General features: G+C 39.6%; 1 protein-coding gene across 3 annotated transcripts; it reads left to right on the top strand.

The window, feature by feature from the left end:
* Positions 1 to 256,435: 256,435 nt before the first annotated feature.
* Positions 256,436 to 490,636, top strand: Pdzrn3 (PDZ domain containing ring finger 3). 3 transcript variants are annotated; one of them, XM_005008578.4, is made up of 10 exons: positions 256,436 to 257,798; positions 273,772 to 273,858; positions 279,967 to 280,074; positions 470,378 to 470,625; positions 473,274 to 473,361; positions 482,972 to 483,070; positions 484,142 to 484,204; positions 485,818 to 485,919; positions 487,436 to 487,552; positions 488,203 to 490,636. In XM_005008578.4, exons 1-10 carry the CDS (start codon positions 257,070 to 257,072, stop codon positions 489,772 to 489,774), a joined length of 3,213 nt encoding a protein of 1,070 aa, XP_005008635.2. In that variant the 5' UTR covers positions 256,436 to 257,069; the 3' UTR covers positions 489,775 to 490,636. The 3 variants fall into 3 exon arrangements, with proteins under 3 accessions (XP_005008635.2, XP_063116324.1, XP_063116325.1); XM_063260254.1 differs by lacking the exon at positions 256,436 to 257,798 and adding an exon at positions 258,337 to 258,850; XM_063260255.1 differs by lacking the exons at positions 256,436 to 257,798; positions 273,772 to 273,858; positions 279,967 to 280,074 and adding an exon at positions 441,152 to 441,496.
* Positions 490,637 to 576,716: the final 86,080 nt, after the last annotated feature.

Here is a 576,716-nt window from a genome sequence, read left to right as displayed (position 1 = left end):
ATTGGCTTGCCCACTCAGCTCTTATAGCTGATGCTCTGAAATGTGAAGGAGATATGCGGCGGCCTGCTGGCCTGATGGGCCACCTGCTGCCATTTGCATGGCTGCCATAGCTGTGATCTTAACCTGCTGCTGGGTTTGCATCGGAGTTAAGCGGGTGGGTCATATTCTGAGTGGAATTATTGGCTGCGGAGGATGTATTTTTCAGTGTCTGATTAAGTGTCATAAAGGGGCAGAGGTCTAAGCAAGCACCCAGCGCATTGCAAAGTTGATGCTGCGCAAAGAGGGAGGAAGTATGTTTACAATATCCCGTGGTCCCCCAAGCGGCCCCCACTGAACAATTCCGAAGGGTGATCAATAGGAACCCACAGAATAGAAAAAGCTCCAAACCAGACATTTTAGTTTGTAGATGGTCTCGGGCGCTGAGCGTCGGTCCCAGAAGGGTCGAGTTGACTTGTGTCCGCGGGCTTATCCTCCTGTGCTTTATCAGGAACTGGTGGGGAGTTTACTGCTCGCGTCAATCTTTCCGGGACCCACAGCGGCTCGCGACCTGGTTCCTGTGGGAAGACACAAACCGCACCTCGGGTCCAGCTAATCACTGGATCCGGGCCCATCCATTGTCCTGTAAGGACATCTTTCCATCTCACCAGCCCTTTGTCGGCCGGGGACGGGTTATTGTGCTCCATGGCAGGGGAATGATTATTGTGATTAAGGTTTAAAAAATTTATGGTAAAGAGTGCCAATGATATTCTTCCTTTGGGCGTTAGGCCATGGCCACCCAATTCACGGCACAGGCGTGTCCACTCTTCTAAGGACCTATTTTTGTTAGTTCTTAGGACATCATGGCACTCCTTAGTGCACTGTTCAAAAATCAGTTGTTTTATGAGAGGGTGAGCCGCCTCAGCATCTGGAAAAATCCTGTTAGCGGCCTCAAGCATGCGGGCCACAAAGTCTGAAAATGGCTCTCCCTGCCCTTGTATAATTTTTGTAAGGTGACCCGTATGTTCTCCCTTTCCAGCCAGCCGTCTCCAGGCCTGGAGGCCACAGCGGCTAATTTGTTCATAAACCTGGCGAGGGTATTGAGTTTGATCTTCCTCAAAGGCTCCTCGCCCTAATAGCATATCCCTGTTCCACTCTCTCTGGTTATTTTCCCTGTTGGCTGCCGCCTGCTCTACACAGAATTCCTCATTCCAGGACTTCCAATCTAAATATTGTCCGGGGGAGAGGCAGGCGCGTGCCAGCTGGGTCCAATCTCCAGGAGTTAAAAGCAGACCTGCCAATGCCTCTAAAAGCGCCATGGTAAATGGCGCATTGGGCCCATAAGCTGAAACTGCATCCTTGATAGCTTTAAGTTGTTTAATTTCTAAGGGCTCATAATATCCTCCTCCTCCCCTGCCTCCTACTTGTACCGGGAATGCATGGAGACCGGAACACTCAAAGGGAAGCCGCGACCATACCCTCTGGTGGAAGGAACGTCCTCCTCCCTCCCCAGATGGGGGCGCAGAAGGCAACCCAGGAAGTAGCTCTCCCTCTAACCAGGGCGGTGCCATAGGTTGTGGTGGCAGCCCAGGGAGCAACTCCTCTTCCGGCCACGGCAGTGCAGTGGGGCCTGGCGCCCTGAAAGGGGCGATCGTGGGTCGCGAACTTAGCTCGGGCAGGGTGGTGTTTGGTTCCCCTTTTTATCTTCCCGAGCCCTAAGTTCCTCTTTTAACGGTATAGGAGGGTCATGCTTAGCAAAGACGACCTCCTCTTCTGAGCCTTCCGAATCCGAATCAGAATTAGAGCCCTGAGGGTCCTCCGGAGACCCACAATCAGCAGTGGCTCCGGGCTCCTCTGAGCATTCCGATCGAGCTCTATCAAAAGCCTGTCGGGCTGTATTAGCGAAGCGAAAGCAAAACAGATGCAAAGGGAAAAGAAAAGAAAAAAAAAAAAACCGGCGTCCACTCGTGTGGCGCTCAAAATCTGTTAGGTGCGTCCACCCAACCCAGGTGACCCAGTACTCACCTGTCCCGGGAACCGCTGTATCTCACGTAGCTGATCAGGGTGAAGAGAAGAGGCGCTCGCGGCCTTCCGTTGTTATTGAGCCAGGTCCTCCGTCGTACCGCAGGCGACAGCAATCGCACCTCCCGGCCGAAGAGGCACATCGCTGAGTCTTTTACCTTTTTCCCCGTACGGGGGCCACCAGATGACCGGAGCCGCGGGAGACAGGAGACCAAACTCGAGCAGGATCAGCTCTCAAACTTTATTACGTACAGCGAACCGGACCTGACAAGGTCCGCCACCCTCAACGTTGGTTCCTCTTCCGCCGTTGGGGGCAGGAACAACCTCTTATAAGGGGAAGCAGTATCCAATCACAGAGAAGCGCGCCTAACAAGCTGATAGGCTAGCGTCACGGGTAACTGGGCAGATATGACAATTTGGCGGGCTTGTTCAGGCCGGGAAGAACCCGGAAGCAGGAAATGGGCGCCATTCATAGGCGGCTTCCCACATAAAAGAAATAAAAAGTATTGGTTTTCTTTAAACTGCCCTACTCCTCAAAGATCCAGAACTCTTCCATGAAGTTTCTTGTGTCAGATTTGACATCCCCGCGGTCTTTGGCCCTGCTGAGCCTCTCCTTCTCCCTAAAGCACCACACAAATACTCAATTCTCTATTGCCCTGCTCTCTTCCCACCTCAGCAGCCACCTGTTTTGAGTTTCTCTGTCTCTCTCACACGTCCCTTAACACAGGCACTCTGCTGAGTTTAGTCATTCACTTTGCTTTACTGCTTCCCTTCATGATCACATTTATTTTCATGAATTCTTCTGTCCTTTCTGCTTTGCTTATCATATACCTTAGAAAGTCCTTAATACATGTCTGAATGAGCAAAGGGATGAAACAAAATTTCTATCTGTTAGAGCCGTACATTATTAAATGTGTGTAAAACTAGATTTCATTTATTACCCAAAGACTAGCAGAGATCTGTATGCTTTGCATACTAACAATGAATGGAAAAATCAATATCAATCTTAACACAAACATCCTGTTTGCAGAGAAAAATATGATAAATCCAGCACTGAAATTACTTCACCACTTGTGCCCACATGACAGCTCTTTCTTTTGGCTTTTGCCCAACTGTGCCATAATGATTCTGTACAGTTTGCAACCCTGGATCACTTTCATTTTCTCCTTTTTTCTTATGCTGGGTAAGTTTCCTCAACCTTTGAATTTCATGTCTATAAATTAATTCAGATCTGTTTTTCCATTTCTCACATTCTAGATGATCCACTCTCTCCTTCAGTGTTTTCGGCATTCATTTCTATCTTATGTTGTAAGGATATCTCAAATTTTCAGCTTTTATCCCTTCCTTTTAGTGGTATGGTTGCTGTAAGTATCAATTCTGGCTTAAACTGGACTTGGGATGAATTCCATCTCTACTTATTAGGTGTGTGATCTTGAGTGAGTAACATATTGTTTTTTGGGCTCTGTTTCATAAAATAAAGAAGACAATGATATTCTTTCACAGGCATAGAGCATGATGCCTTTTAGGGAGAGAGTGAGCAGCAGTTTTGAGACATCCCAAGGATAAGGATGATGGCCATGTTAGTGGCAGCAGCAAAAGTCGGAAGTCTGGTCCCCATCCTTCCTTGCTCACTGTGGAATCTTTTTGGAGTAACCAAAGGCTACATCTGATGGTTGGTGAACATTCATGGCAGCTTTTCATATCCAAAAGGGAATATAAACAGCAGAAATTGAGCAATCAAGAGGATGCTAAAACCATCAGAAAATATTATAGGAATTTAAAGGGATCATGTAAGTAGGTATTTAAAAGGTTAGCCCTGTGCCTGGCAGAGATTAAACACTCAAGAAGTGAAATAGAATAAAAACGGAAGGAAGGAGGAAGTCCTTCTGCTTCCTATCTGTCCTACCATGAGCTACTTCTCCTCTGTCATGGAGCTCTGCCTTGGACCCCTATGGACGTCTATGGTTCCATAAACCGTGAGCCAAAATAAATCTCTCATCCTTTAACTTTTGATATTGGGTATTTTGTGTACATACTTTAAAGGAGTGTGAATTATAATACTAAAATGAGGATGCATACTGTAATAGTCATCTGAAAATAGTGTAACAGGACATGAAAATATTCCATTTCTCTGTTCCCTTGAATTTAGTCATACTCAAGTAACTGATGACCTTTGCTTATTCCAAATAGAAATATTTAATTGCTAATATTCAGTTATTCATCTTCCCTTGTCTTTCTTTTCACCTTCAGTGAACTTATTGTAAGCAGGAAATAATTCTTTGTTTTTCTAAACCACTGTGATGTGGGGGTAATCAATTATTGTCTATCCTAACTCTTAGGGATCAATAACCAGAGTTAGGGAAGAATTTTACTGCCCCCCAGAAACTACCTAAATAGATCTCCTACCCTTGAGTTATTCTTTTAATAATGTAAACTACAAATGCTTAAAGATGAATAAGCTCCTGGGATTTTCTCTTCAATGAGAGACATACAGCACGGACATGAAAAGGACAAATGCTACAGGCATCCCTTCTCTGTTTCCTCCGCTGTTCCACCCTGACTCTGAGCCTCACAGTAGAGTTTCCTATCAGTGCACATCCCTTGATTTCCCCTTATGTCTCCCTCTTCTGCTATAATTCCTCTAGTGACGTTAACTATGTATCCCCTTACTGTCTCCATGTATTCTTCCCACACATTGCATTGTCACGGTCACTTCTCCCTATAATGCTTTGATTTTTTTTTTTTGCCATCTTCATCTTTTTATCTTCATGTCAACACCTGACCTATCATGATTCATCTCTTTCTAAAATACTTCTTCACTTTCCCAGCAGGAAGTCACAGCCCGTTTTTCTATGACACCTGATATTTTATGTGCAGTTCTTTTAATTCAATTTATTCAGGAACACTCATATTTTTGCTTATTGTTATTTAAGTTTATTTTTAACTGATAGTTAAAAGTATGAGAATTATACATATTAATTGGGTTACATGAGATGTTTCCACAGATACAGATGTAGTGTAATATTTAATTCAGCTGAAATATACCTACCTTCTCAATAATTGAGTATTTACCTTATGGAAAAAACTATACAAAATCCTTTCCTATAGCCTTAAATAAATACTATATTATACTAACTGCAACTCAGAACCTGTTATGGTTTTTATCCAGATGTTCCCCCAACCTCTCATTCACTCATAGGTGAAGTTTTTGAAACCGACTGGATTACGGGTATGTGACACTCCCTGTTGGGCGCAGGCGCTCAACATACCATACCCCAGCCGGGACTAAGGACCACGCCAGCTTCCGCAATGCGCTACGTTCCTCTTTAAATTAGCCAACCCGTGCGCACCCACGCTCACTCCGTACTCTGTGGCAACTCCTGATTGGCCACAGCTGAATATAGTAGCCAGAGCCTGCATCCCATTCCCGCCCTGCTTCCTCGTGGCAGCCTGTGATTGGTCACGGCCAAATATATAAACCAGAGCCCACGTAAATAAACCAGCAGTTAACTGTCCTCCACAAGAGCATCTCCTGTTTCATTGGGGCTGCGCCGGTCAACTCCCTTTGTCCACTGATTGGTTTAACATAGTTCTTAGTGTGAGGATGAACGTACTGAATAGGGAAGATCCACTCTGGATATGGGTGGCACCGATCAATAGGTTTTCAGCTTTGATAGGATAAAAATGGAGAGGAGGAAGAAGTACTTCTGTTTCCTATCTGTCCTACCATGAACTACTTCTTCTCTGCCATGGAGCTCTGCCTTGGACCCCTATGGACATCTATAGCTCCATAAACTGTGAGCCAAAATAAATCTCTCATCCTTTAATTTGTTGATTTGGGTATATTGTCCCAGCAACAAGAAAGTAACTAAGACAGTATCCAAGATCAGCTTTACCCTATCTTTCCTTTTCTCCTACTCTCCTCTGATTCTAATAACCACTATTCTATGATCAACATCTTATGAGTTCAAATTTTTAGCTTCTACATGTGATCAAGATCATACAATACTTGTTTATCAATGCCTGGCTAATTTTACTTAATATGCAATATCATAAATGATCAGATTTTGGGTTTTATGGCTGACTTATTGTACTGTATACATGTAGTACCTTTTGTTTTTCATTAATCAACTAGATAAACAAAATGGTTGGATTAAAATAGCATAAGTTGTTTCCATTGTGCTCTTCAGAATAGTGCTGCAAGAATACAAAAACACAGATCTTTTTCTGATACACTTACACAACAGTGGGACTGCTGGATAGCATGGTAGTCTTATTTTTAATTTTTTCATGAACCTTCATGCTGTTTTCTATAACATCTGTACAAATTTACATTCCAAACAACAGTGTACAAGGATTCTCTCTTTTCCACATTCAAAACAGCCAATCTTACTGGGGTAAAGTGATAGCTCATTACGGTTTTCATTTACATTTCTTTAATGATGTTGAAAATTTTTATATGTACCTAATGTATATTCATATTCTTTTGAAGAATGTCTATTTAGGTTTATTTACCATTTTGAGTAGGTTATTTAGTTCTTTGTTATAGAGCTTTTGGCGTTCCTTATATAGTCTGGATATTGATCCTTTGTCAGGTGTATAGTTGATTCATTCTGTATGTTGTCTCTTCACACTGTTAATTGTTTATTTTGATATGCAAAAGATTTTTAGTTTAATACAATCTCTTTAAGTTTTCTTTTGCTACGTGTGCTTTTGAGTTCTTGTCCAAAAATTCTTGCCTATTCCAACATACTGAAGTATTTCTTTTATGTTTTTCCTAGTAGTTTCATGGCACCATATGCTTAAATTTTTAATCCATTTGAGATATTTGTAAGTAGTGAATCTGTGTTTAGGCATACAAATTTCCCAGCACTATTAATAGAAGAGCACTGTCCTTTCTCTAAGGTGTGCTCTTGGTACCTTTTCTGAAAATCAGATATTGGTAAATTTGTGAGTTTCTTCTAAAAGTGCCATTCTGTTTCGTTGGTCCATACATTTGTATTTATGCCAAAACCATAGTTTTTGTTTTATTGCTACAGTTTTATAGTATATTTTGAAGTCAAGCTAGTGTAATGCTTACTGCTTTGTTCCTTTTCCTCAAGATTTTCATGGCTATTTAGAGTCATTTGTTTCCCATAAAAATTTTAGGACTCTTTCTTCTAGCTGTGTAAATAATGCCATTGGTATTTTAATAGATATTGCATGAATCTATATATTTATTTGGGTACAATGGGCATTTTGACAATATTAATTATTCTAATACATGAACATGAACATCTTTCCACTTTTGTTTTGTCCTCTTCACTTTCTTTCATCAATGACTTAAAATTTTCACTGTAGAGATCTTTTATTTCTGGTTAAATGCATTGTGTGTGTGTGTGTGTGTGTGTGTGTGTGTGTGTGTGTGTGCTGATTATAAGTGGGGTTGTGCTTTCTAATTCAGATAATTGTTAATGGTGTAAGACAATGCTGCTGATTTTTGTATGTTGACTTCATATCTGCAGCAACAGCAACTTTGCATAATTAGTCTATTAGTTCTAATACATTTGCGGGATTCTGGAATTCTCCACATACAAATTTACATCATCTGTGAACAGTGATGATTTGACTCCTTTTGCAATGTAGAAAGCCTTTACTTCTTTCTCTTGCCTGGTTGTTCCAACAAGCCTTCCAGTACTAAGTGGAGTGAAAGAGATGAGGTAGGTGTCTTTGTCTTATTCCAGATCTTAAAAAGAGAACTTGCAGCTTAACTTCATTCACCCTAATGCCAGTTGTTGGCTTATTACAAATGTTTGGTTATTTTCCACGAACACTTGATTCACTCAGCATTTTTAGGGAGGGGTAAGAATTTTGTCAAATGCCTTTTGTACATCTATTCTGATAAGTATATGATGTGGTGTATTATGTTTATCAGTTCGCATATGTGGACTATCCTAGTATCTTCAGAATTAATCTCAACCTGATTGATTGGATAATCTTTTTAATGCATTATTGGATTCAATGTAATAGTATTTTGTTGAGGGCTCTTGCATCTAAGTTCATCAAGGATATTGGCCTATAACTTTCTTTTTTATTGTGTCTTTATGTGATTTTGATAAGGTAATGCTTTCAAAGTGTTTGGAAGAATTCCTTCTCCTATTATTTGAACAATTTAATGACAATTTATATTACTTTTTCTTTAAATGTTTGGTTGAACTCAGCAATATTGTTACCTGTTCCCTGGCTTTTCTATGATAAGACACTTTTATTTCTGATTCAGTCTTTTTTCTGGTTATTGATCTGCTCAAGTTTTATATTTTTTCATGATTTAATCTTGATAAGGTATATGCGTCCAGGAATTTGTCTATTTTTTCTAGATCACCCAATTTTTTAGTGTATAGTTGTTCATAATAATGCTTTGTTGTCCACTGATGTCAATGGTAGTTACACCTTTCAACTCTAACTTTGTTTGACTTCTCTTTTTCTTAGTCTAGTTAAGCATTTTTCTTTTTCTTTTTCTTTCTTTTTTCCCTTTTTGAAGTAGTAGTCTAACTCAAAACCTCACACTTGCCTGTCAGCTGCTGTGCCAACTATATCCCCTTCCTCTGCATTTTTCTATCTTGTCTTTCTCAAAAATAAGATCTATATTTTGTTTATATTTTGCATTTCTTTTAGTCTCTATTTCACTTATTTCTATGCTGATCATTTTTTTATTTTTCCTAATAACTTCATTTTTAATTTTTCCTTTTTTTTTAGCAACTTACATACTTTAAATCCCTTGTAAATTGGGAATAAGATATAGAAGTCTATCTTATTCTGGAAAACACAATAGATTTCCTTAGCCTTAGGGAGTAATTGTATAAATACAATGAATGAACAGAGTATTGATATTTAAATGTGTGAAGATATTTGATAATCTTTAACAAATAAAATGAGCTATTTTTATAAAGATATTGCTATTGGTAGAAAACCTCAGTGCTCATCACAACTCTCTTCCAAATTCTGGTTCAATTGAAAAAAATTGAGCTAGAAAGAGAGCTCAATTTTTAGTCTATTTTCATAACAAAACTGGATGAAAAAATGTAATTTTGACTCAAAGTCAAAACAGGCTCCCCTACAGTATGCATCATGTCACAAATGATCATGTGATAGGTGAAGTCACACAGGCTTTGGTGAGAGGAGAGAAGACCTGCTCTAGGTAAGTTTTAACACAGTGGTTACAGTGAAAAAGGTGAATATGCTTGCACGACTTGATAGACAAAGAGTAGACCAAGCTCTAGATAAGACATGAGCAATGAATTTCATCCAGACCCATTCCTGTGATTTAGCAATGTCCTCCAGAACCTGCTGTGTCGAAAACTTAATCCCCACATTTACATGTTAGTGATATTTTCAAGCGAGGTCTTTGGGTGATCATTAAAACTAAAAAAGCAATGTAGCTGGGACTTCCACGATGCCATTAATGAGTATATAAGAAAAGGAAGAAAGGCCAGAGCGAGCATTCTTGCTGTGTTCTCACATGATGTGCAGGACCCCATAATGATGCAGCAGGGGCCTTCACCAGAGGTTTAACATCATGCTCTTGACTGCCCAGATTTCAGGGCCACACAAATACATTTTCTAATCTTTGTAAGTTATTTGGTTTCTGGTTCAGGAATTTGATTATACCAACAAAAACAAAGACAACTACCGATTTCACATTTTTCTCCTCCTCTTCTTCCTCCCCCTCTCCTCCTTCTCCTCTCAAAATCTAGGACCTCATGCATGTTAGGCCATCAGATTTTTAAAAATAAATACATACACTAGGCTTTAGATCATATTTGAAGAGTTTTATACACTTGCATTCCCCAAGTCTAAACATTTTTAATGGCTTAGTTACTCATTTAAACATGACTTTTGCAATTTAATTAAATATTTAAAACTGTAATACTTTATATTTTCCAAAAGTTTTATGACAACAGGTTTAAATAGGCAATAGTCCTGTGGGTCACTGATGACCATATGTACACAAGGGAAGCCCCAGACTCACTGTGCTAGTTAATCTTAATTGTAAACTTGACTAAATTAAGAAACTCTAGGGGTGGTGACTGAATCGTGTACTTATCAGTGGATTGATGCTGAATGTATTGTTAGCGGGTGGGTCCCAGTTGAAGGAAATGGGTCATAGAGGGTTTGCCTTTGGAAAGTTTAGCCTCTGCTGCCATTCTTCCCCTGCTCTGCCTCCTGGTTGTCATGAAGTGAGTAGCTCTGCTTTCCCACACCTTTCCACCGTGACATTTCCACCTTGGAGCCAGTTTTCATGAACTGAAACCATGCACCAAAGGTAAACTGCTCCTCCTTAAACTGTGTATCTCAAGTAGTTTGTGCCTGCAATGCAAAGCTGACCAATACATTCACACTGAAAATCTGTGACATTTTTACTTTTGACATTGTAATCTTCTCACCTGAACCAAAAATTACAGACATCCAATTTTTAAAGGAAGAATATCAACTCCATAGAAATTTTACAGTTTGGCAAGTGGATAGCTTCTCTGGTGGGAACAAATATACGAGCTTTCAATAAAATACACTCCATTCAAACTTAAAAATGGTATGAAAGTTTATTATTGCTTTTCTTGTTTGAATTATGTCTCCTGTGTGTGTTTGTAATGCCATATTTCACATAAGGTCGCTGACAAGGAGTTTCCAAGTCATTAAAAGGCTATTGTTAATAGAGTGATGGGAATAGAATAAGAAAGTGTCTCCTCCCCCTCCACAGCCCTGAGCTCCCTTCTGCAGGCACCTGAAATAAGCCATGCTGTGTCTCCATAAAAAGCTGCTGGAAGCCTGGAAAAATAGGCAGATAGAATTAAGAAAAATGGATGTATCCCACTGACCCTAAGTATAGAAGAGAAATGTGGAGCATGTGTGAATTGTTAGCACAGTAGAAAAATATTTTTTATTTAAGAACCACATCTTCACAGCTCTGCCTGACGGGTTTCACTCAAGCTGCAAAAATAAATAAATAAATAAATAAAAATAAATAAATGCACAGATTCAAAGTTTGGGATACTCAAGAATCCATCATGTTGTGTGAGAGAGAATCATAAAATCATCAGAGAAAAAGAGAAGATGCAGTGGGAGTCCTAAGTTGTAAACCATTAGGCTCCTGAGCAAGTATCATACTTCATCCTAAGGACAAAAGAGGAATTTGAAATTAATTTCTCAGTTCTGTCTGTGGAGCACTCTATCTCACAATAAAGTTTATCTTTCTTTCCAGTAATTGAATTTATCTTCGCCAATAAATGCAACCCATTTTCACTTTAGGTCCTCAAAATACAAAGAATCCACCACCAATTATAATGGAAGGGAGGGATGGAGAAAGGCATGCAGGCTGGTATAAGCCATAAACACAAAATACCACGTCTTGGCTTTTACTTTAATGAGTCCTTGGGTCCCAATTCACGGACCACCAAGGGAAGAGCTGCAGCTATGGAACACAGTCATAATACCTGCTCCACATCGAACATTCGCTTTTTCTGGGTCTCTGTGAAACTTCTACCTGCACGTGCTCACTTCTGCACAACAAGCCTGCAGCCTGTAGGAGAGGACAATGGTTCTGACAGAGAGGCAAACTCCTTTCTGCTCCACATCACACTGTTAGTAGGCGGCAGAACTGGAGTTTCATTCCATGTCTGCACAACTGTAAATGCCTGTTTGGAAAGAAAGCTTCTCAACTGCTGCACTGTTGTCACCTTGAGCTGGATAGGTACCCATTGTGAGGGACATGGTGAGGGATGGTTAGCAGATTAGCAACCCTGTTGGCTTCTGCTCATTGGATGCCATTAGTACACACACACACACACACACACACACACACACACACACACGTGCACTTACTTGTACCAATCAAAAATGTTTCCAGACAGAGTCAAATGACTCTGGCAGGTCAGGGGCAAGGAGCAGCTCTAAATAAGCTGCATTCATATGTAGACCATGCACTAGTTACCAGATTGTGTCAAGCAGGAGCTGTGCCACTATGTCACGAAGCATACTGTTTACCTCTGATGACTTTTTTCAATAGCAAGACTTTTTCAGTGAAAGCTGCTGTGGGTACTTTTCATTCTGAAACAAGCTTTTGATCTCATCAAAGACAGGTATTATGGATAAGCTTGCTCTAAATTATCGTAGTAGGTTTCTTCCTTGAACCGATGATGTTCAACAATTTGATACATTGTTACTTTTAAAGTTGTTTCTCTTTTTCATTTTATGTTAGGCAGATTTACTAAAATATTTCTCACCAGTGGCAAAAAATTATTGTCAATCTGATTTTAACAAACGACTGTCAGGTTTAGTGTAAGTACTTGATTTTACTTATTGTTCCCTGGCCTTCCAATTCTTTGACACTTGGAAAATACCATTCTTGTTCCTGTTTGAAAAATTCAGGGCCTACCTGAACAACTTGTCCCAGGTCACACCATTATAATGTCACCAGCGTGGCCACTGACCCAACAGGCTACTGGGGATCCTGGTGGTCCCACCTCCCCCACTGTGGCTTCTCAACCCCCCATAACAACACAGTTATCCCTTGTTTTCCTGTACCATATCATTAACAGTGACACATGACACTCCCAGGAGGTACCAGCAGCAGCAATACTATTTTACAATAATTGGATGCTTCACTGTGTGCAAGGCATTAATTAAACTTTGTATATGCATTAACTCAGTTTTCATAATCACTCTAGGAAATAGGCATTATTTTAAACTCTTACAGATACAGAAATTGATATCAAAAGTGTTAAGTACTGTGACAAGGATCTTTTGGCTGAAATCAACCCTACGAAGAACTCCAAACTCTGTACATCTTTTTCTTTAATTTTTTATTATAAAGAATTACATTCAAATGTAGAAGAGCCCCATAAACCTTATTAAAAAGGCAGTCAACTTTCCCTTCTGATCCTGGAGAAAATCCCAACACCTCTTTCTCTAAAGATAAGGCCTATGTGGAAAATAATCAGCCTTGAAAACTAGAGATAAAAACATCAACCCCAATCAGCCTGCCTGGCAGAGTGGCCACCGAGTGAGAGAATAGTGACGGCAGATAAGGCAAGGACAGGCTTGCTGGGGCTGGCATTCTGACCTCTAGCTCTCAAGGCTGATCATTTTCCAGCTAGGTCTTATTTTCAGGGGGACATAGTAACAGGTATCACCCACAAGTCACTTGAGTTTATATATCTAAAAGACAAGAATGTTTTAAATTGTTAAAAAAAAAACACTACCATCAGACTTAAAAATATTGTCACTAAGGACTAGAGAAGTAGTTCAGAAGTACTTGTTTAACATGATGAATTCTTGGACTCAATCTCCAGTACTACAAAAAAATTTTTAAATTTAAAAGATATATATGACAGGGTATATGTATTTACATATCTGACAGTATATTAGTGTTTATTTGTATATGTATATATGTGTGTGTGACCAATTAAACCATTCATTATTAGTTGTTTTCTGTTTTATGATTAGTCAGTTTGCATAATAATCCAAGTAAAATCAGTTCACTTTAAATATACAATCTACAACTTTAGACTCTTTCAGTCTCTCTTTATTTGTAATTTGTTTATTGAAAAAAATAGGTCATTTGTTATGTGGGGCAAGTATCTGCGCCACATATACAGTTTTTAAGCCTTTAGAACTATAAACCTGTCAAATCATTTAGAGGTGATACAGTGGCAAACACCCAGGATTTAGAAGTAGATTTATTTATGTCAACAAACACTGATCAGGATCATTCCCAGAATATCAAACCCCGGTATCTGATAGTCTAGGACTTTTGTACAATGCACAAGCAGGAGGTACAAAGGAGATACAAAGGAAAGACACAAGAGCCCAGCAGTTCTTCTGATTAGCTAGGGGGTGAGATCATGGAGCACAAGGTAGATTAATGATCGTCAGTTTATGAAGCTTGGTACAATGGTACATTGAGGCATCCTATGTGTTCGGTTACGCTCTCATGGTTACAGTGATCAAGAATGTAATTAAAAAGCCATGAAGGAGTTACAGAGCTAGGCAATTTAAAATGAAAAGTTTAAAAGAGAACAATTTCTCTTGTACAGTTTTTCCCTTTAAATAGAAGATAATACTTAAGTGCCTGCCTGGGAAGTGCAAAATCATGAGTTCCATCCACCATACTAAATAAATAAAAAGACTCATGGTGTAGCTCTGTGGTAGAATGCACTGAAGACCGTGGGTTAGATCTTGCAGTCTCTCAAAGGGTTAACGAAAAAAGAAAATGAAAGTATTCAAGGAGATGATAGTTAGAGCATTTGCTAGCATCTGTGGGAGGGTATCTTACAGTCTGGACTTTGCCGACTGTATTCACGTAGTGTCATTAATGTTTTCCTCTATTTTTCTTCTTTCCTATAAATTGTGGTTACATCTAAAGTCTTTGTGAGACTCAAGCTCTTCCTTTTTGGCAAAACATTTTATAGCTAGTGATATATTCTTCTACACAGAAGGACATAACAATTGAACTTTTTTTTTATTCCCCATCTTTTTTAACAGTCATGTTTTGTTTACATTCTTGAATTCAAATAATTTTTAAATTGCTTACAAAGACATAAAATAAATATTTGTAAAAACACAATACCAAATTAGTGGTTCCCTTACTCATCCCAGCAGGACTTATTAAATGATCAATCTGTGCTATACAGAGTAAAGCAAGTGATGTGTGCAGATTTAAAAGTCAGAGGTTCCATCTCAAAGAACTTGGCCATGTGCCAATACTCTGCTGGCATCACAAGGCATATGGAGTAACCAACAGGACTTTAGGGAAGCTGCCCCAGTTCAGAGGGAAACAGCAAGAATGATAAGGATTTAGAGGAAAGATCAGGTCCTCCTGTCCTGGATCAAGGATGCTTCATACATTTGTGATGTAAGTTGGAATCAAGGATGGAAAAGTGAAGTTCATGGTGTAGATTCCAATGCAAAAGGCCATGTAAACAGAAGTGGATGTGCAGGGACGTAGAAGGTGATGGCATGGTCCCTGTGAACTGATGTAGGACACAGAGAAACAGAATTTGTTCTCTACCAACAGTGATCTTTACTTTAGGCAATCTAATTTATAAAACCTCTACAATCAGATGACCCTTTGGAAATCTTATAATTAAGTAATAAAAAGTAATAAAGAGAATGGTATTGAGCCCTTTTTATTATTTTATTTAATCTTAATAGCAATATCACTGCCTAAAGATTATTATTCTCCATTTTATAACTAATAGAAAGAAGTTGCAAAATCTTTAATTCCTCCTTACTTTAGTTCACCCAAGTTGTAAATGCCAAGACTAGGACATGCACTATTATGAGCACCCACAAGCACAAATCCTCATACAAAAACACCTGAGATAGTGGTTACCCGGTATTTCCACAAAAAACTCTAACGTTGAGGATTGTCCAGCAAGACCATGTGCCTGGAGAGCTGTTGCATTCCTTTTGCAGATAATCATTTCTTCACAAAATCATTTAGATGAGTTTTTAAAAAGACATTTTACATGTAGTAAAATATCAAACTTGAGGAAAGTAAATAATCAATTTGGCCAATGCACAGTAAGGGATCCCCCAGCCATCTAACACCCAAGTGCACATCTTTAGTTGTCAGATATCTTTGCCAGTTAATATCCGAATGTTGGCACTGAAATTGAAATTATCTCAGTGTACAATTGTAGTGATTCAAACTGGAGTGAATACTGAAAATGAGCAACTGCCAAAAGACTGGTAAACAGATCTAACACAAGAATGACTATATCTGCATACAAACAGAGAGCCACCTGAGAAACAGTATGAAGTGCAGAGTTAAATAAAGAAAAGAACATATCTATATAACTTGAACTCCAAATGGGAAATGTCAAAGGCTAGCTTCTCCATAACAGACCATTTCGAGAGAACAGATCTCTCTGGTTCCAAGAAGGATTGGGAATGGCTATACCCATGTCTGCCATTTTTCCTTAGTTCAATCAGTTTAGTCTCAGTAGCATTCGACAGTAAAAGAACCACAGAGTATCTTATAACCAGAGAAGATGATTTTATTACTCTAATAAGGACACTGATGCACAAGAATGCTCCAAGAAGGTGCTGATATTAAAGGGGAAATATCCTCCAAATATCCACTTCGAGATGTCTCCAACTATTTTCCAACAAAATTAAAATAGCATTTCTGAAATAAACTTATTTATATTACATTTGGTCATTCACGTGTTACTAAGTTCACCACTTTAAGTAGCCATCCCATGCTTATCTTATCTTATGATAAGCGATATTTGCTGAGTGCATGTGGTAAATATGCCCTTGTCACATCCTTTGAGAGCAACATCCCTAGGTTAATGAGAACTGGGCTAAAAATATTGATTCCAGAAATGAGTATGAAATGTTGTGATTTCCAATTATTCTAAGGAATTGGTCTTTGAAATTCTGAATTATGAAAGGATAAACCAGCTCCAATTTAATCTGCAAAACAGAGCTCTATTTAGAGTCCTCCATCAAATTCTAAGAAAGAAACTCAAGACAGAAGTAATGGTTTTTGTGGAATATTGTTGATGGGTGCCCTCCAGTGGCAAAACTTGATGGAATTTTTCATCGAATAAAATTCCAAATGCCTTCTATTTCAAGTCTCAGGTTTTTTTGTTGTTGTTGTTGTTTTGTTTTGTTTTAACACATGAGCCCAAACCTTTTTAGGAGCCTAACAGTCAACAATAAAACCACAACATATTCTGCCTTACATTGTATTGTAAACAAGATGCCAGAGAAGGAGATTGTTTGCCTTTAAAGTTGTCTTATGTTACAAAGTGGCTCAGAACCATAGGTAGTTAAGCCGAATTAACAGAAAGAAATATCGGGGAAACAATTTAGAGGAGGCAGGCTTCGTGACATCTCCTTGTCTATCACATTCTTCAGTGATATTTTCCCATGAGCTTGAAGGAGCAACACTTCCTCTGAAAAACAGGCCCTCATGTGGAGCCGCAAATACCTCACTTCCAGTTAGAGAGCAAGGTGAGGCGCCTCTTGGTACTGTGTCCCTTGAGGAGGCAGATAACCACAGCATCCCTGGACAAATATTTCACTTTGGGGGTCTCAGTCACTCTCTGCACCTTTGACTTTGTTTCTTATTTTAAAGTTCTCAGCCTGACCTCATAAGGCTTTCCCTGGCTCCTCTCTTTTTCCTTTCTGATGTTCCACAGTGCTTTCCCTCAGCTTCCTCCCAAGTTTCCTGCAAGCTACTGCCCTAACTTCACTCCCTTTGGTCTGAAGCAATGGACAAGTCAGTCTGCCATCAAAGAGAAGCCCAAGGCACCTCTGTGATCTTAGAAATTTTGATATATTAAAATTCAAAGAAATGCCAAGACTGCTTTAGCAGAATTATAGTATAGTTTCATAGTTGCAAAACTGGTGTATATGCTCCTATTAATAACAGAAATATGATATAATTGCCTTATATATAATTCAATTACAGGTGATAGTTTAAAAAAATCAGTTGCAGCATACTAAGAGAAAGGTAGTCCAGGAGAAAGTCACAAATGCACAATGTTAAGATTAGCACCACCTTCCTGTGCCTATGCCTCTCAATTAGTATCTGTAAATTCACTGAGATATGATGATATTAATAGTCTAAAATTGTATATCAGAATGTAAGCCCTTCCTGAATGTGGAATATGGGCCAAATGATAGATCATCTCCCTTTGGAAAAGTCAGACACACCGTATTTTTGTGCAACTAAACAAAGAAGTAAGAAGCACTGGGAATTTAGCTCAGCGGCATAAGCACCTGCCTTGCAAGCAGGCAGTCGTGAGTTCGATACCTGGTACCAATTAAAAGAAAAAAGAAAAAGAAAAAAGAATTAAGTTTGGGCACAAAAACCTGTTGTGATTCAGAAAAATATTTCAACTGAGGCAGATAGTTAGAAGTCTTCACGCAACCCCCAGGAAAGCCAGACAAAAAGCACATGAATTTAAACTGCATTGTAGCTCGATGGCACAAGTGCCTGCTGGGCAAGCATGAGATAATGAGTTTGATCCCCTTTCCCCCCAAAATAAATAAATAATAATTAAAAAATAAACTTCTTATGAAGAATGCGAGTTCCCTGCCTCTCTGCCTCAGAGGTTTGGAAAGAAGGCATGTCACTACAGTGACACTCACCTGAGAATAGAGATTGAAAGTAGACAGTCACTCATTTTGGATGCCCATATCCACTAGAGGTACTTTGTATTCCAGCGATTTTATCAACTCTCTCCAATATGTCACATCATCTAGAGAAAATAGGGAAAGCTAATTACAGTTTGCTTTCAATATCCGTCCCATCATAGCTGAGCTGCTCCAGTCTGTGTTTGCAGATAGATATGAGCAGTTAAATAGAATTTTGAATGTAAATCAGAACAAATGTTTTAAGGGAAAAATAACCTCAATGCTCTCTATCTCCTTTTCTTCTCAATTAAATCTGAGGAAGCACGTGAGTCAGACTCACTCAGCTTTGGTCACAGAGATGTGTAAAAGGCATAAGCTTCTCAACTCCCAATCTCACTACATTTTTATATTGCCAGCATGAGATACCAATCATAGTGATTCTTCCATTGCTAAAATGTAGCATGGAATCCCTCTCCATTTCTATAGTATTTTAATTAGTTCTTAGAGCCTTCTTCTTCATGAAATTTCTTGCTAAGTTATCCAGAAATTAAATGTTTAAAAAAATCAATACTCTAATACAAACATCAAGTCAGGAAAACAATGGCAAGGTTTATGAACACTAGGTTTTTTAGATTCGCCATGTGAACTGATTTCATTGTGAAAGGACACACAGAAGCTTGAATTTGTAACCTGAACCATTAAACTGTTATGCAGACAGCTACACAGCTTAATATCTCTTCATAGTGAAACAGTGATTCTTAACTTGTTTCATCTGCAAACATCTCCGAGGAGCTATAGAAAGATATGAGCCCACTCCTCCCTTCACTCCTGACCTAAAATATACCTAAGTAGTACTATCATGTTCAGTTCCAGGGGATTTATTGACTCAATTTCATAATGTTTATTCTAGATCAGTGACTTGCAGTTGGGGCAATTTTACCCTTCAGAGAACATTCAGCAAGGAAATTTTTTTTAACATCTCAATTGGGGCGGTATCTCTGGTATCAAGTGGATAGGACAAATGATGTCTGCTAAATATCCTGTTATAAATTGTACAGCTTCCTCTCACAGCCAAATATTTTTAAAATATTAGTAGTGTTAAGACTGGAAAACACATTCCAGTTCTTCCTAATACAGTAGCTGCTTGCCATTATAGCTACTAGGCTCTGGAAACAGTGGGACTGAATCCAGATGGGCTGGATATGCAAAATACCAGCTTGCAAAAACTTCATTTAAAAATGAAAATATTTCATTAATAATGCTTCACATTGAATATATGCTAAAATGATATTTTAATATTTTTGGCTGGGTAAATTTTATTATTGAAATTAACTTCACTTATTTCTTTTCCCTGTTTTTAAAGTGGCTCCTAGAAAATCTTGAGGTTACATATTTGGCCCACAATTGTGTGTCTGACTCCATTTTCCCTGGACACAGCCAGTCTAGCTGTTATGTAAAACTGAATTAACAAAAAGTAAGATTGTGATTCTAAAGCAACAGTCAGCACACTAGGGCATGTGAATTAAATCTGCTTGTGTTTGTAAACAACATTCTGTTTGAACACATTCACACCTATTAGTTCATATACTTGCTGGGCCTGCTTTCATACAACAGTAGAGCTGATTAGTTGTGACCAAGATTGCATGGTCAACAATACCTAAAATATTTATTACCTGGCTTTTTACAGAAAAAGTTTGCCAACATCATATCTAAGCTATATCCATGGGTGTGATGAAATGCCTTCTGACACTATAGCAATGTTTTCATGGTTAAAATAAATCTGGGATATTTGAAGAAAAGATGACTTAACAGATGGGAAATAAATGTCATAAAACACATGGACTAACTAAGATGCCCTCATGGGCCTGTACATTCCTATTCTAGAATAGGCTAACTGGAATATGAATCTCAACCAAGGAGAATAAAAAAGATAATATCTAGCATTAGATATCAGTCTTTAATTCAGCCAAAAAAATATTACTGACTACCTCCTATCATCTAGGCATTGTTCTAATTGATAGGGACACAATCGTGGGCAAAAAACAACACAGTGCTATCTTTCATGGGGCTTATAGTCTTCTGGGATACAGAGACCAAAAACAAAGAAGCATCTGTTATGGCAAGTAGTGATAAGTACAGTGAAACAAAGAACAAATTAAGATAAAGAGAGTTTCTGTAGAAGTGACAGTTTTATTCAGGATGTCATGGAAGGTCTCTTTGAGTAGGTGGCATTTGACAGTTTGGAAAACATATAATTGTTTACCTTCCCTGAGGACCATATGATAATATGTCTAGATCTTAGTAGTAACTCTCCTGTAGTTATTTTGTAATTCTATATAAGCAGTTATTGAAATAAAGGTACCAAAATAGATATGCAGGAATGTTCCCTGAAGCATTTGCCTCCTCATATGAAAACTACTTAAGTATTCAGCTAAAGTTTATAATATGAACAATACTGAGAACACACTGGTTTGTTTGTTTGTTTGTTTGTTTTTGAAGCAAAAAAAAGTGTAATTCAAGTTTTATAAAAAAAAATACTGTATTTATGGAGAAAAAAAATCACAAAGTGATAGCACAGATGTTGGAGTGCCTAAAAGGTAGACATCTGATTTTCTGTATTTCTTGGCAGTATCACCTTTTTAAACAAAGTTATTTTAAAAATAACACCTCCTTAAACAAAGTTATTTAAAAAAAAAGGAGGCAGGTTGCATTCCCCCAACTATGCAAATACAAATATGCCCACAAAAATGTCTCATTCAACCATCAGATTATCGACAACAAGAAGTAAAATAAACTTAATAAAGAGAATAAATTGTCTTTCTAAAGACATCCAGTAGTTTCTGTAACATTACCAGAAAACTAAGGCAAACCTCATTAATTTCTTATCAGATGACCATTTTTAAAGGCCCAGAGATGTCATTGGAATGGGGGGAACTCCAAAGAGAAAAGAGATCACAGCCAATTAGAGATGGCAGGAAATTCCAGGTGTCATATTAGCCAAAATTCCACATTTCAAGTGTTTCTCCTAGTTTAGTCCTAAAATCTCTACAGGATTATTATTTGATAATGGGCTTTGGGAGGAGATGCTGCTTTAACGTTTAGAATCCTGGGTCCTCTCCACAACCTTAGCTGCCTTGGTTCTAGGATTTGTATATTTCAAGTGATATACAGATTAATCACTTTAATTTACCATGGCTTACATTCACCAGACAGTGGAAAAGTCACCTCTGAAGACACATAGGAATTTTGTCTAATGAGAGCTCTTGAGAACAATAAAGCTCAAACTGGGATTTCCCTAATCATCAGATGATTGCTAAAGCAAGGACTCCTGTTTTGGATATATATATATATATATATATATATATATATATATATGCCTCTGTTCTCTCTGTTGAGACAATATAAGCTGTAAAGAGCAAAGTGGTGCAGAAACAACTCAACAGATTTATGTGAAAACAGTGAGGCATATGGTTTAATAACTTGTTGTAGTGGCTGATTGATTGTGTCAGTTTGAGACATTTAGAAGCTCAACTAAATGGGTTTAGCAACTCTGTACCCAAAGATGTAGAAGATCCACCCTAGGATGGCTCATCACTTGGAGGTATAAAAGGAAAGGAGGAAGGAGGAAGTATTGCATTCTTGGGAGAAGCTCCAGTCTTCACCTTTGGTTTGGACCTCATGTCCGAGCTCCCAGTGCAGACTCTTCAGTTTTCTGGCATAGACTTCTCAGCCTTTCATCATAAAGCCGTTGGCCTTCTGTCACAGACCCATCAGCCTGCTGGTGTGGACTTGCATAAGACACTAGGGTGAACTCCAAACTTTGGATTGAATCCTTCGGCCAGTGTGTAGACACCCTCTGCAGGCTTCCGCATCCGACTCTGTGGCTGACCATTGTAGGCCAATCTTGTCATTTCTTATATATCTGTATATCTTGTGTTATATCTGTTTTCTCTAGTAAAACCCTGACTAACACACTTGGTATGGACAGACAGAGGAAAACAAGGCCATTTTTATCAAAAAAAGAGAAGCAGGCTTTCTTTGTAGTGCTTGAAAGATAAGATGATCTTAGTATATCAATGGTCAAAATTCTCTGGATGCCCCTGCCTCAGTGGGCAAAGGCCTTGAGGCATTCATTGTGAATGTTTGGGTGTCTTCAGGTGGCCCAGTGTCTGGATGAGTCCATGTACTATCATATCTCCTTTATGACATTCTGTGTTTCCAAGGACGGCCCTGCTACTGAGCTGAGAACAATGTCTCTGCTGGTAGAAGGGTTGGGTGCTGGGAGAGTCATGTCCAAATCAAGTCTGACATAAGCTACAGGACTTTAACTTACTTTTGAATATCACTAATTTTTTTTTCTGAAACCTGAAACCAGCTTACTTTTCTGTCCCTGGCAAGATAATTCTGGGACAAGACATGTTTGGCTCATTTATAGGTTAAACAAGATTGAGAAAAAGCTTAACTGACTGTTTTGGAAAGAAGTACATCCTCCCAGGAGTTAGGATTGCCAACTAATCAACCTATTAACAAAATACATGCCTTCCTCCTTGAGATTTTGACCTCCCTTCTGTGCTACACAACATCAAACCCAGCCATTCCTCCACTTGGTTAAGACCTACCCTAGAAACACATAAAACCTGATAAATCCTGTTCCCCTCTTTACCTTCCCCATTTTGAAACACTGCTAAAGCTCTGCCATGTTGGCAATTTCCCTTACATCAATAAGTCTCACACACTTTGTTTTGTTTAATCAACAGGCTATTCTTATGATTTTTGAGATATCAATCTCATCATTGTTTCCATTCATATAGCCTGGCATATTTCCAGCCTCTCTGGATGATCTGTCACACACAGTGTTTTCAGTGCTTCACAATTTCCCTTTAAAGAAGAACCTTCACTTATTTCCAGCTTAGGCTCTTGGCATACATCTCCACCTAGGCTTGTATTTATCAAAAAATTATACACATGGAAAGTTAAATTAAGGAAAAAGAAGGAAGAGAAGGAAGGAAGGAAGGAAGGAAGGAAGGAAGGAAGGAAGGAAGGAAGGAAGCAAGGAAAAAAGAATAAAGGAAGAAAAGAAAAAGGAGTCAGATTTGTTGAACTTTCCCTAAGATTCTCTCCTACTTTAAATTCTAAAAGAGCTTGTGATGGTAGTGGAGTTACATCTAATATTAACTGCTTTTTGTGCAACAGCAGTGTCACTCATACCTAGAAATCACAGAACAAACCCAAGCTCAGTAAAGAGGAAGCAGAACTCAAAAGAAAAGAAGCAGCTAAAATGTGTAGAATAAAATTTTAGGCTTCAAGGTCAGATGTATTTGCATTTATATCCAGCTCTTCCCCTCGTATTTGTATCTCCTCATTTGTTTCTGGGTCTGCCTGAGAAACCATCAGCATCTCAGTGTCCCCACCCACAAATTTCCTCAAGTTTGAAACATGAGAAAAAATGTACAATGGTGAAAAAAAAAATAAATTAAATAAATAAATAAAGGCTGGTCCGAGTGCAGTGGTGTTTACAACTAATTGATCACAACCAGTTACAGATTTCTTTGTTCCTTCTCCACTCCCACTGCTTCACTTGACTAGCCTATAAAAAATAAATAAATAAATAAATAAAAATAAAAATTAAAAAAAATGTACCATGGTGAGGACCCAATGGTAGAACTGAAATACAAACACTTTAGTAGCTATTATTTATTTTTACAAACCATCTCTGAAAGTTCCTAGGCCAGTAATGGCAAACTCATGGTATTTTTCTTTTAAGATAAAAGATGTTAATATAGAACAGTATTTTTCTAAACCAAAACCTCAGTATTCAGGCTTAATTGTGTTACCACTTTGTAATAAATGAGTTGGGTTTGGGGTTGCACTTTGGCACTGGGTTCACCATCACTGTCCTAGAAGAAATTTAAATGATATAACTTCAGATGCACATTTAAATGAGTCTGTCTCTAATTAGCCTTTGTCCTCAAGTAATTGATCCCTTTAAGTCTTCTTATCTACAAAGCTAAAAACACTGCTATATAGCACCTTGCTGTGATTTAAATGTTAGCATCTCATCAAAATTTGCATGTTGAAACCTGTTATTGAACATGGTGGTAGTAGGAGGTGGAGCTCTTATGTAGTGACTACATCGTGAGTGACCATACTTTATGAACCTGGTTAGCTCTCTAATAAAAGAGGCCTCAGAGAACTGCCTCGCCTCTTCCACTTATGGATGGTACAGTAAGAAGTGGCCACCTGTAAGCCACCATGATCTAGATATCTGACATACAGAGCTATGAGAAAGAAATGGCTACTGTTTATAAGCCATTCAGATATCAGTGTTTCATTATAACAGCCCAAATGGACTAGTAACACCCTCAATAATAAGTAAAATAGTGAATTTAAAATAATTAACACATTGATTCATTCAGTCAGCACCTAGTAGAAGCACAGGTGCTGAAGTTGGACTGTTTACACATAAAATCTCCATTTACTTTCTCTAATAACCTTGGTCAAAGCATACAAACCTTCACTGTTAATTTAGAGTATTATATAGACTAGACTTCCTTCAGAAGCAAAGATCTTTGAGATCATTCCAGTGGGGCTCACTGTCACAGGAAGGCAAGATTTCTCTCCCTTTATTCCCAGATCTCTGAGGTGCAAGAGTTTGAACTCTAGCCTGACAAAAACAACAACAACAACAAAAAAGAAAAACCTACATTTCTGCATAGTTGACTTTTCTCTATAATTCACCATAATCTTTTTAGTTTTCTCTCTCTTTGTCATCCCTCCTTTTTCTTTTTGTTTTATGCATCCACATGCAGATTGTAACCACAGGTGACTTTTTCAAGGGACCTACCAATAAATTAGTCAGAAAAGATAATTATAGGACTCACAATCTGATACTGTAAATACAGACTTTTTCCATGACTGACAATTATAAAATTGAAAGTAGGTTAGGAAGAAAATGTTTTCATGGTCTGTTAAGATATTCAGGAACCTTTCACTAGAACAAGTTTGCATTATTTAATTCTCCAGGAGCAGACAAGAAAAATACCAAGAGTCTGCCTTTGGGGAGATGCCATTTCATGAGCAATGAAACAGTAATGAATGGTAAAGATGAAATTTCAAGAAATCACTTTTGAGGCAGAAATGCAGCTCTAAAGCTGCTCAGCTCAAGAGACTGACATAGGATGTGCTTACTTTCGCTCAGTTTGTGCAGCCTCCCATCAGTCCATGCGGTCAATAAACATTCCTATAATTACTACAATATCTCAGGCCTGCAGTATCAGAAAGAAATTACAGCAAATCCACTGAGACTTAAAGCCATGACTCTTACTGCTAAAATACTTATATTCAAAGGAAACAAGGCAGGAAGTAGTGTCCAAAAACCTGAGACCGGAAGTGGTATTGCTTATGTACATTGGGAGAATGATAGCAGAAAGGAATGAAAGGGAAATCATAAGTGGGATATATTCAAAAGGGTATCAGTCAAGTGGAGGACAAGGACATGGTCCTATTACAAACTGAAAAGTCAAAGCAATATGATCCCACAGTTATGTGGAGTTTCAACAGTTTAGATACGTGTCTTCAATTTGCACCTGACTCCAAAGGTTTTGATTTAAACACTACACTGGCATCTTTGAAAATCTTTTATACATGTTTGAACAAAAATGACTCACAGATTCTTTGGTAAACTAGTGCTTGAACTTCCCACCTTTGTCCCCCCATAGCAACAGTTCCTCTTTTAAGACACTCTATTCACTCTATATACTGTATTGGTGCCTTATCCTTTTCCCATAATGAACTACAAACTTCTTGACACCAATCACTAGCCTGTCCTCTGTGCTCTCCCAGAACCTGCCATACTATTGATATTCAATAAGCAACTATTGGATGGGGAGGTGAGGGATGCTACATGGGTACATGGATGGGTGTATGAATCATGAAGGGGTAATACGATGAAGGAAGAATTGCCTGCTTATTTATCAGGAGCAGTTTAAGATAATCAGCACACGGATAAATTACAATAAAATTGGTTACTCTTGCTTACTGAGATGTAAAGTCAGTTATAGATCTAATGGAATCTGTGCACAAGATAGAATGCTAAGTTTATTTTTTGCTTCCCACATCTCCATGGAAATACAAAGGGGCAGTTTTATGGGTATTCCTTTGTTCTGTGCTGTCTCTCCAGATCAGGCTCCTCAATCCCTGGAAGCACTGCTCAATCTTGAACTGCATGCATATGTGTACTTTGGGCACAAACCGTGCCAGTGCAGAGGGGCAGCAGCTCTAAAGGGACATGCCCACATGACAGTGGTAGATACTTCTGGAGTATAAAACTGAAAGATAAAACTTTTCTGGCTTTTTATCCTAGCAATTCTAAACTCATAGCAATAATAATGACTACTTTTATTATATTTCCCAATACATACAGGCATCCCTGGGTATCTAAGGGAGGTTGGTTTCAGGAACCTTCTCAGATATCAAAATCTGTGGATGCTCAAAATCTTTATATGAAATGGTGCGGTATTTGCATAAAATCTATGTGATCTTCCCATTCATTTTAAATCACCTCTAAAATACTTACAACACCTTATGCAATGTAAACTATTTATAATTAGGTCATATACCGTATTATTTAGGAAATAATTTCAACAAAAACAGTCTGCGCCTTTTCAGTATCAATGCAACTTTTTCATTTCCAAATATTTTCATTCTGTGTTTGGCTGGATCCACAGATGTGGAACCAAGAATCGGAAGTACCAACTCAATCATGTGTCCATCACAGTAAGTTCCTTGGACTGAGATTATCTGATGCTCTAAGTGTCAGCTTCTTGGTCTTCAGCAAAGAACTCTACAAAATAGGGAATAAATACTAAGAGAATGTACCTTCAGTTTTTGATCATAATTCAAACACTCATGCATACAATTACAAATAGCAAGTTTTAAGATTGTCATCTAAAATTTAGAGAAAGTGCAAGTTATGCTTCTATACTTTGGGATTGTCAAAGTACAGTATTGTCTCAGTCCAAGGAACTTACTTTGGAATAGTGTTGCCTTGAGATCCAAAAGAGGAGAGGAAACAGCACTGAGTCACTTATGCAAAGGTGCTCATGGATTCTGACTGGCTTTTAGTGGTAACCGCTCTTCATTGTTCTTCATCAGTTTTCATAAACATATCGTTTCCATTGCAAAGCAGCCCTGTCCTCATGGCGCTTTTTAGTAGAAACCCTTGTCTGTGCACAGGAGTTGCTGACTCTTGAGTCCAAGGAAGAACAAAAGCACACAGTTCTCGTTCCTGAAGTAGGTTGATTCTGCCTACCGCTGGGGAACACAACATATGCTTCCAGGGCATTTCATCAGAGCTGTCATTTTTCCTGGGCTTGTGGCAGACATGATGAAGAGCTGAGCTCAAACAGGGTCAGCTTTGATCGTAAACAAAGATGGATACAGCACCGAAAGAGCATCAATACATGGGCGTTGAGATTTTTCCCTCAAGGATAAGAGCTCGCTCTTCCAAGTAGAATAAACTCCTGGCACAACATGGAAAGAAGTTTCCAGCAGAACAGGTGTGAAGAATGAATAGCACAAGCTTTGCAATCTGGTGAATTCGAATTCCCACCAGCCTGGACCATTGTTGGCCAATGTCTCAGACAGTTTTTTCCCATCTGTAAAATAGGGATAAGATTAGACCTTATTCGCCTTGAGAAGTAAAACAGAGATCATACATGTGTTTAACCTAACACAGTGCCTGAAACACTGGAGCACTTATCGTGAGCAGTTGTATCAAAATAATGTTGAGTAGTTAAGGAGGGAAAAAAATCAAGGTGACACTTGGACCCAAAATTCATTCAGCTACTGTGACATCATGGACAGCTGTGTCATGTCTGGTTCAGTTTCTTCACTGGGAAAGAAATAAATTGGACTGGATTTAGAGTTGTCACTTAGCAGTCCACAGTAATATTTCATGTCCCCTTACAGGGGCTCAAAAATATGGAGAAATTTCTCTAAAATAACCTAAATGTCTATCTCTAACACCAATTTGGGCAGCATTTTTTATATTACAGTAACTGACCCATGCAAGGCTTTTCAACCGAGCCTGCATTCTCCAGCTCTCCCTCATCTCCATTACTTTTAAAAAGCTGAAAACATATTTGAAACACTTGTAGTATTTGAAAATCATAGTGTTGCCTCCCTTAAACAAATTGAAATGCGCTAAGGTGAAGAACCACTGGACAAGGCATTCTCCAAGATTCTGTCAGTTTGACAGTGCCCTGATTCCATAATCATTTATTTTAAAGAACTCTAACCTAAATTTTTAAACAATATATGGAAATTATATGCTGAAAATATAATTACTATGCATTTAAACCTGATGAAATAGCAAATGAAAATCCAAACTATTTCTTTCCATAGCTTCCCCTTTAATAACCACAAGAAAACTTGGAGATGTATTTCCTTAGCTTGTTCCAAAAATAATCATTTTAAAAGAAAAAGTATATATAGCTTTTGTCATTTTTATGATTGCTTTTTGCATCTTATTAGTTACCAGTACCTAAATCAAGCTTTGAATACTTTTCTAGATTTAGTGTTTAGCTGTAATACCATAATTACCCTAGGCAAAGGAGAAAAAAAAACCTATACTATTACTCATAGTATGTTAATCCCAAAGCTACATTAAAAATAACCATTCATTTTCTAGAGAGTTTCCAAGTTTCCAAACATTTTCTTTGCCCTTCCTTTTTCTTTGCAGCTCCTCTGATTATTTACTGATCCTTATAATAACTTTTCTCATCTATTTACAACTTTTGTAAAGTTCATTTTAATGCTCTTAAACTTTTAATTAAAAAAGGGGCATGTCTAGTTTTATCATTTTAATTCATTTGCTGCTGAATTTTATATCTCTATCAACACTGTTAAGAAAGGTAGGAGTGAGAAAATGGAAAAGCAAAATTAGATTGATATAAAACAGTGATTCTCAGGCAGGGAGAGAATGCCACCCCGGGCACATTTGGCGGTGACTTGAGGTGCATGTTTCTCAGGGCTGGGTGTGTGGGTAGTACTGACACCTAGTGGGGAGAGAAAGCAATATTGTCCGTCTGTGCTTCACAAGATTCCGCAGCAGTTAGCTCACCCAGCACAATGGTGCCTTGCCAAGTGAAGAAAACTGTTTAAAATTTTTTTTATTTTTATACTTTAACTACAAGAATACCTAAGTTGTAGGTTTTCAGTTCCTGATCATGGATCCCTCCCTGCCAAAATACTTTGTGCTGTGAAATGAAAGTCCTATATGTAAATTCCAGCCAGTTAATCTGTAATTTATCAATAGGAAGAAAATATAGCAAAGAGTTAATGAGACAACCCAAAAAATATGCCTTTTATCCTACTTATGCTAACTTTTCCATTCCTACTATCTTCATAAGCCCAGAAAATTCTTATGGAAATGCCAGTTCTCGGGACATAAGAACTTGTCAACTGGCCTAAGTACAAGCTGGCATGGGAACACACATCACAGTTAAAGGGTGCGTCACAGACAAAGGATGCCCTGTGATAAAGGACAGGAGGCTGCTCAGCGCAAACACAGCCAGCTTCCAACACTTGAGCTCCGTGGTTTTTAGAACATTTTAAATTGAAAATGCGTGTTCATGGAGTAGGAATTCTCCCACAAAATTTTTTTTTAAAGAATGCTGCTTTTGAAATGTGACTTGGGATAGGATGAAAACCACTGATAATCCTTTTTTTAACCATAATTAGCTTTATTTCCATATAGATATGAGGTTCTTTTGTTTCTTAGTACTGCCTGGATATTTCATAAAGCACAGTGGACTCTCTGTGGGGCGGGAAACTGCAAACTAGAGAATTTATGTTCTGACTAAAAGCTAAAAGACACAAAACAGGTAAGACACATCACAAACCAAACTAGGCCGAATGTACTTTTGGACTGTATCTGGCCCAAAGGCCACTTGAAACTGATAGATGAAAAATTCTAATGCCTTTTGTAATCCAAAAATTCAACTTTTCTGCGAAAAATAAAAACTCACCAAGGTTAGGCATGTTTTAAAATGTAGTCACTTCCCAAATGTAGACCTTTCTCTGCTTCAAAGCCCCCCAGGAGCTCCTCCCCCGTTTTTCAAATTAAGTCTAAACTTACTAAAATATAGCCCTCTAGAGTTTGGCCAGACACCTCCCTTTTCTGTCTGATGTTCCAGCACCCTTTCATGGTAGATATAGTTTTTTAGTCTGCCCAAAATGACTCTATTTCTTAAGGAAACCATTGTTTTCATAGTTGTCATGGTTTATGTCAGTGACTCCCAAGCCTCATGCAATTATGCATTTGTGATTAGTTCGTTTTCTAGCACTCAGATTGGTGGTATGAGTGCCATATCCACCTAGGGGTGGAGCCAGGATATGATGTAAGTGTGGGAAGAAGGTGTGTCTCTCTCTTCTGCTGGTTTCTGCCTTGCTGTTTGCAGCTGCCAAGAACTGCGGCACGCCACACCACCATGCCTTGAAGCCAACTGAGTGTGGACTGAAACCTCCAAAAACTGTAAGAAATAAACCTTTCCTTCCTTCATTTTGGGTGTTGGGTATTTGGTTCCAGAAATGAGTAAAAGTAACTAAGACAATAATCCACTTCCAGTTTGGGCATTTTTGCCCAGACACTGTCTCAAAGCAGACTCTTCCCTCTTTCCCTATGTTACCCAAATCTAGTCACGCTCTGTGGTGGAATAACAACTGGTGGTCAACTTGTAATGCCAACTGAACTGCATCAACACGGTACTGAGTTGGATGGCCCACCTGAAGACTGTTGCAACAGAAAAAGAGAACGGCAGAGGAGGAAGTGTTGTTGATTCTCCATCATGTTGCTGGTTCTCCTGCAGAAGCTTATCAAGTTTCTTTCCTGATATGAACTTGGGTGTTCTTATCATCAGAGGAGCTCAGGACCTTGTTGTCACTGAGGATAGCTGTGGTACTTTTCAGGGGAGCTCTGGTCCTTACTTTGAGCATTGCTTCCTGGCTCCAGTGTAGACCCTCAACTTGCTGGCACAGATCTTTCATCCTGCTGGTACAGACTTTCTCACTTCCACTACTGACCTTTGGGCATTCCCATTGTAGATCCATGAAAAACCTTGCATGAGACATTGTCATGGGCTCTAGGTCTTCAACTGGCCTCATGCAATATATTGCCATGGGATGTAGGTCCTCGATTGGATTTTTTGAGTCTTTAGTGAGTGAACACATTTCTTGCACATTTTTTGTATTTGCCTCTTTGGGTGACAGTTATAAAATAATGCTATAAATCATGTGTCCTGTATTAAATTATTTTTCAATGCAAACTATGACTACAACACCCTCCCTCTCTCTATCTTTCTTGTCAAATCCTTCCTAATTCCCTTGGGAGACTTGGCTAGCCCCAACCACAGTCTACTTATTACCTGAGTTTTCTCACTTCACTGACTCAACTCTGGGCAATTTATTTAACCTGTTAAACCTCAGCTTTCTTGCCTGTTTAATGAGGGTTGTAATCTTTGTCCACAAGAGGTGACTGTTACCCCCACATTAGTTAGTTCATGGCCTGGTTTCTACCAGAAAGTTAGTCACACCATGCATTCTGCAAGTTTATACTTTTCCGAGCTTCTCCCTACTTAACCTGCAAATATGTTTCTATTTTAAACTGTTCATCATTGAATCATACTCCTCCACTTCTGGTTCCTTCTCAATATCCTCAGACATTAGGTGTCTCAGTTGTAATCACAGAAAGATTTATTCATTTGTGATCATGTATGCATGATTGTAACTGCAAAATCATCTCCCATTTCCATGAAACAAGGGACTCTGGCTTTTATTAAATGGTTCAGACATTAACATTTTGATAATCAATAGCAATGATGATGATGACATGATAGCAGTGGGAATAACTACCCCTTGTGAGTTTATCCTTGAGATGTGATCTACAGCTATAAAATATTTAGCATAGATCCAGCACATAGTTAAATGTCCTGATCTTAGAGTTTTACTCACATTCATCTTGGTTTAAACCCTGTCCCAAGACTGTGGACACATTAAGAAGACATCTATTTTATTCATGTTTCATAGCACAGCACGTCTATTCTCTACTTTGGTTCCCCATCAGAATTAACTAGGGAGCTTGAAAATGTGCCAAGATCCCCAATTCAGATTAAACGCCTAGGAATGCCTCCCAAGAGGCCTACTGAGAATGGTTTCCAGTTGATTTCAATGTCCATTTGGCTGACATTTAGCAAAACACCCTGCTTGCAGCAATAGTAATTGCTAATGCAGATCATGCTCTCCTCTTAGGGCACGCATTAGGCCAAGCACCATACGTGCGTCATTTGATTGCAGTAGTGTTTAAAGGCCCTCAGATGATTCCAGTGTGCAACTAAGTTTGAGAACTCCCACTCATCAAATTCTCAGGACCCCTTCATGGGCTAAGCTTTGTTGTTATCGATATCTTACAGACTGAGATTAAGGAAGCAAACTGAGGTTAAGGAAGCAAGTTGAGGTTAAGGAAGGTTTGGTAAGCAAAGGGCTCAAGCTCCATGTACAGCAGTTTCCCGTAAAGATGAGAGCCCAGGTCTAGAAAACCTGGCCTTCGTCCCTGCTCTAGCTAGTCTTCACTAGGTGGACCCGAGTAAGTGAAAACAAGCTAAGTTCTGGTGTCCTTGTCCCTTCCTGCTTTGCTGTCAACTGGAAGTGCACCTGTGGTGCTGTTTTGTTTGGATTTTTTCCTATCTTACCCTACTTTTCACAAGTTCTCCACATAAGCTTATAGCATTTTTATCTTCTTTATGATGCCTTTTAGTGGAAGATTTAAAACCTAAATTTATTATTTCATGCTATGAAAAATTTCTGAGACCCTGGCCATACCGTAGATTCAGTTCACATTTGCAAATTAGAACATTCTCCTATGTTAGTGTACATTTGGGTATATGACAATAATGACCTAGTTTTATTGATTATTTTTCTTGCTGACTTTTATATAAGGTAAAGTTATGTCTTCCTTAACTCTAAAAGTTGGTGTTCTCGTTATGTGCCTAAATAAAATTTTAATTACTGGAGAGATTTAGTTTTATCTCATAAATGACTTTAATGTAAAAGTAAGGAAAAAACAATCTAAGCCAACATTTCCTATAAAATCTTGAGAGAAAAAATATTCTCTGACTTGAAATGTTAAAATCAAAATGGTGCCAATATATGAGATCTAGATCATATCGAAAGTATAGTTCCCATTTGCTGATTTAAGAAGCCATGCTGCTGGGCCAGGACTTTCTCGGAGGCTCTGCCTTCTCCCTTGACTGCTTTGCTACTGTAAGTGCCTAAGCTTTGTCCCTCCGCCAACCAAGCTCACCCATGCTGTTCTAACATCTGTACCAGTGGCTCTCAGATTCTAGTGTGCCACAGAGCCACCTGGTGAGGCCTCTCACACAGCTTGCTGGACCTGACCCCTGTTGTTTCTAGTTCACAAGCCTGGGGCAGAGCCCGAGAATTTTCATTTCCAACAAGTTTCGGGGTTCTGTTCTTTATCCAGAAATAACACCTGGAAAAACAGTAAATTAGATCTTTTTAAAAAAAAATCTATTGCAAACTTGATGTGTGAGCTTATTTTGTAATTCAAAACTCAGGAATGAAATTAAAATATAAACATCTTCAAAGGAGTGTTTTTGACTAAACTACTGAAAATAACGTAGTCCTTCATATCTGTGAGTTCTACCTCCATGGATTTTCACCAGCTGCCAATTGATTATTTTGAGGGGATGTGTATATATTAATCATGCATAGTCTTTTCTTTCTTGTCATGATTCTCTAAACAATACAGTGTAATGCGGTGTCATATATTACATGGTATTAGATACATAGTGTATAACAACTATTTACATGATATCAGGTATTATATGAGATTCTTTAAGGTAGCATACGAGACAGTGTGTGCAAATACTATACCATTTTCCGTAAGGGACTTAAAGCATTCATGAACTTTGACCCCAAAGAGGAGTTCTGCAATCAATCCTATGTGTGTATCAAGGGATATCTGTTTTGATCAACAAGTATGAAGTGTTTTTTGAGCCATCAAAGATTCTGAGCAAGGACCCCTGCATCAGGGGCCACTTAATTAATGCCAACAGATGCAGTTTATTTTTCTGCAAATTGCAGAAGCTCTTGGTTACCTGCAGGTGGCAGGATGTTCTAGCATAAATGTCATCACTTGTATAACATTTGACAACTTCCAGCAAAATTTATCAGAACCACTGTGTGTTTAAAAAAAAAAAAAAAGAGAGAGAAAGGGAAAAATAATTTAACTATGACAGCTATAATATTCTGCCCCCCAAAAAGAATGCTATTAATAATTTTGATCATTTATTTAGTAGGCCTTGAGAAAGCAACATTTATAATGATACTTATTATGACAAACAGGTATTAAACACTATGAGACTATGTATTAATTATGGCAGGTATATCATGTTAATTTCTACCCATATTAAATAGCAAACAAATGTAAAGTTTGTGATTCCATACATTCTTAAGGTTCTACTTGTAAAAGTAAAAAACAATTTGTTCCATGAACATTTCATAAGTATGCCCAAAGACAAAGCAAACTCTTACCATTATTTTATCCTTCCCTTCTCTCTTACAGTAGTTTTTACTTTCTTCATTAGGTTGCTAGTGTTTATTTATTCATATTCCTTCTTCATAAGAATATTGTAAGAATTAAAATTTTAAGTGAGGCAATGTATATGAAAGCAATTTGTTAAAAAAGTAAGTAGGGAGGCCCTATTACAAACATGAATCATGGCGCCTGGAAAGCTATGTCCCCATCTTAGTTACAGAGGTGGTAAATGTGACGCTATTTGGAAAAAGAACCGTTGCAGATGTGATTAGGTTGGGAATCTCAAGATGCAATCATCCTGGGTTATTCCAGCAGCCTCTAAATCCAATGGCAAATGTCCTTACAAGACACATACACAAGAAGGACAAATGCAAGAAGTAGACATTTCAAGACAGAGGCAGAGATTGGAGTTGTACAGCCAAAGGCCAGTGAGTGCCTGGCACCATCAGAACCTGAAAGAAGCCAGGAAAGGTGACCCATCAGAGCCTCTGGAGAGAAGTGCCTGATGTATTACTCACTATTCCCATTGATGGACATAATACCCAACACCTGCAATGTAAAGGGAAAAGGAGTTAACTGCCATTCTTGTAGGTTTAACTCTTTTTAATCGCCTGGTTTCTGGAAATTCAATCCATAGTCAGCTGTCTTCAAGGCAGGAACATCAGGTTGGAAGGGCGTCATGAAGCTCCTTGAATCACAGCACCAGAGAGAGCAGGAATACAAGACCAGGAAAGAGCAAAGGCCCAAGGCCCAGCCTCCATGACACACCTAATAATGTTTGTCACCAATCCTTCAGACATATCCCACAGCCAATCAAGTTGAAATTCCACCCTCACCACCACCGTTCAACCCCTTCTTAATTTCCTACCTAAGTACATCTCCTTGAACAATACTTATTCTCCAAATGAAGACAATAGTGTACTCGTAATTCTGCCTAACATAAGACAGCTGTCTCCCATACAGGAAATTCAATAATCCTTCTCCCAAAGTCTCAACAGAATCACCCATCTATTTCTGCTTCCTGCATTTCAAGGCTTCTCTAGCCCACATCTTTAAAACTGTCCAAACTCCTTCAGCAAACCAGTTCTGCAGGCTTGTGATTCTCATGGGCAGGTATAGTCACAGTAACAGCCCCATTGCTCTGGTACCAATTTTCTGTGCTAGCTTTACTGTTTCTGAACACCACATACAACATTTGCAACTTAAATAAGAAAAGATTTCAATTCCTCTGGAAAATACCCAGAAAGTGAATAGCTGGACTGAATAGAAACTCCAATCCTAGTTTTCCAGATATATGTGCACCCATGTTTATAGCAGCTAAGTCTCGGAAACAATCTAAATGCCCATTAATTATGGAATGGATAAAAAAGATATGGTATTTTTATATAGTGGAGTATTACTCAGCTATAAAGAAGGATAAACCTGAGGCTTTTATAGGTAAATGAATGCAACTTGAGACCATACTCATAGGTGAAATAAATCAAACTCACACATCTAAATATTATATTGTCTCCTTAGTGTAAAAAAAATAAAAATTGAAAGAGTAAAAAGATCCAAAAAGTACAATAGACATTGTGAAAATGAAAGGGAAAGAAAGTGCTCAAAAGGAGAGAACACCTGGGATAGAGGAAAGGGAAAAGGAAGAAGGGAAAAGATTATAGGTATATCAGCATACATATCTATGTGTGTGTATATGCATATATATATATATATATATAAACGCATACCCAAGATAGATAACTATACTACTAATATCTGTAAGTTCATCAAAGAGACCAGTATGTGCTTTCATTGTTTGACTGTTTGATCATTTTATATGCCTAAATCTTGTAACCTCAACAACTACTTCTAAGATAATGATACGCAATATACTAACTAGTGTTAATTTCCTAATATTTTTTAAAAATTTGGTATCATTCCTATCTTTTTTGTCTTGTTTTTGAAATGAAAACAAGAAAGAAACACAGAAAAAAAAAGTAAGTACTTAACATTTGGGGGGAATTCTCCAAAGCACACACATGGTAGAAAGCAGATTGTGCGAAGCTACTCAGTTCATGGCGCTATAGAGCAGAGCAACACCACCAGAGTGGAAGGGGCACGGGGCTGGAATTAGACCCCAAGGCCACAGCATAACCCAGCCAGACACACCTATGGACATACTCCGTCAGCCCCAGGATACATAACACATTGTTATCTTGAAAATAGTTGCCAAAGTCACAAAATCAAAGCACAAAAAGTGGTTAGACACTCAAACACTGACAGGGCAAACCCTTCTGTTCAATTATCCAACAGAAATTCAGTAATATGGTCATCTATCTTACACACTACACCATTAAACCTTTTAGAGCACTTTCCTTCCTTTACACTTTTACAGTATCTATTACACTTTGTGGATCCCATTACTCTGTCAGTTTTTATTATTTTTTACACTAGAGAGACTGTGATAATTACTAATGTGAGTCTAATTTATTTCACTTATGAGGATATTCTCAAGTTGCCTCCATTTACCAAAAAGGCCTCAAGATCATCCTTTCTTATAGCTGAGTAATATTCCATTTATAAAAATATCACATTTTTTTTCATCCACTCTGCAGTTGATGGGTATTTTGGTTGTTTCCAAGATTTAGCTATCACAAATTGTACTGCTATGAACATAGGTACACATATATCACTGTGACATGACCTTTTCAATTTTTCTGGGTATTTACCCAGGAGGGGAATCTGTTGGGAGCCGCGTCTGTGATAGCTCGCCTTGCGCGGCAGACGTGCGGCCTGTGGTAAAGAGCAAAGCCTGAGGTAGATTACCCCTCCCATCGAATATGTTAGTTTCCTGCTTACCGCGTAAACAACCCGCTCAACAATATAGTCTGCCTGGCAACTGATGATGTTAGCCAATCAGCTTGCCTTGCTTACTTTAACATGATTGGACACTGTACCCGTATATATACCGGTGCCACCCCTGGGCGGAAGAAGAAGCCAGGTAGAAGCCCAGAAGTAAAAGCCCAAAAGGAGCCGCGGAGAGCGGACCGGTAGAGGCTTTGGGGCAGACTGAAGCACAAAAAGGAGCCGCGGGGAGCGGACCAGAGGAGGCTTCAGCTGGGAGAACCCAGGGCAGGCTGTACGGAGAAGGAAAATAAAAAGAAAAGGTTGTCCACTACCAGACTTTGTCGTGTGTCCTTCCTGCCGGCCGGGAGCGGACATCGACATTTGGAGGCCCGCCCGGGGACTGATCACCCCCGAGACGTGGAAGTGGACAACGCTCCAGTACAGAGCTGCGAGACAGGTGAGTTGGGGATAAGCCTGGGCTCTGGGTGGCGCGCACCTACAGGGCTTTTAGACTCCCCTCAGGCTCACGCGTAAGTGGCGGATTCCTTGGGCCTCACGCGGTGAGTAACATATTAAAAGATGGGAAACATGTTAGGTAGCAACACTAAGAGCGAGGGTGGTTGTGGAGAAAGCTCTCAAGAGCTTACAAAAGTACGCAGGGTATCTGAGCAGGCCCAGTCAGGGAGCTCCCGAGAGGGGTCCGTCAAGGGGAACAAGGATGCTAAGGAGGAGGACGGGGCTCTAGCCTCGGAGTCGTCTGACTCCGAGGACGAGGGAAAGTTGAATGGCAAGGAGGCCAAAGAGACCAGCTGTCAGGAGCCTAAGTCGCTCAATAAGGAGTCGCAGGGTTCTTTTCCAGCGTTGCCCCGCGAATTGCGCTCTGCTCAACCTGGTCTGCGGAGGAGTAGAGAGCTCCTGAGCGCTCCCCGGCGCGAGAGGGAGGCGAAGCCTTCCGCCCCACCTTGGGGGCCGTTTCCGGAGGCGATTCCTCGCCACGAGGCGGCCGCCTGGGAGCTCTCTCCCCTTTCGCCAGAACAGGAAGTGATGCACGGGCCCCCATTTTCCGCCCAATCACGGCCGCTGTCTTATGCTCCGCCGCCGGCGGGTCGGTATTTTTACAGGCGGCTTTGGCAGGGGGGACGCTTGTCTCATGAGGTACATCCACCTGGGATAGATAGTGGCCCCTACGGGATATTTCCTGTACAAGTAGCTATGGGCCAGGGACGCAATGTATGGGAGCCTTTTGAGATAAAGCAGATTAGAGAACTTAAAAATGCAGTTACAACCTTTGGGCCGACTGCGCCTTACACCATTGCCATGCTGGAGAATCTGTCTTCTGGGCCCCTCACCCCCGCGGACTGGATTCAGCTGGCAAAGGCGTGTCTGCCCTCGGGCAGTTACCTGGATTGGCGAGCCTGGTACGCAGAGTTCTCTGCCGAGCAGGCTGAGAAAAACGCCGGTCGAGGAAATGGGGGCTGGAGATCTAGCTCAGCGGCATAAGCGCCTGCCTTGTAAGCAGGCAATCGCCAGTTCGATCCCTGGTACCAATAAAAAAAAAAAAAAAAAACGAAAAAGATAAAAATAAAAAATAAAAAATAAAAAACAAAAAGGGGGAGTAGGCCAAGGCCTGGCCCCAAAGGCACGATTATCCATGGCACTATTCACACACAATTTTTTAAATTTAAATAATGATAATCGCTCCCCAGCTGTGGAGCACTGCAACCCTTCCCCCAACCATAAAGGGTGGGTGAAGTGGAAAGATGTCCTGACAGGACAATGGATGGGCCCGGATCCAGTGGTCAGCTGGAACCGAGGCGCGGTTTGTGTTTTCCCACAGGAACCGGGACGAGAACCACTGTGGATACCGGAGAGACTGACACGGGCAACAAAGCCCTCGACTGAAGATCAGACCTGCCCTACTGGAGATCCATCACAGACCAACCAATAAGATGAATAGAAATAGCGGTAGCCCGAAATGGACAAGAAGATCCTCAGGCATATGCATGGCTTGCTCAATTGGCCCACGACCGAGTCTAGATATGGCGGGCATCCCTCATTCTCCTCCATAAGGTGACAATACACAGCAGGGTAGGTGAGTCAATGACGGGTAAGAGCGTGCCTCCCCAGCACGACTCGACCTAAGCCAGGCCCTACCCCATCCTGCACGTAAGCCGCTGGACTGTTAGATGCTGCCCAGGTCTAAATTTCTCTCCGAGGGGATTTCTTTACGGAGAGGAAATGAGTGCAAGCTTGTGTGCATCCAGGTTCCGTCCAGTTTGTGCCTGGCCCTAGAAAAAGGACGAGGGCCTCAGGGCCTTGGCAGACCATGGCATGGCCAACCAGGGTCTAAGCCAAGGACCTACGGTGGGCCTACACATAGGGCATAAGCCTCTGCACCCAGTCCAGGAAGGGCTACGATGCGCACATTCATAAAAAATAAAATAGGGGGAGATGTTGGGAGCCGCGTCTGTGATAGCTCGCCTTGCGCGGCAGACGTGCGGCCTGTGGTAAAGAGCAAAGCCTGAGGTAGATTACCCCTCCCATCGAATATGTTAGTTTCCTGCTTACCGCGTAAACAACCCGCTCAACAATATAGTCTGCCTGGCAACTGATGATGTTAGCCAATCAGCTTGCCTTGCTTACTTTAACATGATTGGACACTGTACCCGTATATATACCGGTGCCACCCCTGGGCGGAAGAAGAAGCCAGGTAGAAGCCCAGAAGTAAAAGCCCAAAAGGAGCCGCGGAGAGCGGACCGGTAGAGGCTTTGGGGCAGACTGAAGCACAAAAAGGAGCCGCGGGGAGCGGACCAGAGGAGGCTTCAGCTGGGAGAACCCAGGGCAGGCTGTACGGAGAAGGAAAATAAAAAGAAAAGGTTGTCCACTACCAGACTTTGTCGTGTGTCCTTCCTGCCGGCCGGGAGCGGACATCGACAGGAATCAACTAAGATTTCTTGAACTATGATTTCTTTGGTAGATGTGCAACAAGCTCTGTGTATATGCTATTTATCCACATAACCAATGTATTAATAGACCCCTATTAGGATCCCTATTTCATATGCCAGGAAACTAAGATACAAGGAAGTTAGATAATGTCTTAGTTACTTTTTTCATTGCTGAGACAAAATACCTGACACTCAAAATTAAAGGAAGAAGAGTTTACTGTAGTTCACAGTTTGTAAGGTCTCATTCCATAGTAGGCTGACTCCAAGGCGGGCTGACATGGCAAAGAAGAAACAATTCATGGCAGGCAAAAGTCGGAATGCATCAGAGAATGAAGTAGTGAAGCACTGAGCAGCTTCAGTGACCCTCTTTTTGTATTTTATATTCTCTTTAGGGTACACACCTTTAGGGGAGGTAGTACTCACACCAGGGTGAGCTTTCCCCTTATGTACACCCAGATCTATGCAAAACCGATCAGTGGAGTAATTTAGTAATCAAACACACTTGACGTGAGCATCACATACCTAATCCCAGCATCACACACTCTAGATCCAGCCCACTCTGAAAAGCCCTCCCCATGACTTCACGAGGCTTCGGGGGAACGTTGAGACACAAGCCATAACAGATAACATGCCACAGGTCACACAATTACCAAAGGCAGTCCTGAGTCTCCAATTTAGATGGCTCTGATTCACTTCTTTTTAAAACCACTGTGTGTATTACAGGAAGGAAAAGATGACTGAGAACACTCCTCCTTTGTTTTATGCCTGTAATCACATCATTTTAATGAAAGGGATTTAACAAATTCAGGAGAAATGTTTTCTTAACAATGTTGACTTTAGCAATGGCAGGTTTATCCCAAACAGCACATTTGTTTACATACCAATAAGTGTCCTACGTGAAGCCTTGGCAAGAGTCAGTTCCACCAGCCAATTCTTGTGTTGAGTAAATTTGATAAAGTTGTCATTTTTATATTTCCTGTTGTATTGCTGTATAAAAATTAATGAAAAAAGTGCAATTGTTTATCATCCTGTAATTTATATAAATGGACTGGTAAGTGGTTAAACTGTCTGAAATTCACAACAGTGAGGGGTTGGCCTTCTGTTAGAAGAGCTGGATTGAGTATGAGGGTCAGTGTTAATGGAAGAACATAAAGCAAAATCAGTGACATTTAAAATTACTGTTGAAAATGAAATAATTTACTCATCGATGAAACGTTTCTGCTTCTTCATTTTTTAATTAAGACATTTGCTTTCAGGAACGGGGAGATGCATTGGCCCTCTTCACACTGACTCCTGAGCACCAGATATTTCTCTGTTTCTCCCCCTCCTTTCAGATCCTCTTTCTCCTTCTGTCACTTTTCCAAAGGACTATGGCTTACTTCATGGCAGTTAAATAACTTAAAGATGGGATTCTACTCTATTTTCCTCTGGAAAAAAGACATCATACCATCAGGCTGTTTAAAATTACATCTTCAGTGCAGTGCTTGAAATACCATTAGCACTCAGTAACCGGGAACAATTTTACTGAAACTACTCCTGATACCGTCATTAATGTTAGGGTTGTTCGATAATTACATCCATGTATAAGGAGACTGGACCATGGTTTTAAAAATAGCTTTTTTCATGGCACAGGCAGATTCCTGGACCATGAACACTAACGGCATGACTGCAATGTTGCAATTCTGTGTATCAAAAGAACATGAGATACTAAGCAAAGAAATGATGTTATGACCCTTAAAAAATAGCAACTACTATACTGATTTGAGTTTCTGTTGATGTGAAGTTTTTTTCTCCTTTAATAGCACAAATTTTGTCAAAAGGAAGTCAAGGCTCTAAAATGTTTGCCTGACAGCAGTCTGTTAAAATACTTATCTTCCCCTTATGCTCTATTACCCCAACTAGACATTTGTAATCGATGAGGAAAACAACTAAAATGTTAATTTGAATGGCCTGCCCCTTTCCTGAATGCTCACAGCCACAGATACTGTAGAAAGAAGAAAAGAAGACTGCAAAGTCTGTGAGTCAACGCCTTCAGTCTCCCCACAGCGCAAATTTTCCTGGTCATATTTAGAATTATTATCTACGCACTTGGCAAGCTCCAGATCCTGTCTGTCTTTCTGCTCATAGAAGGCAGTGCCATTCTGTACTGAGTAGAGTTATCTGCTGCATAGTAACATGCTAAGGTCCCTTCACACTTGAACATGAGGAACATATTGGGCTGTGTGGAGATATATGATCCAATAAGACACGCAGCTAGTCATTCAGAAGAGTATCTTGCGTTGAACCCTGCCTCTAGGATACAGACCATCACCCTTAAAAAGTGCAAAGAAGCCGAGAAATGTAAAAAACGCAGCACGTAGAAATATTCAGCTTCTGTTTCTTTGGTACTTGATATTTTCCAATTTATAAAATAACCTTAGACTAATCAAATCTTCCCTTGAAAAATAAAGAGCTGTGGGAAACAAAATACAGTACAAACCTGGAAATATTTAAATGAGCTTCCAACTGACAAAAAGGAGTACTCAGAACAGGGATTTAGACCTCATTGTAGACAAGTTACAAAAGGAAGAATTTAACATAGTGAGATCATTTCTGGTTTTTAGGGAATATTTTTTCTTTCTTTAAATTCTTTTATCTAACATGTAAGCTATAGCGTCCTCTACTTCAAGACTAAGAATAGTTTGAAAAAGAGGTTTTTCACTGCAGCATTTCAATGCTTTATACAATTTCTAAAACAAATGCTTTATAAGGAAGTAGCACACATCCCAGAAAAGTGCATGAAGTATCATTGTGGTGCTCAGTGTTTTTAACAAAGTCAATACACCTATGTAATCAGTCCTCAGATCAAAGTATGACACTGTCATCAGTCTAAACAGCCACTCAAGCCTAGTCAAAGGCTGCAGACCCCACAGGTCACCAGTGACTTCTAGCTTTAGAGATTCACCTTGTGTCTTTGTGAACTCCTCATTAATATACTCATACAGTTTGTGTCCTTATGTGTCCATCTACTCTTGCTGCATTTCCTGGACCAATACATTTGTTTACTCTCATTGCTTTACAGGATTCCTCCGTACACCCACTCCACTTTTCACTCACTTTCCAGAATAGGCATCTCGATTGCTTCTAGTTTGAGGTTATTATCAATAATGTTACTAATACTCTAATGCAAGCCTTTTGATACAGAAGTTTGTGTGCTTATTCCAGTGGCATCCCTGGGAATAAATTCTCTAGGTTACAGAGTAGGTATATGTTTAGCTTTGTAAGAACTGTCGAAAATGTTTCAAAGTGGTCATATATATCATCAGCAGTACCTAAAATTTTTACTTTTTTTGAATCCTGCCAGTACTGGATATTATCTTCTCTAACTTTTAAAATAATATCTCATACGGTTTAATTGAATTTCATTGATGATTCCAGAAGGTGAAAAACTTTTCTTAGATTTTATAAGCATTTAGATAGCCCCTGTCTGTCAAATGCATGTTCAAATATTGTGCTCATTTTCCTGTTACAGACCATCAGCCTTTTCTTTGTTTATTGATGTTCTTGTGTTCTCTGCTTCCAAGTCATTTTAAAATTTAGGGTTCATTAGAAGAAAAGATAGATATATATACATATACATTACAATTATATATAAAATTATATATACATTTAATATATATGTTAAAAAGACTTTACAAAATAGGCTTACAATGGCTACCTGAAGAGTCAGATGTGGGGTAGTGTAACAGGGTTATCTGCACATTGGAGAGCCAGAGGACCCAGTCCAAAGGTCTAGAGCCCAGTCAGGAAGTCAAAGAGTTTTCTCTGGAAGGCTGAAGAATGTGCAGGAAACCTGGAGATGGACATTGAACAGCAAAGGTGAAGCCAGAGCTCCTCAAAAGCAAGGGCCAAATTTTCTTCTTCTTTCCCTTTTAATCCGTCCGAGCTACAAGCCTATTGGTTGGTGCCATCCACACCAGGGTGGGTCTTCCTTCTTCAGTAGGTCTTTTTTTAAACACTGTGCTAAACCAATCTGTTGGGCATTTCTTAGTCCAATTGACACTACAGTTACTGCCACAATCTTCTGCTTTTTTACATCTTTTAAATTATTTTTTAAATAGTTCTCTGGATATAATTCAAATTCCTCCCCCCCCCCTTTTTTTTTACAGAAGCATTTCTGGTGTTCTGCTCAGGAAATCTTGATCTTCTTTAAGGCAATATTCTCCTATTGTACTTTGGTGAAGTATTATGTTTTATTGTTTACATTTGCATCCATAGTTAATCTAGAATGAGTTTTATGTATTTGATGTGAAGAGCAAGAATCACTTCTTAGACTGTGTCTCTAATAAAAGCAAAACTATTTGTCCCATCCTTTCTAGAAAGGATACCTATTTTCAAAAGAACTACTTTTATTTATATCAAACTTTATCTTCTATAAAGTAGATTGCATACATCAAAAAAATTTTGTGGACTTTATTATACACGTATGTATTATTTTTCTATATAACTGTGCAATAATTTATTTAACTTATCTTCCATCAATAGTAATTAAAGGTGACTGAAATCATTCAGTATCATAAACAATGCTGTAAAAGTGACCTGTGAATATATGGTTTCATGCATTTATCAAAACAGTTATTGTCAATATAATGGAGAAATAGAATATTCATATTTGTTTATGTTTTGTTTTTCTTTGTTAGCTGTACTGGTGATTGAACTCAGGAATTTGTGTGTGCTATAGAGAAACCCTCTGTAAATAAGCTATATCCACATACTACCACTCACCTCTTTAAATTTGATTTTGAGACACTCATTAAATTGCCTAGGCTGGCCTCAAACATGGTCCTCCTGAATACCTGAGATTACAGGCATGGACCATTGTGTCCAAGGGGGTATCTATGTCTTAAGCTTTTTGATTAAACCATTTGGACTGTGAAGATAATGAAACTTAAACTTTGGGGCCCTTGGATTTTGGGATACTTTCAAATTCTTGTGCCAATTTCTTTATATATGCCTTTATATCCTTTGGTAGGAATAAAGGTCATTTACCTCCTTCTTGGCCCCTTCTGGTATCACCCATTGAATATATCACTTAAAAAGTCTCTTGATGCTCTTTGCTCTACCTTAGGCTTGATAAGGTGCATTGGTTGATGTTCCAATGTTTATTGTCAAACTAATTATCTGTTAATGGAAAGAAGGGCTTAGCTGGTCCAGGGAGTAAAAAAGTGCTCCTTTAAAGGACTGCTGGTGAGATCTTGTGTTGATATTCCCACAATAACAAAAGGGTTTACTTAAAAAAAAAAAAGTTGAGCATATTTGTCATTGTGTCACAAGGAAATGACACTATTAAAGAGGTGAATGTGTAACTCAGTGTAAAAAGCAAACACTTTTAAAATGCAGTTTACTGGGGTTTTTTGAATCAAAGTTATATAGACGATTTAAAATGAAAGTTAAGGTCAAACTACCACACCATCTGTTTATGTTACAGCTTTATCCCCTTGCCCATAAATTTTCACTATAAAAACTTTCTTCACAGGCAGAGAAAAAGATGTGCAGAAAAGTGACTCCAGTCTGAAAGCATTACATATTCAATTACCTCCATGTCTGAAGTGTTAATCATTTTTTTTTGTCTTTTTTGAGACAGGGTCTCTTTATACAGTTCAGGCTGGTCTTGAACTCACAATGATTCTCCTGCCTCAGCATCCCAAGTGCTGAGATTACAGGCATGAACCACCATGCCCGGCTCTATTTATTATTTTTTAATGTTATTATGAGTTGTTTCAAAATAAAGTGAGGACAAAGAAAACTATAAAAATTATATCCATTAGTGTACATTGTCAAGTGCTTTTATTTTTCATTTAAAAATTAAGCAAGATATATTCTCCTATAACTCTCCTGTGAATTCCTCTTTGACTCATAGTTTTAGTTTTACTAGGTATTTTATATTCATAAACATTAAAAACAATTGTGATACTTTAAAATTTATAAAGGGCATAAAGTTCTTTTTCTTTGTGCAACATGTTTAGATTTCTCAATGTTCAGAAATGATATTAACTTAAAATATTCATTTTTCTTAGATGGGCCTTTAGGATTCCAATTTGCTATAACAGGGTGATGGAACTGTTCAGTGGAAACATTTTGATCAATTGGGCTGTACCAGTTTCTCCTCATTTCTAAAAGATTTTGCAGTTTCTGTTGAGAAGTCAGCTCTTGGGATTGTTTATCCTTTAGAAGTACTTTACTTTTTTTTCTGGATGCTTTTTAAGATGTCCCTTTTCCATTCACTTTCACAATTTGATTGTAGTAAGTATAAGAGTTATTGTGTTTATTTATCCTGATTTATATGAGTTGAGGTCTTTTGTCAATTTTGAAACCTTCTCATTATGTCTTCAGCTATTGTTTCTCACCCATTCTCTCTTTTTTTTCTCTAGTACTGCAAATAAATATACGTCTGGAGTTTTATCTGTGTTTCTCATGTCTAGGGATTTAGCTCAGTGATAGAGCACTTGCCAAGGATGCACAAGCTCCTGGGATAAATCCCCACATGCAGAGTGGGTAAAATAGAACCAGACATGATGAGTGCTATTTCTACCAGATAAAAAATGTCTTCCCTATTTTTGAAAGGTAATGAAAGAGACTGTTACTTCATCTAAGCAGAGATGGAATTATTTCCTTTAAAATGCAACCTTCCTCTGCTTCATGCCTGCTCCTAGAGAATGACCAGTGTGTGTTTATTTATATATTTGGGTTTTTAGACCTAAAGAATGTCAGAATAATCAAGAGTGCTATGGAGGTTTTGAAATAGCTCTGTAGCACTCTATTTCCAAAGATTCAAAATGTGCCAAGTATTTTGGAGAAAATAGTTGGGTCTTCAGGAAAAGCCCCCTTCCAAGTTTACAGGAAACATCACTCTGACTTAGAACCTTCGTGTCTAATTACACAGCATAACATTTATACCCCAGAACACATTGTCTCATGAGAAAGAAAATGCTGTAGTCTATCATGCTCCTATATCAGTTCACTTGCCAAGGTGAAATACTGAATATCTTCAGGTTAGTTATGTCCTCTGGTAGCGTGACTCTGTGTAGATCAGACCTTATCCTCTCTTTAACCCAAATGAACAAATAATCTGAGATTAAAAATGGCTACTGATTGTCAGTCCATACCTGAAGGTCTCTGCCACAGAATTCCAACTTTGTGAGTCCATGTGACTTCTATAGTTCCCCAATACCTCTAAACATATGACCCTGGTGGCTTGCTATCATCATAAGTAGCGATCCAGGAAACCAAATAACCACCCCTGTGAAAAATCATTTCAAAAGAGCCAAGACTTTAGTAGCCGTCAGCTTCCCTCATTTTGTCCCTTACACCAAGAAGAGAAAGCCAAACTCACACTCTAACCAGTCACAGAAGATAATTCTCTTCTTATTGCTCAACCTCTGGCTTCTCCAAACCAGTACCTTCCCTCCAAGTGCACCTGAGGCTTCCCCGTTTAATGTGAAGATTTCCCCTCATCTGTTCCACGTCGAATCTCTGCCCAAAGGCAAATGATAGTGCATGAATCTTTTTTGCTGTAGCAAATTTTGATTAAATAATCTTGTTCTTATATTTGCTTGGCCTTTATTCCCAGAGTATTTAAGAACAAAATCTTGTTTTGGTTTCATCTTAATGAAATTTGGTCACATATTAAGCTTGCCCTGTGTGGTATTAGGCACAGTGCCTGGTCTTACCACAGGATGTCACACTGGCCTGACCTCTGGAAAGCTGGAAGTACCTAAGGTTAACAAGAACTCAGCAAGAAATGAGTCAAGGCCCAAGGTATCTATCAGGAAGGAATTGAATATCTAGGAACCCTAAGAGAGGGTTAGGGCTCAAAAAAAAAGTATGGGAAGAAGAAGAAATAAGAAAGGGTCTTCAGTCCCCAATCCTGAGAACACCGATCCAGGAAAATTGAATGCAAAGGAGAATGAGGAAAGAAAACATGCAATATCAGACACGGCACCAATAGACATAAAGTGATATCTCCAGAGCCTCATGGACGACTTCAAAAGCAAAGTATTTAATGAAATAAAGCAAGATATAAGTAGAATAGTTAGACAAATGCTAAGCACCACCCAAGAAAAAGTAGATGGTGGAATGGAAGAACAGAAAAAAAGGGGAGAATTGTTTGATGGAGAAAATAGAGAAAACATAGAATACATGAAGCAGGTTCAAAGAAATTACCAGGAAAATAAAAATTCTATCAAAAACTGGAATAACAGCTTGAAAGAAACTAAGGATAGATTATCTGAGCTGGAGGGCAGATTTGTAATGTGGGAGCATGAAATGAAAAACTTCTTAGAAATAACAAGGAAACAAACAGCAATAATACAAAGATTAAAAGATGATAAGAGGATCTATAACTTAAGAATTAAGAACATAAAAGAAGAAGTAGGGACACAAACAAATGGACTACAAAAGCTAATCATAGAAATAATCCAAGAGAATTTTCCTAATTTAGCAAAAGGTAAATATACCCAGATGTATGAGGCATACAGGACCCCAACAGAGCTATACCCAGACATATAATATTCAAAATTCCAGAAATCCAATATAAGAACAGAATATTAAAAGCCATCAGAGACAAGAAACAGATCACTTACTAGGGAACACCCATCAGAATTACAGCAGATTTCTCGGCACAAACCATCAAACAAAGAGCATGGGGGGAAATAATTCAAGCTTTGAAAGATAATAACCTCCAGCCAGGATTGATATATCCTGCACAACTGTTCCTAGAAATTGATGGAAAAACAAGGTGCTTCCAGGATAAAGAGGGACTAGGGGAATTTGCAACCACCAATTAAACTCTACAGAGAATACTGCAGGATATTCTAAAAGAGAAAAATACCAAGATCCCAGAAACAGTGGCAGAGAGGCCACAATGAATGCAGTAGAAAGTGAAATGAAGAAGACAAACTGACAACTCATGACAGAAAGAGCTCAACAGAAATGAGAGAGAGAAGATTGGATGGTAGGAACAGCTATTTTGGAGAAAACAAAACATCACAATAGCTAGTGCTGATTTAATATCACCTTCTTTGAAGTCCCATCAAGCTTTTATTCTTCTGTCTCCATAGGTCTTAATAGGTTGTACCTTATTGGATTTTATTATATGTGATAATATAAGCAAAAACTTTTATGGACAAGGAGATTATAGAAAAACCATTGTTCATTTTCTGATAGTTGGTTCTAAATACCCTGTAATACTGTCATTCTCTTGAATGGTTTTACATTGTCTTGATATGTTTGGTGCTACAGTATACGAAGTTATATGCAAAGATTTCAAGGAAAATGACACTATGGTAACTACTTTTATGTCAGGATATCTTGTGGTGAAACACTATTTTGCTTAAATAGTTATTCTTTGACCTGCACTGTTTTGTTGTTATGCTCTCTTTTATCTCAATCTCCTTTTTTTAATTATTTACTTTTTTATTTTTATCTTTTTAATTAAGAGAAAAATAAAAAATAGCAGGATACATTATAGTAACCCACTTTGATTTCCTATTAACTTGATTTGAAACCCTGTATTGCCCTCACCATCTTGTTTTCACTGATTTTCCCCTATTCTGCTTAACTTGATAGTACCAAGTTCAAAAGTATAGGCAACAACTGTGAAGACATTAAGATTCATTATGATGCCCATTCTGGTTGACTATTATCTTCTTTTAAAGTCCTGTAATGTCTCCAATGTTTTGGTTTTATTCTTTACTGTTTTGTTCAATTTTAGTATAACTGATGATATAGGCAATTCTTTTTAAGATAGCAAGAGGCAGTATGGTAACCATTGTTGATCACCTGGTATTTTGTTTTTACATCATCTATTATGTCCATCCTTTTGATTTGACTGACTCTGTTCTGTTATGTCACATTTGGTTTTACTCTCTTCAAAAAAAAGTAATAAGAACTGTGGGAGTAATAAAACCCAAAATGTGTAATTGTCATTGTACAAAAGAGAGGAAAAGAAAGTGCTGTAAAGGATATAACTGCATATATATTTAAGTGTATAAGATAGATAACCATATTACTGAGTTTTGTTGGATCATTGAACTGTTTGCAGTCTCACTGTTTGAAAGTCCACTTGATATGCTTTAATTTTGTAACTTGAACAACTATTTCTAAGATAACAATATGTAAACTATTAACTAGTGATTCCCTACTGTTTATTCTTTCTGAATTCTGTATAACTTGTACCCTTTTCCTGTTTTTTTTCTTTTTCTCCTTAAATAAAATTAAATTTTAAAAATTTACATTTCTCTAATGAGTAATGATGATGAGCATTTTTTCATGTATTTATTTGCCATTTGTATTTCTTCATCTAAGAACTGTATATTCATCTCAGATGCCCATTTTTGGTTGGGTCTTTGAATTTAGGGGGTTTGATTTTTTAAATTCTTTATATATTGTAAACAGAAGTCCTTTGTCTAACGGACAGTTCACTGAGATTTTTTTCCCAGTTTGTGGATTTTCTTTTCACTATGCTGGAGATTTATTTTGACATGCAGAAACTTTTTAATAAGACGTGATCCCAGTTATTGATTGTGGGAATTATTTCCCATGTGGTTTGATTCTTGTTCATGAATTCTCTACCTACCCCTATGTCTTCCATATTTTTACCTACTTTGTTTTCCAACAGATTTAGTGTCTCTGTTTTAATATTCATATTTTTGATTCACTTAGATTTTAGTTTAGTACATGGTGATAAGCATGGGTCTAGTTTTAGTTTTCGGCATATGGAGAGTCAGTTTTTCCAACACCATTTATTAAAAAGACTGTCATTCTTCCAGTGAACATGTTTGGTCCCTTTATCAAAGATAAGGTGGTTCAGTGTGGTTGTATCTTCTAATCTATTCCACTGATCTTCAGATCTGTTTTTATTCCAGTACCACATTGATTTTATTCCAGTAGCTTTGTAGTATGGGATTGTGTATTTGGTATACAGTAGCTTTCAAGTCAGGGGTTGTGATGCCTCCTTCCTTGCCTTTCCTGCTGAGAATTACCTCTGCTATTCTAGGTCTCTTCTGGTTCCAGATGAATTTTAAAAGTGATTTCTCTAGATCTATTAGGTATGTTAGTGGCATTTTCATTGGGATTGCATTGAATCTGTATAACAATTTTGGGAGAATGGCCATTTTCATGATATTTGTTCTTCCTACCCATGAACCGGTGAGGTCTTCCAATTTTCTGAGATTCTCTTCAATTTCTTTTTTCAGAATATTATAATTTTCAGGATATTATAATTTTCCATTTTACTTCTTTCGTGAGATTAATTCCTAACTATTTCGTTCTTTTGGATGCTAGTGTGAAAGGTGTGGCTTCTCTTATTTCTCTGTCAGTGATTTTGTTGTTAGTGTATAGGTATGCTATTGATTTTTAGTTGGGTCTTTCTCAGATTTTAGTACTAGAATAATATTCGCCTCCAAGAATGACCTAGGAAAATTGCTTCCCTTTTGATTTCATTGAAGAGTTTGAGGAGTATCATCATTAAGTCTTCTTTGTATTTATTGTATAATTCTGCATGAATCCATCTGGGCTTGGGCTCTTCTATGTAGATATGGACTTAATTACATTTTTCATTTCACTAATAGAAATTGGGTTATTCAATGGTTTTACATCTTCTTGATCTAGATGTGGTACTTCATATATTTCTAGGAATCTGTCCATTTCTTCCATGTTATGGAACCTATCAGAGTAGAGGTTTTTGAAATAGGTGTTGAGGATCTTCTGTATTTCCACAGAGTCTGTAGTGATTTCACCTTCTTCATTCCTTATTGCATGAATTTGAGATTTTTCTTCCCTTTTTTAAATAAGGTTGACTAGGGGCTTATCAATTTTATTTATTCTTTCAAAGAACCGACTCTTTGATTCATTGATTCTTTGGATTGTTTTCTTAGTCTCTCTTGCATTGATTTCTGCTCTGACTTTTACAATTTCCACCCTTCCTTTGGTTGGGCTTGACTTGCTCTTCATTTTCTAGATGTTTGGGATGTAGCATCAGTTTTATTTGTTTTCGTTCTGTTTTCCTGATGTGGGAACTCAGTGCAATAAATTTTCCTCTGAGAACCACTTTCATTGCATCCCACAGATTCCAGTAAGTTGTATTTGTATTTCTGTTTGCTTGTAGGTATTGATTAATTTCTTCTTTAATTTCCCCTTGATCCACTGATTGCTCAAGAGTGTATTATTCGATTTCCATGTGTTTGTGGGGTTTTTTTCAGTTTCTTTTATCATTAATTTCTAGTTTCATGGTGCTATGATCTGATAAATGCATGAGATAATTTCAACTCTTTTGCATTTACTTGAATATGTTCTGTGGGCTAGTATATGGTCTATTTTAGAGAATTTCCATGTACTGCTGAGAAGAATGTGTATTCTGATGTTGTTGGATGGAATACTCTGTATACGTCTGTTGGATGAAAGACTCTGTATACCATTTGTTCACAGGTGTGATTCAGTTCTGTTATTTCTTTGCTGATTTTCTGTCTGGTTGATCTGTCCCTTTGTGACAATGGTATGTTAAGGTGTCCTGTTATAATTGTGTTATTGCCTATTTGATTTTTCATTTCTGTTAATACTTGCTTTGTGTAGCTGGGTACTCTGGAATTTGGTGCATACATATTTTAGACTGTTATCTCTTCCTCTTGGAAGTTTTCCCCTAACTAGTATGTTGTGATCTTCTTTACCTCTTCAGATCATTCTTGGTTTGAAGTTCACATTATCTGAAAACAGAATAGCTACCCCCACTTTTTGTTGGGTTCCTGTTGCGTGAAGTATTGTTTTCCATCCTTTGACTTTCACTCTATGAATTTCCTTTTAGGTTAGATGGATTTCTTGTAGACTACATATGGTTGGATGTTGTTTCTTGATCCATTCTGCCACTCTGTTTCTTTTAATTGGTGAATTTAGACCATTTACATTTATAGTTACAACTGTTATATATTGGTTTATTGCTGACATGTTATCTTTCTCCTGTTGTGGCTTTACCTTTCCATTCTGTTTAATTATCTACCTTGCTTATTGGTTTTTTCCTATATGTATCTATAATGTCTTTCAGCATTCTTTGCAGGTTTGGTTTGGTGATCATGAAGTTCTTCAGCTGTTCTTTGTCATGGAAGTATCTTATTTCTCCATCAATTTTGAAGGACAGTTTTGCAGAGTACAACAGTCTTGGTTGGAAATTTTCCTTTTAGATCTGAAATACTTCACTCCATGCTCTTATTGACTTCATTGTTTGTGTTGAGAAGTCTGCTGTGGGCAGAGCAGAGAACATGGCAGATAGATAACAACAGCTACAGTGGCTTTCTGAGATAGCCAGTTTAGATTCCAGGAATGGTGCAATGTAGGCAGTCCTAAGCAGGGAGGGATATACCCTGCTGACCCAGGAACAAACTAAGCTGAGAGAAAACAACTGGAAATATAATCCCGGTGCCATGACTGGAACAGCTAAAGTCTCAGTGTCACTACAGGAACCCACACCTCTGGAAACTGTGGCTGGAATACCCCTGCCACTGCTGCATCTGAATCGGCACAGCAGAGGTAGAGACCTGAAAGCTCTGAGAGCAGAAATCAGGGAACCAAATTGAGAGCAGAGCTGGCGGGGAGCCCTGCATCGGTCTGTGGTGAGTGAGAGGAACAGGGACCCTTCCATAGGTAAGGAAGCTCCAACAGAGGACATTCTGGGACTGGGCAGACTAGCTGGAAGAGGAGACTGCAGTGACTTCAGTCACATATTCCCCTCTAAAGTGGGATTGGTGGGGAGTGCTTGACCTGGGTGACTCCATGAACTAAGACCCAGTAAGCTAGCCCAAACCAGGTCTCTGTGCCTGGCAGTGCACCCTAATGCAGTGAAGTCTTCAGCTTGTTGACTGACCTGGAGGGGTGGACCCAACATGGGCTGTCCTGTCTGTGTCTCCCTAGTACACGGCTGTGGGTGGGAACACCTAGCTGCATTTGAATAGCTGGCACAATTCAAACAAACTATAACCCACAAAGAAAGAAACTGGGCCTCCTACATACGCCTGTATGGAAGGAACAAAAAATATGAGAAGAGGAGGCAACAAGAAAAGGTCCTCAATCCCCAATCCTGAGAACACTGATCCAGAAAAATAAAAGCAAAGGAGAATGAGGAAAGAAAACATGCAGTATCAGACACGGCACCAATAGACATAAAGCGATATCTCTGGGACCTCATAGACGAGTTCAAAAGTGAAGTATTTAACCAAGTAAAGCAAGATATAAGTAGAATAGTTAAAGAAATGCTAAGCACCTCCCAAGTAAAAACAGAGGGTGGAATGGAAGAACAGAAAGAAAGGGTAGAATTGTTTGATGGAGAAAATAGAGAAAACATAGAATACATGAAGCAGGTTCAAAGAGGTTACCAGGAAACTAAAAACTCTATTGAAAGCTGGCATAACATCTTGAAAGAAACTAAAGATAGATTAGCTGAACTGGAGGACAGATTTGTAATGTGGGAGCATGAAAGGAAAAACTTCTTAGAAATAACAAGGAAACAAGCAGTAACAATACAAAGGCTAGAAGATGATAAGAGGATCTATAACTTAAGAATTAAGAACATGGAGGAAGAAGCAGGGATAAAAACAAATGAACTGCAAAGTCTATTCACAGAAATAATCAAGGAGAATCTCCCTAATATAGGAAAAGGTAAAGATACTCAGATGTATGAGGCGTACAGGACCCCAGTCATCTACAACCCAAACAGATCTACACCCAGGCATATAATAATCAAAATTCCACAAATCCAATATAATAACAGAATATTAAAAGCTGTCAGAGACAAGAAACAGATCACTTATAAGGGAACACCCATCAGAATTACAACAGACTTCTCAGCAAAAACCATCAAATCACAAAGAGTGTGGTGTGAAATAATTCAAGCTTTGAAAGACAATAACCTCCAGCCAAGACTGTTATATCCTGCACAACTGTCCCTAGAAATTAATGGAGATACAAGGTGCTTCCAGGATAAAGAGGAACTAGGGGAATTTGCAACCGCCAATTCAACTCTACAGAGAATACTGCAGAACATTCTAAAAGAGAAAAATACCAAGATTCCAGAAACAGTGACAGAGAGGCCACAATGAATGGAGCAGAAAGCGAAATGAAGAAGACAAACTGACAACTAATGACAGAAAGAGCTCAACAGAAATGAGGGAGAGAAGTTTGAATATAATTTATAATATAAATGGCCTAGATATACTAACTTAAGGGAAAAAAGAGAGAATTGCAGGCAGAGTGGGTCAAGAGATAGAGTCCACTGAGAGGTTCTTTATAGGAAATATAATTAGCCTGAAGAAGATTATATGTGGTTTATGTCTATGGCCCAGGCCTCATGAGTTTGCATTGTTTGTAATGGTTCATTGTATAGTGCTTGGATTGATGGTGTCAGTGTTCCACCCACACAGGGGTGGAGCCAGGATGTTATGTAATGGCAGGAAGAAAGTGTGTCTTTCTCTTTGGTGGTTCCAGCTTGCTGTTTGCAGCCGCCATGAACTGCAGCCCAGCCATGCCCACCTGCCTTGGAGCCAACAGACTGTGGACTGAAACCTCAAAAAACTGTAAGAAATAAACCTTTCCTTTCCCAACTTCGGGCTTCAGGTATTTTGTCTCAGCAATGAGTAAAAAGTAACTAAGACAATGACCAAAATCAAACATGAGAAAATGGAACTCAATGTGATAGGGAACCAGAGACTAATAGAGGTAACTAGACCAGTATTTATGGATAGGTTGAACAGTCAGGCTTTAATAAATGAAGAAGTGTAACTAGAAATTCAGCTCAGGAGTGAGAAAGTTCAGAAACACTTAGGTAAATAGCAGGTTGCCCCTCCAATACAAAACTGTAAGTGTTGGGGAGACCCAAAAATACATAGTTCATTCTGGGGGAGTAAAGGGGAGGAATAGTCCTCAAAAAAACCAGCAGAAGATATAGTATCAGGAATTAAAACTCCTATTACTCACACCATTCTGCTTGATTGGAACTCATTCTGTCCTAGTTTGTATACAAGCATTGGATCTGAGGGACATGGACAGCTGTCCATTGCATAGGGGACATCTTTAATTCCCTATTAACTCAATCAGGATCCATGTATGACTTATACTGTTGTATCATGAGTGATCTTAGTTAAATCTGGCTTGTTTGACTGCTGCTTATTATTGACAGATGTTATTCAAAACTGTAAGGTTGATGGTAACAAGTTGAGGAGTATGGACAACTATACTGAAAATGACAATGATTCACTACAATACCCATTCTGATTTGATTACTACCTATTTTTGCAGCTCTACACTATCTACAAAGTTGTATTTCTATTATGTACTGATATGCTCAATTATACTTTATCTGATGATATAGCCAATTCCGTTGATGATAACAAAAACAGCACAGTGACCAGGGTAGAACTCCCTATACAGCAGATTTATATGTCTTTTTAGTTTTATATGTCTGTAGGGAAAAGTTTAGTTCTGTCCTGCTTTGTTATGTTTCTCCCTCTAATATAGAAAGGATAGAAATACATGTTAAGACTCATGCTTACTTAAAACCTATAAACAGTTAATGAGAACTGATCTGATGACACATTATGAAATAAACAAAAACTCTGAAGGAAAGAAAGTGGCACTGCCCTACCCAATCCTGGTTCCAGAGTGTTATGATGTGAAATCCAGCAATATTATTAATCTTTGTTCAGAAGTATTTTAATCTAATAAGCTGTTAGGTCTCAACATAAATGAAGATATGGATAAACACGTACATGTCTAAGTGTATAGGGTTGATAGCCATAATACTTAGTTTTGCTGGATAGTTTAACAGAACTGTTTGCAGTCTCCCTGGTTGAAATCCCATTTATATGTTCCACTTGTGTACCTTGAACAATTATTTATAGGGGGACAATATGTATACATCAGCTAGTGATTTATTACTGTCTATTTCTTTTCTTTGAAAGTATGTACTTTTTCTGCCCATTTTCTATTTTGTTTTGTCTTTCTTTAAATAAAAAAAAGAGAAGTGATTCTGTGATTCTGATAGGCTTTCCTTTATAGGTGATCTGTCTTTTCTCTTTAACAGCTTTTAATATTCTATTCTTATGTTGGATGTCTGGAATGGAGATTGATTATTATATGTCTGGGTGTAGTTTTATTTTGGTAATGGCTATTTGGAGTTCTATATGCTTCACTAATCCTAATTTCAGTTTCCATTCTCATGTTTGGGAAATTTTCAGTTATTACTTCTGCAAATAGCCTCTTGATACCGTTTGTGTTGTCCCCTTCTTTTTCATTTATCCCTATCAATCGTATGTTGTTTTTCTTTGAATCATCTTGCAGCTGTGGAATTGTTATTTCCTGATTCCTTGTTATTTTTAAAAGATCTTTCCTTTCTGTTCACCAGCTGCAATCTTGTCTTTGAGGTCTGAATCCCATCTTCACTTTCATTGAAGTGGTTTTGAGAACTTTCAGTGGAATTTTTGATTTCCTTTATTTCTCTTTGAATCTGCTTCATGTATTCTGTTTGTTTCTTATATTGTTCATCTAGGGATTCTATCTTTTTGCTTTGTTCCTCTAATTTTTTAACTGTGTCTTCTTTAATTGTGTCTTCTTTAGTTCAGCATCTCTTTCTTTATTTTTATCATTTCTTCTTTTACCTGGGAGATTATCTCTATTTTGAATTCCTTTTAAGCTTCCTGGAGTTGCTTCTTTATTTCAGTTGCTATTATTTCAGGTGTATGGCATATATTTTCTTCTATGTACATTGCTCCTAGGCTTTCTTGGGATGGGCTGGAGATTTGGGATTGCATTGTAGTCTTTCGTTTTGTCATTTTTCTATATTTCCATGTTTCAAATGACATTCTTTTTTTTTTTTTTTGTCTTTTTCCTTTTTACCGGTACCAGGGATCGAACTCACGACTGCCTGCTTACAAGGCAGGCGCTTATGCCACTGAGCTAAATCCCCAGCCCCCTCAAATGATGTTCTAACCCTAGGCATGTTGGAAATCACCTTCTGTGCCCTTGGCTCCTGGGACTGAATGGAATTTGCTGAGCATGACCCAATCAGGCCCATAGGACCTCCTGTGCCACCTCTGGTGTTCCAGGAAATTGGGTGGGCTCCTAACCACTGTGGGTGATGGTCCAAAGCTTTCTCCTGGCTACCACTGATGTGCTGAAACTCACCTCACGTGCCCTTAGTTCCCCTGATTGAAGAAGGTTGCTGGACATGGTCTAGTTGTGCCCGTGAAACCTCCCAAGCCTAGTATAGTATGACTGGAAGCTGGGCAAGCACTTAACCACTGGGAGTGATGATCTCAAACTCTCCCCCTGGGCCAGTGCTGGTGTGCTGGAACTACAGTTTTTATTATTTTGAAAGATCTTCATTTCTACCAGATAGAGTTGATGAGTTTATTGTTCTTTAGTGCCTTTTTATTGCTATTTTCTTTAATGCCTTGGAACATGTTATTCAATTCCCTCGTGGTCTGTGAGTTTCTGCTTAGAAATCTGCTAATAGTCTTATGGGGACGACATTAGTGTGACTTGGCACTTCTGTCTTGCAGGTTTTACAATTCTTTCTTTCTCTTGTACTTTGAAAGTATAACAATAATAAGCTGTGGAAAAGATCTCCATTTTGCTTCTATTGCTCTCGTGTATGTAGTTGCCCTTATCTTTCCCAAGACTGTAATCATTTCATAGAATTAGCCTTAGCTTCTCCTTAATGTACTCAGAAAATGCGGATATTTGTTTACTTGATGCATTTAATGCATTTAAAGGCTTTAAATACTGTCTCCATTACGGGGGTGCAGGAACCAAGGTTGGGAGTGATTGTTTAATTTTTATGATTATTTTTTCCTGATTGGGATATTTCTTCAGATTCTGATAGTTAATCTTTCTGTCAACTAAGTTTGTTAGTAAAACTTTCAACTGAATTTTTTGACTTACTGAGCTCTTCATTTCCAACATTTCTCTTTGAATATTTTTCAGAAAATTTTTTGCTGAGTTTCTTATTCATAATGTGCACAGTCTTCTAATTTCATTTGTATATCTAAATTCTCTTTGATCTCATGGAGCTTTTTTATAATCACGCTTGTTAAATATGTCAAGAATTTAATCCATAGTAATTTCTTTGTGACCTATAGCTGCTGAATTACTATGCTAACTTGGAGATGTTTTGTTACCTTGGTGGTTGTTGTTTGTTTGTTTGTTTGTTTGTTTTTACACATTTCTTGGGTTCCTATATTGAGATTTGTACATCTGGTGGATTGGCTGTCTCTTTTATGGGGTAACCTCCTTAGCAAAGAGCTTTCTGCTGACGATGAGTCCAAAACTGTCGCTTTGTTCTGCAGTGCTGGCTGCATTTCTACATGAGCACCATGCTGTTCTCCCCTATAATTTCTTTGGCTTTGATTGGTGAGTTTGAGTACAATGTGTATTGTGATAAAGTTAGAGAGACCCACTGTTTCTTCCATTCATGCAATAGTGGGGATTCATACAAAATGTGGATAGGACAGTGTGTGTGGAATGCTCACTAGTGGTCCCTCTTACAACAAAAGTGGTGGCTCCCATCAGATTCTGAAGGTTTCCTTGAGCACTGTAGATGTGAGAACAGCAAGAACCTCTAGTGCTGGTAACACCAGCAGTGGCATAGGGCCTGAAGCATTTATCTGCTGTCTAAATTTTCTGAAGGTCCAGAGATGACACAGAGAATAGTGGTGGGGACCACAACACTCACTCTGTTGAGCTCACTATAGGACACAGCACTGTGTTGTCAGCAATAGTGTGCAGTGGTGTGCCATCAGGAGCTGCACTGTTCTTTGCCACTTCAGTGGCACTCTCTCCCTTAGGGTGGAGTGACAGATGGAGCCTGCTGGGTTAAGTTGGGTTCACAAAGCAGCTACCAGCCAAGCCAATGCAGTGAAATGTTTCTGGAGTCTCAGAAATGGGAAATTTCCAATCTTTAGAGCAACCAAATTCAGAAAATAAGTGACTTCTTAAAATGAGTCCTGGCTACAACATTCTGAGAGATTATTGGAAGATGTTAGATCCTTTCACACAGCAATGCTTCTGTGCAGATTTTAGGTGACTTAAATAAGTGTCTGCTACCTGTGAGCTTTATGACAATTCCAAGTAGCTAGGAGTGCTAGAATCCACACTGATAGAGTTTCCTGGAATTCTCTCATTCACTCTTATTCATTCAGAAAGGAGACACAGTCTTACCTAGCTTTATTTCATGGTGTCTTTAACCCCACAGAGGAGCAATAAAACCAGTACTGAAACCCATCATTAATTCAGAAGTCTTTCATTATCATAGGGAGGCCAAAATAAAGCCAGTTTATTTTAGGCACTGATTTCATATGTTAAGGTATTTTATACATGTATATTAAGAAAGGAGAGAGATTTAAATTTGCTTTATCCTAGCCTCTTGTAACTACTAGGGGAATGTTAGTAATGTTACACAGTAGTTAGTAGCTCCTTCCTCTCAATCTTCAGATCTCAGCATTCTTACTGCTCTTTGCAAAAAGTTACTCTGCCTTTCTTTCCTTCAAAAAAGTTCTCCACTATGTATTTTTATGGTGTCACTACTCCCTTCCCCCACATTTCACAGAGATGGGATTTCTTAGTGTAATTGTCCCTTCGATGTCTATTTGCCTAATATGATTATTAGCCTCATCAGTGTAAAGACCGAGGATATTGTTGCTCATTTTTCTACAGTGCCAGATTCTTAGAGGAAGCTGAAATAATTAAGAAAATAAATATACTCATGATGTAACCTAGAAACATAAAAATGTACAACAAAAAGAAAGAAACTTTTCCAAAAACTAAGACTAAGGGTTAATAAGAGCAGAACAGCTGTCAGGACCTGGTGACCAGATAAGGGGTAAAAGATGACAAATGTGCAACATGGTAGGTGGCTGATGTACAGCTGAGTTGGGGTCTCTGGTGACAGTCGAAGCCCTTTATACAACATAAATATCTAATGTTCCACTTTTGGATTATTTTCTAGATGCAATGAGGAAGGCTATCTCATGTTACCGAATGACCAGTAATAGCCACTAGAAACTCAGCCAATGAGAGTGAATAATAGCCACTAGAAACTCAGCCAATGAGAATGAATAATAGCCACTAGAAACTCAGCCAATGAGAGTGAAACACACAGAGGCTGTGCCGAGTAATTGCTGCACAAATACTTCTGTTCACACCCTCAAACATGCTAGAGGGAGGTGGACAGGCTGACACTAAGTTGGGAAGTACTGTTACTAATATAGTTTTAAAATACAAAAATATTTTCATGCTGTATAAGAGAACCACTGCTACTGGCTCATTTTTCAGGGTATCTTGAAATACTTGGTCAGCTTTTTGACCCAGAAATCACTAGATTATATGTGGCACTGCAGGGGACCTCCACCATGAGTATTCAGTTCTGACCAGTCATTCCCAAGTATGTTCATCAACTTTTCATTGCTGTCACCAAATACCTGAGAAAAACAACTTAATAGAGGAAATTTTTATTTTGGCTTATAGTTTCAGAGATTTCAGTCCATGTTTGGTTGGCTCCAAGGTAGAAACATCATGGCAGAAGGGTGTGGTGCAGGCATCCAGGAACTAGAGAGAAAGGGGGCGGGGAGAAAGAAAGAGAGAGAGAGACAAAGAGAGAGAGAGAGAGAGAGAGAGAGAGAGAGAGAGAGAGAGAGAGAGACAGAAAGACAGAGAGAAAAGAAAACCAGGGACAAAATACACCCTTCAAAGGCACATTCAATGACCTATTTCCTGTAACAAGGCTCCACCCGCTAAAATCTTTCAGGCATAAACTCTAAACATTCTGCACCTAGGTACAGCCCCAAACACGTGGGGCTTGGTGGGGGCACAATTCATGCTTAAACTAAAACACTGAGCCGCACGTGTTTCTAAGTATCTTGTAGATGGAAGGCAGAAATTGATCTCTGAAGCTTGCCTCAGATCTCAGTAGGACAAATTGCCAGTGTGTATTTTTGCAGTTTTTCACTTCTCCGTCTTTAGAAATATTGTAAAGTTGCTCATCATTGTGATCACCCAAATTGTCCTCCCATCTGCAGGACATAGTAATTTGTTACTCCACGTGCTCATTTTATTTCCACACAAGAGAAGCACGAGTGCTCATAGCAGTAAAAATCCCAAGTAAAAACTCAAACATCTATCTATAGGGACATGAATAACGAGATATGTGTGCTTTTGAAAAATTACGTTAGATTTTTGATATAACACGTTGTTTGTGCAGAGCATACATCTATTAGAAACTACCAAAATTTGTCCCAAAGTAAGATGATTAATTTACACTAGCATTAATTAAGTAGGAAATTTCTAGTAATCTAATATCATTGTTAGCATTTGGTGGACACTTAGTTTCAGCCACTCTAGCTAACATGCAATGTACATTATTATAGATTTAATTTAAATTTGCAATGATAACCCTATGCAACACTTTTCACTGAGCTTACTGATTATTATAGCTATCTAAAAACCTTTCCTTGTTTTTAATAAGTTTGATTCACTTTTTACTATTGAGATGTTGGAATTTATATAGTGGAGAAATGAATCTGTTGTCAGACACACTTATTGAACATATTTTATCCAGTCTGGTCTTCCCTTGCCATATGTTCAAAGTATCTTGTGAAGAGTAGAGTATTAAAATTTTGGCTAAAGTTTAGTGTTTCTCTTTTTATTGTATAATTCTTACCTTGTGTGATTGACATATTGCTTATATGGGGCCTTTAATCTCAGAAATGTGCAAAATATCTTGCTGTGGTTAAGTTTGGATGTCTTCCCAGCGCTCAGTGTTAGAGTGTATAGGGGCACTACAGCTGGCTTAGTGCTGGGAGGCTGGGCCTGGTCAGAAAAGCAAGGTCACTGTGGACATGATGTGTAAGGTAATGTCCTCCTCCCTGGCTTCTCCCTTGCCTCTCTGCTTCCTGTCTAGTAGGAGGTGAGCTGCTCTTCCTCCATCATGTCATTCTGCCGTGGAGCCAACCAACCCTCCAAGCACTGAGACTACTGAAACCTGAGACAAAATAAACTTCTTCTGTAAATTGTGGGTGTCAGGAATCGTGTCTCAACTATAAGAAATTATCTAAGCTGCATTTCCACTAACCTCATGCTGAATTCACATATTCCATAAGCTCAGTGACTTCCATGTAGGATACATAAAGAAAATCACAGTGGAACATATTACGGTCAAGCTACTGCAAAGCAAAGTAAAAGAGAAAGTCTTAAAAGCGTACAGAGAGGAACTGCTACTTTCCAAGAAGAAAAAGTAAGTCTAAGAGCTGAATTTTCAACATAAACTGAAGAATGTAGAATAGTGTCTTTGAACTTGCTAAAGGAGGAATAAATTAACATAGAATTTTACATCCAAGAAAAATATACTTCAGATGTTAGTATGAAATGAACACATTTCTAGATAAAAACTCTAAGAATCCTCACCAGCTCTATTTTAAAAAATGATAAAGGCAGTTGCTTGTCTTTCAGATGAAATAATGGAATTTTATTGAGAAAGCATGAGTACCACACAAGGGCAAAATAAAAGCTGTATCAGAAAATACTGATCATTATGATATTAACATTAATTGTGTCTTGCACAATTCAATGTGAAATACATACACAAAGTTAAAGATTCATATTGAAATCTGAGGGTAATCACTGAAAGAACTGTATAAATGTATAATTAAAATCCAATAGAGAGAAGAAAATAAAATATTTCATTATGCCAACAAAGCCAAAAGAAAATTGCAGCATCTAACCATAAATAGACCACAGAGCCCATTATAGTTAATACAAAACTTTATTCCCTTCTGTGAAAGTAGAGGAGGATAGTCCCTAATCTGTCACCTGCCTAATGGGCTGCATGCATTGTAGCCTGGTAGATAAGTGGCTTTTTTCTTTTCTTTTAAACTAACTCTATTTTTTTCTAAAGAGAAAAAAATAAAAAGAGCAATAAAACAGATTCAAAACAGGTTCATAGGAGCATTACGATAATTAATACACTGAATATTGTTGTCTTCATAGTAGTTTCTCAGAGTACAAGATATGGGCATGATATCTTGTCCAAACAATATTAGCACAAACCTTTCTTTTGAATGAACTAAGAGAACCTAGCTGTATAACTAGATAAGTGTGTTAATGCTGAACCTAAGAAAGTGGGTTCCCCTCTCCAGCCACTCAGCTATAAATTTGTGGACAGGGGCATCAAGACTAGTGTAACGTTTTAGCCAAACTCTCTTCTTGGCATTTGCAAATGTTGTTCACAGGTAAAATAGGAGATAAGAAAACAGAATAAACACACTGTGGAGTTAGATCTCATGAGGCTATGATGGGGTAACTCCCAGATCTTAGTGGTTTAGAAAAATATGATGATTTCTCACTCACGTAATGAGACTGGCAATAGGCATCACCCCATTCCATGTTGTCATTGTCTATAATTCCACTTCAAGGACGAGCCCTTCACAGAGGCAGCCTCACTCTCACAGTGAAAAGGCCAAGAGAGTAATTACAGAATGAGACACTGCCCTTAAAGATCTACTGTAAGCTGGCACAGATCACTTGGGTGCTGCAGTGGGTTGGCTGAGAGGGGAGGCAGCCCCAAAGAAGAGCAGTGACTATTTTGAACAAATAATTACAATCTTCCACCACTGGGGTGTTTCCCAACCACTGTGTTTTTGTTACATTATCTTGCATTTGTTATTTAGAAGGTATCGTTTCTCAGATCATGTGAAATTGTCTGGTAGATAGGAGCATCTCTCAGACTGAAGCTAACTTGACCCTGTATCCTATTGCTTCTTTTCCTTTTAGATTAAAATTTGATGTGTCTATCTATGATATCACACCTTCTTTTTCATTTGTAAACTTAGGACTTTTTATAGATACATTACAGAGACATGTACTTTTATATAATTTTTCATGTATATATTTTTCCCTATGAGATTCTTTGAACACAATAGGTTTACTTGGTATTATTTTAAATAAGTATTACTTTAAATAAGTATTTACTTGGTATTATTTTAAAATAAGTAGACATTTCATTTATTAGTCTAAGCCTCATATACATGCAATTGATATATTTTCTTATTTTTACAAGCACTAATGCTATGGGGTTGTAATTCATAATCACTAGGTGAGAGCAGAGTTCTTACCTGAAATCTTATATCTTATTTTTCATAGTGAATAAATGGAGCAGATTCAAAACATGGAGTACATCATAAAGAAAAAACCTAACAAGTCAGTGTTTATTGAAAAGTTTAGTGTTTATAGAAAAGTTTAGTAATCTGCAATCATGATCTTAAAACAGAGTTCACTAGTCAATACATCAAGCACATCTGCAGGATTTGCCCCCATCTGCACTCTGCCCCAGGATTTGCTTATAACTACTACTACCCATGGCATCGTAAGTCAAATAAATTGGATACAAAGTGGGGAATAGGCACACAACAACAAAAACAGTAATACCCTACAAACTATTATTTGCAAACTAGTAGCTCATAAAACAGATTCCTATGTATTACCACATTTCAACTTGCTCACTCCTTTATACTATAAAAGTCTGGTGTCAAGATTTCACTTTATACATGAGTAAAACAGAACTCTAAAATATTTAGTGGCTTGTCTAAGTTTAAATAACTTATAGATGTAATATTATTATCTAATAACACTCATATACGAGTGTTTATAGGTAGGCCATTTAATTTTTGGTTGGTTGGTTTTGGTTTTTTGGTGTAGGTCTACTAATAGCAAAGTCCTGGCCTGAATAAAAATGATAATTTACCATTAGACATTATCAAAAAGTATTACTCTTCCCACAAATTCACATTTTAAACAATAAACATTCCTATTTTCTAAAGTGTTGTTTATTTAGTTCTTTTTAAACAACTTTGAGCATCATGACTTGGAAATCAGAATTTTTGGAGGACTAATGTATGTTTAATGAGTAAAGTCAGTTATGTTATAGATAGGGTTATTTTTAATGCATCAATCAGGTCAATATCAAAGGACAGTCACTCAGTGAACGATGACCTGGTAGTTTTTCACAAACAGAACAAGGACTTTTCATGTCACCATGAATTTAATACCGTCTCTGGTGTTTCCCTTCACAATCTCTTTGATTGGATTATGTTCAAGGATACATGGGCCTCTTGTCTTTGGAGTTCATTTAAAGGTTCATTTTCCAGCTTTGACATTCAGCTCAGGGATTTCAACAGCAATTAATCAGAACTATCCATATCGGAAACATCATTAATCTTCGCCAGACAGAAACGATTATGCTTGCAACTAAACTTCAATGGGCTCGGTGGAGGTAGGATTTACCATTTTGCAAATGTTTTGAAAGGGAAGTCATAGCTTTGAAGCAAAGTGGGAGAAACAGTTTTAAAGAGTTAGAACTAAAATCCAAGAGTCATTCACCGATTCAGAAAGGAAACATTTGTTTCTACTCCAGGTTATAAGAACAGACACTTCAAGGTTGAATTAGGGCACGTGGTTACTCCAAGTTTCAGACTTCAGCTCTTCTCTCCCCTCTTCCCTCATCCTTTGGGATGGGCTTATTTCTTTCTGATTTCAATTAACACCTCAATGTCTCACTGTACAAGGCTCGTGGATTCATTCAGTTATCCAGAAAGCAGTGAATTCCCCCTGCTGCAGTGATCATCACATGGTCACTTCCATTTGCTGAGTTCTCTCCACAGTCAAATACTGAACTAACCTTCCCTGTGCAACGAGGACATGAGGTGCAGTGACTAAGGACCTGGAAGCCAAATGCCGGGAGGGAAGCCTCTTTCTGTTTCTTGAACGCTCATCAACTTCAGTCAAGGTGTTTGGTTCTCTATGACTACTCCTGCTTCTCTAAAATGGGTATGAAAAAATATGTATGCAGAGAGTGTTAGTTGTTTGTTTTTCAGAATTTAGGCGAAGATTTTGTGTAAAATGTCTAACATGGTACCTCACAGTAAAGTTCTAAGCAACATTAATTATAATAATTGTATTTCCTTTTTTATATAATGGCATAATGCTTTTAGGATATAGATAATTTTTTATCAAAATTAAATACATGTCTGTGTTATTAATCATGATGGTAAAACCCTCTTGGATGATGGTCCATGGAAATGGGATGTTAGCAAACACATCTGTGCTTGAGCTCAACTTCAAAAAATACACAAGGTGTATTTGTGAGATGACCATTAAAAACGTGCATGAGAACTCAGAATCTGAAATTTTTATCACATTCTTTCCCTCGCCTGTTGATAGAGTAACAGAATTTCAGAGATGAAAACACAAGTGCGGATCTGCAGTCACAGTAAAATGTTTATAGCCAAGAGCATTCATGTCACAGAGGTGAAGGGATGCGGTGACAGCGGCACAGGCTAAGCTGCAGGCTCTTGTCCCCTGACACTCACAATCATACATCACCACTGGGATGTCTTGCTCTCACCATTATCCACCATTTCCAAATGTAAACTTATCACTTAACACATTTATTACTTATTCACTGCGATTGGGAGGTCTACTGCTTGGAAGACTCAAGTTTGACAAAAATTCTCTTTCTCACATTGCAACTCATCTGACCCATCTGTATCAGAAACAACATTGCTGTTTACCAGATGGAAGCAGCTAATATATCAACTAAATTTTCAATAGATTTTGTTTTTTTTTTTTTTTTTTCAGATGCTTTGAAAGGGCGGGCAACACTTTCAAGCAAAGTGGGAAAAGTGACTTTTTTTTCTTTTTTGAAGTGTTAGAATCAAGCAGCAAGGGTTGTTGGACCAGTTCTTGAAAAAATCCTTTGTTACTGCTGCAAGATAGACCTCACCTGTTCATCTCCTGCCCATCAGGAAATACCTCCAAATGGCATGGTACACAGGATCTGACTGCTTCATACATCTAGCAACACCACTCTGTGCCAAGCCCTGGCCATCTCTGACTTGGATTCCTGTAGCAGCTTCCTATCAGGAGAAACTGCCTTTACTTTTAAAATTCTGTCTTAGTTACTTTTCTCTCACATTGCTGAGACAAAATACCTGACACCCCAAGTTAGGAAAGGGAAGGTTTATTTCTTACAGGTTGAAGGTTTCAGTTCATATTCATTTGGCTCCAAGCAGCAGGGTGGCATGGCAAGGCCACGATAAACAGCAAGCAGGAACAGCAAAAGAGAAAGACACTTCTTCCTCATTGTTGTGCTGTATCCTGGCTCCACCCCTGGGCAGGTGTAGCACTCACACCACCAATCCAAGCACTAGACAACAGACCAATCAAAAACACTAGATTCAGTCGTATCCAGAATTGCATGAAATGGGGAGGGGTGCATCTAACATTCAAAGAATAGACAGAAAATAATTGGCAGACAGATGCTTTTAAACATCATACTTGTCATTCCCCACACTTTTCACTGGGCTTTGGCATACCCAGCTCCCTTCCAAAGACCCTGCTCTGTCTCTCTGCCTGCTCCTGCCCTCCAACCTCATCTCGCCCTGCTCACCTCTATTCACTCCACTTCACCTGCACTGCTGCTGACCCCTTGAATTCTTATTGAACCTTCGGATTTCTGAGTTGATTAATTCCTGGCCTGAAATAATCACCACTAAGGCACCTGAGTGACTTTCTCTCTCACTTCTTCCCTGTCTTTGTTTAGAATTCCTCTCTCAGCCAAGTGTACCTGGATTAACATGCGTGTTAGCTTTCCCATTGCTGGGTCAAAGTATCTTATCCTACCTTGGAAGAGGAAGAATTTATGTTGGCTCATGGTTCCAGAAGATTTAGTCCATTGTTAGCTACCTCCAAGGCAGAGACAAGATGGCAGAAGAACATAGCAGTACAGAGCTGCTTAGTTCCTAACAGCCAGGAAGCCGAAGAAGGAAGTCATTTCAGAAAGGAAGGGGCCAAACGTAGACTCAAGGTTGTGCCTCCCTGACTTGCAAAGATACTCCCAGAAGTTTGCTTTACTAACCCCCTACTCAACTGTGCTAAGCTGACCAAGTTAAGCTTACCTATTGTGGCCAGTTAAATATGGTAACATGAGTGCACAGACATGTATTTACACCGTACATTTCTGATTTTGCATCTACAGTTACCCATTTACGTGGAATCTAAGATAAACAGGTACGTTTTAGAGTTTAAGGGTATACATTTCATAGTTATGCTGGGACAATAGGAATAATCTGCACCTGCCTTGGGCAAAATGAGACATACACCTACCCACACGTGGCCCACCTAACCTGCTCTGAGTTTCCCCATTTATTACCTTTCAACAAATTGTAATATTTCTGATCATTATGCATATTACTTACTACTTATTCCTCTAACAGAATAAGTTCCATGAAGGTAAGGCTATCAATCTCTTTATTAGTTGGTGCTCTCTAAGCACCTAAAATATGGTGACAGAGTAGATTCTCAGCTTATCTAATTCAGTAAGTGATATAAGAAAATCAAAGATGACTCCAAAAGTTTTCGCAAATTCTAAGCATGAGCTGAATATTTCTGTACAGTACTACCAGGATGGATAAAAATGAATGAATATGTAAATCTAAACTTTGAAAGACAGCCATGAAATTCTAAAATTTTTCATATTGGAAATGAAAGAGAAACTAATGAATGATATGGTTCTAACTCCATTTATTCACTGAAGCATATGATTAAATCATAGAAGTAAGAGAGAAAGTCACTCAGGTGCCTTAGTGGTGATTATTTCAGGCCAGGAATTAATAAACTCAGAAATCCTAAGGTTCAAGTTCCTTTCCTGTTCTCTATACTTGTATGCCTATATATCTCTGATTTGGTCTTTCTTTTTGCTTTCTTTCTTTCTTTTTTGTTGATGTTGTTGTTGTTGTCTTTTTGAGACAGAGTCTCACTATGTAGTTCAGGTTGGCCTTGCATACTTTGTAGCCCAGGCTGGCCTCATGGTCCTAACAAGCCTCCCAAGTTCTGGGATTACAGGCTTGCTTTATTATCTTTAAAAAGCTTATGGGATATATATGTGACTCATTGGTAGAGTGCTTTTGTAATATATATATATATATATATATATATATATATATATATATAACCTTAAGTTCTATCTTCAGTGCTGGCATGGAGATAATATCTGGTTTATGTGAAAACATCTACCTAAAATTTTGTTTCCCTCAACCTCCCTACCACTCCAAGAAAAAGTTGCATCCATAAGACAGTGTTAAATAACACTGTCCTTATTTATGTACCTCACATGTGTTATAGAAATTAATGTGTTTCACTGCATACAATTCACATCTCTGTCTACCATTTACTTACACCTATATGCCTTCCCTGAGTCTTTAAGGCTTTAGAGATTGAATTTCTGACTTCACCTTGGGCTTCATGGCAACCAGCACAATCCTTGGTACACAGAAGGCACTGTATATGTATTCACTGATCTGAATTAAATTAAACTGTATCTTTTATCTCACCTCTCGGCCCACTTACTCAACATGGGCAGCATGACTGCAAGTTTCACTCTAAGACCTTACCTCATTGTGATATCAAAGGCCCTTACTAACCTGATATTTTCATTTACTAATAGTTTCTTATCCCCAGCTCACCCCACTGCTAGCTGTAAAAGATTTTTAAACACTACTTGTTATGTTTGAGTGGTCTATTTTCCTTTTTATATTACAGATAAGCAGGGTTTTTTATTTACAAGTGAATGTAAGAATTTTAAATAAATTTCAAGCTATCAAATTTAATCTACGTTTATATGGAACCTTCTACACTTGTATTCTCAGTCACAAGCTTCAATATATGCCTGGAATACACAGGCATGTGTGTAGCATTCCTAAAACATATGGAGGATGATCACTGGAATACATTTTGGAATTCCTTTGCATTATTTTTTGATCCTCTCATATTTTGAGGACTGCTGTGCAAGACTTTATTGACTCTATGACTGAACAATTTGCCCATTGTGGCTCATATTTTCTGCTTCTGAGCTGCTTATCATATTTCATCCTCAAATGCTTCTACCATATGCTTAGTACCACTCATCTATGTTTAACTTTGATTATACTCAATTTCTCCTGTATCATCACTCATCTATGTTTAACTTTGATTATACTCAATTTCTCCTGTATCATCAGACTGAAACCATCTTCGGCCTTCTAAGCTGAATTTGGACCTAAATCTTTCAGCAATAAAATGCCAAGAAATAACTGCAATGCACTCTATTAACAAGAAAGGCTATCTGGGTTTGTCCTTCGCTGACAAGTGTCTTGGTGTTTTACCCTCCACATATCTGTGCCCAGAGTCTTCTGCCATGAAAGCACCCAATATGAATCAATAATAATCTCCATCATTTAAACAGTCTCCTCCCTCTTGTTCCATTTGAGAAAATAATATATAGTATTTGTTCCCTATCTTTTCTTGGCATGCTTTTTTTGTTCAGTCTAGAAGCAGATAATTCATTTGACAGCTACACTTGATTTAAAATGTGCTGACTCTCCCTCCCCACTAGTAATTCCAGATTTTTCCCTCTTAAATCATCATTCCTTTGAGGAGTGGGAGAAAGAGAGAAACATTACAGAAAATCACAAGGAAGGATTTCTCACCAGATTACATGCATCCTGGTATGATCTTCACAATGCCTATCAGCCACCAGGATCTGCTGGAAATGGCTGCAACAGTCAAGCCCCTCGATTAGCAGAAAGTCAGACTCCCTTGTGCATGTGTGCAAAATAACGGGAAAGCTCCTGGCCCTCCCAAGCACCTGAAGGACAACATCCTGCTCACTTTGCACTCAGATGATATCTGTATTTCAGCGATGTCAGCAAGTACACATACTTTGGCAGAACAAATGTTATCTTTCTTTTCATAAGTGTCCGGAGAGAAATTGTGCAATCCTATAGATTATCATGGGGAGCTCTCACTGGCCTGTGGCCAGGGCGGAATATTCTCCTCCAAAGGAGGCAAATTGTAATTTAGGTTCACCGCTGGCAAATTGCTTTCTCTGTTCAGTTTAATTTAGATTTCATGGTTTTTCCATGAGGGCTCATCCGGACTTGTTCAACTAACTCATTTAACAGATCAGTTGAAGTTTAGAAAATTTCAAACTTTCCAAGATGTCAGAATGTTGTTTCATTCGATTCCTTTTTAGGACAAGTGAGAATAACAAAAGTTTTATAGGTGTTAAATTCTCCCAAAATGACATGGTTTAGAAAAGAAAACAAAATGAACAATAAATTACATCAGGCATAATTTAACTCATACAAAGATATAAATACAAGAGGAGAAAGAGGGAAAAAAACCTTTTCACTTAAAGTTAAAGTTACATTCTCTTAACACTGGTTTCCTTAAAACTATTGGACAATCCACGAATAGCAAGTATAATGCAACAGGGAGAATTTAAATTCTACATTCAAAATAAGAGCCAGGATTCAAAACATAGTGGGACTCAGTTTCTGCTCATACTAACTGGTTGGGACAATCAAACAGCTGTGAATGAGCGCAGGAAACTGGCTGCGTTAATGAAATTTTGTTAGATTAATATAGTTTATATATTTTAATAAATGTGAGGGTGTATTAGTTACAGTTAAGTTCAGCTACATAGGATGCACTCATGCACACAAAAGTTGAAGAAGGAGGGTGAAGTGAAAATATGTATCTTTCTTACATAAAAGAATTCTGGAGATAAATAATTCAAAAGTTAGAGGGTAATTCCTTGTTCCTCAGGGATTTGAACTCTTTCTGTTTCTATGTTCTACCTTTATTCTTCAATTCACATTGTTGCTGCCTGTTCCCAAATGGCTGGTGGATGTACAGCCCTTATGGCTACTTTCCAGACAGGATGAAGATGAAGACACAGAAAGCAAATGCATTTTACTTGGACACTCCTATAGGGAATGCACCACTGGCTACCAAATAGCAGTAACCAGTAAACACAATAATAGCTAACCGCATGGAGTCTGAAAAATGTCTCCTAACTATATACCTGAACCAAAATTTTGATCAGGATTCCAGACTATCCAGAATTCTGTTTGAATTACTAAAAAACAAATTGAAAAAGAGTAGATATTGATTAGGCAGGTTCAAGTCTGTAGGTAAAATTTCCCAAAACTAGAGAAGAGATATTTTGCTGGCTTTTATGAACCATTATCTTCTATCTTAAATATTTCATGAATGAGTTTCTTAATGCACATACATTTTTATTCTTTTTATTTAATGATGAAATCATCCCATTAACAAGTAGAATGTCATGGAAGATGACACAATGCTGACTTCTCACAAAGACCAGCGCTCCTATCAGTAACAGAAAGAGATAGTAGAGGAGGCTAAGGAAGTTCATGGACCCCGACTCACCTATGATGCCCTTCGAAAACCTCTGTCATCCAAGCTGTACCCTCTGCATCAAGATGGTGTATTTAAAAGATATTCTTTAAAATAAGTCTTTGTTGGCAAGAAGCAAAAACCATTGTGCCACTCAATTCCCATCAGTCTGTTTATCTGTAGTAGTGTACAAAATTAAGTCATCATCAAGGAAAGCAGCAAGCAAGACAGGAAGGGAGTAGGAAAACATTAGACGCATTTCCAAGAGGTGGGCATGGAGACGTCAGCAGAGAAACACAACTGCTTTATTATCAGGGCATGGTGTGAGGGCACCAGTTACTGGGGAAGAAAAAAAAAAAAAAGATGGCGAATATAGGATTCTGTCTAACCAGAGAGAGCATGAAAGTGAGCATTTTAGAATTATTATGGAATAAGTGAATGAAGAACATAACGCACTGCCCAGATTGAGTGTTAGCCAATGTGTGTGTGTGTGTGTGTGTGTGTGTGTGTGTGTGTGTGTATTTGTTTTTTTGTGGTTTTGGTGATCAGACCCAAGGCTTTTATACTAAGCTATATCCCTGACCTTTAAAACAAATTGAGATAAAATCTTGCTAAGTCTGTAAATTGCCCGGGCTGGGCTTGAATTTGGGATCCTCCCAGCTCAGCCTCTCAGAGTAGGTCACTACAGGCATACAAGCTCAGTTCTGACATGTTTCTGTACTCTCAAATTTTAGGTTTAACTGACATTTACAATATGTGTTCTACATAGCCATCCTAGAGAATTGCTGATTATGGTATTTGAATAATCAGAATGACAAGGCTCCATAGAACCACAGATTGCATGAAAAACCAGGCCCTCTAAGCACTTATGAGTCTGGCCTGAGTAACTGCCATGGGGCTGTTAGTATCACCTTTAATCTGTATTATTTCATCCATTATTGAAGCAGAGAGGTGTACAACATATGGTACAAATGGACAAAGATTTGCCCAACTGGACTATAATCAAATAGGCATATTCAGATTAATGTTAATTATGCATTATAACTGTCTATGCCTTTCATCTCAGGTCTGGAGGTAGCATATCAGCTACTGTTTCAATAAAATTTTAACTCAAATGCTGCATCTTAATTGTCTTAAGCATCAGTTTTGTATCTTTGAAAGGGAAGGAACATTATTGCCTACCTGTGAGTAACCACTCACGAATCCTGAGTGAGGACCCACTGAAGTCAGGTAACGTTATTATTATTGGTTGAGGTTATAAGGATTGTATTATTCAGAATTCTTCAGAGAAATAAAATTAACACACATAGAGAAAGAGAGAGGGAGAGATTTACTTTAAGGAGTTGGATTTGGTAGAACAAGTGGCAGAAGGCATTACATCCAGTGGAGTTGAGGTTGCAGTTTTAACCAAGAATTGCTACTTCTTTAGAAAATGTCTTTGTTCCCAATACCTTCAAATGATTGAATAAGACCCACATTACAGAGGTAAATCTGCTTTACTCAAAGTCATGCAATTTAACTTTCGATCACGCTTTTTAAAATAGCCTGGTATCAACATATTGCCTGATACTCAACCAAATAACCAGATGCCATTGCCTGATCAAATTGACGCATAAAATTAAACTACACGGGGGCTCAATAACTTGTTCCCATCCCTACGAATGAATTCTTAACAGACAGAGAAATAAGATGGAAGGATTGTAGTTTGGAAAATTCCACTATAACTGCAAGACAGAGAAGGCCATGATGGGAGGTGTTGTTTGTATTTGCAGGTGAAGGCATTGTATGCAGCCTCAACCAGGGAGAGGACATCTGGTGCATCCAGTGGGTCACTAAGAGTGAGAACAGACAAGAATGTATGTCTCTGCTGACGCGGTCACACCTGACAGGAAAGAAAGTTGCTCCCACTGGGGAGGACAGAGACACTCCAGGACAGGGAGGCCTTATCGTTCATGTCAGTGGCAGGTCCTTCACAGGAAGGACCGTTCCTGTTGAGTCCTCCACTGCTCACCACCACCATCCTTTACATCACACATCATGTAGAGAGCAGCTGATTGATGCTTTCTGCCATTTCTGTTTGGGCCCACAAGATTTAGTCTCTGCAATCAAAGCTCCATCAGGCTTTGAAGCTTCCAAATGCTAAGGAAACTTTTCTATTAGGAATAACCTTTCACCGTTAAAAAAACAGTTGGCCAAGAACCAGTTAGGGTAGAAAGCGTAAGGTCCGGTTTGGAATCTTGACACCTGCAAACCAAATTCCCCGACATATGGAGAAACTGCTCTGTCCTTCCCTAAAAGTTTTCAGAGGATATTCTGCCAGCTTGGTGCTGAAGAACTCTGATGGGCCCCAGGTAAGAGAAATGTGGAAGCCTTGGGGCTCCCTTGGTAGTATCCTTTTAAGGAATCCTGGCCCCCTCATCTTTGTTCTGCTGTGCAGAAGTCTAAAGGCTGAAAGGGGATGCACTGCGCTCACGAATTTTAGTTTACAGGAAGCAGTTTTCCTGGGTGAGGATGGGGGGGTTTCAAAGATTGTTACAGTCAAAGTAGGGAAGGGAAAAGCTGCCTGTAATAGGCAGATGAAAAATTAAATTAATCTTTGACCAGAAGATTGGTCTCAAATGAGAATCCCCTTGGTATCGCAGGGGCAGCTTAGTGACATGGTCTCCATGGGACACATGATAAAACGAATCTCTACTCAAACTCTATTCCAAAACTACCAGCTACTGGCTAAGATTTATTTGCTCTTTCTTTTTGTTTTGGGGACATTCCCAATGAGTCTCTAACCTTCCTGCTGAATGTGGAATCTGAAGGGGTTGGAGGACCCACCTTTGAAGCCACCATTGCCTGATTTGGGAGGCTATGGGGTGAGCGGAGGCATGAATTTGGAATCAAAGCTCCCCACTCACCAGCTGGGAGAAGTTAAGCAAAGTTCTTTAATCTCTCTGGGAAATTTACTAACCTCTCTAAGCCACATTTTGAACAGCTTTGAAATTTAAGAGCTAAACTTTTCTGACAAGAAGAAATTGTAGTATATTAGAAAGAGCTAGTAAGGTGTAGTTTATGTCCTGTGTGACTTTGAATGATTGCTTACCTACTCTTTGCCTCAGTTTCCCCACCTATAAAATGAGAACAAGCAAAACTGCTGTCTTGGTTACTTTTCTTTCATCTCTGCGACAAAATACCAGACACCCAAAATTAGGAAAGGCAAGCTATATTTAGCTCACAGTTTGCGGAGGTTTCAGTCTATAATCAGCTGGCTCCAAAGCAGGGTGGTATTGCACAGGGCAACAGTTCAAGGCAGCAGAAGACAGAAAAGCAGCCAGAGCAAAAGAAGGGAGAGAGCAAGCCTCTTTTCCTGCCTTACACTGTAAGCAGGCTACCCCCTCCCCAGGTGGGTGTAGTACTCACAACATTTCTCTGCCCATCTCTTGCACAGGATGAGGATATTTACAAAGCAGGAGCCCCCTCTCCCTGCTGAGTTGCTTAGTTAAACTTCTAAATTTCTCGAATTGACACAATGTATCAAACATTATAACTACTTCATAGGGCAGTGTCAGGAAAATGAAATAAAATGATAAAACATTTAGTAGTCTTCAAAGGTGTACTTTCTCATCCTTTGATGTCTCCAATAATGACCTTGTCATTTGAAAACTCAGAATTCAAACTGTAAATTTCTCTGTATTTGAATTTTTTTGGCCTGTGTCTAATTTGTAGTCATGAATCATTTCACAAAAGGAACATATTCTAAGAAATGCGCCATTAGGCACTTTTGTCATTAAATGAACATCATAAAATGTACTTATGCAAACTGAGATGGCTATGATGTCACTAAATAATATAATTTTTGTGGAACCTTCATCATATATATGGTCCATTGCTGACTGAAATGTCATTATGAAGTCCATAGCTGAGATTCCTCCGAACTTGTCTAGAATATACAAGAGGGCATCTGTGGCAAAAGTAACCTGTTTGCCTTCCTGGAGTCAATTGCATCAGTAGAGGAGGATGTAAGTAACTAAGACAAAGGCTCCCAGTGATTTTGTGTAGACAGCGCAGCTCTGATCAGTACTGGCAGCTGCTCCCTGACCACACTGAAAATTTCTGGGTATTGCACAAATGTATCACATAGATCAGAGCTGAACAAAACTGCCAATTCTTCAGAACAGAGTTATTCCCCATCAGGAAATTCCAAGGAATTCCACAGGAAGCCTGAACAGAGGGTTTTATATCCACGAGGTTCATAAAGTAAAAACGTTTATGCCAAAGGCAAGTCAAATCAAGTGTTCATGGTGTTGGTCCATAGTACAAGGGGTGCTAATGATGGTCTTTCTTGATTTGTCCATCAACATATCAATCACACGTTTTTTAAAAAAGAACATAATACATTTATCAAATGCCTAATTATGTGAGATGCATACCCCTTTTCATGCCTACCCCCACTAACTCACTGTAACTTGAAGGAGCTGGCACAGTGCGTTCCCATTTTGAAGATGGGAAAATTGAGGCTCAGAGTTTGGTGATTTTACCAAAAACACACAGCTACTTACAAGTTCATTTTTAGAGCCATGAGGATGAATCCAAAAAATGGGGAATTGAAATGAACAGACACATCACAGAAGAAGAATGAATAACCAACAATATATAAAGAAATGCCCAGCATCTTGGGCATTTAAGATATACAAATTAAAACAACACTGAGATGCCATCTTACCCAATGGATATCACCAAGAAATCAAAGAACCACAAAAGCTGACAAGGCTTCAAGGAGAAAGGAAGTCTTCTACATTGTTGATGGAAATGTAAACTAGTACAAATATTGTGGAAAGAGTTCTCAAAAAAAAGTCTACAACTTCTATTCGACCCAGCTATTCTCCTTCTCAATATGTTTCTGCCATGTTTATAGCAGCACAATTCATAATAGCTAAATCTTAGAAGTGCCTCTACGTCCATCATCAGATGAATAACAAAAATACAGCATTTACACACAATGGGGTACTACTCTGTCATAAAGAAAGACAAACATGAGTTATTTGTAGGAAAATGGATGCACCAGGAGACCATAATGTTAAATGAAATAAACTAAAGATACAGATTTAAATGTCATATCATTTGTCTTACATGGGAGACCCAAATTGTTAATAAAGAACAAACTGAATGATAGATGATAAGAAGTATGGGAAGAGGAAGGGGAGGGGAGAGAAAGTGATGCAAAACAGAATTAGGGTGTGTTGTGTGCATGTACCAACTCCACACAAGGAATATAAACATTATGTACTGTAACGTGTGCAAATAAAAAATAAAACCAGAAGAGCTATAATGTCATTAGTTCTACAAACTTTAAGATAGTACAAAAAGTGAATTGTTCACTCCCCTCCTAAATTTGTATGGTGAAGCCCTTGCCAAATATGATGCTATTAAAAGGAGAGGTGTTTGGGGGTAATGATGTATTGAAGACAGTCTTTCTCCATGGGCCATGCCCCTCTGAAAGAGGCCCCAGTGCACTCCTAGATGTTTGCTGCCGTATGGGTACAATGAAATGTGGACAGTCCGCAACCCAAAAGAGGGCTATCACCAGGACCCACATGTTGGTACTCTGGTCTTAGGCTCCCAACCTCCAGAACTCTAAGAAACAAATACAGCTATTTATAAGTCACCCAGACTCTGGTACTTTGGTAAAGCAGCCCAAATGGACTAAGACAGTTATTCTTACTGTAAGTCACACATGAGGAAACTCAGACTCAGCTATACAGCTAACTGGCCCGATACTACCTGATGAGACAGCAGAACTCGAGTCCAGGTAATAAGTCAGACTCTAACTCATCCTAAAGCTCACACAGTCTTTGTTCCTTATGTTGCTCATACACAAAGTGCTTTGCCACTGTAGACAAGATGTCCACAGACAAATAAAGCAATCTAGCATTTCTAGGAATTGTGTGCCACAGCTCAAAACATGACTTTTACAACTTCCTAGCAAAAGACATCAGGAGTTCTCCTTAAATATGTTTTCCTTCAAATCTTCTGCATACACAATGGGATGCCATCTCCGAGCCCATGAGATTAGATAGAGCCATGTCCTTAGTGGTGACCAGTGTACTGGCAGACCATACAGTACATATTACTATCAGGCCAAAGCATTAATTTAGCAGTGGGAAAACATCCAGAGCTCTCACCAACAACATTTCTGATGGCCACTGCTCTGTCATTCTGGATTTTTGAAAGGCCATGATAGCAGAACTGCTGAGCCATCGCCAGTGGATGTGCAGTGTGAGCAGGAAGAAAAGCTTGCCATTTCAAGCCATGCTATTTGAAGGTACTTTGTTATATAAACTACCACCAAGCACAGAACCAGACCCAAAGGAGCTTTGTCAGTCTTCTAAGGAAGCCAGCAGATGTTATGCTTCACCATACCCCATAAATTCAAAGACTATAGGGATCAGGAAGCCAGGTTAAATTAGGAAAGCACCAAGCATACAGTGGTAAAAAGTAGAAAGACTGGGGTTGAAAAGGTGAGCCCATGCCAAAGAAATGTGTGCTCCTTGTTACTAAATGTCATAATTTTTTGGAAAAATCTAGATGCCAGTGTGACTTTTTCTAATGTAATAAAAACTATGAAATCAAAGCTCGATTTTTTCACTTCGGATTTTTCCATTATAACTTCTGACCCTTTCCTTCAGTTTCAAAGCAGCCTCCCATGTGTCAGCCATGACTCATATTCGGAGCTAATTTTTGATTAAGTGCTGTGTGACACTGAGCCTGGTTCTTAGTACTCTCACCTGAAAAATGGGTTGGTGAGAGAAACACGACAGCTCTTATGCTTAGGTACTTATTTAATGCCTTACCAACTGTCACAAACACATACACATAAAATCTTCGTTACATATTTCGTGGTTCCCAGTGATGCTATAAACTTAACTTCTGCTCTTTCTATATTAATAGTCCATGACCTCAGAACTAAGAAATCTGGGCTAAATGATGCCAGAATTATCTTCCACCTATAAATGTGTATTATTTTTCCAGAAAGTATAGGACGCCTTTCTCCTTTCTTGAGATCGCGAGCATCTCTTTCTCCACTAGGGGAACCCACAGCTCTGTGGTCAGAACTGACTGCAATCCGCATGGTATATCAAGAACATAGGTTTTCCCATCTATCTGAGAGGCCCACAGATGCACATTTCCAAAGAAACCATTGTAATATTTGCAGGGCCAAAAACACAGAATTACTAAGTGAACATCAAATAGATGAAGAAAGTTCTTCCCCAGGTGGACTTTCTTTCCCACTTTGATGGCATATGCTGTTAATACTGTCATCGACAGCACCTTCTACTGCCTGTCTTTAATAAACAGGATTCCCACTCCATTTATCAAGCTCCTGAATATATAAAAGGAAAATGTTCCCTGGGAACCTCTTGATGTGGTTGGAATGAAACTGAAATTCCTATTAGATGACCATTCAGCTGAAATAAAATTTATCATAAGGGGCAGTCTCAATACAAAATCTTTATATGTGACAAAGAGGTCTTAATTTAAAACAAACAGAAAATGAAATATGAAATCATGTAATAAAATGGGTTTAGTGCTGCTAAATGAATGAGTAATGTAACTAAAATTTTAATGCTAGACAGAGACGACTAAATAGCATTTTAAATGTATACTGAGTTAATTCAAACAAGGTAGCTATTCCGTGACGCTCAGAATATTTTGTAGGCAATCCTGATTTTTTAAGTTGTCCTGCCAATTTCATATAATCACCCTAGCAGGAATCTATTCTGGCTCATTTCTCACATTCTTGGAGGGTGTTTTTAACAAGTAGTTAATGGGCTTTGATTCACAAGGTGCCTTGAAAGGTCCTGCAAAATGCCAAATAAAGAACATATAATGTAAAGCAGTAGTTCCCTAAAGCTGGAGTGTAGGTGGGTAATAGCAAAGTCATCTAAGGTGTCCTGAAAATAAATATTTTCAGGGTCCGTCCCATACCAACACAATCAGAATCTCTAACAGTAGGATCAAGAATCTGTGTTTTAAACATATATATCCAGTGCAATTAACCAATTTGGATTCCCTGGGTTCTGTTATAAGCTTAAACCAAAAAGGAGATGAGTAGATCTACAATCTGGAAGGTCCAGCAGGGAGGTCTGACTTCATTCACAGCTGGATAAAGCTCAGCCAGACAAGGACATTAGGGATCTCATGGCTTCCTCATCCATCAACTGTTAATTTTCTCTGTATTTCCTTTCTTCTGAACCATAACCTAAAGCATCCCCCCAGCCATAATAATAATAGAATCGCAACTGTTTCTGGCTCTGTATTTGATCTATATTAACTCATGTAATCATTATAAATATAATATGAGGTAAGAAACATTGCCTCCGATTAACTACCTGGGAAGTAGCAAAAGCTCAGAGAGGTGAGCCCCATACTCTTAGATTTCTGTAGGTTAAAGTTGTAGTGGGCCAGGAACCTGCATTTCAGAACCTGCCAGGGTGGTCTGAATTGCCACCCACAATTCCATGAACAGGGATTCATCCCACTGGAAGGGGCTTGCATACCAAGACAACATAATCAGGACTGTCACTGATATTGTTTTCAAGCAAAGAAATCACCAAAGAAAAGGCAGAGGAAATTGTTTAAAACACTCAAGAATCAGAATGTGTCTTGATAAGGTAAGCAAAAGATGTTCCATGTGAGGTTTGCTTTTCACCTAGTGAACCAGAGTATCGTATTATCAACTGTGTCTGTAACCAGAAATTGAGGGATATTTTAAATGCCTTACTGAATTTATATTTTAAGGTTTTATTTTTAAGTGAATATGGAATAGAAATCAAAAGAACTGATTTTAATAAGAAAATTTTTTGAAAGTTAACTAAAATCTCCAAGTTGAAATACATCTTCATGAGGCCTACTTTTAAATTCAAAAGGTGAACTTGATTCTTACATGTTCAGCAGAGATGCACAAGGAAAAAAAGCAAAAATTGTGTTGCATGGAGTTCTGTCACTGAATTTTATATTCAAAAAATACATCAGAACTTTGCAAATTTTAATTTTTACATTAGGAATTGGAAGTTTGGGATCAAAGAACTGTTTTTATTTCATTATAACTCCAAAAATTGGCAGCGGTGTTAAGTGATTCAAAATTACATTTCCCAATTTAAATATAGATCCCTTCTCTCTGAGTAATCCCACTTTCCTGTCTTTGAGACCACTTCTCAATCCCCAACATAATTTGAATTTAAAAAGCAAGAGCAGTTCTCTCCTGTTTTGTTGCTAACAACTTGGTTATCGCTGCAAATCAGACACTTGCTGCCCACCCTATCTGAGCACAGCTTAGGGACCTACCCTTCTACATTTTTGGCTTCTTCCAGGATGCAAGAGAGAATTTTCACCACTTGAGGACAAAGCTCTTTTTCTTCTCCAATTCTCTATGCCAAACACACTGACCAAAATACTTTGATAGGCTTTGTAAAAATTTTCACTCCAAATGTAGTGTGAGAAGCAAATGTTTCCTAATATAAACACAGCAGTAAGTAAATACTATGACTAGCAGAGTCCTCACCTCATCCTATTGCCAACAATTCACAACTTGACCACCTCATAAATATTTGTTAGTCTTCTGATCTGAATGTGTGGATGCTAGAAAACTTTCCCAATTTCCCTTATTCAGCTTGGTCAGCCCTTGTTGCTTGTTTGATCCTTGGCACCAGACTTTTTGGTCACCGTAGATAGGGAGAGAAATCTCTGTTTAGAAGTGCCTGTTCCCAAGGATATTAGAGTTCAAAGAAAGAAAAATACCATTCTGTTTTTATTGTCATTATCGTTTCTTTTGTTTTGTTTTGTTACTTTTAGTCTCTCTTTTACTTTAAAAGTAACTTTACTCAGTCACTTTTAGTCTGAAGAGAGCAATTTCTTGTATTAGTAGGGAAGAAATGCAGAAAAAGTTAAGTAATTCCCCAAGGTTTCTGAAAGCTTTTGCCCTCCAATCTTAGAATTCAAACCACAAAAGAAGAGCCACTTCAAACTCACCAAACTACAGTTTCCAAATTTTACATAATAATAAGTTGTGCCTATTTCAACTCTTCTGGGTATCAGAAATTTTTCCGTAAATAAAAAAATAAATATATCATGTTTTAAATACATGTTCTAATGTTCTCTCAAATATGATCTACTTAAAATTAATATTTAAATAAAAATCAAAAGATAGTCCCCCAAGACATTTTTTCTTTGCAGTTTTGAAAACTGGCAGTGTCTTTCCAAGCAGGAAATTTTGCAATAAAAGTGAAGTGATTGAGTATTTGGGAAAAATTTTCTTCTAAAGTTTTAACTATTTAGGCTCAGTCTGAAGAGTTTAGATATGAAGAGCTGCTAAAATTTCTGTTTGATGTAACTTGGAAAAACTTTAAATATGTGCCAGAATAAAAAGATCTACACACACAAGTGCTGCTAAAATTATGGACACTACCATTGTGATGGCTTGAAATCACAATAATAATTAACTAAAAAGGTGACTGACAAATAGAAAAGCTTTAGAGATAAGATGAGAGTAATTTTCTCCAGCTGCTGACTCACTCTGAAATCAAGAAGCCAGACTGCAGATTCTATTTTTATCTCCAAAGGAAGAACTTTTGTCTTCCTGTAAACTTTTTCTATCCTAAATTGAGTATGATAGCTTTGAGGAGAAAGGGAAATAAGAACTTACCGGCTAATCTCACATCTCAATTTCCTTGTAGGGCCGCTTAAAATTGGAGGCCTTTTCTTTGATCCATCAGAGTCTGTGGGCAAATTTAGAAGTTTAAACCCAAGCACTTTCCTGGAACTAAAAAGCAAAGATATTGCTGTTGACCTGCGCCTAGGGAAACTAGCATTTTCAATTATTTGGAAATGTGGTATAGACATACACATCTCTGTTGAATACCCTTGCCCTTCCTTTTCAATCCAGAACCTTCCAAAGTGCCGTCGTTTGCCTCCGTTTCCATGCTCACCTCCCATGAGCTGGCCATGCAAATAGGACTGCTTCGGTGTGCCTTGCAGCCTCCCTAGAAAAAGAAAACTGTACAGACGCAGCTTTAAGTTCCACTTCTGCCTCTTCCTACTGCATCGCTCATGTCACTTGCTGAGCCTTGGGATGCTCTCTGGAAAATAAGAAAACTAATTTTTAATTTGGAGGGTTGCTATGACAAGTTTTTATCATATAATCTTGATAAGAGTCAGACAGGGAAGAAGTATTTAAAGCGGGTCCCTATCTCCACTCCGTTCTCGACTCAAAATCTGCAATTTGCAACAACCCTCCAGCAGAGTTAAAGAGAAGCCAGGGGAGCAAAGCAAAGACAGCACACTCGAGCATCCACATTCTTCCCGTTCTCATCACCCATATCTGAGCAACAGCAAAAAGCAATCACACAACAATATCATTTACGGAGCACTTTGTGCATTTCTGGACTACGTGCAGCACCTTACTTAATACAATATCTTACTTCATCCACCACATGATATAGTATAGTTTTCAACAGTCCTGTTTTTAATTCATTCCCACTGATTTTCTTCTCTGTTTAAATCCTGAAGTTCACGTCTTATACTTGCACAGTTATACTTTTGACCCAAGGCCAGGACCTTACCCCTCGGCGGTTTCACATCACTATATTTAGTTCAGTCCTCTCATTGACTGTGTTCTAGTTGCACAACCACATATTTTCTGTATCCCCACTTCATGCCACTCACAAATCCATTATGTCTTATTATGTCTTATGTATTTCCATCCAAGTCCCTGACAAGACAGATATTTCTTTTCTGGTACCAGAGATTGAACTCACAACCTCGCACTTGCCAGGCAGGCACTTATGCCACTGAGCTAAATTGCCAGCCCAAGACACATCTCTTTGTAACCACTCATTCAGCTTGGTCCTTGAACTCCTAGATGTATCTTTTCATTTTAAAATGCTTCCAACATTCTTCATACATTTAACACATGAGGGAGATAAAACATACTTTAGTAAGATAAAGAAGTTTGATAATATTCACAAAGAACTATAGCTTACACTGATTATGAAGACTCTGGAAAATGTGTGCAGATATTGGCTACTTCTTAAATAACATGCTCATCTTCCAGTAGCTCTGTATATAGAAGTTGCCAATGGGAGAATTTTTTATTTGTTTGTTTTGCCTTCAAACTTTGTTTTGGGGACACCAATCATAGGATTAGTGGAGAGGATATTGTTTGAATAGCTATCACACTGGCTTTCTTTGTAGGACGCATTAACAGACAGGGCCACAGCTGTAAGCAAAACTGATGGCACCATGATTGTCTTTCTCCTTCTTTCCCCAAACCTGCAAATATTAACTTTGACCTTCAGTTTTCTATGTCAGCTTTTTCTGCTTTTGGTTTCTTCTTGCATCACTGAATTCCATTGAAGAGTAACATCTCTGTGTTTAGTGTTGATCTTTTGTTCTCCATGGATAATTGTAATCCTCTTTCCCATTTTTCTAATTTCTAACCCTAATTTTTCTCAGAATATGGGATTTGAAAAAAATATATAATTTTCCCAAGAAATGCCAGAAAGGAATTTTCATATGAGAGCAGTTATAAGAATAGATACATATTGTCTTAATCAAACCAGAAATATTTTCTCCTTCTTTAAGAAAGTGAACCATGGCTTTTGCTTGTAAACCTTCCCTTCCCTGTTCTATGTGGATATCAGCCAGGCTGCCCACTTCCCCAAAAGTCAAACAGGCAGATCTAGGAAATTCTTTATGAAGGCTGCATCCCGCTTCATAGACTGTATGTGCTATGATGTAGTTATCACTGTTATTCAGAGCGATTTAGCAAGCATTAGTTTTTGGTGTGAAATTCCAGCTAAGATGTCAACAACAGAATCACAAACTTGAGCTGTCTGGCAAAATCAAGATTGCAGAGTTTTTTCATTGATTCTTACCAAATACTCAGTTGTTTGTAACATTTCAAGACATTATTAAATTTTCCTGTTAATGAACATTCTTTTGCTTAGAACAAAGAATACCTAACTGATTTCCATGACAGACTCCAAACTGTAATGTCTTGACCAAGAGTTTGATTACATGACCACATACCACGCTGGCTGAAAACAATTAACCACTGTCATTTGCTTCTAGGCTTTCATTTTTTGCTGCCTACATACATCTGTCTTGGAATTGGCTTATTTTTCCAACTAAAGTATCAAACTAGATGTCTAGTGTTTTAGTATGGGACTTCACAGTGACTCCAAGTCCTCCACACACTACACAGTTTTGGAAACAGATTCTAAACTTAGTTTTAGTCCAAGAAAGAGAATTTTCCTTCTGTCTTATACTGCAGATGGTGTGTGTGTGTGTGTGTGTGTGTGTGTGTGTGTGTAAGAGAGAGAGAGAGAGCTTCCAAGAGACACAGAATTAACAGAGATAGATAGATGATGATGATGATGATGATGATGATGATAGATAGATACATAGATACATAGATATATAGATTCATAGATATATAGATACATAGGCAGGCAAACAGAGGACAAGGAAGAGGAAATGTATTCCTTCTTTTCTTACTCTACTTGTGATTCTTTAGCCATGTGACCTCAGGACCTCACTCCCAGGAAGCATTTTAATATTTGTAATATGACTACCAAACAGCAATGAGATATCAATCCTTCAAAGGAGGATAATGGTAATGCATGTGAGAGGACAACTGCTATTCCTTTCTCCATGGGCCTACAGAGAGAATCTGGGAGACAGAAAGGCCTTGCTTCTTTGAGACCACACACACACATACACACACACACACACACACACACACACACACACACACTAAGTTGCAGTCAGAGACATCTTCTAATATGTCTATAAATTCTGGGTATTCTTTTGTCTTTAACCATATAGCAACAAACAGTGAAACATGAGAAACTGGTCTTCCTGTCAACTATGAACTAGGCATCAAACTGTGACTTTCAATATCTCTTACCAATTCTTCCTTTTATTTAGTCACCTAATAAATAAGCCTTCTAACTTTAATAGCATAGAGTTTATACATTTTCTTAAGTGTTTCAAGTGAAAGAAATCCCTTTTTACCTAATTTTTATTGTCTTTTAAAGAAATAAATCTTAGCAAAAAGAATTAAACTTCATGTCATACATATGAATCAGGGTATGTACAAATGAATACCCATGAGGTCCATCAGGAGAGCAAAGTCACCTCGTAACCTCCTGACATGGCTTCCCAGGTCTTTCCTCGGAGTTGGCAAGCCATCCATGGATGAATTGGCATGCTCATCTAATAGAATACTTGTATCACCGTTTATTTTTCAGCACTTTAAAGCTAACCCTAGGGCTTTAATTCCACTGAGAATTTTTTAAGGAACTTGGCATTTAAAGCCAACATTTTGAAAGTTCTCTCTCTTCCCCCTGCTACCCAGTGCTGGTTGGGACTCAGGGCCTTACGCATGTCAGGTGATAACCTCCCACTCCTGCAGTGTCTTTATTTACATCTTATAACGAGATTTAACTTTCACACAGCACCCTTTGCGCTAATGCCAGAAAACTCATTTTCAGATCCTAACATAGGTACAGTCACTGCTGCCCTGATAGAGCCAGCATTAGCACCTTGGTGCTCTATCACTGGACCTCCCTGTCCACAGAAGTCCCTTTCAGCCTCTTTGAGGAATCCATTACCACTCTGTACACTGTCTGAAAACTCTGCTCCATTGCATTCTTGTTCATGGACTGATACTCAGGAAAAGAGAACAGACTTTTTTTTTTTTTTTAAGGCAAAAAATATACTAGTTTTCTACATAAGGCCAATGCAGCTTGCCGTTCAGTTAGTTCGGTGTAGTAAAGAGAAGCCAACCAGGTTGGATATTACACAGGTACAGCCGTGTGTGCTGAGAAACTTGTGTGGTTGTGACCATCTGTGCCAGAGTCGCTGACCTCTTCTCACCTGGACTCTTTTTTTACTGCAAAAAAGAGCCATGATAGGCTATCGGGGGTCATTCTCCTATTTAAATAAGTGACTCTGAGAGGAACAGTGACCCTCTCTGCAGAGTGGGCAATTCTACTGCTTTCTCTGTGTGGGCCCGACTCACTCCCTTTATCCTTCAGCTCGCCAGAGAGGCCTTGCTGAGCGCCCTATTTAAATCACACCTTCGGCAACCTCTCCTCTTTACTCTGCTTTATTGTTATCTATAGCACTTAGCACCATCTGACATCATATGTATTTGTCTGGCGTCTCTCTCTCCTACTAAAATTCAACCTCAGGAAAGCAGAAGTTTTATTTTATTCTGCTTGCCACTGTCTCCCTGGAGCTCAGGAGAATTTCTGGCATGTAGTAGGTGGGCAATAAAATAAATGAGGTGTTGAATGAATTATGAGATTGTTGTGAAAAAGAAAAGAATACATGTAAAATGTTTCACATGATAACTGACTCATAGGATGCCCTCATCACAAATTAGTTATTTGTATTATCATCATCACCTTCTATATACACTCTTAGATGATGACTTACTTGATGACTTCACCCATTCTTTCATGGTTCTTTAATATGCTCCCCAAGTTTCAACAGAGAGCCCTGCAATACCAAAGCACCTATACAGTAGCTAAAACCCTTCCACATTCTAAAGTCAGCACATGAATAAAAATTCAAATATAGTTTGAATAATACTGTTGCATTTGAACATTGTTTTAGTTACTTTTCTCACTGTTGTCTCACAGACAAAATACCCAACACCAAAAGTTAAAAGAGAAAAGCTTTATTCAGCTTACAGTTGGTAAGGTTTCAGTCCATAATTGGCTGGCTCCAAGGCAGGGTGACTTGGCAGAGAACAGTCATGGTGGCAAAAGTAACAAAGCAAAACCCAGGAGGGGCTCTTTCTGCCCCTTCATATTGTATCCAGTCTACTGGGACTAGGGTGGTACGAATCCAGTCAGTGGACTGATTCAGCAGTCACCCACCCTTAATCCCAGCACCCTTAATGCCAGCATTGCACTACGAATCAATCACGTTCTCTAGATTCAGCCACCTCTCAACAAGCTTTGAGTGCATCAGGCTTTGTTGTGGACATCTAGACACAAACCATAACAAATGTCTCCCCCAAATTTTATGTGTTAAAAACTTGATCCCTGGTGCAACAGTGTTGAGAAATAGAAGCTTTGGAAGGTGATTTGGTCGTGAAGCGTTACCAGAGGATTGACTCACTGAACAGTTAATGGGTTACTCTAAGGAAAAGGGGCTCTCTTTAGCGGTCTTACTCTGTCTCACCATGGTGATTGCTTTTACCATGTTATAACACATCAAGGTGGCCTTCACCGGATGCCCCAGTTCCCAGAAATACGAGATTAAATAAGCCCTTCTTTATAAGTTACACAATCTTCAGTATTTAGCTGTAAAAACTGAAATAGACTAAGATATGCTTGAAAATGCAGGATGTCATTGCTTGAGGACCAATATACCATCTTCCTCTAACAAAATTTTCCTCTTGTATCACAACAGATTGGCAGTTCCTTGGCTGAATGCCAGAGAGAATGCTAGTTTTGTATTAGATGTAGCTTTGTTCCCAAAATAATTAGTTTAGATTATTATACTGTTTAACACTGGTCTGTTTAAACACCAATCCATTTTTCAGAAGAGTAAAATTTTCTTACACTGAGATCTAAAACCAAATGTGAGAGACAGCATCACCCTTGCTATGCAATCATTGCCTTCAAAATAAGCCAGAATTATCACTGCTTCATTTATATGTTTGCTCTTTCTTGGTTTCTGTATCTCTGTATTTTTCTGCTTCCATAGTTTTCTTTTTTGGCCAATCATATAGTTGAAACGTGTTTATAGAATCAAAAGCAACAACAAAAGACTGTTAGACCATTTTCCTGTTTGAAGGGTCTTTCAAGGGCATCCAGATTTCCCATTTGACAAAAGTATACGAGCAAAGTGGAACTAATTTGTCTAAAGTCATCAAGTTAGAGTTCCAGTACTAGAACCCCATTGTGTGGCTCCCTAATCAGTGACTTTTTGGCATCTTCTGAAGTTTTACATGTCACACATTTTTTTCTCCTTTTTCCTTCCCCAGCTTTGGAAGCCACTCACCAAAATGGATGGTTAGACCCTTTGAATCCTCTCCATCTTGCCTCACAGTTCAGGCATCTTTGCTTCTTCCCCTGTGCCTTCTTTAGTTGATGACCCATTCCCTACTGCCCCAGTCATGTTTTCACGCGGGTTCCAGAATTTCTGACTCATTGCTCTCCAGTCTCACCAGTGCCCACCTTTCCTATCCTTTGGCAGCTGCTTGGATTCTTGTTTGGAAACATCACTCATGAAACCCCTGGCGTGGGAATCACGACCACACAGGGCACTGGAGTCTCCTATTTTCTTTCTGAGTCATGTTGTACAAGGGCAACTTCCTCACACAGAGATCAGGAAACACATCCAGACAGATAGCACACTGACTTAGATAGGACTTAGAGACTCCAGCAGTGTAAACAGAACTGTAATTTTTAAAATAATAAGCATTCGCATATAATGCCAGATCATTGTTGTAGATTAGATTGTGGCTAGGGAATGACCTCACATTACACTTATGCCCCGAGGAAGGTTTTGATGGGATGAGACATTGCACAGGGCAAGAGTTTGTTGCCAGAGAGCCAAAAGAGTTCTAGAAAATGTTTGACCACTTATAAATTGAATCCTTTTTATGTGTTACATTAGAGACACTGGGCTTCTTGCCCAATGACTCAAGCACATATCCACCACCACCACCATCAGCTCACCTTACACCTTCAAACCTCTGCTCGCACCTCCCATGCCAGAGACATGTTTTCAAAATTTTGCCAACATGTATTTATACTTTACTTCCTCTGATTTCACTTATGGGCACTAAAGATTCCTAAGGCTTAGGACCACCGAGGAAATTATAGAAACTAAGAGAGCAGCACCTTGAAGAAAAAGCTAAGTTGGAACAGTGCTGTCCATAAAATTTCCCATTGTCATTATCTAGTTCTGGGTATCAGTTACCTGGTATCCTAGTATTTTTTGTCCCCTTTGGAGTCTCATTAGAGACATAAGTCTTACCACATGTTTCACAGATTCTCTTTCTTTCATGCACCATTATACTCATTTAAGTAGAGGAAAGAAAGAAAAGATGAGGTAAGTCTTATAAAAATTTCTTTGTGTACAATTCTTCATTCAACTCTTTTGGCTAATATCAGTAATCATTCTGATAGTCTTTGAAACTGAAAGTGGATGTGATTATATTTTAGTAGATTCTTTCAGTGTTGTCATTTCATTTTTTTTCAAATAGTTTTTCTCCAGCAGTTTCTTCTCTCACTGTTAACATGAGGATCCCTAATGGATGAAGATATCAGATGATTTGTAGATAACAATAGTCAGTGGGGACATGGAAAGGTCCACAAACCAACCATGTGTGTTATTTTTAGAATGCTCACATGATAGGATCCACCTTAAAAGCATTTCCAAGTGTGAGGAGCTGAAAATATCATCATGATTTACTAAAGTCATGAAGAACACATGTGACTTCCTTGTTTCTAAAATGGCCTCACATGGACACTAGTAGTTTTTTTTTTTTCCTTTCCTTTTAGTTTCCTTTCCTTTCCTTTAGTTTCCTGGACCAAACCAAAAGACCAACATAAATTTTTGCCTAGTACCCTGCTGTCTGTGTTCAAAGACTTGTAGTATTTGGTGTACATGATCTATGCACCAAGGTGATATTCTAACAGAGACAAATTATGTTCAAACATCTGAAAGTCATTATTTCTATGCATATGCAGGCATTTTGAGAAAAATCTACAAGAGGATCAAAAACAAGATTAAACCACATCTGTTTGGGTTTAAATGACATTGTCTATATAGTTCAAAGTTGTTTCCTTTGTATTTAAAAAAAAACCTGCCCAGCTGTTTTTTATCTTAAATTCCTACCCTTTATCAAAGAAATGTTTTCATTGGCTAGTCAGTGTTGTTTCTAAAAGTTAAAGTATTTAGGAAAGGGGACTAAGAAAAAAATGCTTTATTCCTCTAAGTTCTACCCCAAAGCCCTTTCTGGAACTTACAGAAAACTAATACTGTGGTTTTGTTCAATTCTAAATAGAGTGGCTGATTCTACTGTGTGTCGTCATATCATAAATTGGGTCTTCTATTCCCTTCTACAAATAGCTGATTATAGTTGACATTGATTAAAAAATGAAGCCTAAAATGAAAAAGTATGCAATAAATAAATATTAGCTTATATAAACATTGTGCACTATTGAATGGGAAAAGGAATGCCTTTGAAAGCCCCTGTTTATCAGTAAATAGTTTTATTTAACAGAGACGTGATGTAGAGAAATATTACTCTAGAACTGTGTTTCTTTTGGACACATGACACATTCATGTATAAAAAATCTGATTACAGATATTTTCCTATATTATGAGACATAAATTAGCTCCTCTCCAAAGCTCCACTAATTGGTTCATTAGACTGAAACTTCAAAGTGAAAAGATAAAGATGAATCAAAGGAATTTGATATGATAGTCAAACCATTCTAAGCAATTGCTTAGTTGCTTTCTGGTGAAATGATTCTTTATGTAGTTTCCAGCTGTATTTAGCATAATGCCTAAATAGCATAATAAAAACAGGTAAGTTTACACACACACACACACACACAAACACGGAATTGACTATTGTTCTTACCGCATGTCAACAATTAGCAGGTAACTATCAGGAGGATATTGTTATTGAAAAGACAACTTTTCCTTATAACTTGTAACCCGTAGTCATTTTTCTGCCAGACACAGATTCTTTTCCCTTATCAAATAAGAACAACTTTTGACTTTTCCCTCTAACTTGTGTCCAAGAAATTGTTCTGGTTTTCCTCAATTTTGATGATCACAAAAACATATTTGAGACTAAATAAATATCAAGCCCTGAATTTGAATTTTAAAATCCATTGTATTTTTAGCTCACTGAATTCTACCTGCTTCTTCTTTCCCTAACATAGTCAAAATGCTCAGTGTGGGTAATGATTGGGTGCCAGTCTCATTGCCTGCTTGAAATCCACCTTTATGTAACATTGGACCATTTAAGTTCACTTTTCTCACATAAAAAAAAACAGAGGTAATGATATGACTAACTTTATAAAGTAAGAATAAAATGAGATAAGGTGTACAAAACACCTCACTGAGTGACTTACACCTCACTGAGTGACTAAGATCCAAAAATCAGCACTATGGCTTGGATCTTAAGTGTGCTCCCAATGGCCTGTGTGTTGAAGATTTGGTTCCCAGTCTGTGGCATTGTAGATGGTGGTAGAGCCTGTAAGAGTGGGCCATAGGGAGAGCTTTTAGGTCATTGGGCATGGCTGCCAAGGAGATCATGAAACCCTGATCATTTTCTCTCTTTAATTTCACCCCACTAATTGAACGGATTTGCTCTGTCTCATCCCCCTGCCACGATGTGCTTCCACTTGCCAAAGGCTTACAAGCCACAGATCCAGCTAACTATGGGTGAAATCTTCCATACTATGAACCAAAAGGTATTTTTCCCTTCTGTAAGCTGACTATCTAAGGTGTTTCATTACAGTAATAGCTAAAACAATGTCACTGTTGGTCTGAATCATTTCTCTGTCCTCACTTCCACTGCCCCACTAACCATGTGCACCCACACACAGGTTCTGTGCACAACAGGCATTTGAAATTGTCTGCCATTTCCATCTTGAGATTTCTCACTATATTAATCCTTTTTCCTTAGCTCTCATTCCTGGAAAAGTCAGTTTCCTCCCTTCTGAGACAAACTCTTCATGTCCAAAGCAAACTCATGTATTATACCACATTTAAGAGCATAACGAAGACCCATGTAGCACTTGCTAAACTGGAAAGACTACCATGACCAGGTGGTGCTATCCACAATGAATGTAAATTCATTCAACAGAACAGCGGGTAAGTACATACTACCAAGTCCTATGTCCTTAGTCCTGATCCCTCTGCAAACTCTGAGGCCTTTTATGATTTTTCTCAGTCACTTTTTTATGCCTCCTTTTGGAGATGTTTATAATAACATCTTAATTATAACATATCTTAATAACATCTATTAATAATTTTATTAATCTATTAATATTAATGGTTATTAATAATATCTATTATTAATATCTTAATAGACCTCACTACCGCTCACCCCATTCTTCTTCCTCCACAACTGGTTGCCAAATTAATAACATGGTTATTCCTGCTCAGGAACCTTGATGGCTGATACTAGCCATATGAGGAGGAAAAAAACAACTCATCTTAAAACTGACAGAGAAGAGAAGATCAGAATTTTACTGTCTTTATTAAGGAAGAAAAATTGGAATTGTCTTTTTTTTAAGTAAGTAAAATTTATAGAGCTTTCTTCATGTACTAAACACTTTGCCTGTCCAATCTCTTTGTATCTTCCAAGGATTCTATAGGGTAGGTCTTCTTATTGTCCACATTTCATTAATAAGGACACCCCACATAGAGAAGTTAACCACACAGAAGGACACATAGTTTGTTGTGTTTCTGTTTAATTATTTGGTCTGTGTGTTTATTGTCTCTCCACCAGCCCTACTTCTCAGACTTATTCTCTCTCTCTCTCTCTCTCTCTCTCTCTCTCTCTCTCTCTCTCTCTCACACACACACACACACAAACACACAAACACACACACACACCACAAGTTTCTTTGGTACTAGGAAAAACATGCTAAACATAGATTAAGTGCCTGATAAATTCCTTTTCAAACATATTGGGTCACTGGCTTCACACAAATCCTTCATTAATCATAAAGTGCTGCTGTGTTTCTTCTTGAAGTATTTCTGCTTTATAAAATTTCTACTACAAGCCAGGTATGTTGCCACATGCCTTTAATCTCAGCATTTAAGAGGCTGTGGCATAAGGATCACCATGAGTTTCGGGCCACATAATGAGTTCAAGGACAGCTTGAACTGTGTAGCAAGATCTTATCCAAAACAAGCAAACAAACAAATCCTTCCATTATATTAGCAGTCCCACAATCCAAATCTGCATGTCCCCATTTTGCAGATATGGGAAAAGCAGTGCAAGATAGTGAAGCAACTTGCTAAAACTATGCACAGCAAGTAAGGAGCCGAACTAGAAAATAGACCCATAGTTCTCTTATATCGACCAAAAGTTTCCTAAGCAAAAATTACACCTCTCCAGATGCCTGCAACAGCAGCTCAAAGGCTACAAAAAGTTGGAAGCCTGCATTATTTTTAAATACAAATAAATGCTGAAAATCCTAAACGCTGAGTTGGAAGTTGTATGTGTGGGCTCCTGGCATGAGGCTTCTCTGCACACGTCTTGCCCAGGAGGTGAGTTGAGGACAGCGTTTCAACTTAACAGTGAATGTCTTGGTTTTCCTGAATTTATTTAACAACCACCCTGGATGTTATTTCAACACAGCTTATCTTCCTACGCAGTCATATGTGCCTTTATAATTTCAAGCAGTCAGACATGGACTGGGAATTTGGGGTTTTGGGACAAAGGTGGCACTGAAGCTTATTCAGTGGGATTTGAATTTCAAATGGACAGCAGAAGGCTTGGCCAGCTGCCTGCCTGGGACACTGGCCTGCAATGCCAGCAAAGGAACATTAACACCACTCCTATGTTGAGCTGATCTTCATCCAGGGAAAGAACAAATAAGCACAGTTCATGGGATGAGGTAATGCAACGGTTTTTAGGGTATTTTGGTCTCTTGGATCAAGAACAATTTGGTTAAGTGGATTTTCAAAAGAGAAATAATGAAAGGCTGGGGTACAGGATCTAGAGGCTGGCCAGCCGGCTTGGAACAAGGAGGCCAAAAAACCTCAGCAGCCAGGGGGGAACATAGCTGGTCTACAGTGGAGAGCGAGCTGGCCTCAGAGGTGGTCCCATCCTAATACTTGTTAAGCCTCTTTCTGTGTCTTCTTTATACTACATACCACAGAAAGTCTACTCTGGTGTAGATAAAGCTACAACCAATCTGTCTTCTAGAGAAGAGGGGAAAAATTTACCATATCTTGGACCAAAGCAATATAATCTTCATTACTTAAAAAGCAAATGTCCTGTAAGCTTCCTATTCTATAAAAAACAATCAGAACTGGTTTTAGAATCTATTTTTTCCCTGTCACTAATAAACCACTTAATTTGTTTTAAAAAACAAAATTTTGCACGGTTCCTATATATTCTCATGACTTCCTCATTTTTCCATTCTGATTTCATTAAAACATGCCTCTCTCAAAAAACTTTTTCTCTAACTTAAAGCCTAAACTATTATTACAAATTATAAAGCTGCCTTTGATGTGATCGTGATGATGTAGTTTCTAAAATGAGAAAAAATAGCTATGTGTCATTTGGAAGTATTTAATAAAGTATTTGCACATGAAAAAATCAGAAGTGCTGGAGATATGGAGGAAATAAGTTTGGCCGTGACCTGACATTGTTGAAGGGAGATATGGTTACATGAGTTTTATTTTATTGTTCTCTCATTTGTATATTTAAGTTTTTTTCATAACATAGAAAACTTTAAGCAGTTTTTAAATACCTAGAGAAGAAATACTTCTCAGCCCATGTCTCCTTTGCTTTGTCCCGTTTGATAATTTTCCCAGTTCCCAGCCCTGTGGCATCATCTTGTCAGTGTGTTTGTTTACTTTCCAATTCCTGTCTACTGTGATTTGGATCTGCGGTGTCCACAAAGGGCCACGTGATAGAGACTTGTCCTCATCTTGGCACTACTAGAAGGCGCGACCTAATGGGACTGTTTAGGTCATTGCGGATATGCCCTGGAAGGGAACTGTGAGATGCTGGCCTCTTCCTCTCTCCTTTTTGTTCCTAGCCATGAAATAAATTGATTGGCCAGCCATAAGCTCCATAAAAATGTACTGCCTCACCACAAACCTAAAAGCAACCCACGCTCTGTGTATGTTTATTATTTCGCCTTTGGGGAGGAGGGGTCCCAGGAATTGAACTCAGGTCCTCACACTTGCTAGGCAGGCGCTGTGCCACTGAGCTATATCCTTTGTCCATCGTTGATTATTTTGGATACTTGTTACAATAATAGAAAAACTAATATCCAACCATAATATGAATTCCTTGAGGGCTGATACCTATTTAGGTTTTAGTAAGAACACAACTGATAAAACCTTCAGTTTTAGATTTATTTTTCAGCCTCCCAGGTTTTTAACTATAAGACCTGGAGTTCCCAAATCTGTTTTCTCAATTTTTACCCAGAGATAATTTCCTCTGCAGGAATACTGTTTAAAAAGAAACCTATAAAAGGCCAGACTACATGGAAATTACCAGCTTTTTAACAAAGTAAGATCTTTCAGCTCTTTGTTTTAAACGTAGGATATTAATTGAATTTTTTTTTTTGCATTTTAACTATGTCAATGATTTTTTAAAATTTATTAACTGGACGTATTTCTCTCCACTTTACAAGTACTAGTATTAGAAAGCAGTCTATTTTTGGCCTTATCGGCTCTGACTTGTTCTGCAGAATGGAAACAGAGAGAGTACCTAAATTGAAGAGATCATTAAGATGAGAGAGATACAAACTATTTAAAATCCCATATAAATTCCAAGCCCAATTTTATAGAAATCCAAAACTCACTTGAGATACTCAGCAGTTCTTCTAAGGCCTGATTACAGGCTGGATGGCTTTAATTTTTTTCTAATATATAATTCTCTGTTATAGTACTCTAAAAATACTGGGGCATATCATTAATGCTTACAAAATGTCATAAAAGTACACAGAGCAGAAAACCTCCCAGCTAGAGAAATTTTACAATCTGAAGATGGAGGCAGTTAAGTTTAATCTAGGGGGCTGAAAAATAATCACGGAATGGGTGGGTACTTGTAGAGAATGTTCCTGCTTTTTCTTTTCAAGTAGGAGACAATGTTTTATTTATACAGGGAAATCCAAAATAAGAGCTGAAAGCACTCAGGGTGAAAGAAAGGAAACATAGAAAGGGAAAGAAATTTTGCACAAAACAGGGCCTTTATCGAAATTGAGTAAAGGGCTAAACAGAAATACTTTGCAAATAAATGTCTTTTAAAGTATAAATTGAAGTTTGAGTTTGTTGGGAATCAAAGACAAAAATCAGCATTTTGGGAATGCGGGAAGCTGGACAGTAAGCCCTCAGATCTGCAGGCGATTGGCTTCAGGACATCTTTGTCACCCATGGCTGGATACCAAAGTCCTAAAATGTTTAGATCCCCAATGTACGATGGCATGGAACTGCAGATAATGTATGCACATCCTCCTGTACACTTTAAATAATCTATAGAGTACGTATAATACCCAGTATATTGTAAATGCTAACTAATAATTGTAGACTCATTTAGGGAACAGTGACTTAAAATTCTAAACATGCTCATTTAACCGCAGATATTCTTTCAAATATTTTTTATCCATGAGGGATTATATCTGAAAATGTAGAGCTCACAGATAGAGAGGGCTGATTTCTTTACACTGCCCACCAAATGCACTGAAATACAAACAAGATTTGTATTTCACTGGGAATATACCAAGGGGAATTGGGTAAACTTGTTACCTGCTCTGACAGCATTTATAATCCATTAAAGAAGTCAAATAATAAATAACTATAGATAATTAAGATAAATTAGTAAAATAAATGTCATGAATCCTCAGGAGCATTTTAAAAAAAAGGTCTACCCAAATCCAGACTTACAGAAATGGAGGTGGAGAGACATAAAATAACCTTAAGGAAGTACTTGTCATTCATTCGAACTTAATTCTGGATGGCAAGGTTGCCAAAGAGAATGCATTCTACATGTAGTAAAAAGATCACAGGCAGAAGAAAGCAAGTTGAGAGTATAAATCAGGAGAAACTCCATATAACTAAAGTGGAAAAAGAATGGGAACAGTATAAGAGGTAACAGGGGCTCTGATTACACAGGGCCTTACTATTGACATTAGTTTTGGAGCAACAAAAAACTATGGGAGCTAAAGCCAAAAAAAGCATAATGTTTCTTCCTGTGGAAGTTATTCCATAATGGAGTTATAATTGAAATATGCTGGAAAATAGGCCACTTATACATACTGGTCAAGACACACAGACACCTACACAACTATAGAATTCTGAGCACTCATTGTGTCTTCAGTTGAAGAATCACAGCACTGCCTGCTAGAAAGAGAACACACACGCACTGGCAAACAGACAAAATAATTCCAAACCACATCTGAGATACAAGGATGAATGAAGAGATCTGAAGTAGATGGAGTTGACCCAACCCAGGGGCTGGTTGGGACGTTGTCGTAAATAGCTTAGGGTAGAAGAATAATCCCCATCATTGGCTTCTTCAAAAAGTGCCATTTGCCACAAAAGGGAGTGGTGAACTATCCTCCCTAATTCTGGCTTGTGGTCTGTTGCACAGGAATCTGCTCAGCATAGTTTGGGAAGGTTCCACCCATTCGTTTAAGAGAAAAACCTGGGATCATCCTTGATTCCTCCTCTTTCTTTATTCCACACATTGAACCCATCAGCAAAGCACTTTATTTCCAGCTTGAATCTTGTATCTATTTCCAGTACTACCATCACTGACCAAGAAGCAAACACCTCCAGACTAGGGTACTGACAAAGTAGCTTAGTTCTTGTGGTCTATTCTCCATGTGCAGTGATACCTCAGCTGTGGAATGGCTCCAATCTTGAACTTTCCACTACTCAAACAGCAAAATTTAAAAAGCATCTGCTTGGTGTCCGTACCTTTGCTTGATAGTCAACTGAAAATCTGACTTGAGCAAACCTATATGGGCCAAGAGTTATGCATTGGCTCTCAGTGCAGAAAGACAAGGGTGGTGCATCAGTCTAAGTACCACTCACCCATACAACATGTAGTACTTCCGTTAGTGCATCAATGCATTTCATCTATGTGTTTTATTTGCATAAAATACCGTAACTATGGCTCCAAAGAAAGCAACACTAGTAGTAAACCTCAGAGAAAAACTATGAGAATTGCAATAGAGTTAAAAAGAGAAATCATTGCAAAATTTATTAAAATCCTAGAAAAATGAATTTACAAGTGTAATTTTGGGGCCTCAGAACCAACTATTAGATTTTCTATTATTTCTTATAGAAAAGATATGCTCAGCATTCAAACTTTTTCAACGTTCAGACATGAATTTGGAACAAATTGGGTTGGATAACAAGGTATCACTGTAGTAGCTTATGAAAGTTAAACCAGAGCTTGTCACTTGCCTACTCAATACTCTTCAGTGGTTTCCCACTGCACTTCAGAGGAAATCATTCCTTTTTCTGGTCCATGAATTCTTTGGTAATCTAGGCCCTGCCTTCCTTTCCATTTTTACCTGGCACCATTTGCATCTCTAAATCTACCCGGATTTTGTCCCTTGATTTCAATTTTTTGCCTCATAGCCCTAGAATACTGCTTCTTAAAGTGGGAACTAGAACTTACTGCATCTCCCAGAGTGTAATAGAAAGAGCAGCTGCTCAGGTTCTGTTTCTGACCACATCAGAATTATTCTGAGAGTAGAGCTGAGACTATGTTTTAACAAGATTTCCATATTGTTTTTTCTAGTAGTGTACTAAATTTTGAACTACTACCTTAGGAAGCTTTGTCACTTCTTAGGGTAGTAACTCTCAAAATAATTTTTAATTTCAGTTTACCAAACATCAAATTCCTTAGAGCTAAAAACATAGAAATCTATTTCTTTTCCATAAAAGAAGTCCATGTAGGTAATCCAGGCACAGGCTAAGATTTGACTTTGCCAGAAATTTAGGAGCCTGCAGTCTTCTTACTCCATAAAACTACTCATTGTTTGTTTCCCAGCTTGCATTATAGCCCAAGACAGTTTATCTTGTTCTCATGCCTTTGTGCTATGAAACTAGAAGCAGAAATGGAAAAATCAGATTCTTCTAAGAGATGCCTCCCTCTCTTAAAATTCTACTTTAAGTTCTACTTTAAGAGAAATGTATCACCTTCAAAATTTGACAAATAAAATTGAAAGCCAAGTGGAGTTTCACATCACTTCCATTTATATACCACTGACCAAATACCACTCATACAGTCACAGCCAGCTACAGGAAGGGCTGTCACCGTAAAAGTTTATTCTCAATGGTCTCCACAACCAGCTAAAGCCTGGAATTATATTTCTGCTAAGGAGGAAAGAAATAATATGTTTGGGTGAATACGGATCATAGCCTGCCTCATCTTGCACTCTGCATATGCTTTAATGAAGATGTACCTTTCTCAGAAAGATTAGCCTCCAAGTACAAGTATCTCCACTTCATTGGTTCCTACTAAATTAAACTGATTCCCTTTTCATTTCTCTGGTTTATAGTGATGCAGCCAGAGGGGACCCTCACCAGGATGTTGGCACCACCTTCTTGAACCTCCAGAAGCATAAGCTAAACAAACCTCCTTTCTTTATAAAGGACCCACCCTCAAGTATTTAGTTATAGAAACAGAATATAGAATAATAAATGCAGATTGCTATTGCATTACTGAGAGTGAACCATCTGCATCTAAATTATTTCATTTATACCTTGCAATAAAATTTGCATATATATATAATGGCACTGAATGTCTCTGTCCTAGATCATAAGCCCTGTGAGGACAGAAGTCATATCCATTATATTCAGCATTGATCAGCCTGCACCAGGTATAAAGCAAGGCTTTTCCATGTTATGTCAATGAATCAATCAATCAATCAATGGACAACTAAATGAAGTAATTTTCTTGAAAGAGTTATATGAAGAAAAAGTGCCAGTGAGTATATTTTCTCTCCTTCACAACATACACTGTATTGCCCGTCCACAAGTGAAGGGACCACTTGTTCCTGCAGCCTGAAGAACTGAGCATAAATCATGCCGCTGCTATGAACTCTATCTACTCTCAAGCAGCCTAGGAGAAGTCATGAAAGAAATAAACTATGGCAAAGTGAAAGCCCAAAGAAAGGGGATAGAAGTAAATCCAAATATATAAAGTTTCAATTTAAAAAGTAAAGGTTATGAGAATTAGATTTAGAAATAAAATTCACAGTCGACAGTTGACGCAGTAAGACATAATGACATGGAAAAAAGCCTAGTAAGTAATGATAAATGGAAGCTGTAACTATTCCGAACATGTGTACACAAAGAATTTTAAGATATGTCAGTCAAAAAGTAATAGAACTAAAAAGAGAAATAGTTCAGGCTGCAATCATCAAAGTGAATTCAACATTCCTACCGCAGGAAGTATCAAGAAACAGTAAGCATGTAAAAGCTATAAACACAATTAACAGGTTTGATATAATGCCTGTTTGAAACCCTGCACCCAGTGATAAAATACTTTTAATCCTTTCCAAAAGTACATATAGCATAAATAATTTTAAAATCAGCAGTCATGATACAGAAATGCAGTCTCAAAATCAAAGAATTTTAGATCCTACACATATGTTCTCTGACCAAGGTGATAAGAATATAAGACATCATCCCCACAAATGCATGCACTCAGAATTTTTAAATGTTCAGCTATTAGTAATTAGTCATTGAAGAAAACAAATTAAAACTTTTGGAAAATAATTTAAAAACCTTTATATATTATAGGTAAAACTCTACTTTAAAATAAATGTATTGTGTTTAAAATCCATTAAACAAAATTGAAAGTCAGTGATCAGAAGCTGGAAAAAGAGTACCACTAAAAATTAACCCAGATAAGGAAGGAAATACTACAGAACAAAATTACTTTTTCAAACAGTAGTGAGTATCAACCTAACCTAACTCCAGGGTTTGAGAAATTTAAATTGTCAAACCGATGGCAAGTTTTACAAGAAAAGCAAAAAAGAAAGACCATTATAAGTGAATAATTAACCAACAGGTGAATTGACTTGATGATTATAAAGATAAAATAGAATAATATAAGTAAAACATGTGGTTCACTCTCAGTAATGCAATAGCAATCTGCATTTATTATTCTATATTCTGTTTCTATAACTAAATACTTGAGGGTGGGTCCTTTATAAAGAAAGGAGGTTTGTTTAGCTTATGCTTCTGGAGGTTCAAGAAGGTGGTGCCAACATCCTGGTGAGGGTCCCCTCTGGCTGCATCACTACAAACCAGAGAAATGAAAAGGGAATCAGTTTAGTTTAGTAGGAACCAAGCACAGGGTTGGCCACATGACCTGCTGTCACTCTGAAAGGGACATTCATCTCATAGGTGCCTCCATGTCCTAATTACCTTTCTCTAAGCTCCATCTCTCAAAGCTTCTACCTCTTCCACACTATCACACCAGAACCAGCTTCCAGCATATGATTCTTTGGGCTAATAATAAATGAGAGCACAACCAGATAACTACATTTCTCTTCTGTAAATAAAATCCTGGATGAATTAAAGTGTGACAGGCAATGGTGATTTAGTGTAGTGAGTTTTATTATTATTTTTAGCACAGTTTTTCAGTACATAACAGTGACATTCATTGTGGGAAGTTGGTATGTGTACATAACACGTCTTAATTCTTTTTATGTCCTGAACAAATCTTAAGAGAAATCCCAGATCATAAAACAAACTCAAGTAAAAGGATGGAATAAATCCTTCATCCCTGTCTCCCAGTGACCCTTTACATGATTCCTAGAAACACCTATGAACCCAGTTTCAAAACCAATAATGTATCACATAATTCAGCAAGTATCTCCTGATGGTCCTGCATGCACAAAGTACTTATTCTTACATGGCTTAAAAGAAAGCATCACTTGGAGATACAGTGCAAATTTAGCCAAGTACAGGACCTCTTCTTGGGACTACAGGAGTCTGGCTTTACTAAAGCTGTAAAAGTGCTTTCTGCCTTATCCTTCCTAGAGCAGAACACAAGCTGTACCATGTCTGCCATCACTTGCATCATTGTTAGAGTTTTCAATTTGCAAGTAAAAGAAAACTCCGGCCAAGGTCCTTAACTGAATCCATGGAAGAGAAGAAAAACAGCCCAATTGAAGGGTCTGTCTTCATTGCCTTCTCATTGCTGAGAGGCAGTATCCAACAGCCATAATGCTAAAGGAGGAGCGGTTTATTTTGGCTCACAGTTTGAACAGGTTTCAGTCCATGGTTGGCTGACTCCAAGGCAAAGTGGCAAACTAACATAGAGAGGGGCATGACAGAGGAGCAACAGCTCGTGGCATGGCAGAGAGGAAGCAGACAGAGGGCTCAAAGAGGAGGGAAGGAGATAGATACCCCAAGTAAACCACCTCCTCCAATCAACCATCACCTCCAAATCACATTTAGCTATAAACCCATCAGTGAACTAATCTGCCAATAAGTATCACGCCTCTAGAATTCGATCACCTCCCAAGAGTCCTATCTATGCGCACTTGACACTTTGCAGAAACATTTAGATATAAGTCTTAAAAGACATACATAAATCCTAACAGCTTTGAGGCAATGAGAATTAGGGTGGTTCCATGAGATGAATCAATGCCAAAAAACACCCATGTCCATGCAGTTTGCTCAAGATGCACTTTCCCAAAAAAAAAGGCTCAATGGGACCAGTATCATGCCAGGCTGGTCCTTCTGGCATGTGACCTGTGCTATGCTCCCTCATGCACTGCTTTCTGAAGCTTCCCTGATTCTGGAAATTTTCTGAATCTGGTCTCCTGGGTCTAAGCAGGTAATATCCTCTGGTTGAATTTTCCTTTCCTTAGGATAACTATATTCAGTGCCTGTTGTGTACAAAGAAACTTCTGGCTAATTCAAAGGGGCTTTGTTCAAAGGTTGTGAATAGTTAATATCTGCATCTTCACAGAACTGCAGTTATGACACTGGAGCAGTAGGTTACAATTCTATCAGTCTGTTGTGATTTAAAGGATATAAATAGTAGGGATTATGGACTTCACCCGACTAAAGTCTCCAAGTTTAAATAACTTTTAAATAAATCCCAAAGCAAAACTATAATCTTGGTTCTTCGTTGCTGCTTTACATTTGTTTGTATATTGGTCTGTATTCTGACTAGATGGTTTTCATTGATTGCAATTGTCTTCTTGCTATGATTATAAAATCTTGAAATTAAAGGAGAAAAGGGCTGTAATACTCCCATATTCCTGCCAAAATTAGTTTGTCAAAACAACAGACAGAACAGAATTCCATTTGATCATCCCAGGAGGATGGAACTTGGGAATCCTTTGCCAAAAATATGCTCAGGGCAAATGTTCAATCAGAAGGTGCCTTTTATCTTTGGAGACATCACTAAGCTGACCTTAAGAAAACGTTTCTATGCTCTCTCAAGCCTTTAATGTGTGGGAACCAGACCTAAGTCTCCATATGCCAGAATTTTTATTACATAACTAACCCAAACTCCTCACAGAGCGTCGTAAATTCACAGTAACACGTCCACTGAGACTTTTACCCAGCACATGTGTGGGAAAATATACATATTTCCTAGGCCAGTGTTAAACAACATCCAAGAGGCCATTAGTGACCTAATCAGTGGCCTTCGGTTGCTTTCCCTGGGTCTGCCCCTCACTTTGTACATACACTGAACTGACTCCATATACATAAAATTTGCCCCAAGACAGCCACTTTGTGAGAAAGAACAGAGACACACAAATCTAGAGGGTGTCTATTTAAAAAGACATAATGAAAACCATGAACTTGGAGAGTTGAAAAACACCATACTATCTTTGGAAAACCAGATGCATTCAACCTTAACATGCTTACCCCTAAAATATATGCCAAGATATGGCCATCTGATAAATAGAACTGGGGGAATGGCCAAAAAAGTTGCTTAACATCACCAGTCATCAAGGGAAATGCAAATTAAAATCACATCAGAGTAGTAAAAAGCTGAAAAGATTCACCATACCAAAGGATGGGAAACATTTCTAAACTTGAGGTGGAAACTAAAATTGGTACAATAATTTTGAAAAACTCATTATCTACTAAATTTGGACGTATTAATGTTCTGTGACCTAGTATCCCACTCTTAGATATCTATTTAACAAGTTTATTCACACATACATCAAGAAACATTTATGAGAAAGCCCTTAGCAACAAAATTTGTAATTGCCATAAACTGAAAATAATCAAATATCCATCGATTTAGATACATGAATTTATAGTTAATACTACACAGCCATACTACACATAAAATTCATTAATCCTACCAACGTAATGTAGAGCTAAAGGTGCCAAACATTCACAAATAGCACTGTATTCGTCCTGTGTTCAAAACCAGGTTCAAAACATTATCGTGTTAGACTGTCAGGACAGCGGTTCCCGCGGGGAAGAGGACAGACAGAGAGTTGTTTGGAAGAGTGACGCTGAGGATCTTCCAGGGGCTCAGAATACCTCCTAAAAAGCAGTGACAATTAAATGAGGACTCTTTATAATAAATTGAGTATGTTTTACATTTATGTGTTGAGCACTTTTCTCCCTCCTGTTCACTTCCTAATAAAAGGTTTTTCAAAAATAGAATTGGAGACTCCTATTTCTCGGACTCAGTTGGAAGAGACTCACAGTGCTGAATTCAGGAGCTATATAATCAGACCTGTATTTGCTACTTGTGAGCCTCAGTTTCCTCACAAGTAAAAGCTGGCATCAGCATTCCTAAGTCAAGGGCTGTCTTTGAGCTATATACAGGCTGTTCTCTCCTCCTGGAATTCTGTTTTCAGCTCCCTTCCTCTAACAACCTGGGTCATTCTCATTTGCCTTTGAGATGCACGTGATTTTGTCACACCCATGTCACTCCGTGTCACAGTGGGACACAACAATGGCACACAAAGAAAAGTGATGCATGCTTATTGAAAAGAAAAAGAGTTACTAGAAGAGTAATGAGGGCTCTGAGAATCCCAAGGAAGCCTGAAAAATACAGAAAAATGTCTTACGGCATGCTTTGAGAAAGTTGGGAGAGAAAATTATCACAGTCATCATTAGAATAAGCAAAATACCTAGTGTCTTCCTTGAAGCAATGAGCCCCTACTTCGAGTCTGCAGGGCCTGTGGTGTAGCTACATGAGATTCTAGGAGAAAATTCTTTCACTCTTATAATTAAAGGAAGTCTTTGCTTCATCTAAAATTGACAGAAGAGGAATATTTCAATGAATGGCCAAAATGGATTGCAAAAGCTAAACATACCAGGTTATAGTTGCTTGTTTACTTGTCTTCTCTGAAAGACCAATATCTGAGACCAGGAATCATAACCATCTTAATACCATTTCATTTATTCACTTACTATAATGTCTGACCTAGAGCAAGACCCAAGTAAATATTAAAGAAATGAATAACTAATGCAATAGTTATAATGGAATACTATTCTGTCATGAAGAAAGACAAATGAGTCATTTGTAGGAAAATGGATGCACTTTGAGACCATGACGTTAAGTGAATAAATCATATACACAAGCTTAAATGTTACATGGTTTCTCTTATATGAGAAACCCAAAACAAAGAACAAGATAGAAAATAAGTGATAGAAATCAGGGAGATAGATCTGTCTCAAATGGAAATAGGATCAAGAGATAGAGAGGGAGCAAGGGGAGGGAAAGGGGATAAACAAAGCAATTATGATGTGTTATGTACATGTACCAACTGCACACAAGGTATGTAAACATGATGTACTAAAAACATATACTGATAAAAGTAAATAAATATAAAAAGTGTTTGCCATCATACTGGACACCCAGTAAAGGTTCTTGAAAGATATAGCATATACATCAGACAAACCAATGGATCTTTTGAAGTCAGGGTCCACTTCCCATTCTGTGTTATGTCCCTAAAAATACAGAATGTAGCTGGAGTGCAGTCATTATTAAATGAACAGATGAACCAAGTGATGAATATGTTTCAGTGTGATTCAGTCAGATGTCTCTGAGGATGAGCATCAAGTAAAGACTGACTGTGTGTTTGAAAGATGAACAGTGACCTAGTCAGGCAGTGGATCCTGCAGGGAAGGGACTGACAAGGAAAAAGGTTTGGTGATGATAGAATGGCCATGTTGCCAGTTGTCACCAAAAATCCACTGAGGCTCAATGTATCAATGAACTCAAGACAATAGAAACGCTTCTGGTGTCATCTTCATCTGCTTCTCCAGGTTCCCACTGTGTTCCTGACTCCCAACAGTCTAAACACGTAGAGTCACAGGGATACACACTGCGTTCCTCACCACATGATCAAGACCATCCTGAAGAGAGCCCAACTAGTAGAATATCAGAACCCCATGGCCCACTTTGCCTTGTGAGTACTTCTGGCTGAGCAAAATGGCAGCCCAAATTCTAATGGGCAAGTACAATTTGTTCATCTACTTCTGTCAACCATTGTCATCATTTCTTTAAAATTCCATTAGACTGAAAGTATCCAACTCAGTGTAATCACAGCACCCTGTTGTTTAGCTGAACCACATATCTTCAGGTATAATCTTTGACTTACATATAGAAATATATTTAATCAAGAGAGGAAGAAATTCTGGAACCTCTGACTAGCATTCATGACAATATGCTGTTTCATCAGCCTACAGCCTGGTACAGTCGACAGAATCTGAATCGGTGGAAACCCAACTGAAAACATGACCAGATTGTTTCAGCAGACAATCCAGAGAGCTGAAGAAGACAGATGAAAGAACTCCACATGGTTATATTTATTTATTTTTAAAAAGGCAATATTTTAAGGCATGTTAATGTTTTCTTCAAAGTTAAAATAGTTTTAAAACACATTTAATGTGCAAGGTTAAGTAATAACAAAAGGCTGTAAGTGATTACCCACTGCTTCTGGGTTTTTAAAATGTTCTGAAACAGTGGTCCGTGACCACCAGGAGATGGCAGCATTTCCCCCACCCTCTCAATCTTTCTCTACCAAACTCTGAAGCTGTGAAACTTAAAAGTTAACAATGGTAAATCGAGTTTCAGCTGCCCAGTTTGTTGGCTGTTGCAATCTTTCTTTTAGGGTACTCATCTTACCTTTTCAGTGGGATCCATTTAGCCAATAGAACCTTTAAGTATGTGCATAGTACTACAGATGTATAAGCAGTATGCCGATTTTTTTTCTTTCTTCCTTTTCTATTGGCTTTTACAAAAACAACTCTTCACCTATCTGATTATATGGAAACAATCAGCTGTTCTGTAAAATGCTAGTTCCCCCTGTCTTGCATTTGCGACTACTTACATGCAAATTTACCTGCATGTACTAAAGTTCAGTACTGCCAATGAAAGCAGAAAGGACAGAGAATTTAAACAGAGCATTGTTCCCATTATTGTCCCACCTCTCATCTTTGCTAAGCCATGTTCTATTGTTGTTGTGCCTCATTTTGCTTTGTTTTTATAATAAATATTAAGAGGAAATGGCTACAGTCAGCCATTCCTGCCTTACAGCAATATTGTTATATCAATATACAATAGTTACAATTGCATAAGTATTACCTGAATCCCTAATATGTGCCAGGCATCTTTTCAAGCAAAAGGAATAAATGACTCAAGAATGGAACAGCCTAGAGCTTTGGAAAACAACAGTCACTAGCCACATATAGTTACTTGAATTACACTAACTGAAATTTTTTTTTAAAAATCAGAAATTCAGTTCCTTGTGTTCACAGTGTGCCCAGCAGTCATTTGCGACCAGTGCTCCCACACTGGAAACTGTAGAGATGGATGATGTCCATCGTTGCAGATACTGTTGGACTGCGGTGATCCAGAAGGCTAACCACAGTCAAGAAAGTTCCTGATTAGTTTGGAAACTGCTGTCAGAGAGCCACATATTAAACAGAGATAGAATAAACATGGAAGTGATGAATTCAAGAGGTATTAAAAAAGATACATACAGTTTTAGATAGAGACAATGTTTTAATGGGTAGCTTTCCCCAAAAAGTGCTTGTCTGGTAAGTGCAAGGTCATGAGTTCAATCCCCAGTACCAAAACAAACAAAAAAAGTAGTTTGCGGGGTACCTTGTTTTGTTTTCTGGAAGACTTGGGAGGAATACAAATTTCATATATATATATATATATATATATATATATATATATTGCACAATACTAGCAAAAAGCCACAAGATATGTGAAGCAAAAAGACTTTCTATGCTCTGGAAGGCTGAAAATTGAGGGGAAAGAATGTTTATAAGGAGAAAATAGGACTAAGGAGAGAGAACCATCAACTAGCTTAATTTTGAGCAGTTAGGACACTCAGTGTGAATTAGCTCTTCTCCAAACATTGGAATAGAATGGATAGTGAGCCTTCTTATCTGAGCACAGGGAGAGGGAGCAGAGACTCTATTTCCACAACTGCGTCTGAAAGGAAAATGGAACTAAATTCCCTTCCAGCTCTGGGCAGAACCTCCCAGAACGAGGCTGTTTTCCTTAGACATACCTCCGACTGTGGGGACGGCCCACCAGCCCTATCTCCAAGAGCACAGCTGCTGCGGCCAGCCCCTGTGGACACACGCTCCTCCTAAATGAGAAAGGAGTGCCTTCTGCCAAGGCTAAAACATATTCAAGCCTCATGAATCCTAAGCTTTGAACCAATCTCCAACTTTTTGTGGTTACAGTTCATAGTCGGCTGGCAAAATGTGACTTCCTGGTTACAAGATAAAAGACTTGGGAAGGAGGGGGAGAGAATTGAAAAACTTCCTTGACATCAAATGTTTCTTGCAATATAAAACTTTGATGAGTAAAGCACAAATGAATCCTAACCATCCTGATTAGATTTCTGAAAATGTACACACTTTCAAAATTTCAGAAGATGGCGGCTTGGGGGAAATGTATTTGGGGTTTCTTTGGCCTCAGACATTTGGGAAAGAGTTAGAGGCATATGCTGATTTGCAGCACACAGCTGGGATTACAAGGACTTTTTTTCAGGGGGAAGAAAAGGGGGGTGAGTTCTGTTGTAATAGATGTTCCAAGAATCGCTGGTCTTTCATAAGAGGTGAGGTGGGGATGGTGGGGGAGGATCTGGCTGAGCTCTTCATACGGTTTTATTTAAGTTTAAATAGAGATAATCAACTCTGTTTATTTCCATGCTGAATGCTTAGGGGTCCAGAATTCTGTCACATTCCTAACCCAGATAATTTTAGCAGTAATCTTTCTGAAATAGAAAACCTACCAAAGATATATCCTGGTAGAGGGTTGCCAAGAGAGTCCAAAAGAGTCTGGCCCAGACTCCAGCAAGCATAAAAGTTCTTCTCCCTCCTGGGTGGCCAATTATTCCTGCGACAGCAACTCATACTTTCCGTGGGATACCATTTGACAAAGAAAACCTGAGCCAAGCTATATGCTCAGCCACCTGAGAGTCAAGCTCTCTTTGTCTTCCCAGGTAGAAAGGTGAGAGAGGGGAGCAGGCACTCACAGGCAACTCCCAAGGCTGGTTGTATACGATGACGATGCAACAGGATGTTAAAGGGGAGGACGGGAGTTGACCTGAGGTAATTTTCTGTTGTGCCCTAGTTCTACAATTCAGTCACATTGCCTGATTCCTCTTAGCCTCAATTTCTTCATTTGTAAAAATGGGAACTTTCATAGCGTCTACTTCCTAAGGTCTTTTTGAAATTACATGAACTATGTCATCTGGCTTCTAAGCAGGAAGATTAGCTCACACAAGAAGTGTTTGATTAATGTTAGTTATGATGTTTTTCATTTTAGAGACTGATCAGCATGCTGCAGGGCTGGAAAATGATGATTATTTTCACTGAGGGTTTTATTTTCATTTTCCTTAAAATCAAATGCTGTATTCAGTCTCTCTTTTTTTGAAATCCTGTTAAGAACATGTACATGAGCTATTAACAAATACTTAAGTGTGTAGTGCAGTATCGTTAACAATGGGCACAAAGGTGTACAGCCAATCCTCACATGTTTCTGAAATTCCATGCCCCTTGTGTCAGTCAGTGCTTACTGGAGAAACAGCTTTAATGCAAGACATAAAAATGTCTAAGAATTTATAGGATTGGCTTGCAGGGGCAGCCCACTGAGGCAGCAGTGGGAGAAGGCAAAGGTCTGCTTGTACTTCGGAGGATCCAGTCAAGGCCTGGAGCTCACTAGTGTCTGTGAAAGTGTCCCCTGAATCAGGAGGTGGAGGGTCTGCACTGGAAGCCAGAAGATGATGTCCAAGGTAAAGACTAAGGTGGGAGCTCCCCTCAAGAAAGAACGGCAGATCCTTCTTCTTCATCTCCCCTTTACAGAATCAGGAGACAAGCTGCCCTGCGATGGATCTTCTATCTTCAGTAAACCCCTCAGCCACACCCAGAACTATGCTGATCCAGTTTAGTTGGGTGTTTCTTACTCCAGTTAACACAATCAGGTAACTCTCACACTGTCACTGGCAATCACTATTTTATCTCTGTTGCCGTAAGTTTAGCTATTTTAGTCAACATTTATAAGCAGTAATAAGTAGTATTGTACAGTATTTCTTTCTATGACTGCCTTTTAAACAACACAGTGTCCTCAAGCTTCATCCATGTTATTATACACTACAAGTTTTCATTTTTCAAGACCAAATAATATTCCATTGTTTGAATATACTACTCATTTGTGGATTGGACATTAAACTGTTTCTTCATCGTGTCTATAATGAATAATGCTATAATAAACACGAGAGTTCAAAGATTACTTTGGGTTCTTGATTAAATTATTTTGGAAATATGCATAGATGTAGAATTGCTAAATTGTATGCTATTTTTAAATGTATTTTTTTAAAGAAATTTCACACTTTTTCATTGTGGCTGATCCATTTTGCATTTCCACAATGAAATTTCTCCACATTCTCACCAACACAGATTATGTTTTCTTTTTTGTAATAACCATGCTAATAGATATGAGGAGCTGTGGCTTTTGATTGCATTTCTCTAATGATCAGTAATATCAGGCACCCCTTTGCATACCTCACAACTATTTTTCTCTTCTTTGAGCATAATGTTTGTTCAAATCTTTTGTCTATTTTTTACATTAGTCTTTGTTCTGTATTCTGCTGTTAAGTCTGTCATATACAAGTATTCTGCATAGTACTGCCTTATTATATATGGTGTAGAAAAATATTTTTCCATCCCACAGTCTGGCTTTTTCCCCCCCTTTCTCTTTATTTCCTTTGCTGTGCAGAAGCTTTATAATTTAGTGTCACCCCACTTGCCTATTTTGGCCTGTGCTTTCATCATAGCATCCAAGAAATCTTTGCCAAGGCTAATGTCAAGAAGGTTTTCCCGTCTTCTTCTAGGAGTTTTATTCTGGCTATACATTTAAACTTTAACCCACTTTGAGCTGATGTTTTTGTGGACTGTGTAAGATAAAGATCCAGTGTCATTCTTTTGCACATGGATATCCAGTTTTACCAACACAACGTGTTAGATGTTATCCCGCCTTGAATTTACCTCATTACCTAGGAACTTTTAAGGGGGGGGGGGAGTCTATCATTGATGGGTTGACAAAATTTTGTCTGTAACTTTTCCTTAGCTACTGAAGAAAGAGTTAGTCAGAATCTTCAACCTGTATCTTTCTATACCTGTGCTATTCATTAGGAAACAGACTGTTTCTCTCTGTTGGAGCTTTCTTTAAGCGGGTGGGGCTCCCCCCAGTACGGATGCTACGCCTGTGAGAAAGGAGTCACACGTCAGTTGTGGCTTGGCCGCTGCCGTCCTCAGACACCCGTCTGCCTTGGAAGTGGTCCAATGACTGCTTTGTGGTTTTTATTCTTCCCTCACATGAAATGCTTCTACTCTATTTAGATTTCCTTGCTTTTAGAGTTCCACAGACCAACAGCCATTCCATGGAAATGACCTTTCCAATTTATAAACTGGGGAAACATTAAAGAAAGAGTTGTTAGCGATGTCAGACAGTCCTCAGAATGTGGGGCTGGCTGCAGCCATTCCTGTGAACCTGCCTGGGCTGCTCCCTGCAGAAGAGCCCCTGCCAATGCCCGCTGAGTGCAGCTGTTACAGTCCATTCCGCAGAACTGTATGCTGCAGTCATCTGCAGTGGAACATGCTAGATGATTGGCCCTCATGAGAGATGGCTGAAGCTCCAGGGCTACCCTCAGGAATGAATTAAAGCTGTTTTGGGGGGACAGGATTCCTTACCTTACCATAGAGTGTATCCCTTAAAAAGAACAAATTTCTTCCTGTCCTCTTTCTTGCCCTCTCTTTGTCCTTCTTCTGTAGAATGGCAGACATTTAGAGAAATGCCCGTTCACATCTTTTTCCCATTTTTAAGAGTTATCTTATTTTTTCATGCAGTTAAAGGAGTGCTCCATGCATTTTGCATAGTATTTCTTCTACATATTGTTTAAAAATATTTTTTCCTTTCCCATAGTTTGCCTTTTTACCTTTGATTGTTTCTTTAACTGTGCAGAAGTTTTTTAGTTTGATGGCCTCCAGAATGTCTACATTTACTTTTATTTCTTATCTTTTTATATTCAAGAAATCATTGTCAAGACTAAGGTCAAGTTTCCCCCTATTTCCTTCTAGCTGTTTGAAACTTTCAGGTCTTAATTTTTTTTTCAGGTCTTACATTTAAGTTGTATTCTATTTTTAGTTTTGACTTTCTCTTTGTGTATGGTGTAAGATAAAGGTCCAATATCATTCCTTTACATGTGTATATTCAGGGGTGTGTGTGTGTGTGTGTGTGTGTGTGTGTGTGTGTGTGTGTAATTGAACCCAAGAAGGCCTGTATTCTCTTTGTTTTTTGGACAGGGTTTTACTAAGTTGCTACATTTCTAGACTTCTAGCATCACAGCCTTGTTCCACCGTATCCCAGGAACTTTTCATTATATTAACACGAAGACCTTCCCAGATGCAGGCCCCTTGACCCTGTACTTCCCAGCCACCAGAACTTTGAAAAATAAATTTCTGTTCCTTAAATTAATCAGCCTTAGGTATTCTGTTGTAGCAGAAAAGACACTGGACAAAGACTCTGAGGAAAGGGAGAAGTCTCTTGAGAAACTCACGGTGTTTCCTTTTGCATTAACTCGGCAAACATGTGTAACTACTTACTTGGCACCCTGAAATTTGAATTGTCAGAATGAGAAAGGATTATCAAGAATTAGTTAGAGATGGGGCTGGAGGTTTAGCTCCCTGCTTAGCAAGCTGAGGTCATGAGTTCAATCCCCAGTACCAAAAAAATAATTAATTAGATATGATAGGAAATAGGAAAGTAGACTTTGTGGAGGTAGGGAAGGGGGCCCAGGAAGAAAGAGGTGATAATCAACAAGCTGTGACATGTATATATACGAGTTCCCCAAAACTAATGTATTATATACCACAAGCATGTACTAGCTTAAAAAGAAAGGATTATCATAACTTCCATTTGTGATACTATCATTCATTCATAAGACTATATTTGTTCTTTGTGGTTTCTGACACAGAGCTCCTGAAGCCTGTAAGTTCCTCGGTACTAGTTATGTCCTATTATTCATAGCAAAAAGAGCTCATGCTACCAAAGTAATTTAGGGTAGCCTTAGTATTGGGCTGGTCACCAGGAAAACCAAGTGATGATCTGGATTGGTATCTGCAGTTTTCCCCAAGAGGGTCTGGAGAGTAAAATAAAATCTCCCGAACAATGAGATACGATGAATGTCTAGGTCCTGAATAGCAAGGCGAGGAGGGTAGAGAATTGCAAATCAGTGAGACGATTCCACCTCGAATAGGACACTACCTCCTCATCTCCAGTGGTTTACTGCCCTGTGGGAACATGAACCCAATGTTATTACATGTTTCAATGTTCAAGATAAGCCAGAAATCCCAGATTTTCACATGAAATTGTTCAATTATTGAACATTGATCAATGACCTAATCAATGCAACTAGGAGTCAAGATATCAGTTCATCTGTTGAGAAAAGTAAGAGCAGAACTTTGGAGTGTTGTTCATGCTCTTTTCTTGATCATGATGCTGATTATACAGGTGCATTTTCCTTGCAAAAATTTATTGAGCAGAGCAAGCACACATAAGTATACTCTTCCTTGTGCGTATTGTATTTTCACAAAAGCCTTAAAAATATGTTTGACAAGAAATTCAAATTTTAGGGGCATTGTGAACCATTATTTTGGCCTAGGCTATGTAAGACAAATAATGCCCATGATTGCATCCTCAAGGTCATTCTTTACAAGCTTTGATTGAGGGAATTTAGAAAAGACAAAAATCCTGATTTTTCTACCACTATGTCAGAGATGTGAGAGGGTGGAAAATACCTGTCCTCTAATCCTCTCTCATCATTCACAGATTCATTTCCAGGGCACAGCACCATGGTCTGGCACACACGGAACAGCTCAGATCTTCCACGTCGCACTTCTGTGTTCTCACTTAGAAGATGTTGTCTTCATTTGACTTGCCTCATCCTGATCTTGGTCACCCATTATCAGGGACCCCAATTCGTGCTTCACTGAGCCCGCCCTTATGGATTCTCAGGTCTGATATTTCCTCTGATTAAACTGAAAGCTGTAAACTGACTAAGCTCAAGGGGCAGGGATGAAGTCAGTGCAATAGAGTAAAAAATAGACCAGATTTGAAGTCAGATGAAACACGATTCAGATTCCAAACTTGAACCTGTAACTAATTGAGAAGTTGGCCAGGCTCGTTAGCCAACCTGAATCTTTGTGTCTTCATTTAGCAAACAGTTATATGAGTATCTGTTTCCAGTGGGTGTTAAATGACTATGCAAAATGTCTATCAGACTAGTACTTCTCAGAATTCAGTGTGCAATAATGTTCCTGGAAATCTTGTACACCTACATTCTAGTTCAGCAAGGCTTGAGGTAGACTCTGAGGCGTTTCTGAAACTCTCTCCTGTGTGCTGATGCTGCTGACATCTTATGAACAGTAAGGCTGTAGAATGCTTATTTTACAACAGTTAATAGCCAGAGATACTGACCCTCACCTCCATGCAAACTTGTAGGTGGGTCACTATGGACACTAACTGTGTTTTGTTTTGCCCCTGATTCCAGTAAGCTCTGGGTAACTTGTTTTCCTTTATAATGATGACAAGAAACTCCAAGTCTTGGCCAAGATGACTTTCACATGGCGAGGCTGGCATCCATCTCAACCCATGGCAGTGGTCAACAGGGTTCTTGAATTTGGAAAAGAGAGACAAGAAGAATTAAATATGCTTCTCTAGGAGGCTTCTCTTTGTCTCCTTAAGAAGACTACCAAATTCACTGGTTTGTTTTTTCATTCAAATGTTTTATTCCACGAATAGCCTAACAGTATAAATGTGTTTCAAGTACATGAATAAACAAGACCATAATAAAAAGCACATGACTTTCCCAAGAATTTTTTTCCTGCAGTTCTCAGTTAACAAAAAGACAGCAACTTTCACTTTGGGGAAAGAAAATGAGGACAAAGTATCAGATGCTTAACCGTCTTTAAAAGGAGAGGAAACAGAAGGGAGAGAAAGAAATATTGGCCTCTGCTACTTGAAAGTGCCCCAGAACTATTTTGGTGGAACTGGGGAAGAAGAGGGAAGTTTGGCAAGAAAAGATGTGTCTGGATTTGCACTGACTTTGAAGACAGGAAGAAGAATACCCTTCACTCAAGAGTTTGGGATGGAGGGAAAGCTTGGCAATCAAGCGCAGCCTGGTGTCAGCTGACCTCATTCCTTGCTCACCTGCGTCCTCCGTCTCCCATCTGTAACATAGAGACGTACTTGTCCTGCTGAGTTGTTCTAAGAAGGAATAGTCTAAGTGCCGCTTATCCTAAATGCTGGGGCCAAAAGTGTTTGGGGTTCTCATATGTACATGTAATAAGATATCTTGGAAAAGGAACTCAAGCTAAGCATGAAGTTCATCTTCATTTCATATATACTTTATACACATAGCTTGAAGATGATTTTATACACTCTATTAAGTGAGCCAGTGTCTTGACTGAGAACCATCATAAAAGAACAGGTGTAGAATTTTCTACTTGTAATATCACTTTAGCACTCAAAAAGATTCAGATTTTGGAGCACTTCGGATTTCATTTTTGAACATAAAGATATCTGACCTACACTTCCCTGTGTGTGATTTTAGTGTACTGGGCTAGGCACAGATACACAAATACATATGCGTTTCCCACTTTCCTTCTGTAAGGAATGAAGGTGGTTAAACACAGACTCTGAACCAACAAAGAGTACTGTATTTTAATTCCATAGGTTTAGCTAAACCATCAGGACACTGCTTAGCTAGACAGATGTCCAACCCCAGGCAAGCAGACCATGATACTTTCTCAATGGGTATATTCCAAATTACCCCTGCCAATCTTTTTGCTCAACATCCGCTAGGACACTGATGGCGAACCTTTCAGAGCTTTCAGTAATAAATAGCTGACTGTCGCACATGTGCCATAGGTTCACTACAGCTGCACGAGGGCCTTCGTGGCCAAGTAGCCCCTCATTCCAATCATATTCTTCCATCCCAACCGCACCCAGCTCACAGTCACCTCCCGTCTGCTACACGGCACATCTGCCAGGGTAAAATCACACAGAGAACCGGGGGTAAATTGCGACTCCTCCTCTGATAAGCTGTGGGATCTTGGACCCATTGCTAAACTCTGCTAAGTCTTCGTTCTCCATTTGTAAAATAAGGAGTAACCTAACAATCCTGATTCAAATAAAATATGAATTACCATTAATCCTTCTCGAAGTTCATACTTTAGATACAGTTGTCTCATTACTCATTACTCTTGCCACTTTCTGAACAGTTCTGCAAATCCTTTTTCATGAGTCTCTTTAGTTGTGCTGTTGTGGCTGCCTTAATGACTTGAATTAACTCAAAATGTTTACCTTTCATAATCATTTTGACTTTGCGAAAGAACCAGGAGTCAGGTACAGTAAATGAGGTAAATGAGTACACACTGTAATGATCTTTGTGACATTCCCTTTCCCTTGGGTCACACTCAGTGGCAGCAATTTTGATTATGTCTTGTAAAGACACATAGAAAATAAAACTTCCAAAATCTTAGAAAGTGTCAAGACTGAAGGGGATAAGCATGTTTGAAGTGTGTGGGGGAGGGGCTATTTCCTATCAATTTTTCAAATTTAAATATTTATTGTGTTTTTTGATCATACCTCATAAGTTACTGTAAGATTGAAGTAAACCATGGAAAGCATTCTGACATGGCAGTTGTTATTTACGCTGACCTATGCTCTTGTTTATAGGTGAATAATTTTAGCGTCCTAAGTAAGCAAGTGATAGAACCAAGCTTTAATATTTCCTGGGTCCATGGGGATAGGAAGGCTACAAATACAAAATAAAATGTGCTTGTGCCAGTTAAAAAAAAAAAAAAACTGTTGGGTCCGAAACCCATTGGACTCTGCACAGCTGCACACTATTAAACCCTAAAGAAGGTATGAATGTACCTATAATCTTGGCACTCAGGAAGGGTGAGGCAGGAGGATTGCAAGTTCAAGTTCTACTTGGCAACATAATGAGACTCTGGTTCAGTGGTACACTGCCCATGCGATCAACCCAATAGTACTACCAAAACAACAACAACAAAAAAAAACAAAAAGAGTTTATGGAGAATGTTAAGACATGGACTCTGCCCTGGAAATATTTTCAGAAATCCAGGTATTAATCTTGTACATAGCAGAAAATGTTGAACAACAACAGCTACGTCTTGCTTGGCTTCCGGGATGTTTCTATAAGTAGACAGCTTTTCTCTATCCTGTAGCTCTTCTCTCCGGCTGAAGTACTTTCACATACTACCAGCTACGAACCTTCAGTTTGTTCTGCTTCTGTAATTTGTTGCTCTCTCCAAAGGAAAGGAGAGAAAATACCAGGAATAAGGCAAAAGAAGACTCTTGTTATGTCTTGAATCTAGATGTTCCCCAAAAGCCTCACGTGGGGCCACAGATGGGGAGTTTGAAAGTGGCTGAATTAGGCTGTGCGAGTATGGATTAAAGGTGTGCTACTGGAATTAGGGGGTGCATAATGGAAACCTCACCCTATGGGCAGCACCAGAGAATGGCTCACGGCCTGTACACGAGATAAAGGAAGACAATAAGCAGGGTTTTGCTTCTGCTGCTGCTGCTGCTTTTGCTTACATTCTCTCTAATGTACTTGCAATAAGAGTTTTTGTAGATTTTAGCATAAAATTATAGATTATTTTTCACAAATAAAATAAAATAAACATAAACTAGTAAAATAAAATAACCAGAACTTATTATTAGATTTCAATAGATATAAACATCAGGGGCTGGGGATTTAGCTCAGTGGCATAAGCGCCTGCCTTGCAAGCAGGCAGTCGTGAGTTCAATCCCTGTTACCGATAAAAAAAAAAAAGAAAGAAAGAAAGATCAAAGCCAAATATAATATTCTAAATAAAAAGTATGTAAAAAAGTTTCTATAAAACAAATTCATCAGATGTACAAGTGTGTCTTGTGCAAACAAGAACTGACTGGTTAAAATGGTACCTGTCTGAGCGATGCTCGGGATAGTATGTAAACAAATGCACTGTCCCAGTGATGCTCTGGGGAACTGTGCAGTGGCTAATCAACTAATGTTACTGTACATACACATTTGCTCACCTGACAATCCCTCTCTTGCTCTCTCGCTATGTGGACTGGGGCTTCCCACCCTTTTTTCCGGGTATTGGAACTGCAAACCCTTGGCTACTGCACTGACTGCTGCTGACCCAGCTCCCCATGCTTGCTCATTTCAAGGTGCCCTGCCACCTTGGCTTCACTCCTGTGCCTCTCGAATCCTGATGATCTGCCTGAGCGCTTGAAATTCACTTCAGCTTCCACAGCACCTGCCCTTCAGCCTGCAATCATAATTCATAGACTCTATTGTCTTTAGATTTATCTTTAATCCAGAAAGTTCTGCCATAGTGATTCTATGCACTTTCTCTTAGGCTTTTGTATTAATCTATTAAAAAATACTGTGCTAAGTGAGATGAAATTTGGTAAAATATGAAGAACAGAACACAGAGGTTAATATTTTTGTTTTGTTGCTGGCTACAGAACACTATAGTTCTAACTGTCCAACTTCCTCTTCCTGGCCTATAAATAAGAAAGTATCTTAGGTTCCATTGAACTTTTTCCCCTCTACCTGAACTCATTTCTCAGGCAACGTTGCCCATCTCAACTTTTAACATCTTCTGTCTATTATGAGATCCCATTCAGACCTTAAACTCTCATGTCTAACTTCCCACCTGTTAGTCAGCTGAAGGACTCAGAGACTCCTGCCCCCTGACCTCAGCCAAGTCCCAAGCCAACTCTTCAGCTCTATCCTGTATTTCAGTGATGCAAAACTTTTTGAACTTTCAGTGATACAAACAGCCCACTGTGGCACACGTGCCATAGGCTCACCACTACTCCTCTATCTGCTGCTCTGTGATACCATAGTTTCTGTCACATGCTATCACCAGTGTCAGCAACTCCTATGAGTTCTACCTTGAAAACACACTCACAATCCAACCTTAAATGTGACTATTGGTGCTTGCTGGGACTCTCGCAATAGCCTCTGTTGCAATCTTAAATTTTCAATCCTTGTCCCCCGATCACCAGTTCTAGAAAGCAACCTAACAAGTCAGATCAAGACAGTGACCCAGATATCCATAGTTCTTACAGTTAAAACAAGCACCATAAAATGACCTAAAATTCCCGATGGATTCTGACCTTTTTCTGACCATACCTTCTTCACTTTTTGTCCTTCCTCTCTTTTCCCTGACCCCACTGATCCTCTTGCTGCCCACAAACATGTTAATTATCCTGTTCCAACGAGGCTGCCGTTCTTCCCTTTCCACCTGAAGAAAACACTTTCTTCATCATCTCTTTTTCTGGAAAAATAAAATTTTAATGTTTTAATCAGATTTTATTGGTACATTTTATATATACATAATGAGCACATTCATCCTAGAGAATGTGTACCTGTACACCATATAACTTGTGCCTTTTTCCTATCCTCTACCCTCCCTTTAACCTCTCCTTCCCTCACCATTTTCAAAAGCTTTATTTCCATGTTTTCCTTCTTTTCTCTTTTTACTTTTCTTTCCATTTCTTAACCCTCCTATTTTCTGTGTTCCACTCCCCATTTGAACATTTTCTTCCTATTTCACAATGCCTGTTATGCTTTTTGGTCCATATTTACACGTTAAGTTTCTCACACCAAGGGAAACAAAGCAGTATTTACTTGTGTCTCTTATTTATTTCACTTAAGAGTACAGACTCAAGGTGCATCTATTTTCTAGAAATGTCTCAAGTGTATCTTTCTTTATGGCAGGGTAGTACTTAATTGTGTTTAGAAAAACACACCTTTATTCACTGGTTGACGGGCACTGGGTTGTTTCCAAGATTTGACTATTGCAAACTGTACTGCTATAAACATAGGTGTGCATACATTGCTGTAGTATGATGCTTTTAATTCTGTTGGGATAATTCACTGGAGGAGAATAGCTGGATCAAATGATACCTCTAGTCCTACTTTTTTTAGGGTCTCCATTATATCTACAGAATTTATCTCACATTTCACTTATATCTTTTCTCCCAGCCAGTGTATCTAAATTATGTTCATGTTCCTCAGCCCCATAATCACTCTATTTCCCTTACCTGCTTTGCCTCTTGTGGCACCTAGCAACATTAAATGCTGGCAGCTAGATTCTTGTGCATTCTATGAATACAGACACCTGATTGCATTTATCACTGTATCCATAACACCGCCATACAATGCCTGCACATAGTAGATGCTTAATAAATGTGTTGAATATGTCAATATTGTTAATATGCATCCTGGATTAGGATTAGGGTTAGAGTTAGGGTTAGGGTTAGGATTAGGATTATTTTCTCAGCAGAGCCCAGGTGCACCAAGATTCAACCACAGAATTCATCTCTGTAATGATGTTCCTATTTGTATCTGAGTTATCTTCAGCACACAACTCCCTCTTTGTTAATCTAGACCCATCTCAAGTTTTGTTTTACAGACCCATTGCTATTTCAAACTTTTACATTTCCGCATCTTCCATATTATCTAATATGCCCCCATATAGCTTCATGTGCTCTTAGGTAGGGATTTTGTGAGGTTACTGGATTTAGAGTGTGTAAATATGGATTTAGAATGTATGAAAATTTAATTAGTCCAATGATTAGTTTAACATAGTTCTGGGTGTGAGGAATGGGAAGCCCCACCCTGGTATGGGTGGCACCATCCAATAGGCTTGTAGCCTGGGTGGAATGCAAGGGAAAGAAGGTCTACTGCTTGTTGCCTTCTTCCTGCCATGTCATGATCTATTTCTCCCCTGCCATGCTGCCCTACCTTGGAGCCATTCAACGATTGCCTGAAACTTCTACATACTACGAACTAAAGTAAAACTTTCCTCCCTTAAACTGTGCATATTATGTTGTCACAGCAGTGAGAAAAGTAACTAAGACAATATTATATTATTCTAGCTTATTTCAGTTGTAAATTATAGAAACACAACTCAAACAGAGAGAAAGTTAAAGAAAGGCAAGGGATGTATGGAGGAAGGCTACTGACTAATAGAACCCAAAACTCCCAGGTTAGGACCAGTCGAAGAAGAAAAGATACAAGGGTTCAAATACCAAAAGGAGCACTTACAATGGTCAGAAACTAACATAAATGCAAGACTCTTTTGAGTCAACTGAACACACACCCCAGGAATTTTGCAAAGCAATAACAACGCTAACACCAATAGACTGAATAGGTAGGGCCTGAGTTTGACAAGATTCTGAGTCCTCATTATGGAATCCCTGGGCAAGAGTGCTGGCATTGATTAATGATGTCTGCCACAGGTGAATGACGGAAGAGTGGCTTTGGGAGTCCACACAATCCATCCTAACCATGATGCAACCTTTATCCAGACCTGAGGTACATCACAGTTTCTCTGTGTCATTGGTCAGCTAGCCAAATGATGAACTAGCTGAAGTTCACATACTGACCTTTTGTCTGTGCAATGAGTGAATGGCACATCTTGGGTTACTGCTCACAATTGTGGCTTCATTTTATTTGCTTTTAACATATGCCCAAGTCATGATTGAACCATTCTGTGCATCTGCATCCAGTTTCCCACTCCAAACAGACTAAAGAAATAGAGTAGCACATATTTGTCCTGTTTGGGCTTTGGTTTCTGAGGTTGTGAGAGGAGCTAGACCCAGCTGTGGCCATCAGTCCCAGTTTACATATAGTTTTATGATGGTGGGTAACAAAGTGTCCCCATTCTCTAAAGCAGTCACTGTGGGCGCTGGAATGGTCAGAGTCATAAAGTAGACAAGTTCAATTTCACATTTTCCTTTCTCTTCTTCAAAAGAAACATTGGTATGCTTCGTAAAAAGCACAAAATAATGAAAAGATGTCTGATTGAAAACATATTGGTAACACTTTTCACTTAAGCAGGAGAATAGAGCTGGCTTATTTTGATTTTATCTCAGTATTAGTCTGTTTGCAATAATGCAATAAATGAAAAAGAAGGATATTATATACTTAAAATGTTAAATGATATTTCAGAAATTTAAATATGTCTTTACACACGACTGTGAAAGCAACAGGATCATATTTCATGAACTTCTCTTCCTTGCTCCTCCCTTCTTCCTCTTTTCCCTCCCTCCCTTCCTGTTTCTATCCTTCCCATTTCTTTCTATACACTTGTGTTTAATACTCAAGAATTGACATTGAAGTTTACAAAACACAAAATGAAAAATTGAGATGAAGATAAGTTGTAAACATTCCTTATTTTAGAGTTTATCTTCATCCTTTGCATTTGGATGGGTTTGTTTGTCATCTGGGAATCCTGAGAATAAAATTTGCTCAGAGAATGAACTCTACATACTCAAATTTGCATGTGGCAGGTTTGCATCTTAATACGGCCACATGTCGAGCTCAGTCTGCTAGAGAATTTAGTAATGCCCCAGCTCAGCCTCTTAGGAAGGGGGTCTGCAGCCAGTACCCATCTGGAAGCTGCTCCGCTGAGCCATCTATTTTCACTCGATTGGCTGTGGAAAGGGTTAATCAATCATTGAGCCAGTTCAAACACAAAGCTTTCCTCCCACATGCTTAACCTCATACACCCTGACTCCCAGCTCCCAGAGCCAGTGATCAGGGCCCAACATCAAAGCCAGAAGTGCAAAACGAATGTGCAAAAGCCCAAATGGAGATGGCTGAGTTGAGAAGCCCTATGAAACTTCATTTTTTAGTATAGCTCACAAAATGAGGCAGAGGTGACAATGATCACATCCAAATTAGGAACTAGGCATGCAAGCTTAGATGGAGGAAGAGACGCCCGTCTTGATCTACAGTCCCACCTTAAAGCTCTCTCTTTAGTAAGCTGCCTTGTACATGTCAAAGACAATTGGTCTGAGCCCTGTTTGTCCTGCAAGGATACCAAGAAGAGACATGCCCTTGCACTGTATCATGCACTTCCTTGCAAATGCCAGACAGTGAACCTCGCTGCATCTCCTCAACATCCCTGTGAACTGGACCCAGATGGTAACATATTGGCCATTGCACAGGGCCTGTGTGTAAGTGGAGCTGCAAGGGTTGTGTGTCTTTCTGGGCCTGGCTCTTGGCCACTTACTTAGAGCACTTTCACCATATCGTGCAGTGTCTTCAAAGTCAGATAGGCTTGAACGGACATGGTGGCACTGCTGCACAACACTTTGTGGTTCAAAACCTGCAGGGTCCACCTTGCCAAACCTCCATTGTATCATCTGTGAAGTGGGGATAGTAAATATTTGATGAGGAATTGGAGTTGTTGAGAGGATTATGTGAGAGGATGCTTCCAAAGGCTTAGCTTGGTGCATGCCTGATTATAAGCACTCAATAGATGTGTTTTGCTGCTGCTGCAGGTCTGGCGTCATTCAACACTCTGAAAGGCCTTTCTGTGCTGGGTATTGTCTTGGACACCATGAGTAGGCCGAACAAGAGAAACAAGATCTTTGCTCCCTCAGAATTTGCCGTCTCATCAGAGAAAACAGGAACCACATAGATACATGAATAAATGAATAAATAAAGAAGGCCATGTACAATGAAGACGCGATCAAAGGTGGATGTCTCATGGAAAGAACCAGAGTTGGGAAACTTAGACAAAGAGCCCTGAAAATTTTCTTGAAAGACCTGAGGACTGAGATGGATCTGAATGACAGGCAACACCAGGCATGTGACCATCTTGGGGCAGACTCTCAGGCAAAGGGAACAAGGGCAGAGGCTATTAGTTGAGACTCCTTTGCTTTCTGTGGACAGAATGATAACTGATGATAAAATGGAGCCCTGGGAGAAGAGCTCATGAAAGAATGGAGGAAGGATAGTGAAGAGATGGCATCGTTATCTCTCTGCAAGTCCCAAACTTTCATATGACACAAGGAGTATTGTGACATTTTGTTCTATTTGTTTTATTCTTGAATTTTCCCGAACACTGATTGAAATAGGGTAGGTGATTTATTCTCCCATGGCCTAAAAGCTCCCTCTATCATTTATAAAGCCCCTCACTGTTTCCAAGAGAAACAAAGACTCTACAAGTCAGGAAGCTTGGAACTCTGGAGGGATGTCCCTACACATACCAAGGCAGGCAGAGGGGATACATATTTCCTTATTCCAACCTCAGAGTTGAAATAGACATTGTAAGAATCCACAATGACTAACATCTCCGTTACATTCCCCTTGGTTGTTAATGGTTTGGACCAATAGTTAAATGGTGTTTGTTGTCTACGTTACCTGTCCTGTGAGATAGTCTTGTGATAGAGAGAACATGGCATGTACAATCATGTTCTATGATTTTCTTCTCACTTCTGCAACATAGTCACTGTGTGACGTAGGTAATGCATTTTCCCTCTATAGCAAGACTGCTATGTCTTCATCTGTAAATAGGGAAAACGCTACTTACACTATACTAGTATTACACCAGAGCAGGTGACAAGGTCCTAGAAGTGAATATGGACAGTTTGTGGCAGTTACTTCTGCAGTAGCAATGGTAATATGTGTTCACTAGTTAAGATGGCAGCAAATTGCTTCTATTGGTCAAATCCAGACTGACACCTATTTTTGTAAATAAAGTCTTATTGGAACACAGCCACACCCATTTGATTCCATATTATCTGTAACTGCTTTCACACTGCATAAGCAGAGTTGAGTAGCTGCAACACAGACCATATGGCCCCCAAAATCTAAAATTGTACTACCCAGTCCTCGTAGGAAGTTTGCAAAGCCCTGTTTTTTAATCCAAACATTATTGCTCTTTCTGTTCTTTAAGACATCTGAAATTTCACTCAGTGTCATAAAATTCTTTTGTGTCCTCTGCTATGACTTCATGTAGCAGATAATTACTTTGTACTGATGAAACTGCATTAAGTGGATTGAAGTGAATTTAAAAATATTTAATAAAAATTGGATTGGTTGTTGCTTTTGTTCAGCCTTTACTGTCCCCCAAAGAGCCCTTCTGTTAGCTGCACTTGGGATCTTGGCCAACCAAATCACTTTGGGCTCCCATTTCTATGCATGACTAACCAGTGCTATAGGTTGGTGGCCACCTAAATAATCTTTGGCCTTTGCGGGATTCACCGGTTGGTGATCTAGGCCCTTCCAGCCAGCTGATGCCTGAGTATCTTCCTCTAACTCTCCTGTCTCCAGGATGTCTACATTGGAATGAGGAACTGAGACTTTCTAAATGTTCCTGAGAAGGAATTTCAAATAAAGGGCCACACAGAAGGGGTCATGAAATAGGACCTAGGCCAAGCAGATGGGACCAGGAAGGATGTGCTTTGTATCATCTATGTCTTCTCTCTGACTTCATTTCCTCCCATGTCAACTGTTGCCCATTCCAGCCCAGAACACAGTCTAGTCCCTGATCCACAGTCCCTCTTGAGCCTCAGGTCTAGCTGTCCCCCTGCTAGGAATGCCTTCCCCTTAGACAGTGACAACTTCTTACTCAGGATGGTATTTCTGCTGTGTGACCTAGAGGACAGCACTCAACCTTTCAGAACATTCTTTCTTTTGTTCGACCAAGAAAATAGAAATGAGAATCTTCATTTTGTGAATTTCAAAGGTGATTAAATAGTGTTTATAAGGTTTTACGTAGTTTGCTACCCAGAGAAAGAGCTAATGGGGGTAACAGAATGGAGCTGTTGCCATGAACATTAAGAAGAGGTTGGCCTTGATAACTTTCTGTTTCCATAGTCCCCTCTCTTTCTTCCTAAACAAAAACACCCCACTAAAGCTGTCCAGTAGGCATCAGTTATTTAAGATTAATTAAGGGAGTAGTTTTCTGGACATTTTAATTTCTTTGAAATTAAGACACAATTTATTTCAAAACTTCCAATTTTCTTGCCAACAAGGATGAATGACTTAGATATAAGAATGGATTTATTTGGCCATCCAAGAAACAGTTCTACATTTTTGGAATATACCTTTTTGTGCTTAAGCCTTTATGCAGGGCAGACACACACAGATCAGCAGGGTGGGGTGACCACTGTTGCTAAGATAAACCTCTATTAGGGGTCAGATGTGGGTTATCAGCATGATAAATGTTCTGAAGAGAAAACACAGAAGCATATAGATCTTTATGATAATTACTAAAGTCATTGATCACTGTCTCTCCAATACTCTGTACCATGCAAACATCTCTGTGTATTAATAGTTTACTTAACATTTATTTCCACTGACTTTGTCGGGTAGTTTCTATCAATATCCACTTTTTTGCAGACAAAAAATGAAATTTAAAGCAATAATATTGCCTAAGATCACAGTTAGTAAGAAATATAGGCTGAACTAGATACACACAGTGAAGTTTTATTTTTGATACCAGGAGTCAAACTGATGACCTTGCATTTGCCAGGCAGGCACTTAGGCTACTGAGCTACATCCCTGGCATATACCCCGAGCTTTTAAAGTATCAGTTTATCAGCAATAGATGCTAGTTCTACCAACATGCAGTTCACAAGCCTTCCCTGAGTTAGTTGTCTTTTTAGAATTTGCTTTGTCATCTGTGAAAATAGTATCTATTACCATAAGATTATAAGAATTAAATAAGATAGTAAACAGGAGAAATTACATAAAATCTAGACAATGGCACTCAGCAAATGTTGGTTTTCATACCACTATCTTATTATATAACTTTGTGATTGTGGAGTTTTAGGCAGGCAAATGAGCACATAGACCAAATAACGCTCATCATAATAGCTAATATTACTGAAGCACTTACTGTATGCTACGCCCTGTTCTAAACTTTTTCATGAGGCTGATGATCCTCTCTCCTCTCTCTGTTAACATTAGTAATGCTATGAAAAGACGTGCATTATCCTTTTAGAAGGAACTCTTACTTCTCATCCACCTTGCTCAGTATCAGAGCCCAGTCAAGTGCAGTAAATGACCTTCTGGTTAATTTTAGTAAGATTACAGTATTCTATGATTTATGAAATAGCTCATGATTTAATTTGGAGGCAAGAAGTTGGAAAACTGTCACCATGTTTCTACTCCTTCAAACTGCTCAGAAACCTATATTTTATTAACTAAAAGTCATGCCAAGTTTTTTCAATAACTGTTCAATTCAATAAAGCATATAGTACAAATTATAGAAAATACTCTCTATTCTCTCCACAGAATTAGCAAAAGATTGTGAGACATGAAGGGGAGAAAAGGGAGTCATTCCTTTGTGCTCCTTTGCAAAGCTGCAAAACTCAGCCAAAGAGCCCAAATTTTAGTTTTACCTCATCTAGACTCCGCTTTGCAAAAGACTTGGTCCTTATTCAGGCAGTAAAATATTTGCTAACTTCTCCTAATGAGTGGGATTTGCAGACTATAATTTCTGTGCAGCTATATTGCCAGAGCAGGTTTGGACAGAAATACACAAACAATAAAGTGGGACAGGGCATGCAGAGTTGGGTTGTAAAACTTGTGTCCCCAGTGTGTTGTGAGGCAAGATGCCAACTGCCTTGTGCCCTCAGCCACCTGTATACCATTCCAGCCAATCATCTGTGACTCACTAGAGGCTGATTAGATTGTTTCTGTCCTGAGGCCATTTTAGTATAATGTTTGGTTGTGAATTTCATTAAGTTTTACAGTCCTCCACACATGTGTTTATAACAAGATCTGTCTCCCCTTGTGGGATGACATTTGCTTTTATAAAACAAAATGAAATCAAAATCTCAGCTTACAAAAAAAAACCCTTCAGTGTATGAAAAACAATAGGCAGAAAATAAATTGCTGGCATAAACCACTGTCAAATGTAAATCAAGGTCCACGAAGGGCTCAGAGGGCTGTTTTTGGCAATACTCAAAGTCTAATGATACATGGATGGAGACAGTATGAAGATATGCTCATCAACCATTGAATGTCTGGATGTTTAATCCTCCCCGATGTTGAGATGCACCTAGGGAACACGGTGGAACACTTTACCTAGGGAACAGCAAGGAGATACTTTTGTCTTTGTTACCAAAAATGGTGGATCCAAGTTGAAATCTATGTAGAGTGTTAAAGGAGAGTCAGGGGCCACTTCACCTGAATTCCCTGCTGTCACAGAATGACATAGACTCAAGGAGGTAAATGAACACATCAAATACTATATTCCCTTTATGTCTTGCGGTATAAAAGTGTTAGGCTTCACACCTTTTAGGCGCAACATAGTATTATGACATTTTATGACTACGTAAATCATGCTGTCCAGGAGTTGGCAAAGTAAAGACATTGTAAGGATTTTCTGCTTTGTGGGTCACATAGTGGCCAACAGAGCTACTCAACTCTGTAGCTAGAGCTCACAAGTAGACAAAAACAACATGTAAACAGCTGAGCATGGCTGGGTTCAAATAATGCTTTTCTATGTCTCTGGAATCTGAATTTCATATAATTCACATATCACAGAATATATTCTATTGCTTTTTGAAATCATACAAAGATGTAAAAATCATCCTCTGTTCACAGATAGCACAAAAATAGGCTCACAGACCATACTTTGTGGATCCATGATTTACACCAGTAACAAAAACTCCGAGATTAGACAGCTATTTTGACAAGAACAAGAGACATTATGGTAGCCATTGCTGATTTTCATATTGTCTGGTTTTGAAGGCCTGTAATGCTTTCATTCTTTTAATCAGTTTTATATTATTTTGTCTTGTTTGAATTCATTGTGTGGGAAGATTTTGAAAACAAGAGATATTTTGGACAACTATTTAAAAAACAAGAGACAACTATTTTAAAAACAAGAGATATTTGGTAACCATAGTTGATTTTCTGTTGTCTTGTTTTGAAATCCTGTGTTGCTTGCATTGTTTTGTTCTAATCTTCTTTGTTCTGTCTTGTTTTGTTTATTCTCTTTAAAATTAAGAAAAAAGGTAATGGAAATAGTTGCCATATGTAATCTGGTCAGCTCTGCACATCCACCACAGTAGGCTATTTCTCAAGCTGGTTGGAACAGAAACATTCAAGAGCCTAACAAATGATGGCAATTTCCTAACTGACATTCAGATATTTAAAATATGCTGAACTAAATATTATAATTTTATGGAGATTATTAAATTTATTTGTGCTTTAAAAAGGGTAGTTAATATGTGTATTAGCTTGGGTTCACTAGTGGAACAGAATTAATATAAAATGAATATATAGGTTTATAGGATCAGGAGAAGAGATATCTCAGTGGCTCTCTGCATGCTTCACAGCCAGAGGACCCAAGAACAGTCAAAGGCTAAAGGCATAGAAGCTCACCACAGAGACACCAGTGGTCTGAGTCAGAAAGTTAAAGAATCTTCTTTGGAAGGCTGAGGAGTCCGCCCTGGAAGCCTGAAGAGACTGGTGATCAACTGGTGAAGACCAGAGTGCCTCCAAAAGAAGAGAAAACTTTCTTCTTCTTTCCTATTTTTTTTTATTCCATCCAGGCTACAAGCCCATTGGTTGGTGGCACCTGTATCCAGAATGAGTCATATCTCCTCGGTTTGTGGTCTCTATATCTATCATCAACAAACACACCAACTCTTTATTAATCAACTAGGTGGTTCTTACTCAAGTTGGATAAACAAATCATAATACTGATTGCAACAGACTTGCTGCCATGTAATCCAGAAATTTACTACTGGGTATACATCAAAAGGGAATGAAATTACCTCAGCTAAGAAATGGAAACAATATAACTGTTCATCAACAGATGAGTGAACAAAGAAAATGTAGTTCATACATATAATTGAATACTACTCATCTATGAAATCCTGTCACAGGAAGCAACATGGATGAACTGGAGCATACTATACTAAGTAAAATAAGTCAGGGACATAAAGAGATATGCAAACTGCTCTCACTTACATATCAACTTTAGAAATGTTCAGCTCATAGGAGCAGAGAGAAGAGTAGGAGGTACCCAGCTCTGAGGGGAACAAGGGTGTGGAGAGATGTTAATCAAAATTTCATCTACAAGGTAGGAATACATTCAGATCTCTTGTAAAGTATCATGACTATCATCAGTACCAATGTATGGTAGGCTTAAATATTGCTAAGAGAATAAAATTTAAGTATTCTCACCCCCAAAATAAAGATGATTATATGAAATAAGGGACATTTAATTAGTTTGATTTGCCTATTTCTATTCCTATTTATTTATTATTTTAAAACACCCAAGCACTCTGGAAGGCTGTAGCAGAAAGATTGCAAGTTCCAGATCAGCCTGGATGACTTCACAACTTAGCAAGACCCTGTCCCAAAACAAAACAAAACAAATTTTAAAAGAAATTTTATAAATGGTTAGGGATGTAGCTCAGAATGAAGGCCTGAGTTCAGTCCTCAATACCACCCAAAAAAATATACCCCATAAATATATGAAATTTATTAATCAAACAATAATTAGGTTGGTTGCTAACCTTGATTTGATCTTTGGCAGACAGGATTTCTTTTTGCCAATATTGCCCAAAGGCTGATTTTACAAATCAAAAAGTATGTAAGAAAAGATATAATTATTCCTTGAAATCAAGTTTTTACCAATGCCATTAGTTTTCACTCATCACCATTGTCCAGGGAGGACTATTTTCCCTGCCTCTCTCACTTTGACCTAGGATTGACTACATGGCTGCATTTGGCAAATTAAGGCAAGAAGACAAACTGGGTAAGATGACAGTAAGTCAGCTTTGAGAAAGGCTTTAAGAAAAGCCATGTGTTTCCATTTTCCTCTCCCAGGGTTTCTGACGTCCATGAAAAGAATATGTTTCTGGAAGCCACTGTCCCTACAGTCTAGACCTGGTGTGCAGGAGCACAGAAAAGACTTGGCCTTGAGTGGCAGCTGATATAGGGCTACCTGGCTGATTACAGGAGAGAAAGCCGCTACTGCCAACCCACACTCTGGTGCACAAGAAATAAATACTTCTTATTATACACCACTGAAAGGTTAGAGAGTATATTCTGTAGCGTAATACATAAAGAAAAGAGATGAGAATTAGAACTTTATGGAATGAAACCATTATGCACCCAAATTCTTCCATGAAATTTTGGTGTTACCCCAGCATGCCAGCCCTGACAGTCTTCTGCTTCACGTTCAGTTTAGTTTCTACATTGTTCCTTCGCCTGCTTTGAATAACTGTTGTTTTGTTTATCTTTCTTCCATTCTCTCTTTATTGTTATTCCCAACAAACCTTGGCACATTGTGAGAGAAGCTTCATTTTGTTTATCTTGAAACCAATTTAAGAGAAAAAGATCACGTTGCCTCTAAGTGGAAAAGACAGTGCTACAAAGAAAGGAGCAATATAAATGCAAAGAAATGAAGCATCCTTCAAGTCGCATCTAAGGATTCAAAAGAAACAGGTGGATGAAATACCCACATGGTATTGTGAATGCCAGGAATTTTTTTGAGATCATATTCACATATTCCAATTGCAGAGATCCAGCTAGCTTTTTATCTCAAACAATTGTTACAAATTTGGTGCCAGGCTTAATTTAATAGTTGGCCTCTATGGGACCAATATTTATGCATTTTTTTTATTTTAAAGAGGGTAAAACAGAACAAAGCAGATCAGAAGAAAATAATGCAAGTGACACCGGATTTCAAAGCAAGACAATAGGAGATCAACAGTGGCTACCATAATGTCTCTAATTGTCTATATCTTCACACATGATAAATTCAAACAAAACAAATTAGTATAAAACAGAAGAATGAAAGTATTACAGGCCTTCAAAACCAGATGGTAGGAAAATCAACAATTAGCTTCCATAATGTCTGTTGTTCTCTTCAAAATAGCTGTCCATACCTTCATATATATTGAAATTAAATAAGAAAAAAAAAAAGACTAAAGCCACTCTAAACAAAGAATAAAAACATAACTGGACTTCACAGCATGAAGATTAGGAAATCAACAATGGCTACCAAAATGTCTCTTTTTCTTCAAAGTAGCTGTTCATATCATCATGCATAATCCAATCAGTTCTCATAAACTATTTAGAAGTTCTAGGCATGTGTAAGCCTCTACATGTACTTCTATTCTTTCTATATTAAGAGGGAAAAATAAAACAAAGAAAGTTACTAGAAAAAAAAGAAACAAAAAGGACAAATAAACAACAATAACAAAGAGCCCAAAACAATGACAATATAGCCTTTCAAAACAGGGTGGAAGGAGCATAATTAAGGTTATTTTATATAATAATCTTCAAAAGAGTTCCTCAGATTACCAGATATAAACATGAAAAATTGATCCAATTCTATGAATGTTAGCTGTTTTGTTCCCAGAACTAATAGAATTAATAGCACAAACATCTTAGCTATCTTAAGTGTATATATACACTTGAGCAGATTCATACCCTTTTACAATATTTATTGAAGATTTTGTATCTTATTTACTTTTACTCCTATACTAGGGAGACAATATGGTACTTACACATGTGAGTTTGATTTATTTCACTTATGAGTATGGTCTCAAGTTGCATCCGTTTACCTACAAAAGACTCAGTGTGATTCTTCTTTATAGGTGAATAGTACTCCACTATGTAAAAGTACCAAATGTTTTTTATCCATTCCTCAGTTGGTGGGCATTTAGGTTGTTTCAAAGATCTGGTTATTACAAATTGTGCTGCTATAAACATGAGGTGAATATGTGTCATTGTGATATGACATTTTCAATTCTTCTGGGAATATACCCAGAAGTAGAATAGCCAAATGGGGCATCTAATCCCAGTTTTTTGAGGAACTGCTAGACTGCTTTCCACAGTGATTGAACCAGTGTACATCTCACCAGCAGTGCAGAGTTCCTTTTCCCCAAAGCCTCTCCAGCATTTGTTATTGGTGGTTTTTTTTTTTTTTTTTTTTTTTTTTTTTTTATCCTGGCCATCCTTTCAGGAGTGAGATGGAATCTGTGTTGTTTTAATTTGCATTTCTCTAATGACCAATGATGCTGAACATTTTTTCATGTGTTTATTTGACATTTATATTTTTTCATCTGAGAAGTGTGTGTGTATTCATCTCAGATGCCCATTTTTGGATTGGGTCTTTGAATTTCTGGGGTCTGAGTTTCTAAAATTCTTTATATGCTCTACATAGAAATTTTTGTCTGAGGGACAGTTGACTAAGATTTTTTTCAAAATTCATGGGTTTCCTTTTTACTCTGTTGGAGATTTCTTTTGACATGCAAAAACGTTTTAATAAGATGAGATCCCAGTTATTGATTCTAGGAAATATTTCCCGTGAAGTTTGATTTTTGTTCATGAATTTTCTGCCTACCCCTACATCTTCAAGATTTCTACATGGGACCAATACTTAACATGCTGGGTACAGATTTAACAAGGACAAAAGAAAACTAATTCAGTTGAGCACTATGTTCTTCTCAATTGCTCTCCATCATATCCCCCACTCAACAGCTACAGGGAAGGACCTTCCTTGAAAACTTTTCTGTCCATTTTCCTGTAAGTTACTTAACATGTGTTAAGAAAAGACTAATTTCAAAAACTAAGCATGATCATTTTAGGTTGTTACCAGTCCGGCTTTGCTGAAAGCACAAAAAACTGTAAATTTGAATTCTTTGGAACCAGGAATAAAAAGAAGAAAAAGCTAGAAAAGCATCTAAAAAGGAAAGCAAAGCAGTTGGTCTTCCATGCCTTTGGATTCTGCACCTACAGATTCAACCAACCATGGATAATATCTTCTATGTTCCTGGCCATAAGGCAAAGCAAAATCATTTGCCGGGTCTTATTAATGACTCCTGACACACAGGTGCCCAGGAAGGAGCTGGTAAAGGTGAATGTACCCTACACTCCTCTCACCAACCATACACTATCAGGCCAAAGGAAGTCTACCTTTCCTAAATCACACAGACAGCACATAAGACTACCAAGCCATGCCCCTGCCAGAGGGGTACCGTTTTTGAATTCACACAGAGGTACCAGATAGGTTAGTGGCAAATATAAGGCAAACCAAATTGACTGCTGAATAGTGCTTTTGAGTAGGAAATTCTTTGGAAGTTTCCTGGTAGTTGTCAACAAATAGCTATAGCAACAGTGGTAATTTTCATGAAAATGCGTTCTGATTCTGTGGCTTGTCAATGAAAATCATGAAGTTCTACAGTAGCATTCTTGTGTTAAATTCACATGTCTCTCTCTATAGATACCATATTTTTGTTGTCTGAGAATGACAGTACCTAGGCTGCGTGACTGGCAGGACAGTCCTATGATGAAATCTACCCACTGTGGTTGAGGCCACCTAAATATGTATTCACCTTGCAACATGGGTGACTCTTTTTTTTTTTTTTTTTTTTTTTTTTTTGTCTTTTTCATTTTTATCAGTACTGGGGATCGAACTCATGACCGCCTGCTTGCAAGGCAGGTGCTTATGCCGCTGAGCTAAATCCCCAGCCCCCATGGGTGACTCTTGTAAACCCAACCCGGATGAGACCTCAGATATGGGATGTCAAAAGGAGGAGTCACAAATTCTTATAAAGTAGTATTTACTATATGATTTTTTTTTCAGATTCATTCAGGTTCATGTAACCTTCTCCATACTATATTGACAAATGGATCAATATTCAATGGAGTATTGAAAACAATATAATTGAATGTGATAGAACATTCCTTAAGGACAATTTTACTCAGAATAAGGATGAAAAACACATAAACTGTTAAAACAGAGTTGCTTACAATCTCCTGGCTACATCTAGTTCCCTAATATGACCTTTTTTATCCTTCGCTCTCACCCACTGCCTCCTGCCCTGAGCCTTGGTACCTGCAGTTCCTTCTGCCCTCTTCACCTGCCGCTTCACCTAGTTCCCATCCCTGCCTCACCTCCCAGGTTAAGCAGCCCTTCTTTGGTGAAGTCTTCAGTGATTTCCTTAAGTTATCTAAGTCCCCTATGCCAGGTCCCCATGCAACCATGTATCTTCTTACTGCTAGGGTTTGGGTGCGATTTGTCCCCAGTGGTCCCTGTGTTGGAAGTTTGGTAAAGTGTGGACTTTCTTTTAGAACCTTTTATGAAGTGGAGCTCAGTGAGAGGTCATTGCATTATTAAAGGCACTGTCCTCAGACAGAGTTTAGGTAGTTTAGTGGGACCTAGAGTCAGCTCTAATTAAGAGCACATTACTATAAAAGCAAGTTTCATACCTGAATTATTCTGTGGTTTCTTGTCTTGAGATATGATCTCTTCCCACATGAGGTTCTCTCCAGAACTGAGCCTATGTTAGCATTGTAACTTAAGCTACTAGGACTGTGAGCTAAGTAAATCTTTTTTAAAAAAATACTAAAATGCTTGGCATAGTGTTCTTTGCAACAGTTACTTTAAAATTCTTTCTGTGTAATTATTTAACTAATATCTATGTCTTCAGCATATAGAGAAATAGACATATATGTTCAGACCCTCCCTCCGGGCCTGACACCAAGGAAACAGTCACTCTTATGGATTGTGTTGATGCTCTAATTCCAAATACAATGGTCTTTGGAGGTAGAGCTTCCAGGAGGATCAAGTTTAGATGAAATCAGAGGGCTTGAGCTCGCTTGATGGGATTTCTGGTTTATTCTTTGTGAGAAAAAGAGATGAGCTAGAAAGCTAGAAAAAGAGGTCTCCTCAAAAATAAATTAATTGGAACCTGGATCTTAGATTTCCCAACTTCTAGAACTAAAGGAAATAAATTACTGTTTGAGGCACCCAGTTTGTAGGATTTTGTTATAGCAGCCCAAGCTGACCATGACAGTCACTATTTGTTGGAGAAATGGATAAACGGGATGGAAGGGAGAAAAAGACAAGGGAGGAAAGTTTATCTGAAGGAAATAATTGGATAAGCATGTAAGATTTAGCTACTAGGATATCAGAGCAGTGATTGTCATAATGAAAGCCTGGAACTCAATGTTTCCACTACTGATATCCTACCCATCATCTACCAGTGACACCCTAGCGTTAGAAACAGGGTCCAACATATTGTCAAACAAATGAAAGAGATTATAAAGTGTGCATACTGAACGGATCTATTTTCTCTTGAGAGAAGCATAATAGAATGACATAAATGTACACAATAATCTGGAACAGAAATGAGAAGACATCAACACATTAACAATAGCTATCTTGGGGTGGTAGAAATCTGGACGGTTTCTTTGCTTCCTTTTACTTGTTCATAATTTCTCATATTTCCACAATTAGCTTTGCCACTTTGCACATACCATATGTGAGCTTCCTCCCACTCGGGCTGTCTTTATTCCAGACTCTCTATTAAAGGCAGACACAGGACTTGTGTGCATTTTCCACAAAGAATTTCCCTGAACCATGAACTTTAGTGAGCAATGGAAGTTTCCATGTAGGACAGACAGAATGCCTTAATCTCAGAGTCCATAGTATTTATCTCAGAACAAAACAACAATAAGAAAAAAGTTTTTTTTTTTTTTTTCTCTTATAGGTGGACTCCTTTCCAAGTAGCCAATGGGTTTCCTACTCTGTCTCATGTCTCCTCCATTTAGCCCTTTGGCTTCTCTGGACCTCTGTCTCAACTCTCGCTTCTCCATCATGTAAATGTGGAGTCATTGCTTCCTCCTGAATGAAACCTTCTCCCAGCCCCACACTTTCTCCCTCTCCACAGCTGGCTGAATGTAACTTCTCAGCAAAGGCCATGTTCTTCGGTTTAAAAGAATTCTCCAGCCAGCTGCTGAGAAGACAAAATTTCACCCACATTGTTGCACATAAACAATAAAAATTAAACCATAATTACCTAAAGATGAAAAAGTTCATGTGCAATTTATCATTTTCCCACAGGATACTCTATCAATTCAGAGTCAAGACCACGGCCGGCCTTTAAAGCAGAAACATTTTGATTAAGAACAGAAGTGTCAACCACAGCTTCATCTAAGATGTTACTGATCTTTGGGGAGCATTATCCACTACACATTGGTCTAGTTATCAAATTTCCCATAGTGCTCTAGAAATTGGTTTTCAAGTTCTTGGAGCTGGTAAAACTCTGAAAAAAATCAATTCTTGGCAAGATTTTAGGGCATCTTAAAAGATCTGCCATAAATACCAGGATCCCTTTCCTTAAGGAGCCCTGACTGTTTTCTTCTGAGAAATTTATCCAACCAAATGTAAAACCACAGTTTTGACAACTGAGCAAAAGTCATGGGGGAGATGGATGACTTTTAAACCAATTCCAGTTTTAATTAATCCCAGTTTTGCCCACAGCTTCCATGCATAACTGAAGTCAGAATTCCTTTCATTTTTGTAAGCAGTCATAAGAACCAATACCTGTTAGGTTGAATAATGGTAACTTTCCCCTCCTCTGCAACACCCCAGCTAAAAACTCAGCATGGATTATCTCATCCACTTCTCCCAGTAATCATATTTGCAGTATGCAGAAACTGTTGATGACCTCATGTCATCGAAAACCTGAACTAGAGGTTAAATAACATTCAGCTACCCGTGCAAGTGGAGGAGGTTCCACTCGAAAGCACGGCTGACAGCAGATATGTGCTCTTAAAACCTTTGAAATACTCCTTCCCTTGTGAATTTAGATATTCTCTCCCTCCATTTTTTCAGGTAAATGGAAAGAATTATGACATCATTAGAACAGATGCATTAATAGTCCATATTGCAAAAAAGGATTTTTGCTGTTTTGATCCAGCCATTTTTTTAAAAATGCTCCTTGTTAGCAGTTAAGCATCTGTGTCCCCAAATGCCTGGGATACACACTATCACATGTGTTTTAGCACCCAACATCATAACTACCAGAACAGAAGCAAAGCAAAAGTGAATTCAAGGATAGTTGTTATGCTACAAGTTAATATTATATCACTCTGTAGTCCTCATGCTCATACTGGTAGAAATTGGCATATCTAGAAAAGAGCACAAAATGGCAATTTTTCTAAAAAACTGTTATAAATTCATGCTATTTTTTATCCTTTTTAAATAGTATCAGCTCAAATATATCTTAAATTTATCTTTTCCTTAGAATCTGTTGTTAGGAATATAAAGGAAAATATATGATTTGTTCTTAAAAGTGAAATTTTATGAGTACAAAAATTCTCCACTCTGCATTTTGATAAACACTTGGAAAATTTCTATGGGATCTCATTCAATTAACCCTCATCATATCTTCATTTTAGAGATGTTTGTGATTCAGCAAAAGGAAAGGAAAGTGTGATGAAAGCAGTTCGATGTTTTGATTTTATTTTCAAGTATAAAATCAAGAATACATTTAAAGAATATCCTAGTTACTATCCCAAGTCATGCCTTTCCATATAAAATGTTATGACATGTAGAAATTAATTATGAAAAGAAAAATTATGTTTTGTATCCTAACCAGCCTCTCTGACTTCTGGTTTTTTTTTTTTTTTTTTTTTTTGAAGGCGTCAAACATATTAGATGTCCAAAGTAACACTAGGTACTTTGCTAGAGAGGTATGTTTCTTGTGTTTTTATCAGCCAGCAGCTCTGCCATCAATCCAACCTGAGCTCCAGGCTCCATTCCATTGTATCTTCAACTCTGTGATCTTCTGTAAGTGTCATCAGGCCCAATCACCACAACTGTATGGTACCGATGAGTTTAGTGACATACTGAGGTTCTCCAACAACCATGTTTATGCAAATAACCAGGATTTCCACTGCTGAAAAGCACAGCTAATAACCTAGGATGTGTCACCTATGAGTTATCTTCCTAATGGAAGGAAAAGCTAGCTTTCTTGGAGAGGCTTATGGAAATGTCACTTTTCAAGTTCATGGATCACCTTGTGTCCTTAGTCCTCCAATTAAGAGCCCCAATTAAGGGTCTAGGTCCAAACCTTCCAGGTCACCTGGTGTCCCTTTGCTGTGTGTCTTGGGAGCCGCCAGTGGTGCTGAGTTTCTTGAGACAGCTAGCTTCTGTCCTTATAAAAGAGAGGTATTTATAAAATACGAATTAAATGAGATAGTATCTGTAAAAATGAAAACCCTCGCACCCAGCTCAAAGTAGGTGCTAACTATATACTTTTCATTATGATTTCCAGCCTTTGCCTAGCTTTTTCCTCAGTATTTTATTGATGAATCTTTTTGAGGACCACCAGTACAGCTCTCCTTGAAAGAAGAGCATTTGTCTCCCTTTTTACTAAAACTGGCCCTATTTCCATGTATTGATATGTATAGAGTGTTCTAGAATATTTATTTATCCCCTCAATTGGCTTTAAGCAATGCAAATAGGTATCCAAAGTGCTGATGCTTAGTCTTTAAAGTGATGTGACAGGTCAGTGATGCCCCAACTATAGCTTCCAACTAGTATGCATGAGTGAGGCCAAATGACACCATACTGTTGGCTGAGACTAAGACTTGACAAAGAAAGAAAAACTCATTATGTCTCAAGGCATGAAAACTAGACATCAAAACTGAAACACTGTGCTTCCTGTGGGCAGCCAGTGCAAACAGAGAGACCCAATCAGATCCACCTCAGGCTGCTGGCCACCAAAATCAGAAGGCTTGCTTTCTGTGGGCAGTTAGCAGGAGCACAGACACATAGCCAGGAAGGCCCCATGCACCCATAGGCCACCATTGGAGATCTTTGCTTCCTTCAGGCAGCTATCACCCACTGGGAAAATTAGACAAACAAACCCCTGTGTGCCTGCCAACATCGCAAGTATCCTGGTGTAGATACTCCAGCTGAGAGTGTTATAGCCTAGTTCTAACCATTGCGCCTCATTTCTGTTCTGTATGTACCGCTCAGCCTCCCTTCCCTTCCTATCTTTCTAGGTTAAGTTTCAATTTCCTGAGAAAGCTGTAAAAGCCTTAGGTATCAGTTTCCTGTAACCCCCTCCCCTACCCCTGATCCAGCTATCTGTAATAAAATATGCTGTTCTTTAAGAAATGCTTAACTTCAAGGAAGTTCTGTAAAGCCTAGATGCTACCTAACTGTGTCAGCAATTGCAACATTCCTGTGGTTTTCAGCTTTAAAAGCCTAATCCCCCAGCTGTGAGGCACACAGTCTCCAAATTGGCTCCCAGGGGTTGCATCACCAGGCCTGGCCTAAAATAAAGCCTTGCCCCCCCCCCAATTTTAATTTCTTGCTTCCTTGGGTTTTATTCTGGGGTCTGAGCTATCACAAGAGAAGCAGCAGCGCCATCCCTAGGCACTCCTGACCACTGCAAAAGCATCAGTGTAGCTGCACAGGTCTGGAGAAGCCTACCCTGTAAACCTGAGGTCAGAGAAACTCAGGTGCATGTCCCATTCCTTTATACTGTGGAAGGGCAGTCAACATTGGAAGCATGTGGGACTCCACAACCAGCTTGTTGGGAGGAAGTCAGGAGAATGTCAGGGAAGGAGCAAAAAGAAGTCTCAAACATCCAGCCCATACAGAACAAGTCTGGGAAGTACAGTCATGGAATAAAATGGAAGTCACACATCTGAAATCTCTGAGAGGACAGCAAATGAAGTAATGAAACAGCTTCATGAGACTGTAAAAGTGATCAAATTAGAAATAATGTTGCAGGTTAAAGAAGAAATCAAAAACATAATGAAGGAATTGCTCAGTATATCTAAAGAAGACATAGATAAAAAAAGAGGAACATAAGAAAATGATAGAAACCTTGAATGAACAATATAGAAAAGAATTATAATGTGTGAAATGGATTCAAAGAGATATCCAGGAAATTAAAAAGATGATCAAAAAGACTTGAAAGAGACTAAGGATAAACTTTCAGAGCTTGAAGACAGGATCACAACTAATGATCAATAAAGCAAGAATCTCTTAAAAATAACAAGGAATCAGGAAATAACAACTCAATGGCTGAAAAATGATGCAAATAAAATAATTTATGAGTGGTTGGTGTCAGTAAAGATGCAAGCGTTAACACAAATAAATAAAAATGCTATTTACAGCATGCAGCATACAGATAAGTGTGGCATATAGAACTCCAACAGCCATAATCTAAGTAAATCTAAACCCAGACATATAACAATCAATATCCCAGAAATTCAACACAAGAACAGAATATTAAAAACTGTTAGAGACAAGAAACATATCACCTATAGAGAAAAACCAATAATAATCACAGCAGGCTTATCATCGCAAACCATCAAGTCAATAAGAGTTTGTAGTGGTGTTTCAAATCCTGAAAGAAAACAACTTCCAACCCAGATTGATATACCCTGAAAAACCATATTTCAAAATTGATGGAAAAATAAGATACTTCCATGATAAAGAACAACTGAAGGAATTCATGAACATCAAATCAACCCTATAGAGAGTGCTGGAGGATATTCTAGAGAAAGATAAAGATAACCATGATTCCAGGAACAGCAGCAGAGGAAGATCCAAACAGAACAGGCAATTTGAATGAAGGGTAAAAATGGATAGCCCACATCAGGAGGATAGCAAGGCAGAAACAAACTAATGTATGCTGATTGTAATCATTAATGTAGATGGCCTCAGTTCAGCAATAATAAGAAACACAGGGAGAGTGGGTTAAGAAACAAATCCATCAATAGACTATATACAAGAAATACATTTAAACTCTAAAGGAAATTCATAGACTGAAAATCAAAGGAGAGGAAATAATTGTTCCATGGGACAAGAGACCAGAACAAAGAGACATTATCATAGCTACTGTTGATTTTCTGTTGCCTTGTTTTGAAGTCCCATGTTGCTTACATTGTTCTGTTCTGATTTGTTTTATCTTGTTCTTTTTAAAAACAAAAGCTACAAAATAAACTGAAGCACTGACCCCAAAACACAAGATACTTCCTTAAAACTGTGTTATGCAGATTACTCTTGTTGCATACTTCTCTCTCTCCCTCTCCATCTCTCTCTCTCCATAATGTAGAGATGCTGTCATGCCTCCTGCCTAGCCCAGTCATAGCATTCCATTCTCACAGTTACTCATCCTTAAGCCACTCCCCTCATCACAATTTAATAAAACCTAAGTTTGGCCTTGAATCAAGGCCTTTGCTCCAGTTAGCTATTGTTCCAGTTGGATTTAGGACCTCCTTAGCTTCCCACACTACAGATAGGTGTCTATCTCTTTATTCTTGTCCTGAATTGTACTGTAAGTGGGAGATTGGAATTACTTATTGGAGTTCCAATAATTTTTCCACAGGATTACAAATGTGGACTCCTCCAGACTTCGACAAGGCTGGCAGAGAGGGACTGCTATAGAATCTGACACTTATGATGCAGAGATAGCTCCACTATTCTGCAATACACAAAGTTATGTTTAGTGATACCCATCATCAACTATCTGTACTGTTTAATGAGCCACTTAGGATCCTATTTGATATTGCAGATTTCTCACCCTGCTTGTAACTCTTTGTGATAAAAGATCTACCTTAGGAAGACAGATAACATATTGCCAGTGTCTAGGATATCACCTTAATGCCATCCAAACTGGGTCACTACTATATATTACTTTTTGTGTGGCAGAATTTCTCCATAAAGAGAAACACAGAACAGATTGGTTTTGATGAGGGAGACAGGAAAAGTGGTGACATTGGGCAAACATCATATCTAAGAGGTCTGCATGCCTACTACTGTAAGCATAACAGAAGAGAGCATTGCTTTCCCCCTCGTGTAAGCAGTATTGCTTTCCCACTCATCTGTTTGGCTCCCCTTCTAATGCTGATTCCTTTGGCCCCATATTCATTTTCCCCATACCTCATACACCTTATTAATAGTTGCATATTTTATTATATCATTCTTGAGAGGATATATAATGTTCTTGCACGCACATTGCCAGAGAACCTCATGAAAAAGCAGGTTCGGATACAGTGGACCTTGGATGGACATGGGATTCTGCATTTCTAACCCTCTTCAGTGCCAGTAATGCCAGTGAAAACATCATAGGGAGGATCTTAGAACTTACAATTAATGCTCACTATAAGCTCATGGATCTTGACAGTAAATGAGTAGAAAGGGAGAGCAAATGTTTTGATTTTACTTTACAAGTGAAGAGACCAGTGTGCATGGAAATCCAGTGTCCATCAGGTGAAAGGACATTCAGAGTCCTAACTAGGTATCTTTCAGCAGCACTGTGCTCCCCTTAAGTATCAATGCCTTTGAGTACCTATGTTGATTTAGATCAGCTCAGAAGTCCCTTGGAGAGGAAAGAAGATAGACAGAGCAAACCTTTCTTTCTGTTGATAATAGCTGCTCCATGCTGCATCAATTCTACCTAGCCCTTTCCCACTATGTCTCCTATCCACACTCCACAGTCTTTGTGATACAATACACGTATTCCATACAGATAGACATCTTGATTCCCACAGGTATGCATCGACTTTTTATTTGCGCAGGCACTGAGTCTTGATCTAGAAACAAGATGAAAAGACTTGATCCCTGTCCTCAGAGAGCTTACATGGTAGCGGAAAAGGCCACATATATACCCAGGGCTACAGTAGAAGTCATCCTATATTAAAGCAAGACATGATTTTTACAACAAGAACAAAAAGACTAAGAAAACATTGAAGAGGAGCAATCAATTCCAGCTTAGGAAGAACAGGAATATTTCTCAGGTAAGGCAGGGTCTGTGGAGTGGTCTTCAGGTTAAAGCAAGATTTCAACCTCTGGAATAAAATGTGGCGAGACAAAGAAAGGCTTGATTTCAGGAGTAAGGGCTCAGTGGAAGAGAGTGACTGGTTGTCGTTGTTTTGTCTCAAGTACATCTAATTGCTCATCAAGTTTGTCCTCCAGTAATGCAGTCTAGAGGTAAACTCAGTACTTTCTCTCTAGAGTACTGGTAGCAGAATATAGTCTGGTATCACTCACCCTTGGAATGAAACCAATCCCCGTTCCCTCATCTCCTTTGCTTCAAGTTCTATCTTACTCTGGAAAATATCACTTTTCAAGAAGGAACATAGAGACTCAGATAACAAACTCTCTCACTGATGAGTCATGTTCTTTTTGGCAATCAAACACCCATGGATATTTCCTTTCCAGCCTCTTTCTTTTCCAGGCATCCCTAGTGGAAACACTGGCTTATGTTTTCCTTTGCCAAGCCTTCCAGCTTACCTGCAGCCCTGCCTCTAGGATTACTTACACCAAATCAGTTTCATGGTCGTTCATTACCAACCCATTCTCGGTAAACCCTAAACCCAGACCATTTGTGGTACTCTATTAATGACATTCCCTTATAAATTACTATTCTGCTATCTTCTTTCAGGAAAGTGTAACATTCTGCACAATCTGTTTCTTTCAAAACTGCAAGTTTCTTCCATCAACCACATCCAAAGAAGAAATACATAATGAAATAAGTAATTTATATACAAATGGATTTGTGATTTCTTACTTTGTTCAATGAATACCCATGTATTTGATTCCAAAGAAAAGGCTCTTAACCAAGGAACCATTGTCCCTCTGTCCTTTATCACACAGGTTTGAGGTTTTGAATTACAAATGAATCTTCTCTAGTCAATTATATATCTGTGGAGATCCTTCTATTACAGATATTTCAAGACTAAGAATGCTTTAAAAACTTCATTTAAGTGATCTTCAGCTTAGTTATACCCTTGCCAACATTTTTTATTACAAGCTCTAAATGAATAAGAAATCATCACTAGCAGCTGGAGGGTGAACTCTCATCCCTTGTAAAAAGCATCAGCCAGTACCCCAGAATTCACCTCTGTGCGAGGGACTCACACAGAGTCCCTCGCACAGGGAAGGGGAAGGATGTATGGTGTGTAAATTTCTGTTTCTTAGAAGGAAGGCTCATCTGAAGTAGATAAAATGTGTTCAAGGAAGTGTAGGTGTACTTGTCTCACTTTGAAATGCACGCAGTAAAAAGCAAGCACTAAAGTGCTGACAAGATGCACTTTATAATTAGCATACTAATTGGTTATGAAATAAGTAACCAGCCCTTGAAGCAATTTTCTACGTCAAGTAAGTTTTCTAGGTTTTGACTAACAAGCGTTTTCTTCAAAATCCTAGTCTTTCTTAAAATTATGGACAATCTTAAATTAGACAGTATAAAAATAAAGAAAATGTTTTTCTTTCTCATTAGCAGTAATTATAAACAATTTGAAAATCTACACATAGTTAACTCTTTAACTCTTTTCAAAAATATCTCCATTAACATATTAAACAACTGTTTTTTTCTACATGTTCCTGCCATTTGGTTCTCCCACTAATTGTGTGTGTGTGTGTGTGTGTGTGTGTGTGTATTTGCAATAACCATTTGCAGAATGGTTATGTTCATTTGGGGGGATGGTCACATGCATGTAATGTATCATGATCATTTTCCATCCAATACCACCCCGCCCTAACCTCTCCCTTACCTCAACACCCTTCTGAAACCATTTACCAAGAGTCTGCTTTCTTTTCTGTTATGTCTCCTTTATTTTACTCTTCTATTTATTTACATTTTAGGTTTCTCATATAAGAGACTCCATGTGATATTTTCTTTTCTGCATCTGATTTATTTCACTTAACGTTACTGTCTTGAATTCCATTCATTTCCTGCAGATGACATTCATTCTTCTTTATGGCTGAATAATACTGTACTATGTATATGTACCACATTTTCCTTGTCCATTTATCATTAGCAGGCATCTATGCTGTTTATAGAGCTTAGCTATTGTGAATTGAGCTAAAGAAACATAGACCCACATGTGTCACTATAGTATGATGTCTTTAACTCAGGAATGTACACAAGAGAGGTATAACTTGGTCAAATGCTCAAATGGAATATTTAGTACCTTGATTATTCTAGATTGAATTAGTTATGATTTTGATAATTTTCTGACTGCATCATTCCTTTTGGACTTATAAGATGCCATTCTCCTACAGAGAGAAATTTTCTTTAATGAAATAAGTAATCTATATACATATGGATTTGTGATTTCTTACTTTGTTCAGTAAGTCATAATATGTTACATTCACTATTTTGAATGTCCAAGTTATTCCAGATTTGGATACTAGGCACTCTAAAAGTTAGACATACAGATATTTGACACTTTCTTGTAATTATTTTAGTACTTCTGGGATAACATGATGTTCTAGGCACATTTTTATGGGTTGTTTTGTTTTGTTTTGTTTTCATTTTGTTTTGTTATATTAGAACTTTCCAAGGATTCCAAAAAGTTCTTGCACTTACTAGGCTGTGAATATTTCTAAGTCCTCTCCAGCAACAAAGCCAGAAAATATAAACTTTTCATATGAATATATATAGTTATATATGTGTATGTATTTATATCACCTCTATTTGAATCCATATTTATAGTTATATCCATATCGCTATACATTAAAAATCATGAGTGCCACCAATACTAATTTAATAGCTCAGTATTTATTCTAGATTCTGCCCTGTGTAAATCTATAACTCTCTTTTCCAATAATCTGAAATATGGCTCCTACTATTCACAATTTAGGTACTTATTTGCTCAATCTTGCTTTCTACACAGTTCAAAAGTACTAACTTATGTTGTTTGAAAAAGAAAACTAGGGTTAAGTGTTTGTTGATAACATTTGTTTTGCACTTTACCTGAGGCATTATAGTAAACATAGAGGTTAAAGAAATATAGATTCCTGAAGATTCTTGCTATAAAACTTACACTGTCACCAGCAGTGATTACGAATAAACGTTTGATAGCAACCCACTCAACACTGAACATGGTAACTGAAAAAAAAATTGTTCTACTAATTTAATTAATTTCACTTATTTATGCTCTTTTTATTTTATTAGTACTGGGGATCGAACTCATGACCTTGCACTTGCCAAGCAGATGCTTATGCCACTGAGCTAAATTTCCACCTGAATTAACTTAAAAAGTGTTACTTTTATCAACTGCATCATTTGGCCAAAATACAAGTTATCACTGGAGGGAAGCATTTTTGAAACCCCAATATTCCTAATGGGTTAGCATATACATAATTAGCATCTCACTTTTTGATTTAATTCAGCTGAGATCTTACCCCATAGTGAGAAGAGCAGCCAACCTTACTCTTTTCCCCCACTGTTCAACTCCATTTAGTTTTGTTTTGATAACTCATATTTCTATCCTGAAAATTCATTTCAGTCTGAATGAATTCAAGGGTGAAGTGTGAGGCAAGACTACATACATCGTGACCTGACACCCCGCCCACCCCGCCCACCCCGCGTTGGCAGGCCTTGTTTAATACCTCTGGCTTTCAGAGCATACTGGTATCATTCTAAAGTCTTGAAGATCTTAACTGCTTGATTATAAATATTAAATGAAATCATATGTATGTGAGAAGTAACTTTGGTGATCAAGCACAGAGAATTCATCCTAAGATACTGCATATACTTCAATAATGTCAAGACCAGTGTGCAATTTAATGAAATCCATTCCAGCCTCCTAAATTTGCTTATGCTTGCACAGACTACAGCTGTTGTTAAAATCTCACGGTCCTTGTAATTTTAGTAAACCCCAAGAATCCACCAAAACTAGTCTCAAACCCAAAAGATTCCCTTTACTCTTTAAAAAGGATGAGTTCTTTAATGTTTAAATTATATCTAAATTAAAAATAAAACAGAAAACAGCTATACTTCATTGGACCAACCCAGTGATATAATACAACCTTGAAATATGTAGCAGAGACACAAGCATCTTAGTGTGCTTGTCATATAATATGAGCCTTCTTATTTTTGTATTTAACACATGAGAAAGCTGAGTCCCAAATAATTTTTAAAAGCCCATGAACATACTCTTATTAATTGAAAATAATAGGAGTCAAACCCTCCTTTTTTTTTTTTTCCTTCTCCAACTCTGGGATTTGTCTAATACACCCTGGCTTAAATGAGGATGTTTTAGGTGCTTCCCATCAGCCACCAATCAGCACAGCTTCCCCTAGATTCACAAGGCTTTATGATGGAATCATTTAGTCCCACAGTTAGGTACTTCAAGCAACACTATCATGAATAACTGTGCTGGGTACCTCAGGATAGTACCAAGATTAATCACCTATGTAACTAGAGTAATTATTTCACTCAGTAGGTTCAGCATCATAAAAATCACCCCCCAAAATGAGATTCAAAATACAAATAGGAAATATTTAACAAATTTCCATAAAGTGCAACAAAGTAAAATGGAACTTGTGGCTCCATAAATGTAATTCTTTTATTTATAACAAAGGCAGTGGTAGCCCTAGTTCACTTTGCCCTGGACTTTCTCCTCAAATTTTGCTGTGCACATGAATCGTCTGAGCATCTTCATAAAGTGCAGAGTCAGCAATGGATCTTGACCTTGGAAAGAGTGCAAGAATCTGAGTTTATAACCTGTCTCTCTGTTACAGTGAAGCTGCTGATCCATGAACCGCACTCTGAACAATACAGGTGTGATGCATGGTTTACTGTACGGCACTGAGAGACACCTGAGGCAGCTGTGAATAATTCACTTTATGAAGACCCACCTCATTCTGCTCAGTTAGAATTTCCAGGGAGAGGTCAAGAAAGCTAAATGTCTATCAGGCATGTGAAGTAACTCAGCTTATCAATCAGGTAAAGATCTTTGTTCTAGATGACTCTTAATAATGTAACCTTCACACTCTCAGATACTATAAACATACAGGAATAATTGTCAACTTTAAACATCCTTGTGGCTTCCTTCCAGGTGTTGTTCAATTGATCTATGCCTAGTGATTTATGGGATCTAGTTATACAACTCCTGTATGTGTACTAGGCAGTCTTAGTAACACGAGCTCTGTCTGTCTCCAAGATCCAGCCATAAAACTTGCTGGGAAGCAGATTAAGTTCAACAGACACAGTGCATTAGCATGCTTGGTGTTAAAACATAGCAAGCCTAGGGGTTTTTGTAAGAGAATGTTAAAAGAAGGAAAAAGACCAAGGAAAAGCTATTATAAGACTTAAAGATTTTAAAATGTAATATTTTGTTCTTTAATGCACAATATTTTAACCACAAATTTTCAATACTGTTTGAGTTGTGCTGGGTTTTCATTGTTTAATTAATATATGTAAAAGTTCATCTTATAATTCAGGAATATATACGTATATATATGTAAACATATACATATATTATATACATGTGTAAGTTTTATGATTTCTAAAATTGGGTAAACAGAAAGAATATTTGCATGTTATGTTTATTTAAGACTCAGGTCTGCAGCCATTTCCCAACAACAACCCCATCCTTAAAAGGGAGAATTAGAATTGTTAAAATTAATAAAATTTTTAAAAAGAATTTAACAAAATTACCTCCCTGAGATTACCTAAATTACACGTGTACTATTATTAACTGTATTTTATCTTTTTGAGACATGGCGAAAAATACTTTCTGGTATGTAAGTTCAAAGACAGAGACCTCTAACCAGACATGAGCAGTTGTCTTGGGAATGCAGATTTATGAAAATTGATAGCCCATCTTTGTCAGGCAAAACAAAGTGCCTTTCTTTTCCATTTTGATCTCTGCCTGTGTAACATAGACATTTTTTCCTTTTCTTTTTTCTTTCTTTATTTTTGTGGTTGGGTGGGAAATGTGAATTTTTAAATCAAACATACCCATCCAGTCCTTCACAAGGACACACCTCTGGGGTCTCCGCAACTCCTGTGAGTCCTAGAGAAAAAGATGTTGATTGCAACTTCACGGTAACACAAAGAGTGGGAGCAAATAAATTAGTATGGAAGGAGACAGATGTTCAGGTCACATGTTTAAATTGATGCAAAGTAAACAGGTTATTACAAACAAGCCAGCTGGCTAGATATAGTTAGCAAGTGCTTAGGAAAAATAAAATAAATAAAATTAAAATTCTCTTTTAAAAATGATAATGTAAGAAAATGTATAAAAATTGTTTTAGTATCATGGAGGCACTATCATGGGTTTCATATTTTTCATTTCCATGAATTATGCTTATATACATATTGCCGTCATCTAAATTTATTTACCATATGCTAAAAATAATGACTTTCATCTCCTGGGAAACATCAAATGTCCCTCTTGTTAGTCTGTTTTCTGTGTCAGAGGTGCAAATAGGGCCACTAAGAAAGGTAAATAAGCAGCTGAGGTAACACTGTACATTTAAAACGTCACTTGAACACACCCATTCAATAAGGAGACAAAGTGGCCATGGTGGCCTTTTATTCCCCTGACCTAGAAATGTGGAAAGCAGTGAATTTTCTGTCACACTTTTGGAGATTTGAATAGCGTCCAGACATCTGCAAGATGTGTATTTTTAATCACATCTGACTTTCACTTCCAAGTCTTGTATATGAAAAACTTGAAACTGCCATGTGGCCTACAAGCCTGTAAAGGCGCCCCCACCCAGAAACACACGGGCCCCAAAAGCATTTGGTCCCAATTTCCCCAGCTCTGCATTTCAGCACTGCCATAGGATTTTCTGACTCTCAGAAAAGTGGAAACCTGATTTGATCTGTTCTATGTCTGCAGCTTCCCAGGGGCCTTGCCCCCTTTCTGACAAGCGTTAAGTGATGTATTTTTCATGTACCTTAAATGATGTAATAATTTTACTACTAAATAAAGACAACATTTATGGAGCATTTATTAGGTATAAAACAGTGCGCTAGCATTAACTTGAAGGACTGAGAGATACCGTAAGTGTCTGCCATCATTGCTTGGCATTCAGGTGCAAAGGAAGAAATGGTCCCAAGCCACAGAAGGTGTAAAGAGATATCTAGAAAAGAACAGATAACAAAAGGCACGTCTGCAACTAACAGCAATCGAGTGTAGGGATGATAAGAATTGAAAGTGGCAGAGAGACTGTCACAGGGGAAATGCATGCTGTATACAGGGCTACGGTAGATTAACTGATTCACTGATTCGGTTGTGAGGACACCAAGTCATATACGTTGTCTTGATATACTTTTGGTATTTATCCTTCTCAGATGTGTCCCACTTTCTGTGTGGTCTCCTTGTTTGTGAAAAAATGAATTTAAATACAAGAAAAAAACAGGCATGTCCATGCACAGTTCTTTCCCTCCAGCTCTGTCCAAAATAGCCTCCAAACCATAAGACAACAAGTTATTTTAAAACATCACCTGAGGCCACGGATATAGCTCAGTGGCATAAGCACCTGCTTGGCAAGTACAAGGTCCTGAGTCCAATTCCCAGCACCAAAAAAAAAAAGAAAAGAAAAAGAAAAAAAACCTCACCTGGTTTATGTCATTTCTTTGCTTTAAACCTGTCACACGTGTTTTATTGAAATGCAAGTAAAACACACACACACACACACACACACACACACCACCCCCAGCAGGATCTATGCTCTATGGCCTACCCTGTGGTTGTCTCACTCTCCCAGGACCCTGCTCCATCCCCAGAATCCATGTCATTCCAGTCCCAGTGGCCACTTTTCCTTTTCTGGAAGGAGTCAAGTCTATGCCAACCTCTGGATCTTCATATATCTGCAACACATTTCTATCAGCTTTGCTCAAATTGTGATTATATTGCTGTTTCTATGAAGTTTATTTTTCATCTTCTTCTATTAGACTGTACATTACACAGGGCTCTAATGAAATTGGGTTTTTCACTATTTATTTGCCAGGTAATTGGCATGATAAGATAAGGTAATTGACATATAGTAGGTGCTCAGTGACTGTTAGACAGAAGGAGGAAGGGATGAAATCTGTAGCCATGGACCCAACGGACCACCCCAGCATAAGCCCATTGCCTTCAGTTTTCTAGCCTGATATTCCAAAAGACTGCATTAACCATAGCAAGTATATTACAGTGTTGATGAGAAATAATCAAAAAGGGAAGTACATGGAGACAGACTAGCATCACCTTAAGCTTCCTGTCATATGGCACATTAGATACTACTAAATAAGGACAACATTTACTGAGCATTTATGAGGCATAAAACAGACTAAAGAGTCCATGCAAGCTCTACCAGAGGCGGACCCAAGGCCACAGTGAAAGCAAGCAGTTAAAACTCTGTCCTCCTGGCTTTCGGAAGGAAAGCCTCTGCCAGCAAAAGTCACCTCGAGGGCAGATTGAGTGACATAAGGCAGCTGGCATGAGGATGACCAGCAGGATTAGCTGGGTCAAAGCACTGGCCAGCCAGAGCAGCCGGCGACAGGCCCTGCAGATGCCAAGGAGTGATTGGGTGTCACCTCTGCTCATCTCCATCTGTTTGCTTGGTTGACCCCAGAGCTGGCCCCAGCTTTCTTTCTGGACTCTCAGGCATCTGGGACCCGAGGAAAATGAGTCTCCTGCAAGAGTGTTTAGCAACTGTGTGTCTGATGTGTGCTCATAAGTCATGGACATGGCCAGGGAGAGGTGTCGGCTTACAGTTTCTGCATGCTTTTCTTCTAGAAGCCCACTCTCTTCCAAGCAGCAGGGCAGAGATGGTGGATAGCAGAAATTTCTACATAGGTAATTAGGAGACAAACAGATCACAGGAGCCTGGCCAGAAGCCTTCCTGGCACAGAACCTTCTCATGCTTCCAAGTTCACTGAACTAGGTAGAAAATTTCAAGCGCCAGCTTCTAACAGACACTTTGGGGCTCAGTCTCCTAGATCTGCATATTAGCTCAGCCAATTCTCAGCTATGTAATGGCAGGCAAGTTTCCTGACTTACCTGAGCCTCAATGTTCTCTTCTAGAAAAATCATGCTAAAGACATATTGTAATGCAAAATTTAATGAGAAAATAAGGGCCTCATCACAAAGGCTAAAATAAGCAACAGGTATTGTTGTTATTCAAATGTATATGCAAGGATGTACAAGTGAGAACTTTATCCAAAAGTTCTCATATTCTTTAAGGAAAAAAAAAAAATCATGGCATTTTTCTTGGTATAAAGCTTTCACTGAACTTCTACAAAACTCCCCCAAACTGGGGATATCGCAGAACCCATTGCAAGTACTGTCCATATGACATCTCTATACAGAACTGTATTAACAAAGGAGAGGTCAAAATATTAGCAAAGCAGTATTCACAGGATAAGAAAGTGTTCCGCACATTATAGAACAAATTGGATCTCGAAAATTTACTTCTTGCAGAGCTAAAATAAACGAGAAAAATAAACGAGAATGCTCCTCTCTTAAGCGATGTTACAGTCTTACAGCAGGCATAAACATGTAATGAAGAAACTAAAAACAATACAGTGAGTTTTTAACAAGAATGACCATTGGCTGCTATCACTTTGTGACAGTTCTTTGACATTTGCTTTGTTTCTAGGTCTCATCTGACTTGGGGCATTCTTTCAGATCCTCCCTGGTAGAATGCTTAGGCATCTCTATGTCACCTCTGGTGTTAACTCCGATTAACTGTGAATGGCTTCTTAGAGAAAGAAACAGTACTGTGACTCACTGGCAGTGTCCGTCATGGGCATGAGTGAGAACAGTGAGGATGTTTGCTCTACAAAAAGAGCTGGCATCATTTCTGTCACTAAGATGGCTTGCAGTTCTTCCTTAGGAGACCTCTGGCCTTTGCAGGGGACACCAATCTTTCTAGTCCTGGCATTACTATGTGTCCTTCATTCTTTCTTCTTGAAATCCCCAGCCTTCCCAGAAAGAAAAAGGTAAGTCAACCATCTGCTACCAAACAAATATCTCTCTGATTCACTTTCATAACTCTGAGTTACCTCTCCAAACTCTCCAACAGTCCTGGCTGAAAAAAGACTGTTTGCCGCAGCACTTCAACTTTTCGTATCCTGGGGACCTGCTTTCTATCTAGTTCAAAATGCCTTTGAGGGTAGGGAGTGCACCCAAGCCTGCTCTTACAGGGATTTTTGCAAATGCATTTTCTCTCCACATCAAAGTCTACTGTAAAGACAGAAATCTCAGCCCATCAGGGGTTATATACATGTATAAATATATCCATCATCTTCTAAACCTGGCTTTTATCAAAGAATAACTCCTCTGATAGTGTACATTCATAGGGCAACTGACATGATCAATGGCCTGATATCCTTGATGATAGACATTTCTTCTCAATTGCAAACTCCTCCATGATGTTCATGTTGCAACCAGTGAATTCTTAGGACCTGAAGGGCTCATCTCTGCCTGTGGCTTGATTGAACTCAGTTCAAGAAAACCTGCCTGAGTAGCAGCAGAATCTGTGTGCAGTATGCAAGATGCAGGCCACAGGTTCTGCAGCAAAGGAAATTCCATCGCAGAGGAAATGTCAGCCAACCCCAAAAGAGCCAACTTTCTGGCCCTCTGTAAGCAGTCAGAAAACTGAGCTGACAAACGGATCTGAGTCAGCTCACAGCAGCAGGAAAAAACCCTGGCAGTGTTTTCTTTCCCAACTCTTGCCTTGGTCGGGGAAAAAAAGGCCAGATCATTGCATCTAATAAAGTAGAATTCTCCAAGAGTGAATCAAAATCACAATGGGAAAGAGATGGGGAGAGAAGGAAGGAAGCATCTTGTTTAATATGCAGGTTCTCAGGCACCCAGCAGATGTACCAAAGTCATCGTCCCTGAGAACAGAACCCAGGGTCTGATTTGAACTCCTAAATGCATGTGTGAGATTCTCATGCACACTGAAGTCCGAAATTCTGCAAAGAAAAGTTAAACTTGTTAACTATAGAACAGTCTCCATTTCTGGAGAACAGGGAAGAAATCAATGGCTTGGCTGCAGAGCACAGGAAAGTTTCACAGCTCTGACTTCCCACAGGCAGGAAATGTTCTCAGCTCTTACTCATCAAAGACGGCTCTTTTCTGTGGAGTTGCTGCTGCCCCCATGCAACCTGTGCACCGTCTTATGTTTTCTCCATCTAATGCCATCTTCTTAGGTGGAGAAATCCCACAGCAACATCTGCTGATAAGAGACACCAGGCGAGATTGGCTTAAATTGTATCTAGTACAGTCTTTCTTTACACTTTTGAGAATGCCATGCTATTTTTGCCAAAATATAATTATTTCTCCATCTGTCTTTGTTTTACTTCAGAATATTTTTCATGACAAATAATGGAATCTATTGAAATAAATTTGAGGAAGGAAAGAAAAGAAAGGAAGGGAGGGAAGAAAAAAGAGGAAGGCAAAAGAAGGGGGGAGAGTAGAGGGAAGAATGGAGGAAGGGAGGAGAAAAGAGGAAAAAAAATTACAAGCTACTCGGGTAGAAAATGAAGTCAGGCTTCCCAGATATCAAAAATCAGGACTTTGGCAAGCACTGACCTTATGGCAGGATCCACTGACCACACAGGGGTCCTCTCTTCCTCCTTCCTCACAGAACCCAGGTTCTTCTTGGTATCCATTCCTCCCCTGGAGGACCTAGAGGTTTTAGAGAAAGCTGATCCTTAGCCTGCCTCAGTGTTGGATGGGAGGGGTCAGAACTCTAGCACTTACTATAGTAGAATTAAATAATGTCAGCATTCCTTGTATTTTCCAGAAATAAAATTCAGGGATGATATGAATATAGTACCAAGTAACATATCCTGACTCAATGTATAGTATGAAGTTTTATGTGCTGTGTGCATTTCCATCAGACAATAACCAAGTCCTGCTCCACTAAAGCATAGAATACTTGGCTGGATGACAGCAAGAGCGCTGCTGAATATGCAAACTGTGAGTAGACACCAGGGTTTCTTAACTCCAGTGCTGGCCTCTGCCATTGGCAGCAGGATACTGTTTGTGGTGGGAACTCTCCCATGCCTTGCAGGAGAGAGCAACCGTCTTGGACACAGCCTCCAATCCCAGCAGCAACTCCATTGCGAATCATCTTTAGTTGAAAGCCACAGAATATAGACTGATATAAAGTATGTTTTGTGGGTAACTCAGGTACTACCCATATAGTATGGATGTAGTCATGGGTCTTGTTCTGAAATGACAAATAACTCCTGGTAAAGTTGCTAACCAAAGCATTAGGCAGCCTTCCCTTAGGGTGGAGGCACACTTGGAAAATTCAGTGTGTATCCATATCTTGAAAAACAATGTTTTATGTGTTTATGTAAGTAAAGGTCACATAATGCACGCAAATAATTATAAGCAGGGGTATTTCCACCTATAGATCAGGTAAGAATGTAAATTGATACAGCTGCTTTGGAAAACATCTAGCAGTTTCTTTAAAATTTAAATGGTCACCATGTGACTCAGCAAATTCACTCCTAGGTACAGTATATACATAGGAGTAATGAAAGTGTATGTACAGGAAAATATTCAATGCAACAATAGTGATAACTAAAAAGTGGAAATGAACAAAACATTGATCAGTCAATTAACAAATAAAGAAAACATGCTATATGTGCAATAAAATATTATTTAGACTGAAAAGGAGTGGAGCACTGACTCAAATGAATCTTGAAAATATTATGCCAAGTGAAAGAAGCTAGTCACCAAAGGCCATGTTTTATTTCATTCCATTTATGTCAAGTATCTGGCACAAGCAAATTTATAGATACAGAATAAGTGCTTTCCCAGGGTGGTTATGTAATTATAAGTATCTGGGGTTTTAGAGTAGACAGGGATTGATGAAAATGTTCTAAGATTAATCGTAGTCATAGTTAACCTTAAAAAACATTCAACTATACACTTTAAATAGGTGAGTTCCACAATATGTAAATTATATTAAGCTGTTACTTTAAAAAATGTCCCACAGATCAGAAGGTAATTTTTTATTACATCCAACATATTGCAGTTCTTTTTACGCTTTGTAATTTGTAAGACATTAGCTGAGACTTAGTCCTCCAAATCACTGTGACAGTAACAGCCTCTTAAATGTATTAACAGGGTGCTAGTTTCATGGGCAACCATGAAAAATTGGTCTAAACTATTTACATAAGCTAATTCTTCTTTACAAGTGATTGGTTCAGGAATTCAACTTTAAGTCAATGAGTAGTTTTAGAATAGAGTAGTCACTTTGGTTGATGTTGGCCCTATCAGATCAAAGACTTTTATCAGGTACTCTTGGAAAGAATCTCTTTATCTTTCTATAATCAGCCTTAAATGACAATATACATGTTTCTAATTGCCCCTCAGAGACATGTGGTACTAACAAGTGGAACCCGCTTCTGAATGAAGCCAGGAGTGTATATAGAAAGTCGGAGATAATCTGAGTTCCTTGCTATACTGAATCAACTGATCCTAAAGCCAGGTCTAAGTTTGGTGAGGCCTGTTTTCTATGGATTAAGGACTGAAGCAGACAGGGGACAGGTTGCAAAATTTATTACAACTCTAAGCCAAGTCAAAGCCTCAGGACCTCCATCTCTTCCTGGAAAGATTTCCAGCTTCACTAAAGAGATCAAAAAGTAGACTCCTCCTTCCTGCCATGGAAAGGAAATAACAAAGACCATTTGTTAGGACATCAACTGTAAGATTAGAATTCAAGTTAAGGTTTACACCTAAAAAGTGAAATTGGCAAAAGAAGCTGATTCAACTGCTAAAGTGAAGCTTTCTATCTTAAGTGAAGCTGATAGGATTATTTCCAAAAGATGAAAAATATTTCCAAAAGATGAGAAGTATAAAACAAAAAGCGGCCTTTATTCTGAGAACAAGGAGAGAGATGACCGGCACCCCCCACTGCTGGCGACCAGCTATCTCTCGGGCGGACATGAGACGTGGGGGTATGTAAATAGCCTCAGTTTGAGGTGGAACCTAAGGCGGGCATTAGGGATGTACAGGCAGCCCATTGATCTTTGGTTTGGCACAATAGGTAAATTTCCAGGGGCGGGAAGATGGCGTCACAGGTAAATTCCTAGGGGGGGAGATAGGGCTTCCTGCTTCTGGTGGAGGCTTTCCTGGCTACAGTGTCCTGTCTGGGCCAAAACCCTTTTCAGAAGCAATGATACCTTAAGTTCATTATTGCTATTTTCAATTTCTTATTGCTTATAGCAATTTGCAAATTTTCCTTTCTTTAGACAATAATTCTTAATTTTGTTTTATAGTCTTTCATTGATGGGTCCAATTTCCAAAGTCTTTATAATTTTGTTTTGCTTTCTGATGTCTCTGCTGCTTCTCACTCTTAGTGCTGGGCTTCCTTATGCACTTGATCACTTTCAAGTGTATGTTGGTCATTGTCCTTGTAAAACATGGAGGTTCTGTGTGACTTACCTTTAAGATGGTTTTCTCTGGAGAGGAACTGAGTCTACATTCATAGATGTTTATTCTAGGATGACTTTAAAGAAAATTACTAAGATGAGACCATTATGGACATCACTGCTGGGGAGCATAGAGCAGCCTCATCTTTGTTCTTACCACTATTGGACACTTACTCTCTACCACATTCTTCTAAGCGTTTCACATGCATTATCAACTTCAACTTCATGGAAACTCTATGATGCAAGTATTACACAGAGCACAGAGAAAAAGCCAGAGCACAGTCCATAAGTGACAAATTAACTCAGTCTGATAATCATCTATTAGAAGAGATACTAAGTCTCATGAAAAGTCCTGTATACTGTGGCCTAGTTAATAAATGGGTATTAAATGGATACATGTTGATGATATCCATTGTTATAGAGCTACCATTCTTGCGAATTTAAAACAAAGTAAAAATTCTACTGGTTTTAGCTTTTGAGATGTAAAAAAAATCCATTTCACTCTACACTGTGTGGTTAGATTGAACATGTGTGGTAGTGAAACACCAAGAATGTTTTTTAAATGCAGTCTAGTGTCATGCCCAGAACAGTAGACTTAGGTCAAACCTTCAAAAGAGTAGACCTCTAAGAATCACAAGTAGTCCCAAACTCAATACTAAATTTAAAATTATTTCTAGAAAGAGGGAAAATTTTTTCAGAAGAACTATCAATAAAAGACTAAGCTATTTAGAAAAAAAGTTGAGGGGATACTTCTTAAAATTTTCAGTTAACATTAATGTAAACTCAAGGGTCCCAAATCAAACTTTGATAATAAGGAGCTGAGGTCATTACCAGCTTCACTAGCCAGATTCTCATTGTGTGGGGATCATGCCAGTGGCGGTGAGGTGGAGTGTCAGTTTGATTGGCTTTGGGATCCACCCAGAGGATTGGTAGAACAAATATGTGGGTGTGCCTGGGTGGGCCATGGAGGTGACCTTCAGTACAATATGGAGGCCATGGCCCCTTTGGCACTTTTCCCTGCTCTGCTTTGTGGCCTCCAAGTACTAAGCAGGTTGGCTCCACCACACCCTTCCACCATGATGTTTCTGCTTTGAAGCCAGCCAACCATGGGATGAATCCCCTAAAACTGCAAGCCAAATTAAACTTCTCCTCCTTTAAATTGTGGGTGTCAAGTATTGTGTCTTAGCAATGGGAAAATTGACTAATACAATGCCTCAATTGCTCAGAAGCTGCTAGTGCAGATAACTAGGTCAGTGAACCAGATGAGCCAATACACTGTCATTGCCTTAAGTAGGACTTTCTCCATCATGCACCTGTGCCATTGAAGTTGATTAGAGATTGGACTGTAACCTTTAATTGGCTATGAACTCCTAAAAGGCAGAAACAATTGATCTTTTATACTTGAATGCTCAATACATTGATAAAATGACTTAATTACCCATCTGTTCAGGCAGAAATTATTTAGGAAACGTACTTTTTACTAGTCACTGAGGATAAAATGGTGAGTAGAAATTTGTGCAATCTCACTTATTTATATGCTCTATGAGGTACATGGTTCCTATGAAAGTGATGCTTTTGCCAAATTATAAAAGTGAAATGTGTAACAAGACTCTGATCAATGTGATTAAGGAAAGAAATTCAAGACACTGAGAACTTGATGTATACTCCAGGATCAGGGGAGACTGATATTTGAGTTGAGATCTTAAGGGAAAAAAAAAGAAAATATACAGAGAAAGAGAATCATAGTTACAAAAACCAAAGGAAGTATTGCACAGAGGAGCTGACTGATTAAAAATTGGTTTTATGAATAAATGACTCAGAATAAAACTAACATCTCTATTGGCACTTCAGAGACTCCTGGTACTACAGTAGGAATTGCTCTAAGTGCCTACTTTTTATCAACTCATTTAACCTACCCAGCCACCCTGTGTGGTGGACATTATTGTTATATCTATTTTATAAATATGGAAACTGAATGACAGAGAAAATGCATATCATGCCATAAGGTGAGGGATTAATGAACTGTGAAGCTGAGATTTAGAGTCCAGAACCAGATCGAAGGCAAGAAATCAGGAATTTTCTGATGATACATAAAACCCTCGAATAACACAGTATCATTACATAATGCAAACATGAGCTGAGACGGCACACAGCAGATCTACACTTGAGTGTGGGAGATTTAGGAGCAAAGTCTTTTAAAATATGTGAGCTACTCAGGGGAATAGGGAATATAAGGAAAAATGCGATTGAATTAAGCAGGTTTTTACATTTTTAAAACTTAAAATGCCACGAGATAAAATGCTGTTTAACTCCATAAACTTGCAGTGAAAAAACAGAGAACAATAAAACTGTACGCACAGCTAAATCAAAGGAAAACTTTCCAATTGAAATATAACCTAATCAGTGCTGTTTCTTGTGAATGTCATTTTCTTTTAGATATACAGAGTCTAAACACCATGAACATCATTTCTTGTATTTTTCTCTCTCTCTCTCTCCATTTATAAACGGATCCCATTTGTCACTTAGTCTCCAAGTGTAAGATATATTAAGAACACAGAAACCCTGGAAAAGCCCTCATTTCTTTGCCATAAGGATAGACAAGCCCGGCAGCGACATTCATTTCAGTTGTCAGCCGAGCCTTTGTTTCCTGTCTGATGTTCATATTTGCATGAACCCAAATCCAAGTGCAATTCTGGGGTCAGTCATGAGACACAGCAGGCAGCCAGCCAGCAGCATTGCCGTCACCAGTTATCTTCACACAAGCAAGAAGTCTTTTATTACTGGAGTTTGCGCTGTGATTCTTCCACTGAAGGCTTTAGGTGGCACATTCCAAGGTACTTACGCCTGCTTGTTCACTCTAAAATCTCATCTCAGACTCTCTTCCTCTCCTCCCTCCCTCCCCAACCCTTTCTTTCTTTCTCTCTCATGTCCCCTTTTCTGGCCTTTTCCTTCCCTGCTCCTTGGCTCCTCTTGGCCACTCTTAAGAGCAAGAACTGGCAGGCCATGAATCAAAATGGGCTATTTTTGCTCCTGCTGTGAGAATGTTTACAACATACTGAAAACTCAACCTGTGGTTTAACGTCGTGTATACTTCCAGCGAAACTGATTTCCAAATACAGTGAAAGCCTGTGAAACCCACGGAGGGCCTTCTGTAAAGGAGCAAAGCCTCAGGGGGCTATCTCAACACTCAGGACTCGCGGGCATCAAAACCCACACGTGTGGATCTGGAGGGGAAGCCCAGCTGACCAGGTTTTTTTTCCTGACAAGGCTGATTTTACGACCAGTGGCTCAGTGTTGTGAAAGAAGAAATTCAAAACTAGCTACATAAAGCAAGGAATTCTGTGAACACTCTGTCTGGGGCCTGATTAAATCATTCTTCCTTCCCACCCAACCAAGCTGCCCCCAAATGTTTTGGATACATGTACCATTCTATTAGAATCCACTTAATCTTGAATAGATTTCACCATGAAATATGAACATAGTAATTACAGAATTTTCCATTCCACCTCCCCTATCATATTCCTGCACACTGGATTCTCCTTGAATAGCATTTAACTGTTTTCATATGGGCTACAGCCGAAATCCTGAAAGATTTGAAATAGACAATGTTTTCACCACAATGACTCTGATCAACTTTTCTTTTTCTTTCCTTTCTTTGCTATTGTTTTGTCTGTTTTTCTTTTTCACTTTTATTCCAAGTTGTAAAATAAGGTTAAGGTCAACCTAATTTTTGTGTGTGTGATGCTGGGGATCAAACCTAGGGCCTTGTGCATACAACGAAAGAACATGCCAGCCCCACTGTACCATTTTCTTTCTTTCTTTCTTTCTTTCTTTCTTTCTTTCTTTCTTTCTTTTTTTTTTTTTTTTTTTTTTTTTTTTGTTTTCTTTTCCCTTTGATACTAGGAATCGAACTCAGAACCTAGCACTTGTCAGGCAGGCGCTATGCCACTAAACTATATTCCTGGCTCTCAAACTAATTTTCTAAGAATCTCCTGCTGATTTATCAGCTGATAGTCTGAGGTATTTAGGCCAATTAAAATGCTTCACAAAGTCTTGCTCAGTGGATAAATATGAGAAGAAAATGCCCAGGAGGTCCTCTTTTATCTGTCGTTGAAATCAGAGGGAGCAAGGCAGGCTGACTGGTGTTTGTCAAGGGAGGAAGGGAAACAGGCCCCCAGGGTTAACCAAAAGCTATGCTGGAAACAGGTATTGCTCTAGACAGAAGCCTTACAAACTGAGATGCTCACATGTGGTAACTGCTGATGGAGAGGGACCGAGTCTGCCTGGCCTGCTTCCCTGACCAGGCTGACTTGCTGCTAAGGTTTCGCTCCAAGTTGTGTGAAGCCTTCACTTTGTGAGTGGTGGCAGCTGTTGTCTGTGTTCCGCTGCCTCTCGCCAGGCAACACTGGGCCTGTTGTTCCATCAGTCTAGAGATTCTGTCATTTCAACAGCATAGAGCGTGGGCCAGGCCAAAGAGTTATTGCCTTGTTCAACTGGATTTTAAAAACTGGTTGAACAAGGCTGCAAGTCTTGGTCTTGGACCTGCTGTTCATGTTTTGCTTTGTTTTTGTTTTCCTTTCCCTTCTGTTTAGAATGTCACTTTGCTAGCTTTAGGACTGTAAAAGTCATCAGAAAAGGGAAAATGACACCTAGGTTAGGGAGATTTATTTATAGTGGCACAGCTGTCTTACCTTTAACAAAGAATTTCTTTAAATTTCTGGCTGTCGCCAAAGGCACAGGCCCACACTTTGCTACCGCTGCTTATTTGAGGTTGGACTGGACACTGAAAGTATAGTTCTCAGACCACAGCGCACGTCAAAACTGCCAGCCAGACTCATCTACAGTGACTGCCATCCTCCCCTGCTGTGGCTGGTTCGGAAGGTCCCAGTGGGGCCTGGGAATTTATCTCTAGTAAATTCTCAGTTGACACTGATACTGATAGCTAGAGAAGGACATGCTAAATACAAGTTCTGTGCACAAGACTGTGAGCTTCCTGCAGGCAGAAACAGGCTCATTTATTTCTGGATTCAAAATTTTGTCTTATGTCTATTACAAATAATTATTCCTATAAGTGATAGATTCTATGTGTTCATTTAATTAGTGTATATTTAGTAACTGTAATTCACTAGAAACTGTTCTAAATTCTAAATAGCCCCCATTGAACAAGACAAGCTCCATGTGCTCAGAGAGCTTCAATTCTAATAAGGTAATAAGTTTAAAAAAAAAACAGACAAACATATAAAGTGCTCATTTGTCAAAAGTGTTATGAGGAAAATGAAAGGAGAAGAGAGTCCTGAGTGATAGAGTTAAGCTACGTTAAATGAGATGCATCTCTTCCTCTAAGGAAAGATAGTTGTAGAAAATTAAAAGAAATGAATAAGCAAATCATATAAAAATCTATTGGAGAAAGATTTCAGGTGGCAGGAATAGTAAATGCAGATATCCTCGTCCAAGAATAAATTTGACATTGCCAAGATGTATCAAGAAGGCTAGAGTTTCTAGAGCAAAGGGAGTTAAAGGGAAAATGATAGACAAGTGATCACTCCTGGAGTTTAGTCCGTATTGGAATACTGCTGTAGTCTGGAGTTTGCAAGGAGAACAAGACAATACAGGACACGTAATGTTTATAAGTATTATTTTGTAACTGTCACCCAAGAGTTAAATACAAAAGAAAGAGTACAGGAAATCTATCCAAACACTAAGACTCATGGAATCAAGCTGAGGGCATGGATCCTATGGCAATGTCCTGCATGAGTCCATGACAGTGTCCCTGACAAGTCCAACTAGAGGCCTAGTGCCCATGACAATGTCTCAGGCAAGTCCTGTTTCATGGATCTGTGCTAGAAAGGCCCAAAGGTCAGCAATGAAAGCTAGAAAGTGTGCCAGTGGGATGAAGGACCTGTGCCAGCAAGCTGAGGTTCTGCACTGCAGCCAAGAACCAACACTCAAAATCAAGACTAGGGCTCCACTGACAAGTACCACAGCCATCCTCAGCAATGATGAAGTCCCAAGCTCCTCCAATGACAAGAACAGCCAAGTTTATGTCAGGAAGCCAGCATGACTAGCTTCTCCTGGAGATTAAACAGCATACCATCTTCCCCTCCAAAGCCAATAAGTGATAAAGACCAGAGCTCCCCTAAAGTGGACCATAGTCATCTTCAGTGACAAGGTCCCAAGCTCTTATGATGATAAGAACAGCCAAGTTCATATCAGAAAAGAAGCTCCACAAGCTCCTCTAGGAGAACCAGCAACACACAACTTTTCCTCTGCAATTCTCCTTTTTATCTTGCAACAATCCTTAAGTGGACTATTCATGCTCAGCACCATGCTAATTCAGTTAGCTAGAATTACAAGTAGATGACCAGTTCCAATCCACCACAAACAAAGAGTTGTGCTCTTGGCAAGATCATCTGGAACATCCATACCGAGAACACAGAAAAGAAGATCAAGGGCTGAGCTCTCAATCACCAGCAGTTTGGGGCAATGAAGGAACCCAAAGGCAAATGTCTGCAGAAGGAAGAAGTGGTCATTTGCTTCATAGACAAATGGCAAGGACTGAGAATTGAGTATAGGACTTGGCAAAATGAAAGACTTAAATGACCTTCATAAAGTCAATTTCAGTGAAGTCGTGGGGATGAAACTTACTCCCGACTGAAATGAGATTGGGAAAAATGGTACATGAGGAAGGGAAGAGAGTAAGTGTTCTAATGAGAATTTTTAAATCAAGGAATACAACAAAATAAAACAATGACAGAGAATGGAAAGCAGGACCTAGCAATGTTTTGAAAGAAAAAAGCTTGTCTATCGTGTTTGTAAGCTGGTACAGACAATCCAAAATAAAGGGGTTTCCTATATATGTTTCCTATATATCCTGGGTTATATAGAAGAGAGCAGAATCTGCTGCAGAAGGAAAGTATATGCACTGATGAGAAAGAAGGTGGCCCAGCATACAAGGCAGTGGGGAGGTTGGCAGTACCCTGGTCCAGAAGAGCCATAAAGTATGACTTAGCATGATAGCACAGAGCCCTACCTGTTTAGAAGTGAGCACAGAGGTGGGAGATTTCTTTTCCACCTCATAATTAGAGAAACATGACATTTTAACTGCCCAAGGTATGAGTAATAATAGATTGCTTGCCTAGTATGCATGAAACCCTCAGTTTCATCCACATCACAAAACAAAAACAAAAAAAAAAGAAAGAAAGAAAGAAAGAAAGAAAGAAAGAAAGAAAAGCAATTGTAATAAGCACAAGAGAGTCATCAAATTGAATAAAGAGAATAAACTAAATAAAGACAATACAGTTGTCAATTTAGCAGATTCCACTGACATTTGTGGCTTTAAATATAATAAGAAATCTATCAGCATAGCTATATGTTTTATGTATATGTGATACTATCAGATATGCGTGCTGAGGACCAAGCATGGAGCTGGCTGAGGCTGGGTTGGATATGTGACTAGCGATGGCATATTCCAGGTGAAAAGCCAGGAATTTGACAGCTTATACAAGGAAGGAAGGAACAGTACTGGAAACCTTTGGACTTTCACCTGGGGAACAGGGAAAGAAGGCAGCAAAGGATTCTGGAAGGAAGACCAAGTGGCAGGATTAATGGTTGGAAATCTTAAAAGAATGGATGCAATTATTACTAGTGCTGCGGAAATGAATTGGAAAGCAAAAAGGAAGTATAGCTCTTGGTGATAACAACAAAGTCTAATATGGAACTCTGGGAGTGGACCTATTGTGATGAGATGAAAGAAAAGGTTTCTGAAAGTGATGAGCTCAGTAAACAAAGAAACTACCATATTGGCAGGATCATAGAACCAAAAAGGAAAAAATAAAAGAATTCAGAGCAGTAGGTTACCATTCAATATATAACCACTAACCGCCTACAATTTGAGTTTTGTACAAGAAGAAAAACAAATAAGACTAATCTTTTAGCCTGCAGGAGCTTATAAACATGAAATATAAAAAGAGTCTGTGATGGAAAACACAATCTGCTTTGTAAACAATACACATGTTGTACAAGACAAAATATACATATAAACTGAATGAAATTGTCTTACTTCAAATAAAAACTTTAATAAATATACATATGCTTAGGATGTTCACAATGTTAAAAGGGGCCAGGATAAGTGTTTTCTGTGATCCTGAAAAATTCCACATAAACAAGTGTCAGAAAGATAATTCCCTGTAGTCTCAATAGCGAGAATGCTTGGGTAGCTATGCACAGTTTGTTTGCATTCATTTATGCAGTCCTTCCAATAAACCTATAGTTCCAAGAAAAAAAACTAAGCTCATCCCTCTACTCTGGAATTTCACAATTCTTCATCTCTTATCTTATGTGTACTGTGACTCTTGTTGCCAGCTATCATGTTCTTTCGACCTTGTTCCTTAAATGCGTGGCTTATCACTAAAAGTAAATAGGACTTCCTGGAAAATGCTGTGTACACTAACTGTATTTTGTTTCTCTGTTTTTAGTTCTTTCATCTTCTTTTCTTCAATTATTTTTGAATTATTTTGGTCTCAAAGTTGTACATACTTTTGTGAGCCCCTTTGAGTCCTATGTTACTAATCTCAAGACTGAGATTAAATAAATAGTATAAGAGCTGATAGTAAAATTGGCACTAGAAAAACAAAAGTAGTTCCGCCCAGCTTCTAGAAATTCTAAGGCTAGACTTCCTAGGAAATGTTTTCCCTAGTACCCATCCATCACCACTTCTCTCTGTTCTCTCAGCTAGACAGGAAGTTAACAAGAAGTGTATGTTAGTCAGCTTTCCATTACTGTAACCAAATGCCATAAACAACTAACAAGAAAGAGAGGTTTGTTTTCAGAATTTCAGAATTTTTAATTACTGCTGTTTGACTTTGTCTCTTTGGGCCTGTGCTGGCATAGTATATCATAGAAGGAACACAAGACAGGGGCCTTTTCTTCTGATGGTGGCTGGAAGCAAAGAGAGAAAAAAAAGGGACAGGGTCCCAATATCCTCTTCAAAGTTATGCTCCAAAGCATCTGCTTCCACTTGGCCCGACCTCTTAAGCTTCCACCACCTCCCATTTGTGCAGCAGGCTGGCAAACAAGTTTCTAATACATGGACCTTTGGAAAACATTCAAGAGTCAAACTACAGAAGAATGACAAAAAGAAGCACTAGAAGTGTTAGCAATCTCTGTAGAATATGTGTTTCTTGTCCCCATTGATGCCTTGCTTGAGTTGATCAACAAATCAAACCATTTTGCTAGTCTAATGTCATGTCCTGTCAAATAAGAATGGACCACACATTCATCCCTGGGATAAGGGTAATGCTATCCCAATGAGAACTATATAGTCTGACAGCTGTGAGAAAAGCAACCTTCATAAGAGAAAATTACTTTTTGTGTGCCAAAGAAAGTAGGCTATATCATTGGGAGATGTCACCTCAACAAATTTATAGTCCAGTGAAGGAGACAGATTGTGGCTACTAAAAATGAAGTGAAGTAGTACATACATGAGCGATGATTCAGACATCATCTATGTTACAGGATATAGGAGGAGGAGGTCATTTTGAATGAAATATTCCAACCATTCAGTGGTAACTCCCTGAAGACCTGGCTCTGTCCAAGAAGTTTGGGATACATTAGTCAGCAAAATAGGTAAGGGTTATTGCTTTCCTAGTGCCGACTGAATTAGTTAACTTCCTACTGTCACAATGAATTTCAGGCTGGCTACTTTACAAAGGAAAAGAACTTTATTTAGTTCCCAATCTGGAAATCCAAGGACAATTTACATGCCCCAGCTCACCTCTAGAAAGGACTTCACAGTGAATGGCACCACAGTGGGAAAGTATAGAGAGGTAGAGACTACGTGGTGGGACAGGGATGCAGAGCGCAGCAGTTGTCCAGTCTTTCAGTCTCTCATGAGGCCCCCACCTTGCAACTTTGCTACTCTAAGGACCAAGCTCGCAACACTTGAGACCTTGAAAGTTGTGTTCAGACCACAAATGCAAATCATAGCATTAAGACTCGAGACAGAAAGTTGGGCTGTAAAACAAGACCAGGGCCTATCTCCAGAGAACCTAGATGTAAAATAAGTATAGTTTACTAGAAAGTGGTAGGTGTTCTGGAAACCAGGAAGTGGTTAAGACCAAAGAAATGGGAAATGCAGTTCCACTAGTTAGGATCAGACTCAGAGAAAAACCAACGTTTGAGTAACATGTGGAAGAGCTGAGAGAATGAGCTATGTGGCTATCTAGCTAAGGGAAGACCAGAAAGACCAGTCAGGGAAAAGGCCTGCAGTAAGATTTGTGCCTGGGACATTTCAGCAACAATGTTTAGATCAACCTGGCTGGAATGGATCAAAGAAAGATGAAAGGAGAGGCCAAGCTGCAGAGGTGAAGGTGGGGAAGCGGACCAGATTCAGCCAGGTCTTGCTGGTCTTTGTGTGCACTTTGATTTATATTCACAAGGAAATGGAGTCATTGAGAGTCTGGCAGAGGAGTGGCTCCTGATGCACAGTTTAAAGGGATCATTCTGACTACTATGCTGAGGATGAGCTAAGGGGAGTGGTGAGGGCAAGAACAGGTAAAACCACCAGGAATAATCCTGAAATGAGATAATAGTGGCTTAAACTTGGGTGTGAACAATAGAAGTGGGATGGAACCAGATTCTGTATGTCTGGTGAAAATAAAACTGATAGGATTGTCCCTTCACAAAGGACATTAGCTTTAGGAAGTGGACAGTGAATTGAACACATACAGAAAAAAAAAAAAAAAAAAAAAAAAAAAAAAACATTCCAGAAATAGAAAGACAAAGCAGAATCAGAAGTACAGTGAACTAATAGGCCATAGTAAGAGGAGAATTTGATTGGAGTGGAGAACCAACACAACAAAGGATGGCAGGTTCACTCAGGATCAGATGTTAGATTCTTTCACCATGCACCAAGAGTTTCAGACCACATCCCAAACTTAATGGGACTCTGAAGTAGTCTGAGAATAACATGACAGCATGTTAGACCCTAGGGAAATGAATTGAACCTGGGAGTCACTGGATGAGGGGTTCTGGTGATAAGAAACTCTCTTACAGGATTTCTAATCATTGTGTTAACCAGTGTGACTCAGCATTATGTAGGGATTAAAAGAACAGGTTTTAGTACAAGACTAATTTAAGTGGGATTGCAGCTGTGATAAGTTAGCCTCTCTGAATCTCTCTTTGCTAATTTGTAAAAGGGGGTGACTATACCTAATTCAAAGACTAACCATAGGCATCAAATCAGATGACAAACATTAAAGTGCTTGATCCAGTCTAGCACAGACTGAATACTCAAACTATTTGTGACTATTGTGACATTTTAAACACAAATAGGATGGAAAGAATAAATGCCAAGGGAATGAAGAAACACAAAAATCACTGTTAGAATAGCTCATTAATAATTATGATAGACAATACCTACTAATGAATGTTAAAATTTGTGAGCAAAAGTTGAGGGAAAATGTATATCTATATAGTCTCAAAGTATCTGTCCCAAGATATTTATTAGTTATGAAGGGAAATATATTGACTTTAGAATGGAGGTACTCAAGATATATCAGATCCTGTCAGTAACAGAGTGCCTCAGCAGGAAAACTCATAAGATTTGAAAATGCCTGTAATTTAGTTAATGGTATTATACTAATGTTGGACAAATGAAAAATAGTAATGTTAGATGTCAATATTAAGAAAAGGTGAGTAATGGATATATAAGAATCTTCTGTAGCACTTCTCTTTTCTGTAAGACTAAAACTGTTCTTAAAATAAAAAATTTAAATGTTCTGGAAGAAACTCTTGAAAGGGCATCACAAAAGGAGGCCTTGACAGTATTTTAGGACTGAGTAATAAGCTCAAAGCTCAAAACTACTTGGAAGATTCTTTCTTGGAACATTTTGATGCAGGATCCAGAATTGGAAACTCATTACAATAGAGTTGCTTGGGTGAGTGTGGGAGAGTTTGGGTGTGGGTGTGAATATGAGTGTGTGAGTATATAAGTATGTGTGTATATGTTAAGAACTAGGTATCACTTCCAATTTAGACATGTGTGCAAAAGTCTTCCATTTGCTAGATGATGCAAAAAGTGTTAGATGAGAAAAGAGGGCATATAAATCAGGTTAAGAATAAACAGCAGAGGATTCCATTTTAAGACAACTGTATAGACTAGATGCTCAAAGAAGAAATCTAGGAAAGGAAGGTTCACTGGACAACTGAGCATTAGTGACTTTCTACATAACAATGAAGGAAAAGCCAAACAGACAAAGTCAAGGAGAGACAAAGAGAGGTTGTGTAGCATGCTAGCATATAAGAGGCTTCTACAAGGTCAAACAGACCCAAGTCGGTACTGCCATGACACCAGGTAGAAAAAAGAACTATATTAAAAGAATTGATAAGAAAGAAGTAGGGTTATTTTTGAGAAGACTATTTCATCAGACTGAGGTTAACAGAAGCAAGATACCGAAGGAGTGAGAAGTGAGAGAGACACAGGAGCAGCCACTAGGTCTAAAGCCACAGGCAGTCCTAATTAGATCTCAGACCTTAATGGGAACTGGGAAATCTGATACCCCTTCATTCACTGTTATGTTGAATCCTCTACCACCACCACCAGAGGTTGATGTGTTGACAGTTTGGTCCCCAGAGGGCAGTAATGAGAAGTGGGACCCAGTGGGAGGTCTCAGGATCATTTGTGGATATTGCTTTCAGGTGGGGATTAGGACATTCTTGGAGCAATTTCTTGGTCATTCTCATGGCATGATTACTATAAAACTCTGAACCTGGTCCCATCCAGTTCTTTCTGGTCTCCTTTATCAAGATGTGATTTTTCTCATATGTAATTTGAGGATTGCCATGAGCCATCATGGCATCATGGCACCATGATGTGAAGCACCCAAGATGGCTCCTGCCAGAACATAACTCATGCTAGCACCATCCCCTTGATCCTACAAATTGTTAAATAATAAACCTCTTTTTTGTTTTACCTAGCCTGCCTCAGGTATTTCATTACAGCAATGAAAACTGCTTAATATTCTCATTCACTGAATATTTGAGATACCACCATGAGCTTGGTATGGCAGATATACAATGATCACTGCGTTTGGAAATCTTCTATATCCTATATAGAATTCTACTCTATATTTTGCATACTGCAGACTCTTAGAAGATAAGGTTACATAACAATATCTGAATATTCTTTCAGGAAGAGCCTGAGAAAAACCTAGATGAGTTAGCAAAAACACATCGTTTTAGCTCAGCACTATGAATGCGATTGAGATGACGACAACTTCTATTATGTGACCCAGACTTTGAACATTTTATCCACAGTTTAATCTCCTGGGTGCCACTAGTTTTGTATGCCTATTTGATGAAAGCCTCCTTTTGTTTCTTATAATGCACAAAGCCTATGACACTATGTTGAGTCTGACTGGACTTCCAAATTTCCCATCATGAATTTTATGACTAATATGCTTTCGGTAAAAATTTCACTCATAAATTGCTGAGTTTAATTTTATAAATAAGAAAGAACTGGCATATTACAACTTGTATTCTTTTTTTTTCTTTTTATTATAAACAATCAAAATTGTTTAGTTTATAGGAAAAATATACACCTGGTTTAATTAGAATAAGTGAACTTTCTTACCCTAAGAAATTCTAAGACTATCCAAGTGTAAGGTAAATATTGACTTGCATAAACAAAGCACAGCTTCAAAAAAAAAAACCTATATATTGTAGTGCCTCAAAAAATATTAAGCCAAACATCTAAGAAGGGTGTTGCTTGCCTATATTTCTCAAACACTTTCAACTGCTATTTTATTGCAGCTTTAAAGATAAATAAGAAAGAATAGGTCATTTCATGTTAGTCTATAAGAATTCCACCTTGCTAGGAGTAATAAGAACCTCAAAGAGGTTATCAAGTAAAGATATCTCATCTCTTGTAAATTTTCTAGGACAAGTCAACCCTTCTGGAAATACTTACCTACTTGGCTATTTGTGATCTCCACCGAGTTACTTAATATCTCTGAGCCTCAATGTATCTCTACACAGGAATGACATATTATTACTTATTTAATATGTTGGGTTTGACTACTTAATGAAATTCTTTCTAGCAGACTTCTAGCATAGAGTCAACATATAGTCAGCATTATGATCAGTAAATAAACTTTCCTTGTTTTCTCTAAAATAGTTTTGGCAGAGCAAATTGTATTTGTTCATCCTTAGATTCTTTGTACCTGTACCCTGAGCTATGTGTCCAGTTGACAAAACTACATTTCTGTGCTTCTGGGCACACAGGATGGCTACTTTGATGTATGAGATACAAAAATCCCAGGAAGGGACTTTTGGGAGAGCTCTTTGCCCTTGTTCTTCTCCCTCCTGCTCCCCAAGCTAAAGGTGAGGGAACTCCAGCAACCAACTCATGACGTAAAGGTGAAAGTCATGCACTGAGACTGGTAGAGTAAAAGGATAGTCAGAAGCTGGATTCATAGTGACTTTATGGAGCCTCCATCCCAGTCCTACAACACTATCACCAATATTTTTTTTTCAGTGAGATAAAGGAAATCCCTGCTTCGTTTGACTACATTTCATTGGATCTCTTATTAAGTGCAGAAAAATTACTAATATTCATAGAAATAAACTTGAGGATCTTCTAAATTTCCGTTTACTTTCCTGTCAATCCACCAACAAAAACACTTGTATGGCTATAACTAATTTTTCTCATTCATTCATCCATCACTTACCTCTTGGTGATAAATTTCTTCTTTTTTCAGTTTAGGGTTCACTTTGCCCTTCGGAGATGTATCCAGCCATTACCTATGGTACTCTCACTTTCTCGTCCTTCTGTTGATTACACACACACACACACAGAAACCTGAGCTCTGAGGGAGACATGCTGGGATGTTTGAAATAGGGAGATGAGTAGAAATCTGAGAAGAGTTTCCAATGGTAGAACCAAAGAGTTGGGTAAATAAATTTCTAGAACAGAAGTCATTGACATGCATGCATGACTGAAGCATATTTTTACTGAAGAGGAGGCAAAATCTCTCCTGCGGTTAAACATCAACTTTATTCCTTTTATCAGTCCTTTACTGATAAGGAAGAAAAGAAATCAAAGATAAAGGCACCAGAGAAATGCTGGGCAAATGATTTTACAAAGTTATTGTCTTAAGCTTGGGGGCACAGAACACAGATCACTAAGTCTTCTCTCTACTTCAGCCAGAGAAGAGTAAGAAAAAAATCACATGATCACTTTGCTCATCTTTTATGTTCCCACTTTGACAGACGCATAGGCTGTAAGGGGCTCTCTGCACTTTAGAAAAATCATATCTGAAGCACAGTCAACAACAGAAGTTGAAGGAGCCTCGGTTTCAGGGAGAGACAAGAATGCTGAGGACCAAGATGGACCAAAGGACATCTGCCATCTCTACAGGAGACCTCTCCCCTTCACTATAGAAACTATTTCTATGGCAGATCTTCTAATCTTTCAATAAAATCAGAAATTCATGTACTGTGAAACTACGAATTTTCAAGTGTTGGCTCCTAACATCAAAATTCTTTGGGCCAAATAAAACATATCAATTGGCCCAAGTATGTCCAACTTGTGACAGAGTCTTGGTGACGATGACCTAGAAAACTATAGTGGAAAAAGGAAACTGGAAATCATGGTAGGTATTCATTGATTTCCTGAGTATCTAGTAAGATGGGCTTTGTATGTGCCCAACACTATGCTAAGCATTAGATCTGCATGAAAAATCCAGAAAAGAACTACAAGTTGGGGGGGGGGGGCAGGGATATAACTCAGCAGCACAAGCACATGCCTGGCAAGCACAAAGTCCTGATATAAAATCCCTGGTATAAAAACAAAAAAGAAAGAAAGAAATAGAAGATAGAGATTATTAAATCCAGCAAAGAAACTATAATAATAAAGAACAACCCAGGGTTTACTGAATGTTTCTGAAACCTAGATGAGGAAGATAAAAATAAAGAACTTTTAACAAATCAACAATAAGTGTGTTAGCAAGCTTGCCAAATGTTAGGTATTTGCCTAGATCCCCAGTGCTCTCACCCTCTGCTCAACCTTCTATCTGATAGTTCCCTCCTTCACAGAAGAGAGTTGGTCTGGGTAACCAGCAGAGTATTGCAGAATCAATATGGAGTAGTTTCCAAAGCTAGCTCATAAAAGGCCCTTTAGCTTTCATTTTGCTCTCTCTCTCTCTCTCTCTCTCTCTCTCCATCTCTCTCTAAATTCACTTACTCTGAGGGATGCTACTTGCCCTGTAAAAAGAAGCTAAAGACATGCTGTGAAGAAAGAGGCTCACAGGGCAAATGTCTTGAAGCCCCATCAACAGCCTACAGGAAGCAGAGACCTCCTGAAGCAACAGTATGAGGACGCCATCTTGAACGAAGCCCTCCAGCCTGTCTAGCCCCAGCTGACTTAGAGAACCTGGATGAGACTCCTCCAGAAAAAACTTTCCAGAGCCTGACCCACAGAAACTATCAGATAGTAGCTATTTGGTGTCTTAATCTGCTACGCTTGAGGGCAAAATGTTATGCAGTAATTAATGCTTTAAACAGGAGGAAGAATACTGGATATAAACCACCAGTTCAAAAAGTTTCACACACAGAAAAGTGAAAAAGTGACACAGAGACAAGAGTATAGAAGGAGCACATACTGGAGGAGAAGACAGTAAGAGTAAAGAGCACAGACTTTTTAAATGAATCCAACATGGATGTGAATCCAACATCGACATCTGTCAGCTATATAACCTCAAGTAAACTCTGAAAGCCTCTAAGTTCCATCTTTTTTTCTTTTGCTTCTTTTCTCAAAATAGAAGTGAATACTTTACACAGCTATTTTACACATTGAAAGAAGTATAACTAATTAGCACTCTGTAGACATTAGATGTACATAAGCTTTTGATACTGTTAGTGATCACTTCATTGAATGCAAACATGGCATACTCTTCTAATCCCACACTGCCAGTTTATTGCAGGAGGGAGTTCATTTCAATATTATTTTTCTTTTTTCCCCCCTTCTATTCCCTTATTTTGCTTTTCTTTTGAAACATGATCAGATTCACACAACTGTTACTGTAAAAAAGTTTCTTTTTATTGTGAATCTGATCTCTCTTCTACTCAAAGTATTTTATTGTGCGCTGACATCCTTCCTGTGATGCTGTGAATGACTCATTGGGTTGGTGATGAGATGAAATGACATAGGCATGGTGACACACTCTAAAAGCTCCACCTGTAAGATTTCCTTGAACATACACACTGCAATACTGTGACAGTCAATATGATAACCATACAACAACTAATGGTAGGTACTATATACAGAGTGGCTCCACTAGATACAGGGATGACTCACATGCAAGGGGTGATAAATGAGGTTGGTACAAGATTTCAACACGTTGCTCAGAATGGCACCTAATTTTAAACTCAGGAATTGTTCATTATTTTTCATTAGTATTTTCAGATCACAATTGTTGGTAACTAAGACTTCAACTTGCTGAAACTGTGGGTAGCTAAAATCATAGAAAGAGAAACTGGGAATGAGGAAAAAGTATTGTAACTGCTTTTCCAGTTGCCCCTAAAAATTTATTTTCTCATTGAGCAAGAATGCTGTTCTTAGACAATGAAATTGCCTGAAAGGGACCTCCAATGTACCCAGTCAAAGCACTTCTCTCCCCTGAATGCCACATCCTGCCCCCTCCTCCCTCCTTGTCCAATGTTTATAAACCCTCTGGTGAAGTTCCACCTCCTCTGTGCAACCGTCCCCACTTCTTCCAGGCTCCTGACACTCCCACTGCACTAAAGACAAATGCTTTTTAGTTCAGTTATTGTCTATCGCACAAGATACCTTGTTTTCCCCTCCAAATTCACCCTTCATCCTTCTCTGTCCTGCTCTGTGCTCTGGAGCTAAACTACTTGATCCACTCTAGTGTTTTTCAAAATATTATTCCAGACCACAGTGCCAGAACTATCTGAGAACTTGTTAAATTGCAAGCTGTCACTGGCCCTGGTGCAGAGTGTAGAATCAGAGACTGGATTTGGCCTACCACCCCTTGGGTGTTTCCGGTGCACACTCACTTTTGAAAACAAGGATTTCTATACTTTAGCTGTCCTGTACTCTGGATTTGTGTTTGGAATGGTCCCATATGTAGTCCTAGCTGATCAAAAAAGAAATTTAACAGCCTGGAATTTCCCACAATTTCTCTACCACTGCCACACACCTTTGAAAGGCTGCCATCCATATAATGCTGTCACTTGGCCTGGTAAATCACCCATACTTATAATTTGTTTAAATGATATGATCTAATTATATTATTTTTCCTTCCCTTCTTCTCTCCAATCCGACAGAATATTGAGTACAAAAAGCCAAGGTCTTCTTCAACTTATTTCTGAAAGAGTCTATATCTTTGAAGCAGAATGTTAGACAGAATAATGTCACAGCCCCCTACCCACTAAGAATGTCCATGTGCTAATCCCCAGAACCTGTGCATATGCTACTTTACATGAAAAAAAAGGTGCTGAAATGATTAAACTCACAGCTGGGATATTGGGATTATGAGGAGCTCGAAGGCTAATCTAATCACAGAGGTCCTCATGCAAGGGAGGCAGAGGGGCCAAAATCAGTGAAGGGAGTGTAGCAGAGGACAGGAAGATGCTGCATTGCTGGGTTTTGATATAAAGGGGAGACCATAAGCCAAGAAATGCAGGAAAAAATAAGGAAATAGTGTTTCTCCTACGATCTCTCCAAGATACACAGCTTGGCCAGGACCTTGATGCAGTCTAATCGTTGCAGAATTTGTCCTCCAGAACCATAAGAAACATTCATGGGGTTTTTGAGCCACTAAGTTTGTGATACACTTATCTCTTGTCTATAATTATCTATGAGAACTGTAGTCCAAAAATATTAAGTTAAAAATGTCCAGAAATAAAAAACATCCTGTTAGATTATCATATATTGTTATAATTGTTCTATTTAACAGTCATTGTTATTAGCTACTTAGGGTGCCTAATTTATAAGTTAAAACCTATCACAGGTAGGTATATATAGTGAAAATCAGTATATACAGGGCTTAAAAGTATTCATCAGACAGCTACTGGGAGTCTCAGAATGTATCTCATTGGGGAGAAGAGTAGAGGAGTACAATTTGTTATGGCCAAGTTGGAAACTAATACAAGTCACTTATGGAAAGTGAGTCTTTTGATCCAATGAGTTTTTAAATTCTACATTGTGTACTCTCTGGCTAGAGATTTTAGATGTAAACTCCCATGAGGAATACTATACTACAGTAACTTCCTAGAATGCTCTGCTTCCCAAATGTGCTTGCTAGGAAGGCCTATTAACATTCCAATGCTAGTGACAATAATAGCAGCAGTTAGCATTTATAAAGTGCTAGCTACATTCCTAACACTGCATTACAAGAAGAAAAATTATTTGATTCTCCCAATAACCTAAAATGGTAATTACTTTTTCATCTTACAAAGTAATAGGTTCAGAAATGTTAAATAGTTTTGTTCATGGCCACATCACTCATCAAAAGGAGAGGTCAGATGTGTAACTTCACTTAAGTTCAACACTGATGTTCTCAACTCCACTCTCTGTTCTTGAGAAACATTCTGCTTGCTTTGAGAAATGCTAAATAGATCCAGATCACTCTAAGGCTGCAGTGGAAGTGTGAATACATCATGTCCAAAATCCTGAAAAATATCAAGTGCATCTCTTCTCATAGTTTAAAACACCCCATGTTAATTCGATAGCCAATCTCAGGGCCAAGTGTAGAATGGAAAATAATTGCAGTCTGGTTTGAAAATAATTGTCACTGCCAACAGGGGTGTCAAGGTGAGGGAGATGGCCTTTCTATGCAGGACCAATTTACAGATTATGTCAGTTAGCTCTTCATCATTGTGACAAAATACTCAAGATAATAAACGTAAGAAGGAAAGATTGATTTGCATTCACAGTTTTAAAAGCTTCCGGCCATTGTTATATGGCCCCATTGTCTTTGAGCCTGTGACAGTGCAAAAAAAGAGAGAGAAAAAAAGGAGCTAGAATCCATGTATCTGTTTTAAGGACCCTTATGACCTAATTTCCTTCTACTAGGCCCTAGCTCCTGAAAGTCCTACCCTTCTCAATAGTGTCAGGGACTGTAGAGCACGCTTTAACATAGGGACTTTAGGGTACATTCAAGGCTCAAACTATATTTAGATATAAAGCAGATGATAGGAGGCTAAAGTTGTAGCTCGATTATAGGGTATTTGCCTAGAATGCATGAGGCCTGTGTTCAATTCCAACATTGAAAATGTAAACAAACAAATAATAAACAAATAACTTTGCTGAAGTGTACAGACATGCCATATTCACGGATGATTACACAATTAACTATAACTCAGTGCAGTTCCAGTATAGTGCTGTAACTCCATACAGAAGTCTGGAATTTATCAACATTTCTCTTTTAGAGAGTAGTGATTTGCTTATAAAATGAATTCTTGGCCAAAATTAGCAGAGAAAATCTCAGACTATTAAGTGTAAAATGTCTTCTCAAGCAATCTTAATTATACACGACATTTGGGAATCTACCAAAGGGACAGGCTCATGCAGCAGAGATTGAATTTTTATTTTTTAAAATAAATATTTATTTTCAAAAATAGTTTCATAGGGCAACTCGTGTTTTAAATTAATATTTTAGAAAGCAAACATGTTTTTTTGTACTAGAATATTTTATTTATATATTTGCATGTACTTTAAATTCTTCAGCTAACTGCCATTAAATAGTTCATATTTCCAACTCTTTTAAATAATTTTCCTGTACTAATCTCTCTGTTAAATATTGTAGATTATTTTGACAAGCATAGGTTCTCATGAATATTAAACAAATTCTAAATTAGTTATTATATTTTGGTAGATTTTTAAACATATTTGCATGGAGGCAAACTCATTCCAAAATTTAATCTTTTGTGCTAGTGGAGTTTTTCTTAGAAAGCAATTCTTCCTAATGAACAATTGTTTGTCCCCAAAACAAAAACAAACAAAAAAAAGGAAATATAATATCCAATTCTAGAATGGAAAAATGTCATTACTGGTATAAGAATAAAATCTGAATATAGTCTACCTAGAGTTTAATTAATAGTAAGATACTACTAATAATTTCCTAGTTTCAATAAATATAACATAGTAATTATAAAATGTTAATATTACAAATAATTGGGTAAAAGGTATATAAAACTGTACTATCTTTGCAACTTTTTGGGAAATCTAAAATTATTCCAGAATAATTTTATTTTAAAAATTGAGCAATATCACTTATGTTAAATTCTGTGGTTGCCATGGTTAGGAGAAGTGTCACCCAAAGGCCCACATGTGATTTAGAACTGGATGAGTCTGCAAAGTGCAAATAACACGAAGTACAATTAAATCCTTAAAAAAAAAAAACAGACAGATAAACAGTTCAGATCAATCTGCAACATATGGTGGCAAACAAAGTGGCTGCCATGTTAAAGCATTCCTCATGTTTCTAATATGGGAAAGATCCAATTCCTTCATTCATTTATTGAACAAATACTGTTCGAGCCCAGATATTTAGTAGTTAGTGAATAAGACAGACAGGAGCACTGCTTTTGTGGAGGAGACCAAGAGTAAACCATAGCAACAGTCAATAATCTTATTTCATGTAGATTGTCCTCTCTCCAATGCCAGGCCCTAGCGCAGCATCAGGTACAAATCTACAACACTACTGAGGAAGTTCAGAAGGTCCCCCACTTTTGATTGCTCAACTTACTCTTTTTAAACTGTATTCATGGTGTAAAAGCATTCAGTAGAAACTAAATTTAAAATTTTGAATTTTGACAATTTACTGTCCTATGCACACTTACATTTCTGGGTACTAGCAATGAGCCAGAGGTTTCAGTCAACTACACAGTTACAAGGAGAAACAGTCAAAATTTTGCAGGACACTGTGCATCTGAGCTAGGATGATCTGTACCTTAGGTGCACTAAATGCGTTTCAACATGATATTTTTTAACTTTATGGGTTTATATTCATCAGGGTTTGTATTCATTATAAGTTGAACATCTGCATTACTGTACAGTGTACTCATTAATTAATTCATAACAATGTTTCCACACTCATTCACTCATTCATTATACTTTTGTGGAAAACCTCATATGTGCCAGACACAGAGATATAAAGATAAAATGTTTCAAACAAGTACTCTAGAAGCAGTCATAAGCTACACTGACATTGCCCAGTCTACTATAAGCAAATGTCTGCTGGAGGTATCTGGGTAATTTTTGTCACATTGATGCAAGAAAGTAAACACATCTAGTATTGAACATTCCACTTATTCTTCCTTCCCACCAAGAATTTATGATGTCCTAAAAGCAACTTTCCTGGTTCCTAGGTGGCAACAGTTGCTGCTCGTACTCCTCCCTTTCCATCTCCTCCTCCTCTTCATTCTCTTCCTCTTCCTCCTTTCTTTTTCATCAGTGTATTTATTGAGCACATACATGCATTCTCTGATTTCCTGTCTAATAATCTGTTTATTAATTATCTAAGTAATTTTATCTAATGATCTAAATTATGATCCATTATCTTATTATTGACTATTTTGAATATCACAAACCTGAGATGGGTGTTATTATTTTCACTTTTCAGAGAGGAAACCAAGTCTGAGGAATAGTTTGTCCAAGACCACCCAACTACTAAGCAGTTTGTAGGATGATGACCTGACTCCAGAGACCTTTGCCATGATCCCACTGCCACCCTCAGCTCCCATCACCTACTAACACAACATAGCAGCATGCCATTGAGCCCGTGTAGTCTGCCATCTCAAGCAGCACCTCGGTCACACAGATCTGGATTCTCAGAAACACCCAAAGACAAGCCTCAGCTTTTGAAATTAGCAAAGTTGAATAAACCTGTCTCTTCATTCTTTTCCTCACCAACCTTCCGGATTACGCTCAGTGGTAATACGTCATCTCCCAGACGATGAAAGCTCAAGTCGTTTGGCATCTTATGTTTAAACTCCATTAATACTTTCAACATATGGGAAATTTCTTACAGTGTAGTGGTTTACAGAATTTTTTCTAAATCTTTTCACTAATGCTGGAATGGCATATGTTACTTATTTTTGAAGTACTTTCCAAATTCTATCTGTAGTAAGGCATCTGATTTTTTAAAAATTGATTTTGAAAAAAATAACACCTCAGTTTTGTTTTCCTGCATCTCTGTCCCCTTGATTTGAATACTGCAAGTTTAGTCAGAGAGATAGAAATTGCAAGTCATTAAGGTTTATTTCTCTTATACATTAAAAAAATCAGCATTATGAGTAATCTGAAAGGTAAATTAACCTGAGTCCTAATCCTCTGTTCAATTGCTGGCTAATTATTGTCTTTGTCGCAAGGAGAAAATGAATATTTATTTACATAGCATTACACAGGGCTGTGTAGAGGTTAGGGTGCTTATAAATAAAGGTAACGCTTGTCATCATCAGCCTCATCTTTGCCATCATAGCAAAGCTTTATACTGAGTACTGAGAAACAGTCTAAAAAGTTGACACAAATTACCCTTTTAAATGTGGAAAATAAATATACAAAACTTGACCATCTTATCCATCTTGTATACTTCAGTGGCTTTAAGCACATTCACTTTATTGTGCAAGCACCACTACTAGCCAGCTCTAGAAGCTTTTCGTCTTACAAAAACTAAAGATATGCATCTACTGAACACTGATTCCCCATTGTTTCTTCCCTTAGCCCGTGGCAACTATAGTTCTCTTTTCTGTCTCAATAGAATATGACTATTCTCAGTACCTCGTGTAAAAGCAAAAATATAATTCTTTCTCTTTCATAACTAGCTTAATTCATTTGGTGTAATATCTTTAAAATTCATTCATGTTGTAGATGAATTTGCAAAATTTTCTTCATTTTAAAAGCTGAGTAACACTTGATTGTATGCATATAACACATTTTATTTGTTCTTTCATCTATCAATGAGCACTTAGATTGCTTTTTATCTTTTAGCTATAGTGAATCCTGCTCCTATGAACACAAGCATAAAAATGTCCTTAGTCTCTAATATCTCTTATACGAGTATATAGCCAGAAGCGGAATTGCTGGATTGTATGGTAAGTCTGTATGTACTTTTTGAGGCAGGCTATAGTAATTTCCATGGAGGTTATACCATGTTACATTCCCTTTAAGAGTACACAAGGGTGGGCTTAGGCATTTAGCTCAGCAGCATAAGTGTCTTCCTTGCAAGTACACAGTGGTGAGTTTGATCCCTAGTACCAATGTGGGGTGGGAGGAGAGTGCACAAGGCTTTTGATTTCTCCCTATTCTTGCCAACATGTATCACATTATCCGACTATCTTTATTGACATGATATACAAGAATTATTCTTAATTCCATTTTGTCAGTGAGGAAACAAAAGCACAAAGAGCCAAGATAACCTGATCAAGATTGCATTGTTATTAGCTGGCAATAGGACTGGAACTGAAAGCTATGTAAAATTTCACTGTACATTCTGTTTTCTTTGACCTGTTAAAAATAAGAGCAGCTATCAGTTATTGAGAAGTTTTTATCTTTTTGGCACTACACTAAGCATTTTACAGGAAATATTTCATTTAATCTTCATAACTAACCCGAAAGACATTTCTCCTCATCATCTCTACCTTTCCAGTGAGGAAATCAGAAAGAAGCTACATAAATTGTCTAAGGTTACATAACTTGTAAACAACAGCTTTGAGATTCAAACCTAAGTCTTATAGCCCATGGCTTAAGTAACGAATACCTATCTCATATTGAATTTCAGATGATAATCATCTCATGAGTTTCTTTATCTTTCTCTGTGTTCTCAGTAGGGATATTCCCCCATATCTGGCTACAGCCAATCAAAATCTTTCAGCTGAATTCATGGTGATCAAGATCTGTTCACAGTGTTAGGAAGGTTTACACTGGCATTTGAATGCAACTCCTCAAGTCTTTCCAATGAGCTCAGTCAGTGAAAACATGTGCACCTCACAGAACATTCCGCCCTAGGTCTAGCAAATTGGCAGGACTCAACATTTCACAGCAGGGCTGTGACCTTCCAAAGAACCTTCCATTTACCACTTTTCCCTTTCCAGTTACCTCATCGTTGTTATTACAGTATCTCTTGTCCATAGATAGTACTAAAAACAAAACTTTCTCACAGTATCTCTTGAGAATTCTTTCTTCAACCTACTGTGGATGTCTGTGGAGTTGACAAGAAAATGATACCACATTCACTTTAGTGCACTCCAAAATCTTTGTGTTCTTCCAAAACTCTGCAAAGCCTTCCCAACTATGTACAAATTGGTTTCATGAAACATGAGTCCCCAAAAAAGTGGGAAGTGTTATTCAGAGGAATGGCACATGAGCACTGTTGAGCAGTGACAAGTGTATCTTGGAACTCAGCAACCCTTGATTCAAATCCCACAGTCACAGCATAGATGTTTTACTTTGAATAAGATATTATACCTCACTGAGCCTGTTTTCTTAGTTACAAAAGGGAGGTAAAATAATCCCTCACACCTTTGTAAAACATGCATTAAAAAGTATCCATATCATGGGATTTAAAAAGGATCAAATGAGATCATATTCACTAAAATTATAGCCCTACATTTGGCACACAGCAAACTTTCCATAAATGTTAGCTGGTCTATGAAACCTTACCAGCTAGATGGTACCATTCCAAGGGTGGAGATTAATTCTTATTGTAATGTCTAGATAGAGCCTTATGCACAGTAGGTCATGATTTAAAAAATCCTCTTGGATGATGATTGCTCATTATTTTTGATGGGATAGCCAAGATGTTTTCAACACTGTGACTACACACTCCAAAATCACAAGTTTTGAACTAAAGAACAGGAAGGATAAGGGTAAGGAGGGTAAAGGGTAGGAGGAGCAGGTAAGATAGACAGGCACACACAGGAAGTTCCGAAGTCATCATCCTCTGAGATCTAGTGTTGAAGATTCTTCATTTTTCGAGCCAAAAGCAATTGGCTAGAATCTCTGTGTCAAGCGATAGGGTGTTGAGCAAGGATCTGCATGTCTAAACAGTTCTAGCATCTTGCCCACCAGAGGAGTTGTCCTGACACTTCTCACCAGTGATTATTTTGCTTTTTCACACCCACACATCAGGAAGTTTATTCTCTCTGGGACATCTTCAGCCAAATCATCTCTATTTGTACTTTTGAATGCAATCAGGCCTGGAAGCATTTTACTTGTAATTGGAATGCCATGGAATTCTGCTAGAAAGCCAGCCCAATGCTTACACCATTGCTGGAATCTCAGCTTCATCCCTTATCATTCTAGAACTCAACTGCCCAAAACAGTAAGCACTGTTCACATGTGCCTGCTGAGATTTAGATTAAATGAAGCAATTTGTATTCAATTATTCATTTTCATTAATCACATTTTAATGTTCAGTATTCATCTAGGTATCAAACAACAGATATAAAACATTTCCATTACTACGGAAAGTTCTATTATGCAGTGTTGCAAAATAAGTTCAAGTATCATGAATTAAATAATTCACCTGACAAATAATGTCACAGCTACACGAGAAGATGGGGAAGTTGTTACTTTTCTGCATGCTGGGCTAATTTTGAAACATAAATTCCTTGAAGTAGCTTATATGAAAATGAAAAATCTAGTTCTCCTTCTTGAATATGGGCCAAAGTTGGTGACTAGCTTCTGAAGAATAGGATTAAATGGAAGCAATGATCTGGGACTTGTGAGACTACATTAGAAATAGAAACCAATGAAAGATCACATTTTCATTTGTGAACACTTCCAGGGCTACTTCCATATAACACGGTGACTAGGCTGCAACATAAGCAAAGAGAGGGTGAGAAGAAATGAAGAAAGAAAGAAAGAAAGAAAGAAAGAAAGAAAGAAAGAAAGAAAGAAAGAAAGAGAGAGAGAAAGAAAGAAAGAGAGAGAGAAAGAGAGAAAGGAAGGAAGGAAGGAAGGAAGAAAGGAAGAAAGAAAGAAAGAAAGAAAGAAAGAAAGAAAGAAAGAAAAAAGAAAGAAAGACTGGACCAGAGTTCTACTTCCTTTTAATACATAATATAGTGTCATAAAAGTTTCACTTTTTTGATTCTTTTCTTTAGAAGACAGTCATCAAGTTTGACCCATATGCAAGAGAAGGGAATGAGGGTACACATTTTCATGGAAAAAGAGTTCTACAGTTCTCTGTAGGAATTACAATCTGATTGGAAGAGAATGTTTTTGATACTGTATCTGCACAGAACATTTAATGCTTTTGAAAATACCACATGTAACACTTGAAAGAAAATAGCAAACATTTCTACCTATTTTTTCTTAATTTATCTAAAATTAAGAAAATTTTAGTTACATATATTAATAGTTTTATTAATGTTATTTTTATTAGTTTTAGATGTCCACAAAACTGGACTTTAATAAAAAAAATAGATACCAATAGCTTATTTGGGAGTTTGCATAAACAGATCAATAGAGATGTCCAAAAATTTTCTGATGAGATGTAAAAGTTATGTCTGCCTCCTCTATATTGAGAGATTTCTGAATGTCTAAAACATGACTTAGACAAATCTAGCTTGGCAAGTAAGTAAATTTTTTAGGAGTTACTTATGGAGCAGTAGATGACTTACAGGCTGCAGCAATATTAACTCAGCAAACCTCCTACCCTTTGTTAAGCTACTGTTTTGCAAGACATTAATTAAAACAGAAAACTCTGTTTCAAAAGGAAGGAGAGTTCCTTGGAAAAGTTGTGCATACTCTGATCCTACCCTGCCCTTATGGGGAACTCCACCAATTTCAGCAAGCTCTCTCAAGCCACAGTGCCGAGTGACCTTATTATGCTGCAATCTGGAACACAGCCTCAGCCCCTGATGAGGGAGGGCCACTGGATAATTAAACAATGACCCACAAGATACAGTTACATTAGTGAGGCTTTTAAACACAGTTTTCCCTGCAAGGGAATGAGTGAAACCAATACAAGGACATACTACTGTATTGGTGACTGATAGGAGAGACTGGATGCACAATCCCATGAAAATGTTGAACAAACTCATAACTTCAAAGCACAAAGAGGAAGCATTTATTTATCACTTGGCTCCTGTTCTATGTGGTTAATTCTTGCTACATGGACTATTCCTGTGGGAGTATCATGGAGTTCCCCAGGGCACTGTATATCACAGAATGCAAAACATCTAGGACAGAATACAAGAGGTGTGCCGTGAAGGCAGAGGTGAGACAACTACACTTTTAAATTCTTTTATTGCTGTGAATGTTTATATAGAAGAAGAGATCAAATTCAAATAAATAACATATGAGGCACCTCAAGATACTAGCAAAACAAGACCAATTCAAATCTAAACCTAACACAAGGAAGGAAATCATAAATATCAGAGTAGAGTACATGCAGAACAGAAGCAGGTGGGGCTGCATTCCATATCAAAGGCTCTGGGAGAACTCAAGCCACAGAAGAGCAGTCCTAGCCCCCACATCCAGGAGCCAAGATCAGCCCCATATTACACAAACTTGGGTGAAGTACACAGCACCTTTCTTTGAGTTGACTTGAATAATACCACAGAACTGTGAACAACAGAAGAATTTTAATTCTACTTTTTTTCTGTTCTGATTGGTTATGCTTTTTTACGGCTGGCTGTGTTTTCTTTTTTCCATTGTTTGTTTTGTTCTCTTTTTTTGTGGTTATTTTTGTTTACCTTTTTTTCTTGACTATTTAGGTTTCTTTACCTTTCTTTTGTTTTCTTCTCATCTTCTTTCTCTTTCCTCAACTATCTCTTGATTTTATGACATTTCCATGTTAGTAAATATTGTCTCTTATCTTTATCACTTCAATATTCCTTCAGTTTCTCTGTCATTCATTTGCTTCTGTGTCCTCCAGTTTTCCAGACTTGGGTGATCATCCTTTGCCCTCTAGCTTTGCTTCTATTATAGTTGACCTCATACATTTTCTCTGTTTTGGACACCAGCTCTCTTAAATTTTAAATTGTTTTTCTCAGGTATTTAGTCATAGTAGAGAAAAGAGATCCTAGAATAGTAAAGGAACATTCAGTTAAAAGAACACTAAGAAAATGTGAATAAAGCATGTAAAGTATGAACTGTAGTAAAACAGTGTCTCAATATCATTGATTGGCTTATTGATCATGTCAAATGAACCATATTAAAGGAAGATCCCAATAGGAGAAACAGTGAGCTACATGGGAAATCCTCTGCGCCGTCTTTGCAACTTTTTATAAATCTGGAATGCTTCAAAAATAAATTTTGAAGAGCTGTTTTGTTTTGCTTTGCTTTGTCTGAGACAGGGTCTTGCTACACAGTTTAGGCTTCCCTTGAATTCACTCTCTAGTCCAGGCTGATCTCAAACTCATGGTGATCCCTCTGCGTCAGCCTTATGAGTGCTGGGATTATAGGCATGCACCACCATACCAGGCAGAGAAAACAATATTTTAAGATAAAAACACTAATGCTTCTTAAGAAAATTGGTGACAAACTGAGCAGGCAGCTACATAACATATAATGAAGCAGAGGAGGAGACTGGGAGAGGAAATTCAAGACTCTGCTCTACTTTGAATCCTTTACTGGTTGGCTATATGACTCGACTGCTTGGAATTTCATAATAATAAAAGTAATAAAATTCATGAAATCAGGAATCTGACTGTCTTGTTTATCATTGTATAAACAGGGGCCAAAAACAATAGAGTCACATTGTAAATATTTAGCAGCTATTTGTTGAATGAATGAATGAATGAATGAATGATGGAAGGGGGGATGAAGGACCCCCAGACCATCACACACCGATGTTCGCTAGTCCACATCCAACCCCAGGGACTCCACCCAATAACGTTACTACTCTCTTCCATTTGAAGCAAGGGCCCTGTATTTGAAACAAGTGACATGTCTTGCCTGTATGCAACCAAAACGTAACACAAGTAAGGTTAAACCAAGCTCTGTCACCCTAAACTCCACACCCTTAACCTGTGTCCTAAAACTCTAAATGTATCAATAACATGGAAGGAATTCATACTTTCTCAGTTATTCTGAGTTGTCCTGCTGTGCCTTGATGGATTGCATTAGATTACCTCTAGAGTCCCTTCTATGATGACAATTGTGAGACTCCGTACAATAGATTTCTCTCCCCATAAGACTCTCCACAGCATAGTTGTTTCTGTTTGTCACCTAATTCCACCTCAAACCATTTATCTCCATCCCAACTTTACTTGGATAAAAACACCTCATTCATAATTTGTCTTCCTCTGGATCCTTCAAGGGAGACAGAGAGACAAAGATAAACGCATGAACTCTGCATTCATTTTTATGATAAGAGTATCTTGTCCTGACACGCACCGGCCTGGGAATACTCAGGGGTTCAAGTGAGAGAGTAATAAGGTGGGGGTGAGGAGTTGGGGAGTGAGAAGTAACAGAACAACGATCTCTCTCTTCAAGCCTTAGGATGACAAAAAACAGTTCTACCCAGATAGCATCAGAAAAGTGCCGCCTACGTAAGATCCCTAGGTTGGAGTTGCTGGGTTTTGTTGTTATTTTACCCCTAAATTCAGACCTTACTGTAAGATAATGACTTTAGAGTTAGATAAAACTCAGGGGGAATTTCAGATTGTGGGGGAGAAAGCTTTTATTCAAATTAAACATCTCTGATGCTAGAAAAAATATATAAGGCAGATGTTGATTGCTATTTCATAGCAATAATCTAATTGCTAAATTCTTCCTTAAATATAGAACAATTTTTAAGAGGAGAGAGCAAACAGTCTAAGCCAGTCATTTTTGATGTTTTGAAATGAGCTTATGTTTTAGTTGGAAGTTGGGGTTTTAGTATGGTACCAAACAAAAGCTTACATCCTATACTGTGTACTCTGTGAATGCCATTTGAATTTTTTAATGCTTTTTAAAGTAATTGTGAACCCCACACATTTTTTCCCTGAGTAATAAAACTGCGGGAAATGTTTGCAAGTCTTAGTGTCTGTAAATGGTTCCAATTTTATGGTTGCACTATAAACTATATTAGGCAATCCAAAAGCTAGTTTGTTTCATTCACCGGTGCTTTCAGAGTCTCCAAAATAGATAGCTAAAGCCTGTAAACAGGATATGAACAGTCACGGAATCACTCTGGGACAAGATCTACACGTGGAATTTTCAGAACATTTTGTGTCTCTTCAGTTCCAGGCATTTACAAATAAATTGTTAAGAGAATGAAGTCAAGGCTCCATTCTTCAAAGGCGCTCAGTTGGCAAATAGACTCTGATGTCACATTCCAACTAACCAACAAGGATGACTAAGGAGATCCATATGGTGGAGTAGATTAAGCATGTGACAACTGCCTTGTTCTCAAGAGACAGTTCTGCTTTTGCATGAGAATACTTCTTTACCCAGGATCCAGGGCTGCTTTGCAGAAATTCCTGAGCAGTGATAATAATATTATTCATGCTATTATTATTGCAATATTACAAGGACTAAGAACTATGCTCAGCACCACAGATAAATTATTCTTCTCACAACTTTTTTTTTTTTTTTGTCTTTTTCCTTCCTCCTCCTTTCGGTGAGGAGGATCGAACTCACGACTGCCTGCTTGAAAGGCAGGGGCTTATGCAGCTGAGCTAAATCCCCAGCCCCCTTCTCACAACTCTTTAAGCATTGCTAGATAGAGAAATTGAGGCTTGGAAAGGTTAACTTCTAGAATTCCCTGGTCCCATGTAAAAGAGTGAAACCTTTCTGTGTCTAATGCCAAACCATTAGCCACTCTATAAAGTTTTATTTCTAGATGAGACATAATCCCTTTAAGCTCAAGCAGATAATAAAACGTCTTGACCCAGTCTTGTATACATTTTATCACATGCCATGAAATCAGTTTAGCCAAAATAAGGACAATGATAATGAGTGTGAGCACGAGGTGGAGATATCCCCTTTACTGAGTGGCTGGTGAGCCAGGCACTTTTCCAGGCACAATACAAAAGAAGTTAGTTTGTTCCTTACACAGCTCTCAACAGTAGACTCCACTAGTCCCTCATTATGCAAATGAGAAATGTAATGCTTAAGAAAGTAAAGTTTTCCTGAATCACATCACTGAGAAGCAGCAGAACTGTGGCTTGAAATTCTATCAGACTCCCTTTCTACTGCACCACATTGTCATTACCATCTTTGCAGAATAACAGGATTAGAAGCTTAAACTTTTCTTCAGTATATTCTAAAACCGAAGTCTTCCTTTAACTCCTGAATATGTTGTGCATGGTAATGTATGACTGGAGAGCCCTACTGGGTCTAATCAAGTCTTTGTCACCTTGATCAGCCATTCTGACTCCTCCTCAGACCACAAAGAAAACTTTTGAAGACCAAGTCTTGGCCAAACTTACCCTTTTTACTAAGAATCCATTGTTTAAAAAAAAAGAATCCATTGTTTGTTTATTTGTATGCTTGTTTATTTGTTTGTTTAAAATAATTGATTGCAAACACAAATTTCATCTTCCAAATTACCTGTGAACAAATAATCCACTTTTCTCTTTTTGTCCTGCTCTTGTAGGCATTTGTTATCTCTGTCTTTATCTCTTGCCCTTCTTTCCCATAATACTGGAACAACAGCTTTGACCTGTGTTGCAATCCATGTCAAAACTAAAAAGATAATTCTGACAACTTCAATTTGGACCTTGGATCCAGCTTTGTTTGAAATGTATCAGTTAGCTTTTCTGCTGTGTGAGCTGGGAAACTCTTTTTGCTTACATACGATTTGCTACTTATAAGCAATATAATCCTGAGCTGCTTCCATCATAATTTCAAGACTAAGTTATAATTTCAACTGAAAGTTGCCATTATTTCCCATCTCTACCCACATCCCCTCCTCTAAGGACCTCTTCAGCATTTCCAAGCAGTAAGCACAAGGACATGCCTTTTTCCTAAAAGAGGATCATAGTCACTGCAATTAGCAGACTCTCTGAAATGCTATAAATGTAGACAGTATATTCTCCAATTAGCTACATCAAGACCAAGTCACCATTAATTGCTTTCCTTCTTCCTGGAATTGATGACCGCACCCCATGCACCAATCTGTACATTTGAGTTCTCCTATTATTTTGAAGATTGAAGACTGAGGTAAACAGTGTGTTCAACATAGATAGTCCTGAGTGTTAGGAGTGCTGTGTTCTCCAGTGTAAGAAAAGCTGCCAAAGGGGAAGGACATATTAAGAATGTGTACCTTTATTTTGCAAAACAAAGACTAACAGATAAAAGCCATCAAAAGCAGGTAGAATTTTCTTTAAAAATATAGCAGTTGCATTTTTAGTAAGCTCCCCCAAGTTATTTAGAACACTATAGCAATGCCCAAAATCCAAATATAGCATATATGAGGGAAGGACTCAAGTGAAGTTTTGTTCTTGAGTTAATCAATACTAAAGTACTAAAATCTGAAATGCTAAAACCTTCCAAGGGAGCATCACCAGGTCAAAGTACCCCTGTACAGTTCTAACTCATGTATCCAGGGACTTCCTTAACATTTCAGCAAGCATCTCAGGTAGAATTCTTGATGGATCATCCACACCAATTGTGTCTTAGGCTTCCACACCTCAGTCAAGAACACCATCACTTACCTATTTGCTCCAATCCCAAATCATAAAGCCATAAACTTTTCACTTTTCCATTTGTCTTGCACCCGTATCCCATCCAACAAATCCTTCCATTATATCTTCAAAGTTTGTGTCTAACCAGATAATTCCTCAGACTCTTCACTGCAGGTGCTGAAGTACAAAGCACCCTCATCTCCTATGGGCAGTAGCCTTCTCCCTATTCTCTCTACATGCTCTCTTGCCTCCTGGAATCAGTCCTCCACCAGAAACCAAAGTGATTTTGCAAAAATGAAAATCAGACAATTCCTCTCTGGCTTTCAATCTTTCATTTGCTTTCCACCACACACCCAGAATAAAATCCAAAGTCTTTAACTTGGTCTACAAGGGTACATGTGCCTGCCTGCTTCTCTCTCTGATCTATCTTCTACCAGTGGTCCCACCTAAAACACACTGTCTGCTATACACTCATAAAGTTCTTATGCTGCTTCAGGAAGTTCTATCCTACCACAGGGTCTTTACACTTACTCTGATCTCTTCCAGGAAATCAACTCTCCACTTACTCATGTGGTTGACTCCCTCCTCTTCAGTGCACTGTTCAAATATCATCCCATCAGAGAAAAATTTTTCCTCCACACTGTTTCATCCCCAGGCCTCACATTTGCTACTTGTAGATCTAGTCATTCTCCATCCTCTCTTTTACCTATTATGCAGCACATATTATATTATGTATTTATCTTGATGATCTAGTTCTCTGTTCCACTCACTGAAATGCAAGATCTATTGAAAACTTTTTCACCACCGTCTTCCATGCCTTTTATGGAGTCATTTTATAACAGGACACATTGGACTTTTTAAAAACTAATTAATGAACAGCAAACTACTAACTTCAGCTACAGTAGTTTCACAGCTCTCGTTTCCACCCCTTTTTCCTCATGCACTTGGGAAAACATCACTCTCCAACATCTCCCTAAGGATATAGCTAAGTTCATCTTAAGGAGAGACACAATCACAGCTCGCATTTCCTGAGCCTCTGTATGTGGCAGCTGTTACGTGGAGCCCTTCTCCTGCAACACCTGATGAATTCTCAGGGCTATAAGAATGCTGTTGCAAAGTTAATTATAGTAGTCTCATTTTAAAGAAGGGAAAACTAAGGTTTTAGAGAGTCACATATCCAAAGGCTTATGATTCAGAGAAGTCAAAATTGAACTCCAGGATCTGTTCTCCTTCATCTCACCTTCAGCCCAAATACACTGGATAAATTTCTCATTTGTAAAAAACAAATAAAAACAAAACAGGCTGTTCCCAATTTTTAAGGTCTTGATATATTTGGTTTGACTTTTAATGAAAACAGGCTAATAAAGAGCGAAAACAATGTGAAATATTTCAATCGTGTTCACTTGAAGGAACACAAGAAAAAAATGCCACCTTCCTTCAATCCCATTCCCATAACTCCAGGACAATGCAGATGGCGTAACTGGGTGGTGGTGTCTTAATACACCTGGCTACAGGGAAGCCTAAGTTCGGCACTTATTCTGCCTACAGCTGTACTTGTGGGAGGTGCTGCCAGGAATCGGCAGAGTTTACCTAAGAATTCTGTGGTACCTACGAGTGTGATGGGGAGGCAAAGGGGCAAAAGCCAAACTTGGTCATTGAGTTCGATTCCCATCACTAGGCCTCCCCCCTTAGTGCAGCTGCGCAGTCACAGTGTAGGCCTGTGCACCAGATGTGTGCTTCTCAGTCTTCCCGTGCCCAGCCACTTTTCCAGGCATCTGTGAACACAGACGACTCAGACTTCAGCCATTCCCAATTCTTTTCCGCTTGGGCAAATGCTGAAATGAAAATATTCTACAGCTTGCCTTCATTATTACTTATGCATTTCAGAATTTTCTTTTACATTTTCTTTCTTTTTTTCTTGGATTTTTATTTTTTCTTTCTCATTTCCTTCCCAACTGAATCAGAAGTCCAAATGAAGGGCTGGGGATTTAGCTCAGCGGCATAAGTACCTGCATTGCAAGCAGGCGGTCGTGAGTTCAATCCCCGGTACTGATAAAAATGAAAAAGACAAAAAAAACAAAAAGAAGTCCAAATGAGTATGTATGAGTAGGCAGACTGCATACAGCGCATCTCCAAGGAGCATCAATCACAGAGATCATAGTTGGGCTCCATAGCCCTACTTACGGGGCTTGGGGATTTATAAGCAACTAAGACTTCATTTTTTCATTTGCCTTTAGCGGATGAAACCTACTTAATTTATTTTCCATTGTAATTTGAGGGTATAATGGAATAACGTATGCCTCTGAGTTGTAAAATGAATTAGTTCATAAAAGTGTATGCACTGGAGTGGGTTAAGAGGACTGAACCACTGTCTGATATAAGCAGAACTCCACTGTTCTAAGTGACTTGATTCCTGAGACTGTCTTTTTCCTACCGTATAGTGATGTTTATTCAGACCACAAACAAAACTAAGGAATTAAAATTCTTATACCACTCATCTCACAAAGTATATGCCACAGAAAAACAATACAATAGTGTTGGATTGTTTTAGTGACTGCTATTTAACTAGACGTTTAAAACTCCGAACTCTAAGGTATCTTGCCACAAAATGACTCTAAAATTTTCATCAAGAAGATGTCTCTTTCAATCACATTTTTACAGTAAAATAAATGTTGCTTTCAGAATGCATTTGATGAAATGGATATACTAATCAGGAGAAAAGTGAAATAGCCAAGCGAATCAGACATTCCATCTCGGTCCACACAAGAGCTGCCCAGAAGCAATGATAGAGTCTCGCCAGCAAGCCTGATGTTATCACTGGGGAAATAAAAATGTCTTGAGCCATGTTTTGATTCACCTCATGGAAGAAAGTATGTTGTACCCAGAAACTGATTCTAAGACAAGGCTTAGGCCATCTGTGAGATTTTTCAGAATCAAATTGCTCTAAAATTACACAGAGACAATCACATTTGGACTTGCCGTCACACACTATTTTCATTTACTGAAAGACTAGACAATTTCAGCTGCTTAGAGTTCTCTGCTCAATAAAAGCAATTCACAGTTACATTATTTTTTTAATTGATCTTCATTCATTAGTGCCAAATGAGAGAAATAATTGGGCTCTAATTACCCTGGCATCTGACTAAGTAGTAGTATAATTTTCCATTTGGCTCCAAAGTATTCTCAATAATTAAATCATGTCTCTCTGCTATCTAATTTAAGAACCTGAAAGAAATGAGTGAAGAAATTTTACAAAACTTAATCACAAGCCTTATTGATATGCAACTTCTTTCTTACATTGCAGCTTTGTTTTGATTTTAATCAGGACTGAGGCATAATGCCAAGTTCATGAGAGACCAGAGCAAATGGCACACTGCATAGAAGGCCACTCCACTGCTTATTCGAGATGGAAATTTAATGCTTATAAATGTTTAATGCTAAGATGAACAGAAACATAGATACCATGTGTTTGTGTTTGTGTTTTGATTACTATCAGTTTGATTACAATCCAATCCCTTCAGAAACCTGGATGAAGATGTAACAGGAATAATTACAATAGTTATTGACTTATATTTATATAACCTTTCCTGGTTCTCAAAACACTTTATATACATTATCTCATAGGAACCAGAGAGGAAACATAACTTCATGCTTAAAATGCCAGCCCAAGAATCAGAGGGTCCAGGTTCTAATATGGATGCCACCATTTCCTAGCTTTCTACAGCCTTGGGCAATGTAGTTCGTCCCTCTGTGGCTCATTTTTGTCAACTACAAAGTGAACATAGAACTAGCATCTCTTTTAAAAGGTTTCTGCAAAGACCACATACATAACAATACTTCAACCACTGACATACTATAAGTTTGCAATAAATGGTAGCAAATGATTGAGTCAGAAAAATTATAAACCCAAAATGAAATAATACAGTATAGAGCAGTGGTTGGCAAACTAATGGCCCAGAGGCCTAATTCAGCCTGCTGCCTATTTTTATATTGCTCATGAGTGAAGAATGGTTTTATATTTTTAATGATTGAAAAAAAGCAAATGAAGAATAATTAGTGACATGTGAAAATTTTATGAAATCCAAATTTGTAATGTCCATAAGTAAAACATTATTGGAACATAGCTGTTCCCCATCGTTTATGTATTGTCTCACTTCTTTCACACTATGACAACAGAGACAAATAGTTGTAACAGAAACTGTTTACAGAAACAGAAACAGAAAATATTCACTATCCAGACATTTACATTAAAAGTCTATAGACTCCTGGCATAGCTGCTAAAGCAAATTTCAAAAACAGGATCCCCAAATGGTACAAGTAGAAAAGGCAAGAACAGAAATCAACTCTCAACTGTAGGAAGAAGGAGTTGGGATAGAACTACAGATCCAAACAGACCTGCTTGGAATCTCCAACCATATACAATCTGGGTAGCTTTTACAAAATACTTAAACCCATTGGTATTCCCCTTGTCTGGAAAATTAATACAGATACTGCTACTAGTAATAGTAAGCAAATCTCAGAAGATTGCTTTGAGGACTATAAAATATTATAAATATTTTATAAAATATTAAAATATTAAATATTTTAATATTTAATATTAAAATATTAAAAACTGAATATGTAACAAATCTTCCATAACTGTTCATTGTGTGGTAACCTTATCAAACTAAGAACAGGTACGAAGTACAAGGTAAAGGAAGACTTAAAACCATAAAATAAAAACTCAAGTCCAAGAATCAGAGAACCAAGTCAAAACTGAGGAGAGACAGAGGCTAGAGGTAGGTTAAGGAAAGATGTCCTTAACATCATAAATTGAGCTAGACTAAAGGCAGAGAAAGAGAAGCCACCTTGCTGTTCTAACAATGTGTCCTCCACCTAACCCTGCAGCTATTTCCCTACTCAGGTGTGAGCAGCATAGTGGATTCAACTGCATCTATTATCCATGTTTATCTCAAAGGGTGTAGTCTCGGTGGAGCACGTAGAGCAGGGTGGAGGGAGCTGGTGTGTTCTAGTATTTGGAAACTGTTATGGTGGCAATGGACATTGAAAGACACTCAAAGATACGTCAGCAGTATGCACTTTGTGACAGATATTGGGACAGAGCCAAAATCTATTGGGGAAGTAGTGATAATTCCTAAAAGATAAGATCAAAAAAGAAAAATATACAGAGAAGGAACATGAAAGAAGCCAATAATCCAACCGGGACAAACCTGGTTAGCCACATAAAAGTCACTCCCTTTATCTTGTTTCATTGCTTTTCCCAATAATAAAGTTTGAAAAGCTAATACTCAGGGGCTGGGGGTTTAGCTCAGCGGCATAAGCGCCTGCCTTGAAAGCAGGCAGTCATGAGTTCGATCCCCGGTACCGATAAAAAGGAAAAAGACAAAAAAAAAAGAAAAAAAGAAAAGCTAATACTCACTTAGCAGACTTCCTCTCTGACCTCCAAGTTTTGGAGAGTTCTAGGAAACAGAAACCCATTCAAACTTTCCCTTCAAATAGAGAAATACGTGATAAGGATGCAAAACCATTTCAAGAAAGAGACCTTACTGTGAACTCTACTGAAAGGCTGGTGGAGCCCAGTAAATAGAATTGTTCTCCACTCTTGGTGGTGATGGCTGAGATCTAAAATATCCCCACAATGCTCATTTTGTTAAAGACTTGGTTTTCAGCTGATGGTCTTTGGGTAGTGATCAGATGATGATGGTGCAAACCTCATTTAATGAACTAACCCACTGACGATGAACTTATAGCTGAATGGGCGATTGGGAATGGGTCCTAGATGAAGGGCTTATGTCACAGGTGTGTGGCCTTGGGAGCTGTAACTGGCCTCCAACCCTTCCTCTTGACCTCTCTCTTCTACTTCCTGACTGTCATAAATTGAATGGCTTTCCTTCACCACACCTTTCCACCATGATATTTTTGCCTTGACACAACCATAAACAATGGAACCAGCTGTCCATGGGATGAAACCTCTAAAACCCTGAGCCAATATAAACTTAACCTCCTTTAAATTGTTATTGTCAGGTATTTTGTCACCTTGACAGAAAGCTGATTAACACACTGTGTCCTGGACCAATTAGGGAATAAGTCCAGAAAGTCAACAAATAGAAGACCAACTCCCAACTTTTGTTCACTCCTACATCCTCAGAGCCCAATATAGTGTACAACACATGGATAAAACTTGAGATACATTCATTATAGTTGAATAATTGAATAAATGTATGAATAATGGAATCTTTGGCATTCCAGGAAAGAATTACTTTTTTAATATGAAAGAACAAGGGACAATGGATTGATTGTCAAGAACTAGCGGCAAAAGATGAGTACAGTAAGGGGCTGGGGATGTAGCTCAGGGGATTTAGCTGGGCATAAGCGCCTGCCTTGCAAGCAGGCGGTCGTGAGTTCAATCCCCGGTACTGATAAAAATGAAAAAGACAAAAAAAAAAAGAATTTAGGAAAACAAGAGGAACCCCAGACTCTACATAGTGAGTGGACATAGCTGTGTTCAGGAAAGCTTTATTGATGAACAGAAAATGGGACACACGCAGTCCATGTTTGCTGTCTACATATGTCATATGTAACTACACATATGACATATGGTTGCAGGTTGATAAACATTAAGTTGATAATACCATTAACTTAATAGCACCCGAGGAAGATCTCACACTGCACTTCAACAAACAACAGCATCCATGAGTGCTTTTTCCTCTTCCTTCTCTTCTACACATTCCATCTGACACTTGGGTTTGATCAATAAAGCTGCTGATCAGTTAAGAGCCATGCAGAATAGAGGAGGGTAGATAAAATGAAAAAATATTTTAATTTTAAAAAGTTGTATGTGATGGTGCATGCCTAAAATCCCAGAACTTGGGAAGCTGAGGCAGAAGGAATCACAAATTCAAGGTTAGCATAGGCTATATAGCAAGTTTAAAGTAAGCCTTGGTCTCACAATAAGACCCTGTCTCAAAGAAAAAGTTAGAGCTTCCAGTTCTAGACTTAAAGAGATAAAACAAAACTGAGTTAGCTAAATTAATGTGGTCCAAGTATGAGAAAGCTACAGAAGGGATTATATATGAAGACTATTTGTGCTTTAAATTCTAAAGGGCCGAGTTAAAAGTCCCTTTCGGTTACTTTCCAGCTGTGTGACACTGAGTAAGTTACTTTTTGCAGCTGAACTTCAAACCCCTGATCTGTAAATTGAGGGTAAGGAGACCTTCCTTGCTATGGGGTTATGAGGATTAGATGATACACACAGATGCTTAATTCATTCATAATAAACAAAACAGGCTCTGCAATTCTTATCTCTGTTAATACTTAGTTATTCTTGCTTTTATTCTGTTCTGAACCCCTTTTTTAAAAAAATAAATTTGTTCTCTCAAAGATCCGCAAAATGCCATTTGGTCCCAACCAATTTTCATGAAAAATTCAAGACCTCTTTTCAATGTACACATTTTCTTTGCCATCACAACACAATGCAGAACATGTGTGCAGTTACAAAGGAGAAAACAAAGGTTTTGGCATAAATTATTGATATGTTTTGAGCATATGCAAGATGAGACATGGGGGAGGAAAATGAAGTAAATAAAAAAATGAGTTTGAAAGAAACTTGATTTACAAGCACAATTAAACCCCTATGAAATGATGGAGGCCAAATAGTAATAATTTAAACAAGCTGACTATAAATTAGTGGAAATTGAGTCTGCTAAACTTATTTATTGACTTCTTTGTTGGCAGGAATGGGAGAAAGATGATTAGTCTGAAGTCCTAGCCCTCATATTACTCTTTGCAAAGAATTTGGTTTATCTTTAATATGAAATAATGTTGATGAATTCAGCATATCTTATTAAAAGGAAAGGATATTTGATTTTGGTGTGTTCTGTAGGAGCAAGCAAATTACTAATTGCAAGAAAATAAGCCCTTATTTAGTTAATCCCTCCATTCACATAACACACACACACAAACACACACACACACACACACACAATTTTACTGTTGTAATTAACAAGCTATGTTGTTTCACTGGAGTGTTTCTAGCTATAGAATTTCTCATTTAACATTGGCTCCTATGATGAGCATGGTATTTAATCTTTATGAAAGTTAAATAACCCCCAAGTGTGTTCTCTTTTCCCTTCCACTTGCATATTTCATTCATCTTAGAAACAAATCTCAAACTGGAGCCATAGAAACTGTTTCTCCCTAAGCAGACTTTGCTTTCAAATACAACAGAACAGGTGGGTTATGAGAAAATAAATGGATTTTCAAATAAAAAAAGAACCACTAGGTTTGTAGTATTTGAGATATCATCCATCTTCACTTTGCCTTTGCTTTTTGGGGAGATCAATTTCCTATCATGCTTGGAGTCTGTGTAACAATATGGTGACATGCTTCTCTGCTTTTTAAAAGTTGAACTTACAAGAAATAATACTGCTTCCCAAAAGTCTGGCTGTGTGGAAACTGGTAAAAAGAAACAAAACTAAGTCTTTCTCTGTAATTCCAGCTACTCAGAACTCATGCTCAGGGAGACTGTCTCACAATCACCCTGATGCCTATTAAGTTCTAATGACTTACAATTATTTTTTATATACTTGAAATCTCCAGAATTTCTACGTACATCAAATTCTTGACTACAAACCTTGTCATCTTCTGTCTTCCTGCTTGTTGAGGTAACCATCTTGCTCACTGACATAGCACCCATAACCTGAACACACATGAGTGCCAGCAGAAGGTAAATTAATAAAACAGGTCAGACATTTCCAATTTAAACACAGAATACTCTTTACTTCTTCAAAGAAAAAATTCTTTCCCATCTTTCCTGAGATATGAGGTTCTCTATGTGCTATTTTCATAGCTCCGAGTCATGGATCTGGAGATATACTTCTTTACTCTGAGCAGAGGGCTTTTGCCATGTCGGGGACAAATGCTGATTTGTGCTGTGGTGGGAAAGGCAATGGAGAGAGAGGCAAGGGAGAGGCCCAGAGGGGAATGGCCTCACCCAGGACAGGTGGTGGCTACTCAGGAACGAGGTAAACAAAGAAATCGGAAAGTTTGTGCAAGAGATGACAAATGTTTCCTTAGTGAGAACTGTACCTGGTACTGAGCTATCATTCAGAAAATATTAGCTGTCATTATGATTGTTGTTGTTATCATTGCTGTTGGCTCAGAATGAGTGGCTCAGAGATGAGGATTAACACTGAATTACTTCAGTAGCTATGACTGTTTTGAAATGGTTTACTCATTAGTTTTATTTGTGTCCAAGCTTTTTGTCAGTTATTTTTCCTGATTTACTCTCTTGGAAAAATATGGCTCTCCTCTCTACCCAAAATTCCACATACGATCTAAGCTCAATTTAAGAACACAACAGCTTTTTTCTGATCTATCCCATTCTCCTTTTAGAGATAGAATTTTCAGAACACTTTGTGTAGTGGTGTTCAGGAGTAGCTTCGTCCTAGCTCAAGACTAGCAACCGCTGGCAGGCCCCGTGCACCTCTGTAATCCCAGGTGTGTGATGTGGGAAGCAGGAAGAGTGCACGTTTGAGGCCGCCCGAGCAATTCAGACTCTGTATCAAAATAAAAGGGTGAAAAGGGCTGGGGCTATAGTTCAGTGTTCTGCATTCAATCTCCAGTACAAAGAAATGACAAGAAAAGAAGGGAGGAGGGAAGCAGGCAGAGACGGAGGGAGGAAGAAGAGGAAGAGGGGGGAAATGGAGGAGGAAAGAGAAAGGGAGAAGAGGAAAACAAAAGATAAAGCAGGAGAAGCAAGAAAAGCGTACCAACTGAAAAATCTGTAAAGTCAATGTTAAACACTCTATTAAAAATAAAATTATTTTTTCTAATTATTCTATTACATTTTAGTACTATCTGTTGTTCTCAAGATATGTGCACCCTAACTGCATGATCAAAACACGGGTTGGCTATTACTCATCTCTTCCCAATTTTGACTTTGGTAATTTCATATTAGTAGTTTGAAATTAGTTATGATGGGAATATTTACATTATGGAAATCACCAGTTACTGTAAATCACAGCTTCCTTTACCACACAATGCAGAGGAGGTGTTAAATATTCACTGAAACCATATTGCTTTATCCTCTTTTGTTGAATTTTTTCTTTTTTTTGAAAAATAGTACTTTCTCAAAATACCTTGCTTTCCTTTGTATGACTTAAGTTACAAGTCATAAAACTCCTTTTAGACTTCACCTCCCTGGAGGACAGGACAGATATGTTTTTCACACTGCTATTCCCCAAAACATTGAGCACAGCACAAGTTCAGTATTTACTTATCGACTGTAATCGATTCAAAGACGTAAAACAGTTCTTGGAAGTAGAAACATAGACTCAAACATCACATTTAAGCAAAATACAGTCACTCCTTAATTTCAGAAGAGGATTGGCTCCCAAACCCCTTCTTGGATACCAAAATCTGCCTATAAGTCTTTTATATAATGTTGTATCATTTGCACATAACCTACCCACATGTCCTATAAATCATATCTGCATTACTTACAATACCTGATATGCTATAAATGCAATGTACATGGTTGGATTATATTATTTAGGGAATAATAACAAGCAAAAGTTCTCTACATGTTCAGTACAAAAGAAAACTGTTTTGAGTAATATGTTCCATCTGCAACTGATTGCATCTGCAGATGTGGAACACACAGATTCAGAGGTCAATGACAGTGATCTCCATGTGTGTAGACCAAATCAGCAGAGGGAGCATTACCTACAGACAGGCTAGCCAGAAGCTTACGGTCAAAGAAGGAATCTAGAGGAAGAGACAGGTGAAGGACGTTACAGTCAACAGTGCTTCCAGAAGCAAAATGGCAGAAGAGCAAAAACTAGTTTGAACCTGCTCAGTGTGACGAGTACAGCAATATTAAAATCCTTGTTTTGTTTTTCCTCATATATTTGGCTAAAAGACTTATCCTTCAGAAGAGGCTTTGGGTGTAGCTCAATGATAATGAGACAGACTAGAACATTATTTCTTTCCTTTTTCCTCTTATGGCAACCAGAGAAGGGTGTGGTTTGGGCACCAGCTGTCACATCCTTGCTTCCCTTGGCTCTCTATGGTCCTCTAATGAAGGACTGGGACAGTTTGTATCACTGTCTTTTTTACTAGCCCAAAGGTTATCTTGTGGCCTCCAGTGGGCTACTATGACACAAGTGTGACTGGGTTGTCAGCTGTGGTGCTCCTTCCTGACTGCTGATGCCCAGATACTGCTGCTGCCCCTCTGAAACTCTGCTCAACACGGCAAAGGCCAGGAAGAGGTTCAGGCTCATCATTAATATCCCCAGCCTACTTCCAAGCTGGGATGCACACAGCTAGCTTTCCTGATTTTGACACTCCATTTTTTGCAGAGATGAGACACCTATCAAACAGCTGGCTGAACTGCCACCATGACAGGGCAATCTTCCTGAACATACCACATGCACTACTAGAAGTGTCTCCTTTGACTACAGGGAGGTTGAATTTGTTTGGTTTTTTTGTTTGTTTATTTGTTTTTTTATTTAAAGAGAGAAGAAAAAAAGAAAGGATATTAAAAAACAATGCAGTAAAAGGGTACAAATAATACAGTATTTCTAGAAAAAAATATATACAATACAAAATCACCAGTTAACAGGCTACACATTATCTTCCCAGAAACAATTGTCCATATCACTAAATTAAAGCATATAAAGTGAACATTCATACAGTGGAATTGGAGACAGTTCCGTTCAATGATCAAACAAAAGCTCAGGTATATGGTTTTCTGTTCTACACTCTCGAACATACCTGTGGTTATATCCCTTAGTCCACCTTCTTTCCTCTCTTTTTTACAGTAACAATTAGACTTTTAGGGTTTTATTACTCTCATGGTTCTTATTACTTTTTTGAAAAGAATAAAAACAAATGTGACTAAGCAAAACAGAGTCAGTTAGAACAGAAGGGTGGGCATAACACGTGATGCAAAAATAGAATAGCAGGTGATCAAAAGTGGTTACCATTGTGCCTCTTACTATTTTCAAATTGAGTTGTCTGTATCATCGGGTATAATAGAATTGATCAAAACAATATGGAACAAAACCAATAAAATCTACACTGAGGACCTTACAGAACTTCAAAAAAAAAAAAAAAGGATGATAGTCAATCCATATTGGGCATCATAGTATATCTTATTGCTTTCAAAGTGATTGCCTATACCCTCAAACTTGATACTATCAAACAAATAGAATATATAATAATCAGACAGAACAAGATGGGGCGAGCAATACTGGGGTTCAAGTCAAGTTAATAGGACAACAAAAAAGTTACTATAATATGTCCCGTTAATCTTTAATTTAATTTTCCCTTAATTAAAAAAAATGAGAGAAAATAGATTAATTTAAAAATAGGGGGAAGATTGAGATAAGAGAGGATATTGTAATAGAACAATTCAGGGCAGAACCGAGCAATTCAAGCATCATTGTGTTTCACCACCAGATAATCTAACATAATAGTAGTCACCATAGTGCCTCTTTCCTTAAATTATTTGAGTGTAACTTCGTGTGCTATAATATCAAGCATATCTAGACAGTGTGAAGCCTTTCAAGAGAATGCAAGAATTACAGGGTATTTAGAACCTGCTAATAGAAAACGAACAATGGTTTCTATATTATCTCTTTGCCTATAAAGAGTTTTGTTTATACTATAGCTATAGTAGATTTAACTATAGTTATACTATAAATCTTGAGTCTGGCACCTTAGACCACTCGGCCATCCTGACACCCGTGAGCCAACTGGTGCCAGGAGGTTGAATTTGAATGAAGCAGTAGAATTGAACTTGGACTTGTAGTAGACTTGGATCAAAAAGTTTGTGTATAGAACAATTCAAGCCAATCAGCAAGCTTGAATTTCAGTGAATCACAGCCTTGAATTTGGACAAATAAGTGGATTTGTATATGGACTAATCAAAGGCCCTCACACTTCTGGGGTTGGCATAGGAAGACTCTCTCTTGCATACTGACAACTATGCTACAATGTGATGCAGCACAGGTTCTGATCAAATAAAGCCTTGCTTCAGTGGTCCTGCAAATATACTTGGGATTCTCATCCTGAGTAGTGTGGACAGAGCAGTTGCTTTATTTATTTATTTATTGGTACTGGGTATTGAACCCAGGCAGGACCTTGTGCATGCTACATCCATAGCCAAGAACAGTTGCTTTTAAAAGAGCTATAAACACTTGGTGTTGTTAGTCCTAAAGAGCTCCAGAGACAATCAGCTCAGAACAACCAGCAGTTCTGACCAAAGACATCAAGCATTAACCAGCATCATCCACCAGCAGCAGCCACCAACAATTAGCGGTGCTGACCAATAGTGTCTGGCATTAACTGTTGCTAACTGGTAATATCAGGGCCCAAAAGTATAATAGTAAGGACCGAGAGCCATTGGCACTCAAAGTCTGGAGCCACCATCAGAGTTGCACTTTACTAATTTATGATTTTCCAGAATTGAGCAAAACAAATTGAACTAAAGACCTGCAACTGACTGGCAACAGTTGAGTACGTGCTTAGCATGCACATGGCCCTTTGTTCCATTCTCAGCAACATCACCAAGAAAAGAAAAGCTGGACATGTTAGTGCAGGCCTATAACCCTAATATTCTAGGAGGCTAGGGCAGAAAGATGGCAAATTCAAGTCCAGCGTGGGCAAATTAATGACTAGCAAGACTCATCTCAAAAGAGAATATCAAAAAAATCAGCTGGAGATGTAGCTCAATGTAATTACCATACTATTTAAAAAATTCCTCTTTCATAAATCTCCCTCCTTACTTTGAAAGTTCTTCTAAATCTTTAAGAGATTTAAGTAACAATGTATCAGAACAGAAGTTTTGTTATTTTTTTTAATGCCAAACCATTATATTCAGATGTCAACTAAAACCATCTGGCCTTCCTGCATCTCTTTCTGAGGTGCAGGATCCATCCTATGTAGAACCACTGCGGCCACATGGTCGTATTTCCTACCCTTGTGCACAGCTGATTGGCTCAGGAATGTATATCTAACCCACTAGGCTGACCAGTGACAGCACTGCTCTTAGGAATTTCCCCAGAGAAATATGGAGCGCTCGAGCCAGGTAGAATTGGGAGAAAGAGGCGAACAGTGATACAAACATGCTGAAAATTAGAAAGGGTGCCACCACAGAGAAGCCATGTTACGAACCAACAGATTTTGAAAAAGCAGAAAAAAAGATTTAATAGGTAAAACAATTTGAAGCAAGTAAAGATGGAGGCTGTGAGAAAAACAGTGATTTATCTGGGTCATGGAGAATTTTTAGTTCTTTGTAAAACAATTTGTGTTACATAATTTTCAACAGCAAATGTAAGTAATTCATCCAACGTAAGCAGTTAGACTGCTTTAGCCTAGGAAGCCGTTAGACTTCTCAGTCCCAGATGGGAGATTTTTCAAAATAGATAGTATATTTGCTACCTCTCCCACTCCTGCCCAAGATAGACATGGCTGATTAAACTGAGAACATTTATTCTGAAGCTTAAATTTAACTTCCAAACTTTTCTTGCCCCGAGCTCTCAGAAGTTATTCTCCATGATTGAATTCACCACTTCTATGTATATTGTCATGAAATTCATGAGAAAACATTGTTCAATAATAAATTTCCACATCAGATTGTTTGGAAATAAGTTTCCTACTCAAATAAAAAAAGAATTAGTGAAATTAGGCACTTAAAATCCAGATTAAACATTTCATAAATATACTTGACACATTTTTTTAACAGGATCTAATTGTAATTTTGGCCAGCTTTCAATAGTTCAGATTCATTTACTAAAAACATACACAAAAAAAGAAGAAATATTTTAGTTGGTAACATGGTAAAGAAATTAAGATATTTTATTAATATTGTGCTAGAGCAAAAAGCCAAATCATGAAAAAATTCAGTGAACAATAGACTATAAAATGCAAATTTTCTAACATCAAGGAGCAAATGACTCAAATATGAAAAAAATTGTAAATATTTTAGCATTAAATGAGTTGTATAGGATATATTACCAGATTAGTACTTTGGGTATATTTTATGTTAAAGACTTCCAGATTTACTAAGAAATGTCAAATCACACCAACAGTTTCAAAGTTACTAGATATTTTTCAACTTTTTATGTCTTCAAAAGAATTTAAATTATATGTGAAAAAATGGCTTCTATTATGATAGGTGGTATTTCAGGTTAATGCAACTTTGAAACAAAAAGATGATACATTTATTGCTTTACTCGACTGTAAGATATATACTGAGAATATTTATGTTCAGTTTTCTAAAATATAACCTATGAAAGCATAATCTAAAATCTATTTTCATGGAATGAATACATATACTGTCAATGAATGCTAGCATGTATGTACTAAGGTAGTACTGCATTGCCAATTTAAAGAACCAATGATAATAATAAAAACAATGATTTTAATATCTTATGTAATTTGCAACTCATTTGTTGAGTCAAACTTTTCTTAAAACAAAATTAAAAGTTTCATATTTAATAATCAAAACTTAAAATAGCAGAATTATTTATGCTTTTCAACATTATACTATATATGAATTTTGAGCTTCATAAAGCTTATTCGTGTCCTTACAAGAGAAGCATATGAATTTGTTTTAAAATATAAGCTTCTCACAGTACAAATCAGTAATGATGATTTTATACATTCTCTAATAGGAATCAACATGTAGAAGATATTCATTGTAGTTGCCAGCTGTATAAAATTAAATGTAAAACTTACAAGAAAATTTTGAGGGATATTTTGTTGATATTGGAAAAACTTAAGAGTTGCTTTCCTGTTTATGTTGCGGCTTTTTGAATTGATACTAATCATCTTGAATTGGCACTTGAGTAATGAATTTATTCTATTCAAACATACACAGATATGAGCCTGATATCATATTGTGTGGAAGTCAAACTAGTTCTGTTAAAAGAAATGAACTAGTTTTCTTAATACAGATACAATGTTAAAGGATAATATATATATATATATATATATATATATTACTATATATTCATATATATATTCAATGCAGTTGTTGGAAAACTTTGGATTTGCATACTACTGAGTATAAAAATCTACTTTTCCAACTATAAATTTAATACAATGTACATAGATTAATAACTTCCCTGGCACTAGAGCTATAGCTTAATGGTAGAGTTATTGCCTCACACAAACAATGCTGTGGATTTGACACCAACACCACAAAAAATACCCAATAAAAATATTGTATTCAAAGTGAGAAGTGTGATGTGCTTTCAACCATAAATATATACAAATGTCCAATACTTTGTCTGAAGAAATATATAAAATAAATATTTCTAATTTTTGTATTGGTTGTGATTTATATGATAATAGTATAGGTAAGCATGATAAACTGAAATGTCTTATTAAAATTAATTTCACTTATTTGTTTTTACTTTTTCAATCGTGGTTACTAGAAAGTTTAAGATTGTACATGTTATTGATACTGTATTTCTAAGACACGGGACTAGAAATAAGAACTATACATCAAATTTTTTTGTGTTTACTGTTGCACTTTCTCACTTATGAAGAAAATTTAAGTTGTGTCTCTTAGTTCATTAAATGAGAAGATTTGTGCTAATATCAGTTGGAGTTTTTATGCCCATATCTTGTACCCTGAGCAACTACTTTAAGGATAACAACATGAAATATATTAACTATTGTTATTCTCCTATTATTTTGTTATGAAATTTTGCTAGACTTTTTTTTCATAAAATAAAAGAAAAAAAGAAAGAAAATATTAAGCTAATAAAATTTTATGCTAAAACACTAACTCTCATTTCCCTTTCCAGCAATTTTCACTCTAATTTCTGTCTTTATCCACATGACCACAGTCAGTACCTCATACCAGTTAGGAAGTTTTAATTGTAATTTCCAGGAATGTATTTTAAAGATTGAGTACAAATCACACTTTCTGAGGAACATTGACTAGAAGAAAGGGAAACGTTTACTTGCGTAAATACTTTGTAGTACTCAAGTTCTGAGACACTTTTTTATTAAGGGAAAATTAGATTTACATTTAAAAATACTAGCTTTCTACAAGAATATATTAGGGTGATATTGAAATAAAATTGACAAGACTTTAAGGAAATCATTCTTATGACTTATGATAACTCTGTAAACCATGTAGCTTACTGAGTTCTTCAAAATTGGGGTAGCTTCCACCATGTAGGGTAGCTTTTACCGTGTGGGCTAGATTGACAGAAAAAGGTAGAATTACTTAGACAAAAATAAAATTACAGCGCAACTTTAGAAGTTATGGAACCACAACTCAAATCATTCTCAGGATTAACAGATGTTGCCATTAAACCACATACCTCAGTGCTTTCTGTTAGGGAGGATGATAGGTAGATGAATGAGTGGATTAGATTAGTCCAAGTTTATGTGATGTATATGTACACTATACACTATGTTTACATTTCTTTGTCCCATTTTTTAATTCTAAGAGAAAAGTCAAATATCTTTAAATGCATCAACAACCAGCTCATTTTGTGATTATGTGTTTTCTTGAATCTATAATAATTATTTACATACTCTGTGCCCATAAACACTTAAATACATGTTTGTAGCTTTATAAACAACCTAAAGACAGGAAGACAATGGGTTAATGTGAGGGAAAATCAATAAACCTCTAATTACGTACTTTTAGACAAACATTTCCTTTTACCCTGAAGGCTCTCCAGAGGGCAGAGGAAAAAAAATCTGGGAAAAATTTAAAGCCAAGATTTAAATGAGCACACACAAAAAATCCTATTAAAATACTGAAAACACAAGAAATGAAGGAAGTGGTTCCTAACAGTGACAAGCGGCAGAAGTAAAGCAAACTTTAGGATTCATATCACTAGTTGATATTTCAGAGATAATCCTGAGACTGGGTAACAAAGCAAGCTTAAGTAAATGCAAAAGAATTGTAATTATGCCATGCATATTATCAGATCATAATGAAACTAGATATCAGTGGAAAAAGAAAACACAGAAATTATGCATATACATTGAAACTAAACAATGCACTCTTAAATAATCAGTGAGTTACAGAAGAAACGAGCGAAGGAATAAGTTTCTAGAACTAAACAATAATGCCAGTACAACATACCAGAATTTGTAAGACACAAGGAAAACAACCCCTTCCCCATTGCTGGTCGAAATGTAAGCTGATACAACCACTGTAGACATCAGCATGGAGTTTCTGCAAAAACTAAAAATAGAAATTCTACTTCACCTAGTGAAAGAGTTTTGGCCCACAAGACACTGTAGCTGGTAAAGCCTCAGGTGGAACCTATCTTCTCCATCCCTAGGAATTTACCGGTGACTCCCACCTCTAGAAATTTACCTCTGGCGCCAAAATAATACCAATGAGCTACCTGTGCATCACTAATGCCCCTCAGGCACCACCCCCAACCTAAGCTACATGTATGCCCCCACTCCACGTGTTCCACGGAGAGATTGCCGACCCTGAGGGGCGGGGACGGGACCGATGCTGCGCCCCAGGGGATCGGGGGTGTCTCTCCCCACATTCTCAAAATAAAGGTCATTTATATTTCATACTTCTTATCTTTCCAGCCACCGCCGGTCTGCCACAGTTCTTTCACCTAGGTATTTCCCTTCTGGGTATCGTCTCCAAAGAATTAAAGACATTATATTACAGTGATAAGTACATACCATCTTAATAACAGCACACAGATGAATGAATAAAGAAAATGTATTTATATACAATGGAGTACTACACTGCCATAAAGAAATATCATCTTTAGTCATTTATACAAAAATGGAAGCACCTTGAGACTATAATGTTAAATAAAACACATCAGACCCACAAGTTTAAATATCACATGATTTATTTTATATGATAAATTCAAATTATAAAGAGCAAAATGAAAGATAATAATAATAAGTAGGGAGCTAGATCTTTCTCGAATGGAAAGGGGATCAAGAGATGGAGGGAGGGGCTGGAAGAAGCAGGGAATGGGATGTAGAAAGGAACTGAGATGTATTACATGCATGTATCAACCCCACACAAGGAATGTAAACATGCACTACAAACATACACTGACAAAAAATAAACGAATGAGAATAAAAACAAAAATGGAAACATGGAGGGTGGAGGAGGGTGGATTTTACTCATTGAGGGTGGATTTTACTCATGGCTAGTCCCCAAGTGGAGCCACCAGCAAGTCTAATTCATCGTTTGCTCCATCTAAAAGTCCACATCTGGATGGGCAAAACAAACAGAGATTTCATTTATTTTCCATAAATACAGGAAGTATCTGCATTTCCAAGAAAAATATTTGTGTCTTTTTAAAGTGGATTCTAAGACCATTTGAATATACAAATTGAAACAAATATATTTATCTGCTGGTCAATGCTTTTCTGAGACCTTGGTTTTAATTGACACATGCAAACAGACAAAAAGGCTCACTTCTAATACAAGACAGTTTCACTTTACTTGATTATCTTATTTTTGAAGGAATTTATGTTCTTGTCATCCCCTTCTGTTCACGTCATTCATTGGAAATATTGCATTACAAAAGCACAGCAAGGAAAAGCAATGCAAAAGCCTTAGCCCTGCCTTTCAGTTGTTTTGAACGGAAAGTGGATGGGTAGGCAGTGACAATTTTAGGAATCAATTTTCATTTCAACCCAGTATTGTAGTCTTGTTAACTGCAAAGTGTCAACAGAGATTTGCAGTACCATTTTTCATTTAAGAGTGGCCAAAGTAGCTTTTTCCACTTTAATGGAACAATTACAAAAGCCCACCATGGGGCCACCACAATAGAAGATCATTATCTCAATACCGTGTGACACCCTCAGCTCAATGACCAAAATAATCTCAAGAATTTAAAGAAAAATAATGTCACCTCAGCAAACACGGTGTAAGCCAGGAAGGGCGAGGGTAGAGTAAGCCTGAGGTTCTGCATTTGAAGGGGCTGTTGACTTTGTGGCTGTGAGAACAGGAGGCCCTACTGTGTATCCCATAGTCATGCTGATTAATTGGCTAATGTGAATTCCAAGGACCCTCATTAGTTAAAGAAATAGCAATAGGTCATGTTTAGTTTAAAATTAATTATGGAATTTAATCATCAGTAACAACCAAGAAATTCATCTCTGTAATATTTTCCAAGGGACAAATAAAATACAAAAAAAGAAGAAACCATTATAAATATTTAAGTGCTGTCCACACTAATCTGGACAACAAATGGAGCTCTGTAAAGAATCATTTAACTGTGAGTAAGTTTCTTTTGCTGTTGTCTTTCGACAGCTTTGGACTCCCTACCTGCTTGAGCATTAGCCTCTTTGTTCTGCATACATTCGTTATCATCTGCCTGCTACCAAATCGAGACAAATGACAGCCATCAATAACTGTTGTCATTGGTGATCTTAGGCTACAGCTGCAAGTTAGGTGCTTCCTTTGTCCCTGTGGACAAGGTACATTGCTGGATGACCTTGTGCAGTCTGAAATCTGCTCAGCAGAACTCTCAGTGTGCCTAGTCATTAGATTCTAAGCTCAAAAACTGCCATGGTCAGCACCAAACATTTTAGGATCAACTTACTGTTTTCACTAGCACAGTTCCTTGAGCCTTCCTCTAGCTTGACAAGAAGAAGTCTCTGGCTTGCAGATGAAGTTCATCACATCACTGCTTTTGTTGTTGTTTTGTTAAACTTCAATCTTACTGGCTTTGCCTCCAAAATATGTATCAGTGGTGTTCTTTCTAAGCCTTGGAGAAATCCATTTCCACAATCATCTATTCCTCTATCTCTCACCTAAGTGCTAAAATGACCTCCATTCTCACTGGTCTTTTTTCTTCTCCCTTTGTTCCCTTCACTTGTGATCTGTTGTTACCCAGCAGGAAAAATAAGTAAATGAAAATACTCTTCGGAGTAAGAACCAAAGCATAGCTGTGTTTACAGCCCTCTAATGTCTTCTCTAACCACTACTTATAATGTCTCTCCTAAAATCTACCCTTATTTACATTCAAGATCAGTTTTAAAAGAAAACAAATAAACAAATAAAAATAAAGCCCTTGTAGAGAACTATATAAAATGAAAATGTAGGGTCCCCATGTTCCAAAATTAGTACAAATCTCATGATGACACTAGGAAAATATTTTCTAAAAAGAGCTCCTTCCAAGCACAAGCTTTGATGCAACTTTACAAGCCACACAACCACAAAGCAGCCACCACCACCAGCACTCTGATGCAAGACTCCTTTCCTATATCTTTATGCCACTGAGTTCTGCTTTGAAACATTCAATGTCTATCCGTGTTTCCTCCACTGTTGATAAGTGGGGTTTCAGAAGATATCTTGTAGGTGTTTTTCCCTTTATTATTACCACTATCTCAAGGACAGATTTCCATCATATTGAAGCTTCAGAAATAAAACCAGGCAAAGGAAAAAAAGCTAATTTAGAGAAAGCCAAATGTCTTCTCCTCTCTTCTCTGGGGATATTGTACTTGTTTTGAAGTTCTGAGCTGCCATAGTACACTTCCATGCTGGAGGGAGCTCACTGAAACACTACAAGAGGGAAGAGGAGCCAAGGGAAAAGAGGGAAAGGGAGATGAACACTTTTGATGAACACTCGGTTCATGAACACTTTTGTCTGCAAACAGTTTGGTGCATAAGCAGAAGAATTTGGTAAAATTTTGCTTCTGTTTATGAACTCTGCATTAGATGATGAAAATGACCATGGCCATCTTTCCCACACAAGCACAAACACAAACATGCCCAACTCTTCCAGGAGGGTGGAATGAATGAAACCGGAGGTTCCACTTGCTGAACAATAGAGTGGTCTCTTACTACAACACCTCACATAGGTAAGGAGAAATTATAAAGTAGGACTATTCCTCTTCATATTTTTACTCATGTATCCACAAGGAAATCACATTTGTGGGGATTAAAGAAGTGTCTCACGATGTATTTTAAATAAAAAAGAGAAAAATGCTACAGAAATAGAAACTAGGATACTACAGATACAAACACATAATTATTTGACACAGCAGTTGGTAGTTATTTGTCTCCCAGAATCCTAAATTTCTTTTATAGTCTTGGCTTCACTCTCCCATTTCCTGCTTTTCAGGAGTTTGTCTAATATTTAAGTCACGTTAGAGCTTCCTTGAACATGATTCTTAAAAATACTACAGGAGTAAAAATATTCTTAATAACTGTGATTATTGAGCTCCTGTCACGTACCCAGCCATGAGCTGCAGTTTGACTTATTAGGTGTGATCAAATTATATGGTGAATGTTTAATTTTTTAAATTATTAAAATAAAAGGCAAATTTCATTAATCTCTTCAGAATCTCCCTGCATGTGTTGAAACACACTTATCCTACCATTCTTGCCACCTTCTGAAGCGGTTCTAAAAGGCCTCGCTGCTGAGTGTCTTTTGTTGGTCTGCGCTAGATTCCTCAATGCCCTGCATCAACTCAAAACATTTTCTCTCATTTTGACTTTGGGAAACAGCCAGAAGTTGCACAATGCCAGATTGAGTGAATAAACTGGATGAGAACATACTGTAATGTCTTTGCAAGCCTGGTATTTTTTGGAGGTGGCCTCAGAAACACTATTCATTATAATTTTGATCACAACTTGAAAGACAATTAGGAAAGAAGACTTCCAGAGCTGCTTCAGAAAGTAGCAAGAACAATGAAATAAGCGTGTTCAAAATGAGCAGGAGGTGACAAATGACAATCTGTCTTTCCTGTAATAATTTTAATGTAATCATTCAATATATATTTCATTCTCATCCCGTATACCAATACACATTTCAGAAGGGTACCATTGGACTTGTTTTAAGGATGTGCAAAATAAAGCTTAAAGAGGTTAAGAAGCTTAACCGATGATCAGTACTAAAGCCAAACCCAAGCCAGCTGAGGACCAGTGTCTGAGTTCTTTCCTATTCCAGGCAGCAGCTCCAAGTCAGTATTTCTCACAGGACAGTCAGTGAACTAGCTACCCTCAGATCACCTGAGAACTCGTCAAAAGTACGGAGAGCCTTGCCCAAGGCCCAGTGAACCAGATCCTCCACTGTCTAGGTCTAGGATGCTATATATGTGTGGTGGGCATGTGTTTGTGTTTCAGCAAATCCTAAGTGCATCTAATGCAAAATAATTTTAAAATCATTGCTACAAATAATCTGTTTTCTCCCATTTTTTTTTCTTGAATGCTCCCCCACTGCCTTTTTTTTTTCTGGACATATTAATTCCCTTGTTATGGCAGTCTGTTTCCCATAAATTTAACAACACAGCTGAGATATTTGTCTTATAAAGAAAAAAATGGGGGAGGTTTTTTATTTTTTTTTGTGAGTGTATTTTTGTTTTTAGTACTACAGATTGAATTCATGACCTCACACTTGCCAAGCAGGCACTTGTGCCACTGAGCTGGTGCAACAGAGAGGCAAAAAGAGGAAAAACAGGACTTTATTGAGGACATGGAGAAAAGTACACAACTCGTGGGGCAAGGCTCCTCCTCTGGATGGAAACAAAGGAGGTGGAAGGTTGTATGATCTCTGGTCAGAGGCGGAGTTTGAGGTGGGCTTTCATGACTCACGAGGAACTGATGGGAATTTTCTTTGCCCATGTGCACATGTGTGCACAGGAATGGAAAGAGGAAGTTGTAATCAGGTCTAACGCAAGAAGAAGGAAGTGGTCATCAGGGAAATCAGCTGTCATTTTTGTTTTGGCCTTCCACCATGTTAGACCACCACTGTAATATTCAGTAATTTATACTAGGGCAGAAACCTTCTAGTTTAAGCTCATAGTTTTGGAAGTCTAAGCCCATGATAGGTTGGTCATTACTTTTTGGACCTGTGACAAATCTCTCCTGGGAGAGAGAGCATGGGGACACAAAATTGATCATCTTGTGGTAACTAGAAAGCAAAAAGAAAGATGAAGAGATAGGGCTCCAAGGACCAGAAGACCTTACAAGGTCCTACCTCTTAACATCTAAGCCTTGAATCATGGGCTATTAAGGGACATTGCAGATCTAACTAATTCTTTGTTTTTTTTCCATTTTAGCTAGATGGCAGGACAAAACCTAGCACAAAGTAGTGGGTTTTTAATGCCAGTGGGATATGCAATTCAACCAAACACACAGTAAACAAAGTTAATTGATCTTATACAACAAAACCTAAATCAGATCACTCTACATCCATAAGCATGCCTTATGAGATCAGCATTCACCCAAATACAATAATAAATAAATGTGAGAGAAACAATATTATCAGGTTTATATTTTTAAATTAGCATTCAAAACATGTGACATGAAACAAGGTATGCAAAACAAGGGCTTTAATGCCATCATATGCACTTGGCCTCCCTGCATTCATTTGTTATAGTTCGTGTGATATTCTACAGTGCACCACAGAGCTCTGAAACCATCAACTGAATGGAAGAATGAACCAAATGATGCAACAAGCACTAAAACAAATAAGAGCCATGTCTATCCTACAGGTCATTTAGAAGACTACAAATCAGCACTGAATTCCATGGGTTATGGCAGGCTTAAATTAAGTACATTTTGAGATCCTGCCTTTGTCACTATATGAGCCTACAGCCCATTTTCCTCCACTTCATTCTTACCTTGTCCTTAAATTTCAACCTTTATATGCAAATATCAAGTCCTGATGTCATGTAACTGAAACTGTATTTCATCTGAATCAATTTATACAATTTTACATACACTTCAGGCTCATGGTTCACTCAGATATTACAAGGAAATGTATGCAGGTTTTGATTATGTCTTATCAGTAAAAAATGAGAAGAAGGGGAGGCTGCCTTTCCAAAATAATCATCTGCCTTGTAAAGTCAGAAGAGAAAGATTTTCATCTGGACCCAAGATGTTTAAAAAGTAGTATATAGAGAAAATAATATTTCCCTGATAAGGAATCTTACCACTACATCCATAAGCATGCCTTATGAGATCAGCATTCACCCAAATACAATAATAAATAGGTGTGAGAGAAACAATATTATTAGGTTTATATTTTTAAATTAGCATTCAAAACATAAAAGGCCTGACAATCATTCCATGACTGAGTATCTGGTTAAGGTGGAGTCATCAGGTCTCCCCACATCTTTGAAAAGGGAAATCTCACATTCAAAGGCCTTTGTTTAGGTCATTTGCTACAGCTCAGCAAACCTCACACCCTCCCAGGTCCTGCACGGCAGTGTACATGCTCCACCCCAAATGCCTCTTGTCACAACTAAACATTTCTTATCTCAAAAAAGATTAAAACCAGGGCATTGTCAAAGAACACAGATATTGTTAAAGAATAGAAGAAATTTCACTTGATCAGACCTTGGGAATGGGAAATTCTTTAAAAAGGAGAAAAGTAGGAAACTACCTACTAAGTGTCAGCATTTGCCCCAAGATGTCACTTTTGCATTCAGTTATTCATTCTACCTTATTTCATTAGGGTTCTGTTAGAACTAGTATAATGTTCCTTGGAAGAATAAGGGCTAGTTTTAGTGACAGTGGCCCTTATTGCTTCTGAAAGACCTCGTTTCCTGCTCCAAGGATGTCTGGATTTAGAAAGCCAAAAAAATATGATCCAATGAAGTTTGTAACTCCAGAGAATTTTGTTTTTTGAATGAAACAAGAAAGACATTTTTTCATTAAATGTAAAATCATAATAAATGTCATTTTGAAAGATCAATGGCAAAGATATGCATATAGTAACAGAAAGTAAAAATGTAAAATGATACTGGGAGTATAAGAAACTTTGTTAGACAACTAAGTTTACCATCCAAGGCTTAATGTACACTGATGTGTAATATTTTGGTATCCCAAGACACATCTATTTTGCTTTAATACACTGAAGTAAATCAATTCCGGTCCAAAGAACAGCAATTAAGGAGTTCTGTCATCTACATAAACATCTACAGTGCTGAAGGATATGCTCTCAGCAGGCATACATCATCAATATATTTTTCATAAATGTAAGTACCTTGCATGGTTTCAGCAGAAAAGGCTAAAATAATGAAAATAACATTACTGCAAATCCCAATCCAATACTGTTCACACAAATTCATTATTGTAGCTATCTTCATGACCAGGGCTACGTAAAAATAATGCATTGGTGACAATGATCAGATAATGTAAATTATGTTGTTCTTAATAGCACTAGTTGTTAGTTTTGAAGCCAGTCAAGGTCAGACTTAAAAGCTGGGTAACATATACCTGTTTGTCTGAAGCACTGGATGGATGCCTAGTTAAAATCTCAATTTCTTAAAATTATCAACAAGACTGATGCTAATGGGAAACCTTCCATTTTTGTGAAGTATGTAAATTTGCTTTCTCTAGGAAGGACACAGAAGTATGTCACCTAGTGAATGAACTAAAGTTAGAAAAAAGGATTTGGCATGTGTGATAAGGTCACCATGTCATTCTGGTGAAAACTGGATTCAAACCTTACAGGTCAACTCCAGAAACTTGACAATTAACTGTCACACTTGTCCAGCAGTAGCTCTGTCAGGAGATAGTTGATAAATTGAATTGAAAACTTCAAGATATAGAATTTTTTAATATATGGAAATATTTCTAACAGATAGACTAGCTAAGTGAGATGATGTGGAAAAAATTCAGATGCTGGAGAAGTTGGAAGCAAGAAGAGTTCAAAGACCAAAGCAGTGTGCCAGCTCTTCAGAGCACTGCTGTTGACGTTACCAGTTCCATTGGTTTAGGTTCTTATAATGCTCCATTCATACAAAGAAAAGGCAGATGAAAAGAGAAGAGGCTGGGAAGCCATATGAAGACAAGTGATAGAATGGGGTGGTTTATTCAGGAGAAAAATTGAAGTGAAGATAAGTAAACATTCTCAGGAAATGGAAGGACAGTTGTTTAGAAGACAGGTTTAAAATGATATACATTTGTCCCCTGATTGTAGTATTTTGAGATTTTTTTCTCTTTGAAATAATATGGATTTGGAAAAAATAATCAAATGTATATTAATAGTATTTAGGAACCAAATAAAAATTGGACAGGTAAAAATAATGATATACATTCACTTATCTATTCACTGTTTTCATACCAATTTTTTTTGAAATTTGTCAGTCACTAGAGTTGCATAACTGGATAAACATGCAATGCTTGTTCTGATGGAGCTTGGGATCTGAGGGATAATAGAAAATAAACACGTCAGGAAATGAGAAGAGCTGTGAGGGTCATCCAAGATGGAGAGAAAAAACATTAGTGATGACTGTGAAGCTTGTGAAGTCCTCTCGTGAGATGGTCACAACTGAGTGGAGACATACAAAATAAAGGACCTAATCATACAGCTATCTGAAAGAATAACATTCCAGGCAAAGGGAACAGCAGATGGAAGGCTTGAATTTTTTTCAGAAAATGTCTAGAAGTGGTTAGAGAAACAGTGAAGAATTACTAGAACAGAGCCATTAGATTGGTTAGAGAGAAACCCCGGGATCTAATCACATCATTTGCATAATGTATATGGCTATAATATTGGTATGCTGGGGAAAAAACTGGTATGTTTTGATCAACGGAATTAGAGGATAGAACATAGTTTTGTTTTGTTTTGTTTTTTTTAACTATTTCCATTGTGTTCTATACAAACAATAGTCAGAGGCAGTCAAAGATGAAATTATTGGCCAACTCCAGTGAGGAGATTATTGCATTAGCTCAGTTTGAGGATGATGGCATTTGACACTGAAATGAAAAGCGATGATGTTTGGTATACAGTTTGAGGGCACCTTTGCCAGTGTTTGTGGGGGGAATAGAAACAGATATAGGAGACAAATGAAAGTAAATAATAATCCTAAGATTTTTGACCTGGGAAGCTGAGTGAAAGAAGATTCCATTTACTATAAAATTCACACTGATGTTGGGTGAATGGGGATATTGCAAACAAGGAATTTCCAGCAATAATATCTGGCAAAGGAAAGAATGACGTGCTTCCAGAAATGATGAGTTATCCACACCAGAGTGGAACATAGAAGCCAGATGATGTTTGGTGGGGGCTTCTTAAAGTGATTTGCTTGCCAGTATGTGGTGAAACTGAGTGATCTGAGACAGCGTTTCCAACCATGAAATCATGCCAGTGATAAGGTTTACAGAATTGATAAACAACTCATTATCTATTATAGTTCATACCTGAAAATAAAATTAAAATACAACTCACCTGCATTTTTATTTTTTCAAACTTGGGCAAATTGAGACTCAGTGCTGTTCTATCTGTCTCAAGATTCACTGTTTATTGCTTAAGAATAAGATGATCCCTTTCGGAACTCAGACCATCCTGCAAAAACCACAAGTTATGGCTTGTTATTCTTTCCCAATTCTTTCTTTTCTCTTTCTTTTCTCAGTGTAAAGCTGGAAAATTCTACACATCTGTGCAGTCTGCTAAGGTAGCAGGCTATAAAAAGCAATGGCTGGTGTCTGAGTGTGCTTCATTCCTTATGTTCACCAACTTTGGAACTGACAGAGATTATAGAGGGAGCCCAAAAAGGAAAAATCAAAGGAGAAAAACAAAAGCCAGGCTGGCTGGCTCCTTCTGTTGTTTTGTTTTGCTCTTTAAGGGAAATAGTTCCTATAAATTTGACAAAGACCATTATTTTAGTCACTGTCTCATAGCTGAGACATAGTACCCGACACTCACACCTTACAGGAGAAGAGGATGATTTTGGCTCGTGGTTACAGTCCCTGGGTAACTGGCTGTAAGGCAGAAATACCAGGGTGGGAGGGCCTCAGAGGAGAACAGCTACTCACATCACGGCAGCCAGGAGAGGAAGATGCACTCTTCTAAATCAAGCCCAAGTGACCCATCTCTAACCAGGCTCACCCTCCTAACAGCATATTCAGCAGCTGGACTCATTAGATCATAAATCATTGATGAAGATAGCACCCCCATGATCCAGCCACCTTCCAAAAGCCTTGTTCTGTGCACATGAGAGGTTTAGGGAACATTTTATATATAGGGAACCATAGTTAGCATCTAAGGTTCTGTAAGCACAATTAAAACTGATTCCACCTATTCAGGGAGCGTAAAGATCCAAACTATTTCCCATTGATTCAATCAGTTTTTTGCGGTATTACAGTTCCCTCTCTAGGTACCCATGTGTTCCACTCCCTTGGGAACAAACCCTAAGGCAGTAGGTGCTCCCCCGCCCTATCTTGCTTACATCTTAGTCCAGAAGAAAGCAAGAGGAAACATGTGCCAAGCTCCCATCTAGTAACTGCTGATCTTCCCTGCCCCTATCTCTCTGCTTATTTTCCTTGCCAAGACTAACCGTGAGCCTCTATCCAAGTCCACCTGCCTCCCCTTAGGAACTACTCTGCCAGTGTCCTCACTTCCTGTCTCCTGCACATTGTGTCCCCACTGCTCTAAGCAGCTTTGTGCTCCTATAAGAGCCCATGCCTATACTAAATCATGGACCAGAAAAGACGCCTCTGCTCTCACTGGACCCATTTGTTCTAGTCAGTGAAGAAGGAATTCTGGCTGCAGTGTGTGAGCTCTAAGTGTGATGATGCTCCTTCTAGTTCTTCTTCAGGGTAAGGCTGCACAATCAGTGTCTATGGTGTGGGGTAGAAAAGTGCCGTCAGGGATTTAGGGGTATGCAAAAAGAAGTCTAGACACAAGTCAGGTGTAAGAAAAGAAGGACTCACCCACTTGGCAGGAAAAAATAGCGAGAATTTGGGAGCCCTTGGTGACTGGGAAATGAAGCAGTGCTTATCAGGCAGAAGGCTTCCCAGAGTGAGGAGTGGTAGGACTGTGGGAACGTGGTGTCAAATGCTGGATCTGGAGTTGCACGTGGCTATGGTCTGTGATAATTCAAAAATCCTGTAAAACTTCCTAATCCCCACAACATTTCTACTTAATGCATTTTATGGAAAAGAAATATAGTCCAGGGTGAAAGTGATGAGAAAAGATGGCATAGCTCAAAACTAAGACCAGAGATTGTAAACAGAGAATAAAGAAAAAGAGACCATAGTGAGAACTAACCCGCCACTGTGAACAACTCCCCCATTTTCCACAAATACACTGAAAAGGAAGGATTTCAGAGAGTTTTCATTGCATGTCCATCTACATTATATTCTTTCACTAGGAGCACCCTTCTCATCATGTAGCTTTTATAACTATGTATCTTTACCTATGTCACTGTACCAAGAATTCTGAGTGGGATTACTCATTCATTCAGCTAACATTTGATACAGACTCTGGAAGAACACTTGGTGACTCCTGATCTGGAAAACAAAGGAACAAAGAAAAGATATTTATCTTTGGGTCTTTATATGCCTAGAAGAAAGTGGGCTCACAACAAATACATGTTAAGTGATGTAAATATACCCAACAAGCAAAATCACTGGAAAGAAATGTCTTAAGTTTTTGGATGATGCTGGAACACGTTTGCTTCTGTTGTAAGGAATTATTTAGATAGTAGTGACAGTGTGGTGTGAGAAAGCTGATCTGCACATGATCTCCTATTGTTACTTTGATAATTCATGAAATGAGAGTGCATCTTCATTTCTTCTCTAAATACCACCCTAAAAAGCACAAAAAGATACACTTTATACAAGCAACTTAGAAATCCAAGACAGCAATGAAAATTAAAACTTAAGATCCTCTCATGGAATAGATGACACAATGCTCCCAAATCACTGAGACAGACTTCCCAGTTATTGTTGTTTTCATTATATTTTTAATGAATTTTTCCTACGCTTCCTAGGCTAATCCCAAATTAAGATATTTTTAGATATCATAAATCAGATGAATGTAGTATGATCAGAAAGAAATGAAGAATGCAAGAAAAACTATGGCAAATAGTAGAAAATAATTAATGTTTAATAAAGCTAAGTAAAAAAAAAAAAAAAAAAAACTACTAAACCAGAAGTGTAGACCATTGTCCATGCTCTCCTAGGCACTGTCCCAGTATAGATTCTGGTCCAGTGCTGGGACTGACTGAAAATGGGTTACATCTCCAGTTAGGGTGCAGTTCACCAACAGTGGAATGCTAGTCAGCTCTTGATTACAAACAGCAGAAATCTCTTTGGTTAAGTTATTTATAGATGAGATGTATTGGAATGATATCTGATAGTTCATAGAATCAAACAAAGCAAAGACACAGCTCAAGCAGACACCAGCAGAAGGCACAGCCAAGCTCATTACCATGGGAGTGGTCTACTCAGAAAGCTTCACCAGGACCATGACAACCACTAATGAAGCCACTGCCACCAATAGCTCCTTCTATGCACCTGACTGTGCCACTTCAAACTGTATCCCCCTGAGTCTACACTTTTGTGTCACTCCATCGAGCCTCCGTCCCAGATTGCTGATTGTGAATCCTTTCTTTCACTGCCAGGGAGAAGGGGAGAGAATATACCTTTTCTCTCTTAGCTTTTGTAGCAAGACGTGAACCCTGCTTTGCTCTCATCTTGGGATCCTCCAAAGTAGGATCCATCCATCCAGTTCTCATGCAGCAAGTATCAGAGGTCCTCTCTCAGGCCACCATGATGGGTTCCCAGCCAACATTGTGCGTGAGTTTGAGCAAAAGTTAAGCCAAGAACCTTTTCTATAAAGAAGGTTGGAGCGTGATTTTCAGTAGCAGTCAAGGTCACATAACCAGAGAAGTCATGATCAGTGGCTCAAAAGGATGAGTGGGATGTATTTCATGGTAGAAGCCAAGAAATGGGTAACCAGTGATCACAAATAGCATTTTCCCACTGTCAGATGTTTCAGGTGGATTCTGTCTAAGGGCAGAGACAAGACATTGCTTTTCCCCTTTGCCCTCTGAAACTACATGCCTTCTGCCTGTCGACATCACACCTTCCCTCAGGTCCCAAATTGTGGCCCACATACCATCCGAGGCATGAGTAGAGATTTTGAGTGGTCTTCAGAGAAACTTTTCTTTCTTGGTTGTACATTTATTATAATGCCAATCAGAACTATGCAATGGAAAATAACTTACTCTATGCTAGGCACTGTTCCAAGTCCTTTACACACACTAACATCTATTTAATCTTCATAAAAATCAGAGGAAGCAATCGTTGTTACTATTCCCCACATTTTACAGATGATGAAACCAAGGCCTGGGGACATTAGGCTCATGGTTCCAGGGGTGGAAAGGGAAGGAGCCAGGCTTCACACTTGGCAGTTTGACTCTACAGTCTTTGTTTCTTCTTTGTCATGGTGAATACATCTACTGTGAGATGAGCAGCAAGTGGGGCTGGATGAGCAAGGGCTATGATTTTATTTTATTTTATTTTTAATAAACATGAATGACAATGAGAATAGCAAAAGCTAGTACTTACACAGCACATCATATATGCCAGGCATGGTTCCAAGTAATGGACATTAATGCACACTAAACTACTTGATGGTGGCTTTCATTATCCCCATTTCACAGAATCAGAAACTGAGGCACTGAGAAATTAAGTTGTGTGCTGGAAGTGACCCAGTTAATCAGTGGCCAAGAGTTGAGTGATGACAATCTGATCTCAAACTCTTTCCTGGGTATTATAAGGTCTCATTATACTATCTGTCTGGGCTTGTTTATCTTTGGTTATCTGGGGCATTATGTTTCTGTTGTAACTACGCAACTCTACTGTTATAGCACAAAAGTAGCCATAGACCAAGCATAAGTGAGTTGAGTATGCTTATGCTCCACAAAACCTAGTGGTGGAACAGATTTGTAATCCATCATTCTGGGAGGCAGAGGCAGAAGGATTTCAAATTTGAGCACAGCCTCAGCAGTTTGGCAACTAAGCAAGACCTTTTCTCAAAATAAAAAAAAATACAAGGTTTCCAGAATGTAGCTTAGTGATTAAAAAAAAAAAAAAGCAAGCAAGCCCTGGGTTCAATCCCCAGTACAAAAACAAAAAGGAAAACAAACAAAAAACCTCAAACACTAAAACTGAAATCCATCCAAATTTTACATGAGACAGATAATTTCACATGAGACAGATTACAAATTCTTCTGTTGGCTCCCAGTTAATCATTTAAACAGGCAATGTCTATTCACACCTCAAGGACCATAGAGAAACAGGAGACAGGCAAGGTCTGCCCATACAGACCTAGGTCTAGGTCATACAATAGAATCGTGTCTGCACCCAAATCAAGGTTCTTAACTCAAGCCAGGAAGGATCATCCATGCCAGGCACTAGCCAAAGATCACTACAGAGATAGTTTCTTCTTGGCCTCTGACATTTCTGGTGTCCCTGGTATCAGCTGTAGACAGTCACAGAGGCTGGAACATTCTGTGCCTAGGAAAGAAAAGACACTAACTATGCTCATCCTACAATGAAGCCTGTCCTTCAAAGTTTCAGCTAGGTAGAGGTAAGTATGAAAAGCAACATTTAGAATTCAAACATAAGTCATGCTTGGAGGGCATGTTTTATAAAATATCGTCACCATCACAGAAATATTATAAAATATTTTCAGAATCATGATGAAATGGATAGTTTCCAACCATGGCTCGCATTTTTCCTCTTTACCCCAAAGAAAATCAAACTATAAAAGCATAGATTTCCCCAAGAGGGCTCTTTGCCCATTCAGCCGTGTCTTCTAAGGGGTTTGACTTATTGAAAACTTGAAACCACTCAGGGTTGTAAAACCAGTGAACCTCTTTCCTTTATTTAACCTATTGCCCTTGAAAATTTACTTTTTTATGGTTTGCACATGATCCAACCAGGCCTGGCTCAGCTATCCTTACACACGAGTTATATATAGAAACACTTCAAAGGGAAGGAGAAAGGCTGCACAAATACAAGGTGGTAGTGTACTCAAATCCAATCTTAACTCATAATGATGAACTCTACTGCCAAGTACACTAGTCTATTATTGAGGCAGGAATTTCTTGGTTTGTGCTGTGTACATCTTTCCTCTCACCTAATCCTTATCCCCTATGCACACATGCTGGGTCTTGGAGTACTAGCCTGTAGTTTGTCAGCATGTGCTCTTGGGCTACTTGAGAGGGTTCACTCTTCTGTCTACCTGCAGAACAGCCAAAGTAGAAGTACATGGGAATGCAAACATTCCCATTCTCCAAGGCAGTTACCAAAGGCTCAGGGGTCTGGGGCTATCAACATTCTTGCTCTTTTCCTAATCAGGAGAACTCTGGGGTGTAAGACATAGTGTGTCCAGAGCTCCCCAGTAAGATTGTGTCACCTTCACTCAGCTGTGGCATAAAGTTAAGCCCTGTCTGACCTCATCTTTGCCGAATTTCACAAATACTCCTTTACTGGTTTGTCCTTAGAACACATTCCAAGAACTTGCTTTCACATAAATCCTCACTGAAAGTTCTGTTTCTGGGGGTAAGTGTAAGTCACAGCATTACAAGCAGCATCTTAAAGTTACGTCTTCCAATGTACAACACACTGAAATCAAAAATCACTATTTTTCATAGCTCTGAAGCATTTACCAAATTCTTCTAGAGCAGTGGTCGTGAACCTCTGGCACATGTGCTGCAGCAGGCTATTTTTATCACTGAAAGCTCTAAAAGATTTGCCATCTCTGCTCTGGAACACTGCCTGCACATCTTCCCAACTAAGACCTCTTTAATACAAGTGAGCAAACAGGTTCAGAGAGGGCAAAAAAATGTGCCCAAGTTCACACTGATAGAAGTAACCGAGCTGGAGCTCTTGGCAGTAACACTAGAGTGACAAATCACCAAAGGATCTATGATCATTATTTACAATTTAATTGCATTGGGAAAATTTCTCAGATAAAATACTGTCATTCTTTTATGGAAAAAGGAAATACGAGATGTTAAAATCATTCATTTGTGCCACTGATTTTTACTGATTACTTATCATCTTTCAGCCACTGTACTATATGATACAAATATGACAGTGAGCTGTGGAACTTAACTTTTACCAGAAGGATGAAGGATGGAAAATAAACAATTGCAGTCTGAGGATGGTGGCACATGCCTGTAATCCCAGTATTTTGGAGGCTGAGGCAGGAGGATTGCCATGAATTCCAGGCCAACCTGGGCTACATACTGAGTTTATGGATATCCTGAACTACATACCAAGATCCTGTCTCAAAAACGGAAACAAAAATTTTGCAGTGGCAACAGTGATAATTGCTATGAATAAAATATATAAGATCCCCAAAAGAAAAACTCAGATTTACTTTTAGATAAAAGGGTAGGAAATGCCTTTCCAAGAAGTTTACACTTAAATTTAGAATTAAAAACATACAGGGATTGGTTAAAACACGTGAAAAGTTGAAGAAAATATGCTCAAGAAAAGAGAACCTTATTCCTAACCTTCATTTCAAAAGGTAAAATTGGGCTGGAGGTTTAGCTCAGCGGCATACGCGCCTGCCTTGAAAGCAGGCAATCGTGAGTTCAACCCCTGGTACCGATAAAAAGGAAAAGACAAAAAAAAAAAGGTAAAATTCAGACATTAGGTTTCATTTTTGATTATAGAAATACACTTTGCAAGAAGAGCAAATGATGATATATGTAGGAGAATTTCAAGGCTACCTATAAGTACTAAAACAAAATGCCTGTCATTCTACTGGCCTGGCCCTTTGACTGCAATTTGCAGCATTTGTCCCTTTCTTTTAAGATCCTGTAAGCTCAGTGCTGGGCCAGGCCCCACGCTGGTTTTCTCCACCTTCCCTGGACTCAGATGACACTCTCACGTCCTTAGACAGCCCAAGGCAGAGTCTTTCTCCATGGCTGGGCCCCGCACTGGAAAGCTCTGACGTCCTTTAGAGCGTTAAGCTCTTACAGGCAGAGCCGTTACTGAAATCCACAGGAAGTCATGCCTCTGGTGACTGTACTGTCCCCAGACACCACGGTCCCTTGCCTCACCTGACTGTGACTCCGTGGGCCAGCCCCACACCAGATTTTATCTTGGGGACCACTTCCTGTCCCCCCCAAAAAACCATACCTATTTATAGCTTACTACACTGACAAGTTTACAAAAACTATCTTTAGGCCTTTGTTTTGAGAACGTGTCCTTCTGCCCCTCTTTCCTTCCCACTTCCCCTCACCCCGCCGTGCACCACATTCCCAGTGCCCTGCACCCCACTTGCCCTGCACCCTGTGCACTCCACCCACTCCAACCACCCTGCACACTCTGCTTACACTGCCCCCACCTTGAACGCTCCACCTGCACCCTGTACACATCTCCAGAGCAGTCCCAGCCCTGCCCCATGCGCTGCGCCCTGATGTGTGCCCTACCCGCCACTCTGCATGCGCTGCCCCCACCCTGGGCACTCTGCCCCGACCCTGGGCATGCTCCGCCCATCCTCCATGTTCTGCCCCCCGCCTTACACGCTGTGCAAGTCTCCTGAGCAGTCCCAGCCCCCGCCCCCAAGCGCAAGCGCTGCTCTGAGCACAAACACAGATGACCGGCAGCTCGGTGGCTCAGAGATGCTATTTCTTGGTCCACACCAGCCTTTTTTACATTCTCAAACCATTTAATCAAGGTTTATTTGGGCTAAATAAACCAAGATAAAAAGACAATGGACAAGACTTTGGCTGATAAACGGGGATGTGGCCACCTGGTAATTTACCAGCCTTGTTTATCAATTAAAGCCTTCAATAATCTCCATAGCGTTATGTGAGATAGCTCAACTAAAGTTCATATGACTAAGACAATTCATTGTTGCTGATCTGATGGTATATTCATGCTTTCAAATATAAAATTGGGATTATTTCTGTTTCCTTTTTCTTGTGTTCCAGCCATGACAAATGTTTTCTTTCAGATCCAGACATATGCTTAGAGACGTTTCACAAATTTCTTCGACATTCAAATGTTAAAATGCTCATGGTTGATATTAAGCTTACTGCCCATATTGTACTGTACTGTTATCAATCTTCTAAAATGCTCATGGTTGATAGCCATTTAATGTTCTATGTTAAGCTTACTGCCTATTATTATACTGTACTATTACCAATCTTCTACATGTTTAACAGCTAAAATTAAGAGGTACTTATAAATTCCTTTTGCTAAAAACCTCTGAATCTTTCCCAAAAAAAGGTTATATGATGCATGCAAAACAACAAGACCAACACTGGGACAGAGGCCAAATTAAGCCTTTCCCAGCCTGTCTACCTGCCCTGGCTCCACCCTCTGCCAAGCCATAATTAACTATATTCAACTGACATTAAATGACACCATAGCTGATCTCTCTCCTAAATAAAAAGGTAAAAATTAATAAAACAGGCCATCCTCCAAAATTCAGATGGCACTAGACATTTTAATAACATAAAGAACTACTTATATATGACATAAATGACATGTCAGTTCCTAAAATTCCCTGGATCTTGTCCTCCTTATGGAAAGCCATTACTAAAACCATAAATACTCTGTTGATTGTATTTGACTCCTGCATACTTAATTAATTCTACACATACCTTCTACTGTGAACCAGATCCCAACACAAAAAGCTAAACTCGACCCTCTAACCCCACAGAGACCTCCTTAATATGGTTTTTTGTGTTTTCAACAACAGAGATAGCAGTGACACTTGGAGTTCTGAGACAGGTAAACTGACACAAGGTGGAACTGTCTGAGCCCCCTCATGGACCATGCCTCAAATGCAGCAGAAGGTCATTGGGGAAGAGAGTGCCCCATCCTGGTGTTCCTTTGAGATCTTACCCCAGGGCTACTGGACTGTCCTAGCCACCAGAGAGTGGGTAAGCCATCCTAACTTCTAGCCCTCACAGGAAATGCCAACACTGCCAGATTCATCACTGACAGATCTGCTTAAACTTGCTACTGAAGACTGATGGGGCTCAGGGCCCACAGCCCACTTTAAAGTATCCTTCTCAGAGTCCCAAGTCCCACTAAAAGTCTCAGGTAAGATATTCTCTATACTTGTGGACATAGAGGCCCATATATAGGGTTCTTCCTGAGCTGTCAGGCTGCTATATTAAGTCCTTAGTCTCTATAGGGGATATTGATGGCCAACCTATGCCATTTACAAACAAGGCCTATTTCATGCAAGTTCCAGACTGCTTCTTCCCATTCCACCCAGTGGTGCCAAACCCTTATACCATACTCTCATATCCCTCCCTCCACCACTCACTCTACAGTCTTAAATCTTAAAAGTGCTTTCTATTCCCTTGTGTTTATACAGACTGACCCAGACACAGTAAGGTCTCAACAGACACCTGTTATCACTAATAAACCTCTCCTTAGGGATACATATCACCCCCTTCTTTCCTTATTCACCAATTTCTCAGACACAACCCTGGTCAAGAATGACAGATAAATTTTGTCTTCTCACTTTGTTTATACTTTTTCAGGATACATAAAAGTCTTTCCCACAACCAGGAAGACTGCTGATATACTTACTAAAGTCCTGTTACAGCAAATCATCCTAAGGACTACAACCAAGTTAGAGCGGTCCATACCTGGTCTTCTTGGCAACCTCAACAGTGGTCAAAGTTGCTAGACTGCCATCCTGGTTTCATATCACTCAGGCAAAGTAGTGCCCTTCAAGCCCTAGATCTAACCATATTTTTGCCCACTCATCTCCACCTCACCAAGGCCTCACAGCCACAACAGTCAAGCTTTCATGTTTTGTTATCCAATTTGGTTCCTAATTTCTTATCCTTAAAGCAGGATTCTCAACAGTATTTCCTAAAGACTTCCACACATACAAACCAGAGACAAGTCTTACCTACCTACCCTCTTAACTTTTACCCTTTCAGATGGGGGAATAATCACCTCTCATAACTTCACTCCTCCTAACCCACACTTATTTTTCAGAAGCCTTCCTTACCATGGCAATGATTCTACCTCAATGTGGTCCTGATAAAATGACATATCCAAATCAAAGGCACTTTTCCTTCTACCTCACCTGGGTCCTTAAATATAATAGTGGCCTGCCTCCTCAGAACATCTTGTCTTTTTGTTTTTCCAGTCTAACATGCAAGCATTCACCAGTGATAAAGTTGTCCTGGTTAAAACACCCAGGACCAGCTTCTACATGGGCATCAATGGTCATCCCATCAATTCTCCTAAACCCCAGTACAGTGCCCCTTCTAGCAGGGAGCAGTGAAAGAAAGAAAACTTTGCCCTTTTTCCTAATAATCAAAAGACGAGAATGAAAGAATCTTGCCCTAGACTTGACACTGTAGCTGGGAGAAGGCTGGGAGGCAGAACCAAGGGGCTCTATCTTCCCCACCCCTTGGAATTCACCTGTGGTGCAAAATGAATACCAATGGGCTACTGTGCATCACTAATGCACCTTAGGCACCACCCCAAACCTAAGCTACATGTATGTCCCCACTCCACGTGTCCAATGGAAAGGATGCCAGCCCCTGGAGACAATGCCAGACCCCGGAAGGTCAGGGGGTCTCTCCCCGCATTCTTAAAATAAAGGTCATTGATATTTCATACTTCTTTTCAACTGCGCCAAAATCCTATCAATTGCCACTGTTTGGAACATTTACAGAATGTTCTATAACAATATAATGCAAGGGGGCTGGGGATTTAGCTCAGTGGCATAAGCACCTGCCTTGCAAGTGTGTGGTTGTGAATTTGGTCCCTGGTACCGATAAAAAAGAAAAAGACAAAAAAAAAAAAAAAATCCACATTATAATGTAAAACATTCACAAGAAAAAATGTCTTAAAAGTAAAAAAGGTGAAAATCATTTATATGTTTTAAAATATTGGGATTTTTAAAATGTAGTCTGTATAAATTATTGATGAGAAATTTTACCTTTTATCATATCTTCAAAATGCAGTGTGCACTTTTACTTAATAATGATAGAATTTTCGGCGCAGAAGGAAACCATCTGATAGGATTTTGGCACAGCTGAAAAGATAAGAAGTATGAAATAAAAGAGATCTTTATTTTAAGAACGTGGGGAGAGACCCCTTGGCCCTCTGGGGTCTGGCATTCTCTCCGCCGGACACGTGGTGTGGGGGCATACATGTAGCTTAGGTTTGGGGTGGTGCCTAACTAAGGGGCATTAGTGATGCAGGTAGACCATTGGTATTCATTTCGCACCACAGATAAATTGCCTAGACACGGGGAGGATGACCTCAAGATAGAGCTCCTTGGTTCCACCTCCAAGGCTTTACTGGCTACAGTGTCCCATCTGGGGCAAAAACCTTTCAAATAGCACTTCCAATTTCAGATTACACATGTTTCAAGAGAGCTATTGACTACTATTTTGAGTAGTATAGTTCTTTATAATGACAATTTACTCTAGTGATCCAAATGTATACTATCAGTGTAGTTCATATGGAGAGTTTACATTCCCAGCTCCATAAAGGAAAAAAGTTACCATTATTTGAAACACAATAACAGGATCAAATGACTCAAATTGGCTGGGTAAACTGTGAATATAAGAAACAACTCTATTTGTTCCCTAATAATGGGAAACTTTGTATTTCTTCTCTCCATTAAGATATATAAACAGGGTGATCCATGCCTGTGTTCTCAGCCCTCTGGGAAGCTGAGGCAGAAAGCCACAAGTTACAACCCAGACTGGCTGATTTGGCAAGATCTTGTCTCAAAATCAAATATTTTAAAGTGTTAGGGATATAGCTCAGGGAAAGGCCATAGGTACAATCCACAGTGCTGAAAAAAAAAAAAAGACAAATAAACAAAGTCTTGGAGCCTTTTGATATAACTAGGCTGAAATTAAGCCTTAAATCTCCCTCTTCATCTCATTGAAGTCCTCATTCCAATATTACCGCCTCAGAGAAGATGTCACTTCCTACTCTCATCCTTTTGCATGATTTCAAACACAACTGTCCATTCCATCACTTGTGATCTTAGTCCTATGGCTTCTTGCGTGGTAGCTGCCTGACTGAAGATGCTACGAACCAGAAGATTCACCTTTCTTTCCCTGGAAATCTCTCAGGGGCTGTGCATCACTGATGCACCAGTCATGTTTCTGAATACTACTCCATGTTCTCTCTTTTCCTTCCCCTTTAGTATTTCACTAAACTCAAAATTCTTAGAAGAATTTGGTCTCTGGAATCAGTCCCAAATGTGAGCTGGGCATTACTGATGGCTCCTAACCAGACAAAGTTGCAAAAGGACTCCTGAGTTTTACCCTATCACTGCTATACCTAGTGCACCATGCAGGCACCTCAGTTTCCACAGCTCCAAGACAATAGTGTTGCACTGAGCCAATGACTCAGTATTTTTAAAATGAGTACCCAACCCACATTTTTTAAAAAATAATTTGAGGTATATGAAATGAATGTAGTTATATAAAGCTTTTAGTTAAACCCCTCAAAATCACTCCAAATTCCCATAGGTAACTATTTACACCAAGAAACCATGTCTGCATGTTAAAATTGCCAAATTGTATCAGGTGAAATAAAGCATTGTAGCATGAACCCAAGAGTTTCTCATTTAGTCAATGTGGGATAGTCTTGGTGACAATATTGCTTAAATCTACTCAGATGTTTAAAATATTAGAAGTAAATCTTTTATCATTTAGAGCAATTTTCTCAGACTTTAACACACATCTGAATCTATAGAATCTTGTTAAAACCTAGGCTCTGATTTGATAAATCTGGGATAAGGCCTCACATTCTACATTTCCAACAAGCTGCCAGGAAACTTGGAGCTCGTATTGCTCTTGGACCACAGAGACTGTGAGGGAATTTGAGTCAGTTTCTGTTTCACATGAAACATCTTGTATGTTTGGGATTTACTTCACAGAGTACCCATATCCTTCTTGATGTTTAAAAAATTACTTAGTTTTATAAAACTAGGTAACCTTAACTTTTCCAGAATATCCATCATGTTATATCATTTTGTTTATTTTAATGCATCATTTTCCTTTACATTGGGTGAAGCCTTTTGTCTCGAAATTAAAATGTGTATTTCAAGACCATTTCTTCTGTTTTATCTCTGAACACAATCTTCTATTTTGCATTTGTTGTAACTCTTCTCTACTAACTGAAGTTGGACGTGCTTTGTATTTTTATTTCCTACATCTGACATCTTTTCTACAATTACTTTTATATCACTATTTTTTTTCATTGCATTGGCAGAATTTTTCAAGGCTATTGCCAATTTATAGCTGTAATATTTTCCTAACTAATATTTATTTCACTATTTTTTAAATTTTTTGTTTCTTTTCACCTCCTTCTATTGTCTTATAGCCTCACCTTTGAATCTTGTTATCTCTTATTTGAGATGTTTTCTTGGTAAGACTGAAAGGGTTGCAGGCTCAGGCCGGATACTGTAGCCAGTAAAGCCAAGGAGCTCCTATCTCCCCCCACCCTTAGAAATTACCTCTGGCACCAAACTAAGACCAATGGGCTACCTGTGCATCCCTAATGCCCCTTAGGTTACACCCCAGGCCAAGGCTACTTATGTGCCTCACTCCATGTGTTCCACGGAGAGATCGCCACCCCGGGGTGGAGATGCCACACCCCAGGGGGTCGGGGGTGTCTCTCCCCGCATTCCCAAAATAAAGGTTACTTATATTTTATACTCTTATCTTTTCAGCCGCCAGTCCTCCTCCTCTTCCTCCCTTCTACAGTTCTATCAGAGACTATGGGCATTAGCTTTTCCATTGCCGGAATAAAATATCCAACAATTTAAAGGAGAAGAGGTTGAATTTGGATGTTGTAAGGGGATTCAGCGCATTATCATCTGTTACCAAAGCAGAATTCCCATTGAGAGGGGCAACTAAACCTGTTTAGTACATGATGGCTGAGAAGTAGAGCAGGGAAACAGTGCCAGAGAGAAAGGAGCCAGGAAGGAGATAAAGGCCCCAAGGCCACACCTCCATGGCCCACCCTGATATGCCCAGAAGTGTGCTCCACCAATCACCTGCTCAGCTTCCGAACCAATCAAGTTAACACAAGCGTACCCATTACACTATGTTGTATATAATGCTTTTGAAATTGTTGCCATCATATTTTGTGTATTTCTTCTTGTGTTATGTCTTTCCATGTATGTTATAGAGTGAAACAGATAAGTAATATATACAGTTTTATCATTTTTCAAAAAAATTTTCCACTTTTTATGTATCAGTTTCATGTTGATCATTTCTTTATTACTTTGTTTGAAAATACATACAACCTACTGAAGCCAGTGAGGAGTATTAATAACTGAAGTAGTACTAAAATAATCTGGAGCTTAATCTGGCCTATTATACTACCTGACTATATCTACAATTTCCTGTTTGCTGGAGACACACTTCCTTTATATTTGGCAACCTCAAAATGAGAGTGTTTCAGTGCAGAGGCCCTAATAAGAATCAATTTTTACAGTGAAAAGGGAGGAGTTCCACACAAGGGGGATAGGCATGTGAAAACTACCAGAGCCTAGTGCTCAGAAGTAAAACTGGGGAGAATTTCACATAAAGAAACTCTGAATGAAGATCTACCTAACACAGTTAAGCCAATATAATTCATTAACACTGTAAATGAACTTATACTATGGTGCACACACTAGCATCTGCAAACATTTCACAAAGGGCCCGTGTAAGGGCAACACATGTTATTTATTCCATCTGGAGAAACTGTTGTTTGCATATGGCTTCCCATGTCTCCTTTTCATCCATTCTATTTATAAGGTGCTCATTCTATAGTCTAGAGGAGTTTGGTCAAGTAATAAGACAGATTGTAAATAAGTCAACCAATAAATAAACAGTTTCCAAGGAAATGAGTGGCATAAGGGGGTGAAAATGACCTATGCTTAGGGATGGTCTCATACTCAAGTCAAACCTGAAAGGCCATGACAAGAGTCCCTTGAAGAGTTGGAGAAATGAGCAACATGCTGAGCAGAGGAAACATCAAGAGCTTGAGCTTACCCAAGTGGCCTCCATATGTTCTAGAAACCAAAAAATAGCTCTTGAGACTGGATACAATGTAAGTGGTTTGGAAAAAAAAAACACTAGCGATGCAAATAACAGAGTATACAAAGCAGGAGTTAAGTGCTGTGAAGTAAAGGTTCCAATACTAGAGTGTAGAAAATGAGCTGGCAGGTGACTGTAACAGTCTTGAGCTCCTTTTGTAATCCTCACGGCGTTGATCCTTGGATTGGGGTGAACTCAGTAGAGACAGAGGGAAGTCTGCAGAATGGAGATATATTCCAGGGGTAGTGCACACAGGACATTCTGATAGTGTGAAGATGGGAGATGGAAAGGGAGAAAAGTAGGCAATAACTCTCATCTCTAGCTTGAACAATTCAATATATGGCTATGGCCTTTCTGATACAGCAATCACCAACTGAAGAATGTGTCTATGGGGAGAAATACACAGTTCACTTATACAAATGCCTTTGAGACGTTTTTGAATATCCTGATGTGATGGTTAATTACAAGTGTTAATTTGACTGGGTTAAGGGACACTCTGATAGCTGGTAAAACATTATTTTGGAGTGTGCCTTGAGGGTATTTCTGGAGGAGACTGACATTTGAATCAGTCGACTGAATAAAGGAAACCTGTCCCACCGATGTGGTAGTTACCACATAATTAATAGATGGCCCAAATTATCCAAAGAGAGTAAAGACAAATTTTCTCTCTTATAGAGCTGCACCCCAGGATGCTCCTGCCCAGGTCTACAAGCCTTTAGACTCAGACTGAGAGTTATGCTATGAAGTTCACTGCTTTTCCACCTCATAGATAATTTATCTTGGGATTTCTTGGTCTCCATAATTGCATAACCCAATTTTCATAATAAGTCTCCACTTCTCTACCTACCTATTTATACAGCAAGATCTCCTATTAGTTCTATTTCTCTGAAGAACCCTGACTAATGCACCTGGCAAACATATTAGGAAGCAATTTAAATAGATTACAGCATCACAGAAAAATCTGGGCAGCACATATAAATTTTGGATTCGTTACAGCAAAGGAGATATTTAAAGTCATTTGAATGAGGCAATATGGGAAAAACAAAGGAAAGAGTCTAGTGAGACTCAAGAGTTCTAAGGCTCTCTGTGGCCAACATGTTAAAAATCCTTACAGTGAGTTATATTAGCCTTATTTTAATCGACTCATTTATTCATCCATTATGGAAACTCCAGTCAAGTTGTATTAAACCAAAAAAGAATTTAATGATTCACATACTGTTAAAGACCACAATCCATATGCCTTCAAGCACAGGTGGATGCTGACGACCATATATGTCACCAGGACTTGGTCATTCATCATAACTTGATTGTTTTCCTGTGTTGGCTTCATTCCAGATCAGTTCTCTCTACTTGATGCCCAACTGGGCCAGACTTAGATTCTTCTGTTAACCAATTCAGCATTAAAGAGGACTTCTTTCTAACAGTTCTGGAGTTGCATATCTAATCTTATAGAAATCCTGTGCTCATAATACATCTGGATTCAGGAGATATGAACCATGACTTGGTCTGCCATCACAGAGCATACAATACCACAAAAAGAAAAATCAGAGTCACTTCCAAAGGAACTGAATATCAATGTCAGGCTAGGAAAAGCAACAGTCAAGTGTGGAGAGCACGCTTATCTCTGAAAAACACTGGCTTTTAAGCATCTGAAATTTTCATTTGTCTGGACAGTCAGCATAAAAGTTGTCTTCCTTTCAGTGGGAGGCCATTATGTGCCAAATTCCAGATATGGCTGAGTGCAGATGGGCTTAAGTGTATTACAGAATGTTGAAGTCAAGGTTTACAAGGGAATAGACTTAATATAGGACAAGTAGTTTATAGAATTATTTTATAATATTCACCAAAAATGTCGAATACAGAAGAGTGTCAGAAATCTGTCCACACATTCAAGAACCAAAGAATCCACCTGAGGGCCTGGATTTCATCTCAATGTCCTATGAGTCTGGCAGAAATCTAGATCCACAACAATGTTTCATGCAAGTCTGTACCAAGAATCTGCACTGGGAAAGCCTAAAGGTCAGTAGTGGAAGCTAGAAAGACTGTGCCAGTGGGATGGACAATCTGCCCTGGAACCAGAAAGCAATGCTCAAGATTAGGACCAGAGCTCTGGTGAGAAGAACCACAGCAATCCTCAACAACCTCAAGGATCTGAGCTCCTTAAATGATGAGAACAGCTGAATTCAAATCAGGACAATCAGCTGTGATGAGCTTCTCCAGGAGAATCAGCAGCACACCATCCTCCCCTCCATTTCTCCTTTTATGCTGTAGGCAACAATCCTCAGGTGGGCCTTCCACACCCAGCACCATGCTGATTTGGCTCAGCTGGGGGTTACAAGATGACCATTAGTTAATCCGACACACAGGATGACCCCAAAATTAAGAAATCAAAGCACAGAGGTCAAATTTCTGCCTTCAATAAAGCAACAATATAAGTGAAAACTATAATGGATGGGTGGCTGCACATGGAAGGAGCCAGCTCAAGGTTCAAAAGAGCAAACTGTGACATTTACAGTATTGTGCTATCTCAGAGCTTCCTTGCTTGCTTTGATTCAAAATTCTTTCAGATTTAGAGACCTGGATACTAAAGAAGGAAACTTTGAATATGAGTACAATAGTTGGGCCAAGAATTTGGCTCAGTGGCATAAACACTTCTGATAAGCACAAGGCTGTAAATTCAATCCCAGGTACCAAAAAAAAAAAAAAAAAAAAAAAAAGAGTACAACAGTTTTTGTGTTTCCATATGAATTTTAGGACTTTTTTCCAGTTTTATGAAGAATTCATTGGTATTCTTATGGGGGACACTGCATGAAATCTATAGGCCACTTGAAATGTCATGGCCATTTTAACCATGCTGATCCTCCCAATCTATGAACATGGGAGGCCTTTCCACCTTCTAGTGAGTTCTTCAGTGTCTTTATTATGTTTATTGTACAGGTATTTAACATATTTAGTTTTATTTTTACTCCTAGGCATATGTGTATATATGTGTGTGTGTCTGTTTACATACCCATTTCTATGCTTAGCAAGAAAGCATATTGAACTAGGTGAAATATTTGTCATTTTACAATAGAGCCAGCCAGACTGGAGATTTAACTCAGTGGCATAAGTGCTTAACTGGCAAGCACAGGTCGTGAGTTCAGGCTCTGGCACCAAAAAAATAAATAATAAAATAAAATCGAGCCTACCATTTGCATGCTTACCATGCATGGGCATGATGGCTGGGGAACCACAATCCTATAATGATTCCTACCTTTCTTCTTTGTGCTCCATTCAGAAACAGTGAATTAAACCCAGACCCACATAGCAGACTGCTCAAAGCACACAGAGTAACTAGACCTAGGTACTAGCTCTTTCTGTTCTGAGCTTCTCATACAAAAGCATAAAGCCAAGACCACCAAAACTATTGCCAGAACTGTGACTGGACGCCATGATTTATTTTCAGTTATGTCCACTTTCCCTTTCCCCATGAAAGCACAAAAAGCAGATGCCAAGGAATTTTTCCATTTGTCGGAGAATATACAGTGGACACAGACTGCAGTAAAGGTTTAGTTCCATACTTTCCTGCTTTTGAGTTTGGCACACCAAATAGGAATTTCCATACTTTTAAAATATAATAGTTTTGGGCCTGAAATATAGCTCAGTGGCATAAACACCCCCCTGGCAAGCACAAGGTCCTGAGTTCAAAAACAAAAATAGTAATAGTTTAGTGGCACACAGCCTGCCTGGCAAGCAAGAAGTTGTGAGTTTGATCCCCAGTTCTCTCTCTCTCTCTCTCTCTCTCCATATATATATATATATATATATATATATATATATATATATATGAATGCTCAATAGGTCAGTTAATTTTACGGTGAAAAGAGATTTCTATGCCCATTTCCCAAGAAAAATAACTCAGTTCTTTTTGGTTTTACTCTGTTCTGAAAGAGAGGGAGCAATAAAGGAGAGAAGCCAGAGATAAAAGAGAAGAAATTGCAGGCTTAAAAGTGTTTCTCACCTTTCATGTTGCATGGCTTAGGTAGTGATATCCCCTTACGCCTCATGTAGTCATAGGAGGGACTTTTTCAGAGGTGGCTGGATCTGGAGTGTGTGATGCTGGAATTGATTCTTAGTGCAATGCTCTTGCTTAGAAGCAAGAGCAATAGGATTAAAGACATGAGGGCTACCCACCCTAAGTACCCTGGATAAGATATAATGGATAGAAAAAGCTGTGATTATCCCTTGTTGCTTTTCTGTCTTCTGCCTCCCATGAACTGTCTCCTCTGTGAAGCTTGTCTGCCATCCACCCTGTCTTGGCTCACCAGCTAACCATGGACTGAAACCTCTACAAACTGTGACCTAAATACATCTTTTCTCCTTTAACTTTGAGAACAGGTATTTTGGGACTAGAAAAGTAACTAAAACACAGATGTTGCTTCTTTAACCCACGTTTGTATGTACAACCCAAATACACAGAGGGCATATCCTCTTCAGGGAAGATGAGAAGGGAAACTTTTTAACAAATAGTGCTCATTAAATAGTACTTTTGCAAAGAAATTATAAGGATTTTGATTTTTAAGAGTTTTGGTTTTATAGGCTCAGCAATCTGGAGAAAGGGTTTGAAACAGAAGATAAAGTCTAAGTGAAAGAAAAAGAGTAATATAAAGGAATTAAGTAGACCACACACATCTTACAGCCTTGTGCTAAGGAAGCTCAACCTAGGCTGAATGTTTAGCCTTTCATCTCAGATGATTCAAGGAGTTGGAGAATATGGGGGAGTGTATTTATCTGTGCATGAATTTAAAATGTAGTCATATAAATTATTTTTAACTTTACGTAGAAAAGGGTAGAAAAGAGTTAATAAATCATATCACACACAACTTAGCCTGAAAAGTACAGGGTTAAAAAGTGAATGATTTTGAAGCCAAAGTCAAAGTACAAATCCATATGTTCAGAAATACAGAAATGCTCTAACCTTAGCAGATGTTTTGGCTGCGAGGAGGGAAAGACAGGTCCCTCAGTTTATGAAAAGTCTGGGAAGTAAGAAATACATTTCTCTCTGTCACTTCGCCCTCTCTGTCTCTCTAGTTAGCAGCATAAATCCCTCACCCCACTGTCTGGATGGGGAGTTTTGCTTCCTCAACGATTACTAGTCTCTTCCTTTCCTTTTCTATATTGTAATATCACATTAGTAGGCCAATCATCAGTAAGCTACTCACCATCTCCTAGGTGCCTGTTTTGTGTGCTTATGAATAGTGAACAATATTTTAATAATCACAATAGTGTTACATATGAAATTTATGGGTGGCTATTAGAGTATCTACTTAGTGGGAGGAAGAGTAGAGGTGTCCTGAGAAGGTGATATTGAAACTGACACATAATTGTTAAGTGAGGAGAGAATAAAAACAACCCCCAAAAAGGGTCAGCAAGTGAGAGTGCCCAGAAGCAGGTCTGGCTAGTGTAATGCATGAGAGATGCCTTGTATGGATAGTTAAATTGCCCTAACACACAGGTTGTCAGCCAGAGGTGATTTTGCTCCTCAGGGAATACTTGGCAATATCTGGAGACAGTTTTCGTCGTCATAATTAAGGATGAGTGCTATTGGGTAGAAGCCAGGGAAGCTGCTTAACATCCTTCAGTGTATAGCACAGTCCTTAAAGCAATGAGTGACTGCGTCCAAACTCTAACCATACCAAGGAACTGCCACAGAAGCCCAGCACAGAGGCCTGAACTTGCTTTTTTAACTGTTGTGTCTTTTTGCCCTCATAATCTTTTATAACTACATGTTATTAATTCATATTAATTTTATAAAATACTGGCTTTCAGTGTGATATCCTCATACATGCATATAACATTTTGATAATATCCACCTCCCTATTACCCTTTCTTATACCTCCATTCCTCCAACCTTAATTCCCTCTATCATGTCAAATACCAGTCACCATGGCTGGTGAAGCCACCAGCTGCCTTGATTTGGCCTATATGGCAGCTCCATAGCGCCACAGACTTTGAAATCTTCTATCTTGTTGTTCTGTGTTCTTAGACTGAGTTGACAAACTTTTCCTCAAAGGACCAGATTGGAAATCTTTAGCTTTGTAGTCATGAGGTCTCTGTTATGGCTTAGCTTTAAGGTGGTTGTGTGAAAGTCATAATGGACAATGCCTAGGCAAATAGACAGGGTGTGTTCCAACAACACTTCACTTACTTAAACAGGAGCAGGACTGGGTTTGACCTGCAGACTACAGTTTATGTCCTCAGCCAGTCAAATATGCCTGGCCTGCATAGTAGCCTGTGCAGGAGGGAAAGGGGATGATAGGTGTGTTTCCTTTTAAGGGGCAGCATGGAGCTGTACACATCACCTCTGGATGTGTCTTACGGGCAAGGACTTAGAAGGACTAGAAATGTAGTTCTCGGCCATCATCATGGGTACCGAGGAGACTCAGTACCAATTGAGAGACAATTGATAGCATCTTCAGGCACTGGAGGGTGCAACTAGGAGCAAAGGAGCAGGAAATAAGGCTGGCAAGACGAGCAGAATGAGATCACATCCAGCCTTTGAGGAGCAATGCAAGATTGCAATGTTTCCTCTTAAGAGAAACAGGAAACTGTTAAACAGTTTTAAGCAGGGATGGCTCTGGACCATTTTTCCATTTTAAGCCATCTTAAAATTGAGGGTAGCAGAATTTGGAAATGAGAATGAGTAGCACCTTTCAAATTAGTGCCTTTTCAGGAATTTAGAAAATGCAACTATATTATTAATAATATCTTAAATACTAAAAGAAAATGAGGAATACATTTCAATTCCTACTGTCCAAACCTGGGATTTGATCCAGATCCAATTACCCTCTTCTCTTCCGTTTTTCTTTCTGGACTCAAGTGTCAAATGTTTATCACTGATTCAGGAAAATCCTTCTTGGCTTTCCTAAGTGCAGAGCTGAGGGCTTAAGTGACTTCAGGACATAGATATAGAGTTTTCAAGTACCAAATGTAATGAGTGGGCAGCTCTAGTGCTTGATATAAGCAAAGCGAGGAAGTGGTATGTGTTTTGAGACAGACTGGCACCAATGGAGACAAAAGCCTATGGTATAATTATGCCAAGCATATAATATGATACAATCGGCTGCCGTCTCCAATATGCCTCGCAGTGCTGTGATAGAGCTTTGCAAAACAGAATGCTCCAGAGCTGTGTGTCAGTGCTCATGGAGGGGGGGCACGGGGGGCTAAGAAAGTTGCAGCCCCTCCTCTTCTTTCAGTCAATAATGCCAAGGGCATTTATTGAGCACGTACTGGATGCCAGAGATATCATCCATTTTGGAAATGCAAATATAAATAAAATGTGAACTTTCTCAAACAATAGTTCTCTGATTACTGCCACTGATCCCTATCAACAAAGACTGAACAAATGTTTCCCTTATTAGTTTAAAATGAGTTCCCAATAGTAATGGCATCTTAACAAGCAACCTCACTTACAGGGTTTCTGCAAAGGTCCTTTGATTTTATATTTAGTATGGTGGACAAATTTAGCCTTGGAAGACAAGGCTGTCCAGTAATTTACTTTTAAAGAATTTCCTGGAAAACTCTTGGTACCATTTTGTTCTAAGAAAAGAGGGCATCGGGTACTTTGTATCTTCATTTATTTTATGTGTTTTCAAAATTGTTACAGTGACTGGTGAATTCACAGAATAATAACCCTGAAAGAGATGATTCACAAGTAGCTCTGATGGAACCTCTTTTTACCTTTTGTCTTCTAACTTCTTTCTGGTGAAATTTGCTAGAAAACTACTACTTTCTTTGGGGGTCTTCTTTTGGGGGGGCATATTGGGTGTTATTTCACCTATCCCTCTGTATCAGTAGTCTGTACATACATGTATAGTGTCCTCAAACTCCAGGGCTCCAGAAAGACATGGGATTTGGTTTGCGGGTGACAAGTCATAATACTATAAAGTGTGCCAAACACCTTACACATTTCCTAATTTAAGAGTCACAACATTTAATCTGCATCCACTCTATTAAGCAAATATTCTTAACTTCTCCCTGTTACAGATGAGGAAACAGAGGAGACATGGATGGTCTGCAGAGGTTGTTCAGCCAATAAATGATAGAACCAGGATTTGAAGGAAGATTTCACTTATGCCTAAACCTGTAATTCTCCTGTCTCCTTGGAACAGCCACTTCATGAGCACCTACTTACCACAGAGTCCACATCATCCTATCTCATTACGATGCCTTGCTGGTCTCAAGTTCAACTGATTTTGTCTTGCCAAACAAAAAAGCAGTGTGTTCTTATATAGCAGGTTTAGACAAATCAAAGCCTATGAGCCAAATCCAGCCCTTTTGAGAATAAAGTTTTATTGGGGCTCAGCCATACCCAGTTATTTACATTTTATCTCTGGCTAATTTGTGCTACACAGAGTTGAGCCCTTGTGACAGATACCACAGAGCTGAAAGTACTTACTGTCTGGTTCTTTACAGAAAAAGTCTGCCAATCCCTGAAGCAGAGTACAATCACACGGATTGGTTCTTCCTGAACTTCTTGCCAAGGAATATACTGGCATCACTCAATGACTCAGGGTTGGTTTAGCTGTAAAATGAATATATTTTTATTCAACTCTACAAATTTTTATTGCATGTGAAAAATAGTGTCAGAAGTTTGTCCCTGGGATGATTTCTACACAAAGAAGGAAATGCATCACTCCCAATTAAAGCATAAATCATGGAGTTTGTCTTGACTATTTCTAAAAAGCCCTGGTAAGTTTTTGCTAGGCTATGAAATTAGGTGCCATTTTTTAAGCGTTACCTGCCACAACCACCTCCTCCTCCATTCCATTCACACGTCTGATGGCTGGTCAGTTGCTGCTCTTCTGGGGGTAAGAATTAAAAATAAAAAGCAAACATTAAAAAAATTATAAGCACATTTTCTCTTACATCTTGTAGTTTCAACAACTATCAGAAACCTCTTAGTTCTGGAATAGAGAGAACCAAGGGTGAGTTCCCTGATTCCTGTTTTATCTTCATCTTTAAAGTTACACAATCAGTAGATAAATTATAAGTTACTACCAAGATTCCCACCAATGACAAACTGACTCATTGTCCTCCAATTCCTTTCATCTTTCTGGATTCCACTTCTAAGGTTCTTTATATTCAGTCAAGGTGGAGTGTGCTATTTGCCAACATCACAGAGAAGATGCCAGCATTTGGACACATTTTCCATTTTACATGTATCAAATGATACTACCCTGGGTAAAGTTTTTTCCACAAATCCTTTTTGCCCCATAGAAAGAAGTTCATAGACAGCTTTGTGAAACATTTCATGTTTGTTCTTGTACAACAATAAAAGTAGAATGAAAGGTTAAAGTTACTTTTGTTTGCTAAAATATAACAAACGATTATCCTAGAAATAATACACCATTGTAGCACTATTTTGGTGAATGTTTTGTTGCATCTTTTTTATTGCCAAGTACATGCTTGCTCTTAGGACCAAAACCACAGTTTCAGGACAATGTTTCAAAGAACAAAGATGTTGCATTTCCCTTGGATAGCTGAGGTCTCAAAAATCTTCTTCCAAAAACCCTCTCAGAAGACTACGAGTTATTCTTTCATGATAAAAGTGATAAAAAGATATGATAAAAAATAAAATAAAAGATGAAGCTCTTTTTTAAACATCATCCAATCAAACATCCCTTAAATGAAGGTAATTATGTGTTTTATATAATGGGTGAGAGGCTCTCTCATTTTTTGAGAGTTACACCTCTAAATCATGAGTACTCAGACTTCTGAGGCAGTTTACATTTTTCTACCACTGTTGAAACCACTGATCACAACTCTGGCTCCTCTAGGCTCTCAGCGTCAAATGAAAGTGTCATCACATGGCAGAATTTTGCTTATTAAATCAATCAGCCTTGGGGTGATACAGGGACTGGCTTATAGATTTCTTTTACCCCAAAGACTGCAGCATTACGTGTCCCTAAAAAATGGAAAGTACATCGTGGTGCAGTGGAGCATGCCTATCACTCCAGCTAATGCAGAGGCAGAGACAGGAAAAACACAAATTCAAGCCAAAGTTGGGCAATTTGATGAGCCCTTGTCTCAGAATAAAAAATCGGATAACCTCCGGAAGGAAATCCATCACTGATGATCTTGAAGTTTCTGTGTTGCGATTGACATTGCTACTTCTAAACTGAGAAACATCCCAAGGATTTCTTTATCCAATCAGAAGACTTGTGGCATTTTTGTGTTCTATATGCAAGATAGAAAAATAAAAATGTTTTGGTCCAGAGAGAGTAAAAAGTGTTGGGGATATAGCTTAGTAGTCAGATTGCTCCTGGATTTGATCTCCAGAACTGTTGTGGAAAAAAAAAAAAAAAAAAAAGGAAAAGAAAAAAAAACACCCAGAAAGTTGTGTCTTCCTCAAGGGCCTACAATAACAATACTGAGCACCTGTGCAATGTCTTCACAGGTTTCTACACATAAAAATCAGTTAATTAGCAATTATTACCGTATGTTAAGTAAGCACAGATTATTATTACCATAATTTTACAGACTAAGTAAATGAGAGTGGAGGAGAAGCTGCCGAGAGAAAAATTAAAATTAATAAGTTCCTAGATCACAGGCTTGAGCTGTGGGGGCTTTAATAAAGAGCTTGTTTATTTTTAAAGACATACATGAAATGATACATGAATATTGGAAAAATCAAATTTCCAAATTAAAAATGTCCCATTTATTAATGAAGGCGGTCCTGGAATTTTGTCTTTTATGTATATTTTGTGTTATGATTTTAGACCTTCCCATACATCTGTGAATTATTGTTGGTACGGGAATCCATGTAATAATAGGTCTTACTGTGTAAATCTCATGTCTTGGTCTTTTCCAATTCAAGAGTATTCAAGTGTTAGCAAGATTTTAGAAACCTAAAAAACGTGTTTGGAGCATTTTGATAATTGCATGGCCAAGCAACATGTTTATTAAGTGTTCTCTATGAGCTAGACCCATCCCAGGCTCCAAGAATATAGCACTGACCAACATAACTGATATCTGGTAAACATTTAAACTTTAAAAGTTTAAATTTGGCTTTAGGAATTTGTTATTTATGTGAAGGAAGAGGGTCCATGGTTGTAAAAGTAGTCTTGAACATACTTATTAAAAAGAGCATTAAATTGCTTGTTATGGTTTATGTTTGGATGGCGCCCTATGCCTCACAAAGTTATGAAAGCAACTGAATCTAGTGTTTGTGATTGGTTCATTGTCTAGTGCTGGGATTGGCAGCGTGAGTGCTACGCCTGCCTAGGGGCAGGTAGCCAGCATATGATACAGGAGAGAGAAGGTGGCTTGCTTTCCCCTTTTGTTCTTGTTGCTTGTAAACACCATGAAAAGCTGCCCCTCAGCCACACAACTTTTCTCTGGAGACAGCTGAATATGGACTGAAACCTCCAAAAATTGTAAGCTAAATAAACCTTTCCTTCCTTCATTTTGGGCATGAGGTATTTTGTCTCAGCAATGACAGAAAAGTAACCAAGACATTGTCTTACTATGTATATTTTTTTTCCCTAGTCAGATGATTGCTTTAGGTCAAGTTATAACTAATCGTGGGTAGAGGTTAACACATGTTTTTAAAATTCATTCCAAGATTGTGGAGATAAATATGATATACATCATATAGATATATCTTATAGGTAATCCTTTCCCTTATTTAGAATTAATGATCACTTTTATAATAAGGTTGTAGTGAACATAGATTTTTTTTTTCTGCCTTTCCAGCATCTGTTTGGGGGACCCCTCTCTCTTCCGTGCCTTCACTCTCTGTGGTTTAGGTAAGCCTCTCATTATTCTGTGGTTAAGGAATGTACTGATGAGCCGAGGCAGGCCAGGAGTCATACCTTGGACATTTATTGGAACTATTTGGAAAACAACGTTCTTATACTGAGGTAGATCAGCTAGTGAGATGTAGACATGGACTTCATGGACTCTGTGTAACCACGTGGGGATAAGCCTACCTCAGAAGATAGCTGAGGGAGGAGCAAGACAGACTCTTAATATATTCACATGCACCTAGATACAGCCATATCTGAAGTCTTTACCTCCTGAACTTTTCAATGATGTTGAGTATTCTTTCTTTCCCTTCCCCTCTCTCTTCTTGTATGTCTCACTTTGAATTCAGTTTTAGAAACTTGTAGGCCAAAAGTATCCTAATTCCATTCCATAATCTTTAAAAATATTATTTCCTTTGAACACAATAGCTTTTGCTTGTATAAAAACACATGCAGAATGCTACTTGTGTGTTTGTGATTTCTTTCTTTCTTATTAAATGAGCAGTATTGATAGTTTTGTAATAGCTTCGTCGAAATATAATTCACAAGTTATTCATAAAAAATGTCCTTCTATAGAGAAAATTTCAGTAGTTTTTAGTATATTTCTATAATTATGTGACCATCAGCACAAGTAAGTTTTAAAAATTTTCATCACATCCAAAAGAAACCTTTACTTATTAGCATTCACTCTTCATGTGTCTCTTACCCCAGCTTTTGAAAAGCACTAATCTAATTTCTGTCACTGTACATATAAATGAAATCATACAAGATGTGGGGGATTTTGTCTGGCTTCTTTCACTATGAATAATAATATTTTACATGTAAATCCAAGTTATAGTATGAATTGGTACTTCATTTCTCCTTCAGACAAATGATATCCTGTTATATGTATATACTACACTACATTTTATTTATGCTTTTATCAACTGATGGATATTTGGACTGGCTCAGTGTTATGAATTGAGAACTGGTGGTCAACTTAACGCCAGCTGGATTACATCAGAATGCATTGAGAGAAGATGCTCCACCTGAGGAGGGTTGCCAGGATAAATAGGTGGAGAAGAAGGGAGGTGCTGGGAGGGATTGAGGCGTTAAGGAGGCATTATGGGCTCTCCTACGAGTTGCTGGCTGAGCTGTTGGTTCTGGAGAAGCTTTGGTCTTCACATTGAGCATTGCTTCCTGGCTCCGGGGGGGGGGGGTGGGAACATGTGCTGCCTGGTCTCCAGGATGAACTTGTCCCACTGCTTCCTGGCACGTACCCGACTGTGCTTGTCAGAGGAGGAGCTCAGGGCCTCCGTGTCGCTGAGGACAGCTGTGGTGTCTTTCAGGACAGCCCCGCTCTTTGTTGTGTGACTTCTTGGCTCCAGTGTAGAACCCTCATCCCACTAGCACAGCTCCTTCATCCTGCTGGCACAGACTTTCTGGCTTCCACCGCTGACCCTTGGGTCTTCCTGGCACGGATCCATAAAAGAGACTGGCGTGAGTCCTTCTTGTGGGCTCTGGACTTCCAGTTGGACTCGTGGAGGCATTGCCCTGAGCTCTGGGTTTTTATCTGGACTCATGTGGGACATTGCCATGGGATTTAGACTCTTGACTAAATAATCTGTGTCGTTGGTATTGCGGATAGATTTCCTGCATTCTCCTGTGTTAACTTCCAGTGACCATTATAAAAATATTATAAACTCCATGTCCTGATCTGAATTGTTCTCTGTGTACAGCCCCTGACTACAACACTCAACTTTTTGGCCATTATGAATAATGCTATTAATGAAAATTCACAAATTTTGGGGTATGCATATATTTTCGATGTTCTTGGGTATCTCAGAGTACAACTGCCAGGTCACAGGGTCACTGAATGTTTACTATCTGAGGAAATGCCAAATTAAATTATTTCCAAAGTGACCATCCTGCTTCGCAATCCCAGCAGTGGTACTTGAGGGTCCAATTTCTCCAAACTCTTGCCAACACCAGTTTTTGTCTGTTATTTTACTTCATCCATCCTAATGGGTGTCTTAGTAGAATACTCTTACTATTAATGCAGCGCCCTGCTACTGTAAAAGCCCCCCTAAATTTCGTTCCTTGCATTTAGGGTTTATAGTTGAGACATAAGAGAAACTTGTGGGATGAATTTTTCAGGAAAGTTCCTTAAAGAAGCCTACAAGAAGGAACATAATTCTTGACCTTTTCTTTAGTTTTTTTTACCTGGAATGGCTGGCTGTTACTCCTGGTCTGTAGAAGAAGAATAGAGGCCACGTCCTACAGATGGTAGAACAGGAAGGTAAAAAAAGTCCTGAGTTCCTGAAACTTGGAAGCCGATATAGCAGCTTTGAACTGCTAGGCAGGAATCATACTTTTTTTTACACTAACAATAGAAAAAAATCCCTAGCTTACATATTCTATGGTTATGTAGGTATTGTATTATATTGAATTAAATGTAATCTTTTTCTCCTCATGTAAGTTTGTGTGTGTGTACACACACATATATGTCCACATGTTTATAGATGCATAGATATCAATGTGCATATGTGTTTATGCATACACACATACAATTTTCTGCATAAAACATGCTACTAGACCTGGGGATTTAGCTCAATAGCATAAGTGCCTGCCTAGTAAGCTCAAGGTTGTGAGTTCAATCCCTGGTACCACAAAAAAAAAAAAAAAGCCTTACTACTTCATAACCAGGTAGTAATCCAGTTGCTCTCAAAGGAGTTGATAGTTCAGAATTCAGAATAGATTTCATTATGTCAATAATGTTCTAAATGGTGATATATATATATATATATACATATATATATATATACTAAGTAGGCCACAGAACCAACTTAATAAACTCAGTTTATCTCATGATAGTAGCACTAATCCTACCCTTTAGACCCTAAAAGTACACACTTAAAAGGCAGACAGAGGTAGTAGCTACCTATGAGACATCTATTGTCAGTTAAGTGTTAAACATGGCAGATGGAAGGACATGGTCCGCTTGTCTATGACTGAGCGTAGGCCATGGCATAGAAACTAGATGTTGATCCAACTGTAAACTCTGCAGCACTATCCTGCTCTGGGATTCAGTTCAGACTTTCTGCCGTGCCTGCCTCACTGCCGTGTGTGTTTAGCCGCTGCCATTTATCCCAGTGTGTGACTGCCTGCTCTCCTGTAGTTAGCCGTGCTCCAAGTACAAGGCTTGCTCTCCCTCTCAGACTAAGTGCTGGGCTCCCTCTGGACCTCAGCGTTTCCTGCAGTTCTGCCTGGAATGTTAGCTATTGCTGGCACAGTCTCCCTCTTCAGGCAGCCATACTCTCCCTCCTATTTGAAAGGCTTAGATTTCTCCCCAGCACATCAGCTTGCTTTCTGAGCTTTCAAGCAGCACTTCTCAAACTTTAAGAGCATCAGATCATTTTAAGGGTCTTGCTAAAAATACAGATTCTAATTCAGGAGGGGTAAGGTAGGGCTGAGAGTCTGTATTTCCAACAAACTCTTATGTCTTTGCTTCTGACCCTTCAACACTCTGAGTAACACTGATTTACTGAACTTACTTAATAATTATACCTCTTGTTATATGATTATTGATACTTGCCTCTCCTTACTGTGGAATAAGGGCTTATTAGGGCAAGCATATTTCCCTTCTTATTTACCTCACTAGAGCCAGGATTAAAAAAAAAAAAAATAACCACTGTCTAGCATACAGTAGCTACTAAATAAATGTTAGATAAATTAAGACCTACTAAGTGTGACCAAAGAAACAGGATTATATATGTGGGGCTCTGAAAGCTAATCTTATCTGGAGATTAACAGCCTCATCAATGTGCAAAACCAGATGTTTGCACAAATAGCTAAGAAACATCTTTCCAATTCTTCCAGTTCTGTCTAGCACCCCTGCTGTAACAGCCAAGTTTGGTTTGTCTAGGTCTTCAAAAGCACAGCTACTAGGAGGATGAAGCAGGAAGATCATAAGTTTGAGGACAGCCTAAGTAACTTACCTAGATTCTGTTTAAAAATTTTTTAAAAGGATAGGAATGCAGCTCAGTAGGCGAGTGCTTGCCTAACATATGCAAGGGCCAGAGTTCATTCTCCAATACCCAGTCCCCTAAAAATGGTACAGAATGTAATCATTTAAAGAAGGGTGATGGTAGAGGGATGGTGGGGAAAAAATGGTAAATGATAAAAAAAAATCATTTGCTACATGACCAATCCAGGTGTTCACAAGGAATCTAGTGATATATAAACACTCAGATGCCTCTGACATGGAGGAATTGGCTCTTATTCTCATGTCTGCCTCGCCAAACATTCACTCTGCTGCTTCCTTCAACAGGTGATTCTGTAGCCAGCAAAAGATGTGGTCTACTTGCAGAGTCTAACTTCTGCATGAAGCAAAGGTTGCCCTAAAAAAACTGAGGTTCTCATTCTGGGGCAATTTTGCCTACAATTCACACTGGCAATATCCAGATGTTACAAACAGGGAGGTGAAAGTTGCTTTTATAACTAGTGGACATCATCATAGATAATGTTCAACATGCCCAAAACAGATAAAAATGTCACTAGTGCTAAATTTGAGAAACTCTGCATTGACCTCTTCTTCTTTTAAACAGTATTGGTTGTTGGCCCCCTTCTCTGCTAAATTCAGTGATGGAACAATATGCTTGGTGTCCCTTCATTCTGACATTCTAGACGTTTTTTGCTGACATCGAAGAATTTTAATGCAAATATTAACTAAAGAGGGGTGGCTCAGAAGACTTTCCTTTTGCCTAAAAAGGCCAGCTAACAGGCAGTAGGTTCTCTGTGGACTGGCCTGCAGCATTTTACAAACATCCTCACTGCTTCCCTTGAGGGTTGGAAAATGGGGCAGGTTGGAAGAGGAGCACATCCCAGTAAATATGAATTTGCTATTTACAATGTATAACTGAGCTTTCCTGTTTCTCAAAACCAGTTTGGTTTGAAGATTATCACCTTGTTGACACTAGCCCAGTCTGTGAAACTGACAAGCCCACACACCTTTGTTGAAAGAATCTGTTTCTTACCCATCATCTGAGAGCCTGTGACTGAATAGCTTCATAAACACTCTGATGGAGGATTCCCTGGCACCAGCTTATCTGAACAAAGGTCAATAATATTCCACCCCGCGTGGGATACTATCAAAGAAATGCACTAATTGATTAAAGCAATTAAAAAGTCTCTATCAGACACAACAAACCCCACCAACAGTGATGAAAGAACACTGTCCAGTGATCTCAATCTAGTGAGTGACAGCTTTTCAAAGGTCAGCACAAAACAAGTAACCCTTATGAACATCAAGGCAATTCTTTCCCTCCACTTGAAGCAGTTCAATGCGGGAGGTCGTGGGTCTTTCGCAGTCATATAAAAGGGAGACGTAAAAGCAATTAGACAAAATAGACGCTGTCATCCCACTTGTTTCAAGCTCCTCCGTGGAGCAACGCTAAACACTGAACTCCTGCTTTCCAGCTTCACTGTTGAGAATCCGGCAGCAGACTCCAAATGAGAATTCCATAACTTGATTTCCCTCTCACCAAAGCTGACTGTGTGTTTCTTAGGAATGCCCACAGTCTTGGGAGACTTAAAAAAAAATTTTTTTTTAACCAAATGCATAGATGCTGCTATAAACATTCTACTGAGGTTGGATCCCGAAAGTATTTCAACACTAACCAGTGTGGCTGACAATTCCACAGTGAAGACTCATTGTACTGCTTGAAGAGAAGGCAGAAGAAAAATGTCTAGTGCTAAGAACGACCAGAGTCTCCCAGTCTGGTAGAAATCTGCAGACCTGTATGGATCACTCCAGTCCCACATCCTTAATTTGGAGTCCATCAGATGTGAAGATCCTCACATTCAGGCCCAGACCCTCCAAGTCAAGATCTAAGACCACATTAAAATCTGAGAACCACTGCTCCACTGCACTCTATATGCCAGTTAGTTGCTTTTTCCCCGGCTTGAGTTTCCCCAAAGGGAAGATGGAGATATAATAAAATACACGCAGGATAAAGAGAGAAAGAACTCAGAGGAATGCAGTGCAGTGATCCTGGGCGGACTTCACATTCCACATTTCTGCACTTCCTCTGGTTAGGCTAGCATTACTTTTGTAATCAGAGGGGAGATTCTTTTCAAATGGAGCTAACAAGGCTTTCACAACACAGTACTGAAGATTGTGAAAGGGACTAATTGAGAAGCGCCTGTGGCGCTGTATCGCACTCTTGAGAGGCGGTAGGTGAAGTGGCCGTCCGCGGAGCCAGCGCTGAGGCTTCTCCTGGTGACGACAAACTGGACCGCGCAGAACCCCCACCCCACCCCACCCCACTCCACCCCACCCCCATGTCGTCCTGGAAAGCAGCGCCCGCTAAACCCCTGAGGTTCACACAACCTCGGGTTGGAACTGAAGTTTCAGCTGGAGCGGCAGGCTCAGTAACTTTCCCTGGAATGATAGTACCGTAATTGCAGAGATAGAGAACCTCACGAGATTTTGTGCACTCTGCAATCAGCCCCAAAATAAGGGGAAAGGCGGAAAGAGTTTTTTAAAAAATTCTTGATCTGTTTCGGAAGGGGTTCCAGGAAAGCTCTTTCAGAGGAAAGACCAAGCCTCGGCTGCCAAGTCGTTAAAAAGGACAATTGAGTAGCTGGCGGTCAGTTCATCCCCTAGGGCGAAAACTCCAAGGCAGAAGAGAGCAGTCCTCCACAGAGAAGTCAGGTTGGCATTTCCGGCAAGCTAATCCAGCTCCGGGAGCCTCCAGGCGTCTTCTTGACTTCTTCTGCCTCTGGACTTCTCCCCTTTTGCAGAGCAGGAATGGTAGGCCGCCGAAGCAAGATGTTCGTGCGCTCGCGTTCCTGCAAATACGGCCGGAGGAGTCCTGTTCCTCGGGCATTTTCCGAGGAAGTCTGGAGCAATTAAGCTCAGTCCAGGGAGAGCGAGCTAGCGAGCGAGCGGGTGGCGCAGCCGGCGTGTCTGGGCCGCCTCGCAGGGAGGGAGGGGGCGGCCGGCCGCCCGCCCGCCTGGGCGGCGACCCCGGGCTCCGGCCGCCACCATGGGCTTCGAGCTGGACCGCTTTGATGGCGACGTGGACCCGGATCTGAAGTGTGCGCTCTGCCACAAGGTCCTGGAGGACCCGCTGACCACCCCGTGCGGCCACGTCTTCTGCGCCGGCTGCGTGCTGCCCTGGGTGGTGCAGGAGGGCAGCTGCCCGGCTCTCTGCCGCGGCCGCCTGTCGGCGAAAGAGCTCAACCACGTCCTGCCGCTCAAGCGCCTCATCCTCAAGCTGGACATCAAGTGCGCGCACGCGGAGCGCGGCTGCAGCCGGGTGGTCAAGCTACAGGAGCTTCCGGAGCACCTCGAGCGCTGCGACTTCGCGCCCGCGCGCTGCCGCCACGCGGGCTGTGGCCAGGTGCTGCTGCGGCGCGACGTGGAGGCACACATGCGCGACGCGTGCGATGCGCGGCCCGTGGGCCGCTGCCAGGAGGGCTGTGGGCTGCCCCTCACGCACGGCGAGCAGAGCGCGGGCGGCCACTGCTGCGCGCGGGCATTACGGGCGCACAACGCTGCGCTGCAGGCCCGACTGGGCGCGCTGCACAAGGCGCTCAAGAAGGAGGCGCTGCGCGCAGGGAAGCGCGAGAAGTCGCTGGTGGCGCAGCTGGCCGCAGCGCAGCTTGAGCTGCAAATGACCGCGTTGCGCTACCAGAAGAAGTTCACTGAGTACAGCGCGCGCCTCGACTCGCTCAGCCGCTGCGTGGCCAGCCAGGCGCCCGGCGGCGGGAAGGTAGGCTTTGCTTCGCGCAGCAGCGCCCCCTTACTAGGTCTCCTGGTGACCCAGGGCCCGTCTGGCTCCTAGAGCACTGGAATGCCAGTTCCCAGGAGCATCCCTGCCACCCTGCTTCTCCAATGTTTGTCTACTAAATTACCATCTGCTGGTCTTGGAACCTAAGTTTAGAGACTCTGGTCCCTAAGACTAGTTCCTACAGGTCCAACATACCTACAGCATTTCCATGGGGTCTGGAAAGACGAAAGGAACCCCCCCAGTTGAATGTAGCATAAGCAAGATAAACGGGGCTCTGGAGGTGCAACTGTTGTGACACTACTACACAGTTCAGGTGGGTGATCTCAGGGAGGTCGCGCTCTTTAAGGTCAGAAACCATGGTTCTTATAGATATGACACATCGCAGAGTGAACTGTGTCTATGCTCCCCCGCGATTCCAGAAGAGAGAACTCTAAGCCAGGGCAGAGTATGTGGAGAAGGTGGCCAGGAGAGAGGCCTCTGGGATAAATCAACTGCATTCAGATGTGGGCTTTGCGCCATGGCTCTGGCTGACCTTGAGCAAGCTGCTTAACTTCTCCAAGTTGGAATGGGGGGTTCTAGAGATAGAAAAAGTAAAACACAGCCAGGCACCCTGTGAGGTTTTGATCTGGGGATCGCAGAAAGTGTTAGAGGACCCTCTCTACCCCTCAACAAGTGGAAAATAATAAACCTGAATCTTCAGGAGAGACAGCTGTTTTCAGATAGCTAAGTAGCTGGGTGATTTTATGGCCTAACCTCCACAGGTGCCTCAGTTTCCCAGAACGTAAAAGCTACAGGAGCTGCCGGAGCACCTCGAGCGCTTGTTTCTTTCAGGGAGAGAATGTATCAATGTATCTGGCACCATGCCTGACGGCAAGCAAGTGCTCAGCACATGTCACCTGCAGTTATTTTTAACATCTCCTGAGTTCATCCCCTGGTGCTGCTGCTTGGTGTAATTAAGGATAACAGCCTCCATGAGCGAGGGCTTGCTATGTTACCTGAGGTCACCTCTTCCCAGTCATTTCCTTTTGCATCAAGTAAGTTAGGTGTGGGGCTTCTCATTTTGTGGCTGTAAAAACAGAGACTTGTAGATGTATTATGCCTGGGACACTGCTTTCAAGTGCCAGAGTTGAGTTTTGCCGGTGTACCCATCTGTTTAGCCCAAGCTAAAACCACCATCACATCTGTCAGTAAAATCATGAGCACCAGTTATTCAGTGTTTATTAAGTGCCAGCAACTGTAGGAAGCACTACATGCATTATCTATTTAATCTTTCCAGATGAGGAAACTGACTCAGAGGTTCTGTAACTTGTCCAAATTCAAATCAGTGACTTGGGAAAGCGCTGGATTCAGGTTCTGCCTGTTTCCTCCATCTTGGAATGGGATGACATTTGAGGCTGTGTAACTTTTGTAGTCAGGGACTACCCTGTGTACTTAGCAAAATCCCAGCCACTACTCCCTGAATGCAAGGAGCGGCCCTCCCCACCACCACCATCATCACCATCATCACAACCAAAATGTCTCCAGATTTTGTCTTGCATCGTTTGGGGACAACATTGCCCAGGTTGAGAATCATGGCTTTCTCTGATTGCAAGAGTTACATTATGAGCAGCTGAGTTACATTTCCAGCCATGGGCTCTGCTCTTGGCACTCTGGTTTCCTGCTCCAGATGGCCTGGAAGCGAGGGGAACATATTTGCCCAGGGGGACCCCAGGGGCCTGTGTCTGCTTTGCTTTTCCCTCCCTTTCTCCAGCCCCCTCTCTCATACATGCACAAGAGGCCTGCAAGTTTTCCTGCACCCCCCTTCCTGGCCCCCGGCCTGTCTGTCAGCTGCAGCCTCAGCAGCTGGCCAGCTCTGGGCGAAGGGCAAATATTTACAGCTCCTCAGCTCACCCAGGACCGCACAGGCGCACAAAAGACTGGTGTGAGTCTGTGAGTCACCAAAACAGAGGGCAGAGCTTGGTTTTCAATCAGGCGCCAGGTTTGAGGCAAAAAGAGTTCTCAAGAGTTTTCTCCTGTGTATGCTGTCATCTGGACTTCCTGCATCATTTTAAAAGTGACGCGTGTTTATAAATAAGCTATTCACTCTCTCAAAGTTTATACATCATTCATTGTTGAACTAGTTTATTATTCCTTCTTGCCTTTCTGTTTTCCTTCTGGAGGGTTTGGGTAAATGCTCTCCCAGAATCAAAAATATGATACTTGAATCAAAACTGTGGATGTTTTTGAAGCTGTTGGGTAAATGGGAGAGATAAGGATATTAAGCTGAGAGCCAAGGTGTTGATTTTGAGTGTACAGGGAATGTTTTGTTCAGAAGTGGGACCTTACTATGGACGTTCATGAACCTCACTGCCAGCCTTGGAGAAAGCTGGCCATTGCCTGTCCTAAAAGTTCCCTAAGAGGCTTCTCTGGCCTGGGACCTGGCAGGCCTCAGCTGAGGCCTCAAGGAAACTTTCTCTTCTTGTTCTGAAGTTAACCCTTTGGGGCCCTTGCTGAGCACTTTTGCTGTCCCTGTCTCAGCCATAAAAAGTCCTCCCACTGGAAGGGGAACTTGTTTATTTCATTGGGCCTGCTTTCTGCTCCCGCTGGATACTGTTTATTCTCCTCTGAAAGGCAGAAGGAGTTATATCACCTGGAAACTCTCATGTGCAAGCATTTTTATTTCATTTTTTCCTAAGTGCTAATGTTTGCTTCTGTTATGAGCTGAGATAGATAAGAAACACTTCAGAAGATTTTCAGGACTAGATCTAGAGCCCATAGCCTGTGCTGTGAATGATCTGGCATTCTTCAAATTATCTTCGGTGTCAGTGTTTTTGACACCTGCTGAACACTTAAGGTTCGACAGTGCTGTGCTTGTATAGACACTGTTTCCTGTATAAAATGTGAAGTATATCAGTGCTTCTTTAACTTACATATGAATGGAATCACTGAAGAGATGGTTTAAAAAAAATATTTCCTGAATCTGAGCCCTAAAGATTCTGGTCCCCACTAGGGCTGGCCAGGGACCTGAGATGCTGTATTTTTAACAAGCAACCTTTGTGATGCTGGTCCTTTGAGTAGCTGCTGAGTTAAGAGTTCAAGTATGGATGTAGACTAAACATGCATTGATCTTAACCACACATTGATGGTCTTACTGATCATGGTCAACCTGTTTATTTGTGCTGGCAGTAGACCAAGGGCCTTATGCATACTAGTCAAATGCTCTAATACAAAGTTGCCTCCCCAACCCTCTGATCATTTTTCTGAACACCTCTTTCAAAACATTTGAAGACCATGATAATGTCTTGAAACCCAGTTGCTAGCAGTGAAATTATAGTTGATCATTATCCATAAAGGTCACTACCATCTGCCTGAGGTGAAACCTGGGCTATACCACGCCCCAGTGTGGGGAAGAGTTTCACTTCCAGCCTCAGTTTCCCACCCTAACTTAACTCGGTTCTAAGGGCAAAAGCATTTTAGAACAAAAGTTTTGTTTGTTTTAAAGGAAAGGAAACATTCTTGTAAAATGTTCTATGGAGTTATAGTCATACCTTCTACTCTTAGACCCTGCCATAAGTTTGTCATTACATTTAAAGGATTTTATCTCCTAAATATGTTGAATCTATTCACTACTTTCCAGCTTATTCAGATGTTCGCTGTGGTATAAACCAGTGTTCCTCAGCCTCAACAAAGTTAACAGTTCGGAATGGGTAATTCTTATGTGTGTATTTGTTGGTAGTGGGTGCAGGGGGAGATGGCTGTGTGTATTGTAAGATGTGTCGAAATATCCCTAGCATCTGTATACTTGGGAGGTAACTTCCCAAATTGTGACTGTCACGTATGAAGTCTTTTTTAAGGTATCCTGGGAAACAAAGATGGCATTTGTCTTGCATGGACCACAACTGTTCCCTCTAAGTATCTCCCCCCCCCCAAATTCATTCTTTACCTCACACACTCTAATCTCTTGGAAGTATAAATCTGATTCTCAGTCTGCCTTCCTAAAACCTTCTCTGCCTCCCTGTTTCTCTTGAGCAATCTGGATGCTGCTGACCTCTGTGTTGTGCTTCGTTCTTTTCTCCCTAGTTTGCTGGTCTCGGTCTCTGAGAATGTTTCCCAAAGTCCTATTTTGGCTCTAGGCCTTCGCACAGCCTTTTCATGGATTCTTCCCAAGTGACCTGGAGATCTGCCCTTCCTGCCTCGCCCTTCTTTCAGAACTTGGGGCTTGATCCTTAGTAGATGACTTTTCATTCTGTACTTTGCATGTCAGCTCCCTGTCTCCAGGAAACCAGGTTTCTCTGATCTCACAACCAATGTCTGGTGCTGTGAGTTCTCTCCCTCTGGTACAGTATCCCCTACCCCTTCATGCAGGTATCCAAGGTAAAACTAAATAATAGAGTCTGTCTTTTTAGGACTGTACACCAGATCCATTGCCATGTGCACTGTAAGCTCTTGATACCTGTGCTGTGAATGAATTCAAAACTGAAAAAGCTGTCTTGTCAGCCATCAAAATGTTTCAGGTTGCTAACCAAGCGTACGCTTCTATTTAAAAAGAATGAGGTTTTCTTTGATACCCCCCTATTAACAAAATTGTTTCCAGGTTTTTGGAAGGCATCATTTTTCTTCTATTAGATCCACCCAGATCAAGTTGTCGAAAGCCCCAAATCCAAAATCTATTTTGTCCAGTTTAGAACTGGAAATAAGTGAATTTAATAGACAATTGTATCAAAAGGTGTTCCAGATGTCAGAAGGCTTTGAAATGTATCTATCAGAGCATTTACCATCCAGTGTACTTAGTTTCTGACAAGCTTGAGCAAATAGCCATTCCATACTGTATCTAACAAAAAAGTCTAGTTAGGATGAAAGAATTGCAGGCTGTCACTTCTATTTCATTTCAGTGATTTATAAAGAAAATTATGATTTGGCGAACAAATATGTTACCCAGATACACAGGCTTAACTGATCATAACTGGACAATTTGAATTGAGAATTTTATTGAGATTTATCTATAAGTCATTTCTGTTTTCATAGTGATGCCTGCCTCTGTGTAAAAATGTTTGATGGGTAGTAATCTATTTATAAAGCAATTATGCATTGGCTTGTAGACCAAGGCGCTTTAAAGGGAAGAAAAGAGTATTGAGTTCCACTGGCTACCATATACTTCAGGTGCTTTGTGCTTGTGCATATATTGCCTTCTCCATGTTCTTTATTAGGTAGATCACTATTCCCCTCCCTCCTTTTGTTCCTTCCTTTTCTTCTCCTCCTTCTGCTTCCTTCTCCTCTTCCTTCTTTTGGTGGAAGAAGCAGATTATAAACATTATAAAGCATCCTAGTTAAGGCTAGAAGTTTAATTTCTAAGCATGTAGTTGGATTTTGAACCTAGTGTTACCTAATTCCAAGCTCATTTTTATCCCTGGGAAGTATCATGCAGTCTTCTAAAAGGACTTGTTACATATGCCAAGCACCATGTGCATTGGAGGTATGGATGTATCCTTTCTTCATCCTCAGACAGACACCGGGAAGTAGGTACTCTACCCATGACCCATTTTCTTCATATTACATACAGATGCACGAAAGCTCAGAAAGTTAAGTAACTTGCCCAGAATGTCCCTCTGTCTCATTTTAATTTGCTGTTGGCCTCCAGTTTATGGTTATGAGATGTGCTTGTCCTGTACCATAGCTCCCAGTTTCCTAAGTTCAGTGTATAGCACTTGGAGCATAAAAACAAAACAGATTTTGCCTATAAATGAGATTTAAACAAAATAAAAAGGAATAAAGAGATGGTGTCTTGGATGGAGTAATGCCTTATGTCTTTGATTTTTATCCTAGTTATTTTAAGAGTGGTTAATGGCAGAAACTAAGTGAAATCCTTCCAAAATGTATTCTTCCAAAGAAGAATGTATTCCTTACACTCTTCTGAGTGCTAGGTGTTGTGGTAGCCACCATTAGATACAAAGGTGACACTAAGCAGCTCTAGCCTGTGGGACCAGTAAGATACCCACTCGTGCTTTTGACCACACAATCCTTCCTGTTCTTTGCTTACCCTGGTTTTTTAGCTGTGAGTTATCCACCATCTCCCCTTGAGTAATGATGTCCTAATAAGCCAGTTTCAATAAGGGGAAGTGGTGTAACATAATGATTACTCTTGTAAAGAAAATAACTAACAGATGGCCTGGGCAGCCATCTTTCTCGCCTGCTCTGTATGGATAATTATGGGGAAGTGAAAAGGCAGACACCATGTAGCTTTTCTGTGAGCAGGCCCTGCAGCAACTCCATCCCGAGGAAGGGGGCATATGTGTGCAGAGAGGAGTGCTGGGCAGAGTGGTCACCCAGGAATTATGCTAATAGCTGTTTTTAGGTGCCTTTGTCTTTGCTGCACGTGGATCACGAGAGGCATGAAGTCTCATGAGGCCGTGTGGAGCATTGGACAAGGTCCAGGGTACCCCGAGTAGAGCTTGTGTGTGGCTACAGTTGATGATACAGGCATTCATATGCTCCCGCCCTGTTGTGAAGGGAGTCTGGAAGGACCTTCTAACCCCCATGTAGCCTTAATTACCTCAGCTGTAAAATGGGATGGTGACATGCCAGCTCACGGGGTTGTTAGTAAGAGGAAGTATATGTACATCAAGGGCACAGTAAGCTGTATCAGACATGTGTTAAAACATCTGTTAAGTGTCAGGCACCTGCAGGCCTGCAGCATTTTTAAAAATTAGTTGTAGAAGGAACATTAGAAACTTGAAGTAGATGATGTAGCAAAGAAGACTTTTACTTAAAAATTCAGTTTCATGAGTCTTATGTTACCCCTTATTCTCTGCTTCTCTGCTCTGTGACCCTTTTTCAGTGGTAAAAGATGTGTGAAAGAGATGTAACTCAGTTGCACTGCCAGCTCTGGGCTAAGGTACAGGAGGAATTGAAAGTGCCTGAGTTGTAGGGTTAGCGTACATGTTTGTCCCTTTGGCCAGTCAAAGCTTCTACCTTTCTAAGCAAAAATTTAGGTTTTATAACTAAGTAACTTGTACATTTTTTGTAATTTGGGAAAGAAAATACTTCAAATTGGGTAACTGGATGTTTAAATTTCCAAAACTCTAAATATCTAGCCCCTACCCCTCAAAAAACATGCTTTATGTTGTGTTTGAGCTGCTATATCAAAAATAACATGTGCTGGGTGGCTTGAATAGAACAGAATTTATTTCTCACAGGTTCTGGAGGTTGGGATACCCAAGATCACAGTGCTGGAACATTGTGTCTCATGAGGTCACACTTCGCAGTTTGTATAAATGGTCTTTTCCCATCTGCATGTAAAGAAAGGGATAAGGAGTCTCTCTTGTTCCTCTTATAAGATCGCTAATTCTTAATCAAATTCAAAGGCATCTGTTAGTGCCATTGTCTTGAGGGTTAGAATGTGAACACATGGATTTCTCAGAGACACAGACATTCACACCGTAGTATACTCCTTAACCTACCAAGTGGACATGTTAAGATTCCCACACACTGTAAACTAGATGCATTGATGTGCTTTGCATTATGTTTGGATATTTAGGTGAAGTGTTGCTTGTGCTTACTCACTTGAAAAGCTAATGAATCAATGAGAAAATAAAGACAGGAATTTGAAATTAATCTCATAGAAATAGAAAAATTAACATTCAGAGATGTCTCAGGTTGTTTAAATATAGTAGCAAATGCATTTTTTAAACTATCAAAATACTGAAGATTCTGTCTCTAATATTACTTCCCCAAAATATCTTATTTGGATTATAGATGTACATTTACTCTTCTACAGATACTGTGATTCCAGAAAGGCTAATTCTTTGTGCTTTTTATTTCTTGGTGCCCTCTGTCCCTTGTCATTGCCTGTACACCTGTTTGGTGAGCAAGATACCCTGCTTATGCATCAGCTGCATCCAGGTTCAGCTGATTTTGTCGCACATCTTCATGACATGAGTCTTAGGCTCAAACAGTTTCTTCTGCTGTTCTTTCCAGAAGAATCCTTTCTTTAGAACTGGAGTTGGAATTACAGGGAGGGCTTAGTCTGCACTGCTTCATTAAAAATTACAAAGTTGGAACTACAAAGGAGACAAAAGCATTGAGTGCAGGGAGTGAAGAGTCTTCAGCTCTTCAGTGCAGAATTCCTGGCAGCCTGCTCTGCCTCCCGATTCCCCAGCCCCCACCCGTATGCATTTTTGCCTGGAGACAGCCAAATATACAGTGCTTTCATGTCACTTAGTCAACAGACAGAGCTGTTTCCCAGCTGTGCGTGTCTTGGGGAACTTTGCATAATCCCAGACTGAGAGGTGTCACAGACTAGTGGTCAGTGAGTTCCAGTGCTGAACCCACTGGGCAGCTGTCCAGTGTGGCCAGTTCTCTCTGGGAGCCTGTGGCATCAAGGACTGGGAGACACCCATGATGAAAAGGAGCTTTAGAGAGAGCCCTCAGTGTGGGTAGCAAGGGTTGATCCAGAAGTAGCCACACCGATTAGAAGATGGCACCCATCCAAGCTTCTGAGGCCAGCTTGTTTTGGGGAGAATGGTGACAGCGTAATACTGAAATGAAAAGGGACTTTGCCTGTCAAAGATGGTTCACATGCTTAGATGCTCTTTAATAAAGACAGTCATATATCACACAACAAGGTGTTCTAAAAAAACCATTGTTAGGTAAGTTTGTCATAGCACAAGCACCAGAAAGTGTGTTTCCATTTAGATGATTGTGACAACCTTAGGTGATATCATTTTATGAGACCACTCATATATACGATCCATCTTTGATTGAAAGGTATGTGAAATGTTATCCTGGGCATGACTGTACCTTCAGTATTTGAGTTTTTACTGTGAATTTCTCTCCCAACCCTGCAAGAGATTCTTAAGCTGTTAGAACTTGAGATGAAAGCTGAGCAAACTATGGTTTGGGTCATTTTTAAAGGGCTCCCATAGTTACTATATGTGTTTGTATATGATAACAAAGCTTATTTTAAGTAAAATCAGCTGTAAAATCTAACAGGTAAGCATCCATTTCTGCTTGTGATTTGCTGCCTCTAATGCTTTGGGTGATTCCTGTCACTGTTTAGGTCTTGATGTCCAGAGCTCCTTTTCCAAAGTCCATCTATTTCTGCTCTTTCCCCACCATGAAGACCCAAGTTTCTCCCAAGAAGACCTGCATTGCACTAGGTACCCAGCTTCCCCCTTTAAATTGGGCTCTGCGTTAGGGCCTAGGGTGCCAAGGATTCATTAGGGCCCCCTGCCCACCTGCAAGAACATAGTGATGTTACTGGATGTGGCTGTGACTCATCTTCCTTCTCCATCCCTCACCCAAGCTTGCAATGAGAATTTCTCCATATCCTGAGACCTGGCTACTACAAGTGAAGAGATACCTTCTCTCTGGGAAATAGAGCCATCTCTTGAGAGTAGCTATCAAGAAGCAGTCTCCTCATTTCCACTTGGGGTTATTGTTTTCCCTGTCATCTCCACCTTATTTTCTTCCTATTCCATCAAGAGCGACTCATCTAGCAGAACTCAGAGCCATTTAGGGTGTCAGGCAGTCCCCAGTGATGTTGTGCTCCTAAATGCTCCAGCTCTCTCCTACCTCCACAGTTCATTTCCAAGTATGTAGTTTCTTGACCGTGATATTTCTCTGTCTTGTTGTGAGCTAACATCTGTTTCATACACGCTTTGCTCCCAGGCCTGTCTGTGCCACATGCCAGATTCTCCGTGCTCCTGCCCCGTAGCCCTTTGGGTCAGCATCATCTGCCTGTGGTACCTGCTTTCTGCTCTGCTCAGTGTGCAGGCTGCACTGCTGTTCTTGGCTTTCTCCTCCTGCTGCTGCCTACTCCTGCAGAATATAAACCATTCATCCATTGCTACTTTAGCGGTCCCTAGAACATTCCAAGAGATATAGTGAATACAAGAGGTGATCAAAATATATAGTGAATCTTTGAAATTCAAACAGTATTACAGTAAAAGGTATAGCGCCATGAATCTTCCTCAAAGTACTCTTCGTTTTGTGCATACTTATCCTGTCATTCTTGTCATTTTCTGAGGGAGTTCTGGAAGTCCTCATTTATGCATATCTTTACCAGGTGTGATCAAAACTACAGTGAATGCTGCTCCCAGTGCCACCCAATGGGAAAGGAGGCTTATAAGAGTATTTCAGTGTTTTCCCATCCACCTTATTCAATGTGTGACTCTTGGCTCTTACCCCAAAGTCAAAATAACCATGAAAGGTAAATGTTTGAATTGATTCAGAACATTGAGGCAGCCACAGAAGTGCAACTAAAAACACTGGGGATAAAGGACTTCTAGAACAGCCTTTGAAAGTGGTAAGAACAATGGAATGTGTATTTTCAAAGTGAGGGAGAATATTTTGAGGGGAATTTATGGCAATAGGTTTTTTACTGTAATACTTTAATGTTTGAACATTCATTGTATTTTTTGATCACACCTCAGAGCACTCTTTGTTTATTTCACTCTAGGTTCCAGCTTTCCCAGGCTTGCTTTTGAATAACTAAGTTTGTTCAGGGTAGGGATCTACCTTGCTTGAATTTTGCATAAAAGTAATTCGTGTGATAAAAGTTCCTCTTGGCCTGGGTGCCAATCTGTGTCCATCTCAGCCCTGGGCCTGGTTCTGTTTTGAGCACTTCTTATTGTGCTTGAGTACACTTAGGAGGATATTGTGCCTACAGTTCATAGAAACCTTCATGACATGCCTGCTACCTCATTCTGTGGATGAGGAAGCTGATCTCACGTCCTGACTCTGAAGTCCAGAATCTTAACCATTATGCTATTCCTGGCAGGGGCATAATACTCTCAGGATATCTTTCAGACAATAATAGACACTCTTAATCTTCCCAGTGGTTATTGTAAAATCCAATATGCTTGTTTAACCTCTAATCACAAAGCTATTTTATTATCTAGTCCTCGTCCCAGAATCATCCTATTGAGGCAGTGGGATTTAAGAATAGGGTACAAATATTTACCATCATTGTATAAAGAGCATGAAGTTAGAGTCACATGGATGTGGATTTCAGTTTCAATCCTCCCACTGTGCCACTGTATGACCTTGAGCAAGAACAAGATGTCTCATGAGCCTCAGTTTCTCCAGGTATAGATCCTTGATGCAGTGCCTGCCTCAGAAGGCAAATGTGTTAACTATGCTGTTGTTCACATGGAGTAGGACACTTTCCTTTCTTTCTATTACTACATCAAATCATGGAAAAAATTGCAAAGTGTGGGTTATGATAGACCACAGAGACACAGCAGTATTGGTTAAATTTTTCTTTAAGTGACAGATACCATTTTTATTGGTCAAGCTTCCCCATTATTGGGGAAAATTCTCAACATCCACAATTTCAAAGAGGAGAGGTTTAATTTGACTACAGTTTCAGAGAAATCAGTCCATGATTGGCTGGCTTCAAAGGAATATTATGGCAGAACAAAGATGATTAGTTTATAGTGGCTGGGAAGGAGAGCATAGTGGCTGGGAACAGTGCTGGAGAGGAAAGTCACACTACCGTAACCCACCCAGCCACATCACAATTGTGCTGCAATAATCCACTAGGCAGCTTCCAAGCCAATCAGGTTGACAATTAAGCTTAACTGCCACACTGCTGTTAATATAGTGCATAAGAACCTTTACCCACATCACCCTTATACATCTCTTCATTTAGTGGAATTTTAATTGAATGAAGATCATATTTTAATGTCTTCTATCCAGAAGTACGTTGAGCTCAGGAACAAGTTAAATGGTTAATTAGAGTTTAACGTTAATGTATTAAATGTGTTGCATGAAGTCTAGTATTTAAAATCTCCATTAATATTTCTTATGAAAGCAAGCTCATGGTGAGAGGAGAGAATATGACCTTTGGAAATTAGATGGAAATACAAAAAGAATTCATCTCAGACTGAACTTTTGTCTTATTCTGTCCCTCCCAGCATCTGGTGGTAAATCTTCTCCACATTGATTTACTACTGTTAATCAGTTGATAAGTAGGAACTGCCACTTCAAGCCAGTGTTTAGCCTTCTTGCATAGCAGACAGGGTTAAGATGCTTGTAGAAAATACTTACATCCCCCTTTTTCCCAGCAGTTACAGGTGGCAAGGAAGTATATGTCAATTCGTTGTTCCAAAGGACCCTTGCAAGCTTCTATTTGGCTGAGGATTAGTGTGTTTAAAGCATACCTCACTTGTACACCCCCTCAGAGATCCCTGAGACCAGGGCAAGATTTGATGTCTCTGGGCATCTTTTGGATATGAAGAATTTCATAACTCTTGGCGCTTGGCTCAGGGATACATGCTTTAATCCCACCCCTGAAGAAGGCCAAGCCAGCAGGAATGACAGTTCCAGTTCCACCTTTACCAAGATTTTGTGACAAATTAATCAAAAAACTTTTTAAAGGGTTGAGGAGATAGCTCAATGATAGAGAACCCCTGAATTTTATCCCCAAACAAAAACCCCAAAACAATCTCCCCACCAGTGTCAATATGAAAAGTTGGAATTTTCCTTCAACTTTGGTCTTCTGGGTAAGATCTCTTATAAATGAGTTCCTTGGGGAACTATAACTATTGAACCATCTGAAATAGGAATACAGATGTTGCTAACATATGCAGAAATACCTTCTGCAGTCTATACTTAGAGGAGTGGCATTGAAGAGTAATTAAGGTCTAGAATTGGAGGGTGTGGAGATAAATAGCAACTCAACGTTTTACTGGCTCTGTGATGTGGGAAAACTTTCTGAATCACTCCTGCTCAGTCTTCCACATGTACCAAAAGGATGGCAATGAATCTGATAAGGTTAGTTGGATTAATAAATGAAATAAAGAATTTAAGTGTTGAATATAATTTCTGGAGCATAGTAAGCAACCAATAAATGTTTACCATTCATAATGCAATATAATAAGATTTTCTTTTTTACCCCCCCGCATCTTCCCTTCATTTTTTCCTTTCCTTTTTTTAAGTGGTTATCACACAGTAGATTTAAAACTAATCTTTGTGATCATTTGATTATGCATTCTTCTTTGTACATCATTTGAGATTGTCAAACTAAAGCCATCTGCCTTAGATTAGTATGTAACTGTGCAGTTTCAACCACTGATTAGTTATGAAAGCCAGGCATGTAAGATATGTAAGATAACTTGTTCCAATTCCCATGTATTTCTAACTTTTTCACCCCTTTAAAATAGAAAGGCAAACAATGGTTTTAGTAAGTTTTTCAGTGTCCAAAACAGAAAGATACAGTAAATAGCTGCACTTACAGTGTTCTCTTTACATTTCAAAATGAAGATAATTCTAAATTTTTATTCTGTTTCAGCATTGAAAATTATTGCCTTCATAACCACTCATGCTAATTACAAAAACTGTTAACATTTGTAGATATTTTGGGTAGAGGTATTGTTGATCACACATTTTTTAAAGAAACCTATGAAATAGTCTGCCACTGGAAAGGCTTTGTTGGGTTTTGTTAAGTACATTAGGTTGATAAGAACTAGCTTCTCTTTTATAGTGTATTAAAATTCTGGGGGATTTACCTCAGTGGCATAAGCGCCTGCCTGGCAAGCGCGAGTTCATGAGTTTGATCCCTGGTACCAAGAAAAATACAATAAAATTCTGTTTTGTGTATTGAATATTTGATCCCTTTCAAGTTGAATGTTGTGGTTTTCTTACAGGACACTTACTTCTCTGATATTAAATGCTTTTTTTTTCCAATGACAAATTGTCTTTTTTCATTTTAGAAGATTTTTATCAATAATATTCAGGATCACGTGAAGTTTTTTAAACTTTATTTTAAAGAGAATAAAACCAAAATAAAACAATAAAGCCCATCAAAACAAGACTATGTGACACAGAATTTCAAAACAAGATAATAGGAAATCAACAATAGTTACCATAATGCCTCTTGTGTTCAAAGTAGCTGCTCATACCTTCAGACATAGTAAAATCAAACAAAACCGAACAAGATAGAACCAATAAACACAGAACAATGAATGCAATACAGGACTTCAAAACAAGAATAGTAAATCCAAAATGGCTTCCATAATATATCTTATCTATGAAATAGCTGTCCATGCCATCAGATATAATAAAATCAAACAAGATAAAACAGAGTGAAACTCAAACAAAACAATGAGAATAATACAAGATTTCAGAACAACATAATAGAGAATTAACAATGGCTGCCACCTTCAGGAGATTCCCCCATAGTTGCTACATTGTATATCATTATCCTCTAAATAGATGATCAGACTACCTGCTTTAAATCTGCAAAGTTAGTAAAACACTAAACACTACAAGCATCAAATTGTATCTTATCTGATTAGCTATCATCACAGCCTGTGTTTCTCTGGACCAGATGGTCACTTATTGGTGGATGCGGTGTTGCCTCTTCTTGTCTCCCAGTCTCCACACCAGAAGGGCCTGGTGTCTGGCTCTCTCCCAGTCAGCTCATGCATGATGCTGACTCACAGGAAGTCTTCTTGGTGACTTCTTGCTGTCCTCCCCTGCAGTGTTCAAATGGTGCAGACTCTCAGGAGAGGGCTGGTGTCTAGCTCTCCCTAGGTCTGCCTGCGCAACAGGAGATCTTAGCTTCTTGCTGACTTATTATCCTCTTTGTGTGAAGTTTTTAATTTGGCTACATGTTAACTAGTCGTGATATCAAGCTATGATTACCAAGAACTTAAAATGTGGAGATAATTCTATGCAGTAATTTCTAATAATTTTTGCACTGGGTGGGGATTTTGTTAGGCACTGTTCTCTTGGCCATGTATGGAACAGAATCACACATTTGTAACTATAGGAATAAATGAAGCAGTACTCCTGAAAACCTCTGGGGCGCTGCTGGTAATAACAGTGGTTTTCCTTGCCAGTATGTTTGGCCTAAGATTGTTGTGTTCCTGCCATTCAAATGTTTCTATTTATTTCCCTAAATAAGGTAGAAGTTAAAAGCTTGATTAGGAAGCAATAAATAAAGAATGAAATCTCTTTTGTAACAAGTGTTGTTATTAAAACAAGCTTATTATGAAATACTTCATATTTTAAATAACATTTAAATAATGCCATGTTTTAATGGAAACCATAAGTGAGACAAATACTACATTTATGCTCAGTACACATGAACTTTTGTATCTCAGTCATGTGATTAAAAACATCTCAAAGGTGTATTAGTGTTTAATATTTATGTCAAAGGATATTTAGTGCCAGTTTGTGCATAAGTCTAAATCTGTTTCTATTCTTCTGTTGGTTAACTTGATAGTGTTGGTTGAGGTTCCCTGGCGTCTCTGTCTCTTTGGCCTGGTGAAGATTGTGCCTATGTGACCTACTTGAGTGACTTCTGCTTATTTAAGTTAAAGCTTTTCATGTCAACCAGCCTTCCACAGAGTGTTTTGTGTAAAACAGCTGTGCGTTTCACATGAATCGGACAGTAACGACTTTGTGAACATGCCCCCTCCCCATTTCCAGTACATTCAGGATTTTCTTCTTTCCTTTCATGTGTACATCTGACTTACCCTTCACTGTTTCTCTCCAAGACCCTCAAACAGAGATGACTATTGATGGGCTGTGCATGCCCTCAGACTTCCGAGAGGATTGCCCTTTGAACCTTCCGTGACATGGCATGAATGCAGCCGTTGAGAATGGTTGTGAAACAAACAGAAAGTAGCCGTCTAGACAGCCAGCGTCCGACAGGCTGGTCAAAAGAAACCTACTTTGCAGTCCAGGGAGTCGTTGATAGAAAATGCTCATGAGGCACGTCTGGACACCACCAGACATTCTTACATGGTCATTCCAGGGTTAGACGGTATCTTGACACATATACAACCTCCTAAAGACAGGATGGAATTTCAGCTTGGGTTCCAAAGATTTCCTCAGTTAAACTTCCCAAGAGAGAAAACTTAGGAAATGATTAGCCCAATAGTCCCCTAGTCTACTTAGAGAGAAAGATAATTACTATCACTGATTTCCTGTTTGTAAATAAACACTTGAACTCATTTGTTCCCTGCAGGGTGAAGAAACCAAAAGCCTGACCCTTGTCCTGCATCGGGATTCTGGCTCCCTGGGATTCAATATTATTGGTGGCCGGCCCTGTGTGGTATGTTAATTACTAAAATGTGTTTCTCCCTTTCCTTGGGTAGCTGGAAGAGAGGTTAAAGTTTGAAAGGTGAAGAATGAAGTCCTTGCTGACCTGTCCTGCTCTCTTGAGAGCACATTGTTTGCCTAACATCTTCACTCAGGGATTTTTATTTTGTTGTGGTTGCTAGAATAGCATTGGAATCCAAGGCTAATTGTATGGCATATGAGCTAAAATGAAGTTGTGTGGGATGTGTGCAGATGGAACTGGGTACAAATCACCCTCCTAAACTGAGCTGGAGTGCAGGCTGCATGAGTAGAAGTCAGACCTTGGGTTTATCAACTCATCACTGGTCATGGACAGTGACCTAGTATCTGGGTTGTTGAATGGCTTCACTTTTCCTTGTACACTGAGTGCTGCTCTTTGGCTACCCTGTTCATCACTGACCTATCCTTAGAGGAAAGAGGTCAACTTCACATCTGTCAATTGAGCTTTAAGAATGTCTGCAGACAGGGCTCTGGGGACTAGCAAGGGTGTGTTTCAGGATCTTGCCTTTCAAGAGGAATTATCTGAGTGTGTGAAATCCCTTGCTGTGTTTTTTACCTAACCATTTCCTCATTTATTACTTTAGAATAGTCAAAGGAATGGTGGGAAAATTAGATTTTCTTGTTCAGCAAATAAGTATTGAATATAAGTGGTTTGCTAGTGGTTGATGGGTCTAGTGGAGACCAGGAATGTGGGCTCACTGCACTCAGGAAGCATATTTCCTAGTGGGAACATTGCACAAAAAGCAAATCAATACAGAAACTATAGGTTGGGAGAAATGCAGTGAAGGATGGAACATGAGAGGTGCCAGGAAGCCAGAGGCATCCTCAGTGAGGGTAGGAAAGGCAGGGGAAATCCTGAGGTGGATCCTAGAGGATGAGAAGATAATCAGCCATCCAAATGTTGGGCACGTGTACTCTGCCTTCATGGAGCTCAGGTCTAGGTGGAGTCAGATGTGTTCATGTCCAGTGAGGCAGGAGAGGATGGCACTGTCCTCCTTGGTGCCCAGATCCAGCTAGAGATGCCTTGGGTAACACTGGAGGACAAGGCATCCTAGAGTGAGGCCATGGAGCTGAGTTTGTAAAGAGAATTTTGCTAATCAGAAAACCATGCATGTGTAGGCCATTGAGCACTTTTGCCTTTAAATAAATGGGGGATAGTTAGCTACCAAATACCTGTACATATTCATTACTGAGCTACCATATGGGTGCTTTAAAAGAGTTACAGGCAAAGGGATAATTCTAAACACAGTGGACTATGAAAACAATTTTGAACCTGTCCGTTAGCTCACTCCAGGGCATTGTGTGCACGACCTGTTTTTGAAGACACTGAGCTTGAAAATAATGGACAGGCCCCGGTGTGGAGGATTTGGCAGTCCCTACGACGTCTGGAGCAGGGACAGAGTTGGGATTTGGGGGAATGATTTGCGTCAAGGGGTGGGCCGAGAAGTGGTTAGAAAGAGGTTGGGAGAATAAAACAGATTTGATCACAAAAGGCCCCATCAGTTATATGGGGTTGAGCATTTGAATTAGGTAGAGTAATGAGTAGCCAAAGCGTGGCTTCACTCAAAGGAAGTGACACAAAGAAATTGGTTGGTTGACAGATTGATTTTGTGGTACTGAGGATTAACCCAGGGCCTTCATACTGAGCTACATCCTAGCCATTTTTAAAATCTTGTTGTTGAGAAAAGATCTCATTAAATCCAGGCTGGGCTTGAATTTAACATCATCCTGCTTGAGCACCCAAAGTGGTGGGTTAACATGTATGTACCATTGTACTTGGCTATCAAGAGGTTTATAATATGTTTAGTTTTTAGCTAAAACCAGAATTTAAAAGCAGGAAAGCAAATAAAAAAGTTTTATAATATGAAATAATAGCTTAGTTATGTGATATGTACCCATTAAAATGATGAATGTTATCTGTCACCTACACCATTTTAAATGATGCCATTAATGTATAAATGCATAGGTGAGTGGGGGTAGCTGTCATTTCCAGTTTGATGAACCCAAGGAATGTGCTCACATATTTGTGTTTCTCCTGTTATCTCTATGGAATTCCTAAGAAGCTGTAGCCTCATGTGAGGTTGGGGCATTTTTATTTTTGCTCGTTACCAATTAAGATCCTAGGCTTCATGTCATTATGTTGGTCTGATCTTACCTGGCAGCGAGGAGCTGGCATTCTCCAGCCTTGGGTGAGAGAGCAAGCCAGGACTCAGTAGCTAGGTGTTTGACCCATGAAACAATGAAATAGCACCAGATGCTCTCCCACTTATAGATATCATGTGTCCCACTTAGCACAGGAGTCCTTGACTTATCTTTGTAATTATTTTTCATTCTCTACTCACCCATTGTTATCAGAAACAACTTCAGTAAACTGATTCACTTCAATTCTTAGATGTCTTAGAATTTTCTGCAGCCAAAAAAGCCTGAACTACGAAGACCTCATCTCTTCTTCCAGGTTAACCACATCAAAGCCCAACGTTGCAAAATGCTAGAATGGAGAGGTGTGTCTGTGGTTGGTGATTGCTGAGAAATCTATTATGTTAGTGCCAATGAGGAGGGTGGTTGGTTTCTACACCTCACCAGGAATGAAGTGACATGCCCAGCCTCACTGGGAATACATTACTTCCTTGAGCTTATCCAAGAGTATGTCTCAGGTTCTTTTCTTTTTCCTTTAAAAGGGTGATTCAAGTACAAACCAGACCTGACTCCATAGCTTTCATAAGTGTTCTCAGTTTATTCAACAAGAACTGCTTGCATCTTGCTACCAGAGGAAAAGTTAATCCCACGTGGATATATTTGCCATAAGGATTTTTTTTTTAAAATCTGTCCTGATTAGCAGAAATAGTATAATGAAATCTAAACCTAGTGTACATTGTTGCTGGGAAAATCTGGCAGGTTGCTGAATATACATTAGAAAGCCGAGATGAGCAGCAATGTAAATGCAGTGTTAGTACTGGAAGCAGAGCATAGTTCAAATGATATGTGTTTCCCAAGGAATTCCTGTTAGATACTGGGTTGACTTATAAAATAGCCCAAACTAGGGGCTTTGACTTAAGGTTTGTCATCATAGGATGCTGTGTATAATGTTGTTCATAAAATCACATTGTTCATTCGTTAGTTCTCATAGAGCTGAAGAATTTGCAGCCAGTTTGGTGCTTCAGACTTTTCACTTAAGCCCTTAGTAAGAGTACTTCCTTTTCAGGTACCCTTGGGATGAAAACAATCCCTTTTATTTTTCTTTTACTAAAGCCAGAAAAACAAAATAAACCCCTTGTCATGTTAGTTCACTTTGATAAATAGCTCTAACTTAGAATGTGTTAGGATAGAAGCTAATAAAAAATAAAGATTAGGCTTCTAATAGAAAAATCTAGCTGTCAAGATTGAGCTTGACCTGGTGTTCTTTGATTTTGTGCTTTCTGTGTTTTATTATCACCAGCTTCCACCATCTTAATCTAAATTCTGGTGTTTGTCCTTGGCCCTGTTCCTCTCCTTTTTGCTGGACTTTTGTGTTCTTTTAGAATAATTACTTATGTACAGTGTAGTATTTTGTAAAACAAACCAAAGCCAAAATCCCATTCCTTATGTCCTTCTTCCACTCTATCCAAGTAATATGAAGTGGTTAGATCAAAGGAAACACAGATTTCTTTTCATTTGATATACTGAAATCAATTCATAGGGAACTCAAGCTTGCTCATAAAAGGTGGTCCAGTGAGGCCCTTCAGGTTCCTCTGTTGAGATAATCATGCAGCCTGAACATATGAACTACTAAAATTGTGTCCATATTTTGAACATTTTTTCTCAATTGGAGGGAGTATTGCACACAAATCAAGGGCAAGAGAGTTGCCCTAGCCTCAGTACAGTAAAAAGCTGTGATGCTTTTTAGATGTATGACCTTGGATAACTATCTTAATCCCTGTGGGTCCCCAGTTTTTACCCTGTGGAATGGGTACTTATTTCTAATAGTTATCATGTAGCTGAAATGGTACAATATAACATACTTGGTGCCTTGTATATTCTCAGTAGGTAGAAGCTGATGTGTAGCTCTGTGCTCCTACATGGAGGTGTCCATGTAGAAACCCACCGAGGTGCCTTGAGACTAGTGGCTCAGTGAGGCTGCTGGGAGAGGTAAGCAGCTCAGAGGTACTTGATGGCCATGGGTAAATGCCCAGTGGTTCCATCCACAGCACTGGGATGCCAGGTAGGAGTGCATTTTGGGTATAGCTGATGTAACAAAGCACCCCCAGTATTGCTGACCTTTCTCCTGAAATTGTTGATGGGATCCAAGTGGCAGGTAGAGATGCATCTTTGTCATATGGGGATAGATGTTGGGAAAAATACTTCATAGGCATTTTAGGCTGTGATTTTCATTTGTTCTGATGATTCATATGCTAGGGAGAGATTGCATGTGTGTGTGTGTGTGTGTGTGTGTGTGTGTGACAGACAGACAGACAGACAGACATGCCAGGAGTGGAGAAGGGGGAGAGAAGGATGAGAATGTTTTCCCAACCTCTTGCATTTGAAGTGAGCAGTTAAACCACATTCAGAATCATCCCTTTCCCTGTTCAGACTATGGTCTGGGGGTACTGTTTAAAGAAGAAAATGCTATATTTTCAGTCAGTTTTTAAATGACTGTATCTTTATATATTTATGCAGGGTAAGTATTAAAATAGATCTTATGGCATTATGGGGAAGAATTTACCATAATGTTATAGATTTTGAAGTTTTGAGGAAACATCTTCAGTTTTCTTTTCAAATGATTTGGTTTGGAAACAACATATGCTCCTGCCATTTGATTCATAAATTCATCTGCTAATCACTAGAAATTTAATCCACACATTTGGAAAGAATTTAGTACAGTGCTATTTGGAATGAAGTTCCTGAACAAGCTGGAAGGGTTTTTATGAGCATGTTGGCGCCTTTTCATTTAAGGAAAGAGTTGAATAGTGAGCTTCTTTCTCAGAAAATGATAGCCCTGAGGTTTAATTCAGACATCTGAAGGGCCTGGGGGAGGCCGGAGATTAGAATCTATTAAGATTTGTGGGACGGATGTGAGCTTTTCTGATGCAAATCAGAACAAAACCAAAATACCTGTTTCAAAAACAGATTATTAGATATTGACTAGCTTAATGATGCGCTGTGTAGGTGAGGATGTGAGAACACACTTTGTTTAATGAGTTATTAGTACAAGCTCGGTGGAAGGCAATTCAGCAGTATTTATCAGTTGTACGTATTTGACCCGAGAGTTTCAGTTGCTAGGGATTTCTTTGCCCAAGGTATATACTACAAGCAAAGATATTTCAAAACCAGGTAGGAGTGTATTACCGTAGCACTGTTTCTAATAGTAATAATTGGCCACTTCGTTCATTATCTAAATGCAAGGATACTTTTCATCCACTTCAAAAAGTAGGGGAGGGGGAGGGTAACTCAGTCTAGTCCCAGCACCACTGAAGGGAGGGAAGGAAGGAAGGAAAGAAAGAGGAAAGGAAAAAATCAGGCAGGAAGGAAGATAGGAAAAAAAAGAGGGAAACAGAAGTAGGGCAAAAGTGTAATCAATAATAGAAGATCACCAAGATTTGTAGCATTAAGTGGCAGGGGCAAAGGTATAAGAGTAGGATTGTCATAACCCCGTTTATGTATAGGAAAAAAGGAAGATACGGGCTGGGGATTTAGCTCAGCAGCATAAGCACCTGCCTTGCAAGCAGGCGGTCGTGAGTTCAATCCCCGGTACCAATAAAAAGAAAAAAGAAAAAAAAAAAGTGTAAAAAAAAAAAAAAAGGAAGATACATGCTTAGGAGGGTGATGCATTTAAGTATTCCGTAAACAGATGCTTTACAGCACAAGAAGGACACTGGGCTGGGAATGGCAGGCTCTTAACAGTTTCTGATTTTTGCTATGGTTTAAAATATTTTAACATATGTATGTGTTAATTTTATATTAAAACAGAAATTAGACAAAACAAACAGCTTTTACACCCTTGCAACTTTTGACAAGCTAGGGTCAGTGACTGTTTTAAGAGTGCAAGCTTTACTATCATGCCCAACTTCATGCCTAGCATTCATGCCTGTGTTTTTTTAACCCAAAGGACAACCAAGATGGATCATCCAGCGAAGGAATCTTTGTATCCAAAATAGTTGACAGTGGGCCTGCAGCCAAGGAAGGAGGCCTGCACATTCATGACAGGATTATTGAGGTATGTGAACACTGGCCAGTGTCTTTTCATAGGCTGGATGCCATCCCATCTTCGTCTGGCTCACAGCACAGTGTTTGCGTGGGGCGGGAGTCCTCAGCTGGTGGATGGTTGGGTAGTTGGTGCACTTCTCTGATCATGTGGGACCAGATTGAGTGTTGATTGCCTTGGTGTTAAGTTTTTGTTAAATATAGAGAAGCTGGATTATGAGTGGCATGTTCACGATTTGGCTCCTTTCATGCAGACTTGTGTCTGTTTTGTATGCTTCAGTTATAGCTTTGTGCAAAAACCATTGGAGGGTTATATGTTAGTTAAAACCAGATGAGCAATCCCTGTTGTACAAATTGTGACTGTTCATGTTGGTTACCAGGGCATAACTGTCGGCTTTGGAGTCATTCTAATGTCCTTAGAGCTCAGAGCACACAATTATTTCTGCACATGCATTGTTCTCTTTTTATATACTTGTCCTCTTAGCTCTTTGCTTGTTCTCATTTATGTGACTTGATCGCCCAGATATGTGCACATAAAGGTTGATGGTAGAAATCACTCACACATCCTCACTGGTGTTTTCATTTTCATTGCTTTGTTCACCATTTTATATCTTTGCAGAACAGGCTGATGCATTTATGCTGGGGAAGTTGGTTGCTCAGCCTCACTTTATGGCAGTTTGCAATGAGGTTGCTTAGTGTTCTGAGCTGTTTTGAGTTGCTGAAGGAAAGAATTATTTGTTGTCTCTGGGTATGGGCTTTTGTTGTCAAGTTTGTTTTACAGAACTAGCATTTTTCTGATGTTTTAGGCATTCTGGTTTCTTTTCTAATGAGTATATCCATGGACCAAATTTGTTTTGTCTCCTATTAGATAATAAGTAAATATGAGACTCCAAAATGAGATCTGGATCGCATAAGAAACTCACCAGTCGGCCATTACTGTAATGTAGTGCATTAAATAGGAAACTAGAGAAAACAGCATGGACACCAGTGCATGTTTGTGGTTCTGGACACATTGTGTAGTGTCTGAATGCTTTCCTGAGTGTTTTCATGGCCCATTTCAAAACTTTGGACTGAGTGGGAGCTTGACCATGAACGAAGCCATAAGTGAAGTTCATAGGACCCTCTGGCAGATGGCCACATATTTGTACAGGGAAAGGCACATTAAGAAGACAGAGAACAAAGTCTGAATTTTCCAGGCTCATCTAAAAGAATTCTGCAGTGTAGTTCAGTATGTTTTAGGCTAATATATATCCTCAGGGAAATACTCAGTTAAATCTCCCAAAAAACACAAAGTAGAAGAGTTAAGGGACAAGGCTCATTGCCGAGAGAAAGGGGGTGTGGTCACATAATAGAAGGGTACTTGATTTTGTCTTACAGGCAGTTTTAATGTTGTTACATCCTCTTTGACCTTTAGAAGAGCCCTTAAACTTGGAGATCTTTTTGCCTCATGCTTTAGAGTCATTTTCTGTACTTCCTAGGTTGGGAGAATGAATTTTCCCAAGCTCACATGCATTACTTACTGTCATTTTTTGAAAGTGAATACATTTTCTGAGACTATTGTTCAAAAAGATAAGTACAGCCTCTGTTGCCAAGGGTTTGGGGAACAGCCAGTTTCTCTAAGTAATGGAATTTCATTGCTCTTATGTTTTGCAAATGAGAAATCTACAGCTGGGCAGGATTTTCTCTTGGCAGAGGATGATCTGTATTTGAAATGTTCAGTACGGTTTCTGGTAAGTCACATTCTCCCTTTGGACACTATGTAAAGTATTAATCATGTCCCCGTGTTGAGATGGAAAGAAGGATGATCACAATAGAGAAACGATATATGTATAATTGCAATTGACACACCGTGCCCTTCTCTGTCGTATTGTAATCTCTTTTGACATGATACGGTGATTCCCGTGACTGAAACTATGTTCTCTGGTTCACCTCGTCTGTGTCAGTTTATTAACAAGAGGCATGAGTTTGATAGTGTGTGTGTGTGTGTGTGTGTGTGTGTGTGTGTGTTTCCTCACTGAGAGTGAGAAGCTTTCTGGTTTTTCACCAGTTACTTCCCTTTTCAGGAGAGAGAGCAAACTACCTTTCACAAGAACTTTATTTCTTGCCAAGTGTGGAAAGACAGATGAAGTTTTATCCATGTTGCAAAGTTACTGTGCTTTAACTAGTATCTGTTTTCTGAAGCTAGAATTATGGTCTTTAACCATATCAGAGGTAGAACTACTCCCCCAACCTACTTTGTAATAAATCTTTTGAAATGCCACCAATGTAATGAAATTAAATTCGCAAGTTTTAAATTCACAAGTTTTATGTACACAGATATAATATATATGCATATAATGCTGACACACATATACACATGGAATTGTAAAACAACATATACTAATGTAATAGAAAAAAACAAGGTAACTTACAATAAAGTATACATATCAGTGTATAGGTACTTGAACACAGTGACTTAAGACATGGTGATGCTGTGAGATGCCAGTGGCTCTGTGCCGGTATGCTATGACGCACCAGTAGCCAACAACCGAGTGTTCTGCCTGTCTTCTCCACATGTCTGTTGAGGAAACCCAGCTGGCCTGTCCTGAAGTAGTTGCTGGAAATGATGAGCTTCTCTAGTTCAATGCCTCCTCAGCCCAGCTAGCTGCAGGAGCCCAGGCTCATCACTGATGTCTTGTGTCCCTCCCTGCCCTGGGTCTAGGTGGGCAAATGGTCATCATACTTCCTACTTCATGTCTGAGTTGTAGCAAATCCCCACTTTGTGTTTGACTGATATGTTTGTATCTTCATCACCTCCACAGCCTGTGAGCTACTCTGGCCCTTTTTACCACATCTGACCCCACGTTGGATTGTTCCTATTTAGGAAGTCAGGTTTAGTTTCCCCCATTATCTTTTGTATTCATTTGAATCCATAATTATCCGTGGTTTTAGTTTTTCTACCTCCTAGTCTACTTTCTCAGCTGTCATTTGAAGACAACACAAGGCTTCTTTACTGATTACCACTAGGATTCTTACAGGAACCACAATGCTTCTGTTCTTTCCTACAGTTCGAGACCTGTGAAAGAATCTTTCCAGCCCCCAGTGTAGGTTAGCCGGTAGAAGCAGGTTTCTTTACCAGTATAACCCCTTCCTCTGTGGATACTAGCTTAATCCACCCTACACCAGTCAAATTCCACCCTACTCTACTATAAGTTATTTCAGAGGGAGAAAGAGTTGAGAAATTCCATAAAGTTAATATTACCATCTAAAGTCCCTTAGGACTTTTAGCCTTAGGTTTTATGGGGAGTATACTACTTCTGAATAAGCCCAGGCGACTTTAGATTACCTGTTCCTTCAGTCTATTGCCATGTGGATTACTTGGCCTGTCCTCTGAACACTTCGTTTGGCAACATGCTTATACTAAAAGGAGCCCAGGAAAACCAAGATCCATAAAGAGAACAAGAAATTCACTCTGAGGCCTATGCTATTCAGTACATTATTTCTCCCTCCATCTACTTTTTTGTTTGGCACATTCTGCCTGTTGTTAGATACCCACATGATACAATTCCATTGATATCTTTGCCCAAAGATTGGCTGATGCTGTCCACATCTGTATTTTTTGTCAGGTTATAAGCTTTGCAAGTTGAAGGACTGAGATCATTCTTGTTTTGGCCATCTCTAATCTTTGCTTAGATATTATTGGTGAATTGAAAATTATCATTTAAAAATTTTAAGCTATTTCCATTGAAATTTGGATTTGATAGTGGAAAAAAATTCTACAAGTAATTCTTAAAATTATACTTTTTATTATAGGAGTAAAGCTTGATACTTTTTGTGCAGGAAATTTATTGACAAACAAATATATATATAATCTATTTTTGGTAATGTTAAAAATCAACAGCATGAAGCTATATTGCTTTTCCTTACTAACTGAGCCCCACTGACCATATTAAACATAGTATGAAGAATTTGGTGAAACTTATCCATTTAAGAAGTAAAATATACTAATGTTAATTTGAAATCTTTTAACTGTTGTTAGTTCTCCAGATATTCTGTTGTGATGAAAAATACTTGGTGTAATGCTAGCTGATTTGAAAAGATTTGTTGTTAGTTGCAAAGCAGGCAGGTTTCAGATGCCAGCTGTTAGTAATGAGCTCCACCTCTCCATTTCCTGAGGCAGAGACAAGAGTTTCATCTCATGCACCAATTTTAATTGGTTGACAAGTACATAACCCAAAATTATAAGTCAAAGAATCCTGTGACCTTGCCTGGGCTCATTGGTGACCATTTAATGACGTTTGCCACGGGCACAAGTGAGGCAAGGAGTGACATACTTATTACATATTTATTTTCTCTGGATGGTCCTGCTTATGCTCAGAACTGCTACACTGTCATTTGTAAGTAATGTCAGCATACTTGGTAATAAGCCAGCCCATCCTTTTGGTCTTCAAATGTGAAATAAAGTAATAGCATCCTGCTTTTTCTGCTACTCTTCTATTTCTCCACTTGTATTGCTTTTACTTTATCCCATAGCTTACACTGCCATGGAGGACTCTTAACAGAATTGTGTGATGTTTCTCTAGAATGAACTTCATCTCCTGTGTATTAGGAGGGACATGTGGAAGTAGAAATCAGGAGACAGAAGTTTAAGTCATCACCCAGATACTTAGTCTATATGTTGAGCCTTGATTTCTTTAACTATAGAATGGGAAGAATGTTTACTGTCTACCTTTTCTACTGGTCATGCTGTCCAGGTGAATCTAGGAAATAACAGAGGATGTCAAAGGAATGTCAAAGGAATTTGCTATGAAGTGCGGATGTGGAAAATTGTTATTTCAAGTTAAAATTGGCCTGGGATATAAAACTTCAGTATCAAAAATAGATATAGAAGTTAGCAAAAAATATTTCGGTCTAGAATATAGTGCTACTATTGGATTTTTCAAAAAACCTTAAATTATTTCAGAGAGATGTACTTTCTAAAAATTATTATTATGACCAGTTAAAACTAAATATTCCCTCTTTACAACTGACTTTTAAGAAAATATTTTGTGTTAATTTCTTTCTATTGACTAAGCATACCTCTTAGTAATTATCTGTAGACTTTGTTGTTTATATTGTTATTTTTTATTATTATTTTGGTATTGAAACCAAACTTTCAAATGGAAAGCTTTGTAGCATACATCTCAAACCAGTTAAACACAAAAGTGAGTTGAAAATAGACCATATGGTATGATGGCATTTGTTTATTTTAAGGCATTTATATGTATTAGTCTCTGCCTAGGAAGAATAGTCTGTGTTAACAAACATTTCATTCTTGTTGCTCTTACTTTGGATAGTGGGATTACAGAATACTTTAAATATTTAAAATCACATTTCAGTTATGTTGGAATTTTTTTTTGAAGTGAGTTTTTTTCTATAATCTAGAAAGCAGCAAAGGTGAAAAATTTGGTGAGCTAGGAGGTTTTTAAAACTTTTAAATATCACAAAGCTGGCTGCAGCTTGTAGTTTTCCTTTTTAAAAAAATTATTCAACATGAAGCTGAGGAAGTGGTGCACTGGTAGAACGCTTGCCTTGCATATATGTGTGAGGGTTTGGGTTCCATCTTCAACACAACACACACAGAGAGAGAGAGAGAGAGAGAGAGAGAGAGAGAGAGAGAGAGAGAATTCTCATTTGTAGATGCTCACAACATATGCACCAACTGTGACAGGGCACGGACCCTGTGATCAGGTGCTTCTCTCTGGCAAAGCATCGCCCGTCCTGTGCCTATTCATTTGAACTCAGTTCTAGTTGACAAGGAGTTCTCGCTCCACAGAAGCTTCACCTCTAGCCCTCATAGTCATCTCTTAAAATGATTTAATTAGATCAAAAAGCATTTTAAAATCAAGAATAAATCAGAAATGACTGATGTCCTCATTAAGTTTTTCGAATGAAGATTAGGTCAAAAAATTAAATCTTGCTTTATTTCCTGAGGACTACAAAAAAGCGTAACAAACCTTGGCAACAATATGGACAAAATACCTTTTATATTTGGTCATCGTCCTTACACATGGTGTTGTGATGCTGTAAGTATGGTGGGGGGGGAGTTGAGAACACTAATTCATCAGATAAAAAAGAACTGGATGCATTTTTACTGAATTTTAAGGGTGTGTTTGGGATGGTCTGATATAAATAATAAACTTTTTTGAGAGGGTGGAACTCTTCAAAGTAGTAAAAGGTATTTTTCCTATTTTGTTTTATTAGTGCATAATGGTTATATGGATTAACTGGTTTCATTTTGGCAGATTTTTACATGTATACTACATACTTTACTCATTTCCTCCATAGGTTGGAAAGTTAAAACTTATCACAGTGCTTATATAAAGGGATGTGTGTGAGGGGTTGACAGTGGGACTTGCAGTTAGACTCATAGGGAAATAGTAGGTGCAAACTCTGATTTGCAGTTTTGTTGAGCTCCCTGGCTGCTTTAAGCACTTTCCCTGGTAGAGGAGCCCTAGCTTCCGAGCACTGATGATTTGTTCCCTTGAGCCTCACAGTAGAGGGCAACGGCCTTGATGTCAGTCTGTCTCGCCCCGTCTGCCACAGTGCGGGTTGACTTTCATCCTGTGTGTATTTTGATAGTCACTGAAACCGCCTATAGCCAGGCCCCACCCCCTTTCTCTGAAGCTCCCAGGATCTCTTTGGTTCTTTCATTGCTTTGTTTTTTCTTGCTGATCCAAGTGGGTCACTTAACAGTGCTCAAGGATCAGGAGAACCAAAAGCCTTAAAAGGTTTGGTTTCATAGCAACTTCCTCATTCCTCAAGAGAAAAACTCTAGTAAATGAAAGAAAAAAACTAAATATGTTTATATTTTCTACTTTAATATTTGGAGGAGTTCTGAGGCAGAAATAAGTCACTGCTAACAATCACTAGTCAACGTTTTGTTCTTTTCATAGAATGATGTTTGCTAGGAATTACATGCTTCCAGACAAATTGGTTTGAGAATTCATTGGTCAGCTATATCAATACCTGAATCCAAAAGCAGGCCCTCTATTGGTTTGAAAATACTGCTTAGTGAGACTAATCAGCATCACTCCCAAATGTAGCTTGCTGTCCTCATGATTGGCCAGTTCTTAGGGTAGCAGTGAAAGAGGATGCTGGGTAGTGTATGTTCCTGTTTTGGGTGTGCATTGGGCTCTCCCTGATAGGAGGCAGGTCAGGATCCTTACTTAGAGAACTCATCTGTGGGCTCTGGTTCTGGGAATTTTACATGTGACATCCATGCAGAGGTAATTGACACTAGACTAGCTAGAAGGACACTTAGCATATACAGTGAGCTCCCTGGGCTCTGGAGTCAGACCAGGAGCTGAAATCTAGTTTTACTCTTTGTTAGCCAAGCTTAGCCAAGCTGCTTCTTATCTTTGAACATTGTTGTCGTCATTTTCTTTTCCTGTAAAATATGGGTAATGTTACATATATCATAGACTTTCTTTTTATAGATTTTCTATAGTGAAGAAAATATTGAGTGTGCCCAAATACTGTAAATTTGGCCCAGAATAAATGCTCACCAGGATGATTAGTTTTGTGTTGCTTTCTGTTGGTCTTTAGAGGCTGACTGGTGAGGTCTTCCAGCAAGCCAGTGCTTGGATGACGGCTATATGGCGCAGTTTCATAAACCTGAAATTACAGTTGTGAATAGACCATTTTAATTTGTCTTAGACTTCTTTTTGAAATAGTGAGCCTCTGAATCTGGATTGAGTAAGAACTGCCACTTCCTAAGACCCTATAAATCAAGATAATTGATCAATCAGGAGTAATTTTTAATTTACAACTTTGTGTGAACATGATAATTCATTGCATGTGTGCTGATTTAAGTGTTCTAAAAATAAAATAAAACAATTACGCATTCAATATCAGCTATTGTAAAAGTGCCAGAACAGATTAGGATTTTTCTTTTTTTACATCAATTCATGAGTAGTTGGGATTTTCTTAAAATTTTGAAACATTTGTATGCCTTTAACAAAATCTTTCATCAAGATTGCAGGTTACTTCTAATTTCTTTTCAGGGAAACATTTTCATATCTTAACAATAATGTAATGCACCAATGCAGAAAAATTGAAAAATACAATAAAAATGAAAATAGAACCCTTACTGGTATTAAGGATTATCTTGACAGAAAACTTTTATCAATGTGATCATTGAAAAATGGATTTAATGGCTTATATGCTGGAATCTGATGGAGCATGGAAATTGCATGTGGAACACATAATATTTCCATTACTTGTTTGAAACCAGCTTAAATGAAATGGGAGAAGTTTGAGTAAAACAGGATTAAGTAAGATTTTGTTGCAGCGTTGTTATTAGATTTCTGGTGTTGTGTCATTCTTTGAAATATCTGAGTCTGTGTGCTTATAAGAACCTTGCGTGATATGATATTAACATGATGGGGACTTGGAAAAGAATTGTTTGTGATAAAGGGAATGTAGAAAAGAAGGAACTGAGCAAAAAAGTCATATTTTTATTGAAATCTTGAAACATCTTAATGCTTTCAATCTAGCAAAATCTTAATTTCCTTTGGTTATTAACAGGTAAATTTGATAAGTAAAAAAAATATACTTTTCCTTTGACTTTTAAAGGACTAGTGATAATGGTGACAAAGTTCTTGAAGTTTTAATGTCACCATTCAAATGATTAACTGGTACCTAAGGACTTTCTCCTCTTAGCAGAGAGACAGATGATCAAATGGAGGATAGAAATTAAATGCTAAGTTTGGTGGAATTATTTTCAGCAAAAGATTACCTTATCCTTAGTATTTGCATTTTAATCAAGTTCCAAACTACATTTTATTTATTTGCCAGTCCTCTAAATTTGCTGTGTTTTGAAAAATAATGTGTTTTTGTTTGCTGGGGGTCAAAGAGCTTATAGAAAAAAGACGTACATATGTGACTCTACAGAAGAATATATATGAATATATAAGTGGACTTGCGAAGAAATATGCATGCTTATATACATAAGCACTTCTTTATTTTCACATTAGCAATCTGGGAGATTTTTACCTTCATTTTATATGAGTCACATGGGAAACTCAAGACACATTGAATGAAGTTTTAGGCTGTTTCTCATATAATCTGTATTTAATAAACATTGTTTATACTGTGTAAAAAATCAAAGGAAATTCTTTTGACCGGGTGGTATTATGTAACATAATGGCAAGAAAATCTGTTTTGATAGTGGAATTTAACCATTTGTAAAGCCACTCATAGTAAGTTTAGGTTCATTTGCTTACATTAATGAACTCAGAGATACAGTGCAGAACATCTCCCCTACCATATTTACTAAATTTTGTATAACATACAGGAATTGATCTTAATTGAAAGAAGAAGAAGATAAGAAAATAAGTTGCTGCTTCTCTTAAAATATTTTTTCTCTCCTTTATTTAAATTTGAAAGTTAAATCCATCCCAAGTATTCACTGTTTTTTGCTACAATTATAATACTAAAGACATTCAATAATATAAGTTGTGACCTTTGTTAGAGTGGATCCAAGTTCTAAGTGATCTTTTAGAACTTAATAGCTCTTAAAATAATACATTTTTAGTGCATGGTTCCCCCACCAGCACCACCACCAGTTCCAGGAATTGAAGTCACAGCCTTGCACTTGCCAAGCAGATGCTTATGCCACTAAGCTAAATCCCTGGTCTAGTACATGTTTGTATTACAGAATAATGATGTTTGTATTGAGAAATTGGTACATGCATATAACTTATCTTGCTCATCTTGCTTCCTTTTATGCTGAATCAGCTGGTTTCGATCTTGGTTAGCATGGTACATGTAAGAAATATAAGCCCAAAGCATGTAAAAATAACATCACAGAGAGCTGGAAGTATAGGTCAGAGACTTTGACAACACCTCCTTGCTTGGCATGTGTGAAGCTGTGGTGTTCATCGTCAGCATTAGGAGAAAAAGAAAAAAGAAAATCATATTTTTTACTAAGAGAACTCACCACTAAGCTGCTTATGATTGCCCAACAGAGAAGCTTTGGCTTTTTGCTGTACCATAGGGCAAGGGAGAAAAATCCAGTCTCATCCAAGGAAGGTCATGTAGTGATAGATGGTGAACTAATCTGTTAGTGTTTTTCACTGATAGACAAATCTAAGCAAGCATTTCCAGGACTGAAGTCAGTTATATATCACCTGCTCACTTTTTGGCACATATGTACGACCTGTTTTGCTAAGTGCTCAACATTTTTCTTTAGGCAGCATTCTTTTGCTTATCTTAAAAGGAAATGAATGTTGTGACTGTAGCTGGAAAGCTATTTTAACATGTCATAAATAGAAGAGAACAGTTAAAATAAATAAAAGAAAAACATGGTTAGTTGATTTAAGATAGAATCTTTGATTGTGCCAAGAAAATGATTCCTGAGCCTTTGCTTTCTTTTTGTTTGAAAGTAAAATTATCCTTTGAGATTAGAGGTCTGGACAGTGACTGGGAGTAGCTCTTAGGGGCCTTGGGGTCCCATTTTGTGTTTCATCTGGGTTATCTTTTGAGTGTGTTCATGCTGTGCAGATGCATGAAGATACACACTTACGATGTATTCACATTTTGTAAACTGGTAAAGCTTATTTTAAAAAGTGCTGTGTGATCATTTGGCCTCATCTCAAATCTGTCTGCTAGATGTAAGTAGGCGGGCTGGATAGACAGTGCAATGACTTGCTTATTGGAACAGCATCCTTAGCAAAGCTGAGAGCCACCTAAATAGTGGCGATACTTCCCAACTTGTAAGTGTTGCTCCTGTGGACCAGTCTAAATGATTTTGTGTAGCAGCTTTGGTTTGGTGAGGGAGGAAGCAGGATGCTTTAAAAATTGGAACCCAATGCCAAGAGAACAAATTTCATTATTGTTAAAGAATTTCAGAGGCAGCAAGGTAAATATAGGTGTCCTAGGTCAGAAATTGTAGAATTCCTCTTTCATGAACAGTTTTATTGTCATGGTTTTTAAAAACTATACCATCTTTGTCATTCCAGTTGTAGGTATTTAGTATATGTATATTTTTTAATCCAAGCAGCCCAAACTCTTCATCATGTAGCTAGACTGCTCTTCAAAGGAGTATTTTAAAAACTTTTTTGGTGCTAATCTACAGCAATAAATATGTTTTATATATGACCCAGTGTGGCACTGCAAATGTAATAGGCGTCTTATATGTGTATAAAAATGGGAAAATTGTTTTACAAGGCATTTATCCTTACTACATGAAATGCAGTCTGATATTTATATTTTATTCTTTTTGTTTGAATGCTTTTTGTCACCCACTGAGTTGATATTATGGCTCACTAAAGGGCAGTGACCCAGCATTTGGAAACATTCTTCTTTGCAAAGCAGACCTATAACTTAGAGGTTGCCAGCAGATGTCTTTTCCTGATAGTCTATCCTGGAGTCTGCCAGATCTACTGATAGTAATGCTGACTCATGGCTTGTTGCTGAAAGGACAGAGTAAGATTTAATATAGTGTATCTGATGCTGTTTGCAAAAGTAAGCTCCTGTGCTTGTCATCATCTTTCTAGCCATAACTTTCTTGCTTGATACAAAGTTATGGGCTCTGCATACCACTCATGATGGATGGCATTAGCCAGTGGACTCTTGCATCATAATGGCCTAATCACAGAGGGACCCACATCCAGCCACTGGAAACCTAAGTTGTTTCTGAATATGCAGTTTTGGTATGCAGGATAATGTCTTTTTCCATGGAGGAGATTTGAGCCAGCCTGATGGTTTGTATGGATGCTTTGTGTAGCCTTTGTTATGATTGCTTTCCAAGTACTGCTGGGAATTTCAGAAGTCACACCCATACAGGCTTTTGAATCTATGTCTCTTGCACCCTGTGGTGAGATGGCCTTGTGGCATTTGTGGGGAGGTGGGGAAGGACCAAAGAGAGCTCTAATTCAGTGTAAGCTCCTGAGAGCAGGGACACACAGATGAGGCGCTATACTTCTGTATTCCCAGTACCTAGCATCATGTCTGGTGCAGAGTATCTGATCACTAAATATCTGTTGCCTGACTCAGATAGATTTTTCAGTCACATGACAGCTTCTAAGGGTAAAAAGGCAAGCAGGCAGGCTAACATTAGAAGCATTCAAGGCAGGTGACAGTATGTCATGGGGCCTGGCAAACATTTGATACTTTGACAACACCTCCTGTAGACGGGGAATCTGCCAGCTGTCCATACAAGAATAGTAGCAGGTTAAAATAGATATCTCTCCCAGTGCCAGGAGGAATTTGGGAACAGAAAATTCCTTTATTTGGAAGCATGGGAAAGAATGGGCTTGCCAGAGAGAAACTGTAAGGAAACCCTAATTTTGCTTTCAAAATAAAAAGATAATAAATATAATGGCATCATAACAAAATCAGAAATTTAATTTTTTGGTATACCACAGCAGGTTTTAGGAACTAAACTTTAGAAAAGTAAAAGATTTCTGATGTGTTCATGAATTCCAATATTTATCTTCTAAGTAAACATTTTTCTTAGTCCTTTTTAGCAATGAGATGTAAAAAACTGAGGTATTTGTGATTAACTTCCTTTCTGTGAGACAGAGTATGAGTTTCCTTTAGTGTGCGTGCTTCTTGCTGGGGAAGCTATGGTCTTTGCCACCATATTTGGAAAATATTTAACATTGGTCCCCTTTGTCCTCTCCTTCATTATTGTCCTGGGCCTTATCTCTCTGTCAGAGGCAGTATGAAAAACATGGAAACAATAGCAACTCCTTGCGGAAGGATGCCTTTGGCCACTTATGTCTTGAGAATGCCATTTTCACTTCCGTGGAAGCTTAGCGTGATTGCTGTGGAATTTTCATGCATGTCAAGGAAATAACTTCTTAGCTATGTTTGCTTAATTAAGCTGAACCCTTAGTGAAGTGTGATAAACCACAGCAGAACCTTCTGAGGGTTTTTTCTGAGGGGAATGCAAATGAGAACATTAATAGCGAAGGCCTTGGAAAAAGTCTTCATGGCTTTTTGCAACCAGACTATGACCAAGGAAGGATTCAGTAAGTGGGATAATGTTTAAAACCTGTTACTGTAAACAGATTTTTTTTTTGCTTTTTATTGCCATTGATTTATCAAAAATATTTGTGACTTGTATTTTTGTTGAACTAGTGACAAAAGAGAAATTGACAATAAATGTCTTTGTACAATGAATATTAACTTTTACAAGATGTGAATATTAATATAAATGAAAAGATCAAATTAGGACTATCTTAATAGACATTTCCTAAGTGTTTTCTAATAACATTTGTTAACATAAACTTTAAAACTTGAATTCTTAAGCTTTAAAATGGGAAAACCAGTGTAGGCCAGTAATCGGTCTTCATTATTCTTTTAACTGCTTCAACGAAGAGAAAACTAAAAATGTTTAGACCTAACAGGGCCTCTGCCTTTGTAGTTTATGCACCAGCCAACTTGAAGCTGAAATGTTATCTCTCAAAAGTAGAGGAAGCCTGTAACACATTAAAATAACTTATTTTGAAACAGAAGCAACAAAAAAAGTATTTGTGGCTTGAAAATCTCAAATGGGAATGCAAAAAGCACTGCAATCTCTTTGTCCTTTTTGGTGTGGGCAAAATTTTTTTCAAATGAACTTTTAATACTGTAAATGATATTTCAGTGAAAGAAACTAAAAGGACAGTAGCTGTCTGCACAATCAGTTGCTTTTGTTAACACATAAGTTTTGAGTGCATTCCATATAGCATTTCACTTATCTAGAGATTCTAACAAGAATGAAGATATTCACAATAGGAAGCAGTGGTATTTGATATAATAGCTTTTGTAATTGCTTTAGAGGGACTGCCATGGAATGCCATTTTTCTAAAAACATTATTCTGGTAACACTAGAATTAAAATAAAAGAATAAGCCTAGAGGAATCTAGCTAAATAACTGTTTCAGGTGACTACAGAACAAACTACAGGGCTTTATTAATAACAAATGTCCCCTTTTTTCTAAATTTTACACACAACACATATGTATTTACACACTCCCACACAATTAAGTGGAACATCTGACTAGAAAATAAAAGTTGATAACTTGTGCTGGAAATGTAGTCATTTTCCTTGTTGGGGACAATGTGTTTTTAGCTCTCGAGTTCAACTGCAAAGTGAAAGCAGTCTGCCTTTGATTATCCTGTTTGCTGGGTGGAAGCGATTCTTCTGGCCCCATTTCTCTTTTCTTTCTTTCCTCTTCTCCCAAACATCTCCTCTATGGCACCTGAAGTTCAGTAGCCCTCAAGGAAGAGGCTGCTATTACAAGGTGTCAGACTCCACTCCAGGGGAGCATGGCAGTGGAACCAAATTGTAAGTGGACTGCCTTTCTTTATTTTTTTCTCCCCTCTTTTACCACATCAGACAGAGGGAATGTCCTGACCTTGTCAGAAAGAGAAAAGGACTCCAATGACATTGGAAGTGAAAGCATAACATTATTTGTTGGTGGTTTAATGTTACAGACCACCTGTGAGACAGAACTAAAATTAGATCTTTTAGATTTAAGCAAGCTGAAATGCTGCTTCGATTTAATTTAGAGAGAACCAAATGTGATTGTGCACACATTTCTACATGCCCCTGGCTTCTGGAGAGTGGCAGGTAGGTACTGTTTCATGACTTCAGGATGGCCTGTGTGTTCAATAAACTCTCTGTGGGATTCTCGTAACTAGAGCCTGTGTGGGCCCATTTACTCTACCTTAAGTTAAGATATTCACTATGATGAGCTCACTACCTGGGGCAGAGATTCTGGTATCAGAGGGATACAGCTGGGAAGCTACGCTGTCCTATTGCACTTGTGGTGTTTCCTTGCTTCTTATTAAGTTTTTAGTCGTGGAGGTACATGGGTGAGGAGAGAGAAGTTTCTACTGCAGAATGTGCTTTGTAAGAGTGTTACTTGACACACATACAGGGGAGACAGGGAGAGAATGCTGCGTATCACAGTGGGCTGGTTTAATGTGTCCAGGTGAGGTAACACATATGTCCCCAAGTAAAACAGTCTGAAAATCAAGGCTGATAATATTGACTCCTACTCTAAAGGTTTTTAGCTACTCTGCTTCATATGATCACTGTTATGTAGTTCAGGAAAATGCTTATGTAGGAAGAACTTACTTCCATCAAATCCTACTTCAGTAATAATACTAAACACCAGGACTAGCCTTATGTGGAGTGGATGTGGGCAAGCCACCTGCACTGAGTTTGCTCTCAGCTCTGATACTATTAGCTCTGGACCTTTATTTTCTCAGAAAAATGTGAATCAGTCTTATGTCAGAATAAGTTTACTTAATTAAAAATTATAGAAGTTTTAGAAGAGTTTTAGAACACATCAAATAACCAATGATATTATTATTATTACTAATGATTTCCATTTGTCAAGAACTTCCTGTAACTTGTGAGTCATGCATTAGGCAGAGTGTTTAGTCATCTCAATGTGTTATTTCTTGTTTCCCCACCATACTGTAAGAGCAAGCAGACTTGTTTTATAAGTGACACCACTGAGACTTGATTAAGTGCCTCATGTCGGACAATGACCCACTGAGGATGATGGGATCCAAAAACTACATCTGGCTGTTTATATGTTGCTTTATGTCACACATCCATGTAGCCAGAAATCATGCCATCAGATATGGTAGCCTTGTTGAGTGAAAAGCATATTGCCAAATTCTCTTACTCCCCTGTGTTTGCATACATGAGCAATAATCATCATAAAAAATGCCAGACTGGGCATGGCAGTGCTCCAAAGTCCTAATCTTGGGGAGGTTGAGTCAGAAGGATCATTTGAGTCTAGGAATTTGAGGCTACCCTGGGTCCACAGTGAGACTCCTGTCTCAAAAAAACAAACAAAAAGCACTCCAAGACTCGTATAATTAATGGTATGTAAAATAGAAATTTAGTTTATTTACATTTTTTGTTGTTGAGCCAGTGTCCCACTATGTAGTTCAGGTTGTCCTTGAACTCACTCTATAGCCCAGGATGGCCCTGAACTCATGGCAGTCCTCCTGCCTCAGCCTTCTGAGTGCTGGGATTAGAGGCATGTGCAGCATGCTCTACTTCAAATTGTTTTTAAAAGTTAGTTTAGAGTAAGAATTTGTATATAGCAAGTTGCCAGCAGTGGTCTAACTTGGAAGGTAGAAAGTAGATTCTGAGATTGTTTTATAATATATATGTCTTCTATTAAAAAAAAAAAAAAAAAAAAAAACTTCTATTGAAGGTGCCATCCCCAAAGTTGTAATGTCACGTGGTGCTGCCACAGTCACTGAAACAATAGAAATTTTGAAATGAGGAAAACACATCTCTGCCTACCTTCTCTTTTCCTTCTCCCAAGCCCTAAGGTCTTCTTATGCCCTGGCATGTTCTCTCTATTCTATACCAGCATCCTTTAAAGTAAAAGCTAGGTATACACATATGGGATGTCAGCTGCTGTCTTTCCTTTTTGACCATCGTCTTTACTCTTAGGCAGTCTTACTGTTCTCATTTGACAACATGCTTTCTTTAACAGCGTGACATGGCCATTCCTTAACCAGAGGCAAATATGGCTCATTGGTTTCAGTAAATGCACATCACTGTATCATGTGGATATGACCTAGCTCATTCAGTGAAATATCTACTGATAGATCCTTCAGTTATCTTGCATTTTTAGGCCCACCAACAGTACTGTACCTACTTCCTGAGCTCTGTACCTACTTCCTGAGCTCCAGGGACTTGAACTCCAAGTTCAGAACACTGAAGTTGAATGCATTATATATATTCATATAATTTTTTTAAAAAGTTATTTTCCACAATGAGCAAATATGTCTTTATAATCAGAAACATTTAAATACAATGTCAGTAGTTTGATAAGTACACATTCTCATACACAAACAGGCATACACATATTCAGAGTTGGCTATTAAAAGGTGAATCTCTTTGAGTCATACTTATTCAGACACTAATATAGCACTGTTGACTGTCCATTAGTATTAGGAAAAATGATCATGAAATGTGTAACATGTTTGTTTTAAAATGTTGGGAAAATGCAAAAACCATTATTCTTTGCCTGCTCAGCTAAGAGACACACATCATGCATGCAAGTACACGCACACACACACACACACACACACACACACAATCTCTCTATGAAGAATCCAGAAGGAATGTTGCTTATATGTTTGCACAGATCAGTTCTCCTATGTGGGGTTGTGTTTGAACTTTGGATATTCATACTTGGGTAAACCTCAAACATCAAAATTCATCTTCCTTCCCTCTAAAAAGCCGCACGTTACTGAAGTAAAACCTGTCACTCATTGCTTCAGGTGTGTTATGTCAAAGTGGTCGACGGGCTGCTGGAAAGTCAGCTGTATTATATTCCAGAGTTAATTTGAGGTAAATTTTACCCTTTTAAATCAAGATGCAATTCAGACCACCTTGGAAAAATACCAGTGATAAGCAAAACACAGTCAGTTGTAGAGGATAAGCCAGCTACAGTTGTCCAGAAAGGTATAGGAAGAGGTCGGGTGCATTTTTCGTGGGCAGGCGTAAGTCAGGATTAAATAAAAGCCCTATTTTGAATCTTAGACTGAGTGTGAATTAATCGCCTCAGGTAAAGTGGCCACAAAGGAGGCCCGCTGTTGCTAATGTAAGTAGACCCTTTGGCTAGTGTCCAGCTCAGCCATTTTATTCCCCTCTGTAGGGAATAGCATGTGGTGACATCATAAGGTCATTTGGACAGTGCTGAGTAAAGCGGTCGGCAAACAGGAATGGGAAGTCCTCGGACTTGTAAGAGGAAGAACAAAAGTGCTCACTTGTTTGCCTCTCTTCCTGAGCTGGCATAGCTGGACTAGCTGGACAAGCCCCTGGTAGGACTTGAAAGAAGACTGCTTTGTCTCTCAATGCAGAGATTCTTTGTGGCGAGAGAGTTCTTCATCTTCTTACCAAAAATTGTGCTGCCTTAAGTCCCTCATCCCATCTAACACATGTGTGCACAGTCATGGCGTCTTAGTTACTTTATGCTCGTCGCTGAGACAGAATACCTGATGCCCAAGTTGGGAAAGGAAAGGTTTATTTCTTACAGTTTTTGGAGGGTTCAGTCCATACTCAGTTGGCTCCCAGGCAGGCGGGCATGGCTGGGCCGCCTTTCATGGTGGCTGCAAACAGCAAACAGGAACCAGCAAAGAGCAAAACACACCTTCTTCCTGCCATTACATCACATCCTGGCTCCACCCCTTTGTGGGTGGAGCACTGACACCATCAATCCAAGCACTAGACAATGAACCAATCACAAATACACAATGCAAACAGTGCCGATCCGGAGAGAGAAAATGGCGGCGTGCTAGGGGATCGAGCGAAGAATCTCTCCAGAGAATTCAAACTCAAAGCTAAAAAAAAAAAAAAAAAAAAGACAGCATGGAGAGGACCAGACAAATCCATAGCGATTCTTATCAACCAAGACAGTACAGCTGGAGGATTTAAAGTCGTGCTGAGACCGGAGGCTGCAAATCCCGCGCCCTTAAATCAACGAACAGACTCGTGGACCCAACACGAAAAGCTGAGTTGCTTTTGGGGACTGCGGAAACTGAGACCCAGATCGAGACTCCAGGCGGCAGCCAGTTCTACACCGCTGCACCAGAGCAGATGTACAGAGCTCTGGCGTTTCGAATCTAAACGGTGCACAGAAATCTGACCAGTCAGCGCTGAGCCGCGAGGTGGGGAAAAGTGGACGGCTTGGTGTGTGGCGGTCCCGGAGCGGGGACTTGCACCGGACTCTGGTGAGTATAGAAAACCCCGCGGCGGCTGGGTTTGGCCAGAGAACAGCTGGCCCGCCACCACGGGGAAATCAATAACACAGAATCTGGTGCAGACATATTAGCCTGGTGGCAGAAATCGCAGCTTGGTGACATCACCAGGACCCCCTGTAGGGAGGGCTGGTGGAAGACATCTTGAGTCCTGGCAGAGTCTGATTGCTTGCTGGCTTCAGCTCCGCACGGAGAACTTAGTGGGAGCCATCTTGTTTTTGGGCAGATCTGCTTTTCTAGAGCTCCTATCACAGAGAGGTTTGGAAGAGAACGGCTGGGACCTGGGCAGAATCCTGTGCCATTACCCAGCTGCTTCTGATTCAGGGAGAACTGGCAGGAGCTGTTGGGGCTAGATCAGGCCTCTGCTTGGGGCCCAATGGGCGGATGCAGAATGGTCACAACTTAGTGACAACCAGAAAGTACAGCCTAATTTATGAACTAACTGACACAGAGGCTAGAGACTAGACTGTACCGCCCCTGCATCCCAGCCTACCCCAGATAACAGCAAATTGGGGAGGACAGCAAAAACTCAAGCCGACACGCTTCTGAAAGGCCCTAAGCAATTCGGAGAGGGCCAGAGAACTCCAGGACAGTCTGAAAGAAACCAGAAACATGACAAAGGATAAAAATAAAAAAAAATCTCCAGCTGTTCAACAGGAGAAATTAAACCCAAGAGAACTAAACACTGAAGAGAACAAGCACAGTAACCATCCATTGCTCGACTCAGCATCAGCCGAAATTAAAAAGTATTTACATGATCTCATAGAGGAATTTAAAGATGTACTCCTGATCCAAGTGAGGCAAGATATAAAGAGATTAATTAAAGAAATGACAAGCCCTGCCCAAGAGAACACAGATGGAAGAACTGAGGAAATCAGAAAAGAAAGAGAAGCATCTGAAGAATTTAAGCATAACTTAGAATACATGAAACAGATCCAAAGAGAAAATCAGGAAATTAAAAACTCCATTGAATATTGGCAAAATGCCTTGACAGAAACTAAAGACAACCTTCTGAAACTTGAAGAGAGATTTAGGGCTTATGAACGTGAAAGAAAAAGCCTCTTAAAAATAACAAGGAACCAGAAAGAAGCAATTCTAAAACTGGAAGATGATAAAAAGATGCATAACCTAAGAATAAAGAATGTGAGTGAGGAAGCAGGAACATCCAAAAATGAAATACAAAAAATATTCACAGAGATATTAAAGCAAAATTTCCCATGTATAGCAAAAAGAAATGATATCCAGATAAAAGAAGCATACAGAACGCCAGCTACCTACAACCAAAACAGATCTACGCCTAGGCATATAATAATCGAGATCCCAGAAATCCACCAAAAAAACAGAATATTAAAAGCAGCCAGAGAAAAGATGCAGGTTACCTATAACGGGAAATCTATCAAAATAACGGCAGACTTATCAACACAAACTCTTAAGTCAAGAAGGGAGTGGGGAGAAATATTCCAAGTCCTGAAGGAAAAAAATATGCAACCTAAGTTCATATATCCATCAAAACTCTCCCTAAAAATTAATGAAGAAATAAGATACTTTCAAGACAAGGAGGAACTGTGGGAGTTCGTGGCCACCAATCCAACCCTACAGAGAGCGCTGAAGGACATTACAGAGAAAGAGAGGAAGAAATATCAGGATTACAGCTACAGTGGCAGAGAGGCCTCAGTGTACGGGGCAGACCATGGAATGAGGGAATAAGGTGGACAAATTATAGCAGAAAAGTGGAGTAGCAGACATGAGGCAGAGACGGTAAGCTAGTCTTTGGTAGAGACAGCTCTGAAACTATATTTAAAAAAAAAAAAAAAGCAGAGGTCATTGCTAATGGTGTATAACGGTTTAAAAGACACAGTAGTCCTAGTGCCATATTTAGATTGAATTAAATTTGTTCTGGTCTGTCCACTCATATCAGATTTGAGGACACAGACCTCTAGAACCAAAAATAGCAGGTTATACCATGGTAACCATCCTTACTTTCCTATTGACTTAAGCTGAAATCCTGTATTACTTACATTGTCTTACTATGACTGATCTTAATTGTATCTGAATCATAAGACTATTGGTTGGCCTTGACTGATCCTATTTGAAATCCGTATGCGTGTTAGAATCAACCCTAAAAGTAGAGGAAACTACTCTGAGCATGACAGGATGTAAAGGATATCCATACTGGTATGAATCAGTAACAGCTCTCAAATACTACAATGCAGTCAAAGATAAGTTTTTATAAAAATAGGTGATAGTATATTTAACTATAATAAGCCAGTGTTGTCGACAAATCTATTGAAAATAACAAGAGAAAACATAGTAGCTACGGAAGATCATTTATATTATAGTTTTGTAAGTCTTATCCATTGCATGTTTATCTAGGAAATTGTTTCGCTGTCTTGTTATGAATTGGTTTTCCCTATAATACAGAGAGGATAGGAACAAATACTCTGAGGAAGAGACCTGAAAAACCCGAGGCTTATTTTGTAGCATTATAATATAAATTCTAGCAATCTATTGCTTGCTGATTAAAATGACTCTGGACTGGTTTCTTCAGCTCAACTTCAGCATATGCAGAGATGGGGACGGCTATCACAAAGAGAATGAGAGACGCGATGGTAGTTGGAAATGTCTTCCCTAATTTGGAACTTGAGGACCTAAAAAGACTCCATCATCCTGTAATGATTTGATTAGTTCTATAATATGCAATAAGTATAGAAAGTGGGTGAAGTTAGGGACAACTATCTGTAAGAAGCTAGAGACAGTTAGATAAGGTAGATCTCCAGTGGACTTGCTTTGAAATCTGTATTTCTTTAAATTGTTTTTTATTTTTTTTTTAAATGTTCTGTTCTGTTTTGATATGGTTAACCTTATCCTCTTAGAGATGTAAAACAAATAGGTGGGACTGATAATCATATTACGGAGCTTTTGTTCAGCCATAGAGCAGAATGGTTTGTAGGGTCACTTTTTTGAATGTCATTCTAAATACTTTAATTCTATAACCTAAACAGCCATTTCGAAGAAGACAATTTGTAACTTATCAACTGGCAATTTCTTACCTTTTGTTTGTCTGTAATTTAGTATTATTTTTCTACCCTTTTATTCTTTAATCTCCATGTATTTTTTTTTTTTTTCGTTTCCTTTTCTTTAAATAAAAAAAAAAAATACACAATGCAAACTCATGAGGCCTGGGGGACACAGACATAAACTATGACACATGGGTCTCACTAACTACTGGGGGCCTATCCACAAACCTTCAAGAGTATAAGAAGAGTATAAGGCAGGAAGTGAATTTTTTCTCGAAAAGATTGACAGCAAAAATGTGTGCTGTATGTACCACATGACCTGTTTGAAGTCTAGTTTGCCTTTCATTATCTTCAGATTCTTCATTCAAGTTTTCAGCCAACCACAGTTTGAAAATATTTGGAAAAAATTATACTTGTAATAAATATTCACAGGCTTTTTCTTGTCATTATTCCCTAGAATGCAGCATAGTGATTATTTACTCATACTCATTACTTTCAGAGCATATGGCGCATTGTGTTGGGTTCCATAAGTAATCTGACGATGATCTGGAGTATACCAGAGGAAAGGTATAGGTTATATGCAAATATTGCACCATTTTATGTAAGAGACTTGAACATCATAGATTTTAGTATCCGTGGGGGTCCTGGTGCTTGAGAATACTGAGCTGCCTTTGTACTCAACTCTACTGCTCTAGGGTGAAAGAGCCATGGATAGTACCTACATGAATGAGGATCACTTCAACAAAACTTTATTAGCACAAACAACCTTTGGGTCAGATCTGCTCCACTGGCTATAGTGTGTGGACTTCTGATGAAGCAGAACCCAAGGGAGGAGTGAGCTGGCTGGTAGCAGTGCTATCACATTGAAGCACGTGAGAAGAAATTACTAGAACTTAGAAATAAGAATCCCTTTAGAATAACAATGCTGTCAGGAGGTACCTGTAACTCATAGGAGAAAACTGAGGGGATGCCTACCTCGACCTCATTTCTCCTCCTCCTCCTCCTCCTCCTCTTCCTCTTCTTTTTCCTCTTCTGTTGTGGTGTATGAACTGAACCCAGATAGGGGCCATTGGAGTAAAAAGGCCCATGAACCAGTTGTGTGTAGATGTCCTTCCTGGGCCAGAGAGCAGGGTAGACAAGGAAAGCTGAGAGACACAAAGCATTTAGCAAAGATCCCCTAGTACTAAGGGCCTACTAGACATTTCTTCCTGTTGTTTAGTGCTTGGTCATCATAAACACCTGCATCTCTGTGACACACAGGGCATATGTGCATTCTTTTAGTTTACAGTCTAGGGGTAAATAAGATAAGCATGACTGAAACTCTTTACAAAGACTACTCATGGCACACATTAGTCATGTAATAGTTTTTAATCCTGTGGGCCCTTGGATCCTCTGGATTCATCTTTTTGGTTTTGGAAAGACATATTAAAATCTCCATTGGGGTTTGAAAGCAGGGAAACCATCTTTGCTAAAATAAATGAATGAATGAATGAAAATTGGCCTTTTAGAGAATGATTCAACTATGCATGACTGTATGATGCTAAGTATTAATTTAGTCATGTCCCAAAACATCACATCACAGTGCGGATGGAGGTCTGCAAAACTGAATGATTTTTGACAATCTTGCAATCCAGGTTAATAGAGGCATTGAAAATAAGTGTTTGTTATACTTGGCTTAGTCACAATTTTTAGTTTCTGTACTTCAGCTTTGTGATTCTTTGTAGAGAATTCTCATTATTGTGTAGGACTATGATTCTGTATTGATAGCTTTCACAGCTGTTACTCTACATGTAACACCAATACAAGGTATCAATTCTTTAAAATGTTGTAAGGCATGGGATAAGTTTTGATTTCTATTGAGTGTATTTACTCAGTTAAGCAGGATCTAAAAAAACCTAATGTTGTTGATTGCAACAAGCACTATAAAGAAGTTAAATCATGTTGATGGTTTAGTTGTAACAAGAAAATTGTCTTGAAGATAAATTTCTTAGAATTCTACTTATATCATCCTGACCACTTTTTAAAAAAACTTTTTGTAGTTTAGATCACTGATTTACTTCATATACAGAGAGCAAGGTTCATGAAAAGTCTCTGCTTAAAAAGTCAGTGCTTTAGTAGTTTTGTTTGGTGCATTAGAACCTGGAAAGATGAGCGGTTGTCATGATGTATACATTGGTATTGCAGCAGAATGCAATTTTGTCTCAGGGATACAGTTTTGCTCAGCCTACATCACTTGTTTAAATAGGGGAACTGTCCTTTTACAGCAGCTGTCGATATGAATGATTTTGTGTGATACCTCTAGTCAAGTATGTGAATTATATAATTTTAATCATTCTGCATTTTGGCTTTGTTCTCCCATGCTTGGCAGTGATTAGAGCTCACTTCCCTTGTTTAGAGTGGGTGAAGGATAAGGAAAGATTTTAGCAAAAAATAGGCAGCTCCCTATCTGATCACGTGCATGTGGATGTGTCTGGGTATGCACACACATCTTAATTTCTTCTGTTGGACAGTTACTCCTTGCAGAATGATAACAGCGTAATTCGAAATAATTTAGATTGGCTTCTCTCTCCTTTTCTCTCTTCCTTCTTCATTTCTCTGCCTATCCTTTTTTGTCCTTCCTGTAGTATTTTACCTGAACTTTCAAAACTGCGTGACTAAGTATTTTTGGCAATTCAAGGTATAATTTCAAAGACACTTTACATGTAAAAATTGATACGATTCATATAGAGAAGCACAGGACAACCATACAGATCCATACAGAGCACTTGGACCCGTCTCCTCCTCACGCAGGGTGGAATGAGAGTCATAGGGAGCTCATGGCCTTACTTCTGGTCTGTCCACTCAAGGGTAGGAGAGGCAGAGACTGGACCCAGGCTGTGGATGTTGAGGGTGATGTTTTTTTCATTCAAAACTTTTTCTTTTAAAATTTCCATGCTTCTATGAGTACATCATCTTTTAAACATGTTATATTTTTGTCCCAGCTGTAAGTATTACCAAGGTGGGTGATTAAATTTCTAAACAATTTGATGGCCATTTCTTATGTTTCAAACTGAGAAGGATGCCGTTTTCACTTTTTGGGAGACGATGAAATTAACATAGTAGGAGTTGCTTTGTTTTACATGGTGCTGTGCAGTGCTGGTTGCATGTATTTGGAGAGGAGACTTGTGTAGGATGAATTCAGACTTTCTCCTGAAGTCATCTAGTCTGCTGAAACAGAGTGACAGTAGACAATACTAGGACAAAAGCCCTAACAGATTTACCAAAGTGAGTAACCATGCAAAGAAGCCACATAAAATACACAAACTCCAAGGTGAATGGTTGAGGCTCTAATATCCTATTCACAAGCAAGAGAGAAATTGGGGGAGGGGAGTATAGAATAGTAAATGCTTTTAAGGGGCGATAGACAGGCCCAGAAGAATAAACAATACCCTAGGACAAAGTCCTGGGCTCAATGCATGATGCTTGATTTTTAAGTCTCTTCCTTTCTGATATAAGTTTAACCTTTCTTAGGTAATGAAATTTCAGTGAGAAAATTAAAAGCAGTTGTGTTCCATCTTGGTGGATCCAGTTTTCAGGTAGATAAGGAGCTAGAGAAAGCCTTTGGCTGGATCCAGGAATGGGGTTGGGAGTAGGGGAGGAGGCCTTGGACACCTTGAGGCTGTACTTCCATTTAACATGTTGAAGCCACATGCTTTTCAGTATCATTTTCTGAGCCCAACCACCTGCCTTGCAAATGAAACCTGCATACTTTCCTAGAGTTGGGCAGTGTTACAGGGGAGGGAGTTATGCAAGAGAGTGCTTTCCAGGTTCCAGGCACCTTTGTGATCTGCAAACAGCACGCATATTGTATTTGCTCTGGAGTTGTCTGTGAGCTTTCTCAAGAATCAGCTGTGTAATTATAAACCCCTGTTCTTCCTTTTAAGTATAGTATAATGCCATCTATGTTCCCTGTTTTTGCTTTTATAGGCAATCATGCTAAATTACAGAAGTACTAGTTTTGGGAAAGAAAAAGAAACCCTTCAGAGCTTAGAAATGTTGTACTATATCAACATATTAACTTATTTTTTTAACAAAAGAAAACAAAACATCACCTGGCTCTGTTGTACCACCCTTCAGATGAGTGGCTGTCTTATTACAGCACTCTGTGAGCTGAGAGGTATACAGCTCAACTGTATTCCACAGCTCTCAGCCCCAGGACCATGCTCTAAATGAAGTGATTGTTTAGCACTGGACTGAACTGCCAGAGGTAGAAGGGGAGTGGGAGGAGGGAGCCCTGAATTTGTTTTAAGTACTCCTACCTTGTCTTTCGGTGGGTTAATATCAGTTTGTGCCTTAAAGCTCTTCTACTTGTTTGACTAAACTCATTGTCTTGATTTCGTTTGGAATGAATGTGTAGGGATGGCTAAGAAGCATTTCTCTTCTAAAGCAGCTCCTTCTGCTTAGTTAACACCCTCAAGGACCCAGTTTGCTTTATGAAGCTGTCTCCAGCTTTAACCCAGAGGCATTTCTGTCAGAGGGCAGAGTTTTCCTGATGGCCAAGAGATTAGCAGTCAAGAGGCTCAAGAAGAGGGGGTTAGAGTGTACTTAGAGGGCGGCCTGTGGCCCTAGAAGGTGATTAATGTTTGACATTTTTTTCCCTTTACAGATGGAGTGTCAAATATCAGGGAGCAGTAGATCTGGCTCCTTAATCCCCACAACTGTTACTGACTTCTCTAATGTTAGAATAGAGGGAACTTGTCCTTTCAGTTTCAGGCTTCCTGCCTTCTGCAGACCACTCATGCCCAGAGGAAGCAGCATGACCAGAGTGACACCCTCTTCTGACAGCCAAGTGTTTGCATTTGTGGTAAAGCAGCAGCTACCAGCTTGTCTCAGATGGGAGCAGAAACACCCTTCTGTATTTGCTGGGATTTTGCTTTAAAGTATTTAAATGATGGGTTCCTATGTGTACACATACATATGTGAGAGACTGTATTTAAAGACTTACAAAGTATGGGACTTGTGTAGATTTGGAGGGATGAAAATCATCTCTGATGCTTACTTTTTACTCTTTTCCCATTGAGGTTTTTCCCACAGAACAAAAGTAGGCAGTTTCCTGTCAGAGGCCAGATGATAAGTATTTTTGGACTTGGGGACTGTCCTTGTTGTGGCTATGTTTCAGTACCTTTGCAGGGTGGAAGTAGCCACGGGCAATATGTAAATAGACTAGTACGACTGTGTTCCAATAAAACTTTATTTAAAAAAATCCTGGACTAGAATTGGCCTGTAGGCTTGGTTTACTCACCTCTTCTAGAAAGTTCTGCTTCTGAAATAATCCTCTGGCTTTGTGGCTAGATTTCATCTTGGAGGACGGGTTGCCCCTTAGTTTCCCTTCTCATCCTTCTAACGCACACTTATTCCTGAAATTGTCACCTGCTACCCCCGTAATAAATGCTCAAACACTTGTGTGTATTCCTTTCTTCCTTAGCATCTGATTGCCCTATAGCTCTTGCCTTCCTGTTGGTCTGCTCTGAGGTCTTGTTCTGCCAGAGCGTGTCTCAAGGAGACCATTGGGAAAGATAAGAATGATCAGTATTTTTATAAGCTGTCCCTGGTTTCCAGCCAACTATCAGCAGCCAACCTTTGTATCTTGCTACAGGTTCTGAGATAAGCGGAGTCCCAGGCATGTTGTCAGGCAGAAAAGAAGAGCTGAAAAACTCTGTGTGGCTAAAGAGCTGTATTTTAGTTTCTTGCTTTATCTCAGATCTCCAGTCTGAAGGCTCTAGGAACTATCTTCAGAATTCCAAAGGTTTTTCCAAGTGTCCCATTAAACTATTGAAACCCAAGTGATATATATGTGTGGTTTCTCCAAATATGGGATAGATTCTGCAATTTCTTTTTTTTTTTAATTTTATTTAAGGAGAAAAGCAGAGAAAGGGTACAAGTTATACAGATTTACAGAAAAAAATAAACAGTAGGAAATCACTAGTTAATGGATTACATATTGTCATCTTAGAAATAATTGTTCAAGTCACAGAATTAAAGCTTGTAAAGTGGACATTCCAACAGTGAAACTGCAAACAGTTCTGTTCAATGATCCAACAAAACTCAGTGATATCATTATCTATCTTATACACTTAAATATACATGCAGTTATATCGTTTAGAGCACTTTCGTTTCCTCTCTTTTGTACAATGACAATTACACATTTTGGGTTTTGTTGCTCCCACAGTTCTTATTACTTTTTTGGAAGGGAGTAGAACCAAATGTGACATAACAAAACAGAGTCAATCAAATCAAAAAGGTGGACGTAATAGATAATGTAAAAGCATAATACAAGGTGATCAACAATGGTTACCATAATGCCTCCTGCTATCTCTAATAGAATTGCCTATATCATCAGTTATAATAAAATTGAACAAAACAGTAAAGGACAAAACCAAAACATTGGAGACATTATAGGTCTTCAAAAGTAGATAATAGTCAATGAGAATGGGCGTCATAATGAATCTCACTATCTTCACAGCTGTTGCTTAAACTTTCGAACCTGGTACTATCAAGAGAGGAAAAAACAGAATAGGGGGACATCAGTCAAAAACAAGATGGTGAGAGTAATACAGGGCTTTAAGTCAAGATAATGGAAAGTCAAAGTGGGTTACTATAATATATCCTGCTATTTTTTATTTATTTTTCCCTTAATTAAAAGGATAAAAATAAAAAAGTAAATAATGAAGTAGAGATTGAGATAAAAGAGGGCATAACAGCAAAACAGCGCAGATCAAAACATAACCATTTAAGCAGAATAGTGTTTCACCACAAGATAATCCTGACATAAAAGTAGTTACCATATTGTCTCTTTCCTTGAAATCTTTGAGTATAACTTCGTATACTGTAGCATCAAATATATCAAAACAATGTAAAACCATTTAAGAGAATGACAGCATTACAGGGTATTTAGAATCAACTAACAGAAAATGAACAGTGGTTTCTGTATAATCTCCTTGTCTTTAAAAGTTTTTGCTTATACTATCATACATAATAAAATCCAATAAGATACAACCTGTTTAGACCAATGGAGACAGAAGAACAAAAGCTTGATGAGACTTCAAAACAAGATGATACTAAATCAGTATTACCTATTAAGACGTCATTTTCTCCAAAATAGCTGTTCCTATCATCCAATCTTCTCTGCCTCATTTCTGTTGAGCTCTTTTTCTGTCATTAGTTGTCAGTTTGTCTTCTTCATTTTGTTTTCTGCTCCATTCATTGTGGCTTCTCTGCCACTATTTCTGGATTCTTTGTATTTTTCTTTTTTAGAATATCCTGCAGTATTCTCTGTAGAGTTGAATTGGTGGTTGCATATTCCCCTAGTTCCTCTTTATCCTGGAAGCACCTTGTTTTTCCATCAATTTCCAGGGATAGTTGTGCAGGATATATCAATCTTGGCTGGAGATTATTATCTTTCAAAGCTTGAATTATTTCCCCCCACGCTCTTTGTGATTTGATGGTTTGTGCAGAGAAATCTGCTGTAATTCTGATGGGTGTTCCCTTGTAAGTGGTCTGTTTATTGTCTCTGACAGCTTTTAATATTCTGTTCTTGTATTTAATTTCTGTAATTTTAATTATTATATGCCTGGGTGTTGCTCTGTTTGGGTTGTAGGTGGCTTGGGTCCTGTATGCTTCATACAACTGAGTATCTTTACCTTTGCTAAATTAGGAACATTCTCCTGGATTTTTTCTGTGAGTAGCTTTTGTAGTTCATTTGTTTGTGTCCCTACTTCTTCTTTTATGTTCTTAATTCTTAAGTTATGGATCCTCTTATCATCTTCTAGTCTTTGTATTATTGCTGGGTTTTTTTTGTTACTTTTAAGAAGTTTTTCATTTCATTCTCCCATAGTATAAATCTGCCCTCCAGTTCAGATAGTCTGTCCTTAGTTTCTTTCAAGCTGTTATGCCAGTTTTCGATAGAGTTTTTAGTTTCCTGGTAGTCTCTTTGAACCTGCTTCACGTATTCTATGCTTTCTCTATTTTCTCCATCAAACAATTCTCCCCTCTTTTTTTGTTCTTCCATTCCACCATCTGTTTCTTCTTGGGTGGTGCTTAGCATTTCTCTAACTATTCTGCTTATTTCTAGCTTCAGGTCATTAATAACTTCATTCCTGAACTGATCTATGAGGCTCTCTAGATGGCGCTTTATGTCTATTGGTGTGGTGTCTGCTATTGCCTGTTTCTCAGGATTGGGGGCCGAAGGGCCTTTCTTGTTGCTCCCTCTTCTCATATTCTTTGTTCCTTATATATGCAAGCGTATATAGGAGGCCCAGCTTCCTTCCCTGCCAGCCGCAGTCTGATTGAATTGCACCGGCTAGGTGTTCCCGCCCACTGCAGCACACCAGGAAGTTGCAGACCAGGCAGCCTATGCGGGGCCCACCCCTCCAGGTCACCCTCAGGCTCTGGGATCTGGGTTGTGCTGGCCCACTGGGTCTCAGCCAGCATCATGTAGGCTAGGCACTTCTCACCAATCCCGCTTGAGAGGAGGATACGTGGCTGAAGTCACTGCCGCGCCCTGTTCCCGCAAGTCTGCCCAGTCCCAGAATGTCCTCTGTTGGAGTCTCCTAAACTGTGGAAGAGTGTCAGTTTCTCTCACTCACCTCGCCGCAAGTCAATGCACAGCTCCCCGCCCGTCCTGTTTTCAATTCCATTCGCCGATTCCCGTTCTCAGAGCTTCCGCGCGTCTCTCTCACTGCCGAGCCGATGTAGACGCAGCCGCCGCGGCGGGAAACCCAAATCACAGCTTCCAATGCCGCGGACTCCAGCTTCCACACTGAGGCTTTTCCGTTCCTGTTATAGCACCAGGATTGCATTCCAAGTTGGTTTCTCTCAGCCCAGTTCGTTCTTGGGTCAGCAGGGCATATCTCCACTTGCTTATGATTCCTTACTCCGCACCATTCCTGAATTCTAAGCTGGGTCTTTCAGAGAGCCTCCATAGCTGCTGCTATCTGTCCGCCATGTTCTCCCAGATGTCGATTCTGCAATTTCTATTAAGTTGCTCTCACAAATAAAACTGTTTCTTTGCTCAACATTTCTAGGGTTAGTGTGATTATGTTGTTACACATTATACATGGCATCGTGTTATATGTTAGTACCTGGTTTGTCATTGTTTAGAGACATTTCTCCTTTCTGTTGCTGTGGCCCTGCCACTGTTAGTCACTCACGTGGGCTTGAACCAAGATGCAACTGACCATGGCTGAATTGTATTTATTTTGACATCTGGAAGATATACTATGATTCATGGAATTTGTTTGTACGGAAATCAGCAGATAGCTTGATTCCTTAATAACCATATGAGGCTTTGAGGTTTATGAAAGAGAAAAATATTCTAAGAAGCTGTGATACTTTTCAGTGTTGTAATGAATTGATCTAAGACTTTTCTTTTTTATAAGTTAACTAGAGGGCTGGGGTTATAGCTCAGTGGTGTAAATGCCTGTCTGACAAATGCAAGGTCCTGCATTCAATTTCCAGTACCAAAAAAAAAAAAAAAAAAAAAAAATCCTGGTACCCTCCCCCAAAATAAGTCAACTAGAGTCTTCTAGAATAGAGCATTTAATTAGATTTATGTACAACTGAGTTATCCAGTGACAATTTCAACACATGAACTTAATATTTTAGAAGAGCTTATTAAAATCTATGAAAAAGTGATATGAGATATAGGTAAAATACATCAATGTGGCCACACATTAAAGGGTCAAAGCTTAGCAAATGCATAGCTGTCAGCAAATAGTTGGAAAAGAGAATGGCTTTGAATACCTAAACTCTAGCTTGTCACTCTGACTTGCCTTTTACAAAATGTTGGTGCTAACTGAAGTAAATTTTTTGAAGATCCTTTTGGTGAATGAAAATTCAATTGCTACAAACCTAATTAATTTTCTCAATGCTGTCTAACATGTTTCCCATGATTAATTTATGAAATTGCCTATGAGGTTTTTGCCAAATCTAACCCCCATCTGCCCTGACCCCACCCAAGACTCTCCAGTGAGGGAAAAGTATGTTCCTTTCTTCAGGATGGAGCTCAGGACACGCTGGTGAGAGTTCAGCTTTGATGGTGAAGCTGTGATCTTTAGGTTCTAAGCAGCCAGTACTGAGGTTCATTTCTCTAAAAGTCTGGTAATGTGGTGCGGGTTTCTGGTTCAGAACAAATCAAGACAGAGGACCCTGCAGGGAGTATCTCCTGGGGCCAGGCTCTCTCACCCTGGCAGCTGCAGCCTTGATTGAAAAGGTATGTGGCCCTCCAGAGCTGACTTCAACCAAATGGCATCGGTCTTTGAAAAATGTACCGCAGCAAGAATGTGTTTGCTTAAGGATTTTGCCCTTGCTTAGAAGTGAGAATATGCCTATACCAGGATCACCTCTCACTAAAGGCATTTGCTATGAAAATGTCTTCTGCTAATATGTTTAAGGATTTATAATGAAAGCAGAGAATAAAAGGACAATGACATAAACAGCAGTAATGGTTGATGCTATCTGTTTTTTAAGATAAAAGTTTTGTCACAAAGACGATTTATGGTGGGAATACTGAGCAGCAATATGGTGGCAGGTGATAAATCACTTTTCTATCCACTGGAGATTGAGAAAAAAGATGCTGAGATCTTTGAAAAACGGAAAAAGAAAAGCACTTTACAGAAAGTTTGCAATAGGACTGAGACTGTATGTGTGTTGTTGAAATGTGTTCTTTTAGTCTCATTTTGAGGGAAACCATAGTTAAGATTTACTTTTGTAAAAGTGAGTCCTGAAAAACTTAGTTCATACGTGAACATCCTATAATGTTGCCTTTAAATGTAAGGTTTCTATGCATGATGAACATTGATTATCATGACAATAAAAATCAGTATGTTTACTTTATCGTCTGTAAGTTTGCTTACTCATGTCTTCCTATAGCCAAGTACATGACAGCATACAGAAGCAAATTCTACTCATTGTAGGAAGTCAAGTGTTATGGATTATCAGTGTCTCCCCAAAGCTTCATGCAGTCAGGGAGAGTGAGGTTTTCAGAGGTGGCTGAATCTGGTTTGTGATTAATTGATGGTCCAATGCTGAGATTAAGGGTTAGAGCTCTGTAACCACTCTAGGTTAGGTAGCCTGCATACAATATAAGGGACAAAAATAGGCTTATCTCTTTCTCTCTTTCTGTCTTCTGCTACTATCAACTGTTGCCCCTCTGCCATGTACCACTCTGCCTTGGAGCCAGTTGTTTAGGGACCAAAACCACTATAGACTGTGAGCTCATAAACTTTTTTTCCTTTAACTTAGGGCATTGGACATTTTGTCCCAGCAACTAGCGAAAACTATGACATCAAGAGTGACACCAAAACTAATGCCATAAGAAACTTTTTAAGAGCCTCCTGGAAAGTGTGAGCCCAGGGAGGAATTACAGAGCCTGAGATCTTCCTTCCCAGTCTGCACCATCCTTCTTCATGCTGGCAGAAGCTTGATGTGATTGCCCTGTAGATGTAGGGCATCTATCTATACCTTATAGGCCACCTTATAGATGGAAAGACTGTCCCTACATTGATCAAAGGCTAGTCTTTGAGGAAGCTTGAATCTAGGCATTTGGTCACTTGGTGCAAAAGATTTTCTTCTAGAAGTCTCACTTCCTTTCACTAGACCTTATCAAAGTCTAGTTTCATCATTAAATGCCTGGAAGTTGGTGCTGTCGTCAGTATGTAATACAAAGTCTGGGGCCGTATCAGGTTGCCTTGGAAGTCTCCACTGCCATCCAGAATGAAATAAAACACCAGTTTATTCATGTACTACCTATATTTGGTGTCCAGCACAGAAAATGAAATCTGATTGTGATTACTACTATGAAATAGCAATTCATAGTCTTCAATTTGTTGTTATTCATTGAATGTCTTCTGCATCATTTGCTGCATGAGTTGGTCTGTCAGTATTCCTTTGTAGGATCATTCTTCAGTTACTATTTGTTGATTTATTTGTCCACTAGAGAAATATTCAAAGCCTTCTGCCTACAGTCTTTGTCCTCAGTGTCAGTACTGAGCCAAGAAGACACAAGTGTCCTTGCTCATTCCTGTTGCTTGCATTTTAGTAGGCAGAGCCAGGCAAGAAACCAAACCAAATAAATAATGTGTCCATTGAGTAACAAGTGCTCAGAGGAAACGTGAAGCAGGGTAGGGAAAACAGAAAGTGATAGAAGGCTGCAGCAGTATCATTTTCTGTTATTCATGGTTGTCGACGTCCTCTGGCCATTTTCCACCTGCTCTTTTTATCCTGAAAATAGCTATGGGTGTGAGCACTGTCATCCCCATTACAGATGAGGAATTCAGGGCAGATTGTATAAGTGACGTCAGGAGGTAGCTGATGTGTGAGGGCTGCTGTCACACAGTGGGTAGACAATGGATGATCAGCAGCCCCTGAGAGTTCTTCATTGTTACTGCTGCCATCCCTGATGCAACCCAGCCCTGCCTGTGCCTGGCTCCCTGACCAAGTGGAGATTTATGCATGTCTACTACTCTTAGCACTTCAAGGCACTGTTCTAGGCACTGGAGTGGGGAAGAAGTATAACCTCAGGACCTGCCTGGAGCAGATGGCACACCAATGAGCAGAATACCTGGGAGCACTGTGGCACAATGTGCAGTGGTCCAGTGGCCCTGAAGTGTCTGGCCAGACCATGGTGTCTGTCCCAGCATCTGTGTTGTATTGGGGTCAGAAGTGGCTTCTAAAATGGCTTCACTGGGGAGTAACTGGTCTTTGTAGAGAGAAAAAAGGAATTTTGTGCAGTAGAAAACATCCATACAGAGAGCTTGAGGCTTTAAGACAAAGGTAACATCCAAGAGACGGGAAATATACTGTATACAGCTGTGCAGGTATGCAATACCTGAAGATCCTTTAACCTATATGTTCTAGTCTCCCTGTTCACCCGAGGCTCTTTTGGAAGAACCTCAGTCTTCACTGCATATAATATTCTGTAAGAACCTCTTGTTTATCGTGAGGGGCTGTAAGTTTAATGTAGGTCCTTAAAACAACTTGATTACTACAGATTAATCAAAAAATAAAAAAGATGTGAACATAATTCAGGAGCAATAATGTGATGAAGAAAACAAACACGTGCTTTAGGATCAGACCAGCTTGGTTTCATTTTCAACTGCACGTACTTAAAACAAGTATTTTACTTCTTAGAACCTATACTTTTAGCTCTTGGAAAAAGAAATAATAATATCTACATCCTGGAGAATCAGAGGCCAAACAGGAATTTCAACAAGACTCTTTAATTTCAGTCCCCACCCCAACCCCACTGCTCTGCAAATCTGTTCTTAAAATGGCAGATCTTGCTTGTCCTAATCAAATGAAAACCACGTCAACTTAAACATGGGGCTCTGTGTTGCCCCCAAATATATGTGTTACTTATTTTAATCATGAGATTTTAGTATCATCTTAGTGCTGCAGCTGATCATTTAATTTTTATGCAAATAGCCTGTATTAGGATCTTACACTATAAAAAGAGTGTGCTACAAGTAGGGTTTGGTTGTCAGCCAGCAAATTCCGAGCTGCTTTTGCCACCACATGCTATGCTATCAGATGAGTATCCCTGAATCCCTAGCCCACCATTGGTCTGTCTCACATGGGGGCTAATTTGGAAAGAAACTTTGGAAAATAACCATTTTGATCCTTTGAGTAATGGCATGCATTTGCCATAGATCTCCAGGACAGTGATGTCTCAGTTGTGGTTTGGAGACAGCCCATTGGATCTCCATCTATCTCAAAGACTATAAAACTCGAGTCAAAATTAGATTTAATTTTACTGCTTCAGAAATGCTGCATGAAATACAAGATAGCAATGGGTGCCTGATTACTTATAAAGACACTTAAATTTTAGAACTTCTACTCTTGAATTTAAAAAGATGAATCCTCTGCTCATCATCACACAGAAGTGTGGGCATTTTTACAGTGATTTGTGCTCATACAGCTGAGCTCACCATGGTAGTTTGTGATCAGGGTTTTGTCCCTGTTTACCACTTGAAGGATGCTAACCTAGGCTTTCTCCTTATCCTAAGATCTTGCAGCTTATATGTTACCTAGCAAAAAAACCCTGCCTGACTTTCCTCTCAGAAGTAAAACTGCCTTTCTCACTTACTATTTACCCTCCCTTTTTTAAAATTTTAATTTGCTTTGCATGTGAGGTTTTTTAATTAGTGGTCACTATATAGTTTTATTGACTAGTCATTCTCCACAATAAGTGCATGTATTAGTTCATTTTTCTGTTGTGACACAAGACCACAACTGGGCAAGTTTATAAATGGAAGAGGTTTAATTTGGCTCATAGTTTTAGAAGTGTAAGGTTAAAAGGCCACATCTGGTGATGGCCTTGCCAGCAAAATTCCAAAGTGATACAGGCATTACAGGACAGGAGACAAGGTAAGTATTAATGTATCTTTGTATCTTTTGATGTCTCCCACTCTTTATAAAGTCACTAAGATCAATCAGGTACTTCCCCAATGACCATGTCTAATCCTAATCACACCTGGAAGGCCTCACCTCCAAATACTACAGTTGAATTAGATTTCCGCCCTCTGAGTATTTCAGAGTAGGGGTTACCTTTCAGCCCATGAATCTTTGGGAGACATTCAAACTGTATTTGAACCATTGTAGAGTATGAACACACACACTCATGAAGGCAAGGCTCCACTGTTCACCCCTCAGTTCTCTTCAGTACCTGCTTGCCCTACAACAGGTCCTGTGGGAAGGAGAGTGAGCATTCATGGTCAAAGGCAAAAGTTAGAGTGAAGGAACTCTTTGAGCACTGGTATAAAAAATACATTTGCACATGTAAACTGGGTCTATACAATGAGTAATCAAAATATACAGTCAATGCTTAATCTTTTTAAAAAATTAGTGCAGTAAAAGTACCATTAATTCCTGTGAAAATACTCCCCCTCAAGAAATTCCTGTTCAATTCAGACACACATCGTTTTTTACCCCTCTCAAGTGTCTTGTAAGTCCTCCTTCATGAGTATCTTTGCATGATGTGATCACAAGTACCAGGAAATGCTGCTTTTTGATAGCACCCACTGAGGGGCAGGGTCATAAAACCATTACAGGATGTCCTCAATCTGCGTTTTTTTACTAAGTCTGGCCCTGTGTGACTTCTAGTTATTTCCAATCATCAAAATGACCATGCGGAATGCATTTTTTAATTGATTCAGGACATTGAGCAGCCATGATGCAACCAAAGACACTCACAGAACTGCTTCAGAAAGTGGTAAGGATTATGGGATGTGTTTGATAAAAGGAGGAATATTTGAGGAAGGTTAATGGCAATCTTTTTTATTTGAGCACACCATATTTTTTTATCATGATTCATATTTTCATATGTGTGGATTTCTCTGAATAACATTTGACAGATAAGACTTGCTTTGGGGAGAGGATGTTCTTCCAATAGACTTTAAATTAGAGGCAATTTTAGTGCTTGTTCTGCTTGAGCAGAACTGATTAAATCTGTTACTCATCAGTTTTTCTTTAAACCCTGAAACATTTTTAAACTTTGGGAACGCAGGCCATGATTTGGAACTCTTATTTAATAATTACACCTTGCATTTGTATACAGATTATATAGTTGCTAGCTGTTTTTAATCATACCCATATGTAACCTGCAAGTTTCCATTCTTCAGATTGCAGGCTGTGACACAGGGTGATAATTTAGGCATTGTCTACTTCGAAGCACCTTGGTAATTTAGGAAAAGCTTTCTCTTAGTGACAAATGTCCATGCTGCTCAAACTCCCAGATTCTTAAAACTTGGTCCTTTTACATCTCACTCTATGAGTCAAACAGGATTCACTGTCCAGTTTTCTATGATCTTTGTGTAAGAAACAATTCGATTTTATCTTCTGTTTTCCACTTTTCCAACTGTATTCTTTTAGGTATTTTGGGCTACAAGTAATAGAAGTTTTAAATCCAAACAGTTTAAACAAGGTGCAAAGCCTGGGTGACCCCCAGGATAGTAAGTTGAGTGGCTCAGTAGCCTCATCAGGATCCGAGTTCTTTGTGGTCATTCGTAGCATACCAGAGTGGTGTATTCATGGTCAAAATGTGGCTGTCACAGGTCCACGCATTGTGTTGGGGTCTTCCCTCCTTAGTTTGTGACCTACAAGTCAGTCATCCACAGACATACCCAGAACCATGCTTCACGAAACTTCTAAGTGTTTCTTAATCTGTTTAAGTTGACATATTACAATTAACTGGCATAGTTTCCTGGACAGGAAATTGGTTTAAATAAGTCTAATTGCAAAGTTGCAAAGTCATTCTATCCCTTTTCTTTCCTCTTTCTACACACATTTGAAATAAATATATTTTAAAATGATCAGTCATCACATCTTAGCTAAAAATTTCAGGCTGGTACTCCCTGACCTTTTTTCCTAGTTACAGTTTGTCAGTACTATGTATAGACTTTCAAGTGTTTGTGTTTTCTGGAATTGAGAAGGTATGTTGAGTTTATCTGTGCTTTTCTTAGATGTCACTTGTTTCTTTGATATAAAAGTCCTTATTTCACAGGATAAGCCTCAGGAAATTATTTGAAGAATGAAGACAAATGTGGCTTTTAGGTGAACACTGGACACATAGTCTCAACAAGAGTCAGTTTAGAAAGCTGCCTTGAATTCTAGGTCTGCATCCATTTGCTATGTTGTTTCCAGTGACTGCTTTTCTTCTCTGGGCTTCAGCTACTTCATCTGTGCTACTGGGATGATGATTTTACCTTTCAGGATATTATAAGAATTCAGGACACATTTGAAAGAGAAAACGTTTTCTGTTAATGAGATGATAGTAAATAATGTCATTTGGAGTCATACTGTCTCCATCATGACTACTTAGCTCTGTTGTAAGTTGGCACAACCTTGAGACATTTGAAAGCTCTTATTATTTGTCATAGACAGTTTGCAGAAATCCACAGTAGGCAAGCATGGCTTGACTTTTAAGTGAAATCCTATAAAACAGGACCCATAAAGATAGGCTTCATGCTCCGAATTGTCAACAGAGTTGGCTGCAGAAGCAGAGAGCAGCTTCCAAAAGAACATAAGGTTTTTAGCGAGTTTAAATATGACCTTTCTTAAAGTCCGCTTAGCTTTCTTCTACACATTGTTTTTGGTTTATTCAGCTTGTCTACCTATTTTGTTTTTTGGGTTTTTTCATTTTTAATAACAAAGGCAAAGTGGCAAGTTGTAGCCAATAGTTAAAGTCTGAAAATATGTTTCCTATTTATGGAAATAAAGGGTGAAGGAGACTTAGAAATGCATGTTGACACTCCTGCTTATTGGAGATGCACTTACTCTTTTTTTGTTTGTTTGTTTGTTTTTTGTTTTATCGGTACCAGGGATTGAACTCATGACTGCCTGCTTACAAGGCGGGCACTTATGCCACTGAACTAAAACCCCAGCCCCAATGTACTTACTCTTAAACTGAGAAGTAATTGTAGTATTTTCTGGAAATGGTTTCTCTCCCCAAGTTTAAAAATAAAAGAAAAAAGTCATATCACTATATCATCTGTTTAGGCTTTCATTTTGGGGAAAATATGCCCCCAGAGTATGTAACCTTTAGATATAACCCTAACCCTAACCCTAAGGCCAAAGGAAGTAAGCAGTATGTAGTAAACCAGGCTTGCCTTTGTAAAGCGAGTTTGTGAGATGGTAGGAGAGTTTGTAAGCCAGTTTCTCCAAGAGCAAATTGAAGTCTGAATAATATGTTTTATGTGTAGCTAACGGGGAATCTGACCCTTTTTATTTGTTTTTCAAAGAGTCTCTGGAAACCATGTTTAATTTCAATCTAATGAAACACCTCCCAATGCCAGGGATTTCTCAGGTCAGTTTTTATAGGATATGCATCTCTTGCCCATCTTATAGAGGCTGTCCCTTGTACACATGCTGTCTATTTACCACTCGCCTACTGTGTTGCTTTCAGTGGTTTTGACCCTAGTGATTGTGGGGATGTTATCGTGGCTTTCTTTTGTCTGTTTGACATTAATATAGTAAGACTCAGCTCCTGCGCCATACAGTATATAAAGAGGAGAGAAAGCTGAGATATTACTTCCTACAGTTCTGTGAATGTGGATGGCATGAAGACTTGTGTTCTTGTGCAGCTTTAGATATTAGAAATCAGCTCAGATCAGAAGATGGTATTTGACCAAAATTTGTAAAAGTTCCAGTGCATGTTGGAAGATGTATCTTCTTAAAATTCAGCAAGCTCGCTTGGGTTCCCAGTAGAAAACAAACAGCTTGCCCAGCAGAATAGATGATTTGGGCTTCCCTATGGTGCCACTCATACAAAGACAGATGTATTTTTAGTTGCTTGTGCAGCAGTGTGGGGACAGGGTTCCGCAGATTCCAGCTGGAATTTCCCACACGTGCTGAGGACAGGAGCATACAGCTACATCAGCGTCTGACTGCCTGACGGTTGACTACCACTTCCTCTCTTCACTCATCATGGGAAACACATTATTTTACAACAGTAATTCACATTAACATTTCTTAGATGGTATCAGTATCCTTGCAGGAGAATGGACTAGAAAGGTTAGATGCTGGCAACAAATGAAAGCTTCTACAGTCCAGTGCCCAAGTGTTTAGGATACACGTGAGGTGTTTCTGTTAGTGAATTAAAACAGTGTTCCTTGCTGTGGAAGCTTTAGACCTCTGCAGCCCTGGGCTCCCTGCAGCAGCCTTTCCTCATCTTGGTTTGTTAAAGAATCAGAGCTGGAATGCTCTCTCACCATACTCATTGGACAGATGCATCTTGCTCTGGTCCCAGCAGTTGTGAAAGACAGGAATGGTGCAAGGTAGAGGAGCTGGTCTAGCGGGGTGAATCCTCACTGGTTGAAAGATTGGAGGGCTTCAAAGTGTTTGCCACTTCTCTTAAAAGCGTCCTCAGGAAAAACAGCCTGGAAAATGTAAAGACAATGTAATTATTCATTTGTAGATCTAGGTTTTTAAATCACAAAGGTCAAACAGCATTTATATTTTATTCAGCCACCCATTAGATCAGCAAGAAGTGAAAAGTTCCTAACTAAAGGGGAGAATGTCATTTTAAGACGCAGTTTGTTGTCCATAGCTTTTTACATGGTCATGTTATGGTAATAGGCAAATTCCCTTCACTTTCAATTGATTTCCCCAGCTGTTTACATGGTTGCTTGCTTGTCTTCCCATCTGCCTTACTGTGTTTCTCCCTGTGTCCCTCTGCCTGACACTATTGAAACCTAGCAAGTAGCTTTTGTTCCATTTTGCTTTAATTGCATGCATGCACTTTAAAACTGTAGCCCAGCTTTGGCCAGACTTCAGTCAATCGGATACTCACCCTCAGTTCTTCTGCCTGTACTTGTAATTTAATATTTATTTATTTAGACTCTTTTAAAACATAAATGTTTTTTAAAAACAGTCTACTTTATGTAAGTGGGGGGAAATCTACTATGCAGTAACTAGAAATTAGCTTTAATAAGTGGTGAAAACAACCTTGAGGTAGCAAAATGTCCCGCATTCAAGGCAGGAAGCCTTGCACAGAAGGGAAGTGAGAGAGGCATGCAGTGTGCTTGTGGATCAGCTAAAGAGCATCTCCCTCCTGGTAACTCTTCGCATGGATTGTGAAGGGTTCTGAGGGATTTTTGTTTGGATTTCTGTGTCAACATATGTTGTAGATTAGACCCTATTTAATGTCAGAACCTAATCATTTGTAAACATTATTATCACTGGGGATTCCCATGACACCTCCCCCTCATAAAATAGCACTGCAAACACAAGAAAATGAAAATCAGCCCAACACTGTGTCAACCTTGAAATTTTATTCATTAAGCATGCCACACATACACACAAACACACAGACGCAGTTTGAGTAGTACCTCCTCAGTTAACCCTCCAATCTCACTATATTGATTCAGAGGTACAGAAGGATGTCTTCTAGAGAGGACCCTGGCCATTCCTGATTAATTTTGGTTAACCTTGGCAGCCTGGGTGTCTGAGTGCTTTGCATCCAGAGGATAGGAACCCCGACAGAATGTCCAGGTCGCATTCTCCTTGAATGCTTTTAGCCCAGCAATGCAGTCAGAGTCAGTTTGATCAATTCTTGTTAGGTAAACCTGGAGCATAAAAAAGCTCCCCAGTCAGGGGAGTCGCAGGTCCCTGGAATTGTTGCATGGAGCTATCCTCATATGCAAAAAATGCAGATCTCAGGTATTCTGGTAAATGGGGCCCAGGGAGACTCACACCACCACGAGAGTACATCCTTAAAGAAGTTAGTATAAAGTAGGTTTAGGTCTGGAGAGATTTCCTTGCTAATTCCTTCCTTCCATTTCCAAAATTTGTAATGGTTTGAGGACCCATCTGCTATTGTACGGGAAAGGATTCTCTAAGGTCTTGGAACCACCCATTCTGTCCTGCCCTTCTCAAGTGGTCCTCCCCTGGCAGAAAGGGAGCCGGGGGAAAGGAAGGGGCGAGAGGGAAGAGTTTTCATGTTCACACTCCTTGCTGCATTTGCTTATGAGGGATGAGTCATTCAACCCGTTGTTTCCTATGTTTCTAGTTTGATGGAACAAATATTTTAGAATTTATAATTTGTATGTGTGTGTGGAGGGTGTTTACACACTAGGTTAAAAAAATTTACTTTTCAGTGTTTTTGAGCCATGTATTGATACCTTTACTTTAGAAGAAACTCTTAAAGTGTACTCAAATTAGAATCCTTAATGTTAATATGTAATATTACTTTTTAAAAAATTATCTGCCTACCAACTCCCAGGTACACTCCTGGAGATTATTTTTCTTACACATACTTGAACAGCTTCCCTTCATCCAGGCAAAGCTAGCCAGATTTTATATAATGAATATAAACATAACTGGCTGTACCTGAAAGGGCTATTTTTGGAAACAGGATTTCTATATTTGATTCCTTCAGTCTAAAGAAAAAGCACACAGTAAAGGCATAGGCTGCTTTTCAAATTGTAAAAGTAATGTGTTTTTATTTTATAAAACATATAGGCAAAAATGTGATAAAGTGAAATCCCACCATCTCAATGTAGTTAAATTTTGATGATTTCTTATACATAGAAAAAACTGAAATCATACCAGTTAACTTGCTGGGAATTTTGTTTATTATTTCTCTATGTCTGTAAGACACAGTGAAATTAAATGTCTCATGTTCTAAAACTCCCTCATTATGGGATTAGTTAAATGATTTGAAATGATATTTTTAAATTTTATTAAATTACATGGCTTTTAAATCATTATAACACGTTTCCCATATTTTTCACTATCCTTCAGAAATAAAATCCTAATCACTAAACATAAGATACAATATTTGAATATTAAATTGAAGACAATAGCCAATGAGGTTAATTAATATCTTGATATAGTCCAGATTTGTAATTACTTTTATGTTATTTGCAGCCATTAGTAAAATTATGTAGTTTGCAATATGAGGCCTTAGGTTTAAGAATATATCATTATTAACCTAAATTTGGAATAAAATAAACCACATACTGAATTTTATTACTGTCACAAGAAGGAAGAATTCAAATCATGAGATGAGAAAGAGTTGCAGATATCCAGCTTCCTAACTTAAAACTAGTGATCAGGTTCCCAAAGAAGATAATTTAGATTTTATTAACTTGAAGCAGCTGTTCCCTCCTCTATGGTACGTTGTTTTTCCTGGAAATGGAAAAGTTCTTCAAAAATAAAACATCTTGTGTCTTTTTAAAAGCAGCTGGCTTCCCAGCGGTGAGCTAGTTCCTAGTGCTGGAATGCATATTCTCCATGTTTTCTTGAGAAATGGAAGATTGAAGCTCTGGCTATTTTCCCTGGGATGGAGTTGAATTGTTTGCACACCCATCTTCTTGAAATAGACATGTAGGCAAGACCCTTACATGGGATGGGATTTGAGTTTCTAGTTTGTGACTGCTAAGTCTTATGACGTTGGTGACCTTCAGAGAACTGCTTAGACTTCATTTCTTATGTCTGCTTTTCTGAGGACTGAGTAGAGTCCTCCTGGCCACAGTTCCTAGAAGTGTATAGGTACAGTGATCCCTCTTCATCCAAGGTTTCATTTTCCACTCCTTAGTTATCTATGTTCAACCAGTCTTTAAAAAAAGCAAATGGAAATTCCAGAAATCAACAATTGATAAGTTTTAAATTGCATTCTGTTAGGAGTAGTATTATGATATCGTTAACTATCCTACTGCTTCTTCATATCAGATGGAATCATCTCTTTGTTCTGTGTATCCACTCTTTATATGCTACTTCCCATTAGTTATTTATTAGCCATGGCTGTCATCAGATTAACTGTTGCTGGACTGCAGTGATTCTTACATAGCAGCCTAACACTGCATGACAGTACTTGTCATTCCCCTCACTTCTCCTCATACAAGTGTCTCACATCAACCTTATAAGAAGAGTGAGTATACTATATTTTGAGAGACTATATTTAAGTAATTTTACTAAGGTATATTGTTATATACTTTTTATTATTGTTACTATTTTATTGAGTCTAATTTATAATATAATTAAAGATGTGTGTGTGTGTGTGTGTGTGTGTGTGTGTGTGTGTATGAAAGAACATTGTATATTTGTGGCTTTAGGCATCCATTGAGGGTCTAGCAATGTATCCAGCATGGGTGAGGAAGGGATTACTATGAGATTATTTGATGTATGTCTTCCCGCCTCATTTTATCCCCAGGACCATATAACATACCTAGCACCCTGAATCATCAGTAAGCATTCATCAAAGGAAAATAATTTATCTACTAGCAGATTATTTTACTTCTCTGCTTGTTTTAGATATCTGAAATCTCTTAATGAACATCCATGTAAATTTGATGGCCCTTTTTTTTTTTTTTTAGAGAAAGAGCATTACATTTTTGCCAACAGGAAAAAGATAAAATTTAGTTAATCAGATACTATTATGTTTGAATATGATTTTGGATTATAAATTAGTAAAGTACTATTTTGTATTTTTTATTATTAGAAACCATATTTCGTCAAAATGTCAAGGAGTTGGTAATTAATGTGTTCATTGTAAAGCTGAGATTATTGAAAGTTTGGTTTCTTTGTTAGTGATGGACTTTGGGAGGAAGCATTTCCAGAAATTTGCTTTTATGACTCTTTCAGCATATTGTCTCCCAATTGCCTTTTCTGAGTCACCATCTTCAGGGATACCAACAGTACTTTGCACATATTAACACTGGACATGTTTGAATTTATGTATGTGTTAGTTATGGATAGAGGAAGGAGTACAAAAAACCTAGTTAAATGAAGTCTTTTGTTTAAATATATTTATATTTTCATACATTTTAGACAATAGTTGCATTACATGGATTCTTCCATCTCTGCAAAATGCAGATCCTGAACTTTGATCTTTTGTAGAGCTCTCCTTTCTCCTACTATGCAAATTCACTACTTAAATATTCTGTCAGTTTTATCTCCCCAAAGTGTGACTTCGTACATGCCATCAACTCAGACTGAAACCATGTGAGTTGGAGGGCAGTGTCGTGGAGCAAGTCTGAAGACAGCCCTTACTTTTCATAAGGAAAGGGAATGCCAGAGAGAACAATACTTTTAAGAAAATGTCAGTGGGAAAGTTTTAATTACTTTAGAGAGTTAAACTCTTTCTAAACATCCTGGACTGTAGGAATCTCTGCAAATTAGAGTTCTCCCTGTGGAGCTCTGGTTGAAGAGTTTGGCTCTGCTTTTTGATAACCACTGCAGCTGTTTCGTTTTGTCTTCCTGCTGGAAGAACAAAGGTGTTCCTTCTGAGAGCTTCCCCAGGGCCTCATACTTGATTTTTTCATCATTGCCCCAAGTGACTTGCCTAGGTTTTAATAACTAGTGCTTGTTCTTTGGAAATAAAATGGTGGCTCCAAAATGTTTCTTAAAAATGCCAGTGATTATGGTATAATCATCTTTTCTGAAAGAAAAAAAAATTACTGGCTCCAATTCAAAAAAGAACAACACTTTAGCTATAAATCCTTAATTGCTTCAGAAAAGCAAAAACAGACGGGTTCAGTTTTTCGATCCTCTCTGCAACTTAACTTCTTTGTCTGGTGATTGAAACAGGCAAGAGCTGTTAGGTCTGTTAGAGTTCAGTCTTTTCCCTGTCACTGAAAGCTTTGGCTCAGGCCTCCCCATGTGCTTGGTCCTGCTTAAAATATCAGTTTAATGTACTGCTCTCCCTACTATATAAGAATGTGCAAAGATTCATTCTACTGAGAAGTTACTCAGACCCTGAAAATGTTTGTATGAAAGACATTGTGAGCACTGCATCTGCATAGTGACAATGGATGAAATTCTGGAATTGGTCTGAATTATTTCTCTTTGCTTTGTACCTGGGAGATCTTTTCAGGTTCTGTGTCACTCAGTTTTCTGTTGTTACAGTGAAAAACTTGAGGGTGGATACTTTATAAAGAAAAGAGGTTCATTTAGCCCACAACATTAGAGGCAGAAAGTCCAGTCAGCATGGCACTGGTCTGATAAGGGCTCCCTAGCCGGCAATGCATCTTGATGGAAGGCAAGAAGAAAGAGATCATGGTGAGATATTAAGCCAGAGTGCAGGTAGGGGCCAGTATTGTCTTTTACAGTTGTTTCTTTTAGGAAGTAACTCAGTGGTGTTAAGAGAATGACATTAATTCCTCCTAGTGTGGTATTGCCAATGCCCAGGTTATTTCTCGTCAGACTCCAGCTCCTAAAGGTTTCTTCATCTAAGTACCACTACACTGGGGACCAAGTTTTTGATACATGAACTTTTAGGGGACACACTCCAACCATACACAAACCATAACAGGGTACGTAAAATGATGCCCCAGTTCTAAAAACTGCTACATAGTACTCCATGATACAAGTATTTAGTTATTTTCCTGTGAATATATTATTATAGTTTGTTTCTAATTTTTCAGTATTACAGACAGTGCTGCAGACTATGCTTTTATGAACAATGATGATGATCATAGCGGACAGTAACAAAGCTCCTACTACATGTGGAGCATTGTTCCCACCATTCAGGTGTATATGTATTAAGGTGTATGCATGTGTGCATGTATGTGTGTGGAAATGGGAGCTAATGGAGATTGAACCCGGGGCCTGGCACATGTTAGGCATATGCCCAGCACTGAACTATATCCCCAGCCTTTTTAAAATAAGATTTTTATTTTGTGATAGAATCTAGCTAAGTTCCCTAAGTTGTCTCAGATTCTCAATTCTCCTGCCTCAGTCTCTTGAGTAGCTAGGACTACAAGCATCTACCACCACCACACAACCTTGTGTTTTAATTCTTCCAACAGTCCTAGTATATGATTATGGTATTCTTGTGTAATACATTCTTATCCTAATTTTATTTTTGAATAAAATTAAGCTTAAAAAAGTTTTGCGACTTGACTAATATAATAGAGCTACAGTATTAACTTTCATAAGCTGGAATTCAAATCTACACAGAACTTTATAGGTACAGAGAAAAACTGCTAACAATATTCATATACCTCTTCATTCATTCTTTGCTTCCAATGGTTGCCAGCGTGGAGATGGAGTCAGTGTAGAGACCCCATCAGTAGTTTCCATTTCAAAGCTGCAGATTGTCTTCAGAACAGCTCTGTGCTGGTAATGGCCACGTTTCCAGACTGTGGTAGCTTCTCCTTTTTATCTCCAGTGACCAAAGAGACATTCGCATACAGTTGTGGGTTACTTGCTTCTTCCCACATTTTTTCTCATTACCGTTTTTCTTCAGACATCCGTGGCTCTGATGGATGCGCTGTCTGTTCATGTGTGCTGTACGTATTTCATCACCTCCTTCACCCCTCCGGACCCTGCCTTTCACCCAAATCCCACCAACCCTCTGATAGAGTGCAAGATAACCTCCCTGTCATCCTTGCCATTCACTCCATCCTGTGTTTATGTTTCTCCTGAAATCCTGGTGGAAAGCTGAAGAATTGTGGCATGAGGGGACCTGAGTTAGGTACTGAGTGTGGGTTGCTTGCTTCACTGTCCTTTTGTTTCCTCAACTTTGTAATAAGGCAGTAAATGAAATAGGGTAATAGTGTCAACAGTGGCAATTTTCTTTTTACTACTGTTTTATATTTTCGCCTTGCTGGTAATCTTTACCTTACTCCTTCATTATTCTCTTTTACTTGCTAATTTATATATCTTTATTGTGACCAAGATCACCTGATGCTTCTCTCTCTATGAGGCTACCAAGTAAGTCACAATAGTGAACATAGTAGGACCCTGTTCTTTTTCTGTGATTCCAGTAAGTCTCAATGGGCTGAAGATGCATGAATCATCAGACAGCTCTGTAGGAGTGGGCTGTGTTTATTCTCTAATAAAAACAGAGACCTTCATTCTACGGATCTGTTTCCCAAGTCCTCTATTAGAGGATATTCAAATTCTAAACAGTTTATTCATCTTATTTTTTCCAAGGAATAGCACCTATTTTCATTGGGGAAATAATCTACATTCAGATATTTAGTTGGATCCACTTAGAATTCTCCACACACACAAACAGTAATGTTTTATCAATCATGTCCCATAATATTTTTCTCTGTTTTCTTCAGAATCTAGTGGATAAGAATGAACTGTGCTTTTGAGAGCCTTGATGGATACACACATATGTGCATGACCCTATTGCAGACTGTGAACATCTGCTCTTTGCATTTTGTATTTTTCTCAGAGAAGAAAATTCCTTAATTTTACAGAAGCAGGAATAAATGAGATAGTTGTGTAAATTCCTCAGTGAATCTGCTGCCTATATCCAGTTATTATCCAATTAAAGTTAATGTTTGACTTTACTTCATGAAGGGAAAACCTGAGTCATGAGAAAATTAATAGGATAAAAAAGGTATACTGATGATTATTTATGTGGCACTGACTGAGTGTAGGGCTGCTCTAAGCTTTTGAGGTACATAGGTGTCTTAGTCACTTTCCTGTCCCTGGGACACAGTACCCAACAGCCACAGTTTTTAGAGGGAGAGAGGTTTATTCAGCTCACAGTTTCCAGTGGGTTCAGTGAAAAGTTGGTGGGCTCCATGGGAGAAAGATGGAAGGGCATGGCGGAGGACAGCTGCTCACTCAAGGGCAGTCAGAAAGCAGAGAGAAAAGAAAACAGCCAAGAACAAGAAAAGATCATTTCAGGTCACACCCCAGTGTTCCACTTCCAACAAGGCTCCACCTCCAAATACCACATTCAAGTACTGAGTTCATCAAGGAATTCCCTGATGAACATAGCATCCCCGTCACCTTCCAAAAGTTCCTCAGAGCATATGAGACTTTGAGAACATTTTTGATGTGAACTATAACAAAGGTGTGTAGGTACAGATATGTATGTACATGTATTTAATTCCCTAAGAAAGCCAACAGGTGGCATTCAACTGAGGACATGAGATGGGTCTTGAGAAGTAACTGGGAAGACAGTGGAAGGCTTGAGAAGGAGGTGAGAAAGTGAGTGGGCCTGGGTGACTGCAGCATTTCATTTGTAGGACTGACTCTCAGAACTTCGGAGAGGAGACTGTCTGTAAGGAAACAAGGCAGTGAAGGGAATTTGGCAGTCACCAGCATCTGACTCACTTGGTTATGGATAAATGTTGAGCCTACCATTCTTCATAAGTTCAATACAGAAAGAACATAGCTGTGGATTTACTGTAAAATAAAATAAGATCGCATATAACCAACGGCTTAGTCTGCTGCTTCAAGGTGATAGCACTCAAAATATTGACCATTTTCAAGCTTTTCTCTGTGCACTTCTAACATTAGAAGCGTGAGAATTAATTATAGAAGTTTCAAGTGAAGCCAAAGAAAGATTGCCCTTTCTTTATAAAGACCTTCTCTTATTTGTACATGTTAAAGACTGTCTGGGACTAAGCCAAAGAAAGCCATTGCTTGCAGGCGGTGTGTCATGTTACCTCTACATATTTTAGTATCTACCCCTGAAAAGAAAAATACAAGTATTTCTTCATTAGCCACAAAAGAGGTGGCAAAATGAAAACTAAACAGAAAATTGCCAAAATCATCCCTTTAGAAAGTTATTAAATGCATAATGTCTGTAAAGCTTATGATTTTTGTGTTCATATTTTGACAACACTAGTAATAAAGTTTATAGGTTACGTATATGATTGTTGTGCTTACTTGCCTTAGATTTATTCCTATTCAGATATATAAATATATTTACTTTTGATGAATAGTGATAAAAATAGATGTTAAAAATAGATTGTAGTAAGTGTTGGCATTTTACCATAATGGCTTAGTCTCTTTTAAAATAGGACACATAGTAGAAGATGCATAATAGTCACTCGCTAGATGTGTAAGAACTACTCTGAAGTTAGTACATGACCCTGTTCAGCAACTTTTCATTGCTGTGACAAAATACTAGAGAAAAATAATTTAAAGGAAGAAAGGTTTATTTTGGCTCACAGTTTCAGAAGTTTCAGTCCATGGTTGACTGAATTTGTTGCCGTGGACCTGAGCAAGTAGATCATCATAGTAAAGCTTCACTCGTGGCATTCAGAAAGCCATCTCCCCAAGCAGATCATTATCATTGTCCCATCTTTATCGAAGCAAAAAAACTGAGGCTTTAAAAATGTCAAAATAGCCTTCATATTGTACAAAATTCATAAGTAGAGCATCCAGATGTGAGAACCTATTGGTCTGATTTTAAAGTCTGTGCTCCCTGTCCAGTGTTGTTACTTTTCTTCCTTGTGACTATAAAGTTAAGATGCAAATAAAGCATTCATTGCATTAAAAGGAGTAGATATGGTCACAGTGAGTGCCGCAGCATGGTCATGCTCAAGAATTGAAGAGGAAGTTATCAATTGTGAGCATTTTAAGGCCCTATGCAGCAGATATTGTTTTGAACTTTTTATTTCAAAACAAATACAGCTTTTTTCCTTGAAGTGCTTTAAAATTTAACAGTTAGTCCATGGCGCATGAGAAAAAGCTGCCACTAAAAAGCTTATTGTGACAAACACAATCTGCAGCCTACAGACAAAGTATACCTTTAGTGGAGCAGAGGGCAGAATTGAGCATGTTGGTAGAGAATGTGAAGTGAAGAAATGCAGGTGTGCACCCTTGAACCTGTTTCTAGCAAATCTGATGAGAGGAAAACTTGTTTGCAAGGGAATCCCAAGCATAGTCTTCTTTGAACTGAATATCCCATTTGCAGTTAATGAAGCAGAGCCAAAGCTGGGCACCACGTTCTTCCTGTACGGATAGCTGATGCAGAGGGGCTTGTGACCTGAGTGCTCTCAGATGCCCCAGCTGCATCCCTGCATGAAGTGATGGTAAATGGTTTGCTTGTGCTCATTATTGTTTCACTTAAACTTGCGTTAATGACATAGTTCTTATCTCTTTATTGTTCCTTGAGAGTACCCAGAGATCTTTTCTGTACTGTTCATCATACTTCCTAATAATTTCTAATACTTTCTAATAGTTCATAATAAACATGAAAAAGAAGAACATTCACCAACTGCAAGACAGATACTGAAGAGTATTGTTCATATGACTTGTTTCAGAAGCAAGCTCAGAAGCTCGGGGCGGGGGTGTATATGCATGTGTGTAGCCACAAACTTAAATGGTCTTCATTCTCTCCTTACCCTGATCACTGTATTTCTGTATTATCATTCACAAATCTGATACTAAGCTAATACCATCTTTGGGCAGTACACAGGTAAGCCTTCATTTTCAGAAAGAATAACTATTTTCAAAAATAAAATTGCTTCAGGATCATTGCTTTAAGATGTTGCAAATTTCTTTTCCTGTGAGATGTCCCTTAAAACCAGAAGTGCTTTTCAATTTTGGCTTTACATAAAATTAAATGAGATGCTTAAAGATTGAACCCTAAGAGCTGGGCGTGGTGGCTCACGCCTGTAATCACAGTACTCGGGAGGCTGAGGTGGGAGGATCATTGCGAGTTTGAGACCAGCCTGGGCTACAAAGTGAGCTCAAGGCCAGCCTGAACTGCATAGCGAGACCCCGTCTCAAAAAAGACAAAAAAAAAACAAAAAAGACTGAACCCTAGGTTCCACCTTCAAAGATGGCTTGTTGAATTGATTTGGAGTAGAATCAAGTATTTGTTGTTTTAAACCCTCTCTAGATGTTTAAAATAGTAGACAGGAATGACAGCTAGTGCCATAAAGGAGTCATTCTCAAACTTGAACATATAGCAACATCACTTAATGGATCTGTTAAAACATAGGCCATTGGGCATTACCCGTAGAATTTCTGCTTTAGTAGGTCTGGAGAGAATGGAGCAAAAAGTGTGCATTTCTAACAGCTTCTCGTGCTAATTCCCTACTACTGATTCTGAGAACTCATTTGAGAAGCGCTCATGTACAAAGATCTTTCCACTAGCTTTATATGATTTTTTAGCAGAAAAATTCAAAATCTATGCTGTACATTTAAATGTCCAATATTACTTTTAGTAAAACCGTTGTTTGAGGCACAACTATTAAAATATTGTGTTTTTCCAATCTTATATAAGTTGAACCATTCACTTTTCCCCTATAAGTTAGCATCCTCACTAATGGGTCCCTAGGGCCCATGATCTGAAAGCAGGTTATACTTTGTCATTGTTTACATTTGACCCTAGCTAGAAAAAGCAGAGAGATTGCTATTATTTTTTAAAATAGAAAATGCTGCAGGCTCCATAGAATTGTTTCTCAAGTTAGTACATTACTCATGGGTTGTGCATTTTTACTGAGATGTGTAGTTTGGTCAAGATGAAGACAGCACTTACAATGCTGTAGACTGCAAGAAATATAACACAGAAGTGTGGAGATGACTGGAATATTGATGCTTGGCTCCCAGGAGAGCAGTTTAGCTGACAATATAGTTTGGTCTATGGCTAGATCTTGCGCTTAAATGGACATTCTAAAATTCTGTGTGTCCAGTTTTTGCCCCCATTTTCTTTCCTAAACACATCCAACAGTCTTTTAAGTGAAAATCCTATGTTCCATGTTTGGTGCATTAAAATACCATCTTTACTGGTTCCAGTTGTGTATTTGTTGTGTGCTGTCCATTTGTCCTCACCTGACATTCATGGAAGTGGGACTGACGTAGACACATGATGAAGTGGTGCCTTCATACAGCATTGGACTTTGAACCTAGCCCTCAAGCAGACACTACAGCTTGACTTGCTCATTCTTGCTTCCTGCCATACAATTTCTCTGGGGCAAACGGCCATTTGCAAGCTGATGAAGAAGAAAAGAGCCATTCTCTACATGTGACAGACCCCTAATTAATAGCAATCATGAAAACTGACATTTTTCACTACCATTGCATTCACCATTGTTGTATTAGCAATTCCTGTACTTCACTGAACAGAGCACCCCTTGTTCTGCAATTAAATGAAAAATAATGGCATGCCTTTAGCTTTGAGGAAGGAAATGTTCAAGTGCAACCTCTGTGTAATTAAGCTTAACGTTGTTATCAACAGAAAGTGATTGTAGTTCTGTTCAGAGGCAAGAAGAGGTACCCCACCAGCCATTTGGCATATCAAAAGAAAATGCTTCTTGTGATGTCCGATGCTCCCCTTGACAGCCGACTTGTGCTTTGCATGGGCCAGGTACCTTTTTCAGTATCGTTTTTCTCTTCTCTGGCTACTTGAATGTTCTTTCCCGTCAGTCCTTTTATGACTGGCTGCCTTTGCAAAAATTTGCCTGGTTTCTGTTTTTCCTTATATCTTTCTTTCCAGCATCTGCTTTCTTGCTTTTTTTTATTTTAATTTTTTTTCTTCCTTGGGGAGAATCTCTTTTCTTGACTCAAATATACTGGCTTTTAGACATGTAAAATTAAAAAACAGTTCATTTAATTTTTAGCTAAACCAGGTGTTGAATGATTGGCCCTATCAAATGGCTCACTCCAGAAACCTCATTGGCTCCCAGATTCTTTACTGCCCCTTTATAATTCATTTATTTAATAAAGTCCTTGTGTGGATTTCTGCTCACATATCCCAGCCCCACTCCAGCCTACACTGGGGGATTCAAGTGACACTGGGCCCTCATGAGCAAGTCAGGGCTCCAGGGTATGGCGCTAGGAGAGCCTTAAATTAGTGGGTGCTCAGAAGCAGGATTTCTTCTTTGCTTTGGCATAGTCAGTACACACCCCTCTGGGAAACACCAACTGTGTTCCCTTTAGTGGAATTTTGAGGACATAAAAATTTTTATATATTCTGCTTCATGATATCCAAATGCCTGAAAAAAAAATTCAATATTTGAGGGTTGTTTCCAGATAACTTCTGAGTCCTCAGACACCATCAGAGTGAGCCACTATTTTCAAGGTCTTGTCTGTGTGGGTGTGTAGCACTGTGTTTCTCTTTCTGGCACCTTAGGATAGCTGTTGGATACCTAGGATCCACAGAGGAAGGGGAGCAATCTTACATTAGGTTCAGCAAATGTCTGAAGTTCTCCCCCTTAACATTTTCACCAGAGCCCCCACCTCCCCACTCTGATTCATCTTGGCAAACACTCCCCCCACTCTCTACTCTGAAACCCCTGTGCATTATGAAGGAAATGAAATCCATATGTTTCTGATTCATTTACATGTAGCTCATCAAAATATAGTTTTGTAAGAGCTCTTTGGTGTCCAAGAAGCCTTTGGAGCCTTTTTTATGAGTCTTTTAACTCCCCCCAACCCCCTTTCCCCCTTAGAATCAGGAAGTTGAGACTTGCCAAGAGTAAATAAAATCAAGCTTCAGCGTTGACTCTGGCTCTAGTCTGGGCCACCTCTGCTTTGTCTATGACGGACTTGTAGCTTTAACAGCAACAGAAGAGAAAGGGTTCTCGCCCTTTTTGTGATGCCCTGAAGGTAGGCACTAAAGCCACGTAATGTCCACGTCATAGTGAGTTTGGACTCACTCAGCCCGTTCTGGAAATAGCAGTGAACTCTGCACTCATTGCCCAGCTGAGCCTTTTGCTTCTGGCCTGCAGGCAAAGAGAAGATGGTGCCAGATGGCAGTGTCTGGGGCGGAAGCTTGGAAGAGGCTCTGCTAGCCTCCTCCACAGTCATAGCTCCCTGTGCTGGATAGCTAAGACTTCCCAGACCACAGACTACTACCTGAGGATTTCCTTTGTCCTAGAGACTCATTTTTATTGGGACAGTGACAGGAATATCAACAATTTATAAACCTGACTTCAGGGTGGGATTGTCATTGCCATCATTTAACGACATTTTGAGTGTTTAGTTTCTCCATCACGAAAAGCTTATAAGCTTTTGGGAAAAAAATACCTACTGCCATTAAGGTTCCAAAATTTTTACCCTGTGAAACCAGAGAAATGAAATGAGTCAACACATTTCCAGAGTTCAGTTAGGGAGAGGCAGTGGGGGTATTTTTCTCCTCTTTCCTGGGATGATGGAAAACCATCTGAGAGCTTAAGATTCCTCACTGGATATTGTCCTGAGCAGAGTGGAAGGAATTCTGCCCTGATCTTTGCACGTACTGGCTTGCCTTTTTGGTTCCAGGTGGTGCTGAGCCTTGCACACACCAAAACCTATGTATATGGAAATGCATGGTGTAGGGAGCAAAGCCAGACCTGGAGTCCTCACCCTGTCTTCCAGCTGCTGAACTCATGCTCTTTCCAGAGTTGCTTATTTCTTCATGTGAATGCATACCATGAAATAAGAAATGATTTGCCCATTCATAAATTACATCAATCCCAAACATGCATCTGCGGAAGCAAACTTCATCTTCCAGTATGTAGAACTGGCTGAAGTTGCTCAGTTTCCACATGAAGACACTATACTCACATGTAACTCAAACACGTTTTGTGTATATGTAAAGAAAAGAACCATACTCTGCAGGTTAAAAAATGCTTCATAGTAACTATGAAAAAGTTTAAAAGAGGAAGCAGTCAGAATTATATTTGATAAAATCTTGAACTTTGAGCTCACCTAAAGCCCCATGGCAGGAAGAAACTACAAACAACAAAGAATTGTATGGAAGCTGTTTCCTCCCTGGAGAATCACTGTGGCATGAGTGTGCTGCATTTTCTTGTAAAAGTTATTTTTCAAAATGAGTAAGGCAGCTCTTCTGTGATCTGAGGACTGACAGCTGTTAGTTCATCATAAAGGTGATTGCAGGAGACTTAATGTCTGCCTTATTGTCAGTGGAATCATTGGATACAGTGGTGATGATAAATTTGTTTTATGTTGCCACCAACTGGCCTTTATTCTTTAACAATACTGCTTATTAATAATGCCACACTACACACATTTCCATTGGGTTCTATTTCTTGGTCTCGTCGGCTAAAGAAACAGAAGCTAAGATTTACGCACTAAATTTTGCCTGCTGTTATTCTTTGATTTTCCCATTTATTCAACAGATACGGAGTACCTTTCCTGCATTAGATCTTTTTCTAGGTGTGAGGGAAATAGTACCCAAGACAGTTGAGGTCTTGGCCCTCTTGTAGCTTCTGTTCATGTAGATGGAGCTTGTGTTCTAGTGGGCAAGAGAGTGGCCACATGGGATGTTGAACTTGAGCTTTCAGCCTTGCATTAGCTTTTCATTACTGTAACAAAAAATCTAAGAAGAGGAGAGGAAAAGATTTCAGCTTATGGCCTCTTGGTCTGAATGCCTTTTTTTTTTTTTTTTGAAGAGAATAAAACCAAATGAAACAGTATAGAGTCAAAACAAAAGGATGAATGGTACACGACTTAAAAACAAAATACAAGGAGATCGACAATGGCTACCATAATGCCACTTGTTATCTTCAAAAGAATTGCCCATTAATCAGGCATAATACTGTCAAACAAAACAGTACAGAATAAAGACAATAAAAACAAAACAATGGAAACAGTATAGGATTGTGAAAGAAGATAATAGTAAAACCACAATGGGTATCATAATGCATCTTACTGTCTTCAAACCACAATGGATATCATAATGCATCTTATAGCTGCCTATACCTTCAAACATGATACAATCAAACAAAACAAAGTAGAATAAAATCATTCAAAACAAAACAGTGAAAGCAATACAGGGCTTCAAATCAAGCTAATAGGAAATCAAAAAAGTTACCAAAATATATATTTTGTTATCTTTGAAATAGCTGTCCTTGCCATCAAATATAATATGATTAGACAAACTGAAACAGAATAAAACAGAAAACAAATGGGTTTCAAGTCACAATAATAGCCTTCCCTTTTTAGACACTTCCTCTCCTTTCACTTTCACAGGATGTATTGTGCATTTTGGATCCCACTAACTCCTGTAGTTTTTATACTAGGAAGGCAACACCCTATTCACCTTATATGACTCTGAACCTTTTTACCCCTGATCATAACTCAAGTTGCATCCGTTTACCTACAAGAGCCTCAAGGTTTTCTTTCTTTATCGCTGAGTAGTTTTCCATTGTATAAAAGTATCATGGCATTCTAACCAGTCTGCAGCTGATGGGCAAGCCACCTCCACTTTTTTCTGGTTCCCTGTCACATACAGCATTGCTTTCTTTGACTTTCTTTGTCGTTCTCTGACTTTTTCTTTGACTTTCAGTCTATAAACCTCCTTTCAGGTTACATGTATTTCTTATATAAAGCATGTTGATGGACCCTGTCTCCCAATCCACTCTGCCTGTGTTTCTTTTTATTGGTGAATTGAGGCCATCTATATTAGTGATTATGGCCAACATTCTCTGCCTCATCTCTGCCATACTATTTTCCTGCCATTGGTTGCCTATTTTTCCCCTTCATTCCATTGTCTGGCCCACCCAGACATATAGTAATTAAGATTCCAGAAATTCAACACAAGAATATTAAAAGCTCTTAGAAAAAAGAAACAGATCACCTATAAAGGAAAACTCATCAGAATCACAATAGACTTCTCAACACAACCATCAGACCAAGAAGAGCTTCGAGTGAAGTATTTCAAGTCCTGAAAGAAAATAACTTCAACCCAGATTGAAGTACCCTGCCAAAGTATCCTTCAAAATTAATGGAGAAATAAGATTCTTCCATGACAAAGATAACTGAAGGAATTCATGAACCAACCCTACAAAAAAGTACTGAAGGATATTCTAGAGAGAGAAAGAGAGAGAGAAAAAAAAGACCATGATTTCTCATTGCCTTTGGACTGTGGTGAGACACTGTATTGTGGCAGGGATGTGTGGTGGAACAAGGTGCTCACCTCACAACAGCCAGGAAACAGAGGGAAAGGTCCTTGGGATCCCAGTGTACCCTTCAAAGGCACAACCCCAATGACCTACTTTCCTTCCTTGAGGTTCTGTCTCTTAAAGATTCCATCCCCTTCCAGTAACACCACAAGCTAGTGATCGAGCCTGGATTACATGAGCCTCTGGGCATAGTTACCTAAAGCATAGCAGGCTTTATTCAAAAGTCATGATTTTCCTTCCCCCAGACACTATAGTTATCTTGTTTAGCAATAGCCCTTTTACCATAATATGGAAGAAATTACACCATGCAAAATCCATACACTAAAATCTTACTTTGAAGGCAAAGCATTTTTATCAGAATTTTGCTATTCCTGGAATTTCTGAAAGAACTCATTTATTTATTTGTTTTTGCTAACATGTTTGAGTAACTTTTCAGTTGATGGTGTCTCAAAGATGAAAACTAATAGAATGTATTTGGTGACATTTCCTTGTCCTCATAGGTTGAAGTGGTTATATGTTGATAATTCATTACAGATTAGGCTGATAACATTTTCTTTCTCTTTGTACCTTCTGTGTAGGAAGTGCTTAATAAGTGTATGTAGAACTACTGTCTCTGTCCCAGGTGCTCAGGCATTTCTGAGCAGTCTAAACCATTTGCCTTTTGTCTGTATTGCAGTTTTTCCTTAGGTAGATTAAGTTGTACAATGTTTGATTAAACTTTACTTTTTATAACCTTTCTAAGAGTAACTAATAGGGTTTGTGATCCTGCTTTCTCCAAAGCACTCCTGCAGCCCTGTAATCCTAGGATCATGACCTTTTCAGGAAAGAAGTTGCCATTATGGTCTTGAGGTTTTTATGAAAGGCCTGCTACAGGTTCAAGAAGTCAAGCAGGAACACAGACACTCAGTCTCGGTGGGCAGAGGATGCAAGGTGCTGGGCACCCCGTAGGGTTAGCTGTTAGGTTGGCTGTTGCTGTTTAACGCCAGTGCAGGTCAACATGCCATACAATGAGCAGGGTGATCTAAGTCGGATTTTTCTCTTGTATTTCTTCCCTTGCAGAATTTTTCCTTTTATAGTTGGGTATCTGTTGTGCATTCAGATGGAAGATACAGCTGTGGAGACTGTGATGGGGAGGCACAGTGTTGGATTTTGTTTTTATATCAGATGTCATGGACACTGTGAAATCTGTGAAGAAATAACCCATAGAGCAATGCCTGGCACAAAATTAACTCCTCAGCAAATGCTTTTATTGATAATGTCAACAAATAGTTCCTCTCTTTTCAGAAAAAGAGTATGTGAATTTTACAAGATACTAACAATCAACTATGTCTTCTCAGTTAAACAAGAAAAAGCCAACAGGTAAAACCCATATCGTGGAAAGTCAAGGTAGTCAGTAGAAAAATTCAAAGAAACAAAATACAATGGACCATGAAACCAGTGTCCTGAGGCTTTCCTTGATATTTATAATTTAAATATATATGACATCAGAGAATCATAACTTTGTAAGGTGATAGATATTAGTCAGCTTGAATGTGGTGATTCTGATATATAACATCAAGTTTTATACATATAGTTCTTTTTTGTCAATTATATCTTCATAAAATGGGAAAAAATACATTCTTTAAATACTTAATGGGGAAACCCTCCACTGTACAGTTCCAAATTCCTCATAAAAATACTATGTATATTCTGTATAAAATTCTAATACAGATAGAGATGAGGCATAAAGTAACAATTTAAAAATATGTTAATGATTAACTGTAAGAGGAGTGGTAAACTTAGAAAACTCTAGTTAACACATTTGATTCTGTAATTTTTTGATACTTAACATGTATTGATTTTGATAACTAGCACTTAAGATTCTATGCTAGATTAAGATTCCATTCAGTGTACTTACTGGTATGTAGTCAATTGTAATAGTGTCTTTGCAATGTCCAGGTATCAGATGTCCTATGCCAAAGCCCCTACCATAAACTTTGCTGATTTCACACCCTGCAGTGTACTTTGTTTTTCTTTTAAAAAATTGGGTCTGTTTTATAAAACATACTGTGGAATCTGTCAATGCCAACTGCATTTAGAGCTTTCCCTGGAAATAACCTAGGAGAGGTAAAAATCCAAAAAGCAGTACGAAATCCTTTACCTGTTAGAAATGCCAGCTAAGACTAGAACATACATATATATGCACACACACATATATATATACACACACACATATAATATACATATATATGTGCATTCAAGTATATGTACATGTATATATGAGAATGAATTCACTCATGGTAAATTTGCAAGAATATCCTTCAAGTCTAGATTGGATCTTCTTTGTTTTCAATTCAAGACTCAGTTTTATGTAATTTCTACAAGAGAGAGTGCTCATCTCTCAGGTGCTACCCAAACCTCTCTGCAGGCACTGCTCTTACAGTTCTGTTTAGGACATAGGCCAGGGATTGTGTCTAAGGCAGTTCTCCTACAGGCTCTCAGGAGATGTTGCATGCTAAGTGCACATAACCAAATGCTGGTCTCCATGGTACAGGGCTCTGGACTTGCTTACACTTTGAAATTATACTCTTGATCCCCTCTCTGCTCTGGATGCTATTTATCATTGGCAAACTGTTGATACTGATGCCTGGGAATAAAAACATCAGACCTTAGGAATTCTTTCTGAATGTCATCTTTACTTTCTGAAAGATGATGGAGTGTGAACTGTATGTCTTGGTATTCATTCAAATAAAGTATGAATCCAAAGATAGAATTTGAAGTGTCCAAAAGCACCAGACATTGTAGTGTGCAGAGGAAAATGTCACTCACTGTGGCACAATTTTAACTTTGCAATTATTGAAAATGCTTGAGGTTGATGAAGTACCAATTTTGATGACAATTTGCATAAGTGTATAAAGTGTGTGTCTGTTTCATACCATGCATGTGAGTCTTTATGTCTTTTTATGTCTTGATATATATGAAAATTTTATTTGCATTGAACTTGCAGCTCTTCTTGCAAAATCAGTTGCTGAAGATCTACTGAGACAATGGGCTGAAACCCAGGCAGTATGATGACATGGTCATTGCTCTTAGCAACCATATAAACACAAACACAAACACAACTGTGGGATCTTGTCCAGGTGCTTGTTACCTGTGCTTTCTGGTTATAAATGGAGACCTGTAAAATATTTCTCTTTTGATTTTGTATTGCTTTGACCATAATTAATACTATCAATGTGGGAATTCTAAGTTTCAAATAGTTTTTGCTTAGATCATCTATAAAACTATGAAGACCTATACCAACATTGATTTCATTTATAGTTCTCTTTCTAGAATAATACTACAGATTATTCTTAGTTTCTTTTACTTTTTCCCTATAACTTTCATTTCTGATGATATCTTGTCAGCAGCTCAAGGTCTAGATTATTTCAAAGGTTATTTGAATATTAGGTACTCGAACACTCTCATTGAGCTTACCACATTGCTGAAATAAAAGTACATCCAACACCCAAGTGTTTGTAGCATTTGCCAAAATTTAGATGGTATCAGAAAATTTGGAGATGAAAATGAATCATTTGAGCCATGATCCTTCCCCAGTGTGTGACCTGTGAGACATGTTGAATTTATATTAATTTTGAAACTGCTACAGTAGCCACTTAGGTGAGATGAGTATGGAACTGGAGACACCTAAAAAGACTTGAGAGCGAACCTGAGACTTCCTATATGATTTATTAGATTCCTCAAAAAAATCCCAATATAAATCTAAAATGTATGTGTTGCATCAGTAATGTCAGAAAAAGACTAAAAGCAGCAGAATGCCAGCCACAGTCACAGGATAGATAGGGATTTAGAGTTTGCATTCAAGTCAAAATGCCCACTTATCCCCATCTGGCAGATGGAGTACATATCAAAGTTATTAACCTTTCTCTCTGTCAGTTTCCTCATGTGTAAACAGGATAGTAATAGTGTATCACTCATAGGCTTGCATTGATAAAATGAATTAATACATATAAAGAATTCAGACTATTGTCTGACCCACAGCAAATGCTCAATAAATATTAGCTATATTGGTCATAATTAAGTAGTACGATTCCAGGAGATAATATTTTCTTGACAGTCTTAAGTTTTCTGTAACTCCAACAGTGAATATGTATGATTTTAATAGAAAAATATTTTTAAATTACACCTTTGGGTAAAGTTTTTCAAATGTACATACTGTTCTACGAATGACCATGACTTAAAAAGCCACATAGAACATATTTTCATCAAGTTGGTAACAGTTGTGCTAATTTTGCTGAAGTTCCTTATTAACCCACCAAAGTTCTCCACAAGTCACCTTAACCTTTTCACTTCTTAAGAGGTTTTAGCATACATTTGAATATTTCATTGCTTTTATAACTTGTAAATGTAAGCAGGCATTTCAGTAAATAATTTACTTAGCTACAGTTGTTTCTGAAAAAGTAAGTTTTTTATACTTCCACAGAGTAATTTAATGCTAAATTATTAATTTCCAGTAATGAATTTCACTTATTAGACTTTGGGCTTTATCATTTTGTAAAATATCATATATATCCAAATATATAGAATACACAAGACTCCTTGATTTCTGCAAAGAAAGTCGAGGTTTTTTTCTGTTTTTGTTATTGTTTGTTTGCTTTGGTGAGTGAACTTGAATGTATGATTTATAATAGGTACAAACCAAATGATCAAATGTTAATTCACAGATGCTTTTCATCAGTATACATTAAGGATCGCAGATAAATTATGTAAAATATGTAAAATTAGAAATGATACATTTTTAGGTTATATTTCAGAAAGCATTTTATCTTCCCTTACATGTTTGGTACTAGAACTTTTGTCATCTCTGAGAGGTACCTTTTTTTATCCTACAGTTTTTCAGCACCTGCCAGACTCACCTGTGTCCAATTTGGTAAAAAAAAAAAAAAAAAAAAAAACCAAAAACGATATTTCTTCAATCACATAAGTTACAGGAAAGCCTGATTCATAGTTGCTCATACATGTAGCATTTCAATGTATTTTTCCATTCATTTTAACAAGTGTATCAGTACTCATCACAGTTTACTCATTGATTTGCTTTTAAAATTAATCTTTAAAGGACTTCCTTACCATCATACCTGACAGCCTGGCATTGATAAATAATTCCCATCAGGAATAATTCTAGGTTCTTTTTTTCTTCTTCTTTTCACAATTGTTTTGCTTGTCTGCTTTACATAGCCAACCGTCCTGATTTTACTCCTTAAAATACCCATGATGTTTACCTTCCTATGAATAAGTAGGTTTCTTAGCCTGGTTTTCTGGTGGTCTCCATGAGCTCCTTTATGCGACGGTCAGCTGAGATGGCTGGATTATCCATGGTAGCCTAATCCATGGTGCTGGGTGTCAGGGTCCTTTGGTCTGTGTGGTCCTACCTCCTGGGGGCTCACACAGGATTCTCATGTGGCACTCCTAGAGCGTCGAGGGGACAAGAACAGAAATAAGGGCCTAAAGCCCTGACTCAGAAGCACCCTTGTCATGTCCCCAACATTCTGCTGGTAACCGTTACTTTATGAGACTCTCCCAGATCTGCAGTGAAGAAATAGATTCCCCTTCTGGGGGAGAGGAGTGGCAGACAGTGTATGGCTATGTTTAATCCTCCACATCCTTGCTTTCGACAGACTCTCTGGAGACTTCTATGAGTATCTAAAACTAACATTGTTTGATTGAAAGTGTTTTAAAAGCTGACATGTGTTCCCTTGGGAACATTTTGTGATTCAAAGTTCAGATAGTAGGACAGTGTCTTGTACTGTAAAGACATGAATGGAGGCAGCTGCAAAGTCTGAGGAGTAATTACCTTACCTAGTGTTTAGGAAATACAGTGAAGGCAGTGAAGCCAGCTCATGGAGAAACACAGGTCTGTTGTCCCGCAGGATGGGGACAGATTTTTGGTGGCTCAGTTGAGGGGAAACAGTGCTATGTACTATTACTGTCTTCCCCTGCGTGGCTTCATATTTCTTTCAGATTAAGAATTTTATGGCAAGAAAGCAGTTTTATTAATTACCTCATTTTTGGTAAGCAACCAGATTAGTTAACAAAGCTGGGATGTAGCTCAGTGGTAGAATGCTTGCATAATATGCTCAAGGCCCAGGGCTCAATTCCCAGTACCACGGAGACGGAGACAGAGACAGAGAGATTGATTGATTCAGACTGAAAAACAAAAGAGACACCTCCATGTTAGATCCTTCTGAGGAGGAGGGCCATCATATCACTATAATTAGTAAACATCTCCGGCACATTCATCGAACTGCCATGAGGGCGTAATTACTAAGCCTTTGGGTTTGCCTTTACCTACATCATTGTATAAAATTAAAACCAGATGAAAAATCAGATGGTCTATGCAGGAGAAAAATGGATGCTAAACAAGGCCTGCACAACTCTTTCAGTGCTCTGGGTTGCTGAAGGTTAAGTACATTCCCTGACATAAGGAAAAGCCAGGAAACTGCTCTGAATGAGGAGTCACTTCGAGAAACCACAAAAGGAGAAACTCTACATCATAAATACATTTTAAAGTGCATAGTACACAGCACAAAAAGCCGTCTGCAATTTGTGAATTATGTGTCATATAAGAGTACATCAGGTAAATGCGTGTAATTGGAGTCCCTGGTGCTCTGGCCAAGCTCAATTTTCCAAACCTTCAAAAACGTCATTGCCTTTTTTTTTTTTTTGGAGTATTATTTTGACTTGAAAAGGCTCTTGTTTGCCAATAAGAAAAAGTACAATATTTACAGAAAATGAGACAACCACGTTATACTCAAATGTGTGGAGTGTGTGCGTGTTCTGTGTAAAAAAATGAAGAGTCTCTGCTCTCCATTCAGAAGCAATTAGTGTCTTTCATGGCTGCAGGAAAACAGATGTAAGAAGAGTAAAATAAAGATGGAATATTAAAGCAGAAGGCATCTCTGCAAGTCTCAGATCTTCAGGTCATGGCCCAGGCTCTGGGTATATGGACACATTTGCATTTCCAGGTGTAAATATACTCTGTGGATTTTGTGACCAGGCTCACTTAGATCTGATAGAGCACTGAAGAATCAGTTTGGTCCCTAAGTCTCCTGGAATGGTAGATTTAGGTGCTGACACTAGGAAGGAAGATGCCCCCTTTTTTCTTAAAGAGAAAACGGTAGCTTATTGGGCATTCATTAACTAGTACTGTTCACAATTCCAAAGCATCCCGTAGGAGGTGGAATGATGAGACCATGCCTGGGATTTGCTGATGCCAAGTCAACACATTTCAAAATATTACATCGTTCAACCTCATAGGTTTAAACCATCTGGTCTGATAAAGCACATTCTCTACTGTATTCGAGCAAGCTATCTATTGTAACAAGCAACGCTAAGACTTCAGAGGCTTAACACAATAAATATTATTCATTAAAGTCAATGGCTAAGTGCAGTTCAGCAGGAACATAGGAGTGGGATGTGTTCTTTGCCACCATTCAGGAACTGGCCTTATCCCATCTGCGGCCCCAGCTTATCTGAGACTTCTGTATTTCTCCATTTGGAAAGAAAGTGATCATCCACTGGCAAGGAAGGGAGGCACAAGCCAGGCTCAGAAGGCTGTACATCTATTCTCCATCTCTTCTGTTGGCCAGAATTCTGTCACCTCTGCCCCAGTCAACTGCAAGAAAGGCTGAAAAGTACATTCGGACTCAGACCCACATCCATGAGTAGATAGCAACTCCACTTTTGCTGCTATGCTGAGGACAGGGACAGAGTGATCACAGCTGGGACCCTCTGACATGGTTATGACTGAGCACCACCAATAAGAGGCCTCACCAGTGGCCCAGAATGGCAAGTAGTGGAAATGACTTGCTGTGTAGGAGAGATTCTCAGAGAACAGTGTGCCCTCTGTAGTTTGCGTCTCCCACTCTTGCCACCCTATAGAAGTAGAACCACATGGCCATACTCACATTTCTTCCTTTCCTGTCTCTGTTGCATGGTTCTTAAGTATGGAAAACCTGTTCCCCTTCTGTAGCGACCTGCCACCATGGGAGATTTAAGGGCAGGGACAGCTGACAAACACGTGTGCCATGCTAGACATAGGGCCTTCCCTCCAGTCTGTTAATTATGGATATTGGTTTAAAGAAGTCTTTGTCTCTTAAAATAAGTTCTTGATGCTCAGGATTAGAAGCAGCTGGAAGTCTCTGCAGTAGACCACGGCTTTCAGATGTTCTTCTGTGTGTTTTTTCAGTAGACACAACAGATACCCTGAAATGACACACGTACCTGTAATGCCAGCAGAGCTCCATCCTCAGGGTGTCCGCCTTGGTGGGAGTGATGCTGGTCTGTTGGACAGGCCCTGAACCACCACAAGGTTTGCTGCTGGAGGCCTATGGTGGGAATCGCTGCTCCATCCAGTCTGTGGCCCTACAGGCAAGCTGCAAGCACTCTGAGACCACTAGGAGTGCAACCCTGGAATCCCAATGCCTGCTCTTGATGTTTTATTAATTGGTTCAATTTAATGAAACTTTCAACATCTCTGTGGTATGTGGTTGGTGTCTGGGAGTCATTAGAGGTAGCAGATGCCAAGAATGGGCACAGAAGGCTCCTGTGGAATATGATGGGATAAACCTTTGTGTTTATTACTATGAGCAAGAGTTGTTCCCCCCAAAAAGAAATTAGTTATATTCTTTAGAATTTTTGATGCTATTTTATCTCAATCACATTAATTAAATGTGTTTGTTAAGAGACTTGTCTAGATCCTATTTAGGTTTTACATTGGAATTATATACTATGTAATTATGGAGAAACCCCAAATTTACATCCTTGTAAACTCTCCCTATATCTGCAGTTAAATCCTAAGCCGAGTTACTTCAGGGCATAGCTGGAGTCTGCTTTGCCTGTTTGTGCAATATCTTACACATGTGGGTGCGTAATAAATACTATTCTGTCATCACTTCCAAGGTATGTATTATGTGCTAGATCTATACCTTACGTAAGAACAGAGGGCCAGAGAATGACAGTTTAGGAAATGCAGGTTGTACGAAGCAATTACTCTAATTATGGATGTGTGTGGAACCTGACTTGTTTTTATACTGCAGTCTGCCTATGTGAACTGTCAGGTGAAACTTTCACAAGCTTCTCTCTACCCAGAAAGCTAGCTTGGTAAACAGGTATCTGTTTTTATTTTTCCTAAGGCCTTGGCTTTCTTCACACTCTTCTACCTCCTGGTAACTATTGTTCTACTGTTTACTTCAACGTGCTCAACGTGCATTTAAGTGAGATCACACAATATTTGTCTTACTGTGCCTGACTTATTTCTCTTGTGGTACTGTCCTCCAGATTTATAGACATTGTCACAGATGATAGGATTTCCCCTTTGTTTGAAAACTAAATACTATTCCATTGTGTATAAGTACCTCATCAATGAAACCTTGTTTAAACAGAAGAATAGTGACTCCTTGCCAATGGAATTAACAAGTTTCAGAATAAGCAGTGCCATTTATTCATGCTCTCATTCAATCATGCATTATGACATGCCAGGTATTTCTGTAGATACTGGAGCCCTTCAGGGAAACCAAGATGAGTGGGAGCCCTATTTGAGGATGACAGTTAGTGGTCTATCATTTTTTTTAATTTTTATACTAGTTGATTTAACAAATATCTCAGTTAACTGTTAGGTGCTGGATACTTGACATTGAGAAAAAGGCAAAGATATAGTCCTCCTGGCCATGCCATTTGAGTGGGGGGATGAATAGAAAATCGGCCACAGAATCTATGTACAAGGTGCTAAGAGTATGATAAAGACAAGTGAATGGGTGGCTGACAGGATGTGCTGTTTCGTGTGGAGTGGGCGACTTAGCCCCGGTGAAGTGGTGACCTGCATGGAGAGGAGGGGAACGAAGGACAGTATATGGTGAAGGGTGTCTAAGGCTAAAGGAACAGAAAGTGCTGAACAAAGCACCTAGTAATACCATCCTTAACTTATTTCTTTGGCTTTCTCTATGATGGGAGTTTTTACTTTGTGTTTCATACTCTTGTAAGAGCTTCTTTCTTTCCACGTAGCAATAGCTGAGTGACTTCCCAAAAACAGTGGTTCCTGTAGACATTCAGTGGACTTTCTGTCTGCTATGTGGAATATGCCACCTGGACAGTCCCAGTAGGCCAGTCTTAAAATATGAGGTACATGAAAAGATACCTCACGACTGCTTTTTGTTTTTAAATAAAAAGAAATGCCCTTTGGGTTTATAATAAGCTATGGATAGAACTTTTCAGGTATAGCACTTGGAATTGAAAATATGGAATAAATTGATACATAACAAAAATTTCTATAGACCTGGAGCTCTATAAATAATTGAAGTTTGTTTTTGAAAAGCTTAGAGCAAGAGAGAGGAGGTAGGTTTATGAGAAAAGTTTTCCCTTCTTCAGAGTGATTATGGTGTGAAATGAAAGCAAATAAAAATGACAATTGGCCTGTGCACTAATTTTGGATTCAGTTGCTTTTGTTTTAATTTTTGCCAAAAAATGAGCATTAAGGAATATGAAAACTTGATTAAGTTAACTTAATTAAGAGAGATTTCTAGATGAGCTCGTTAGGCTTCTTCTGTAGAATGCTTCATTTCTGGTCCATTTGATGTTGAACCTTTTCTTCTCTCTTTGATGTTAAAATAATCAGATTAAGATCAACGTGTCTCATGAGAAGCTTGTAGACCTAAGGAAGCTCCATTGAATTCAAGACTTCTAAAAAGGTTTTGTTTCTGGTTTTGCCTTTTAAAATGATTATTAAGAGCAGTTTTGCTTGTAAATGAGGTTAATGGCCAGATTTCTAGATTCTTCTGGCCAGTGGCATAGCAGCTGGCAGCCATCATACGGAAGGGCTGGATCATCAATTTGAAATGTGGCTTTTTATTTCTCATTTCTTAGATTTGTTGCATTGGATGCTGACATTCAGAATCTGCCTGGTGCTATACACAGCAAATAGCCTAGAGATTCATAGGTATTCCCTCAAGACCCCAGAAAACCCTCCTTTGTCCACTTTGATCCTTGTTTATGGATACAAGTACTAGATTTCATGAGAAGCAGGTAATTTAAAGTCACACAGATCAAAGTTCAAATCTGACTTTGAAAACTCAAGATGAGGTATTTTTGGAGTGCATTCCTCATCTATCCAATGGGAATACCAATATCCCGGCACCGTGTAACAAGGATCACAGAGAAGACTCATGCAAAGCAGTTAGTGGTATGACTGGCATGTGATACGCTCTTCTCTTTGTTGGTCCTTTGCAAATCTGTTCTGAGAAAAATTCATATTCACATTTCCTGACCTTTTGGAAGAGCCATCTCCTCATCTGGCAGCCTCTGCACTGGATATAAAAAATGTTACAGCGAACTGACACGTGTTTTAAAATGGTTGAGATTTGTTGCCAACTTTTAAAAATGTAGCTTTTACAAGAAGTCTGGGTTTCTGGCTTTAGGTGAAAGTGGAGACTGTTTGGCAACACTATACCTCCCCAGCCTTTCCCACAGGGCCAGTGCTCAGCAGGGGCTGAGAAACACTGAACTCTCTTCCTTCCTCCATATTCCTCTGCCTGTTGCTTTAGGGCATCTCAAATGCTGTCACTACTCACTTTCAACACTGGGCTGAACTCCGTGAGCCAAGATATATATTTTCTGTGTGTAGCCTTGGGAATCTGAGAGGCCATCTATAGGCCTTGAGATATGTTTGGCTATAGCTCAAGGCAACTAGTCTCTAGTATGCCTACAAGCAATGAGGAGTTTCAAGGGAGGCTATCTCTTTGATTGAGAATGTAGCATTGGCTGCAACTAGTCAGAAATAGCATTTGGGGAGGGAGTTTGGACAATTGGATCAGGCAAAAAGATCAGCTTCTATTGCCATCTGTAGAATAGGATGATAGATATATGCCCAAGTCACGCTCAAGTGTAATGCAGACAAGTAAAATAGAGATCAATGGGGAAAATGAGCAATAGCATCGGTAGATGGGAGCATGAGATTGACCATAGGAAAAGCTAAAAGACAAAGTTCAGTTAACCCCCAAAAATGAGAGAGTTCGTTACCAAATATCTTTTGGGATATAATTAGCACTCTTAATCAATTTTAGGTAGTTATAAATCATGATGCAATAATAATGTTTTCATTTCCTCATCAAAGCTTTATGCCTCATCAGATCTTCATAAATCACTAAACTTGTCACAACAAAGTAACAGAATAGTTATCAATGGATGTGCTGGTCCACCCAATGAATTAGTGATGTCTTTTTATAAAATTTGAAGTTTTGGCTGATTATATTTTTAGATATATAAGAAATAAATATTAGTTAATTCCTGGATTTTTTTCCTTAAGAAATAAATATAAGATCGCTGATTTAAATGTGCTTAAGAATAATATTTGATATATATTGTTCTCATCACAATTTAAGAGATTGCATTCAGCTATGAATGACATTTACAATTTTATAGAGTGCTTGGTCCTTTATGTGACTCAGATTTAGCTTAACCAGGTACATTAGGATGTTTTACAAGATCACTTTAATGGTTTCTTTGATTTTTTTGTTTAATTTTCAAGGCATTAAGTTTTGCCTTGGATTTAATAAAAACTTGAATATGTTGTCAGTGATGTTGAAGCTATTTGTGTTTAATCCTGGTTCTCAGTTAACATCTATTTCTTGGAAGGATTTGGTAGTGAACCAATACATAATCATGGTTTTGTCATTTGGTAGTGCTCTTATATAACCACTTAGATTTTATTGTAAGAGTGTTAAGTCATAAAAAGTATCTGCACTATGCTCAGTAAAAGAACCAGATCTTTTGGGACATCTTTGTGGCCATTGCTCCAGCATGCCAGACTGAACTTCAGGCAGGTAGAAAATTCAGTTCCACAGGACCACTGCAGTGAAGCCCAAATATGACCCACAGGAAGAAATCGGAATCCGTATTCTGTGGCTTTGTAGCAGTTGTCCGAACTTGCAAGAAGTGTAATGGAATGAGTAAGAGATAAAATCATGCTCATAACAATGAAGATAGTGACAGCTAACATTTACAGGGTTTATTTGTGTTTGAAGGGTTTCCTGTGTATTGCTGTAGGTAGTTATCACAGGAATCCCATGACGAAGATACTGTAATTCTCCGCTGTGTAAAGATAGATGACTCATTTGAGGCCCAGAAAGATTAAATGCACTTAGTGCAGTGACCAGACTTAGACTTCACTCGGGCTGGTAGACTAGTGGTCTTAAATACTGTTTCTCCTGTTAAGAGCATCTGGAGAAAACAATCACACAGACACAAATATTTATTTTCACCTATAGATTAAGTCAGTCTGTGGCCTGGACATTCCTTGAGATAGTTTAGCTATTCTTGCATTGTCTGGAGATTAATGGGCCCCTACTCTTGTAGTGCATCCAATGTTAAGTTTTATGAAACTCTTCACAAAATATATTAGAGTTTCCTCTTGTTTTGAAGAACATGTGGTAGGTGTAATTTAAACATCTTCACTTCACAGGGATCACAGTAACTGTCCAGCTCTCCCACAAGGGAGATCTTGAGTCAGATTCTTTCTCTTTATGCAGAAGCTAAGACTGTACTTTGGATTTAACAAATCTACTGTTTGATGTTGTCCTTGTTTTTCCGATCTTTTCCCTGTTAATAGGCCATTTGCTACTAGTGCATACTTCCCTATTCCTTTGTGCTTTCCTTGTTGGCCTTTGGAATTCACGGTTCCCCATCCAGCTGTATCTATAGTAAACCTGTACAGGCTTTTCTGCTTGTCATTATTCCCTACACAACACAGTGAAACTATGGTTTATGTAGGATTTGCATTGTATTAGGTGTTATAAGTAGTCTACAGATGAATTAAAGACCTCAGAGGATGTATATAAATCATATTGAAATACTACTATATTTTCTATAAGGGACTTTGAGGACCCACTAATTTTGGGGTTCTGGAACCAGTCACCGTGGACACTGAAAGATGACTGGCTTCTAGTACTGAACTTGAGACAGGAAACCACGTAATCTGGCTTACTAAAAGAACAATGGGATCACTAAAAGAGACCTTGGGTTTCCTGAAGAAAGACAATGCCAGGCCTTATGTATTAATTTCTTGCTTTTTCCACTTTGCTCTTCCATTCTCTTCCTTCAACAGATTTTTTTGTTTGTTTGAGAGAATTAATTATTCAGTCAAGATGATGTAGTTGAGCTGGGTGCATTGGTATGCCCCTTTTTCCTCCAGCCTTGGGAGGCTGAGCAGGAGGATCACAAGTTGAAGCCAAACCTGGGCCACTTAGTGAGACCCCATCTCAAGGGGAAAGAAAAGATGTCATTGAACATAGACATTTTGAAAAAGAATTTTTTTTAATGGCCAGTAATGTTGAACATCTTTTCATGTATATATTGGTCATTTGTATTTCTTCATCTGAGAAGTGTCTGTTCATGTTAGATGCCCATTTTTTAACTGGGTCTTGAAGAAGATATTGTATGTCTAGTCCCCTGTCACCCTCTGGAGAACAGGTTCCTGCTTGTTTCTGTACCTTCTGCCTCATGTTCCCAGTGCTGAGGCCCCCTGAAAAATGAAATACTTTTCAGATGCTAGAAAATTGTGTGGGCTGACTTGAGTTGGAATGGATTATCTGGGCTATACTGAGGTGCACTAGGGTGAAGGTGCCCCAGAGGCAGGAGCACAAGTGTTTTCAGTGTGTCTACAGGTTGGTCAAGGGTGGAGGAATAGACAGTACAACGAACCTCAGGCTGCCAACCTGCTTTCCTGGATACAGCCAGCACTTAGCCCAGGGTTCCCTGAGCTCATGGACTTTTGCAATAGCCAGACCATAGCTGTGATTTTTAGCAGTCCTTGCCTCCCTAAACAAGAAGCTGAACCTCCAGATCTTGGGGTTTATCAGTCCCTATTAAGCAGCATAATTACTGAAACAGCTTGTACAGAAAGGAAGCCAAAAGATGGGGCAATGGGGAGGGGAGGGAGAGCAAGAGGAAGAGAAAGAGTGAAGAGGTGTTAGGTACATGTACCAACTCCACGTGAGGAATAGAGTCATGGTGAGCTCAAACATCTACTAAGAAGAAATAAAAATCAAAATTAAAAGCAAGAAATTAAGAAAAGCAGTTTGTTATCTTTCTGCAAAGATACTTAATTTTTTTTTGCACTCATGAACCCGTTTTGCATACTTCCTTCCCATATCCCAAGCCACGAGGATGTAACATCAAGTCTGTGGAGACTCATGAGTGGGTTTTCATTTTGTCCAGATTCCTTTGGACAACACAGGTTAGGCAGCAGCAAGTTCTGTCTCCCTTCCAGTTAGTTATCTTTCAGGTATTTTAACAAATCTCTACTAACTTTCTGTTGTGCTTTCTTCTCCCCACAGAGAAAAGATTTTTGGGATGAAAAATGTCCATTTTTTCTTTATGGTTTATTCCTTTTTCTTCCATTCCAAAAGGTAGTGTTGACAGACCTCAGTGCCAGACTCCGTGCAAGGTGAGTGCCCTGCACCAGGGACCCACTTCTCATCCTAGTTAGTGCTACTTCACCAACCCAGCAAGCCTGTTTATTTTCTTTCTTTGCCTTCCCCCGCCCCACTATGTGGTTCTGTTATGCCATAAATATTAAGACTGCAGCCAGAAATAGAACAAAGAAAATGGTGTGTTATGTTTAAAGTAGCAGAATTTGAAATGATCCCCATGACCTAAGAAATACATGTAAAATATGATCTGACTCCTGAATCATTCATTTATTCTTTACAGTTGTCCCTAAGAGAGTCTCTGCTCCTCCCAGGGCAAGCTGGCCACATTGTATTTAATAGATTATCACTTTGTATCTGATAGTTTCTCTGATTTCTGAGGCCATTAGGTATCGCTTGCTCCTCGTCAGCCGTTATTGCCATGGATAGGTATTTCTCTCCCATGCTACCTTCAAATTCCATTGGAACCTTTCCCTGGTCTGTAGAAGGGAGGGAAGCCAAGTAGTTTAACTTTCCTGGCATATTTCACAGAAACAGGACAGGACAGAGCCTTTGAAGAATTAAATGACAGATTTTTAAAAAATTAACTATTCCAAATGCCAGTTGCTCAGGCAAGTCTAAGCCAGAACCCAGGGGAGCCACCGCAGTAACAAGGAATGATCTTGCTTCTGCCTGTTAGTCTTCGTGGGCAGCCCTTGATCTCAGAGCCTGCTGCCCTCTGACCTTGACCTTTATAAACGTGATTTGTCTGGGCTTCTGTGTGGACAGAAGCAGTGGACCTCCACTGTGCCAGTGAGGAGACCTCGTGAATGGAGTCTTCTCATCATGAAAGAAGAGTTTCTTTGTTGTTCTTAGTTTTTTGCCCAAGCTGAGTAAATTGGAATTTATTTTCGTCATTTAGCTTTGAGGTCAAGTGGTCTTTCTGGGTGGTCTGGGACATGACACGGAAAGTAATGATTTAGGATTCCTCCTGTCCTTGCACAGCGCTGTGCCCCCATTAACAAAAACTCTGGCAAACGTATCTTTCTGCTCTTTGGAATGGACACATTGTTTTCCTAATCAGTTATATCACTTCAGGAAAGCACAAAGAAGCACAACCAGTTTCCCTGGAAGCAGCTTCATTCATAGACCTGAGAATTCCAAGACCAGCTGAGCATGTGAGTTTATTTTTCCCCCATGTCCTAGATTTAGGAATTCACAGTGCCCAGGCTGACGTGCATAGGCAAATACAGACGGAATTTTTGATTTTTCATACTGTGTCATAAGAAAGTTTGGAAACAGAAGTGCCCATAATGTCTGCTGAATTGCAACACCTCAGCATTTTGACTGCCCCGTGCTCTGAAAGCAAGTTATCTGTTTCTCATGTGTTCTCCACATTGATTTGATGCGATCCAGGATAAAGTATGATGCATGGTCTTAAAAACTATTAACTGGTTCCTGTAGGCTGAGGGATCCGGGGAAGTAGGTAGCAAAAGCTGTCTTTTTTTTTTTTTTTTAAACACTTCCCCTTGAATGCCCAGCACTGTGGAAGGCCTTCTCCAAACGTCACTTCCTTTTTCCTCACCACAAGGCTTTGCAGTGGGTGATATCCCTACTTCACAGACGGTAAAACCTGAGGCTGAGTTTACAGGACAAGTTGGAGAGAGTGGACACATGGTCCTCAATTCAGATTGAATCAGTGTTGTTTTGTGACCATCGATTTGTTTTTTATAGATATACTGTGTGGTCTGTTTTTGGCTATTCTTGCTCCTAACAAGGTTGATGAACAAAAATGTCATGAGAGATGTGAGGCAGAGTGCTTTGAGTTGATGTTGATTGGGCTTAGGAAACCAAAGTTTGCAGTCTGTGATGAAATTTAGAGGAAGGCAAGGAGAATCCGCCTAGTTGTTTATCTGTGAAATGGATGTAGAGGTACTTTGTGGGTTGGAAAAACTGAGATAGAGTTATACTAAAGTATATTGATTTAATAAGTATTTATCATCTTTTAGTAGCAGGCTTGTGGTTGGCATTAGATATATAAAGGTAAATAATAAATAATAATTGTGCTCATTTATGGAATGTTTATTGTATGCCAGGGTCTGATGAAGTACTTTGTTTATGTCATCACATTGAATTTTAAGCACAGAGGAGCATGAGATAGATACTCTAAAGCTCGGTCTCCAAAAGCTAAAGAAACCATTGCCCAGAGAGGTTCAGTAACCTGCTGGGTCACACAGCTGATAGAGCTAGAGTCAGGATGCAGCAGTCCATCTCGAAAGCCTGTGTTTTCACCATGACAACCCAGTGTCCATCCTACACTGCCTCAGTGGTCTGCTTTCAAAAAGCCCAGTCTAGGAGGTAAAGGGCGGAATGCAGCAAACAGCAAGACAAATTATGCTAAAATAAGTGCTGTGAAGGAAAGGTCAGGATGAGATGAGAGAGGGAAAGAAGGCTGAGACGGGTGAGAGCGGAAAGGAGGTCATGGGGCCTGGCAAGGCAGCTCCGGGAAGTGGGGAGCGGCCTGCTTTGCAGGGGACACTGTGAGCTTTCCTGAGGCGGGAAGAAGCTGCACACCACGGGTCCTGCAGAGCAGCAAACATGGTTATTGCTGGAGGATACCTCAGACTTGTAGAACAGTTACAATTAGCAGAAAAGAAATCTCCAGCTGCCGCTGCAGATTTAGTATTTTCCCTGTTTTATTACATATGTTCAAATTTACAAACATGAAAGAGAGTCAGGCTTTTCATGAATGCCTGTAAGTGGCCCCTTCTCACAGTTCATCTCCCCTCTTCCAAATGTGGGAAAACAGGAGGCGGGAGAGGTTTTGAAGTTGTGCTTCCAAGTATTTCCTTAGTGGTCTTTTATGGGGCTTGGTTCCTTAGAACCTGACATGTGTTCATAAAACTTGATGTTCCTCTGCCTTTATATTCTTTAAAAAATATTTAACAGAGTCGTAATTCTGAGCAAGGAAGCCCTCCAAAATAGCCACTACAGATGTGGAAACATGCTATGTATAAATTTAATGAATGCTAATTTATGTTGTTCAGCATCTAACAGCAAGATCATACAGACCACCAGAGAAAGAGTCCACAGAAAACATTTCTCTACTGGTTTTTATCTGTACATTTTTATTTTTCCATAGGAGGCATATTTTTAAAAAAATTATTAAAAATGATCTCATGTTATTGAAATAGTAGCTCCTCTGTGGTATGTTTCGCCTCCTGAGATGCACTGGCTATCTTCCCAAACTGTAAACTAGGATTATATTCACTTTTAATTTGCATGCCTGGTTAACAGTCACTAACCTTTACAGTTCCTTTATACATGGAAATTAATTAAACTGGAGCTTGCCAGAGAAAACATACTTTCTAAATATAGATTTCTGCTCTGTAGCCCTGTGTAGGAAAAAAAAATCTCTTTTATTAGAAATTGCTGATCTCACATCAAAGCAGCAAAAGAAGACCAAGTTCTCTTTCATTTTTAATAAAGAGGCTTTCTGATCTCAGAGGCACACCTGACCATGCTGCTTGTGACATAGGCAGCCTGTGATGAGTGGCCCATAGGGATAAATCCTGCTTTCAAAGGTCACTGCTTCTTTCCAGACTTGATCTGTTTTGAGGAGTTAATTTGTTAATCAGGGGGAACTTGGAATCTCCTTGTGACTGCCTTCAAACTGTGAGTGGTAATTTGTATCACTGGACTTTTAAAGCTTTTTAAAAGACTGATTTTTAATATCTTCAGGAGGAAGGAGTTTTGTATTTCCTACTTTAGTTAAACCTGTTTCTTGTTTTAGATCTGCCAGCTAGACTTATAGCTTCTAAATTTCTTTCATACATTTATAACCCTAACTGCTAAAAAAGATGGTGATGTCTTGCTATGTCTACCTTTTTCCAAGATTACATATTAAAGTAAAATTCAGCCTTTCAAGTTCAAATGTTTCCCGGTACCCGGAGTACAAGTGCCTGGTGAGAGGAGAGATGGGATAGTGAGCAAGCCCCGCGGTGTCTGTGCTTGGAAAATAGTTCACAATATTGAAAGTATCCATTACTGATTTGTAAATTTGGTAAATTGAGTGGCAGGCTTCAATCCCCTCTTCCAGAACACTCGAGAGTCTCTGCCAGGGCTCAGCCAGTGCATCCTCTCCTCCTGCATTTCCTGCTGCTTTCCCAAAGCCTTCTGCTTCTTTTCTGCCAACCTCAGCTGTTCTCTCCTAAGTGAAAGCAGCTTCCAGGAAGCACTGGCCAGCAACATCTGAGCAATGGGAGGGCAGCACATTACCTGCTGTGTTATTCAGAGGAGGCCAAGGTTCTTTTGAAGCCTTTCCATCTCTAGTTATGGCATTATACTGCTCTTTTGACCTTTATCCAATCACTCTGTTTCTGTGATCAGTTTTCACTGGCTTGAGGCATTATGACCTGTGTTTTTTCATAACATTTCTTGTGTCCCTCAGTAAAACATTGTTTTATGCAGAGAATCACTACACATTTCATTCAGTTTGATATTTTAATGCATATTATGTATATGTGTATAAGTGCATACATACATGTGCACATGCTATTATAATTGTAACAATTTAAATAATTTTTTAGGTGATGCTGAGATTCTGTTGTTGGTAGCCTATCATGCCATTTCTAAAGAAAATTTTTCTTTCAAATAATCCTCCCCCACACCCAAGCCTCTCTTTGTGAGTGTGCGCCATTTGTGGACTGCAGGGCAGATTGAGGGGAGACAGGAGCCTCACTAGGAAGTGATCCCTGCCTGGAAACCAGTGACATGTGCTGGCTGGCTGCTACTGGAGTGGGGACAGTCACACCCAAACCTCTCTCCAGGAGTCAGTGCCATTCTTAGAGGGGGGTCAGGATCCCCACCTGGAAACCATATCATTTTCATTTTTTTGTTGGGTTGTGTTTTATTCTCTTTGTTTGTTTGATTATGTTAAATCCGATGGCATGAACAGCTATTTGAAAGATAACAAGACATATTATAGTAGTCATTTTGCCTTTACTACTAGCCTGTTTTGTAGTCCTTTATTGCATTCACTGTTCTGGCTTTATTGTTTCTATACTATTCTGATCTGTTCAATTTTCACTATGTCTGAAAGTATCTGCAGCTATTTTGAAGACAACAAAAGGCATTATGGTACTTTGTTGCTTTTGTAAGGTTTTAAAGTACTGTATCACTTATACTGGTTTGTTTTTATTGGTTTTATTCTGTTTTATTTTCATTGATTTTAACCTCTTTAAAATTTTAAAAAATTCCTTTCATTACTTTTTTCTTGTCATATTTTATTGGCCAGAACATTGTTTCATCTTAAGCATCTAGCTTCTCACTTAGATATGTATCATTAGTATCTGACTGAATTCACAGTTAACAGTTATGTCGTAGAGTACTGGCACATTTGAAATTTAATATAAAAATGGCAACCTGCTATAATTCAATTTAGATGCAAATTCTAAAGAGTGTATCTTCCGAGGACTCCGGGAGAACATGGCGGACAGACAACAGCAACTACTGAAGGCTCTCTGAAAGGCTCGGCTCAGAGGCCAGGAATGATGCGGACTAAGGAGATACGAACCAGTAGAGATATGCTCTGCTGACTCAGGAACGAACTGGGCTGAGAGAATCCAACTTAGAATACAGTCCTGGCGCTAAAATAGGAACAGAAAAGTCTCGGTGTGGAGGCTCGACCCCGCGCCACTGGAAACCGCGATTTGGGTTTCCCGCCACCCGGCGGCTGGCTGCCTCCACAGCAGCTCGGCAAGGAGAGACGCGCAGAGCTCTGGGAACGGGAGTCTGCGAACGGAGTCGGAAACAGGACGGACACAAAAACTGACTGGTGGCGAGGTGAGAGAGAAACTACCCCCTACCACAGTTTGACTCCAGCGGAGGTTTTTCTGGGCTCAGGCAGTCCTGTAAGAGCAGGGCGCGGTGGCAACTCCAGCCACACATTCCCCTCTCGGACGGGATTGGTGAAAAGTGCCTGGCCTGGGTGACGCTGCTGGCGGACTCCCTAGGCTGGCCTAACCCAGATCCCAGAGCCTGACGGTGGCCCGGAGGAGCGACCGACTCCCGCGTAGGCTGCCTCCTCCGCAACTCCCTGGGGCGCAGCGGTGGGCGGGAACAACTAGCCAGTGCAATTTGATCAGGCTGTGGCTGACAGGCAGGGAAGCCGGGCCTCCTTTGTAAGATTGCATTTTATAAGGAACAGAAAATATGGGGAAGGGAAGCAACAAAAAAGGCTCCTCAGCCCCCAATCCTGAGAATTAGGCAATAGTGGACTCCGCACCAATATACATTCAGCGCCATATAGAGAGCCTCATAGACCAATTCAGGAATGAAGTTATCAATGACCTGAAGCTAGTAGTATGCAGAATAGTTAGAGAAATGCTAAGCACCACCCAGGAAAAAGCAGATGGTGGAATGGAAGAACAGAAAAAGAGGGGAGAATTGCTTGATGGAGAAAACAGAGAAAGCATTGAGTATGTGAAGCAGGTTCAAAGGGACTATCAAGAAATTAAAAAGTCTATCCAAGACTGGCATAACAGCTTGAAAGAAACTAAGGACAGACTATCTGAACTGGAGGGCAGACTTGAAACATGGGAGAATGAAATGAAAAACTTCTTAAAAATAACAAAGAAACAAACAGCAATAATACAAAGACAAGAAGATGATAAGAGGAGCCATAACTTAAGGATTAAGAACATAAAAGAAGAAGTAGGGACACAAACAAGTGAACTACAAAAGCTACTCACAGAAATAATCCAGGAGAATTTTCCCAATTTAGCAAAAGGTAAAGATACTCAGATGTATGAGGCATACAGGACCCCAGCTACCTACAACCCTAACAGAGAAACACCCAGGCATATAATAATAAAAATTCCAGAAATTCAATACAAGAACAGAATATTAAAAGCTGTAAGAGACAAGAAACAGATCACTTACAAGGGAATACCCATCAGAATTACAGCAGATTTCTCTTCACAAACCATCAAATCACGAAGAGCGTGGGGAGAAATAATTCAAGCTTTGAAAGATAATAATCTCCAGCCAAGATTGAGATATCCTGCACAACTGTCCCTGGAAATTGATGGAAAAACGAGGTGCTTCCAGGATAAAGAGGAACTGGGGGAATTTGCAACCACCAATTCAACCCTACAGAAAGTATTGCAGGATATTCTAAAAAAAGAAAAATACAAAGAACCCAGAAATAGTGGCGGGGAGGCCACAACGAATGGAGCAGAGAACAAAATGAAGAAGACAAACTGACAGCTACTGACAGAAAAAGAGCTCAACAGAAATGAGACAGAGAAGATTGGATGATAGGAACAGCTTTTTTTGGAGAAAATGACATCTTAATAGGTAATGCTGATTTAGTACCATCTTGTTTTGAAGTCTCATCTAGCTTTTGTTCTTCTGTCTCCAATGGTCTAAACAGGTTATATCTTACTGGATTTTGTTATGTACGATAGTATAAGCAAAAACCTTTTAAAGACAAGGAGATTATACAGAGACCATTGTTCATTTTCTGTTAGTCGATTCTAAATACTCTATAATGCTGTCATTCTCTTAAATGGTTTTACATTGTTTTGATATGCTTAATGCTACAGTATATGAAGTTGTACTCAAGGACTTCAGGGAGGTAGTCAATATGGTAACTATTTTTGGGTCAGGATTATCTGGTGGTGAAACACTATTCTGCTTAAATGGTTATGTTTTGATCTGCCCTGTTTCGCTGTTATGCCCTCTTTTTTTCTCAATCTCCACTCCATTATTTACTTTTTTATTTTTATCCATTTAATTAAAGGGAAAATATAGCAGGATATAATATAGTAACCCACTTTGACTTTCTATTATCTCGATTTGAAGCCCTGTATTACTCTCACCATCTTGTTTTTGACTGAGGTTCCTCTATTCTGTTTTGCTGGATAGTATCAGGTTCGAAAGTTTAGGCATCAGCTGAGAAGATAATGAGATTCATTATAACGCCCATTCTCGTTGACTTTAATCTACTTTTGAAGACCTACAATATCTCCAATGTTTTGGTTTTGTCGGTTTTATTCTTTACGGTTTTGTTCAATTGTATTACAACTATTGATATAGGCAATTCTATTAGAAATAGCGGGAGGCATTATGGTAACCATTGTTGATCACCTTGTATTATGTTTTTATATTATCTATTATATCCACCCTTTTGACTTGACCGATTCTGTTCTGTTATGTCACATTTGGTTTTACTCTCTTCCAAAAAAGCAATAAGAACCGTGGGAGCAATGAAACCCAAAATGTGTAATAGTCACTGTACAAAAGAGAGGAAAAGAAAGTGCTCTAAACTATATAACTGCATGTATATTTAAATGTATAAGATAGAAAATGATATCACAGAGTTTTATTGGATCATTGAACAGAACTGTTTGCAGCATCATTGTTGGAATGTCCACTCTACAAGCTTTAATTTTGTGACTTGAACAATTATTTCTAAGATGGCAATATGTAATCCATTAACTAGTGATTTCCTACTGCGCATTTTTTTCTTCTGTAAATCTGTATAACTTGTACCCCTTCACTGTTTTTTTTTCTTTTCTTTTCTCCTTAAATAAAAAAAAAAATAAAAAAAAAATAGTGTATCTTCCACATAGTGATGTAGTCCTGCAAACAAGATGAAGACAATTAGTAGAGCTCCACTTACAAATGCTTCCTAGATATCAGGTTAATAGGTAAAGATCCTTGGATTATTTAATTCTAGCAACAGTCTTAGAGAATAGGGGTCATGATTAGAGCCATTGTATTGCCTAGAAGACTATGGCTTAGAAAAGTAACCTGTCCACAGTCAACCCATCCTGTATGTGCCTAACCTCATCTGATCTCAGACCCTAAGCAGAGTTGAACTTGGTTAGTACATGAATGGAGACCCAAGCAACCCATTAGACATTCTCATGGCATGGTGATGAAGACAGATTCTATATACTATCTTTGAAATCTGTTCCCTTCTACTACTATAATATTTTGATGTGTTTTCATGTCGGTAACTGGAAATTCTAAAAGTTAAATTACCAACAAAATGTGAACTGAACAACTCTACCTGAGAAAAAGATCGCTTCTGGTGCATGCCTCATGTGCATCTGCTCAGTTAGTGTCAGGAGATACCAGGGGTCAGCACACTTTTTCTACAGGGCCAGAGAATAAGTATTTCAGACTTGGTGGGATGTGTCATTTCTGTCCCAACTTCTCAGTTCAGTAGCATTCATGTCACTAGCCAGTGACAGAATGAAAATGAGTAGATGTGGGTATGTCCCAATAAAAACTTTATTTGTGAACAACAAAAGTTGAATTTCACAGACTTTTCACACAGCACAAAGGATGATCATTATTTCAGTCACTGAAAGGCTCTCGAGTTTTACCGAAATAATCTGTGGGCCAGATTTAACTCCTTGGCTGTAGTTTGCTAACCTTGCCCTGGCCATTTGCTAACCTTCCCTCTGGATAGATGCAGAGGTGTGCATTTGACCAACACTCCAGCGCACCATCCATGCCATGACAACACGTAGTCAACAGTTTTGAGAGCTTTCCGTTGCTTCTGGATCCTGGGCAGACAAGATCCAGAGATGGATGAGACAACCTTTGTTACAGAGTTTTCCAGGGCAGATGGATAGAACACAGAACCAACACCCTGTGAAAAATGCTTCAGTGTGCCCAATCACTAGCAAGCCCCAAAATCCAGGCCCTCTGCAGCTGCCTCTCTCTTCCCCCTCAGTGTCTTGTAGAAGACTGTCTTCTTGGAGAGACTCCTAAGTTTTTAGGTCACATGATGGAGTTCCTGACTCCACACTGCTGTGCTGGAGGCGATTCAGAGACCACAGAGCGGCAAGCGAACCCAGCATCTTTTTAATCCGGCGCCATCTGCCCACCCACCCCTCCCCAAAGCACATTTTGATCCTCTGAAGCTTGGCGAAGCTTTCAGCAGCTGATCTCAGCTCCTCAAGAATGAGAATTAACAAGGACAGAAGGGCTGTACACTGGCCACAGAAGCAGCGTCCAGAAGTATGAAGTCTCTCTCAAGACCGAGCAGAGCATGGGGACCAGATGCACTGGTGTGCATGCCGGGCAGGTAACAGTGCACTGGCAGCCAAATGATCCTGAGGGATACAGAGCACAGGCACTGCTTCCGGTGTTCGGCTCTTTTTCGATTGCTGACACATCTCTCTTGAATCTGCCAAGACTTTTTCATTATATTCCTGCTGGCTTTTTCCTGTTCTCTGGCTTCCAAGCCAGGTGTAACACACTCCTTCCCAGCCTCTGCCCCCACCTTTTTTTGTTTGACAGTACTGAAGGGTTAGGGTTAGAGTTAGGGTTAGGGTTAGGGTTAGGGTTAGGGTTAGGTGGACTCCAGTCCTTCACATCCCAACTCCTTTCTTAAATTTTTTTATCTCAAGACATGCTCTCTCTGCTGGGCTCAAAGTTGGAATCTTTCACAGGCCTGTCCCACTATGCCTGGTTCTAGTCCCAGCCCCTATATAGGAAAGGTCCTACAGGCCTCTCTGCCCAGCACACTGATTTTCAGTTTTGTACACACACCTTCATGAGACTGTCTTTGCTTGTGGTTGCCTTGCCATTTGGGGGATGATGCCATTTGGATCACGATCCCCAGCCATGCCTGCCCCGTTGTTTCAGGCTTCTTGCTCAGGAGCTCATCCCTTCCTTGCCGAGACCTGCTTGTCCTGCTCTATGCCTCTGCCTCCACCTCCATTCCCCACTCTGTGTGTATGTGCACGTAGATATGGCTCTGTGCATGCTGAGTTAGGATCAGGCAGTCTTTTACAGTCTTCCTTTCTCTTTTGTTCCCTCTCAGCTTTTTAGACCCAAATATTAGTGATTTGGATTCAAGGCTCAACTGTAAAGACAACTCAAATTCAAGATGCCTCTTTTATTTTATTTCACTACATTTTTTTTAACTAGTTGTCAAATGATTGATCCACACCATCAGCCCTTTTCTATTTTTGGAGACAGGAGTTTGCTAAATTGTCCAGCCTGGTCTCGAACTTTCGATCCTCTTGCCTCAGTCTCCCAGAGTACTGGAATTAGAGCTATGCCCTTATCAGCAACTCTAAGGATCTATAGGAAACACTGTGACTAGAGGAAATTCCCTGTTGCCCCTCTCCTATCAGTGCCAGGGTGCTGGTGGTATTTCCAGATAGACATCTAATCGTGCCACCTCTGCCTTACAACCCCTCTGTATGTTTTCTATGTCTTTTGGGACTGCTGGATATGGGATGCAGGCTGTGCAACATTAGGGATGCCATTCCCAGAATAGTGTGTGAATAGGGCCTCCTCTAGTTGTGCATTCATATATCTGTCCTGCTCTGTATGGCAGCTCAGGCCTCCAGGGTACAGCAACATCTGACCTTAACTCCCAACATAGCAATTACAACTCCCCCAGCTGTAAACCTTGATGTTTCTGATTGAGTAGTTCTGAGCCAGGCAGAAAATCAGCATGTGTGTCAAGTTTCCAGGTGATGTGATGCATCTCACCCTGGAAACATACTATGATAACTACTGGTATAGATGTAGTGTGACCTAACTTGATACTTTTCTTGTGACAACTCTACTACTTAGAACTGCTAGGATATTCCTGGCAAGGGCTGTCAACTCCAGTTTTACAAAAGGTGGAGGTGTTTCCACTTTATAAAAAGAAATGAAGGGCCAGGGATATAGCTTAGTGGCATAGCACCTGCCTGTCAAGCGTGAAGTCATGAGTTTGATTCCAGAAAAAAAATTGAACGATTCCTATTACTCATTTTCTTATTATCATTGTTGAAATATTTGAGCACATTCCTCTTGGAAAAAGTTGAATCGCTAAGATCAGTCTGACGTCCCTTCTGATTTCCCCTCACCTCTGCCCCAGAATTTAACGCACTTACCAGTTGGATAGCTAGCCTTTTCAGACTCCATTCTGTATTTGTAGGTAGAAAGTGCCCCTGTTGGTGGCGTTTTCTACCCCTCTTACTGTGAATTGTATTGTATGGAACCCTGTGTTCTGTACCATGCCATATTTCATTTAGTGCTTCAGTGTCCTTTCTCCATTAAGGTGCAATAGACACTGATAAGTTTTGTTGGTCTTCTTATCTACTCTCATTTCCTTCCCACCATACTCTATGCCAAGAGCTCCATCAGCCCATTCCAATGCTCCCTGGCTTTCCAATGACTGTGGTCCAGGAGGGCCTTCTGAGGTCAGAGAGAAGAAGAAAGCAAGGCTGGCCCCTTATTCTCTGCCTTCTCCTTCAAGGAATGCCATCATATGACCTATTCACTGGCCCTCAAAGTGCAATCCCCAGGCGATGCTTGCTTTTCCTTTGGTCACCATCCCACTGCTAATCTTTGTGGTCTCACCTATACTCACTTTTTAAATCAACCTGATGGATTTTAAGTGTGTCGTTTCCTATTGGTAATCTCACTGTGAAGATGCAAGTACCTGACTGTTTATGTTCTCACAAAATGTACTGAAACCTAATCTGCATGATGATGCTTATTAGGAAGGGGCCTTTTTAGGAGGTAGGTAGGTCATAAAGGTGGAGAGCTCTAGAACACAATTAGTGCTTTTATGAAAGAAGTTCCAAAAAGCTACTTTATACCTTTTAGGATACAGATAAGGAGCCTTCTGTAAACTAGGAAGCAAACCTCCCTGACACTGAGTCTGCTTGCACCCTGAGTGGAGTGAGATAATAAGTATAACCTTTTAAATTCTCATTTTCAGTTATGGAAAAGTATACATGACAAATTTTCCACCTCAGCCATTTTCAAGTGTGCGTTCCATCCACTCATGTTGTCATGCCGCCATCACCACAATCCACTTCCGGTGGCACATTTCATCATTTCAGACTGAAACTCTACACTAGTGATGGCGAACCTTTCAGAGACCAAGTAGCCAAACTGTAACCCCAAACCCACTTATTTATCACAAAGTGCCAGCACCAAAATTAAACCTGAATACTCGGCTTCTGGGGTGACACTGGGCCAGTTTGGCTCACATGCAGCTCAGAGTTTGCCCCCACTGCTTTACACCCATTAAATGGCAGCTCCCTACTTCCCCCTTCCCCAACTGGTGACAACACTTTTTCACGTCTCTATATAACTACTCTAGTTGTCTCTTCCACAGAGCCACAGTCTTGTCCTCTTGTGAGTGGCTTGTTTCACTCACTACAATGTCCTGAAGGCTCATCTGTATTGTCCTGTGTATTAGAAATAACTTCCAAGACTGAATTTTATCCCATTGTATGGCATAGGATATTTTGTTTATCCACTGGTGGCTCTTTGGATGGCTTCCATGTTTTAGCAATTATAAAAAATGCTGCTACAAGTGTGGGTATGTATATATAATCTCTTCAAGATCCTACTTTCAATCAGGGGTAGTTCATATGCCCAGATGTTGAACTGCTGGATCAGATGGTAATTCTGTTTTTAAGAGCATATGCCAAACTCTGTTCATCTTCTCATATTTACGTAATTTGCTTTTGCTTTTACCTGAAAGGCTAACACCAATAATTTTTCTGCCTATATGGTGTCTTCCACCAGAGAAACTTATTTTAGTCCTGTGTTTATTGTCAGCTGGTTTTGTCTTAACTCATTTAAAATTCTTATGTTGTCAACTATTTTGGTTCACAAACAGTATTAGCAAAATACATTGCAGAATCTCTACATCATCTTGTTTGTGAAATATAAAGCCATTTTCAAAGCAGATGTGTAAATTACAGATATGGATTCAATTAAATGGCACACTGAATAGTTTGATTGCCATAGCTACAGATTCTACAAATATTCTCTAGTTTCCTTGCTGACATTTTAGAGGTATCCTCTTGGTAAGACACAGCCATTTGTCCTTTTGAAGTTTGTGGGCCTCTTCTCATGCCTAAACATATCCTTGACACTCAATTTGAGGGCTTTTAATTATTCATCTAATGTTCATTCTTTTAAAAATATTAATAAATTAGCATATTATGTAGGCATTGGTCAAATTGAGAGCTCTTTCTTTGTAGGAAGTTCTTTCTGAGAACACCTTAGTAAGCTCAAGATTACAAACTTAAACTGTGATTTGCTTAGAATTGTATTGTAGGCTTCCCAAAAGTTAGTGACCCATGTAAGTAATTTTCCATTTTAATGACAAGTATGGTATGATATATTAAGTACTTACTATGCCCAAGCACTTAGCTCTCAGATCTACATGGCTAATCTTATTATTACTCATAAAACTGGAAAATAATAGAGTTACCATCTTCATTTACCTGATAAGGAAATTGAGATTCATAGCGTTTAGGTAAATTGACCAAAGCACAGAGCTAGGCAATAAAGGATCCAAAAGTTAAGCCTGGATCTTTCCACTGGTTAGCACTTCCCATTTTCAACATGTGGCCCTGTGATTCAATAAACACAGATGTGCCTATCCCTCGCTCAGTATATTCAGACTGCTTCAATATCCCCTTGGTGGCAATCAAACAATCTCCTCGAATATCAAAACAAATACAGTCTGTTTCCCCCATGGCAAGGGACTCTGAGGAACCAGGGCCGATGACGAATCACCAAAACTCCATTATGACTCTGGTAACAACTCAGCACAACTTAAACTCAATCTTCTATTGTTTGTACCTTTTGCTTTGACCTAAAAGAAGCCATCAACCCCAAATCTGTAGGCAAATGAGCATACCCCATACCAGATCCAGACCATAAATGGATTTGTAGCATTCAGCTCTGGAAGGTTTGGGCAGGTGTCCAGAACTCTTTGTCCTATAACAAGTGCAGACCTTTTCTGGAGTGTTTGTTTTAAATGTCAGAACTTGAGGATAATTTTGGCCAGAGTCGATTTCACATTTTTCATGGGTACCTATTTATAGACTTATGAATCTAAGTCTGTTGTGCTATCCAGCCTACCCAGAGCCATAAAGGCAAAGATTGATCATTTGACTATATAAAATTTAAAACATACATGTGGTAAGAAATATATGTATAAAATTGGCAAGAGCAGAGAGCAGACTGGTTTTCTGTTTTAACATGCTTCTACTTGCCAAGGAAAAAGACAAATTACCAAATAGAAAAGTGAGCCAAGAATATGATCAATAAAGTTATAAAAAGGTGCTCAGCTTCATTAATAATTAAGAAAATGCACAACAAAATGATGTTAGCAAAGATGTAATCATCTGATAATATGCAGCATTGATGAGTGTGTTGACATAAGCATTCTCGTAAACTGTTGGTGGGAGTTTAAATTGGTGCAGCTTTTAGTAATATCTAGTAAAATGAAAATGTGCTTTCTGTCTAGTTCATAAGCTCCATAATCTACATTGTGAATATAATCAGAAGAGTGTGCCAAGATGTATACACACATACATTCATATAAATATAAGCAAGTATGCTGGTTGTTATATTACACAATGGAAAAACATCACCCAACAATAAACCCCTTCCTTCCAAATTAGAAATAAAGTTAGATAAATGACAGCACATATACAAATGAGAAGCCTGACTGAATCTGGCTGAGTTTGCTTTCCCATCTGCAAAATGGATTTATGAGCAAGGTCTCCCTACAGAACTGGTAAGGGAGATCATGTAGGTGAAATGCTCTTCTCTACTAGGAACATAATGAGCTTTTCTTGGCATTTGGCTTACTGTTGAACCACAACTATCCAATCTCAAAAGTATGTTCCTTTCTGTTAGGTTAAAATGCATGAAGTTCTCCAGGTGATCTGGAGAGAGAGCTTTTAAGCTCAAGCAAATGTGTGGTAAAGCAGACATGAATGAACACATTCCCTAGCTTCAAATTTGAAGATTCCAAATTTGGAGTCATCAACAAACCTCAGGCTTGAAGAAATAATGTCAGGTTGATCTGATAGTTTGCCGTGGATGCATTGTACAACTAATAAGTATCAGAATAAACATACATTTAACAACAGTAACAAAATGCATTAAGTTTAAGGTTGGTCATTACATGGGATCCTGACAGTTAGTTACCTGTAGCACCAGTTATCCAGGAAAGCCCATCAAAAGATCAGAACTCAGAAATGTGAAATAGACAGTATAGAAGAGTCACATCTATTGGTTGAAAAATTTTAGATCAGATATTTACTAGAAATATAATACTTTTAAGTATATTTGTGCACTTACGGTTCTCACAGCCAAACCAACACCAGAGACTTTGACTGGACAAGACCTAAGTAAACCCTAATGGCTGCCCCTGCCACCTAGTCCTCCCACTACACTTTCATTGAACACAACTTTTTAAAACCTGAATCTTTCATAGAACCATATTTTATAGTTGCACAGATGCACAGATATTGTGGTCTATTTTCTTGCATTAACTATATAATTATCTCAAGTCTGCCCCAACAAAAGAGTAATTGAGGGTCATCCCCAACCTTTAAATGCATTAATTGCATCTTGTGCCAACCAAAGCAAACAGATCGAAGATCTCCTAATAAGGAGACCCAGTTTTTCAATCTGCTAACTCTGCCTTTCAACAGGACCAAAGCAGCAGTCCCTAATCCTGAAGGCAACATAAGCACTATACTTCTAAGTAGACCTTGTTTGTCTTGCTTATCCCAACCAAAGGTGATTTTACATTTGCATTACTAATCACCCTCTTCAGATGCATTGTTTCTAAAATTAGATTAAACATTCCTAAATGGTTCTCTTGTGTTTGGCTGCAGCAGATCTGCTTGCCTCTCTGTGAATCTGCTAACCATAGGGTCTCAGAAGATTTGAGTATAGCAGCAAGCAAAGTTCTTCAAGTTGGTCATATCTTTTTAACTGCATAACTCTCATCAGCCTGTCTGTTTTCAAAAATAATAAAAATTAATTTGTTCAAGAACTGCACACTAAACTATTCCCAATTACCACTCAAGTATGGGTCAGGTTAGTTAGTAGAGAAGCAATATTTCTATGGTTGATTGTTTCAGTACAATTTCACAATCCTAGAAAATCACCCAATCTTCAGATTTAGTCTTAGTGCAGGACCTGCATGTTAAATGTCCTGGCCTGAGGCCTGGAAAGATAAAAACTAACTTACAGTTCAGTTTGCACTGATACGAAAAAAAAGCAGACGAGATAGTTACAGACACGTGAACGTTAACAGGTTTGCTTCTCAGGAGTGCTGCTTAAACAACTCAATTGGCCAGAGTCCAGCTTGTTAATCATTAATCTAGGACTGAGCATCTGCTGCCCGTATTCAGAATTAGTTTATCATTACCTCTAACTGCTGCCTTTTATGGTTCCAAGGAGCCTCTATGAAATCTCTTATCACTGTCAAGCCTAATCTTCACTACTAAGGGGGCAGCGGGCTGATGTTTTGGAGCTAGCCTGGAATAAGTTTATGGTCAGTTGAAGAATTTTTAAATTAAAACTATTTTCGAAAGCAGAAAAACAGCAAGCAACTCAGTCAAGGCAGTTTTGGGGATGGTACTTAGGCGTTTACCTTGTGGCCAGTCATTTTCCAGTTCACTCCTTGGCAAGCCCTGATTACTCCATTGTGTTTTGGACATTCCAGGTAGATGGAGTACAATCAGATTTCCCTGGCAGGCGGGCCAGGCTGGCTCTAGCTGCCCCTCCTTGACGTCCTATGTTCAAGCCCTAGAAGTGGCCCTGGCTCATTTTCAAAGATACCTTCCACACTCTCGTTTCTTCATTATCTCTGGAACTGCTCTGAATAAGTTCTGCCTTTTCCTCTTTCTCCTCTCTCCTTTCTCTGAGTGTAGAAAATACTTTTTTTCTGACTATCAAAGTATGTATTAAAATAAGTGAAAACACTATTTGTCCAAAGACATGCTAGGAAATCTGGACAATATGAAAATTTGGAAGAAAATAGCCTTTAAAAATTAATTTTCTACATATAAACTGGGCTAATTTTCATTTTAGTGTCAAAAACTGCTTTTTTAAACACAGCGTGCTCAAGTATGAGGGAATATTTGACTGTAAGTCCTTAAATTTAACTAGCCTATAGCTGGAAGTTTAATAATTGTAGTAAAGCTTTTCTTAGCTGCTTGAAGGGTTTTTCTGAACTTTATTTACTATAACAGGCAAGTTAGGGAAACTTTAATTTCTGTTTCAACTGTTCCTTTATTTTTAAGAAAAGTATGATTTGGGTTTTATTTCTGAAAGGAAAGTCACCCCCCACACACACACACCTTAAAAGAACTGGAATTCCTTTATGACACTATTAAATGTCGCCACTGGATTTTACGTTTCCAGGATAGCATCCACATAAATACATGCAATGTTAAAAGAATGTGGACAGCTAGTAGCGTGTACTTACGTTTTAGCCTTCTGAACCAAGGGTTTATGGAACCAGTTGAAGAGTGTTTTATTGAAACAAGACAAATATTTATGAACAATCCAGAATCATCTGTTTTGAAATGTAAAGTGTGTTCCGAGTGGAGCGCGGGGTTCCAGGTGTTTCCTGTCTGAATTTGGATGGTTCTCTGCTGCTAGGGACGAGAAGAGCTGTGCTTTCTTCAGAAGTTCACAATCAGGCAGCTTCTCTACTAATGACTGGATGACTGAGAGCTCTTAAGCCGTGCTGCATTTAGTGGGAAGACAGCCTTCCTGAGCCAAGCATATGTGTGTATTCTGATCTATTACGTTTGTTACTTAATTTAAAATAAAAACATATACACAAACTTGTTTACAGAAGGAGTGTGTGAACTCTTGCAAGAATAAAAGCTCTGCTTCTTAAACACATTCATACTAATCAGAGGTTTACTTTCTGGTCTCCCTGGCTTCTGTCTCGTTACCATCCCTGGTTCCTGTGAAACAGAAATATTATGTATTTGCCTGGACGGTTGGAAGCTGTTCATGTAAATACCGGCCGTTGTGATTTAACTGTCAGCCCAAAAAGTCCTGCTTCCGAAGAGCTTCTTTTCAACTGAGCACAATGAGGTGTCTGTTTCAAATGCAGCCAACAAAGCTTGGTCCAAATAGATGGGTTTGTTTTCCGTTGGCCAGCAGAACAGCTTTTTCCAGCATGCTCTGCTTTGTATGCTGGTACTCTGAATGTACTTCAGAGCAGTGGGAAACGTGGCCCTCTTCCACCCCTCGATCTGCCTCAGGACAGCTGCTGGGGGTGAGACTTCAGGAGGAGAAGCTGCTGCAGTCATTAGCACCACGGGCAAGTGCAACATTAAATTTGGCATCCCAAAGAGTGTCCAAATACAGAGGCAAGACCAAATATGGAATCCAACACAGTTCACTCAACCTGCAGCCCAGGTCTGAGGCTATGGAATGAGTGTCCTCTGGGTACCAAGATCTAAGAAGGCGTGGTTACAAAGGAAGACTGTTTTACTAGTGTGAATGAGATGTGGCTGAAGGAGCGTCCTCGCTTCCTGTTTGGGCCCTTCCTTATTGGCATTGGCTAGAGTTTTCTTCGACAGAATTCTGCCTACTGGTGGGAATCCAAGAGAACACCTAAGGACAAGTGTTTGTTCATTTGTTTTTTTCTATTAAGGTTACAGGATGAATTTAAAGTACAAAAAAGTACACCGGGAAATCAAGTCACCAATTGCTATCACCACTCAAAGCATTTTATCACACACCTCTTTTGTGTTTTGCTGTTTTGCCTTTTGTGTATATGTTGAAAGGTGATAACACAAATAAATTTTTGTATTTTGGTGTTAGAATTGCAGAGCGGCATATCCATAACTAAGTCCACCCTTAGGTCTGCCCCCTTCTCCCAGAAAACTAGACTGCACCCACTGCAGAAGTGAATTCCTACTATACATTTAATGTATATCCTTTCTACCTGTATTTTATACTGACATGATCCTTTTAATTTCTTTTTGTTCAAGAATCTTTGCTACCATAGAGCACAAACTTTATCCATCATACTACTTTTAGACATTTAGGTTGTTTGAAATTGTTTTGTTTCTTTTCCAAGTGACGCTGCTCTGCGCCTCTTTGTGTGTTTTTTTGTGCTTGTGAGCTGCTGTTCCTTCTGAGGTAGAAACCTAGGAATGAACCTGCTGGCCCTGGGCAAGACCAGACTTTAAACATTCTGCAACAAGTTTTACATAGCCACAGTTTATATATATTACAATGGTGCTAGATTTATAGCTCAAGAATTAACAGGAGAATGGATGGAGTTAGCCTCATGGGACAGAAACTGTGCAGAGGAGCTATAGAATCTTCAACTGAGTAGTTGGTACACCTTTTGCAGATCGGTGTGGTATAGTCCTGAGTATCAGAATACTTTTCTTCCATAAGAAACATTTGTTTGAGGCCTTTCCTCCCCAATCCCAAGCCCCAGTGTCCAACAAATGAACCAGTCATGGTAGAAGAAACAAATGGCTTTTTGTTGTTGCTTCTCCTTTAAAGGTAATCTGTTGTTTTCAAAACATTTGCAATTACTGCATCTGGGGGGAGGGTGTTCCCCAAGGTGGAAACATTTGTGGTGGTTCTTAAAGAGTCCTAGAGAAGAACACTACCATGCCAGGATTCAAGGCAGGAAATTGTCTGTTTTGTGTTTACTCAGGCATCTTTTGGCAAGAATTGATTATTCAACCAGAGCCAAAAGAAACTATTTGGAATTGCTTGGGCAGTAAGAGAAGAGGCTGTTTTCCATTGGAAGTCCTAAAAGCTTGATTTTCTAATGTACAAAATAAATAAATTTGGGTGTGATGATGCTGAAATGTCCCAGGTGGGACACATCTGCCCTCCAGGACTCAAAGCCTAGTTATTGATAAGTAAATGTGGAGAGGGCCGAGGATTTAGCTCAGTGGCATAAGGACTTGCCTGGCAAGGTTGTGAGTTCCATCCTTGGTACAAAAAAAAAAAAAAAAAAAAAAAAGGTATACAATAAATGTGGAGAATTTTGTCTAAGAGAAGCTCTGTGTGCTATTCAGTTCAGAGCCTCAGTTTTCATAGAGGAAGGAACTGAGACAGTATGAGAAGATTGGTTTAATACATGTATTGGAGAAATTAGGGAACAGTGCAGAGGACCAGGTCTTCCACCTTCTCAGAGCTGAGACTGCATGGATCTGTGGTCCAGTGGGTCCATCTGCAGCACCTTCCCAGCACCTGTCACAGGAGAGGTGCTCAATAACTGTGTTATCCTGGAGTCATGCCAACCCCAGAGTGGCTGTTCTCCAGCTTAAACATGCAGGCAAAGTCATTTCCTCCAAGAGGGGCTTGAAAATAAGAAAGGAAAAGTCAAATACATGAGAAATGTAAATAGCAGGGTAAGTCTGTATGTTTTTACAATTATTACATCTTGCCTCCTTCCACAAAGGATTTGAGGCAGCTTATGAAAGCTAAACACCAATACCAGTTCCCTCACTAGGCAACAGGGCAGGACCTGCCACAGGATGCTTACAGAGAACCAGGCCGAGAGAGAGGCCTGGGGACAGAATCCTCTTTGCCGCTTGCAGAGTTTTCAAGTCTGTCTGTGAAAACCACAGTCATCATATAGAAATAGAATCTCAGAGGGACATTAGTGGCTCTGTTGCCAAGAGTTTATTTTTCTTTTCTCTTTTTGTTTTCTTTTGGAGGAGGAGTCCTTGTCAAGGAGGCTAGGGAAATGAATGGGAAAGAGAAAAAAATATTTCCCGACTTACTAGTTTTGTGTGTCATACTCTCCTATTTACAAATTTCTAATGGAAAGCCCAGTAGGCCGACATTTCCAGAGAAGCTAAAGACCTTCTTTATAAATTCAAAGCAGGCTCTACCTGGGAGCTAGTACACTCCAGTAACAGAAGACTTCTTTGCATGTCTTGGATAAGGACAGACGGCCGGCCGCTCATTCCTAGATCTCCACCTAGTGGTCTCTTTGGTCACTGTTGTCTCATAGTAGAGCTGTCCCAGTTGGAAGCACCACCATTGCCTGTTGTGTTGCTCTGACACGAAGTTGACCTCCGCGATGACAGGATTCTGCACAGAGGAACTTGGTTACGTTTTTCTTTCCTTCATTTGGGTTTTCTTTCCTTCTTTGCTGCTATCTCCAGATTTCTGGCGAGTGATGTAAGGCTGACCTTGAGCATATGGCTCAGATAACCACAGGGAGGGAAGCCTTCTTGGAAAATTACTCTGTCCAAGGCCGCATTACTTGTTCAAAGTCAGATGACAGGAGGGGTCCTCTGGTGGCACCCTGGGGTGCAGCACATAGGAGAGAGTGATTACAGCCAGTTTCTAATCCTCAGCCAAGGCTGATGTGAAGAATAAGAAATAAGATAGTGGCTGTAGCTTGGTTACAGAATTTTCTCAGAGGATCTGACTTACAACTGCTAATAACTGAGAGTTCTTTTTCATATGCAGTTTTAGAGATTGGCAAAGGCTTATTTAAGCCCATCATTTCTTTGCCAAGTGTTCATCTGCCAGTAGTGATTTCATATACGTCTGATTCTAATTAGACCTGACGTGATCAAACTCTGTAACGTCTCCAAGTTACTAAAGTAATGTGATCCACTTCTAAAACCATCAAGAAAACCCAGAGTAAGAAGAAGTGAGCTGTCGTCTCCCAATGCAGAGAAACCCTGTTACTCTGCCCTGTGACTTATGTGTGTAGTATGTGATGTGGGGGGTGTATGTGTTGTACAAAAAAAGGTAAGCTATGTGCTCCCACATACATTTTGAACAAGATTTTCTTTTTGGTGTGCTGTAGCCTGGTTTAATGAGCATACCATAAACCACTGTCATTAAGTAGTTTTAGCTTTAGTGCTTTTAAGGACTATGTGGTCTTCAGTGTATTCCTGTATGTAACTTCGCTTATTACTGTTGTCATTTTTACTGCTGTAATGGGTGCCTATATGTAAATCTGTCTGCCCATTTGCATTTCCCTTAAGAATTAGAATGAAAGTTTTTGTGCTAATAATGCTGATACCGCCTCAGGAAAACAGTGACTGCTGTTTTCCATGGATAACAACCAAGTAAGGCTTTCTCCTGCCCTTTGACAAGTGCAGAGTTCCATATAGTTTTAATCATTGCCATGTTGTTGAATAAAAACTGATATTTCATTAGTTAAATCACTAGCTTTTTGATGGCTAACTGGGTAGCTTTGTTTTATTTTTCACTGCCTAGTTGTATTTCTTTGGAGGTGCATTTGTTCTCTTTCCAGTGATTGCGTTGGTGTTTCATCTTTAAAAACTTCATATGGTGAATGGTATCTTTGATCAAACTCACAACTTTGTGCTTATAAGGCAGGCACTTATGCCAGTGAGCTAAATTCCCAGCTGAAACTTTATATGGATAAGCTTTATTTGTACTGGATATCAGCCATTTCATCTTGCGGACATGTATTCCCAGTTTATAATGTGCTTTTTCCTGACACTTGGGAGATGAAAATCATAAATCACGTGATCAAGAAGCTATAGTGCTTTCCTGCTCTGCCCGTGGGCTACATGGGTTTGGCCTGACCACCCGGGAGCCTATGTTTTTGTGGCCATTAGGCACCACCCGCACCCCACAATCTCTGGTGAGAAAATGGCCCCTCTAACATGCAAATGTTGTCAAGGAGATGGTGTGAAGAGCAGGACTTTAAGGGAAAATGAGGCCAGGAGCTCTCTCCCTTCTGAAGGGGTGAAGGCCTCATAAAAGGGGGTTAGCCGTGTGGGCAGGGACGGGGCCTGGCTCTCTTGCCCACCCTTCTACCACAGGAGGACATGCAGAGAGACCCTTGCCAAGCCTCACGATGCAGCTTTGGCCTTGGACTGCCCAGTTTGCAGAACCGTGAGGACTGAGTTTCTTTATAAACTACTGATTTTTTTGGAGAGACCAGTAGATTTCATTACCCAGTGCAGTATAATTGTTTCAACCTCAGACTTTTGAAGGGAACTGATTTTTCCTCACCCTTACTTCACACTCCTCTTTAAAACAGAAATATAAGAACCACTGTAAACTTACACAATGTGAAAAAATTATGCTCATCACACTTGATTTTTTTTGAGACTGGGTTCTTGCTTTGTAGTTCCCGCTGACCTGGCACTTGCTATGTACCCCGGACTGGCCTCAAAATCTTATTTCTCCTATCTCAGCCCCCTGAGTGCTAGAATTACAAGCGTGTGCACCACACCCAGCCTCAGGGAGCCTCTAATGATGAAAATAAATAGTGTCTATGTAGTAAACAAGCTACTTAATGCATATTGAATAAATAATAGTTAATGGAGTGGTTCTGTCTTCAAAGACTTGGTAAGTACAATAGAGTAGTTCCACAAGATGGGCACTTAGGCCATCTTCATTTGGGACCAATAGGTCTGCTGATTTGTCAAACACAGTAAATTTTTTCTAATTTGATTAACTTGGTGTTCTGTGATTTTTTTTTTAGAGGAATTTGGTGTTATATTTGTTGTTTTGCACTGTTTCTGCCCAGTATGTTTTAGATGGCTTCTAATAAACCAGCAACACACTTGACACAATACAGAAAGTCATTGATTTAAATTCTATGACTTTAAATTCTGAGCCTCAAATCCAGAATCAAAGTCTAAACTTGAAGGAACTCAGGATTCTATCCTTCCAAAAAGGGTCCTAAATGATTATTCATGAGAAACCAGTGACATAAATTGGCATGCATATATAGAAGGACAACTTATTTCTTAATTAAAAGAACAAAATCTTTGCCTTCAGCTGGGTAATCTCATACTCTTAAATTCCAGACCACCTCCCTCGGGTGTCATGCTATCTTAGAATAGGAATGGGATTTGGCTATATATCAAAAACTTGATAAAATATCATTTTCAGAGAGCCAGGGGCACTTGCTGGAGTTGTGCAAAAAAAAAAAAAAAAAAAAAAAAAAAAACCTTTTTACATTGCAAGTAGAGTTCACATAAGCACATTATTGTTTGGGGGATTTTTGCATACTTATTCTGAGAGATTTTCCCAGGAAACCTTCTTTGTATTTGCCCCATATCAATCATTTTAACTAATGTCATAAAAAATTAAGTTATGTGCATGCACTTTTATCTTTTTATGTAAAAATCTAATGACTTAAAACCTCCTGAATAAGGTGTGGTTTGGGGTTGGGGTTATAGTTCCATGGTAGCATGCCTGAGGCCCTGGGTTCCATCACCAGTGCTGCCAAAGAAATAGAGGGCAGTGTGCATTTTGGACATGGGAAAAGTGGTTTGTAGTTGTAGGGGGTTGAGTCAGAGCTTTACTTCATTTCTTGAAAACTTGGCACCCAAAAGATGGAGTCATTGCAGAATATGTCAGATCTGGACTCTGCACCCGGCAGTGACCTGGCAGAAGCAGTCCTAGTGAATAATGGCTGTCCAAGAAAGATTGTTCAGACGCCTTGCAAGCCTGACTCGAGTATGCTGCCGTGGCTGAGATGTTGACTCCGAAAACATAACATCCTCTGTTTGGAACCAGAGAGGTTGTCATGGAGATGAAAATCTTCCTGGAACCATAAAACCCCTGCTTGTCATCAAACTGGAGCCCCATATTTGCACAGGTGGTTCCTAACTGAGAAGGGCTGAGTAAAAACAAATCTGCTCTTCCTGAATGGCGCCTTTATGTGTCCAGAAGAATACGTTTCCTTTCTCGAGCCCCCCTCAATTAAGGACCTATTATCAGCTAATTAAATCACATGTAAATTTTATGTGAGTTCATTTGTTATACCACACTTGCTAACTAACCTGTGCTGTGTTAACCATTGCTATAACTGTTTGAATTAGTGGTGAGAGCAAGATGCACTGGGTGGTCGTCTAGGATAGTCATGTTCCCAAGAGACCTAGATTGCACATTCATAGCTAACAGTATGATGTTAACTCCCACTTAACAAAGAGGGCAAAATATGAATAACTGAATTGTAGCACATGTCCTGCGACTTTGGGATACTGCCACCATATCTTTATTCCCTGTGGTAAAGAAGTCCCACACCCAGATTCCTGTTTCACTAAGTTATGTTTCAGATGCAGAGGTTATCGACACAAAAATCCATCTATCTGAGGTTTTCTCCTCCCTCTTGCTTTCTTGCCTATGTGTCAAAGAGCAGAACTTGATCTATATATAAATTTGGTATAAAAGCTTTAATTGTAGGTTTTTTATTTCAGTCTGTGATGCCTTTCTGAGCAGCTGAAAGCTTTTACCAAGTTTCTTGTGACCAGTTTGGTTGTACCGAGAGACTTGAGTGGAGACACAATAAATGCTGTGTTGTATTTTTGGAAATGTACTTGTATTCTGTCATTTAAGACTCCGCAGCGTGCAGAGGGGAAAGTATTAGATGATGTCCTGTATAATCAAAAGCTACCACTCAGAGAAAGGCAGTGTTTTTCACTGTTGATTGGGAAAGAGTGAACAACCGGCAGTAATAATACTTTTGAATAAAGAATTATGGATAAAGAATAATTTGCTTTCCTGAAAGCTGTAACATAAAGAATGAAATCATGTTTCCTTGAGATTGAAAAATACAGAATTGTCTGTGTGTAATGTTAGATCTGGTTATGCATTCCCAGATGGTTAACCCACCATCACTTGTAAATGGCACTCACACCAGATTTACAACCTCCATGGAATCTTCAGGTAAATAAAGGACTACTTACACATCTGCTTGTAAAGATAGCACCTAATAGAGAGAGATTTGGAGGAGCCATTAAAAACAAGTCTAGATTTAACTTATAAAAGAAAGCTTGGTATCTAAAATGATATATTTTTAAAAGATTTACTTACCAGCATTCTTCGTATGATGTTTTATGCTTATAATAAAATGTTAAAAGTTTTAATGTTGACTTCAAAAGACCACTTGAGGTAAAGTTGTTTTTCAAAAAATAAACCAAAACTAGCAACTATGTTAGTATGACATCCTCTGACTAGAATGGATTTTTGTATACCCGGCCCCAGGAATATAAGCCACAGCTATGCTTTTCCACCTATCCACTTTGCACACACGAAATACTCATTTTTCTTCTTTGTTTAAACAGGATTCAAATTACCTATCGGTAGAAATGACGTATACAAAACACTGGCATAGTTGTGCCAGAAGATGGCGCTCTGATACCACGTGTCTTTATAATTCCTTTCACCTGACTGGACTGTAGTCTGCTATTTGAGGGTTCCACAATGTTCTCTGTGAGACGCCACACTGCTGATCTTTAGAAATGCCAGGCCTCCTGAGGGGTTTGTTTGCAATATGACTGTTTAACATCCTTGACCAAGCCCCTTGTTCTGCAGCTATACAGTTGAAATTTGTCATCTCTTGCAGTTGCTTGATTTTAAAATGCCAATTCCAATACTACTCGTTTATCACAGTTCATTAAAAAGAAAGATTTGTGTTATTAACTACTTGTTTCTTTTTTGTAAGAATCTTTTTGGTTTACGTATTACATAGTACTTGGAGCAACTACTTTAAAGATAACAATTCACAATAATAACTATTGTTACTATTCTTTTATTATTTGATTATGAACCTTTCTTTTATTTTTTCATAAAACTTTTTTAAAAGATGCCAGCTCCAGAACACCTTGTACCACCAAACAGGAATTCTGATAATGTATAGTCTTACCTAGTGGGAAGTCCACTAAGGCTTCCAAAGATGAATATTAAGTAGAATTAATGAAAGCTGAAGAATAATTTTAGTTGGCCGTGGCCTTAATTTATGGAGAACAAAGTATTTTTTCTCAGATCCAGTTGATAATTCTCCTGTTATTGGAATCCATTTGTTGAGACACTAAAGAAGACCATTATGGAAATGGAATCTTTTTTCTTTTTGTAAAAACTTATCATTTTGGCTGCAGCCGAGGTATCATTTTGACTGAAAACAGAGGTACTGCCTCAGGAGAAGGGCTTTGTACTTAATTCTGTGTCATGATTCTTCACTTGACTGTTCATGATCCAACTGAACTAAGATACATGTATCCTGTGCATCACTTTATTTTCTTTTATTGCCTGCCATTGTGCTTTTCTTTGCTTAATAACAGAGCTCAAGAAAGAAAGAAAAAAAGGAAGGAAGGAAGAAAACCAGTCCTATTTAGTTTGCAAGCTGAAGACAAGTTGAGCTTAAGTTTCTCATGGCTTGTGTTACAGTTGAGATGACAGGATCATCTGCGTATCTCATTGTTGTGAAATATGAAACCAGAGACTTGGGGGCTTTTTGTTTTTGCACCAGGAGAGCCCAACATTGTATCCACTACTGTTTCCAGCATTGTTTGTGCTTTTTTGCATGGTAGGCTCACAATCAATATGTGCCAAATGAATCATCGTTAGATTAGAAGTGGGGAGTGACTGAAAATAAAGGGAATACAGTTGCCTTCACACTCAGATCAACCAACTGCAGTTTGAAAATACGCTCCCTGGAGTAGGTTTATTGCTGAGCGTGTTCAGTTGTTTCTGTTGTCATCATTCCTTAAACAATACTCAATAACTATTTAGTTAGCATGTACATTGTACCGGGAATTATGAGTAATCCAAAGTGTGCATATTGGAGGGTGTGTGTATGTGATATGCAAATACTATGTCATTTTGTACAAAATACCTTGAGCATCCCGAGATTTTGGTATCTGCCTAGAGTTCAGGACCCAAATTTCTGAAAATACCAGGAATAACCGTAGTTAGGAATCTCCTGGAGTCATCGAGGAGATAATAATGGTGACCTGTGTAGAGGAGATTGGAGCCAGGACAGATGCGTCCTGTTTGGGTGATGGATTCCACAGAACCTCTGAACACACTAAAGGAACCTGTTTATTAAACACCAGTGGACCCTGAATGACGGACATCACCTGGGGACCTCTTGTCCTGCGGGACAGTGACAAGGACTTGAGGTGCCTTCAGCGCAGGTTGGCTGTGGTGTGGCTTTCATTGGAGATGGAAATCAAGCAGAAGTTAGTTCTGTCATTAAGAAACCCACAGAAAATGGGGCAGCTGAGTTTTGTGTGTAGGTTTTACAACTCACATCAGGTTCATAAAGTCATGACCAAATTTTAGCAACATTAATGATAACCTGCCCCAAAGTTTCAAAGATTGCAGGTATTTCAGAACTGCCTGCTTAGACTTTAGAGAGAAGAGAAAGTAGACTACGGAAAAGACATGTAATACCATCCTTCCTGTTGAGAAATAGACAGGATCTGAAGGTAGATGGCAAAAGCCAATCAAATTAAATTTTTTCAAATGATATATTTCCAAATAAGCAGAAGGACTAGTCAGTGAATAAATTCACATAGACAACAGTGGATAGGTTAGACTTCAGAAACAAACAGAAGCTCTCAGAGAATTTAGAGAGAAAGGAGTTTCTTTAGAAAGTGAGGTTGTAGGGGACAAAGAAATGGCTGAGGATCTATCTGAAGGTGGTTTAAAGAGGGTGACCCCGCAAGAGTGTCAGCGGGAACTGACGGGTAGCCAGACTGGTCAGAAAGACACCAGCATGAAAGGGTGAAGAGCTTGCCCGTAATCCAGCCTACTGCAAGCAGCTGTCGTTGGCTGAGGAAGAATGTGTTAAGGTTGTATTTTAGAGGGATTGCTCTGGAAATGACGCCAACATAGACAGAGCTACGACGAATAACATTTGACAGTCCTAGCAATTCAGTTTAGAGGTTCTGGGCCAACAGGGACCAGTGGTACATCGCACATAAAAATGCAGTGGAAAGGTATCAGGAGGCAGGCTTAATCTTAATCACACACACAGAGCAAGGGATATCCTAGCGTTCTTTACAACTGGATTTTCCAAACAATGAAAGAAATCTAACAACCACAACTGTAGTAATAGCTTTTGTCATCATTTTATAGGCAAGAAGATGGCATCACAGAGAAGTTATATAATGCCAAGAAGAGACAGCACACCCACCCCCGCCCCCAGGCACAGCACCTGTTGAAGGATACCATTTTTTTAAATTTAAAGAATAAAAACAAAACAGAAAAAGGGTAGAAATAATACATAATTTCAAAAAAAAATAAACAGTAAGAAAGCACTAGTTGATAATTACATATTGTCCTTTTACTAATAGTTGTTCATTACAAAAGTGAAGAATACAAAGTGGACATTCCAACAGCGAGACTGCGAACAGTTCTATTCAGTGATCCAACAAAAACTTAGTAATAGTACACACTTAAACATACATGTAGTTATATCCTTTAGAGCACTTTCTTTTCCACTCTTTTTTACAATAGCAATTACACATTTTGGGTTTTATTACTCCTACACTTCTTATTACTTTTTACACTAGAAACACAATGTGATATTTATAAATAGGATTCTTATTTATTTCACTAATGAGGATAGCCTCAAGTTATCTCCATTTGCCTATGAAGGTCTTGAGCATCCTTTTTTATAGCTAAGTAATATTCCATTGTATAAAAGTACCACATCTTTTTAATCCACTCTGCGGTTGATGGGCATCTTGGTTGTTTCCAAGATTTGGCTATTACAAATTGTGCTGCTATAAACATGGGTGCACATATATCACTGTGACATGACCTTTTCAGTTTTTCTGGGAAAATACCCAGGAGGGGAATAGCTGGACTGAATGGGACTTCCAATCCTAGTCTTCTGAGAATTCTTCATACTGATTTCCATAGTGGTTGCACCAGTCTGCACTCCCACCAACAGTGGAGCAGTGTTCCTTTTCCCCACAGCCTCGTCAACATTTGTTATCAGTTGATTTCTTGATGGCAGCCATTCTTTCCGGAGTGAGATGAAATCTCAGTGTTGTTTTAATTTGCATTTCTCGAATGACCAGTGATGGTGAACATTTCTTGGTGTATTTATTTGCCATTTGTATATCTTCATCTGGGAACTGTGTGTTCATCTCAGATGCTCATTTTTGGAGAGAGGGTCTTTGAATTTGGGGGCTTGATGTTTTTCAGTTCTTCATATTTTCAGGGTATAAGTCCTTTATCTGAAGGGTTGCTGGCTAAAATTCTTTCCCATTCTGTGGGTTTTCTTTTCCCTCTGTTGGTGATTTCTTTTCCATAATATGAGATCCCAGTTGTTGATTCTTTGAAGTGTTTCCTGTGCAGTTTGCATTTTGTTCATGAATTCTCTGCCTACCCCTATGTCTCTATGACTGCTACCTACCTTGTCTTCCAGTACATTTAGTGTTTCTGTTTTAATATTTAGATCTTTGATCCATTTAGACTTTAGAGCATGGTGAAAGGCATGGGTCTAGTTTCAGTCTTTGGCATGTGGAAAGCCAATTTTTCCAACACCATTTATTAAAGAAGCTATCCTTCTTCCAGTGAACATGTTTAGCCCCTTTGTCAAACATCAGGTGGCTGAGTGTCTTTGTAGTTATTCTTGCATCTTGTAATCTGGTCCATTAATCCTCACGTCTATTTCTTTGCCCATATCATGCTGATTTTATCACTGTGGCTTTGTAGTATAGTTTCAAGTCAGGAATTGAGATGCTTCCTGCCTTGCCTTTGCTGCCCAGAATTGCCTCTGCTATTCTAGGTTTCTTCTGTTTCCAGATGAATTTTAGGAGTGTTTTCTCTAGATCTGTGAGGTATGTTAACGGTATTTTGATTAGGATTGCATTAAACCTGTATAACAGTTTTGGGAGTATGGCCATTTTCAAAGTGTTGGTTCTTCCTAGCCAAGAGCAAGGAATATCCTTCCATTTTTTAATAAAGGATACAATTTTGATACCACGTTGTTGACACATCAGTAGTTTTATAGTCTCTGGGGAATGACTGGGTTACTTTCAGAATTAAGCGAGTTCAGAAAATCCAAAACTTATAATTCACACCTAGAGCACCTACCAGGAAGCATAATGGTAATAGCAGCAGATGCTTCTGGATCGTTCTGGTGATGAGTTGGGGTGAGGAGTCACAGGCGTGTGAGTGACTGCAGGTCAGGGCTGCGGGCCTCAGAGGGTGGTGGCTCCTGACAGCGTGGTGGCCACCACATGTGAAAACTGGCTCATGGCCCTGAGTTCCCAGCGTCTGCGGGGACCACTCTGAGGCTGGAGGTTTTATAACTTGGCTAAGGCTGAGGCCTGATCATTCTCTGTAGATTTTACATGAAAATTCCGTGAAGTTGGAGCTCACTGGGCTTAGTCACTTACACATCTCTGTGCCATTGGTGGGAGCAGAGCTGCTGCCTGGTGGTGTCAAAGGGAGCCAAGAGGAGGCAGATGGTCAGCAGGCTACTAATGGGATGCACAACAAGCAGATTCTTAGTACGCCTCAGAACCAGCTGTGTGAATCATTTGTCCTGCTCACATGGTGTCGCCGGCCCTGAGGATCCTCTGGTTTCACCACATGCAGCCACCGAGTATGATTTCTCTCCACACAGCCAGGGTGCCCTCAGCTTTTACCACAGAGAGCAGTAACAAGGCTGCCCGGTGATTCCTCCACCTAGCCCTGCTGGCGTGGTGTAGAGTTTCCTCCTGAGTCTCTGTGGATTTGGAGCATTTTACCGTCTCCAGATCTCCTCATGGAATGAAGCAGAGTTCGCTTGCGGTTCATAGCAAACACTCACTGATCAGGCTGTGGCATGAGGAACACGGTATGCGCTGTACCGGTTCTCAGGTGTTTAGCAGGGGCTGGTGCTGGACACGAAGCTGTTTCTAGTCTTTGCTGTTTAGGTGCTAGCAGTAGTTTCTGTGCCTGCTACTTCACCAGCTACTATCAAGAGGGTTACCACTGAATCTCTTCCTCTTCCCACTCCGGAGGTGAGGGCCTTCCTGGTTACTGAGGGCAGAGGCAAGGCCTCCCACAGATGGACCCTGAAGAAAGAAAGCATAGTGCCAGAGGATGCAGCGTAGCATGGGACTAAGATTTTTTTTCACATAAAGTGACAAAGCCTGGTGCTCCACATCTAGAGAGAGAGGAGTAAAACACGATTTTGTACCTATGCATGACCGAGGCAAACTACCTGGATCTGTGGCCTACCTGCCCTTCTCTGAAGGAACTTTGGAAATGCTGGACCTTGGCATAGAGTCTTGGGAGGCAGGAAGTCCTACAGGCTCAGATGGGGTCAGCTCAGCCTCTCCCCGGGTCCTGCTCACCTCTCAGGTCCGTCTTCACCTGCAGTCTGTCCCACCAAAGCCCTTCTGCCCTGGGGAGCGGGAGGACTCTGGCGGGTGTGACTTCATGAGGCACAACAACGTGTAAGGTCCTGTCACGGTCCCACTGCTGTGTGGAGCCAGTGTGGGGCCTGCCAGCTCTTGGGGAGTTTTCTGCCTTCCTTATGTTCCTGAGCGCTCAAGGAGGCCAGTCAATTCCTGTGTAATGTCCCTCCATAAAACTGGGTAACGTATGTTAAAACAAGCCTAGCAATAAATTGATAACTGTTGAAGCTGACCAAGGAGGTAGACCTCATTACACTATTCTCTTTACTTTCCTATATGTTGGACATTTTCCATATTAAGTAAATAATTTTATTGTGTTGGTAAGCACCTTTTAATGCTTGAGCCTTTCTAGTTTGGATTTTTAAAAATTGAAATGTACCTACAATACTGGCTTTTAAAGATGGATTTTCTTGTGTTTTCTTATTGTTAATAAATACACCAGGAAAAGCAGGACCAAAAGCCCCACAGAAGCTGTTTCATCATTTACTTAACAATCTCTCTGTTAAATGCATGTGTGCCACTGCTTTATAATTTTTCCCCCTCAGTGACAAAGCAAACAACAGGGAAGCAAATGTTCCTGAATGTTCATGTTGAAATTAATCATATACTTTCTTTAAGAAAGCAAAATAAACAAGCTCCTATTTACACATTTATTTTTGAGCTTGGAAAATCAGGTCCGAAGTGTACATTAGTCACATCATGACATGATAGTCATGTAGTTTAGCGCATTTGTTAACTGTAGCACCTCACTCATCAGTCTTATAAGACTGCCTATTGCTGCACCCAGCCAATGGTGATTCTGTTGTGCACTGTGACAGTTACAGGAGAAAGGGACCTGCCTCCACCGGCTTCTTGGACTGTGATTGATAGTGTTAAGTGAGATACTGATTATACAGTACAACTTAACTGTTGCTTGCCAATTTGAGGGAAAGATTGGTCATTGGGTAAAGCATTGAGTAACATTTTTTAAATAATATGTATTTTTAGTTTGTACCCTAATGTAACTTTTTAAAATCTAATTTTTTTCCTAACTATAAAAGGATACTTTGTCAGTTAAAATTGGAATATGGATATAAGATGAAAAAAAAAGTAGGATGAATTGTGTTACATGTGACAACAGCACAATGGTTACATTTTTCCCCTAAATTCTTTGTGTTTAGAGATACAGTGTGAAGTATAATGAAATGACATTGTTTCTGAGATTTGCCTTGAAATCCTCCAAGAAGTAAAAAGAATGGGGGTAAAGAAACAGGCATGATTGATCATTGAATCTGTGTGTTGTGTGTACAGGGAAATTCATTGTTTTTCTCTCTACTTCTGCTTACATTTAAAATTTTCTGTAACATATTAAGTAAAAGTAACATTTTCTGTAACATATTAAGTGAAGGAAAATAAACATAAAAATCAAGGTAGTGTTCATTTGTGAAGAATTGGGTGCTCATGTTGGAAACTCTTAATAGGTATCAAAAATTTGGAGAATGTTCTTCAGCTGACTGGTGAGCACAGGGTCTATATTTGTACCATATAGGCTATGTGTGTACATTGTTTGCATATGTTGTACATTTTATTTTAAAAATGAAGTTCAAGGGAGGCATGGTGGTGCACTCCTGTAATCCCAGCACTAGGGAGGCTGAGGCAGGAGGATCCTTGCAAGTTTGAGACCAACCTGGGCCACAAAGTGAGCCCAAGGCCAGCCTGAACTGCATAGTGAGACCCTGTCTCAAAAAAAACCAAAAGAAAAAGTTCATCTTTGAGAGTAGTTTTTTTCAAATACATATCATGACTTTCAACTTCCTAAAAGTCTTTAAGGCTGCACTTTGATGAGTAGATAATACTCATAATTAACACATCAATTAAGAACAGATCAACTGGTGCTGAAATTCTTGGCAGGAAAGATGGAAAAGTGGGTTGGGCAGAACAAGGAATTAGGTCAAGCAAAGAATCTCTGAATTTCGTGGTTCTCATCTTAGGCAAACTTCCTGAAAGATTCACCAACTCTTGAAAAGTGAACAATCTTCAAAAAATAGAGAAAATTTTATTTCACATAATGTTTTCTTGGCTCTGTACTTTGGTTGTCGATACCATAAAAGTTTTACATAACAAAGACATCATAAGTGAGCATATCAAGAACAGTTCTGACCCTGTGGCTGAGAAGACTTATGGCTGGGTATTCAGTAAAGCATTGTTCATCACAGAGAAAGAAAATCCCAAATTCTAAACATCCTCAGTAAACAAACAAACATACATACATCCCAGTATCCATCACCCACAGAATGGTTGAATGAAGTATGGTATTAAAAAGCAGTGAAACAAATGTGTACCTCCTAACAAGAAAAGATCTTTAAGACTTATTTGTTGATAAAAAAAATCATGTTATAAAATAATACATAAAATTTGATAGCATTTAACAAAAGATTACATGAACATGTAATCTAAATTTAAAAATAAAAATATCTGTCACACAAGTGCAAGTGATTTCCTTTTAGAAAAGGCAATGATCAGAAGGAATTTTAGCTCTATCAAGTGTTTTCATTCTTTTCAAGCAAAATGTGTTCATGTATTCTGTAATTAAAATCCTTTTAAAATGGAAGCTAATTGCTAAATGAAATCTTTCTATTGAAAAGTTTCCCAATAATTCATTCTGTAAAGTGACTTTTAAAAATTTACAGTTTCTTAAAATACTGAATTTTTGACTGCTTAGTTTTTGAAAAATAAGCTAAAGAGTTTATACGGGGGTAAGTTTAGAAGCTAAAAATCAATTTGCAATCTTTATAAATTATGTGTGCTCTTAAGATGTTTGTTCCCACTCAATGATGCAGGGAACTAAATAAACAAATTAGGCTATTTAAGTATCCTAAGAATTATGTGGGAAAAAAGATCATAAATAACCAAAAACTACCCTATAAATTAAGTCTCTTAAAGAAGCTAAGCAGTTATATTCAAAGCCAGCAGCTTTTAGGTATAACAAAATAAAAACATATTAAATACAATAAATATATATTAAATATAATTTAATGAAATTCATATGAAGTTGCTGTGAGATTTATGTATCAGTACTATTCCAGAGGCATAAACACTTCCCTTCATAAATAGTATGTGAGATATTTAAGTTCATTTACTGCTATTTTGGGTGATAACCAGTGACCTTACACAAGCAGACACAGACTTTACACACACACAGAGCAGTGGTGTGGAAATACGTCAACACTATCCTACGTTGAGCTTCACAGGTAACCAAGGAAAGGGTGTTACTTTGGAGAGTGGTTTGATTTGAACGCCTAGATAAAGTTGGTTTTTCATGGGTAGAGTGAAAGGTCTGTAATTGCTAACATAAAAAGAATGAACATAGCCTTTTACTTTGCAACTGTGATTTTGATCTTTCTCGTCCTGTAGGAAAGCCTTGGTGTGAATAGGGCAATGTGCTAGTGAAAATAGATCGTATTGGCCTGAAACACAGGTCTCAGAACCCTGGCCCAAATGGGCCTCAGCTGAAGACAGAACAAAACAAAGTACAAGTGAGAATTCTTTGGCTCAGGCGATGGAAAAATAGGATTAGCTTTTGGCTCAGCTGGGTTTAGGCACTCAGCAGCTCCTATCATTTGTCATGGGTCTCTTTCCTTTTTCCCCCCTTTCTTTCTCAATATTTGGGATTGAACCCAGGTCTTTTGCTATGCGTTATACTCCCAGCCTTTTTTAACAAAAATTTTGAGTTAAAGTCTCACTAACTTGCCTAGTTGCCTGGGCTAGAACTTGAAATCATCCTGTCCCAGTCTCCCAGAGTGCTGGAATTACAGTTGTGCCCTGCCACACCCAGCCAGATGCTTGGTTTCAAAGAGACCCTTTGGCATGTCACTGTTTATGCATGAAGGCCTGGGCACCACACTGCCCCTTCTGGCAAGGATGCCTCATCTGCTTGCCTTGCACTGATGCCCCTACCCCAACCCCATGAAGGGGCCCTTGACATAAACACCTCTGTGCTCATTGATTGTAGCACTGTAATGTCTGTACTCAGCGAATACACCTCCCATTTGCTTGAGTAATTGCTAAATCGTGCATTTTCCAAAACAGATGTAGAACCAGGGTCACAACCTGGGCAGAGAGGCAGAGCTTGAGAGTGAGGCTGTGGGCAGGGCAATCTCGGCACTTACCACTCTGTGTGCTCGGGGAACCAAGCTCCTAGCCAGCACTTGGTGCCTGGAGGGGTGGGAGCCCACAGCTGCCTACCTTTCCATATTTACAAGAAAAAGATAGAAATCTGGTCTGTCCTGTGAGATATTCTGATTACTTAGTGTTGGGCACCGATCTAGAAATTTCAGAGGCCCAATTTTAAGAATCGGTAGGGGCCTGATGGGCCCAGGAAAGAGGCTGATTCTTTCAGTCTGCAAACTGCTGGTGGAGGGTGTCTCCCTAGCTGGCAGTCCTCGGGATGTTTATGATTGCGCTTTTGGATGGTGTGTGCACTTCGCCCTCGAAGGGCAGCAGGGGGGATCTGGAGAAGCACATGTTGATGCAGATGTTCCCAAATTCATTTGCGGCAGGAGCGCTGAGCATCTCCAGCAACAATCTTCGGAATGCTGGATCTAGTCAGGCCCCTTCCACACAAGGTCCTTTTGTTCTTCCCAGTGATGGGAAAACCTTGTGGCCTGAATTAACAAAGCTCTTCTCCCATGACCTCATACACAGTTTAAAATCTGTGTTTAAATAAGGGGTCCAAAACCCAGCTGGCAGTCCATACTTCTGCCCTGTCAGATGGCTTCCAGGAAGTAAACCTGTGGCCCTGTTTAGCCAGCACAAAGCCCAGCCGTGCAACAGAAAGCACTTGGGCACCACAGTTCCCCCTCTTGGGTTTGCATTCCATGGGGCAGGCTGTAAAAGGGGCCCCTAGTGAACCACTGAGTCATTTATAAGCTAATCTTAGCACAGTCCCCAACGTAGGAATGGCAGGGGCTTGGAGAATGCCTCTTAAGTACTCCAGAGAGAATTACAGCAATTTAAAATATGAGTTTCTGTAACCTGAGCAGGTGCCCTGGTGGTGCAGGGACTCCTACAGCCTCCTGCCAGGAGGCCAGAGGGTCATACTTGAGAACTGCGCAAAGGGGGGCTCTGGGAGTTGCAGTCACCTCCCCGAGCTTTCCTGGAGTGAGCTGAACTGACCCTGAACTTGGAGAGTTTGCCTGGCAGGTTTTTGCTGGCTCCTGATGTTGTATTTTTGACCTGAGAGAGGGGGGAAAAGAGAGGCCCTGTGCTTTACGGACTGCTGTGCCCACTCTCACCTCTGGCCAGGGAGCCTTTGGATGCTGTTTTCTTTGGCAGCCAGCTGTGCCAAGTTGCTTATATTCCCGTGAAGTGTGGGTATAAGGAGCAGCAGCCGCTGCCTGCATTCCTTACCCCAGAAGACAGACATGGGGGGGTCTGGAGGTCACCCAGCTGCTAAAAGCAACGATTTCTTATGACTATACCTTAACAGTTCTCCTTAAGTAGGATTGCATGCTGATTCGGCAGTAAAGGGGAGCAAACCCATTTTTATTGACTCATCTCACATTTAAATTTATAGCTGGAGAATTAGTGAGAGAAAAAGCTTTGTGTGATCACTGGTATGAACGCTGGTGAGGATTTCCCCCAAATTGATGGCCCCTGAAGAGCTGCTGTGCACAAAGAAGCCAGCATTGTTCTTGTGCCTGTTGAGATGGGGAAGGCACCCTGCTCTGGGCAGGGGAGTGTTGAGCCAAACCCATCACAGTGTGCTGGTTGGATGGAAGAGACAGACTCTTAACAGGAGTGCTGTGGTTTCTTCCCTTCATGCAAGTTTACCCGATTTCCACCATGAGCAGTAGGGGAAGTCAGTCCCTGGTATAGAATTGTCAGCACCAAGTCAGATGTGGTAGCACATTTCTGTAGTCTCAGCACTCAAGAGGTTGAGGCAAGAGAATTGCAAGTTTGAATCTAACCTAGGAGACTTAGCAAGACTGTGTAAAACTTAAAATGTGGAGGGAATGCAGCTGAGCGTGTAGCCTTGTGTTCAAACCCTAGTACCACAGAGAGAGAAAAAGAGAGAGAAAGAAGCATAAAGGAAGAGAGGCCACCCAGGAACAGGGACTGTGCTGTTTGCTTGAGGGGAGAGATGAGCCCCACCAGGTTGCAGGCATGCCACGATATGAGATGGAATTAGTTATTTTGGTGGGAAAATGTCTGCACGGTTCTACAGGGCCAACAGTACCAATTACATTCAGTTCATCAAAGGATTTTTTAGTCCATACATTCTCATAAAAAGAGATGTGACTATAAATGACATGGCTGATCCTACAACTACTCACAAAATTGGATCCTTATTTTGTAATCAGATTTGTAACCAAAAACACCCTGAACAATTGCAACCTTCGGTACCCGCAGGGATGTGGGAAACTGCTCATAGTCCAAGCTGGTCCAACCTTGGCATTGTATTTATTGGATTGTCTGTAGAGTACCCCATTAAGTCATCATTCTATTTCTTGTTGCCTTAAACGATTCTGACAGGCAAGGTTTTGTTCATAAAGTTGGGATATCTATGCCCTCTTGTTTGCCAGAGACACAGTGGTAAACAAGACTAAGCATTATTCATAGGAAGCAGTGCAAATGAAATTCCTAAGATGCTCTGTTGTTCAAAAAAGCAGGAAAACACACAGTAAAGGAGCTAAAACATAAAGCCTTTTCTTCCTGTCTTTCATGACTTCTGTCTACTTGTCAGGATGTTTTTGTTTGGCATTTAGTGCTGTGCTTCCTAGGACAGGGAAATAGTCACAGGACACGGACAGCACCCACTATTACTCGGTACATGTACAATCCACCAGCTGTCCACCCTCTGCCAGATACCACTTGACTCACTGTACCGTCTAGGAGTGGTCACAGAGCCAGGTGTCCCTGTCCTCTACAGGTCTTCAGCCTCATCTGCAGCCGATCTCCAAGGGTGATGCAGTGCCCATATTCATATATAGTGCACACAAGGAGCACACTGTGACCTACTGTGCCCCACCCTGAGATGCCACAGACCCACACCTGAGTCTAGCCCTGTCCTTGCCCAGTCACTCCAGGGATGAGAGTCAGCTGCAGAGAAGTAAGGAGAGGCCAAGCAGGGCCAGCAGGGGATTGCACACAAGCTGCCTCCAAGTTCCCAGTGCATGCCCCCATGGTCTCCTCACATTTCCTATATGATAGCGATTCAAAGATAAAATTACTGTGAGTTTCAATGCAATGACAAAAGAGCACTAAGCCTCAATACAGGGCCCACTTGAATGCGTGATGCCAGCCATGATGATAAAAAAGAGAAAGATGGGGGGATATTCCCCACCCCATACATATAATCTCTACTAAGGGCTAGGTAAAAAGTAAACAGGAGATTAAGACAAAGAAAGACCAAGATGGTGAGAGACAATTTTAAAGATGGTAGACAAGCAGCCTCCTGGATGGCAGGTCATTTAAGACAAAACTCAAGCTATGAGAAGGTGGCAGACAAGGGAGAACTTGGGAAAGTTGTGAGAGAAGGATGCCCTAGGTAGCAAGAATAAACCATGAGCAGGGGCCCCGAGATAGGAAAGGATTGGCCTGGTTGAGAGCCTGAAAGGAGATATGGGGGCCTGGCCTTGGCAGTGAGAAGAGTGACATGAGAAAGGGTGCAGGATTGATGGCGGGCCCGAAGCTATTTACAGTCAGGGATAAGTTTGATTCACCATAGACCTCAGTTTCCCCAAGTGGATGTGTGCATTTCTATCCCTGACCACCTTGGGTTCCTATTAAAAGGTACAGACAGCACAGCCTTTCATCCCGAGGAAACATTTAATGGAAACATTTAGATTTTAGTTACTTTGCTTCTAAGAGAGATGTCATGCCTAGCAAGGGACCTGAGTTGACACATCTGTTGACAGTTAATCTTAAAATCTAAACATTCTCTGTACCTTCCATTTGCTTCTGTGAAATATAAAAGCCTGCTGCCTCCTTCACAACATTACTGAAAAGAGTTTATGTTTAAATTGGAGCAAACCAGCCTGCTGTAAGTATGTAATGCTGTGTTTTTCACCAGTCTATGAGAGAAGAAAATGGTTTCACGGGCTCATTAGGTGCTTTTTCTAGAGGTCACGCCCTGTTGTGAAACTCCTCAAAGGTGACTGCTGTAAGTAATGAGCAGTAAAGGGTCCCCCTTCTGGCAGGGAGCAAGAAATCATTTGGAAGGTCACACAGGTTCCAAAAATTGTCTGCACTTTGCTTACATAGTGACACAGAAATTATTCAGCCTATCCAACATCTATTTTTAGATACCTAGAAAAAAATTAAAAACTCAATGTTTGGGTTATTTAATAGGATGTGTTCGTCCCACATTTCCAAAATGAATATATATTTTCAGCCCAAGAGGCGAGCTTTGAGTCACTATTAAGAACAAAGCCTTGAAAGGCCTGGACAGCCTCAGCTGCAATTAGCTGGATCAAGTAATTGTGACATCTTCATCTTGTATGTTGTAATGGGCTGATTAGTGCACCTCTCCGAAGACAGCTTTCTCTTGGGAGCTGTAATGAATGAGTGTATAAAATTACTAGTTTTCTTTGCACCATTATTTAAGTCCTTGCTGTAAGAATGATTTTTGTCTCCCATGGTAAAAATATTTTTGTTTTCTTGTGAAAGAACAGCATGACCCTTTAATAAGACAAAGGAAAAGCTGTTTAAAATCAAAATGTTTTTTTTTTTTTTTGAGAACACAAGTGCATTGAATTTTAGAACGTGAAATTGTTACTTTAGGAAACATCTCTATAAATTTAGGGATATTGGAGTTACTAAAAAGTGTAGCAAGTTAACACTGAGCTCTCCCTAGAAACAGTCAGTTAATACTGTTGGATGTTTTTATTACATTCCTATGAAAATCTATTGGCTCTCCACGGGTTACCAGAGTTCTAAGGTGCGGTGCTCTAACCAGGAGCTCTTTCTCTTTCTCTTGTCCTGGACAAAGAATTGGGCATGAAACACATAAAAGGTAGCAAAGTTTTACATTTATCAAAGGTATTAGAGGTAAGAAAAAGCAGCTCTGCAGAGGGTTTTTGGGCCAATTAAAAGTAGGAAAAGAAGTATCCTCTGCGGTATGCAGAACTGGCTGGCAAAACCTCTCACATCAGCCACAAGATTAATGTCTGCCATTTTTCTGTCCCCTATTTTGTCGTCAGATCCAAGCCATCAGAAACCTGCCTGGTTTCACATCAGATCTAAAGATGGCATCCTCTGGCCCCAGGTGCAGTGCTTACAACTGTTGTGGGAGTGTTACTGGAGTGTAACTGTCAGGTCACTCCCCGGGCCTGGCCATTTTGTTGCATACTAATGTCATGGCTCACATGGAGTGGAGAAATTTTGAAAGTGTATAGATGTTTTAGCAAATTTATGGGAAGGGCATCTTTTATATATTGGACATCAACTTTGAAACAAAAGACATTTTTACTGGAAAAAGATTCAGATTATAATAGGCCGTAAGTTTAAGGCTATTGCTTATGTTGATCTCTCTCCTTAGGTTGATCTTTCTAATCCCTTGAAAATAATTGTCTTCCTGATGTGAACAGTTTCACAAATAATCAAAAATATCTCCCACTCGTTTCTTCTAACTTAACCGATGCGACAGTGAGGAAACTTTCACAGACATGACAAATTAAATGTGTGGCTCCTCCTTTCTTTTTTTTGTTTTTAATGTAAAACAGTATTTACTTTAAATATTTTTAAATGACTAATTCTGTTGTGTTTACTGCATTCACACTGTTGCACACCCATCACTACTGTCTTTCCCTAAACTCACTACCTCAAGCAGAAACCCTCTACCAATTAAGCAAGTGTATAGCGTTTTCATTTTTGTTGGCTTAAAGGGGCTATTTTCACTTTCTCTAAAACTCGTAGTGGTCGGTGGCATGATGGTTTTCCTTCTGCCTCCTGCTCCAGTCCAGTCTGTGAGTGCTCTGCAACTGTAATGCTGCAAATTCCCAGCTGTACACTTTCCTGGGATTGGAATCTCACCCCTCCCATCCTTTGGCTCTTACACAGCCATAGAACTTGGAAGTTATTGCCCATCAGAGCCAGATTCGAGCCATTGACCTAAAAGGCACCTTTCACAGGCACCAGTGTCTCCCCAGCCCGTGTCTGATCACGTGCCCTTTGTTCAGCTTCCTTCCCCATAGGTCTCTCCTCACAGTGTCCTCCTCCCCAGCTTCTCGTCAGTTTTACCCACTTAGCTTCCTCTGATGAAGATGAAGTTTTGTGCGTGAGGGTTGCTCAGCCACTTTCCATGCTTTGTGCTGGCAAGGGCATTGGTAATAGCTTTAAAATTCACTTAAAGAAATTGGAAACAGTAATTCACGTGCAATCATTGCCAGACATATTGTTAATTACTTGATGGAGATGCTACATGGGCTGCCTTTTGGTTGTAATTATAGGTTGTTGTTATTCTTGCTTTGCCTGTAAGTTTTTCCAACAATTATTTTCCAACAATTTATTTCTGATCATTACACATGGACACAGGCTAACACATATCAGATTACCTGCCAATTTCCCCCAAATAGACCTTACATAATCATCATCCTTTGCATACCACCTGTATTTCTCTGGGTGCCTGCCCTAAAATAATGTTTTTTCCATACTCATGTACTTTAAAATTAGCATTTCCTGCTATCAGACCATTTGGACTCTACAAAGATCTCAGGAAGTTGCTGGCAGATTAGCATACTGGTTACCTATTCTCAAGTGAAAGCTTCACTCTTTGTGATGCTTTGTTAGCTGTATTTGATTTTGATGCTGCTGGATGTCATAGTAGACACACGGAGCTGTGGACAGTCTGAGTTAGTAAAAGTGACTACTGAAAACTTTTCCCATCATTTCCTTGAATTCTATAAGGACCCCGTTCTGCAAAGAAGTTAGAAGAGTTGGAGGAAAATATTCATTACTAATGATACCATTAAGGTATGTTAATGTTCCGGAGCGCTGCCTACATGCGTCTGGCTTTCTTCTGTGTGAGGACTGTGTGAGTCTGTCCTGTGGTATCTCATTTAGTGCTTATGTCTGGAGACAGTGTCTTCATTCTCTTCTTTTGAAAGGCAGACAACTGAGGTCCTAGAAACTCTGTTTCCATCACCCATTTGAGGAAGAGGAAGGGTTCTGGCTCTATTTTAAAGGTCAGCCTGTTTTGTCTGTTCTCACTTCCTTGAGCACATTGACTCATCCTGGTTCCAGGTGCCTTCTCTTCTGCTCTCAAAGAAAGCCCAGTGGACTGAAATGAATAGACACTTCTCAGAAGAATTATGAATAGCCAATAAATACATGATGGTCAACATCACTGGGCATTAGAGAAATGCGAATTAGCACAACACTGAGAGTCTGTCTTACCCAGAAAGACTGGCTGTCATCAAGACATAGTAACAAATGCTGGCAAGGTTACTGGAAGAAAGAACCTTCTACACTGTTGATGGGAATGTAACCAGTACAACCACTATGGAAATCAGTGTGGAGATTGCTCAAAAAATTAAAATTAGAATTTCATTTGACCCAGCTATCACCTTTCTAGGTATCTTCCCTAAAGAGTTAAAAACATCATATACATAGTAATCATCACACTCATGTTTATAGCATGCAATTTATAATAGCTAAATATTGGAAACAGCCTATATGCCCATGAATACGTGAATGGATAAAGAAAATGTGGTATTTACACACGGTGGAGTACTACTGTGCCATAAAGAAGGGCACACATGAGTCATTTGTAGGTAAATGGCTGTACCTTGAGACCATAATATTAAGTGAAGTAAATCACACAGAAGCTTAAATACAACAGAGTTTTTCTTACGTGAGAAACCCAAATATAAATAAAGAGCAAAAGGAAAGAAAATAGAAGGGAGATATTTTTCAGTTGGAAAGGGGAACAAGATATGGGAGGAGGAGATGGAGAGTGATTTAAAAAATGATGATATTGAGATAAGACCTCTTACAAACTGAAAGGGGGCTAGGAAATAGAGGACGCAGCGAGAGAGGAGGAGAAGCAGGAGACAAAAAATGTGTTTGGGCACCAACTCCCCACCATAAATGCAATCATTAGGCACTACAAACTTACACTAATAAAAATAAAAATTAGAAAAAGAAAGCCACCAGCTTGTATTACTAGCTTCTCAGGCAACAATACGCTAGCCCATCAGCCGGAATTCCTGCAGAGAAGTGGATTTGGGGTCACTGCTGAGGAGCCGGAGATTGTGAATTTCTAGCAAGCTCATGGGTTTTGCCCGCACTGTCCGTCAGTCTGTGAGCCACAGACAGGCTCTGAGCAGCCAGGTTCTGTATTTTGCTCCCCAGTTGGGCTACATTCCTCCGCTTCGGGGTGCCACTACAGCTCTCTCTGTCTCTTGGTGCTGCCTCACTGGAAAGAACCACCCATGCTTGCTTTCCTTATTTTCTCTGCCAGGTTTGCCTCAGCTCCTTTGAGACTCTTCCGGTCATGGGCTCTCTGCATCCCATCCAGCAGGCACCTTCTGTCCTCGGGGACAGCTGACCACCCACCCACCCTCACTGCTCAGGAGTCTGTGCCCCCGCCACTCTCCTGTGTAATCTCGAGCACAGGAGCACTTCACAGCTCCAAACCCGACCCCGGTTCTCTCTAGAACCCAGATCTGTGTTTCCATCTGTAGAGGGACCTTGCTGCTCTGATGCTGGAGCTGCTGTATATATATATCTCCAGACTGCTGTATTCCTTCTGTCCTCCTCTTCTACCTTCTAGTCTTACATCAGTGAGAGAATGGAGGTGTTCTAGATTTTCCTCCTTACCCACCTTACTTCCTGTCTGTTCTAATTTCACGCTGTCATTTATCATCATCCTCTTCTCTGCCTTTAGAGCTGAGGCCCCTTTCTTGGCCAGAACTGTTCTGCTTTCTTTCTTTTATTTCCTACTTTCCCTCCATTTTCTCCTTCCTCCAACCCTTTCTTTTTAATTCTACCAAGCACTGACATTTCTCTAAATGCATGATTTTAGATTTCTTTCCCTTGTGAAACATTCTGATGGCCCTCTGGTGGCAAATACAATTGCACTTACTTTGTGTGGACTCCAACCCCCTCCCCAGCCCTCCTGTCCCTCACTCATTGCTCCAGCCTGGTCTGCCTGACCGAAAGCTTACAAGCCAGGCATGTTGTCTTCCAAATACATCTGGGAATATCCTACCTCTGTGCCTCTGCGTCCACCCTCTACTGTGTCTAGGATGACCTTCTGGCCTTGTCAATTAAGCACAACCCATCTTTGCACTGATTGCGTTGCACTTTTCATATTTAGAAGAGGGACTAAGAAAATTGGCCACCTGTCCTCCAAAGACAAATCCAAGAAAATCAAAAAGCACTCATTCCTAAATCTCAAGAATAGGTGGATCATACATAGGTTTCTGATATCATTGTGACCACCTTTCCTACCACCTTATTAGGTCATTGTTCTGAGTGACAACAAGGCCCAAATGTATAGTAGGACAGTTACGTTTGTAACTTTATTCTAAAAATCCATCTACAGTTTTCTTCTCTGAGACTTTGAGTTGTGAATATCCTGACCTGTCGGGTTATTTACCTGACTTTATTTCAGGTAACTATTTTATGCAACTATTTTATGTCACTTTTTTTTTTTTTTGGCCTTTTAAAGAGTAGGTATGTGTTGCTTAATTATGTGACAGCCGCCTTGCCCAGATGAGAAAGTGGCAGGAAATTTGAAATAGTATGATGTCTGGCATGATAGCATCTGGAGAATACAAAAATAAACTTCTCTGCCTGTATAAACATTCAGCGTCTGTGAACCCAGGACACATTTCTTTACTGGGACAACCAGAAGCATTGCTGAGACAGGTTGACAGAGCCTTCTGCTCACATTTGCACCCAGCTGAAACATGTTTTGTTGATGACTGCTTTTGCATGCATCTTCATTGTGTTGACTTCACAAATGAGGGGAAAGCAAGTTCAAGAAGGAGCGTCTCCATGGCTTCTGATAGACTCCCTCAAAATGAAGCTCCTCTGTTAGAACGCATAGATTTTTCCTGGTGACATCCCTCACCCAACCCCCAGTGCTTTGATCAGCTGCTTGGATGGTGGGTATCTCTGTGACAGTCACAGTGGTATTTTCTTCTTTAATTGAAGTCCTCTGAAGTACAAAATCTTACCTCGTTTAGTTTATAGAGTAGAGGCAATTCACAGATATTTGTCCTCATCTGCTCTCTAACACACTACAGTTTAATTTGCTATAAAATAAGCACCATCCAGAACAATTCCCTAAAGCCCTGTGGCATCCAAAGAAAAATTGTATATACACGAAATGATGAAAATTGAAAAGTAGTGCTTATTTTGTATTAACCAGAGCATGCAGGAGAGCTTTCTGAATCTGCCCTAGTTAAAGAGAGGTGTGATCCATGTTCAGAAATAAGAAAATTCAAGACCTCGTAAATGATACATTGCTGTGTGTGGTATCTGCCCCCTCCTCATGGTCCTTACTTACATTGTTGTAGGGCCACTTAGATGAGCCATAGGATACCCTAGGGCACTGCCCCTTCCACAGATTGCATGTATAGATTTAACACATTCCTGCCAGCTTGAACCCCTGATGGTGCATTCATAACTATCCTATACACATGCGTAACTGTCTCAGGTGGTATGGGACCATGCTGGTTGTGCAACCCCATCGTGAACCTATTAATTGAGCTCGCCCTGGGAAACCCAACTTAAAGAAGAGTTTGCTATTAGGAAAACCCATGGGGAATGAATTGTCACTTTGGGGGGGATATGATGCTTAAAAAGTGAAATTGAAGACTGCCAGATTTTTTTTTTAAAACCTCAAATGTTTTAAAAATCCATGTAGTTAATCAGTGATTTGTAAGACAGCCTCACGTGTGTGATGTTCATCTGGACAAACAACAGTTTGTCTACTAATTTGTTAAGAAAATGAAGCGTTGAGATTATTCAGTGGATTCATCTTTACTGAGTTCCAGCTGTATTTCCTTTTCCTGTGGCTTTCCTCTAAGGGTGAATCTGGAGTCATAGGGAACTGTAGTTTATATCAAAATGTGTTTTCTTTTTAGGAACAGAGTTTTAACAATCTAATGAGTTAGACTTGTTTTTGTTAGCATAGGATACAAGTGCTCTTGAGATAAATTGTAAATTTAATACAATTAAATAGACATGATATATTTCTGTGAGAAAAAATGAGTTTGATAAAGAAGCAGCATGTTCTTCCATGCTCCTACCTGTAGCAGGCATGACTAATCAATCTTTACATTCTTATCCTCAGAGCCCACCTATAGCTTCAAAGTTTTTTCTATGTCTTACTCCATTCAGCCAACACTGGCAATTAGAGATGTCCTAAGTATTAAAAATCATTTATTAACCTTTCATATGGGAAAGAATATTTGGCTGGGAATCTGAACAACTGAGTTTATTCATGATAGTATCACGCATTAGGTGTGTGTATTTGTACATAGGCAGGGGACTCTGAGATTACTGTTTGTATGTATATGTATGGAGTCTTTTTTTATTCTTCTGAGTCTTTTTATTTGTCTGATTGAATTTTCTCCAGTGAGGAGAAGTTTTAAAAGTATACTCTATAAGTTTTATGAGTAATCAGTTAATAAATTCAAATATTTTGTTCCACTTCCTCTTTGTACCCTCAGGTACAGCTCTATATCTCATAGGAGAGGTCTTGTCGTCAAACCTTTTTATTAGGTTTAATAAGTTGCATTCTCTCCATTCCTTGTTATTTTAATGGGAGACAGTAATTTTGTGACGTGATATAACCTGGATGAACACCGTGACCATTTACCCTTTTACCTATCTGATCCCCGCGCGCTGTATTCATGCCAAAGGCTTGCAGCCATGAAGGACCTGCAGAAGACAAATCCATATGCATGGTGGAGAGGCACACACCAGCAAGAGGTACAGGTTTCTGCACCAGAAGTGACAGGGCCAAATCCCAGCTCTGCTCTAAACTTGAGCAAGCCACTCATGCAAGCCCTGACACGTCAGCTCTGAGTTAGGACTAGTATGAGTGTCCAATTCTTGAGCCAGTTGGCATTAAATAAGATAATGCATGTAGATAAGCTATCAGAGCCTCAAGAAAATAAAGTAGTGGAGCTGTTTATTATCTCATTTTAGTGGGAGAAATGCTTAGAAAGCAGTGTAAACAGATGTGCTCAGGCCACCGCACGTGTGCCCAATGGGAAGCAAAGATAGAGTAGGACATGACTTCTGTAGACTGACCCATTATCTGAAAGCAGGGGGTACAGAATCAACTATGGAGAAGTCCTTGCTGTTAAAGGAGCACTCCATGAAGTGTGGGAACCAGGTAAAAATGTCACCATTCTTCTCAGCAAGTCCACTGCTGTCACAGGAGCTAGCGTGGGTGTGAGTGGCAGGGGAGAAAGAGAGGACTTTCAAAGTCAGGATTGAGATGCTACCTGGAGACAGCCACACTCAAACCTCTCTCAGTGAGTCAGCACCATTGGTGGACTGGGGGGCAGGTAGAGAACCAGGCCACACCCAAACCTGTCTCCAAGGGTCAGTGCCATTCTTGGACTTCTTGGGGGAAAACCCTGTTCTCACAAGGAGGTGGCCCCTACCTGGAAACCATAGCATTTTCATTGTTTCTTGGGTTGGGTTTTATTCTCTTTTATTTTGTTTGATTATGTTAAATCTGATGGCATGAGCAACTATTTAAAAGACAGCAGACATATTATGGCAGCCATTTTGGATTTCCTATTAGCTTATTTTGAAGTCCTTTATTGCATTCATTGTTTTATTTTTATTGTTTCTGCTCTATTCTATTCTGTTCAATTTTTACTGTGTCGGAAGGTATCTGCAGCTATTTTGAAGACAAAAGGTATTGCTGATTTTGTAAAATTTTGAAGTCCTATATCATTTATACTAGTTCATCTTGATTAGTTTTACTCTGTTTTATTTTCCTTGGTTTTATCCTCTTGAAAACAATTTTTTTTTTTTAAAGAGAGATGCTAACTGGAGATCTGTCCAGGAAAGAGCAGTATTTTTGCATTCACAGACTATAGCTAGCTGGAAGAGGCCCTCTGAGCAAACAGCCCCTTACAAAACCCAAGGTTTGAGCCTTGTGCCATAAGGGACACTATTTAAACAGAGGGTCAAGTGGGGTGGTAAAAAGATAACAAAAGACCCACCCTAGCTAAAAGCTGAAGGGCTGGAACCCCCAGATTTGGTAGCTTGTTGGCCACAATTTTGACTTCAGGCAGCCTGCATGCCTCGGTGGTTTCAGGATCAGCTGCTCTCTGACAGTCGGTCAAAATGACCAAAGGCAGACTCGGTGTGTCTGGTGAGGCTGAATATTAATACAGTTATTAATAGTTAGACCCTGGCCTCAGGTCCTACCCCCAGGATGGTGATTTGAACTTTTCCATAATTGGATTGCCCCCAATAAAATCACATTACAAACAAAAGGGTTTATTGGAGCACCTGGTACCCACATCTATATTGGAATTATATTCCATCAAACTGTACTGCTCAAGTACCTAAACTGATTTCCTCTCCTTCCTTCATCATCTGCACTTCTCACTCAGTTGTATAGGCCCTAGCTTCACCAAATATCACTGCCTACAGCCATGTATGAATGATGGTTTGGTTGGTTGGTTGGTTTTTGAATACATGTGCACACACATTTGTGAAGACTGAGATGAGATTTGCCTTATTTCTTTTGGGAGTGTGGAGCAAGGCTGAAGTAGAGCAGAGGACACAGGATTTCTTTGGGTGACCCATGCATCTGGCTGCGATGTTTGTGGAAGAAAGGTCAGGGCAAAAGGGAAAGGCTTGGGCCTGCCACTCCACGGTCTCATTACAGAGACTGTCTACAAGTGCTCGCAGATAGATGCACACATAGTGATTGACTTTTCAAGGGAGGTCACATGCTGATCACAGACTTGATCAGTTCCACAGTTACCTGTCCTGGGCCACAGCATGTAGGTGGGGGGAACTCCTCCCAAGTGTTCTTGGCAGTTATTGAGCAAAGCTGAGCATGAGAATAACTGCAAAGGGAATGTGCTTGTTCCCCTTAGGAGACTGTGTGCTTGCAGGAAGGGACCCTCTAGGTTAGAGTCTGTGAATTGCTTGGAAATGCTGATAAGCAAAAGGAATTTAACTTTTCCCCTTTGAGGGCCAAATTGAATTGCTGAATTGTTCTCATAATGACGGTATCATGATTAAGTGAGATCTTCAGTTAGGACCTTTTTCAAGCTACCTAAGCTCAAAGGAGCGGAGAATTCTTGAAGATAGAATAAGATTCAGACCACATTTCTTTCCCCACCCCACAAATCCTACGATAAGTAGATCTTGATAGCAGATGCTCTTTCAATGGTGACTTACACAAAACCTAAAGTTCTGCTCTGAGGATCAAAGCTGCATGTTGATTAATCAATTCTGGAAGGCTTGACCAAAATGTATTGCTGAAACATGATCAGCATGCAGTTTTTGTTAAGCCCTATTAATCTTTCAGGGTTTTACTCCTCCACAGGATGTACTAAAAAACAAAATCAACACAGGTTCAAAAGCTGAACCTTTCTTTGAATTGTTTAAAATTCTGCAACTACTCATGAGCCCAGTCATGGAAACTTGGAAGTCTCAGTTTCTACAGAGGCTCAGGATGTGGCCAGAGTAGTGCACATGTACCTTCTGTAGTATGATTCCATCTCAAAGGTATCCATGATTTAGGACCTCACAGTAGTTTCTAGTCAGCTCTATGCTTTACAAATTATTGCTATTCAATAACAGTTTATACCAAATAAAAATCTTGATTTTTATGGGCCTTTTTTAACTAGTAAGGTTTTGCTTTCATTAATTTTAAATGTTGGAAAACATTTTTGGACATTAAATGTCAACTCAGCTGATAGTCCATGTCATACAAGGGTTTAATGTATATAATCCAAGATGATGAATCCTTAAGTATGGGCTATGCATGAAGTATTTGCCTTTGTTTTTAGCACCTGTGCTTTTGTGTTCTTAACAGTTTGTCAGAGGAAGTGTCCAGGGCTAAAAATATGAATCTGGGAACTAGAAAGACCTGGAAGTCTGTCTGTGGCATCCTAGTTATATGGCTTAGAGCTAGAGTCTTCCTGTTTGTGCACCTTGATTTCTGTATAATGGGCACAGTGTAATGATAGTCTTGAAACCTAACATCAGTGCTTATAAATGTGCAAGATACTGTTCTAAATACTTTGCATGTTGCTTAATTCTCATTACAACCCTACGTGGTGTGTATAGAAATAATACTAACTATGACTTCATGATCAAGTTTGAGGCACGAAGTGAGATAGTTCATCAGAAACTTTCACAAGCTCTCTGGTACGTTACCAAAATTTGGTATGTATTGTCAACAATGGTTTGTTACCCATTGTTGTGTAACAAATTCCCCTTAAATTTAGTTCTTGGCCAAATAAGACTGAGTATTTCACAGTTTTATAATGGTTGGAAATCTGTGGGAAGCTGAACTGGGGGTTGGGGTTGAAGGTCTGTCATGAGGTTGCAATCTAGTGGTCAACTGAGACTGCTGTCATCTGATGGCTCAGCTGAGGGTCAGCTTCCAGGATGGTTTACTCACAAGGCTTTTGTTACAGGTCTTCACAGGCTGTCATCAGTAGGCCACAGTTGCTGACCCTATGGACCTCCCCAGAAGGCAGCTTGAGATATGCCAGCTGACTTCCCCTGCAGCAAATAATCAGAGAGAATAAGAGGAAATAGTAAATGATGGACATTGTAGTGTGTTTTAGAACCTAACCTGGCAACTTTTCGAATGTGGGAGAGGGATCTATATAAGGATGTAAATACTAGAAGGTGCAGGGATCAAACAGGCCAGCTTGGAGGCTGACTGCCACAGTAGTGTTTGCTTGTGATATTCCTAAGAATCACACACCAAACCATGGAGGTGAGAAGCTGAGCAGAAACCTTAGGGAGACTTCCCTGGAATTAAAGTTTTACCACCAAAAACTACCAGCCTCAGCAATCAATATATGGTACCTTCTGTAAACCAATTGTAAAGCAGTTATCATGGTTGTTTGCAACTGTTTTCCAGGACTTTTTGTTTGTGTACACAGAGATGGTGCCAAACACATGTATGTGTTTGTTCACCCCAGCTTTTATTTTAATATTCTGGTACGCATTTCTTGATCTTCCTCTACTATGGGAAAAGCTCATCTTACAGTCACTTTTAAAAGTATATAGTAACCCCCTAGCTAAAGGTTCATTTCATTACAAACTGGCTGAAGGCACTGAATTTATATTCAGTCATCAGTCTGAGTGTTTCCCCACAATTTTCTGGGGACAGATTCACTGCAATATTCCCTTAAATGGATTTTTTGGCCTTTCTCTCCGGCCTGCATTTGACATTTTCTCAAGAATGTTTATTTTTTAATTTACAACTTTGAGAGGTTTATTTTATGAGATGGGTTTTATGCAACAAAATATAATAGGTTCAAGGCGGGGGGAGCCCTGTGAATTTGAAATTGACTGCCATGAGGAGGAATTATTCATTTCATTTGTGGGAGAAAAATGACAGCTAACATGAAAGTGGAAAGGTTTCAGGTCTCAATTCACAGATGGAGCAAATCGCCTTTCATAAGTCAGTATGCTTGGTGTTTTGTATTTGCCATAAATATCCATCTGCATCTGCGAGCTTTTTGGAGGGATATGATTAGCGTGCGATCTCTCACTGGAGGTTTTCACAGGGTCCACTTGGTAAAAGCAGTCTTTTGAATTAAGAGAAATGTAGTCTCTGCCTCTTCAGAACATCAGCACCTAGCTAAGATGGGCGTGTCTGTTTTCCTTTTTACTTTTAGGGCTCACAGTCTTCTGTTTTGTTTTGTTTTGTTTTTTAAGAAGAAGACCCTTGGATATTTGATCTTTCTCTAGCTAGTTCTAATTGTATAGTGGTGAAATATTAACTCAGCTAAGTTCTAGGAGCTTCAGTAACCATTCTGCCTGGGTCTTTGAGCAGAAAGAACTGTGGAAAAACCACCCTGCTCCCATCTTCACCCTAACACCCCACATCACTCCATTAACTCCCAAGCATTGTCCCTCATTAGCAAACCCCGTGGCTGATGGGCTGCATTTGAGGCTGCAGGGTCATGAACTGTGCAGTCTACCCCTTGGTTCATTTCACAGCTTGCTCCTTTCTTAATACCTTACGGCTCATTTTCTCCTCTTCGCCCACTAAAAGGGACCTTTCTAGGGGCCTGAAATAGATGAGGCTCCTGCTGGGGCCTGTTTATGTTGTGCCATCCTTTCTCTGGGCTGAAAAGTCTATATGGATGGACGATGGACAATAGATGCCAAGACAGTAGTGTTGGCTCTGGCTTTTACCATAAATGAAATTTGCATTGTGAGGAGATGGACCTGCCTTGTTTTCACTCAGGCTTCCTTCATGCCATGTTTTTTAAATGAAGATAGATTGTAAGAGGATGATCTTCTTATTCAGGAAATTTACTTTAATATGTAAGCCCCAAGGTGGAAGACAGAAGTCAGTGAATTAAATCTGCCTTGCCATTTTTAATAAATAAAGTAATTAAGAGATGTTATCATATTTGTTCATTGAACACCATTGATAGCAGTTTGCTTCAGGAATACTGCATGTATAAAATAAACCTTCTGTGCTGATACAAGCATGGAAAAGGGTATGCCTGCTAAGCACTGGACCCCTCCAGTCTGTCTGGATGATGAGCTGTGTTACCTCTGACATTTTTCTTTGGTGATTGACTGGCTGGAAGAGATCCTAGCTGCTTCTGAAAGTGTCTACCAAGATAGCAGGAGAGCAGGATTTAAGTATTCTTGCCTTACAAAGGAGAACCAATTATATAAAAGAAAAATTTGGAAGCACTAAGGAGACAGGGTGTTAAAATGCTTATGAATTCAGGCTCTGAAACAGTTAGTTTGAAGTTTTTTGAGTCCAGGCCCTACCCGTTTGTAGATGTGTGGCTGGTCTGTTGGTTATCTTGCTTCATAATAAATTACCCCAACATGGTGAGTTCACACAGCAGCCATTCATTATGTTATGCAGTTGCTGGATGTCAGCTATCAGGAGTGGCTTAGCTCCAAGTTTCTGTTTCAAGATCCCCGAAAATGTTTTCAGGGTGCTACCCAGGACAGTGATCAGCTAAGACCTGGTTGGGACAGAGGTTCACTCTGCTGGCCATGGGAGGGAGGTTTCAGTTCCTCGACATTTGAATTTGCTGACGATATTACAGAGTGAGCAAGTCCTTCACTTTGCTGAGCCTCCAATTCTTCACCTGTTAAGTGAGGGAAATAATAATTATTCAGAGTTATGGTGAATTTTAATGAAAGTGCTTAGCATATATCTGATTCATTTTAAACTCTCACTTATTATTACTTTTCATTCTGTCATCATCATGATCGTCATTTACCCCTAATTCTTAGAGTGCTTAAATGGGCTTATACATTTCCAATTCCTGTTGGGATTTTTTTCCTACTTTATCACCAAGAATTCTTCCATTCCCTTGAATTTCATATCTTTCTTGGCAGCCCACAATTAGTGCCCATCAGAATGTCAATATCCAAAGACAGATGGGGAGCCCTGCCAGTTTCCACTGGCTTCCAAACTTAGAGATTATGGTTAACTACCATTTGCAGGGACCATGAACAAAATAACTGTGTCATGAAAGCAGTAAGGAAAACAATTCTGTCAATGAGTTTTTGGTGGGAGACTTAACAATGGAGTTTCAGGGAGCAAAATGGGGGGGGCGGGCACAAGGTGTAGAGCATGTCCTGTCGTATTAAGTAGAGAGAATCTCAGCCTACTGTCCAGGGTCTGATGAAATTTTTAGACTGAGCATCTTCCAGAAGTGAGGCTTTTGTGCACATATGCAAGTTTGCCAGGTCTGATCCATTCCTCTACCACCTTGAACACTATATAAAAAAGAACAAGAACGCAGTCAAGGCCAACATATTGTGTCAAGTTTTAGTGCATATTTTTATTGCAATAACCACTTGGTGTTCCTTTATGCATGCCAGTCCAGTCATTTATTCATATGCCCACACATATTAAACTTATGGTATTTATGACAGTGTTCTTCCAACTCCAGCTTTCTGAACAATACCAGCTATCCATAATTTGTTTTTCTCAGCCATGATATAATCATTAAGTTTCAGTAATGAAGATTGAAGGTTTAATAATGGAAAGTGTTACAAATTTCAATTTAATCATTCCTAAATTGATTAGCAACTTTCCCCAAATGCCTGGCCATGGAAAAACAGTGGGCTAAGAGAGACAAAGTGCTGTGGTCCAAGTTTGATAAATGGCGCTTTGGTGCAGCTGTAATTGAGTTATTGAATTTACTCATCTTCCAAATGATGTTTGCATTGTCTCAACCATATGTGTTGAGGGCCAGAGAAAGGTCATTAGAAGCTTCAGACTGAGGGCATATGTGGGTTATGGCAATTTTAAACTGGGACACTGAGGTTAGTCAATTAAAAAAAAACACCCAGCAAGGTGTCTTGAAACCTCTTGCTGCAGAACGGACAGTGGCAAAATCCCAAAGGCCTATTTAAAAGAGTCTGAAGATTCTGTAAGTAAATGTCTACTCTTAGCCTCGGGCTATTTAGCCCCTGACAAATGACATGGGTGAGCCCCTGAGGGCAGATTGGAAGGAAAGGACACCTATAAACAAATCCGATGTTGGCAGCTCTAACAAAGCCAGGATTGAAATAATTAAATAACAGCACTGGCGGAGGGCTCAGCAGAGAGAAGCTATGGGTTGTGTACTGCATTGCTTTACTAGTGCCAAATATAAACTTTTTAACTACTCATCTGGATTGTCCACCACAACGGTACCTTCAGTAAAGCATAGTCACACTTGAGTTTGAAAACTTTCAGGAAACTCTGTGATTTTTTTTTTTTCTGCATTTGATAATTTATCCTGTCTTTTCTGTAGTCTGCATGCAGGTGAGTGTGGACATTAATGCCACTGTGTGTCAGCATTTTAGAAATAATCACCCTGTTTTTCTTTAAAAAAAAAAGTATATATAGTTGCTGTATAGTAAGATTTTAGTCTAAGATGTAATTGTTATAAATTTATTAGAATAAGATGATAAATATTCTAAATCTAAGAAACTAAAGCCAGGAGACTCTTGAGCCTGTGGTCTAGGGAGACCAGCCTGGAGAATGTGGGTAGGAGATATTGAAAAGCAAGGAGAAGCAGCGACAGATGGCAGAGGAGCCCCTGCCCTCCTTGAAGTAAAACTGCAGAAGGCAAACTGGGGCCCAGGTGACAGCTGGCATAGGTGAGGGCCCATAAGTACAGGATAGTACCTCATATCAGGCATGTGATGGGTACAACTCATTGAGAAGCCACCTAAGCTACACTTGCACATAAAATACAAGTACAGTAGTCTCTCTTATCCACTGCGGCCCCCCAGTGGCTACCTGAAGCCATGGTTATTGCCAACCTCTAGTATTGTTTTTTCCTGTACATATATATACAAATTTAATGCTTTTGCCATCTGAAGCACCTATCACGTGCTATAGCCATAACTTCTGCAACTTGAGATATGACAGCAAATCACATGTTCCTTTTCCTTCTTCATAATTTAATAGATAGAAGGTAAATTCTTTTTATAGATCATACTAACCTCTATATGTTTTTTTTCTTTCCATAAGTCAAAAACTTTCACGTTTTTATTTAAAGGAATCCCTTTATGCCTTCTCTTTGACATATCTGAATTTCCAACACCACTATTCTGGTACTTTGGAGCCATTACTAACTCAACTCACTGTTAGATGAGAACACGCATTGCAGTCACATGAGAGTCAATCTGATACCCGAGGGGTACTTAGTGACTAATAAGAAGGTAGCATATACAGCATGTATACTTTGGACAAAGGGGAAACTAACACCCCACCCAAAAGAATAGGATAGTGTGAGATTTTATCATGTTACTCACAATGGCACACAGCTTAAAATGTACAGGAATTGTTTATTTTTTGGATTTTCCTTTCAGTATTTTTGGATGACAGTTGATTATAACTGAAACTTTGGCAACAGAATCTTGGATGGGAAGACTTCGGTGTCTAGAAATCCAGGACAAATTTGTTATGTAGATACTGTAGGAAGTTTTTAGGGTTGTAATAAAAAGGATATCACAAACTGGAAGGCTAAAAATGAAGAAATCTGGTATCTCAGTTAACAGATTTCAGTTCTGAGGCTAGAAATCTAAAACTGGGATGTTCTCAGGACTATACTTCCCTCTGAGACCTATAGAGAAATCTGTCCTTGCCTTTTCCTGGTTTCTGGTAGCTTGGTAGCAGTGTTTGGCATTCACTGCCTTAGATGTGCCACTTCATCTGTCTTCAGCGATATTCTCCTGTGTCTATCCATGTCATCTTCCTTCTGTCTCTGTGTCTACGTGTCCCCTGTTTGTAAGAACAGCAGTCACACTGCATGAGGCCCACAACTAGTTGACTTCATGTTTACCTGATTGCCTCTGTAAAGGTCTTATTCCCAAATAAGGTCACTTTCTGACAGCTTAGATTTCCAAATGTCTTTAGAGTGAGAGAAACATAATTCAATATATTATAGACACTCAGTTTGAAAATTATAAAGCAACCTAAATTCTTCTTGCTACCTAGGTCATTGTGAAATATGTTTATCTAAGATACCTCCATTGAAGCCTAATTCTCAGGATATTTGAAGAGAAAAGAAAAAATAGCAAATACATTGGACCCACAGATGTTACTTTGTGGCTAGTTGATTTGAATGACTGATTTATTGGGTATTGCATGCCTGAGTTTTGGCTGGAGTTAACCATTCCAAATGACTTCACCTCCAGGTGGTAGCTTTCACACCAACCCTGCCTGGCTTGTCTGGATGTAGTATAGCATTTACAGACAGGCTTATCAAAGACCATGTGAGTATCTCCCTCCCATTTAAGAGTGACATATGTAGCATATCCAAGCTGTAGAAGGGATGGGAGAACATAAGCTTTGAAGAACTGTAGCCTTAGATCCAGATCCTGCCACCACCCCTTCCCAGCAAAAGAATGTTGATCATGTTACTGCTGAATGACCCTGATCATATGCCCTCACCTTCCTGGGCCTTTTTTCTTGATAAAAATAAAGGCTAAAACACAAATGAGAATGTTAGGAGCAAAATACTTTACACATATCATGGGCTTAATAAAAAGTTAGTTCCTTGTGCATCCCATTGGTTATATAGTCCCAGGACATGCTAGTATAATTTTAGTACTCATTAGCACTGGAGGGTTTACAAAGCAATTTCACTTATTATTACATTTCATTTATATGTATTGATTGAGGGATGCTGGAAACATAAAAATTACTCTAAATTATTCGCTTCTGGTAGTCATGGCTATGAATCTTTCTGTGTTCAATATTTTAGTAATTTTACTAGCCAAGAGCCACAGTTAGTAATCTCAGAGCAGACATACCCCAATGCAGGAGTAATTCTCTGGAGGGATTTTGTCCCTGAGGACTTTCGACAGTATCTGAAGACATGTTTGGTTGTCACAACTGGGAGGGGTGTTACTGGCATCTGCTCAGCAGAGTGCAAGGATACTGCTGACCACCTGCCATGGATTAACTAAGGCTCAGCTTGTGACACCCAGCCTAACTGAATCAGCATGGTGCTGGGTGTGGAAGGCCACCTGAAGATTGTTGCATAAAAGGAGAACTAGAGGGAAAGATGTTGTGCTGCTGATTCTCCTGGAGAAGCTAGTCATGCTGATTTTCCTGATATGAACTCAGGTGTTCTCATCAGAGGAGTTTGGGTCTTCGCTTTTACTGAGGATGGCTGTGATTCTGTTCTAGAGAGCTCTGGTCCTTACCTGGAGTGTTGCTTTCCGGCTCCAGTGCAGATCCTTCACCCTGCTGGGACAGTTCCTTCATCCTACTGGTTCAGACTTCTGGCTTCCATCACTGACCTTTGTGACGTTGCAGTGTAGATCTTTGGTACAAACTTGCATGAGACGTTGTCAAGGTCTCTATCTAGGCTTCCAGCTGGACTCATGGAGGACATTGCCATGGGATCCAGGCTCTCAGCTGGAATCTTCAGGTCTCTAGTGTGTGGACAGATTTCCTACATTTTTCTGCGTTTGACTCTTTGGATGAATATTGTAAAATACACACTTTCTTCATTTTTTTTAATACAGATATACCTGTCTGACCACCATCATTTCCAAAACTGTATTGACTCAACAACATTTACTATATTTAGTGGAGACAAGATTGGATGAAAGATGCTTAAAAGAAAACAACTTACTATCTTACCATTTTGGAAGGCAGAAGTCAAAACCTGTTTCATTGGTTCATTGGGGTGTCTATAGAGCTGTGTTCTTTTTGGAAGCACAAAGGCAGAGTCTGCTTCCTTTTCTAACTTTTAGAGCCTGTCCTCATTCCTTGCCTTTGGTTACTTCTGTGTCTCCAGAGGAAGGAGCTCACATTTCTGACCCTCTTCCACAACCACAGCCCCTGGCAACCTGCATGCTACTTTGGTCTCTGTGAATTGGACACTCAGGCGACCACATGTGGACTTGTTCAGTACTTTTTGGTATGGTGTACTTCACTTAGCACCTGCTTTTTGTGAAAATGTTCTCAACTTTTGGAATTGGAAAGTTAGTCAAAGAAGGAATAGCCATAAAAATGAATCCAATGAAACAGTTCATCCTTAAATGCTAGCTAGGTTCTGTTGTCTGATATTCTGTTCTTGTTTCTCTTTAAGGTGAACAAATATCTTAGTGCCCGAGACCCTTTCATAATCTGGAGGATGGCAAGACATTAGAGAAAGCAAAGCTCTCTAATGTGTAATGTGGTGTCACTTAAGGCCTGTCTCTCCCTAGACTACTTAAAAATAGCTCAGCTGATAATGGAAATGATGTGCAGAACATGTCAGCAGGAATAGTGAGCCAGGGAAGAATGTAAGTAGAGAAACAAGTATTGTTCCTGGAGTCTGTGCACACGTGTGTGCATATGTGCATGTGATTGAGTGTGCCAAAACAAGTAAAAAAAAGTGGCTCTTTCACTGCTCCTGCCTCCGTCTGGGCAGCTTCCAGATGATTGTCAATTATGTGTCACCAGGTGGTATCGAAATGCAGTTTAATTCCCCATGAAAACTAGGACTTTACCTGACTCTGCCTTTACTTTGAGTACCTGGTTCTTGGACGCTGCTCATTAATCCCTCATTTAATGCTCTTGAGATCACCAACTTTAATGTGATTCTTCAGTTCCTGTCCTGTGTGTGCCACTGGGGTCAGGCAGAACATCAGATGGTGTCTGATGACAGCCTCTGGATGATGACGATGGGCAACAGACTGTGGCTATCTTAGCAGCAGATCTTAGGTAAACTCCTGGGGACCCATTTCTGGCCCTCTTCAGCATCTACCCAAATGGCCTTCCAGGGGAGAATAGAATGATGCATCACTTAATATGCTCAAGAGGAGAGAGGATAAAAATCATTGTGCTTCTTTTCTTGGAAAATTTACATACCTTCCTGCCTAGTGTTTTATGTACCAGAATATTCTTTCTTCCTATTCCTTTGTGAGTTAAAACAGAATCCACAAACCTTCCTAGGGTGTATGGTTTTTAGCAAGAATTATGATGAGGCAGCCTCTTTTGAATTCACATCAAAGCAATTTGACCCTCCCTAAAAGTCCATTCTGGAGTATGTGTGTTTAGGGAGGAGATGAAGATAAGCCCCAAACTGCTGCTATGTCTCTTATGATTCCCTTTGACCTTACTCTATAGGTCATCCTCACCCTAAACCTAATGGATTCACTAAATATTCCTTTCTGATGCCTGTGTTCTCTCTCTGAATGCACAAGGCATGATCTGCTGACAGGAGTGAAGCTCTGTTTTCTCGGAGTGAATTTTGTTGTCTTTTCACTGACAACTCTCAGGAACACATGCACACTCTGAGTGTCTTACCTTTTGTTGTTATTCATTGGCTTTTTGTTAGAACCACAGATTGAAAAGCTCCCTAAAAGAACTCCAGGGGCATCTGTCTCATGTTACCACTCTCTCTCATAGTCCTGCCCAGAGACGACTGTGTTTGCTTGGGGAGAGAGGGAACCTTGCTGGTCATTTCAGATAGGATACCATATGTCAGATGTGTAAAATCTTGTTAACATTGTGTTTTCTTCACTGGAGAATTACCCTGTAGTAGGGGAAAATGGAACTGCCAATTACAGCAGGCTCCTGCTGTGAATAAACTCATGTTATATTCCCAGACAGCAGGCTGTGTGAGGAGAGAGCCCCCAGTTGCTTTTTCCTTTCTTGCCTGATAGACAGAGCTTTAGAGTAAAGCATAATTAGCTTGACTGACAATCAGAAAAATACAGTCTTCAGTATTTGTTTTTATTTTAAGGTCGTCTTGTTTTGGAGACATATTCCAAAGTCATTCATCAATTCCTCCCTCTATGGAAAATTTAATCAATTGAAGGGTCCGTTTTTGCTTAAAACCTTCAGTGCGTACTTCAAAAGAAAGATAAATGAATCTACCTAGTGACCAAGGAAACTTATGGTATATCAGGTGGTAACTATTAAAAAAGAAACCATAAATCCCTGTGGCAGTAGAGCTAATAAATTTCTTTAAGCTGGGTCCTTTGGGGCAAATGTGGTTGCTACACTAAGTTCTTAATTTTATTGGGGCAGAGATATTGCAAAAAGAAAATCGTTTCTCAGCCACTAACCACAAATAATGTACAATTATCATGATTTCCGGTAGCTCTTTCCTGATGCTCAGACCAGGTTAAGTTCAATTGTACAATGGTTGGGGCCTTTTGTATTACCTTAGGTCTCTTCAGAGGTTTTCCCCTGAAATTAGAAAAGACTAATTCAGTTTGTTTGGGGGGAGTTTTTGTTTTGTTTTGTTTTTTGTTTTGGGAGAGTTTTGTTTTGTTTTCATTTGGGTTTTGTTTTCTAAATCTCCTTTTTCAATTCTGCAGCCCATACACAGGTGTTTCAGTGGGTATTCAGACCACATCCTCTGTCAAAATGTCTGTGGAAGGCACTTTCTCTCTGAAAAGGACTGAGGGAAAGGGTGAGAGATATACTAACAAGGAAGAGATCCAAAATGTGAGAACTAAGAAACACAAAAGAAGGCACACATCATCACTCATAAGATACTTCAGGCCCCAGAAGGTCAGGTGGTAGATGTTGCATCAAGTCCGCCATTTGGTTCTTCTGTTCTAGCCAAGGGGAGATGATGCATCCACTGTGCCAGTAGCACTAGGATTCATTCCATGAATGTTCATCTTTTCAAGACAGTTTAGTAGCAGACTTGTGACCATGTATGATCACCAACTTAGCAAAGCAGAATCTGAGTTTCAGAGACAGAGATAGAGAGAGAACATGGGCCTTTTCTAAGTTATAAGCCCCCTTACAGTAAATATGGATATATGAAATTTCAAAAAAATGAGGAATATCTGTAAGAAGTGGTAAGCTATAAATGGGACAAAAGCTTCTTAGTACTGAGTAACCAGGCATCTCCTGAATACTGTGTCTTAAAAACAACCTGTAGTACCTGACAGCCTGCGCTCTCTGTAGCATGGTTTTGTAGCCCTTCCCTTCCCAGGTCTTAGCCTAAGGACAGACCTGATGGACAGCAAAACTCAGTAAACTGCAGGAGAGCAGGAATTTTGGCAGTCCTCTCCCAATAAGGCAAATCCTCTTTTTGAAACTACTCTCGTGTATGCCAACCTTTCTTACATATCTCCCTTTCCTAGCAACGGAAGACCCAGCAGCACGTAGTCACAAAACAAGCAGAGAAGCTAATTTCAGAGTAACTTCAGTTATGCTTTCAGGAAGACTGATTTTAGAAGCAAGGCATACCTGGTATGACTCTTGACTTTGAGTGTAAACCTCACGGTCTTGTTCGTAAGGGGAGCCAGTAATGCTCTGTCCAAAGGTTGTTGAAAGTGTCAACCATGCTGGCATGTCCACAGTGCACGGAGATGCATGGAGTGCGTTCCTGGTGCCTGGCGGTGGCTACTTTTCTGGTAACCTCAGTGCTGTCTGATACAGAATGAGAGTGGAGACAACTCTATAGCATATGCAGCAGAGTAAAGAGTCTGCATGGAAAGCCTGCCCTTCTCTTGACTAAAATACAAAGAAAACTTCCAGACCTTAAACAGAAATAAGTTGTTTTTAAAGGTTCACAAACTGTGTAACCCCTTGGTATTAGAATTACAGTTCTACGCCTTTAGAGGAAAATTACCATTCAGATGGTTCTGAGCTCATTACTTTTGCCTTCCAACTGCAAACTCTCACAATCAAAAATCTGAGCATAAAAAAACAGCTTTACTACAAGCATGTAATCTGTTTGACATCTTGCTTTTTATATAATTGAAAGAATATAATATGCCAATTTATACTCGGGCAAAAATTGTATACAATATCGATGTGAAACATGAAAGATGAACTGTAATTTTTTCCCTCTCCTTAATGAATATTGAGCAAATAAATAGAGCATTTCAAGATGGAGGAGCATAACAGATTCTGTGTGTTTATTTACTCCATTACTCTAGCTGCAATGTCACCCAAGAGTATCTGGGAGATGACAATCAGCCAACTAAAGACAGTTGTGTCCAGACCCTGTCCCTGTCACAGTGAGGCATGACTCTTTCTCTGGCCACCCCCATTGCTGAACCTCTGTCCTTAGAAACTGCAAGCTGTGGATGACTTGGCAGTTGCTGCCACATTACTTGTGGCATATGACACATGTGCATGTGACATATTTGTGGTATGATAACGGCTACTATCCTGAGAACCACCCAAATCACTTAATATTGTCTCCAGAGAGAAAAATCAATAGTCTCCATGAAAAGTTTTGCGCATCGCGTCCAGGTGATTGTAAGAGCATTATTATCGGAGGGTCAAGTGAGGAGTTGGTATCTCTGAAGTAATAAATAGAGCAAGCTAGGCATTTTTAACATAAACATTTGTGGTGATCAGCATCTAATATATTCATGAGATGGTTCCACTAGCGTGGATTTCTCTGGTGTTTATTTAATTAAATTGGAGAAATGTCTAAATGATTCCTTTCGGGATTTCCAATGTTTCCAACACATGTTCCCTGACCTGGGTTTAAATAGCTCCCTGGATTATCTGTAAAATTGACTAAGAATGTCTGTGACATGCTGAAAATAAGAACATACACATGGAACAGAGATCTGACTAATTGACTTTTTTCAAGTGAGGCTATATCTACTGAAATAAATGATCGGGTTTAGAATTTCAGTAATTCCCAACATGACAGAGTGAGACCTGGCACTGGTGTCTGTTGACTGATTCATTCAGAGACCAGCCAACACTGACTCTATGAGTAACAGTGTAAATAAAATAAATCCTTGGGTCCCTGACTGATCTATAGGCAGGGCTCTGTTGAGTTCACTTACTAGATGAAAACAATGATTGTTAATTTGTTTCCTCATTCTTGGTCAATTTCTTATTAAAGAAAATGGTTGGGCTATATTTGCCAGATGTGTAATATGCTCCCTGTGGGGAATTTAAGAGTCTCTTTAAATCATAAGAAACCTATAGTTTCCAGTAGATGGCCAAGATGAATCGAGGTCCACAACCTCCCATTGTTGATCCCATTTATTTTGGTCTTAATGAACTCTGACAGATGAGGGGCTAGTTAGCTTACTGCTGACTCTAATGACCTTCAGCCATAGTAATGGAAAAGAAAGCACCTGCCCATGTGGGACACAGCCCTCAGTGGCATCAGGATCCCTGGAGGAAGGTCAGCACAAATAATTATTTCTCTCACCTATTCATATTTTTTTCGGGGACAGGATTCATTTGTTCAGACTTTTTCTTTTGCTATTCATTCTCACACTGAATAAACTCAGATGCGTAATACAATAAAGAAGTACACACTGTGGGTGTATGAGAATTGTAATGATAATGGTTTCTCCTATCCTCCGTAACACTCACTTTTCTTTTTTGAAAGAGGGTATTCAGTGAGCTGTAGCAGAAAGTCAAATGTGGGCTTCCACAGACAGACATCAGATGCTGGTTTTACCTGCTAGCCAGGTAACCCTGGGCACATTGTCTGACTGCTCTGAGTCCCAGGTTTCCCTTCTGTAAAGTGGAAATTAAAAATAGTACAGACTTCTATGATAGTTTTGAGATCCATGAAATAAGGTAAGATTTCTAGTCTTGGGCCTAGTATATAGCAGAGATATTCAGCAAATGGTAGTTGGCCAGTAAAACTTCAAATAAGCATAAAAGTAAGAGAAAATTTTCTCTAAATGGAAAATAAATTTAAAAATAATTGCATTTTGGCATAGGACCCATTCACGGGGAGTTTATAAGTTCACTTGGATTTCTCAAAGCAGTAGATGAAACCAGTGCTCAGTCTGAGACAGAAGTGTCACATTAAATTTGGGAGCCATCACTTAACAGCTGTTATTGGCCGCCTTTTGAGGACTAGAGCAGAATCCACCCATGAGGACATTTCTGATCATACTGATTTTAAAAAAAGCAAAATCATCCCAAGGGAAACAGGAAGCCACTAGATATCCAAACTTTTGACTTACCTGGATCACACGAAGAGGAATGGTCTTCAGCAACATATAAAATGTACAACATAGTTAATGTATGTAAGTAATAAAAAATTATTTATGGTAGTATTTTTAACAAACACAAAATAGCACAAGCCCAAGTTTAATAATTAAATAAGAAAATTTACATGTCTATGGAATAACAGTAAACACCTGTCTTTACAGGCACACACACATATAGGTAGGTTGAATACTGTTCTCTGTAGTGGCTGTTTTTAATCACACACTTATTATGCAAGTGCAGTTATGTCTGTATGCGCTAGTTTCCAATCAGCTGATGGTATGTGGTGGGTTCAGGAGGCCGAGTTAACCCTGCATGAAAGCATTTCTTTGTTATCTACAGTCTGTGCTCCAGCACTACACAAGTCATGAAAAATATCACTAAAAATCATATAGGATGGTTAAAAGTTTGTGATCTAGTCCAGGGTGTCATGTAAAGTGGCCCACTTACTACAAGCATTTGAGGCAGGCTACATTTTAGAGAATCTGTGTTCCAGATTCTTCAAGGCAGTAAATGGATATAGATCAAGACTTGACTACATTTTACCCTCTTGAGAGGGAAATCCCAGGTGCTGAACTAAATATATGTTTCTAATCTTCAGTGTAGAACTTCTGCCAACTCTGCTGTTCCATACATTATCCATTCAGGCTTCTGTGACACAAAATACCATAGTGTGGTGGCTCCTAAAGAGTAGAAATTATCAAGTGTGTGGTCATGAGTTCGATCCCTGGTACCGATAAAAAAGAAAAAGACAAAAAAAAAGAAAAAAAGAGTAGAAATTATCATTCACTATCACAGAGGCTGGAAAATCTGGTACTAGGGTGGTTGCAGATTCAGCATCTGGTGAGGGCTCACCTCCCAGTTCTTGCAGCTTATATAGTCGAAGGCTTGAGAGAATTTTCCAGGGCCTCTTTTTATAAAGATACTGATCCCATCTCAAAAGCCCTGCTACGTAACTCCATGATATTGGTAAATAGGTTTTAAAATAAGAATTTTATGAGATAAAATTTCTCAGGTGATAGCTGCATCTCTAGGGTGTTAGGCAGTGCGTTGGTGGGCTGATTGGAAACACCACTCACTGGCCTGGGGTTCAGTGGGGGCAGAAGGCCCACATGACCCAGGAAACACTGGGTCATGGCCGTGGCTCAGCTGCTCTGAGTTGGTTCCCTCTAGAAGCAGGCCACTGACCACAGCAACTGTGCTTCATTCCCCATGTACCATTTCCTCACCAACACCATTTGTCTACTCCTGAGCCTGGACGATGCTTTCAATGTGAGCCAAAGTAGAAATTTCTCCCTCCTGGCAGGAGCCTAGTCCCATTAATTTTTCAAAGAAAACATTTTGTTTTAACAGACTTCCAGAATATACACATTTTAAACAAGAATGTGTGTTTTCTTTTTTGTTTGTCCTGCTTTGAGTGAGATTTTTTCTCAAAGTCAACAGAAGAAATGGATAGTGCAGAAATCAAGTCCTTTATTGTTTCTTTGGCTAAATTTTCTATCATGTAGGGCAGTGTTTATGGGTTTGGTATGATCACATTGCCATTGAAGCAGTTGGCCTAGACTTGAATGTTTCAGTGCTAAGAATATTGTGGAAACTACCAGTGGATGGATACCTAGATGCCCTTTATCTTAATTTGCATTTATACATGACATTGTTATTCTGGCAGGAGACATAAACCTATGTATTGTCTTATGCAGCATAACAACATCATCTGGCTTCAGATTTGAAATAGTGCCCATTTATTTAAAATGTGAGCAGTATTTAGGGCAGATAGTTCTTTTAAAAGAATGGTTTTATGTTTTCTTTCTTCATAGCCATAGGTGTTTCTCTATAAATCTTGATTACATCTTAGAAGAATAAGATTGGCTCACTGGGAACTGTGTTAGGGTGAGCAAGGCTAAGATGATGCTACTCTTTGATTTCAGACTTCACAGTGAGTGAGTAAGAGTTTGCCAGCTCCAACCAAGTCTCACCATCTGCCCTGAATTTTTCCACCAGTAGGGAGGGTATGACCACTAGGACAAAGGAAAACACATAAGACACACACCCATATACCACGTGCTTCTTCCTCTTATCGGCCAAAGAAATCGGCATTTTCACTGAGACTAAACGGACTTCATATTGGATTTCTACCTCAACACCATTTCAGAGGACCATCTTCTGATACCTCTCTTGGCTTTTCAGTGTTTTCTCCCTTCTACGAAGTCACTTTTTAAGACACTCAGAGTGGTTATTATTTATGCAGGGCTTGTGCTCCCTCTGCTGGTTTTGTAATTAACTAATGAGCCTAATTCCCATAACTATGCTGATGTCACTGGTTGTGTTTGTGCATGGGCATAGAATCACCCAAATCAGTGTATACTGTTCAAACATCATCAGGAAAATTAGCAGAGATCAGAGGAGAACAGCTGGCCTAGTATAAAAAGTAAATAAAATATACATTTTGATTTGTGTAAAGCTATATTTCAAAAACAGTTTTGTTATTTTCTTGATCCCAAAAACCCATCATTGTCTAAAGAGGCATATTATATCCTTCCTTCTCAGAAGATTTTGAAAACACAACAAAAAGCTTTTTTATGTTTGGAGCAAAATGTATTATATTATGTTTTCCTGGTTTGAAAAAAAAAAAAGCTCAGAAATCATATATGCCTTGCTGCTGAGAGCCTCTACAGGTAAAAGAAGAATTCCATAAGTGGCAGGTCGTGGCTGGCCCAGCCTTTACTTTCTGGGATCTGGAGTGTGTTTATTAATTAGTATTGGTGTCAGTAATCATTTCTTTCATATCAACACAGCATCACATAAACTTCTATAGAGCACAAGTTCTTCATTACTTCCAATATGATCTTGAGTTTATTATCTCAACTTCTAGACCAACCTTTCTTCTCTAAAACTGGAAATAATATTATAGACCATAATGGTCTTACCTTGTAGGGCCACTATAATGATTAAATGAAATAATATGGTGATGATGATCTAAAAATAGTCTTTGGCCATTACTCATGATGATTCTTTTTCCAACATGAGCACAACTTTTTTTCCTAATAAGAAAACCTAAAACACTTTGAAAACTTGGATGACAGATGCCAAAGGACAGAGATTCAGTTCACCAGGAAAATATGTATGCTAATAAACTAAAAGCTTAAAATAGGAGGTAGATATTGGAATAATTCCAGAGAAGTAAGCTAAGAGAGCATAGGAATTCAAGGCACATCTCCTAGAGATGATAATCAAATCAAAACATCAATGCAAAAAATCTTACTAATAACAATGAAGAGACTAAATTGGATAATATCCCAATATACAGAGGTTTGAGTAAACATTATTTAGATACTAGGTATTCCATTTATTTTTGCTTTTAAAAAGTTTACCCATATAGTTATTTGGAAAATAATGCCAAACTGTTCAAGCCTATAAAACTATAAAACTGCCTTTTTTTTTTTTTTTCCAGTCAGCATCTTATTCTGGTCATCTTTCCGTGTCAGTAAATTTAGGTCTTCATCACAGTTATGATCATTGTATGCTTTGCCTGCTTGGTCCTGTCACCTTTTAGCACTTAGAGGAACTACTCCACCTAGCTTGAAGTCTTAAATAATGGAGATTAATTTCAGTATCAGCTCAACCAAGCAGGGAGGTAGATCAGGCATCAGGATAGACACCATGTCATTGTTACCAAAACCAAGTGTCCTGTAACACTTGATCTGTTCCCATCAGCCCCCTTTTGATTACCTCTTCTAAATATGATTTATGTGGACACATGTTATGTTTCCACATCTCACCCTGTTCATGGGCTTCGAGAGGCAAAAGATAGTGGTGGCTAAAATACTGTCACTTCCTTTTCCTCCCCTGAGCTTCTCTATAGTTCTCTGGGCCTGTAGAGTCGGCTGAGAATCCTTGTATACAATGGTGGTAAGTTCAGCCATGTGTGTGAAACTCTGGTGAAACATGTGACTGTGGTACCAAAGCCCAGGCTTACTGTCCTTCAAGTGGCACTGTCATCTGTGTTTGTTTTCAAGCCCATTTTAAAATGGAAAACTTCACTGGAATAGCTCCCTGTAATCTGATTACTTAACCATAATTTTTACTTGTCTTTGGACAAGCCTTGCATACCCTCTACCATGCAAATATTTGGAATTTATAGTTTAAACAATGTAGGCCACTTTGTTGAGTTAAAGCATGCTAGAGGTTACATAATGATTATTTATATTGGCCAACACTGACCCTTCTGCAGATGACCTGTTGATGTTGGACAGGGATAAGAGGCACTGAATACAATGAAGGAAATGGAAAGGGATCAAAAAGAATGAACGTGTTATCTTAGTAAAAATGCTTCATGGCTTTCATGGAGATCAACTGTGTATGAGGTTTTCTGGATTAGATAAATTGGCCACACATACAGGTAATAGGCATTCTCTTCAAGGAAATATATGAGAGTTTTTCAAACTATGCTTTGCATTATAATATTGACATTGTCGACATTATAAAACCGTTGTGGATTATATAAACTTATATGTAACTTTACTTATGCTCAAAGCAAGAAGAAGTGATTGTGGTGTTTTTTGAAAGGAAGCTGAACTGCTATGTTGTGAAGCAGGATTTCTGTGAAGCAGGTCTGTTTCTGTTCACTAGTTCCAGAATTAGCCCTGGGTTCTCTCTGGTAGGCCTGCCTGCTGGAAAAGCAGAAGAGCCCACATTTCCTGACTGTTTTTTCTGCTCATGGCACTCCTTTCTTTTCATTTATCCAATGGCACAGTATCAGTTTGCTCATAGCCTGTTTCCTATATCATTTATCACTGTGCAAATGTCAGATAGGAGACATGAGAACACGCATGTTTGACAGCTGCCCAATAAATTATTCAGAAGACCAAGTTAAGGACAACTGCTGTGGACTTTTGAAAAAAATATGTCTGTAGCCAGTTAAAGAATTTCCTTTGAAAGCTTGGCATCAGTCATTACTTCATGAATATCGTTGAAAATACAATTATTCAACTGCATCCATTTAGTAAAGTGGGAGCCTGATTTTAAGGATAGCATTAGAGTAACTCAAAACTTGGAACTCAGTAAAATCTGATGCCCCACAAAGAGAGCTGAAAGGAAATGTATGTGCTTTGGAATTCCAAGTATTAAATCAATGCATGAATAACAACACCAGTTGGAGTGGAGTGAGATGATCCTGGAAGCCTGGCCTGGGAGATCTAACTTAGGCACATTGTTTGTTGTGAATACAGACTTCGCCTTCAGTGAAATTATAGAGAGAAGCAAGTTGAAATAGAACTACCTTTGCAAAGTTAAAATTATATTCCTATACTAGTTTTAGAGAACTCAATACTGTAGCTGTTGGGTCGTTTCTCAGAGGAAAACCAAATTATTGCCATCACACTGTTGGCAGAGAATAGAAATGTTTGCTGTTCAAGTTTATATCCATGTCCTCACCCCCTGCCCTAATAGAAAACCCACTACTAATCTAGCAGGCCACTTTGTCTTTGTTTTCATTTGTGGAGCCACTATTGTGTCCCAAAACTATGAACAGTTGGCCCTCTGTCTGTGGATTCTACATTCATGGGTTCAACCAATCACAGATGAAAAATTTATTGGTTAAATGCATCTAGAGCCAGAGGTATAGTTCTGTGGTAGAGCACTTGTTAGTGTGTACAAGGCTCTGGCTTACTTTGCAGTGCTACAAAAAAGTAAAATAAAGCATTTGTTCTGAACATGTATAGACATTTTTGTCATTATTCCCTAACCAAGAGTATAACAACTATTGACATATTGTTATCATTGTGTTAGGTATTATAAGTCTAGAGATGATGTAAAGTATTCTGGAAGATGTGTATAGGGTATATATAAATACTACATCATTTTATATGAGAAATTTGAGCATCTTCCGATTCAGCATATGCCAGAGGCCTTGGAAATTTCCCTTCTGGATGTCAAGGAATGACCATGTTTGTGGAATGATGGTTTGAGATGAAGGACTTATTCTGTAACAGTGAATTTATACTACTTAAGAGAATGGACTTCACAGTAAACAGCCTGAGCACATTATCTTTAAACTTATATTTATAGGACTGTGTTGTGATGAGAAGTTTGTGTATCTGTGGGGTGCCATGGAGAGAAAGTTAATGACTTAATACATCAGGTGATTACCACATGAGACATTTACCTGGCATCAGTAAGCAAGTGAAGCTTTAATCCAGGTGGGTGCTTGGGATGGAAAGAGGCTTTACCTAATTGAGTAGCATTTAGACAGGTACTCGGAAGCTTAGCTTCTTTTTGAAAACAATTTTGCTTTGGTATTTTTAATCCCATTTGTTTACTCTTTTAAGTGACCATTTTTGACACATCTTTGTACCATGACCAAAATGACAGACCTTAGTCTCTGTTGGATTAATCAGTGTGTTCTTTGATCCATGATATGTGTTCCCCAGAGACATTTAAAGTCAACATATTTGGCATTTTTGGTCTGCTGGTTCAGAATAGTTAACCAAACTGATAGACTGGTTTGAGTATTTGCATCCCAAAGATGTTCCACCCTGTCCCTCTCATACATTCATGCCCAAATCCACTCCCAACAACACAAATATTGATGGTACCAATCACTCATTAGCAGTAAAAATTTGAGAGCAATTATTTTTTTACTGCGCTTGCCCTGAAAGACACCATTAATCACTTTATTGCCTATGGATTCAAGCCAGTTTCGGTGTCCCTGGAGCCTGCTCCCCAACTGAAAAAGTATTTGCAGCTCCGAGGAACATAGCACAGGATATCAGCTGCAAGCGTGGTGCTGACATTGTCCTCTGAAGTGAGATGTCAAGACTCTGCCTGCCTTGGCATTGAATCCCTGCTGACTTGGAGTCGCTAGGCCAGCACTGGTCGTGACGGTAGGTTCTGGGAAGTCTCCAGGCCGAGTAGAGGTGGGTGTGTATGAAATTTGGAATGTGTCAGCTATTTGCTTATCTTTTATTTTTTTTTCCAAAAGAAGAAAAATCTCTGTAGAAATGATTGCATTTTGATCATTGTCTGTCTCCTCCAAAGGAACAGACTTGCCAGCCTTTGTTCTTTGCCTCTGTAGTTCTAGTGTTTCCCAGGTGGGCAGGACCCAGGGAAGCATCTTGGTGCTGCTACTCAATGACTCTCCTCCTCCTCAGCTCTAGTTAGCAGAAATACAGAAAAGAATTCAACTTGGATCTGAACCAGCTGACCATGAATTTGTGCTTAGTTTGGTAAACTCTACACGCCATTTGGAATATATGTATGTATTTAATAGAAATACTAAACATGTATGGATTGTTTATGCGGTTTCCTATCCAAAGTAAAATGATCTGTGACTTACTAATATGTTTCCTTACACAATGGGCCTCAATATCTGTTAGTTGCATGGTTCATCTCAAATCTAGCAGTTCCACACCCCTCGTATTTGGTATGTGTGTGAATTATGATCCCAGTCGGCATCTTCCTGAGCAGTGCCATCCACTTTAAAATGTAAGTTGAAATAACATAATGGCAAGCTTAACAAGGGCTTGAGAGTGTTGACTAGCTTTTTAGCATAGAAAAGAACCTCTATGGGGAAAATATGCCTGTATAGGACAGAGTACCATGAAGTGGACTTGCTCCAAGAAGGGAAAGGCTCTCATTAAATATAAAATTATTTTAGGAAACACAGCCAATGCAGTAGAATAGGGTTGACTTCTTTCCTTCCTCGGAATTAGTAAACAGTAGACTTAGAGTACAGGAAAAGATGTGATCCCTCTAGAGCCTCCTGGGGACCCTTCCTCTTCCACCGTCCTCTAGAGGAGCTGCCCTGCGTTGTCCTACCAGGGTGGTGGCTGGAGCATGAATTTGACATAAAGAGGACTTTCTAGGGGGCTGGGGTGTTTTTTTGTTTGTTTGTTTTTTCAACCAGTTTCTTTTCCCAAAAATAGCATATAGCTAGTACCAGCATTTCTTACTGCCTGGACTGACACATTTATTAGCCAGTGGAGTCAGTACTAGGGCAAGAGAGCCTATATTTTTCTGTAGCCTGGGTCAGAGGAATAAAGTCCAGTGCAGGTTGCCACTTACTATAGTTTTACTAAGTGATCAATCCTAGTGTATTTTGATTAAGTCACATATTCAATTATTTTTGTTAAAATCAAAGGCCTGATTATATTACCAAATGCTGTGTAATTTTACACGTCATTCAGTCATTTAACACTGCGGCACGGTGCAGTTAACAATGTGGATGGCTGAAGAAAGAAGCAAAATAATTATTTTTTCAATATACAAGTCCTCATCATGATCCACAAATCAATATGCACCCTGGGAGAGTTTGCATCCTATGGGTTATGAGATTCGGGGTGGCCTCTCCTCATTTCCCTGTGAATGGAAAACCTGGACACTTGGCTTTGCCAGAGAGGTTTTTATTTCTCTCTCTTTTTAAAGACTGATGTTTAACTACAGCCACTGGGACCTAAATCAGAGCATCCAGTACCCAACTATGAATATTAATCAGACACCAGGCCATGGAGTTCCTTGCCGAGTTTGACAGTTTAAAGGATCAGTTAGTTAATTAGAAGATGACATGGCATGCCAGGTCCCAAGGCTCTGTCCTGCCTTCTGTCTCCTCTTTTCATTTTCCTTTTTGACAAGTTGGATTACATCATTACTTGTAGTTTCACTTGTTAGCCCACCATGAAATGAGAATATTTTCAGCTTTAATTATCTCTGATTCCTTCCCCCATCTCTGCAAAGACCAGATTTAAAATGAAACTCAAAGAAACATACAAGAATTGGAGGTTCAAAGACCCATGAAAATCAGCCTTCTGACCCCAACCACACCGCACCGCAGAGCGAAAGCTAAGGTTCTTATTAGCATTGGAAACTGGGTTGCCGTAGTCATGGTGATTGCCTTGCACTGTGAAGGTGGGCTGTTCTGACTCTTGTGCTGTAGGTATGGATGCATCATGTCAGGTGTCCCCATGGCTTTCCTGGCTTGAGATGACAGAGCTGCTGAGTGTCTTTAGGGGTCGGCCACCAATTATGTTGCCCTGTTTCTTACCCACTGCCAGCTGCCAGTTATACCCCAAAGTCTAGGTAATTGTATTCTAAATTGTTTTTCTTGCCCTGATATAAATCATGCCTGTGGTCTAGATAGTTCTCCTAGAAGGAAAAAATACAACTCAGTGTTTAGCTCTTCAAATGAAGTTTTTCCTGATGTTCTCTGTAAAACTGACTCTTTCCTTCTCTCCTCCCATTTTCCTTTCCATGCTCTTGTCATGACACATCCGAAACTTTTCATCTTTCAGTTTGTTAACCCTAGTCCTTCCCTTAAATAGCTCAGGGTCTCTGGAAGGCCCACAGACATGTGAACTGAAAGACATTAATAATGACAAAATTTAATAAGAAAACTCAGACACTAAAATCTACAAAGCATTTGTGGGTAATGCTGTGAGCCTACCTACCACTCTTCTAAGTAATTCAGTATCAGTACCTTCTCATTACTCCTCACAACAATCCCATGAAATTAGATGAGGATTTAGGAAGAAACCTACCTTGTCATAGTGTCCCAGGCTAAAAAGACTGAGTGGAAGTTGACACAAGGGAGCCCAATCCCTGGCAGGTGGTGGGTTTTGGAAAAAGGACATTAACATGGTAGCTGAGAGGGGGCGGCCACATCTCAGTTCCACCACCAAGTAGCTGTGCATAATGCCCCTAATCTTCTGGGGCTGCAATTTAGTTATCTTTAAAGCAGGTGGAAGTAAAGCTTGGACTGTAGCCCTGTCTAGCCTTCTTCTTAATTGAATACGTATAAATGGCTCTTGGTTGTGAGAACTGAGAGCTCAGCATGACGTGAGACTGAAGAGCGTGCTACAACATTTGGCTAGGAACAGGGGCAGGAAGGGCAAACCCCAAACCATGTGGATAGAGGTGAGAAGGAGGGAGAGGTTAGTATAGCCCACTGAGAAATATGATAGAGCAGGCGATGTGGCAGATGGCCCCATGACCAATTGGAGAGTCTTTAATATGTCTTTGGAAACATGGTTTTACAGAGTAGGGAGCCAATGTCAGGAAACTGGGACAGACAGCTTTGGCAAGAGGAGGGCCATCTGAGAGCACATGAGTTTCAGTCCAGAGAGCCAGGCTGTCAGGGAAGGAAAGAGACCTCTGTTTTCTCTGTCACCTGAGGGAGGAGCACAAGGGAAGGGGAGGGCAGCCCAAACATGTGCAGTTATGAGGGGCTGTAGACTTTGTTCTGCACCCATGGAAAGCATGTATGGAGGGAAGTTAGACCGATTCATAAATTGTACAAAATTGTCTGTTTCCAAGAGATGGGCAGGACGTAGAAAGAGTTCCATGCTGGTACAAGTGGGAAGGAAATGGCCATTCTTGGTCCTTTAATTTTACTAATCCATGGAATCCAAAAGATGACACGCTATTGATCTTATAGAGCGTTAAGATATGATTAATGATAGCCTCATGTGGCAGGCTTGAGGCATGGTAGGGCTTGAAGAGGAAAAGCTCTGAAGGACCAGTCACTGTGTAACTGTTTGTTCCTTTCTCAACACGGTGCCTCGCCACAAAGTGGGTGATAGGGGCCAGACATAGAAAGAGGTAGGTAGAATCCAGAGTGCTGACAGGGCACATCTGCCAGGAAGGTGTGCAATGAAATAAGCTGTTAGTGTTCCTCAGTTCATTCCAAAAAATAAATGGTGGTTTCAGAGCGCCCACTTATCAGCTTTCTAGTTGATGTCACCCAACACATTTCCGTCTGCCCCTGTGGGTGGATCATCTGAAAGATGTAGAGGTCAGGGCATCAAAACATTTGGATGCACATTGATGGCTTTTATACCTTTGTATGTCTCTGATATTACTGTTTCGCTTCAGCAAACTCACTAATATCAGATATATCCTATCAAGGACTATTTTAAATCACTTCAATTTTCCTTGCCCCTGGGCTCTGGCCGTAAGACCAGAATCCTAAGTGAATGTGTTGCCAGTGATCTAGTGTTTTACTTTCCCCCATTTATAGTACAGGGAACTTTATTAGCTTTTGGACACACGTATATCAGTTTTAAAGATTAAGTACAATGTCAATAGTTCTTATCCAGCTCTCAAGTATACCAAGTTGTTATATTTTCCCAGAGAATGTTAAAAAATTAGTACTGCCGTTTTTGGAAGCATTTTTCTCTTAAACCATTGGTTATAATGGTGTTTATTTACTTATTCTCTGAAGTGCTGTTTTATATAGAGAGTAAATCCAGGCTAGAAGCTTGATAAGTAATTTCAGACTTGATAGCACATGAACCTTATAGATACCAGTGAGTTATGAAGCCTCACTTTGCAACGCTTTTATTTTTACTTGAGTAACTCTCCTTCGTTGCTACTTGTTTATCTTCCGAGTGATTTTAAAATATTGAACGAGCTTTCCTTAGCACACAAGTCATCCATCCCATGCATGCTTTTCCTGCTTTCCAAATTCCTCCAGACGTGTACAGCCAGGTAGCCAATGACTCGTTACAGGCTGCTGGAAACGATAATCTACTGTGGGGCCTTGTCCTAGAGTCTGGTCAAGAATGAAAAAGAAACTCTGCCAGATGATCCACGCTTCCCTGTTTGAGATTTGGGCTGTCCCTGGCTCCGCCCTAGTGCCACCTTCTCACTATTTGACGTCTTCCCCACTTATCCAGTCCAGTGTACATAGCAGTCACAGGCTTCTTCCTCAGAGATTGTTTCTGTCTCATCCACCATTCACGTTTAAGAATATCACTCTTACAGACTCATCTTTCCTGGGTATCATGGCCCAGTCTCCCAGCTTTGCCTCTCTCCAAGAAATTGTGCTTTTGATATTTGGCACATGTGGATCCAGCCTGGGTTTTTTCCTCTGTGTCCAGATTCTGTGAATCTTGCAACCATCACCACTTCAAGGTGTAGTGCTTGAAGCAAACCAAACAACTCAGGCCCCTCAAGAGCTCTGTTGCAGTGTCTGTGGGGTTAGCCGGAGACACTGTTTTCACTTTCTTCTCCCTCTGCTTTCTGCCTCTCTGACTTCTCCTCTCCTCTTCTACAGAAGTGTTAAGCTCTTGGTAACAAGTTCTTACAGTTTTTGTGTATTCCCTTGACTTTTTTCATGAGTAGCACAGAGGCTCAGTAAGTACCTGCTTGTTGATTAATCACTGTAATGAAGCTATTAATTGGCTGTAAATCTTGGCAGTGGGATTTCTGTCTTCAGGAACTTGTTGCTTTCCTCTTAGAAGGAAAGAGCTGATCATAGTCACTATGGTACCCCAAGTCTATGCATAACTGTGCCCGTGCAAATTAAAGCCTGGGAGGATAGATGGACATGTCCCAAAAATCTGGCACAGTACAGAAGGCAGCAAATGCTCTGGCCAAGCATCTGGAAGCTAGAGATCAATTTTGATGGGGTAGGCTTTCATATGCATGGGTTTTGAATGATGGGAGTTCAACTTCATCACTCAAAGGCCTATGTGGAGCATAGTTCCAGATAGCACTAAGAGGGTCGATGATAAGTCCATGATACAACAAAAGGAGTTGGGTCATCCGTCAGCAGACCCAAGCACAGGGAGGGCATGGAAGGTAGGATGGTGGAACAGCCTTCTGCCAAGGTCTCAGTGAGGCTGAAATTCAGTGCCAAGTGGACATTCATTCTAATTGTGATAAACATGATGATTATCGGAATCATGGGTACAAAGTGAGTCTTTTTTATTTTGAAATCCATATGATTATTTTCATAACAGTTTTTCATGCTTAGCAAGCGATAGTGACTTTCCATTTGTAGGAATTTTATTTCAGAAACACATTTAAGTAATACAAATAAGTAGCTTTAAAGACAAATACCATGTAAACAGTAATACAAGCCACTTGTGAAAGATCAGGGTGATTCCTTTTGGCTGGCTGCTGAAAATGTACAAATAGAAAAATAACAAGGCTTCACGTGGAAAGTTGCTGCAGGAATGTCATGTGGGGTGGGGATGAGGGACCGTTGGAGTGTGGCAACTGGGGAACTTAACTGGAATGGCTGGTGTCCTATGGTGGCAGCAGGTGGCTACTCCGTGAGGGCAGGGGTTGTGTGTTTCCTTTGTCCCTAAATAGCACTGGTTGGCTCTGCCCAGGTGATTAATGAGCGGAGAAGGTGGAAGGTATGAGGTGAAGTGCTTTTTTCCACCCATGTCATAGACATCACTGCTGCTGCTCTCCTGACACCGCTGGGCCCTTGGTGGGGTGAGGCTGGGAGCAGCCTGGTTCCCACACCTGCTCATGGAGTGAGCTCACAGCAGACACAGCCTCCCCCGCTGCGGGAGGGAGACAGCCCGAGCAGGCTGAGTGGCAGTCTCCACTTGCGGCCCTACACTGGGGCTCTTGTATTTAAGACTGTGATGTGTAACCACCCCCACAGAGACCTGAGCCTTCGGCACACTCAGCTTCAGTGTCCTGTGAGGGCCTGGGAGACACTGTGGGAATGGGGCCCATACTCCCCATCTGGTAAGGGACAGCTTCCCTGGCTCCTGCTCGTTTTTGTCAGAAGGGAATGCAAGGTCCTATGTAACACATCTTAGCAATGTGTCAAAAGATATTTAAAACAATGTTATTATATTTTAGGTGGCAACTGCTAATTTTTTAAATGCTCCTGGTTTCATGAATTACCACTTTCAAGTCTCGCAGATACAGCAATTGTTCCAACATTGTTTTAAGCCTCTAGCTTTTTTATTTTTAAGTAATAAAATGAGGTCCCATTTTCTGTCTCTCAAGGTTTTATAATGTTTGGCTGCTGATATTTTTCAAGGTATGTTACGCTCTTCAGTGACACCGTAGGTGCTGTTTTCACGTGTCCCCAAAGCCCCAGCTCCACCGTGCTCCCTCCACTCTCTCCCTTGCAGCAAGGCCTGGTTTAAATCATCCAGCCCTGTAAGGGACGCATGTGCCTCTGTCTGAATTCCCTCAGGCTCTGTCCTGACATTCTCTGTGGTCATCTTCTCCTTCTCTCTTCCACCCAGTATTTACTTAGCTCCTTTTCTTCTGTCTCTCCTGCCTGGACTTCAGGTTTGAATCTCCTTTCTTGCTGTTAGGTGAAATCCCAAGTCCAAGACTTGGAGCAGGTCCCCAAGATGTCCACTGGCCTACGGTAACTAGCAGGCCAGGGACCACCCAAGGTTACAGAGCTACTATCTGTCACCCCCACATATTGTTCAGATTGAAGCCTTTGATACACTCATCACGTTCATACAGGCAAAGAGACCTGGGCAGATATGAGATACTGCTTGTCCCTCAGACGTGGCAAGGACTCTCGTGGGCCAGACTATGTCGGGGTTGTAATGTGAAAAGGCAGAAGTGCATCCAGCAGGGGACAGCGCCACAGCACAGGTTCCACAAGCCACGCGGTCCTGCGGGTGAGGCCAGCTATTCACAGACTGTGTGCTGGTCAGGATGCCATGAGTACATTGTGTTGCTTAAGCTGTCTTCTTTAGCAGCTCCTGCCATTCCCCAACAAGCCAGCTTTTAAAGTCTGCCTGCATGCATGAGAATTCCTAACGAGAATGTCAGATCTTACCTGCTTTGGGGTTACACAGTCCAATTCTGAACTCATCTATGCAAGCTGTGTGTTCTTGGTTAAATTTCTCAGTAACAGGAGGATGAGAGGAGTCAGTTATTAGCCCCATTGTATCATCAGCAAATATCAGAATACCTCTGTTCAGTCTTTGATGGTCTTATAGGTACACTAGTGTTCACAGGCCAAACTTAGCACACATTATGTCTTGATTTAGGGCCTGCCAACCAAGAATATATTTTGTAATTCTGAATGGTGGTTATAAAAATACTTCTGTGTTGGGTGAGGTGGCACATACTTATAATCCCAGAACAGTGAGGCAGGAGAACCACTGTAAGTTCGAGGCCAGCCTGAACTAAGAATGAGACCCTGTCCCCCCCACAAAAAAAAAATCCCACACACGTGAATCTCCTGCATAGCATTACTGATTTTCTTTTTTTTTTCAACAAAATGTTAAAAATTTACTCTGACTTGAGGTAAAAGGTTGCTGCCCCTTGCACAGCACATTATGAAAGGAGTTTTAAATCCCTTAAGTTTGTCACTTTTGCTTTATTAGAGCACACCTACAGGTTGAATTCTAAAACTTGTGCAAGTTTTATCTCCTATAATATGCCCTTCCCATACCCCTGGGTGGGCAAGTCACCCCACTATAAGGCAAAGAAACCCAGTTCCCAAGAGGCTCTGAACTCCCCACTCTCCGTAGCTGGTTCTGTCAGATGTGACAGTGTTGACCCACTGCGTGTCCCTACTCCACTCATGCACACAGCACAGGCAGTGTATACACCCTGCATCAGGGAGGAACACACCCCAGTAATCCCACACAGGAAGCAAGGACATCCTGGTACTGAGGTTTCATCAGCCTTTTGGGGTTCCAAGATAACTTAGGAATCCATGCTCAGGAATTTCAAATCTCGTTGCATAAATGGGTCCACCTACTTGTCACCTGGAATGAGAAAGAAGGGCTGACACCATCAGGAACACAGCCTGCTGTGGAACTCCAGTGAGTAAAGGCATCTCACAAGGGCATCCCCCAGGTGTGAAGCCTATGAGAAAACTCAGATTTCTGTGGAATTTAGGGCCCTCAGATCTCTTTCCTGCCTCTGCCAAGGATGCAGATGGCTGTGCTCTGGCTACCCTGTTGCTGGTCCCTCTTTCTACATTCTTGTCCTGCAGCATGTTTCATGATCAGCTGAGTGAACCTTAGAGAGGTGCTCCAGCTCCTGCCTGGCATCTGGGGGCAGCCTTGGTGTGCACATAGCAGGCTGCCCGCCCGCCTCTAACCTTACCCATCTCCTAGCCAGGCACAAGCCTCCTCCCAAATCACTTCCCATGCAAGTAGCCGGCTGACAGTCTTGGACGGCAGGGTGGCATCAGATACCTAGAGTCCAGGAGAAATGCTCTTGAGACAGCAACCCCTCAATCAGTTTGGCAATGAAAAACATCCTTTCAGTGTTCAAAATAAGATGTGAAGGCCTGAGCAGATGTTCTGAGTTCACAGAGCTTTTTCAGAACCTAAACTACACTGATAGCTACTATTATGTAGTTTTTCAAGTTACCTGACTTTTTTTATGCTTTCTAACATCTTCAAAGTTGCCTTTTTCTTTGCTATGATGACATGGTATTCATCCACACTTGGTTTTGTGACAACCTCTTGCTCCTCTTCAAGAACTATGGGCCACTCACTAAGTGTGATTCAGACAAGCTGTCAAAAAGTCACCTTGACTTTGGCAGAGTTAACTGGAGACCACTAAAGCATTTCCTCAACAGACTATGATTCAGGATCTCTGGGCAAGGTAAATATATAGGATTTCAAGGAATAATTGTCCTATGGTAGACAAGAAAATGGCACTGTTGCCAGGTTTATGGTCTTGGCCCTGTGGAAACAGACTTCCTTTGCAGGTTGGACACCATTACCCATTTGGGCACCAATTTTAGAGTCTAAAAAAGTCTGAAGGGGGCCCTCAGCAAATATCCAATGCTGGATTTATGCTTTAGCAATTTATTAAGCATCCTCACCAGCGGGGGTCAGTAGGCGTCTATAGCTGAATGAGGCCTGGTTCTGATTTTGAAGGAGCCTCTCCAGGGAGGATGCAGACACACAGCCACCTCTCAATGTCATCCCTACCATAGGAGGCACAAGGAAGTACAAGGCACACCAGGAGCAGTACCTGCTTCTGAGCAGAGGAGCTGAAATCTTGGGAGCTTGTTGCAGATAGGCTGTGGTACTGGGCCTTCCAAGCTCAGGGCACAGCATGCACAGAGATATGGAGGCTTGTAGAACCTTTCCGTTAAGTGATAGTGACACCAAGTGCACACCTAGGGAGGGTAGATTAAGGAGGGGACCAGGAGGGGTAATGCACCAGTGTGATTCAGAGGGAGCTAGTGCCTACAGCCTAACCAGGAGGCCTGGGGGTGGGGGGGCATCTGTCCCTTGACTCACTAGTGCTACTAAAGGTAACACCCGTGGTACCACCGCTCCAGGTGCACTTTTTACCTGCTTGGCCCTCTTGGCCCACTTCTTTGTCATGCTGCTTCCCAGAAGTCTACACGGCTCAGCTTGAAGTTTGTCATTTGATGAGACTCAAGTTCCCCATACACTGAGGAAAACATCAGCTATCCAACAGTGTGGGGAAAATCATATGCTTGATGTAGCTAACTTATTCAGCAATTAAGTAAGTTTGTGTTGACATCAGTGGACTTCAGATAGCATCCCTGATGGCTTTTGGAGGTCCAGAGAATGATTATTAAGGATATTCCCCTGCCACCTTCAGCCCTTTCTTCTGTTTGTCTTGTTGTATGTTCTTTGGTGACCCTTCTTTGCACTTTATTTTTAATTTCCATGAAAGCAGGAAGAGGCAGGCGCATCTAATGGTACAGAGCACCCAAGAAAAGTGCCTTGTGCTCTGGCAAGCTTATTAGGCACTTTCAGATGATGTGATTACTAATTTGGAAAAGGACTTTAAGCATCTTCATCAAACAATGAGTGTCTTTGTGCAGCCGCTAATTCTTCATTTTTCCTAGGACAGCTGTTCTCTCAAAAACGGTTCGATTACAAATAACTTCCTGTTGCTAACAGGCTTTCTGTGCCCTCACACTGCCTCTTTGATCAGTGTTACCAAAAGTCGTGGTGTGTGCCACCATTCAGGTGAACCCCCTTTTCTCCTGGCCCTCTGTCATGTGTTTCTTACAGACTCTGTCCGAGCAGCATTTTGGAAATGAAACAGCATTCTCAACGGGCTAGACATTTCGCCCAGGTTTAGGGTACTTTTGCTACAAGTAATCATTTTGCCAAATCTTGTTATAGGAATGGGGGCACATGAGTGTTTTGCATTACTGACTCCAAACAATGGATTAGTCACAAGCGTGGACAGCAACCACACGTGGAATTTGCCTTGGACTCCTCCTCATTTCTTTCCCACCCTTAAGCATGAGGCTGGTAGACGCCTATTCACTGAGGCTCCTTCCAAGACAGCCACACACAGGAGCCAGAGGGTGGCCCCGACACACATGGGGGCAAAGGGACACTTGTTTCTGAGGATCTGTAAGGTCACAACCATTTTCATAAAAATGCCAAGGCATGCTTTTTCTCATTCTCTGAGGAGTATGTAGTACAGTGTTTTCTAGAAGCTACATGCTGTGATCTCCCAACTATCTGAATGCAGAAGCAACTGTTAAATTGCAGCTGTCTTCATTTACACTAGAGATCAATGCTTTCAGAACATGTAAAACACCAGCCTTGTCAAATAATTGTTTTGGGAAATGTAGTAATTTCATTAGACGCATACTACTGTACTTACATAATATATGACTTATTTTGGTTTTAAATGAATTAGTAAATATTTTACTTTTTTATTTTCAGTAAGATAAATATTAATAGACAATAACTTTTTTGGATTCTCAGTAATTCTTAGAGTGAAAGATTCTTAAGTTCAAAAAGTTAGATGGCTATAGCTCTGAAGTTCAATGAAATAACATGCAACAGAACTCATGTATTATTAAGATTTGAAAGTTTTCTAATGAAGAATAAAAGTTCTCTAACCACTTAGTTTAGGCTCATTGCAATATGTGCTTGTGGATATGCAAAAATAAATAAGCAACTTCTATAAAACAGAAGAGAAGCCAAGATGATGGGGGCATCCTAGCATGAATTTTTAACTTCTCTCGGTGGTACTGGCCAGTTGCACTGTAATTCATGGGTTCTGAGACCATCAGGTCACCCTTCACCCATGCATGGAGCCCCATGGAAAGTCAGACACAGGCCCTGATCCTGGGAAGCTACACTGCTTATACAAAGAACAGTCAGTGTGCAAAGGGGGATGGAGGAACAGCACTGTCGCTGACTCAGACAGGAGATGCAAAGGAGATGGACAGGTGGATGGGATGCAATACCCAGGACTGAGAAGTGGAGTTGCATGGGAGATACAGACTGGCTTTGCTCAGAAAGCTTCCTTTGAGCTGAGATGGGGGTGAGAGAACTTGATCAGAAACAGAAGGCAGAGCAGTTCTGTCAGAAGGACCTGGAGGTGCAAAGGCCCTGAGGAAGGACAGGGCATGGTGGGGGAGTGTATTGAACATAGGCACAAGGGAGGGGGCAAGTATGGAGAAGCTGATAGCTGGGCCAAATTTTACCTGCTGTGTAGGTCCTGGGCAGAAGTTGGACTCTAATCCAACTGTGACTGGAAGTCTTCAGGGGGCTTGAAGCAAGTGGCAAAGTGGCCTCATTTCTACTTTATAGAAGAAGCCAGCCTGGTGGCTGTGGGGAAGGAGATGCTCCACAGCGGGCCCCGTGGGTAGACAAAAGAAGAAGCCAAGGACCTCCAGGAGGCTCTGGACATGAACTGGGTGAGAGCCTATGCTGTCTGTCTCCATGTCTGGGCAACATGAGACCTAGCTCTGGGTAGGACAGACCTGACTTAGCACCGCCTAGCTGTGGGCTAGGACAGAGGAATAAGTGAGCATGAGTTATGGGTTTAGTCTGAGCGCCTTTTGTTTTCATTGCTACAAAGCCTAGGAGGCAGTTGGTATCAGACCTATTATTCCAAGGGTACGAGGCCGCGGTGTGGGAAAGGTGCCAAGGGGCCCGGCAGCAAAGCCAGATAGCCACCATGCTACCTCCCAGACCCACCTGGGGCTTCCTCTTCTGACCATACACTCTGGCTCTGTGCACCAGCCAAAGTGACAAACAGCACAGGGAAGGGCCTGCAATGGAGAAGCCACTCCTCTCCCCTTCCCCCCACTCAGCCTGCAGCTGACCAAGCAGCTGTGCCTCACCTTCTATGCCTGAGAAATGGGACCAGATGCCTCTGCTAGCCACCAACCCAAGCAAGATTTTATTGAGACTGGTTTGAGTTACTCATGTCTCAGGTGTGTGTGGGCTCCCAGAAAAAGAAAGCATTATTCTCCAGGATTTGTGACACCTCTTTACAGGGGACGTGGGTGTCTTCCTTAGACAGGTAAACCTTTATTCATTGAAGGAGGTGGTGCAGGCTTTGGAAGCAGTTATGAGAATTTTAACATCAGCCATTGCAGTTGAGAAAATGGTACCTAAGCATTTCCTTAAGGTAGTGGGACAATTGTTGATAGGAAAAAAAATTTATCTGGGTGTGGTGGTGCATGCTTGTAATCCCAGCCTTCTGGGAGGCTAAAGCAGGAGGATTAGAAGTTCATTCTCAGCTTAGATGACTGAGGGAGACCTTACCTTGTCTCAAAATAAAGAATAAAAAATATTAAAGTTCTAGGAATATAGCTCAGTGTGAAGGCTCTGGGGTCAATTCCTAGAATTACAAAGAAAAAAAGTTTTTTTTGTCTGTCAAGCTTACTCAGTGGGACAGAGACCAAAGAGGGAGGTGAAAAGAAACACAGCAAAGACTAAACTTATTTAGTGTGCTCTTGTTCACATCCTGTGTGTCACTCTACAACTGCCTGCTTTCTTGACATAAAACTCCCAGCAAAGCTGTGGAAGTCTGAGCAGGTGTGGAATTGCCCGATTCATAGCTGTAGCAACTAGTGACAATTAGCTGAGTGATAGGATCTCTGAAATATCTGCTACATCTGCATCTGTGGAGAGGACACAACACACTGCCTGCTTCTGTTCCTTTCGGTTCCCTTCAACATATAACTTTCTGCCTTTTGAGTGGGAAATGCATTTTGGTAATGATTATCTGCCTGCTCACCTATAGGGCAGCCTCTCTTCTTACAATCCCCAGCTACTTTGCATACTCACAGACCTGTCTTGCAATTTAAATTTTTATATTTTAGTCACATGTAGAGTATTTTCCTGCAACTTTGTTCAGTGCTAAATATTACAGTATGAACATTATTCGAAACATGTACTTTCCATAAAATCTGTTTATATGCCATCATTATCTGCAGCATTAAATACATTTTATATCATCAGAAATTTTATGATATATTTTAAAATGAATTTCTACTTAGCTGAAATGCATTAGGAATTATCGTGAGAGACTGTGTTAAAAATGCAGTCATGTTTATTTGTAACTGCCAGAAAATGGCTTGCAAAATTGTTAGTGTCTTTTATTATTCCCTACCACTGGAGCACTTGCTTGTTAATTAGAGAAATTTCAACTGTCATAGTTGGCAATTATAGCTTCTGTATCATTGTCTGTTATGAATAGTCAATGAGAGCTGATTAATATGCATGAGCAGCAGTATATATAGCGTGTGCATTGGACCACAATCCAGCTGCCAGAGTCACTCGGAGGAGGGAGTGGGGTGTGCGTGTTCCTGCCTGTGTGTGTGTGTCTGTGTCTCTGTGTGTGCGTGCATGCTGCGAGGGAAGGAAGGGAAGTGTGCAGGGGGCAGAGAGTTATTTTCCAGCTTCAGAGAGCAACACCAATGTGAAGTGTTGTGGCTGCCTGACTCACCTGAGGCTCTCGGAGAGACCTTCCATGCCTGCTCGCTGAGGGAGCTGCCTTTGCGAGCGCTGGCGGGTACTGAAGCCTTCCTTTGACGTTTCTTATCTAAACATGGGATGCAGTTTGTGCAGTCTGCAGAAGCAAGAGGAGCAGTACAAATTACTCTATGAAGTTTGTCAGGTAACGCATTGCATTTCATTCTGTAGACGGATGTTTGCAGGCACTCACCTGGCAGCCTGGAACTTCTAGGGAAGGAAGTGGGGATTCTGTGTGTGTTTTGTGCCGTGAATGAGCCAGCCTTTTTGACTCCTCTGTTGATTTTCCATTAAATCCCCTAGGAAATGTCCCTTCCAACAGCACTTCAATGCCCATGTTTGAGAATATAAATAGATGTTGATGGTCATAAACTGTGTTTTAAGCAGTCGGTCACAAAACTGCTTGACGCTGAGCTCACTCCAGAGTGTTGAACTGGAAGGGTCAAAGAGTGGTCACACACCCTTTGAACAAGTTGGGAAGACGGGATGATGATTAATGCTTGTGAGGTTTTGTCTATTTACACATCGTTCCAGGGTGTGCCTTTCCGTAGAGCACAGCCTCTGCTGAAGTGCTCTTTTAGCAACTTCTTGTAACGGGACACGATGTGGTCCCGAATGATGCTTCACTCACCATTCCGTACCTCCCTCTCTCTGTCTGTCTCTCTCACCCTCTGCCTCTCCCTCTTCCTCCCTCCCTCTGAAAATGTTAAAGAACTTCAAGAACAAGTGTCTTGGCCTAATTAGGTGCTGTCATCTGTAGCAGATGACTTCTGTTTTCTATATCTTTGCTAACAACATGAAATTTCACTTGAGATGAAATGGGATATTTATGATATAACCCAGGTAACTTATCTTCCACCTGTGTTGAGTGTTTTCTTTTTAGATATTCAAGTCCTGTACTGAACTAGGAGATTTGATACTGCTGTTAGTAATCAAACTTGGCAGTTAAGGATTTTCCTCCTCAGTCATCCTAACATGTTTTTCTCCAGTAATCAGAAAATGATAATCCTGTAAGTTTTTTTTAAATCATCACACTAGAGGAGGTTACTATGGAAAGCAAAGTAAAAAACATGATGTTCATTCTTTGTAGCAATAAATGACACAATTTAAGAAAAAAAAAAAGAGCTACTCTTAAAAATATAAACTGTCAATTGGTGTCATGTCTTCAGGAGCCACCAGAGGGAGCTTTGCTATTGAAGAGTCACAGTGAAACACAGCTAACAGTGACTTTGTTGCTTCTGTGTACAAAACCTAATGATATAATGACCCTCTGTGGATAAAAGGTGCGTCTGTCTTCTGCATGTCTGTCTGACTTCTGCAGTGAGGCATAAAAAATGTCAAGCAAAACTTTTTCAACCTCCAGCACCACCACCATGTTCAAATAGCCAAGCATTTTAAACCTGTCAGGAATACACTTCAGACTTGCAATTTCTTGCTCAGGACTCTGCTGGACAAACATCCTTTTCAAAGCAGTGCAACACATGTGGGAGGTCTGGGGCAAAAGTGCCACTGCTGCTGGTGATCCGGCCTCTAGCCTGGGTCACCGTGTGTTGTAATCCTTAGTTTGCTGAGTGATCGGGGCAAGGAGGGTAATATTCCCCAGGCCCAGCCCTCAGAAGTAACATTGGCAAAACACCAGACACCACCAGCTGAGCAGGGTGCTTTTCTAGGCTGTTGATACTGCAAGTGAAATAGCTAAATATAGCGAGGGAAATAGTACTTTGTAAAACTTCTTTGGGGTTTTTTTTTTTTTTAACATAATTCGTACAAAGTAGCACTTAGCAGTCACTGCTATGGAGGTATTAATTACAGTGGCACTGCCCAGAAGGTAATGCTACCACAGTCTGTGCCCGTCTGTTGACTTGTCATTTGTGTATCTGTATTGTTTGAGCTTCCCACCCTCAACAACTGCCCCCAAAGAGGGGGCCTGGATTTGTTTGTTTACTTTTTACTAGGTGAATTTATGTGGAAATATTCTGGCTAAAGCATCGTGCAGTAAATTGCTGATAAATGACTTCCATCTGGAATACACTTTGTCAGCAATTTAGGAAGCATGCAGATTTATTTTCAGGGAACGCATACTACTTTTTGGACCCATTACCCTTGTGCCAACTAAGTAAAATCCCTTCCCTCTTATTCTATGGGAGTCCTGAACCTTAGCATAAAGGAATTCACAAAACACTTGCAGGAATTAATAATTGCATTCTTGCTTTTATTATGCAAAGCCTTATTAGTGCAAAGAAATTAAGGTTTCCATAAATTATGGTTCCAGAAGGTCCAGTGTGTCTGGCTTCAGTAAGCCCTCGTAACAGCAGCACAAAGAGGATCAAATATTCCAGGGCTCAGACTTTATCCTTCCCTCATCCAGAGATAATTCAAAGAGATGCTCTTCATTAGGGCCGTTGGCAAGCTGCCTACAATTTCTTTTTGGGGCTGCTGTGAGCTTAATGATGCAGAACAATGGCTTTGCTTCTTGTTGCACACATACCTTATTGTACCTTTAATCACATTAGAAAAACAACAACAACAATACATGAACTCACCTGGTCATTACAGGGCATTGCAAAGAGTGCAGACTATCGGTGGTCGGCGCCACGCATTAAAGGATGTGCCAGGATATCGGAGACACTTGAGCGCTTCTAAAGACAAGACAAGACAAGCCTTCAGACTGTTCTGGGGGTTGTAAGATCAGTTGTGTACAGCAGTTCTTTGTGCTTTTATGATAACCACAGTCTCCTACAGAAATGCCCATGCCTATCAGAAATTTAAATTTTAAGTTAGTAGTCGCTTCTTGCTTTGGAAAACTTTAGCCTTGGTTGACTTAAATACTGATGAGGTGAAAGGAAGGGGATGTAGGAAAGGAAGATGCATTAAGGTTATTAAGGGGTGCAATCTTCTACTTGGGTAAATTGGCACAGGAGATCACGTGTCCTTGGGGTAATGGACTAGGGAGCCTCACAGCACTGGGCTACAATCCAACTGAGGGTGAGTATCAGAGTAGAAGGGGCTACAGGGATGGGCATGTCTGTGGTTCTGTTGTCTGGGTACCTGTGACTCCATGGCAAGCCCAAACATCAGCCCAGCAGGGCCATATCAGAACAGAGGGAAGCCAGTCTGTTTATGGTTTGTAGAGAGGGTCTTTTGATGAAGGTCTGGAGGAGGGACAGGAGTGGCACATGAGGCAGTAGTACCATTTATTTCCTCTACCTCCTCTCACACTGACCAGAAACTCTGTGTTTCAAGAATGGCCTTTGCTAATTTGATTAGATAACAGAGAAACAATTCTCATTAGGATTCAGGCTTCAAAGTAGCAATTCTAATGAATGCATTCCTCTAAAGTCTGTCTTAGAGGAATTTTCAAAATGACAAGGAAAACTTACAGAATTGCTGCAGTGTCCATTGTAACGTCGCCAGGATTGAGACCTGTGTACTAACTGTGTGCCAGCACCACGCTAAGCACTTACCTTCCGCTCTCCCCTCCTATCCACACAGCGGCATGATGGGACGGGTGCTGCTGTCCCCATGTCAAAGATGAACTCACTCTGAGTCCCATGTCTATGAATCTTTTTATAATAAATCACTTCCAGGAGAGTCAACAAGAATGTCAATGACCAACTTTATAAGGGAACAGTTCCATTTTTTTAAAAAAATCATTCTTGCCTTTGTGTGACTGAAGACCCCTTCATTCTCAGAAAAGGCCCCCATGCAGCCTGTCACCTCATGCCCAGAGTTTCCATGGAGCCTGTGGTCCCTGATGCTAGGGGAGAGTGTGGTGGGCAGCGGACAGTGCAGAGTTGCTAGATAGAAGGGATCCTTTGAGAAAGACCAGGTCTTTTTTTTTTCTTTTCAATAATAACAGGAAAAATATAAGACCAACATGTGCTTTTTTATGCTACTAAAAATTGTTATCTGAAAAGCAAAAACTTTACATAGTGCCTTGCCAGAAAATTAGATGTACATATTTATGACCCTTTCTACATCAACCTATTAGCCAGTTGGCAGGAAAACCCTGGGTTTCTAGAGTAAATACAAATCAGAATTAGCAAGTTTATAGAGTAGTCTGGAAACTTGACTGCACACAATCTTATTTTCATATTTAATTAGCTACATGCAGTACTCAATTAGATGAGTTTACTGCTGTAGAGAAAGCAACTGTGAGTCTGCTGAAAATCAGCAGGGTCGTGGTATGATTAAGTATGGACAGAGTCAATGGCAGTTAATTGGATGAATATAAACTTGACCTCCACACAGCAGTGCTGAACCTGGCAGAGTTTTCCTGCACGTAGGTGTATGTTTGCTTAAACAACCTACCAATTCCAAAAGCATTGTTGGGGAAGCTTTATGTATTCTGAATTCATTTAAACAAAGCAAGGTTGAATAAAGAAACCCTATTTCTTCCCACCTTGATGAATAGAGCCTCCTCCTGGATTATGAGAGCTGTCTGTGGTTGAGAATGATCACTTTTTCAATATGAGCATTTATCTGTCTCTAGCTGTTGTCTTCTTGTCAGTGAGCAGTGGCTCATAAACCACTCGTAGGTTGATGAAGAAATGAAAATGAACAGCCTGAAGTGAGCCCAGGGCTTACCTCTAGGCTTTGAGGGACCATAAAGAAGTTCTCCTTTTTCCTTATGTCTAACACCTGTTAGCCACCAGGTTTGTTAGAAGCTGTTCTACGTGTTCCCACGATGCTGCCCAGTGCTGCATCCCTGCACTAAGCATTGCCACATTGCCCTGCCCACCACTGCATCCCTCAGTGAGTATTCCCACAATGCCTTACGCATCCTTACATCCTTAAACTGAGTGTTCCCATAGTCCCCGGCCCACCAGTGTGTCCCTGTGTTTCTCTCTACCTTGTTCCCATGTTGTATGCTAATTTGACCCAGTTATACTGTGAACCTAAATGAGATCTTGTTACCACTTTGACTCTACATACACCATTGGTTTAGCATGTTGGGTTTTGTAGTGCTTGTGGGGAGTGGGGAACAAAAAGAAAGAACTAGAAAGAAGACCAGGTGTTTAGCAGAATAGCTATGATTTGAACCAAGTGATAAGTGTAGAGAACAAGGAGGGAAAACATACATTTCTTTCCTTTAGTCAGTCAGTGTGTTCAACCAGCCAGCACTAAGAGCCATGCCTCATGCCTTGCTCCCTGTTTCCACAGTGCACTTAGAAGACAAGGAACTACTTCCCTGTGACCTATAGCATGCCAGGAATGGTGGCCATGTTGTGCATTTGCCCTGGTCCTGCAGGGCTTTTCCCCATATCCTGAACCTACTTTCATTTTTTGGGACTTTAGATCTGTCTGCTTGCCTCTTGCAAAATAGTTCACTGACTCATCACTGAAGAGGATTCAACCAAGCTGACCCTCTCCCTGGAGACCTCTTTGACAAAGAAAGTCTCCCAGCCTTGTTGATCCATCTGTATGCTTATGTCTTCCTTTTCTAAAACTTAATCACAACTCATGTACTTTCTTATCATCTGTCTCCACACCCCATCCCCTGGAAAACGTCAACCCTGTAATGGTAGGGACTTAGCATTTTTCTCTGTGATATTTTCAGTCCTGGCCCATAACTAGTAACCATCCAAATTAACTTCTGAATAAAGAAGATATCAGGTGGGCCGTGCTTTGGTCTGGGAAGGTTTTTAGCAATGACAAATGGGTCCATGTCCCAAATCTCTCATGGCTTCCATAGATCCAGCTGCATACTGCCATCAGGGTCACGGGGTGAAGACAGCCCCTCTCTCTGTGTTCCTGTCACCCACCTGCCATGGCAGGCAAAAAGAAACACATGGAACAGTGAAAAAATGCAGCTTTAATAAATGAGTTCTCTTGTGCTTATTAATAATGCAGGAGAGGTCATGGTTAAATGGTGGCGGGAGGCAGACAAAAGACACTGTCAGCAGCTCTGGGTAAAGGCACACCAGGACCTTGTGCATTCTCGGACCACTGTGGGATTAAGCAGGGAACATAGTATTCACTCTCTAAAGCCCACAGAGCCAGTTTCTAGCAGCACTGCCTTCATTTATGTGACAGGTGTCATAACATGGGTGAAATGTAGACAGACTGTGCTGCTGAGTGCCAAGTGCTGCCCTAAGAAATGTCAGGAATGAAGGCGTCCTATTTGGAATGCCCTGCTTTCCCATTTGTTCACCAAAGACTTGCTGAATCACATATACATTGGCAAACTTTGGGGAAAAAGTCTCTTTTCCCTCTATCAGTCACCTACCCACCATGGTGAATTTTTTTCCAAATATAGTTTCCAAATACAGTTGATTGTAGAGTTGATTATAAGGATAAGCATAAATAGTGCAAAAGCAAAGGAAAATTATGGAGCAAGGCATGGTGATACATGCCTGTAATGTCAGCACTCTGGATGGCTGCACCAAAAGAATCATATGTTCAATCTCAGCCTGGGGAGCTTATCTCAAAAAAAATGTTTTTAATTGCTGGGAGCATAGCTCATTATGAAGGCCAGGGGTTCAGTCCTCAGTACCAGAAGGAAGAGAAGAAGAAAAATTATTGGCATCAGTATTCTTCAGCTTTGCACATTGGTTTTGATTTGATTTGCAGTAGGGAGCAACAACAGCTCATCTGCTGCTGAGGAATCTCTAGATGTTTCCCCTCAGTCATTTGTTCTCCAGGTATGTTCCTGACCCAGCAGAGTCATCACCAAGTCTGTGAGACCCTTCCTCGGATCCCCTGAACCAGTATATCGAGTGCAGGGTGGGGGCATGGTGCACATTGACACTTGATATCCTCTGTCCTACGATGAACCAAAACTCCTGGAAGAGGCAGGACTCAGATTCCCTAACCTTTGTACCAGACTTTCTTAAGTTACTGTTGGGTGATCAGGCAGTAAAGAAGTTGTACCTTAAGACATTTATGGGCAGATCAAAAACTTAACCTGCTATTAATACAATTTCTTTAAATTTTTCTGGGAGAATTTTTTACAAATATTCTATATAACAAAGCTCACAAGTGGAAAATTGAAAATTGAAAGTTCTGTAAGTTTTTTCTGTGAAAAGGGCTTGTTGCTTTTTCCTCCAAAATTCCAAATTTTCCTATTACTATAGATTTCCCGGTAGTAAATAGGAAAGGTATCTAGTTAATTTCCAATAATGTGAATGATGATGAGCAGAATTCCGGCTGCAAGAGAGCATATTCTTAGGAAGGATGTTGTTGTCCAAGTGAATCCTAATTTGCAGAATTCCAGAGGATATAAGATTGAGTGGGGACCTTTCTCTTGATGATGAACTGTGCAGCCATCACCATAGTGTCAGGTTGTGATTTATAGCCTCCATTTCTGGGGGTTTTCATGTTACAGTCTCATTGTATCTGCCAATTAAATGGCACTGGCCAATCTTTAGTAATTGTCTTCTTGCACCTGGTTAGATGTGCCAGAGGATGAACACTTGCAGGGGTATTGCCAGGTTGCCCCAGCTGAGAGGTTTTGTAACCCCTCCCTCTGGACGCATCCATGTCCCCTGACTCTCTACCTCCTCCCTGGGTGTGAAGGACATTCTCTCTCTTCACTTGATACTTCCTCTGTGCCTGCTTGGTGTTGAGCTTGTCAAGGTGACAGAATGTGGAGCGGAACCTCATTTTAACTTGCATTCTTACAGGTCTCTGGATACAAAAATTCCTCAAGTGAGGTAGTTCTCATTCTGGAACTTGCACAGTGTTATGACTTCTGTCTAGTTGTTCCCCCAAGGCCTCATGTAGTCATAGGTTGAGGTGTTTTCAGAGGTGGCTGAATCTAGATGTGTGATGCTGGAATTAAGGATGTGTGACTAAATCATTCCACTGATTGGTTTGGCGCCACCCTAAATCCTGGTAGTCTAGGTAAAATATAAAAAGGTTCAGAAAGAAGCTACCAAGATAGCTTATTGGTTCCCTTGCTGCTTGGCTATCTTCCCCTGCCATGAACTGTTTCTCTGTGACACAGCCTCTGCCATGCCACCCTGCCTTGTAGTCAGGTGTTTAGGGACTGAAACCTCTACAAACTGTGAGCTAAACAAACTTTTCCCTCTTTAACTTTGGGTGTTGGATATTTTGTCTCTGCAGTGAAAGAAAAGTAACTGAGACACACAAGTCACCAAGAGGGCTGCTAAAGCATGGAATGCTGTGGTCCTAGAGCTTAGATGCTACTGATCTTGGAACCACCAGGTTAGACCAGGGTGGTCTTGGTGGTACTCTGGAGTTGAGGCCAATGGCTAGATGGATGTGTGGACGCAATGGGCCCCCTAACCCATGGTTTTGCTTCCTGCAGTTGGGTTGCCTCCAGTCACCTGTTATCATGATAGCTCAGTGGTCCTACTGTTGGTATGTAATAGTGTCAGGTCAATATCACCTAACTATACAGTTGCCAGGTCCTTCAGCGTTATTTCTTTTTATATTAGCACAAACAAAAAAATGACTATAGTACAGCAAAGTATTTTGAGAATGACTATATTTGCATATGTTTTAGCTCACTGTATTGTTTTTTATTGTTGTTCATCTCTTGTGCCTAATTTATAATTAAACTTTATCATAGATACATGTCTAAAAGAAAATATAATTTATACAATTCCATACTGTCTGGTTTCTAGCGTTCACAGAGGGTCCTGTGGACATGGCTGGAGGGGCTACTGCTTTCACATCTTTCAGTAATGCTTAAGTGTTCTCTGGCATCGTGGTAGAGCATTTCTTGTTGCTTCCTAACCCTGCCCACACTTGGAATGTTCTAACTTCTTAATTTCAAAAGTGGAGTAAATATAGTTATATCTCATGATAGTTTAGATATGATTTACCCTATTAATAAGGTATGTGTATACACTGGCCATTTTGTGTTTTCTTTTAGTGGATGAAGTACCCTCTCAAGCTTATGCTCATTCCTCTATTGGAGTTCTCATCTTTCTGTGTTGCTATACAATTTTTAAAACATGCCAGTCCACTTACAAATGTCTTCTTCCAATTCGTGGCTGGTCTTTGTATTCTGTTTATGTTGTTTTCCAGTCAGCCACATCTCTTGATTTAATGGCATTGCATGCACCTCTTTTTATAGTTTTTTTGTGTCTCTTTGTCAGGCAGTATGCTTTCTACCTCCAAATCACAAGCATCTATTTTCTTCCAAAAATACTTTATAAATCTATGTAAAGTTTTACATAATTCTGCTGTCAAAATGGCTTGTTTATTTGGTGTGATGCTAGAGTCTGACTTGATTTTTTGTATATTAATAGATTTTCTAGAATCACTTCCCCTCAAGGTAGAATGCCAGTTTCTCCGTGTGGTTGGAGCTATTTTTGCCCTGTATGTTATGTCCCATCCATCAGTCTGTTCTGTATCATCAGTGTAGCAGCTGTTAGATCATGTTATGATCACGCTGTGGTCCTGATGCCTGGTGGAGCAGGTACCTCCCTAGCACCACCTTGTTGCCAGGGTATTCTGCTTGTCCTGGCTGTTTGACAGTCAAGCTGTTGAGCAGGCTGGCAAGGCATAGTTTTGCAGATGTTTGCTGTAGCATTCTTTATTGTTACACAAATACATCTTAGAAATTTTTGAGTTATCCACTAGTTAATGAAAAATTAAGACACAATCCAAAGATATACATTAAAAACTGCCCCTGCCTCAAATTCTGCAGGGAAGTGAACCAGAAATAATAATGGGGTTTGGGAGAAGGATGAGCTGGCTGACTATAAAGTTCTTCAAAAAGTACAAATGTTGCCCTTTTTGGTAGTATAAAGCATTCCTCATCTGTAAAAGAATTCTCTCAAGTAATAGCATTTGTTGTCAAAGGAGAAAAGCCATCTGAAAGAATCCAGCTAGAATGAGTGTTTTACACACTCGTCTCCTGTATTTGCATCTTCTATCTAAAGACGGCAGAAGCAAAAGTTTCTGTTTTTATGAATACACACACACAACAGATAGTACTGACAAAGCCTTACTGTTCACAGCACTAAGCTGATGAAAACAGAGCTAATCTGCCAGACACCTGGGAGATGCACAGTTCCTTCCGGGGTGTGAAGCAGTTTCCCCTACTCCAGACACATTCCCAGGCTTCCTTGTGTGCTAATAATCTCCTCTCACACCCAAAGTGTCAGTGATTGTAGCACATAACATTAATGGTGACATGAATTTTAATAAAAGAAAACTCTGAAGACTGTGAGCCAATTTTACTTTATCAAGCAGCTGTTTTCTATTTGAGGAGTCTCAAAAATGTAGAGAAACTCTTTCATCGTAATGTTTCACTTGGCATCAGGAGATGAAAACTAACAGGTATGCCCCTCGCAGAGGCACAGTGGCACTTTGCATCTGTATTATGTTCCCTTTTATCTAGGAATAAAATGCCAAGAGTGACATGTTGTACATATACCATACATTTTACAGTCCAGCTACCATATGCCACACATTCACCCACATGTTCATCTGTGGAATCATTTGTTAACAAGAGATACCTCTGTTTCCATTTTTCTCTCTGTCAGCTTTCTAAATCTATAACTTATAGTGCTAGACAAGGTATCTGGAAATTTCTGGTACTTAATATCTGGGTTGTTCAATGTATCTGTCTAATCTTTCCCTCTCCAGAAGTAAATTTGAATTTCTTCTTTAAATTCCTCCATGATTTGGAACCTGGAAGGATGTGGCTGTTTCTCAAAAGGTAAAGGGAGGAAGGAAACTATCAGTGAAAAGTGAATGAGGAAGTCAGGACATCCCTTTTCTCAACTAGCCATAAGGTATCAGGACTAACTTTACCCCCTATGCCACACTGATTAAGAAATATCCAAAGGGAAGAAAATTCTAACAGCATAATCTTTATTTTGCAATTAACAGTGAAGACCCAGATGAGTATTTCTAGCAACTGAGTTTGTCATGCTTACAATGAGAGAGATAATAAACAGTGGTTGGGTGTTAACCAGCAATATTCATACACCTACAGATGGGAGTTCTATGCAGACTCCCAGCTAATTCTCACACAGCTCCTCAAAACATAGGTACTCTTGTTATACCCATTTTACACATGCCTCAGTGGAGGGTTAGAGAAGTTGGCTGACTCACTTGGGGCCACACAGCTCACAGGTAGTACAGAAAAGATCAAGTACAGGTTTGTCTAACTCCAGGACGTGCCTGGTGTGGATTCTTTCCACATACACAGGGGGCACCTTTGAGGATTCCTGGCATCAACCACAAGATGGAAAGGAAAGTCCCTGCCATTCAGGAGCTCAATTAGAGAGATATGGGACAAGAAATTAAATCATACTCTAGTATAAAGGCTGTGTGGTATGTAGTTGGTTCTACTACAGAAGTATCACACGAAGACCAAAGCAAGAAATACTGCTCAGTGTTCCTGTCTGTGAATTGGAGGCAGTTTTGCACACTTGGACATTCAACTGAGATATCAGTGTGAAAGTTCACCTCGTGTCTATTTTAAATCAAGAAAAGGATTTGTAAGTAACCTCAGTCTACAAATTACTGGTTGTCCTAAGGGCAGTATTTATTGAATACCAGTGGTATACTCCAACCGTATGCTTAAACGGAGACCAAAAAGCCACTGTTCATGGGCTAGTTCAGAAGACTTCCTTCCCTCAGAGCCTCCTTTCTGAAAGGGGGAGACTTGGAGTGTTCTTGTGCTTGTGGAAAGGTCTCTAAACCTTAGCCTCTGCTTTGGAAGAAATGGAATATGCCCTTCTTCTACTAGAGTAGTAGTAATCATGAAACTTTGTAGAGACTGGATGTCAAACTGCAAGCCAAAACCCACTAACTCATCACAGGGGCCAACGATGCAATGAAACTTAAATACTGAGGTTTTAAGTTAGGAAAAAAATCATCCTAAACATCTTTTGTCTTAAAGCAAAAACACAGAACATGTGGTTTGCCACCACTGTCCTAGGCTGTCGGGAATGCGCGAGCGAGTGCTAATGTACGTATGTGTGAGTGTGCTGGGACTTGTGTGTTTCTGGAAGAGGTGGAAAGCTCCCAAAATTGGTTCCAAAGTTATGCGTTGAAGATGCCCAGGGTAGGGAGGCATGGTGTGTGGTAAAAAGACAGTTATGAGTCCAAAAAGACCAACTTAACATTGGTGCTGTCATTTCTTTAAACCATGGAAAATAGAGCTTTCAGAAGGAGAAGTATAAAAGGCCAAGACTTAAATATGAAAAGGTGCAAATACACAGTACTTTAGAGAAATGCTGTGATTCAGGCATCTGTTCAAGTCCTGCATGCCAAGTGGGGACAGCCACTGGTCATACTCAGTGGTCCTCTACCCTGAGATAGAGGCATTCGCCATGTTACCAGGTAAATAGAAATATGCCAGTTGCAGCATGGTGGGTGGCCACAGCAAGCATTAGTGTTACCACATGGGGACTGCAACCCAGTCGTAGTGACCAAGCTGGGCTTTCTAAGCCATGGGAATGCAGACAGGGCTGCATCAGCCAGGCTGAGCCCCAGGGCAGAAGGATTAGTGGATTTTGAGGGCAGGCATTCATCATTAATACTGTAATGTGCATGTGTCTTGTATGTCATCTTGTGTCCAGAGGGTGCTCTGTTACCAGGGGGCGGTCCAAATTTTAAAAAAATACTCATCCAGCTGGGTCATATGAAAACACTTAGGAAAGCCGAAAAGTGCTGTATAGATAGTGGTATAGACTCTGCAGTGTATATTTAAAGAAACAAGCGCTTAGGAAAGACAGTGAAAATACTAACCACATCCTCTCCAAACTAATAAAAGGGAACATCTGTTTTCCAGTTCTAAACATAAAATGCATCTATATTTACACCTATACATTCATATAAATAAAAGCTAGCCTATGTCGTACTAGATAGGATTTGTCTGCAAAACCCAGGACAACAATTAGGACAAGTATATGGCCCGAAGTGTCCCGTGGACACACTCAGTGCCTGGCACCATTCACAACCCACTTTGCGATGATCTCATCCATGGTGTTCGATGAAATGAAGTCCAGGAAAAACTTGAAGAGCTTCATATACTGTCGATTTCAAACTCAACTAAGATTTAAAGGAAAAATCCCATACCAAAACAAAAGCAGGGGAAATTTTACTGTTGCCTAAAGCAACACTCGGTGACCCTGCGGCTGATGTCTGCCGTTTGTAGTGGCAGGATCCATGTTCTTGCCATCAGCAATCTCACTGCTTCTTCACAGTCCCAACCGCACTTTGGTGACTCAAAGCTGCAAGCACATTTCCACCCAGCTAGGCACAGTCGCTAACTATCCAGTGGCAGCAGAACTGTAAATGTCACTCCCATCATCATCCTCTGATTACTCTTGGAAACATTTGTTACATTGTTTTCCCAGCCTTGGGTTGGGAAATACATAATCAAGCTCATGCATGCGCACTCCCCCACCTCTCATAAACCCCTACATTTTCCTCAGACTCTAATTGCATTATCAAGTGTTTTGTTTGGTTCATTAATTCTTTCCCAGGTGATTTCTTCCTGGTAGGTTTTGAGCAAATTCTACCTGTGTCTAATAAATCATCTTAGAAAATGCTGCAGGTTTTCTGTTACAGGGATTGAGTCCACACACTGCCTTCTGACCCTAGGAACTGTTACATTCTCCCTCCTTTCACCAAAGCAACCCTTTTTAGTAATTATTGCTGTAATTCTTCAATATCATAGAGGGGTGATAATGGTCACCCCTCCCCAGAATTATTCCACCTCACTTTTCCCTGAAAGTTGCCAAGGTTAGTGACCTAAACCATAGACAAGGTGTCCATCTCACTTGCCATCTTCTGCTGGACTTGAGAGCAGGGGAGACTGGTGATGCTATTGTGTAGCTAACTCTGAGAACTAGAAAGTGAAGTTAGGAAGTTTTAACTGAGTCTTCATGGGGTAAGGAAAGATCTGGGGTTCAAGTCCGACTTCCAGGATGTGACAGGATTATTGGGGTAGGAGATTGTGGGATTGCATCTAGAAAGACTATAAAGAATCATAAGCAGCAAGGTGTGGGGCATCTGGATAAATCCAGGAGGACCTAAGGTACCAGGCTGATGAGGCTTTTGCCACACAAAAAGTCCAGAGTAATTCTTCAGTTGAGGAAACTGAGACCAAGAAAGGATCTGTGGTTTCTTTAGAGAGGTGTTAACTATTTTGTTTATCATTTGGTTTCCAATATTTGTCAGCTGGTGCACATAAGGAGTCCTGTGTTTTTAGCCCAATCTATACTTTACCACCATTTGTTAGTTTCAGCTCAGTTCAACAGACCTATAAGACTTCTCCAAGCCATATGTTCTTTGCTGCTAAAGTAAGGAATTATTTCACCATTCTCATTTTCCAAAATTTAATCACAAAAATACAAAGATCAATTATTATAATATGGTCATACTTTAAAACCCTACATGCCTGTGAAGTCCAGTGAACGAGTCATTTGATTTCCTATTTTACCGGTGATAAATATCTGAGGATGTCGTCATTATTCTTTTTGTGCCATTTGTAAGCCACATTTATAAATCTTTGAGAAAGAAGTATAAACTTAAGTTTATTTTTGATTCATAATGGCACTAAATCTTCCCCCAGTGTTGTCTCTAGGCTCAGCCATTCCCATTTACTCTCATTGGTTGTTGCTGCAAAGCCAATATTTTCCAGAATTATGCATTAATTTCTCATGGTGACCATTAGGTGATTAAATTCTAAGTTGTCACCACTGAAATATGGATAGTATACAGTCTATTGAAAAATGTTGTATCTGGTCTCAAGGAAAGGTCTCAGAAAACTATGAGTATTTTTGCGATTCAGCCAAGATACATCCAGGTTTTCTGTGTGCAAGCCCTCCTAAGTGAATAGTCATACACATTACAAATGGATTTTGAGTTGATAGGATAGAGGACTTTTTTCCCTTAGGCATTGCTTTTAAATTTAGAAACACTACCTTAGCATTGCAGAAATAGGCAAATATTTTCTCCCCTAGCCTAAATTTTCCCCACAGAAATGAACAATAACTTTTCATTAAAAATACAGAATTTCTTCAGGTATCAGGACAAACACAAATTAGTTTTGTGCTTTTACTTTGTATGTCAGCCAGATAAACAGTGATCAGACCCAAAACCCACAGAGCATCACTAAGTAATCTTCACCACCTGTCACCTCAAACACACTCATCCCGTTGTTCATGCCACCTCTGAGGCAGTTCTAGAAGTCTTCCTTCATAAGGGTCACTAGTCGTGCTGTTGTGACTGCCTCAATGACCTGAATCAATTCAAAACATTAATCTTTTGTGGTCATTTTGACTTTGGGGAAGAGCCAAAAGTCACATGGTGACATACCTAGTGGGTAAGGGGGAATAGGGCACCTTGTCATGTTTTTATTTGTCACAATTTCTGTAAACGTTTGATCCATAAGGGATGTTCAAAAGTGCAGTGAATGTTTAAATTTAAAATTTTATTACAGGAAAAGACACATTGCCCTTAATCCCCCTCCCACTACCCCCACACTCTTCAAACCTACTTATCCCATCATTCTTGGTAATGCATCTTTTACTGCAATAATTTTTTAAATTTAATATTTGCCATATATTATGATCACCGCTTGTATTGCCATAAAGCCTGGGCAGCAAGGGGGGCAGCAAGGGTTTTGCTGCTACTGTAGGCTTGAAATCTGTAGTGTCTTCCTCATGAGGAGAAAGAAGACGGAAAAGATTATTAAAATCTTCAAAATGCAAAGGCTGAAAATTACAAAATCATAATATCCCTTTGAACCATTGATGTATACCAAAAATTAAAGCTCCAAAGGTTTGGATTTTTAAAATATGACTCTAAAACAATAATAATATGAGACAGTTCATATGAAGAACAGAGTTTTTAGGATTATATAGAGTATGTATCCTGTTGAGCCAAGAAGTGTGGTCCAAGACTTTCTGGCTCCTCTAACCAGCCGGCAGAATAAACTATTGCTCTTACACAGTCCGATCTCAGCATAGACAAAAGTATGCAATTCCACGGACTTAGGAAACAAAGCTTCCAGCAAAGAATAATTCCTTAAACTGAGGCAACAAGCATAGGCAGACAAGGCGCATTGCTGATTCCAGCACTCTAGGAGGCTGAGGCAGGAGGAGCACAAGTTCAGCCTCAGCTTAGGCAATGTAGTGACTTAGCATGATACCTTGTCTCAAAATTAATTTGTATAAAGGAGGCAGCCATGGAAATAGCTCAGTGCAAAGATCCTAGGTTCAATCTCTCATACTTCAAAAAAACAACAAAAAAATGAGCAGGTGATGGCACAGTGTCCTCACATGCACAGGTACCCAACAGGATTCTCCCAAGAAACAGTAGCACTGCAGTCACGGTGCCATGTACCTGCAGAGCCCAACCCTCTTTGGTCACTTCAAGTTTGCATTTATTTTACCTTGATGTTCATACCTCAGCAAGTATTCTAATGAATCAGAGAAGCTATGTGTGGAGACCGAGCTGAAGTTCCTCAAACTGCTATGAAACAGTTCATAACCCTTAGGCACTGTCTTAGTTACTTTTTACTGGTTGCTGAGACAAAATACCTGATGCCCAAGTTGGGAAAGGAAAGGTTTATTTCTTACAGTTTCTGGAGGTTTCAGTCCACACTCAGTTGGCTCCCAGGCAGGTGGGCATGGCTGGGCCGCCTTTCATGGTGGCTGCAAACAGCAAACAGGAACTAGCAAAGAGCAAAACATACCTTCTTCCTGCCATTACATCACATCTTGGCTCCACCCCTTTGTGGGTGGAGCACTGACACCATCAATCCAAGCACTAGACAATGAACCAATCACAAATACACAATGCAAACTCATGAGGCCTGGGGGACACAGACATAAACCATCCTTTCAAGGGTCAGCTTCCTGTGAAAATGCAGTGTGCTCAGTGGTGGCAGGGAGGGCTCCACTTGATGAGCCCCTCTCTGCACTGACAGGTCTGCGTCACATCTGCACCCAGCAGCCAACCAGCAAGTCCTGTCTCCAAGAAGGTACACATCCGAACATAGGTCTTCCAGGTCTGGCCAGTATATAATATAATATTAACTGTAGTTAAAAATGGAAAAAGTGAAAGGGAACTGTATTTGTATATGATGATGGCTACTTTAATTTGCTTGACTGGGGTAATCATTTTGTACATACAAACACCCTTCTTTATAACCTAAATATATACAATACGAACTTTTAAAATTTTGAGCCCTTATTGGTAGTCTCCAAGGCTCAGTGATCTGAACCTGCTCACCTGCTTCATTCTCAACACAGCACCCCAGTCATCCTGATCCTCATGCATGTGGACAGGTCCCCTCATAAGCACCAGGATTTCTCCTGCCAAAGGACCTTTGGACATGCCTTTGCCTGTGTCTGAAATACTCTCTCCTCCCACTCGACTCTTGCTCGTTGTTCGTGCTTGTGCTGTGCATCTCTACTTCATGGAGGATTCCAGCTTCTCGGCCCTTGGAAGTTCTCACCCCTTCCATCCACAGTGGGGTTATAAGTATCATCTTTTTTACCCACTGTCACCTCCTGGGGACAGCTCCCATTTCTGGCTTCTCTCACCACTAGACACGGGGTCACTCTCAACAGCATTAAATCAATTATATAAACAAATAACTGCATGTAAAATGCTGGAGCATAATTCGTAGTACACAGAGAATAAAACTGACACGTACTAGACATCATTAATTCATTCTGAAAAGCAAAAGACAATATTTTTGCTGCCAAATAGCTTTAGTCTTTGAGGGGCCTTTCAAATTCTGGCCATATTGTTTTTATTAGTTTATCCCTGGTATACAACTTTTTTAAATGATTTTTGAGAAGTTGGAGGTCTTTGAGAAGCTCTGTCATACTGATGATGGATAAGCCAACTGATTACGATTATTGAAAGATAAAATAAAAAATTGCTTGTTCTTTGAACATTCAGTAGTAGTTTGACTACTCATCATCTTTTCAGCCGAGTGTGTGTGTGTGTGTGTGTGTGTGTGTGTGTGTGTGAACTGCTAAGATCATGGTTTGCTGTTTGCAGCACTTATTTCCAGGATCCTGCCATACTCATTTCAGTGAGAGGCCCACCACATGGTCTGTAAATCACGAGCTGAGATAGCCAGCTATGTGGAAGCCAAAAGCAGTTTTGATCTAAGTGGCACACATCAAAACTTTATTTCTTTGGATAGAAAACAAAGAACAAAAAACAAAGCCTATTATTTAGGTGACACCAAGATTTTGAGGCACAAATCCACAAAAACCAGGAAATTCTCTCTATGTGAATCAGCTTTAGCTTTGGTTTGTTTGGTTTGGGGCTGGGGGTTTTCTAGTTTATTTGTCTTTGTTGCTCATATTCATTGCTCTTACCTAATCTCTATGTCATTTAAGGATACTGAGAAAATTTCATTATCTAAAGAGAAGCAGAAAGAGTTTGGGACATTATATCCAATAAACTTTTTTTCAAAATTTGCTGAGTTCCTATTTCTCTTGAAGATTCAAGGGCATCAAAAAATGCCTGCTCTTCTTGTTTTCTGTTTTAACAAATGACCGACAGCACTTTGTCCTAATTATAACCATCACAGAGCTTCACAGAGTGCCTGTAGGACATTTAGAGGACAAAGAATGCAATGTGATAAGGGGATGACAGAGCTTAGTAAGAAACTGGTTGGCAGGAAACATTAGATTTCCCTCTGCGTACTGCTCTGCAATGAAGGAGCTACGACAAATTAGGCTCTAACATGCGTGTTTCCTTCACTCTACTTAAATACAATGATGTCTTAGTTACTTTTTACTCGTTGCTGAGACAAATACCTGATACCCAAAGTTGGGAAAGGAAAGGTTTATTTCTTACAGTTTTTGGAGGTTTCAGTCCATACTCAGTTGGCTCTAAGGCAGGGTGGCATGGTGGGGCCGCAGTTCATGGGGGCTGCAAACAGCAAGGCAGAAACTGGCAAGAGAGAGAGACACACCTTCTTCCTGCCATTACATTGTAGGCTGGCTTCACCCCTATGTGGGTGTAGCACTGACACCATCAATCCAAGCACAAGACAATGAACCAGTCACAAATGCATAATGCAAACACATGAGGCCTGGGGGCCACCAACATAAACCAGGACAAATAACATGACCAAGGTGAGACCCTGGAGGAGTCAGGAGACTTGGCCACCTGGTGTGTGTGGAAGAGCCCGCACACCCTCCCCATAGCAGGTGCAGAAAGGCATCCTCCATTGGTGAGAAGTTTTGTTCTCTATGGAGCATCAATTCCTTGTCTGGGGTCTACTGCTCCATACTGTGCTCCTTTCCATGACATCCTCACACCCAGGGATCAGGATATCAGCCATTAACTACTCCTATGCTCTTCAGGCTTCCTGGCTCAGGTCAGAAAAAGTCACCGCCAACCATGAAGCCCAGTGATTGGAAAACTGACTTTCAAATCTAGTGGTCCTGCTTCAAAGCCCATCTCTACTTTCATAATCTGTGTACCTACCAGGAAGCTGCTTAGTTTCTTGGGTTTTTTTGTTCCTTCATGAGAAACAAAGACTCTCACCTGTCTCATCATGGGTCTTCTCACCATGAATGAAGACAAGATGAATTCACACATATACAGCATTTAGCACAGGGCCTGACATAGAGCAGACACCCAGTGTGTGACATTCTGAAAGCCACATCCTAAAATAGGCCCCAGCTCCCAGCAAAGGCCTCCCTCCCATAGACTGAGTGTACTCTAAAGTGCTTTTCATGGGTTTTCTTATGTGACATATTTGGAAAATAGTTTTTTACTGAAATTTGGCAATTTGAATATTTAGGAGCCCAGATGAGGGCTAGTGATCCCTCTTAATGGTGCTGCTAGTGGTGACATGAGCCCGGCTCAGCACTGACCCCTCTGCAGTGAACCTTTACATCCTCAAGGTACAGGAAGCCACTATGTGACTTACCCAAGTTTGTACAGTTGTAACAGCAGCTGAATAGTCACTATGCCAAGAGCACTATTTTTAATTGCATCAGAGAGTTGCTGCCTATGAGGTATGTAGCTAAGTATTCACCATATTTGGTTGAGGACACTGAGAAAAACAGAGGTGGAGCCGTTTACGCAAAGCCAAACATCTGCTAAATAGTATCACAGGAATTTAAACTCCTGTGTGTACAGCCAGAGTCCCAGTAATGCCTCCACTCTTATCCTATGTGACTGAGCCTTTGTCTCCACTGTATCAGCATCTGGCCAAGGGGGTTTACTAGTAATGCGCAAAACCACTGAAGCTTGTAAGTAATTAACATTTATGTAGCATTCTCTATGCTCCAGGACGTGACCCCTAAGGAGTTTCTCTGCAGAACCTTAATCTGTGATCAACCTGGTAATCTACTTTTTGCCACTTTACAAATAAGTAACCTAAGGTGTCACCAGGTAAATAACCTACTCAAAATGACACAGAAACCCTAAAGCAACAGCCTTCAACTTTGACAGTGGACATCCCTAATATGGAACTCCTGCGTCCTTGAGAATCTGCCCTAATTTTGAAGCTTAAAGTCACAGGTAACATAAAACATCATTTAAACATACTTTTTTTTTTCTTTTTGGCAGGTGAGTTGTTACACACTCCTTAGTGGATTCCAACTAAACATACTTTTAAACATTCTTTTCAATTTTACATGGCCACAGTTTTGATTCTGTCTTGAATCTCCTACAAGTCTTCTCTAATAATCAGAGGATGGAAGATAGACATGTCATGTTAGCCAGCCCTTTGGTCTCTGAGCAAAACACATAATACATAAATGTTTGTACAAGACATTTATGAGACCAACAGGAGGGTTGCATCAGGAAAATGGAAGTTACAGAATGAAACAGTTTTCATGAGATTCCAGGTATGATACTTGCAAACACCTAAGCAAGCCTCCCTCTCTCCATATGTGGCTATGTGTGCTTTTACAGTACAAGATAACCCCAATGGGTTATGGAATTCAATGAAGTTGATGCACACAAAAGCATGTGATCATCTACATCATGATCATAGCCTGTATCGCTGTGCAGGTAAGAGCCACAGGAATCTTGAACAAAGTGGAAAGTACATTTGGCTTGTACTTGGTAATAGGTTAGAAACCTCACACCACCATTTGTGTACACAGCATTCAACAGATAGCAAGGTGAGCACTGGGCACCAAGCGCAGATCCCTGCTCCCAGGGATAATTCAGTCTGGACGTACTCAACAGAATACCTTGCTCAGATTCCTGGTACGGACATGAGGTCCCTGAGCACCCTGAGCTTGTCTCATGCATCTAGAGGCCAGATCATCTTGGGCTTTCCATGCCATTTACTCCTGACCTGGACCTCTGCCATCCCTTCCAGCACCTCCACCCCTTTTCCCTGGGGATACAGCTGTAGCCCACCATTCTACCACTCTTTTTACCCCCTTGCCTGAGCACTTAGCTCACTCCACAATGTGCACAACCTGAACAGTGGTCATATAGAGAAGAGAGAAAGACAGACAGTCAACTGACCAAGAAAAAGAAGCAATTTGCATTTCCCTTGAGGTCTGTAAATGTGGTATTTCTTGCATCCTTCCTGTCCTTGGAATGTGGGAGGGAGGTGTCTTTTCTCACTTGAAGAAGCCTCACCTGCAGTTCAGAACCCTGACTTAGCAGAAGAGCTGAGTCACGGCCACCATGTTCTTTGGCAAACACCAAGACCTTTCTGAACCTCATTCTTTCTGATTTCCATAAGGTAGAAGATACTTTCCTTAATACTGTTGTGGTCATATTGACAAATCATTCTATATAAATTTAGGATCAGAAATACTTCATAGTAAGTATATGTGTATTTTTTTTTCTAGAGAACATACTCAAATTCTAAAGAAGAACATAGTGGGACACGGCTTTAGAAATGCCCTGTTTCCAAATACTCACAGTGCATTTCCTATGTTATGTTAGGCTCCTGCTTTAAGATGGTGTAAAGTTGTGCCTACCAATTTTGAAGTACATACTCACTAAATATACTTAAGTTTAATGGATATGTGTTACTGTCACTTAAAATGAAATTTTATGGTGATAACATCAAGGCTTCCAACGTGCTGATTAAGAAGGGGTTGATATTTAAGAAGAAAACATTTTATAGTGTTTTAATGCTTTTTAAAAGTATATGTTTTAGATGATGTCTTAAATAAAAGCTTTTATTATTCAGAGGCTGGTAGGCATATATATTCTATTTTTAGAAAAAAGATGAAGGATTTTAAAATGTGCGATACTTAAATTAGCCACAAGGAAGACTCCTCTGTTTTGCTTTTTTTCTCTAAATTAAAAAAAAAAAAGAAAAAATTACCCAGGCTACAAAATCATCTGTGCAAGTCATCTAGTCTTGTGAAAAAGAGGATCATGCAGTAGTAGAAATACCATCAGGATACAATTAGGATTTCTCATGTACACACTCCACTGAGGTCTTTGTTAGAACCAGATACCTATACATGTGAATGTAGTGTGTTTACAACTGCAGATCTCCAAAGGGAAAAAGCATACTTAGCAGTATAACGCTTAAACACCATTTGCTCACTAAGACTTATATCCCTTCTTAACCGCCTGTGTACCTACATTGCAGACAAGTTGCCTTCCCTTTATCAGGCCCTCGAGCAGAACATAAATTTGAAATAAATTAAGACACCCAGGAGGTTTCCAAATGAAAATAGATTTTTTTTAATCCAACCTATAACAGGGCTCCAGCCCTTTTACTTTCTCTGTGTGGTTTATCATCATCTATACCTTCCAGTGGAATCTAAGTTTTAATTAGTTTGAAAACATAGGTGTGATATTTTACAGAATGAAATCACTGCCCCTATATTTAATTAAATGAACCCTATAAAAGTTAGATTTTAGCCATGGGCACAGTTTATAGTAGGCTGAATTTAAAATTGCATTAGCATTTTACACTGGGGTCATTCGAACATGTAATGGAAAACAGAGGTGATTGTGATACATCGATCTTCAGACACCAAATGTCTCCCATAAATACTCATTATGTAAATTGGAGAGTGCATGGTGTGTCGTCTCCAAATGTTACATTTTAAAATACCCTCTGTATTATTTACAATCAAGTTACAGAAAACCTTGAAAGCTGTTTGGGCTCCTAGGAGTTGCAAGGTGACACTATGAGAGTAGCATTCTGTGGTACTTTCTAGGTAAGACAGTGAAAACTGAGCATCTTTCTGGGTTATAGGTACAGTGAGCATATTTCTGGTTTATGGGCATAGTGAGAGCTCTAGCCTGGGTGTTTATCAGAGCAGGTGGACCACATCTGCCAGATACCTCAAGAGTTGTAAATCTCAGCCCCTCACCACACATTCATTGGACTTCTTGAGTGGCTCCCAAAAGTTCATTTTACTCCAGCAGATTCTTCTAGAAGCCAAGAGGGGAACTAGACTCACCACATCGACACAGTAAATAAATTTCACCCCCAAATGGAATACCCACCAACTCCATATTAGTTCTCAGGACTGACTGTATAAAAGACAGCTGTAAGAACCTCAAATGCAGAAGCTGAAATACAACCAGAAAGGTTGCATTCCATGCCCTCAACATAATTGTCTGGCTTGCGGCGGAAGATCTCACACTAAAGGACCTCTCTAAAGTTCCTTAGTGTCATGTCATATTTGTGGCAGTGTTGTTTGCCTTGAGACTAACTGATTGGATTTTCACCATAATTGCACCTCAGTCCCTGGAGACAACCCAGAGCCTTAGGTGAATAACTTAGTCATTTAATTTATAATAAAGATAAAGTTTGCAATCAGCATTTCTTATTCAAAAACATTCCATTTACTTGGTTTTAGAGCTGCAGAAACTGTTTTAAAGGCAATCTGCTCAATTGGGCGAGTTAATGATATTTAATTTGACCGGGCCAAACGTCACTGGATGTGCATCCTGTCTATAATCGCAGTGATCATCAGCACCATTTCGTGTAATGTGGCTGCAATGCTAATCCTGAGAATAAAAGGTTGTCATTCTCGGTTGGCTGACAGCGTGCGCCAGAGTCATCACCTTGCTAAGTCTCCCAGTGATGGGATTCCAAGATGACAGTGTAATAAGTGTTATGTGCACAAGGTAATTCAAAACAAATTTGGCTGCAAAATGGATCGTCTAGGATAGTAAACTTCCGCCTTGTCTCATCGTCTTTTAAGAGTATGTAATGATCCCTAAAATACCTTGTCAAGGAGCTGTTGTGACAGAGGTCAAGTCCTGTAAAATTTATCTGTTGCAACCCCCACTCCATCCCTGAGAATTCCAAGTCAAGAACTAAAAACATTCTTATATATTTTGGTAGCTGGGAACACAGTTGTGTAGTGAATGTGAAGCCTTTCTGTACACAAAGGTCTCAAAACCAGCTTGCTGAGCTGGAATTTGCTTCTTTGATTTCCAGAATGTGTTTTTCTGGGATAATAAGACAATTCTGGTACAGGATCTCCCCTAGCATTGGTATCTTAATACATTTTTATTACTGATATTGTAGGCAGTATAAGATTATCTTATTTAAACTTTATCATAACCCTAAGAAGCATCATGCTGTAATTTTACTTATTTTGCAGATTCCCAGAACTAGAATTCCAGTCCTGGCCACATCTTGACGTTGCTATACTTGTCACTCCATATCAGAGCTGTAAGAAACAAAGAGGTCCCCTGGTTTGTGGCGTTTACTACTTGAACTGTGTTTGATGGCAATCTGCATCTCACTAGGTTGCTGAAATGACTCCCTTGGGCAGAGTTGTCAGAAACCCCTTACTATGGAAACTGATAGCCATAGCACTGATAATATCCTTGAATGGCTTATAGGACATTTCAGTTACCCTAAGTTCCAAATCCCCCCCTTCCCCCCAGGGTACAAGCAGGAAGATGCTCTGGTGTGATCTCTAAAGGTTGCTACATTGTGTCAATTTGAGAAGTTTAGAAGTGACTCAGCAGGGGACCAAGATTCTCACTTTGTAAACAGCCCCATCCTGTACAAGAGGGTGAGGAGAGGGTGTGAGCACTACACTCACGGGGGATGGGGGAGTATCCTGATCCCAATATAAAGAGGAAAAAGAGGCTCACGCTCCCCAACTCCTTATACTCTTGCTGTTGCTGTGTTCTGCTCCCTTGTACTGCTGCCCTTCTGCCATGCCACCCTGCCTTGTAATCAGCTGATTATAGACTAAAACCTCCATAAACTCTGAGCTAAATAAACCTAAACCTTTCCTTTCTTAATTTTGGGCATCAGGTATTTTATCTCAGCAATAAGAGAAAAGCAACTGAGACAGGATTTTACTACATTATGAAATATGACCTGGGAAGTTCCTTGCCATTGGAAATCTTGGTTCAGACTGATCCAAGTGGGTCCTGCATACATCATTTTGTAGTATCATTCAAATGATGGCAGTGGCGCTCGCATTGATTTGTAAAAATCCATCAAAGGAAATCAGTAGTTTCCATCACTAAAACAGTGAGCTGATTAAGAGACACCTCTAATCAGAGGTACATTTTCACTAACTCTTTTATACAGATAGAAGAAAGTCTTTAGGAAAAATTAAAACTGTAATTGTGCCTAATTGCACCATATGTCTATGTAGCATTTACACTGCTTAGGATGTTTTGGACTATGGGTAGTTAAGATCTAAATCAAACGACTTCAAGGATATGAAGTGCATAGTCAAATGTGACAAGAAATCTTTACAGTAAGAGATTCTAAACTTGGTTAGCTCACTCATGCAGTGATATCACCAGAGACCTCAATTCTCCTGTTTTTCTGTGTTGCCCTATTCAGTGTGTTAATTTGATCTCTAAAGGTGATTCTATACCTGGGGTCCCAAGCTACTGTCACAAATACATGAAATGCATGCAGATGACTTTCCCCAAGTCCAACAAGGGCCACCCCTATCTCTAGTTGTTAGGAATTAGTACGAAGATTCCTCATACAAATTCCATTTGATCCAGCTATTCTTCTTCTAAGTATCCTCCCAAAATTATCAAATTACAATAACACCTGCATATCTATGTTTATAGCACCACAATTCATAACAGCTAAGTCTTGAAAGTAGTCTCTATGTTTACCAACAGATGCAACAGAAAATGTGGCATTTATACACAATGGAGTATTATTCTGCTATAAAGATAAATATGAGTTATTTGTAGGAAAATGGATGTACCTCAAGACTGTAATGTTAATCAGACACAAGCTGAAATGGTTTTTCTTATATGAGAAACTTTGAATAAATTAAAAGCAAAATAAGAGATAGAAAATAGAAACAGGGATGTAGATTCTTTGCAAAAGCAAAGGTGACCAAAAGATGAAAAGAGGAGAAGAGGATAACAAAGAATTAAGGTGTGTTATATAGTGTACTAAATGCCCACGACAAACGAATTGTGTACTGCAAACATGTACTAATAAAGAATGAACTTAAATCTCAAGCTCCCTTGCCAGTTCCTCGTCTCAACCTGTCAGATGGAATTACATAACACCCCCATATCCAAATGCATCATTAGGCAGAAGGAATAAATTTAGCCTTTTGATAGATTAAATCAAATCAAACTCCCACCTCGTGTGTCCTTCCCCAGAGAGAAAGATGCCTGATCTGACAGAGAGGAAGCACAGGAGAGCTGTCCTAACAGACAGGAGGTAGCAGGTAAGAGGGATCCTTGTAGACCAGGCATCTGACCTCACCTGTGTGTATCTGAGAACCTCACTGTGTCTGTAAAAGTAAAGACTTGCAGGATGAATTCCTCTGTTAGACTCAACTGGAAAACTCTAGAAGTCTGATTCTCTCCCTTCTATTCACTTAGCTATATGTTTCTTTTGAAGAGAACTAAAAGTTCTGAACTAAAAGAGTGAGATACTGCGTCATAGAAGGAAAATCTCACATTTATTTACTTTCAGCAAAGTCCTGTTAGTTATATGCAAAGGAAGTTTGTTTTGGCTTTGGTTTTTTTTTCCAAAAATCTTGATGTCTGAGTTCTCTGTGAGTAAACACTCTGGTACAAGCCCTCCCCAGTGAGTATCAAGCGTTAAAGAACAAGATGACTGTGGCACTGGCCACTCCCACATCTCCATTTCAGATTGTAGAGCATTTGGGCTTTCAGATTTTACACTGAAGAAAAGTCGTATGCAAATACTTCAAAAAGATTTTTAATCTAAAATCTTAAGCACTTTGAGGCCTAGCGTTTTAGACAAGGGCTACTCAACCTGTACTTGACTCCTGGTGTCACACATTAATAGAAAGCATGACCTCATTGTTCTGCCTGGGCATGAGTTACTCAGTTGCTTTTTATCATTCCATTCCTGCTTCATTACCTCGTAGCCCAAGCCCTAGGGGTTCTGGGCTTTAAGCAAGAAAGGAGCCATAATGGAAATAGGGTTTGGAAACCTAGGAAGAATTCTTTATGTCTTTTTATTCTTTTCACAAAAAAGGAGGCATATAGACAGCTGTAGGTTGAATCCAGCCAGGCTCCATCCTCTAGGTAGGGGATTATGTTCGGTGACACAGATACTCCCTTTTTTACCTACACACTTGAGTCCTTTTGTAACCCAGCTTTTCTTCTGTCCACCTCCCTCATGATGTAAGTAAATTACTTAAAGTGGATTGAATCCCAGTCACTGTTACCTCCAGTGACACATGTAGGCTTCATCACAGGAACAAATCTGATGTCTAGTTTCCAACCCAACAGTTACCCACAGCATACTTCAGCCTAAGAGGTGTTCTTAGGGAAGGGATAGGGGAGGGAACAGTGATACAGTCAGTGCACCGTTCTGCTTGGACAAAGAGAAGTCAGGGCACCCCACCTCAACAGAATGGAATAACTGTCAGCATGCTATGACATGAATAAAAGTGGGAAGCTATGTGCCAGGCAGGGACTGCTATGGTTTCTTGCACACTTTGGCCTTTGTAAATAAATGCTAATGCCTGCATATTTAAAGAATGGACTGTCAATTTATCACATTCAGACTCAGCACCTCCCATGTGAAGCTGCTGGAATAAGGCAGTATTCTCTTCAGAAGATCTGAGAGGTTAGGGAGCTTATGCAGCAATATATTCTGTGGAATGTCATTTATATACCAGCATTTTAAATTTGATGTTAAAGAGCCAACCAAATACACAGAGAATAAAAAAAATTCCAGAGTCTGACAAGTTTCATACACCCCATCATACAATGTCAGCGAACTATCTGCACATACTGTATTTTCTGGATGAGAATAAAGAGGAGGATAGATTGTTGGCTGTGCATGATGCTTTGAATGATTTCACATTCTAGATTCCAGTTTCTGTTTTATCTTGTATAAGGTGGTTCTGCAGATAGAGCTCTGTTGATTTAGCATTGACGGTACCACTGGCAGAATTCTGGACATCACTTGTGGCTTAGGAGAAGCTGTAAAGAGGTGTACATACTTTTGGACCCGCCTTCTTCCCAAAACAGTGAGGAGAATCTTCACTGAAATCATGCAGTAGACTTCAGGATAAATACAGGTTTTGGTGCTGCAGCAGCACTAACTGCAAAGCAGTGTACATAGTGAGAAAGAAATAGCAATTCAGTCTGCTGTTGTCCTTAGACACAGGTTATTTGAATTTCTTCTCTATGATGTTTGCTGCTTCCACTATGGCCCATAGAGTACCATCATTTACTGTTTTCAATGGACTTCTTAAGGAAAAGCAAATGAATGAAATTTAGGAGGAAACTGCATATTACTTCCATAAAAGGAGGGCTAGTATCACCTGACAAAAAGTGGAGAAATACACACCATGAGAACGTAACAATGTAATTAATTTCTAGTTAGCTAATATTGCCTGAAAAGGCTGGAAGCCTGAGGCTGGTCTTTTCTATCACATGCAAGATTAGCAAGTGATGAAATTGCATTAAAGACATTCCACTAGAAAGCCAAGGCTTCCCTGCTGTGAGATTTATTATTTAATGTCAGATCTGTATACCTCCAGTCTTACCCTCTGCCCACCAGGCATTCTTTGGGAAACCAGAACATAGAGAATTGAAGTTCTCTGACACCTCTGCATCTTCCATTCGGCTGTTTTCTCCCACAAGCACTCAAGACATATGTCTGCTTTTCCAGTAACTACTTAATTGTAACCATCCAACCTTAAATCTTTGTCAACAGGTCAATGGTAAAGACTTATCCAGAGCAACTCATGACCAGGCTGTGGAAGCTTTTAAAACAGCTAAGGAGCCCATTGTGGTACAGGTGTTAAGGAGAACACCTCGGACCAAAATGTTCACCCTTCCAGCGGAGTCACAGTTGGTGGACACAGGCACCCAGACCGACATCACCTTCGAGCACATCATGGCCCTGACAAAGATGTCCTCTCCCAGCCCGCCTGTGCTAGACCCCTATCTCCTGCCAGAGGAGTAAGTAACCTAACCCTGACTCCTTAACATGTTAAGTCTGGCAAATAACTGTGGCAAAGTTGACATCCTGCCTTCCATATAGTGAAAAAATTAATGCATCTTATAATTTTCCTCCAAGTTCCCCATGTTTAACTTTATTGTTTATAGAGGCAATAAATCGAGTCCTGCTCAAAAAGGCTCTGACATATTAATGACTTTATTATAACCCTGGAGCAGAGTTATTCAAATTATACTCTAAGAACAAAATTACTTACAAATGTTGTAAAAGTTGTTTTGAAATAAAATTTAATCACCACAAATGGTAATTTGGAGATTTTGTAGTTATCACTAGAGGGAATGCTGATCGTTCTTTTAAATACACAAGAAAGTAAGTTATGAGTATAAAAAGAGCCCTGAAGGTTATGGATTCTGCTTCCTTGGGTAGCATTTCAAACCCATATCCATGCACTAAGCCAATGTGTTACTGCTTCATATCAGTACTGCATATACCAATTAAATAACAGCTATGATTTAACATACTGCATTAATTTCTTCACAAATGACTCTTACCTTACTTTCTGCCAGAGACAGTAGTTCAGAGTGTTCCAGTCAAACATACTGATGGTCAAACTAATTTCTAGAAGTGAACTTAACTCATTTTCTTTATTTACCTGGACTTTATTTTTCCTGTGCTGCATTAAAATGGGCATAAAATATTATCAATTATTGAAGGATTACCTGATGTAATGCATGGAAAGTTCTCAACATGGCATATGTTATGTTCATAATAAATAGGAGCAGTGATGGTTATTTTGTGCCTCACAGGCATAAAAGAGGAAAGAACAAAGAGTAAGAAACTTTCCAAAACAGGTTGCTGGCTTAAAGAGGCCCAGTTAGACATAGCTTTTCACATGGCTTTTACCATTTTGGCTCCAGCTGGGTTCAGATAATTGACCTGCATTGTGTGAAAGGGCATCTTCCCCTTTTTCAGGAAAAACCTTTGTCTGATTGGTATCTGCTGGGTTTCTGAGTAACTCAGTAGCTAGAGTGAGCACATGTTTCCTGAGGTCCTGTCCAATCCTGGGCAGAGGCTTGCCTTTCTTCACAAGGCATTTAGTGGTTAGGAGTCAAAAGAACCCAAGGCTAATTCCCCAGACGTGACAAAAGTGAGCTCCACTGCATCTGACAGTGTGTAAAAGGAGCAGATGGGGTCTCCTGGCCCAGTATGTAAGTGTTCAGGGACCTGTTAGCTCTCTTCTTGCGGCCAGCCATCCCTCCTAGGTGAATGTGGCACTGCAGACTCACCAGCTCTGAACAGTTAGGATGGCAGTGTGGAGGATCTCAACTCCTAGCCATGACACACAAAATGTCCCAGCAGATCCTGGGATACAACTGGCCCATCCAGTGAGTGTGATCGTTCAAACCAGTTATATGATGTTACAGAGTAGAACTGCCTCACTTTATTGATGAGGCCTTTAAGGCCACTTGCAGCTCTAAAATGTTGAAGTATCACAGGGACAGACCATTTAGAAGACAAATCCCTAATTTCCTCTTAAGTCTAGTTAACATGACATGACTTATCCCCAGGGGCAATTTAAGAAATGTCAGAAGAGTCCAGAGGTCAGGCCTCTACAGGTTGTGGCTGCAAGGTCAGCCAGTAATAAGAGCATGCACTGAGAATGAACAGGAGCATTAAGTTGATGCCTGAAAGCTCAAACCTTCCAAAAGTATCCTCAGGACTAAAAGCCCCTTAAGTGCAGGCAGTATATTTGCCTGATGGGTCCAGAAAATTGAAAGCCAAGTCGTATTTGAATGACTACTCAAGGCTGCTGTGTTGTTTCAAAGCTAAGTGCCTGGGAGGGACCGCCAGTGCCCCTTGATTGCTGTCTGACCTTTGAGAACATGAAGGTTTGGGTCCCCAGCCAACATTTCCAGGCAGAAGCTTTCCATCTGCATCTGGCTCTGTGGTCTCTAAGCTCCTGCAGAGCTGTTGACTGAGCCTGCTATAATTCCCACTGCCTTTGCCTTAGAGTGTCCATTAATGACATTTCCAAGAGGTAGTGAGCCCTGTGAACTGTGTTTCACACATTTTATACATGTTGTCTTAGAGAAACACAAGTTCCTGGTCTCCCAGCAGGATGAGCATGTGTGCACAGCATGCATACACGTGCACGTTCAGGCCTCTGTGAATACACTATAGCTCCTCTGTATACTGAGCTGTGGTGTCAGATGCATTCCTGGTTGTGGGTACCAGCCAAAAGTTCAAAAAGATACACTGTCCTAGATGTGTGCATAACAGTTTCAGTCCCACCCTCAGAACTGATCTCAGAGGCCAGCACACATCTTTGAGTATTGCCTAAGTCCAGCCTATTTCTCCCCAGAAATAGAAATCAAACCCTGAAGCAATAAGCAATAGCTATCGGCCCATCTCCACCCAGATACCAAGTCACGAATCCATGATAGTGGAGAGACTCTGAGCAAAATAAAGCCCACCTCACCTCTCACCTCTCACCTCCAACTTAACTTCCTCCGGAGGAAACATGTTTTAATGAAACTAGTGGAAATATTAGGAGGGTTTCCTGAACCCTCAGAAGTACTGCAAGGCCACACTGAGTAGTGATTAAAGCAGAGGATGACACTGCAGCATAAAGATCTGGCCTCTTTTTCAGGCATCCTTCAGCCCATGAATACTACGACCCAAATGACTACATGGGGGACATCCACCAGGAGATGGACAGAGAGGAGCTGGAGCTGGAGGTATGAAGAATGGCCTGCCCTCGAGTTAGAGTTATTATTACAAACAGAATAGCTGTTAAGTTCACGGTAAGCACAGAAACAAATGCTAATGAAAATGATCTAAGAAGCACTTTCAGTCTACCCTTCAAGAAGCTTTCTCTTCCCTCTTTTGATTCAAAACAAAGCATAAAAGTCAGGTCCCAAAAAAGAAAAAGATAGGACATGAGTCCTGTTCACAACCTCTGAATTCACTCAATCTTTATATTTTTGTAACGGTTATAAACCTCCTTGCCTTCCAGTCTTTTATATAATTACCACTTCTTACCTACAGGCAAATGCTCAGTAGATTGATAAATTACTAAAGTGAATTAGCCCACTTCCAATGAAAAAAGTTTGCCTCCTGCTTCTCCAGCTTCAAGATTTCTAACACTGATTTTGAAGAAATTAAATCCATTAGCTCTGCTTAAGTGTAATTTAAGGGCAAATATAATTCAAGGCTAGACATGCTATATAATATCAAATTGTCTTGTAAGTCTTAAAATATTTAGCAGTCACTAGATAGGCAACTGATCTGTTTCTTTTAGTGAGAGTGATAGAGAATGGAGAAAATACCAAATTCAATGTTGTAGTTAGGTATATTTTTGGAAAACTTTGTGTAATATTTCAAAGTGTTTTCAAAAAATAGCAAGAGAATTTTTGAAAATTGAGTCTTCGGAACGAGGTAATAGAGTATCTTTTTAAAGAAACACCTGAGGTTAACAGGTAAGCCCTTTGGCACCCTCAGAGCAGCCAAGGTAAAGCACTAACACGTTATCCAATTTCAGGGCCAACCACTGTGAGATCTGGGATGCCCTACTGAAAAGGATGAGTTATTTACCAGCAGTAGGTCTTGTGCAGTGACCGAAGTAGCTATATAGTAGAAAAGAGCTGTGTTCCTAGAGCACTCCTTTAAAATTACCCAGAGTCCTCAATCAAGAGGATGAAGGTCAAGCATGCAACTGTTCACTGAGCTGCTGCTCACCTACAGCCAGATGGGATCAAATTCAAGTATTTGTCACTAGAGGCATGTTTGACTCAGTGATATTTCATTTGAAAATTTAAATTCCTCTCTAACTTCACCTGGTCTAAACAGGAAAGGCCATTATTCTAATGATAAAAACTGTTGACTGTTTCTACTATTAGCCACCACCCAACACTCCTGTCATCCAGTAATTGCTCCAGATACTCTATCCTTATCCTTTAAAAATAATAGGATTCTGCCCTTTAGTGAAAACATCCCATCTCCGTAGGTTCAGGTTAGTTCCACAAGCAACTGATGACTCTCTCAGGACCCTTGCTTTTTAAGTTGTTAATAAACCTTCTTCCCAAAGGGAGTCCCATTTGAGAAATGCCAGATTGAACAAAACTAAACAGACTTCTTAAAGGACATCTCAGAATCTTGACTATTGAATTAGCAATAATAAATCCCCTGAGGAAGATAAACAGATGCAGGAACCAGGTTTCCCAAACCTCTTTGGCCAAATTAATGTGCATGTGTTCATTTTCGCAGACTGTAGTTCTCTGGGCCACTGTCAGAGAAACAGTCCTCTGCCAAAAGAAGAGGTAATTAATAATCTTTATGGGACGATAGTGTTTTTTGATGGTCATTATAATGGTCACAAAGTAGAAGTCTTTTAAAAGCTGTCAAATATTTCAGAAGCTGGATTTATGAAGTAGCATAGACTTTCAGTCTTTGATGTTCAAGCCTAACTTTATAGCAGTGGGTTCATTAGTTACTTAGTTTGCAATACCTTGAGACTCTAACGGAAGCCAAAGTGCCCCTTGGTAAACACTCCTGTGTATAGCGCTTTAAATAGGATTTGGGGAGATTACTATCCACTAAGCACCTTTGTAAGCTGGACCATTCTATTTATAAATGTTTTTTATAATTTCAGTCACCAGAATGGGTACTTGATGACTGTCTCTTTAATTCAACTCTATTTAAACTAAGGTAATTTTGAACCACTGTATCAACACCTTAAATCATTAAATGCAGCAAACACAGACAGTGTTATCAAATCCTGGTGTTCAGCACTGGTGCAAACCAAGCACCAGGAGCCGGGGCCACCACAGACTGTTGCTTTCTCTTTCTCTGATAAGACTCGCTAGCATTCTAGTGTGAAGTGTCAAAGGTGGCCCAGACTGATTCTTTCTCCCTAAAGGGAGTAACTTTCTCAGCATGAACTTCCAGAGAGCTCTGTATCTGGTGGAAGACAATTCCCAAGGTGTCACAGTGTGATGCAGGACTAGCAGCTGGTCTCTCCTGGAAGATGTAACAGCTGCAGCATCTTGGGCCCTGAGGTTGACACAATCAGAGTGTGCAATGTGACAAAGTCCGTGAACATTGCAGTCCGAGAAGCTTTGCCTCTAGAGAAGCTCCACGGGAGCCAGTAACAGTTTCCAAGTTTCCACATCCTCTCGCTCTCGTCACAGCAGGGCTCTGGTTGTGCATTTCACTCACTGCAGCACAGAAATGTCCCTCCAAGTCACTGATGTCTTCTCACTGTCCCTGAAGAATAAAGTTATCATGGGCTAATAAGTGACTAAGTCCCTGAGAGACACTCTGTAAATAAAAGCAATAACCAAAAAATCCAACTGTTTAAAAACTCAGTATTTTAAGTTAGAGCTTTGATACCGTGGGACTTTACATGCACTCTTGTTTTTTATTCACCTCATCAGCCTTTTCTAAGTATCTATTACATTCACTTTACTGTTTGGCACTGTGAAATGCAGAAGTGGAGGTCACCACCCTTCCTTCCCTTAAGGGGCCTTTAGTATCATCATATCCTAGAAAACCCAGTTTGGACATCTCTAGCTCTAGCTCCATGGAACGTGTTACCACCAAGTGCCATGTGTCAGCACCAGGTGGACAGGCTGCTTTTGTGTTTGGTCTTTTGTCAGAAGCCACTCAGGTGTTACCAGGTGGTTTCTGTTAGCTAAGCTGTGTCTCCGATATACACTGGGCAGCTGTGAAGAGCAGCCGTATTCGAAGCTAAGGCTCCTGTATCACAGTCTCAAGTTGGTAGAAACTGAGAGGTTAGGTCTTTATGAGATACTGCTTCAGAGAGAACGAATGCTTCTCTTAGGAAATGAGTTAGTGCTCCTGAGGGGAGCTGGTTATAAAATTAAGTCCAGTCTTGGCCTTTTGCTTCTGGTAACACTATGTTCCTCCTGCATAAATGTTCCCACCACAATGCCAGCTACCTTGCAGTGTTGTAGCCAGAGAGTCAGGACCAGGGCTGAGAAGATACCAGCAACATGCTTCTTCCAAAACATGAGCTGAATAAGTATAAAGCCTCAGGTACTTTGTTACAGCAGCACAAAACAGACTGAAAAATTCAGAATCATCCTGAGGCTCATGGCAGCCACCAGCAGGGAGTCTCCATGTCTCAGAGGGAGGTCCATATAAGTTCATCTGGTCAGTTCAGGTGCGTTAATAAGTTACCCCACTGCAACAGATCTTGTTTGCAGGCAGGCTGCTACACACATACATACATGCTGTCTTGATTCTCACAGGATTTCTCAGAATAGACAACACTGTTTTCTAGGGTCCATGTTGTTTTGCTGCAAGGTTTGGGTTTGATTTCAGAAGAATCAGGTTTGATTTCGAGCAGGGGCCCAGTCTTATCACACTGCTCAGCCTAAGTTCAACTAGAAAACCAAAGTCAGCATTTTTGAAGGAACAACCAGTTCCACAGATATTACATATAAGGAAAATATATATGAGTATGTTGGGATTTGTCAAAGCTAATTTACAGAGAAAAACAGATGTTCTGTCTTTTAAAATACACAAAATGATCATATTAGGTAAGTGTCAAATCCCTATTACTGTGAAACTGCTTAGAGTAAAAGGGATTATTCCAAAATATACCCCAGGGTTGAACAGCCAAATAATTACCCATAAATTTTCAGGTACTAAACACCTGCTGTAGGTCTTCCTGTAGCAATTAAGAAAGACAACAGACATAAGAAGATAGTCTTTTCCTTAATCTATTGTTTTAATTTCCCCAGTGATTCAGCAGTAGCAGCCTATCCAGGCCAGGAAACTGCTGTCACCTGCATTGTGTTGTAATGGTGTCATTCTGAAAACAGAAAGGAAAGGAGAGGTTTTGTTTCAACACGGGTGACTAAAATGATCCCCAAACATGGTTTCTGAGAGTGACATAAGTAGGTCACATGAATCAGGATTGTCTCAGAGGTAATGCAGGCAGTCTAGGCCAATCTTGCAAGATTTGGAGGCACAGGGCATGGGTCGTTTAGGGAACCTATCCTAGTCATCCGTGCCCTGCCCAAGCCAGCCTCCCCTCAACCCTTCCAAGTGTAATCTGGATTTTTACTGTTTTCTGGGCTGCTATCAGGTCCTGACCTAGATCCCCAATCTCCCAAGCAAGTATATGGCCGAAGGCTTAAATAAAATGAGGCAAGGGATATGATTTTAGGACTCCAGGAAGGTCAAAACCATTTAGCTGAGCTCAAGACTCTGAGAGCTAAGACAAAGACTTCTCTGGAACACCAATTTTTATTAGGTCCAAAACAAAGGATGGGAAGACTGAGGAAAGTGCAGGCAATGAGCTGGACCTTGGGAGTCACTTCAGGACATCTCCAAGTAAAGAATCATGTCAATGTAGGAGAACCATCTTAACATGAAGACATGCCAGGAGTGAGACTATGGAAGTAATTTCTGCAGCTTCAGCCTCTATCTACTTAATTGATGTTTGAGCCAAGTGTCCACAGCTGTGGCCTTGTCTTGCCTTTTGAGGTATCTCTGGCCTCACAGGCCACTTACAGGCTTCAGCCAGGACCAGTGATTCATAGAGGCTCACTTACTGTGAATCAGCTTCATCACCAGGCAAGGGGCCGAGGCCTAGAAGAGACTCACAGATAAACGTAGAAAGCTAATTAGTTAATTTTAAATCCTGCTCAGAGCCACTTCGTAGTGGTCTCCAACATGCGCCACATACAAACTGGAACCTTCACATGGGCACCTAATCTCGGCCTGCATGGAATTTTCCCTAGATTTTTGGGTAGCACAGTTTTCTCCAGAAACTCTTCCTCAGCTACTTTCCATGCCCATACCATGATTATCGACTGTCTTTCTCCACAGCTATACAGCAAGCTCCAAGAAAGCTAGGCTCTTTCATTTTTGCACTTAAACAATGTCTGCAGTGTAAGAAGAACCCAATGTTTGGGTACCTACATATTCACTGAAGGAAAGAACATTTCAAATTTAAGGTCCTTAAGGGAAAATTCAGTCTTTTTAGAGACACAATTACATCCCCTAGCATCATACATATATATAGAAACTTGAGATCATTCGAAAGTATGCACAGAGATCCTGGACCAGTAATGCGTCAGTGGCCAGGCTTCTTGGAGGTGGATAAACCATGCGGATTTATGTTGGCATCCCCCTTGATTAAAGTGGCTGATGCTGAAACAGAGAGCCTGAATTGCCAACATGGAGTAGCTCACTTAATATTCTTAATTGGAATATCATGTCAGTTTCATCTAAAATGTCAGGTTTAGCTGTTCATTTTTATCAAATAGTCCATCTAGCCCAGTAAGCAACAGGATACCAGCAATGGGGGTAGCTGTAATCCAGATAATGCTAATGCATTATTCATAGCAGTTTGATTAATGGTCTTCTTTGAAATCTTATCTCCATCATCACAGACAGATATGTATTGATAACCTCTATGTTTTCAGCAATATGCTCAACTGTGTAAGACTGGATCAGAGGCAGAAAGAAATGTTGAGAATTTATAAACCACCCTGTAAATTTGAGGAATTTCATTTCCTCTGAGTTCTCAAATATTGGGCCTTGATTTAAAACTGCAGAATGGCTGAGACATTTGTAAAAATTAAGTGATTTTCAATATATACAAATGGAGTCCCAAGTCTTGGAGAATAACAAGAAGCAGATCTCACCCTGGCTATTGAACTTGGCATATCGTCACTCTCATCTCAGTAGTAAAGCTGTTTTCACAAAAAAAAAAAAAAAAAAAAAAAAGTGGTTTTCCCAGGTCACATTGCTCATGAATGCATAAATGTCAAAACCAGGGTCATTTTTCATACAGACCTTGATTGTGTTCTAAAATCTCCAGCTCATTCATTCAGTTTTGTTGAGCACCATAGTACACAATAGACAAAGCCTTACTCTCATTTCTCAACCAGAGTAAACATGAATCGGTACAAATTCAAACAGGATGGTAGCTCTTACATTTCTGCTGCCCAGGACTCCTAGCAGTTTACTACCATGTGCTTAACATTAGCAACCAGCTTCTTCTGAAATGTTGAACCATTCTGGAAACACTGAATGGGACCCCAATTGTGCCCTTGCCTTTTAAATGACACTTTTCTGGCCTTCATTTCAAGTTCATAAGGTAAAGCAAAAATATATTACAGTCCACACAGTCATATCCAACATCAATGCCAAATATATTTCTAAGTTGCAGAATGCCCTTTGCTTATTAGTTGATATATGCTTCATCAACACTGGTTCATCCAAGAAGCCTCATGCTTTCAAAAAAATAGACCACTTCCAAGATGGAAAACTGTCCTGAGTACCATGATTAATTAGAATGACTGCTGCTCATATCTGTTTCAAAGATCAAATCCTAAAGATTTGCTTCACAAGCAGCTGAGTGGCAGTGGAAAAGAGACATCTTGAGGATGCAACAAATTCATACATGTTTCATAAATAGCTTAGTCCAAAAATACATTATTTTCAGTTCTTCTGTGTTTTAACTGCTATCACATAAAGTCAGGTGTGGAATTTTCCACTTGTGACATTGTATTAGTGCTCAAAAGTTGCAGATTTTAGAGCATTTACAGTGCAAGATGCTCAACCTGTATTAATTTTCTAACCACATGTGGGGTTAATGAAAGCATATAAAGTGTTTGAGAATGCATAAGTGGTCCTTGGTTTAATTATCCATGATTCAGATGAAAATATTTTAAATCAGTGAATGTTTTGGGATATTTTCTGTTTCAGCCCCCATTTTTCTCCTTGATTAGAAAGGAACACAGATGATTAGAGGAAATTGGAAGACTGAGGGAAAAAGATAAAGAATGGGACAAGAAATGTACCCCCAGTAGTGTATGAACTAACATCAACTTTATAGCTTAGTGGTCCTCCAAATCTCTGTCAATCTGTTGACCAAAAAACCAAGTCCAAAGTGGGTTTTATCAAAATCAACTTGTGATAACAACACCTGCCTTTTTGGGTATGAGGCCAAATCTAACCCTTTTCTGTATAACAAGGTATCAGCTGTCATATTCCTTATGAATTTTTCTTCTTTCTGCTTGACTACTCATAGGACATTACGTAGTTCTCTTCCAAAACATGATTTCCAGACGTTTTGCTTTCTGGGGCTTGAAAATAGAGCTCTCAGATATAAAAATGCATTGTAGAGAGTTGTGCTGTCTGTGCTAGAAGACAGAAGGACCAGGCTGGCTGGTGTGTTTTCAGTCAGTTGCTGACCAATCTGTGCTTTTACCATGAATGAGTATAGAATTCACCCCAAATAGATACCATTCAGTAATTCCTGGTATGCATCTTTTCCAGTGAAACAAGTCTGTTAATCATGCTGTTGATTGTTGGGACATTGTTGACCCAACTGCTGCTGAAGTTTCTAAATGCTTCCCCCAGTTTCCATGAAGTACATTTTTGATGGTACTGGAATAAAGCTCAGCAGTACTGTGGTACCTTTTCTACCTCCTTAAGTGATATCTGCCTTCCAGCCAGTCACTCGCAGAGACCAGGTCTCATATTCTCACATTTCATTCTGTTCAAAGCAGTATCACAGCATTTACTATCTTTCTTATTTCCTACTCTCTTCTTGAAACATAGGAGGAGGACGTATGGCCAATCTGCTTATATTACAAAAATTGTTTACTGCAAAGGATTGGCAAAGAGTTTGCCCTCGCAGTTAAACACGACCCATGCTGAAGATAGTTCTCAAAAATGGGAAAGGAAATTTCTATCTAATATAACTGAATTATCAAAAATTAGTAGAGTGTCATATCATGAGAATTTACCATATTGCTAGAGCTATAACTAGGAAGTCCTTGAATTAACATATCAGTGATCAGAAAATAAACCTCTTATGAGGATAACAATGAAATATACACATAGACCTAACTCATGATAACCACAGATAAATATATGTGTACATAATTATTACATTAACAATTACTGTAGGCTTTCTTTGGGCCAAGCACTGTGCTCAAAGTTCATGTGTCTCCTCTCATTGACTCTAGAGATGAAATAGATGCTTAGAAATGACAGCAAGCCCATGATCAACCTTACAGAAAAAGGCAGAGTTAGGAGACATACAGGCCTGCCTGTCTGCACAGCCCTAAGCCTTCATCACATTGTACACCATAGATCAGCTATCAGGTTGGCTTAAAACCAACGAGACCATAGTAGTCATCACTTAGAACCTTCTGACCCATCCAGTGATGCTGGGCTATAAGCTAAGCTCCTCAGGCTGGTATATGGAGCTCCACCTGTTCCATTCAGCCTGCTTCTTCCCTCCTTGCATATTGGTCTTTGACCACACTGGCCAAGGGCCTTTTCACCTGCTGTTTTCCTACTTGGAAAGTGTCCATGGCATTGGATACCCTGCCTTTCATGGTGGAGGACTCAAATAGCTGCCGTGTAATTACTACGAATTTTTCTGCAAAGAGGACTGCATTCTCCTGGGGAGGGCTACTTGAAAATGATCCCCAGGGACAGTGACATGAAGACCCTGCCTCAGAGCCTGTCCCCCCTTCTAGTTGGCAAGCATATGTAAAATTGATGCCAACAGATCTTTGAGATTACTTCTCAAGCAGCCCTTCAAATAGGCCTGCAGCTCATGACTGCAAAAACTTTTCACAAAACATCACAGACCAGGGGGGTGGGAGGACTCAGAATGTCCCTTCATTCAAAGTTCTTCCTTCATTGTGAAGTGCAAACTAATTAGCACAATAGCATTCCCTGTCCTGTGTGTCCCGCATTTGGGCTCACTTTGCTTTTATCTTATTTAATCTGCAATAATAGCAGTTAAAACTAATTTCTCCACTGTAAATATCACAGCTGTTGTGGAAGGCATTAATTGCATACTATCGTGTTACTCTCCTTTCTTGGATCAATTTATGTGTAATCTGTTTGCAAATTCTGTGACTGTGACTATTAAGGAAATGCAAAGTGAAATTATCTTACAGAATACCCTAGAAACATTTGTACCAAAATGCCTGGATGGTATAGGGTATGGAAATATTCTTGTTGATGGCAGACAATGAAAGAATGCTTCTTAAAACCCCTTCCCCTGAGGTCTTGACACTGAGTGAAATATGGGTAATTTTTCTTTGGGAGGATCAATAGAATAACTATTTTCAAAATGACTTTATATTGACTGAAAGGTCAGAAATGCCCCGGGCATTGATCCCATGTCCATAATCACTTTTTGTTTAGTAAGTTAACTGGCTCTACACAGTTGAATGCAAAGAAATCCAGTTTATCATCTAAACAAAAAATTTTCCGAGCACTTGACGTGCTTCCAGAGCTCGCTGCCTGCTAGAGTCTCACTGGCCACCTCTCTTTGTCCAGGAAGTGGATCTCTACAGACTAAGCAGCCAGGACAAGCTGGGCCTCACCGTGTGCTACCGGACGGATGACGAGGATGACATTGGGATTTATATAAGTGAGGTACAAAAGCTGTATTTTTAAAACTAGCATTTAAAAATGTTGGGTTTTGTTTTTCCTTGTGTATGTTCTTACCCTAAATCTAGTTGGTTTTTGTGAAAACACAGACAAATTACTTTATCCCCTCCATCACCATCATACCCCATGGTATCACATCTTTACTGTTGGTACATAAGGCAAAATTACCCTGGAGGAGCCGCAAATCAACCATAAAATGGAGTCGTTTACATGGTTTTGTGTGTTCAACCCCCAGGGAATGTCAGGCTCACATTTCCTAACTCATGTTCATTGAATGGAATGGTGGACGAAATCACTTACACTTTTAAAGTCTCAGTGTCTCTCTCTCTCTGTCTCTCGCTGTCTGTGTTGCTTTTAGTGGAATGTATATAATTGAATTCATATATGTAAAATGTAATTTATATGAACTTCTCAGAGTACATAAAGAAAAGCTGTTTTGATCTTCCTGGGAGAGAGAATGCAGAGCAGCTGCTTTCAGTTGGATGCTTTGCCAGGCACCCCATTCTTGCAAGTGCAGAAGCCCAACTTTATCAGGACGTAAACTGTCTCTCTCGGGGATAAACGTTGGTCTTTCAGATTTTATTATCCCATTGAATGCATATCACCTACTAAGCTTTGTGTTTTACATGATTGTATTTTAAGATGTTCCTCCCATTCTCACTGTCTCAATTATTTTTATGGGTATTATTCAAAATTTAAGTATTTGGTATGAAATAAGCCATGGGTGCTGGTCAACATGACAATGAGTACCCTTAAATTCATTCTGCAGCACTGAATGGACTTTAAATACTGTGCACACTAAAAAGAATCAGTTGTGTCTCCTGCACAAAACTGTGTAGCAAGGCTGCCAGCAGTGACCTAAGAGCAAGCCTGGGAAGGGCTCGGAAGCACATGGAAGCTTGTCTGTTTTTGCACGGAACTGCATCTTGTTCATATCTGTGCAAAGCAGAAACACGAGGATGAACATGACTCTTATGCTTGATATGACCTTTGGAAAATGCTGTTTATTTTCATGTGTGTCTGCGTTCATGTCAAGATGTCTGCCATGTGTTTCAGATTGATCCTAACAGCATTGCAGCTAAGGACGGACGCATCCGCGAAGGAGACCGCATCATCCAGGTAGGTCCACTGCTATTCACCAAACAGACTCATTCTAACAACAGCTGTAAGATCATAAACAGGGCTGACAGAGTCAGGAGTGTAGTGAGGCCACATAAATTAATGAGTGAGGGGACAGGTGAATCAGATGCATAGGGAATAGTAACTCAAGTGAACTGCCTCAAAGCTGCCCCCTAGAAAGACAGCCTTGCAGGAGATGAGCCAGTGTACCTCATGTCTGTTCATTCTGCGGGTGCCAAAGGCACGGTCTCAATGAGATCAGGTTTCCCTGAAAGATTCATCTAGGACCAAGCACCTCAAGATGGAGCTTGTCCTTAAAAAGGGAACATTATTGGCAAAGTTAGCAAAACTGATTGAGAAGTCTTAAATTTCAGAACAACATTTAGCCATGCCATCAAATCAGTTCTATCAGGAGCATCTTTACCTTGAGCCCTTTCAAGGCAGGATGTTGTTCTTTCAAGGCAGGATGGGACCATTTTATTTCTCTCTTGGATAGAATTGCTCAGAAATTGAGATGCTTCACTTTATTGTTGCCATGGAGCCCACAAGGCTTAGCTTCCTGTTTCTTCTCACTTGTACCTTGTTTCTAATCTGCTATGTTTACATTTCTTGTTACACACATCACCATGCATAATTTTTATTTCCTTCTTTCAGTGCTTATTCTGTTTGCCCAACCTGAAGCCAGAACCTCCAGTGTTTGAGGTTCCTCCCTGAGAAAGTGACCCATGTCTTCACTCCTACAGGGTCAGGAAGCCTTTTTATTATTGATGATGGTGCCATAGTTTTTCATTAGTTTTTACAACTGAGACGGAAAGTACTAAGAGACACCTTCCAGACCCACTTGAGTTGTAGCTGTAATCCTCCACTGTATCACAATGACACTATTTCCTATGGTGAGGGGCCACATATGTCAACAGCTAGTCTCCCCTGGCGCAATACCTCTTGGTTCCCTACCATATATGGTGGCAAAATCAGGTGGGAGGTTCAACTGCCAAGCCAGTGGGACCATTGTGGCATCCCCTGAAGGACCCATCAGCCCTGAGACTAAGACTTGGAGAACTCAATGTTGCTGGGACATGTTGAGCAGAAATCCCACATGGAAGTTATCCGCTTGACCTCCAGTGCACCATAAAGAAGTTAAAGTGTCAAACTGGCGACACAAAGCACCATGTATAATTGTATTTCTTGCTCTGCCCTCCATCTCCCTGATGTTTTCATGAGACCCATTGTGGCTTCTTTCCCCTATATTATCTGAAAATAGCTGTACTAATGTTTTCACACATTCCATTATACTGCTGCCTGAGTGTGATGTCTGATTAAATTGCTTAGTGTGCCCCCTGCACAACAGTAGCATTTTTCTCATTGTCATCTTCTACAGTACTCTGTATCACAATCAGCTCATGAGCTACATACACAGTGGGACTCTTTCAGGGATCAGAAAAACTATATCAGCCTGAGCAAGGGTTTTCCTTCCTAAAATTAGCACTCCTTTTCAGCTACAGCAAAGTTCTATTTTCCGGCCCTGAGTGGGTGACAGACATAAGCCTGAAATAAGATAGAATGTTTTGCACAATCTCATCATGCTATTGTCTACCCACCTTTGTTCCCCTTAGATTAATGGGATAGAGGTGCAGAACCGCGAAGAGGCTGTGGCTCTTTTGACCAGTGAAGAAAATAAGAACTTTTCACTGCTGATTGCGAGGCCTGAACTCCAGGTGAGTCTGTTTTGAAACTATGTCTGTTATTTCTAAAATCAAGTCCCCAGTCCCCACCCTTGCAGAGCACTGCTGGAGACTGGAATCTGAACTTGAAGCCACTTTGTACCCTGGAAGGGTAATTTAACTTGCTGTGACTGAGAAGCCATTTGGTAATTTAACTACTTAAGGGTGATGCTGGCACCCACCCTGGCAACTCCACTGCCAGCCCAGCAGGATCATTAACGCAGGGATCTTAATGAAGGAAAGGAAAGGTAACAGCATGGAAAACACAGCCGCAGACATAAATGTCAAGGCATTTGACTTTGCAGGGTCTATCTGTATCTTTAAAGGTCCCATTTGAAATAGGAGAGGGTGAAATAGAAACATTGACTGGTAAAGAATAACTAATACTTAGTGATTACCCTCCTAGTGCCCAGCCCTGTGCAGGACACATTGCACACAAGCCATTTTTTTCCTGGAGAATGACAGCCCCAGCAGCTCCAGAGTTAACCACAGAATCCGTGGTGGAGGATGATAGGCCTGTATGATCTGATTCAGAAACCACTGTGAAGGACAAACTTTCTAAGAAATAGAGATCTCCTTAGGTAGAAAACTCAGATGAAAAATAATCCAAGGGTATGGCACAAAGGGTGTGTGACTCATTACAGATGGTAGCATCATGATCACCTAGATTTTTCTTAAAAGGGCCAAAGATAATAAGCATCTCACTTGTCTCCATGGCAACTACTAGACTCTTACTTTGGTTCCAAAGCAACCTTATACAATACATAAACAGGCATGGTTGCATTTCATTATGCTATTTTTTAACAACATAAGATGGCGATCTGTAATCCATGGGTCTACCATCTCCCAAATTGTCTTCTCTTTGAAGGGCAAAAAGAATAAAGTCCTTATAAAATTGATGCCCTAGCAGGCATAGTGGTATATTCATGTAATCTGAGCACTCTGGGAGGCTGAGGCAGGAGCACTGTAAATTCATCCCAGCCTAGGAAATTTGGTGGCTTACCAAAACTTTAATCTCAGATTTTTAAAAATATTTGATAAAAAAATATATCCTTGCCCACATTAAAGAGCTATTGATCACTCTTTCCTGGTCAGAATTCTTTCCAGGGCTTGGATGTGATTGATTTGTCGAACACCTGCCGAACATACATGTGACCCTAGTTTTCATCCCCAGCACTGCCAAATAATAAAAAGGACTCTTTTCTACATTGACCATGGTTTCTCTTTGGGGTCTGCTGAACTTTATGAGGGCCAGTAAGCAGAGGCACAGCCAGATCTATGTGACTGGCCTGCACAAGTGACACTAGACACTTGCCTGCCATAGCATAAGGTCAGAATCTCTTTATATGAGGATGGGACAGTTTTATGACCTATGCAAAATAATGGGCAAGTTGCCTTTTGATGACACCTGAAGGAAACCTAGAAACAGTTTTCTCAAGGTGATGTCCTTCCTAGAGAGAGGAAAATTAGACTCCCCTAAGATATGTTTTGGCTCCTGCTCCCCTGGCAGCTGGACGAGGGCTGGATGGACGATGACAGGAATGACTTTCTCGATGACCTGCACATGGACATGCTAGAGGAGCAGCATCACCAGGCCATGCAGTTCACAGCCAGCGTGCTCCAGCAGGTAACGCCCAGGGCTGGCGGCAGTCTGCACCCTGCTGGGCTGAGGTAACTCTGCTCCCTCCGTCTCCCCTCATGATGCTAAAGTCCATCAGAAGCTCATCCACCTGGAAGATGGGGAAAACAACTTAAGTGCTTTTCTATTTGAGCAAGAGGGAGATGCAAGCTGATAGTCTCCCTGGCCAGGCTTTTAAGGCTGAAAAATAACTGACTCAGTGTTAGGAAAACACAAGTCCAGTGTTGACATAGATAAGAGAAAATTAAGTCCTGTTTTTAAAAGTACAGCATTTTCCTCTGTTTAACCTGAGCTTCTGAGAGCCCTGCAGTTCCCTCCTATTCCGCTGCAATTGGCACCGTCACAGCTGTGGGTCCTTATATAAGCTTTTTATGCTTCCTATTCGCTGTGTACTGGTTCATAGACTCATTCACTGAGATAAGGAGGATAAGAACAAGGATTAAGAGACTGCTCATGTTAGGGAACCTGGATATGCAGAGCTCGAGCTGGCCAATTCCCACGTCTAGGACCTTCCTTGCCTTGCCCTCAGATGCTGTTCCTCTGCCCTAGAAATATTTCCTTTCCACCCAGAAAGGTCAGGCATGAGCACTTGCTTCTCGGACTTCCCTCATCCTGACCTGTTGTTTTCTCTTTTACAGAAGAAGCACGAGGAAGATGGTGGGACCACAGACACAGCCACCATCCTGTCTAACCAGCATGAGAAGGACAGCGGTGTGGGGCGGACGGATGAGAGCACCCGCAACGAGGAGAGTTCAGAGCAGGAGAACAACGGGGACGATGCCACAGCGTCCACCAACCCGCTGGCAGGCCAGAGGAAGCTCACATGCAGCCAAGACACACTGGGCAGTGGAGACCTGCCCTTCAGCAACGAGTCCTTTGTCTCGGCCGACTGCACCGAAGTGGACTACCTGGGCATCCCGGTGGACGAGTGCGAGCGCTTCCGCGAGCTTTTGGAGCTCAAGTGCCAGGTGAAGAGCACCAGCCCCTACAGCCTCTACTACCCCAGCAGCGCTCTGGACGCCACAAAGAGTGATCCCGAGAGCGTGGACAAGGAACTGGAGCTACTCAATGAGGAGCTGCGCAGCATCGAGCTGGAGTGCCTGAGCATCGTGCGCGCGCACAAAATGCAGCAGCTCAAGGAGCAGTACCGTGAGCCCTGGCTGCTGCACCACGGCGGCTTCCGCAACTACAACACCAGCCTCGACGTACGCCGTCACGAGCTGTCAGACATCACCGAGCTGCCCGAGAAGTCCGACAAAGACAGCTCAAGCGCCTACAACACTGGGGAGAGCTGCCGGAGCACCCCGCTCACCCTGGAGATCTCCCCCGACAACTCCCTGCGGAGGGCGGCCGAGGGCCTCAGCTGCTCCGGCAGTGAAGGGGCTGGGGCCATGGGAACCGCTGAGGGTTACGGACCCTCGCCTAAGAACCTGCTCGCCATCACCGAAGACCCCGAGGTCGGTACCCCAAACTACAGCCCTTCATCCAAAGAGCTGGACCCCAGCCAACCCCTGGAAAGCAAAGAGCGTAGAGCCAACGAGGGCAGCAGGAGCCCCCTTGGCAGCCCGAAGCTGGGCAGCGCCTACCTGTCGTCCTCCCCGCACTCCCCGTACAAGCACGCACACATCCCGGCCCATGCGCAGCACTACCAGAGCTACATGCAGCTCATCCAGCAGAAGTCCGCCGTGGAGTACGCGCAGAGCCAGATGAGCCTGGTGAGCATGTGCAAGGACCTGGCCTCTTCCAGCCCTTCGGAGCCCAGGATGGAGTGGAAGGTGAAGATCCGCAGCGACGGCACGCGCTACATCACCAAGAGGCCGGTGCGCGACCGCCTGCTGAGGGAGCGCGCGCTCAAGATCCGCGAGGAGCGCAGCGGCATGACCACAGACGACGACGCGGTGAGCGAGATGAAGATGGGGCGCTACTGGAGCAAGGAGGAGCGCAAGCAGCACCTGGTGAAGGCCAAGGAGCAGAGGCGCAGGCGCGAGTTCATGATGCAGAGCAGGTTGGATTGTCTGAAGGAGCAGCAAGGGGCCGACGAAAGGAAGGAGATGAACATCCTGGAACTGAGCCACAAAAAGATGATGAAGAAGAGGAATAAAAAAATCTTTGACAATTGGATGACTATTCAAGAACTCTTAACGCACGGTACAAAATCCCCAGACGGCACTAGAGTATACAATTCCTTCTTATCGGTGACTACTGTATAATTTTCACTTCTGCATTATGTACATAAGAGAGACCACTACCATTAGGGTAGAGATTTCTGCCTCGTTCAATGCGGCAAGTTTTTGTATATAAGATAAACACAGTCATCATGTTTATAGTCCAAATTTGCCACCCCTACAACTTAGGGTGTCACCGCTCCATTTAAAGTGGAGGTGAGATACACCCTTACTGTCTTGGAAGGCAATATTAGCAAACAGCTTTTTTCAAATAGCAATTGTACTTTTTTACTTGTTACCTTTTACATAAAGTGTTTAAATTTCAGAAAAAAGATCTCTTATTAAGCATCTTTCACAGAATAATTTGTTTAAACTATATTCATATTTTAAAAGGTTAAGCACACTTTTTTTCCTGCCTAAAACACAAATACAACTGCCAGTATGTATTTTTAATGGAACCCTATTTTATAATGTTACTTCTCTGAATGTGTTTTCATAGGAGTGATCATTAATATATTATATAGGTCTAGGTTTCAACTCAAAACTACCCAACTCTGTGGTTAATGACTTAATAAGCATAACCAAACCAGCAGTGTTGAGTTGGAATATACATTTTAACATTTTTCTCATTAAAGTTCCCAAGAGAGTGTAAAGGTTTTAAGAGAAAGCAAAATATCATGCAGCTTTATGGAAGTTGAAAGCATGTTTGCAAATATTACAGCCTACTGGAAGAATATGCATGTACAGGAGAGTTCTTGGTGGAGACGGTTGTGGAATTTTAAGTGCTCATTGTAGTAAATTTTCGCTTTGTAGATTTGAAGGTACAGACTTATACAAGCAAGTTCATGAAATCACGATTAGTTACAAACATTAAATGAAGTTAAAATAAATTATTATTTTTATTTGATATGTTTTCAATGTGATTCCTCATTTTGCAGTGGTGCTTATAAAATAAAAGCTTTTTGCAGTGTTGATTTTTGCCCTTGGTTGTATTACCTTCTACATCAGAAGGATTTTAAGTATCTCTCCAGTTATTCATCTAGCCTGGAGCCCAATGACAGATGTAAAACCAAGGTCTAGCAAAGAATAACAAGTCAAGTGCAGGATATAATCTTGCCTTCTTACAGCCTGATGGGTCCAAGCAACCTGGCATGATATCCATCCTCAAGAGTTGTTGTAAGCAAGTTTATCAGGCAGGGTCATGTTTACAATGAAATGTCTTTGGTTTATTGCAACCATTACTGCTTGTTAGGAATTAGCAGCTCTGGGTGGCAAGGTCCACCTTTCCATTTCTAATATGAGCCTACAAATCAGGCAATCTTAATAGTGAGTCACCAAAGTGGATGTACTTCAGAACTGGTCTTTTAAAGACTGTCACTGCCAGGATCCTAAGTAATGAATGTTCTGCAAATCATTCCTCAGTTAAAGTGTTTACATCAATTTCATTTATAATAAATATTTAAAAATAAAGGCTAGGAAGGGGGTATCATTTTTCTTTTGTCTTTATGCCAGATATGTGGCTTACTACTTTTACTGAAACTTTGTGAAGACAAGGTATTTTAGGTATGTCAGACATGGATTTTTCTCCCAAAGACCCTTTGGGGCTTAAGACCAATTAGCAGTCACATGTGAAATAAAATTATTTAATGAAAATAAAACCCTGAAATACTAATTCTTTGCTACTAAAATATCTGTTCATTATCTCTTTCAAAACCAGGCAATACTAAGATAACTACATCTCTATATTTTCTAATGAACACTCCATGGTGAAGTTTTTGCACAGTAGACTGTTAAGGCCATGGAGTCCTAATATTTTCCAAGTTTAGCATAGACAGGATGAAATGCTCAGCTCCCCAGAAAAGCTCCCCACCTCTAGCACTCATAACTTCATAAGCTCAGCTGCATACTTAACACCGCACAGAGAACACCAGGCAGATGAATTATAAATTGCCACAGGGCATATATGAGAATCTGTTACTTGGGAAAATAGCTTTCTTCCCTATGTGTGTCCTTATTTAAGGTAAGTGGGGCAAACATGGCACAAGAACAAAGAGTTCCCACCTAAACAGCTTGGTCTCAACCGAGCAGAAGTTTCTGCCCAGGGTTCCCCATGTGCCTCTGGACTTAGGGGTCAACTTGTGCCCTTACGAACAAAGTAGAGTAAAACAACACATCCAAGTTCAGTTCTATAGCCGATTTATTTTTAAATCACCTTATCATCTAGATATGCGTGGTCATAACTTGCAATGTAATCTACATTTGATCTTAACCAAAAGGCAGAAAAACAATTGCAATGTAATGAGGTTTCTGAAATCTAACATAGCAAATTAAAAAAAAAAAAAAAACCCTGGAAGAGACCTTACAAACCATCACTATCAAGAAGCAGATGCCTAGATAGGCAGCACAGAAATATGCTGAAGTTCATTAATAACCAAAGTGGGTCTTGAGTTCAGCACCCAACACCTAGTCCTTCATCTCTGAACACCCCACAGTCAGGAGGGAGATAGCATGCTCAGGCACAGTGAACTTGGAGGCGTTCAATCCTGTGCCCTCGACCAAAAAACACATTTCACCACTGGATGCTCCAGAGCGAGCATAAGCCACGAAATATGAATCTGCCATTTCTCTAACACACCTAAGCTCCCAAGTGACTCACAGAGCAAGCCTCGCTGAGCTGGCTGTTGACTTGAGGGATTTTCCCAGGCAGCAGTGAAGGGAAACTTTATAGCTTCTGTTGTCACTGAAGTGAAACACTGGATGCCAGGGACCCAGAATCTGCGGGAACCAATGCTACAATTCATTTTCTAGACTCACTTAAGAATTCTCTGGAAGATACTGATTCTCTCTTTAGGGGAAAAGAAATGGACTTACAAATGAACAAATTGCATATAATTTTGGAGGCTTCATATGTCTCCAAAGCCCATTCGTGGTTCTTCTCCAATAAGAATCTCAAATTTAAAGCAAGTAAATATAATAATTCAGCATGTTATTTTCCACTTTTAACAGCTATATAACACTGCAATTTGAGTGCCCACTTTTCATATCAAGGGAATAAATTTTTCCTGATAGAATCATAATGTTTGAGGCAATTCAGCTGACCACTCTTCCATTCACTGTGCTATTTAACTTTTCTCACAGACAAATTTAGGACTGTGAGTACAGATTTCTGGTTCTCCACAGCAGATACCTACCTTGATGGATGGACTGGTTTAAACTATTTCTAGAAATCGAGGGGAAGAAAATGAGAATGTATTGACCTTCTAGAGATACCTATCTAATAAATAGCCAGTAGCCACAGATAGCTACTAAGCACTTAAAATATGGTTAGTCCAAAGAATTTGTATTTTTAAAAGAGTATATTGGTGTTTTATACACATTGAAATCATTTTCCTAATTTTACTTTTTTTACCTTGAATTTGGATTAGTACATGGTTCACATTGTACTTCTAGTGATACAGAGAACACTAAGCATGCATGTGCTAAACACTTAACATTCTCTTATTACTGGGTTACTTGTGAGAAGAAAGTGACTTTTATCAAGATTTTAGACTCACACCAAGGACTTTTCCTGAAGAATTTGCATTACCTGATGCCAACCCCTTTACCTGTCACCTCTGATCCTCCATCTATTCCTCAAAAAGCAATGCAAAGTGTGCTCAGATTTTGTTGATATTTGTAATGTATTTATGATTAAAATAAATTGCTTCAAAGTAGCAGGCCTTTTACTCAGTTCCCTTTGAGTTCTGAATTACTAAACATTCTGACTCTCTGGGCAAGAACACATGATAATGCATAAAAATATAGGACAGTGGGGCACAAATTAAGCTTTTCATCTTTTAAATGAAAATGGGAGATCCCAAACAGGGAGAATCACAAATATGATGAGGTAGGACTATACATCGCCTAGAGAATATCAGCTGGAGAACTAATTAGGACTATAAACTGAAGTACGAAAATGACCAAATAATTATCTACTTGTAGCCTTCAGAAGTAGGTTACAGGTTATTTGTTAGCAAAATTGCCTGAAACCAAGAAAGAAGCACAATTCTGCCATAAGGAATTGCAACTCCCACTTTTATTTCTGTTTCCCAGTTGTTTTAACATTTTAGGATTTCTGTGAACCATCAACTAATTAAAAAGAAATCACCAAAATGAGATAAAATGCTAGAATTCTCATGGCAAATGCTAGAGGCTTCCATTTTGATTAAATGTGAATTCCCTTAAGCAGTTACAGAAGTGTGCTTCTGTGGGTTTCATTCAGATGGGCTTTTCTACATAAATGATCCATTTTTCTTTAGCTTCCAGTTGTAACTAATCCTGAAAGGGCATGATCTACTGGGCATATGATTTGCTTCTAATGTGGTTTTCCCTTTCAGTGGCAGAAGGCTGACCTGGGTGCCCTCGGTGTTGTTTGAAAATGAAAAATAGAGAACTAATGATCCTCCTTTCAATGGGGCAATTGAAAAGTTCAACTTGCTCACACTTTAGTGAGTCCTGCCAAATTCTCAAAAGCCAAATGGAACTAACTCACTAAACCTCATCACAGTCTCTCAAGAATATACAGTACTAGGTTTGAATTGAATTGTGCGTTTATTTAGTCTGCCTCTTCAGCTGCCATCCCAGATGTGACGGGCTTCATTTGGCAAGCTCATCTATGAGGAATCAGGACCACCCTGTGCTGCGGGGAGCCAAGTTAGAAATTGGCACGGACTCCTTCAGCCAGGAGTTACTGTGTGGATGCTTGGTTTGGGCAATGGTGAGTTTCTGATGACCTAAGCATCTAGTGGAAAGAAAACAGTAATGCAATCACCAGCAAGTTTGAAAAGGGCAGCCAGCCAGCCAATGCCATGTATTTCAGGAGTGTCTTGAAACAAATTACAGTTTATCTGAAAGGAAAGTGAATTAATTAGGCAACGACTGGTTCCAGTCCAGGCACAGGAGATGGCACATGCAAAGGCAGATGACAAAAAGACAACAAGTGTGGCTTGAGCTAGAGGGCAATAGAGGAAAGAATAGAGAGAATGGTGTGTGAGGAGATGGAGAGAAGAGAGACAGTTTTGAAGCAGTCAAATTACCAGCTTGAGCATAAATATCCACAGTATTGGCTACCTCTTACATGCTGGAAATTATGCTAAACTTCTTATATGTACTAATTCCCCTGACCAGAGAGCCTATAAGTGAGAATTTTACCCCTATTTTGCAGAAAACAAGGTGTATCAAAGCTACCAGGTGGTATGTGGTGTGTGGCTGTGGGGAAAAAATGACACCAGTTGTTTCTGACCCCACTTAATCGCTGTAGTGGGAAACAGTCCCCCTAAAACAGAACTCATGGATTCTAGCCATGGGAGGGATATGTTTTAGCAGGTATCTCCTGTCTGGTTACTTGGAGAGACTACCGTGTCTCCTGCCTTTTTCTAGGTAAGAGTTAAATCTGCTTATTGCTGTGATACTTCCCAACTCTAAGCTTCAGTAGACAGCATCCACTTGGCAGGCTTAGTCAACACATTAACTAAAGCGACTACTGGAAAGAACATAGGTTCTTATCCAAGGCTGTGTTTTCCATCACCCACCATGAAACACACAGAGCAGGACCTTGATGAGAGTTTCCTCTTGCCTCCCTCACAGCTACCAGCTCTTTACCAGTTTTTGCATCATGCTGGGGAGCACGTGATTAATGAGATGGTCCCTATTTTAGTTGCTTTTGTCTCATTGCTGAGACAAAATACCCAACACCTAGGGTTAGAGGACTGTGAGCTTTATTTAACTCACAGTCTTTAAAGCTTATAGTCATAATCAGCTGGCTCCAAGGCAAGGCGTGTGGCAGACAGGCATTGCAGAAGACAAACAGTTCATGGTAGGTAAAAGGTAGCAAAGCAAGCTTTCTGCCCCTTATGTTGCATACAGGCTACCAGGATTAGGCAGTGCCAAGCCAATCAGTGGGCTGATTTAATAAGCCATAACAGTCCCATTGCCTGCATAAAGAAAAAGGCAGTTAAGTGGCTCTCGGGTCGCACCACTTGTCTGATTACTTCTGTTCCCAAATACCTCTCCTCAGTGGGTCCTTGCTGTGTAAAATAGTATAGGTGGCTCCACATTGAGGAGGGAGCTTTTCTGACCTCCTGCTGCCATCCACTCAGATCTTCCTGCCATAACTGATCTCCAAAGCCTCATAAGCCTAGGCCACAAGCTTCCAGAAGCCCTAAATATCACCTCCATAAAGTAGTTGCTTAGAGCCAATAAACTAGAAGCACTTATAGCACAATGGCGGCTAAAGGAATCCTTAAATAAAATTTAGGCTTTTCCAATTTCTGAGAAGCAAGGGGTTTAAGACATGGAATGTGGGTTTTGCAAACGTCTAAGAAACCACAGCTGCCCTGTTGTGTGTTAGTTCTTGTGATTCGAGGAAATGAGGGTCTGATGGGAACAGGAGACTGAGAACCACCTCCATTGTCACCCATACTCTGGGAAACTGTCAGCTTCAAAGGAGATCTTGTTGCCTTAAGCACATGGACATGCTCTCTCTCTGGATTCCAGCCATCAATATTGGAAGTGGTACTTTTGAAGACTTACATTTGTCAAAGTGTTAAATCAGAGCTAAACCGTCTGGTTCCTTTTTGACCCTAGCTTTTTAAGCAGATTTGTTTTTATCATCTAGTCCGTCAGCTCTCTGACTTTCCCCTCATTCTTACCAGAACCATTTCTTTAATACCTGCATAAGGTGTGAGGACCCTGTTTTCCTTATGAACAATGCGGACAATATATAAACAGGACATGGAGTTTATTTTTTCATATAGTAATTCCAAAAGCAGATATACTTTTTCATTTAAAAATAAAGCCAAAAATTACATTTCTTAAAACTCCCAAGACTTGGTGAATACAGTAAATTCCCAACTAACATTATGAGTCCCATTCTGTGACACTATTTTTAAAGCAGATTTTTGATAATCTGACAAAATGAGTTTTGTACAATACACCTGTGAATCTTGTATAGGTGTGTCTGTGAAAGTTCATGTTTCAAATGTAAGGCTTACTGTACTCAAGACATATGGAGCAGAAAGACCTAAAAGGACATCAGGTATACCAGCAAACCCAGTCCTAATGTCCAAAGTCTTGCCATCCTGTAAGCAGAGACATACACTTTTCTGAAGTGCTTTGGGAGACATCACCAGTCAGAGCTCCCGAACAATAAGCTAGTAATTTCTATGATACACCCTGCTTCCTTGATATTTTTGTCACTGTGACCATGTAAAGTGCTAAAGGGAGCTACATAGAATGCACTCAATTTTGCATACAACGTAAGGGACACACAGGGCCAATGGTCTGTTTGAAGCAAAAGCATCATAAATCACAGTGACTTTCTCTCCTGGTCTAAAAGCCTCATGCCATCTTTATGACCTTGATTGTGACAACAGATCCTTAGAGATAATACCAAACCATCCAAAAGAAAACAGTAGAAAAATTGGACTTAAATTCTGTGCACCAAAGAACATTAAGAAAGCTTTTTAAAAAAGCTATAAAATGGGAGAAAACAAACAAATACTATACCTGATAAGAGTCTGTTGTAAAGTGTATACAAAGAACTCCAGCCATAGTGAACTCTAGGCCCATGTTAAGCCAACACAAGAACAAAATGATAACCCAATTCGAAAATAAGCAAAGAACTCTCCCAGACATTTCTCCAAAGACAATACTACAGATGGTGAAGAAGCATGTGAAAATATTCCCTACACACTCATCACTAGGGTGTGGAAGTCAAAGTCAGAAGACACCGTGTTATCCCCACTACAAGGCCTATTTTTGAAAAGACAAATTAACAAGTGAGAAAAGGTGCAGCAACACTGTAGTCCTCCTGCATTACTGGTTGCAATGTAAAACTGCCACAGATGTGGTGGAAAAGTTTGGTGGTTCCTCAAAAATGTAACAGAGAGGGCTAGGGATGGAGCACAGTGGAGCAGTGCTTACCTATCAGTGCAGAGCCCTGGGTTCAATGCTTAACACTCAAGAAAATAAATAAGCATAAATAGATTGCCAAATGACTCAGCAGGTTTACTTCTGAGTGTATACCCAAATGAACTGAATGCAGAAACTTGAACAGATATACCAGAGTCATCACAAAATTATTCCTGATAACCAAAGAGTGGAAATAGCTCATGTACCCCTCAGTAATTATATGGAAAAACAAAATGTTTTAATGGATAAATCATTTCATGAAAAAGCATACAATGAAATACTATTCAGCCATAAAGAAGAAATGAAGTTGTTATACATGTCAAAGCATGATGAACCTAGAAATACTGTGTTGTTTACTTCACTTAACAAACATTAAGTAACAAGACAGGGTTGTAGTTACATGAAATGTCTAGAACAAGCAAATTCACGCATAAAGTAAGTCAGAAAGCCGCTACCAGGAGTGGGAGAAGAAGGCTACAGAGTTACTGTACTAAATTGAATTGCTGTTTGGGGGAATGGAAATGTTTTGGAACTACAATGGCATTAGCTGTAGGATATTTGAATGTAGTCACTGCCACTGAAATAAGCACTTAAAATGGTTACCAAATTTCATTATATAAAATCACAATTTTAAAAATTCTTCCTTTTAACTTAAACCAAATTCCCTTTGGTCTTCTGGGAAGTGGATTACTTCAAGCATCACTGAGCACTAGATACCTCTGAAACAATCACATGTTCTGCATTGTGTTTGTAATCCCCAGCTGCTCACAGTTTGCACGTCCTGCCCCCAGCCCAGGTTGGATCTGATGTGAGGTCAAGTGGACCTGAATGGGACATGGGGCTGGCACCCCTTCATTGGTGCTGAGGTCCTGCTATTAACCTGGGGGCCTCCTATACCTGGAGACTGGTCAGTCCACTTTGGAATCTCTTAGAAGAATCAGCAATTACAAGTGGCATCAGATCATCAAAACATGTTTTAGGAAGTTCCTTAAGATGCCCAGATGATCCTGGGGGCTTTGCTGGAACTGGCAGAGGCAGGGTCTGTCTGCCTCCAGGCAGAAAATGTAACTGTCTTCTTCTTGTCCTCATGCTAAGATTCCATAGCACAGAGCTCTGTGTGTCAACTCTCAACTAATCATACAGATGTGAAGGGAGTCCCCTCCCGGAGCTGTCCTTTACCCCAAATTCTGGGTATTCTTTTTAAAAATTTCTGACATGTGCCATACATAGTGGTGTATATGTGTAACTCCTACACTCTGGGAGGCCGAGGCAGGAGGATTGCAAGTTGGAACTAGCCTAGATGACTTAGAGATTTAGACTCTAACTCCAAATAAAAAATAAATGAAAAGGGTTGGGATGCAGTTCAGTGTAAAGCCTCTAGAATTAATCTTCACTCCAAATAGATGTTTAAATGGGGTCATTGCAAAATGCTCCGTCTCATCCCCCACGCCAAACACTTGGATACCACAGGCACAGACTCATCTGCTTCCTCTCCTGTTTGCTTGATCTGGAAGCTTATACTCCCCTGGCATGGGACTGCATTTGCTCTACAGTGATCAGCAGGAGCACTGAGGTCTCCCCAGGGACAAGCCACTGGCCCCAGTTCCTCCTGCCCCTCTGCCAACATGCTGCCAGCTGTCCCCCCTGCGTCCCTTTGAGAACATACAGAATACCTGCTGAGTGCTGGGAACCTGGATACTGTGGGAACGAGGCAAGATGGTCTTCTTGACAACATGACCAATGTGGACAAGGGAGGCAGAAGAAAAGACACAGTAAAAAAGAACAAATAAACAGGGATACACATTGGGATAAGGAAACAACCCCAGGCAGGCCTGAGAAGCACACTACCGATTACATGAGTGGTTCCCAAAGCAGGGTCCCTGGGACAGCACTATCACCTGGGATAACGTTAAAATGCAGACTCTCTGACCCTGCCCCAGATCTCCTGATTCAGACCCTAGCAGAAGGGAGCTGAGTGATCTGTCTTAGGTGCCCTCTACGTGGCTCACATATTTGTCAAAAGTTGAGAAACACCACAGCTAAGCAGGACTTTTAACCTTTTTCCCTACTCACTGTACACAATCCTTGGAACTATTCCTAGGTATACCAGGCACTTCATAAAATGTTTAGTGAATGAGCAATTGGAGTAAGGTAGTATACTTTAAACTGAGCTATCAGAGACAACTTCTCTAATATTTAAGGAGACTAACAAAAGTTCGAGGAAGAGCCAGCCCCAATGAGTCTGGGCAAGGATGTCCTAGGTTGACTCACAGAAAAAGCATGAAGGCCCTGGAGTAGAAAAGCACTTTCTTTAAAACCAGGCTTCCCTCAACCAGGTGTGGTGCACATGCCTAATGCCAGCACTTAGGAGGCCGAGGCAAGAGGATCACTGCAAGTTTGAGACCAGCCTGAGCTACAAAGTGAGCTTAAGACCAGTCTGAACTGCATAGTGAAACCCTGTCTCAAAAAGAAAGAAAGAAAAGGAAAAAACCAACCTGCCCGATGAATCTCACTTTGTAGTTCATCTGTGACTGTAGCCTCATCTGTGACTTTGGAATCTGGTACCTTAGCTATCAAGGAAACACAAAGGTCAGCATCCTCTTAGCTTAACAATCTGGCTAAAAAAACTCCTTCTTTTCTGAACACGATTGTCTTTCTCACGTGGCTGTGCATGTGAAACCACCAACCAGGGTCATGCTCTAGATGAGGCTATCATTTACTGGGGCTGCCTTGTTCTCAAAAGGAATGAACTCTCTGTAACCTTGGGCCCACGGCCTCCCAGGTGTCTCCCACTGAGCAAGAGGAGGAGAACCAGGTTTGCATGCCAAGGGCTGTGACTTGCAATGATTTACTCTGAAACTAGCCAAAGCCTTCCACATTTCAGGATAATAAACAAAGACTGTACCAAGACAAATCCAAAACGGTGCCATAAAAGGTGCCATGAAAAACAACATAGGAGAGAAAGCTGTGACAAACTCAGCTACGGTGATTCAAGCCTCCTGGAGCCAGAATCAGAGAGTTGGAGCCAAGTTACAGCTACTACTTGCTCACTTTTAAGATCCTGATCAAGTCTGGTGCCCCATGAAGCCAGCCAGCCAAAGAAATGGGGGAGAGGCAGCTGGATGCCTCACCTGCATTTACCAGCCTCTGTAAAAAAAGATGCAAGCTTTGTTCGCAGTCATACCTCTGGGAAAATTCCCTTTAATGTTAAAAAATACCTACAAAATATCAATAGGGATAGTCTAATGTTATAATGAACAAAAATATATTTACATACTTGAGATCATTTATACCAGAGGATGGGGACTTAGATGGGGAAGGGAGGTCAGTGAACTTTTCTATAAAGGGCCAAACAATAAATATCGTATGTGTTGTAGCTTAGGACTACAAGGGCTCCTCAAATGTTCCACGTGTTCACTGGTGGGGCTTTGGAAGGTGATTGGGTCATGGGCGTGCTACACTCCTCTGAGTGGATTTATTGAGTGTATAACTAAATGTAATGTTAGAAGGTAAGACCTGGTTGGAAGATATATCCTTGTCCCTGGTTCTTCTCTTTTCTCTGTGTTTTCTGGCTGTCCATAGGGGAGCCACTTTCCTCTATCATGCCCAGTCACTAGGATGTTTCTGCTTTGGAACCAGTCAGCCACAGACTGAATCCCCTGAACTGTGAGCTAAATTGATGCTGTACTTCTTGAAGTTATGGGCATCAGGTATTGTGCCCCCAGCAACTGAACAGCTAACACAATAATGAGCCCAGGCCCAAAGCCTACATGTTCAAGAATCAGGAGCTACATTTCAATTTGAGTCTGAAGACAAATAAAAACCGATATCCCAAACCCAAGGCCTAAAAGTAGGAAGAACTGTTAATGTAGGCAAGGGTCCACCATTTTATTCTATGCCACCCTTGAAATGGCTTTACTTCCTAAAAATATCAGCATTGCTACAGAGTAGGTGATACTTTCCAAATGTTATTGAAACCATATAGTGATTCTGGTACAATGGAGACATGATCTGGGACCCCTGTAGGTCACATCAAGGCACTATACACAGGGAGCCAGTCCTGCTGATGCCCTGATCTGGGACCACTCACTGTCAGAAAATGCATTTCTCTTGTCTAAGCCATTCTGTTTCTTTCAGCAGCCCTGGCAGACTACTAAAGAACACCATACAATGTCTGCCTTGGCCTCTGCTTATTCTGCTGCCTGTCATCTTGATTTCTCTCTCAATGCATGTCCTGATTTTTTGAACACTTATTTTTAAAACTAAAATAAGAGCCAAGCATAATGGCACATGTCTGCCATACCAGCCCTTGGGAGGCTGAGGCAGGAGAATCACCAAGCCAGCTTGGGCTACCTAATAAGTTTCAGGCCAATCTGAGCTCCATAGCAAAACCTTGTCTCAGAAAAAACAATAAACATAAAACAAGAACCAGTTTCAAAATGTTGAGTACAGGCACCATCTCAAGATCAATAGGTGGGAGATGATACGTGGGCCTGCTGAAGTGGACACTAAGGGAGGGTCAGGTCCCCTGACAGGAAGCAGAGGCCCACACTTCTGTGGAGAAGATAGCAGGGGGTCAGACCAGCTGCTTGGCCACCTGGCCAGCCTCGAGCCTGCTGGACAGGAAGGGGCAGGGCATGAGGAGGTTCTGTCTCCCTCACAGCTGGGCTGGAAGTATGAGCCAGCACACAAAAGCCTAAGAAGCAGAAGCAAGACTTTATCTCAGGGAGACCAGGAAAGTGGCATGAGCTGTGAGTGGACAATGAGACAAAGAGGAAACAGGGCAAGGGGGAGGACTCAGGCAGTGTCCTGGGTCTGGCAGGTGGTGGTCAAACCCACAGCTCTGCGTAAGTCCCACTGGAAAGAAGCGACAGTGAAGGGTCAGCTCTGCTAAAGGGATCAAGAGCACAACTAGAACATTTTCAAAATATTTCACCAAGATGCTCAGCAAGACTTTATCACAAGAATTCTACATTCTAAAGATGATATAGAAACATTAGGCTACAAAAGTGAGAAATATTTCTTGACTATCTGACACTTTAGATAACTTAATGTAAGATTCTTTACATATCTCCAAGACAAATCCCACCGATTTCATTTCATTGTAAGCTTTCTTTGTTGTGTGTTGCTTTTCACACACCTCATCACACCATAGTTGAGAAATGCTGGTGATGAACTTTGAATGGTGGAAAGCTTTTCAGAGACACAGGAAGAAAAAGCAAGCAGCCAATACCTAGCCAGCCAGAACCAAGGGCAGTGCTACCCTACAAAGAAGGGCAGAGCTTGTCATTTCCATTTTCATTTAACAGGTCCCCACTTGGGGCGGAAACATCTGCAATTTTCCAGAACCATCTTCTAGTTCTCCAATAGTAAAGAATCACACCAGCCCTTAAGGATTTGTTAGGCAGTAAAAGTAAGCAATTATTCCAATCAGAAAGAGTCAAAGAGCTTAAAATGTGATTAGCTTTGCTGATAAAAGCATGGCATTAGGTGACCATAAATTGTTGATAAGAGCCTGTGCAGGACTGTCAGCTAGCACAACAGGATCTGAAAGCAAATGGAAAGAACCGTTTGTTATTAGTGTCCCAAAGATCCCTTTCGCCTAGGGCACACAGATAACTTTCCTCTCCCTCCAAGTCAGAACTGGACAGTCACTTGGGTTTTATCTGGTCCTTGGACCATGCAGTCACAGAATTAGAGGGATGGAGGCTTTCTCGGGTGAACTTTCTCTTTAAAGAAACAGCTAATGCGGTGGAGTGATGCTACAGGTCATACAGAGGGTTACAGAAAACCCAGAGAAGAAAATCTCAGTCCTCTTGCTAGTAACTAGTGCTTTCTCCTCTGCTCCATCCTCCTTTGAATGTAGCTCCCTCAGGCAGCAAATGCAAAGTAAAATAGTAGTGCAAAGTGCCTGGGAACAGGGTAGCAGTGAGAGACAGCAGGAGTAATTTCTCTGCACTTGCCAAGCACCTGCTATGTGCCAGGCACTGAAGGGGGATTTTGAATCCCAATTGGCCCTGACTGTGTGCCTTTGCTTGGGTTAGATGCTGTGTCTCTGCAAGACTGAATGACAAGTTCTAAGTCACACACATACACACACACACACACACAGCAAGAAGCAAGGCACATCAGGGCCCTCTCTGAAGCCAGCAACCATATCCACTATCCCAAGGACTCACTGATTGAGGCATCACTTTTTAAAACTTTTATTAGTACTGTATATGTTTGCAGTACATAATGATTACACTCCTTATGCAGAGTTGGTACGTGTGCATCCCAATTCTTTTTAATCTCCTTTCCCCTCCCTCTTATTATCTCTTGTTCCCCTTTCCATTTGCAAAGGGTCTGTTTCTTGTTACCTTCTATTTTGCTGTTTAAATTATGTATACTTTAGGTTTTTCATATAAGAAATCATGTGATATTTAAGACTGTCTAATCTGTTTCACTTAACATTATTGTCTCAAGATCTATATATTTACCTAAGTTTATCCTTCTTTCTAACAGAGTAGTACTCCATCATGTATAAATGCCACATTTTCTTTATCCATTTATCTGTTGATGGACATTCAGGCCACTTCCAATATTTAGCTATTATGAATTGTGCTGCTATAAACATGCCTATGCTGTATCACCATAATTTTTTGTCTTTAACTCTTTCAGCAGATACTCAGAAGGGGAAAAGCTGAGTTGAATGGAATTTTTCTAGTTACAATTTTTTGAGGAATCTTCATATTGATTTCCAAATTGGTTGTAAGCTTATACCACCTTCAACAATGTAGAATGGTTCTTAACGATACTCATTCTTTCTGAGGTAAGATGAAAGTTAGGGTGTTTTTTAAATCTGTATTTTTCTAATGTCCAGAGATATTGAATATTTTTTCATTGCTTATTGGCCTTTTGTACTTTTTCTGACAAGTATCCAAACATTCGATTGCCCATTTTTCTATTGGGTCTTTTATTTTGAAGGAACTAATTTCTTGAGATCTCTACGAATTATAGATCAGTGATAGCATGCCTTTTAGAACATTCCGTGATACCAGTTGCCCACCGTGGCATACATACTTTAGATTCAGCAGCACTCTTCTAGATTGATAGTCCTCTGAGAAATAGCTGGCCCAAAAAAGTTTCCATGCTGCAGGTTGTCTCTTTACTGTGTTAGTTGTTTTCTTTGATGCACAGAAGCTTTTTAAAATTTGATCTCATTTGTTGATTCTTGATGCTATTTCTTGTGCAGTTAGTGTTCTGTTCAGAAAGTCTTTGTCTGTACCTATGCCTTTAAGATTTTTACCTACCTTATCTTCCAAAATATTGTTCCTGTTTTAATATGTAGGCCTTTGATCCATTTTTATTTTAGTACATGGTTAGAGATATGCAGAAGGTTGAATTTAGTTCCGTATCTCTTAGACCATGATCTAAGATCTGAGATGTTCATAAAGCAGGTGAGAATGACAGTGGACACTGATAGTAGAGACTGGGAGGCCAACGATGGACTCTTGAAGGAGATGACATTAGAGACGATGGCCACAAGAGCTGTGGGCAAGAATCTACACGGCAAAACTGCAAGTGCCACTGCCATGAGGTAAAAACTCACTCAACTAAAGAAGCAGAAACAAGATGGAGGCCATGTACCCTGGAGTTGAGCTACATACCTTCCAACTGCCAGAAAGAAACTCTTATAGAAAAGACCTCCTTAGTACTGGATAACGAGGGCAGCCACAAGAGTGTACCACACGATGAATAGCTTAAAACCAAGGGAATGTATTGTTTCAGTGTTCTGGAGGCCAGAAGTTTAAACTCCAGGTGCTGGCAGGCCGCGGTCCCTCTGAGGTGCCAGGGAAGCCCCTCCTAGCTTCCAGTAGCTGTGAGGGTCCCTTGGCCTGAAGATTAGTGCTCCAGTTCTGACTCCAATGTCACTGAACCTGCTCACAGCTAATTACTTCTGTGCACATCTTTCCCTGTGTCCAAGCTCCCCTCTTTTTATGAAGACATCACTCACGATTACAACTCATTCTATAATATTTGAATACCTCATAAAGACCCCCTCCTCAAAATTGTGTCAATTTTTAGGTACATTACAAAATTTAGGACATTAACATATGATCTGAGGAGATACAACTCAACCTACATTATTCAAGATTCAAATACAGCTTTTTGCTTTATAGAATTCAATTATATAATTTTAATACCAGTAAGAATATGAATTTACAAAACAGAAAAATACATGTGATATTAAGTGCAGAAGTTCAAACAGCACAAAAGTCAAAGAAATGCAAATTTCAGTATATCCAAAATAGTTCTGTATGAACATGGCTGAGTTCTGAAGACTCTGGTATAGACAAACTATGGAGCAGTTGTTTGCATGTGGCTGTGGTATGATCTAATATCCATAGCAGGAAGAATCTCTGGCTGCTGTGAAATTTTAAAAATCTAACAGAACAAATTCAAATGCACATGAAAAATTAGCTTTCAAGTTTGTAATATGATATTTGTTTCCTAGATTAAACTTTTAAATAAGAATTTAGAACTAAGTCGAAGAATATTTGTGAACAGCAAAGCTACGTAATATTTTTGCATTATAGAAAAATATTTCACTCATTTCTTCTTTTATTTTTAAAGAGAAGTTTGTCTGATAGAGTTAATCTATCATCCCTATAAATTCAAGTTTGAAACATGTATTTATTTGACTGACTGACTTAGGCTAGCAATACTTAAGTTGCTACCTATTATAAAATAATACTTCAGTATTATATAGACCTTAATAGTCATCATATTGACATGGTTTAACTCAATATAGTTATAAGAATTATTAAGCATGGCAAATTTTGAAAACTCATACATTAAAGTAAATAGAACTTAATAAGGAAATTGAGTATAGTCAACTAATAAATGCTATATAAAATATTTTAAGAGACTTAGTTAAGTTTAATAAATAAACTTAAATGGTAAACAAAGCCTCCTTTAATGAGATTTAGTTAAAAATTTAATATTTGCAAATAGGATAATGAGATTTATAAACTGACATTAAAAAGTTTGTGGAAAAACTAGAATGTAACTCTAATAAACTTAGTACTTAAAAAAACTTCTGAATAGTTTTTATATCCTCCAAGATGTCACAAAATACATTAAGGCAAGAAAATAAACCTTCATGCCAAAGAGGAGCAAAGAAAGAACTGCAAATGAACACTGCCTTTGCTGTGTCAGAATTGCCTTGTTATAACAGGATGCTTGTGCGGGAGAGACTGTGTGTGTATGTGTTTTACTGCAGTACTGGAGATTAAATATACCTTGTGCATGTCAGGTAAGTGCTGTACCACTAGCTACATTCCCAGTCCCTTTTATCTTTCATTTTGGGACAGGGTCTACTAAGTTACCAGGCTGAGCGCAAACTTGCAATCCTCCTACCAAGGCCTCCTGAGCATCTGGAATCACAGGTGTGAGCCACCACACCCAGTGTGTGTGCTGTGGGGCCTCTTTCCCTGTTCTTCTGAGTCCTTTATATATTTCACTTCACATCAGTGCAAACATTCCCACTTTATCTCCACTGAGGTGCAGGACTCCAAGTTGTGGATGTTGTTCCTGGCTATAAAATCTGTAGGTACAACTCCAGACTGCCTTTTGGGCTGTGTAGCCACACCCTTGCCGCCGTTAGCCTGTCCCGATTCTGACTTCCAGGCCTTCCCCTGCAAGAGATCCCTGTTGATGTCACGGCTCCTCTCGCCGGGCACTGGGCTCTAGGCCCAGGCCAGCTGAGTGGCTTGGCTCACATCACACTGGCTGCTGGCAGCAGGACTGGAGGGAACATGTGTTTCCTCCCTGCCTCTGGAGGAAGTGCAGCTGTGCCTACAAGCCAAAGAGCAGATGCTCCGGCCAAGGCTACAGGAACCACAAGTTCAAGGCAAGTCCTATACACCTGCCCTCTAGAAAGGTCAGTTTCCAGCCTGTGTTTTGAACACACCCACTGCAATGTATAAACAACTGCCAGGGGAGATGTAAAAATGACTTGATTTTAAGGCTTGAAAAGGGATTAATCTTAACAAATAGGGTAGGGGTGGGGGCCGCGGATAATGACTGGGCATGCTAATGGTGTCCCTGTACACTGAGGCACTGTTCTTTATGGCTTAGCTCGGGCAAGGATAAACCACAGGCCCCATAATAGCTCCCTCGGAAGGGCTATGATAATCCTAGCTGTTGTCTGAGCTGAGTGAGCAACAGTGAAAATGGATGAAAAGTATATGTTTATGTCTTTGCTATTAAATCCAGAGCCATAAACGCAGAGGGCACTAAAGTTGATAGCATCACTGACAAATGCCTCCTTTTGAAGAACACAGAGAAGGTTAAAACAACAAAGAGGCGACGACTCGCAGTCCTGGAATTTGCCATCTTGAGGCCTCTCGACCCCTCTCGCCCTTCCTTTCCCCCTGCATTTAGTTTAATTTCAGAAATACACTTTGTGGGTGGAAAGAGAGGATGTCAAGCCAGATTTTTCTTCTGGGCTGGGAGTTTAGCCTGAAGGTGACCTTAAGCAGTCCCTGAAACCTCACCCCACCCCCCAAGTGCCACACACTTAATTGATTGATATCTGCTTCCTCTGGCTCAGGGAGAAACTCCCAACTGCCTCAAAGAACTCTGAGGTCACTACAGTATGTGATTTCAGATTTCTCTGAAATTCTAAGAGAAAGAAAACACACAGCGCTGGGAATAGAGGTAGGCGAGGGAGGTGTTAATGTGGGCAGTAAAATTTAAGGGAGAGGGCAAAAATCTTAGTAATAGGGATAAATATTGCAATGCAAAAAAAAAAAAAAAAAAAAACCAATTTTTTAAAATTCAGCACTGGGGATTGAACCCAGGACTCATGCACTGAACTACATCCCCAGACCCTTTATACTTTTGTTTTTCAGGTCTCATTAAGTTATTAAGTTGCCTAAGCTGAGCTTGAACTTGCACTTCCCAAAGTGCTGGGACTACAGGCATGCAGCACCACACCTGGCTTCAGTGCAGTAAGTTTTAAAAACCAAGTTATAGGACCACAGCCACTGTGCTGGCCATCTGCTTTTTCAAATAAAGTTTTATTGGCAGTCCAGGGACAAGATTAGGGACAGTGAGGCAATGTGGTACAGGTGCAGACTTAGATTATGTCTTTCTTTAAAATGTGATTATTGTGTCATCATAAATTTTAAGATTCCAAAATATGAAAATATTCTTTATCTTGGCTACTGAGCTTCTGGGCAGCTATTGAATCTCACAGCCCAAGCGGGTACCTCACTTCACCCTAGTCCCAGGCAAACTCCATAACCCAACTTTTTCATCATTCTCTTACACTGTAACTTAGTATTACTGAACTCTACTACTTTGGGTGCCGTTGCAAGGACTTTGTTACTATTCATATTCACTCATTTAATTCCCTGCCTTATATACAAATTGAGGAACAGATAAAACAAATAATTTAGACAAATCACACAGCTAGTATGGTAAAGAAGTTGGAATCTGAAGCGGGTCCTATAGCTGGACTTGGCCACCTTCTCTCTCCCTAATGTTTTTTGTCTCCTCTCCTCCCCTCCTTTTCTAAATTTATTTTGTCCACTTTCTCAGCACACAGTGATTTCTTAATCCAATTTACCCAGCCTTTATGCTGATAAGTTATTTCTACCGTCAGACACAGATGGCTTTATAGGAGACCAGCCAGCTAAGTGCAGTGCCTAAGAATGCAATAAAACTTGTTTTTCTAACTAGCTAGATTGGTTTACATGGTGAGATAAATATTGTGCTAAGAGCTACTCCCAGCGCACCTTGGGGAGAGAGCCATTGCCCCCTCTCCACTGGTTGGGAGGAGACGTGGGGCTCCTTTCCCTGCTGCTCAGCTTAGTGATATGCTTGCTTTGGCCTGCAGGCACTGCTGGCTGGGGACCGGCTGGCAGGATCCTTGCTGCCTCCTAGAGTGGCTGCCACACACACTCTCTACTCCTGAAATTCCTATCGTTGCTGGAGAAGGAATGTTGAAGGCAATCAGCTGAGCATGGTAATCACAAGTGGTGCCTTAGGAGCAATTTTTATAACTGTCATCATAGCTGCCCTAACATTCACTGAGGGCTCACTCTGCATGCACCAGGGTACTGTGGTCTGTCCACTGGACTGTGCTCCAGGACTGCATGTCTCAAAGTACTGTGTACATCACCCAGTGATGCAGGTAGAGACACCGCCCCTATTTTTCTGTGCCAGGAGTGGAGCCTGGCATTTGCACCCTTAGCAAGCACTAGACTTCTTAGATGCATCTTAATTGGAGGATTGACTTATCGCCACTATTCCTTAAATGTGGAAATGGGAGTCTCCAAGAGGTGAAAAAACTTGTCCAAGGTCACATCTAGAGGACAGCCCACCAGCCTGCAGGTCTGTCTCAATTTAAAGCCCAAGCTCATAAATCCTAAGCTACACTACAGCTTGGGTTTTTATTTCCTCAGTCTGTCTCTTGTCAAATTCAGTTCTCCGACCTAGAATTTTTTCTTTTCTTTAGTTCCATAGAACTGCCCTAAATGAATCATTGCCCAAGTGACTGGCTGTCTTTGGTTTCTCTGAAAGAACAGCATGAGACAAGGACTTAGGGACAATGGCTTATTTAAAAGGCAACCTCTCAAACAAACAACAGAAATTGAGGCCAAAAGAAAAAAAGCAAGACAAAGATGAGAAACTTCCAGTGCAAAGGTAACTTGTCACAGGCATCCCAGTAGCCTCACTGGGCCATTCCCCTGGGACCGCCTGAGCAGCTTAGGACCCCCAGAGTTATGCAGAGGCAGGAGGGTTGGGACAGTCCAGATACCAGACGGCACTGGTTGAAGATTGGCTCCAGGAATATGTGCATGTAGGTGTGCAGATGCTCACATGCATGCATGCACACACTCACACACTGGGTGGTGATGTACTGACAATGCCTATAGCAGAACACAGAGGGGTGGGTAATCATAAGGTAGGACACAGCTGTTTTAAAATATATTTAAATTTGCTTGGATCAGTTCCGGTGACTTTGGTTGAAGCCTGGTAGGGGCAAGGAGCTGACTCAGGAACCAGATTTGCCCACTACTCTGCTATGTTGACTTCTCTATTGGGCCCATAAATGAGAAAATATGACAGGGAGATGGTTCTGTTTGGAATAATCACTCTGTCCTGTGGTAGGATGGGCTGGCAAAGTGAACCAGACCTAGAACATCCACTCAGCTTCCCACACCTGTACTTTTGGGTTCTGCATTCTACTGGAAATCAAGAGTGGCACTTTTCAGGTTAAAAACCAAAAAGCACTGAACTTTAGGAAGATCCCTGTTCTCTTTCTGTGCTCACATTACATCTCCACACAAGCACTGCGTGAGGAGTGGGTAGAGCCCCAGCTCCTCCAGTGACAAGCTGTGTGTCTGCAGGCAGCTTTTCCTACCCCTGAAAAAGTTGTTCCTGGTCTTGAGTAATGTCATTTATGTTTTAAAATCACCTGATCAATGCTGGTGCTGGAGCACCTGAACATGGAAAAATCTAAGGTGTTAAGTAAAATCCATCCAGCTGACTGGCTTCATTTGATATTCATGCACCCAAATCTCAGTGGGTCACCAAGAGCTTCAAGGCCTTTTTGCTCCTCTTCCAGGCAATGCCCTGGCCTAATATTACAAGAAGAAAATCCATACAAGGATCCTCACCATGCCCACCCACCAGCCTTCAGTAAGATCAGCCCTCTCTGGCTACACTTTGTTCTTATTATTTGAAGTACACTTGTCCTTTGAGTCCTTCCCTTTCCCTAGCACTTAGACCCATCCTCCCCTAACATGCCGTTTCCTGAATCATGCCAAGAGCACACAGACGTGTGTGAAAACCCTTTGTCTTTGCTTAAACCACAGCCTCTTGTAGTGTCTATCTGGTGCCCTCTGCACCAGCTCTCAGGTCATATCGCTTTCATTTTTGGCTGTCTCCCCTCCCCATAGTTGAAAACAGTTCTCAGTGTCACCAGGGACTCTTATTCACCCAGGCCAGAGCACACATCAGCATTCTCTCCTCCAAACCCAATCTTGCATTCTGGCCCAGCATGTCACCACTGTGGCTCCTGCCTGTGGGCTCCTGCTCATTTTCCCTTGTGATTCTTCCCCCTAGCTCAAGTCCTATTGTGGAAATCATCCATGGTTCAGGATGGAAAATCTTGCAAGTTCTAACCATAATCTCTTTTTAGTGAATACCACCTAGTCCAGTGGTGGCAAACCTATAGTATATGTGCCACAGGAGGTTGTTTGCATTATTGAGAGCTCTAAAAATTTCATCGTCACTGATCTACTCCATGGCTTTCAGTGCCATGATTTGCCAAGTAGCTCCCAAATTTTTACCTGCACCTTGCTTGTCCTGATGTACTTTCTCTACCTGGTTATCTGAGAGACACCTCCACCTCACCCATCTGTGCTTGGAATACTCTGATTTCAGGAATGCGGTCACTTGGTAAAACATCTTGGCTGGTGGGGGTGCTTTTCTATCTGTAGTTAATACTTTGACATAAAAACTTGTATTTAAAAATTAGCATTCTAGAATAGTGCTGCCAATTGCTTTTTCTGTAAACTTACTCCTCTGGGTCTCTCAAAGAAATAACAAATTCCAACATCACTTGAGTCTTCTCTTCCCATATCCAATACAACTGTAGTTCCTGCCTTCTCCAGTACCTAGAAAACCTCACCTGGCCCCCTTCCCATCTGCACAAGCCACTAGCACCTCTCTCTGGTTTTTGTAAACAGTCTATTACAAGCCTCTTACAGACTGAACCCTCTCAATAAAATTCACAGATTGAAGTTCTAACCCCAGTGACACTGTTTTTGTAGATAGATAGATTAAATGAAATTGTGAGGACACAGACCTAATTTAGGACTGGTATCCTTACAAGAAAAGGAAGAGGCATCAGGAGTACACACAGAGGAAAGGTCACAGTGAGAAAGAGGCCTCCGCAAACCAAGGAGAGAGCCTTTGCCACAAACAACCCCATTTCAACACCTTGATCTCAAACACCTAGCCTCTAGAACCATGAGAAAGTAAGTCTGTTGTCTAAGATGCCTGGCCCGTGGAATTCTACTATGAAAACTACAGCAGATTATCTGCCTGTCGTGATACTGAAACACGTCTGCTATCATCAATTCTACTCACAAGTCCAGAGTGAATTTTAAATGTTTGCACTCAAACACCCTACTTCTCCATTAAAATTAAAACATATCAAGGTCTTAGGGCAGCATTTCAGATTCAAACACTGCGCCTGGCCCAGAGGCCTACAGGATTCCATCCTGTTCAGTCTCCACCTCTTCTCACACTGCCCTCCCCTCTCATGATCCTAACATACATCCTCATCCACACTATAGAATGCTCTAAGTTTCCACCTGTAGGTTTTACCCCAGTTGCTCTCTGGATATGTGCTGACCTTCTGGCTCTGGCTGAGCTGACTCCTCCTGATTACTTAGAGGTCAACATAATAACTGTGCCCTTTCTAGGAGACTCCCCTACACCCACCGGGACTCAGTCTAAATTAGACCCTGCATAGCTTTTGCACACAGCACTTTAGATCATCTCACACGGCTGGCTTTATGTATTTGCTCACAGTTTGTTATTCTGTCCCCTAGTCCCACAAAACTCGCATTCATGTAAAGAAGAGATGTTGTCTGTGAACCATAGTATCTTCCTCTCCACCATTTAGAAACATGGTTTAGTACATGGAAAGTGCTCAGTTAACATGTGTTGAAAGAAACGCATGTGTATACCTCTACCTAATGCATAGAACCTAAAACAAAACAAAACAAAACAAAAAACACAGTTGCCTCTACACTTCTTAAAAATGGGGGAAATCTTAGGACAAGCTAACAAAGTGTAACTGAGAGTTCTAGAAAGCACTGATTGAACAGATGCAGGTATTTCTACCTCTTTTCAAACCCCATTAAAGTGTCAGTAAAGGTACAAAAAGATACAAACTCAAAAGGACAAAGAGAACAGAAGATAAGATACCAGTAGTTGAAAGGCATCAACAAACTTTTTCTGAACAGAAAGCTGACATGTGAATCTGTGTGGGCAGTGGGGAGCCAAAAAAAGGTCAGTATGTCCTGCTGAATCCCAGAAGATTCAGGAATTGGAGGCACCAGAATATCTCTAAAGGTAGGAACAAAGGACAAAGTTAACAAGAGGGAAATTAGCTCAAAGTCCATGAAAAGAAACTGTGAGGCCCCCATAGCACTTCACAGCTGATTAGGTCTCACTCTGATCCCAAGAATTAATATGGGTTTTACATCTGGAGATATAAAACCAGTTTATTTTTTCCCAAACATTAAAAATTCAGGGCACAAAGATTTAGGTGAGCGCCCCCCCACTCCCGGCGAGAAATTGGAGATAGAATAAAAGTCTGCATTCTAGAGGATGAGACCACCTGTCCCTTCTGCCTGTGTGATACCTAAACTCTCCTGGGAGCTGAGTTCATACTCGCTGCAGCCAAGAAGAAAATTTCCAGACACTGACATATGAGGAGTCTCATGGTGAAATGGCCATGTTGTACCTATTTCCCTTACAATGAAGCCTAACCTACCACAGTCACGTACCAGTGCCACACACACATTCTGTACCACATACACCATGCATGCACATATACTTCAAAAACATACATATGTACATATTCCAAATTCATCATCCCAGAACATATTACACATGATCACACACATAGCAAAAATATACCAAAAACATATCCCTGGATATCTGCATGTACTTCAAAACACGCTGAACACACATAGTCAATTTTCAAGCACCTTTTCCCTACTTCTTAAAATGTAAATAAGCAATCAAAGGTAATTAGACGTGAATAAATCTTCTAAAACAAAACCTTATAATAAACATAATACCTCATAATAAACAGTAGTAACTGGGAAATAGGGCAGAAGAGGAACTCAGTAGAAAAAAAAAGATGGTTCAGGGAACAGAATGCAATTCTAAACACCATACCAACTGCATTTAAAAAAAATTAAAGAGATTTCATCCATGTGACAATAACAGGATTCTATAGAAGGAAACATTTTGAGACTAACGAAGAATACCTAGAAATTTAAAGTATAATTGTAAGAACAACCCAGTGTAAGGCATGATAAAAATAATTTTAAAAATCAAAGGATAACAAAAATAAAAGATACAAAAAAATATAGGAAAATAAATAAAAGTAGAGGATTAGTCCAGAGTTCAAAATAAGATAACATGTCTCTATATTTTCAGACATGTAAAGGCAATATTTTTATATTGCATGTATCCTTTCTTAGCAAAATACTAGAAAACTTTCACTGCTAAAATGAAGAAACCAAGAATAATTTTAAGAAATCCAGATGAAAGAGTACCAGTCACAAGAGGCAAAAGGAAATTCCTTTTTGATAGTGAGAAGGAGCCCTCAGAGATATTTCTACAGTTGGCGTATAGGACAACCAGCCCAGGATGGGAAAGAAAGAATGCTCCTCTGAAAATAAAACCAATAGTTTACCAGATGTTTTGTCAGGTGTTGAAAAAAGATCTTACAGCTTTATAAGAATGCTTTAAAAAAATTAATGACAGGGGCACTAAAAATTAAGCAAATTAAAACAAAAACTCAAAAACAAGAATTAACTCCAAGAAAAACAAAAGGCTGTAGAAAAAAGGAAAATTTAATTCCAGTATATTCCATGAATCAGTAGTGAATAATATTTATATAATAAAAACAATATAAATATACAAAAAAGTAATTTGACCAAAAATTACAGAGCAATGATAATGGTACAATGTACAGAAGGGAAACCTGCCTGCAGGTTCAGTAGTGTCTATACGGAAGGATATGCAAGAAAGCAAATCTGTCATCTTCCATTTTAGGAAAAACAAATATACTGTCTAAAGTACAGCCCATCCCCAAAAGCAATAAAATCCAGTTGTCTCTTGGTAGCCAAAGGAGACGGGTTTTAAGACTAAACAGATATCAAATCCATTCACATTCAAATCTGTTATGTAAAGTGATACAGTATGTACATGCAATCTGTATCCATGCTCCTGTATACTCAGGTCATTTCTAGATTACTTCTAATACCTAAAACAATAGAAATGCTATAAAATAGCTGTTACGTTAATGACAAGAAATAAGGCTATATATCCTCACTACAGTTATAGTTTTTCTGAATATTTTGACCTACAGTTGGTCTAATTCATGGATTCAGAACTTATGGATATGAAGGGCCAATGGTATACTTCCTTAAAATATGGAATTACATGACACATAAGAAATTGCAAAGAATAGAGCTGGGGACAGAATTCAGTGAAACAGCAACTGCCTGGCAAGCACAAGGTCCTGAGTTCAATTCCCAGCACCAAAAAAAAAAGTATCTGTCTCACAAGGTTGCCCTTTCAGTGACAGAAATAGCAAAGAGTGATAAAAGTGATCTTTGAGATGAAAATCCCGGAACAGGAAAGTGACATTTGTTATACATATATTACTTAGTGAGACTGAAAAGATAAAGGCCATGTGTGGGCCACGGGGAGGAGAACCAGACACCAGCCTCCTCCTGTGAGTTGGCACCATTTGTAGGCTGTAGAGGAGAATGAGAAGCCAGCCACTTCCTGTGAGTCAGTGCCATTTATGAGCCTCGAGGACGAGAACGAGAAACCAGTCACTCCACATGAGCCAGAACCATGCACGGACCAGGGGGAGGTGAATCAGATGCCAGTTCCTTCTGGCATGTGAGTTGGGAGACAAAAAGAGTCAAGGTGTCCCCCACCCCACCCCATAAGCAACCAGTTAATTTGGAGAAATACAGGCTGTAATGATAGCTATTGAAGTAAAATACAAGTTAATGCTTGCAATGTTTAGTGTTTCATTGACTTTGCAGGTCTAAAGCCAGTAATCTGAGCATCTATTTAGAGGATAGCAATATGCAGTATAGCATCTATGGGGGGTCTCCTTCTGAAGGTGGTAGCCATCATTATTCCCTATTATCTTGCTTTAAAGTTCTGTGTCATTTTTATTGTTTGGTTTGGTTTGGTTTTATTCTGTTTTGTCTTATTTGATTTTATTATACCTGATGGTATAGGCAGCTATTTCAAAGATAACAAGAGGCATTATGGTAGCCATTGTAGGTTTCTCATTATCTTGTTTTGAGACCCTATATCATATTGTTTAGTTTTGATTGGCTTTATTCTGTTTTATTTTGCTTGGTTTTATCCTCTTTAAAATAAAAAACATAAAGAAAGAAAATTAAGATAAAATAGAACAGAACAAAACAAAACAAAGGAGTTTCCTAACATGTGAGTGTTAGAACAGTAGAAAGCTGGACCTCAAACAGAAAAGCTTCCCTATTGTCCTAGTCACTTTCCCTGTTGCTGAGACATAACAAGCCACATGCGCAACTTAAAGAGAGATTTATATCGACCCATAGTTTCAAAAGTTTCAGTGCACGCTCAGTAAGCTCAAACACAGAAAGGCCTGGGGGAAAAAAACCTGCTCACATCACAGCAGCCAGGAAGCAGATAGAGAAGGGAAGCACCATGGTAGGGAAACAGCCTCTTCCGGCTTACACCCCCATGACCCACCTCTTTGGACAAGACCCCATCTGCTAACAGCACACTCAGCTACTGAGCCCATCTGAGCTTCACCCACCAATGAGTATAATGTCACCATGATCCAATTATCCCCCCCGAAAGCCTGCCCTGTGAGTGCAGTATAGTTTTGGGAGAGATTCTGAATCTGAACCATAACACCTGAGAAGAGCATGAACATGAGTAACTGTGAGTAAATCACAAGGGTTCAAGAGCACAAACTTAGCACTGAGTGTATCTGCCTTTCATGTTTGCCTCTCACCACAACATGAAAACCGTAAGTGCAGTAGCCAGCATTTATAAAGGGCTATGACCAGAGAGTTGTGCCAAGAAGTTTCCTAGCATTAGCTAATTCTTCCTCATTCCGAGTCAGACCTATATCATTTTCCCCATCTTCAAATGAATAAAGCCAGACCCAAAAGTAATAAATAACTGGTCCAAGGTTAGCATAATTATCTTTTGTCCCTGAAAAAGAAGGGAATGTAGAAGAAGAAATTATTTGTAAATGTTAGTTTTTATTTCTTTTTTAAAAAATAGCCCAAGATCTGCAAGGATAACCAGAAAACTTGGTGAGAGACTAAGCTGACTTAGGAAGAAACTGAAGCCACAGTGGGAAGGAGGGGTGGGTCGAGAGGGTGAGGAAGGAGGCAGATGCACTAAAACAACAAAAAGCCAAGGCTGCTTAAAGCCAGGCACAAATCTGTCCAATCATTAGGGGGGAAATTGCCAAGCTAGAAGCATTTATAAATCACCCCAAACTAATCAGCCATTTAAGGACAATCCCATAAAAAAATAAAAGAGACCACAGCAGGCTGCTCTTGAGAGATAAATGGCTTTGCAGCCTCATCTGGGATATGCAAATTTGAGGATATCAGCAGGCATTTTCTGAATGATAACTTGGTTTATTTCTGAAGGGACAGCACACCAGGAAATACAACTGAAAACCAAAGGAGAGCTTTGCAATGATCCACCCGTTACAGACAGCACCAGGATTCCTTTTGCAAGAAACTCTTTCACTAGGGATCAGTAGACAAAAGGGATGTCTGCTAAGTGCTGGGACTGGCACTTTGATATCAGTCAAACTGGGTGATAACAGTTGGAAATGGTACAGACAGGTTCTTTCTTTCCTGTACGATGTCTCTCAGATTCCTGTCTCCCTGCCTACATCCATCCCAATGCAGGGGAGAAAGGGATGACACTGTAGGGATGGCTAGAGTCATTAGAGGGCCTGAAAACCATGGTTCCAAGCATAAACCCCAGAAACCTTTAAAAAGTCAACCTCATTAGAAAAAGAGTGTTTAGGTTTTATGAAGAAACCTGAGCTCACCATGGATAATCAAGGTGGACTATGAGTGCAGTAAATGTCTTAGAAGTGACAGAAGAGGAAAGGTTGTATAGAAGAGAGCATCACTTAAACACAGAGGCAGGGTATGGAGCCAGGCAACCACAAGTCAAAGAAAATCTGGAGTCATCAAAAACTGGAAGAGGCAAAGAAATACTCTCCCCTGAAGTCTCTGCAGGAAGTGTGGCCCCGTCAACACCTTAGCTTCAGACTCACAGCCCTCCGAACCCTGAAGAAAGAAAATCCTGCTGTTTTAGGTCACCTGGTTTGTGGTAGAGTTTTGAGCCCCTAATTTCAGAAATGAGGAACAGAGAGTGGCATGCCTTTCTAAAGCTTGCACAGCTTCTTGGTGATGAATAATGGACCTGTATGACTTTGGTTCAGATGCTTAACGTTATCTCCTTTAATGTTCTCATGGAGACAACCAGGATCACAACACCTGCCAGAGAAAGTTGTCATAACAACTGAATGGAGAAAGCTACATCATGGCCCTGCCTTCCTAGAGCAACCAAGGGCCACATCATCACCTGAATCCCCATTGTCTCATCTCAGCCTCCTGGATGAGCTGCTGCTTGCTCCATTGTCTGTCCCACACACCCTTCTGAATTTCTCCCTACACTTCAGCTATATTCTGAGAAAAATGTATGACAATGGCTTCTATTGCTTGTCAGATTCACTCCTCCACAAATTCAGTGTTACCATCAGCCAGGGACTGCAAAGTGCTCTGGTGTGGTGACCCTGGGGCTCAACAGGATAGGACCAGGTCACCTCACCAGCACTGCCTCTCACCAGCCACACCCCTGCAACAATAAGCAGTGGCATGGGTGGGGTGGGAAGTGACTGAATGGTAAGGAGACTGTGATTGCTAAGCCTAGTGTCTGAGTGTCTCTTTCTAAAAGCAGACCAAGAAATGATTTTAGGCAATGATCTTCCATAGGGAGTAAGCAAGTGGAGTGCCATATATACAGAGGGAGCATTTGGCAATGTCTGGGGACATCATGATGTCACACAGATGTGAAGTGGGTAGTGAGCAGGCAATACGACTAGCAGTCAGAGGATACAGACCAAGGACGTTGCTAAGCTTACTGCAATGCACAGGACAACATCCAACCCAGAATAATCCTGTATGTGCTACATGTCAATCATGCTGAGCCTAGAAACCCTGCTATGGGCCCAACAGAATTTTTTGGCTAAACCTGTGGAACTATAAGAGATTGTGGTGACAAAGTTATAGAAACATGTCCATAAACCCATAAATGATCAACACTGTATGTCATGCTGTTTTCTCAGCAAATGACTTGCTCCTGGGGGACCTGGTCACTGACTGATAGCACCTGGGGGACCAGTGTAAGGTGGAGCACAGCTTGATCAGCAGACACACAGGGTACTAGACAAAGGTAGCAGACTGCATAGGGAATGAGGACCCACCCAGGCATGCCAGCTGCCTGCCAAGACAGCCCAAATCAGGATTAAGAGAGAATAATTGGATTGAAAGAATAAAATAGGGAAAGCCCTAAGTAACAGTTAGTTGGGATCAGTCGGCTGCCATAAACCACAGGCCTGCATTTTATAAAATGAGATTATTCTTTAATCTTGGAAAGTGTCTCCATCTCATTTCCTCTGTAGGACAAGGTTGGTTTCCCAAAACACCATTTGCCACTGTAGTGTAGGTGGTTCCTCCACATGGGATTTCAAATTATAAAGAATTAAAACAGCCACAAAAGATATTACTTCATTTCTAACTCTCTTTTCTTTCAGAAAAAGCCACATTTTGGCATAAATAGGTATTCAAAATTTTGGTGACATTGGTCATTTCTTCTATTAGATGTTGGCCCTGGGACTCGGAGTCCTCAGTCAACGAAACTCAAAACTTGATCACCATGTTTGGTTTTCATATTGTTTTTCAAATGGCCAGATAGTAATTATTCCAGTAATATGAAGATTGTTCAATATCAAAAAGTCATTAAAAGAAAATATATAATTATATTATGTATTTAATAGACTGATAATTTCAGTAAGTATGCCTAAAAAAAACAGTAACTAAAATAAAAACAACCTACTTTCCTCAAAATAAACTTATAATTTTTTTTTATGTTTTTACTTTTGTGTTTTGGAAAATTTTTTTGGAATAATTTTGAGCTTTTAATAGCTGGGGGAAAAAAGTATAAAGAATTCACATATATACCTTATACCAGATTCTCCAAATGCTAACCTCTTCCATATGGTTCATTAACCACAGCACAACTAACAAGGTCGGGGAATTAACATTGATGTGATGTTATTATCTAGTCTTGGAACCTTCTATTTTTGCCATTTGTCCTACCAGTATCCTTTTTCTGATCCAGGATCCAACTCAGGATCAAATGTTTCATTACTTGACACATTTTCTTACTCTCATTTAATCTAGAACAGATTCTGTATTTTTCTTTAAATTTTTTTCCATTTAAATAGAGAACTTTTTAGACCATTTTATGCTGTTCTCAGCAAAACTGAGCTGAAAATACAAGCAGTTTTAATAAGCACAGCCTCTTCTACCCATAGTCTTGTGGAGGGGGCGCGTCCTAAGGGAGATGAACCTATACTGTCACATCCTACCACCTAACGTTCACCGTGTATGTCAGGGGTTCTTGTTAGGAACTAGACAGCACAGTAGGAGGTGACTAATGGGAAAGTAAACTAAGTTCCATCTGTATTTCCAGCCTCTCCCTATCCATAGCATCATGACTGGAGCTCTAGCTCCTGTCAAATCAGTGGCAGCATTAGATTCTGATAGGAATGTGACCCTACAAAGAACTGTGCATTCAATAAATCTGTCATGCGCTCATGGGAATCATTCACAAACCACCTCTCCAAACTCCCATCCATGGAAAGAACATCTTCCGTAAAACTAGTCCTTGGTGCCAAAAAATGTTGAGGAGCACTGGTTTACATGAGGCTCAGTTAGAGTGTTATGCATTCTGTGGATTTGGACAAATGTATAATGATGCAGAGCCACTAGTAGGGTGCCACAGAGTAGTTTTCCTGATCTAAAAACTTCCTCTGTGCTCCACCTCCTCTACATCACTTGGCAATCACTAATCTTTTCACTATCTCCATAGATAAAATTTTGCCTTTGGAGAAGTAACACATGAGGTATATGTATGTGAATTCTACATATTTTTCCCAGCTATTATAAGCTCAAAATTATTCCAAAACATAAAGCAAAAAATTAAAGAATTTTAGATCTATTTCCCAAAGAGGAAAATAGGTTATTTTTAGTTCAGCTCCTCTTTTTAGTAGAAATACTTACTGAAATTGTTAATATTTATTAAATACATTATCATTAGGATCATATATTTCATTTTAGTGATTTCTTGATACTGAACAATCTTCATATTCATGGAATGATTTCTATGCGATCATTTATAAAACAATGAGTCAAACAAAACATACTGTGAAAACTAAATACTGACACAGAGTTCTAGGTATTGTGTGCGGTCACTGAGGCCTAGATTGTCCCTCCGTTGACACTGCATACTCTGTAGCCTCACCAGACGAATTTCTTTCATTTAGCAATATGCATTTAGGTTTCCTTCATATGCTTTGCTGTCTTGAAAGGGAGGTGCAATGCACACATTGTGGACCTGCAGATTGTGCCTAGGAGCATTGCTGTGCCTGTGAGGGACCTGCCACAAAAATATAATGTTAAGAAAAGAGGATGAGCCCAAGCCCTGATATATCCTGTCCCCATGTTGTTCCTTCGTCTTTCGTCCTTCAGCCCAAAACACCTCTTCATGGAACATTTCCTGAGCCCTGGAATCTCCCCATTTCTGCTTTCACTCAAGCCTGAGCAGAAGACATTCACTGTCCCCCTTGACCACAGACTCCAATTTGGGTGTGAACAAAAACATTCAGGTGTCTCTCAATGTAGGTGGGAAATAAACTATACCTCCATTTCACTGATATCTAATAGAAAGTGAACATGTGCTTGAACTAGAGAGGAAATATAAACATATAATATTGCGATTAATAAAAGTTGCAAATTTCAAACCACTTTAAAGTTCTTATACATATATTATTTATACAAATTTCTAATTTGAGATTAGCTATTAAACCATTATTTATGATTAATGAATGTTGTTAAATAAAGGACCACATTGATCTTAATTTTTTTTAAAAAACATTTTGATAACTGCCAATGTAATTGGTTTCCTTTATGATCTTGTATTAATAAATTTTTTCCAGATGTGAGATACAGTAAATGAAAATTATACATTTAGTCATGCATTGAATAACGTTGGTCAACAATGGACTGTGTATATGATGGTGGACCCACAAGACTCTAATGGAGTTAAACAATGCCTGTTGCCTGGTAACATCACGATGACTGTAAGGCCTAGCACAACACATTTTACTCATGGTCTGTGGCAATGCTGGCAGAACCCAATCTAGGGCACTGCCGGGTGTATAAAAGTATAGTACATGCAACTACACAGAATACGTAATGCTTGTTTGTGATAATAAGCTGTGCGTGTTAGCATTTATGTATTCACTGTATCTTTATGGTTATTTTAAAGCGTACTCCACTTACATATTCTTAAAAGTTTGCTGTAAAAGAGTTGCAGGCAGGACCTTTAGGAGGTCTGCAGAAGGCAGTCTTGTTTTCATAGAAGGTGACAGCTCCACATGTGTTACTGCACTGACTCCCTTCCAGGGGGACAGGATACGGAAGAAGACAGTGATATTGATGATCCTGACCCTGCACAGACCTAGACTAATGGATGTATACATCTCAGCAAACAAATTTGTAAAGTAAAAAATAGAAAATGCTTATAAAAATACAAAGAAAATGTTTTGTATAGCTGTACAATGTATAAATTTTCAGCAAAGTGTTATTGTGAGTCAGAAAATTCAAAAGTTAGAGAGTAAAAAAGATGCAGTAAGCTGCATCTTTATTATTAAAGATGCAGTAAGCTTCTTTATTATTAAAGAAAGAACTTTTTAATAATTTTAGTATAAGTGCAGTGCTAATAAAGTCTACAGTAGTGACGGTAACGTCCTAGGCCTCCATGTTCACTTTCCACTCCCTCACTAACTCAACCAGAGCACCTTTGGCCCTGTGAGCCCCAAGCCTGGCAAGTACCCCAGATAGTGGACCACTTTTTATGCTTGACACTGCATTTTTACCAAAGTTTCTCTCTGTTTAGGTACACAAACATGTCTGATTGTGCTACATTTGCCTATGGTATCCAATACGGTGGCCTGGGCACTGATTCATGCCCTAAAAGCAACACACACTACTGGATGCTTGCCTGTGCAGTGGCCCTTCCCCCTGTGTTCATGTCAGTACCCCATGATATTCACAAATTCTTAAGTAATTATGTTAAAATAATGTGATTTTTATATACATTGGGAAATGATTAGCACAAAAGCTAATTAGTGTATCCATCACTTCACAGTAGTTTTTGATGAGCTATCTACTCTCAGCAAATTTCAAGTGTGCATTATTAACCATAAATCTCACTTACAAATGACATCTAAAGACATTGAACTCATAAAGACAAAGTAGGAAGGTGAACACACGAGAGCTGAGGGAAATAAGGGAGATGATGGTCAGAGGGTACAAACTTGCAGCTGTAAGACAAGTTCTGGACACCTACTCTATAATATAATGACTACAGTTATTAAATGAATTGTAAACAACGTTTTTTGGGTTTGGGTTTTGTTTTTCGTTTTTGTTTTTGTTTTTTCTTTTTCTTTTTTGTGGTGCTGTGAGTTGAATCCAAGGTTTCTGCACCAAGTTATAGCCCAGCCTTTATTTCTAATTTTTTTTAATTTTGAGGATCTAAGTCATTAAGCTGCCCAAGCTGGGCTTGAATTTGCAACTCCCCTGTCTCAGCATCCCAGAATGTTGGGATGACAGGTATGTGCCTGGCAGTGAACAGTGTTCTAATAAACGAACCTAAGTTTGCTCTGAAGGCCTCAAGGGAACTCTTGAGGGGACCCCTGACACCCAATAGGTTAATGCTCAATAAACAGGGTCTGGTAAACCAACCATCACTTATCCATAAGCAGGGAGAGTTAAACCCCAGAAGTATATATAAAAGGCTATATTTTAGAGATAGACCTCTCTGAGTTTTCATAGCTATTTCCGTCACCTGGCTCACTCCACCTTGCTGATCTCTCCCACACTGCACCCCTATGGAGGTATAGAGCAGCATCTTCCATCTCACCAGTCAGGACCAGGGTGAAGTCCACAGTCTGTGCTAGAGAGGGACAACTAGGCTCCTTTCTGCAACTCTGTGCTCCACCCAGGAGCTGGAGAGGGGAAATGCTGGGGTGCTGACTTGACAAACAGCTCTGTTAAGTGCCCTCTGGAGAGTGTGTGAAACACCGCGGCTCCCCAGCTGTCAGCCTGCAAATGTCCTCATATTCCTGGTAATCTCTACTTGATTTCTGGCTGCTCCCATCATTTACCTACAAAGTCTTCTGTCAGAGAAGAAATGACCAACAGATAGCCTGCTGGCTTCAGAAACATTGCAAAGGCCGAGCAGACCCATAAATGCGCTTGCCAGAGGGGAGGGTTTGCAGCATGCCATCTACCCCAGCAATGCAGCAGGCAGAACTCAAGAGAAGTTTGCAGCGCTGTGCAGCAGGCAGCACAGGGGCCCCCATGGAGTGCGCTTGACTTCTCTCCTTCTATTTCAAGATCACCCTGATTGGCTAATGAGATGTCAAAAGCACGAGATTAATTAATGTGAATCATAACCTCAGCTGCGCTTCCCTCTCAGTAGCCTTCACTGCCCACACCAAAAATACAGGCTTTCTGCACAATAAACACTTTTTATAATGGCAATAAGACCACTCCAGGGAGTGCTGTTATCACAAAATAATCACGGTCCTGCGGGATCAGCCTGGCCCAGTTTCAAGCCTTGTAATACTGGCAGGGGGGAGTGGATCAAGAAAGGGCAGAGGTAAGGGGTAATTATATCAAAATGACGCGCCCCCCAAGGTGCCCTTTAGCTTAAAGCTTGAGATACCTCAGCTGAGGACATGTGGCGGCGAATAGAATTGGGATGAACAGCTGTGACTTCCTTGCATTCAGCCATCTGCATTCATGTATTTTTAATGGTCCATTTTGGGGCCCGTCAACCTGCAAAACAAAACTTAGGCTTGGTTTTGAATTCTGGTTAGCAATAATGAATTCTAGTGCTCAGTCTGTTCTCCTTACCAGCTTACTTCTGTAGCAGGAATTATGAACAAAATTGAAGTTGTAAGAAAAACAAGAAACAAAAACACAGAATCTTACATCTTGAGCTCATAAAAGTGGTCTTGACAATGGAAGGGCTGGAGAGTTCCCAGGGTTTGTGACTCAGCCCACTTAACTTGATTTGGACTCATTTTGAGTGCAAGCAAGTTTCTCTCCATAACTGCTAACATGTCTGTTTGGGAACCGGAGCAATTAATCAGGTTTACGTGGCAGAGGGTTACACAGGTGGTGTGTAGCACTCTGAAAAAATACAAAGTGACAGCCAAAAGCTAAGAGAGATTCACATGAAAACTACCATCAGGGCACATGGACAAGTAACATATTCCACTAGTCAGGACAAGAACATATCATTGTCTGCAAAATGACTTCCAAGCTTACAGATATTCTCTACAGATTCCTTTCTTAGAAGAGAACCTATATTTCTTCCAAAAGCCTTATCACCCTGAACATTTCCTAGAATCAAAGGTAAGTGGTAAAAATGAAGACAATTTTCACAATAAAAATAGAACAAAGATTTGCCTTCTCCTAATAGCTAAACTATCTTATGATTAAGGGAATTAGATGAGGGCTGGAGATGCAGCTCAGTGGACGAGTGTTTGCCTGGCATACATGAGGCCCTGGGTTCCATCCCCAGCAACAGGGGCATGGGGGGGGGGAGTTAAGTGTGACAAGCCCACATTAGTAGTAGTGGTGTTTCTCTTATAAAGTAGTCTAAACATGGGTTAAATATGTGATTGTGTCAATTTCTCCTCCTGCTAAAAAGAACCGCCAACACAACACACCCACCACAAAGAAATGAATGGAAGCCAACATTATTTGAGGCAAATTGTGCTTTTTTTCCATCCTTTACTATTAATTCAAAATAGTGCCCGTCATTTTAAACCTTAAGGTCTTACCTTGAATGAGATCAAAATCTCAAGAGTTAAATTGGACTCTGAGCCATCCAGAATATGGCACACTTGATTGACAGAGAAGCAACACCATCAAATGCTACTAAATCCCCTCTGAAAACACACAACTTTGTCTTCCCAGAAGAATGATTCTCCCTAAACAAATATTGATATTTTTAAACAGTTTCTTAAAATCATTCCATGTATAAAGAAGAGAGGAGCAAGATGGTTTTAATCTTTCAGTGACACTGATTCAACCAATTCAGCATTTGCTAGAGACTGGATATTCCCCTGTTTTAATTTCATCAGGCCAAAATTGTTTATAAAATGCCCTCTGCGAAACAATATTCCATTTTAATCATGATTTCTCTTAAGAAAAAGAAACGTAAACATGTCAACATGACACAAGAGAACCACAATGTGTCTTCCTAATACAATAATAACCATAGGTTTATGAACCATTCGATGAAACAGCCAAAGGAGAAATGAGATCATTTGGCTCCGGTTGCTGAGTGTAATAGATCTCCTCTCAGTTAAGATAGCTGGGAACAGGCCGAAATGATTAATGGGAAAGCTTGATGGTGTAAAAACTGCTTAATGTAAGAGTGCAATATGGCATGCAAACCAAACTAAAGCAACCATAAATATTTTAGGCACCTTATAAAGATTTAAGAATATTTATTCCACATATAAATCCTTCCTGTAGTATCAGCGAAAGTCCAGAGTCCAGAGGTCTGGCAGGCTGAAATACAAGGGCTGTGTGCCTTCTTTCTGTTTGCATTTTCCTGTAATGATTAAACCAGATTAGTTGGCTAACTGCTTCCAAAATGAAGCAAAACTCCCCAGTGCCAATCCTTTTACAGCCTTGTCAGCACTTAGTGCTCAAAGAAATCTGATCTCCAAAGCTTTCAAAGAGGGACCTGAGGCCTGAGAATCCCCATGGTAGTGTTGTATCACATCTCAAGTCTCCTACCTCAGTGCTCACTAAAGTATGGTCTTGAGTCAGGTGTGGGAACATGGCCTCTTGGGGAATGTTATCTATGCCAATCCCAGGCCCCAGCCCTGACCTGCTGAACCAGTGCTAAATTTTACCAGAATCCCCAGTGATCTGCATTCACATCAGAGTTGGGAGAACCTAAGTAACACCCTTACCACTCATCGCTCTCTCTCCCTTTCCTCTATCCCATCTCCAGAAGGCTCCCCACAGTAGAGTTTAAAGAGTAGTTACTATGATAGCAGCTTCCCCGATATAAGCTGTGTGGTCTTAGTTAGATCTTTATAAGCTTACCGCTATACTTTGGAGGTGGAATTTCCCCTAAATGCCCATATATTAAAGGCTTGGTCCCAGGATAGAGCTCTTGGGAGGTGGTAGAAACTTTAGGAGGCAGGGCCTTGGAGGAGATCCTTAGGTCTTTGGAGGTGTGTCCTTGACAGAGACAAGGAGATCCTGGCCCTCCCTCACTCTACTTTCTGGCTTACCATGACACCACCAGCTCCTGCCATGATATGCTGCCTCACAAGACCCAAATTAATGGGGTCAATGGATCATAGATGGGACCTCCGAGACTGTGAACCAAAATAAACATTTCCTTTCTAAGTTGTCTCAAGTATTTCATTATTATGATGGAAAGCTAACATACTTAATATTCCTGAACCTGTTTTCTCATTCTAAAACAAAGAAATGATAACAACTGGAAAGGGATGATAAGAGGATGAAATATGACAACACATCCAAAAGCTTACAGTCAGATGCCTGACACACACAAAGTACTGGGCAATGGTAACAATTCAGGTATATAGAAATAAACACACAGGGCCATTTTCAGTATCACAAAACTTCACAGGGTTCCCCCGCACCATATCTGTCACTACTCAGTACAATCAATTGATAGTACCAAGATGTTCAAATGCTGGGATAAGAGAGAAATAAAAATAACAGGAGTGTAATTATAGACTAGTTATCTTTTATTCTGTATCAAATCACCCCAAAATCTAGCAGCTTAAAGCAGCTTACTGTCTTGCAGTTTGTGGGAATCAGGAGTTGGAGTCCATCTTAGTGGTTTTGGCTTGGAATACATCATGAGGTTTCATTTAAGCTAGCAGCTCAGGCTGTAGTCCTTGGAAGGGTATACTGGGACAAGAGGATTGTCTCCAAGACAGTTCACTCACATTGTGCTTAATGTTAGAGGAATTTTGTCCCTCCTTTCTTGGGCATTTCCAGTGGTGACATGAGGGTCCCCATAACATCATGGCTGGCTTCCCACATAGCAAATAACATAAGCAGACAAGAAGGAAGTCACCATACCCAAATTGGCTCAGTCTTTGTCAGTCACACACTATATTGTCCTCTAGACAGCCTTTCTGAGAAACTTCTATGGTTAGCATAGTAACAGATGGCTAGCTGGTCTTGGTCCTTCATCCTCTTCGACTCCTAAATCCCCTTAAAAAATTAAGAAAATATCCAAGTCCACACTCAAATCCTGCCTCAAAGTGATTTCTCTTCAACAAAATCAGTGACCCCAAATCTGTACCACATGGAGGCATTAGAGCCCATGCAGGGTACCTGCTACAATTTATCAAGTAGCTCCCTAGATCCCTTAAGTCAAAAAAGTCTTTGGTGATTGGTGTGGGAGACAATTGGAGTGGCTCCCTGTCGGGGTCGCTCCCGGCCGGCAGGAAAGACACACGACAAAGTCTGGCGGTGTGCAACCTTGCCTTTATTTATCTCCGCGTGGGCCCCGCGAGGCCTCCACTCTGCCACCAGCCCTTTCTCGCCGGTGGACTTTTTCTATCTCTCTCTGTGCTTTCTCTGTGCTTCCTGTCTCGTGGCGGGAGAGGCATTCACTTTTATAGGGTGACAGTGGCCAATCAGTTCAAAGCGCGCGATGCGGGCTGATTGGCTAACATCAGTTGTTGCTAGGCAGACTATCTTACAGAGCGGGTTGTTTAAGTCGCCAGTGCAATCAGGGGGCAGGAAGCAGGCGCCAACTTGACTCACTCGATGGGAGGGGCAATCTAGCTCAGGCTCCGCTCCCACCCACAGGCCCTACGTCCGCCAAGTAAGGCGACCAGTGTCGGCCGCGGCTCCCAACAGCTCCCCTTGAATAAAGAACAATTGCCACAACTTTGATTATATGGAGTCTTATTTCCTTACACTGATATGTACAGATCTGGCTATAATATTTCCTTTCCTCTTCAATTGGCTGTAAGCATTACAAATAAGGCTACCTGAGAAGTATTGATATGTAATCTCTAAAGCCATCAGACAATCTCTTGTTTCCTCACATAGTGCTCTCTATAAAAGATACGAGCACAGCAGGATGGTAGAGCCATCAGCTCAGGAAATGTCAACTAGATATAAGCCTCAAGGTAAAGAGGCTATGACTTCCCAGGGCACACAAGTTATCAAAAACTGAAACAAACAAACAAAAAAATACATTGGAGAAAGATTATAAATCCAAATCTAAAAAAACTGAAGCAACAGCCTCCTAAAACATTGCAGTTGCTACCTTAATTGAATTATGCAAATTGAGCCTTCTGCAATCCTTATCTCTGCATTTTGCAGAGATGTTTTTCTCTCTACCTAGCTAGCCAGCTCAACTAACTCACCTAAATCCCACCATCCTCACTGTCACTCATCCTTGAGCCACCCTCCTGACCACTTCTTCACAAGATAATAAATTCTAAGAGAGGCCTAAGATCAGGGCTTTGTCCACACATCCTCACAGCAATTAGATTTAGGACCTCTTGTCTGCTCTTTTTCTTTCTTTTTTTTTAAAATTTTATTTAAGGAGAAAAAGAAAAAAAAAACAGAAAAAGGGTACAAGTTATACAGAATTTCAAATAAAAAGTAGGAAATCACTAGTTAATAGATTATATATTGTCATCTTAGAAATAGTTGTTCAATTACAAAATTAAAGCATATAGTGGACATTCAAACAGTGAGACTGCAAACAATTCTGTTCGATGATCCAACAAAAACTCAGTAATATGGTTATCTATCTTATATGCTTAAATATGCATGCAGTTATATTCTTTAGAGCACTTTCTTTTTCTCTCTTTTTTACAATTACACATTTTGGGTTTTATTACTCCCACAGTTCTTATTACTTTTTTTTGAAGAGAATAAAACCAAATGTGACGTAACAAAACAGAGGCAGTCAAATCAAAATGATGGACACAGTACATAATGTAAAAACAGAATACAAGGTGATCAACAATGGTTACCATAATGCCTCTTGCTATCTTAAAAAGAATTGCCTATATCATCATTTATAATAAAATTGAACAAAACAGTAAAGAACAAAGGCAATAAAACCAAAACATTGGAGACATTACAGGACTTCAAAAGAAGATAATAGTCAAACCAGAATGGGCATCATAGTGAATCTTATTGTCTTCATGATTGTTGCCTATACTCTGAAACTTAGTACTATCAAGCAAAACAGAATAGAGTAAAATCAGTCAAAGCAAGATGGTGAGAGCAAAACAGGGTTTCAAATCAAGTTAATAGGAAATCAAAGTGGGTTACTATAATATATCCTGCTATTTTTTATTTATTTTTCCCTTAATTAATAAGATAAAAATAAAAAAAATAAATAATAAAAAAAGGTGATTGAGATAAAAGAGGACATAACAACAAAACAGCACAGGTCAGAACATAACCATTTAAGCAAAATAGTGTTACACCACAAGATATCCCGACATAAAAGTAGTTACATAGTGTCTCTTTCCTTGAAATCTTTGAGTATAACTTTTTATACTGTAGCATCGAACATATCAAGACAATATAAAACCATTCAAGAGAATGACAGTATTACAGGGTATTTAAAACCAACTAACAGAAAATAAACAATGGTTTCTGTATTAGCTCCTTGTCTATAAAAATTTTTGTTTATATTATCATATATAATAAAATTCAATAAGATACAACATGTTAAGACTGATGGAGACAGAAGAATAAAAGCTTGATGGGACTTCAAAACAAGATGATATTAAATCAGCACTAGCTATTATGATGTCTTATTTTCCCAAAATAGCTGTTCCTACCATCCAACCTTCTCTGCCTCATTTCTGTTGAGCTCTTTTTCTGTCATTAGTTGTCAGTTTGTCTTCTTCATTTCGCTTTCTGCTCCATTCATTGTGGCCTCTCTGCCAATGCTTCTGGAATCTTGGTATTTTTCTCTTTTAGAATGTCCTGCAGTATTCTCTGTAGAGTTGAACTGGTGGTTGCAAATTCCCCTAGTTCCTCTTTATCCTGGAAGCACCTTGTTTCTCCATTAATTTCTAGGGACAGTTGTGCAGGATATATCAATCTTGGCTGGAAGTTATTGTCTTGCAAAGCTTGAATTATTTCACCCCACATTCTTTGTGATTTGATGGTTTGTGCTGAGAAGTCCGCTATAATTCTGATGGGTGTTCCCTTGTAAGATCTGTTTCTTGTCTCTGACAGCTTTTAATATTCTGTTCCTATATTGGATTTCTGGAATTTTGTTTGTTATATGCCTAGTTGTAGTTCTGTTTGGGTTGTAGGTGGCTGGGGTCCTGTATGCCTCATAGATCTGAGTATCTTTACCTTTTCCCATATTAGGGAAGTTCTCCTTGATTTTCTGTGAATAGCCTTTGCAGTTCATTTGTTTGTATCCCTGCTTCTTCCTTTACATTCTTAATTCTTAAGTTATAGATTCTCTTATCATCTTCTAGCCTTTGTATTGTTACTGCTTGTTTCCTTGTTATTTTTAAGAAGTTTTTCCTTTCATGCTCCCACATTACAAATCTGTCCTCCAGTTCAGATAATCTATCCTTAGTTTTTTTCAAGCTGTTATGCCAACTTTCAATAGAGTTTTTAGTTTCCTGGTAATCTCTTTGAACCTGCTTCATGTATTCTACATTTTCTCTATTTTCTCCATCAAAAAATTCTCTCCTTTTTTTCTGTTCTTCCATTCCACCACCTTTTTTTTCTTGGGAGGTGCTTAGCATTTCTTTAACTATTCTACTTATATCTTGCTTTACTTGGTTAAGTACTTCACTTTTGAACTCCTCTATGAGGTCCCGGAGATATTGCTTTATGTCTATTGGTGCCACGCCTGATACTGCATGTTTTCTGTCCTCATCCTCCTTTGCATTTACCTTTCCTGGATCAGAGTTCTCAGGATTGGGAACTGAGGACCCTTTCTTGTTGCTCCCTCTTCCCATACTTTTTGTTCCCTCCATACAAGCATATATAGGAGGCCCAGTTTCTTTCTTTGTCTGTTACAGTTTGTTTGAATTGCACTGGCTAGTGTGCTCCCGCCCACTGCAGTGTACTAAGGAGACACACCTGGGCAGCCTATGCTGGGTCCACCCCTCCAGGTCAGTCAACCTGCTGAAGGCTTCACTGGATTAGGGTGCACTGCCAGGCACAGAGACCTGGTTTGGGCTAGCCTACTGGGTCTTAGTCCATGGTGTCACCCAGGTCAAGCACTCCCCACCAATCCCACTTGAGAGGGAATATGTGACTGAAGTCACTGCAGCATCCTGTTCTGGCTACTCTGCCTGGTCCCAGAATGTCCTCTGTTGGAGCCTCCTAGTCTATGGAAGGGTCCCCATTCTTCTTACTCACCTCAGGTCGATGCAGATCTCCCCGCCAGCTCTGCTCTCAATTCACTTCGCTGATTCCTGCTCTCAGAGCTTTTGCGTCTCTATCCCGGCTGTGCCGATTCAGATGCAGCAGCAGTGGCAGGAAACTCAAGCCGTGGTTTCCAGAGGTGCAGATTCCAGCTTCAGCACCGAGACTTCATCTGTTCCAGTCATAGTACCAGGATTGCATTTCCGATTGTTTTCTCTCAGCTTAGTTCGTTTCTGGGTCAGCAGGGTATATCTCCCCCTGCTTGGGACTCCCCACACCGCACCATTCCTGGACTCTAATCTGACTATCTCTGAGAACCTTCATAGCTGCTGTTATCTATCTGCCATATTCTTCTGAAACCTCTTGTCTGCTCTTAACTTGGGATATGTCTTGGTGTCTTTACTCTCACTGTGGGTTGCACTGGAGGTGGTAGATTGGAATTAACTTGCTGGGATTCCAATAACATCTCAATGGGATTAGACTTATAACTTTCTGGATTGTGAAGAAAACTGGAAAAGGGGTTATTTACTTGGATGACTGTACTCAATTTTGGGGATTAGAATTAATTGGGAAATCTCAAGTCCAGTATGGAAAACCCTCTCCCCATCCTCAACACTCAAGTTCTTTTGATCCTTCCAGTTGTAGGGTAAAGATCCATGGAGTTCATCCTGATTGTCAACATGACTGGATTGAGATAGGCCTAGGAAATTAGTAATGCTCACTTCCAGGTGTGTTTGGATGTGTTTATGAAGATGGAAGACTTGCTCTGAGTGTGGGGGTGCCATCCCACAGGCTATGAATCCAGATGGGATGAAAGCAGAAGAAAAAGTAAGCTAGACAGCCACACAAGCTCAATTCTGCTTGATCAGGTGTGTCCTTCACTGCTGCCATTGCCTGAGGACACGAGACTCTGACCTGTGGCCTCCTTGGTTTTCAGTGGTGTTTCACACCAGCAACTCTCCAGGGAGCTTCCAGTATTTCACCCTTTTACTATGGCTGTATCATTTGGTCTTTCTTTTTCTGAGGCTTTTAGATCCTGATACTGACCAGGTACTGATTTCTGTTCCTCTACAGAATCTGAGCAATATAGAATCTTTTCCTCTGGAAGGCTCTAGATTAGATAGAACCATCTGTATTATCCCCAAGAACTCTCTCTACATCTTTTATTACATTGTTCTTTGTGTACTTGGGAAATTATATTCTTGTACATATGACTTTCTCAATAACAACAAAAATCCAACCATGTCTAATTTTTTTCAGTTTACATATACTAAAGTGAAACACAATGGCTGGCACAGTCAGACTTCTTTTAAATACATTTTATTTACCCATTCATACCATAAATTACTTAGGCCCTGCTGTGTGCAGTTTTAGACAGAGTGGATATGGATATGAACAAAATCAGTTGAGTCCTTCCTCTAATGGAGCATTCATTCTAAGTGGTCTGACACACAAACAATAGCTATGCAAAATTCCAACACATGAAGAAATGACACAATTTTTAGAAGAAAAACAAGAGAACAGTGATGGCAGGTCAAAGGGGTTCTATTTTAGATAAAGTGGTTAGGGGAACCCATGAAGTTGATACCTGAACAAAGTACTAAATGACTTGAAGGCACAAACAAAGAGGGAATCTATGGCAAGAACATTCTAGAAAGTGAGGTAGATACTACAAAAACTAAAGCAAGACTATTTGCCAGGTCCAAGGAACTCCTGGGAGAGCCATGTGCTGAGGTAGAAGAGGGTATGGTAGATGGCAGTGTCAGGAGTGAACATAAGGAAGCCCAATCGTGCAGAACCATATAGATCATTCTCTAGAGAGTCTGACCAGTGGTCAATATGTCTAACAAAAGTATTTTAAAGATATACCTGGTCATTATGGGCAGAGGAGACTGGGAAAAGGGGAAAAGCACAGAATATCACTGCAATTCTTTTCACTGTTAGGCACTGAGAGACAGCAAATGAAGTTGGTATCTGACCTGTCCTCTGGGAAGAAAGAGACATTTTCCAGTTAAAACATGACTAAGCAATGAGAGGACAACCAAGAGCCCTTGATCCTAACTAAGCAGCATCTATTTCTGCTTCACAGTGACTTATCATTGATGTGTTCTTGACACATTTCCTTTCTTATTCCTTCAGAAGACCCTAAAAGGGAGGATATATTATCTATAGGCATCACATAGCAAAGTGTCCCTTAGCCCCGTTTCTGGCGCCCACAGATGTCAACAACATACAAACACAGATGGAGACCTTCCAAGATTAAGCAACTTGCTCAAAACCAAGCTCATTGTAAGCAACAAAGCTGGGGTTTGATCCCAGGCAGCGTGACTCTAGGCCTTTTCTCCACCTTATAGACATCTAAGCTTCTGAACTCTGATCTGAGAAAATGGAGAAATAACCAAAAAACCCAATACAAAGACTCTCAAGATGATGAAGTTTAGTTTAATGATGCCAGGAATGGATGCAAATGCAGAAATAAGTTTTAATGAACTAATAATTCTTTTAGCTCAATAAGTGATTTGTATTGGTCAGAGTTCTATATTCCCAAGTGACAAAAGCCATTATTTCTCCTATATCCTACAAATTACTATATCTTGTTTATCTTGTTCTCCATACAAATAGAGGAGACATTTTTCTTCCTGAAATTTCAAACCATTCCTGCTTGATTTTTCTGACTTCTGGTTTTGTCCTTTCAGGATCTTTTTCCACTCATTAGAGGGGCAGTTGTGACAACATTCACTAAGCCTGAGGACAGCAAATGCCTAGCGACAGGGTCATCTATCTCCCCACCTATCTCCACAGCAGATATCACTAATTTATGCCCATGGCTTTCTGCCTGTACTGGGTAGGATTTCCCAGCCCTTCTCTATACTTCAGTTTCAGGCAGTGACAGTGGATGACAGTTACACCAATGTGCCATCTTTAAATTTATAGTCTTTCCCATGGCTTTGGGACTTTCCATGGGTATCTCAAAGAGTGCCCCTCAGAGGTTGTAGCTTAGTTTCATGAATACAGACATCAGGAAAGAGGGAGCACAAATGTAGGAAGGGGATTGAGTGAAGAGGTTGGTGGGGGCTGAAAGGAAAACTGAGAAATCTTGCTCAGTCTTTGGGAGGCTCTCATCCCATAAAAATCCAGATAACAGAAGACTATGATCAGAGTAAGAAAATTGCAATACAAATGGAGAAGATTTTTTAGTGTTTTTTAAAACTGTGGGTCATGAAATCAATTGGCTGGGTCATGACCACCATATCTTAAAAATGAAGTAATAAAATAGAATAGGATCAGTACATATTGTTTGGTGATGCTCATTTCCTGTCTCTGGCATGTGTCCCTGGCTGCAATGCAAAGGGTTTATCTTACTGAGCCACAGTCTGTGGTAAATCGAATAATGGTTGACTCCAAAACTGTCCATGGTCCTAATTCCCTGAAGCTGTGAATATATTAAACTTCATAGCAAAAAGGATTTTTCCAGTAGAATTCAGGTCATTAATCAGTTAATCTTAAAATAAGGGGATGTTCCTGGGTTATAGATCCCGTGATTTCAAATGTGTGAGATATAGGATAGGCCCACAAAACTAAGGCAGAAAAAAAAAATGCATGTGCTTCTGGTGTAGTGTGGAACTATCACCACAGACTGAATCCTCAGGCCACCCTGTCCTTCTTGAGTAGCTTGTGGCCTTGGACAAGTAGTCCAACATTTCTGCTGCAGATAAAGGGTATAGTAGAGAATGTGGTCTGGTTTCAGAGGAACCAAAATTAATGACTATATGTATATAAAATGTTCAAAGTAATAATTCTTGTTATTAAAATTATGACCCTGATGTAACAGAAAGAGAAATGCCTGGACTTCAGTTTCTTATTTGAAAAATAGAGGCAATATCACCTGTTACATTTGTTTAGGGGAAAAGACTATTTAGGTATAGCATTATAAAGCAAAGGCCACAAAAGTTTCTATTTAATGATTGTTAGATAAAAGAATAAGGAAGAAACAACTAATTGTCTACCTCTGTATTTGCTCTCTCTCTCTCTCTCTCTCTCTCTCTCTCTCTCTCTCTCTCTCTCTCCCTTATGAATAGAGCCTCCCATTTTCAGCAGGAATATAGCTACTCAGAATAAAAAAAAAAAAAAACATTTCCCAGTGTCCCTAGCAGCTTGATGTAACCATGTGATTAAGTGCTTGACAATCACACGTAGTCAAAAAATGTTATATGCAGATCCTTCTTCTATCTTCTTTTCTACTGAAGGTGACTCTTCTTTCTTCTTTTCTGTTGATAGGCAGGTGGACATAATGGTAGGCATTCAAGCAGCCTTAATGAACTATGAGGCACAAAACTGATGAAAAACAAGAGAGAAAGAAGCTAAGTCTCTGGAGATTTAAGAGGACACATATAGCATACTAGTCTACTGTTTGGTGGTTCCAAACAGTAAGATGAATTAACAGAAATAGTGGGAGATTAGTTCAGAGAAGTGCTCAGAGTGGTGCCCTGTATGTATACAGCAGTTATCAGCTACCTTACTGGCAATGTTGGGAACGCATGTCACAGTTTCTCAACCTTGGATTTTCCTACAAAGCCTGGACCCAGTCTCCAGTTTTTATGTGTACACCCTGCTAATGGAAACAGAGAGAAATCTTTTTGGAAGGTGGTAAGATTGCCCCACAGAGCAGTGCTATGTGGAACTTGGGCTGTAACATGGTGCTTACAGATTCATTATCTGCTCCTCACAGCATCAAGCATTACAGCCCATGTTGCAGCTGTCTGATCAACGGGATTATGATGCTAATGATGTTTTAAAACTGAGACCACTATTAACATATGCAAAGGGTTCTCAAAAGGATTCTAAATATGTGTAAAGCAAATACTGAGGGATGAATCTGAATATGTGACTAAGTTGGGAGGGAATTCTTTACAGAGAAAGTCTTAAAACTGTAAGATAGACATTTTTCAAATGGCTTGGTCTGTCTCATGGATTAGACACCAGGAAAGATAAACTCACCTGGCATCTTTGTTCAGATTCATTAAGGAAATTAATTTATGGTCCATGGGGAAGTTACTTTCAATGTACCCAAATGTATTGTGTCAAAAGAATCAATAAAGGTGAATGATTTCAAAATGAACATCCCAGCATAATCTGTTGAATACCCAAGACATTTGCATTTTCCAAATATGTGACTAATGAAGTCAAGGTGAACAGGAATTCAAAATCACTTACTTTCTTCTAGAGAAAACAAGGTATATACACAGCAAACTACCTTTTCAGTTGTGACAGTTAAATTTGACAGTAGACTTAAATGGTTTGGGGGGAACAATGGAGCACATTTCCGAGAGTGTCTAGATAACACATAGAGGTATGGCTCTATGAGGTACCTCTGGTACCTCTAGAGGTACGTCTGGTTCTTCTTCCTTTCGGTAACTGCTTCCTTGTTCTGTTTCCTGAATATCATGAACTAAACAGTTTTGTTCCACCTTACCCTTCCACCATGATATTTCTGCCTTGCAACCAGCTGATCATGGACTGATTCCTCTTATGACATGAGCCAAATTAAACCTGTCCTTTTTTAAGTCATGTCAGGCATTATGTCCAGTAACAGGACAGCTAACTAATACAGAATGTAATGGAGCAAGACTTTGGCCCAGTCAATGTTTTCCCCCAATGATTCTCAAGGCTTCACATCTCAAAAGAAAATGAAAGCTGTAAAAACGAACTATCCCGTCCTGTAGAAAGCATATAAATTGTACTTCAAAAGGAATCCTCAACACTTCACCCTTATATGGTTTGAGAGAAGAAGGACATTTACTGTGGATAACAATTGCTTTCATTATCTTTTTTCCTACTATTCTTCAGAAACTAGTGCTGTTCTTGTCTTGTGGGTGAGATCTTACAGAGAGCAAGATCTACAAGGTCTTGATCTACAATATCTACAAGATGTTGGGAGAGATAAGACAGAAATCAAAGTCTGTTTGGCTCTATAGCCTATAAAAGAGCTGTCTAACAAAACTCTATTATGAACTATACATGTAATTTGAAAACATGAATAGCCATATTTAAAATATATTGAATTAATGAGATCACTATTTTATTCTAACTCAACAAGTTCAAAACATTATCATTTCAACATGTGACCAGTATAAAAATTGAGATATTTCACACTGTTTTGTGGTATCTTACAAACTTCATGCATGTTTCATACTTATACCCATTTTCATTCTGTCTGACCTGTTTCATGTAGTCAATAGTCACGTAGAGATAGTTGCTTCTGTGCTGGTCAGCATAGTACTAGAGCGGTGGTGGCAAACCAATGGCATATATGCTGCAGCCGGCTGTATCACTGAAAGCTAAAGAATTTGCCATCACTGGCCTAGAGTAACAATCAAAACTATCTTTTTTTAAATTTTTTTTTTATTTTTACTTTTTACATAGAACACTGAGTCAGATGCTTCAATCTCACAGACTTAGAAAACTCTAAATACACAGGAAGGCTCTAAAGAGTTTCTCACATTGAATTTGCCTACTATACCAGTCTGGTAGCCTAAGTCTTGCTGTAGTAATAAGCAAGCCCGCTCCTCATTGACTTGCAAACACAAAACCCTATCTCCACCTCATGCAACACACTCAGTGTGAATTGGCTGCACTCTTCCCTCTAAGACACCACAGATAAATCATGTAATACCTTACAGAAGAAAAAAAAGATAATATAGAAACATATTGCCTCAAAGATTCTGACAGGAAATAACACATTTGGCCAATGAAATAATCAAAGCAAATTATCAGGCCAAGCCTCCTGTCTTGGACAGAAGGGGAGAGGATCTATAGTTCTCTATAGAGAGTCCAAAAGAAGTTTGAATGACAGCCCAATCTACAACTCCATGAAAGGACTGAAGAAAATAATATTAACTAATATCTATTGACTTCAAAGAGAACATTTCAATGCTGCACAAAACAAGAAGAACAAAATCTCCATCACATTCCTTTTTCTGCATCTTTCCAGACACAGGTGACCTCTCTCTCTCTTAAATGGACAGATGGTCAGGGTTGGAGAATCACTAACTAGTGACCACACTTTCCTCTGCTTTGCCCCATACCCCAAAAATGTGGTCCCCAAACATCCTGAGCTGTTCAAATCTTTGAAAATCTATATAACTCTATGTGCAGTGAGTAACATTGGTTATTTCTAAAGGTGATTTATACAGAGATGTCCTACTTTTTTATATTTCAGTATTATTTGGCTGCTTAATCAGTATTTCTGTACCACTTTAATCATAGGAAAAAAACAAACATACACATAAATCTTGAATTTGGTTTGCAGGGCTCCTGTGGTGAAACTGAGATAGTTTTTCTCCCAGTATGGGGAGCAAACACCTTATGTGTCCCTGCATGATGTGGGCTTTAGAATGGCCTTTAAGACTGGAGATGAGACAGCTTTAAGGTCCTCAAAGTATCCAAGCTGGCCCAGAGGAACTATTACAAGAGCCCACTGGGGAGAGAAAAATTGCCTTTTTCTTCCAAAGCAAATGTTTGCCACAAATAAAGCATAGAGCGTATATGACACCAATAACACGGAGACACCATTTCTCTGAGATGGATGAATTACAAAGCCTCAAATTTCCAGTTACAGTTCAATAAAGCCCTCATGAAATCATAAAGCATTTTCCTCTCTGGAAAAAAAAAATGTGGTAAATATGACCAAAAGTCAGAGCACCTTGTACAGCCCCAGGAAACTGGCAGAACTTTATTAATCTTTAGATTAATATTTGGCCACCTTATTTAAAAAAGTGGCTATCTGAGTTCTCCCAAGCAAACTTATTAGATCTTAAAGAAGAAAAAAACACACTTTAAATAAATATCTAAACAAATAAATGCCACACACCCTACGCCCCACAATTTATAGAAGCAATTTTATTGTACTTTTTACTGCTCCCAATATCACAAAAAGATTACAATTAATAGCTACCTACGTGGAAGAATAAAAAGATAAAGAAAACCTTTATTGCCTTAGAAATACTGTTGCTCACTTCTTGTCTCTGAAACAATCCTCCTTGCTGAGGGTCACCAAGTAAAGAAAGCAGAATAAAACACCTTCTTCATGTGGTCACCACACAGTTGAAGGGAGATAAGCTGATACATGCAGCAAGAGGAGAGGAGGGTATTGACGATGCCCCCCTAAAACAATTAAACTGACCATGATAGAGAGCCTAAATTTCATACCGCCTCTGAGCAGGATCAAGAACCTGCCCGGAGGCATCTGCATCTGAATTAAGACTATGAGACTGCCAAAGGGAAAAGAATCTCTGAAGTTTTAAAAAGAAGGGGCGGGGTGTGGTTGTGAATTCCTTTCTCTCTTCTGCTTTCTTGACTTCAGGTATATCTCTCACTTACTTGTTCACACATTCATTCATTCCATAAATACATGTCAGGGGCCGGAAACATACTATTATTCAAAACAGAGCACATTCTAATCTTGCCACAGAAAAGAAACAAACTTTCAATGAGGACTTTTAACTAATGCTCTGAAACTGGACCCAGCTAAAATAAAAGCTGATTTGTATGATACCACCAATAAAACACACATACACTCCCACTGCAGTGGGAAATGCAGTGAATAATACTGCAGGGTCATTTCTGACTTGGGAGATGGGCAGTTTTGCATGTATCAAAAGGGTAATTCACTATACATTTTTTTATGATAAACATTTTTTTAAAAATCTCCCCTCTCAAGAAAGGTAAGAAAGGGGGTGGGGGACAGAAGGAAACAGAAATGAAAACAAAGCTTTTTGCAAATAAAGAGGGGAAGGGGGGTTAAAGGAAGGGGAGGGGAATGGGGAAAAAGCAACAGCAAGATATATCATGCACAGGTACAAACTCCCTATAGTGAATGCTATCATTATGTAGATCTAAAATGTATCAATAAAATAAAAAGTTAAAAAAAAGAAATGCATCAATCTTGTATTATGTATTTACTGATTGGTTATTTAAACTGGCTTATGCAAACAAGGACTTTGAGGGCATCTTTTAAAAAAAAAAAAAGGAAAGAAATCTTCCTTCTCACCCTCTCCCAGCCAGTGCTAAGCCATGCCACTTACTGGGAAAGGACAAGGCATTTTTTCCTGGGAACAGTGAAGGTCACCATGCAGGGAGGCAGGAGGACATCAGAAGTAGCAGGAGAGGGTGCAGACTGAAGACTCAGAGACGTTAACTTTCTCTGCTCTGAGAAGCTCTGGGCCTGCAAGGAGGCAGTAACACAAGTCGTGAGAGCAGTGCAGGGACCCAGGGACAGGCAAGATGACCAAGTCTGGTCAGCCACAGCAGGGAAGCCGCCAGCCTCAGGGCAGCATGGGCCAGGACTGCGGGCCAACCCAGGGACAGCCCAGCACAGAGGGCAGGGTCACACGGGCAGCAGAGAGACCGCCTTCACCTGCTGTGCCCGTGCTACCAATCTTCTTCTCACCAGAGCCACATGGAAAAAAGAAAGGGAAACAGAATCAGAAGAGACAGAGCTGCCCTGAGAGTAGGGGTGTCACACCAGAAGAGCCCTACTTCTGTGTCTTTGCTGTCTGCTTCTTTTCCCCTGTGACGTTAGGGTTCCTGTAATTTGCCCAACTTTCTCAGTAACAGAATCCTGGTTTCCAGCTAAGTTCACTGCCAACCAACTTAAAAATTATGCTTCTCACTCCACAGCCCTTGACACTAAGTATGTTCATGAAGTTAAGTTTTGCCACTAGAATGTGTATTTGTTTATGTGGCAGACTCCTATACAGTTTTCTTTAAAAGAGCTTGAGCAAGGAATTCTCTTTATCCATTGTGCTACCTTGAAGGTCGGTGTGATATTTGGCACTACAGCAATTATTCTGGACCTTGAGCCTGTGCATTATACAGCATTCTAAAGTCAGAAAAGAAATGGCTGGAAGCATCTAGCTTCCCTGATGACTTTAAGACAGCATCATATCAACCCTGACCCTCTTACAACTAAGATTTTTGCTTTTTAACATGAAAGAGAAGTTAACTGTATCTTATTAAGTCTTGGTCACATTTCCTGTTGCTATAGTATAAGGTAAAACAGCCTAGACAAAATGACTTGTGAGCAATGTGAGATCAACAGTAAAGGAAAGCCAGCATTGTTTAGGTACCTGATACATAATGTAATACACTTCTCTTTCTACACATATATTCATCTTTTTATATTTTACATGCTAAGAGTAGCCAGTCCCTGGGGCATGGTAGCACATATCTGTAATCCCAGGAATCAAGAGGCTGGGGCAGGAGGATTGCCATGAGTTCGAGGCCAGCCTGGGTTTCACAAGATCAAGGCCAGGTTGAACTACATAGTGACATCCTGTCTCCAAAAAATAATGTAGTTTATCAGATGTCACTATAATTAGGGTCAAAATCTTTTTTTTTTTAATCAGGAATTGAACTCAGGACCTAACTAGGCATTTGGGGAGGCAAACTAGCTTGATCTTACTTTTTTTCAGTACTGGGAATTGAACCTAGGGTTTTCATACTGAGCTACTCCCCAATTCTTTGTTTTTTGTTTTGAGACAAGGTCTTGCTAAATTGAATCTAATTTGTGATCCTCCTGCCTCAGCCTTCCAGAGAGTTGGGATTATAGGCATGAGTCACCATTTCCAACTTATTATTACCTTAAAGGGTGAGAGACTGCTCAGCTAATGACAGCAGTGTAACAGCATTACTCAGTGTCCAGCACTACTCCAATGCTGTGAACCGCAACAGTCTCTATGAACCTGAAAACTTTCTGGCTTGCCCACAGCTGCCCCTGCCCTCTTTCTCCAAAGCTGCCTTCCAGCATCTTTGACAAAGGTGTGAAATGCTTACAAGGAAATCCAATCAGGTAATTATTGCATCAAAATAATTTGACATGGAAATTTTGTACACATTAGTCAGACTTACATAACGCATTTTAGAATTTTTAGGCCTTTCAAAATTCAAGAAAATCTGTACAGGAGAAGGTAGTTTACCAGTTAGCAAAATAAGAGCTGTTTCCCTCAGAGCTGCCAAACCAAATGGCAGCCCAGATATTGCTGGTTATTTGGAATTATTTATGTTCCTGGGAGAATAAAGGATCTAAGGTGAGGGTTTGCTTTATCCTAATGATAAATACAAATCGGCTATAAAACTGCCTGTTAGCTGGCGTAGACAATTGTATTAAAGGGAAACCTTGTAAATTTCAACAGCCTACAAACAAGATGTAGAAAATTGCCTATGTTTATGGTGCCATTTATCAAAAGACTTCTGTAAGTGTTAGAAACTTACATGTGTGCTTTTATGGTAAGAATTCACATTGAACCTAAAATGAAACAAAATTCTTTTTTTTTTTTTAAGAAAAAAAATCACATCAACTTTAGCCCATTTGGAGGCAGTTTGAATGGATAGATCCAAATCTTTAGTATTAAATGACTTGCAAGAGCATCCAAATCTCATCATTTGTCCAGGAAAGGACAGAAAGCAAGGAAAAATTCAACTGATCAGACTAGAAAAAATTGCTAAACAGCTATTTTGCAATAATGCATTAAAAATACATATGCTCTGATCCTGAGCCTTTTTTCAATTTCCACCAAAGCCACTACAGAATGAGTTCTGTAGTAGCTGAATTATAGTACCCTGCCATTTGAAGTCTGACTGGAGTGGGCTAGGGGTTTAGCTAAGTAGCACAAGTGCCTGCCTGGCAAGCGTGAGGTCATAAGTTTGATTCCTGGTACCTAAAAAGCAAACAAAGAAAAAAACAAAAGTTTAATTGGAGTGAAGCTCAGAAGTAGAGATCTATAATATGTAAATAACAATAATGATATCTGAAATTATAACATGAATAAAAGCATGATGACAACAGAAACCTCACTCAAAGGATGCTGTGGCTCAGGGAACAAGGAGCTACCTATCCATTGTTTGGTCCCCAAAGTAGGGACTACACAGTGTTATTCAGTGCAGCATCCCATCTGATATGTATAATAGCATTCTAAGTGCTTCAGTAATATTTACTGCACAAATGAAGCCATGAAGGGGCAAACTGAAGGCCTCCTCTCTTCTACAGAAATCATCCAGCTGGGTAAGTCACATGGGTCTCTAGTGAGACTTCACTGTCCTTCTCAGGGTAGCAAAAACATCACAACTTAAAACTCCAGGTCTGGAGAATATTTTCCAACTCTGTTGCTGTCTCAGGTGCAAAATTGAGCTTCTCTCTGCCTTCAGTTCCAGCTTCACATAATGGACAACAGGACCTAGTATCTTGGTTAAGATTACATGCCACAATTCATGAAAATTGTTAAGCACAGGGGCTCTCTACACAGGCAATTTTACCTGTCTGGAATATTTACAGTCTTAAGCCATTTTTAGTGGTTACAACCAGGAAATGGGGGCTACAAAACATTAGTAGACAGAGGCCTAAGATTCTATACTACATGGGATAGTCTTCACAATGTGCAAAGACCTGTCCCAAAACAACATTGGGGTCCAATTGAGAGACCCTGACTTAGACCTGTGGCCATCTCAGAGACAGGATTCAGTGCATGCTTAATACATTTAAGTAAGGAATGGATAAGACGGGCAAGGAGAAATCTGTACCTGTACCTTGCCACAGAGTCATGGGGCAGAGTATAAAAGGTTTTATAGGAAGACTGACTTCAGAGCTAGAAGCTCTAAGGAAATCAGGCTCTTCCTGAACAACAGTGTGTACAATTTCCTGTAGAAACCTTGGTATTTTTCAATTTAGGTACAAAGACATAATAAAATATAACTTGCTGCAACTCCTCCACTGAAATAGTGACAGTTCAGTTGTTATGCACTGAATGATGTTCTCCAGATCTGCTCCCCACATTCATATATTGTAGACCTGGTTCCAGTAGTTTGGAACATCACTGTATTTAGAGGTAGGTTTTTAAAGAGGTAATTCAGACAAAGGAGGCCATCTGGATGGGCTCTAGCCTAACCTCAGATGTTTTGAAAAGATCAAACCAAATGGAGAGACCTTAGGAATACAGGATGGAAAGGCCTGTGAGTACCCAGCATTCAAGTGACCACCTGCAAGCAGATGAGACAGGCCTCAGACAAAACCAGTCCTGCCGACACTTAGACCTTCAACTCCCAGCCTCTAAAACTATGAGAAAACAAATGTCTGTCTTTGTATTCAAAATCTACAGATTGTGGTATTGTGTGATGGCAGCCCAGCAGGCTAATATGCAGGCCATAGACGGCCATGGACATCAGCAAGACAGACACACCCACAATGCCACTGCCCACACCTTTGCAAGGGCAGCTAATTTGTGGAACCCCATGGCTGATTCATGCCAACTCCACTAGGTATCTTGGGTCAAATCTTTATTTTCTAGGAAATTTTTTAAAGATCTACTTTCCTTCATGATGACCATGTAAATTAGACCTTGTAAAGTCAGCGGGTAAAGTTCTTAAGTTCTACATGGAGTACACAATTGTCATCATGCTCCAGGCTATCCTGTTCATGAGCCTTGCCATCTTGGGTAAGTTATCAGCTCCCTCCAGACATTTACTGCCACCTCTCTGAAATACTGATTCATTCATGGACTCATCAATGTTGTATCGGATCCTTATTTGTCAGACATGGATTATACACTAAATTATTGAATCTATAGAAACCATTACTATCCTGAATTCCAAGAATCTGTTCCCTGTACTTCACACCCATAAGACATTTTTTGTTTTAAACTTACCAATGCTTCCTCTCCCCTCTCACCCCACCATATCTAGTGCCTCATGGGCCCCCTACCCTTGGCCTTCTCAATCACTCCCTGCTGTAGACACTGTGGTCCACAGGCTGCTAAGTAGCAAAACAAGGCCCATAAGACACTGCAATCAACTTGGGATGAATGAAGGGCATGGGGGGGGGTGAGTGTGGGCACTAATGAAACAGACTTTTGTGTGATATTTTAAGAAGCTCTCTGCCGAAATAACTGGGACCAAGTGGAACCAAGTTAAATTCATTCTACAATGCATTAAATGAATGCTTGATAAGCGTGTGCAAGGTGTGATTGAAACATGCAGTGAATTATTAAATTTTAAAAAACTTATTACAGTAAAAGATACATTGCCACTCGCAATACCCCTCTAACTTTAAATAGACTGATCCCACCCTTCCAACCACTTTCTGATGGAGTTCTGGAAGTCGTCTTTCCTGCATGTCTTTAGTTGCACTCTCATGGCTGCCTCAATGCCCTGAATCAATTCAAAACATTTACCATTCCTGATTTTGGGGAAGAGCCGGAAGTCACATGGGGTCAGATCTCGTGAATAAGGTAGGTGAGGACACACCACCGTGTTTTACGGGCCAGCCTGTCCATTGAGTGGCACTCAGCAAGCACATTTACTGTATTTTTGATCTTGCTTCATAGAGAAATTCACTAAAGAGGACTTCTAGAACTGCTTCACAAAGTGACAAGAAGAATGAGGAAGTGTGTCCAGAGTGGGGGGATTGTTTCAAGGAGGAGTAACGGCAATGTACCTTCTGTTATAAGTTTTAACTTTTTATTTAAACATTCACCATATTTTGAACATGTGTGTACACACACAGCTTTTCTTTCCCCTTCTGCATGGTAGCTTTATAAGTTCCAAACCCTGAAAGATAAACAAGCCAAGAACAAGAGAGCTGCAAACATCCAGGACACAAAGATCAGCCAGGGCACTGTCTTTCGCCCAGACATTACAACTGCCAGATTTTTATGATCTGTCATGGGCAGGTGATTTGAGAGCTGACTTTGGTGACGTGATGCATAATACCAGTTTAAATAAAATGCCACACATCAATCTTTCCATTTAATGCAGAAAGACCTTTAAAACAGGACCATCAAGGCATTTTTCCTAGAGAGTAAAAGGCCACTTGATTTATCTTCTGGAGCTGTTTTGTTTGGCTCATGGGTTGGCTGTAAAGAAGAAAATTCTGACCCATGCCACACACCATCAAGCCCTCCCTCCCCGTTAGTCTCCTGAGCCACAGGAGTCTACCGAGCACCCAGCATGGACCCAGTGGGATCAGGCCGTCTCACAGGCAAGATCGCAATCCAAAAGCTGGAAGAGAGAGTGGCTACAACTGGTTATAAACTGAACAGGAAAACTCATCAGTATGTACTCTGGTGGGAAGGTACCTAATCACAGACTGTGCCTGCGGCTGCAGGAGAAAAAAAACCACAGCCATAAGCAATACGCTGACATAAGAAAGCAAAGGAGATCAAACTCCCACAGATGGTGCATACCTCTCAGGCAGCCAGAAGCTTGGCATTCTCTGTCTGCCTGATGCCACTCACAAGCAGGCCTTCTCAAAGTGGGTGTGTGTTTTGGAAGAGGAAGGGAAGGGTATAATGACTGGGCCACCACCACCCTCTTATCCTAGTCTTCTGTGGCAGAGCACCCCTCTCGCCTGATGAAAGTACACAGAGAAACACTGTAAGTATCGCTAATGAAAAAGTTTGAAGATAACCTAAAATACCCATTAATAACAAAGAATACATGTATTACAAAATGTCAGTGTCGCTGTTTTCAAAAGTTGATATAGACCTATACAAATCAATATGGAATAACATCAATAACATTTTCATAGAAAAGGCAAAATATTAGATATACTATTTATGTTAACATGTGAGTGCCTTTGTATATTTATTTGTTTTAATTGACACATGAAAGAAAGTGAATCAAACTGTGAAAAATATTTATTTTAGGCAGGTGAGATTACAGATGCTTTCACTTCATATTTTGTGTCATCTAGTTTTCTTTTTTAGAAAAGGATATTTATGATCTGAAACATTTGTTTCTTAGGAAATTAAGAAATATGTATAAATATTTGAGTAAATACAGCCCATTATTCTAGAACAAACTTCAGAGTATGTGACCAGGTTCCCAGACTGATGAGACAGGCCTGACTGTCCAGTACCAGATTGGGACATACGGTATCTGGACAGCTCTGCTTGGTCATTGCTGTGGTGTCTGCCAATAGTGGATGACCATGTTTGCAGTACAGAAGTGGGCAGGAGAAACACAAAGGCAAAGGTAACAGCTAACTCCATATGTGGTCCCTGCCAAGTTTCCTGTCCCCAGAGATAGCGGCTGCCACTTCCCACGCTAAAGTACCATACTGACTCCCTTTGTGGCAGATGACTGCCACTAGACTCAGAATGACCAGCTTTTGTCATTTCAGCAGAGAGACAATCAACTCATGTTACAGATTGCACTTTGTCCCCTGAATTCATATGTTGAAGTCCTAACCGCCAGTACCTCAGAAAGCACCTGATTTGGAAACAGGGTTATTGCAAATATAACGGATTGGGATTAGGTTATCAGGAAAGTCCCTAATCCAGTATTATTTGTATCCTTCCAAGAGGGAGAAACTTGAACAAACAGGTACATAGGAAGGGGCATTTGAACAGGAAGGTAGAGATTCTGGGTGGTACTTCCACAGGCCAAAGAATGCCAGCGTTGTCAGAAACACCAGTTTGTCAGAATGCCAATGTTGCTAGACAAAGAGGCTTAGAAGAGACCCTCACTCACATAATTCTCAGAAAATCAACCTGCACACACCTAGATCTTGGACTTGGAGCTTCCAAAACAGTAAGACAATACATTTCTGTTGTTCAGGTCACATAGTGGCAGGCTGACACAACTGGTCTCACAGGTGTCAGAACAGTGACACACAGGCTCCAGAGATGAAGGCTGGGGGATGCAGAACTCATGAAACAAACTCAAAGAGACATCCAAGAAACAAAAAATTCTATTCAAAGCTGGAAGAACTATTTAAATGAAGCTGAGGATAGGATTTTGGAGCTTGAGAACAGGATCATAATTAGTGATCATGAAAGGATAGAACTTTTAAAAATAACAAAGCAGCATGAAATAATCATCCAGCAGCTTCAAAATAATGCCAAGAGTAACAACATGATTAATAGGCATCAGTAAAGATGCAGGAGTCAATGCAAATGATATGACTAAAATATTTACAGAAGTAATAGCAGAAAATTTCCCAAATATGGGGAAAAAATCTGATATGCAGATAAGTGAGGCATATAGAATGCCAAATAGTCACAACCAATACAAATCTACATCCAGACATATAATAATTAAGATCTCAGACACACAGCATAAAAACAGAATACTAAATGTTGTTAGAGAAGATACAACTCACCTATCAAGGAAAGCCCATTAGAATCACAGCAGACTTTTCAGCCCAAACCCTCAAATCAAGATGAGCTTGGAGTGAGGTATTTCGAGCCCTGAAAGAAAACAATTTCCAACCCAGATTGATGTACGCAGAAAAACTTGCATTCAAATTTAATGAAAAAACAAGATACTTCCATGACAAAGAACAACTGAAGAAATTCACGTCCACCAAACCCACCCTAGAAAGAATATTGAAAGACATACTAGATAGAGATAAAAATAACCACAACCCCCAGAACAACCATAGAAAGAAACCACCAGATATGACAAGCAATTAAACAAGTGGGAAAAACAGAAAGTAAACAACTGGAATATAGCATGGCAAAGTTGAGCCAGTACATATCAGTGATATCCATAAATGTAAACGGCCTCAATTCACCTATCAAAAGAAACTGGTTGACAGAATGGATCAAGAAACATGATCCCACAATACGCTATATACAAAAAAACAAACAAACAAACAAACAAAAAAACATCTGACCCAAAAGGAAACTCATACATTGAAAGTTAAAGGATGGAAAACAGTATTCCATGCAACAGGAACCCAGAAAAAAATCACGGGTAACTATTCTTTTTGCAGACAATGTGAACTTCAAACCTAAAATGATTAAAGAGCTAAAGAAGGTCACTACATACTCGTTAGTGGAAAAATTCAAGAGGAAGAACTAACAATTATAAATATATATGTACCAAATACAGGAGCACCCAACTATATAAGACAGATACTAATGGACATGAAAAACCAAATACACAAGAACACAGTTATAACAGGGAACCTTAATAGCTGATTGTTACAAAGAGATAGATCAATTGGACAAAAAATCAGCAAAGAAATAATAGAACTGTGTGTAGCTGAACTAGGTAGATGTTTAAAGAGTATTCCACTCAACCACATCAGAATGCACATTCTTCTCAGCTGCTCATGGGACATTATCTAAGATAGACCATGTATTATCCCATAAAACATTCTTAAGTAACTGCAAAGGTATTGAAATTATTCCATGTGTAATATCTGACCATAGTGCACTGAAACTGGAAATTAATGGCAAAAGAAATTTCAAAACCTGCATAAATACATGGAAATTAAATAACAAACTTTTGAACAACCAGTGGGCTACAGATGAAATTAAAGAAGAAATAAAGCAATACCTATAATTCAGTGAAAATGCAGAAACAACATACTGTAATCTATGGGATACAATGAAAGCGATCTTAAGAGAAAAATATACAGCAATAAATTGTCATATCAAGAAAACAGAGCGAGCACAAATAAACATACTAATGCTTCATCTCAAGCTTCTAGAAAAAGAAGAGCAAGTTAAATCCAAAGCTCATAGAAGAGAGGAAATGATAAAGATTAGAGCAGAAATCAATGCAATTGAAGCTAAAAATATAATACAAAGAGTTAATGAATCAAAAAGCTGGTTTTTTGAGAGAATAAGCAAAACTGACAAACCTCTAGCTCACCTTATCAAGTAAAAGAAAGGAAAAAACCCAAATTCACGCAATAAGGACTGAAAAGGGGAAAATTACTACAAATCCCATGGAAATTCAAAAGATCATGAATACCTACTTTGAAAATCTCTACTCATATAGAGTGGAAAACACAGAGGAAATGGACAGATTTCTAGAAACATATGAACTACCAAATCTCAACAAAGAATATATAGCAATTTTGAATAACCCAATATTAGCTATTGAAATTGAAAATGTGATTAAAAACTTACCAACAAAGAAAAGCCCAGGGCCTGATGGATTCCCAGTTGAATTCTACAAGAAATTTAAAGATTTTATGCCATTACTCCTTAAACTCTTCAATGAAATTGAAAAGGAAGCAATCCTCCCTAAATCATTCCTGGAGGCAAGAATTACTCTGATACTAAAACCAGAGAAAGGCCCCAACCAAAAGGAGAACTTTAAGCCAGTCTCACTAATGAACACTGATGCAAAGATTCTCAATAAAATACTAGCAAATAGAATGCAGCAAACCATCAAGAGGATTATACATCATGAACAAGTGGGATTCATTCCAGAATGCAGGGATGGTTTAACATATGCAGTTCAATAAATGTGATACACCACATCAATAGAGCCAAAAACTAAAACCACATGGTCATCTCAATAGATACAGAAAAAGCTTTCGATAAAGTCCAATACACATTCATAATAAAAACCCTTCAGAAACTCGGATTACACGGTGTCTATCTCAATCTTATAAAGGCCATCTATGACAAACCAACAACCAGCATTATACTAAATGGACAAAAACTGAAAGCTTTCACTTTAAATCAGGAACAAGACAAGAATGTCCACTTTTACCACTCCTGTTCAATACTGTTCTGGAAACACTAGCCAGGGCAATCAGACAAGAGAGAGAAATAAAAGGAATAAAGATAGAAAAGAGAGAAGTTAAATTATCACTATATGCAAATGATATGATACTCTATATAGAAGACCCAACAAACTCCATTAAAAGACTATTACAGATAATAAACAAATTCAGCAGTGTAGTTGGATACAAAGTCAGTGCTCAAAAATCAATAGCATTCCTGTGTACAAACAAAAACTCACCAAGAGAGAAATTATGGCAATATCACCCTTCACAATAGCATCTAAAAAAATGAAATACTTAGGAATAAATCTAACTAAGAATGTAAAAGACCTATATGCTGAAAATTATGCTATGTTCAAAAAGGAGATTGAAGAGGATATTAGAAAATGGAAAGATATTCCTTGCTCTTGCCTAGGAATTGTGAAAATGGCCATATTCCCAAAACAGATTTAATGCAATCCCAATCAAAATACGACTAACATATCTTACAGATCTAGAGAAAACACTCCTAAAATTCATTTGGAAACAAAAGAAACCTAGAATAGCAAAGATAATTCTGGACAACAAAAGCAAGGCAGGAGGCATCTCAATTCCTGACTTGAAACTATACTACAAAGCCACAGTGATAAAAATCAGCACAGTACTGGCAAAGAAATAGACCTAAGGATCAATGGAACAGATTAGAAGATGCAAAGCTCAGCTACAAAGACACTCAGCCCACCTGATATTTGACAAAGAGGCTAAACATGTTCACTGGAAGAAGGATAGCCTCTTTAATAAACCGTGTTGGAAAAATTGGCTCTCCACATGCTGAAGACTGAAACTAGATCCATGCCTATCACCATGCACAAAACTAAAATTTAAATGGATCAAAGAGCTAAATATTAAAACAGAAACACTAAATCTACTGGAAGACAAAGTAGGTAGAAGTCTTGGAGACATAGGGGTAGGCAGAGAATTCATGAACAAAACACAAACTGTATAGAAAACACTTCAAAGAAATAACTGGGATCTTATTGAAAAAAATCACCAACATAGTGAAAAGAAAACCCACAGAATGGGAAAGAATTTTAGCCAGCAACCCTTCAGACAAAGAACTTATATCCAGAATAAAGAATTGAAAAACATCAAGCCCCCCAAATTCAAAGACCCTCTCCAAAAATGAGCATCTGAGATGAACACACAGTTCTCAGATAAAGATAGACAAATGGCAAATAAGTACATGAAGAAATGTTCAGCATCACTGGTCATTCAAGAAATACAAATTAAAACAGCATTGAGATTTCAAGAGTGGCTGCCATCAAGAATTCAACTGATAACCAATGTTGGTGAGGCTGCAGGGAAAAAAGAACACTGCTCCACTGTTGGTGAGAGTGTAGACTGGTGCAACCACTATGGAAATCAGTATGGAGAATTCTCAGAAGACTAGGATTGGAAATTCCATTCAATCCAGCTATTGCCCTCCTGGAGATTTTCCCAGAAAAACTGAAAAGGTCATATCACAGTGATATATGTGCACCCATGTTCATAGCAGCACAATTTGTAATAGCCAAATCTTGGAAACAACCAAGATGCCCATCAACTGCAGAGTGGATGAAAAGATGTGGTATTTTTATACAATGGGATATTTCTCAGTTATATAAAAGGATGATCTTGAGACCTTCATAGGTAAATGGAGACAACTTGAGACTATTCTCATTAGTGAAATAAATAAGAATCATATTTATAAATATCACATTGTGTCTGTAGTGTAAAAAGTAATAAGAAAGGTAAGAGTAATAAAACCCAAAATGTGTAATTGTTATTGTAAAAAAGAGAGGAAAAGAAAGTGCTCTAAACTGCATGTATGTTTAAGTATATAGGATTGATTAGCATACTACTAAGTTTTGTTGGATCATTGAACAGAAGTGTTTGCACTCTCCATGTTTGAATGTCTACTTTGTATGCTTTACTTTTGTAACCTGAACAACTTTTGGGGGGGGTCTTTTTCCTTTTTATCAGTACTGGGGATTGAACTCACAACTGCCTGCTTGCAAGGCAGGCGCTTATGCCGCTGAGCTAAATCCCCAGCCCCTGAACAACTATTTCTAAGAAGACAATATGTAATGTATCAACTAATGATTTCTTACTGTTTATTTTTTTGAAATTATGTATCATTTCTAGATTTTTTCTGTTTTGTTTTTTCTCTTTAAATAAAATTAATAAAAACAGAATATTCTTCAGATATATACAAATAAGTACAATGTTTGTCTTATTACAGAATAAAATGTACTAAAGCAAAGATAGAGGTATGAAAATAAAAACCATAGTACTACAAGAAAACGTGAGAATACATTGCAAGACACCTTATGACAGCACAAAACAGATTATATGACAGTTTTAGTAGTGTGACAAAATCACAAGTGTAAACTTGAAACACCACCTGATAAACTACAGGATATATAAGCAGCTCACATCAATATGAAAAGTAGAATTTTTCCTAAATAAAAGCTTCTAGAAATTGAAGTTAAAAGTATAATACAAAATAGAAAGAGGACACAAATAAAAATGCAAATGATGTAACACACAAAAGATGCTCACTTGCAGTAAGAGAAATGTCAACTGTAACTATATTTCAGTGGCACTTCTCACCCAGTTTTTTGACAAGGATGTGAAAGTTGGATAACCAGCTCTGCTGTAGGGTCAGAGATGGGCTGGGCTGCAGGCTATCTAAATGGGTACATAGGTTATACAGGGCACTCCGGCACTAGCTTCCAAGATTGCAGAGCCACGTACCCTTTGATTTTCCAATTCTAACTGTAAACCTTGATCCTTCTAATATACACATCAGTCCTTTGAATCCAAAGGTTCTGAATCCACAGACACAAATCAACTTCAACTCTAAACTACTGTGGAAAAATACATTGACTGTCCTGAACATGTATAGACTTTGTTTAGTCACAGTTCCCTAAACAATGTAGTAAAGAAACTATTTACATAGTGTTTATATCATATTGGGTATTATAAGCAGTCTAGAGAAATTTATATTCTATTGGAAGATGTTCATGGGTTATATGCAAATGCTATACCATTTTAGACAAGAGACGTAGGCATTTGCACATTTTGGAATTTGTAGGGATCCTGAAACCAATTTCTTGTAGATACACTAAGGGACAACTTCAATTGTCATAGAAAATAACTGATACACATTTTTTCACTGCAGCATTATTTGTACTTGCAACCAAATGGAATTGGATTGCAAATTCAGTGGCTATTATTAGAATACTAAACAAATTGTGTTAATGTAAACAGTGAGATAGATTGCTGTCTTTCCCAAAACAAACTGAAATAAGTGAGTCCTTTTATGTTCTAACCTGGGAAGAACCACAAATTCTAGAACACTGTTAAATGAAAATGCTGTGTCTGGGATAGGTGTACATTTGCATTTAAAAATTAATGCTGAAGTAAAAAACTGACGTTTGCATAATATATATATACATACTTATGGCTATAAAAAGAATGAATAACCTACCATAGTTGTCTAGAGCGAAGAAATATTTATTTATGTTTTCTGGATTGTGACTCTATTATCTATATATTTCAAAAAATAAACTTTAAAAAAGAAACAAAAATGAAGCAATGATATACAATTCAGCAATACATCCTGGGATATAATATCATCATCAGTAGCTAGCAGTGGATTTTTTAAATGACTGTTTATTTTTATTATTGTTGTAGTCATGGGAGCCCTTGTAAGGTACTGTGTCCTCAGTGATAAGCAAGCACCTGCAACCAGGCTGAAGGTTCTTTTGTTCCTTAGACTTTATCCTTAAACCCTGCCACCTGCCACCTGTTGCCAAAGCACCTGAGGAAACAGTTCATCAGTGTTTCTCTCAACATGAAGGAATCTGCAGCCATGAAGTTTAGATATTTAGAAGGATATTTACAAGAAAAAGATAATGAAATGTCAACCCCTGGATTCTCTGGTCTTCAAACCCACTCATAGCCTTGTACATGGTGCAGTGTGTACCATTACCTTGTACACACTGGATTCCCTTAAGTGGAGCACTGGGTAGTTAGAGTGAGAGAAAAAGAAGTTTCCCACCTGCTTTCCACCCTGGGACTCCTGAACCACGAAGTGTTAATAGGTTAACAGGGAGACAGTTTATAGATAAAGCAAATAGATAGATGGACCATATACTGCTCCTTCACGTCTGTTGGCACCCAGTACCCACCCTAACAGGTGTGCAGGTATCAGGCTCATATTAATAAATATATTCAAGAACATTTTATGATTTTATAATACTGTGCCTTTGCTATATTATCATTGTAAAGCCCTACTGAACAAAAAATCATAGCTTATATGCCTACCATATTCCACATAGCATAGGACAATGCTAAGTTCATAGTAACTCCTCAATAAATAGTTCCTGGCTAAATGACAGTACATCATGTATCAGCTGGGCAATTTATCAGTTGGTTGAAAGATTCTAACATCTTTACGTGGCACTGTAACATCTCTCTTCGTAGGTAGATCACTCCTGTACAATGTAATCAAGTTCTAGGTCTTCTCAGAAAAATGTTACATTTTTTATGAATACCCATGATTTCAGAGATTTATGTGAACTAGAAATCGAAAGGATGCATTCTCTGCCGAGTGCCCAGAGGCAAGTTAAGATGGAAACACTGGTCACAGCATATCCTTAGTATGTACCTCCTCGTCATTAGACTGTGCCTCGGTGGTACTCAGAATATCATTTCTGCAGACCAGGCCATGAAGCATTCTTTTGATATTCCCTGGGATTTGGTAATCATTTGGTTCCAACTTGAAATCTCCACCTGCTTAAAATACCTGGAGGGGCTTCTATTTCTTGCACTGATCCCTGATTGATCATTTCTCAATACGATTTCATTTCTCCATGGAATTGTCTTGCTTGTATTTGCACAGTCAGTGCCCAGCACAGAATCTGGTGGCAGGTGCTCAATAAATATTTCTTGAAAGCTAATGAAATTAAAATGTATGGCTAATTTCTCAGCAACCAGAGATTTATTAGAACTACAGACCATCCAAGCATGTCTGGTTTCTTATGTTTAGCTTTCAAACCCAAATCTTGGTACACAATATTCTGCCATTTGAGTAAACAATGTGACCACATTTGACAAAAGAAATCCAAAATCTCTGAGGACAAAGGGCACCTTTCCTTACACAAACACTGATCCGTGGTTTATATAAGCACAGGCGCTGATAACAAACACTGACATTATTAACAAAAGAAAATTCTATGATCCTGACATGGTCTAGTGATTTAGCACCTGCAGGTAACTTTTATTCTGAATCTTAATTTACTGCCCACTGGTGACCCTTGTGTAAAAATCAGGAGAGGGTAGATTTGATCTCACATGTAAATTTTATGTTTTGTCTGTTGACAGATTTATGATCTGGGCTGCGCCCAGCACATTCAATGAGGGAGAGCCACATAATGGTCATACGTGTCATCACCCAGCACATTAAGCCGCCTTGCAATATCCCAGATTACAGTGGGACATTGCAAAGCACAGCCATTTGAAAGTAATTCATTCCAAATTCAGCTCGGATTGCTTTCCCTCTACAATTGACAAGAGAACTCCGCAACAAGATCATTGGTGTGTGGCTGCAGCCGAAAAATGAATTTCCTGTTTACAGAATGCTATGAGAAAGTCGGGATATCTGTTCCCTTCAGAAATGTAGAGAAAATTCTTCATAAAATCACTTGTCCTCCCCCCAACAAAAGGAAATAGGGAAGTGTCACAGAGAGCTGCACAGATCGATTAAGAGAATGAATGTTTGAGTCTTTCTGCTGTGGGATCCTGGCTCTGACTGTAAGTCAGCAGGGCACAGAGGGCGAGCAACCCACTTCCTGAAGCCTTTATAGTCCAAAGGTTATAAGCGCTCACCTGCAGGTTTGCAGAAAACATTCACAGGGATGTTGACCTATGCTGAACCCCAGCAAGGCACTCAGTGAGGTGACAATTGCCTCCTCATCCTGCTCAGACAGTTCACTGTGAACTCTTTCCCCACACAACAACTTAGTGGCAAGGAAGAGCTGCCTGTTCTCTAGGAGATGGAGACAGTATCTTTTCTGAGCACTGAACCTATAGTGAACCATCAAAAGCTGACTGTTATCAAATTAAGGGGGTGGCGTTTTATTTTTAAACAGAATATTCCATTGGTAACATTTGTAAATGCTTTCATATAAAATATATGATTAAATTTGATACTCCAGGATTTCTGGTTACCTGGTACATTCATATAATGAAAATGAGCACGATATGTGTACTTTCCTGTAGAAATGTGTGTTGCATTATGCTTCAATAAAGTTCTTTTAAAAATGACTTTCCAGGAAAATGCAAGGGATTTATCTGGAGCTTTGTGTAAACCCTGGCACACTGCCCCAAATCCCTAGGAGAGCTCTCCCTTGTTTGCAAAGCCTGTCACAGAAGAAGCAGAAGCCACACTGACGTGACAGCACTGTGGAGGAAATGAGGGAGGCTTCCTCACGTGACCTGACCGAGAGCACCATGGAGTCAGGAGTTTATCACAGCAGATGCGGACTTGCGCTGATTGCCAATTTCCAAACACCCATTTGGAAGCCCACAGTTGAAGTAATTAGGGCTGATTCTGGGCTGTATTTGTAATACAGGACTTTTTAAAAATCAAAACTCATCATCCACGACTACTGGGTCAAGGCACTGGTTCATTCTTTCCAGTGGCTGACCTTTAAGTGTCCAATTACAAAGTTTTATCGTTTTCAGCCCCTTTTTGTCATTATCCTCTCAGGAAGGAGAAATTTCAGAGGCCAGGAGAAGTGCAGAATTTAAAGCTGCAATTTTATTAGACATCACAATTACAAAATCTCTAAGCCCAAAATCCATAAACGAATTGCCAACAGCACCATACTATCAATAGTAAAAGACTCTTGAGTCTAAATGTGATTTTATAAAGTCCCTGAGAGGATGATTCATAGCATTATTATGAGGGCAAGGGGCTATATAACCTTTAAGGTTTTGTCTAGCTTTAAATGTATATATTGATCACAAAATAATGCTTAGGCTACTGCATCCCCAAATGGGCTTCATGAACCACAGCCTTTATTAAAACGAGGGCCGGGGTGGGGGAAGTGGGAGAAAATCAGATCAAATACATTTGAGAAACATAAATCCTTACCTTCTGCTCCCAGAGCTTTGTAAGTCATATTAAAGGCTCTGAGAAGTCCTGCAGCTAGTAAATATGTTTAATTTGACACCTGGTATAAATGCCACAAAATCCTCTAGAATTTAGGAAATGCTCAGTTCAGCCTGGTGAGCTGCTCTGGTTGCCATATTTAGTGTGGAGCTTCTAATGCAGGATGCTAATGCACTGGCCTTCAGGCCACATGTGGCACTTATTCATGCATCCTATAACTCTCTGGAGTTTTAAATTTTTACTTTTGAATTTTATATTACACTGAACTCTTCAGGGCAAGCTGTTATCACAGGGCTTCTTGAGCTGACAGTGATTATCCTGTGACTCCACAGTCCCACCGAAAGAGGAACTGTCACATACCATACGAGTCATGCCATATTTGGTTGCAAAGTGTGTGTGTGGGGGGGGGCATCCTGCATTGAAAAGTGGACTCATTCAATACGATAACTATTTTTGGGTCAGGATTAGCTGGTGGTGAAACACTATTCTGCTTAAATGGTTATGTTTTGATCTGCCCTGTTTCGCTGTTATGCCCTCTTTTTTCTCAATCTCCACTCCATTATTTACTTTTTTATTTTTATCCATTTAATTAAAGGGAAAAATATAGCAGGATATAATATAGTAACCCACTTTGACTTTCTATTATCTCGATTTGAAGCCCTGTATTACTCTCACCATCTTGTTTTTGACTGAGGTTCCTATATTCTGTTTTGCTGGATAGTATCAGGATCGAAAGTTTAGGCATCAGCTGAGAAGATAATGAGATTCATTATAACGCCCATTCTCGTTGACTTTTATCTACTTTTGAAGACCTACAATATCTCCAATGTTTTGATTTTGTCGGTTTTATTCTTTACGGTTTTGTTCAATTGTATTACAACTAATGATATAGGCAATTCTATTAGAAATAGCGGGAGGCATTATGGTAACCATTGTTGATCACCTTGTATTATGTTTTCATATTATCTATTATGTCCACCCTTTTGACTTGACCGATTCTGTTCTGTTATGTCACATTTGGTTTTACTCTCTTCCAAAAAAGCAACAAGAACCGTGGGAGCAATGAAACCCAAAATGTGTAATAGTCACTGTACAAAAGAGAGGAAAAGAAAGTGCTCTAAACTATATAACTGCATGTATATTTAAATGTATAAGATAGAAAATGATATCACAGAGTTTTATTGGATCATTGAACAGAACTGTTTGCAGTATCATTGTTGGAATGTCCACTCTACAAGCTTTAATTTTGTGACTTGAACAATTATTTCTAAGATGGCAATATGTAATCCATTAACTAGTGATTTCCTACTGCGCATTTTTTTATTCTGTAAATCTGTATAACTTGTACCCCTTCACTGTTTTTTTTTCTTTCTTTTCTTTTCTCCTTAAATAAAAAAAAAAAAAAAAAAAAGAAAAGTGGACTCATATCTGCACAGATGAACCTAGGAAGCTTTTTCCTTCTGCCTCTCCCCATCTGCCTTTCCATCTCTCCCTACTCTCCTTTAAACTTTTTCTTGGTCCTCACTTCTCACCTTTACTCCCATCCTATTTATCTAATACATCTTCCTTATCATTGCCAGGGGCTGAGGAGGCTTCCTGCAAAGGGATAAGATAGTAAATGTGTCTCTAAAGGGCCACTGGATAGACCCCACCAGACCCTGCCACAGAGTGCAAAACCAAGCACAAATAGTGTGCAAATAAATGATCCTGATTGTGCTCCCAGGAAACTTCATTTAAAAAAACAAGCGGTGGGCTGGATCTGGCCGGTGAACTCTGTGTACTTTGCCAATCCTAGATCTGTGCTTTAACTACCATGTTAAGTAATTCAAGCGTGTTTTTAAATTTTCTTTTAACTTCTTAAGGGCTATTCCTCATTTCCTGTGGCTAATCCATCCCCAATGCTCTTTTGTAAAATTATCCTCATTTCAAAGCTGATTCCAAACCCCACTTTCATCAGGGAGCCTCCCTGAACTGCCCCCAGCCACCAATGCTGAATTAGTCTTTCCTCTCACACTCACAGATCAGTGTCAATCAACAGGAATCAACACATTTTGCTTGCCCGTTCCTTAGATTTTTAAGTATTTTGAGTTTTGTTTAAAATGCACATATCTTTCATTCCTGCAGCCCAAGCCCTACACAGGTTTCTACAGTAAACACCTACAGCTGTGGTTTCTGATTTGTTAAATTTTTTAAAGATGCCAAATACTGGGGGAAAGGAGGGAGGATGAATCACAAATAAAATCTTTAAATAAGGTTGGTTTTTTGCAAAGAGCTCTTAACACACATTTCCTTGGAATAGATGGTGCTCGCTGCAGGGCCTGGGGCAGTCATTTGGCAGGAGATGGAAAGAAATCTAGCAGGTTGTAAGAGGACCTTTCTCCTCTCACGCCTCCAAAACACATGCCCCACTTAGGCATCCACAGCCACAGCACAAGGCTTTCAAGAAATATCACTGAAATTTATTCTAACAGGGATTCAGCCATCGCCCTTAAAAAGTAATGCTTTCAAAGAAAAAGAAAGAGCGCTCACTTGTGAGACCATCAAAACTATCCCCACAGATACCACGTGAGCCCGTATTTATCTAACTTGAAAGGAGTTTGGCCTACTGGGATTTGAATCCTCAGGTTCCAGAGTGAAAAAGTATTACCAAACCCCAGTTTAGTTCACAGCTTAATATGCATCCCTCAAATATACCTCAGCCCCTTTGGTTTTGACCTAAATCTTCTATACCCTCCCAGATGTTAATGAGATCATTATCCAGTCTTCTCCCTGGATGGACAGATAGACAAATGAATGGATAGGATGGATGTTATGCTGGGAAGGTGAGAGGACCAACGAGGAAAAAAAGGGAGTCCGCTCTCCAAAGACAAAAGATAGTTGTGCCCAGTCTCAAACAGGCCATCAGAGTCACTGAAGGTGACAACCGCCTCTGCTTAGATGTGTGGTGACACTGCTCTACCAAAATACAGCTGTCTTTATGGCTCCTAAAAGTGCTCCCTTGAGGCAGTGCTCAGGAGTAGGGGCTAGAAACTGTTTGCCTCAGGCTACTGTGTCCCTCTGCTAAGTCACCTGACCCATCTGTTGACTCTATCCTGCCAAATGCAGGCACAAGAGTACTTATCATAGTGTCCCTTGCTGCCTCAGGTTCCTCCTCTAGAAAAAGGGTATAAATCACAACACTAAATTCAAAGGCCTGCTGGAGAGTTAGTGAACATAATGTGTCTGCAACCTGCCTGGTACCCAGTAATATAATAGATGCAAATGTCATTATGATTAGTGAGGATTAGCAGGCAGGTAATTGCATGGCAACCAAAAGCTGTCGGACGATGGGACAATACCACCTGCATGACACAGTAAACATTAAATGTCCTGTTGCCCAGTGGAGAATTCTTCATGAGACCAGCTACACAATAAGTACTGATAAATGTCAACCCTTGTTTATAAACAAACCCATTCAACAGACTGGACCTAAGCCACTCCACAGGCTGTCAATATTTTCAATGTTGATACTGACTGGAGCTCCAGCCACTGATAATTTGCCACTGAAGAAAAGTTAGCCTGGAATCTGCAGACTGTAACACCAATCCTCAGTCCGGAACTGGTCATCTGCAAAGCACATAGCAGACCAAACAATCTGTGACCAAGGATGTCACTGGACCGCAGGTGACAAAGGTGACAGGCATCTCTTGAGCACATACCTCCCTCTTCTCTGGGGAAAAGTAATGCACCGACCCACGTACATATCCAAGAGAGCATCCAGAGGCCAATAAGCCAGGCCACAAATCCCTGTCTTCTCCAGGCCTATTCTGGATTGCTCCTTGGGATAGGAGCAAATTTTTTGTTTTATTGTTACTGTTTTACATTTTTTCTTGCTTCCTTTGAGAGTACCCCAGCAAATCCTGACCTCTCACAGGACTCGTATCAGCAGCCCTGACTACGTGCTGTGCCCATCTTCCTTGCATCTAGCTGCCCGGGCTACCCTACCCATTGACATTCTAGCCAAGCTTCAGTGTCAGATAGAAAATTCTTGTCTATTTTTTAAAGAAAGCCATTCAAGATTAAATCTAATATTAGCACACCCAGGAGGTGGGAATCTGGACCAGTTTCACAATCTGGACCACGCATCGTCTTCACTAGAGAAAGATGGTGAGGCTGAGTACTTGCAAACAAAGAAGCCTAGGTGATAACAGAAAGAGCACCACTATGCAGAGCTAAATTTAAGAAAGGCTTGAGGTCCATCTGATGGTTTGTGTCCCTAAACACATTGTAGGAAGCAGGAAGAGAGGTACCAACACCAACAAGAGTAAGAATATTTGATGTAGACTACTGACATCACTTAGCATTTCATAGAATATTATGTGGCGTGTTCTAGTGGGACAGTCCCTTCTATGAAAATCAGCCCATAGTGAGATCCAGCCACTGTCCCCTTCATAACCCCCAATGGAGAGGGACCACATAACCACTGACCCACTGGAGTTGAGGACTCTGTGGCTGGAGCCTGGGAACTCTCAAAAGCCCTCAGCCACTAAAGGGTGGCTCAGTTCTACAGAGGCTGCCAGCACCGCCCCATATGCAGGGGGACCCTTGTGAATCTCGACAGTTGTGCTGGGGTGGACAGGTGTCTGATTAAAAACCACACTGCTGTTATTTACCCAGCCACATCTGAGCACCTCTCAAATTATGAAGGAAGGCAAACAAATAGGAGACAAAGCAGATTGCAATTCTCACAGGCGAGGCTTTATTTAAAAGGTTTCCCACTTCCATCATTCATTAAGCTGAAGCTCCATTTGCACCAGCTTGAAACCCAAGGACGACATTATCAAGCAATGGCTGATTTAAGCTTGTCTTTCTGCCAAAGCGGAAGGGGTCATTCTGCTTTCATAGCAACAAGGAAATACTGAAAATGTGTGCCTTTGCTCAGTATGGCTCTGGATCAGTCTTGTTATTTAACAGTAAAGAGAAAATATTTTAAAACTTACTTTCCCTAAGACAGCAAAAATTGAGAAGTAATTTAAACTTAGCTAATATGGAAAAGATTCAAAGAACTTTTTACAACACCATGAAATGCCAAACTGAGTTTGAGAGAAATCTACATAAATACTAAAGACAAATCTCTAAAACATATGCCTAAAAAAAAAACATTAAAATGAAATTGAAAGTAAAAAACTAACAAGCAAGTTTAAAAACAAAATGTTCTAGTACAGCAACTAATACATGTTTTTAATCCCACCGAACTGCATGGATACTTTAAAATGATTAAGATGGTAAGTTTTATGGTATGCATATTTTGCGATTATGTAAAACAATGATCTTCATATGCATAACTTTAGCATATGAGTGGGCAGTTAAGCATCAACAGAACCAGATGCTGACCTCCAGGGAAGGAATAGAAGTGAGGACTAGAACAGCATAGAATTTAGCTGTGGCAGCATTATATGAAAGGTGCATAACAGGGACACAGTCACAGACACTATACCTAATAAATAATTTAAGTGAAGTCTGCAAGTGAGGATCAGTTTCTTCTCTAAGATGATGGTATTGAACTAGGTCAGCATTTCAAGTATCTCTTCTTCCCAAGTGATACCCTTGACATTGGAAAGTTTGTGTCTATGGAATTAGTACAGTTAGAGGCACATAGCTGATCTCATATCATTCTCCTTGGATAAATTTTTAGAAAAGGAGTTTTTTAAGCAAATATGTGGTTCTCGCTCTCTGTTGGACACTATTTCAAGTGCTTGACAAATGTCAACTCATTTAATTAACACAAATATAATGAGATAGGGACTATCATTATTCTCATGTTAGAGTGAAGAAAACAAAGCACAGAGAGGCTAATAAACTACAAGTCCCACTGAGTAGAGCAGCCGGGATTCCATTCCAGGTGAGGTAAGGTCCACTCCTCAGTCCACGCTGTTGGAAACAACTGTCCTGCATCTCCTCGTTGTCTACCATGCCTCCCTACTAGCCTAATGTTAAGCAAACATACCAAATTGGTTCCCAGTCCAGGACCTTTGCATTTGCTCTCCCTCTGATTTTTTTTTTTTTTTTTTTTTGGTACCATCTTTCCAAGCTCAAATGTTGTTTAAATCTTACCTCAAATGTTGACTCCCTGAAAATTTTTCTTTAATCACCTCACCTCCAGTAAGCTTTGTACCATCTCCATTCCCCTAACACACTGTCTGCACCATCCTGCCATCGTCATTGTTTTTTTAAAGGTATTTAGCAGTGACTACTATTTTGCTAAGCTTTTTGTCTTTCTCCCAATAGATCATTAGCTTTATGAGGGAAGCCTGCATGCTGTGTCCTGACTCCAACCACATGCCTAGCATGTACCACACTCACAGCACTCATCAAACACATGGACAGACAGCTGAGAGATAGGTTGATAAATGTTTAAGTCTTCATGACTACAACTCCACCCCTTTTGGTCCTAACAGACTCTGTATTCATGGGTTTTATATTTAAGGAGTCAGTCAACCTCAGATCAGAAATACTTAGGAAAAAAAATAGCATTTATACTGAATATGTACTGACTTTTTCTTGCCCTTCATTAAAATATACAATACATATTCACATAGCATTTATATTGCATTAGATTTTAGAAGTACTCCAGAACTGATTTAAAGTATACAGGAAGATGTACAAGGCTATACCCAACACTGCTGCTTTATATGAAGGACTTGAGTATCTAAGGATTCTGTCTCCACAAGAATCTGGAACCAGTCACCCAACCTCCAGATACCAAAGGTGGCTGCTCTCAAGCACATGATCAGGACACAGATGAAAGGAATGCCCTTGTAGAAATGGCCCTGAAATCATTAATTTCCTTTTGAATATAATTGAATGATTCTGATGCTTTAAATTATTGTTAGAATGAAATCTCTTCCAGTGCAGTTCACAATGACGAGAGACACCAGTCCATGACACAAAAGAACCTTTAGGACAAATGTTCAGTTCATTCATGGGTAGAAATACCTACTTTGGAGGATGACACCTAACATACTGTACTAATGCCATTTGGGGACTAAGGACCCTGAGTCCTGTGACAAAATTCTTAGGCACACAGAGCCCAAATGAGCAACTCAGTAGCACCCAGCATGCAACAGCTTATCTGACACTGACGAGCGCTGAATTTGAACATACCTTAAATACTAGTCTCTCTCCTCTGGCCCCAAGCTGTCTAGGCCCCTTTCATCAAGCCCTTTGAATTCTTTCCTTTAAAGGAAAATAAGAGAATATATCCCATAGCATGTTCCAGATATTAGGGAGATAAACACACAATCTCTGGGAGTAGAATACAAGATATTGAACTTGGCTCCCTGGAGTAGCAGGCTACTGCATGCAAGTAATTTTAGGAAGATGGAATTGATTTCTGACCTTATGCCTTAGTGTATTTGTAAGCATTTGTATTTGATGAAAAACAGTCAAAATAAAGGACTGTTTGATTTTTCAAGAGCTATAAAGTAAGGACAAGAATAACAGCAGGTAACTCGCATGTTACCCAGCAAAGGGATGAAGAAAAGTACCGACATCAACAGGGAGAAAATAGAAATAAAATCAAACCCCCCAAAATGTCACATTTCATGTTCCCTTGTTTTATGTGGGCCTCGGTCGGATGAACTGAACATGGACAGTGTGGTTCAATTAAGCAACTTCCCCCCAACTCCTGCACACTCGTACCCTTAGGCAGAACTGAAAATTATGTTTCTGGAAAATATTTTGAGTTTCATTGAGATATGAGTTTCATGGACCACTGGGAGTGAGGTTTGAAGTTTCCCAGTACAAAAAAAAGGATAGAATTCCAAGTCAAATCCCAGGTAGTGCTTATTAAGCAATGTCCAGGCTGATCATTCTGCAGAGCAAATCTGGCTTGCAAACATCACTTTTTCTAGAACTTGTCCAGTGAAGACAACCTGAACATAGACCAATACCAAGGACAAGCATCCAAAAAACTAAATGAACATGTAACAAAAGTCCATTCTTATGCATACATACACACACACTGTACAATGTGAATATGTTCATGCTATATTCAGTCTCTTACAGCTTAGTGACCTTACAAAGATTCACATTTTAAACATGTTTTACATAAAGAGAGATAGAGGAGGCAGTGGGAAGGAGCAGGGAAAGAGACAGAAAGAGAGATCGCTAGATACATGACTTGAAGACCTGTGATTAAGTCTTTAACAAGACTTGGCTTCCATTTCAAAGGTCCAATCAGTGTTTCATAATTAAACAGTGATGAGTCTGAAAAACACTGTTCAAGGTAGATGTAAACAGAAATTGGGAATTTCATGCTACATCTACCCCACAGCAAATAAATGCCAGAAAGGAACAGGGGAAAGGTTTTTACCAACAGAGCTAAAACAGAGGAGGCAGAAAGCCAGGTTGGTTTCCCAAACACCAAAGAAATTGTTCCGCCTAATGAAAGACCAGGCTTCCGGGCTGCCAAGCCCTTGGAAACTGTTTTATCAAAGAAGTACCAATCATACAATTTGGTTGAAATAGCCTAGAGGCAACTTTAGTATGCACACCTGAGATGTGGGGAATTCTGACACCATCATGCCAGGGTCAGTCCTGGCAGCTTAATGTTTCATCTGAATATACATGTTGCCAGATGGTGCCTAAGGAGTTTTTCCGAAGAAGAGATGGGGACTTCAACTCAGCCCACTGAGTAGGTTCTTGACTCTTATCCCAGAAAAAAACATGAATTTCAGGGCATGTCAGTGAGAAGTGTAGATAGATTTTAATAGGCAGAGTTGGAGAAAGGCACACTCAGAGTAAATAAAGGGTTGGCCACCAGAAGAGCTCCATTACATCTAGGACTGAGTGCATAGACAGTACATGTTCTTAAAGCATCCTATAAGATCCAAAAGATTTTCCCTAAAATTTTTTTCTGACCCCTCTGAATTTGTTTCTTCATCTTAAGATCAGGTTGCTTCCCTTTTTACCTTATCAATTAATCTAATTTATGGATTTATAGAAACTTTAAGGAATTTAAGTACAATAGGACTGGAAGGAAAACAAAAGCCCCTAAGCCAGAACCTAAAGTACAAATATGGATCCCCTGGGGTAATGAATGAACTAGTAAAATTTAGGAACGTAATGAGACATAAACACGATACACTTGATAGCTTAATGTGACATGGATTGAGGAGATAGTCAACAGGGAGAAAGGACAACTTGTTGTGCACTGTAAGGGTGGAGGAGTTGTAATAAAAATAAGGTTATATGTGATGCACATTAGGAAATATAAGATGCTAAGAATTGACATGTATTTTACATGGGAATTGATAGTTGGGAAACTGAAGTTTTCTTAAAAATACAGTTAGTGGTTAAAGACAATTTTTAAAGTATGATTTTGCTCATTTCCTTCTGCCTGTCTTTATTTCATTGATTCTACCTCAGTAGAGTTTCTTACCCATTTCTTTTCTTTTTTTGTCTTTTTCCTTTTTATCGGTACTGGGGATCCAACTCGCGACTGCCTGCTTGCAAGGCAGGCGCTTATGCCGCTGAGCTAAATCCCCAGCCCCCACTTACCCATTTCTTATTAATGGCCATTGACTTCCGATGGCTCAACCTAGGACTTTTCAATTTTATTATGGCACTACAGTTATACACATTCTGAAGAAACTGCACTTGTAATTTTAATTTTGATCTCTTCCAGGGGTAGCACTAGGTGGTATAATTCCTTCTCTGGCACCTCTCGGGCAATAGTAGCAGCAGTGAGTACAGAAAGGAGTAATTGACAGTGTGTGCTGGGTGACTACGCTGGCGTGGTCAGTAGGTTGAGTGCATTTTGAATTACAGTATTTTACAGAACATCACCCTGCTACCAGTTTTGACCTCAAATTGAGCTCTTTTTCTTTCTCTCTCAGAATTGTGGAACCAACAAGAACAAGAAGACTGAATGCTTCCTGAGCAGTGGAGAATTTTATTCTTGCCAAGGAGAGGCAAAGTGGGAGATAAACTTTCAAATCAACTTCTTGACCCCTGGAGGGTCAAGAGGTTAAGGATATAGGGTACAAGAAATGAGGCAGGGGGACTAATAAAGGAGAGAAATGTCCATGTCTTTGCTGGGGTTAGACAAAGCTTCTCCGAGAATTTGGGCACCATCACATTTCACTCCAGTTGTTCATCCTGTAGCAGTTATCAACAGTCATGGTGCTGAGCTGTGTCATTTAGTACACAGAATTATAATGAAGCCAGCTGTGAGCTGGCTGACATGCTGATGGCAGTCTTACCTCCAACCCAACACACTGGCCCACCTTAAGATGGTCTTCTGGCCTAGAGGTATCTGACGTCAAAGATTCACAAGATGAGGGCCACGTACAAATTCAACTAGGTCACCTCAGCAGTGCAAGAGTAGGGCAGGGCAGCAACTCCACTGTAAGTTGGGAGTACCTGTATTCCCACTGCCTGTCCAACTACCCTCCCCTATGATAAGGTGATATTATGGCAAGTATCATTTTGTGCAGGTGACTGAGAAACACACTGTCTGAATTCTATGTAGATACAAATCCTGAGAGATCATCATAGTCAGGGATAATTACAATTTGAAGTGCAGTGTTTGTTAGTTTATCCAGGAGAAAGATTCTTCTCCTTGCAAGGATCTACAAATAACACTCTATGATTTGCACTCCTTAGTTCATACTTCCACAATGAACAGGTAAAGAGGTGGCTCCCTCCACAAAGCTCCCACTGTACTGGGGGACTGTTCTCCACAGCACCATCACAGAACAGCCTACATGCCTGGGAGCCAGAGCCTACAGGGGCCACAAAATCTTGCGAAGGTACTCATGTGACTGTCATTAGAACATAATTGTAATGATTAGAAAAATATATGATACAAGTAATGAATGGATAATAGCATGTCACAAAAATGTATGCTAAAGGAAAGAAAGGAGGAGAAGCCAAGTCCAAGTTAGAATCAGGGTTACCAGGTTCAGTTTGCAACGTGTCAGGACAGACCTGCTATGTATGGTTTTAGCACAAGAGCTCCTCAGCACTGGCCTGGCTTTCCTCCTTCCTCACTGCTCTTAGAATCCCTGAAGTCCCAGCTCTCTCAATCTGTCTTTATTGACTCCCAGCTGACTTTCAATGGTCTCTTATCCTCCAGCCCCAAATGTCCCCAGACACTGAGCTGTCTGCCAGCATTGATTCATTTCATGCTCATTATGATGATTTGTGTTGGGTTTCATCTTCATCACCCATCTTTACAGCTGAGGAAGTTGAGTCTGGGGAGATTTCATAACTCGCCCACAGTTACACAGCCAGTAAGCTAATAGGAAAGAATTTGAAATCAAGTCTTCCTGATGCCAACTTGTGCATTATTTCTCCTCTACTATCTAAGCCTGATAGAGAGCGTTATGTTACCCTTTGCAAGTACTTCAGGTGTTGGATGGACTGTATACATGCTGGGTCTGGTAAGAGTATAATTTAGTGATGACATAACTGTCTTAGTTCATTTAAATATAATATATAACATTCCCCCAATGGAGCTGGGGCTGGTGGCACATGGCTGAAATCCCAGCACTTGGGAGGCTGAAACAGAGGGATCACCATGAATTTGAGGCCAGCCTGGGTTATATAGTGAGTTCAAGGCCAGCCTGAACTGCGCAGTGAGACCCTACTCCCAAAACACCAAAACCAAACAAATAAACAACAAAAAACTCACACAATGACAAAGCTGATATGTATCTCAGAACGTATCCCTGAATTTAAGAGACACAACTGTGTTTTGTAAAAGCCATGAAGACTTTTACTGACTCCAGAAGGGAGGCACACAGGCAAACACAATGATGGCAGCACCAGGAGCGGTGGAAGGAGCTGCCCGGTCCCCATGTGACTCCTGCCTGTGAACGGGTCCCCCCAGGTTGGATAGTTGCCTAGGGGTGAGTAATGTTCTGTGGAAACCTAGGAAGGAAATAGTGTCAAGCAAAAGTATCCTGCATAGGAGGAGACGTAGAAATGGCAGAAAACTTGGGTAAACTCTGAATTTACACAGGTTCTGGACAATGCCACAGAGCCAAATCCTCAAGGGGCACGAGAGTTTCTTTCCTTTTTTTTTCTTGATAGGGTTAGTGAACTTTTTTTTCAATTTTTATTTTTGGAGTTTTCATCTTTTATCTAATTAAGATTAATCTCTGACATATCCCCAGAACCACTCATGGGTTCCTACTCTCTACTTCATTTCTCCTCACGTCCTGGCTGTCACCCAGGATAAGAGAACAACTTCTTGGCTCCAGGAGATAGAAACCCCTTCTATCTCCTATCACAACCTCTAAACAGAGAAAAGACTAATTCATTGGCCGTAAGTAGTGGAAATGACTCAGTACTAAAATCATCATCATTCCAAGACTAAGATTTTCATTTTTTGAGTAAGAAGGAAAAACACTGAGGTGGTAGAATTCTGCAAGGATCCAGTCAAGGACTTCACTGAAGATGTGGAAATGTTTACATCCTATTTTATGGATGTGACCAATGCACACAATACCGTACCTACCTATCCTTCTCTCCTTCACTCCTTCTCTCTTTCCTTCCTTAATGCAACTAGGAGTTTTGAGTATAGCCATTAAAGACAAACAGTGGGATTTCCAGATCCAAATTGCCAAGAGCTATATGATTGTCTTTAATTAAATAAATGTTCCTTCACTTTGAGTAAATGGCATGTATACAAAGAAGAATACTACACAACGTTTAAAAAGAAGATATAGATTCACAAACTGTGGGGGAAGAGAACAAGAAGTCAACAAGCAACAAGCCCCCCATGTGAACTGGCACCACACAGGGGCCACTGAGGGGAGAGCCAGATGCCAGCCCCTTCCGGCAAGAAGGCTGGTAAAAAGAAGAACCAACTCTCACCCCCCGCCATCATAAGCAATCAGCTGATCGGGAGAAACACAGGCTGCAGTAACGGCTATTGAGGTGGAAAACAATTTAATGCTTGTAGTGTTTAGTGTTTCACTGATTTTGCAAGTCTAAAGCTGGTAGTCTGATCATCTATTCAGAGGATAGCAATACTCAGTGTAGCATCTACGGGGATCTCCTTCTGAGGGTGGCAGCCATTGTCTGGTTTTGGGGTCCTTTATCATTTTTATTATTTTGTTGCATTGGGTTTTGTTCTGTTTTGTTTTGTTTGATTTTGTTGTATTCGATGGCACAGGCAGCTATTTCAAATATAACAAGATATGCTGTTGTGGCCATTTTGGATCTGCTGGTATCTTATTTTGAAGACCTTTATTGCATTGTTTGTGTTTGTTGGCTCTATTCTGTTGTGTTTTGATTTTTACTGTATCTGAAGGTATCTGCAGCTATTTTGAAGATAGCAGGTGGCGTTATGGTAACCATTGTTGATTTCCTATTGTTTTAAAATCCTGTGTTACTTACACTGGTTTTGTTCTGTTTTGTTTTCCTTGGTTTTATTCTATTTAAAATAAAAATTAAAAAAGAAAAAGAAGATATAAGAACTCACATTCATGCTAAGAAGTAAAAACTGTAAAACACCAAATATTCTATATTTCTTTTTTGTTTCTTAAAGTATATGCAGTATGCATGTGTGAGAATGTGTCTAACTGACTTCTTTCTTCCCTTTCTCTGGTACCAAGAACATCCTCACCTTTGTGGTCATGTGGTCTGGCCATTTATAGTACTCCAAGATAACCACACACTCACCCTAGTCATAGAAGTTAGAAGTGACACAGTTCAGCCTGTAAGAGTGCCTACTGTCCACAGAAGTTGATGTTTAGCAATAGGAATGTGTTCTAAACAGATCAAGCTACTGTCTTTCCTGAGGAATGATCCACAGATACCTGGGTAAGGAAGATCCTTTTTCTACAAGAGTCAACGTACAGGTACGTTATAGGGGACAGGACAGTATTTTTCCTATCAAGGAAAGGAAGCCCAGACATAGTATATTGGAATGAAAAGAAAGGAACTGGAGGATGGAAGAAAAAGGCAGCGTGAAATGAGCAAACATCAAATGAACTTCAAAATCCACTCATGATGGGATCCATGTATACCCTTGACCTTCCCTGTTATTTAAATTGTTACTTTCACCTTGGCTTAGGCTGTTTTGAGTGTGTTTCTGCCTTGTGCAAGTACAAGAACACTCCTGAACACCAGGAATACATACGTGGGTGCTTCTTTATGCCTTCCCCAAATTCAAAACATATCCAAGCAGTTTAACAGTATTTGTATCTGAAAATCTGTGATTGGGATTTGAGTTAAGGAAAAAAGTTCTCAATTGTATTTTTTCAACTTTTTACAGCAAGCACCTATTACTTTTATGATTTTTCAATAAAAACAGTATTTTCAGATATAAAATCTATGTTTATTCTTAAGGTAAGAACCATTAAATACCCTCCCTGTAGGCAGCAACATATGAAATAGGCAAAATTGCATGTGTTGCTCAAAATAACACCTCTAGTAGGTTTATTGGATTCAGCTCATTGTACAGCAAAGTTGGAAGCCAGAATCTTCCAGAAGCATAAATTAGCCCTTTGCTAAATAGCATATATGGTATTGTCCACTAAAATGTTCTTCCTCCATGTAAATTTTATGCTAGGCTTTAGAAAGTCAGGATTTCTTAAAAATTCCAGCTCATTTCTTTATCATTTGAATAACCCCCAAATTATGCTCCATTTTCTTTCTTTATTCCAACCAAAAACAACCCAGTTACCTCCAAGGAATACATAACAACATGGCCAGATTCTGTCAGATTAAAATATGAGACAAATTAACCCTCATTAAGAGAATGCACCTGCAACACTGCCTACCAACTGTGAAAAAGCAACTGGCCACATCTCTTCGTCCATATTGTCTTCACCCCTCATTAAGCAGCCCCCCTGGAATTTGCTGAGCAGCCACCAGCATCAAGAGTTTCACAGTAGGCCAAACCTAACTGAGGGAGGAGGATCTGCAGCACAGTGAGTCTGTTCAGCGTGTCCTAAATATATCTCATGTGGGAAACAAAGGAGAGCTGGCTTAGAAACCTATATTTTCTCTAGGAGAAAAAAGGTAACATTTTTAAAGCCTGTCAATTATGGTCACCTTTATTTCATGATTTTAAAAGCAAAGTGTTTTGAGAAGACCAGTCTTTTCTGAAGTGCTGTGCTGTTTAATGCCTTAGGCAGCCACATGTATTAGTCAGCTTTCCCTCGTGACAAAATTTCTGATAATAAAAACATAAATGGAGACATATATTTGTCTCACTGTCTCACAGAGTTCAGTCCACAGGCAGCTAATTCCATTGCTGAGGGCCTGAGGTGAGACAGAACATCATGGCGGAAGGGTTACACTAGAGCAAAGCTGTTTACCTAACAACAGCTGGGAAGCAGAGAGCAAGGGAAATAGAGATGAAGGGACCAGGACCAGACATAGTTTTCAAAGCCATGGCTTCATGATTCTCTCCCTTCAACTAGTCCTACGCTCCTATTTCTATTATCTCCTGATAAAGCCATCAAATTATGATCCCATCAACAAATCAATTCACTGATGAAGCTGGGACCCTCATGATCCAATCACCTTCAAAAGCCCCACCTTTAAACACATGAGAATTTGGAGGGATATTTTAGTTCTAAAATACACCACAGAATCACCCTTTGCCAAATGTAATGGAATGTCTAGTTTTCTAACTTAAAATGGGGGCACTTTTATTCTTTTCCACTGAAAGGATTACATTTCTACCTAAGAGGTAAATTGTGCCAAATGGAACAGTTTTAAGAAAATGGTGTAAAGGGGAAGGTCCTGTGCTAAGCCAGAGTAGAGATGACTAACTCCTCCTAACTAAAGAGAAGAGAGAATTCAGGGGAGTCAATAGCCTCCCTAAAGTCACATGGTCAGGAAGGCATCTACAACCAGGTGAGTTTGATTCCAGAATTCACATTTTAATTCTATAATGCAGAAGCATGCAAACTACAGCCTAGAGTCCAAATCCCACATGGCTCCTAGTTCATGAATAAAGTTTTATTTGAATAGAGTCATGCCATTTTGATACATATTGCTTAGGGCTACTTTTTAAACTACTAGAGAACATTTCAGTACTGTGGCCACAACTCCGTGGCCTGGAAATCTGAAAACATCTATACTTTGGCCCTTTTCCAGAAAGTTCACTGCCCCTAGTACAGTATAATGTTCTGGCACATGAGAAGATCAGAGCTCAACTTAATACAGCAAAAGGCCAAATATACCAATGTTTACTTTCAGATAAAATCAATCTCTGTAGCAGATACCAAGCCCACATGGCAGCTTTCTATGCCACGATGGCCCAGTCTTATGTGACCAATCCAGACAACTCCAGGCTATACTGTGGCTCCTGACAGGCAGGGCAGCTCCTGCCTCCTAAAATCAAGAGAACACAGGAGGTCAAATGTAAGACTCAAAAGGTCTTTTTGAATTGTGCACAAGCGCTCTCTCTTTTTTCTGTCACAGGCTCCCCAACCTTCTCATATAAGCCCATGGCAAGTGGGCTGAATAAAGCCCTCACCAACTGTAGAATGGTCTCAGGAATGCAAAATTCTATCTTCCAACTTTTCATTGGTGGTCCTTTCTGGAGAAGAGTAATTCTAAGGATGGAGACTCTGAGCTTAAAAAAAAATAGCAAGAAGAGGTCACTCTGTGGAATGTACTGTCAAGATCTTACTACAGAGCATAT

The sequence above is a fragment of the Cavia porcellus genome, unplaced genomic scaffold (assembly GCF_034190915.1).
Source record: "Cavia porcellus strain 051 isolate PalLab524CR breed Dunkin Hartley unplaced genomic scaffold, mCavPor4.1 scaffold_13, whole genome shotgun sequence".
Classification (NCBI taxonomy): domain Eukaryota; kingdom Metazoa; phylum Chordata; class Mammalia; order Rodentia; family Caviidae; genus Cavia; species Cavia porcellus.
This window is presented reverse-complemented; position numbering and strand designations above follow the sequence as displayed.

Excerpts from the sequence above, each read along its gene's own strand:
- Pdzrn3 (XM_005008578.4), top strand. The coding sequence starts at position 257,070 with ATGGGCTTCGAGCTGGACCGCTTTGATGGCGACGTGGACCCGGATCTG. Across the intron at positions 473,362-482,971 it reads GAGAGGAGCTGGAGCTGGAG|GAAGTGGATCTCTACAGACT; the intron begins GTATGAAGAATG and ends CTCTTTGTCCAG. Across the intron at positions 485,920-487,435 it reads TTGCGAGGCCTGAACTCCAG|CTGGACGAGGGCTGGATGGA; the intron begins GTGAGTCTGTTT and ends CTCCCCTGGCAG.